General features: G+C 41.6%; 6 protein-coding genes and 1 long non-coding RNA gene across 10 annotated transcripts; 3 read left to right on the forward strand and 4 right to left on the reverse strand.

The window, feature by feature from the left end:
• Positions 1 to 27,568: 27,568 nt before the first annotated feature.
• Positions 27,569 to 79,873, reverse strand: PMEPA1 (prostate transmembrane protein, androgen induced 1). Of its 3 annotated transcripts, none has more exons than XM_080403964.1 (5): positions 79,367 to 79,873; positions 63,097 to 63,135; positions 40,040 to 40,194; positions 33,482 to 33,535; positions 27,569 to 33,380 (listed from the first exon to the last, which is right to left on the reverse strand). In XM_080403964.1, the coding sequence occupies exons 1-5, from the start codon at positions 79,467 to 79,469 to the stop codon at positions 32,835 to 32,837; spliced, it is 897 nt and encodes a 298-aa protein (XP_080260090.1). In that variant the 5' UTR covers positions 79,470 to 79,873; the 3' UTR covers positions 27,569 to 32,834. The 3 variants fall into 3 exon arrangements, with proteins under 3 accessions (XP_080260090.1, XP_080260089.1, XP_080260091.1); XM_080403963.1 differs by having other exon boundaries at positions 27,569 to 33,383; positions 79,367 to 79,869; XM_080403965.1 differs by lacking the exon at positions 63,097 to 63,135 and having other exon boundaries at positions 27,569 to 33,383; positions 79,367 to 79,863.
• Positions 79,874 to 130,097: 50,224 nt separating this feature from the next.
• Positions 130,098 to 409,048, reverse strand: ANKRD60 (ankyrin repeat domain 60; the record flags this gene model as incomplete). The annotated part of the gene is given in 8 exon segments (XM_080405899.1): positions 130,098 to 157,003; positions 376,567 to 376,661; positions 392,593 to 404,945; positions 407,363 to 407,474; positions 407,476 to 407,515; positions 407,517 to 407,544; positions 407,547 to 407,670; positions 409,043 to 409,048. Coding segments are annotated over 6 exon segments (525 nt in total). The 3' UTR covers positions 130,098 to 157,003; positions 376,567 to 376,661; positions 392,593 to 404,730.
• On the forward strand, positions 379,209 to 392,600 carry CIMIP1 (ciliary microtubule inner protein 1; the record flags this gene model as incomplete). The annotated part of the gene is made up of 4 exons (XM_080405898.1): positions 379,209 to 379,267; positions 379,776 to 379,857; positions 380,917 to 381,015; positions 383,408 to 392,600. The coding sequence occupies 4 exons, from the start codon at positions 379,209 to 379,211 to the stop codon at positions 383,561 to 383,563; spliced, it is 396 nt and encodes a 131-aa protein (XP_080262024.1). The 3' UTR covers positions 383,564 to 392,600.
• On the reverse strand, positions 408,752 to 435,281 carry LOC308070274 (serine/threonine-protein phosphatase 4 regulatory subunit 1-like). Of its 2 annotated transcripts, XM_080403931.1 has the most exons (20): positions 435,149 to 435,280; positions 434,979 to 435,023; positions 428,182 to 428,314; positions 427,721 to 427,827; positions 427,006 to 427,148; positions 426,363 to 426,509; positions 424,289 to 424,396; positions 423,077 to 423,142; positions 422,352 to 422,510; positions 421,685 to 421,878; positions 420,914 to 421,347; positions 418,825 to 419,057; positions 417,640 to 417,732; positions 416,955 to 417,140; positions 416,507 to 416,668; positions 415,831 to 415,931; positions 414,581 to 414,701; positions 413,721 to 413,855; positions 412,822 to 412,963; positions 408,752 to 411,881 (listed from the first exon to the last, which is right to left on the reverse strand). In XM_080403931.1, the coding sequence occupies exons 1-20, from the start codon at positions 435,153 to 435,155 to the stop codon at positions 411,727 to 411,729; spliced, it is 2,871 nt and encodes a 956-aa protein (XP_080260057.1). In that variant the 5' UTR covers positions 435,156 to 435,280; the 3' UTR covers positions 408,752 to 411,726. The 2 variants fall into 2 exon arrangements, with proteins under 2 accessions (XP_080260057.1, XP_080260058.1); XM_080403932.1 differs by lacking the exon at positions 434,979 to 435,023 and having other exon boundaries at positions 435,149 to 435,281.
• On the reverse strand, positions 430,945 to 434,968 carry LOC308070294. Its single transcript, XR_013930693.1, has 2 exons — positions 434,176 to 434,968; positions 430,945 to 434,130 (listed from the first exon to the last, which is right to left on the reverse strand). It is a non-coding gene; the product is annotated as an uncharacterized lncRNA (long non-coding RNA).
• Positions 435,282 to 435,452: 171 nt separating the features above from the next.
• Positions 435,453 to 456,619, forward strand: RAB22A (RAB22A, member RAS oncogene family). Its single transcript, XM_080403971.1, has 7 exons — positions 435,453 to 435,592; positions 437,471 to 437,550; positions 441,459 to 441,540; positions 445,714 to 445,785; positions 445,913 to 446,019; positions 447,816 to 447,925; positions 449,490 to 456,619. Exons 1-7 carry the CDS (start codon positions 435,557 to 435,559, stop codon positions 449,585 to 449,587), a joined length of 585 nt encoding a protein of 194 aa, XP_080260097.1. The 5' UTR covers positions 435,453 to 435,556; the 3' UTR covers positions 449,588 to 456,619.
• A 3,752-nt stretch (positions 456,620 to 460,371) lies between these two features.
• VAPB (VAMP associated protein B and C) lies at positions 460,372 to 495,528 on the forward strand. Its single transcript, XM_080403966.1, has 6 exons — positions 460,372 to 460,691; positions 476,917 to 477,069; positions 484,912 to 485,015; positions 487,235 to 487,315; positions 488,889 to 489,065; positions 491,206 to 495,528. The coding sequence occupies exons 1-6, from the start codon at positions 460,634 to 460,636 to the stop codon at positions 491,362 to 491,364; spliced, it is 732 nt and encodes a 243-aa protein (XP_080260092.1). The 5' UTR covers positions 460,372 to 460,633; the 3' UTR covers positions 491,365 to 495,528.
• Positions 495,529 to 497,081: the final 1,553 nt, after the last annotated feature.

Consider the following 497,081-nt stretch of genomic DNA (forward strand, 5'->3'; position numbering starts at 1 on the left):
GTATTCAGCCTTGGTGGCATATTGCCAGGACAGACTGCAGCAGTTGTACAGAAATCACAGGGATTGTGCTGGCCGGGGGGGGGGGGGGGGGCTTCGCTGTGCAAGGAGGGGGCTGGCTGAGCAGTTATGGGGAGGCTGGATGTCCAAAGCTTTGCAGTGGCCAAGGCCACCAGGCTTGCAGTCTCCCACTCCCACAGAAGCAAAACCAGCTAATTTTTTGTAGTGGTCTGGGTACAGAAGGGACAAGGGAGAAGGGAAGAGGCAGGGCTGCCGGCGGGCTAGGGCTGTGGTCAGCAGGGGCAGGCAGCCCTGGCTGTAAGCACAGTTCGGTTCTTTGGAAGAAATAAACTTAACCAGAGCCTGCGAGCACTCATTAGTCTATACACATAAGACACATTGGGAAACAGTGTCTAGTCCATGGCATCCTTCTCAGGGTTGTTGCCTGTGGGCAGAGGGGTGGTAACAGACCTCGGTGAGGGCAGCCCCAGAGGAGACAACCCAAATACGGGCACACCACTGCCACAGGTGCATTTGGTGGTACACAAGAGCATGCAGGATTTGAGGAAGGCTGCAAGGAGTCTTGTGCCTCCAGCAGAGACCAAAAGCACCCCATGCTCCAGGGCAGTTGCTCAGGGCTGGGATCAGGACAGGGAGATTAATGCACCAGCTGCCTCGCTGGTCTGGATGTCTCCCAGTTCCCATACACTGCATTGCCCACATGACACCTTCTGTGCTCCCTGGTGCTAAGGAAATCAGCCCTTGAGAGCCAGGCTGCTCCCCCCCCAACACAGGACCCCATTCACTCCAGCCATGAGGTGGGTGCGACAGACCCCATCCTGCACGAAGCAGCACAAAGTCCCTTCACACAGGGCTGGGTGCCCACCCAGCCAGGACCGGCTGCTGTGCGACCAGAGTGCAGGCTGTCTTGGGTCACTTGATCTCAGTACTGCATGAAAGAAAGCAGGATTTGGGGCTTCTGTAATTGGATATTTTGTTTGTTTTAAAAGTACATCTTGTGTCAGAGTGTTTCAGGTAACCACTGAAGGGAAGTTCAACATTAATGGTGCAAAAAGCGCCCCGATGAATACTCAAGTATGCACCAGCTCAGGAGGAAGCATGCTGCCAGGACTTAGGTTACCCCCTCTCAGCTGAATTGCAGCCCCAGGCCACAAACATGCTTTTAGCACAAATGTCTTTCACAGAAGGCCAAGCTACCCGAGCACACACGCTGAGGACCAACGAGCTAGTTTCTGTGGCTCAGCTAACATTACTGCTAAGCTACAGTGCCTTGCCTGTGCACTGGAGCCCTTCGCTACAACCAATGTTTAACCCCAGCAACCTAAAATGACCCAGCAGAGAGGTGCCTCACATCTGGATACCTGCCAAAGAATTCAGAGCAAGCCTGAATAAACTTCACCTCCAATGGCAAGGTGAAGCTGGCAGCATCTGTATTTGTTCCAGCCAGGGATCTCCCCTCCTCCCCCAGGCACCCTCCCAAGATAAAGCTTTGGTCTCAACTAGGACCAATAGCTCCACTTTATCACATATTGTCTGATTGCTAACATAACACAGTGCTTATCTCTTAATATCCAAACAGAGAGAGCAAGGCAAAATAACCCCTGTTTCTCTACTTACCTTCTATCTTAAAAAGACAAAGTAGCCAGATGTTTCTGTGCACTAAAAAAATATTTTTAAAAATCCAGATGCTCTGAACTGCCAGAAATTGCAACTACTCAAACAGATCTGCTGGTCAAAGCGCTACTGGAGGAGTACTAGCTGTGTGTATATTAGATTACTAATTCCCGTTACAAAATGGCTGTCAGCGACCCTCATTTGTCTCAATAAGGTAGTAAAGTAATTGCTGTGATATTGCAAGATAAAGGTACTCGGATGCCCATTCAGTGCTGCACCAGCATTCGGTCCTGAAGGTTAGCGTGCTGAACTCCTGGCCCCACCACAGCAGCTAGACCAAGTCCCGGTTCCAGATGGCAGCCATGCAAACGCCCACCAATAGCACTACGGAGGTGTTTAGACAGTTCATATACAAATTCTGTGCGTGCACACATTTCACAAAAAGCCCTTTTTGCTCCTGCAGACATCTTTTCCAGTAGAGGCGTGAGCTGGTTTCCACAGGAAGCTTTTCCCGCAGAAATATCCAGGGGGAGCAGCTTGGCTTCCCCCTGCGCAGACTGGGGCAGGGAGGAACCGCTCTCATCCTGCATCCCAGGGGACAGGCTACCTTGGGGATGGCCCAGAAGCCCCCCTGCCAGGTCACCCCCCCCGGCAAACACCAGAAGAGCCACAGCCAAGCACAGGACGGGATTCCTGTGTGTGCCCAGGAGCAGAGCACCCAGAGAGCAGGGACAGCCACAGAGATCCCATCACTTCAGAGGAAGGAGCCAGGCAAGCAAGACCTGAACCCAGCTGCTCATGGCCACCCAACAGCAGGGCTCACCCAGAGCCTCCCCATCCCGAGCAGAGCCAGAGCCAGCCCCAGCACCCACTACTTGGCTTCGTGCAGCCACACTCACCCTCCATGCTAGGAAAGGGCCTTCCCACTGCTCCTCAGGCAGCACCTCTGAGCAGCTCCTGCCCCTCAGCTCCTTCTTATAGGGCCTCCCCCACCAGATGCCCCTCATCAGGGTAACGGGCTGTGTTACCCCCGCCCAGGCTGGCTCTGCTCCCACTCGCCACAGCTGCTGAGGAAGCAAAGGGTCATCCTGGCAGTGATGGGGTGGGGGGGGGGGGCAGGGAGGCAGCCCCCTTGGAGGCTTCTCCTGTCAGAAAAGGGGGGTAGTCAGGGTGTACATCAGGCACCCTGCCGTGTGCCCCCAAATCCTGTTCAGATAACTTCAGGCATCCTTATCCTTACCCAGCCTGGCTGTGAGTGTCCCCATACTCCATCCCCACCCTCCTCTCGTCCCTTGCTAGGGAAAGTCACGCTGTCAGGCACCCCACGCAGCCGAGCGCCCAGCACCGTTCCCAGGACAGCGGGCGGAGAGGCTCCTTCGCTCGCCATCTCGTGGTGGCAGCCGGCAGCCTGCCCCGGCCCACGGCCCCACCACCCACAGCCCCGCATCCCACGATTCCACCACCCACAGCCCCGCATCCCACAACTCCACCACCCACAGCCCCGCGTCCCACGTCCCCACCACCCACAGCCCCGCATCCCACGATTCCACCACCCACAGCCCTGCATCCCATGATTCCACCACCCACATCCCACGATTTCACCACCCACAGCCCCGCATCCCACGTCCCCACCACCCACAGTCCCACATCCCACGACTCCACCACCCACAGCCCCGCATCCCACGATTCCACCACCCACAGCCCCGCATCCCACGTCGCCACCACTCACAGCCCTGCATCCCACGTCCCCACCACCCACAGCCCTGCATCCCATGATTCCACCACCCACATCCCACAATTCCACCACCCACAACCCCACGTCCCCACCATCCACAGCCCCGCACCCCATGTTTCCCAGATGGGGCATGCAGTGTGCTGGGGGTGGGGCAGGGGCTGGGGTACTGCTGTGCCAGGGGGTGCTGGGGACCCACAGCACCTGTCTGCACTGGGCACTGCTCAGGTCCCCCCTTACTTGTCCCAAAGCAAGTGTGACCCAGCCCCAGCAGTGTCAGTGGGTTCACACCCACGTAACTAGGACAGAGGTTCAGCTCCCTGCCCACAGGTCTTCTCTGGGGAGTAGCTCACATGCAGGGCTCAGTCATAGCCCAGAAATTTCCCTCGACTTCCATAGAAGACACCCCAGGAGATTAATATGACAGGAGTGATGGTGTGTCGGCCATGCAGAGATTTCATGCTCCCAGTCTTGCAATGGATTTTAGAAGTCTGGCTCTTCATGCCCCCAGCACACCAGGTCTGGGGTGCCCACCCTCAGAGAGCCCAAAACTGCTGTAGGTGTCATGGGCTGGGCCCCCTCACAAGTGCCCGCAGGGGGAAGGGACATGCCACAACCCCTCCATGATGGGGGGACCGCCAAGGCAGCAGGTGGGCAGCTTTGCATTGGCACAGCTTTCCACCAGTGTGGTTGCAAAGCTCCAAAAGCAAAGCTCCTGCCTCAAACCCCTTCAGCACGTTTTTTTCCAGGCAGCCAACGCAGGACGCAGCACTGTCCCTTCAGCCCGCGCAGCCCTGGGGCTGGTGGCCGAGCCCCAGCGAGCTCTGCCATGGTGCCACCCTGCACCAGGCTGCTGGGCTGGGCCCTGCACCACCGCTGTGCACACACTCAAATTGCAGGCTCGGACAAATGGTTTTCATTAAACCTACAAAGGGAAATTCACCCCAGAAAGAGCAGATGCTTGGAAGCTCTTCCAGGCCTGGATACCAAAGCAACGGCTTCTGCAATGTGCCTCCTCAGGCAGAGTCCTCCAGGACTTGCTGTGCAGCCCCAGCCCCTCCTGTGGCATCCCTCACCCTTCCCACCCCTCCAGCACTCCCAGTCCCCCCACCAGACTTACCCTTTTTCTGGTTTTCTCCTCTAATTTGGGATGAACAGCACAAAAGGAGCAATTTTGCTCCCCACCCCCTTCCCATTCTCCCTCCTCCCATGTCTGGCAGGTCTGTATTATTATTAAGTCACTTGAGATTATGGTTGTCTGAAAGTCAAAGAATGACAGCAAAGAACCAGATGCTGTATGCTGATAAATTACAAGGGCATTATGCAGAGGCAGCTGTACCATATAAAAGCCTATTTTTTATACCACACCATGATTTTCCATGTGGTATCATATGGTTCCAGCATCTGGGCGTCACCGTCAATGTCTCCCGTATATTTTGCTGAGCACTGTCATTATGATAATGAAGAAATTGCAGCAGACATTAATTGCAGTTCCCGCTGGCTATTGCGAGAACTCGAAGGCATCGGAGTGGGCTGGCAGGGCCTCTCTCATCTCACGAGGGGTTTCTCCACTGTGTTGGCAGCAGACAAGAGGTGTCTGGATGGCTCTGGGTGCTGTGAGCAGCTTCCAAGCCCTGCTCTCCCAGTGGCCAGCCCCAATCGGGACTGGCCGTTGCTGGTCAGCATGCTGGGATGAAGTTGGCAGGTCTCTGTTCAGTTCCCACTACAGGGATTTGTAAATTTGCTTCCCCTGCTTGGTTTTCTCATTAGTCTTAGCAGAGAGGCGATGGAATGCATGTGGGAAGGAGGTCCCCTTGTCCCTTCCTCCCTGTCCCCCTCCCAGGCAGCACGCACATCGAAGGGAGGCACCATGGAGGAGCAGGGCTGAAGCTCACAGCTCTTGGTCCGTGTCTGGCCTCACAGCAGCTAATGAATTCAGAGCCTGGAGGGAAGGCAAAAAGGATTTTTAAAAGTTCATTCTCCATCTCTCTGTTGTGCATTTAGGGCTGCCAAGGCCCTGAGCTAGATCTGCCACAGCACGAGCTGCCCCAGGGCTGGCAGCGCTGCAGCGAGGGGCTCCCCAGCAGCACAGACCTCCGGCTGCAGTGGTGGGCTTGTGGTGGCAGCAGCTTGGTTGCTCGTGGTGGGGAGGTTGGGGTCTTGCTCAAAAATGTGGCTGTAACATGCACAGATATCTGGGGATCTACTGGTGGGACAAAAGTCTTCATTTTACTAATTAGTTCTGAGTTCAGCAACATTCAAATTATGGTCTTCTTGTGGCTTAAATATCAAGGCTCAGCTGTATATCTCTGTGCAGGACTGGCCTCGCCTGCTGGTGCTCACCAGGGGCCAGGAGACCTGCCGTGTCTTGGGCAGTGGCCTGAGAGCATCACGGTATCACTCAAACTAGGCAGGATCCTTGTGCCATAACCACACTGCAGGTGACACCAGCAGCACATTAGAAGGCAGCTACCAGGAGGCCCAGGGAGCACAGGGCAGGAAGATTTGAGCCTCTGGTTTGTCACCACACCGCTCAGCGTGCTGCACGCAGCGGCTGGCAGAGCTATTGTGCAGTTGGTCCAGCCCTGGGACACCGTGACAGCCCCTCACACCCTGGGCTGATTCACAGAGGTATCTGACAACCGTCTCTGGGTGTCACAGTGCAGGGGTCACGGAGGGGGGGTGGCATGCAAAGCCTCAGGAATCCACCACAGGTATGTCCTTGACTGACAGCAGCGGGGTGAGGGTGGGCAGGATTGCTGCCCTGTGACTCACTCTGCGGTAACTGCTGTCAGACACGAAACCTTCCTACTTCCTTGCTCTGCCGCCCAGTGGAACAGGGGCTTGTGTCAGTGGTGTGACTCGCGGAGGAGAGCAGGGGCTTGGGGTTTATTGCACCAGTGTCACAGGCTCTGGCAACTGCCTCCCATTTGCTTTGGTGGACATCAAATGCAAATAAAGCATCGCACCCACCAAAAAGAGCTGCAGCAAGGCAGGGGGAGGAAGCAGCCCCACACTCCAGAGCCAGCAGGTCGGATCAGGACAGCCTCAAAGCCACCTTCTTAACTCCACCAAAGCTTTTACAAGTTTCCAAAGCCCGTAAAAGCAGGTACCTCCACTTTCCCCTTTCTCGACCCCTGCCAGACACACATGTTTCTTTCCAAATAGCTCTGTAAAGTCACAGGTGGGATTGATGCTCTGCCAGGGCATTGCTGGTCTGACCAGCAGCAGCAGAGCATGGGAAATCCTCACGTATTTCCCTTCCAGCTCTCAGCTGAGAAGCAGGAGCTGTGGCAGTGGCGTGTGCCTGGTGCTGTGCCTCCTGCCAGCACTTCAGGGTGGCCCAGGGCTCCTCTGGCACCCCCATGATGCCACTGCCATCTGGGAGAGCTGGCCTCTCTGTCTTACGCAGTTGAAAAGCTGACCTGAGAAATGAGCTCATTCCCTTCCTCATTGCTCATCAAGGACCACAGCTTCATAAACCATCCCTTGGGAGAGCCCTGGGGCAGGAGGAGCTCCCTGCAGCACCCTCTACCTTGCTTGCACCCAAGAAGACCTTTGCTTGGAGGCAACAGTTGGATGCACTGACATAGCATTAAATCTCTCCCTCTCCGAGGGCGGCACTGGCAGTTGTAACGCTAACCTCTTTTTTTCCAATGGGTAGTGGAAAATATGATGAGTAAATGTATATGGCTGGAGCCTCAATGGAAAACTACTTTGGGTGCCTGTGCCTGGTCAGAGAGCTGTCCCACGAGATGCAGTGTGCCAGACTTTAACATAAACAAGGAGGACGCGGAGTGACTCAAGCAGATTGTTAAAGAAGGGGTAATTTTTCCCCTGTGAGGGTATGTTTTAGCTGCCTGCCAGGCAGAGTGCAAGGCTGCTGGTGCGTGGGCTGACCGGGATGGCAGGGAGGCAAGTCGGGGGCTGGTATCAGCACCTGCAGTGCACAGCTGCTGCCTGTGGCATGGGAATTAGCACCTCTGTGGGGGGCAGGATGCCAGGCTGCTGGTGGAGATGGTCCTGGGTGCAGTTTTCAGCAGAGAGGGGCTCCAGTCAGGGGTAGCCTGGAGGACTGATTCAAGGAGCATGAAATTAAAAGGGATCCAAGAGGTGCAGTGAAGTCATCAGGAAAAGGACACAGGACTGTCATGTGCTAATGCTGTGGACACTGCCATAAAATGAGAGGAGGGAAGTGTCATGGAGCTCAAGTGAGCGGGGCACTTGGTTCACTAGACTCAAAAGCATTTAATATTACACTGAAACAAGAAATGAAAGCATTTGCTAGATCAAACAGTGTTCATACCAGCTATTGTCAAACCTCCGGCTACTAGGAAAGAAGAAAAGAAACAAGATGACCACCAGGCTTAAAGCCACGGAGAGCCAGAGCAGGACAGGCAGAAGGAGGACGCTGACCCAGTGCTGCTGGGGAATTAGCTCACTGCTCAGGTATGGCTCAGCCACAAACCTTCCCCTGGCTGCCGCGGGCTGGGAGCCACAATTAGCAGCGATGGTCCAGCAGCTGCGCTGGGCGCGTCTCCCCAGGGTGGGATGAGGGACTCAGTACTGCAGGGTCCGGCCACCCAGCCCTGCTTCTGCCCTGGCACGCAGGGCCTGCGGAGGTGACACAGGGTGGTCCTCAGTGACTGAGCACAGCTCCTGCCTCCGGGCTGGATATAGCCCTGTCCCAAGGAAAGCCCTCACAGAACTTATTCCAAAATTTGCACTTTCCCTCTTTGCTTTAAGTCACAGCAGGCTCTCACCAGAAACCCACCATTCAGCAGCACTGGCAGTGATAGGAACGGGCAATAGTATGGACACTCGTTTTTAAAATCTCCCTCCACCCACATCAAAATAAGTAAGGCAGCTCCTCACTCAGGTTTCCCTTGCCCCAGAGAGGAAACCCTCACCGGGTTGCACGCTGCCCTTTGAGCACCTGGAGCGGTGGCTGGGGGAGTCACCCCCAGTCCCAGCACTGCCTGCATGCCTCTGCACGGCTGGGGAGCGCACAGCGGCACAGCGGCACAGCCTCCCGCCTTAGCTGTGGGCACGCAGAGAGGTGCACGGGCTGGCACTGCTGGTGTGGGGAGCTCCAGCTGTGCCAGGCTGGCAGCCCTGCACGGGGGCTCGATGCCCAGTGGTGCCAGGAGCCCACCCATTGCTCATCTCAGCCCCCGCCATGGAAGCATCGGCACGGGCCCCTTCTCGTTCCTGGCAGATGTCTTCAGTGGAAAGAAAAGGCCGGAGGGACACAGGGGAGATTTTCTTGCAGGGTGGGGGGGAAGAAAAAAAAGGCGAAAGAAGAAAGAGGGAAGCTGCCCGGCTCAGCTCATTGCTGCCTGGCACCTGTGTCCCAGGGCAGGCGTCCAAGCGCGCCGAGAGCAGGCGCGGTGCCATCGCAGCAGATGGGCACGAAGGCAGGCAGCCCCGAGCCCGCAATCCTGCCGCGGCTCAGGGAGGGGGGCGGCTGTTTAGGGCAAATTTCCCAGCTGAGAATGTCAAAACAGCTGCCAGTCTGGAGTTTATACACCTATAATTAAGGGGGTATGTGATTTCTAATCCAGCTCAAACGGAGCTGGATTAATTGGCAAGCCTAAAAATAGCATCTGTGACCATGTAAGGCAAGCTTTTGTGTGCAGTTTAAATTAGGAAAGTGGGCTCTGGCTGTTTGGAGTGAACTGGGAGAGACGGAGGCATCCTTCTGCCTCTAGACAGCCTGGGAGGGCCTGATCCTGCTGAGGGACAGGAGGAGCCTGCAGGGCACCATGCTACCCAAAAGTAACAGCCTGGAGCCAGCAGAAGGAGCCAGGGCCGCAAGGCAGCACCTCATCCTGGGGAGACGGGTCCTGGGGAAACGGGGTACCACTCCCCTCAGAGGTGACCCCATGGCAGCCCCAGCTGGAGCTGCTCTGCTTCTCCTCCCTGCATGCCAAACACCCAGCCACTCACCAGTTTACCCTCCCCCGTTCATTTATAAGTGTCCACAGCAAGTTTGTCCATTCTTTTTGCAATGGCCCAGCAGCTTTACATGGTGGAAAGGGACTTTCTGAATTACTGGAGCCTCCCTGCCCACCCCAGGAGACACCTCCACTCTCCCACACTGCTCCCGGCCGGCTTTGCACCACCACAGCCAACAGCAGAAGACCCCCTGTTGACTGGTGTTCTCTGATCAGCTCCCTTTCTGCAACACTCATCTACCCAAAGCCAGACTGCAAGGTTAAATTGCTTTTAATTTTTGTTTAATTATCTGCAGTGGCACAAATAACTAACAGCATCGATTTGAACTTGGCACACAAAGGCAGGTTTCCAAATGGCAAAGCATATTATGAGATCGAATTATTAAATGCGGCTAATGAGCAAAATAATGATGTGGTGCCAAGCTATAAAAGGTTAGACTTTAAAGTTGTCACAGTTCATGAGCAAGAAAGATTTAATCGCATTCTTAATCAAATATTTATATGATAATGTGTTTTAATCAAAATAATAGCAATTAATTTGGAAAGGAATATATTGTACACTTCCTGTTCTTGCTTTATGGAGGTTTTTTGTGGTGGGGTTACAGAGCACATATTTCCTTACCCAATAGTAAATCCATCTCGGTTTTAAGGTATTCCAGCTCTCTGTGCCTGGGGACACACTAGTGGGGCAACAAACTGCAAAAGCAATTCAAGACCTGCAGGTGCCTTCAGCCCGCACGGAGCCTGGTGCCCTGCTGGGTGCCATCCTGGGGCCGGTGCTGGGTCCTGCTCCATCCCACTGTGGAGCTGGGCAGCAAAGCACGGGGCAGCAGGACCCGCGCTGGCACCCGTCGGTGAGCCAGGGCCCCTCGCTATGTCTTTGAAGCACTTAGTATTCACAAATGATTTAGCTGCTACCTCTTTCCCTCTGAATCCTGCCAAATCTCATAACTCTCCTTGGCAGCTGATGCTATTGCAATGATTTCCAGCTGTGCAAGGAGCAGCTTAAAATGGCTGCTGTGCTGGAGCCCTGATCCTCTCCTTCCTCCTCCTCCTCCTCCTCCTCCTCTTCTGGGCAGGGAGGGAGGCAAGGGGACGCAGGGCCAGCACGTGGCCGCTCCCATCCCTTCTCCAGGGCCCTGCCACCCCTCCTGCCCTGCTTGGCAGAGCTCGGGGCTGCAGCTGGATGCTGAGCATCGACATGCACTGGGTTTTGCTCTGGGCTTTTAGTCTGGTGTGTGAAAAATATAAAAATGGGCAGTTTAAAGCAGCAATAGCTGCCACCAACCCCAGGGTTCAACTCTGAGTGCAAAGCGTGAAGGTAGCGGTCCTGTCCGCCCCTGCCGAGGTGCCATGTGTGAGTGCTGTGAAGGAAAGGCCATGGAGGCTGAAGAGGTTGGACATACATAAACCTGCCAGTTTGAAGAAAAAAAGTATATCTAAAACTTTGCCAAAAACCTCAAAATAAAACTTGTTTGAAATGGTAAAAAGCCTAGAGGACCATTTCTAGCAGGCACCGCAACAACCAGAACACCATGAGAAAACATTACCTCTTAAGGAGCACATCAAAATCCTTCCAACGCAATTAGCTGAGGGAAGCATCCACATGATTCCGATATTTCTTTGACTGGAGCCTCCAAACCACCAGCATTCATTAAATGTGGAAAAAGATCTTCAAAACACCATGCCAAGCGGAGCACAGCCCACTGAGAGGGAGCACCACTCATTCAAAATCCTTGATAAGGATATTCCATTACTCTGCACACAGCTCCAATGAAGCTTTTGGAAGGGAGGGATAAGACAAGGGCTGTCAGGACTGCAGTGACCTCCTCGATGGCTCATGCAGAGCAGCCACAAACCGCCCACACAAGCCTCGCCTCTCCTATGGCGCCCACAGGTAGGGGCACGCAGAGCAGCCGGTGCAGGAGGTACTGCTGGAAGCGGGTACCAGGGACCTGAAAGGCAGCCACAGCACCAGTCGTTAATCGACCTTTGCAATAAGATGTCAGTCGTGGAGCCACATGGCTGCTGGGAATTCGATCAAAAACACCGTGACAGCATCAAAATGCTGGCCCTGCATCTGGGCCCTTGGCACACACCTCCACGGACACACAGCCCAGTATTTTCTCTCCTCCTCCATTTAGCTCCTCGCGCTGGGTGGATGTATATGCACTTTCTGCTGTCTGATTTTTTTAACACTTCATCAGAAAGCTGGGATTTTTTTTTTTTTTTTTTTTAAAGTGCTAAGTTTGGTGTTTCTGTTGGAGTAGGGATGAAAAGCTTTCAATGAACCACCTTTGATTGGAATCACTTCTGTTGCCTTCGGTTTGGCCAGATGTTTCCTAATTACTTATCTGTCAAAACTTTTCTTTTTTTTCTAAAATGCACAGACATTTCCTCTAAGTGAGAAATAGTGTAAGGTTCTTGTTTAGTGTCTTTGCCTGAGTGAAATAAGCCAGGATAAGCTTCATCATCAAGGCTGGATTTTATGCTTGAACATGCAACTTAACATCAAAAGCTTGATCTTTTTTATTATTCAGCGCAGCCTTTTTAGACCAACTTCAGCAGGAGCCAAATGGCACATCATAACTTGGGATTTAAAACTTTTATTTTTAAAGCTAGATCTGAGTCATGCAGCTTTCTCCTGAGCTTGAGATGGTTTCATGTAATAACTCAGGGCCAGAACCTGCCACCATTACTCACGTCTGTGAAGGCTTACTTACATGAATAGACTTATTGAACTAGTGCTACTCGGGGTGAGTAATGGTTACAGTATCAGGTCTGATCCTTCTCCCATCAAAAAAATATTTCTGCCGATTTGAGTCAGTTGCTGGGTCCTGCAAGGATGTACTGTGCATGATTCATGCAGCAATTACTTTGGAGGTAGAAAGACAAAGGAGGAAACCTTGAAGACTTTAATTCCCCAAAACTGATGGCCGCTGGTGGTGCAAGCCTGCCTGGCAGAGAGAAGTGATCTGATCTAACGAGGCAGATGTCGTTACATGTCAGTCATTTGAGACATTCAGCATCAATTTGCTATTTGGCTGCTGTCAGAAATCTTCTGCTTTGGGTAAGTGTCCCAAGGATCCTGACGTTACTGCAAAAAGGAAGGGGAAAACCAGCAGAACTGAGCCCTGAATGACTCTGTGGGTGATTTAAAGGTTTTGTTCTCTTCTTCCTCTCAATTAAGAGAAAACAAAAATCTAGTGCCTGTCAAAGTGTCCATGGATAATACAGCAGTACACCAAAAGGGGGCTGAATTAACAAAAAATAAATCCATATAACTATTTTTCAATAGCTTTAGCTGTCTTCAAAGCCAAGTAGCATTCTTTAATGAAAGCAGAACCAGGCCAGTAAAGCTTTAAGAGTTTAAAGTTATTTGATAGCTAGTTATTTTTCTTCAAAAGGGACTAAGTAAACCTCTGCCTGTAGCTTTCATCACTCCACCAGAAATGCTTTGTCAGTGTATTTGTGACAAATTAATTATAGCGATAGAAAATCTCAGTAGAAATGAATATTCAAAAATATTTTTTTAGGCTGTTGACTTCAGGGAATGCACTTCTGTTTCTAAAGCTGTGTGTTTTCCTCATTAGCTCTCTCCCTCCTCCAGTTCTTTTCAGAAACTTTCAAAAGTGATTAGAAATGGTTTCATTTTCAGCTCGCCTGGGGAACGGCATTAGCACTGGAACAAACCAATGACGTTAGAGCCTTGCTGGCAAGAAGAAGTAGCCCATCAGCAAACTTTTCAGAGAAAACATGCTGAAATTACTGTATCAGTGCTGCCTACCTGATGCTAACGCGCAGTAAGATGCTGGTGTGGGTGGGATTATCTCACAGAGCTTTAATAACAGCAAAGGATCTTGCCCTCTGGGCTCTGGGGAGACACAGGAGCACGGCGCAGCAGCTCCAGTCTCTAATGGATCCCAGCCCGATCCTGCACACAGAAGAAGGAGCAGAGCTGGGGCAGAGCACAGGTAGCTCTAAGTTCACAGAAAGCGATACCTGGCTCTTGCTTGCTGCAAAGGCTCCGGCAAAGCCGAGGACTCCTGTTCGTCTCTTGCTCTAGTTATTGTCTGTAAACTGCAGATCTTTCCCATCTTGGACAGAAGTCATTTCAAGCAGCACGATTCCCATTTGTGAATCTCATTAAGGCTGACAAAAGCAGGAGCCACCGCTGCCCACCACCTCCCACACCTCCAAGTCATCCTCCTTACATTCATCCAATGGCCACACCGCTCCTGTCCCAGCGTTCGCACACCTTCAGCCTGCGTGAAGCACTGAAATATTGGCCTGCAAGTCCTGCAATCTCTTATTGACAGGTTGCTTTGGGTCAACAGCAGGAATAAACATGAATAAATCTTCTCCCAAGCTGCAACTACACAACCCACGTCAGGAAGCTCCCATGACCGATGGCCCCACAAGGAGCCATGTTCCTGGCTCTGACACAGAAACTAGGCAGAGATCCTCACCTCCCCCCCACAACTCAATTAACAAGCTGCCTCATTAGCATCCTATACTTAATTAACAAGTTGAATGAATAAGTAGCCTGGGCTGCTTAATTAATAATTAATTAGTCCTTGGTTAATAAGGACATCAGGAACTAGTTCATAAGGGAATCGTTTCAATAGATTAAGGTGAAATAAAGATCTAAGGAGAAGGTGTTAAATGCCTGCACAGAGCTGGTGCTGGATCCCACCCCAAGACCAGGTGTCCCTCCCTGAGCCCCAGCTGTGGGGTGCCCCCTTATCTTCAAAGCTCTTACCTCCCTCCTCCAGCCCTGGATCCAGGTTGGAAACATCAAAATGCTCATTTGGTTCTCACTTCCACCGGTGATGTTCTCCAGTGGCTTGATGGCTTCTCCCGAGCAGGTCCCTGTCCCTGCTGGAAAGGAAGAGCTGGGGCAGGTGTCTCACCTGCTGGCACCGCAGCAATGCAAAAGAGTGGTGCTACTTGAAATAAGCAATAAAAAGGCAGAAATAAGTACAAAATAGAATCTAAACCATCCTTTCTCTGCCCTGCAATGGTGCATTATTTTCCAGGGAAGGACCGTGAATGCATTTTAGTAGTTGAAGTTTAAACCTGCTCTGGCCCAACCAACCAAAATTTGCTGGGGCTGCATGAGAGACCTCACCAAGCCCCTGCCCGTGGTCCCTGAGCACAAGGCAGCTGCAAGGGGTGCTGAGGGTCCTGGTTCCAGGAGAAACCACTGTTCCCTTGGGCTCAGGCAGTGCTGAGCTCAATCATACCCAACTCAATATGTTGCCCACAATTTGACAACACACATTTGTCATTTTTCAGTAGGAAAGTGTGAAGAATTATGTTGATGTTTCCTTCTCATTTTGATACAGTAAGTGTCTTGTTTCCATATTAATATTGATCTCAAGGTGTACATACATATATATATACATACACACACTGCATAAAAAACATTCATATTATCATATAACATTTCAAATTTAGTTAAATAGAAGCAGCTGATTTTTCCTGATGGTATTGGTTTGAAATTTCCCATCCACAAACCATTTCGAAATCCCAAACAAAGAAAAAATCAGAGTTGTTATTTCCCACACAACAGATGCAGTACAACAATCTCTAGGAAAATGAATTTTTAGTTTATTGTTGGTTATGGTGACTTCTGTTCATGGCTGGTTTTGAAGAAGGTATTGAGTGTAGCAACAAAACACGTTTGCAGAGAGATAATTACCATTATTTTCAATTGTAATGTCATTTCCAATCCAAGTATTTCAAGACTGGGAAATACTAACATTATTGTTATTGTCACATTGATAAATTATGTTGTTGGTTTATTCTGAGAACAACGAATAATGGTGCTCAGTTTTGTCCAAAATTTGTTGGACAACTTGAAAAAAAATACAACATAAATCTGTTACTAACAATGACAGCAAGGAAGGGGAAGGTATTTGTTGGCAAAACACTCTAGACACAGAATCTATGAGCAAAACTGAACTGGAAATTCAGCTTCCTAGTAGAAAGATGTGAGATGGTATCGTACTACCTGATATTGTGGAAATCAGTGCTCCTCACACCTCTTGTTTAGCTTTTTTTGGTGTCTAGTGTTTCTCTAGTGTCTTGGGGTGCTGTTTGCCCATGTGTCTGTAGGAAGGAGCTGAAAGCAAGTGCAACTTATCAGATAACAGAAGGAAGTTCTAGTTAATTTTGGATTCCTTTTTCTGACATAAATCTGTGTTTTCATAATGTCTCATCCCTACCTAAGAGCAAAAAATGCATAGTGCTGCAGACTTACCCCTGTTTTACAAAGGGTGGAAGGGAGGAGAAGCTCAGGGTTTTTGCCATGTCCTTTCACCTGCTGCCCCCTTCCCTGCCACAGCACAGGTGGCTCAGACCCAGCCCCCGACTCCTGACCAGAAAAGCATCAGAAAACTGAAGAGTAGTCAGTGGTCTCTAACCCAAAGAGAACTGGGAGGGAACTTTTTGTTGTCTATTTGAAAGCAGCAATAATCAAAAAGACACAGTTCCTTTAAGTGTTACCCAACACCCGATGTAACAACAAAACAAAAATCTCAGAACAATACCTGCTGCACAGTCATTAGGTGACTGCTGTGTGTTCCATCAGAACTCAAGCCTTTCTCTGCAGTTTGTAGAACATGGATTGAAATCCTTCTGCATTGTCTTCCCAACAAGCAGCCCCTAAACAGACCCTCTGAAGTCTGTTTCAATGTAGAAATACAGGCAACTATTCTACCTGAGAAACATCAAGGTTTTTGACTGCCAGAGCTTGACAATGCAGCATAGACCCTGTTCCAGAAGATACAGGTCACAGTGTACAAGTGTTCTAGTGGCTTGAAACCATTTGGGGTTGACAATACTTTTTATAGATGGCAACTGAGTTGTTATGCCTGGTGAGCTTCGTGTGACTAGGATGTAGTATGTGAATGTCTTCCATCACTTTCAAAATATGAGAAAGAGACCTGTGAAGTTTCTTGCTTAAGGATTCTAGCAGGCCAGTAGCAGTAGCAAAGCAGATGTGCAGCCTATCCAGCAGGACATTTCCAATATAGGACTCTCCTCCACTGGCTGTGGCTTTACAGAGCCCAAAGGTTCCTCTGCCTCTTCCCGCAGACCCCCAGGACACCGTCAGGGCAAAACGCGTCAAATGCTGAATGGGATTTATGCCTTAGCCAAGTTTCAGCTCTGTCACACACCAAGCAAGAAAGGATGGGGAGAAAGAAGAGAAAGAAAGAGGCAGTTGACTTCATCCCCACTAGACTTCAACTAATGAATGCAAGTAATTGAGGTCAAGGACTCATCGAGTCAGCAGCACAGTTATAGTCTTGAGAACAAAAGCCTGCTTCCAAATACTTCCCATGGTCAATATTGCGGTAACAACTTGGAAAGATTTTTGAACTATTCACAAGTTGCTGTATCAGTCACCTGGCATGGAAAGTCCCACTCTGTCATCTGCACAAATCCAATCACGTTTCTCTGCTTGCTTTACCTGCTTCTCATTACAGAGCTCACGTAACACCCTGGGTTTCTGGCTTTGCAATGCAAACAGCAGCAGCAATCTGGATGGCCATTGGAGCAGTTCTGACTATTCTCAGATGGTCCAAAATCCAGCAGTGATGCTAAAGACAAGCAAAAAGCTATCTACCCCCAAGGCAATTTAACATTTCCTGTAGCTATCATTTCAGGCAGAGATGCCCGTTTCCTAACCATCCTCATCCTGAATTTTGCCTTTGTGTAGTCATATAACAATGATTACAGATTTGGGAGGGACCTGCAGTCAGAAAAAGCACAAAGTAGAGAGTACACACCACTCCCATCCCTCTGAGCAGCTGGGAATTGCAAACATAACTAAAAATTCCTGTCCAGTGAAAACTGTATTTACTCATCCAAAACAAATCCACATATGTCACCATTGCCAAGGGCTCTAGGTCCTGGTTTGGACCACAATGGACCACACTGATTCACATGCCTCCTAGATGCCTTGCCAGAAAACTGGGCTTGCTGTGGGTGACTCGCTCTGGCCTTGCAAAGACACAAGCTGACAATTTCAGAACTCAAGCAGGAAACTTTGCACATGCCCAGGAGGGAAGCCTGAGCCTCCTGGCTGGTGCCACCCCACTAGAAGGCCCAGAGCTGCATCTCCATCTCCCATTGGTGACGTCCCACAGGTTAGCACCATCATGCCTAACAAATTGGCACTGCCACATAAAAACAAGCCAGGAAAGGAGCAGATCTCCCAGGTCTTCCTGCAAAAATATGACAGAACATGACATCCTGTGTGGTCACACTACCTTGTGAAGTTATATCAGCTTCAAAGCTGGGGACACCCAGGAAATCCTATCCTGTTTCTCATAGATGAGCTCTGTCTGTTCCCTGTGGCAGGGGATGGACCTGCTTGGAGCTTCCAGCTCTTCTCCAGCTCCAGCAGCTGGATTTCAAGTGATCAACACCTAGGAACTTTTGCTAGTGAATCCCTAGATCAACACATCATCCCCTCTGAGGCTGGTGTCCCTGATCCCAAGATTCCTGCCTTTAGCCAGCCATGGCATGTTTTACCCAAATGTAACCTCCCACCGCTGCAGCAGGGCATGCGATAAGGCTTGCAGATTGATTTTAACCTTCTTGTTCTTCCCAGGCCTGTCTTGACATGTTTTTTTTTTTCCCTCCTATTTTTCATGAAATCCAGGCCAGCAAGGAGGAGGGGAGAGTTCAGTGCATCTGTTCACCACTAACATTGACAAACAGCACAGAAAAGCTTTGCTAACCTGAAATGTATTGGCATATCTAACCAAAACCCACTTGATTTCCCCTGGAAAGCAAAAGCTGTGAAAGGCCATTGCTAGCAGGTTGCCCTTGCATGTGGAGTAATTGAATCAGGAAATGGGAAATGTGAGGCAGGAGAGCTTAGCTGTCATTTTACAAAAACAATTAAATGCATGAAATGTATCTTAATGATATAATTAAGGCAAAATTCCAATCTGCCATTAGTAGTGGCATTAATTATTGCAAGCACATTACATTCAGTATCGTTGGAATGATGAAATCCTTTGTTATGCAGCTTTATTAACAAGCAAAAAAAAACCCCAGCACAGATTATCTGCTTCTCAAGAGAAGCTCTAACGCAAAATTACTTTTGAACAAACCTTGATTACTTTTGTCTGTTCAGGCTGATAGTAAGAGAGGTCAAAGCAACAGAGGGAAACTGCTGTAAAATACTAAATGACTGCTAGGACCCATCATGGGCTGTTATTGAAGGTGTGTAGTGAGAAAGTTGTATGAAGCAACGTTGACTAGTACCATCACGGACATGACAGGATGTTGCCACACACTTGCAAGAGCTATATCCATCCCATGCACTGACTGGGACAGTTGTCAACATGGTGTACAGCCCAGTTTGCAAACCCTCCCTGCGGCCACCAGGTAGCTGGGACACTTGCCCTGAGCTGCCCCTGGCTGTGATCTCACTTTCCTCCACACTCCTGAATTTCAGCATTTCCAAGACTCAGACCTCAGTGATCAGTCAATGGCTGGGAAGTTGCTCCATGTAATCCCCAGCTTTCAAAGGGGCCAAAAACCTGTGTGTGTGTAGTCACTCCTGGTGCAAGCCAAGCCCTGTCATCTCATGGCCACTCACAAATGTCATACAGGTAGAATTTGGCCCTCAAGCAGCCACTGAATATAACCATGTCATCTGGTGCTCCGTCCCATCTAAGTATGCTTTCAGCAGCCTCTTAATTCCTGGATTTCACAGCACCTTTCACAGAAAGCCCCAAACATCTTGTAACCCTTTCCATCATACAAGAAATGTAAACAGCTCATGTAAAGAGCTGGCTTCCCTACATGCAAACCCTGCTTTCCAAATTACACTGGCCAGGTGCCATCCTGGTGGGGTCTTTTTTGCCTCAAGGCCCTTTGGAAGGGCCAAGCCACCCACTCAGCTCCCCAGGAGCTGCTGCTCCCCCTCCTGCAGGGACGTGTCAAAGCCAATTTTCTTCTTTTGGTTCGGTTCCCTCCCCAGTCAGGATTTCCTGCCTTCCACTCAGCAGCTACAGACACAAAATGAAGCACGGCTGTTGCATTTTGACCATTTTCCTACATGTCCTAGAGGAAACCACCCTCCACTGGCAGGAGAGCCCACTGCTGGGCTAAGGCACTCAAAAAAGCAAAAGTAAGGGATGCTCCTGGGCTGGCCACTGACCCTGCAGCTCTCCTTTAACACACTGATCTACGCACCAGCTGGGTGAGGACTTGGTTTTACCCTCCTAAAGCAACTGAAATCTGTTGTCACCTTTGAGACATGGTTTGCAGCAGGGCAAGATCTTACCTGCCTTGTATGGAAAACAATGAATCACAGCTTTTCCGTTTTACAACTCATTTTACACTTATTTTTGTACTCTGCTCCCACCCACTCAGGCTGCCAGTTAGGGTTTGGGGGTTTTGAGGCAGTTGGTTTGGCACTGCAGAGACAAGGGCTTTGGAGCCAAGTACCTTCACTGTGGAGGAGTCACTGGTCAGTTGCTAAAAGGTTCTTGGATGTTGCTCAAAATTGTTTTACATAATGGGACAAATGGTGGAATTACAGATCTCAGAGGCTTGAAGATATCAAATCTACCTTTCCAACCAAAGGAGGAAGCCATCAATAATATTCCCCATATAGGTACACTTACTTGGGACTATAACCAAGCTTACTAGACATGGAAGCCTGTTCATAACAATTTTTCAACATTTGGCTCAAGAAACAAACAAAAAAATTAGAAAAATTAACCCCCTCCAGACAGCCACGCAACTTCTAGGTGATAACTGCCGGAGGACAAGCAAATGCATTGGCTGAGTGATTGTGTGGATACTTGCTGAAAGAGGGGGCTTTTCAATTACACATGGTTGATTTTCTACATGTACATCTCCCGTTATACAGGGAAAAATCAATTAGTGAGAGCCATTTGTTTCTGAACACATTGGTTGGAAAGAAACATTAGTTCAGAAACATTAATTTCTGGACAAATGTTTACAATTAAAATGCAATTTTGATTCCACTGAAGTCTTATACTGCCACCCTGTAGCTCAGCCAAATCTGGAGAAGAAACAGGAGTATTCAGGAAAGGCAGAGCAGGGGTCGCAGTGGTGGGAAGTGCTGCCCATCAGTTTGCTGCTGGGAGACTGGGCTCATTCTGCAGCTGAACCTTGTTCCTCAAGCCCTGAGAAAGTTCTGGGTTAATGGGAACCCAGAAGCAGAGAGAAAGACAGTGCACACAGATAGGACATGGGGATAGGCAATGACGTGATGCGGTCCCTGAGGATTTGGAGTTTATTTCTGTGTAGGACTGATAATGCAGAATTTCTTTACAAGCAACATGTATCTGTGCTGGATGACATTTCTGCTGTTTGCCCAAGTCCTAAAGTCAGGCCAGAAGCTGAAGGCCAAGACAGAGCGAGCCATGGGCATAGTTCGCTGCAGCGTCAGAACCCCCGTGCACAGGCAGCACACACAGAAGCAGTGACTCATGGCTGTGCTTTTACCCACACATGGCACTGGAAGCTCAAGCAGCAAAGCAAACCCGATGCCTTTTCCTATAAACCAAGACTTTAAGAGAAAAGACAAAGCCTGTTTTCCAAACTCACATTTGGCTCCAGCAATTACTCACAACTAGTTACATTTGCTCATGACTCAGTCTGAGAAGACCTCGATTCGGGGCAGAAACCTCACCAAATCAGAAGAGCTGAGCGAACTTGAGCAAATTTTTTTTTAAAGTCTGCTTCCTTATGGCTTTGCTTTTTGCTTTAATGTGCTTTTCTACACCACAAGGTATCTTGGGTATATTCCTTGATAGTGTCCCTTTGTTCCGACACAGCTACTCAAACGCCACGCACCCCAGAACGGAAGGGTTTCCTTTGAAGCATCGCCAGGCTATAGGCAACAGCAACCACATCCTTATGCGTACATAAATAGCAAGTGTGTGAAGGTGACTCGCCTTCCTTGAGACCTGCTGCACGTAAAGCACCTGCCTGCATCTCCTTCCGTAGGGGTTTTCTGCAATAAAAGTTGCTCTTCCGCCACAGGTTACTCATCGGATCTAAGTTCTCAGCAGCAGGGTGTAAGCACATCCAAGCACTGTGCAAATTTGCAGAAATTGTTTATATAAATAGTTTATTTGGGCATTTACAGTAAAATCTGGCCTGGAGAGGGTAAATAGAGTTTCAGTTTCATGCCACTCTTACAACATTACTATAAATCTAGTCATATTTAGCTTTTGGTTGTTTTTTTTTTTCCCTTCAAGTGCAGGAATTATGCACCCAGCTGACCTTGCACTGGCACAGGAGGAAAGGAAGCTTTCCAGACCTCCTGTTTGCAAAGCAATAAAACGTAACAGGGCTCAGAGATCAGAGGGAAAATAAACAGATCCTCCTGCTCACCCTCCTCCGCTCCCCTTTTTTTCCCCTCCCCAGCTTATATTTAGCTCCGTCTCCTCCATGCCCATGCGAGGGCTGCCCTGGGAGCAGGGAGGCAGGGCACTAGGGCCAGGCTCTTGGGGAACCTCAAGCTTTCTTCCTTAGAACAGGAAAATCGACAGACCTGCTCAGCAAAGCAGAGAGCAACAGCAGCTCTCACAAGAGGACAACAGAGATGGGAAAAAGAAAGCAGTGGGGCCCGTCAGTGTCATGCATCATTTACTTTTTAACCTGATTCTGCTCACCTGAACCTTGTAGAGCATTGGGTTGAGATTCAAGGGGGAGAAGTCTGGCTGTGTGCACTGTGATGGGCAAGTACATTAGTAAGTTGTCTGGAGTGAACACATGCTTACAGCTCATCATCTTCCCTGATAAAGACACCGGTGCACTCACCCCGAGTCAAAACTCAGCCCAGCTGCCCCCTTGCACTCACACCAGCTCTACTGACTACCCCAGACCTACACAGACTCTCCTCAAAACACCACAAAGCACCCCAAAGAGGTTGGTCTTGTGTGACTATTTGAAAGCTGCTAAAGCATTTTGGAGCAATTCTTATCTTAATGGCCCCAAGTACTAAACCTCTGTAAACACCTCTTGCAAAAAGGTATCTGCCTGCACTTGGTACTGAAGGTATTAACGCTACAATACTGGAGCAGAAGCTGTGGCCACAGCCCATCCTCTGCTGGTAACACAAAGGGGACACAGCATGGCAAACTGGGAAAACCCACCTGTGACACTACAGCAACTGCCTGGGACTTAAAGCCACTGTCACATCCTGCTGAGTGACTCAGCAGAGCTGCTGCGGTCCCCAGGACGGCACAGCCATGCCACTCCCCGGGTCAGGTACATCCATTTTAGAGGTGTTCTGAAGTAACCCCACAGCTTCCATGGCATTGGGAAACAAGATACAACATCTATGACAAGCTTCCAGTGCAGCAACTCCCACTTTTAAATCTCCAATTTGTGCCTTGATAATAGTCACAGCAGCCAGGAGCAGGTGGGAGCCTGGTGCAAAGCCACCTGCCTGGGTGCAGCATGCTGCTCAGTGAGCAATGCGGTGGACGTGCTTTATACTTCAGTCTCCAGCCTCTCTTTTTAAAACCAGGCTGCTTATTAGGCTTTGTACTTCAGTTACTCTCTTAATCAAATGCAACTTCACAGAGCCACACTGATCTAATTGTTCCGTGTCCAGGTTCCCTGCCTTTGCAAGAGATAAATCCAAGGAGATGCATTTTGACTGGCATCCAAAACTCACCACTGGCTGCTGTGATTGTGATTTATTGCTGTTGCTAACAATCAATCTCAAGGCAACTGTGTGCATTTGAACTGAGTCAGGACTGTGCAAGGAGGGAATGAACACCCACCAAGAGCTGACAACTAATGACTCCTGACCAGCAGTCAGCTCTCTCCCACATTTCTGCATTGCAAAACCTGCTCCAAATACACTCTGTAGAGTGCTTCACATCACCTGTCCTCTGCCTCGTCCAGAGCCATCAGTCTGGTCAGCCAGAGCTCTGAATTTCATTTATGAACCTTTTAATCTTCCCTGACAAGAGGCTCTCCATATGCAGAGCCAGGGAGGAAGCTGGGGAGTGGCACAGCCACCACCCCGCAGCCAAGGGATGCTCTCCAGCACACAGCAAGCCCCGCTCACACATGGGGAACAGCAGGTCATGCTCCCCCCGGGGGGGGGGGGGGGGGGGGCGGGCAGCCAGGGAGGAGGCCCCAGAGCTGCAGCAACCAACACACTTTCAGCCACATGGGAAGAAACAGCACACCCACAGCTCCTGCAAACACATGGCTCCGGAACACCCCAAAGCCCAGTTTTGGGTGCCCTAAATCTCAACTTAAAAAGAATAAGCACTGAAGCAGCTGCTTTTTCAGAAGATTTGTCTTTCCTTCTCACTACGCAGGCTGCTTCAGAAACCTGGGGCGTCACAGAACCAAAACTCAGCCCCACCTTGCAGAGCTGCAAAAAGCAGTCAGGAAACACCCTCTTCAAAACCTCCTTTAGCTCCTACCTCAGCAAAAGAGCAGGAACAACCCCCAGCCAGCCACCACCCTCCCTGGAGCTGCTTAAATTTGCCCCCTGAGCCATGGCAGGATTGTGCCCACCTGGGTCGAAGCCCCCAGCTGGGCCAGCTGCCCTGCCTGCCCACCCACCAAGCAAAGACCCTGGGTCTTCCTTGTGCTGGGTTCCAAGGAGAGGGGTGAGCTGTCTGCAGGGCTTCTGAGAAGGGCAAAGGAGGGGGAAGCAGTTTTGACCCCATCAGACCTTAAATGAAGTGAACCTTGAGTAGTGCTTTTCCAGCCTGATCATGTCTAGGAGGACAAGGCAGGAATTATTTCCTCTTTTCTCCTGCCCAGTCTTTTGCTTTTGCTCCTAACACCATTACATAGTCCTGTTTCATGCCAAAGCAGTGGAAATTTCTAGACTCTTTTTTAGAGGGAAAAAAGAAAAGGATAGCAGCAAGTGTTTGGAGTAAATTCCCATTACAGTCAGGATAGTTGACTGCAAGGATTCCTGTGAGAGCGCGTTGTTTTCTTAATAAATCTCAGTATAACCCATCACTGTGACACTCGCCATGAGGGAGAATTTGTGTTCCCAGTCACCTTACTTGGGGGTTTCTGTCCCTGGCCAGGGCTTCCCCACCCTCCATGGTGAGGCAGGTCTCAGCCTGCGCAGGGGCTTCAGGTCAGCACCACGGAGAAAAACAACCTCCGATAAATCAACCCAAGGGAAAAGCAGCCGGAGCAGGTTAAAAAGCAAGAGGCTGACTCTGGGTTTCACACCTTCCCCACCTGAGAGCACCCCAAACCACCTCCTCCATCTCTACTGGGAGGAATCACTGGCAGGGACCATCCCAGGGCACCGGCACTGGAGATGAACAAGCCCTGGGGGGTTCATTCGTGCCCTCCAGGTGCAAACCAGGCACGAGCTGCTGCCCGGAGCACACGAGAAATGAATCATCTGCTGGAGGAGCTGGAGTGGGGTTTAGTGCGGCTCCCGAGGAGGGTGATGGCAGAGAGACAGAGGGGAAGAGTTTGGGTTAGGACAAACAGATAAAATATGGAGACAAAAAGCGAAGGAAAAAAAAAAGCTGCTGTGAAGTTCAGACACTTTGAAGTTTGAATTTGCACCTTCCAGCGAGTGCAGCCAGGGAGGGCCAGCAGCACTGCAAAAAGGGTTTCCATGCTGGAAGCGCAGGGGAGAGCTGAATCTGATTTCTTAAGTCCTATTCAATTTGCAGCACAGAAATCTGTTTAAAATCAAAGGCTTTGCCACTTGTGGTTTCCAAAAGTCACACACACACACACACACACACACAAAACCCACCCCCCCCCCCAAAAAAAAAAAAAAAAAAAAAGAGAGAGAGAAAGAAAAATAAAAGAAAAAGGGTTAAAAATGTGCTTTTGCCAATCAGCCCTGCTTCAGTGTCCCCACATCGCCTCATTAGCTGCGGAAAGGTAACTTAGTAACAATATTTCTTTGCCCATTCCCACGCACTGCACTGGTTGAACTTGGCTTATTTTTTTCCATTTAAAAAAAATTCCCCTTTGGAAAATGTGGTTTCAGCTGAGTTCCCATTTTCTGTGGGGAGATGTTGGTTTCAGCCATGAATCTGAAGATGAAAAATGTCATTTCGAAACAGTGATTCAAACCAAAGCCTGCCCTTTCCCCTGCCTCACCGCGCTCGGAGCAAGGTGGATGTTTCCCACTGGGACACTTGTGATCCTGAGGTTGGGACAGGGGCATTGACCCCTCTCAGGAATGTAGTATTTCGGTGTTTCTTTCCATGTGGGGCAGAAAAGTGGTTTGGAGCCACTCGAGCCAACGCTGGGACCTTCAGCATCCCGCCACAGTCACCAAGCTCCTCGGGCAGCGGGGCCGTGCTGCCCCTCGCAGACACAGCATCACCTCGGTCAGCTGCAGCGCTGCGCTGGCACAGCAAATCCACCCCTGTGATGGGGGCTTTCACCTTGCTTCGTCCTGATGGCCCTGATCCCACGAAACTCCCGTGCTCACTGTTATATACCGAGGAAGCCATTGGAATTTTTATCCGTGTTACTCACAGTGCATGAAATGAGACATCTGTGTCTGTTCAGGATGGGGGCCTCGGTTTCCATGAGCGCTGTCAGCTCCTGCGGAGCTCCCACTGTACCGAGGGTTAATCCTGGCCATGCTCGCACATGTGTGGCAGCTGAGGCAGGAGCAGCGCTAAGGAAAATTGCAATGAAGGCAAAACCCACGTCTTCATTACCTGCTTGAATACATGTAGCAGGGGGAGTTGCTTGTTTTGATCCATGCACTCAGGCTGAAACACAGCTTCTGCTTCCTAAAAGCTATCCTGTAGCATAGCCCCCGCCAGAGCTGCTGCTGGCCTCCTCGCAAGTCTGCTGGAGCTAAGGTACCATCCCACGAGGAAACAAATCCAGCCCTGGAGAGCCTGGCTTTGGGACAAAGCATCACTCTTGATGACCAGGAGGTTAAGAAGTCAGCTCCAAACACTCATGTAGAAGTTGCTTAGTCGCTACAATGGAGCGAGCAGGGTTCTGCTCATCTAAAACACGATTTAAGGAGTAAAGGCTCCTGGCTAACGGCTGCTGGTTTGTAAGTGGACTGGAAGGCACGGAACGCTGGCAGCATGGAGCAGTTCTGCGTACAGCACTCTCTCCAGTGCTTCCAATACACCAGCCTAAGCGCTCTGTGATGCCCCAAGAAGCCCACTCGCACCTCCAGATCATCACTCACCGAGTCACCCTGAGCTGACTGCTGGGGCTGCTGTCCCAGGGTGCAAAGTGGCAATGAGAGTGACAACCCATCATGCTGCTCATGAACCTCACCTGCATGGCAATGCGCTCTTCCTCCAAGCAGGACCTCAGCTCTTCGGGAACCCCTGGCTCCCTCGGGATGTGGGGACGGTACCAGGCTTGAAGCCCCACCGCTTGCCAGGGCCCTGAGCGCAGGTGGGGACAGTCCCCTGCCAAGCACCCCCAGCCATGGTACAGCTGCTGGTACCAGGTATGTTGGCTAATCTGGGTCTAAAGGTAGAAGAGCTCCAAACAACTGTGTTGGGTATTTGCCCCACCAGATCCTGTGGTCAGTTACTGGTGAGCATTCCCCGAAGCCAGGAGAGCCCCACCGACGAGTCAGGCAATGGCATGGCATTAAAAGCAGCCGATTGCTTACCATGGGGAAACATGTGTTCCAACCCAGGGCAGCTTCTTTCCAGTACTGTATTGCCCTGGTTGTCTTTCCAGCAGCAATGCACAGAGGCCACGAGGCATCCCACAAAACAAACTGCAACTGGGAGGTGAGTGGCACAGTTCCAGAACCACAACCAGAGAGTTGGATTTGGCGTTGCCCTTCCTGGGCTGCAATTAAGCTGTTTTCAGTTATTACCAGTGATGTTTTCCCAACTGGCCATCAGCTTGGGGTTGTGTTCTAAGTAACTGGCCAGGCAGAGCATCCAGACGTCCCACCAAAGTCCAGAGGACCTCCTAGTGCTCACGGTGCCCCCAGACTGAAGCCAAGTGTCCACCACTTGCCCACCCAAATCAACTGGAGGGGCTACTTGTTAAAAGCCAGGGGCCACTTTCAAAAACGCTGCTACCTTAAACAGAGGTTTGCGATCAGCCAGAGAGGAGGGGAGGAGGCTGGGGAGACCAAGGGCTTAGGCAGAGGCAACAGCTTCAAGCAAAGCCCAGGATTAATTACTGCACACTCCTTAGTCCCAAGAGGGAACCCAAGGTCTGGGTGAATCTATGGGACACCCTTTAGAAACACCAAAAGAAAACCCCCTGCAAGCAGTTAAGTTTTCAATCATTTTAATGTGATCACTGCAATTTGACCACAGTCTCAGAAAGAAAAAAAGTCACACAAATTATCTGTGCTTAGATTTGAGTCAATCTACGCAGTTCTTGTTGATTGATGGTTATTCAAGTTAAGACCTTCTGACCATCAGTGATGTTCTTGGCTGAAAGGCAGGAGCGCAAGTGTTGGACATATTGGTGCAAACCAGGAATGCTTCTTCTGGGATTAAAGCTGCGACACCTGGTCAACTCAAAAGAAAACAGAATCGTACATGCACACACGGACCGAGCATGCAAATACACCAGGAACCAGCTACAGCTTCACGGGAAAAAACATGTCGTGTCAATATAGAGGTTGGCCTGTTATTCAGAAGGCTACTTAACAAGGAAGGGGGAAACCCACACAAATATAAAAAACTGAGAATATTAATTTTCCAATATTCAAAAAAAATAATTGGAAGAGCTTTTGAAATTACATTGTGTTGGCAAACTTTGATTTTTTGGGTAACAAAGCAAAAGGTGAAGGCAAATTTTCCAAAGTATTGTAAAATTTATTGTATAGTATTGCAGCTTTTAGAATGACATATAATTGCCACTATCGGTTACTGTTACACAATAAGCGTTTACAACAGATTTTTGTAAATTGGCATCAGAGTACATATTCATACTAAAACAGCAAAATATAGATAAGTACTGCATTGCATGTGCTGTCAATAGTTTACATAAGTTTAAACTTGAACAGAACTCAGGATACAGGACTGCCTATAACAAACTCCAAAGCCAACGCAATGCAACTGGAATTTTAAGAAAATATTAATACAATGAAATGTGTCTATAAGGCAGGCAAATTAGGACTTTAATGTTGTCCTTCATGAGCTTCTATAGTACAGCAAAAATTTGAAGCGCAGTTTCTGGAAAACTTTTTGTTTTTTATAGCTTTGTGTTGTACATAGAAAATCTCTGAGTGATACAGAGACAGAAGAGATTAAAAATTCATTCTGTTATCGCCTAGCATTGTTAATGCTACACATCTGGATTCCGTCTTTTCCCAATCCTTAGTAAAAATGTTGGGCTTTTATTTTTCTGGTTTTTAATATAGCAGTTTTAGTGCAATTTTATAGTTCAATACACATAAAAAAGGGTGATTCTCCAGAAAGCAATGAGATTTCCTTATACCCCCACTTAAGACAGAATGAATTTTGTAACACTTGCGGAAATAACACACTAGATTAGTAAAGCTCAATCTTCAAACCGGTGAAATCGAGGGTTGCGAAGGGAACACAAGTTTTACCAGTGTCAGCCCCAAAGGAAACCCATCCCTCCTCACCATCCTGACCCACATTCTCATCCCAGGCCGTTAATATCGGGGGGCACTATAAGGATGCTGTTTGCCGTACTGTATGCCAAGAAACTAAGATTAACAACCCCTTTTAAAGCTAACATGACTTAAACTTTTGAGCAAAAAGGCAGGCTAGGACAAGAGGTTGCTAAGCATTAGCAATGCCTTGTTTTTTCTGTATTTGTTTAAAAATAAATTGTTCTAAAGGGGCCTGAATGTCCCCGCTGGCAGCTGCAAGATGCTAGAGACTCCTACGGAGCAGGACCGCAGCCCAGCTTCCAGCACAGCCCTCTCCGGAGCTGCACGAAGGCCAGAAGGAAACGAGGAGAGACATCAGCAAGGGTGTGCAACGCAAATCCTCTGCCTCGCTGGCAATACGGGGACATGGGGATTGGGAAGAAATGGACCCCGAGGCCAAAAAGTAACATTAAATAGTAATAATAATAATAATAACAACAGCAACAACAACAACAATAATAAAAAAGAACACACCGTTATCTCTAAACACCCATTCAGAACTTGGAGTTGATCGGGGCCCCAGATCTGGTATCTGCACTCGAAATACACAGTTCTCGGGACTGCAAAACAGAGGGATGGGCAGAAGAAAGACAAAAGGTGACAACCTGGCTCCGTCGAGGTGGACTGGAGTTGCACCCGCTGCCTGGGACCCCGGCTCCCCCCCCAGGGCACTGCACCGGCAGTGGGAAAGGTGGCAGCCTGGCATGTTTGTGCACGGCGGGGATGGAAAGGCATCCTTTGCAACAGAAATTTGGTGTCGATGAGCCACCTCATTTCATACTCATTAAATCCCCCGAACTTGAGAAAGAGGTAAATGAAACTGGACCCAGGAACTCAACCAACTGACCACTCAACTGCAGATGCTTGGGGTGATGCTTGAGAAATAAAAGCTCTCACTAGGAGTGGGCTGGGGAGAGAGAAAAAAAACCAGGGAAAAAACCCCAGAGAATCAGTTGAAATATTGAGGACATGAGAGCTGGGTTTAATTGCACTACATTTTTAGATCCTCTCCCACTATCCCTCCGCACCTTTTCGGACCCCCCCACCTCCCGGTGCTCTCCGTGGGGTTTGGTGGCCAGGCAATGCCACACGACAAAGACAATCCGGTTATCAACAACCTCCGGTCCCCACGACACTGACACCTCCATGTTCACTGCTCGGCTTTAAATGTGTGATGCATATTCCACCCAAAACCTGATGAGGTTACCAGTTTTTTTTTGTTGCAAACAAACTAGTTCAGCTCACAGAACAACACCCCCCACCCCCCAAAAAACCCACAACAAACACCCCAACCCCAACAACACTATTCACGCATTTTGGCTCAAGAGGGCAGTAGATATTGTATTTGTTTCTCTTTTAGTTGGTACCTCACTTATAATATCCACCACAGCTTCCTACCTCTGCAGGCAGGATAATGTGCATAAACGTGTTCAAGTTCCCTTGGGGACCGGGGGAGCGCGGTGGCAGGGGGAGCAGCCTGCCTGGCCAGGCACATCGAGCTGCTCCGGGGACAGAAGGGACTGGAAAATTGAATGCAAGGTCCAAAGGAGCAAGAGACCAGACGCTGGTTACTTGTGACGCTAAGGATGATTTTGTTTCCCCCTCCCTAAAAAGGGAGGGTTACTGTTTCTTTAATAAGGCACTAAATAGACATGTTACATAAAGGAAAGATACATTTTAAAAACTCGTATAAACTCATCAGTTTTGTACCTTTCGTGACAAACTATTACTCCTTTTCGTGACAAACTATTTATTCCTTTGCACTTTTTTTTTTTTCTTTTTTTTTTTTAGGTCTTCAAAATTTAGGGTACATGACTGTAAAGCTACGAAGATTTCAAGAGCTGTGGAAAAGCAGTTTGAAATATTGAGAAGGTACACAACTATTTCTAGGCAAAAATAAAAAAAAAAGCAAAAATGATGATCAAACTTCAAGTTCAGCTATTCATCATCTTCTTTAAAATATATATAAATATTGTTCAAATGGTCAGAACTTCAAAACTGTTCTCATGGTTTGTTTTTTTTTTTTTTCAAGTAATAGAAAAGTTGCTTAAAAATAATAGTTATTGCCTTTATATCTTTCATTTATGTCACTCTACTAGATAGCATCCTGCAGAAAATGAAATCACACCCCCTTGTAAAATCTTCGCTCTCTGTAGTTCCCCTACCGACCCTTCCCAACATTCGGAGAGATGCTCTCCCAGCCGGGAGACGGGACTGGGAACAGGTTTTTTCCCTTTTACTTTCTCTCTCTCGTGCTCTCCGGTTTCTCACTCTCTCACTCCATCACATACAAATTCACCATGAGGGTAAAACACCTACCAGACAATATAAAAATGTAAACAATAGCATAGTAAGACAAAATGCTTCCAAAACCAAGATAAATTAAAAGACGCACAACACCCGGCGGGCGGGAGGGCAGGTGGGACCGTGCTGCTGTGGATGAGGGCTCTTCAGAAGAGGTAAAGGGGGGTTGCTTCTAAAGCATTAAGCGTATTTCTTTAGCCTTTAATTAATATATCACAGGAGCAGATTAATTTCCATCTACTGTATCTGATGCCTCTTTAGCTAGGATAGTAAAATAAAAAGTAGTGCTGGCCAGAGGCGGCGAGCTGTGAGACACGGCTGTGCCCGTTTATCCCAAATAGAGGTTTGGGAGGTTAATACAAAATTACTTTCACCACCACGACACTTTCCATGAGATATTTAAACCCCCGCTGAAAGGCAGCCAGTGGGTACATTACCATTTACTCCCATTAACTTCCATAATCACCGTTTTAGCTCCAAATAGGGCCCTCCAGTTGAACATTGAAAGAAATAAACCAAAAAACACTTTGTTCCTTCAGACACAGAAGTTTATTCTCATCCCCACCACCCCCCCTCCAAAAAGTTAGAGGTTGTAAAAAAAAAAAAAAAAAAAAAATCAAGTAATTTTTGTCTGCTTCAGCCATTACTGACTCTCAGAAGCAGGGAGTTTTTATTTTACCTTTTTACTCCAATAATCCTACCAGATGACATACAGACACACACCAACTCCTCTTGCTTTGTAGGGAATGTACAAAGCCGTGACTGTCAGCGGCCACGCGCAGGGACTCTGGAAATTAAGGATTTGCATAAGATGCAGTCTCGCTCACCGCTCCTCCCCAGGCTGGCATCTCCACTTCAGCGTTTTTCCACCCCCTCCAGCTACTTTGTTCTTCACTTCGACATATATCCCTTAACAGGTTCATGGTAGACATGATAGAGGCTTTGACCAACACAAGCACTGACATATTTATATTAAAAAATAGTGCAAAATTTCAACATTTATATAAATAACTCTAAACCCCTGCTTTTGATTTTTTTTGTTTTTTGTTTTTTTACAATGTAATACACGCTTTTTGAGTTGGCACTCAAAAAATTGCCATTTTTCTTCTAGTTCAGAAAACAACTTTTTTTTTTTTGAATAGGCCTCTTCTAATACAAAAATACTCCTGCTCCTTACACATACACTTTCTCTTATTTTTAATATATATTTATATATTTATATTGCAGATCTTTAAACAAAATGTTTTTTGTGCAAATATTTTGTCTTTAAAGATAAGTGAAATAATCAAACAAAAAAAAAAGCATTCACACAGCTCAACTAGAAACAAAAAAAAAAAATGGACTACAGTTGATTTTTTTTTTCCTTTTTAAACGTCTAGACACAGCTCAATAAAGAAATGTTTTTGCAAGCTTGGTAGGCTTGTGCATTCAGACCAGACATAACAAGTAAATATTTATACATGGAGAGATGGGGAAGGGCTTTTTTTTTTTCTTTGCTCATCTTCCTCAACTCTCTCTCTCTCCTTTTTCTTTTACCCAGAAGTGCAGAGTGTTTCATTTACTTTCTTGCTTTTTTTTCTTTTTTTTTTTTTTTTTTTTTTTTTTAAAAGGGGTGCCCTTTTTGTTTCTCCTTCTCTTTGTTCCACGCGGTTGTGCTCTCAAGGCCATTGATTTGTGAATGATGGAGTCTGCTGCCCTCCAGGATGGAGGGCATCCCGTTGTTGTTCTGCTGGTGCTGGTAAAATGTCGACCCAGGGTAGTGCCCTATCACCTCGCTGTACGTCGGCGGCGGTCCCTCCATCCTACCATTGCTCCCATAGCAGGTCGCACTGATGCCAGAGTTACTGCTGGGGGGGCACGGCCCCCCATACACGGAGTTATCTATCAAGTCACTGTCGAAGATGGTTCTGTTGGGGGGGGCCCGGACCGATTCTCTGTTGAGCTCCATTTGCTGCTCGGGGTCTCGCAGCTGCAGCGTGCAGGGTCCCTGGTATGGGGGGGGCTCCTCGCCGTCTGACAGCGAGATGGTGGGTGGCAGGTCGATCTCGTGCTGCATGTAGGGGTAGGTTGGCTGGAATCTGTTAAATCGGTCCCTCTGCAGAAAGGATGGCACTGCCAGGCGGTCGCTGGGTCTCGGGGTGTAGATTTGCTGCTGGAAGGGAAAGAAAAATGAGAAAAAGGGCAAGAAGCACGAGCCACCGCAAGCTGGGACAGCTGGGAAGGCAGCACTCGCATCCGCATCGCGCTCACCTCTGTTATTCCATTCCCCGAGACGGTGCTTTCTGAAGGCCACAGGCTTCCCTCCTGCATTGGAAAGGAGAAGAGAGCACGGAGTGAGTCTGACTGCGGGCAGCGGTTCAACTCCTTCCAACAGCTCGCGCCAGGTTTCACCCTGCACCAGAGCCCAGGTAAGGCACTGCCACGGCCGCCAGCAACACACTGGTGCCCTGGTTGCAGCCACGCACAGGCTGGCATCCTATGGCTATATGCTACAGGTACTAGTGTACTGCCACCAAAAACAACACTTCCGATTAAGATTTCCCTCCATTTTCACCTCCATTTACATTTAATAGATCACTTGCAGAATGAATGATGAGAACGGCACCAGCAAACAACACTCTCCCATTTGCAGACTTCCCCCCTCTCACCCACGCCCACCCAGCATGTTTCTCTCCCTGGTTCAAACATGCCATAGGAGTATTTTTCAATTTGTGATCCATGAGCCGTGGGTGATTCACAAGACATCAGAAAATGCTCCATGAAATAATGACAAGATTATAATTAAAAAAAAAAAAAGAAAAAAAAGAAAAAAAAAAGAGAAAAACCTCACACCCACATTCTGATGCACATAATCAAGGAAATCATGGGAAAATAAAGATAATGAGTGAATAACCAAATGTTAAGTCTAAATTTGATTTGGCTAAAAAAAAATAAATAGTAATATCTGTAGCAACAGGATGGTTCTAGAGTATTTTTTCCCCAAAAGGGTAACTGGCCCTTGGCTCAGACTGAGAAACTGTGGTCTAGAGGCTTCCTTACACTGCTGCCAGCATCACCCTGATCCTGCGATCTGAGCCCAGCCAACCACCCCAGGCACAATAAAGCCACAAAGCCAATTCCCCCCAAACCATGAGGTTACTTTACAATTCATGATCAAAGCAAACAAACAAAGGTTCTTCCCATTTGCTGATGATACTCTGAGTGTACACAGTTCACCCTAGATGCTTCTGCCTTCAGAACTAAAATATTTAAATATTGCTAATATTCACATAGAGCAACATCCCTTCGGTAGGCAGGGCTGGAGGAAAACAAGCCAGAAGGCTCCGAATTACGACCTGGAATAGCTGGCACTGCTCATTTCCTTGCAGGTGAGTCTCCAGTTCTGGCACCAGCGAGTCAGGCAGAAGTATTTACCACCAGTGGAAAAAAAAAAATGCCAAGGGCATTTCTCTTCCCCTTTTTCCCTGTAAAGCATCCCACCCAGAGGCCACTCCCAGGCCCACCCTAGCAGCAGGGCTCTCCTGAGGAGCAAACCGCAACTGCCGCTGCCATGAAAATGCCCATTTCTATAATAACGGTGCCGGTGGCGCGGGCAGCCTGGTGCTGCGGTGAGAGCCTGTGAAGAGCTGCAATGGTACCGCAGCCCCAGGGACACCTTCACCGATAAACTCAGGAGGGATTTTGCCTGCCTGATGCTCCCTGGACCTCACCCAGCTGTGAAGCACATCTGGCCTCGTACCAGGCTGCGGTATGCAATGGGAACTGTTGCCACGCACCTTTGTGGCTACCTCGGTGAGCAGCTGTGTGGCACGGCCGCTGTCCCCAGCAGTGCCCCCACCAGTGGGCAGAGTGGGGGGCCCTGGGGGCAGAGACACCCCAAGCCCTGTGGCAGGAGCCTGCGTACCCACGCATCCCACAACGCAGCACCGGCCCTGCATTACAATCTCCAAAACGTCTGCCCATTATATCCCTCCCCCCTTTTTCTTCTTTATTCTCCCCAACTTTGGAATATATTTTCTCTTGTGGCATCGCACACGGTATCAGATATGGAGAGAATCCCATCAGGTTCCTGTTTTTGAAGCTCAGTTCTGCACATAAACCTCAAGGCAGTCCTGTTGCCAGTGCAAGGAAAACAGTGATTTATATGGAAATGAGATGGCCCAGATTCTTCCCACTTCTCAGGGTTTTTTAGGGAACATCTCCTTGGAGCAGCAGAGGTTAAGTGCCGCAATACCGGCACCATCCATCCCCCGCTGCAGCTAATGAACGCTCTGGTTGAGCTGTGTGCCACATAGCCCTTCCTGAGCACCATAGCCCTTCCTGAGCACCGCAAGGCTGCTTTTTATACAGACCTTGAGACTTCACTATGCAACTGTTTACACAGGCATCAACTGTTTAGTCTGCTCCGCTTTACATGTACTTCTTGCCTGCAGGGGTAGTCGACAGTCAAATTCCCCCAGCAGCCAAAAGACCCAAGAGAAACTGCATATGCCACAGACCAAGTCCTTGCTCCTAACCCCCTGCTCAGCCACAGCACCAACACCAAAAGGCACAGGGAGGGTTTCCAGCGTTCCCACGCGCACTGCCCTGCCAGCCCTTTGCCTCATCCCCAAGGATGCCGGAGCAGTGGGCAGGAGCGGGAAGCACTCCCAAAATTGTGTTTACTTTGCCATGCCCCCGTGGCAGACTTCCTAAGCAGCGAGTACCCTGCTGCCTTCTGCTAGATGTTTTATATTTAACTTGGCAGTGGGCAGTGCCATGGCAATATCCCATCTGCTTCCCCCTTTCCCGGGAGTGATGTCAGCCAGCTCCCACGAGGGCGGCTGCAGCCCGGCACTTCCCAGTGTGCGGAGCATCGCTGCGCTCCCCTGGGGCTGCCGCTGCAGCTGGCAATGGCAAGGGCACGTGCACACCCTGACCCCAGCTGCTCCACACAGTCCCCTACCCCCATGTACCTGCTGCCCCAAGCCCGCACCCCACATCCCACCCAGGCACGGAGAAGAAAAGCTCTGGCTCACACCAGCGCATCTGTTTGTACAGATGAGGTCCAGGCACGAGGCTCCGGGCAACACGTGGATGCAAGAGAAGCAAACCCCTACAAACACCATTAAAATGAGATCCACAGTGAGATAAGGAGCAGGCGGCAGACCCATTTTCTGCAGGAGCTGTGTCTCTGGAGCTGTTATTAACCACTTCTCCCGGGACTGCGGGGTTTGACCCGACAGGCTCACATCCCCACGGTTGACTGACCACAAGTACGCTCGCCGACACCGACCTGCTGCGTCACACGCTACTGTGAAGCCCATCTGGGTAACGGCACATCTCTCCTAAAAACTCGATAGTGGGATTAAAATTGCTGGAAATTGATAGTCAGAGGAGGGCAAAGCCCCAGAGACAGAAAACATACATACTTTTAGCATTCATGCTTTGGCCATGGGATGGCTACACAGCCCCACTGAGCCATGCAAAACTGCGCTGCACATGAAGGTGCAGTACCACTGTAAATCCTCATCCTCGGGGTTCTCATCGCTCATCCCTGATTTCCAGAATATTTAGGACTTGAATTCATCTCAACAATAGCTGAGTTTTCTAGACTATGGTTTTCTGAAATGAAAGCTGAGATTCTGCTGTCTGATGAGCAATACGGCTGTAAAAGCCTCCGCAAGTATTCCAGGACTCACTGCAGAACCTAAAATTACTTTTTAATTTCTTTTTACAGATCAATCTTCGACTTTTATAGAACCGCTTGTTTTAGTAATGTCAGAGAATTTTCTCTGTAAAGCTGCATGGTGCAGATTAAGCCTCCGAGCCCTCAGGAGGACTTACGTTTTCCATTTTGGGGGCCAAAGGTATGTTTGGAAACTGCATTTAAACCACTTTTTCTTGGGGGAGTGGGATATCACTGTTCCAAAGGTGCAGGGATGGTGCCATTCTTACTGTAAAAAAGTTTAAGTGGCATTTCTTAAGTATTCTTAGTTCTGGAAAAACAAAGTATTTGTTATAAGGAGACAGAGTATGAGAACACTGAGAACAGTGATGGAGAAACACATGACATAATACAAGAATTCCTCGCTAGCAAGAACCGCATTAAAAAAAACCTTTAGGGAAATTAACTTCTCCTTCAGTTGTAATTTTTGAGCTACAACAACAAAGAAGGACAACTCCAGCAGACCTAGCAGCGTCCTGACCATGGGATGAACTACTTTAATATTTCAAAAGATGAAAAGCATGTACACTGCTCCGGTGCCCGCCCGTGGCCACAACGGCAAAATGAAGTCTGGGATTTAAAAAGCCCAACACCAGTTCAGTGCAAGTTTAATGGCTTACATGAACTGGTATCCAGCTCGGCACAGCCTCTGCCTGCCAGCCTTCAGTGATTATTTAGACTGGAGCTGTTTTCTACAAAAAGACACGCTGTGCCGAATCTGAAAGGAACTACCTTTAAGATCTTTATTATAACTGATCCCACTGTACCAAGCTCCCACTTAACACACAAGGGGCTTCTCCGTCCCACCGGGAGGGTGCTCAGGCCACAAGGAAGCCCTGCTGCCACCCCATCAACGCTGCGCTGGCAGCACAGACGGCAGCAGGGAGAAGGGGAAGAATTATAAAGAGGAGAGAAAAAAAAGCCCCAGAATGGTATATTCCCATTTCTCTCCTTAGCTCTGAGGAAGGTTTTGAAGACTCCACATCCCCACTGAGGTCCAGCAGAGGTGCTGAGAGAAACCTTTGCTGAAAAGCCATTTAATTGCTGATGTGTCTGAAGGCTGAGTAAGTAATGAAGCTGTTTCGGTGTGCGGACTGGGCCAAAAAAAATGCATGGAAATTTTGACCTGGTGATATTTTATAAAGAAAAAAATAACTAACAAGAAAAAAGTTTTAGAAAGAAAAAAATTTAAGGCATTATTTTTTAAACAGCCAACAGTTTTTGATTCGAATTGAAATTTTTGTTCAATCTCCACGTGATTTTCTCTTCTCTTTCCATGTTAGCCTTCTCTCCTCTTTTTAAAGAAAATACAAAACAGGCCACTTCAGAAAACAGAAATTGGTATAACAAAATAAAAAAGGCTTGATCTGATATTTGCTTTGAAAATGTAAAATGAAACAATTTTGTGTTGTTCAAGTAAAACATTCTGAACATGATAAGACAGTGAAAAAAAATCTGAAAGCAGAAAACAATCTTTCTGCTATTTTTAAGAATTCCTGTGCCTGTAACATTCTGCTAGTGTTGGAAGCGGGTGCATGGGGTGGTAAGAAGAGAGAAGATTTCTGTAACTCCGGGAGGAGCTGGGATAGACGCGCGGGGGTTAGCTCTGATCCCCGAAGAGGGCAGGCGCCCTCGCACCGGCTGGTTTAACACAGGATCACACACTCCCGGCACCTTGACCTTGTTGCACAGCATCAATAGATGACCATGAGCTGAGCTCACTCCAGAGACACGCTCCATCACCCACAAAACAAAGGGTGGTTGAATTGAGCTTGGGGGTTGCACAGCTCTTCTTCCCAAGAGGAGTCTTCCTCACTTTGGCACAGAGCGTTCGATAAGGGACCTTCGTCAGCTTGTGTAACGTGACAAAAAGAGCAGCTACAGAGCAGAGGGAAAGGCTGCACCCTGGGTGTCTGCTGGCTGGGCAGCCTTCAGCAGTGCTGTACTGAAGACTTATTAAATAAAGATGCTACATATCTTTCTCTCACAAAAAAAAGAAAAAAAAAAAGAAAAGAAAAAATATAAGGAAAAAAAAAAGCAAGCTATCCCAGTATTTCAGCTTTTTCCTGCAGTGAGCATGGATTTGACACAACAGAGCACAGCCCCACTCAGACCACCGCACGGCAGCACCGGTGCGCCCCGCCTGCCATGGAAGCCTGCGGAGGGGAGGGCGTGAGTCAGTGACCTTGAGGAAGCCCTATCGTTTAAAGAGCTTTAAAAGCCTTCAACATGAAGCTAAAAAACCAAGTATCAGTATGAGATATCCCTGCACTGAAGACAGAGCCATGTAAGCAGCGGTGAACAGTACATGCTAGCCCTCCAAGAAAACGGGATGTCTTTTCTCTGTAGGTTCTGGTCAATCTCTGAGCTGCTGCATTTGAGGAAACTGCATAAACCAACATCTGCCTTAAGGCTGGGGAGGCTTCCCCTTGGGTCCCCGTCACAGGTACAATTAACATGTTTCTCCTCAGGCTTTTATGAAGCAGGGAGTCTGGGTTACACTCTTGAGCATCCCTTTGGAAAGATTTCTGCTTGTCTGGTTGACCAGTGTTTTCTGACCCCTGCATCACAGTAACGGCAGCACTGCTGGTGAAAACTGCAGAAAGCCTTTCAGGATTTCCTGGTCTCTTTGAGGCAGGCAATACATTTTTATAGTCATTTGAGACACTCCAACTGGAGCCATCAAAGGACTCAATAGTTTGGGGTTGTTAAGGGCAAGGCATATGCACCCGAACCAGCTGAGGGTACGTGGTGGTTTCAGGAACAGGACACACCAAGAACAGCCTCATGTTGTTACTTGACCAATGTGAAATCCAGACTGCAAAGCTCAGGGCAAAGGCAGAGGCTATGGGTGTCCATACCTTACAATATACAGCACCCTAAAGAGCCAGAAGCATCCCTGAGACGACCACCCCCAATAACAGAGACAGAATATGATGCCAGACCCAACCTGGAGGGTGCCTTTTTGTGCAGTGCCAAGTGGCACATGGGCAAACACCACCCCATAAATGAATGCCTTCGGCTCCAATGCTTCCCCAGTGTCACATCACTGAGCAAACGGCGCGGGACAACATGGGTTGGAAGAGCAGAGTGTGACTTACTGATGAGAGGTTCTCGTCCCTCCGCCTGCCCTGGCTGTGCCGGCTGATGAAGGATCGCGCAGAGAGTTTGTAGTGGTTCAGCAGACATGTGATCACCACCACCATCACCATCATCACCACCACAATTATGATTATCTGTACAAACTCCAACTCCGCTGCAAGAGAGAGAGAGACACTTTAAGCCACCAGAAAAAGCAGCATTAATTAAGCACAAGAATTAACGTAGCCAAGACACCAATGACACCTGCATCCTTCCCCCATAAAGCTCTCACATATACCTATGTGGGCTCTGTATGCTTTGAACCCAACTACTTACTAAAAATCTCATTAATTCACTTCTTCATTGCCACAGAAAAGTCTCTAGGGGGGATCTTTAAAAACAATCTACAAAGCAGGGTGTTTCCATGCTACCGTGCAGCCAGGACTTCCCAAAGCCCTCCCAGCTTCAGTCTGCAGGATGTCCCCTCTGCCGGGTACAAAACCAGCAGCATCTCAGTGCTGAGCGTGCCTTGCTCGGGGCCATGGAGCCAGGAACTGGAGTAATTCATCCTAATGAAACAATTTAGCTAAATGCAAGATAAATTTCTGCAATTCTCTTCCCATCACCACCACTCTTTCCTCCATGGAGGACCGGACTGAAATCCTCCTCGGCACACCCTTGCACAGGCACGTGTCCGCTCTGTCACAAGGGTTGGACAGTGGCACAGGGAGCCCATGGCACAGCACAGCAGGCACCGGCGTGGGCAGCCCCCTCCCTCTGACGCCAGCCCATCTGCCACAGGGTGCAGGCAGGGAGACCTCCTGCTCTTTGGTGAGATGCCAGACGGCTGCGACATGGCTGCCCATGGGGGCCACATCCCGGAGCTCCAGACATCCCTCAGCTCAGGGCTCGGCCAGCTGACAGTGGCAGCTTGAGTGGCTTGAACTGGCATAAAGGAAAACTGCCAAAAATCCTCCAAACAAACAAGAGCAAGCAAACAGACTGTCCAGTTAACTCCGGAGCCACTTGGCAGGAGGCAGTAAGAAGTCGCTCCTAAAATTTCCTAAGGAAATAATTCCTCACACCTCTCTGAGGCTATGGAAAATTGAGTACTGCAGGCAAACGTAGCACTGGGGTCATTATTTCCATGCACTTGGCACCCAGAGAGCAGATGCCATCCCTGAACCACTCAGTCGCTCCCCTCAAGCCCCCTCTTGCCCAGGACCGGGCAGTAGCAACTCCAGTGCTCATCATAAAGGAGGAGCCAGATCAGCAAAATTCAATCATCCTGGGGATTTAAACTTTGTTTGCTTCTCAGTAGGGACAACTATAAAATCCAGTTTTGGAAAGCTGTGCCCTCAGCTATCACAGATGCTGCCATCTGTATTTTATCTACACAGACACACACACGTATATATCTGTAGATACATCGGAAGCCACATCATGCCTCAAAGGGCAGCATCACACCGCTCGTACCAGCTGGGGTGGCTTCTGCTGAGTCAGGCAAATTTAATTTTGTTTTTTTAATGGAAAGTTTTCTCCTGGCAGGTGGTATTTAAGTGCCAGTAAAAGCAAATAAATGTCAGGAGAACAGTCCAGGTGGTGAGCGCTGCCAGTTACCTGGGAGCTCATTCTGCTAAACAGCAGCTATTTCTGCCATTGCCCAAAATGCGTAACCAGCTCTGCCCCACCACCTTCAAAAAGCAGAATTATGCCTTGAAAGCAGGAGCCTTGTCTGTCACTTCAAAGTTAGATGTATGAATGACTTGGAGCCCATACCCTTACAGCACCCCTAAAACGCAGCTGCCTCTACAGTGTGAGATTGCATGTGGGGTAGGAAACATTGCAAAGGAATTCTGCCTTAAAAATGCCTTTTAGCTAAAGGCATCTTCTTAAAAAGGAGCTTCTGGGTCTTTCACAGCAATCCCAGCAAGGTGCCCAAATGCCACTGCGAGGGGAAGATCCTGGAAAAAAATATGTTCCCAACAATTTACGATTCAGCCCCAAAGGAGCAGCACAGCTTGCCCGTGGGAACAATGGGTGACCAGACACAAGAGCTGCCATGGGTGCCCTGTGCTGGAAGAATGGGCTGAAACAGGAGCTCATTCCGTCTAGACACAAATGAGATTGACCAGATACACAAACGCGCCAAAACTTAAAAGGCTGGGAAAAGAGGATGATGCAAAACCATTAAAAAAAGGCACAGTGTCTCTTCCCATGTCGCCCCCACCACATAGGAGTGTCCCTGCACAGCCCAAAGGCACGTCCAGTTCCAGCTGCACCCAGAGGCACCCAGAGCATCCCTGCTAACCTCCAGCGCTCAAGCAGCAGGGTGAAGCCCCAGAACCCCAGCCAGCCATAGCTCCCCTGGGTGCTCTCCAGGCCACGCACAAAGCCAGACCCCAGGGGGGCACCAACCCAGAGCCTCTCTGCCTCACCTACACGTGGGCAGCAGAGCCCACAGACTGGAGAACAGCCACCCAGCTTTTTGCAGAATTAATTACAGAAAAGACAAACCAAAAAACAACCACAGTTTTTTAGGAAGATGAGTCAATTTAGCCTCAAAATGCAGCATGTGCTTTGGCCACGGTAAGAAAACACAAGAAAAAATATAAATTAAGCCAGTGATGGAAAACTTCCTTTTCTGTTGAAAGAGGTTATATTTCTGAAGAAAGCCAGGACCAAGGCAGCTGTAAAGGAAAGTTCCTTTCCTGGGACAAGAGGTCCCTTAAATGAACAAACAAGAAAAAACCACTCAACACATTTTCTATTTGGCTTCCTTGCTGAACTGTGCACGCTGCTTTGTGACAGGTGAGGTTTTGGCCATCAGGAATCGCTGTCCTATTTCCTTCCTAGGAAGGAGCACACACAAGATGTGTCATTTACAAATGACCTAAGCCAAGCTTCCTGCACACATGTACAGGCATATAATGAGCAGTGCCCGAAGCAGAAGAAAGGGTGGGAATTCTGTCAGGATCCAGGACAAAACACCGGCATCACATCCATCCCCATCCAGTCCTGAACGCTGGTTATCCCGGCTCGGGGACTGCTGTAATTGGGTGTTACAGAACAGTTGCCAAGGTAAGGCACAGTACGATTACCAGAACGAAGGGGACACTGCTCTCCCGCAAGGATGCTGCTCCTGCCCTATCTCTCCTGGTCATCTGGACAGGCTGGACCCCCCAGAGACCACAGGGTGAGGCCAGGAGGTGCAGGCAGTGTTTGGCCATGCTTCATGCCTTGCTCTTCAAACTCTAAATTGCGTTACTTCAACACGGAATCTAGTCTAAACATTACAGCCATCACACTGGCGTTGTCAGCAGAGGAGCGATTTTCGTATCTCGCTTTGTGGGAGGAGGGAGAACAATTAAGCTGCAAATTAACATTCTGTAAATGCGTTTGGTGAAATGTGTCTGAACGATAAAACCTGATCAGCTCCCCCCACTTGGACATACCAATGGCCTGACTCTTCTTTGATCTCTTTCGTTAGCATGGGGAAGCAAACAGCTCAATCGCTGCAGCGGAGCAGATCTACCCATGTCCTGCAACACAGATGAGGGCTTGAGCATTTAAGTACCATATATGAGAAATGTATCTGCCCCTGTCTTCTTTGGTGGTGCTGCTGAAATGAGAACTTCTTCCCAATGCTGTACATATACATGAAGTGGCCAAACCCACCAGGAACCTCCGCTCTGCACCAGGGGAGCGCAGGGAGGAGCAGAGGGCAGCCGGTGCCCAGGGTTCTGCTCTACCCCAAGCCCAGCCTGCGAGGAGCAGCACAGCCTTGCAGCACCTAGAAGCAAACACATCGCGTATGTTGAGGGTTTAATCCCAAGAATGCTCACATTGCCCAATCTGGCCTTTGGAAAAATAAAACAAAAAATCAAACCAAACCAAGAAAAGTCCCCACACACTCAATTTGTGCTTTTCAAGTTTCAAGAGACTCATACCCACTCGAGGCATCAAAGCTGCTGCCAACTCTCCCTCTGTTTTAACTTGTCTTCGTGGGCTTCATTTGCAGAAGGGGGAAACAAACCCCAACGCATTGAAAAGCTGGATATACTTGGTAAGATTTTATCCAAGCAGCTCAGTCAAACTAATGAAGAAAGATCATTAAAATCCCAAACTTTCAGTTAATACGTTATTCTACAAGTGCAATTCAGCTGCTATGCTAATAAAAAGCCTTTGGGGAATGAAAAACAAGCCAAACTGCAAAGCACATAATTTATAATTCTACTGGTATTCTTAAAAAAAACAACACACACAACAAAACAAGAAAAAAATACTCAACACATTTTGTATTTGGCTTCCTAATCATTGTCACTTTTCAATTAGAAGAGACCTCATTCCATTTCTCTCTGTAATTTTCCCCAAGGGAAGTGTTATAAATGCACTAGGCTTTACAAGATGGGCATATTCAGCCTCCAAATGCAAAGTAAGGTCACACTAATTTAATTTTGCATAATTCTTATTCCAGAACACATTTCAAACTAACAGGTTCAGACATCACATTGAAGTGACACAACCTGCTTTTCTGTATTTTCTGTCTAGACGCTGCAGCTCTGGGAGTTGGTCAGCATGCGTGCAACTGTTTTGCAACTAAGCATTTTTCCCCCAGATTCTCCTAATCCCGAAACTGGATATTCGTGATCAAGTAAAATCACTTGTCATGTCGTATTCTTCACGTTCGTTACTCACTTGCCACTTTAAACCACATGCGGCCTTGAAAGAGGGTTTCACAGTAGATTATAGCGTTACATTAAATGAATGATGGGAGGCTCCGCCACTTCCCGGAGCCTGCGGGCTGTGGCCGCTCTCCTGCTCAGAGGGTTTTTGGGGAAGGCAGCAGGCTGATGACCAGCCACCAAGACGGCAAGGGTCTGAAGTGTCTGAAACCTGTTCAAACTGCAGCCGGTGCTGCTGGCGGAGGTGCAGGGGCACCTCGGTGGCACCTCAGTGGCACAGCTCCTGGGGCACACAGCCCCGCTCCTCCCACCCAAGACCACACTCAGGGCTTGACAGCAGCAAGGTGCCACCTCGGAGCTTCCTCAAGTGCATACGAACAAAATACTTGGCACTCACGGGTTTAAAATTCATTAGCGTTTCTGCAAGGAGGGAGAGCTATTTGAGTCAACGGTGACACGGGGAGCACCGAGCCTCTGCGCACACGCAGGCGGTTCACAGCGGCCCCAGGGGAGGGGAGGCTATGATACACTTCAAATGTATTCCCTTACTTTTTACAGCTAAACTACAGTTCATAAAATGCTTACGATAAACTTTATTAATGCTCTTCCTCCCACATAAGAGTATCACTGCTGAAGATAAATGCTCCAAAGCACTGGCATGTATAAAGAGGGGAAAAAAACCCCAAACACCTGCATTCTGCTGCAATTACAGGTACTCCCGCTATCATTTAAAGTGGACAGAACAACTTTCAAACAGGATCTCAGCCAAGATGACCTTTGCTTTCAGCTGGGTATTAAGACACATCTGCAGATCAAAACAGTTATCTATAAGCTTCAATTACAATTTCTATATATATTGGAACTGCATATCGTGTGAGAAGCAATGAGAAGGAGAAGTGAAATTACTCAGGAGATAATGGCTAAGCTGAACAAATGCACTAGCCACAATTTGTAAGAAAAAAAAGTTTAAAAAAATACGCCAGTCATCATAAATGCTGTGGTACACTGTACTAAAACCTAAGCCTGTTTTGCTGAGACAAAATTAAAGCAAGCGGAGAATCCCCTGCAGAAACTTTGCTTCTCCTATGTTCGCTTTCATTTCCTCTGGGTATTTTTACCATTAAAACCCCCTTAGCTCTGACTCAAAACATTGCTGGGACACTTCAAGCACGATGAGGCCAATCACAAGCTCACACAGAGTATCAAAAATATGCTTTTCGGGGTGTGGAAGAAAAACTGCTGTTGCTTTCACACTCCGGTGGACATCAGCCTGGTGTGAGGCAACCCAATGCCCTACTTCACACCAGACGAGGAGACAGCTCCCAAGCAAGCCTCGCTGCTGAGAGTTCCTGAGCCATCAGTTAACCTTTACCCAGGACAGATGGGATATGCACTTCAGCTTCTGGATTCTCCTGTGACAGTCCCTCAGCATCACAGCCCCATTATCACTCATTCCATTAGCATTCTTTGGGAAAATACATCTAGAACTGTGTTTCGAGGTTGCTCCACATGCCTGACAGAAAGGAGAGCTGGTAAGAGGCAGGCAAATCCCTCACCAGGCTTCGGGAGGGTTGGGCACAGCCTGCTGCTATGGGGGAACTTCCAGTGTTGCTCCAACATCCGCAACAGCACAGGTCACAGAAAAGGCAAAATACTGGGTTTAAAATGAAAGGTAACTCCAGTGGTTTCCCCCAGCCTAGAAACTAATGTGAAAAGCAGAAAAATCTAAAAGGAAGTGAGTAAGAGTCAGGGAGACTAAAAAGGGGCTGAGAACAATGCAGACCGTGCCGTTTCAGAAGTTTCAGAGAACTGTGGAAATAGTATTTCCCCCTAAATCTCTGCTGTGCCACCACCACTCACACGGACCTTTGCTCCCAACAGCCCAGCTCCTGGCTGGGCAGGAGGGGTGCTGACCCAGCCCCGGGTTTTAGCCCACAGCAGCGCAGGGACTGTCTTGTTGAAGACCCTCCACAAACACCTGCAATCCAAACTAAGAGAGTCCTTGTCTATGCTGGGACATTACTCTGCAACCCAGCTGTATGGAAATTTCCAGATTGGCCATTTTCCACCATACATAGAGACTACTTTTAATTAAATGTCACTTACGTTCCCAGAGAAACATCCTGTAAGTGCTTAACACAAGAGCCAAGGAACCCCGCTGCGCATTGTGCCTTCATCTCTGGTCTTCACTTTCCCCAAGACACTTACAACATTTACACCAAGACCGAATGGGATCGTTTTGCACAGAGATTCCTCCTGCTGCCTAACAAGCCTCAATAAAACACGCAGAAACAGAGTGAGACTTTTCTAACTTTCCTCTTCAAGTACAAAGAGATGTAATGAGGTCTTGCACAAATCTGGGCAAACCTGGTCTTGTGCATCCTCCAGAAGACCCAGGCTAAGGATGACTTTTAATGGCAGGTACCTTGAGCTCCCTGGCCCCATCCTGCCCCTGCAGCACCCCAACCACCCCAGCGAGGTCTTAGAGCCAAGCTTTGGCCACAGCAGTAGAGCCATTATAGCCTCAGGCAGCAGAGCCACAGCCTGTGAATGAAGTCAATGCACAGATATAGGGGGCTGGCATGGGGAACGATGTAAAGGTCCCTAGGAAGCCAAAGAAGGTAAGCAGCTGGAGCACAGCTTGTCACAGGAGATGCACCATAGCAAGGCAGAGGATTGCTCACCCTGACCCCAGGCACCTAGCTCAGCTGCCAAGCAGTGAGCCCAGGCTCCCGGCCCTCCACCGCAGAGGGACAAAGTCTTTCCCCGGGTCACTCAGCCCAGGAACGAGACCCTGCTCTGACTCTGCCTTGGCTGAGGAACCCAGTTCCTCCCGGGACTGCAGAAGGAGCATGGCCCTTGGTGCAGGCATGGAGCCAAAGAGCTCATCAGGGTACAATTACTGGGCACAAACCTATTGTCATGAATGGGGAACCCACAGCACAGGGGATGTGACCCCTCTGCCAGCGAGCAGCCCTTGGGTGAACACCTGCCTCCTGTGGGGTGACAGCAGGAGACCTATTGACACCGTGCAAAGAGCTAGGTGATGCTCAAGAGAAAGTGAGAAAAGCATCTTCCTTTCTGCCCCCAAAGCCTTGCTCCAACTGCGAGGCAGCACTTTCTGCCCCTCAGCGCGCACGGCCACCTCATGGAGCGCCTGCGGTTATTTAGGGAGCCTGGTTCACGCAGGTGACTCAACACTGTGATTCAACAGATTCCGGTCGAGAGCCTGCAAATGACGTGGCGTGGGGCACCTTGGTGGGGACAATCCCACAGCAGTGCCTGGTGAGCAGCACCAGCCTTCAGCACAGCCCCCGGGGACTGGAGACAGTCGGGCCATGTCTGCTTCTGAAGCTTATGAGGTCTGTAAATGAACTGCTGCCTACCGTTAGCTAAATATGGTGGCACTGTAATGTCACGCCGCATGTCCCAGCTTCTTCCATAATCCTTGGGGATTTAGGATAAGTTCACTGACTGCAACGCCCGGTCCTCCATGCATCCCCTTCACTCACCAGAAAGGAAGGTCTTTATACACACACACACACACGAGTCTTTCCAGACACAGCAAAATTAACCAGATGAATTAATGAAAAGCGTTCACAAATCTGCAGCGAGCCCTTTCATCCCCAATTTTCCATTAACACCTCTGATATCCACAGAGCTGCCCTGGCTGCATGACTTAGAGCAAGACACAGCAGAGCTGCACACAGCCCCAACCACAGTTCCCTCTCCTCCCAATTTTCTCATCTTTTCATCCACCCCCACCCTTGGGTATCTTCTGTTTGAACAGGTTCCTTGTAGCCCTTGATGGCAGCGCTCTAGTTACATAAAAAAGCATGTAAAAGACAAATAAGGGTGCCGCTACTTTTCAACTGAGCACGTGCAGATGAGTTTATTCAAGAGTAATCAGGAAGGTGGTGGGGAGAAGTGTCCAAATCAGACTGGCACTGGCAATAACTTGAAGCTTGGTGATGAAAAGCATCCATGTATCCTTCCTCCCTGCCTGTGATTCCCCAAATTCTGCACTTAGAAGCTTCGTGGGACACCAAGCAGGGATGCCGAAGGATTTCAGCCAAGAACAGTTTCAGGCTAGTAACCTTAAAGGCTTCTCAACAAGTCTGCGCAGCTCCTCGAAGAGCAAATAGAAAACTAGTCTTGGAATAGGGGTGGACCAAGGTCCCCTTCTTCCAGCATCAGTAAATATCTGTCAGCACCCAAAACCTGGGCTGTTTCATTAGCATTCTATAGCGAGCATCCTTCTCGGCCACTGGTCCAGAGGTCCCTGCCTGCTCCCCTACCCACCCAGGGGCTTTGACAGGCAGGAGGATACGACCCAGCATTTTCTCCAACAGACCTGGGCTGCCGTCTTCGCACGAAACTCATTGCCAATGGGTAGGCAGAGACACTGCCTTAAACTAGAAGTGATGGGTCTGACTTTCAGCAGTTCTCAGCACCCACATCTCCGGCCGAAGGCAGCAGCAAGGGCAGGGGCTTGGGCACCAGCAGTGCTGCAGAGGAGGCGGAGGAGGAGAGACACCCTTATCCATTCTGTCAGCTACTTGACAGCCCGCCCTGCTCCCCTCCCCAGTCTTTGCTGACATTTCAGAGCACCACAGCTTCAGCAGTGCCCAGAGGCACCACTGAGAACAAGGAGACGCACAAGGACAGTCCTTGCCATGCACAGCTGAGAGCCTACCGCTACCTTGCATGCCCCAATAATTAGGGCACAACACAAGTCCTAATCACTTTTGGAAAATGAAAGCTGAGGACACCCTGTACCGCCTCACTTTACACACACTGACACACCGCCTTTTGCAAGCAGAGAACCAGAAAGGCCAGAGCTGACATTACTGAACCGGTCTGCAGCAGGCTTGGACCAAAGCAAGGTCCACCGAGCTGGGCTGATGTCTACCCAGTCCTTGTGCTCCGTTTAGAGCCCTGCCTGCCCCAGGAGCATGCATTTTTGCCTGCTGGCTTCGAGCATACTTTCAGAGAGTAGAGGATAGAAGTTACAGCAAAATTTGGGCACACTCTGGAGCAACATGTGGCTCCCTGGAAGGACCCGAGGGTTAAAGTCAGCAGAATCAAGTCCAGCCAAATCGTGGTCATTATGCCAGATGCTCATCAAAGCCTCTGTAAAAGGATGTGGGTTAAGCAACGTAGCCAAAGAGTGGACCTCATTTTTTCTACTCAAGGCTAAAGAATGTGAATTTGAGAAGAGCCATCTGAATCTACTCACCCTTCTCAGCTATGATTTTATAGCAGGGAATAAACTCAACTCCTCAGTGAGCAGCTGCAGGGGCTCGGACTCTGCAGCATCCCACAGCAGAGGCAGCAGGGTCAGCGCTTGGGACATGTCTGACAACAGTTCCTCGTCCTCTCCTGTCCATACATACGGCATGGAGGAAAATACCTTGGTACAGCAGCAACACAGCCCAGTGCAAGCAGCTCTGCCCTGGCACATCCTTCCCACCCTGCTTGGAAAAGGGACATGCCCATTATGCTAAACATTACATTTGCACTGCTCTAATTTAAGCAAGAACCAAAACAGCTCCAGGCAACAGCTGGAATCCAAAGGCTGCCAGAGAGGGTGCAGCACCGAACACTGCTCCTGGTTTACAGAGACCATTTCATCCACCAGATGCTGAGCTCCACTCGTTAAAGAGACCAATGTTCTCTCTCTCAGAGGCCGTGGTCAGGGAAGAAGAGATAAAAGAGCAAAGAACTTCAGATGGCAAATTACTCACCCTCCGCCGCTTGTCTGTTAGGTCATCTTAGAAACAATCAGACCAGCGAAGTCATTACTGCAATATTCCTGCATTAGCATCTGCTACATTTATCTTCTAAATAATACCTCCATAAAACCACAAGCCCATCAGATTGTCAACAACTGTATTTGTTTACAAGGCAGCACGGAAAGTACTGGAGATAGACACAGAATATGATCTTGATACTGATATTGCCACTGCTAGCACTCAGCAGCAGCATCTTGAAGATGGAGCTGCAGCAGCAACACGAAGGCATCAAAGAGAGCAGGATCAGGCCTGTGACCACAGGCAGCTGGGAAGAGCCCATTGGATATGGTCCTGCTTCATGCATCATCAGTAAACGCTGAACTGCATTTCCAGGTTCAACATGGCCTGTTCTGATGCAGCAAGCAGAAGTAACGCTGTGCAAGCTAGCGATGGCAGGCTGCGAAGGGGGCAGGAGGGCAGAGAGCAAGTGGGACTCAGAAAAGGAGCCAGTTTGAGGAAAAAAATTGCTGGAAAATGGGTGATGGGGCCCCAAGAAGTCACGTTCATAGCGTCAATCCGTGGGCCATAACTGTGCATTTCATATAGTTAGTTTTCTCCATTTGCCACCCTGGGTAATCAAGCATCACATCCTCTGAGTCACTGGCAAAGGATGGCCTCATCCCACACCCCCACCCCCTTTTTTTTGTGTGTTTTAAAGGAAATGCCTCCATATCATGCTTGCAGCAACGGAAGTATCAGACTGGTCAGCCCTCAGAAAATACTTCAGTCCTTCCAACACAGTAACTGCCCTGATCACACCATCGCGCCTGTTTTTAAAAGGTGACCTTCCCGAGCTAGCACGGCCATGGTGGCAGCTGCGGGGACCGGGACCTGCATTCAAAAGCCAGAAGGGCAGGATCAGCACAGCAGCGCTCAACTTTTACATGGAAATTGCAAACGTGAGAGCTGGAGTCAGCAGCTCTCTCAGCTGGGACACCTCCCGGCTCTGAGCAGAGACCTACCAACTGGAGACTGGTTCAGAGAAACTCCTGAAGACATTAACCAGCTCCCTCAGAGCAATGAGAGCTAATGAGGTTCTTTGGGACACTCAGACTCTATAAAATCTTGCACGAGCCAACCCCTCCGCTCCCTCTTTGTGCCTATTTCTCTCACCCTCCCCTTTTCCAGGATTTTGCGACCATGTATTTTATACACAGTCAGCCTGATCCCAGCCTGCTGAGATGACTGGAAGGAGTACATTGCTTTTGAAGTTACTCCCAAGGGTAAGAACAGCTAAACTGGATTAAAAGAATAAAGTAATTCTGATTTTGCACTTAAAAGATAGGCAAATTTGCTTGCTGACTAGAAAATGCCAAGCAAGGCTCATGGCCCACCAAGCTGAGAACAACCAGAGTATCTCCTGCTCCCCAAGAGGCAGCACCACGGTGTCTGGCCAAGACAACATTTGGGGCTGGGGTGAGGGCAGCACCTCACCTGCCACCTGGAACACAAGCATCCAGAGAGGGACACAGGAGCAAGAGTTTACCATTTGCAATCGTAAATAGCATGAGCAAGAAAAAAAAAATTAGAAAAAAGCGAGTGAAAAAACACCGTACACACTATCCAGATCAAACCCTGCCAGCCGACCCGGAAAGACCAAAGAGGTTTTGTTTGTCAGGGGTATTTCTACAGCTAGTAAAAATAAGCACATTAATAAGTAAGTATTTTCGTATATCCTGGAAACACTCCTGATCAATATGTGGCTTGCTACTGTAGAGGTTGTTTTTTTTCCTTCCACCCAGCAGAAACTCATGACAAAGGAAAGCACATCTCATTTATGAACTTAGCTATAAATACTTTTGCTAACTGCCATTTAGGAATTTCATTTCCTGCTTGAGCAAGTCCTGTTGAAAGAGGCAATTACCAAATTTGTTTCTAGTTATAGAAATAGATGTTTGTCGCTGCCCACATCTGTTTCGACAGACAAATTGCCAGTTGCGGACGCTCCAAGGAGAGCAAGTGCTCTATCCAGGGAGGGCTTTGCCACCTCTCCAGAAAGCTAACAGCAATTACAGGGATTGGGTTTCCGAATCCAGCGCTGTCTGAGCCCTGTCTCCCACTGCAACGGAGCTGCCTCGCACCGACAGGGCACCTGCAGCTTCACAGTCAGCCACAGCCACCCGCACCGCGTCACCTGGTGCACACCACCGACCTGCCCACCCTGCTGTACCTGCTCCCCCCTCCTGCTGCTGCGGAGGCACTAAGGAATATGCGTTTCATTAGTCACCAGGCCCATCAGAACAAGGCAACTTCAATTCTGCAGGTCACAAGGATCCCATACGCTGCATTTGTTGTGCACACAGAGAGGAAGGCAGCAGCAAAGCATCCTCCTTGCTTGCAAAGCAGTGAGATGGCACAGGTTCTCCCGCTCTGCATGGGACACCCCACTGTGAAACAGCCAGCGGTGCTGGCACAGTGGCACGGGGATGGAGGTCTATGGCTGTCATCGGCACGGACCACAGTCTCTCCCAGCTGAACACAGTATATACCGAGTTCTACCAGGTCTCCCTGCCCAGTGTCCTCCCTTTCCACTTCCCTCCACCCTGGCTGTCTAGAAAGTTTCCATTTCCACATATTCATGGGAAAACCATCCATCAGCCAATTCCCAGCGTGGTGAGCCACAGCCCCGCCAGAGCCAGCTGCGGCTCAGGTGCCCCAGTGCCAGCACCCAAACCCTGGCATAGTGCCCAGCAAGTCCTGCGGGACCCGCGCTCCAGCAGCAGCACCCGGAGAGGGACACAGGGACAAGCAGCAGTGCCCATGCCACCTTGCCCCAAGCACGACACCCACGGACTCACACCCAGTGCCGGGATGTGGCAGCAGCACAGCGAAGCCACTAAACGTCACAAGCCGTGACTGGGGAACCTCTGCTCCTCTGGCATTTTTCCTGTGTGAATCAATACGTGGCTCCCCACACACCACCTCACTTACCAACTCTCCTTGCAATCTGGGAGGGATGCGGGGGGACCCAGCCGTGCCCCCAGCCCCAGGCCACGGCGCTGCAGCTCCGCCGGGGTCTCCGGGCCACGTGCTCCAGGCAGCAGCACCAGGGGCTGCCCGGACACAACACCCACTTGCAGACGGGTGTCGAAACACAGGTTAAGCAAGTTGGCCAAAGCCACACAGGGCTGTAACACACCGACGGGGCTGTAACTGCCACCGGATTTCCTCAGCCCTGCCCAGGGCCCATCAGCAGGACACCTCTCCCTCCTCCGCCTATTCTTAAGTGCCGTTATCATCCGTATGATTTCGCAGCTTTTGCTTACAAAAGGAGCGACCTTTCACAAGACAGATTACACCCATGGAACGAGGACAGTCTTAAGTTACAGAGATAATTATGCATTGCAGAAACAAATATGCAAAACGCATGCAAATGCAGACACGCACACCGTGTTTGGTCACTGCAATATTCCAGTTCAGTTCTTGCCCCGGTCCGAGCACCACCAGATGGGAGTGAGTGCATGTGCGTGCTCACACAGAGACGTGAAAAAAAATATTTATATTTATACACGCGCACACAGCAGAGCGAATGGGGGAGGTGAGTAAAAACGCCCCAAATCTGACAAAAGCAGAAGCAATAAATGTACTTGCACCTCAGCTGCAGCAACAGCCTAAGGAAGGTCTAACTCCCACAGCAGGTCGCCGGGAAGGCACCGTGTTGCGGTAGTTTTGCGGCGGTTTTGCGGTAGTGCGCGTCCATGCCCGCACCAGGCCAGCGGCCCCGCGCCCCGCCCGGCTGCCCTGGCTCAGCACTGTCGGGTTCGGAGCGCAGCACGGAGCCGGGTTCCCACCCCCACCCCCCCAATCCCCGTCCCCTGGCCCATCTGCGGCCCCTCCCGCCCGCCCCATCGTGCCCCGCACCCCGTCCCGTCCCGCGACGGCAGATTGATGGCGCGGGGCGGAGGCGCAGAGCCGCCCCCCGGGTCAGCGCCCACAATGGGGCCGGGGGCGGCCCGGGGAAGGGGCGGCCGGGGGCAGAGCCCCCCAGCTGGGCCAGCCCCGCGGAGGCGGCTCCTGGCCCGGGCCGGGGCTGCGCGGCGGCGGGAGGAGCGCGGCAGCTGCCCCCGCACGGGGCCGCAGGGCGGCTCCGGGGGGACACTATTGGGGGGGGGGGGCACGGAGGGGCGGATTATCCACGGACACCGCCTGTCCCCTTTTCACTGCATTTAACAATAAAGCAGTAGCTATAGCAACGGGGTTAATTAATGCATCTCATTTGCATAACTAAAACTCCGAACCCATTCAAACCTTGCTGATATTTTCATTCTTAAACCCGGCCCGCAAGTCTGCGCTCCCCCGGCCCGGGGACCCCCGGGCACGCAGCCCCCCGCCCGCCTCCTGCCCCACATACCTCCAGCCCCCCGACAGCATCAGCGCTTGCCAACATGCAGGGGGAAGAGAACAGAAACACGGGGGCTGAAGCGCCCTTCAAAAAATAAAACGGGAGGAAAAAAGTGATTTTCGGAGATGGAGGAAGCAAAGCGCATTCCGAGACAGGGGGGTAAGGAGATAGGCAATGTGGAGGTTTCAGACTATCGTATAACCAGAGGGGGAAATGTCTTCTCACCACAAACATGCATCTGCATGATGTCTAGACAGTCATAAAAAGGGCAATTAAAGTACTGCAGGCTGCAGTAAGCTAATGTCTCCTCTCCCAGTCTAAACAGTTGAAACATACTGTACTAACTTCGGAAAAAAATATATATAGGATAGAGAAAGTCAAGTTTGTAAGGAAAAATGTTTTGAAATTCAGTTCTAAATAAGCCAGTAAATTAATTCAACCTTGTCACATCTTTGCCTTATAACATATCAAATATTCCGCCTGCGTCCTGTCTAGACTGCGATAACAAAGGGCATTTAAAGCCCTGCAAGATGCGCTGACAGAGTAGCCATTTAAAGATGCAGTATTGCTTTCTCCATCTAAAACGATTTGTCAGATGGAGTTAAAATGAAAATGATAAGTAATCACTCTGGTTCACAACCATTTCAAAAGACAAAAACCACAAAAACCTCATAGCTCATAGATATAAATCCCACTAAAATCATTCCAATGTATCATTCCAGTGGGATTTGTTTGGCCTCTTTTTTTTTTTAAATGGCATTTGCTTATTTTTTTTATTTTGTTAATCTGAGATGTCACTAGCTTTTTGCAGCACATGCATTTCTAAACAGCAGTGTATTAAGTTCGAAAAAGCCAGCTCCAAGTATTAATTGATTTATCGATATAAAGTGATGACTTGTGGAAAGACACTATTATAACTCCAAGGGTTAATAATGAAAATGATTTTTTTCATTTTTACTTAAAAGCAAAAGCATAAACTATCTCACATGAGAGAACTAGCTGGTCTCCATCACTGACACAGTTCAGCCTGGTCAGTCACTGTACTCGGGAGAGCAAGTTAGAAAGTTAAAGCAAACTGCGCGTGTGCACAGCATGGGTTTTTTACTGAGAAAGGAGTTTTCTGGAAAAAGCAAAACCAGGTGTAATCCTGTCTAACACAAGAAAAATTCTCCTCCCTTCCTGAGCTTTATCCTTGGAGAACATAAATCTCCAAAAAACCCAAATACACAAAATAGCTGATCTGGCTTCACAGGAGAGCGAACGCTGCCCATGACAGAGCAAGCGCCCGCAGGCCTACAGCCACCCTACAAACAGCCACGTTCAACAAAGTGCAAGACAGGCTCTTAAAGATTGTTTTGTTGTGACATGGCAGCATCAGATGCCCAGGTGAGGGAGGGGGACCAGGGTGTGCCCAGCCCCGGGTCCACCCGCACCATCCAGTCCCTCCCAGGGGCGGGGGGCACAGTGTGGAGTTAGCCCTGGAAGTTCAAAACCAGGTTGACTGCAGCTCCTCTCCACTCCTCACCCTACAGCATCCCACCACCACCTCGTTTGCACCTCCCTCTGTCTCCCCACCCTTGTTTCTTAATTATTATTTTAATAAGACTGTTTCCAACTTCACTGTTCATTCCGCAATAGCCCAAGGGCTACAACTGTTCATTAGACAGAATTTCTGCTTTAATTGCACTGACACAGATGTGTAGGTTATCTGGAAGAAATTACTAAAATGAGCAGTAAAGAATGGGGCTGGATGCTTTTCCTCCCTTATGGAGAGTGTAATTTAACATTATTCCATCCCACGCCCCATACAAGCAGCATCATTCGGAGCACTGCGGGTTTGCAGAATTAACCCTACATTGCTCCCGTGGCCACGGTGCGTACAGGTGTGCTTTGCTCCCCACGCCGCACTAGGGTTTCCACAGGGCAAAAAGCGCAGGTTTGCCTCTGGGGGCTGCAGAGCTGGCACCAAGGGTGTCCCACACCCCCCCGACCCACTGGGCTCCGCAGCGCAGCCCCTCCACAGATGCAGGCAGCAGAGTTCTGCAGCAGCCCCACTGTCCTAGGAGAGGTTAGCCCAGCTAACCTGGCTCTCCACCACCACCAGTGGGATGGCCCACGTCCCCCCTGCATCCTCCAGGCAGTGCAAGTCGGTGATGTTCACCCGCGAGTGGAAGTATCCAAGACCCAATAAAGCTCTAGGGAAGAAGTTCAAGCCTTGACCTGACCATAACTCATGGGTTTTGCCATAAGGATAGAACAAGGTCCCAGGAACGCTCAGCTGTGGGCACCCTGCGTGCCTCTGTTGTCACGGCTTTTGGCGACTCCAGAATCACAGCGGCTCGGTGAGATATGGAGCACCAAACACTGGTGCTGCCCGCAGTGCCACCACTGCCCAACAGCCCCTGCCCATCCCAGCACCACAGGTGCCAGGACTGGGGTGTAAAATGGGCTCCCTTGGTCCCCCCTTACCCTCTGCAAAGAGATAAATCACCAGGCATAGAAAAACTTCACTGCTTCTGCTCAACAGCATCCAGGCTTTGAACCCGCCACGGTTCTGCGGCTGTCAAATCAGCCATGGCGTTTACATGAACTTCCTCTGCAATTCACGTTGGCCAGAGCCAGACACATAATGGCCTTGGAGTCACGGAGAAGGAGCCGCCAGTGTCACCTCTACTTAAAAGCTCTATTTGAGCTTCATACACTCATTCTTTACACAGACTACGTATGCACACACAAAATGCAGAAGCAAACCAGATCCAGAAGCATTTCACTTTACCAGGAGCGCTGCCTAATAACGATTTCAGGTTTTGGCTCACTGTTGTTACTTAACAGATTTTAATTCAATAATAAACGTATGACCCTGCCAATTTTTTGTTAAGCCTTCTTGCCTGGAAGAAAAAAAAAAAGAAAAGTAAAAAAGAAAAAAAAAGAAGAAGAAACCATGCATGAAACTTGCTACCAGCTTATTTACTGCACCATTCCCCCCCCCCAGCAAGGGGTCACAGCACGCAGGCACCCTGCAGACCTGGCGAGGGTGAGGCTGCGGGAGCCCCCAGCCAGCCGGGGTGGGCTGCAGCAGGGGAACAAGCAGATGCACATCAAGGGTTCAAGTCCCATCTCTGAATATGTCTAAAAGCCATTAAAAATGTCTCCTTCAGCAAAACTTATCTTTGATTTAAGGGGGAGAGGGAGGATTTCACAAATGTTTCATGTCAAAAAAGTCTGCATTAAGGGAAAAAACGTTTCCTTTGTTGCTAGGGGACTTATTTGCTTTGTATCTGCTGAAAACCTTTAAAATTCCACCGTTGCATTTTAACAAAACCCCAAGACTGAAGCATCTAACGTACTAAAAAAAAAATCAAGAGACAGAGCACATCAGTTCCATCCTTCATTTTTAAGTACTTTGCTCAGGCCTGACTTCGTTTTGTATCTTGGTCCTCGATGCTTTTTGGCAGTTTGCTCTAGACTTACTGGCAAGGGCTAAAAGGTTTCTATTTAGCTGGTGTCAGCTGAGCATCTGTGCCTGCAAGAACTGGAGTGGCAGTGATCCTGACTGCATTTCAAAAGCACATTTCTTTTTGGGAGCTGACACAATAATTTTAAATCTGGGGAGTCGGGTGACTCCTTCCAGGAGGCTCTGCTGCAGTCCCAAGGGGAGTGCCCAATTCCAGAAAGGATTCCTGACCAGTGGAGGGAAAAAGAGCTGGGAACGCTCCCTAACCTGTGACCCTGATAACAAAAGGCAGGGAGAGCGTCTAGACCTTCAGTCTGACGGCGAGTGAAGGCGAGTATTGTGCTGCCGGCACAGAGGGGCTGCCTCAGACAAGGCAGGCACACAGGCGCTGCGGGACGGGAGCAGCGATGCAAACCCAGCTGCAGCCATCGCCCCCCAAACGCACCAGGCTGCTGAGGGAGGGAGGCCACGGGCAGCCCACCCTCCCTAGCCAGCGCTGGGGTTAGCCACGGCTCTTGGGGCAGCTCCCAGTTCCCAGTGCAGACGAAGGAGCTCATTGGATTTCCAGCATGACTGGCCCTGGCTTTCCCTTTGCTTCCATGTATCCTCACACTCCCAAATGCAGCCATCCTGCAATTCCAGCTCCATGAAGCTTGCTAACAGGAGACAGCAAAAAAAATATGCTTCCTTCCATGGAGCCTTTATTTTCTGCTTTCTCTGTCTGTCTTGCTTAAAAGGGGGCAAACCAAGACGTTCCCTCTCCGCTAAGCCTATAGATCAGCTCAACAGTCAGAAAAGTTGAAGCCAAAACCCAGCTCTGCCACGTATTCCTTGAGTGACCCTGGACGAGCCCCTTGGTTTCTCAGCCTTGTAGGTCCCCACAGATGAAAATGCAAATACCCCAAATAAATGCTAGAGCTAATGGCAGGTTACTGCCAGGGAACTGCACGAAGAGAAAACAAAAGACCTATTAAAAGCTCTCCTTCCTTTCTGCCAGAACGAAAACACTATTACCCAGTACTTAAAAAGATGCATTAAAGGAGAGAGATCAGCCGGGGGTTTAAGGACACCGCTGGCAGAACAGCAAGGGGAAGCGCTCCCGGCCAGCCACCCACCATGCACCCCGTGCACCCTCAGGACAAGGTTTCCCCGGGGGTGCTCCCATGCCCCAGCCATGCCCTTGGCCATGCCCTTGGCCATGCCCTTGGCCATGCCCTGCCTGTGCCGCTGCGGACAGTGGGAGCAGCACCTGCCCCAAGCAGTGCCGGCAGGCAGCGGGGCTGGTCCCACACCGAAACACACCAACCCGTAGGTCAGAACTTCTGGCAAAACAAAAATAATCAGTTTCGCTCTTCCCAAAGGAAAGACAACTACCTCTTAGAAACCAGGTTTTCTGCCAGATGTGCTCCAGCCCAGCTGTACAGACAGCAAAATCAGAGTGATCCACATGTACAAAGCTGGTGGCACTGCTGTGGTACCACCCCAGCCATCAGCATCACTCCACAGGGACCCACAACCCTGGGCACAACCAGCAGCCACCTCAGCCAGCTGCAGGGGATCCTCCTTCCTTGTGCCACCCCCCAGGCTGGACCTGTGGAGTTATAGCCTGAAGCCAAGCAAAACCAGCCCCGGCAGCTGAGATAGTTTATATCACCATTAAAAGCCCACTCTCTTCTGATGAGAGGAGAAGTATTAGCAGCTGGTGGCAAAACCACAGCACTAAGAACAAGCCAGGAGTTACGTTATCTTGGTAGCCACTTGATACCAATCCTTCACCAACACACCCTGCCTCATCCATACCTTTCTACCTGTAAAGCAGGTGAGGGACAGGGAGCTGCATCTCCCCTGCCTCCATCACTTCTTACCCCATTTCCAAACATCACCCCTCCTGCAGCAACTCCTTCCCCAGAGCACCCTGGCACCAATGCTGCCTGCAGAGCTGGGAGCTGCAGCAGGACGCTGCGTGGTGGCACCAGGGCGAGATGCCATGCACCTGCAGTCTCAGCGAGGTTGAGCCCGAACTTCCTCGCAGCTTGGCACCCGCCATGGCAGCAGCTCATCTTCTGACAACTGCATGTGATTTATTTTTGGTACGCAGGCACTGGGAGACTGAGAGATCCTACATTGGGATTTTATCAGCAGAATGCAGCTATGGAAACAAACCCATTTAGACTAATATAACAAAATGCCCACAACATAAAAATAAAAGAACGATGCACATGGGCATTTTCCCAGGGGAGCACTGCAGTGAACACAGAGCCTGACCCAGCTTCTGGGAAATGGGGGAGGTCTGTGTGTCCACCCCAACAGAATTCCCTCAGACCTCTACGAAATCAGCAGACCACGCATTTTCATCTAGTTATGTATTTTGCCTTATGAATTTTGTTTTGTGAAAACCCTCTACCCTGCCCTTTGATTTTAAAGAGTTCAAGGACTCCTCCTACATCAGATGAGTGGCTCCTTGCTGAGGGCATCTCCCCTTCACCCTCCATACTCATTCCTAGCCACCCCCTGCAAAAAGCAGGACAGCCACCACAAAACCTGGCAGAAATCGCAGCCTCCCTTTTTGCTCCCCGTGGGGACAGCAGTGCCTAACCATGCCCTGGTGCACAGCTCTGGGCAGAGGCTGTGGCTCAGCCAAACCGATCCCCTCTCAGCAGGCAAGAGAGATCCACAAGTCATTTATAGATATTCAAGAGTCTGGCATCCACACCAGAGACATCTAGGAGTTACCTAGAAGATGCTGGAACAGTTTAAAAACCCAAGGAAAAAAAAAAAAAACACAATGAAAGCTAAACCTGCCTTGCTGTGGTCTCGGATGGTGCTCCCTGCCCAGGGTTTGTGTTTTGATCCCTGTGTGCAGGACTTCAGCCCAGGCAGCATAGGGATGGGCAGGGACATCTCTCCCCAAGGGTCCTGACTTCGCAGGCAGGACCCGGGCATTCCGTGAGGAAGCGGGTGGTGGAGGTGGTGATGTCTGGCAATACTGGCCCAGGCTGAGGCTGCACGCAAGGATCCAGACAACAAAGGCGAGGCAAAAAGCCATCTGATAGAGGCAGCCCCCTCTGGCAGACCGTGGCTTTCAGAAGCCAGGGGAGACTTTCTGGGCATGCACTGATGTCTGCAAAGACAGCCCCTCGCTGGGAGCACCAGTAAGCTAGCAGCAAGGTCGCTACAGGTTGCTACACCATACTCCAAATAGTATCCATCTAGTAAGATTAAAAAACCTCAAAGAGTAAGGGAGTTCAGCAAAGGAGCAAGCAACTGGAGACTACAGGGAACAACTCTACAACAAAACCCCAATATATTTAATTTTATGTTATTTATATTCTAAGAAAACTGCATGTTCTCACATGCATCTTTGCCTCCCTCCCTGAGGCACAAACATACACACAAAATGAGACAGGGAAGACCAGGGAAAGCAGGAAGAGCAGCACAACAAGAGCACATCCCCACTCACACGCTTTCCTAAATCACAGGACAAGAAAATGGGTGCAAGTTTTACAACAGTCAAGCAACAGCAAACACCTTTTACTAGAGTGAAAACACCCCGAGCTACGCTGCTCAGAGCAGCATGACACTGGTGCTCTCTCCATCCACCCAGCTTATCTGCTGAAATCTGTTGTTTAAGGCATTAATATAAAATAAATAGAAAAAAATCACTGACTGCTGCAGGACAGTTTCCCTACAGACTGGTGTGAGTGTCCCAGCACCCGGGCTGCATCTGCCCTGCATCCACAGGCTGCTCTCAGCCTGGGGCTCCTGCTGTTCCCCTGCCTGATGTCTGCACCACAGAACGCTGCTGGTGGGACTGGTGGTGTCTCATGGCTTTTTTGCATAAGCAAGGACTATGGTACTGTGCAACCAAATTCTGCCATCAGGCTTCAAATAAAACAACCGAAATAATTCTTTTTTTGTCTTGTTTTAGATTATGACTTTCACTAATAGATGCTTGATAAAAGCCTAATGAATGATTTGTAGGCATTACAAGCACATTAAAGATCTGAGCATGGTTATAAGCCAAGGTCATAAACTCTATTGACTTCCCAGGCTCTGTAACAATTGATTAGCCATTTATTAAAATCGTTTATTCACCACTTGTTAACACTTTATTTAGTCTGTTCTCCCCCAGCAGGCTTGGGACACCACATTTGAGCAAAGGCGCCTTACTTTTGAGGTACTCTCATAAACTCAATTCTAAACTGAGAGACCCATAAATATTACAACAGTGTCTTTTTAAACCAGCAAAGGCTCTTTTGCAAACAGGTTCAGCTCAAATCCAGCAGCCTGGTTCCACGGGGCTCCCGACATCTGGTTTTGTCTGTTCTGAACACGGCAGCCCCACACTCGACAGAAGTCCAACATGCCATGTCTTAAAAAGATTCAGGTTGTCAAATTACTTTCACAAAATACAGTGAAAGTTTTTTTTTCCTTGATGTAATGCTGCTCATTAGCTTCCCAGAGTAACAGCAAAAGGAAGAGTGCTCATGCTTAAAAAGACATCGGCTTTTGAAGCCGTTTCTACATTGAACTGCAGAAGAAAAAAAATTCCATCCGGGATTACCACAGTGCAGCCAGCTACTGATAGACAGAAAATATCAGGTTTGCACAATCAGCCTCTGAAGACACTGCTGCATCCCCGTCCGCACCCCGAACAGCAGGTACCTGCTGCTCTCAGGGCAAGGCAAGGTACCACCTGTTCCGTCAGGCGAGTAACCAGGGTGTTTATAGTACAGCAGCTGCAATCATGCAATCAGCCTTCATAATTAGATCTTGGCAACTCTTGAAATACTTCACTTACCCAGTTTACCTGGAAAGGTGCGACCTAAACATTCAGTGCCTGGAGACATTTGAAAGAAAACAGAAAGCATCCGTCAGTGATGGCAGCCACCTCCGACCGGCTGCAACACACACCCCAGCTCCCCTCCTGGGGTCCCATTCTTTGAAGAGCTCCCCCACAGCCAACCGTGGTTGACACCTGCACCCAAGCCCACCACCTCCACAGTAGCCAGGAGTACCAAAAGCACTACAAGCTGGGTGTCATGACCCCCAGTAACAACCCATGCTTCTCCCACACCAGAAGCTGCAGCACGAGGTCCCATTCCTCTCTGGCCACGCCACTGCACAGGCTCCCTCGGGTCCGCTCTCCTCCAGCACTCGCGGCCAACTCGCCTGATGACATGCCGAAGCCTTACAAAGGTTTGCAAAGTTTTGGGGATCGCTCAGCCCACCCCAGAAGCCTTCCTGCCACGTCCAACGCTGCTAGACCACCCATCCGTGGCCCCGGGCAGTGCTGCATGTTTCAAAGGCTATTTGCCATGGGCTGCCCCCCTGCAAACACACGCAGCTGAGCCCCAAGGGCTACTGAGCCACAGCGAAAGCTGTGGGAGTCCTGACACCCCACCCCAGCGGGGAGCAGGGGCTGCAGGGTGCTGAATAGGAAGGACCCACAGCAACACCTCACACAAAACCCCAGATGCAATGCCCAGTAGGTGGATTTTCAAAGCAGCAAAGAGTTTGGATTAAAATAAAGACAGCTCGTGACCTCCCTCTCGCCTGTCAGCGAGCTGTGCGCGACTCTCTGCAGAACTGACGGGCTGATGGGACAGGGACCCCCAACCACCCCGGCCCAAGCTGGGCACCTGACGCGCCGCCAGGCACTGTCGGAGGGGTGAGCACACTGCAGCCCCGCTGGGGATTCTGCAGGGACAACCCACGTACTGGATGTTTTTATGAAGCCCTTAAGAGCTGTCTGTCACTGATAATGGTTAATTGGTACTAATTAGTACCTGCCACAGTCTGATGCCAAAGGCCTCCTACTGGCCTGTAAAAGTGGCCTTTAACTGGAGACCAAGGGAGGCTCCCAGCTGCACGCACCGCCAGCCCAGGCTGCCTCACCTCGGGCGCCCACGCACGCCGCGGGTGAGCAGGCTGGGGGGCTCCTCACTCCCCGACAAAGCTTTAAGAAGTTATTTCCCATGCACCCAAGAGAACAGCGATAAGCAACTTTTTCACCCCAGGAAAAGACGAAGGGGTCAGCGAGTCGCTGTAAATTACTGCAGCAGCTAAATACCCCGGGATCCGCCGGCGCGGCATCAGCTCTCTGATTTTGAGTCGGGCTGGTTTAGAGGAAAAGTTCAGATGTATCACAAATCAATGCCGTGCGTGCGGGAGGCACTCAGAGTGACCATGACGTGCGGCGCCACCTGCAACCCAGAGCATCCCGCGCATCCCTGCCGCAGGTGGCACCAGCACCAATCCCACGGGAAAGGAATGGCAGCCAAACACCAAGGGCCCAGCCAAACACCAACAAGCAGCAACGCATGGTGACCCCCCCTCTCCTCCTCCTCTTCCTCCTCTTGGTCAGCTCCTGCACAGAGCCCAGAGAGGGGTGGCAAAAGGAATGAAAGGCCTAAAAGAAGACTGGAGGCGGAGAGAGGGGTGGGAGGCCAAGGGAAAAGGAGAGGCTGAGAAAAAGCGGGGGCTGAAAGGGGGTGGGAGGTTCACAATGGGTAGGGGGGCAAAAAGGGGTGGGAGGCAAGAAAGAGATGGGAGGCCATGGGAAAAGTAGAGGCTGCCGAATACTGGTGGCAGAAAAGGGGTAAGGGGCCAAAATGGAGTGGGGGGGCAAAGGAAAAATAGAGGCTGGGGAAAAGTGGAGGCTGAAAACAGGTGGGGGGCAAAACGGTGTGCAAGGCCCTAAAGGAGTGAGAGGCTGAACAGGCACAGGAGGCCGAAGGGAAAGTAGGAGCTAAGGAAAAGTGGAGGTCGAAAAGGGGTGGGAGCCCCAAAAGGGGTGAGAGGCCAAGGGAAAGGTAGAGGCTGAGAAAAAGTGGAGGCCAAAAAAGGGTGGGAGGCCAAGGGAAAATCGCAGGGTGAGGAAAATGGAGGTGAAAAACAGGTAGGAGAGCAAAACGGCATGGGAGGCCAAAAAGGGAAAACTAGAGGCTGAGAAAAAGTGGAGGCTGAAAATGGGTGCAGGGCCAAAGGAAAAGTAGAGGCTGCAACAAAAGCAAGAGGCCAAAAAGGCCTGGGAGGCCCAAAAGGTATGGGAGTCCGAAGGGAAGTCAGGTGTTGAGAAAAAGAGCCTCTGTGCCTGCAGCTGGCCAGATCAGGATCAGCTGTTCTCCGGTTAAATTTCCAAAAGGGTGGAAAGGAGCCGCCGTGCCGCACCGGCAGCCCCGCAGCACGGCCATGCCCCGGCACGCTGGGCACATGGCAGCTCCCCCGGCTTTGCCAACAGCCCGGGATGTGTGGGAGAAGCCAGCCTGAACCCTCTCAAGTCCTGCAGGATTTTAGGACGCTGCTTCTCGCCTCTCTCTGAGCTTGCCTGGCTCTCGACTGTTCACTTTGGCCTTTTTGGTTCAGCCATGCATTTTGCCATCTTTTTAAATGTAAATGAGAATTTGCACTTAAAAGTCAGTGCTTTAACTTGACCAGAGCCACACTCAGCTCTCCCTCCTTCCTCCACAGATGTATACATTTTTATTTTTTTTATGCAATCGGCAGCCAGGAAGAGATGCAGGAGTGGCTGAGCAGTCGGCACACACTCCCTGTGGATCAGCGCCCCGAGCACTCCTGCAGCCACAGCCCTGCCAGAAGACTCCACGCGAAGGGCGGCTCACGCTGTCTGCCTACCAGCAGCAGCAAGGAACCAGTAATTATACTGGCTGGACCAACACCTGCTAGTGGTTTTGTCTTACACTGTTTGTGCAACGCAACAGGCTGCCAACAAAACAAAGATTTTACTTAGTCTAAACAGGTGAAAACATGAAACAGGGAATGGAGCTGCCACGCTGTCCCACGATGCCTGTGTGCAACACATGCTGGAAAATTATTTTTGGCTTAGTGTGAAAGAAAGCTCCAAAAGCAGGTAGAAGCATTGCATGCACTGAAACAACAAGTCTTAGCCGTGGGAGGAGGGAAGAGGACTGCCTGTAACCAGAGGCCAGTTCCTGGGCCCAGCCTCACACAGTGGTGCAGGGCACCGGGATGCTCTTTGCTGGGCTGCAACACCAGCACCAGAAAGCCCAGCTTGCTGGCAGCACAGACAGAAGAGTCCCGCTGAACTGGGCATCCCACGCGGAACAGCACGCAGGACGCAGGACGTGGCAGCCCTTGCCTGCCCAGGGCTGCCTGCAGGTCGGAGCTGCTCCCAAAAAAGCAGCGAGTCACTGTAGAGCAGAAGCGCCCATTCCCGCACGGGCAGGGGACTGGACCCCGCACGGTGTTTCTCACCCACAGCTCAGCAGCGAGGTGGGGGCAAACACCCCAAAGGACCAAGGGCAAGGACCCTAAAGGAGCACTCGGGCCAGCCTCAGCTTTTGCTGCCTTTCTTCAAGGCAGGAAAGACATGATCAGTTCCTGACACCCAAGATACGCTCTCCCGTCAGCAGATGGGATTTATTGTAGATGATTCGTCCTGGAATAAAACCATCAGCCCCACCTCTCACAGCCTATTTACTGAAAGCCACTAAACATTAAACAGAGGCAAAAAGTGTATCCCAGCAACATCTGGAATGTATCCCTTCCTCCTTCCGCAAAAAAAATAAATCACGCCCTATTCTTTTTGAGAAAGAAAAGTGATTATATAGAATTATAATGCTGGAAGGAGATAGAGAAGAGCAGAGATTTTCTTTGAAATGCTGTTTGGACAATTAAAAAGGGACAGTTTTAAAGAAGCAGCAAATCCTATCTCAGCTTTTTCTACCCTGTCTCACAGTGCCAGGCTTTTCTCCCATGCGTTGGCTAAGACACTCAGGAAAGCAATGGAGTTTCTTCACCCTTGCAAGACCTTTAGCTAGAAAGAACAGCTCTAATGCTAACTGGTTGAAGATACATCAAACAAAAAAATCATTCTTCCAATTCCTGCCAACAACATTCAGACAAGCCTTGTTTTCTATGGAGAAAAGCTACTTGGGGACCAGCTTTCCAAAAGGGGATGGGTCAGTCTTTACCCAAGAGAGCTGACGCTCTGTCTCTCTAGACAGAAGAATGGAAAGGCTTTAAATATAGAAACAGGAAAGACTATCTGGATTAATATGAGGATGCAAGGTCAAAATGCGGTATCCTCCACTTCCTCAGGCTCCCGGTCCCAGAACAGCCGGCTGACAGCCCCACAGCATCACCTGGCCCCAGCCGCGACTGGGGGAGCCTCGGGTTCGGAGGGAAACCCTCTCCAGCCTTGCCCAAGGCAGGGAGCAAAGCAGTTGCCCTCACACCAAGCCTACAGAAGTGCTACTAAATTACCCAACGACTTTAACTGCATAGATCAGGCTGGAAAACAAAGCTGCAGCTCTTGGCATGTGCACAGTTAGGAGGGTACAGCTGCAAGAGTTTTGCATTTTTCAGCTGCAGGTAGTTACAACCACAGCCAGAGACACCCCTTTGCCTGCCTAGCCCCGACAGCGGGTGGCTGAGTGCTGTAGGGAGACCCAAGGGCAAACACAGGCAAGAGGAAACCACAGCTCTAGACAACTTTCAAACAAAGCAGAGCCTCAGCGTATGACAGGTATGTCCAATTTTGCAAAGGAGCGCAGGGCTGTTCCTAGAACAAGTCCCATTACTCAGGCTTCTCAACCCCCATCTCCTCGTCTGCTCAAGGACTGGATGCGGGATTTCGTCATGACATTAAACGCAGAAGCCGTAAAATCACTGTGCAAAAACCCAATTATACCTATTTTCGTAACAGCCAATTTAAGCCTGTATTTAGGTCCCCTCACATATCCTTACATTACATAAAGCATTTCTTCCACTTGAAATGTAGCTTTCTAATGGCCATTTTGCTTAATTTAATAGATGCTTAATGTGGGTCTCCAAATCTCTAGAAGCGTAACCAAGGAAGACGCACGGCTGCAAGATAACAGCGTGATCCCTTCCTGAGCAAACAGAACAGGGGAGGATGAAAAGCATCTCCTAACCCATGAACCTGCTGTGACTGGAGTGCACTTGTGGTCTGAAGAGCAGCAAAACCCCATGGTCAAGTCAAAAGAGAAATCCCTGAACATCTGCACGCAGCTGTTAACCCACTCAAGACCAGCCAGCACTGTGCAGGCTGCACAGCAGGACAGATCCTTTCCTTGCTGCATAACCAAATTAGCTGAACTGAGCCCACTCAGGCATGCTTCCCTCAGATTTGAAAGAGCTACTTTCTGAACTTAAATTAAATAAATGCAGTCATTTAAAAAAAAAAAAAAAAAAAAAAAGAAGAGCTCCACTAATAAAAAGCTCATAGTGAATCTATTAAATTGAGGCTGTCCATTACGTTTATTGTTCCTTACAATTCAGGCCTGGATGGCAAGTCAGCGGTTGTTGAGAAGTCTTTATCGAGAAAACCCATGAGAATGATGAGGATTAAAAGCTATTGGCAAGACAGAACACGTTTGTAACCCCGTAGTTTGCTCCATGCCTCACTCGGAGCATGCAGGACTCCCACCAGAGACCTCTGCCCTTCGCCTTACTCTTGAGCCCATCTCTGGCGCATCAGTTGACAGGACAGCCATCACCTGCATCCACAGCAAAAGTTGAAAAAGGTGCAATTTGTATACACTGCTACGAATAAGTCACACTAGAGAAATATAAAACATTCACTGCATCACACACCAGTAATCAGTATCATTAAGTGTTACACACCTCGTGCGTGTGTCAGCATGCTGGAGAGGGAGACACAGCACTCAAAAATGCATTTTCCAATTCAAGCAAAGTCCCATTACAGTAATATAAGTGTAACAATAGAAGTGAGATTCCTGTTTAATATATGGGAAATCATTGCAATTTAAGATAATTTTGCTCAGTTGTGTGAAGCAAGTGTCCGTAAATCGTGTTGTTCCTTAAGTGTCCTAAAGGCAGCACCTAGCAGGCCAAGGAACTTTCAGAGCTCAGTGCTAAACAGCATAGTCTGTATATGCTGTTCAAAGTTACTGAAGCCAAGAGACCACCCTTGGTAAGGTGGGATAATGGTGGAAAGAATGAAAAAAAAAACACAAAAAGAGCAGGACCTGCTCCTCCAGGAACGCAGCAGAGGTTCAGCGAAGCTCAGCCCATGCGGCACAGCTAGTGCAGGGAGTACTGATGCTCTCAGACTCTCTAACTGGGTCTCATTGCACCGATACCTGTGGAGGGCACAAGGAAATCCAGCCTGGTTTCAGGTCTGGAGCGTGCACCCAGAACAAGCCCAAGCCTGGGTCATTCAAGCTGCTGAGCCGTGGGTTTCATCCCTGCGGTGCAAACAGCCAGCCAGTATCCTCAGCACCGTGGAAAACACAGCATGGGAAGGTGAGGGAGGCTCAGGTCACAGCTTAGCTTGGCAGGGGGGGATTTTTGTTTTTATAAGAAATAACATCAATCGTAGTATTAAACCAAAAAACACTAAGGGGGAAAATTTCCCAGCTCACTCAGCACGGAGCCCAACCTGCAGCAGACCCACCGGCGAAAGGCTGCAGCGGGCAGCTTCCCCGGGACTCGTCCTTGGCAGCCGAGGCCACAGGTGCGTTGCACACGGACGGAGGAGGCGGCAAGCAGATCCAGGAGGATGGCTGTAGGGACTCGGGCTTGGAAATGTTAGTCTTAACGCTCAGCGGTTAGACGTCTTTTGGGAATTCATCCAAATGGCACTGCTTCCTTCCCACTTGCCCTGCAGGTAAATCCAGCATGTGGCTTACACAATCTGTTGACTTAAATAAAGCAAGGGCAGAAGAAGAAAGCTGTTCAGACATCAGGAAAGGCTCATCAGTCCTTTGGGCAAAAGTCTGGGTCACTTCCCCCTCCACAGCACGCTCGGTGTGTCGGCCAGGGCCCCGTCCGCCTCCACGAGAGCACATGCAGTGCGGGTGCAGCACAAACGGTCACAGCATTCAAAACACCGGTACAAGGACAACAACGACATGTTGCCAAATTCTTCCATATTTTTAGCCAGCACTGATGCTTAAGTTCGATTTACAGAAACCTAAGTCCATGAACTCTGCTCCAGTCAAGCCCTCAGAAATCCAACGGAACCGAGCGGTGACCACAGGGGTCTCGCAGGGCTTGGGGAGATGGGGCCATGCCCGCTCCTGAACCTCGTGGCACCGGCCCACCCGTGCCTCCAGCTTGCCTTCGCAGGAACCTTCATCCGTCCTGCAGACATGGGATGTTTCTAAAGCACCATGAGACCACCATGCGCTCTGCAAGCGCAAGATCTTGTTGGATACACCTGTCTCAGGTGCAAAACCAGCTGCAGTGCGCAAGACTGAGGAGCGGGCAGGCACTGGCAGAACGTGGCCGGGAGCAAGCCCACCCCCTGCCCTCATCCATACACCCCAGGAGTGCTTCTTGCCCCTGCTATTTTCTGTTGCTAGTCTCAAACCCCCTCCTCCTCGTGACCAACTCAGGCACCCAAGTGCCAGCCCTGGGGACCAGCTCCCCTACTTGCGAGCACAGCAGGAGCAAACTGCCTCCCCCAAAGCAAAAGACTAAAATCCGAACAAAGCAATTCCGACACGGCTGCAGCCAGTGCTGTTTTGTTATCAGAGTGACAAAGGGGAAAACTAATTCTCTCAATTAGTGAAATGGGATGAAAGTAGAGGAAATCTACCTCGTAAGATGCAGGTTGTCTTCCCTCTGAGATTTTAAAGCACTGAAAATGCATTTGGAAGGAAAACCAACTCGCCTGACCACCGCTGTCTCTACTAAGATGATGTGCTGCCATTTTGCCTGGTGTGCAAATAAGAAACCCTACCCCTGATCATCAACAGCACCTTAATTAGTATTAGCCCAAATTCTGCACATAAAGCATGTAACGACTGAGGTCTGCAACAGCAAAGAGCCAGACTTTGTTACTACAAACATTCACAGTGCAAGTTAACGTCTAAATCTCAAGGAAGGTAGAAGAGACTACCATAGCAGTTATGGTGGTGAGCTCCTCAGGAGACAAGCTGGGCACTCAATCCATCTCTCATATCAGACCTATGTTAACATTTAAATAGGACCTACTGATCTTTAGCAATGAGCACATGTGGTTTTGAGTAATGGTTAGCGTTACTTAACTGGTTATATTCACTAATGTAATTGACACCTATTCCATCATCCTTAATACACCCACTTCTTTCTCTGATACCATAAATAGGTTAGAAAAGTTTCTGCAGATGGCCATGACCCCATTTGTTTGTGCACTTAGCCATGTATGAATCACTCTTGGCTTGTAGCAGCACTCTGGAATTACTGAAAGATAACTAGTCGGCACAGACACCAATAAATGAATCATGCTTTCCACAAGACCAAACCTTTGGGCTTTTACAGACTCCAATTACAAAGTAAGAAGAAAAGAACAAAGAAATTACTCAGTCTATTTGCACAAAGTCATGCAGAGTTGATTCATAGTTTTACAGAATTATTACTGACAATCATTTGTAGGGGGTTAGAGTAACAAACCAGCTACTTAACATATTGGACAGAATAAAGAGATGGAAAAAAATCCCCAAACCACGTCCTGCATATATTCTCGAAAAGTAGTATTGATTTTTGTGTAAGTACGTCTTTTCATTCTCGGTATGCTCCAAGCCCAGGGGTTAATCAGCTTTCATCCTCCAAGGCTATATTCTGCTTTGCTGGGTTGCTTGGGCCAAGTTTGCAAATGTGGGAAATCCTGTTGCACCTGCTGAAGAGCACAAACTTCACACCAGCACAATTCCTCAGCACTGCGGCCATGACCAGGGTCTCATGAACGGATGAGAGAACTACCACATGCAAAAGCACCCGTCTTTCTAAATGCACATTTTCAAATACATACTGCAAGTGAAAAATTAGTCAGTCTGAGGCATTTTATTAAAGATACATGTGAGACTGAACACATTGAGCACAAATGTGTGAACCATTTGAAAGCACTATGGATATCCACCAACACTGACAACCTGTGAGGCCAGTTTCAAAAGACGTGCAAGGTACCTTTACGTTACCCCACAGCCTGTGACAACAATAACACACACCACACAGAGAAAAACACACCCTCTTCTAGACAGAGCATAAGCCTAGCCTTGCATCAGGGAGAAAGTGGAAGTATGACTACTTGGAGAAAAAAGGGGTTACTGTACTAATTATGACATCAGCCATGCTAACTTGCTGTGTGCAGTGAAAAAGTAGCATTAATTCAAAAAAATCCAAAGGTGATGGTGGACGTGGTGCCAACTTGAGCCTGCAATACACACCAGTGCACTGGCTGTAGCATCTCTGAGCGTGATGGCTGAATGTACAAGTCTCAGGGCCATGCAGTCTTACATGCTCCAAACCAGCATCCTGTACTAGAGAGATATGCAGAATAACAAGGAAAACGTCCAACTGAATGAAGTCACTGACAGTTTGGAAAAGGATGTAAGAAATATATACAGGATGCTATTTGTCTAAGGCCTTCCAGTGATGCTACCCTTTACATGTTACTGAAGACCCAACTTCATGGGCTAATTTAGTTTGCAAATGAAATGTGTGCCCTCTTCTACACACCAGCTGACCTTGGTTCCACCAGCAGAGAGCTGCCAGCCTGGTACAGCTTAGCGTCACAGCTCAGGAGAGTCCAAAACCAGCACCAGAAATGCTACCACACAACTCCAAATCAATTTGGGAAAACTTGTCCTCCCCCCTTAAGGCTGCTGATTTCCCAGGAGAGGTATAAACCCCACCCCAAACTGGCTACAAGAATGAAAGATGCTATGCAAGATTTAAATGAAAACCTTAATAAACATTCCCAATTCCTACCTTCTCTCCTACTTTACCCATACTACATAACTTAATGAAACAAGCTCTCTTTTATAAAAATACGTAGACAACAACAACAACCTTCTCCCTCCAGTGAGAGTTTATCTAAGGATGTAGATAAACTGTAGGTAGAAGGGGAAGAAAAAGGTTCTCAGTAGCACCACTACAGCAGCTCTGGGTTGTCTTTAGAAAGCTTGAGTCACTAGAATCAAGGTCTTCAGGTGCAACGCAAGACTAAAAGGATGCATGTGCTAAAGAGTAACATGTCCTTTAGAAGGTAAAAAAAAACTAAATCGGGAACCTGCAAGATGAGGTGGATGCTTAGATAAATACTGTACAACACACCACAGCAAAAACGCCAATGCAAGTTTAGGTTTCACACTGGAGGTATATCAAAAGATTTGCAAAGCTTTGATAATATTTAACATCTCTACTAATTTCCTTTCTGGTGTAATCATAGATTTACTGTAGTAGCCAAAAGATCTGGGATGAACTACAAGTTCTAGCTGGCTCCGAAGCCAACAAGAATAATGTGTGCTGTTACTATTTTCTCTCAAAACATACCTCTGCAAAACTGACTTGAAATGAGAAAAGAAATTGTGAAACTGTCATTACAAAGAAGCATTTAAAATGCAGATCAAAGTGCTGCCTTAGAAGCTGTATTCCTTGCCAAATCATCAAAGCTCTCTTTACTCTCAATAGCTCCCCAAATCCTCTGATTTGGATGATAAACTCCTACAGCTGAAATTTATCTGCTTTAAAAAAAACCAAACAAACAAAAAGCCAAAAGCCCACAACTCCTTTCTCTGGTTACCAACTAATTCATTGACCAGTTCGTTCTGAACTACTTACTTGTATTATTAAATCAGTTCACTTTCACAAATGTGTTACTGCCTGTACACACACACAGACGGTACCCCGATACTTTTTCAAGCACTGAAAACTTGTCAGCTCTTGGGGGTGTGTATGTATATGGGCTCACCCTGTGAGCACCAGCAGCTCAGGTGCTGGTTCCTGCCACAGCAGCACCGTGCTCAACGCCGGCACTGCTGTTCCACTACACCCTGCAACTCGTGCATCGCTCCTCAAGGAGCTAAGAGCACTATTACGTTTAGTGCAGCAAGGAAGCAGCAATGCAAGAGCCCACATAATCAGCTCTGAGCGATGGAGATGATGGGTCAGATCCTGCTCTCACAGAGGGGAGCCTTGTGCCGAAATTCTCCCTGTTCCACTTCGGGGCCGGACTCGGCTGTTCTGCTTGCAGCCAGAGCAGGTCTCTGATGTGTTTCCTCACCTGGGATCTGCCCAAATGACCTACCTTCTGCCACCCAAAAAATAATTATAAAATAATTACCTGGCAATTTAGCCACACAGACAGGAAGAACACTGCATAAAACATCCCCGTCGACACTAATGAATCCTTTGCTTTATGGACGTCTGGGAGTGTGCTCATGGTGTGAACCAAGTTTCCACTTAATTGCAGCAAAGTGGCCCTTGTACCTCTCTCCTCGCAAGCTTTCCAGCCACGCTTTATTACTTTGATGAAACACACCAACAACAGATGCACCGTGTTATCGGAGAACTTGAGGGATCTGATAAGACAAACCACACACCACACACGGGATCTCCTTCCAGCTAGCAGACTGGTAGTCAGTTTTTACATGAAATGCCATTGCAAATAAATGACCTTTTTTAGCTAATTAGGGTTACCAAATTCTGACGGTTGCTATTACCTGAAACAAGACCAACAGACATGACTGTACAATGAGTTACTAAGGAAGAAGCTGGATTATAATTACTGTCTATTAGTGACACCATGTATTTTGGTACTTCCCTTGGAAAGGTCTCCTCACATCTATCCATTTATAATTTAGGTTTACAAATCCACTCTAAAACTGGATTTATCCAGCCACCAACTGTCATCCTGGGAAATCTAAAAATACGAGTATAGTTGGTGAGCAACAGCAAATGAAGTAAGAACATACATTTGTAGGTACTCTTCTCTCCATCTGCAAAGGAAGCAGAGGTAGTTCGGCTAATTCAGTATCCTGAAAATTCAGAGGTGATCCCAGGCACTACCTTGGGAATTCCTGGCTTTAAGGAAAGGAACACGGTTGCTGTTTCCCACATGCCCTTCAGTGCTAGTCCTCTCACAACCAGGATCTGAAAACATACTAATAAATGTAACAAAGGCAAAGCAACGGCTTATTCAAGGGGTAGAGAGGATGGCTTCCTGGCAGAACGCGACAGGACCTGCTGTGTCAAACATTCTCCTCTGAATATACCCTGATACTGACTGAAATGGAAGAATTAGCCACATCTCGTCTCCACATTATATATGGTCACCTCTGACTATACAGGATCACCTCTGCTGCCATGTGTGCTGGTCCTGCTGTGCAGCATCACACAGCCCAGGTGTTCACCCACAGGAAAAACCCAAAGTGTGACCATTTTCCCTCCGTTTCCTCCTCTGTGTCTTTTCATTCTCCAATTCAACACAGATTATAAAACGCTAAAATTAAAATCACTGCCTGAAGGCACAAAATAAACTGTAATTGTACGACCCCTGTGCTCTGCAGGCTCAGGGAATTAGGACTGTCCCTACTGCCCTGGGTACGGGAGCAGAGCTGGGACTGCAGACAGCCAGGGTCCCTGGGGACAGCCAAGGGCACACACAGGCAGTTCTCAGGCCACCATAAGCACAAGCCATCCCTGCTTTGCTCCTCCTCAGTCGTACCTTGGGATGCTGATCTCGGCAAAAAGCAGCGCCTGTCATGGACAGAGAGCCAAAGCCAGACACAGGGAACTCCCCGGTTTGGCTGAAGTCAAACTGAGATGCCACAAACTGAACATCCTCTGTGCAAACACTCTCTAGCTTGCTGAAACGCTGGTAGCAGCTCTGGCTTCCCTCCACGTCCCTACCTCCTGGAGGAAAACTTGGGGGGGAATAAAGAAGTATACGTTATTATCCACTCTGCCCTGGAAGAAGCCATAACTGCCGCTGACACAGCGTCAGGAAAGAAATGCATTTGCCAAAAAGGCAGGCTGAAGTGGAAAGGAGATGTGATCCCTGGTTGAGCCACCTGCGTTTGGTTTGTTATTAAACCAAAGAATGTGAAAACCTAGAAGTCCGCGCTTGGACAGAAACCCGCTCTCACGGTCCACTCACCCCAGTCCACCACCGGCCAAGCACGCCGCGGCGACACCAGCGTCAGGGCGCTGCTGCCAGCACGGGGAATGGTCTCATCTCCACGGGGAGATGCAGTGACACCTCTCAAACCCCCGAATGCCTCGGCTAACGTTACCGCACGAGCAAAGCCTCTGCCAAGGGCCACCCAGCCCAGAGCCAAGACCTGCACCTTAAGCCACCCTCCCGCAGGGATGCCCGGGTGCCTGCAGAGGCAGGACCTCCAGCCTTGGCGTCAGACCAGCCAGGAGGAGCCCCCACGGGATGCGAAGGTAGGTGTGAGGTCCCCCACCACCATGGCCACGGCGCTGGCCACAGTGGGCAGGCACGGGTGCTTCGCTCCCACCCAGCCGGCAGCAGGACCGAGCTGCCCCGGGAAGCCGGTGGGAGGCAGGCAGGCTGCCTTGCTCCGCTCCCTGCGCCAAATAATTAGTTATTTGCAGCCTCTTCCGCCATGACAATCACCCCTGACCTCTTTCACCCAGCCGAAGCGATTAGAGACCACTGCCGCAGACGTCTGGCTGCTTAACACCGCCTGGCATATTGGAGACTCCGCGCCCCCGCCCCCAAAAAGCCCTTTTATAATCCTAATCTGGGAGCACCACACACAGAAACCAGCTGCTTCCTCCACCGCAGCGCCACAGCCTGCCATACGGAATAAAGCCTGCAAAGAAATATTTTTGGGTATCAGTTGTACAGTTAACCTAATTAGAGGGTTAAATTAAAAGAGTTTACAGTTATGCCACTTTCCTGAAGCATTCCTGCATGGTAACTTTTGGCTAGAAAATTAAACAGCATCTGGTGGTGGCTGCTCTGAGGTTCCCTCAAAAGTCGTATTAGAAAAAGAGAAATAAAATCAAGCAACTGGAGGGGGGAAAAAGCTGTATAATGAATTTATGTCAGGGAGGCTCAAGTCTATCCTTTCCACTGAACCCCGGTGGAGGAAGCGATCAGGTAACAGCCCCTGCAGTGCAACCAAAGCCCTCCCGTAGCACGGAGGTGAGCTAACACTGCCCGCCATCAGCGGGAAATAAATAAATAACACCGGCGATAAAGCAACCTATCTGAAAATAAAATAAGGAAGGGCAGCATGAAGGGAGCTCGATCCAAGGCTCTCGGGAGCTAATGGGAACTCAGCGTCTGAGTGGCAGGACCCCAGAGCCGAGTGGCTGGCACAGGGGGACAGGCACAGTGGTGGCAGCGGATAAAAGCCGGGGAAGGACCTCGGGAGCCATATGGCATCACGCACGAGGCTCCCGCCAACCCCATCCATGTTCAGGCAAGGTGTCCTCCAGCATACTTCTCTGTCCCCAGCCTCTCACACCCTCACCTGTAAGCGGCACCTGCCTCCTACCAAGCCTTTCATACGCTGAAAAAAATGGGGGGGGGGGGGGGGGAAATCTAAAATACACTATTTCTGAAAAGTCAAGGAATGAAATCAAAAGTCTGAGTTGTTCCAACAAAACCTTAAGCCAAGAGCTGGACAGGAAGAGAAGCTTTTTCTTCAAAAAGCATTATACATTTTAATTCACAACTTTTATCATAATCATGAGCCTTGATCAGACACAAAGTAAAGTCTCTCATCCTTGCAATTCTGTGGGACACAGTTTATGTTCACCAACCAGCTGACACAAAAAAGAACTGTATCTTCATTATTTATACACTGCTATTGGTATGCACATCTAGCCTGGCCTGTTAAAGTCAGGGAAGAATAATGGTCTATTCAGTACCGGTAGTGTTAATAAAATCAGGCAAATCCAGCTTAGTTTTGTCTGAACACGAATGAGATTAAATCAAGATTAAATGTGCATACAGTACAAAGGGTATGGTTTATGCTAAAATTCAGAATGAATGCATTTTAGTACCCAGTATACAAATGCCTACAGACCTTCTCCAGGACTCAAGACACCTGAATTAAAGAACGATGAAACTGGAGAAGGCAAAGGCAGATGACACTGGACAAAAGCCATGCAAAATACCAAGGGACAGATGCTGGCTCTAAAATACTGCTCTGCAACCCTGCTGGAGGTAACGGGGCAAATCCTGCACTAGCAGGAACAGGCGCAGCTCAGCTGACTCTCCCCTACACGCACCCAGCGCGAGCTGCCCCATTGCCATGCCAGGAATAGATGCAAAAACCAGACTCTTTCCCAAGTTTGCATTTTGGACCATTTTGCATTAGTCTGTGCTGGGGTTAGATTTCCCGGCACAGAAGAAGGTGTTAAGCGGGGTACAACCCTGAGAACCCACCCAGCCTGAGACGCCTCGAAAAAACCTTCCCTTTACAGAAAACACCATTCGCTTTCCACAGTCAGAAAAATTAACTCCTTTCTCTCGCCTCAGCAATAATATTCTCTCTCACCTCGCTGCGCTCCATTTCCAAGAGGGAAAGAGCAAAGAGGAAAGTAGTGGGTATTTAGGTCAGGCACTGCACTCACTGCTACTCTGCGAGAATTGGGAAATATTAATAAAATAAATAAAAAAGGCGAGTAGCCCTTCGCAACGAAAAGCTCCCGGCGGCTGGGGGCAGGGGAACAGGTCCCCAAATGTGAGCCGGGGTGTCCGGAGAGCAGTGCCCCCCCCGCCACCAAGTAACGAGAGGGGGGCTTTACAGCGGGGCTAGTGCAGACCGCCGGGGCCGGGGTCCCCGGCATCGCCCCCGGGGGAGGGAAGCGCGGGGGCAGGGGCTGCGCCAGCCGGAGCATCGCCGGGGCCGAGCCGCGGGGCCGGGGCCGGGCGCGGGTGGGGCCGGAGCCCGGGCGGGGCGGAGCGGGGGTTCCGCACGGCGATGCCGGGCGAGGGGCAGCAGCCGCGCTCCGCGGGCAGCCGGGGGAGGCTGAGCCCGGGGGAGGCTGAGCCCGGGGGAGGCTGAGCCCGTCCCGCCCGCCCCCGTCCCGGTGCCGCGCACTGTCACGCCGTGTGGCACCCGCGCCAGACATCCCACCAGCAACAGATGAGCGATCAGAGCTCGCACGGAGGAGAAGGGGGGGGGGGGAGCAACCTTTACACGCCGGGAAAGCGCAGCGCAGCGCAGGGTCCCGACGCTGCCGGGAGCCCCCGCGGAAAGTTCCGTGCCCGCGGCGGGGGCACGCCCGCACCTCACACCCACCCCCGGGGAGGCCGGGGCCGGCCCCGCGGCGGCAGCAGGACAAGTACTTACTGATCTCCATGCTCTGGAACAAAGACCTTTTGCAGTTGCATGTGCAGGACACATTGGGCTGAATAGCTACGGCCGTGCTGTTCAGACCCATTAAGTTATACATTTAAAAAAAAAAAAAAAAAGAAAAAAAAAAAAAAAGAAAGAAGGCGACGGCGACACAAAGAACTTCACGGCCGCCGAGCGCTCTCCGGGCAGCACCACATAAAGCCGGGGCTCCTCCTCGGCGCGGGGGGGCGGGGGGAGGGAAATGCAGCTGCGATCAAAAATTGGAAATAAAAACCCCAGCGCGGCGCGGCGCAGCGCCCCCCGCAGCGGCTCGGCTCGGCTCGGCTCGGCTCGGCGGCTGCTCCGCGCCCCCTCCGGCCCGGGAAGCAGCTGGGCTGGGCCGGGCCGCCGCAACCCCGCACTTTTGTGGGGCGCGGCGGAGCAGCGCGGTGGGAGCGCGGTGGGAGCGCGGCCCGCCCGCTCCCCGCTCCCGCTCCGCTCCCGCCCCCCGCGCTCATTCACGGCCACGGGGACGCGGCCGCGCGCCGCCGCCAGCCGCGGGCGGGCTCCGTGACGTCAGCGCCAGACGGGGACTGCCCTTTCCCCCGCGCCGCCGCCGGGCGAGGAGGGAGGGAGGCGGGAGGGGGGGATGGGGGCGGCGGGCGCGCGCGCCCCGGGCTGCCCCGCGCGGGATCCGCGCTGCCTCGTGCAGGCTGGGCCCCCCGGGCCGCGCGCGGGCGGGGGCGCCGGTCAGGTACCGCGCACCGCGGCGGCTCCCGGGGCGGGGGTCTCCCCACCCGCCCCGCGCTCAGATGTGCTGCTGCGTTGGCTGCCCGCGGGGCCCAGCTGCACGCGCGGGCCGCCCCCCCCCCGCCCCCCGGCGCGGCACGGCACGGCACGGCACGGCGGTCCCACAGCGCCCGGGCCCGGCCGCCCTGCGGGGGGCACCCCCCGACGCCCCCTCGGCCCCGGGCACGGCCGCGCAGAGCCGCGGAGCCTGGCGCTGGCCGCTCCCAAACGCAGCGCTCCAAAGGAAAAAGTGGGAAAGCCTGGAAAAGAAGCGGGGGGTGGGGGGTGGGGGTGGGGGGTGACCTGCAAGCGTCGATTTGGCCGCGGCTGAACCGGGTGAAAATTCTGCCCGTGCTCCCGCGGCTTCTGCACGGCGCAGGAGCGATTCAGGCAGAGAAATCCCCGGGTTTGTTTCAAACCGCCCGCTTGGAAATGAGTGACCCCATTCACATTTTAGACAGGGGAAAGGAAAAAGCCATCGTCTCTTCTCCAAGTGCTTGGTGTGCCCAGTTTTAGTCAAGGCAGATTTATTTTTTTTTTCTCTGGCAAATAAACCTGTGAAAACAGAGGTTTATAATGAAAATGCTGAAACATGCTTAACCATAGTGGTGCAAAGCAGCTCCTGTAATCCTTGGTGAATCCTGTGGCTGGGAGATAAAGGCAGCTTCGGTTATCTTCTAAGAAAGCATATTTTCCCATCATTCTTGATAGCTCTGATTTAGGATTTGGAAGTGTCTGAAGAGTCCCCAGCTGGGCCTGTGCTCCCAAGAGATGCTGCCGGGAAGCCACCGCTGAGGGGACAGGCTCCCAGCCCACAGCTTGTACAATGCTCTGCACACCACAGAATGGTGGTGCCGGGAGCCAGGTCTGGCGTGCTGGCACTCACTGGTAAGGTTTAACCTTTATTTCCACCTCCCAAAAAATGGAATTTGCTTCTACATGACTGTTTACAAACCACTGCTGAATACGCGCCTGCGCTTTGCTCCTGCGGCCCCGTCCGGTCCTGCAAAAATGCCCAAAGAGAAGGAACAAGGAATTGCCAGGTTGTTTAATCTTTTACTCTTTGCCACTTGACAGATGGCAACTCCCAACAATTACTAATCCAAAGGAAACATGGAAGAGGATCATGCGGCTCAGATAGAAACGAGCTTTGAGAAGTTTGTGCTTCCCCGTGCGGAGCAGAGGTGACTTCTCACACCAGTGCCCTGCCCCCAACGCCGGGCAGCGGTGCCAGGGGTGGCACCAGAGGTGGGGGCTCGCGAGCAGGCCTGGCAGCGTGGGGCGGGGGGGGCAATTGCTTGGAAAAAATCTACACTAGAACTGGAAACAAAGCATTTCCAGTCGTGTGTTTGTGTTTTGTTCCCAGCCTCAGGTTCCTCATCGGCAGCACAGGAGGGGTAATTCTTACCGGCCTTCTAGCCGACTCCTTTAGGTTGCTCCTGGAGTCTCAAGTTTCTTCTGTGCCAGGCGAATTTCTAGAAATGGGTCATGACAACGTGAAGCAGCATCACCCCTGTTACAGGGCCGCGGGCCTCGGGCGGGTGGGAGCCCGCAAGCCCCAGAAGGGCCAGCTTGAAAATTAAAGTGAGGCACACACACGGTCATAACTTAAGACTAACGCCAGTTCAGGTAGCTTTATCAATCAACCCACTTTTATTCTTATTTAGCTGGAAATATTTTTTTTTTTCTTTTTCAAACACTTGGCAGCTGCATATTAGAGACCCTTTTTCCAATGGACCTTGCTTGACTGGCCAGAAAAGGTGGCTGTAAGCTAAAGGGAGGCCACCAGCTTGCAATGCACAGTCCTTTGCACTTACAATGCATAGCACTGTCATGACTAAGGCAAGGTGAACACTGCACGCTTCCTCGTGCTGTGTGAGATGCTGGCGGACACCAGCCCCGCCACTGCTGCCGAGCCCTCCGAGCACATCAGCTGTGCAGATGCAGCCACAGTTCATTTGATTCAGAACTCGTGCATTTTAAACCACAGCCACAGTGCATTCTTAAATGGTCTTAAGCAAGTAAGTGCAGCTTTAAGTAATATATTATTATTCTGTGGCAGGCCAGTTCCTTGACTGGTGGGTTACAGAGTCCTTCTGGGCTCTCTCTGCTGCAACACGCATGGCTTTGCCTTCCATAGCCGGGCACCGCATCACCCATGGGCCCAGGGAACGGCAGAGAGGGCAGCACCATGGAAGAGCACGGCCAAAGACCTGTTTACAGGCAGGACAAGCTGGGGATGGGCGCCGTGGCAGAAGAAAGCTTGGTGGAGGCATCTCACAGACCCTAATCAGCACTGAGGGCTGAGCAGGCCGGGGCTGGGCGGGCCTGGAGCCCTGGAAGAGCTGGCTCTGGTGGGGGAAAAGGCGTCCACCCTCACCCTGTGAATCAGTCAGCTTGTTCTAGGGGGAGTTTTCACAAGTTTGCAAAGCTTTGGTGGATAAAGGCTCCAGTTTCAGATGCAGGCTGCTGCAAGTTCACACATCTGCCTAACCTTCTTTAAAAATAAAGAAAAAAAAAAAGGAAAATAACTGTTTGCAAGTTGATGCTGGTTTAAAAATGCACTGTTTACCACCATCCCGATTTCATCTGAACGACTCATGTGGCTTTAAGAACAATCAGCATTTTTCCACCATGATTTAAGAACAAATAATTAAAGTCATCCCAGATGGGCTTGTAAAAATTAAAAGTACATCAGCTAACTTAAACACTTCACCCTGTTCTTTGTAATAACGCTATTCTCCCTCCAGCTCGCTGCCGTTTGTAGGAGTTTCTTTTGTACCAGCAGCAAGTACTGCTCAGCTGGGGGATACTTCCAGAATACACTTTTGTTGATTTTGGCTCCTGTACTCTGTAACTGATCTGCTTTTTTCAGTTTCTTTTTATGTTCTCCCTAGAGACACCTCTGACGGCTCCAGGATGAGGCTGGCACTGCAAGATCTCCCTTCGCTCCCTGGTTTTGCCACAAAATTTCAGGGTGAGCCGGGGCTGCTTGCTGTGCCTCGGGCTCTGCAGCCGTGGAAAGGGACGCGCAGGAGCTGCAGTAACGTCTGAGGTCCTTGGACAAACTGAACGACACGGAAAAATCAGTCTGCTCTGGCAAGGTTTTGGACTATAATATAGTTTCACTCGTTGCCAGACCAGAAGTACAGGCATTTCCCTGGGCAGCCACATTTAAATCTTTCCTTCTACTCCTCTCTGCAACAGTTTAGTTAAAGATCTGAGCGACCCCGCACAATCATTACAGCGTGGCACTAAGGGTAAATTCATACAATGTAATTGGAAAGAGAGATCCATGTGAGAAACAAGTAACCCTAAAAGTCAAATCATATTCTTCCAAAAGTGGTTGAGGTGATCTAAGGAAAAACAAAACAAAAAACTCCACAACTCCCCAAAGCTTTGTTAACTAAACAGTTGTCCATTACAGAGACCAAATATTTCACAGCATTAGTCTTTGGATTAATGTTAAATCGATATGCACTAACGCAATAGGGCAATAGTTACCATGGTGAATAATTCTATATTTATTTTCAAGCAAGCTTTATTTCTAACAATTCCAGACATGGTTTCCACTTTCTGGTGACTAACCTCTTAATTTAAGTTTATATTTTTTAACTGTTTGGTACCAGAAACTCGCGTTTTCTCCCCAACAATTAGAACAAGATCTCCGCTGCGTCCGAGAACAAAGCCAGGCAGGGACACGGATGCTCGCCAGTCTTAGCTAACGGTTTGTTTGCCTTTGAAAGTCAGTACGGCTACATCTCAGGTACGATTTAAAGTCTACAGGATACTGTGGATTAAATCTTTGGTAGACAAGCCCTCATCCTTGTTTGCAACGGCAGAATCATTTTCTTTTGGAGACTTCACCCCTTTTGCTCAGTGTCAGTAACCTATCTTGAACAATATCCCACCTAAATGGTGGCAAAATACTCTCCCTTGCCCTCCCTCCTGCTCGCTGGGATCCCCTCCCCAGCCCCCTGCTCTCTCCCTCCTCCCCAGCTGAGGCCAGGACCCCTCTTCCTTCTTTCCCGCGGCAGCAGGTCACTGCTGCCATCCAAGTGCTTTTTTCCATCTCTGCACAGCGCTGGGTTGGGTCCCGTCGAGGAGGTTTTGTTCCCAACCAGAAGGGCTAAAAAGTCAATGAGTATTTGTAATGAAAATTTTTACAGAAGCCACCAAAATGTTATTCCAACCCATTCTGTCTCATTTGGGGCCTGATATAACTCCAGCTAACGTCACTGGAAAGACTCCACCCTACCTTTACATTTTATTGGAGGCACTGGTAGGAAATATATCACTTCACTAACAAAAAATAATCACCCTCAATTCACAGTTCCCCAGCTGAAAACATTTCATTTTCTCGTGCTGGGAAATCCAGGATGGCAGATGTAAAATAAAACAGTGCTAAAGAAAGAGTTTTAAATGCATAAACATAAAAAAATCCCTGAGTTTCCTTGATGGAACAACAGGCATTTTGGCGAGAGGAATGGCACACTGGAAAGCGAACAAGGGTGACCGTGGACTCCCCGACGGGGAGCTGACGTACTGAAGTGAAGACTCCAATCTCATCCGAGGAAGCACTTGAGTAATTCTGAAAACCAGCTCTGAACCACTCACAGCAGCTTCACTGCTGGCTCCTTCTGGAGAGCAGTTTAGAAGTGGAGCAGCTGCAAACAGTTCATGGATTGCATTGTCCTGACCCGGTGCCCACAGACACCCACACGCAGTGCCATACATGAACTTGAACCACACGTTAAGTGCCACCTGAACTTATCGTATTTGCAAAAAAACAGTTGCTCTGTGTTCAGGTTTTGTTTCTTGCATGACAGGAGGGACCAGAGGAGCCCAGGCTCTGCCCAGTAGTGTTCTGCCTTGGGAGCTCCAGGCCGGGCAGCCCTGCCCTGTGGGGGCAAATGCCACTATTGCCCCGTGCTGCCCACCTATCACGGCCGGTGCCCACCGGGGTGGCCCTGCCACGGGGAAGGGGAGGAAGCCGGGGGGGGGGCGGGTGGTGGTGGTGATGGGGATGCCCTTCAGAGCCGGCCCAGGGCAAGCCCTCGCCCTCCTCACCCCGTGGGTGGGGGGCTCCCACAGGAGGTTCGTTGCCCGGGGGCTGGCCTCGGCGGCCCCTGGTGCTGCCCCCTCCCCGGCCCCGCACCCCACGCCCAAGCAAACGCCTTCACACCGCGGCTGCCGCGGCTCATCCCAGGGCAGCCCCCTCAGAGCTCTCATCGAGCGCCTAGCGGGGTCGCAGCCTGCCACGCGTGCCCGCTACCCCGGCCCACAGAGGCGAAACCCGCGGCCGCCCCCCGCCGCTCTGCCCCTTTAAATTCCCCCCCCCGCCCCAGACGCCGCGGGGGCGGCCCCAGACGGCGCCCGCTGTCACGGACTGGCGTTGCCCCGCCCCCCGCGTGTCAATGACGCGCGCGCTCAGCCAATCAGCAGCGGGAGAGCCGGCGTCCGGACGCAAGGCAGCCAATCAGCGGAGGGAGGCGGGGCGCACCCAGCCATGTGGGCTCTAAGTCCACGTGGGGCGGGGCCGTGACCGCGCGGTGACCCGGGGCCGTGACAAAGGTGCGACTCGCGCCTTCCCGCGCCGCCGCCTTAAAGAGACAGAGCCCCGCGCCCGGCCCGGCCGGGGTCCTGCCGCCACGACTGCCGCTAGGAGCCGGGGTGCCTGCGGCGGCCGTGCTGGGCTAGGGGGTGCCCGTTAAACGCTCTGCATGCGTGGGGCTTCCCGCGCAGGGCGGCGAGGCCGGCAGCACGCCCGCGGCGCGCGCTCGCATCCGGCGGCACCTCCCGGGGCGCGGGGGTCCAGCCCGGTGCGGGGCGGGCAGGGCTGGGCGGGGGGCCGCGCCGCCGCCAGGACCCTGCCCCGAGCGGTGGTTCCCTTCAGGCTTTAATTGCTTTACACCCGCGAGGCGCCTGGCCGCGACCCCCGGGAGCTGGGAACACCGGTGGGAACGGCGCCTGCGCCCGGGCCGGGCGGGGGCGAAGCGGACGGGGGTGCGCGTGTGTGTTCGGGGCCGAGCTCGCGCTGCAGTGGCCATGGCCACGGGTGCAGCGAGCCATGGCCGCAGCCGAAGGGCCCCGGCGAGGCCCTTGGTTGCCGGCCGGGATGTTGAACTTGCTCTCGGCTCGCTGGGCAGCGGCGCAGCCCCGGGCCGTGTGGCCTGCCCCAGTGCACAGCGCACAGCTGCTCCCCAATAAACCTGTGACCTGGGAAGCTGCAACACCCAAGAGACAGGAAAACAAACAAACAGGAGGGCTGGGAAAGAGGGAGGATCCTGGAGCACAAATGCTCCCATAAATGCCTTTTCCCTATGTCTATTTACTCAGCTGCTGAAATAATTTCAACTGAGTGATTAGTCTTATGTGCTAAAACCAAGCCGTCCATTCTCTTCTCTGATAGCCCAACATCCTACATCTGGTACTTTATCTGCAGTCTTCCCCCCCTCCCCCCCCCCCCCCCCCCTTTTGTTTAAAAGGGAGTTTCTGTGCTACTTGGTCCCCAGATGTGCCGTGCCATCGCAGCTTGGCCTCGGAGGCGAATCACAGATATTAGTGCTGGTTGTTTCAGTCCCACTCAACTGCAGGCAGCTGAATCCTCCCTCACAGGGCTTGATTTTCTAATATGAAAGAGCCAAAATTGATCATAAGAGCCTGATTTCCAGAGGGAATGAAAAGAAAACGTTTTGACTTCAGATGAGAACCGCCTTAAGACATCCCCCTGACCTGCCGGGATGCCTTGGGGTGCTGCAGCCCCAGATCCACGGTGCTGGCTCGGGGGCTGAGGCTGCGGGGTACTCGCTTCCTAAGACATACACCAGGGAAAAGAGAGGCATCCAAGGCTCTGTGCGAGGCTGATGGTGAGCAGCAGCCACAGGGATTCTCTGGACGTGAAGCTGGCTGCAGTGTGTTGCATATTGTATAGCCAGGTAGCAGTGTTGTGTACGATAAAGTAACCGGACATGGGTGTATATAAAACAGCACCTACTGCTCCATTATCGATAATCTCTAGTTTGATTGGAACATCTAAAAAGCCAAATCTTTGTACTTTCTCAAAAACACGTGGAGTCTTGCCTGAGCCTGAGCACAAAGAGAACTTACAGGCACATCTAATAAAATTGTATGAATCAGGGATATTGAATTGTTGAAGGGGTTTTGTTGTTGTTGCTGTTACAGTTTTAGATTTCTAATGATTCTGATAATCTGTGAAATTATTAATTTTAAGGTTTAAGAGAAAACAAACAAACAAAGACACCTTTTCGGGACTTTGGGGGCCACATGTGAATCTGATTTTCTAAATGAAAAGTTATAGTATCAGTTAAAACCTAAAGGCTTCACTTTCGCAAATCTTTTATGCTAGATTTTATACAGCTAATACATCGCCAATGTTTCCAAGGAAACCAATATGCCCTGTTCTCACTGAAACAAATCTCACTATTAAAACAATTAAAAAAAACCTTAATCTGGGTTACCTCCCTTCCTCCCCCTCTCTCCTTTTGGTAGTATTGTATGCATTTTAATTAAAACCACAATTGTGGTAAATATTTTACACATACCTAGGCTACACTGTAAATTACCTAAAAGAAGCTTGACTCCAGAGCATAATTGGGAATCAAGTATATTGCAACAATTGAGGAAAAAAAAATAATTATCAGGAGTCGTGATGAATCAATTACAGCCACTGCTCATCTCTGAAGGCTACTGGCCATAGCTGACAGGAGTTTAAAACTCTGCCAGGCTGTGAGAAATACAGGTATAGGTATTAGATGTAGCTTAAATTCCGGAATCTCAGCTGACACGGTGCGGTGAGACAGTCCCGGCGGGTGGAAGCTCTGGCTAGCCAGAAAGGAAAAGCCAGCTCCCGAAGGGCACCAGCGCTTGGCTCTTCGGAAGGAATTCGGATTTTTCCTGCGAGGCAACTGAGCAATGGGTTTTAAGGTCACGGCAGCTACCAAAGGCATCTGTTGCACAACCCCGCTTCCGCAAAGCCGTCGTACAACATGCACAACCCTACTAATGCTTAACCAAGCCTAGCACAGGGTCGGGCACCAGGGGACAGAGCTGCCTGGGAGCTGAGGGCAGGCTCAGGGCGGTCTCCTGCCTGGTGCTCGGGGGTACACCCTTCCACAGTGCCCTTTGAAGCATCTGCTTGTGAACTGCTTGTTCATAGATCTGCACCCAAAGGCCCAGCCGTGGGAATGAATCGAGAGGCCCCAACACCTCCACCTGCACCCACACGCTCTGCAACGCCCAAGTGCCTGCAGGAAGAGGGGGCTTGAAAATCCATCGCTAGTAGCAGGCTTTGGAAATCTGACGGGCTTTTACAGCAGCTGTCAAAGTGCCTCCCCCCAAGGCTGGGTGTCTCGGTGGCACAGATGGGGGGCGATTGCTGCCCTTCTTTTGAGCAAGTTCCTTATTCTGCCAGGTTTTCATGTGTGGGATTTTGGGGGTACAGCCCAAATCGGTGCCAGAGGCACCTTCCACAGGCCAGAGCACTGCACAGCCCTGGCGATGCCGGCACTCGGGTAAGCTCCACCGCACTGCCTCAAGCCTCTCTTGGTTTGTTTGTATTGACTTAGAGAGCACCACTGCTGTCCTCAGGAGTTGGAAAACAAATAGGAACCCCAGGTGCCAGCGCCAAGGAGATTAAAGCCTCCATGCAAACACACAGTTCAGGCTCTGTGTTCAAAGTGTTTTGCTGGTTTGTTCTGAAGAGGCGTGAAGATCCAGCCAGGGTATGTGGGGTCTGTCTGCTGAGGAGAGGGATCTGCAGGTCAAGAGGTTCATGAAAAGAGGAAACCAGCTCCAAGCACGAGAAGTGAATGGCACCGGGAAGGCAGTAAATACAGCCCTGCTCTTTGTTTCACCCGCATTGTGTTCCCAGCTCTGCCTGCTGCACATTGACTTGGCTTTTCTGCTCCCCTTGTGTGTGTGTGCGCGACTTCCACTCCCGTGACAAGAGGCTGAGCATGAAGGAAGGGAGCAGCCGGCACAGAGATGTTTCATGTGGATCCAAGAGCTAAATCTGGCCCTGGCTTGTTTGCTCTCCCGGGAGCAGAAGGGAAACGCAGCCAGAGCCGCTTCCTCCACCATTGTCTGAGCACTTGGACATCCTTCTGCCCGCGCTGGTGAAGGGCAGGGGATGGGACAGCTGAGGAGCTTCCAGTTTGCTTCATGCCTCTCTGCAGGGCTGGCTGGAGAAACTGGAGCATGGCCCAGGCTCTGTCCTCCCTCCTTGGGATTCCCTTAGGCATTGGGTTGCCCAAAAGATTTAGGGAAATGAATCTTGCTCACTCCTTCACATACATCTTTTAGGGTACCGCATGTTGCTGTGCGCTCTTTGCAAATGCAGTTTCCTGTGAAAAAAAATCCCAGCCTTGCTAACATCCCACATGTAATGTGATACATTCCCATTCATACACACTTCCCACCACTTCAACACACAGCACTGTACAACCAGAGAGACAGAAAGTGTACGGCACGTCTGCACTCAAATACCAAATTCTTCTGGTGTTCAGGGGGTGACTTGGGGTTATTTGGGTATATTTTTCCCCCCTTTTCCAGAAGAGTTTGGAAAATTACTTTCCACCATCTGCCCTGCCAGAGCTAGGAAATATTTGGAATACATTCCATTCTCCTAATGAACACGCAGCAGCAGGGGTGCCACAAATGAGAGAGAGAAAATCTTTCTAATGAACAACAAATGAACTAGAAATCACATCTACATTGCTTCAGCTTTTGTTGCCTATAGCTTTAGGGTGATTCATGGAGACAAAAATCAATGAATGTGCTGTAGACCCAGGTCTAGCACGGCGGGCAGAAGTCTTGCAGTGACCCAAGCCGTATTTGTTTTGGATACAAATATAGACTCTTGCTAGTTTCCTTTTCTTTTAATTGAAAAAAAAAAAAAAAAAAAAACGAAACCAAAAAAAAAAAAAAAGAACTAGGGGAAAAATTTAAGTATGGTCCCTACAACTCTTGTAAACGCTCTTCAAAACATGTTGAATTTATAGGATACTGTCAAACACATATTAGTATTCATGACACAAATTACATTGCTTCCAACTGGTGTATAGAGCTGTATCATGCTCTTTGGTTAAAAAAAAAATAATAAGTGCTCAAACTGAAGAAATTAGTGGTTCTTTCTCAGAGGAAAAGGGCCAAAAAGCTCCTCTTGATCCATGCTCTTCAGAGACTGGGGATAGATGTCGCTGAGCATGGCCAGAGGTGAATTTCCAGACCCACCACAGTAGAAATCAAGGGCTTCTCTCAAGTACTGTATGTGCCATTATGAATATGCGATTAGCTGTTCTTTTAAGAGTTGTGCCTGCTGCAAGCCATCCAGACATAAGCAAGTTTCCACCCAAGGCTTTTGGTGTCAGAAACTTGGATATACCAGGTGGAAACCTCAGTTCAAGGCTCAGACACTGCACAAAGCATGGTGTGACCCATTACAGCTGGCCTTAGCACAGGAGTGTGAGCAATAAGGCGTCCACAGAGCTGCCACCCATCTCATCCTTATTGCCAAACCCTCTGATCAGATACTGGGATTTTCCTCATACTTCCTCCATACAGGTGGATTTATTTTCTTACACCAGTTCCACAAGCTCTAGCCCAAAATACTCCAGCAGTGATGAGAGCAACAGAGAACTCAAATCATCAGCTCCAAAGCGGAGGCATCTCTCAGCCCCTCCCTCAAAGGAAAAGCCATGGGAGCACTGGGAACATTTCCAGCCTGCATGGAACATCATCACACTGGCCATGGCAGGCCAAAAGCAGCATTGCCAAGCCAGGCAGATGTCAGTACTAGAACAGGGAGGGTCTCAGTCCTACAGACCGAGTTCCAAGATACAGAGTTGTATCTTAGAAGATACAACTGACACTGTCTATGCTACTCTGAAATCCTAGATTAGTGCCACACGCTTCCCAGAGCACTAAGTTTCTTGTAAGAACCATCACCAACAGGAAAACTACCTAGCAAGAAATCCATCTCATCCCGCCCTCACAGGAGGTTTCTGAAAGTCTGGAGCCCTCTAGACATGCATATAGCAACCCAATACATAGGGGATAAAAGGGATAGCCAGGTAGGCATTGCTTTATAGGTACAATACCTGCTCTTCTCTATGCAATCTCTGCATCCTTCATTGGGTGAAGAGGATTGGGATAGAAGATACTGCACTGGCTTTCCTCCCTGCACCTGGCATTTTCACCTGTTTGTGTGCTGAGGTGCTGTTTTTTTGGTGTATGTCCTCATTTTCTTAGAGCCTGACTCTGCAATTCCATCAAGCATTTAACCTGCAAGAAAGTCAGCAGTTTCCCCAACAAGACCTTACATGACCAGGGCTCCTTATTTAATACCAGCTTCTGCATACACGTTCACCTTCCTTGTCTTCCATTCCTTGCAGTTTCACCCCCCGGAAGAGCAGCTGCATTCAGCATCCCAGATTCATTAAATAGCCACTTGGTTCCTCCTTGCTCTAGGTCTCTCACACTGAAGCACACATTAAAAAGAAAAGGGCGGGGGAGTGGGGGTAAGAAAGAAGAGAAACAGAACGTTCCTACAAAAAAGCAATTTCTTGGCTGGCCATTTTTTTTTTTTTTTTAAACTCCCCTCAATATGGCAGGAGATATTTATGTCTGAACAAATCCTTCTCCTTCCCAATCAATCCAGCTTCCCCTGCTTCTGCAGTGCAGTCACAATGTTTATATCAGTCTGTTGCTGTGAAAATTAATGTGACAACACAAAACGCAACATAATGACTAAAGGTGTGTGAAATAGTCCTGGAGAAATACGAAGTGACTTCAAATGCAAGGTATTTCCTCCTTCCCCTTTCTCCCATCCTACAAGCTGCTACAGTTCTGAAAATGGGACAGTTTTCAAAGAGGCTATATTTGCAGAGCAAAGATGGAAGCTATTTTTATTGCAAATTAGCAGATTTTTTAGCAGATCCAACCTCATTTGCAAGTGAAAGTGACTCTACTTACCATGCAGATATAGGTCTTATGTTGGAAACTCATGGAAATTCATGTTTTGAACATACTTACAGAAGAAAAAAATAGACCCTGCCTTTATTTCTGGCTGAGACTAGCTCCACTGAAGCAATACCAGTGGGGCAGTGCGTATTTGCTAAGCTACTACATTATGTGAGCAAGTGGGAGCGAACCTGAAGTAGTTTTTAGCTGTGCTCTGTGAACTTCTTGGGAGCTGAGGACTCCAAGGGGTCCACAGAGATAGGAGAAAAGGTGTTCAGCTATTAGGAGCCTGAAATCTGCTATCCAGGGACCTGCATTTCCCCTGGAAAGTTCTGAACGGTCTGCATATTGATGAGGACTAAAAACCCACTACCCTAACGTATAGGGCTAGCTAGGGCTGTCCATGGTCTGCACTGATGTGAAAAATCCAGTGTAGTAAACAATAACAGCGAAAAACAATCAGTCAACAGTCCTGCAAAAGATGCCATTTCAGAATGCCAAACTTTTCATTAAATTGGGGGAAAAAAATAAAAGCTGGTGAATGGTTTAAGCCAAGAAAAATAATCAAAAAATAATTAGAGAAATAAAACACTGCATTTAAGTGCTACTGAATCAAAAGATTTTCAGGGATTTTTGTTTCAAAATGAGATTTTTTCAGTTAAAAGTCAATCTACAACTTGAAAAATGTGAGCAAATGGTTAAATGCCTCCCAAATAAACCAGAAGAATAAGTCATTACATCCCAAACTGTACCAGTTGTGTCAAGCCCAAACCCACTTCATAAAAATTACTGAGAAAATAACATTTGGGGGAGCGAGAGAAAAAATTGTGCACACCTTTAAAACCTTCATACAACATCAGTGCTGGATTCCCAGAAGTGTGATTTTGGATGTGGTTACAGCTCCACCATGAAAATGAACTAAGTTGTTTAAAAAAAAAAAAAAAAAATCTTCATTTTAATACGGGCATTGCAAGAAGAAAGTGAAAAAATAGAACAGCAGGCAGGGAGAGCAGAGAGCTCCGATTTCAAGAAGTGGAGCCTAATTTAAAGAGTGCAATTTCTACCTGCCAAATTTGCACATGCATCCCTTCGACCTGAAGCTATACAGCAGGTGTGAACCTGTTTGTTTGTACCTCTCCTGACAGCAGCACAACAGGGGGAAACCAGCGGTGCAAGTATTCTAACAAATTCTTTTGGCAGATGCCAGTTTTGCAGTTATGTGCTACACATGAAAAAGCAGAAGGTGAGCGTCAGCCCTGCTGTTATGTTGCCGCGCTGGGCTCAGCTCGCCTTTCTCCCTACCCCATCCCTATGTATTTTGCGGGTATACAGCTCCCATTTCCATTGTGTCCATTAAAACAGTCAGATCACATTCCTGAACACTGTTACCGTGGTCTTTACTGAGACTATTTTCACCACAAGTGAGCTCAAACTCGGAGGTAACATTTTGAAAGCACCTAAATTCATCTTACAAAAATAAGCAAGTATTCAAAGCTGCAGTTGGGGTGTGAGTGCGTGAAGTCTCAGACAACATCCCAAACCCCCGCTGTTCTGCAAGCTCAGGTCCTCTGTTCATACACATTTAGCAGCAGGTATTTAACACTCTGTATACCCATCCCAGACAGATTCACTCCCTTCTGAGCGATGACACCCTCGGGTTAGTATGGTGGCATTAGCACTTTTACCGGCACAGGCTGCGTCACTACACAGACGTTATGTTTTAGAAGCTGAAAAAATGTGCTTCACAGTTTTTACTGGCCTTATTTTCCTTAATATAGGTAGAGAATATATTTTCTCATTACTGACAAAAATATCAGGGTATTCTTTTGTGAGCATGAGGCGTCCTATCATTCGTAGGAGGCATGAATTATTGCAGTGTCTCCATCCAAACAAGTGAACATCTGTATCCCATTTTCACTGGCACCACGAGATACCTGGCGCAGCCCCAAAAGGGAATGTTTAGCTACAAGGGTTTAAAATATGCAGTAATTTGCTGTTGTGTTATCTTCTGGTATTCTCTGCCTTGGGAAAAAAAAAAAAAAAGCCAAAAAAAACTTTTATCAGCTAAGTCCTCCCACTGTCTATTTGCCTTGCTCTACCCCAGAAAGAAATTAATAAAGTAAAACAGTTTTGAAAGCCTCATTTATTTTCCCTCCTGAAGAGCAATGCTTATGGAAGCCAGTCAGAGCTGGACTCTGTGGATAGGACATTTCATGTTCCTCCCTCCACTGCTTCCATTAAGGATGTTTTATACAGACATAGAGGGACTGGAAGTTTATTCAACCCTCCCAAGGACAGTGTTACCAGGAGAGTGATGCTCAGCAATCCAGCAGTGGGGAGGCATTCACAGAAAGGAACTTGAGGAGCTCTTTCAGTTCAGCATCGCAGCTTTGGATTTCAAAAATATTTTTAAGACCATGTCTTTGTTGAAAGCAAGGTGGGCTTTTACAGCAGATTACTATCTACAGCAACTAGGCAACTCGCATAACACTCTAGGGCAGAAAAGCTCAGTTTCTGTGGCTTTCAGCTCTTCTGTGACCTTATATCCAGATGCTGCTTAGGCTGAAAAGACCTCCTGCTGTTGAAAAGATCTTTTCCTCAGTTGCTTATATTTACCTGGTCACCCGTCTCTACAATCCCAGCTGGGTGCCCCCCACCTCAGACAGAACCTCCTTTGGGGTGATCCCTATTAGACTCTCCTCTGGCGCCAGTCCTGATGCTGGAGGTAAGTGACGAGGGGATCACCCCATCCGTAAGTCATCAGCTGCTGCTTCCAGTCTGCCCAGCTTAGAGACCATCCTTCGCCCTACCCCGAGTTTCAAAGAAGTCACAGTTGCCTCCTTTAAATCTTAACACTCCTCTTTTCCAATGATTTCTGTGTAAAAGGGCAAAACAAAGCCTCAGCACCACTGTGTGCGCGATTACTGCCCCTGCAGTATTACTCACATTTTAACTTGTCCTTCTTGGCTGTTTACACCCATCTGTAGCTTCCCCTCGGGAGTATGGGGAAGGGGATGCATTTGTACAAGCACTGAGCAATGGGTCTTCACTCCTTCGAGCTGCTGCAGCTCTTGGATGGTCACTACTAGTTGTACTACTGCTTTGGTCAGTCATGGTGGTTGCTCCACTGCCTGCCTTTTTGCAGCCAGCAAGTGCTCATGCCAGAGCTCCGTGTCACCATGCCACTTGCTAGATGAACTCACGTAATCTAAGGCACTGTCACCTCAATATTCGGTTACAGCTTCATTAACACCTTCTCATATGTGACTCCATCTCCAGTTTTAACTCCCCGGGATAGGTGAATTTGGCAGATGGGGATGTTTCCCCAAGTGGATTAAAAATGTTCTGGGTCACTTCTCTAACGTGTTGCTATAAGTAGAAATCACTTAGTCCTGCAGCTACACTGAGAGTGACAAAATGTGGCTGGCACGGATTGTGGTGCCAAGAGGGGAGCGTGGTCCCTACCGAGACAGCCGTCCCTGCACTTTCCCGCTGTGTGCCCCCTGTGCTAACTACATAGGAGGAGCCTGGAGCAAACTCCCCCCAAATGGCGAGATGAGAAAAGTCCTTGATTAACAACTTGGCCTTTCTCTATAGCCGGGAGACTGAGGCACCCAAGGCAGATGACTGCATCTAAACCACAGATGGGCAGAGGGTTTCAGGCAAAGCTGGGTACTGAGTTTTGATCCAAGCTATTTAGACCACACATCATGTCTGATGACTAAAATGATGGCATCAGTACTGTTTCAAACTCTGCTTGGCTCTGGAATGAGAGACAATTAAAATGGTAGGAAGATTCCTGTTATTAAATGTCCACGGGGAAGCTGAGCTGACAAATAAACAAATTTACAAATATCAGGAAACAGAATGTTGAGCTATAGAAATAAAAATGAAAGTAGTAAGTAAGGCCACGTCTTCGTAGAAAAAAAAAATAATACAGTTACACTAGCATAGCTACAACTGCCTTGGAAACCTCCTTATCCCAGGGCAAGGAGGGCTTTGGGGCCATGGGTTCAGAAAAGTGACATGAGGCAATCTGCACATCGCCTGGCTTTCAAGTGCCTTCACCAAGGAAGATATTAAAAAAAAAATAAAATACCGATATCAATTTCAATTCACCCCTCACATAATACTGAGTATTTTCAGAGAGAGTTGAAGTCTTCTTATCACAGCCCCTGTGCAAATAAACTCTCGCCAGCGTTGGAGGATTCTCCCTGCACCCTAGCGCAGGATCTGTCTCTGCTGCTGCTGCCCAAGTGTTTATGGTTGTTAACTGCGCTCCCTGCAGCCTCCTATCTAGGAGAGCATCAAAGGGGAAGGAATGCCACTTGCCTAAACGTGATAGACTATTGCTGCAGGCAGGAGTAACTTGTGCTGTCAGTGTTCAATTAGCACCAAGTTAAACTAAATGTCTTGTGAATATTTCATAACGATCTGCCAGCATCACATCTGAACTCTCTGGCTTTTACCAAGCCATTTCCCTTCCAAAGTGACATGATGTGGAATTAAAGAGAAATGATGAGCCAATCTTGCTTGTTTGAGTATCTGCTCAAGAATCGTGCTGTATAACAAAAAAAGTACTAATAATTATAAAAACAGCACAAAACACCACAGCAACAACTGTCACCTAAAAATCATCATTTGATAATAAACTGTCTTTGAACAAAGTGAGAATTCATATAAGGCATGACTCCTTCTCTGACTGTAAATTTATTGTAGCTTTCCCATTTACTTGGAGTTAAAGGAGCTGATGTAAGCTTTTATATTTCCCATCTTGTTTTTCCACAGAAAGCTCAGGAGTTAAATGGGTTGGAATAGACCTTAAAAGCCAGGGATCTAACTTTAACTTGAAATGCCAAAGCTGTGGCCAAGCACCAAGCGAGCTGCACAAGCAAGCCAGCCTCGCCTGCGCTGCATGCGAGACTCAGCAGTTCTGAGCAGAGCTCGCTGTGGGATCTGGGGCAGAAAAAAAGACACTCTCACAAATGCAAATACCTCAGTGCTGCAAACCAGCCACTAAGCAGACATGCAAATCTCAGGCTGGAAAGTAGCTGTGGGATCTGCATCACCTGCCTGGGGGTCCTGGGCAATCAGTCAGCAGGGAGCCAGCTTCTGGGCCTCACAGCAGGCAATCTGGAGCATCCACTGAGCTCTGGCAGAGTAGGAGAGCTCCAGGATGTAGAGGCAGCAGAATCTCAAGGGTCACCGTGCTGATAGCTCACAGTCCCCACTAAAGGACAGCAGCTTTCTGCAAGGAGGGAAAGGTGCCACAGGGCACAAAGAGTCTTTCCCAGACTTCCCGCTGAGGCTGCCAGTAAGGAGATCAGTTGGTTCCAACAGTAATGGACCAAAGCCACCAATTCATATCACCTCATCCATCATACATCCAGATGATAAATGATCTTGGGTTTGCACCAGCCTGGGCTGATACTCTGCAAAACCCAGCCAAATTGCCTAGCTCCACTTGTTGAAGAGATGGTCCCCTTGACTGATGAAGGGCAGGCTAAACTAGAAACTTCTGCTGGCTTGGCTACACAGGCTGGGATGAATGTCCCAGTGAAGTGCATTTGCACAAGCAGAACAGGTGCTGAGACAGGTTTTTAAGTTAACTCAGCAGATAAAAAGCAATAGCGAGTCTGAAATAACCACAGGGACTCAACCATTTCACTTGCGCAACACTGTGGCCCATAGCTAGTCTCACCTAGCAACACTGCCTTTAAGTCTTGTCGCCACTGGATTTTACGGGAAAATAGTTAGCACATATTAGCTCTCTGCCCATAAAGAAAAAAAAAAATAAAACTCACACTTCTTTTGGCAATGAAGACTTAGTAGGAAAAGGCACATGGGAGCTATTCTACAGCATTGAATACAGTACACTCACACATTGCTGCAACTGTATTGATACAGCAGATAAAATCTGCTCACATATGCAGCACCTGGGCTTTGCCATTTTAAGAATAGTATTATACAGCATAATATGTATCTAAATAGATAGCAGCTCTTCACCTCTGGTTTCCCCCACCTTGGTGCCTGCTCCTCACCCACTTTGACCACTCACTTTGCCACCAGAGCCACTGCATGAGCTGCTGCTGGCCCCGCAGAGACATTCCTCTCTCCACCCCCCTCAGCTGGCATGAGCACCTGGAGAGGGCAGCCACAGCCATCCTCACCAGGATCCTGCAACAAGCACAGCAGGTGTACACCCCCCAGCCCAGGTCCCAGGGACGCATTCTGGATCCATCACCATAGCAGAGCAGGCAGAGGGGAGAAGGTTACAACAAAGCCAGCACTGCAGGAGGCTCAATAAACCCCTGGACTGTGCAAAGGGCAGCAAGGGGATGCTTCTTAAAAGGGCCACATTAATTAAGAGCTCAAATCCCAGTAAACTTGCACTCACCTCTAAGCTCTTTCAAAAAATAAAGTGCCTTACACCTCTCTCTTGCTTCAGTCCATCTATTATCAGGAGTTTTCTAGTGAAAACACCAAAAAAAGCCTTTTAAAAAGGTGGGGGAGCTGCAGGAAGGTGGGGCAGGGAACTCCAGAAAGATTGGAGGCACCTGGGGAAATAGGAACCAGACCTGGATGAGAAAACAAGACACAGCTCTATCCTCAGGGCCAGGGCACTGCTGTTAAACCCTGCACTAATACATACTAATTACCCCCCCCCCCCCCCCCCCCCCCCCCCCCGCCTTTCCAGATAACGAGGGAGTTGGCTGTGCTGGAGAGGGGGATTGGCAGGAAGCCTTATTCACTTCTCTCTGCTCACACCTGAGCGATCTGCATGCTGGCTGGGGGGGGGGATCAAACCTAGTACATGATGGTTAAAGGCTCTCATAATTTGTTTAACAGACCTGAAGACCTACCAGCATTTAACTACTGCAGATATAGATGTAATACAAACAGCAAACCAAACCCAAGTGTGGCTGGGCTGGAATATTAATCCATCTCTCCAAGGGAAATGGAAATAGGGAAGCGCCCGCAGATCATGTACACAAGGGGGATTTGGCTGTGGACAGGCAGCCTCATTAACAGCCCTGACCCTTCTAAGTTAAAAACACTGACATTTACTCTCCCAAATGGCTGAACTAATATACTGATAGTGGTGGTGGCATCATTCCAGCAGATGGGACTGATATGTTTTGTACATAGACCTGTTGGGGTTTTTGACACAGTCACTTGTCTGAGTGCCAGTATCTGAGAAACATCTTAGGAGGCCTTTTATAGCTCCAAACTTGAGGCTTTTGGGATCTTTTCCATTTTTTTTTTCCTGTTAGACAATCACAAAGAAAGGGAATGCTACTGAAGTCTGGGCAGATAAATCATGGAATAGATTTCCCTGATTCTGTGTTCAGCCGTATAGCAGTTGCCAGAGTAAATTCAAGGATGTGCTTTAAAATGCCAAAATATATTAGTAATGCTCATCTATGAATATGATTACGGGGAAAGGTATTTGTTTGTAAGCCTTACCGAGAAAACACAAATCATTCCATATTTTGCTGGGAAAAAGTCCTATATGAATTGAATCATGCTCCTGAAGTTTCAGCTTGCAAGCTGAAAAGCAGGGGCTGGAATACTCCCAATGTTGCCAGAGCTCTTCCGACCCACCCAGTCCAACTGGCTTTTAGCAGGTTGTTAGAAATAATCAGGAGCCCGTAAAAATAATATTTCTGATTTGATTGACGTGATGTTCCACTTAGCCACTTGTCCTTGACAATCAGTGGGCAGAGGCTGATGCGGAGTGTGTAATTGCTAGCCACCAGAGTATGTCAGCCTCAGCCCTCTGCAGCAAAGGGAGTGAGGAAAAAAGAAAGGGATCCAAGAGGGGGGTCACGGGAGAAATAATTTTACAACTTTACAAGAGGGAGTAGCACATGTGCAACAGCTCCTGTAAACAAGGGGACCTGGCAAGACAGGGAATGAAGAGCTTTTCTGCTATTCCCTTGTTTATCTGTCAAAGTTATTCATCCATCATCAAGCAGAGGTGGGAGTGCAACAGCCATTGAATTAAGGCCCCTCAAAGCCTGAGCCCGTGACTTGGCACAGACACTGGGGACAGCAAAGGTGCTGCAGCACCTGCTGGGAGACAAAAGGGTTCCCAGGACCCACATCGCACAGGTAAGACCTGTGACCTTCAGCTCAGACACCAGGGAGGACTGAATCAGGATTAGCTCCCGCTTCTCCACACGTAAAGACCTCAGTCAGCGCCTTGTACTGCTCACCCCCTGCAGATGGTCCTATCCCAAAGCCAGCCCTCCCGCCACACACACTGCCCCAGCAGCAGGGTGAAGTGGGGACCCCCGTGGCACTCCTTGCAGCTCTCTGTGTTTGAAAGCCATGAAAAAGCCCGATTTTTGTGAAGCATTATAGTTCACCTGGTGCCCCCAGGTTTCTGTGAGATGTTTTATTGCATTAGTGTTGTCAAATGGTGACATTTCTGAGTGTAAGTCACAGGGTTGTTGTTAATGCCAATTTAATGGTGCTAAAATGATTAAATATGGCAGGCTTTTAAATAATGAGGTACATAAAAGGTGTTAATAACCTCTTAAGTGCTTTAATAATATTCTGTGCTATCATAAAATGTTAGTAATTGGACCTCTTAACTTTCATCTGCCATAAAGTAATGAAAGAAAAAATCTCAACAGAGGCACTGAATGGCTGAAAAATTCGCTTAAATAAAAGAAAAAATTGAACAATGGTAAAACTGAGCCCTATTTGTTAAAAAAAAGGGCGGAAAGAATTAACTGGAAAGCCCAATGGAACATGCATTTTAATATCATGCAAATTCTTAGCATTTCCAAAAAAATTCTTTGGTACAAGGTACTGCAGGAACAAAGGATCCCAATAATGGCATGCTGGCTCACCACTAAACCCAGTGTCAAGTGGGCTGCTTCCTCTGACTTAAGACAAAGTTGTGTGTTACTTGTGTGAGTTAGAAACCGCATCTTACTTGTACGTAACAGAGCTAAGCTAAGCCTGAGCCAGCCTTGCAGGCAGTGCAGCTGAACAGGGCTTCTGACACTGGTTATGAACAGTGGATCTGCTTCTGCAGTGGGACATCTGTGAAAGGTCTTCTGGGATAGGCAGGGCTGGAAACCCCCAGAATTTGGAGGAACTGAAGATGATAAAGGCTAAAGGATCATTCAGGGCTCCTGTAGATAATGAATTGTGAGTGTTGAAAAGCACACAGTGAAGCACAAAACTGGATTGGGCAAGACGCAGAATAACCAAATGTAATTAAAATTGTAAACAGGGAAGCCAAATAGGAATATCTAAATAAAATTTGGACAGGATCCTGGGTAAGAAGCAGCTTCAACAGAAAAGGCCAGAGGTCTGTAAAATCCCCTCCAGGCTACTGCTTGAATCCCACCCAGAAAATAGCTAGAAGAACTGGAGCAGTGTCCATAAAACGGAGTGACGCTGAGCTGGTGTTGCCTTAAGACTCAGCAGGCTCCCCAAGGTCATTTCCAGTAATGTTTTTTAGGTCTCTTCCTCCTAAATACCAATGCAACCCAATCAAATTATTCTGAAATACCTGTGTCAGCAAAATAATTTTTATTAACGGAGATCTGAAGGTTCCTGATTCAGTGGCTCTCCCAGGGAAACCATTTTAAGGTCTTCCTAGCTGCTGCCTTATGTATTTGCTTTTCTTCATCACCTGTTTGCATGTACACCCAGTTTATTTAAAGAACAGGTGCTTTGAAGTGACCCTAAGAATCTCTGAATTTTGGGGCTAACCGTGTAACAGGTGGTGTAACAAAGCACTTCAGAGCCATGCCAACCCACCTCTGTGAAACACGGGTAGCTGTGATTTCTGCTAGCCCTCCGTTTACAACGTTGCATCACACAAGCCAGCAGGAAGAGCAGACCCACATGAGCCAGGCAACCAACCACTCAGTGGGAATAACAATAGGAAAGAGCAGAAGCCAAGAGTTTGCCTATAGGCATTGAAAAATTATAAAGAGCAAATCGATTTTGAGTAGTCTAAATTTGCTTGGAGATAAATCAGGAACCAAACAAATGCTCTATCCAACAAAGAAATGATTCACCAAGTACAGTATTCCTAGATCCATGCGGAAGGCTCTTGGCTGCTCTGAATGCTGGCTCTTTTTTGTTTTGGTTGGGTTTTTGTTTTTTTCTTTTGGCTTTATATCACAGACAAGACCATTATTATTTTCTTGTTACGGGTCTAGTGCTGATCCCGTTGAAGTCAATGACAAATTTTCCATTAGCTTCAATGAAGGACTTGGCCTCATAAAAGCAATTATTCATCCATACATAAAGTACTTCCTTGACTCTTGTATTTAAGAGAGAGAGCCTGCTACCCACTCATCGGTATCTCTCTCCAACACAGCTACAAGCTGCAAAGTTCCTCCATGTCCCACTGCAGGCCCCAGCATCCCAGAACAGGATCATGTTTCTTCTTGCTGAGATGCTCTTCCGTTCATTTGATGTGCCCATTATTTGAGAACCGTCTCTCCTTTTGTCCATTAGGTAAATTCTGGATGAGCTTATTATTCTGGTTTGGTTTGTAACAATCCCTCTGGATCCATCTTTATGCTTATTAGGATTTTAGAAATGCAATCTAATTTGTGCTAAAGCATACAAATTCAGCTCCCCTATGATCTATGCTGTTCAACATGCCATTACTATGTCTGCAACGCAGCTCTAATCTATAGACATTAGCAGGAGTAGCAGTGGGGGGGTACAGGCCAAGCAGGGAACCCCACTGAGACAAATACCTGAGCTCTGGTGAGCCTCAGAACCATAAGTGAAATCAATTGGTTTATAGATAGTTCTTTTTAATTCCTTTTCAACTCCCCACGAAATACTCATTTTTTCAGCTTGACTGGAAATCATCAACCTCCTTTTGCGGCCGTGAGTGCAAGCTGTATTTTGAACAATGCTCCTGGAATGTCAAAAGATGTGCAAAGCCAAAGAGATGCCTATGTGCTTTTTGAAACTCATTCTCTTTGTTTTTTTGCCTGCACACTAGTTCAGATTGTCGCCAGTGCAAGTTTCTGCCTTGCTCTTGCCCGCAGAGCTCTGTGCACACCTTCAGCAACGTGGAGAGATGCAGCCAAACCAGACGTGCCAATAGCTAGCAACAATCGGTTTCTGGTGTTGATTGGGTAAGTTAATTAAGAGCAGAAGTTATTTTGCTAGGGTAGGCTAAAGAAAACACAGAGAAAGTGTTTAATTTTGTGATTTGGTAGCTTCAGTTTCCGGAGAAACATCTCCAGGCATTACATCGTGCTTCAGTATGGCTCCTACGTTGCAGCAGAAGCCTTGCCGTGGCACAGTCACGACCAGTCTCTTCCCGATTTCACCTCTGGGAAGTCACTCGCACCAACCCCAACCTGAAACCAGCCACCTCCCCGACTACCCCATCTGAGCTTTGTCCCCCACGTTTTACCAGGCAGCATTCGTGCCCCATTGGAGAGGAGCCGAACACACGGGACAGGGTAACGCCACCAGAAGAAAATGGGTTTCGCCTTTCTTTATGTCGGAGACAGGAGCAGGCTCTGCAGCAGGCTGCCGGCGGCCCTGCCCTCGCAGTGGGGACAGGAGAGCGGAGGGGTGTCCGCCCGGGGCCAGCGGCAGCTCCTGGGCTGCTCTCCTGAGCCGTGAGAGATGCCGAGGCCGGTCAGCGGCACTGCCACGCTGCCGGGGCCACCGTGCCACCGTCTGGAGACGGGCTGTCTCCTCAAGGCTGAGCATCAACTGTTTGGTTTCTCCAAACTCCATACCAACTTCAACCAAGCCTTGTCTTCTGAAAGATTCTTTGAGTACCATTTAATGTTTAATACACCGTGCTCTATATCACGTAAAAGAAACAGATAAAAAAAATCAATAAAGTGCTTGCAGAGTTACTTTGTACCAAGTTTCACATGCATATTTAGAAACCCTCTCTTCCCTGCCACTCACCTCATGAATCTATTCTTGGAGAATAAAAACTGGGATATACTTTGCAGCCAAAAGTAAAGTCATAAAGAAGTTTGCTCACGTTCCTCAACACATGAGATACAGAGTTAATTAAAAATTGTTCTCTGTACAACAGGTTTGTTTCACTGGAAAATGTCACTGATGTAAGGCTGTTCTACTCTTGTTGCCAACTACATTGAATTGCCTCCATTATAAGCTTACTCCTGCCCCCTCTCCATTACTTTTCTTCCAATAATAAACCAGTGAGATCTTAGATCCCACGTTTTTATTGGAAAAGGTGCATTAGGATTAGCTGAGTCGGAGCAGCCATTTTATGCCACTCCAGTCCCTGTTTATCTGTGGTTCTACAGAAGCAGCAAACACTTGCCCCAGCCCTGCACAGTATAAATGAGATATTTGATCCTGCAGGCATGGTGCTGTTAAAAGATTTTTAATTAGATAAATACATTTTATAAAAAGATTTTGCAGAATAGTTGCCTCTAGCAACTGTAACAATCTTGAAGCTTCATCTTCTAAAAGGAAAGAAAACTCTTGCAGGAGGCTAGTGTGTTATATAAAAATGAAAGATGGTATTACAGAATTAACAGGAAGGGGCCAATGGAAATGTAGTCCCGCTCCTGGAAAAGGCAGTTTGTTTCATTACTGACTTCAAACAGCACATGGATTTGTGCTTTCATTTTTCCAGCCAGATTGCCAAGTCTCAGCCATGGGCTGGAGGAATAGCTGGACCAGGGTGGAGGGAGATCCTGTGAGTGCTTTACATAGCTGATGTGCTTCAGAAAGCATCATGCAGCATCAGCCCAGAAGAAAGCACTTGGCTCTCCCTGCACCACCAGCGTTAGTGCTTCTTGAGGTAGCTGGGGCATCCTCATCCAAACACAGCTGAATGTCATCCATACCCTGCCCTTTGCATCACAGCCATATCCCAGCCAGGTTGCCTGAGCTTGCTTTCCTTGCTGACCAGCCAGCCTGGAAGTATCCCTAAGACCATGAAAAGATCTGGTAGCTATCCCTCACTGCCTGAGGATGGGTGGCTACTGGAGAAGAAGCAGGATCCTGCAAGCTAGCGTGTTCACAGGGCACCCTGCCTGGCTAGGCACAAAGAGGAGGCGAACCCTGGCCTCTTCATCCTACCACCACAGCTGGGAGTTCTAGGAAAGAGGGGTATTAAGTTTAGACATGAGCCTGGTTCATGCTGAGGTGACCAGTGGCTACTTTGATCCCCCTTCTCTCCACCCAGCTCAGAGCCACGGCAAGGCTGCTCTGTCCCCCTCTGAACACCATGTCCCCAGGGGACCTCTCTGCTGCTGGGGCAGGAACACCGTAGGGCTTTCCGTCTTCCTATTGCAGATCCCAGTGAATGAAGCTTCCCAATGTGCCGGCAAGGTGGGGGGTTTTATCCCTGCAGACTCAGTGCAGAATAGCAGCTGGAATGGGAACTTTTCCATCCTCACCCCCATACTCAGTATATTTAGCCCTGACCTAGAAAGACCGTCCTTTCTAGGGCTGAGTTGTGATTCAGACAGTCTGCTTACTGAGCAGAGACTGCCAACTGTGCCGAATCATAGCTGATTAGAGGTGGGAGAGAGCCTGAAAAACAATACACCCAGGCAAATGCAGTGGGTTTGGAGCATTTCATGAAAATTATATTTAACGCCGTTCTGGTGACTTAAAGAAAAATTAAAACAAACAACCCTCACACCTTCCAAAATAACCCTACCTGTCTCTGGTGGGAGAGAAGAGACTGGCAAAGTGTTGCTATTTTAAATCACAGTGGAACAGGGTAAGAAAGAATATACGTATAGGTAGATGCATATATATATAAGTGTAGCCACATACACATACACACATTCTCCAGATGAAGCAGGGAACACTTTCTGAGAAAGGAAGGATGGACACAGAAGCAGATACTTTCTCGCAGTTTAGGGGAAATTCTATCTTGAAGCAAAACAAATCCCATCATGTCTAAGGGGAAACGAGCTAAAGAAAAAATGTACGAGAAGATGTCTGGAGACATGTAAAATGCTCATACAGAAATGTCTGCTGTCAGGTCAAAAAGTGTCCTGCCAGCACAGCGTGGGACCGGAGCTTGTATCCCACAGGCAGTTATCCTCCGCCTTCAGACGTGGTCAGGCTATCTGCTGCCTGGGATCTGAAGGAGAAATCTTATCTGCAGGCCTGTGAGAAAACAGGAGGAGGTATAAATAGTTCTTATAAACTAGTAATACAGTCAGGGAGTTAAACTGGAAAATACTGCATAGCCCAGTCTGGAGAGAGCAGAACAGGAGACTAAACACAACAGTTTAACAAATAATTACAGGTTCTTTATATGGACTAGAATTTGTAATCCGCCTTCATCCACCTCTCTTTGCACAGTTTAGAATTACAATGCCAAGGGATCACAGGGAATCATGAAATAATGTCCTGTGTTTGAGTGCAGAGCAGACAGTCTTTGAGGGTTTTAGACAGTCCATTTGATACTCTTTTCATGAAACATTTACCACGTTGTACCGAAGTGTTCACTCCATTGTACCTTAGCAAACACAGCCGACATGCTGTTACAGTCACTCATATGTACAGGATGTTTGCAGCCATTAAAAGTGATGAGAAAAAAACCTGACCTGGATACATTCTCCTGGATTTAAACTCAGTTAAGTGTGGGCATTGAATATTATCTCCATAATAAATTTGCCACACCATAAAACATAGTGGGGAATCAGGAAGGAATATCTTGCATTTCAACAAATGCTCAGTCTCTGAGGACCTCCACCATCCATTTGATACACTCGGTATGTAGGAGTACAATTTCTAGTCATCTATATTTTTTATCTTAACTGCATGGAGAAGTTAGTATTATGACAGTGGTGCTGGACTGATATTTGGGGGACGGTGGATCAGTTACCAGCCCTGCAATAGACTCCCTGACTCTCCTGATAAGTCACAGCCATTTGGTTTCCCATCTGCGGAACAAGTCACTAAAGCCCCTGCTCCTCTGCCCTGAGCCCGTTCCCAGCCGGGCTGCCAGGACAGGTACCTCCTTGTTCCCCTGAAGGACAATAGCGTATCTGATGACACCGAGATGGGGCTTATCTTTTAACTGAATTGCAAACAACAAAAAAAATCAGTACATGTACCCACTTTAATCCTAATGTCTAAAGACAATTCTGAATTTTTTTGGTGTGTTTGTTTTTGTGCCTTCAAGAACTAGCTCCTCTCTTCTGCCTTTTCTTTGGAAAATGCTTTTGGAGGCTTGCTGGAGGTGGAGCTGAAAAGCGGCAGGGTTCCCAGACTGAAACGAAGTCTGAAACATCTCCTTGGCTTTGGGGAGAGATGCAGCTCTGGGTTCAAACACTGCACACAACCAGCTCGTCTTGCAGCTCCTCCAGCAGCTCCTCCAGCAGTTGCCAGCGGTTGGAACGCAGCACACCTGGGCTGGCCACCCCTGAGAGGCTGGGGGGGGTGCACAGACACTGCTCCTGCTTCAGGGTGACCACCAGTGCTTTTATCTTGTTTTTTATGGCAACAGCTTAAATAAAGAAACAAAGTCTTGCCTGGTAGCCAAGAATAAATATTATTAATAATAAATGCTGATAATATTAATTTAAAAACAACTTGGTATTTCTGTTTCAGAGGAACTTGAAACGAATGTTTGTCAAAAATCTTTGAGGAGTTAGAAAGGAAAGAGAAAATATCTGAAGTCAACTACAGATATTGCTTGAGTATAAATAAAGGTGCTTTTTTCCCCCACATTATAAGTGGGTTTTAAACATTTCTAAATAACGCTGGAAGAAATTGCAAAATGAGAGTTTGCAAAAAATGGAAATTTTTTGCTTAGAAACACCTTCAGACACATTTCACCTTTTTTTATGTATTTCTTTTTCCTTACACAAATATTTTGGTAAACTGACACTGGTTTGGGAAACTGTGCAGTATCACCTACTCTGCATTTTTTGCTCCCCGCCCCAAATGACCAAAGCCATGCATTCAGATCTCATCGGGAAGTTTCTTTTAGCAAATTATATAACAAAACGCTTTACTTTAAGCACAAGCTTAAATTCATTTTATTTTAGTGAGTTAAGCACAGACTTAAATTAAGGAACTGCCAAATGCTTTGCTGAGTGAGCCTGCCATCAAGCACTGAGCGAGCACCTGGGCTTAGGGAGGTCCTGGAGCACATGATGAAAAGTGAAAATAACGCATGAAGAAATAAACAGAAAATAAGCATGGCACTTGGAGATTTTGAGCTTTGTTTGTACAGTATTTCTAAGGTGTGTTTTGTGTGTTTGAAAAAGTCTCGGTATTCAGGAGCCTGGAATCGCTCTTCCATCTCCAGCTCTGATGAATAGCAGAGGCGCAGCATGCAGTCCTTTATTCTGAGGGAGCCTTAATCACTCCCTTCCCGAAAATGCTGCTCCATTTGACTGACAGAATTAGAAGCAATCCACATATTGGAGGGGGAAAAAGAAAGGCAGACCCATTTGGTTGTCAGACTGTGGGTACATACACAAAGCTTTTAGCAAAAAAGGAAAAAAAAAAAGAAGAAAAAGTTGTTGCCCTCCTAAATCACATCTATATTAATGACATGAATGACAGGCTTAAGGGGAAAATTATAAATCTTTCTTTCCAGCTTTTCTTTTATTTCCCAACCATATATTTCATCTTTCCAGAGAGCAGTGCCATTAAACAGGCAGCTGACAGACGTGAGCGCTGTAGATAAGCTGCAGCTAGACTCGTCTGGGCAAGGTTAAGCACTTTGGGTGCACTTGCCCAGTGGTGTCCCGAGTGACTCCAAAGCCCTCAAGGATGTCCTCTGCACTGGCAGAGCAACAGCATATCTGTCTTTATGAAAGGGCTTTGGACTCCCGATGGAAAGAAGAGTGTTGGCTCTCCCCTCCCATGCCACACAAGAGGCTGCCTCTGTCTCCAGAGCAGCCCCAGATCTCTGCATTTCTGCTCTGTTCACTTTCCTACATAGTCTCCAGGGAAAACGCAGAGGGAGACAGAGAAACCCCAGTGTCCTGCACAATCACAGACGTAGATGTAATAATCATCAGTCAAAAATAATTCCTTTATATTCCCCCCAACCCAAGTTCTTTTTTCCCTGTAGGTGATACATAACTAATACAACTGATAGACCTACTCTCTGTAGTGTGTGTACGCTTGCGTGTATATACATTTTTATATATACATACATGTTATTCTTTTTCTGTACAAGTCTCCTGTGAAAGTCTGTTATGGTCATGTATAACTGCCTGTGCTCAGACATACTGCAAAGATACTTCCTTGGGTTTTATTGTCTGTGACCACTATACTTATGTTTTATAGCAGCCTAATTACAGACAATCCACTTTAAATGCTGACATGCAGTGTTAAGTTATTCCGCAGGTGAATGAGTAGATATAACATTTCTCCATGTTCTCTAAAATTGCATAGTATTATTAACTGGATTTGTCGACGGCAGGACTGTCTGGAGAAATTAATCTATTTAAAAATGGTCCTTGATTTCCCATCACCAGTAGCACCGAATGGGGAATGTTTTTTTTTGTGAAGGAAGTGGAGGATTAAAAAATTAAATGGTTTCATTTGAAACCTCCTGCACAGCTTAGTTTATAACAATAAAAGGCAATGATGGTTCCTTACAAATCAATTGAGAGGAAAAATAGAATTAAGAAAAAAATCAAAATTAATAATCCAGGTGCTGCCATGTCCTACTCTCTGGCTCTACCTGTGCTACACAGCCCAAACAGATACAGCTCCCACCTCTTCACTAGCACTGCTACCATAGATAATAAAACCAATTCAACTTTCTGTCACTCTCTTCATCTTAATGGACACCCAGAGATTTCACAACTGTAGGAGGACAGTGCACAAAACCACATTTTCTGGAATGCAGAGGCACGGCAAAAGAGAAATTCTGGGTGGAAATTCTAGAAGAAAAACTGTCATGAAAAACAGGCTTTAAATATTGAAAACACATAAAGGACAACATACAGCACAGGGGAAGCTGGCTGAATAAAACATGCTGCTATTAAAGCCCTGGAGCTCGGTCCTGAAGGGATTTGCATTTTTCTGGCGCAGACTGATTTTTCAGGGATTCTGTGTGCCACTGGAAGGCCGTGGGTCTGTGTAGACACCCTGCCTGCGGAGCAGTCCCCGTGCTGTGACAGGTAGCTATTCCCTCCCAGACTCAGTCTAGCACATTAAAAAACCAACAGTGTCTTTCTGTTTTCAGCTCTCTGCTTCAAAGGCTCTCTAATGTGTTACCATTACCCCATGCTTATCCCCACCACAGTGATAAGCGCAGTATAAATAGCTACCAGTAGATGACAGATAGAACATGGACATGACAACAGTGTCCTCCCCCTGTTCCGGCAGCCAGCGCAGCAATATCTGTCCTGATCCACTCAGCAGTGGGACTGCAGGGACGCAGGGCAGAGGCAGAGGTGCTGGCAGGAGTTGAGCTGAAGCAAGGCAAACTTTAAATGCTGTTCCCGAGACCCCACCCGAGGTGAATGTACAGGTGAATAATTATCTGAGCAAAGTAATAACCCCAGGGTTAATTAGGATTTGGCATCATTTAAGAGTTGGTCATAACTAGAATTGACGTAATTTGATGTTCAGTACTTCAGTGAGCTGCCATTTGGCTCTTTTTTCTCCTAAAACCCTGCAGCAGTGCTATCCAGCTCAGGGATAATGGAGGGGATTAAAAACCAGCTCCTCATCTCATGCTAATTCTTTTTGCCTTACCGTCCTCCTATACCCAAAGCAGCAAAATACAAGCAGGATGTCCAGCTTTGGGCAGCATAATTTGAGAAAGATGTAGATTGATTGGTGAGAAGCCAGGGAATAAACAGGAATGATTGGAGATTTGGAAAACATGACCTGTAAGGAAAGGTTGTAGTAACTGGGTTTGTCTAGTCTAGAAAAGAATGAGGAAAGTTATGATAAAAGTCTTCCAATATGCAGAAGTTTGTTATAAAGAGGACGATGATCAACTGCTCTTCTTGTTCCTTAAGAAATCACCTCATTTACAGCAAAGGTGATGTCAGGCATTAGGAAAACATCTTTCCACCTACATATAGGAGTAGGGAAATCCTCAACCAGCCTGTGTAAAGGCAGGTCCGGTGCCTTGTCTGCACTGGTGGCTTTCAGAACAGATTAATGAGGCAGAGGCCATGTACCTCTGAAACCCTCTTCTGGCCCCGTTGCTCCGTGCTCAGCTCCTGCAGCCAGACAACGGTGACATCCACTGGGGGGGTGGTGTCCATCATCCCCCCTCCTGTCCCGAGCAGCCCTGTCCTCTTGCGGGTAGGGCTGGGGAAAAAGCTGGAGCTCCCCACTGGGAAATGCTGACCATCAGGGTGCAGTTACCATCTGGGGGTAACTCCGGCCTCGGACGGTACCCCTGTACCCCCAAGCTCCCACACCAGCTGCGGTTGCCGCTGGCCTATTTGGCACGTGCAGGGGCAGAAGACGGCTCAGTCTGTCTTTCCAGCTCAGTGCTTCATCACAGCTTGGCCCTTCATTTGCAGCAGAGGCATTTCTTCCGCTCGGGGTACTGTTATTTATTGGTATTAGCCCCTCGCAGCTCGAAGGGAAGCCCCGCTGCGTCAGGCTTTGTACAAACTGAGGCTCATGGGCACAGCACAAACAATCTACGCAGCAGGTGAGCAGAGGGGGAGCAGGGCAGGGACATGCTGGAGAAGAGATTTGGTCCAGGCTGCGGCTTCGGGGAAGGACGCCCCTGTGCAGGTGCCACAGTTTGACCGCTGCCTTCATGTGCATGTGCACATGGACACCCAGGCAAAACTGTAGCATCCTGGTAAAGAGGTGAGCCACGACCTGAAATCAGAGAAGAACTGGCTTGCAAAGTCAATCATGTTCTGCAAGGCTAGTAAATATTTCACAAGGTTCACAAAACCTCAAACTCCACAAGCTTGGCAAAGCCTGACCAGTTGCTCTCCTCAAGAGCTATAAAGAGTCTGGATTCAACACTTAGCTGGCAATTTGTTGAAGACGCATGGGGCAGAAAAGAAACCAAATTTGCTCTGTTCAGACTGACATTGGCTCCCCACTGCTGACAGCAGTCCAGATTTGGGGTCTGGTCTTTCTCCCACTGAATTCAACAGGGAATTTTTCCGTTGGCTTCAATGGGGGCAGTAATAAGCCATTGTATCTGTCAGTGCAGATTGCCAACGGAAGACAAACTGGAATGGCTAAGTGCTGTTTGTAATGAGAGATCATTTTTTCCCTCAATCCTCCTCTCCCCCAAGTCCATTTTCAGACCATAACCACATTTTAATGAATAAAAAGTTGTTGTTTCAAATCCTTGCAGAACTGCAATCCCTGCCAAGCCTGTTTTTCTTCTGGAAAGACAGATGCATGTGCTCACATTATGGTAGTTGTTTTTTGTGTGCCATATATTTTCAATGATGTTCATGAAACTAGAATTAGTGACACTAATAATGACAAATCAGAGGGCTAATATTGTTTAACCCCATTAAAGAGTGTTATTACATTTACATGTTCCCACAGAGTAAATGCTGCTTGGCTCAGACATATGTCTTGCTATCTGTTTATTTTTATGAATCAGAAATGCATCAGCAGTCAGTCTAAGAGTGTCCCATAGATTTAGTTGTCTCATACACCATTTTAGAAGGGGAAAAAAACCGCCCACCAGGGTTTATAGAATCATTTTGTGTTCAGTAGAGGCATAATTGTACTATTACATTAATTCTAATCAGTAAGACAGAATACTGCAGATCTGCACGGACTTATTCCAAAATGCTGAGCCACTGAGGAGGCTAGACTATGCTCTTGCTGATGTAATACTCATTCCTATTCAGATGGTGAAGAAAAAACTACACCTTCAAATTAGATCTTACATATGCAGCTGTCTGGTTTTCACTGTTTATGAGCAGATACACCACTGCCTTTTTCTCAAGCCAACGGGTCTTTCAGGATGCAAAGAACAAATGCACAATGTAGCCTGCAGCACTTAGGTCATATCTGTAGACAGGACCTACAGTAATTTAGAACTGGGAAATTATTCCCTCTCTACACTGCACTCAGCAGATGAATAAACCAAAATGACAGTCACTAATATGTTTCCATCCATATCTTTCTTCGATACTCAGCGACTTTTGAGAAAAGGGTTAGGATCCTTGGACAAGACCTTGTGAAGAATCCCCTACTCTTTGAATTGTGAGTTCCCTAACGTGCCTAGCCCTTGCATCATATTTACAAGCAGCTGATAACAGGCTTGATAATCTCTGCCTTAAAAAAATAAAATCAAGACACTGCTTCAGAAATCTGACCAAAAAAAAGTTATGTAAGAGGTAAGAAAAACATCACACTTTCTTAGAGCATTAGACATTCCAAGAATTACAGAAGGTAATTTAAATTCAACTCAGCCGCTACTGTTGCAATATTGAGGTTTTAAAGTCAGTTTATTTATATTTTAACTTTGCAGTTTCCCATAAGGCATGGTCAAAGTCTTTAACAGAATCACTGACATTAGGAATTCTCGTCCTCCTTTTCCCTTGCTCCTTATCAAGTGTACTTTGTTTCCTGCAATGGTTTATTGGGACCATCTGCATCTCCTCCTGTTTTCTCTCAGGCATGGAGATAAGATTTCACCTTTGGATGTCTGGTTGAAGTCCAGCTGGCAGTCTGGATGTGTTTGGTGGCTGTGGCTCAGTGCCTGTTGCATGCCTGCGCTAGTCTCACATGGTGGCGACAGAAAAACCCACGTGAGAACCACCCTCTGTGTTCAGGACTAGCTTCGTTTTCCTCTTCAAGGCCAGGGCCAAGAGCTTCAAACCTGGTTGCCTGCAACATGAACTCCCCCAAGTCCTTATCTGAGTGATTCAATAAATGGCTGGGGTTTACAGCGACTGTAAAGCCCTCACTGATGTAGGAAAGGTATGGCAAGGCCTGTTCGGATGACGAGCACACCGTTTGCCAAACCAATGCCCGAGCTGCTTTTCAGACTTCTTCAAAGTGCTTTGGGGCTGAATTGTGTCCTTGCAGCTGCCTCCCTCTCTGCTCACTGCTCTCCTCATTTCTGATCCCGCTGCCCACCCTGAGAGCAGCGCAATTGCTCTCGGCATCCCCTCAGAACTTGCAATGCTCACGCCCACAGCAGTCATCGCAGTGCTAGCAGCGAAAGCAAACTGGGCACTTCCACCCAAAGGTTCCCAAGAAGGGGAAAATACCATAGTAAGAGACACCGTTTATCCCACGCAGCTTGGAACACTTTTGGATGTCTGTCTGGCCATCTTGCCATTCTCCCCTGTGACTGGTTTCTGCCTTCTTCAGTACTTGAATGTGAAGCCGTGATTTCAGTCTTTGAAAGTGGTAATAGTGTCTGCTGAGGCCAGCCCAGCTGGGTAATCTGGTTTAATTTCAGCTGAGGCCTGGTAAAACATGCTGCAGCAAATGGTTAGAAATTGAAATGAGCCCTCCATCAGCCGGGGGGAGGACATCATCTCCCAGAGCAGGGGGGAAGGAGGGGAGAGCTCTCCCTCACAGTTTCTCTAGAAACCCTGCAGAAATGTTGCAGTCTTTGAAGATAATAGGAGCAAAGACAGTTCCTTTCTTCTTCCTTGCCTCCTCCTTTCCTCCCTTCATTTTGGAGACACATTATCCACACAGAGGGTCAAGTATCTAGTTAAATGAAACATTCGTCTAAAAGCTCAATGCGAAGGTTTGCAATACAGACAATCTCGAGCCTCACTGCACATTTTCCCAGGAAACCGAAGGAACACCTTGTGTACTGAATCTTTTGTTTCTTAGTTTCTTTTTTTATTCTGTGAATATTTTTATTCTTTTTTTTTTAGCATCTCATGAAGTAGAAGAAACCGCTAATCTTTGCTCTGCCTATCTGATATTTTAGAGAAGCCAAAGAGACAAATCTGTAAAAGCAGTTTCTTTGTTTGTTAGATTTTTTTTTTTCTTCTTAAACACAGGCTGCAAGTCTCAGAAGTCAAGGACTCGAGTTTCTCTTTGTTTTTAGTGCCTGGCTGCTTCTACTGTCTTGAAGTGTCAGCTCCAGATAAATAAGGGAATGAAAACAGAGAAGGTCTATTTAAGAGAAAATGTCTGTCCTTCAAAGTCTGGATAGATAGAATTGGATTTATAGTCCCCTGGGCAACATCTAGAGAATGTTTTGGAGCCTTGAGGCAAATTGTGGACACTGGAGCCATAGTCCTCTGTGGTTTTGTGTGTCCTTAATATTGCATGGAGATCTGAGCTGCTTCACATCCAAAAAAGTGACGAGCACGTTAAACCTGGAAAGGGAGGGGGAAGGAGGTGGCCCTGGCATGGGGGGCTGCTGCGTCAGCGTCAGCATGATCCTGGCAGGGGGGGCCACATATGGCCAAGGGGGCAGAGGCAGCCGCTAGCCAGGACCAAGAGGCTTTGGGCTGGATGCTGTTGAGGAAGTTCAGAGCTGTGAAATTCAGATTTTGATCTGAAGAAACTGCTTGCAGCTTGAGCACGCTGGGCCCACTTGGACCATCTCTAGTACAGAGGTAAAAGTTAACAGTTCCCTGACCAGGTCTGAGGGGGCTGTTCCCGAGGTGAGCTGGCTGTGAGATCTTCATCGCGCCCCAGGCAGAGCCAGGCATTGCTGGAGAAGGCAAGAGGCACATCCCTCCCCACTCTGTGCAGAGTGCTCGGGGTCAATGGGATTTACTGGGGCCTCCAGCTGGCCCTGCCTCCTCACTCCAGGACCCTGGGAGTAACTGCACGGGAACACCATCTCCTTGCACACGCCCCTTTGCTTCCCAGCTGTCCCCCCAAGCTTTTTGGGGATATTCTCAGGAAGGTCTGGTACGGGTGTTCAGTTTCTGGACCTTGACAGACTTGGGTGAAAGTGGGCTTTTCTAAAGCACCTCTGTGTAAGCTCACAGCTTATATAATCATTTCAATTAGTACAGTGCAGTCTTGCTTATTTGGACTCATGTGATCACCTGAGAACCAAGGCTGAATTAATTTAAAAGGAAAAAAAAAATAGGTGTCTCATAACTGTGGAGAAAAGTTCAAGGGAAATATGGCCTTCTCCATTGGTTTTCCACACAAGTATTTCTGATGCGTTATTTTCCCTCATCAACTTTTTATTTTAACAACATATGGTAAAGCAGCTCTGCCTCAGTGTGGATGTGCAGGTCTTACTGAGCAATGCTGGCTCCCTGGACAGGAGACAGCTTGGATTATTTTAAAACAACAGCATTCATAATTGCACTATATGCGGAATCAAGACTAATACAGAAGAGTTACCATAACAACACCACCTCGACATGGTGTTTGTACAGATACCTAACACATCCTAGGGAATGGATTCAATACCCTGTTGGGTGAAAAACATTCATCCTTTGAAGAATGGACCACTGAAAATGGTGGTGCCTGAATCATAGTTTTGTAGCAGCAAATCTGTCCAGGAGAAAAGGCTTTAGCAAAATAATTACTAGAATTTAACCTAACCAGTGATTTTACCTAACCAGTGGCATTGTTTGCTACTGTAGACACTGTCACCCATTGCTGGCTGATGAGTCCTACAACACAGCACACGCAGGAGTGGTTCTTCATAGGGTTTATGGCAGCAGAACAGTGCCCTAGTGCCAGGTGCTGCACAAGCACAGGGCAGCAGGAGAAGAAAAAACCCTCCTATCTTCCAGAGCTAAAGCTAAAGATGACCCTAACACAGAGTAGGAAGGAAACCAAAGCACACAGTCATAGTGGCAAATGACATACTATCTTCATGAACACATGCTTTTTTGAGGAAAAAGCCTATCTATCAGAAAAAAAAAATCCAACTGGAAAGAGTTGTAACGGGAGCAAAAGGGAATAGGGCAGGGAGGGGAGGGCAGCAAGGATATATGGCAAATTTTGAGGGTGGACAAAGAGAGGTGACTCCACCAGATCAGCTGAGAGACCTGCTCTTCCATCCTCACACCCAGCAGCCACAACTGCTTTCAGAAACCCCTCATGGAATTTCATGCTCCATTGTTATTGCAGTTCTCAGATAAAATACCACATTTCAAAAGACCATTTGGCTTACTGAGAGGCTTGGGGGTTCTTTATTTTTTTTAAGTGAGACTTCTTGTTGGTGTTCAACATTTTGCTATCTTAATCCCACCAGTTTTTTTCATTTAGAAGCCAGGTAGCTAAACACCATGCAGTGCTTTTCCCCTCCAAAGTAACTCTCCCACCCAGATGGGCTGTAATGAGGCAGTCTGCCCATCGCCCAGAGCTAAGCAGAGTGCTCATTCCACTAAAGAATGACCTGACAGGGCAAACTCCCCACTCCTATCACCGCACCTTCATTGTCCTTCTTCGCCTTGCCAACAAAGTATCAGGCCTTAAGTTTCCTCTAAGTTTCCGTAAAGGTTGCTCTAACACAGATCCCTGCTCTTTTATTTATTCCCAGAAGAACAGTGCTTGATTTTGCTTGACTTTGCTTACCAGTCCTTCACTGCTTTCAGAAAAAAAAGAGCTCAAGTAATTTCTGCTCTGCTTGCTTTGATAGTGATATTCAGCAACGAGATTCTTTGTGCGAAAGAAACCCAGGAAAAGTAGCTTTTCCTAGCATTATGATTTGTTATAGCTAGGTGTTAAAGTTTACAGCTGAGCTGCTTGTGACAATCACTGCATATGCTCCAACCTGTGTAGGTTCCCACCAGCTTTTTTTTTGTCCAGGTTAGCGACATAGTAGTTCCCACTGCAGCTAATGGAGAGAAAAAGGCTTTTTAAGAGCTGTGATTTATCCCACTTAAGATCTGAATCATTCTGAGGTGTCTCTCTTCCCCACTGAGTGCAAAGGGATCACAGGGCAGGTGCTTTGCTAGCTGACACAGGCATTTTTTAGGTTGGATGGTGCTAGTTGGATGATGCCCTGGGCTGCTTAACACCTCAACAGATCAGAAAATAAGTGAACGGGAAAGAAAAGGAGATACAATAGCAGGAGGTAGGCAAGGAGGCTTGGAGACATCAGGCAGTGGCTGGAAATCGAACAGGGCACTGGGATGGGAAGAGAATCCAGATCTTTTGATAAAACCCAGGCTTGTGTATTTTGTACCACAGGGGTCTCCTCTCTGGCAAACAAAAAGAATGTGATTGTGTATTTCCTTTTTCTCTTTCCTTCCAGTAGCTGCATGTTAATTAAGCACTTAAATTTTTCCAGAGTAATTTTAAGACCAGAAACCTCTAAGTCAGATGGAAAGAACTAAACATTTCAGCCAATGTGAAACAGCCAGAAAAATAAGCATTGGGGAAAAAAAGACATTGTGCAAACAAAAGTGCTGAGAGAAATAAATAAAAAAAATTACATGAGAAGGGCAGATAGGGGCATTGTGCAAAGGATAAGGAAGGAGAGTCAGGAACTCTCACAGTTGGCGAACAATTATCATTGCCATTCCTGCCCCCGCTCCCCAAGGTTTTTGACCCCCGGCGCACAGCCACACAAACACTTCGTTTCACACTCTGCACAACCGTGAGGGTCCCATGACCTTTGCCAGCCAGACAGTGGGGACAGGAGGGAAGATGGGAATCAGGGGTGGGAACATTGCCAAATGGATCTGCCACAGACAAAGAAATGAGCTATCCTGCCCATGGCTGACCTACCTCAGGAGTTTCTTGCCTCTGTCTTGCTTTAGCTCTGGAGCTGGAAATTTCTGCCTAATTCATTGTGCCAAATGCCAGATTAGCTCTTTGTGTGGCTACAGAGGCAGAAACCTCTAAAAATTATAATCAAGGGCTAAACTGATTATGACCTGATCTGATTTTGAAAACAGCCCTTCCCTGAGCAGACAGTTGGACTAGCTGACCCCCCCCCCCCCCCCCGACGTCCCTTCCAACCTAGTCTTCTAAGTTTGCCACAGGTCACCTGTAAAAGCTGCAAAGATTTAGGAAAACAACTCTTCTGTCCTGTGGACTACAAAAACGGCATTTCCAACAGTTGTTTCTTTTCATTATCAGAAAAAGACCTAAACATAGATCCCTGGGGCTCAACACCCGTGAAATCCTGGAGCAAAGAGAGGGTCTCTACAGAGAGATTGCCAAGTGCCTTGGTAACAGGGAACCCTTTAGTTCTCTGCTATTGCTGTGGGATGGCACACTAGGCTTTCCTCTACGGTTTGTTTACCTCTTAAGGAAAAAGCCAAAGCCAAGTGAAAGATAAGCTGCAAACACTGCAGACCTTGCTTCTGCTGGTCTCCCACAGCAGTCAAGGAGTGATGATTGCAACATTAGACCAGTAGAGTTTCTTCATTTGTTTTGAAACTGTCTCAGCTGTATCATTTCTTGGCTATGTTCGTAACTGCAGTACACAGGTGTTCATCACCTCCAGAAATACAGTATATGCATGCCAGTTTGCACTCTTCAGATTGTTTTCCCCCAGAATTTGGCCACGCAGGGAGTTGGAAGCAAAGCAAAGAGCAAGAGGCATGGGGCCAGTATTCAAAGCTGCAGCCATAGTGCACGGCACAGCTCTGGCTTACAGGCTGAAGCCAGCAGCCCTGTGCCCACACGGGCTTGGATTCCAGTGGTACAGCAGCCACTTTTCTGTGGTGATGGCCCCTGGCTCTTCCAGTGCTGATCTACACTGCTGCAAGTGCCAACCTCATGAGGGTACATGCATCTCAGCCTGTGCCAGTCAGCATGGGGTATGCATACCAGTAACGACCTCCCAGCTCTGCACAGCACTCATGGGACACAGGTCAAATAGCCTGACTTCTGGAGTTGTGCTCAGATCATTAGAGCAGTGTATTTTGGAGGCATTAAGACTTTATTATACCCCCTTACAAGCTTAACAGCACTTGGCACTACGCCTCTGTAACAATTTTAATCAGTGTGGTTAGAGGGGGCTCTTATTCCAGCTGCTGTGTTTTAAAGCAAACCAAGATGGCAATCCACAAACCCAGTCACAGTGGGGTTAGATCAAGCTGCCCCCTTTAATGCTGGCTAGTGAATTAAGTCCTTAATAACACCTGGAAAAGGATCTCTGCATGACAGAAGAACAAACTTTGCTCAAAGGAGGTTATCAATGGGACCCCAGGAGACCAGTCACTGTGAAGCTTTACTTCATTCCAGAAATGTTTTGGAAGCAATTACTCCATCTTGTTCTTTATTCACGGGAGTCACTTAACTGATGACATTATAGCTCAGTCCATTAAGTAAATGGGTTATATATTTTCTCCAAGTTTTGAGGAAGTAATGTTGCAGCCTATGTCACTATCATTGTCAGTAGTCAATGGGGACAGGGACCAATCTTCACTCGTTTAGTGAGGCTTACCTCTGCTGAGATCTTACATATATCTGGCTCTGGGTCTTTTATAACATTTGAGCAGGATTTAAAAAAAACGAAAGAAGAAGAAAGCAAGTGTTATTTTCACAAAAATTCCTGGCAGCTGTACCGTTTATTATGAGAGGAAAACGGAGCAAGAAAAATTGGCATGTCATTTCTTAAATGAATTTATATCCTCATTTCCTTTAGAAAATGAATCCATGCTCCATCTAGCCATTTTCCATCAGTCTGCAGGGGCAAAGTTTGCAGAGCACAATTGAAATACACAGTTACAGCACAGGCCAGTGTGCCGTATACGGCTTTCATAACAAGATCCTCCCCCACCCTTGCTGCCGGTAGCGCTTATAAAGGTTTTATTTTCCATCAGTTAGCCATGCAGTAGGTCTTAAAATTCAGCAAGAGCTCAGAAAATCAGGGACATATGATCAAAATTCTGGTCACCAGGGCCAAACTGACTCTGAAGGCTGCAGGAGCCGTCGCTCTGCTGCAAGCCCATCTGCTGAGAACTGACTCTTGAGCAGCATTCATCCCGCATCCCCCTGCCAGTGCCACAGGGGTAGCGTGCCAGGTGTTTGTTTTGTTGTTTCTTTACAATGTCTCAGTATCCCAAGGAAGAGAGGCAGCAGGCTGGGGAGGAGATTTGCCAAAGGATAAGTGAATTCCGGAGCCAGTAAAAAGCATGCTTTTGGGAACTGTCACAGAACGCTGTCAGTCAAAAGAAGTTTTGCACAAAATCTCCAAAACAACCTCTTCCTCCTCCACGCTCATCCGCCTCCTCTGAGGGGTGGTGGTTAATATACTAAATACAACATAACCACTTGGAAAGCACATTTCACTTTGAGTCACCACCTCGCGATTTTTGCAGCCGCAAATACAGAGCGGTGGAGTTGATGTCATTAATCTGGTACACACAGGAACAACCTGGGGAGCTGTGGTTGGAGTTCCAAGGAAAAAGAAGCTTCCAGGAAGTGTCTTCTGGGGAAGTCAGCATGCAGGCAGTGCAATGCATCAGTGCCAAGGACAGGAAGGAAAAAGAGGATAATAGCACTGTCATGTCATTTCTGGTTGACTCCGGTTTGTGTTTTAAACCATTATCAAATTAGGAGAAAGGAAAGGGGGGTGGAGGAAAAAACGGGAAACATTTCATTTGCCCCCAACATAAAAGGTTTTGTTTTGGATACAGCCTTTTTATTCTTTTAATTTGAAATCTTTAAGAACACCCAGGAAAGAAACTGCAAACCCCAAAGTTATTTCAAAATGAAAAATCAAAGGCTCCTGTTCCAGCAAAAAGCTCGCTGGGACTGGGTGACAGACAGGGTGGGAACGCCAGACATCAGTCCCTGGAAGCCTGACAAACACAAGGGAGGGCCTGAACGCAACAAAGCTGGGACACGAAACCCACAGAATCTCCTGATGATTTGGGTCAACATATGGCTCAACGCACCATCTTTGGCCAACCTCAACGTGTTTCAGTCTCCAGGGTAGCGTATGTGATTTTCTCACATCAGAAGTGGAGAGCATTGATGGCACGATGGAAGGAAAAGCTACTCTCACCGTACCTCATACATGTTCCTGTATAAATGGGGTGCTAAACTGCTGTTTACTTATGCAACATCTGATCTACAGCTCTCCTGGACATACTTAAAGCTCAGAGGAAGTGTCCCAATTGGTATTTTGGCTGTTGCATGAGAAAGCAGCACAACTGGTGTTAGCCAGGGTCCCTCAGCCACAACAGTGTCAGTGTGATGTGAGACATTTTCCCTGACAGGGTGTTGGGTCTGCACATCCACTGAGCACAGGCTGATGTCAATGGGACTATTATGATTTCACCCAGCCTCGCTGCTCCGGCTGCAGTTTCCCTCATTCCCTGAACAGCAGGGAAGGTCTAGACTGGAGCTGCAAAGATTTCCACATACACACACACAGACAGGCTTTGCTTTTTTTTTTCCTGCCCTGCCAGTTTCACCAACCACGAGAGCAATCCACAAAGCATACGAAGGCTTTCTTTTCTCTGACCTGCTTGGCTGGCTTTTCTTAGCCTGCCTGAATAGCTCTGCTAGCCTAACCATGAACATACAGAAAACATGTCTCAGCCTATGTCGCAGAAGAGTTAAACTTTGAGAGAGAAGAAATGCAGGTATTGAAGGACCAGTGAAAAACAAATACATCCGTGCTAGTGGAGGGGGTAATTGTGGGATGGAGAAAGTTCAAGGCTGGGACTAGATATGCAAGAAAAGAAATTTCCCCAAACACTGGTTTTTTTTCTTTATACAGGAGACTAGCATCTGCATGCTAGTGGATGTGAGCCCCACTCCCGTCCCTCTCACGAGACTTGGGACAGACCAACACACTGGGTCAGAAGCCTCCAAATGCGGGACCCCGCCAAGGCACACATCCCACACAGAGATCCTGCCTGAGCGCCGTGCTGCTGCCCAGCCGTCTGCAAAGCAAAGCCTTCCTCCAGGATGGGAAGGAGCTGTAGTCAGGGGTAATTCATTCAGCCAGTAGAGAATCCAGCATCTGACTTTGCTATGTGCTGGGATCTGTCCCTTTTGCACCAGAGGAGCAGTCAAAAACAATTCAAGCATTACAAGCCTTTCACAGTACTCCCTGTAGGCAGATGTTCCCCTGCTGTGTACTGTGTCTGCACTTGGTGAACCCAGAAACATTTGAGATCTCTCAGTTGTGCTCTCAGCTCTCCCCTGAGGGCAAACCCCGAGTCTGCATAGCAGCTGCTTCCCTCAGGGAGGGAAGCAACGGGAAGACAAGCCACAGGGGAGAGGTGGGCCAGGTGGCAGGAGAACCTCTGCATTCAGGTCCTTGAGCAAACCATCTCTCAGTCTGGTGAGCTTTAGATTGCCTCTGCCCAGAGGGTGCCCTCATACACAGAAGTAAACACAGAAAGACCAAGGACACAATCACCCAAGCAGGGATTTGCCATGGCAGTGTTAGGATGCTCAGGCTAAACCATCAGCCACCATACAGCAGAGACCAGTGCTGAGGTTGCTCCAGCTTCGGAGAACTTGCAGCCTCACATGGCACACAGGCAGGAGGCCACTGAGCTCTCTACACGCAGTTAACAACAACCACAGGGATCCAAACTCTGCCAGGGCCTGGAGCAGCCGCGCACTGAACACTCTGTGTACAAGGTGTGTAATGAAGAGCTGCTTGGCAGCCCAGGTTAATGCTGCAACATGTCCTGCGTGACTCTGCTCACAACACCCAAAAGACAAACAAACAACAAACAAAAAGCCAGGTTAGAGAAAGCAAGAGGAAAATGCTGCAATGATTCATGTACCTGTAACCAACCTAAGAAAAGCAGCCATGACCGGAGGCATTTTCAACAGACAATACCATGTCAGGAGACTTGACTACTTTTAAGTTAATTTCCTTGAAAAGGGCTGATTTTAGTGTAGGCAACAAGATAAACAATTTGGTAATAATCTTTTATCAGCCTCAAGGCTTAAAAAGAAAACAATATGGGGGAAAGGGACAAACACCCACATGCACAGGAGAGAGGACCTTCAGGGGGACACAAAGTACAGCTGGTTTTGCTTGTGTTTGATTTTCACTTTTTCTTAAGAAAAAGCAGAAAGGCACATAAGAATGAATTATATTAATGAAATATTGATTCAAAACATTAGTACACTGTATGAAGAAGAAACCATTCAATCTCCTGCTGCCCCTATTTTTAATGAAGAACTTTTCTCTGCTTTCAGACTCCAATAGAAAAGGAGAAATCAAAGATTTAATCTCTCTGCCCTTCCTTGGTGTGCACCTCCAGTCCAGTGCAGTTGTTCCAGTTACTCTTAAAAAAACCCAAACAAATGAAAAACCCTTCAGGAAATGAAAGTTAAAAGAATACTTGTTTCATTTAATGATCCCTCCTCTGATACGTTTAACATATTTGCATCAGGTGTTACAGTTGGCATCAGCTGCTATTGTATTAGTGAATATTTGTTTTTCTATTTGAGTTTGCACAATCCCTATCTCACAACGATGCATGCCAACAATTTCCATGCTGGAAAACAGAGAAATAAACACAGGAACAACTGTTCTGCATTACTGCATAGCGACCAGAGAAAATTATTTTTTCTCCCCTCTTCTTTCCTAATGACTCACACCTTCCAAAATCACATAATCTAAAGTCCATGTAACCTGCTTTTCTTCTTGAAGTCACTTCTTTTTCCCTCTCCAACTAACCAACTTAGCAAGAAAAAATTTGCATCTCAGTCCTTTTTATTCTCTCTTTGATAAAAGTGATCTGATCTCCATGAGAAGTGATGGGGAAACCTCCAAGGGTTTGAATTCATTTATTTGAAGTTTAGCTGAACCTTTCAACGTCCCACCCTTCTGCCTAATCCCTCAACAAGCTCACATTTCCCCTTTACCCTCCGTGGGCTTGTCTACAGGGAAATACCTTCCCAGAACAGCTGTACTAGAATAATTAATCCACTATAGATAGGTCAGTAATATATCCTGCCTGCATATTATTTTGGAATAAAAATTTATCTTATTCTGGAAGCAGGTCTCTGTGCAGCCATGACTTTTATTCCAGAATCCACGCAGGGATTTATCCTGGTGCAGCCTGCACAGGGCAGTTGCTGTGACACAACTGTGCAAGGGAATCTCCCTGCACAGACACGCTAGGAAGGACAATCGGCCCAGTACAGGCTTGAGGGAAAATGAACTGCAAAAAGACATTGGGATTAGAACTGGGGCCGTTCTCTTCCTCCCTGAGCTGTTCTGCTCCTCACTACCATTGACCTTGCCTAACATCAGCCCAGGACAGCGAGGTCATCAGAGCGTGGAGCAAATGCTTGAAATAGGGGACAAATCTGGTTTCCCTGAGGTTAAAGACCATCACCTTTGCTTGCATTAGGTGTACAGATCCATAAGCTTTTTAGACATATGGCCACTCCTAAAAGTGCTTTTCCAGAGATATGTATTTCTCTCTAAGGGAAGGTTTCAGTGGCCCGAGGTTTTCTCTCTAGGCCTGGACACCTCCCTGGCCCCATCCTGATAAAAGCTCAGCAACGCGCATGGACTGGCAGGCAGCAGTGAGGCACCTGACAAGCTCTTCCAGAAAGATGTGATTTCCAACCTTTTGGTTTTCTAAACTGTCACCTAGTACCCAATATCCAGAGGAATCCAGATCCCACTGTGGGATCTCTCCAGGATCCTCTGGGTGATGTTTCATATGATGACAGCAGTCAGGAGAGGGCAGCTGGGGGGAGGCAGGGAAGGACCCAGGCTGCTGCGTCCCTGGTGTCAGCTCCAGCTCTGTCACCTCCACCTTTTGGCAAGTTCTTCTCACCCTCGTGCTTTGGTTTCCCATTTTTTTAGTGGGAATGTAATAATGCTTTGGGGATTAATTAATTGATGAATATAGAGAGCCTGGAAAGTGTAAAGCACTACACAGGAGTTAAGTGTTATAATTAGGAGCAATTCTGATCTTGATTACAATGAGGTAAAGCTGGAAGTCCTACACCATAGAAAGATTTAAACTGATTAAAATAAGATCAGAATCAGGGTCTTCTGATTTTAAATGTAAACTTGGGCAGATTCCCCGCTGAGTTACATCTGCAACTGTAATAAGATCACGGAACATGACAACTTGTCATTTCAGTAAGAGATATAGGGAAAATGCCCTTTAAAAAAAATTAAACAGGAAGGAAATTTTTAAAGAGTTTTCTTTGGCTCCGAAACATATGCCCGGGGAGAAACTGTTCTCAGCAATGCAGTGGATCTTGAAATATTTACTGGGTCTGGCATTTAACATAATCTTTCTTGTATAAATGATATAGAAAAAACACATATTATCTTAGACTGCAATCTAGTGCGAGGATGAGATGATATTTTAATAGGGCTGCATTCATCAACTGTAACAAGAGAGGAAATGTGCTCCAATCCAACAAGCCCTGGGGGCAATGTAAATAAGAGTAGGTGACTTCGACCATCAGATCAGTACAGCAATGGGAGGCAGGCAGACTGCTGAGGAAGGCAGGCAGTTTGGGGAGGGTGATCTAACCGGGATAGGTCTGGCACCCATTGCCCATCTTACCCAGATTCCATCCTCTCACTCCACTCTCGTAAGTACATCCAACAAAAGTCCTCCTGGAAACCTAAATTTCTTACTTGGCCTGCCATGGGATTTGCAATTCAAGCCAGTGACACTACTATTTTCTGAAGTAATTAACTTTTTAATTACTCTTTTTAATAGCCAGTAGCTACTGCTTTGCAGTTTTGTTTCTGTCCCTGTTGGATGCACCATGGAGCAACACCATGAACCTCCAACTGTTCTTCTCAAGATTAGAGAGTTTGACCACACAGCTAGCAATGGGATCAGGGATGTGGGCAGCTGAGCTTACAGCCACATGTCATAGCTGAAAACTGAAATCAGAACTGGGCAGTACATTTCAGGGCCACAAGAACAACCCTTCAAGGTTTTCCAACACACATTTAGAGAAAGAACAGTGGAGATGGAAAGACCCATATCCTCAACCATTTTCAAACAGGAATAATATACCAACTTTCCTTCAAACCAGGCTTTCAGGCTGTGCACTGGTAATTGTACAAAAAGCAGAAAGTCATCATATACAGGTAGCCACAATAAAAATGAAATAGAAACTCTCCAAAGAGGACTGGTGCTGGAGCACATGTTGCATTGAAAATCACCAGGAAAGCCAGTGAATTATTTGTGACCTTGGGCAAGTTGCTTAATCTCTTACGAGTTCAGACAGGCAGAGTCACACTGACACTAAAACCACAACCACCTCCCCATTCTTCCTCTCGGTGGAAGTGGACAGGGGTGTGGAAAAATGACTGAGTGTACATTTTTCTAAACAGATTCAAAGGAAGAAGAGATCTAAATAAAACATGAAACAATTAAAAGGCAGTTCATTGTCTGCCTTGTCTTCAGACAGCTATCTGAGTGAGATCCAGCTGGATCCCTCAAGCTTTTGATATTTAAAGGACCCTTAACCTTCTCAAGGCAGCCCCAAGATTCCCTTGTACCCATTTGCAGAGAAAACAGAAGACCCTAAACATCTCCAGCTCATTAATTTGCATTTCTTTTCCTGCTAGCTTGTCTGTGTAGGAAGACAGAGCAGGTTTTTATTATTTTTCAGTCATTACTTGATCCACCTGTTGTAGGGACCATTGGCAGACAACTGAGCACAAGCTGAACATCGTTGATCTGTAATGTCTGTAAGCAGTGTCAGGGTCTGAGTCTATTCCCAGTCCCTTTAAAGCCACTCTCTCCCAAACACCCTTTCCTTGGCATGTTTCAGATGTACAGCATACCAAACTGAACACCTACAGTACAGAGGTGATACTGTACCAAAACTCTTAAGAACTTAAATCTTCACTAGGCATCCAAAAATGTGCCATGAGAGTAGCTGTCACCAGTGTGACTAGCTGTGCTGCGGGCAGGGCTAACACAAACACACAGCGGTTGGACCTGATGATCTCAAAGGTCTTTTCCAACGTACACGATTCTGTGAACAAGGCACAGGAGGCACATTCACAACTCATGTGCACAGTGAAGTCAACTAGGCAGCTTGCACAAGGAAGACCTGCTTCCCCGGCGAGCTGTGTGCCCCTGGCTCTGCATCTTCTGGCATAGTCCACAAGGGCTGGGTGGGCTCAAAGGCACTTTTCCCTTTTCCCTACCCTGGGATGCTCAGCAGCCAGATCAGTGCCAGACACGATGTAGCTTTAACTTGAAATCATCCTATTGAGACTGTCCTGCCCATCTGGCAGTGCCAGGGGGCAAACCACTCTGCCCACATGCCCTGCCACTCTTGACCTGTCCCCAGACCCTGCCACCCATCAGCAGCTGGCACTTGGCCCCTGCACAGGTCAGCCACATCCCAGTGCTTCCCCACTGATCTGCATTGCCAAACAGATACAAAACAGCAGCACCAAGTGGCCATGATTTGGCTTCTAATTATCACCTTAACTTCAGCAATTCAGGTAACCATTTTCAAATTGCTGCTAATTGCTATTAATTTGTGTACACAGCAGCCCAACGAGATATACAGCTGGGGTGGCAGAAGGCAATGCCTGGTTTTCAGGTCCTAATTTTAGCTCGCTTTTTAAAGCAAGGTTTGAACCATCAAGGGTTTGACTTCTTCAGATCCCCTTGTTATGAAGTTAGGAGACAACATTTGTGGTTGGGTGATTTCCTTTTGCCCCAGACAGCTGTCAAGAGCAGCAGAATGGCCCAAGGCAAAATGTGATGTGGGTGTAAGGAGTGACTTAAGCCAGTAAGTTAAAGCGATGGGTTAGAAAGCCTGAGAAAAAAAAAAAGCCAATAATTGATGAAAATTTTACTATACTGCTAAGTTTTAGTCAAATTCAGTGGCCCCTCTCAAGGCCTTTAGCCTTCTCCACGCCTTAGAAAATAACCTGATTTATCATTTTGCTTCTATTCTTTAATTATCATAAGCATCAGCAGCACAGATCAACATTTGGCTCTTGCAGAACAAATTACAGCCCTCTCACAGACTGCAGCATCCCAGTGGCTCCTGCTGCAGGAGGAGGAGGTACAGCTTTGCAGACAGCAGAGGCCAAAGAGGATTTAGGTCTCAGCGAGCAGCAGCTGGCACAGCACTCACCCCTGTGTCCCACCACACACAGCAGCACACCCCGCCATGCCAGCCTGGTCAGGGATGCCTTGCTCTCTGACTATGAGTTAGCAGTCAGAAGCCTTTTAGGAAGTATAAGCATCTCAAAAGCATTGTCACAAATTATATTTTAGAAATTAGGAGATCAGCTGCCACTTAAAATCCTGAGTAGATCTGAGAAGCACAACCAGATTCTTAAAAGCCCCCACAACAACTCCAGGTGAATCAAACTGAAAATATCTGCTTGCCCCATGTTGTTTGGGGTAAAAAGGGATTAAAAATCTCTTTATTGCACCCTACCGGTTCTTCTAGAATATTCATTTAATGAGAACTCTATTGAGAACATATGAGAACTCTTCACCAAAGAGTAAAGGAGATGGAAAAATGGATTAGCAACTCTGGGACAATTGTCACAGATCATGCTTGTTCTTGAAAAACAAAATCTCAGTTTTAATGAAAAAATGCACATCACCTCATCTCCAAAAAATATTACCAACTGAAAAAAATATCTGTTTGAATAGTCACTATTTTCAGTGGTACTGGGGCGACACGACAGGCCAAGACATGGTGACTTTTGTCTGCCAAATTGAAAAGTTTGGGAGAGGCACGAAAGGAGGGAAGGGGCATTTGTATTTGATTCATCATTTTTGCAAGCAGTAGTCACAGTGGATGTGTCCTTGGTTCTGGACACTAGCAGCACCCATTGCCGTGCACAAATAGGAACCCACATAGTTTGCAAATTACTGGGTTTGGATTGACGATTGCTGCTGTTGAGAGCTGCACTGAGGGCTGGGGGCTCGGGCAATGCCTGCCTGCACAAGACGGGGTTTCTGGCCGCACGCGGGCACAGAGCTGCCCAGCACAGGGTCTGCTTCCACCCTCTGTGCCACAGCCTGAATCACTCACAACCCACAGCTTCCCCAGCAGTTTGGGCCCCCATCACAGCACACTTCATTTTCCTAAGCAAACATTTGCAACACAAATATAATTGCCTTTCTCTCTGGTAGCCTTTGTGCACCAAATAATTTTACAGGAGTGCTCATTCTCATTCAATTAAAAACTTAAATGTTTATAATAATACTTTTTTTTTTTTAAAAAAGGCTCTTAATACTCAGCTTTTGCTTTTCCTGCTAAACGATTGCACACAGAGCTGTCTCTCTTTGGAGGTCTCAGTCTGACTCTTTCATGAGGCATTCACTGACTACAGAATGGTTGGTTATCAGGTAATATTTTATATAAAGACTGAATCTTTATTTAATAGTCAGTTTTCTATTGATTCATGCAGTCATCAGTGGTGACTAAGAGAGCTGTGATTCATTGGCACCTTTTGGTATCCAGGGTTTGAGGTTTCTTCTCACTCTTTACAACCTCTTCCTTCCGCCTCCCCTAAACACACACTGGGATTTTTTTGTTTGGTTTTTTAGGGTTTCTTAATACAAAGGAATAAAATAGGAAGGCTATTTTTTGGCAATAGCTCCACAGTTGCAGTAAAATTCATATCTTACTATGTGTCATACCTGCAGCTATTTCAGACCTATCTGCAAGTCCTAAAACCTCTCAAATTTACCTACTAGGCTATTGATCTTTGGGTTTTTCCAGTCAGATAGGAAATAGGAGGTAAAGTCATGCGTACACTCTATAAGAAAGCGTGCATGATTCATGAAAGCCACAATGCTCAAAAATGAGCTATTCCTTGTCCATTTGATACATGTGCAAACACAGTACCCTGCCTAGAAGAAATCAAATTTTCCCCCCGATTAAAAAAAAAGTTCAAAAATCGTTCATATTCATACATAGCTGGTAACAGTACCGTTGAATCAGCCAGCAAAACAAACTAGCAAGGGGTCTCTGAAGTTATAGAAAAAAACACCCCAAAACCCAACCAAACAAAAAGCCCAAACAAAAATCCAATACACCTTCAGAGCAGCGTGATAGTTTTAAGTTCTAAGCACAAGCAGGTCCCTGGGCTGCAGCACTGCAGCTCTGGAGGCACTGCTGTCCCTGCAAGGTTACTGCAGGGCTCCCTAGCGTGCAGCCAGACCCTTGTAGGTACCAGCCCCTGGCACCAGCTGACCCCAGGCTCAGGTGTTCATCTCAGCACAGAGAGATGGTTGTGCCTCCAGGAGCGCGTGGCCCAGGACCTAGCACAGAGCCACCCAAGCCGTACTTGGTGAACGAATCTTTGCCAAATCCTTTTGGTCGTGCGCTCAGAGACACAGACACTAATGGCCTCAAGCTTTGCTCATAGTGGTCTGAAATCATTACCTTTAATGGTAGGTCTCCCACACTTTGATGAATCTTTCAGAGGTACACATGGTGGGTGATGAAACCCTAGACACACTTCCCACTAGGGAGCCTCCCTGGCTCCTCAAACCAGCTTTATACTCCCACTCCCCCTCATCATCCTCCTGCCCAACGAGATTATGAGCATCAGGCACGAAGTCTTGGCCTCGTTAAATCAAGTCTGACTTTTACCACTGGTGTCAGTAGGGCCAGGGTTTCATTATAGGCGCCATTTCCCCAGGCCTAACTAATGGCAGACAGAGCTTCACCTGGGGTAAAGCTGGGTTGCTGCAGGATTTAATTCATTAGTGGGTCATAATTTGACACTTGCAGACACAGCACTGATTGCTTCTGTGGAACTGTGAGCCCAATAAAAATGGAGTATTTGAAATTCAAGCTCTAAGACCTCTCAGACCAAAACCACTATTCCTTTCTTTTCTCTTTTTTTTCTTTATCCTTTGCTTCACAATCTACTTTTAAAATCTTTTTTTCCTTGGAGCCTGTCAAAGCTGCCTCCCCAGGGCTCTCCCCTATTGTGCATGTCCTCATGCAGTCCCTTTGTAATACCCAAGCTGTGCAATTGATGCTCAGGCTGAATTAGAAAGCAGGCCTGCCTCTGATCTGCAAACATACCTCCAGCCTTATTTTCCTTCCCCTAATGTATTCCAGTCTATGCCTGGGTAGTTAAAATCTTCAATTCCTACCACTCTCTCCTTTTTACATGCCTGTTTTATTTGCGCAGTCATTTCACAGTCCAGTTGTTCTTTCTGGTCAGGTGGCCTATAAAATATTTCTATTACTAGTTTACTCTCTGAAACATCTCCAACTGCAGCCCATAATGACACAGCAGCCCCATTCCAGCCTCTCTCAGATCGCCACTTTCAAAGGCTAATAAATCCTTTTCCTTCTAAAATAGCTCTCTCTTCTCTCATTCCCTTCTCTTCCTCCCCAAACAATCTCTACTCTTTAATGTTAATACCTCTGTTATCTTCTGAGGAAACTGCAGCTCCATCCATACCTATTTCCCAATGGGCAATGCCTACATGTACAGCTCAACTCCCAGCATCCGCACCAAGACACAATAAGTGTCCTCCTCCTCCCGTTCCCTGTACAAATAGAACCTCTTCCTCACCACATCTGGGACTGTCGGCGTTGCCATTCCAGATCAGGGTAAGCAGGGCTGGTTCTTATTTCTGTCCATCACCCTGCAAGTCTCCACCAACTGCTTCCAATTTGTCTGGAGGGGAGGATCTGGTTAAAGTCAAGGATTTCTACTTTTTAATGCATTTCTTCCACTGTATCCCATAAATATATTTAACTACTTTTTCCCACTCCAATTGTACAAACCATCCTTCCATCTGTGTTGTGGTGTAGGCTGGTAAGATGAACCTAGTGCTTGGGTTTGAAACTGTCCTTGAGGTTTTCACTGCGTACCTTGACCTCCAACACCTTAAATTCCCCCAACTGCATTTTCTTAGCACATGCTTCTGCTGCATGGGAGAGTGACTGGTAGCTCATGAGGTTCTTCTGCCCGGCCAGGTCTCTGCAGCTGTTTCTGGTACTTGTAGTCATATGGGGGCAGACAGAGCTTTGAACAAAGCCATGGGCTCTCCCTTGCCATACGCAACCACTTCGCAGGGCACTTGCATGTGCTTTATGGAGAGGTGTGACCAATCGCCTTCTCACCTCCTATACCAAACCTGTGCAAGGATGCTGCAGCACAGACCGAGTGTGAGCAAAATCCCCTCCTGGGTTTCACCTGGCAGGAGTTCCACATGGGGTGTCCTCAGCAAGATTAAAATCTAAAGTAGCCAAATGAGGAGTTCGTGAACAACCCGAAGTCCAGCGCTTCCCCGGAAGCAGGGATGCCCACGTTCTTTTGTCATCATTGATAGGAGAAACCGTAAGAAAGAGCAAATCCCCTCACACTGGGGGAAAAGCCAGAGCAGAGAGGAGTGGCTTAGCATTTGCTCCCATGTGCCAAGGGTGTGTTTTTAAGCACCAGGCCAAAGTTTGAGGAAATTTACTCTACACTAAACTTAACTTTGCTAAAAAGGGAATTTGGACCCAAAATGATTTGGTCCTATGGTGACTGTAAAATGGGATTTAAATGTACTTGTTTTAGTGATCTGGAGAAGAGCTTGGGAGGGATGCAGAGGGACATAGCCAGCACAGTTCACAGCACCCAGCAATCCTCACTGCTCCAACTTCGTATTTGCCAAAAAGGAAGAGAAAAGCAATTTCCTTCTTTTCCTCTTTTGCAGTCCTGTGACGGGAGTCTCCACAAAGCCCCATGGGACTCCCTGGAGTCCAGGGAACCAGCTGTATTCTGCAGCATAGGAAAGCTCTGGTAATACTATGGTTACTACTGGTACAGACACTTGCACCCACAAACACCACTACTATGTTACCTACATGCAGCCAAGCAGCCAAATGGTTTTGAGCCAGGCCATGATCTACGAGCCAGTAACACAGCTCTGGGAAATCCCCAAGAAGATCAAATGCAGCGAGTGTTCACTGTTCTCCTCAGTTTCATAGGCTAGTCCAGTTTCCCAGCTGTAACTGGTGCTGGTTTTGCAAACTGGGCCACAGCTGAAGCTGTCAGGTTGCCTACGAATGCACCAACAGACCCAAAGCCCAGTAGCTGCACATCTGGCTGTGTGATGACAGAACTGCTGGTAGTGGTGGAATCTCCATCACCTTCTCTTCTGGCTCCAATGAGCTTGTGATGTTTCCAGCAAGCACACAGCCTAGGTAATACCTCTAGAGCACAGCCCTCCAGATCTCTGTGTGTGACATCCTGAGCAGAAGGATTTGGCTGGAGCAATGGTACTCCAGTGCAGTAACTGGAGAGAGACTGGAACTACCAGCCTGTTAGCCCACTTGTGTGAAGCTAGGAAAGTGCAGAGCACATCTCTTCTTATAAATCTTGGAAAAGCTCCTGCTGTGGTTTCTCTATCCCTGGTGTTGATACATTTTGTTGGGCCTTATAATACAGCAGTTGGACTTCGTCTTAACTGGGTCAGATGGATCCCACTTTTACCCTAGGTCCATGAGCATAACATTTGAGTTCCTCTCACTCCTCTTCCAACTGCCATTTGACGTTCTCAAAAATCTGGGAAAATGCTTTTCTTTGTAAGTCCCCCCAAATAATAATAAAAAAAGGCTTTAAAGAAGTTTCAGGAGATGTCCTGAATAAGGACTGATTCATGTCTCCCATGGGCGAACATCCTACATTAGGGGTCAAATGCAAGACTCTGAGTCAAGAGCTGATAAGGGTTTGATCCTGCCGCTGATCTTATATGTGACCAAAATAAATTAATTTTACCTCTTTATCTATAACTTTTCTCATCAGGAAAATTGGCTAGTATCAAATTTGATAACAATCATGCAGTACTCTCAGACTGAAGGGTGTGTTTATTAGTAGTTATCGCGAAATAAAGTTAAATTATTAAAATGTGTTTTTTGTCTTCCAAACAGAAACGTCTACCATCGTTTACAAGAACAGAGGCCATATATCAGGACAGGTCATGAAGCTCCAGTGCCCTACAGCATCGCCACAGCTACGTGCGACACCAGTATGTGAACTTGGGCTATTACACGGTCCCAGCTCGTTGCACAGACTGTCTCCATTCCCGAGCACTGAACCACTTCTCAGCTGCTGGAAGAAGTCACCCTAGGACACTGCCAGGAGGAGGTGCGGTAGCCCAGGGCTGAGCATCTCTGCCCACTCGGTGCCCTGTTATTTGCCCTTCTCTCGTGTAAATGGTACAGTTTGCTAAAAAGCACATCAGAGTAATGCTGGACAGCTGTAATTTTGTGCAGGGACCCCTGAATTTATGGTACACAGCATACAGACACAGCCTTACTAGGTAAATGGCACAGTTTAACACGGTAAATCAACGAGGGAGAGGATGAGAAAATTATATTGACTGTAATGTTTACAAACACTCGTCACCTTCTAACTCACTGATGAATTGGTAATTTTTTTGCTGGAAGAAAAGATCCCTCTTGCTTTAAAGACTGCTATTTGATGAGGCACAAGGGAGACAATTAAACATTTAATTCAGTTTGACCTGCTCTGTCATTACAGCTCTTTGTTTCCCCATCTCTTTCTTCTGCTCTGACCTTTAGGATGTGGTACTTTGTGGGTTGTTTTTATTTTTTTTTTTTTTACCAGGTCAGATCAAATAGATCCTGTTTCCCAAAGATAACACGAATGTGGAATATTAATGCAGGCTTCCCCTATTGTGTCCTTTTGCCTCCCTTCCCCCCAGCTCCCCGCGCCCCACATGCCTCCCCCTGCCTGCAAGCTCATTTGCACAAAAGCACACCGAGTCCCCACTCAGCAGCCCACCTTGAACAAAACACTCCAGGACTCTTGAAACAGCAGAAGTGCTAATCAAGCAGGGCCCTGTGCTGTGTGCTTCTGCAGTGGTTGCCTGGCATAGAAATGGGCTGTCTGGCCGCAGCTATGAGGTAACGTCTGGCTTTTTTGCCAAGCTGCAGAACTAGTCAGACACTCCCTGGAACAACATTTCTTCAGGAAAAAAAAAAAAAAAATGAAAGAAAGAAAAGTTAGGCAAGATATGATCTTCCAGAAACTTCCTTGCATCTTTCTATGTGTGGGTTTTTTTTTTTTCCCCTGTGTTTTTTTTTTTAAAGTTATATAACCAAATTACTTAGAATGCAATGGGTTTCATCAACTGATTTTGGGCAGTAATCTTATGAAACTGATTTCTCACACTTACAAGGCTAACTGGAAATTTGGAAAGGGGAAAGAACACACACACACCAAATATATACACACAGATGTACCCCACTCTTTTTCCTGCAACACTGTCTAGATCTATCAGCTATTTTTGGATGCAAACTGAAATAGAGCAATACAAATTCAAGCAAGGCAGAGCTAACCTGCATCCGCAGCATCTTTTTTTTGCAGCACCACCGATTAATCTAATTAACCAGTTAGAGGAATTTTGTGTTACACTGCAGCAGATGCAGCCCTTCTCTTCCCCTTATAAATTCCTTGTTTACCAAGATTGCGTAGTATTCTTGATCCAGCGTATTCTGCTTTCTATATAATCACTGACAACTTGATTTTTTTTTTCCCAAAGGACAAAAAATACGTAGTTCATTTTTCTGCAGTGAAGGCTGAGGAATAATCTGAAGAGACATGGCTGCTCCTTTGGAGTTTCAAGCTGTGGCTTCTATCTCTTCTATTAAATATGTGTATGTATGTATCAGTCAAAAATTTAGATTGTGCCTAGGTGACAGCCTTCAAAGAGTTAAATCCTGAGAAGCAGCAGCTTTGAAAAGGTGCAAGAAGGAATGTCTTGTCCGCAGGGTAGGACTAGCCAATGGAGCTGGGTGCGGGTGATGTAATGCTCCAAACCTGGGGCATCATTGGATCCGAGATATTAGACTTGATATGATTTTGGAGAGTTTGGTGAGAGGAGTTTGTGCAGAAGAGCCTGTAAATTTCCCTGCGCCAAGGACATTTCACTTCAATTCTGTAGCGTTCTTTGGCCGGGGCATGTCTAGCTGGTACAAGTTTGCTCTAATGATAATACTTCTGTCTTATGTCTTCTTGGTACTGTTTAGCTATTCTGTATGCTGCTATCTGGGAGGCATTTCTCTGAAGTCAGACTGTGCTGGAATTACTTCTCCAGCCTGCCCATGAAATTGAAATGAATTTTTAATAAAAAGCAGTTGTTTTTTCTCTGACTCACCTCTGAACTCTTAATTGTTTCAGGCACCAGCTTCCATTCCCCCAGCTTCTATTACCTTCCCAGGTTTTCATCTGCCCAGTGTTATTTCTTTAGCGGATTACTTCATGAGGAGATGGCTGATGTCTTAAACGGACCTCTCCAGTCTGGGCTTGCTCTGGAGGAAGCTGCTTAAACCACCATAATGTCAGTCAGCTCAGGAACACATTGCCTTTTGCCCACCAAGGTCTCATTCTGCGACTTGCAGTGCCTGCAGCAGCCTGGCCGCTCCAGTGCATGAAGTAGTTTGTTTGAACTTTAGCCATGATTCAGATACAGAATCCTCTGAGATTCTCATCCCTTTTTCTCATTCCCCTTAAATGAAATACAGAGTCTCGCAAAACCTACAGGGACGATTAAAGCCTTTGTCAAACCGGGGAAGAGGGGACGAGCCGCAGAAGATGTGCACAGGCTGTCCTCCACGGGTCCCCTGGAGAGGCGGGCGGTGGCAATGCTGAGGGCAAGGCAGCAAGACGGGAAGCCCAATCCAGCCCACAAGTCTCTGGAAGCTCTGAGCAGTGCAGGTTCCCCATACTTCCCCCGGGCACCCTGCGGAGCCCTGCCAGCTGCCAGGGGCCCAAGGTCACGCAAGTGCTGTGGAAAGCAGAGCTGGTCCAAGATACAAATGACTTAGCACTTCTGAGGTTTGCTTCTTTTCCAAACAAGAACCTAAATTCCTGAATTTCCCTGAAAACTATGGGTAACTATAATTTTTACTCAGTTTGTATATTTTATTTCAATAAACCCAAAATGTATGTTTTGATGCAGACTTTTGAAAATACATAGAAAAATATATGATTTACCATAAAGAAAATTAAAAGTGAAATAATTCGTTCCAGAAATGGAACTTTTCTGATCACTTCCCATTTTTCTATGAAATAAAACCAAAATTTCAGTGAAATTGTGTCAGGTTAGTGGCACGTTTGAGCAGCTGTACATACCTTCCCTAGGCTGAACTACCTCCACTTCTGACCAGGAGAGCACAAAGAGGGACCGAGGGAAATTTTGCATGTCCTCTCCTTGTACTGTACAGTCTAAGCTACATCTACACATGCATTATCCTCGGTGTACTCCTGTCTTCTTTGCCTGTGTAACACGGTCTTAAAAGCCTTTCACAGAATGAGATCTAAAACTAACCTAGAAAGTCTGGTCCATTACCTAACTCTACTAATAAGCAGAAAGCTTTTCATAATACCCAATCTAAGTCTTTTTTTTGCTGCAAATTAAGCTCATTTCTTCTTAAGCTTATGTCCTACCTCTGGTGGAGAAGGGAAATAACTAACCATCACCCTCTGTAAATCAACCTTCTCCATAGTACCAGGCTATTATCATGCCCTTCCTTGATCTTCTTTCCCTAGACAAAACCAGTCAGGTTCTTTCAATCTTTTCTTCTCAGTCATGGTATCGAAATATCAGATAGTTCCTGTTGTCCCTTCCCTGGGATTTTATCTCCATTTTTTGAAAGTTTCCAGAACTAGACCTAGTGTGTTGCACCGCTGACCAGCATATTGCTGCATCTTCTCACACTCCTCATTAGCACAGGCAAGGAGAGCAGCGATTTCTTCTGCGAACGTGGGCTGATAAAAGCTAGGGAGGGGAATGTCATCTATGTAAGTCTCCTGCTTTGTGACATTTTGTTGAGAAAGCATCCATGTTTGAGACCCTTTATGCAAAGAAAAAACAGCCAGACGTTATACCTCCTCAGCTTCCCAGAGGAGTAACGATGCACAGCGTACCCTGAAGGAAATATTTCTGTTAGCTTTGCCCAGTGTTTCCACAGTTCAGCACTCAGCTGTGCTTTCCGTGTGCTACTGGCTACCCTTTAATTTGCACTGACTTTCCAGTATGGTGAGGGAGGAATATCTCTTAAATGTTGATCAGATTATTGTCATTATATGGTAAAGAAGGGAGGGATTTAGTAGCAATCCATTGAAATATCTGGGAAATGAAGACCACAGTTGAGCACTATTCTGGTGCAGTGCATACTGTGAATGTGTGGAGTGTTACCAGTTAGTATCATTCTTCTGAATGCATGGGATGCAGTTTGTCCTTGTTCATCATGGTCATCCTTCTCAGCTGAAACCTGTGTTTGTCATCTGTATCGAGCTGGTAGAAATTTGTTGCCACCCGAGAACAATGACCTTTGATTTCTTTCTTTGCTCTATTGAGCAAAATGAGGTTTTCTTTTCTACCTTGATGGAAGTAGTGCATGATTTCACTACTACCTAAGCAGAGGTATTAAGATGAAGCTACTGTACAATCATACAAGACTGAATCTAAAAAGCCCCTGAAGAGCCCCACTGAGTAATTTGTTTGAACACTGTGTTTATAGATGTTGACAATGAAGCTTGCAACGTTAGAATGTAATGGCAATGAAATCCATATTCTGTGATTCTACAGGTACCTTTCCAAGCAACCACAAGAATACCTTTTCTCTTCCAGACCTTTCTAGTTCTTAAAGAGACATTTTGTGTTGGCTTTGGAAAATTACTGTTGCAGCAAATGATGAGCTGTGCTGAAGCCCCTGCCCTCCCTGCACACACTCTATACAGAGAATTCAGGAGTGGCTGTGCAGGGTGTTTGCAGTGTCGTTTATAGAAATACATCTCACTTGTGACTTCAGCTAGCTGAGCTTCTCAACATTACTGTAATAACAATGACAGCTGTGTTTGTTTGGAGGGGTTTGTTCTGCTGCTTTGCTACAGAGAGTCTTTCTATTTACTTGAGGCAGTTAGAGAAAGAGCTTTTGGTCTAGCAAGTATCTTCTGCAACACAGGCTTTCATATAACCCAGCCAGCAAACCACTGGGACTAAACATGAACATAAGGAAAACAGTGAATTTGAAAATATGACTGTTTCCAAATACTCTTCTGAGGTGACAGGGAAGTCCAGTGGACAACTTAAAATGCATTGCCAAGTACTTGTTCTTCTCAGTGTATTTGAAAAGCCACACGAACTAACGGTGCAGAAATGTCAGCCTGCTCACAACCAACCACTCGGCAGCCTTGTCCCCAAAGTGCCTTAGGTAGATGCTTAACAAGTATCTGCAGATGACTTGCTGCAGGGTGACACACAACCCTTTCCGGGCATTCAGCCTCCTAGGCAGCCCCATCTGATAAACCCTTCCTGCTCCTCCAGGTGCAGGCAAGCCCAAAGTGAGCTACTCAGCGAAATCAAATTAGTCACCCATGCTAGGGCTCCTCTAGGAGGGCACCCCTACTTAAGATGTTTAGATGTTTTACTGCCACCATGTTTCTTTACAAATTTCTTGCATTTGAGAGCAGAAAAATTCCACTCCACAGGACATAAAGTGTCAATTTAAGTGTTAATTATATTTTCATATCAGAACATAAACTCTAGTTTGTAAGAACATGGGTGTCCTTAAACTATGTTGTAATAAAAAAATTGAAAACAGCTAGTGTTCTTGAATCAATTTTCACATTTATAAGTTTAAAGAATAGTTCCCTTTTTCTGTCTCATTTTGTCAGTTCAGTGTGGCTTTGTGCTTGCCTTGTTATTTTCATCAAAAATATGTCAGTCTAATTTGCAGTGTTTCTTTCAATTAAAAACAAAATGCTCCAAAATAACAACAACCACCACCAAAACTCCCCAAATCAGAAGCAAAGTCTCAACAATGTATTAAACTATGTGGGCATAGTAAGTTGAAAGAATATGTATAATTTATTTTATCAACTATAGAAAAAACTGCAAAGATTCAAAGTATAATTGTAAAGATAATATCCTGTTGCTATTAATGGCTGCTGTCTGTAGCGTCTACATTACTTCTAATTTTCACAGATCATTCGCATCATAAATGAAACACGAAGAATCCTGTGGAAGACATGGTTGATGTCACATTTATCATAATATCTGAGTGCTTTCTTTGTAATCACAGAAATTGGACCTTACATATCTATGATTTACTTTATTTATTGGATTGCACAATTTTAAATCTTTCCAAGGTCATTACGCTAATGGGAAGAGCAAGGTTAAAACATGCTGACTACAGACTTTGCAAAACCTTTCCAATACCTTCTAAGCACTCATTTCTAATTCCTAAAACTACTGACTTCTTATTTTTTAAGCTTCTCCAAACTCCTGCAAATCCCAGGAGCCTGTAGCAGTCTTCCAAACCTCTAGCAGTACATTTACTTTCTTCTGAGTTAACTACTAGACCTAATTAAACAACACTGTCTCATCTGAGTGGATGATATTCTTACAGTCTGAATACAAATTAAAATTCCAGTTCTGTTAACATTCAGGTCAGTTAATCAGAATAAACCTCTTTAAACACTAGATGACTAAAGTGATTTCAAAGTCAATCATACTCTTAACTCATTTTTAAGGATGACGTTTGTAATATTCTCTATTGGTTCCCTTTAAATAATAATTAAAAAAAAAAAAAAGAGCTCACAGTTCTCAGATCAGCTTAATTCAATGAAAGAAAAATAGGGAATTTTACATGAAGGGTTGCTAAAGAGCTTCAGTTTCCAAAGGGCAGGCATGCAGTTCTGCGTGTTGAAAATTGCACAGACAGTTGCCAAAACAGCATGTGCAAATTAGACATCGTTCACATAATGAACTTGTTACAAGACTAATTCAAGATTTGCATGTGGAAATCCGAATGTGGAGCTACATTATTCCTTGTGAATGCAGATGTATCTATTAGCCTGTGTATTTTAGCAGATGTTATTTTGAAAACAAGATCCCAATTCCTCACAGTACAGAAATTAATAACTAGAGATTGCAATTTCATGGAGAGCTTTTCTCTTACACGGGACATGGTATTAGACAACCAGAAACACTGAGTTTTCATCTCACCCTCATAACAGATTTTCTGCGTGAGCTTGGGGAAATTATATTACTTTTACCTACTTTTGTTTACCTATCAGTGAAATGGCTTTAATATTCTTTATCTGCCATCACACACGTGCTGTCAGACACAATTAGTGTTTGTAATTCTTTTTAAGCTCTGCAAATGATCGCATGTTTTGGAACAGAATTAAAACTTGAATTGTTAAACTCCACCATTTTCTTACTGCAAATGCTAACCACTTGGCAATAATTTTCTAGTGTTAAGGGGGGGGGGGGGGGGAGTGAGAAGGAACCAAACACAGATCCAGGTATACTGGCAAACTCTGAGGTAGGCTGGGCCTTCGTAATTGGAGTTGGCACTCTGGTGAGTAAGTAGGCTTTAGACGAGGGTGTACAGAAGAATGCAGAAAGCAGAAGCTGCACTTTCATCCACCAAGCAAGAAAATGCTGCATTTGGTTCGAAGTGGTTGGGATGACACTCACCCCACTAATCCCTTAAAACGGTGAGTTTCAAAATGTGCATGCCATGGGTGCTTGGCTTCGGGCTTGGCTGCAACAATGACAAACGCAAGGCTTTGCTTAGCATTCAGTTTGCATACTGCTAACATACATATACCTTGCTGCCCAGGTTTTAGGCCCTGTAATCACTCTTTTGAAAGTGCAGTGCTATTTTCAGCTTTATCTTCTTTTTATTCTCATCAAAAATAATTGCTGTGATTTAGAGACTGTCTAATGCCCTGTTGTTATCTCCAAATCTCTAGTAGTATGCTGGCATCCAGTAGTGAACCTAAAAGCTGCATAGATTTTCAAGTTGCAGCATGTTAATCTCGTTCAGTACGGAGAATGATCTTTCTAATGGAAAGGCTGAATGCAGCCAGGTTTTACATGTGCTTTTTCTATGTTTGCATTTGAAGTCCAGTAAGTGCTCAGAAAGGAAAAAACTCCACCACAAAACCAAACTAAAATTGATGCAAGTATTGGTTTCGAATTCAATAACCACATATGATTTGGCCTGCCCCAGTGCGCTCTCTCCATAAAAAGTGAAGGTTAACATTATTCAAATCACCTTGTAGGGAAGGAAATTTGCATTCAGGAAGCCTGGAGTATAAGGCTAGTGAAATCTTGACTTCTTCTAAGACATTAGCAAACCTTTTGTTGACTTCACTAAGAATAAGGTATCACTGCTGGATGGTTTGTGCCTTAACCTGTTATACTGACACAGGAGATTTAAAGCAAGATGCCAAGACTGACTCAACTCTGATTGAAAATTAACACAGATCTTTATTTCTGACTGGGCAGTCAGTAAGAAAAGCAAGAGGAAAATGTATTTTACAATAAAATCTGTAAGATGTACTTTGTGTCCATCATTATTTTATTTATTCCTTGTGCCTGTAGGCCCTTCCAATGCTTTCTGTTCTCTCCCTTTCACAGAAGCTGTCTCCTGAAGGATATATCAAAAAGTACAGCCTAACCCTTCTCTTAGGAACTATCACAGTCTCTTGCATGAGTAATCTGGCACAATGCAGCTATCACTAATAACTCTATAGTATGTTGACCCTATTTTGTGGAATACCCTGAGATGGCTGTGTATGTCCCATTGACTTTTGGTTCTCAAATCCAGCCAGGGAGGAAACCTTTCCAAGAAATCTTGTATAAGCAGTAAAAGAAAACCACTATAATATGGATTCAGAACGGTTGCTGCAGATCACACATTCATGTGGTTTCACTTACTCTGCTCCTACTCTTGCTTTCAGCTGGCTGGCAATACCCAAGGGTGTGGTTTGCTTGTGAGATTAGACAGGTTGAGAGGCAGGCTTTTATCATTGTTCCTGCAGTGCATATGATTTTTTTTATGTGTTCCTACTTGTAATTTTATCACTTGGTTATTATTTCACAGTGGGTTTTACTGCACTTTTTACTACAGGAGTCTTGTGGGTATTGGCGTTAGCAATCGGAGAGCAAGCTTCCGTCGCTGTAGCCAGCCGGTGAAAAACAGGTACCTCGGTGGCCAGGAGAAGTTGGTATTTTCCATCTGTGAAGTCTGTATGTTGTGATGAAACATCAAAAGATGCCCGGTGTCATTTATTCAAAAAGCCATCTGCATTATTGTTTCATGCACGTCCTGAAGAAGTTCCTAACACTGCAGCCCAGGCAGAAGGCAATTGCTTGAAAGGGCTTACAGGCAGGTTGGCTTTATTATCTGAATTGGGTCACTCATTCCTAATTATTTATAACCTCTATCTGCAGTGCATTGCACAGCATGATGAGTACTTTCAAATGGGAAACTTCTTGGACATCAAACTTCTGCTGTTTTCTCTCACAAGAAATCCCTAAGCAGAGACCCCCTTGGGCACACAAGAACCGCCGCTCTTCTGCTGGGCCTCAGGGCAAGTCAGCGTTGTGGATGTGCTCCCTCCTGACCTCCAGCCAGCCTCAAGAATAACATTTGTGGAGTCCTTCTATAGCTTCCGATAATGAGGGCTTCCCTCATTACCAAGTCTAATTATCAGAGTGTGATTGTAGAGGACACAACCTTAACATACAGGCTTTCATGACCCTTTCCTTTACCCTGTTTATCTGGATGCCTCACCAAGTTGGAACTGGCAGCACGCAGCTAACATCCTCACTGAGCATTTTCCTTCAGTCCCACACTAGCAGTCAGTTGAAATCAGTTTGATGAACCAATGGGCCAGCAGAAGAGAAACACAGCGTATTAGTCTTTAAGCTTCTTAGATAAAACATCCCAGTGATCTCTGGCAAAAAGAAGAATGAGTGGGACCCTGCAGTTAGGGGAGGGGAATTAATGGACATTTGCTGGTTTTATTTTAAGGAAATCAATGGACTTGCTGGAGACTGGGTGATGGAACACACAGCTGGTAGAATGGACAGCCAAAGATCACTATTTCCCTTTTAAGGAAATCAATGTGTTAATTGGGATTCTGGTGGGATTTTGAAGCTGCTAATGGAGGTGGGGGCCAGTGGAAGATCATTAGTCTTTATTGTAAGCAGTACAGTTAGTTAATTGGGGTGTGATTGTGTTGTTGAAAGAGAGAACAGGCAAAGAATGTAAAGTGATTTTTAAAAGCTGTCACTTTAAACTTTCTCTAACGAAATGAATTTATTAAAAAAGCAAAGGGAAGATATAATTCATTACTCCTTCAGGTCTTTGAACTTGGGGAGAGCTTCGTTTTGATGAGACCATTCTCTTTTATAAGGCAGGTTTTTCCAGCTTTCCAACTAAGCTTAGAGAGAAATTAAATCATCCTTGGAAAGTTACAATTTATCAGAGCCTTATGAGGTCGGTAGCAATGTTTCATCAGGTCAGATGAGATCAGGTCTTTTCCAGACACCCATATAAATATAGACACAGCTCCATGCTTTATTTCAACTTGGAATTTTTTATGGTTGCCTGGGTGAAGATGCAGTTTCACATAGATATTAGGGCTGTGCCTCAGAGCTGATTTTCTGCCTAATTCACAGTTATTCCATTATCCCACATTAAGAAAACCTCCAGGGATAGATTGTGCAGTAAAATCTAGATTTTGCAGAAAAATCAGGACAGTATGTATGGGTCTTCTTTGCACATGCATGGAAGTTTCTTGCATATAATACAGACCAAAAGAGCTAGACTCAAACTTTGATTTAATTATGAATGATAAATTCTTTAATTTAATTATAAAATCATGTCAACTTCTCTGGAATTTTACTTTGCAAACCTACAGTGCTGCATGAATTTATTTCCCTAACTTCTAAAATCCAGCCCATGGTTTTAGAGCAAATTTCTGCTTGTAAATTCACCTGTAGCTTCTCTAACTGTGAGAAGCTCTAAGCCTGTCTGTGGTCAGATAATCAGTCGGTTTACTGAGCAACATAAAGACTGAGCAGGTTCATTTCAGCCCTCAGTCTGCCCTCAAGTTACCAGCAGCCAGGAGTGGTGACGAGCGGGTTTATTCTCACTGAAAGACAGAGAAAATTTCCCTCAGTGGAGGAATGGCTGTTTCTACGCATGCACTAAAGGATTTCTCAAGGGGAAGGAGTTATTTGCAAAACTGTACTGAAAAATTGTGGAAAAAAACATTATAGGGTAGATTCAAAAGGAAATGTCTTCCCTCTTCCTGTTTTAACCAATGAAATGAATCATTTAGGATAAGTAAAATATGTCACTTACTTTGAAGTAAAAGGTATCATTTCACTTGTAAGCATTTAAGAAATAAAAGCGGATACATTTCTGAAAGGTGTACTGTTTCATGTAAAAAAGTTGAAAGGGAGCATTCTGACTTGCTTTAATTTTAAGAATGAAACAACTTGTTAAGTTGAACATGAATCCACAAAATGTTTCAGTTGACCCAAATCTGTTTTCTTCAGAGCACGATGTTTTACCAAAATATACCTTCCAGTGCTAGCAGTAAATCCCAGAAGTGTTCTGTTCACCACACAGAATTAGGCCCAAGTTTTTCTTAAGCCACCTCCCTGATCCCTGCTCAGAGGGTCTTTCTTTTTAGTTGCAGGTCAGAGGTATGTCACTGTGCAATCAACACTGGACTTCTCATGGATTCATAAGCTTCAGACCAGCTCTTCTTTTCCCACTCAAGCATGTAGTTTCCACGTTTACCATAATGTGATTCCCTAATCGTCTTGTTGAATGTTGAAAGGAAAGCCGGCAGACTTTCTGGTGTTGCTAAAAGCCCTCAGGCCAGGCTGGCAGATAACAGCCCTCTTATTTATTTGTCTAAATAAGCATATAGCATGATGGATAAGCTGTCAAAGAAAAATCAAACCAGTGGGGACATAGCTTCAAGGGAATTACTCACTATCTCTCTGCCAGTTCTGCTGCACTTCTCTTAAAAAATATAAAAATTAACATAGTTGGTGATAAGTGCCAGAAATCACATTTCAAGAATAACAGTGATATTTTCTATAGAACATTTCAGCTGGGAGGGTCCTGAACTATAGCATATAATAATCACAAAGATCATTTTAGAGAGGTATTTAGCCCAGAAGTGAAAGCAGAGTATGTACGTGAAACTGCAAATGACTCCATGTAGGTGATTGACAGGAGGTGAAAACAAGTTAATTGTTCCAGATTTTGAATTCTTTATATATATTTATTTGTGTGTGTTTGAGAAGAAAGTACGGGGGTTCCTGAGAACCTGAAAGCGTTTAGTAAACTCATAAAACCAGACACTGTAGGAAATGAACTTGATCCAAAAAAGAAAAGCTACTTTTAGAAATATAGCTCCATGTCTGGCCACAAAGTAATTAAGGTTCTTAAAGCTTTCCTGTCCAGATGAGTGGCTGGCACAAAAATAATAATAACTAAACGTAATAACCACAGTGACTTGTCACTGAAGGGAATAGGTAGCAGTAAACAACTTCCAGTAGAACGGTCAAAGCAAAGTAGTGGTGGGAGTGTGTGGTAGGGTTAAAGGGTAGTAAGTGTGTGTGCCTCTCAGTAGGTGGGTGTTGGAGGAGATATAAGGGAGGAGAACAGAGACTTCTCAACAAAACAATGCAAAACATCATGTCTTAGAGTTCAATTCATAAAAAGAATATAACTCAGTCATATTCTTTCCACTATGCAGTGTGTGCATGACATAAGGTGCAAATTTTACGTGTGATTCATAGAGTAAAATGTCAGTTTTTCAAAAGCCTCCATGAGCCTAAGAGCTGGCTCAGGTCAGAATTCAGCCATTGCAGGGAAACTGGCTTTTCTCTTCCATCTGGTCTTTCAGTATCCAAAGGCAGAACCTGGGGACCTGGCGCAGATGAGGGTCACCCACCTCCTGCAGTCTGTTTAGCACTTTCCATTCTTTCTAGCATGAATGGAAGAAAATTGTCATATTACAGAACTGGAGCTGCAAAACTCATCCAGTTCAACTGGAGTTTTCCATGAACACCGATGGGCATTGGACCAAGCCAAAGAGGGCAAAAAAGGGTTCAAGTATGAGCAAACTCAACAAACTGCAGAACACCTTTTCCCAAACATCTGCCAGATTTTTGATACCTCCATTTAGTGAGTGCATGTGCCATGACTAACTTACAGTAGAAAACTCAGAGAAACTGTGAGTTCAAGTAAGGTGGCATCTCCTGAAGGTCCAAAATGCAGAGTCCTTCAGTATAAATTATTTCTGGACTGACACTCACCTCAAACTGACTTGCAGTAGTTACACTGCTTCCTTTTTGCATTGGAGTAAGTGAAAACATACAAGTGATGCCTATTGGCCTTGGATAGAGCATTTTTTTTGGCATTTTCATCAGAGTGTTCAGTGGAGCAATCTTCACCACCACCATGCAATTTGATGATTTAATACTTTCATGGGCTACCTTTGTCTGAGATGTCATAGTCCCAGATGACCATATGACCACCCATTTGTTTTGAAAACCATGCCAGGTCTCTAACTTTGCCTTTTAGTTTTGCTCTGTTTTGTTTTGTTTGTTTAAATTGCACTGGGAAAAAGAAAGCAAAACAAATTTCTCAGTAAAATGAATTTCAGGTTATTTCTAACTCTGAAGCTGATCAGAAAAGACTCATTTTTCTCAAGAAAGTGTCAATGGAAATGGAAATAATTGTTTATAATTGTATTTTCCATTCAAATATTACTCTTCAGACACATGCACACATATATATGTTTGTTGATTTGAACACATATTCTGTCTTCTTCTCTTCTCTATAAGCCAAACATGGCATGATATTCCACAACAGCCCTGCCCTGCTGGCATGGGGAAGTAGTTTATCAAAATAAGCAGTAAACAGCCACAAATTATGTTAAAAGGCAATTATAAAGTCACACAAACCCCACTGCTTTGGCAGTTTTGCCCTCCGAAGATACTTCTTAGGAAAGCTGCTAATAAGACCATATACATTCATTCAGTGTAGAAGCTGATTCAGAATGGAGAGATTAAAAAACCCCACACTGCAGACAAGCATTCACCATCCCAGCCGAGGGCTCATGTCTTGCTGCACGTTTGAACATCCCTCTGAATGTTCAGAGGCCGCGGAGGTAGGCTTGGAAGGTCTTCCTAAGTCATCACGCCCATCTGCTGCTGTTGTAAATGAGCACAAAAGGGTACATTCGAGAAGCAGGGAAGGCAGAGTGCTGTGAGGCTGTTCTCCTTAGAAAGCTCGAGTCTGGCTGGCTGGAATCACCAAGCACACCTTCAAGGATCACTTCAGCCACTGTGAAGGGAACTATTTCAGGTTCAGTTCGTGGGCTGCATTTGTAAAGGGCACCCTGAGGGGTCACGCAGCCTGGTGAAGCAGATCCGCCGTGTTACTTCTCTCTCCTTTTGTTTTTGGCCTTACAGCCTTTGCTTGGTTATGATACACCCTCACAGGAGGAAATGAGAGTGCAGTGACTGTTGACTTTTCAGCCAGGGAGACATACAGTTTATGGAGCAAAAACTCCAACAGGAACAGAAGTGGGCTGAACTATAAACCGATGTCAGATGGAACAAACAAAGGAAGAAAATTATCAGCAGCTAAGAGCAGCAGCAACTTTGAGCTCCCGTTTGTTGTTGGGCCATCACAGGGTTACAAGCCAAATGAGTGTTTACATGAGACTGAAGACATGGAATGCAATAAGAGTACATCTAGGAAAGTACGCTGAGAGTAAAAACTACTTGCATTTGTATTTCATTTCAGTTTGTGTCTGGGCATAATGAAGAAACCTCCTCTCAAAAAGTGAAAATTACGAAAGGGAGGTGTGCTGCAATCTATGAAAGACCAGTAGAATATCAAACAGGAATATGGCAGACTTTGAATGGGCGTGGGGCTGTTACCAGTGCCCTGAAATTTTGCCTGTCTGCACAGGCTTTTTTTGTTCCATCGGTTTCAAATGGCGGATAGAGAATCAAACTTTTCTTACTGTGTATTTCCACTTCCGCAAACTTTTCACCAAGTTCTGACAGAATTGTTAACTCACTATGTCCTCTCAGGTGTAAAGGCCACCACAGCACTATTACTGCTTTGAGATGCCAAGGACCAAGAGGGCTAGGAGGCCAGCTTTCTTCACAAGAGAGTTATCAATTCAAAATAAGCTCAACAGAGATGAAAGATGCTTTCTCCATGACAGCTGTTTGGCATCAAGTCTACCTACCCTAAATACAGTGAGTAAGCTCACTATGTGCACTTGCTAGACAGCAAGCTATAGGGAACCTGAGCAGACAAAACAGCACAAGATGAATCAGAAAAAAATCACGTGCTGAGCAGGGATCAGCAGTCTCTACAGCTCTAAAACCTACAGTCTCTGAGTGTTCAAATAAGGAAAGAATAACCTCTTGGGTGCCATCAATAGAGATTTAATTTTTTAAAATGCAATGTAATGTAGCTATCAAACTGAAAACTGCCCCACAGACCTACTGGAAATATCGTGTGCATGTTTATATGCACCTAAAGCAAGCAGTGACAAGTCCACATCTAATCTTATCCAATTTTGACATTGGCATCCAAATGATTGCCACCTTGATTAGGGAATGTCACCTGCCCACACTTGGGGATTGCCCAAGGCATCACAGCAGAGTAACAGGAGGCACTTGCTCTTATGCTTTATAAGCACAACCTTACGCTTTATTGCATGTAACCCAGTAACGGTTTCAGGCTCCAAATACATCCCATTTCTAGAGCCCATGTTACAAATGTGTTACTTACCTCACATCTCTGGTGTAGGCATGCACTAAAGAGAGTACTGCTCTTAGAGTTGTTAGGTCTGTGTATAAACCAACTCATTTGTCTCTCCCATGGTGTTTAGGGGACATTATGGTTCCTAATGTGCTCTCTTGGCACCACAGTGCGGTATCAGAGCGTTGTTTGCTCTGGTTTAGAGACAGAGAACTGAAACACAGGAGGATAAAGTATCTGGATGACAGTCATGTGGGAAGTCCTCGACAGACCAAGGAACTGAACCCACTTCTTCCATCTCCTCCTCTGCTGCCTGGCTTCTGGCCTGCTTCCTCATGCAGAGGAAGACTGTCCCAAACCCACCCTCTAGATCCCTGGCAGAAATGGGGGTGAGCTCAGGGGGCCAGTGTTCCCATAGGCAAACAGGTCTGAACCTCCCAATCTCTGCCAAGGCAATGGGGAAACACTGCCTGACTTGGGTTTGCTGCTAATTACAAATTGGACAGCTGAAATATACTCCTTTGCCCTTCGTGTCTGATTTAGAGAAAGAAAGGTCATTAAAATCATGACTGCAGTAGACCAGGCATGAGCACAGCAAGAGATACCTGACATGAAAGTAAGGCAACACTGGCCTACCCAGGTGGTTCTCACATTAGTGCTGAGCTGAGGAGTCCTCTGCAGTCTCAGTGGGTGCCAGAGGCACATTTCAGCCTGGATAGTGAAGCGGAAGAGAAGGATGAGACTTGTAATACAGTTAGGAACAGGATTCTGGGAGATGCCTCTAGCAGGACACCTGTAAGGGATACAGCAGAAGGTTAGCAATTTAGGTGGGTTGAAAATATACTAGGACCTCTAGTTTTTCTGAGCATCCCTCCCACTCCCTGCAGTTTCCTCTCCTTAAACCTCACTTCATTCCTTGCCTCAATGGGAGATACCACTCAGCTGCTGTCCACAACTCAGGAGTTGCATGAGAAGTTCTGAAGCCCTGTGAATGATAGCCTTACACCATCATCTTGAAGATACAGGTAGCTTTCTTTTTTGAACCTGCTCATTCAGAATAAAAAGGATAGTGGAAAAATCTTGTAGCTGTAGATCTACAAGTAAATCAGAGAAAGTACTTCTCAGTTTGTATTTTGGAAAGTTCTCTTAGTAAAATTACTGCATTGATTGTAGCTATTTCAGAAAACATGCAATTTCTACAAAAAAATATAGAATTAGTCATGGAAAAAAATAATAAACTCTTTCACATCTAACTTGGCCTAAACTTTAGGCTTTGTAATAGTAAGCTTTAACAGAACTTGTATTTCCATGACATTTTGTTTTAAATTCCAGTGGGGAGGACGGAGAAAATTTTGAACAAAGATTCTCTGTAGTCCTTGCTTTGTGAGAAAAGATGTGAAGCCTGAGAATCTTATAGCGAGAGTAACTTAAAGCGAGCCTGGGTGAACGCTGTCAGGAATTTCTGTTCATCTGAACATATGCTGCTTCCTTGCTCTCTTCAGTAGCCTTGCGAGCAAATGGCTTGAAAGGAACTAATCACTGCCGACACAGTAGAGCACAAAAGCCTAGAGCAAAAATTTCTCAGAGCTGGGTTCAAAGAGTTAATTGCTGTAGTCTGGGCACACTTGCCTGAACTCTGGTCATCTGAGGGCCTGGTTCTTGGGTGCACTCCAGGTGGCCAAAAGCCAGGGTTCAAGCAGAACCTTGCTGAAGTCAATCGAGTCTGTACAAGTTCCACCTTGTCTGGGTGCCTATTTCAGGGTCATGAGCTCTTTTCCAGTAAGAGAATGGGCAGCAAGGAATTGCTTACTGTGCTATTCGGCAAATAACCAGGTATAGTTAACAGATGTGAGAAAACTGAGACCGGTCCTCAAAAAAATCAGCTGAAAATATGGAAAGGTTCATCTTTAGTAAAAACATCCTTTTCCCTTTGTGTGACTTATGACAGAATTTTGCCAGCTCAGAAGGGATCTCCAGGCCTTCTGTGGAAAGCAGGCATAGCCCGCGTGCTGACCTGTAAAACAGGAGAGAGGAACGGGAGGACTCTTTTCCAGTGAGGGTGGATTTCTTTTCCTCAGATTTTTCATGTATCAGAAGTATTTATGCGTAAATGTGAGTTTATGGCAAAAAAAGAAAAAATTCTAAGTATTTCTGCTGAACACTTATGCACATAAGAATCGTGCTGTGGGTCTTAATGTGGATGCCTGCATGCCTATGCCATCTTTCACTGCAGCTCCCTTAGCTGGGCTCTGTACTGGAGCAGGAAGAAGTGGTGAGTTACGTATGGCATGAGGAAGCTATAAATCCTGGAAGATGAAGTTGGGCTAATTGATACCAAGAAATGGGAACATGAAACATAGGAACTACGACTCCCACCATGTGGTGCATGTCTTGGTTTGGGAGACTTCTTGGAAGATCAACAAATGTTTTCCATAGTCCTTGCAAAATATTTCAGCTAATCCCAAACCCATTTTACTATCAAAAAAAAAAAAAAAAAGAGATTTTACATTAGGTCCCAGATAGGACATTATTCCTGCAGCTAAAGATCACAGCAGGCACATTAGGAAATCAATGTCGATATTGAAGATGCAATGCAATAGAACATTATTTTATAGTAAGTGGGAATTTTGCTTTTATGGAACTTCTGGTTATCTCCTACTGAATCAAACTGAGAATCTCATGGCAACACTTTGGGTAATGCAGCTGGAAGACTTTTTCACATAAAAACAACCCTGAAATTGAGTGCCCCGAAGGGCAACATGTTGACAAGTGTCCCTAAGAAGTATGTGGCCAAGGTATTCATTAGTAGTTTTACTTAACTTGAAGTACCATTTAAAAAGTATTTTCTAACATTTATTTGGCAGCAACAGCAAGGGGTTCTGATAAGCGCCAGTGTCTCCATTGCACTGGGCACGGTACCACCCCAGTGAGGGCACAGCATGGGCCCCAGGTTGGCATTTAGTCTGGGGTTGGACCATCCAAAACCTGCTTGAGCCTCATAAGAGAACATTTCAAGGACACTTTTAGGCAGATTTTTAATCACAAGGGGAAAAAACCCAAAGTATTTGAATTATTTATCCCTGACAGTGTATTTTTAGAGAGAAGAGGTTAAAATAAACTTTATCTGTAGGAAGCCTTAGCCTGATTGAGAACCTCTCCATATATTTGGAGTCCTGTTTAATAAGCCATCCAGACAGAGGGAGCATTCTTCTGTAAAGCCCGTTTGGCACAGAAGCCTGCAGCAAGAGCTGAGCAGGCAAATCCCACGGCAGGGGAGAGACAGCACTTTTTGACCCAAACAATGTCTAGACAGCCTGAAAACAGATAAATTAACAGGCAAGCAGCAGCGGCATCACACAGCAGCAAAGCGGTGGATATTTGTCACCTCAGTGATGGGTTAAATGAAGATTCAAGGCCGTGGTATAGTCTTTATGAAACACAATGTACTCCAGCTGTCTCCCTCCCTCCTCCTGAGCTATTTACTGTGTTAACAGCTCCATGCAGAAAGTTCACATTCACTGACATAGTACACATTTCCCATCTTTTACAGACCGCCCTAATGAGGCAGCAGGATCAGAACAAATTAGTGACAGAATTCCCCCATCCCCTTGCTCACGGTGTAGGAACAAACATCCTTTCCTACTTGCATACCCTGCAGAATCTGAACTTGGAGCAGAATGCAGCGATTCATGGCAAATGAGAGGGGGGTTGTTCAGCCTAATGGTGTAACAATATTTTTTAAGGCGATTCCTGCTTGAGGATGCTGTGTTGGCTTTACAGTCTGGCTCTCCTGTTTAAGAAAACACATGTTTTGCTATATATAGTGGGGCTTGAAAAATAACTTCCGTTACTAAAACAAGCACAAATAGTTTCAGATGACACTTTTGGTAGAGAAGATATGTGATTTCATTCACTGTGTTTACTGAAAATTATGTGCACACAAATTACCTTAATGAGATGCAAACCTTGTCGTTTGCATTTAGTGCACCAGTAACAAAATTCTGGTAGCTGCAATGACAGTATATTTAACATACAGAAAATAAATAATTTGTTACATCAATGCTGTCAAAATGAAACAAGCCAAACTGTGATTAAAGCAGTTATCATTAAACCAGAGGCTGACTTCCAGAGCTGTTGTGAAAACAGCCAAAGAGCAATTTTCCTAAGTGCATTTCAAGTGATTGAGTAAAAACTGAACTTATGGTAGACTATGTTACAGAATACTACTTAGAGCATTTGGATGATGATACTTCATAACACAGAAGCCTTCACACAGTACCATTTTAACCCTTCTTTGTTGCTGAGCTTGAAAGCATATTAAAGATTGAGAGACTTTTCTGCCTGTGAGACTCAGCCCCACCGTTCTCAAATATGATGGCAAGGAAGTTTTGTCTGTGTGAGATTCCTTGTGTAGGTAGAGGGATGGAAGGGAGAGAGGCAGAAATTATATCATGCAAGATGCATGTCTTGGCTCCTGCCAAGCAATATTCTGTGCATCTTCAGTATGGCAGAAGTTGTAAACATGTTGTATAATCACATAACTGGGCTGTGACCCATTTGTTAGCAGCATAGGAAAAATACATCAAAGTCACAGATAGTCTCTTCAGACAGGCCTCGACAGATACCCATCTGGTAATAACCTCAGACTGTGAAGTATGGATGATTTATAAAGGTGTTGAGGAGCTCTTCTTTTTATATATATAAAAAATCCCTGTTTAAACTCTGTACTGATTAACTATGAAGCACCAGGAAAATAAAAGGAAAAATAATGCATTGTTTTAGAAACTAGTAGATAATTTAGTGATGTGTAAGAAAAGGTTGTAGGCATATTAGAGCCAGACGTAGTGCCGGGTAACCCTGAAGATCTGCTGTCCGTTAAGCATATGTGAGGCCAAAGCGTAGCAGCCCCAAATGGTAACTAAACTTAACTGTCAGTCGTTCTCTTGAATTTAAATGCAGCAGGCATCACAAGTGCCAAGACAGGCAGTGACAGGCTACGCTAGGAAGCCTAGATATCCTATTCCTTTGGTAAAGTCCACCTATGCAGATCTTGTACTTTGATTTTATGGAGTTGAAGAGCTGCTGTTCGTTACTCAACAGGGGCTCTGTTTGCCACCAAAGGAGGCGGGGTTGTATTCCCTGGTGCCCCTTGAGCTAGGCAGAGCCCGAAGCAAGTGCATACCTTTCAAAATGTGTTATTCATCGCAGAATGTGTTATTAACAGCAAAGCAGCCCCATTTCATGGTGTAGCATCCCATTTTTGTGCAAGGCACATACAAACACAGAAAGGTAGTCTCTTTCCTAAAAAGTCTGCAATCTCAGCGTCTTCTTAATAACTTGGACAAACACGCCTACTGAAAACTGAGTGCATGCAGATATCCTTTCTTGCCATGCATTCAGACCCACAAAATGGGTTTTCTTCATGGCATTATATTCGGGTTTTATTAATCACTTTGCTTGTGGCCCTTTCCTTTCCCAAATCTCTTTTGGATTTGGGGAGGATGCCTCACTGTTGGTAGGTATCTTCTGTGGTCTAGACTTGTAAGTTCTTACTCTATTGTTACAATGCTCCACTGGAAGGTTTATAAGTCACACTACTTGTCAAAGTTATGAGGATGCTGAATCATTTTTATTAGGCATCAAAGTCTCCCCCCCCCACCTGTCATTTCTTTAACTGAAAGCTTCATTAGATTGCAAAATGGCACCTCTGTGCTCAGACAGGGCTGTGGGCAAATCAGGTTCTTTCCTTTGTTAAATCTGATTGATTTATTTCACATATAAAATGAGCAGTAAATGTTCAAGTTCTAAAAAGTTATTTAACAAGTGTCTGGAATGAAAATAGCTTTCTAAAATAGTGCAAATACTTATCATAAGCATATTTAAAAGACTTTTCGTTTTCAGATGTTACCAAATGCCCACAAATTCTTAGATATTCAAGTAGTCAGGCACCTGAGGAAACTTAGGATAACACTTAATTATGAAAAATGCTGCTCAAGCAACTCTTTGCAACCCTGAGTTCTGCAGCATTTTAGGAAGAAGGTTGGTACCACTCTGCTTATTTAGAGCCAGAGAAACAAGAGGCAGACAAGGGAGGACTGGTGTGAGGTAGGATATTATCTCAAGTCTTCCTTCAGCCAAGCCAGTAGGCGCACACTAGACACCACTGTACCTCCAGAGGATCCAGGAAGGACTATGCAGAATTGGAGTCTGCTAGTAGACCCTTATTCAGGCAGTTTGTCAGTGATATGACTCATACAGGATTGTGTTCTTTTATTTAGCCACTTGGCACTTAGTACCTTGCTAAGCTGAATGGGAAGAGACAGGCACTTTGCAAGAGAATCCCATTCCACTCAGAGGCACGTATCTGTCCTCTGCAGGGTGCTGTGTCTCTTGGGACAAGCTCTGGAATTTCATCTAAGTGTCTGCACCTCACCTGGACAAAAGATGAGATAGATCCTGGAGCAAGGAGACCTTCAAAAAGGCAGGAAGATGGGTGTGCATTCTGGGCTCAGCAGCAACCTGGAGAGGAGAGTGGAGAACAGTCATGGAGATCTAAGTCACAGCTTGTAAATCAGTGGATTGTGTCAGAGAGTTAGAGAGAAAAGCCAACAAAAAAAGTTGCAGGTGAGCAAAGCCTAGTTCATATTTCATGCTGATTTTGCTACAAATTGTCCAGCTTCAGAGCTACTGTTCTCATAACCAGTTACTTTTCTAATTTCCTTCCACTGCATAATAGGAGAAGAAAAGCAAAACAAAAAGGAGAGAAGTTTGTCAGAGATGAGAAAGGATAGAAGAAAAGAGAAAAAATCAGTTGAGAAAAGGTGGCAGAGGACATCTAGGGATTATGCTCTGTAAAAAAAGGCTAAGAGCAGAGACTTTCATAGCAACTGAAGGGGAAAATAAAAAAAAAAAAGGCACAACAAAAAACCCTGTCTCCTGTGGTGAAACTTCAGTGAAATGCTATTAAGCATAAATCTTTTATTGTATTGTCCTGCAGGCAGTCTGGTAAAAACTGTATTCTCAGCATAAATGAACTCTCCCATCATAAAAAAGGAAAAAAGTCTGCTTTCAGGACTGGCTCCACGAAATGGCTGCTGAGATACCCACAAGGGTATATTTAGGAGCAGCAGCAAGGAGAAGTAGGTGCAGATATTTCCTGCTGAAATAAGGTCTTCTGACTGAGCAGACGTGTCAGATGTGTTTGCCACCAGCTTCCCATGGGCTGGCAAAAGACTGCATTTCACATAAAGGATTTAGCCCAGGGAGAGCATTTAGCAAGGAAATAACTCCCTCTGTGATTTGTCAGGATCTCCTTTAATTGGGTCTTTTGCTGGGAGAGAGGGAACAACACGGGCCAAATCAGCCTTGGAGTTACAGCAAGGATAGATTTGAACCCCAAGCTGTGGAAGAGAGCGAAAGGGTTTTCAAAAGGAAAGGGAAAAGAAAAGTTTTTCAAAATGTTGATCTGGAATAGGAAGCCTCTATTTCAAAGAGACAGTGATGTAGTGGGTTTCTGATTTAGCCCATCTTCTCCAGCAATGATTACCTAGAATAGCCAGAAGCCACTGAGTCACCCTCTCCTAGAAGGTGACATGAGCAGGACACGGACATGTGGATGAAGACTCAGACAAACAGCACATCTAGCCAAAGGCAGAACCACAAAATCTTGCCTTTTTTTTTTTGTTTTGCCTTTTTTTTTTTTTCTTACTTAGTCCTTAGTGGCTTATTACATTTCTATTACATTTACATACATGTGTTCTAACCTCAGCAAAGCTCTCACCACCCAGCTAGCTTATAATTTTAAAAGAGATTTTGAGGCAAGATTTTAAGATAGTTTAGAAGTGCCATTATGTAATGTCCACATGTGGTCAAACAGTCAACTATCAACTTGACAATGATAGTGTTTGCATGCAAATCATGGTCACCAAATCTGTTGTGTGACAGCCCCTGTTGCATTTGAAATAACAGACTAGCTCGTTCCGGTATATCTGGCCATGGAAATGAAAGCTCATTTGGAAAAGAACAACAAAATGCAGTAACACATGAAAGGTGCTCTCCACAGCTGCCCGACAGGGGCTGTAGGCAGGTGGGGGTCGGTCTGTTCTCCCAAGTAACAAGCAACAGGACAAGAGGAAATGGCTCAAGTTGTACCAGGGGGAGGTTTAGGTTGGATATTGGGAAAAATTTCTTCATCAAAAGGGTTATCAAGCATTGGAACAGGCTGCCCAGGGAGGCGGTGGAGTCACCATCCCTGGAGGTATTTAAAAGATGTGTAGTTGTGGCACTTAGGGACATGGTTTAGTGGCAGACCTGGCAGTGCTGGGTAAATGATTGGACCCAATGATCTTAAAATCTTTTCCAACCTAAATCATTGTGTGATTCTATGAGTCTATGCTGTTAAGTTGGGGATATTTCTGCTTCAGATTAAACCATTTTTCTTGAAACAACAAACCACTTAAATATTGTCTGTTTGCCACTACACCCTGATTTTTGTTCCTTTGCCAAGTAACCACTCTTACCCTCTGAGCTCCTGTATGACCATTCTTTAAGTCTTCTGAGACAGCAGTTCCCTCAGAATTCCTCTCAGTCAGTACATCTATTACGAGCCCCATTTGTTAATAATAGCTCCCAAATATCCCACCCATATAACCTTGCTTTCACGTTCCCCACATGGCACCCCTGCTTCTGGGAATGGCCATATTTGGAGCACTCAGATGGTATTTTGGAGGATACCCTGAGAAAGAAGCTTTCAAACCAGCTATCATAATGCTTCCCTTTATAATGTTTGAATGAATAGAGTCATAAAATCACAGAATAAGATAGATTGAAGGGGATCTCTGGAGGTCTTTTGCTCCAGTAAGGTTCAAGGCTAGCTCAGGGCCTTATTCAGCTGAGTTTTGACGATCCCGAAGGATGGAGATTCCACTGCCTCTCTGGGAAGCCTGTTTTGGTGCTGTACCACTCTCATGATGAACACCTCCTGAGGGTGCGTGCCAGCCCCATTGTCCAGGTTGTTGATGAAGATATTAAACAGCACAGACCCACAATGAACAACTATACCAGAAAATCCCTTTTGCCAGCTCATCAAGTTAGTTTTAACCCTCACTTCTACTGACAAGCACTGCTTACAGTCTTGTGGCCAGACACTTTTAGTCACTTCATTTTGATTTCAAGCCTTATTCATGACAAATATATACCTGTTTGTACCAGTTTATGCCTGTCTCCTAGAAATAATTCTTATTTTTCTTGGGGAATATGAATTCAAGGCCTCCTGCTGCCAGGACATGGTACTTTCAGAATTCAAATAGCCCCTCTTCATCACTCATTCCAGGTGTTTTATATACATTCTTCTAATTACAGGTTTTGCACTCTCAGTCTTTGTACATGTGAGGGGTTTACCTGAATCATTTTTTATCCATTCCCTCATGGTTCCAAAGTCTTCCATTATTTAGGTCAGTGTATCCTCACTCCCTCCTTCCACTTAGATAAAAGATCAATTTGCCCGGTTTTTCCTTTAAATTTTTTTTCTTTAACATCTCATGCCTGAGATATTGTTGCTGTTGCTGTACTGAGTAAAGAATCACTTCATCTTTTCAAGGTAGTAAAGGCCACATTTAAGACCTTGTGCTCATTAGTTTCTGAAACTGCAAAACTGCTTTCTGTGTGCATTATTATCTCATTAGCAGATCATGCTTGGATCGTAAGTGCAATCTCATGATGTGGTTGGAAGTTTTCAATCTCAAGTTTACGCACAATACTGTGAATTTACACATTTCTTTACATACGACACTGTCCTAAAGCCTCTTTTGATTATAAAATGTTTGGGTTGTTTTTTTCTGATTGAAGCTTTCCATATATGCTGTTTTGGCTTTTTTTTGCTTTCCTCTCACCTTGGACAATAAAAATTGCTGTTGTTTTTATAGCCTGTTTCATCTTTAGGGGTGGAGCAGGGATGGCAAGGCAGGATGCTGGGTAAACTAGAATTCTCAGTTTATGCCAAAGTAGGTTCCCTGCTGGAGCTGGATTTAAACGTATTTTTCTTTATTCAGTATGATTAACTCTGATGCCAGGGGATTCTTGGTACATTTCCTAAGGATAAATCCATGGGAATTGCAGACACTTGCTTAAAGATGATTGTTCAAAGTGTGGAGCACTGGGAAGGAGGCCTAAAAGTAAAATATGATTAAAATTCTGCTGTGCTTTTAGCCTGCAGAGATTTAGGGGTCCTGGATGCTTCAGAATCAGAGTTGCAAAAAACCCCACCTGTCTTCTAACCCAAAAATAAACTGGAACCGAGTAACACACAGTGGCAGGCACAGACTGGCAGTAATATGCTATAATTATATACAATTTCCTGCACAAAGAGGGATATTTCCAGGTAATTTGTGACTGGCCTTTAAAAAGTGTATTTGGGCATTAAAAAACCCTCAGATTTTATTTTAATGAACTTTAAAACGATGTGATGCAATAAAGGCAAAGTAAGTCACACTCAGTGCAGTCTGTCAGGTGGAGTCGAGGAGAATATGTGGCTGCAGAGCAATGTTACTGCTTCCAACCTGAACCTGGAAGCAGGGAAAGTGAGTTTGTCACTTCAGGAAAAAAATGCAGCTCCAGCTCATGTAATCTGCAAGGAGTCTTCTCCTCAGCCCTCTGAGAAGTAGCATCTACAGAGTATCAGCATCATGATACTCTGCAACAATAAAAAGGCTACTTCTGCAGGGCCAGCCCTGCTCTGCGCACAGCTGCCTGCAACGCAGACGGCACACTGCCTGCTAAGGAAGAACCCGTTAAAAGCTTGCAGAGGGGAACAATAGCAAGGAATGATGCTGGCTGTGTCCATGTTAACGATTTTATGTTGGGGCAGGAATGTGCTTTTATAGCAAATCAAAAAGGAGGAAGGAACTGAAACTGAGAAACTTTTCCCGAAGCCTCTGCTGGAACAGCTGTGTTCAGGGTGCGCACCGCGAGGCCCGAGGGGCTGCCTCTGCATGGTGAGATAAGGACAAGGCAAATCCGCACCATCTTCCAAAGAAAGCCACTTTCCTAATGCGAAACCTCATCTCAAAGGCCCATCAAGCTTTTTGCGAGCTGCCCTAAGCAAAGAAAAGCACATACTGGCACCAGGTTAATCAAACCAGACTGCTTCTACTTAGTAGCTAACCAGTGTGGCATTGGTTGAAAGTTGCTCCCAAGGCAGCGCAGTGCACTGAAAGTTACTTGGGAGTTTGCATGTCTGGGGCTCCTGGACTCGGTTGGGCTCATGAATGCAATCCCCAAGCATTGGCATGCTGCCCAGAGAGATTTCTTAAAGAAATCATAATTTCTCTGCAGCGTCAGAAGGTCTTACTCTTTCCTATGGAAGTTCAATCACCTTTAACTGTTGAGTAGAAGCGGCTCATCCCTAGGAGCTTTGAAACCCTGGACAATTTTCTGCAATGAAACTCTACTCTCTCACCATAGTGTTACAATTACTAGCATTAGTTGTCTCTTCGAGATATGCTGGGAGATCCAGTTTAAGCCATAGAAGCCTTTTACTAGATGGCTGAGCAAGGAAGTAACATTGTTCAACCATTTCCTGAACATTTGCAGAATGACCCGAGTGCAAAAAATTAGAGATGGTTCATGCTCTTACTTGAAGGCTATCTTAGTCCCTTGTAAGCGGTATTTACATTTTTGTATGAGTCTTTAAACCAACCTAGACTTGTTAGCTTGTAAGCACAGAGATGTAAAACTCTGTAGGTGCATTTTCAAAATCCTGAGAGAATTTTAGACAAATGCAGTGGTGCATTTCTGAATTTTCTGTCAGTGTTTTGTGAACTGTGCAAGACTCAAAACAGTGCCTGAGGAGGGATTCCACATGGCTTAAAATAGAGCAGAATGGGACTAAATGCACAAAGCTGGACAATCTGAGTGAGAACCTAGAGCATCCCACCCAGGCCACCCATGGACCGGTGAGGTTACACTCCCCAGGCCATGCTCTCCATCGAGCCTGCTTACAACTGCCTCATCCCAGCTGTAGGGAGGCTGTTGTGATTTCTAAGCTTTTCTTTCTCCTCTGCCTCTACTGAGCTTTCAGGTCTCAGTGTTAGCACTGATGATTCACCATGTGTCAGACACCTTGGGAAAAAGAGAGAAAGGGGACAGCTAGTTATGGTAGGAATAAAATATTGCTCTGCCTTTGATTTTCAATTTTCATTCTCATAAATTCTTTGCAAGTTTAATTCAATTTGAAAGTGGTAAAACACTTTTGCAGTATCAAACCTAAGCTCAGAGCCTGAAGCAACAGGTCCCAGTGGCCAGAAGAAAGGACACCAGAGACTGAGTGAGTGTCAGAATGGGGACAAGATCAGGTGGCAGTGGCAGGCTCATAGTTCTACCTAAGCATCTACAGCTTCCAGACGGATGTGACAGGGAGGAGAATGGAAGCAGAGAAAAACTCAGTTTAATGGGAATTTCTGTTGCTCCCATGGGATACGTAACCTCAAAGACCTTACTTGTTCCCTCCAGCCAGTTACAATGCTGTGTCTTCTGTTCCCTTCCCTGCTGGGCAACCTTTGCAGAAAACCTTTTTCCAGAAGAAAAATTGGGCTGCAGCAGAACTGTGAATATTTAGAGAGGCTATGAATACTTTTTGTCTCTTTCACTGTGGCCATACATAGGAGAATTTTTTCCTCAGATGATTTTTAGGAAGCAGACAGCAGCTTTGCCATTGTGAGAAAAATACAAGCTTGTTTCTGAGAGCTCCAGGTAACTTAGATGATTGCTTTATGTTTTCATGTAAGTTAGGGTTGAACCATAATTGTAAAATCACAGGCTTTTGCTGACTAAATTTTAGGTGGGTTATTATAATCAATTATAAAGTACCCCTGCAGTTGAATTTTTATTCCATTCCCTTCCCCTGTAAACCTTATGAAAAAAATCCCATCCCGTTTTTTTGGTATATTTTGAGATGGCAACTTTTCCTTGGTGTCTCTTGTGTTTATTACAGAAGAATTGTCTAGAGCACAAGCAATATCTGAGGTTTCAATATGGCCTGATAAAACTACAGATTGCTCAGCTGAATTCTTTATCAGTACAGGGTTCACAGATATTAGGGGTATGTGCAGCACCAAGCACTAAGGGACTGTTTATTCCAGGCTAGAGATATGATCCAGTTAGTGAAGTTATCAAGTATTTTGCTAGTCATAAGGGTGGGAGAAGTTAAATCCCAGGGTGCTGAAATTAGGATTGAGAAATCATGGTAAAGAAAATTTCACATGTGAAAGAACTTAAGGCACAGAAACCACACTGGCAATTTTCCTCTTACTTGGTCTTGTGCTCAGAAAAACTTCTAGATGCTTTCAAAGACACATTTGGTCCCTTTGTGCTAAAGTAGTGCCAGAGCACACATTAGAGGCTTGGATTTTCCCATAGCAACTGATAAATTCTCTATTAGGAAAGGAATCTTTTCAGTTCAATCAGTATTAATTTATTGAAAAAAAATCTGAGTTTAAATGGAAAACAAAGGCTCAGATAGGTGGAATATCCTCTGAAAGTTAAGCAAGGGTATTTTTTTTCTCTACTTACAGCTAAGGTGGATTAACAGAGGCATATGGAGAAGATCAAATATACCTTGAAATAATAGATGTATAAATCTGCAGACTAAATCTCTCTTGAGTACTGGACAAGAAAGGGGGAGAGAGGATATAAAAATGTGGAGATCATTTACTGAGGGGATATAGTACTGAAAAGCCAGAGGGGTTCTAGGATCTTCAATATTTTATAAGAGGAAGCTTAAAGCTATTTTAATAAACCGTTGAGGCCAGTTTTTTAAAAATGTAAATGTACAACTGTGCACACAATCTGCATATGCAAATCACCACAATTGGGCAAGCAAATCAGATAATTGCATGCAAATATGCCTACTCACTCTGTGCCTGTGTCTACAATGGTAGTAACTGTGCATGCAAATTAGGTACACATTTTGTACACATAAAGGTGCAGCTTAAGTGGCATATGGCATGAAAATATGGTATATAATGTAACAAAAGAGGGAGAAGGAAATAGCAAGGGATACAGAGTTAGCTGTAAATAATAATATGGAGCATACACAAACACACACACATTAATCTATAAACACGGGATTATAAGAAAGAAAACACATGGGTCTTTTGAGTGCTTAAGGAACTGAAATGACACACAATGTGTGGAGAAGGCATCTGTCCAAGCTAATACAGCTTCCCAGGAGACCAAGTGCCCATTCACAACACAGGCTGAGTATGGCTTTTCAGAGCCCCACCAACTTCTCACTCATTTGATGCAATGACCCCTCTCCTTGAGGAGAAGATGGAGTTCAGTCTCTTAGGCTTACACAGGCTGAAGACTGAGACTCAATTGTTGGCAATGCTGCCAAATGAATAACAAAGGTAGTGGTGGTTTCTGGTGACACGTGGACAGATGTCTTCAAGGAAAAAGGCTTTATAACCATTTTGTCTTTCAAAAGTATTGATTTTGTTTCAACTACCAACCTTTCTCCTTTGGAGCTAACCAGCATAACCTCATTGCCTTTCTCCATTAAGCTTACTTGTTTTCAAATCGTACTATAGCGAGATGGCTGGCAGATGGGATGGATGGATGGACAGGAGGAAAGGATTCTAACCTCAGCTGTATCCTTGAACTTAAAAGCTGTGTTATATTTTTAAAGCACCTAGACCTTTAACTTAGTTGTTAGCAGATTAATGAGATGCACAGACTGACATTTTATTTGAAATTTTCCAGGCAGGGAAACATATAGTGCTCAGCACGAAGAGCAGACTGAGTTGCGATGACAGCAAGCCCCCTCAATCACTCCAGGCTTCAGCATGCTCACAGATAAGAAACAATGAGCACAAGTTGGAGAACAGAATAACAATGTTTATTAAATTTTGATTCAGTCCCTTTTATGTGTGTGATTCCACATTTGTGCCACACTCAAAACAGCCATAACAGCAAAGATCACTGGTCACTCGGTGCCTTCAGTATTGCGCTCACGGTACTCAGGGCTTTGAAGAGTTATTTGGAGGCCCACAACCCACAAAGGTCTTAACGATTGAAAGACAAGCTGGAACAAGAGTCAGACTGGCCCATGAGCATCTGAAACATATGATTGCATAGGGAAGGCAGAAAGTTGTCCAAAACCACTTTTTCAGTGTTTTTGTTGTCTGGCTTTCCTTTGCATCTTTGGAAACCTAGGTGAGGTTTTGCCCTTACCCACACAGCTCTGCAAATTCACTGAACAGCCCCACCGTGAGGATTTTTCTGGCCATACTGCTTCTTCCATGAACCTAACCGCCTGAGGAAGGCTCTAGAGGATGGATGGCACTTCTGTGGGAAACACAGGTACTGAAAACAAGGGAATGGCTTGGCGAACCAGTTAGGCATCGTGCTGTCTCGTACACCACAAAGAGTTTTTTTTCCCAAATCTCAGCCCTGTTTGCCATTCTTTTCTTTTTCAAAAGCCCTAATCCTCTAAAAACCAGACAGAAACTGTGATGTTTCTGTCATGTGCATAGTTTGGCTCTGTCCATCTTGTGATACACTGAGATGAGCAGCCCTTCGACTTATGACTAATGTCCTAATTGTCTACTGTTTTATTTCAGAGCAACACAGGGGTTTAAAGTTTTTAAGCCAGCTTTGGCCCAGGTTCAGAGCACATATCTTCCCTTACAATTCTGCATAGCCTTACAAGCCAGAGCAACAGAAAGTTGGAGCTACTTCGCACACACCGAGTATGGGTGCCCGTGCACACATTAAGAGAGCTTTCACTTTTCAGTACGTATCTACGCTAAACTGATTTCACTGTTAAGAATGGAGAAAACTTAGTGCTTAATGGATTTTTACTAAACTTCAAGGTAGTTTGGAAGTACATTCTGACATGCAGCATTAAGTACACTGCTGCAGCTGCACTCAGAGGAATGGGCAAATGTGTGCAAACTCACAGACCAGGGCTTTTACCTCACTTCAGATTGCAACCTGAGCCTTTAGGGGCTTATCTCAGCACCCAGTGGAGTTAGTGAGAGAGTACCCTCTGGATTTAGGAAGACTTGGATGAATCGGTCCTGTAAAATTGCTCTTAGGAGCAGCTATGTTGGTAAAAATAGATATTTCTAAGCTAGAACAGGTTTATTTTACAGACACACATCTCCCCAAAAAGTAGCAAAACTGTGCACACACAGTTTCATTCTGATCAGATTTTGTTTCTATTAGTGAAATCACAAACTTTCAGAAAGGCATGCTGGATGGCTTCATGGATGATACCCATGTGAGGCTTTAAAATACATCTTAAGAAGCACGTAGGGAATCTTTGTCTCAGACCCGTATGTAGGAGCTTTGTCTTAGCTGACAAACTATAACTGTCAAAAGTAACAGTCAGGAATTCAACTTCTCTGAGCAAATATAGGTAGCAAGAATTCCCCTTTTATCAAAATTAAAATAAAATCAGATAAAACAAGGACTATATCCAGCTTGTCCATTTCTCCCTGTCCACGCACTTTCCAACTCCTGCATGTATGTTATATTATTTTTCCTCTTCTTCTCTTTATAGACATAGACTCTTTAGAGCAGCTATTGTCTCTTTACATAATAAAAATAATTTTCTTTTCATAATCTCTGAAATAAGGGCATCCTGGTGTTTTTAGGCATAATCTTAAGGGAAATAATAAAACTCTGTGTTGCAGGCACACATAGGCAAACAGCCAGGATAGCAATACCCACCTCAGCCTGCTTTGCTCCCAGCAGTTAGGCAGCTAGCCCAGGAGCCAACACAGCTATCACAAGTGACAACAGAGCACAAGTTTTGGCTAGGAAGTGCTTTTTTTTTTTTTTTTTTTTACAGGCTTTTCCACTCAGCTGGCTTTGATACTATTTACCCTCAGGTACTTTGGAAATAAGGTAGAGCAATCTCAGAGTTGTTAGCAGTTGGTTTTGAGAACTCCTAAGAGACAGTGAAGGGCCAGAGCTCTGGCAGAAGACCAGCACAGCACCCACTGGAAAGCAAGAGATGAAGAACTGGGAAATTACTGTCTGGCAAATAAATTTCAGCTTCTGGAAGGATACTGAAACAAAAGAATGAAACCATTTGTAAACCCACAGAAGATAACAAGAAAATGAGTAAGCACAAACATGCAGTTACTGGGAACAGATGATGTCAAACCAAGCTCAGTTCTTTCCATGACAGGATAACAGGCTCAGGGATAGAGGAGAAACAACAGTTGTCACGGCTTGTTTTAAGCAAGTCTTTTGACTCTGACTCACAAGACATTCTTATAGGCGAGCTAAAAAATTTGGTCTTGGAGCAACTCGACAGTGGATGTAAGAGGCTGAAAAACTATCCAACAGAGGATTTAACAAGAAATCATTGTCAGATTGGAATAAGATATTGAGTGGATCCCTGAAGGCCTGTTCTAGGTCTAGTTGCATTCAGTATTTCTGTTAACATCTTCGAGTGTGAAACAGGAAAATTTGCGGAAGACACAAGGATAGCAGGGACCTGTACATAACAAATTAAAAAAACAGAATGCTTTTCAGTAAAGTGCAAGGTATTACTACAACTTTAATAGCAACAACCAGAACCAGAAATAGTGGGACACAGCTGCAATGATTACAGCACCAACAATCTGGGGTGGTAGAGAAGGCAACTGTTATCAGAGTGGACACATAAGAAGTGAAGCTACCATGGCATACAAAGGAAGCAAGGAAGGCTTCCACTGAAGTACTCTTTCCATGCTTTAGAGTAACTTAAAACTTTGAGCTGTCTGGAAGATGCCAGAAGGCGGCAATCACAATTAGTGTCCTTGAGGTCAGGGTCCCTAGGTCTCAAATGGAAGCTTGAAAGAACTAGAGGGATTCCATTTAAGACAAGAATTAAAATTTACAAAAGACTGCAGAAAACATGGGGGAAAAAGCACATTGTCAAGAGAACAAGAAATCCTGGGCTTAAAGAGCAACAAGGAGAAACTTTCTAACTGAAAGAGCAGGGAAATACTGGATAAATTATCTGGAGTGGTTGTTGAGTTTTGGTTTGGGAAATAATTAAGAAAGGTTGGACAAAGGTCTGTCTCAAGTGATGTAGGTAAATTCGGCACAGCGTGGAGGGTTGGACTGGGTAACTCCTTGAGACTCTGTTCTTTTGCTGTTTGTGCATGTGGGTAGAAATCTTCGGTCCTAATAGCCAAATGTGGGAAGTTAGAAGCTAGAAGTTAACAGATTGCTTTTTGAATAGGGCAGCTAGGAACTCTGAAAAAACCCTCCCATAGTCTTTGTAATGTTAATAATAATAATAATTAATAGTAACAGAAGGTTGCAGCTAAGGCCAAGGACCAAGGTACAGTTGATGATCTCTGTGCATTACTTGCACAGCATTCCTGCCCAGGGCTGGTAGAGGTTGGGATCAACTAATCTTGATTATGCACCACTGTCTTTTAATTTTGATCTAGGCATATGACAGACATCTGCAACGTAATACAGACGTGCACAGGCTCCAGAAGTAGCTGGTGTGCTCTGTGTCACCCAGTTATCATGGGCTTAATGAAATCTAGGTTAAATCCCCTAAGAGATCAGAGAACAATGCCTTTTCATCAAAAATCTTGAGCTTGCTAGCACAGTGAAAGATGAAGTGTTGCATGCTTTACAACCCATTCCAAGTCCCTGTGGGATTAGTTAATTATTCTTTGCAATAATTAAGGTACAAACAATTGATATAAGAATCTCCATTTGTTTATAGTGTGAGGATTCCCTTCCCCCAAGGCTAGAGAAAGCTCCGAATACATTTATACTCCAAAGCTGCTGTTCTCCAAAGGGAGATTGTTCTGCTTGGCTGAGAATGAAAGCCATCTCGTTGCTGTGGCAGGTATGGCTATATTAAGGCAGCAGTTGGGGGCCCTCAGGAGCTACTTGATTACATGTTGGAACAGCTTCATTCTTCAAGAACTGGCATCAAGCCAATTAGTCCTATAGGAAGAAGGATGTTTTAACTAGACACATCCATCTACATTGCAGCTTTATAAACACATTGTTTTCTAGGTATGGACTGCATGTGCATTTCTATTTCTCTTTTTCAAGAAAGGTCAAGGGACACTTGTGATTTAGGTTCATGACTGATGTGCCAGGAACCCAAAAAGCATGTCAGTGAAATTCAGACTCTGTCTTTCCTGTACTAATTACCTATAGCACTCACTGAGGAACAAGTAAGACCTGAAATTATTCAGTTTGGCCTTAATCTGATAATCTAGCATAGATATAAGGAGCTAGAAGCAAAATCGTTGCAGTTTGTAAGCAGCCTATAACATCCTGCTCAGAAAATCTGGCCTTTAAAAAAGAGCAGCCTCAGGAACCTGCAGCCACTTAGAAATGAGACCAAGAACATACAGTGGCCAAAGTAATAAAACCATCCACCTCACATAAAGACCACAACCCTGGACGTGTTCAGTGAAGAGGGGAACACACAGCTGGCTGTGAATGCAGCTGGTAGCTGCAAGTACACCTCCCTCATTCCCAGCCCTTTCTTTGCCAAGGGCTCTGTCATGGTGCAGACCCAACCAGCTGACCTGACAGCTCCCCACACACGGAGTCAGGGGCAACAGGCAGAGGCTATTGATGCTGCCTCCTGAGCCTGCCGGCTAGTGCCACCCTGCTGGAAGGGGCTCCTTCTGATGGCTCTTCCTCTAGTGCTCTTAGCTCTGTTAACCCTTCCCTTTCCCCTTCCCAGCCTTTCTGACTTGATACAAGACTTGCATGCTGGGAAAGAAGGAACCTGAGAGGCTTTTTTCAAATCATTGACTTGACTCACAGGGTGTGTTCCAGCATGGAAGCCAAAGGCTGCTCCAGGTTTACTGGGAATGGGAGGTGCAGATTCTCAGCAGAACTTTGGCAAGAAGGCTTCCTTTGTCAGTCTGCCTTGCAGCTAGCAAATGGGAAGGTGGGAAGGAACAGCCCTGAGATTCCAGATTCTTCCTAACACACACATTACTTGTAAATGAGAGCCTCTGTAGGTTCAAACATTAGGAAAAAAATATTATAAATCACCTACTTTAAGATCTACAGTAAATATAAAGAGGATAATTTTAAAATATTCCAATTATATTACAAAAAGTAGCCCTCTTAATACCAAGCTTATAGAAGCTGGTTGCAGATCGTAACTGGGCTTCAGTGTTACAAGCATTACTATAAGCTAGAAACTTTGCTTCCTCAGAGAAGCACAAAGATGGTGGTGGGGACAAAGTTCTAGCTCCTGCAAGACACCAAAGCTGATCTGTAGGAGCCAGGAGGAGGTTTGGACATAATGTACTTGCAGCACCAGCACATAAAACAGAAGTCAGCCAAGGCAGCATGCCCTGCCAGGCTCTGCAGGACAACACTGCTCTTCGTCCCTCTGGGGGTACTCTCAGCACTCAAAAATCCTAAAAGGGAAAATAATCCTGACTTTTGCACCAGGCTGCTTTGAAGGTATCAAACCCAAGACTGCCACAATATGACATCTGGGCCATCGCACCTATGCGTATCAGCCACTTGAATGCTGAAGGAGAAAGGTCTTGCAAGCATAGGCACCTAAGGAGGGTTAAATAGTACCCAGTTTCAGGTATCTCCACCTGAACTTGTTGGCTGGACTTCCTTTAAGAGCTAATGGACAATCACGCTTGCAAAGTGAGATTCATCCAACCTCTCTTAGTAGTCAGCTGCAAGTCGAGGTGAATATCACCTTTGAAATGTCTATTTCTCTTCATTGAGTGCAAAAGAAGTTGAAAACACTGTTTCACACAGGCATGCCTACATTATGGACATTTCTGAGTAGGTGAAATGAATCCCAGCCAGACTGTGTGAGAGAAAGGGAAAAACTGCAGAGCTGAAATACTGCTGCAAAGCATTTAGCAGCATCCTATGAATTTATTCTTCTAGTTTTGCACAAATACAAAGTCCTCAAGCATCCAGCAGTGAGGTCTGATTTTTAAATTATTTGAATTTTCTCCCTCTGCATGCAGCTCTGTTAGAGGAATTGCAGAACCACAGTGCTTTTTCTCTGGATGTGTCCTATGTTAGTTTGCAGAAAAAACGTAAAAGATTACTCCCTGAGTGGTGTTTTCTATCATCTCTTCGATAATTAATTTTCTCATTAAATGGTGACCATGAGTTTACAATAAAAAGTAATTTAGAGAGGACACAAGCTGCGAAGGTTGGATGAGCTTTTGAACACGCTGTAATTGAAGGCCTTGATACATGACGAAGGGTAGTTTGAGTGTCTTTCCAAAGGTGCTATCAACAAAACTTTTACTGAAATGACAGCTGTCAAGAACAACAGCCTCGTTAACCTCAGTCCATCCCAGGGCTGTCTACAGTACTCCACATGAAAAGCTATCAGAATACTGCCAAGCTGTTTCCTACTTGTCACATTTCAAATGGCTTAAGTCCCATGATGGTTATGTCTTATAATTAGTCACTAGTTGTGCTGTCAGGTATTTCGTTCCCACAACTGTGTAGAGAAAGGAGGATTAGCTCCTAAATCCTCCAAAAAGGAATGGCTAACATTGATTCTGCTCCTCCTTTTCTGCAACGATACAATACTGACCCAGAGGAGTCCCAGTCTCTAGTAGCATGAAGAAGCACATTTCTAGAAAGCACACACTACTAACCTTTCTGCATACTTTTGGTAAAGATGCGCACCATTGTAGGGAAATGTGCCTGAATTCAAGACTGTTTTCACACACACTCTCAATTGTCTTCATCTCCTTGTAAAGCATCAACCTCTTGTTTAGTCATTGATGTATCTCAACATGGGAAACTCCTAGGTTCAAAGCTTACCTTCTGTTACTTATTTGGTGATACAAGTATTTCTTCCAGTGTTTACCTAGCTTATGTGAGCCCCTATAATTTTGTCAGTATTTCCTTTTCAAAAGTAGTTTGTCTGTTCAAATACACCAAATGTAAACTGAAAAACAAAACCTGCATGCAGTTTGAAAATAAGAATGCAGAAAGCGGTAAGACAGGAACAGCACTGCCAGAGATGAGGTATTGGCAGGGAGGGCATCTTTGTTCACTCTACGAGGGATCCAAGTTAGCAGGGGCTTAATTCTAACAAAGGCGACGGACATGCCCTGCAAGCAGTGGAAATAAAAACTCCAGCAGGAAATACGGGCTTCTGTGTAAGCTGGTTTTAAACTGCAGTACAATACAATACCTTTGATCTGAATGCTTCGTTCAAAGATCAGAAGACTGAAGGATGATACAATATTCCTCCAGATATGCAAATGGATGCTGCAAAGGGAAAAGGAATAATCTCTCCTCTGATGGGAAGGACAGGAAAGACTGGACTCTTAATTTAACAGGTTAGGTATGAGGGAAAACTTTCTGCTAGGAAGATGGGGAGTTTGTAGCATTTAAGTCATGAGAAAGGGTCAGACAGACACTGTTGGAATAGTGTGGACTGTCTTGGGACAGCCGCTACAAAAGATGATATCCTGATGTACAAATTATTTCCTATCACCATCTCACCAGAAAGTCAGGGTCTGACATATTCAAAAGTGTTACTGTCTGAAGCAACTCAAAACCTGCACTCAGCTTCACAAATCTGAAGGTCTAATGAGGTTGTTCTGCTGCCTGAACTTTGTGTGCTGCAGCAGGTTGGCTGTGTGCCTCACTGAGAGCATCCTGCAGTGCATGAATTGCAATAGGCAAGGCAAGGAAATCTAGTAATTTTTGACTGCCTGTGTTCACATGTGCTGGGCTGTGCTACTGGCATCCATCCGTCAAGGCGCACTCCAATGAAGGCTGAAACTTGGACACAGATAGAAAGATGTTTTCCTAGTGTTATTGCTCTTAATTCTTAGCTCTTTTAAGTCAATGCAACCTCTTCTAATAACATGAGTTTCTTCAGCCTTTAAGCGCTCTCCAACTTGACAGCACTCCACATTCAACTGCAATTCTCACGATATTCCATGAGTTTGCTTTTTTACAGCTCCAGCTGCTAGATTCATGCATTGCAAAGCAATCTCATCTTTCATTTTTAAAAGTTATATTTCTAGTTCTTATAGTCGTGGAAAGAAGCCTGAAGAGTTGAAGTGCTAGTACCCTTACAGCTCCAAAGAGAGGAGGCAAATAAAAAGAAATCAAAGTATATTGATTTAAGCCAATCTCATGATTTCTTTTTCCCCAAGGCCTAGCTCATGATTTTTGAGAACTGGCATTTGGAAATGCTGGAAACATAAAACACTTAATAAAAAACAGGGGGAGTTACTAAGAAGCATGAAGACAGACATAAGAATTGCTCACTATGGTAAAAATGTGAGCACTAAAGAATTGAAGAGGGAGGCTTACTGAAGGCTAGCAAAATTCTATAACTTTCTCACTCAACAAGTGAGCTACACAGTCCCTGGTGAGTTAACCATGCATCTTTTTGTTACAGTGTATTACCTTTAATTGCACTATCAGCTTGATGGTTTGAACATGACAAAGTCATTTTGTTTACTGGAGAAAATGAAGGGCCTTTGGGGGCTATAGAGAGCTTGATACCTGTTAACAAACAGACAGGTCAAACAAATACTGTTGGAGGACGAATACAGATTTTGTATTCAGTGTTCATGGCCTGGTTTATTTTGCTTTTTGTGGCATACATGGCTAGCACAAAGCATTTTTTCCTGACTTTAGGAAGACTATATATTTATGATAAAGAAATAATTATGGAATTAATTTGTTTTTTAAACCCACCCTGAAGATAAGCTATTCTTACAGAAGGTTTTCTTTTTTAATGAGCTTCAATAACAAAAACATATCATCAAGCTTCTGTTGATGTACTTAAAGATGTCCAAATAAATAGCATATTTTCAAGTAAATACTCACATACCAAAACTGTATCATATTTAAACCGCAAGAAAAAGAATAATATTGTCTATCCATGTTGATGGATATATTATAATATATATGTACTTTGAGATTGCTAGACAAAATGCTACACATAAACCAGAATGATTATATTTACTGAAATTCAGTAATACATGTTTTCCGTTCTTTAGAAACTGAAAATGCACAATATATCTTAAATTCTCCCACAAGGACAAAAATATTTTTTTATTCTCTCTTGTCCATGCATGCTTTTATCTCAATGCAAACCGTACGCTTTAGGTACCATATGCTGACTAGATTAAATGAGAAAACCAGTAGTTGCAAATATTTTCCCTTAAAACATCCCAGGCAGTTTTTGATGTAAGATAATCTTGCATTTGAGCAAAGGCAGTGTAATCAAAGAGATTTATTAATTTTCATGAAAGAATTATAGTATTGTAGGTAGAATATACATTATGGTAGGTACAAAATTCAGCTTTCCTGAAAGTGCAGATGTTCCTCATTCATATGACAGAGATCATAGAGCAAGTGATCTTGAAAAAGAAATAATATTACAAATTGTTGTAAGAGGCACTAGAACAGAATCTTCTTGATACTTTTCATATAGGAAATCAAGAATATTTCTAATGATTGCTTTACCCATTGGCCTTCATTAGCTCAAAGATTTAAATAATATTTTTTAAATTTAGCTTTGCTCACAGGAATGCAACTAGTCTATGGGCAAGAGATTGCTTATGTAATCATCTAGTTTATGAATAGCTCCTCTAGGTTCAGTTCTGCTTAGAGTACTTGAGGGAGAACTCCAAATGCAAGTTTGGAATCAAGGTCCTAGTGATTCCAGAGGCATTCCGGATTTATGAGGACAAATGAGTATGAAAGAAAGTTGTTCCAGAGAAGTTAGAGAAGAAAGGCAATGGACTTGAAGGCAGCCATGATAAAGGCACACTAACGGATTTGCTGGGGATCCTCAGCTTGCCACGTCTGCTGTGATTTCAGTGCAACTGTCTTGACAGAGTTAGCAGAGCGTGGGCATATGAGGGCCACACATAAGCCTTCAATTGTAATGTTGAGCATGTATAGTTGAACAAAGGCAGGTAAATGGAATGGCTTGGGTTAGAAATTGATAAATATAGGAAGTTTACCCTGATTCCATAAGTAATTGATTTCGTCACTGCAGTGTTGGAATCAACACAGCATAGAAGTTCGAAGACATGTGGCCAGGTCCTAGTCTTATCCAGGTCCAAGAATGCTTTTTCCCAGATTCAGTGGGGAGCAGCATGGGGTCCTGCCAGTTTCTAGTCTTGGCTCTTTTACAGACTGTCTTGGTGAAATCAGAAACCAAAAAGCACTTCATTGCACATGTCCTAGAATGAAGCACTCAACCTCTATGGGATTTCCGTGCACAATCACAAAAACAGCCTAAGAAATGAGGTGATGCAGACCTTGACTTTCAGCCAGGAACACTGAAAGCCTGGCTTGCTTGCCTGTGTCAGACTAAGGCACAGACAACACTCATGCACATTCAAATGCAAGAATGAAAAATGCAACACAAACTACTACTGAGGCAATGTCTTGGTCCAGAACACAGCTACCTGAACAATCAGAAACTGAACCCAAGATTCCTTTACCCACAGTCTTTCTATGCAGTGGCAGGTACTCAGATTCCTAAAATTGCCTGCCCAGCATTTTCAAATAGACTATGCAAAGTAAAGGAACATAGAGAGTAAAGCAACTGGAAATAGAAGACGCTGCTCATATTGCTCTTGGGATCATACTGTGTTTTGTATGCACAGCTGCCCCAGCAGTTTCCTGATCATGTGTGCTGCTGCATTTGTGCTGAAAGGCAACAAAATGCAAACGATTTAAATGAACATGCTTAAGAGGCTTTTCAAGAAAATGCTGTGACAACTTGGCCTGCACAGAGAGACACAGTGTTTGACTACCTGAATTAGATTTAATCTGGCTCCCCCAGCGATAATAATAATATAATATGCTGTAAAAAGGAGTCTAAAAATCTTAAATTGAATCTGTATATTTACTATGAAAGTAGCTGTGTCAACTGCACAGTACAAAATTTTAATATTTTCAGCAGGCAAGTAATATATCTTGTCTAGACACTGGAGAAATTTTCAGACACAAAATTATTTTAAATGCTAAAACAAATAATGCAGACTTCACCTCCCGTCCCTACCAGATTGTGGAATGTCATTTACTTTAAAATTGCAGCCAGACATCACATAGCCAGAGAAATTGCCTGTAAGAAAAATAGGCTGACACTTATCACTGCATTCCAGTGGGACCAGGGGGTGATGTCAGCTCTCTCTGTTTCTCCCAGACAATTGAGCTTCCTACAAATCAATAAAAACAAGGTTTATTGGTATGTTTGCTTTATCACACTTGAGCCACTTTCATTGTCCTAGTGACAAAGTCTTCACAAATTGAATCATTAAACACAGTAATTGTGTTCCAAATACATTTTAGAGAAGGAGAAGGGAAGAGAGGGTGTAAAAGATTATTTGGTACAATATTTATGGCTGCAGAGTTTAGATTTGTAACAGTTTGCCATATCTATATTTTATTTTTCAATATGGAAAAAAGGAGCAGGGGGAGGGGGCAGAGGAGGGACTTCAGTAAGTGGAACAAACAGTTGCACTCCAATTCAGACCAGCTAAGCTTTTAATATTTCACTGAGGGGAATGTTATATAAGGAATTTCTCAACAGCTCCTCACAGAAAATGTCAAACTTATTTTAAAATTATTTTTTTAAAAATAGATGGGCTTAGAAAAAAAAAATGCACCCTGGAGTCAGGATCTAAGGACTGTTACCATCCTGGTGGTTAAAATAATTCTTCCCTCAGTGCTGCTCAGTCCCTTACGCAAGCCTGTAAACTCATTTCGCCCCAGCACTCTTTAAATCTTTGTCGCTCTTTGCATATGTGGTTGCAATTTACATGCCACCCACATTTAAAGAGGTATTGACATTTTCAAGTTGGCTATTTTAGCCCCTGGATTTAAAATGGTATCAATCACACTTTATTTCTTCACTTAGGAGCTCAGGACTGTATTTGTTGCACACCCACCTCTCTCACTGCAGCCCAAGAGGCGTTTAAAAGCCAACCATTTGCATATTTATCAGCCCTTCAGCTTGCTCTCGGTCATGGATTATTTAACCCTCATAAGGATCGGGCTGGGTGCCCCAAACGATGGAGATTTTGGCCTCCCTGTTCTCACAGTTGCTATGCAAACTCAGCTCGTGGCTGTTCAGCGGATGGCATAGCAAAACACAGGCACATTTCACAAAACTATCCAGCATTATTCAGCAAAATCGGGTGTGACTAGCGTTCTGGGCGCTGAAGAGGCCTTTGACGAAGCTGGCATGTCAATGGCATTGTTCTGTGCTGAATGGCGGTGACCTGTGCGGGGCAGGGTTAGGTCAGCGGCAGGCCAGGGCGAGGGAGCTCATAAAAGTTCCACATGCTCCAAGCCTGACTTGGAAGGAAATCAGGGACTGCTCTAGACAATGGCATTTGCTCTTTTGTCTTAGCACCCCTCAGGAGTGGGAAGGGGAAGGAGGGAACAGGAGAGGCTCTGTTGTTGGAAAAGCCAGGCTTAGCTGCACCCACACAAACATGAGTTTGTCTAAAGAGTCACTGCTCAGGTTAGCAATGTGAACACCATCCTTTCCATTTTATTAGGTTCCCTGCATAAATCGAACATATCTCCTTCCCCTCTTTTTATCTTGTTGCATTTTTCTTACTCAATTAGCCTGAAATGGAACATGATCATGCTTCTAGCTGTAGTTTCCTTCCAGCACAGTGGTATCAGACCTTTCCACACATTATACAAATTGTATTTTATTGTTGAAAATTAAATCTAGAAGGCAACGATGTCCAAGTACGGAATACTATAAGGATGTACAAGTGATTCCTCCACTGCATTGGCTCTTAAGATGAATGGAGGAATGTCAGTCAAGAGCTGCTGCTCTTCCAGCAGTTTACCACACACATGACACTGATACTGTCGTGGAGCTATCAGCAAGGCAGTGCATTAGGGAAACACAGCAAACCATGCTTAGCGCCCAACACACGTACCACAGTGGGAGATGTCCAGGTAGAGCGTTTGCAGTCTCTATCCTATCTTGTCTAGTTAGCTATCTGGCTAGCAGAACTGCAGCTAAGCCCTGATGGGATGTGCAAGCCTGTCTGGCAGGGATTAATTCAAGCTTCCCTTACACCATATGTATCACAGCTCCAGGAACCATGGGTGTAACTTTTGTTCTTTATATAACAAAGAAATGATATCTGAGTCACTTGTGCCCATCCCAAAACACAGCAGCAAATTGCATCTCGGCTAAGCCTTTTGTTAAATATACCTAAACAAAGTAATACGCACCTGAGGAAGGCCTAGCTGTACTCTACTGCTCTCAACTGCTTTTTGGCAGCCACTGCCAACGGCGAACATATTTGACATCACTGCACCTACAGCTGCAGCTTCTGTAATGGTCACCATCAGCCCATGCCCACCATAGTCTGAACTGAAGAAACCATTTGAAGGTATCCTTAAGAGAATTCTTCAGGTCTGTTTTGCCTGAAAGATCATTGCTGCTTCTCTCATTTGATTACTCCTTCTTGTGTGTGTGTTTTTTTTTTTTTTTATTCAGCCACTGAACTGTTATACACAATTTTTTACTCTCATTCCCTTGCACATGAACATAGGATGCTGGAGAGCTGTTTGCCTTAATGCGTAGCTAGAAACAAAAATCTGGTGCTTTACAATGACATCATTTCTTCTTATAGTGTTGTCTCACACAGAAATAGTCTTGTATGTGCTCTGCCAGAGATTTGCTTATTTAAAGACATCAAATTGTTAGCCATCCACTTTGATCCTGCCAATTAAGCGTGGGCAGGATCAATAGACTTGCCGGGTGACCCTCTTCCCTTTCTGAGCTAGTTGTTGAGGCAGTAAGAAATTCCCAGTGTGTGTAGAGAAGATATTCTCCAGGGACTCCCTGGCACCATTTCAAGAATCACACGTGTAAGGGAGAGTGTCCACCAGTTCGCCCTGCTTTCATCCGAAGCTGCTGATGCAGCCAGTGACTGCGGACCTACCTCTATTTCTGCAGCTGGAGGAACAGTGACAGACTGGTTTTGTTGTCGCTCTGCTGTTCAGAACAAAATGCCACCCATTGACACTAACTACGATAAAAGCCTTCTTGAAATTTAGAGGAAAAGGATGTGTATATATTGTTTGTGTATGTGAAAAAAATTCATCTACATCTGGGTCATTTCCTTTCATCGTACCAAGTAAAACAAATACAGCAAGCAAGCAATCCAGACACATGGGCTTGCTGACAGTTAAACCTTGCATTTAAAAATGATTATGGTGCAAATTAATTCAGCTGGCTGTATCACACACCATTTATCCTGGAGAAGGTCTGCTCCAAAATGAGAGTCTGGGTTTGGTAAGTCTGTCAGTGACGGCTCTATTTCCCAGTATATATTTACACTCACATCAAACTCTGTGAGTGGGTTTGCTGTCGAACTCGCAAAGCACAAACCTGACAGTTTGGTTTGAAGTTCCCTTCTTCGCACCAGGGTCATACAAGAACATTGAATAGATGCATTTGCTATAGGTTATAGCAATCTTGACAGTAGTGAATGAATGATTGCTCCTAAAAAGTACATCTTGTTCTGACATTATCGCTTCATTGCATTCTAAAAGTGGCTAAACCAGAGACATCCTTCCCCATCTTTCCCCACCCCTGCTGCCATTCAGTGTCTCTTCTGGTTCAACAGCCTGTATTTTCAGACTGATTTGAAGGGGTTATGGATTTAAACCAGTGGGACATGATGCACAGTGGTAACATTTAAAGCATAACAACTGTACATTTTTCCAGAGAAGTGCTTAGCTTATTGTTGAAAGAAAAAGTATCTTACCCTCATGTGTCTAACTAGTCAATATCCCTATTGAAATCAATAACATTCCCATAATTTATTCCACTGGAGCCTATTTCTCTTATAACTGAAAGCAGGAAATGTTGCTGCAGACTTCCATGGGAGCAGCATTTGTCTTATGAAGAAAAATTGGTTAAATATTGCATAATTTAGTAACTCCTGACTTAAAACACAGAGAGACATGCTCACCAAGAAAGCCACACTGTAGTGAGGGACAGCCTGGCTGGATCAGCAGCAGTGGCAATAATAAAGTGCTGTAAAACAGATATGAAAAATGATGAATTGACTTTATATGACTATTTGTGCTTAAAATTAGGGCAGACACTTGAGAACTTTGCCGAATCAGGACTTTGATTATTGGTACCAGTAATGAATGCAGACATTTTGGAAGGTACGTTTCATTGCTGCCATCATATTTTATTTTTGGAGATGTTAAGGAAAGATATCAAGAAGATATAAAACAAGTAATTAAATTCCTGTTTTGTGTAATGCAGAGCAAATATTTGCTTCAAGTTTTATGTGCATCTTGCAAATCAAAACCATAAAGGCGGATGAGCTTTTGTTTAAAAAAGGCGCTCTGATCGCTCAGCAGAAAAAAATAAGTGTTTGGTTTTGGAAAGAGAAAAAGAAAAAACGCTGACATGGACCACAAAAATTTCATTAGATGACACTAAAGATTAGAAACTATTATAATTAAAGAGAATATGTTGAGGAGGATAGGGGATGTCAGGTGCCTTCAGTAACAGCAGACATCCTCTTACATCTCAAGTTTGCATGGAAGTCAATAACATGGACTTAGTTCAGATAAGATATTTGATTTGTGTTTGCTCAGGAAAGTGCTCTGATAGCTGGCCTAAAAGGAATTTGTATTTAATTTGAGTAAAACTTGGACTAGGTAACAGCCAAGAGAATACTGGTGCTGGAACGGAACCAGCATTAGACAATTGAAACCAGTTGGTGAACAAGTTACTAGGGAATATTTGCTGAAGCACATTCTTTCTAGCATGAACCTCGCAGAAAGGGAAATTCAAGATGCCAAAACCGCTTGGTTTGGACACAGTAAAAAATGAGTTTCCAAAGAGTACAATTCCATCGTTTTCTTTCTCTTTCATTTTTATTAAAACTTTCTTACTCCTCTAAAACTACCTTGAGTTTGACCTAGTCAGGAGCTGAGGGAATACAAAATAGTTATTACAGTTTTCAGCAGTATTTTCATGTGTAGGGGAGGGAGGAAGGAGGAAGAAATACTTGGATCCTGAAAGGCCAGTGTTTGAAAGTTCCATAATTTTATCCTCCTCTCTAGGCTGAGTTCCCTGTCTGTATTGTAACTCTCACAGTCAGCCCTTTCTTGCACAAAAAGGGAGGGCAGCCTGTGGTGGAGGTGTGTGGTTTTCCAGGCATGTGGCAATCCAGCCGGACAACGGCCCATAGAGGATTCTAGAAGCATAAACTGGGAGCTTATAATTCCCTATCAAGCACCACAGGCATTCCTGAATTTAAATATTTCCATTTTTTAGAGAAAATGTTTCGTTTAGTTTGATCAGCTGCTATACTCCATTAACTCCATAACTCCAGGTATTATAAAATAGGACTTATTGCAAAAATTGTCTGAGATAGGGCAGGTAAAAAAAATTTCTATTTTGGGCTATGTCCACATTAGTTTTTCACCTCTGTTGACATTCCCAAAGCAGAAACCTAGATTGGTATTGAATTAATTTCCATATTTAGCATAGTTAGGTGCACAAGAAAGATACGATGAGCATCAAATTCTTCCTTTTCTCAAATAAATTAACCCTGTGGTGGAATACTTTGAACACATCACCACTTTGTCTCTGCCTCTTATTCAGTACTGTAGATGACAAAGAGTAAAAGTGAGGTCTCCAAGACAATCTGTTTTTATCAGAGCAGTTAACGCAATGAAAAACAAGCAAACAAACCCAGAGGAGCTCTGATGTGCACAAGCCCTTCCAATAGCAGATAAAGGAGCTAAAAGTTGCTGCTCTTTGCTAACTGCAACAGCTCAGTCTTACCCATACTTACAGCAGCTAACAGCAAACATACTAATATATTTTCTGGTGTTTCATTATCAGGCAGAGTTTAAATGATGAAGTAGCTTAAGTAATGTACAGAGCAGAGTGTGTATTTATAGCTTAGGCACCATCCTTTACCTTGCTGCATGAACTATATTGACATCATGGTATTACAAACCTACTCTGCTGTAGATTTCCTCTAATATATCACACCACCAAGTTACAAATCTGGGCCATTAAGCGTTCTTCTACTGGCACCTGAAATACTCCGCTGTCCCCATGGAGTGCATAGGTAAGACTCTCTGCCATAATGTCTTTTAGCATATGGTCAATGGACAGAATTTGGGAGAGTTCCAAAGAAATTTGTACTTCCCTGGCTTTTGTCATTTGTTACACTGTAGTGCTATGCCCTGGGGATAAAGAATCAGCCCCATTTTACCAATGAGGAAGTTCATCCAAGGTCACATAGTAAGTCAGTGGCTCTGCAAGGAATGAAATTCAGGTCATGGGCAGGAATTGTCTACCAGTTTCTCTGTAGCTTAATTGCATTCCAGAAATTACATTTAGTTGGTGTGATAATACACCATCACCTGTTGTAACAAGACAGTACAAGAACAGCAACCAAAAAGAGGCAGAAATGTCAAAGAAATCTGGTAAGCAATAGCAACTAATAGGAACTATAATAAGGTTAGGGAATTAGGCAGTAGCTAAGAATATTTCTGGAAAAGAGTATTATGGCAAAATATTACTGATCAAAGCCTGTAGGCTCTAATCCTGCAAGTGCTTTCTTATATGTAGAATCATCTTAGAGGAGTCTGATCAAATTCAGTTTAGTCCTGAATTATAAGGTTATATATAGTATTTCAAAACTCTTGCTAAACTAGTATAACTAGACTAGTTACCCCCCAGTTAACTTCACATTTGTAAGTGGTCTCAATCTGAGACAAGAACAGATTTTGTGTAAAACCAGCCTTTCCTTTTCTTATTTGTAATTTTTTCCCACTTGTCATCAATACGAAAACTTGGCAAGGTAAAAGGTGATGGGGATTCATATTTCTCCGATTTTTTTCTTTGTGCTTGTATTTCCCTTATCATTTTTTTTTTAATATGAGATTGTTTAACTTCTAAAGCTTTTCTGTAATAAAAGATCATCAAATGTATCATTTATTTAAACGAAATGGTCCTACCTTCCCTCTATGCACATAATGGGTTTAGCTTTCTGTATCAAGCAAAAGAAATCGAATAAACAGGATAATTCATTTTGGAAGGCACCTTAGTAAGTCATATAGTCCAACCAGTCACACAAAGCAGGGTCCATTTTGGGGTCAGACAACATTGCTCAAGGTTTTCTGCAGTCTAGCCTTGCACACCCATTTGGGCCCATTGAATTATTAAAGCCTTTCTCTATCAAGTGTTTGCTTAACAAGATAACATGATTAAATGTAGCTCCTTTCCCTCTGCATCTACAATAAATATTAGAAAAAAATTATATTCTAGTTAATTACATGGAGCCAGACTCTAAGATATGTACAAACAGATCTTACTGATTTCAGTGAAAGCCCTGTCCAAATTTCCTCTTCACACAGGAGCAGTTAGCAACATGAAAGCTTCAAAACCAATGTTTTTCCTCCCTCATATTCTCAGGTTGCATTAAGCAGCAGAGGAAATCAAAATTCTAAAACCAGCAAGCATTTGTATTTTAGCATACAACTGTCCTATCTGCACATTTCTCAAGTGATTGCTGTGGCCTCTAATTGGATTCATTGTTTTCTATACATATGATCAAGGTTAATGCAATCTAAAAAGTAACAATATCTAATTAGGTTGTCCTATTACAGAAGAAACAAGGAAATTACAAAAACATATAGAAGCTATATACTAAAGCACAGAAGTATTGTGGTCAAGTAAGTCACCTGCCTGAGCCTCTAATACTGTAGAAAACAACAGATCTGCACAGTGAGCCTTCTTCCCACACCCTCCCTTCCAATACACACCAAAAAACCCACTCTTAATAGTCCCTCTTCCGTGCAATCCTGATTATTCCTTTCCTTCTCCCTGTAATTTCAACACTGGGTAATCTTCCTTTAAGAAGTTTCCTTACAGCATCTCAAGCACTGCAGTGTAGCAGGCAGCATTAATATTCAAGGCAGTATAAACAAATAAGGGACATTCTGTTCCAACCAGATTAAGATATTAGGAGGAGGCACAGCCCAACAAGAAATCAGATATAATAGAACACAACTTGATAGTATATTGATCAGATATTTTATATATGTGTCATCAAGCCCAGTTTATTTAATACCCACTCCAGTATTTTTCAATAACTCACTTAAGCATCATTAATCTAGTATAAATTTAGTTCACTTTCTGATATAGCTCAAATGATGATACAGCCATTTGTATGAAGGGAAAACACCCACTCAGCTACCTCCTATAAAAAGCTTACACCTTTTTAAGTGCACTAGATTTGCTGATATTTATATTGACATTTCCCACCTCATTTCTTCAAATTTACTCCTGGTTTTATAATACATTTATTCTTAGCCTTAGATACTTTGGCAATGAGGACTGCAGAAAACAGAATTTGGACATCCATACACGAAAGAAAATGCAAAAGCATGCTATAATTTAAGAGTAAATCGTAGCATCCTGGGAAACTTCTGAGAGCATCCATGCACAGACAACTAACACTTTCTTTTACAGCTATTTATGGACCCAACATGATAACATCCACCCTAATTTCAGGTATCGAAAGTCCTGAAAATTCTTTATCCTCCCAGAGCAAGGCATATTCAATATCAGAGATACTCTGACCAGTTTAAATGCTTTTTGCTGCTTTCACAGAATCTAGTTACCTAGTAAAATGTAATTTAGTAGCCTGAGCTGGAAGTTTGTCTGTGAGTCACATTTATTTTCTCGAGTTATTTTTGTATCCTAATTGGGAAACATCCCTCCCCAGCCCCAAAAAAGAACCCAGCAACCCACATTTTTTGTGTCTAGCTGCAAGTAGGCCATGCTTCTAAGTTTCCCTCTATGTACTGGCTCCAGTGCCTGGAATGATCTTTCAGGCTGCAGGTATAGCTACATTTAGCTCCTGACCCCACTGTACTCGGAGTCTTAGTTTATTAATATACCTATTCTTCTCTTTCCTGCTGGCCTTATTGATTTCCCCTTACTGTGAAATACTGAGGTTATTTTCAAACCTGTCTTACACCACAAGGCTTGAATTTTCCCACTTGCACCTTATCATAACAAGCTTGCAAGTAGGAGATAGAAATTAAAACACAGTCAAAAAATGTACTGGACTAAACATATGAAAAAGCAAAGCTCTCATTATACAACATTTTTTCTAAAGAAAAAATTTAGAGTAGGATGCATGCTAAGTTTATTTTCTACCTCTTCTCACTTGCTTGTGACATTGCACTGTAAAGGAATTTAGCATCACCACAATCAGTTCTGCATAAAAGGAGCTTTTTTTTTTTTTTTTTTTAAATGAGGCCTGATGTGCTTGCAATGCATGGAACAGAGTGCACAAGGAGATGTACTGAATGGGCCTTGCCATCAAAAGTAGATAGAAACAAATAATCTTTTTTTACTGGGTCAAAGCTTCCGAAAAAAAGATAGGCATGTACAGAATTTCTGCAGGCCCAGCTCACACAAGTTACAGACAAAGTGACAGGTAAGCAGTCAGGTTCTCACTCAGGATTTCTGATACCAATTTTTCGTTGCAGACTCCTATCACACTAAGCCACAAACAGTGGACTTTCTTCATGCTTTTACTGGTTTAATATAAAGAAATTTGTTGGAAAGAGTCCATTCCCCAAAAAAAGATGTTTAACACAGAGCAGAGGTTGCTTGGGAAATAAAGACAAGTATTTATGTGCTGGTGGTTGGGATAAGAAACCAATAGGTTTATGGATGATAAAGTTAGAAGGTGTTTTTGCTGTAGTTATCAAACAAAAAATGCAAAGTTTTCTCCTCCTAAGTAGCCCACAGAGCTGCAATCAAGAGTTGACTAAGCAGTATTGTAATTGCTATTGATACAAAGTTCATTATTTCAGACAGCACAAGTGACATCCTATACCACCCAATATGCACTTCATAGAATCATTTAGGTTGGAAAAGACCTTTGAGGTCATCAAGTCCAACTGTTAACCCAGGATTGCCAAGTCCACCACTAAACCATGTCGCTAAGCACCGCTTCCATGCTTTTTTAAAACTCTTTCACCCCACCACCTCCCTGGGCAGCCTGTTCCAATGCTTGACCAGCCTTTCTGTGAAGAAATTTTCCCTAATATCCAACCTAAATCTCCCCGGCACAACTGGAGGCCGTTTGTTCTTGTCCTGTTGCTTGTTACCTCGGGGGAGACACCGACACCTGCCCCCACCTGCCTACAACCTCCTTTCAGCCAGTTGTAGAGAGTGAGAAGGTCCCCTCGAGCCTCCTCCTCTCCAGGCTGGAACCCCCCAGTGCCCCCAGCCACTCCTCATCAGACTTGTAAGACTTCCATATGGAGCAGCTTCTCTTTCATCCCACTGCAAAACTGCCACCACAAAAATATTAGATGAGAACTCTTAACAGGTTCAGCAGGAGTCTGTTCAAGTAGATTTGGTCATTCGTTATTTATCAATTGTAACTCATTCTTGCCCTCCTCCCTCCCTTACATAGACACTCCTGGGATTTATGGAACCTCGGACTGCAAGGTGAGCAGATGTTACTACTTTTCTGATTTTTTTTCTATACAGGCCTTCCCTTTTAGGATCACAGAAGAAATTGTTCTTTAAGAGGTCTCTGGTAAGATGCTTTTATTTCCAGAACCTTTTGTTTTTCTGTGGCAGAAAAACACTGCCATTCAGAGTTGAGTCCCAGAGAGAAATTCAGAGCTATGTGAGGCCAAGTTCAGGCAAAGTGTGAACAGTACAGGTCTCAAGATGGAAATACGCCAATAGCAGGCTGGTGGGTGTTAGCAACAGGGAGCCAGCCGGTGGCTACAGTGCAAGCACGACCTCAGCGGCAAATGGATGTGGCAACAGTTTGTTAACACTCATCGGTTTGTATCTGCAAGAGGCTACCTCACAGGACCTTGTCCAGCAAAGAACATCAACTGGAAAAGTGCAAAAATGCTGCTAATGTCAAGTGAGATTGCTCATGCACAGACATTTATACAAGTGCCTAAGCACTTGCCTGGACTCTGACCTGGGACCACTTTGAGGGTTTCCCACATACTTAGTAAAATATATATAGCCACATACTTGGCTGTGAATGAGAAGACAGCCACACCACAGAAGGCTAGTGAACTGGCCACTGAATGTTCATGCTTGCAGGGTAGGAAACACTGGACAGTTAAATGAAAAATCACAGCAAGGAAATGTAGAAATCAGGGTGCCAAATGTCAACAATTCAGCAGATTTTAGGTAATCTAATATTAAGTTTGTTACAAGCTGCACCCACAACCAGAACAGCTTGATGGAGGATGAGGTATTTGTTGCTTGAAAGAAAAGGGATGAGAGGTAAATCACAGGAATAAAAACAAGGCACCACATGCTTGCACCTGGAGGCTCAACCCACGGTAACCCTGGCCAATTACAAAACTGTTTCTGAGCAGAATTAAATCCTAATCAGTCCAAAAGAAATACAAGAGACAAAGCCATGAAGGCCTAGTTCACATACCCAAAACAAAACTTTCTGGGCTTCTACTTGGAATCTGTTAACTTCCAAGCTTCCCTGAAAGGTTAAACACCACCAAATACCATCGGGTTTAACTGCTGGCCTTGTGCTGGAGTTAGAAGTTACTTTCAAAATTCCTCTTCCTCAGGAAAGGGCACTAGTCAGGCTTTTAGAACCGATGTGCAGTTGGAAAACTGCTATCAAAGTTGTTGAATCTCATCATGCTTGAAACAACAGGCATATTCCAGGGGCATATTGAGACTTTTTCTTGGTAATATAGATCGCTCCTGCAGGAGGCCTCTAAGCTGAAATGCCATTGCTAGTTTTATTGCCTGTTTCAAGCTTGAATTTCACAGAACTCTCTCTGTTCTGGTTGTATCCCACCTGCTGGTATATTTTTGTTCCTAATCATGGGGAGACTTGCAGCACATTAACCTTCCAGAGGAAAAGTATTAATCTTTTCAGTACCACATCACCAATAACACTTGTGACTTACATAATTTCTCTATCAAAAAAGAACTAAAAGCAGCAGTATGGATTTTAAGAGATGGAATAATTGCAATACAGCCACCATTGTTACCAACGCAAGACGTTTGTAGCAATAAACATCACTTGAATGGAGAACGCAAATGGATTAATTGTGATTAAATAAAGTTGTTCCATTCCCTGGAATGCTCATGCTATTGCACAGATTTCTCATCCACCTGCATTAAAACTGTCCTCAAAAAACCTATTCACAGCTCTCGGCATGCTTCAGTCCCAACCAACAGTGGAATTTAGCCACAGACATCAGGAAAACAGCTCCGATCTGTTCTGCAAGACACTCTGTGATTTCTCAGCAGAATCCTCCGTCCCTGCTGGCTGCATGCATGGAGCCCCTTGCAACGCACAAAGCCTGTGTGGAAGGGCTGCAGGCTTAGTGCGGCTGCCCTGAGCAATGACTTCATCCCAGAGCCTCGCTGGAGCAAGTGAAGGTTACTGCAGCAATCTTTAAAGCCCATTAAACTGCTGAGGCGATTCAGCATTTTTATTAAATGTAGCATTTATTTTACTTATTTTCTTCATTTTCAGAGTTACCATTTGGTTGGGGTTTTTTTGTGTTTTTTGTTTTGTTGGTTTTTTTTTTTTTTTCTTTTCAGTTGTCATTTTTATGTCTGCAGTTCTTTACTGTGGTTAAAGAAAGAGACTGGAAGCTCGGACCCCTGGGTTCTCCCTGCTGTGCCTCTGTCTGGCTGGCTGGCTATTTATAGCCTTTCTCTCGCTAAATAGCAGAAGTGTTGAGAGTTTTGCAACTACATTTTGGGGACAGAATCCTGAAGTGTTTACTGCCAGACAAAACTAAAGCAAGTTGGAGAGATTTTTGCCTCATCATAAGAATACATAAAAATAAATAAAGCCTGAACTTATTTTTATCAAGTTTTAAGGCACCTTTGCTTCATTTTACTAAGTAGTAAATTTTCAGAGTAAAACACTTGCTATTTTCCTCCTCTGTAAGAGCAGTCACTAAACCCATATCTACCAGTCCAGGGGACATAATTGACAGGGTTTGCAACCATGGGTAGCAACTACATGGCCCTTTCCATACTGCTGAATAAGGAGAAGGCTTACAATAGAGGAGAAGCTGAGGACACTTGGCAGTTAACACTCTATAATTCATTATCATCCACACCACACTTCCCATTGTAAATGCTGTATCCATAATTAAAGAGTTTATATTCCTTAGCTCCACTTTGACATTATTAAAATCCAAAGAAATCTGAAGTTTCAAATAATAGAGAGGACAAATTGTGCTTTCTGAGAAAGGGAATTGGTACTCCCGCTCGAACAGATGTTAAGAATGTTTCTGAGTGTGCTAGACTTATTTACGAGTCTTTTTCACACATTTGAATCTTGGGGACATCAGCAGTTTGTTCAATATTTTCAGCCTCCATCCTAAATGCCACACTGGGAAAAGGAGAGAAGGAAAAAGATGGAAAGAGAGAAAAAGGAAAAAAAAATAAAAGGAAAATGCACAGAGCTAATCTTCCATCAATGTGACAAACAGTGTAAGCAAGACTCATGGTAAAATAGTCAAGGCAAGGAAGGCACAGCCAGACAGTTGGTAAGATAGAATCAGGCTGGAAAAATAGTGCAAGACTATTTTAACATGCAGCTGAAACTAGTCACCTTCTGGACTGTAATCGTGGGGCGAGTTTGAAAACATAACATTCTGCCTTCTGAGGGAAAATTGAACTGACACTGGCTCAGCATTAGTGAGACTGTCTCTGTGGTCCCTGCAGACATGATGCAAAAAGCAGCCTAAGCAAGCTGCACGTTGGAGCTGATTCTCCTTTCTCCTAGCATATTTTAGTCACCTTTAGAGATGCGCTAAGGTTTCCTCGACTGGAGATAAAGTGGGAACAAAAAGCATCCTTTCATACTAAGTTTATAAAGTGCACAGAAGCATGGGGCTCAGCTGTGTTTGGTACACTGGGCGATAAAAAAAAAAAATTAATGTCAGTACACCAGTTTTGAATCAAAAGAATGATTGGTCTTGGCAGATGATGAAACTCAGCCACTTTAGTCTCTCCAAAGCACACCGATAGGCACATCTCTTGGAATGGGCTAGCTAAGCAATAAAAAGGTTTCCCTCTTGTTAAAAATACTGAAAGGGAGAAAAAGAGGTCTCTGTAGAGACTACAGTTTTGCAAGACATTTTCTTTACTGGTCTGCTTTTCTTCTGTCCTTTACTGATGCAAATAGTTAGACTTGTAAAAGGTTTAATATTAGCAGGTATTATGGAATTCCTCATCACATTACTATAGATTCCAAAAGACCAGCTGCACTTTGTTATTTCAGTCTGTATTTTCAACTAAGCAGAGCACAACCCATCAGCACTATCAGAGCCATTAGTCTCTTTATGCTTGCTTTGAAGGGTACTGTGGTTCAGCAGAAAGAACATTCTTCTGGAATCAGAAAACTTTATTACTATTCCTAGGCAGCTATTGACCTACCATAGAATTTTGAAAAAGTCACATCCCTCATCCTTGCTTTGCTTTCCTTCTTATATTTGGTGTGTCTTGTTTCCAGACTAAAGTTCTCTGGGGCAAGTATTTCTCCACCAATGCTCTTCTAGAAACGACAGTTCAACTTCACTTCTGTACTGAGTTAATGCACAATGATTTTTTTGTCAAGCATCCTTCTTTTCTCTCATACATTCTGATATAAGGTCTTCTAGTTTATACTAGAAGACTAATAAGTTTCCTGCCATTGCTAATTCCAGCAGGCTGAAGCTGGTGCACACAAAGAAAGGGACACTATCAGATCATTTAGTCTCTCTCTTACATTGACAAAATATAACACCAGTTTTATTTGTGTGTGATTTCCTGTTTTCAGCTGGAAGCGTTTCACCAAGTTTAAAACACATACACCAAAAAACTTCAACAAATATTTTCATTTGGGTAGGGAGGTTTCTTGTGTCTGGTGATTTTCCATCACGCTTAGAGTGGTGTATTATCAGTGATGATGCAGACACAGTGGTTGTGGATAATGGGGCCAATTTTGCTCTCAGGCAACTCCAGTGACTTCATTGTCTGGTCTATCTGATGATAGGGTATAAGCTGGTAGAATGACTCATCAAGAAAAAAAAAAAAAGAAATAGGAAAAAAAGCAAAGGCATCCAAGTAAAGACACCAGTCCCCTAAGCATAATTTTAATAGCAAGACAGCAAGAGAGCTTCAAAATGCAGCAAGGTGCCAGAAATCTCTGCAGAGTAGGGTTCAGCAAAGAGCTATGATGCTATGATCCACAGTGTGGAGCCAAGGGTTTTTTTGTTTATTTTTTTGGGAAGGGGGGGCTATCTTTTTTTTTTTCCTCTTTTCTTTTAATAAAGGCAGTCTCTTCTTTCCTGCTCCCGAATAGCCAGTTTCTCCTTTTTCCTCTGAGCACATAGCCCAAGAAAGAGGAGCTGAAGTTAACCACCTTTTCGTGTATGCTAACTTGGAGCAATAGCAGCTCTTCATAATCACTGCATTTGTTAGATATGAGCTTTCAAAAATGTTGTTTCAACATACGAGTCTATTACGTTATTACTTCATTCTCAGAAACACAGAAGGCCCCAGACAAGGTCAGGATCCCTCATGCAATGCACTGTACAATCCCCTGCTGAGAGGAAGTCCCAGTTCTTAAAGCATTTAAATAGATACATCCATCAAAGGGAGAGGGATAAAATGGCTGACAGCCAAACTAGCTGAGCAAGACATTTAAATTCCCAGTGCTCCAAGTCTCCTGCCCAGTGCATTTGATTCCAGCTCCTCTCCTTCTGCAGAGGTACATGGCAACCTGGTGGCAGAAGCAGCCCAATATACACTATTCCACCTGTCTCTGAAAATACTTTAAAATGTCTTTAGCCAGAGCTGGCTGGGAGTCACCTGGTCACTAGAATCAGCAGAAAACTTAGGTAGAAAAGCTGCAATATTTGTCCCCGTGACTGGGAAAAATTTTGCAAGATTTATGGTTTCTCAGCTTATCCAACTGCATCTACTTACTCGATTCCTAAAGATTTGAAGGAACATGAGTAAAGGACTGGAAAAATACAGTGAAAAAGAACCAGACCTATTAAGTGACAGGAGAGCCAATGCCACAAGAAAAAAACAACAAAAAAAAAAAAAAAAAAGAAAAAGACAGACTTGTGGGTATTTGGACTGATATTAATTACATTTTTCAGTGTCTGAAAAATGTTCCCAAGCTGAAAATTTGTAATGCCACCTCAAGCCCACTTAAAAATTTTACAGCACCTTTATAAAATCCTCAATATAAAGGATTTAAATGGGATTAGATGTCAGAACATAGAGAACAGTGTTTAGAGATCGACAATGGAACATATATAGTCTCAAAGTATTTGAGGAGTCATGCTCTTATGTACTAGATGCTTGAGAACATACTGCTGGTGTTCTGGAGTTATTTAGATAGTGTTCTGATTGTGGCTTGAAATCAGTAATAACAAGCCATATGTTCACTTTTCTGAACATTTATTCTTTATTAATTCTATCAATAGTTACCCTATGAATTCTCAGGCAAAAAGCATATAGTATGTTCCTATGGCATTTGAGTACACCATGGTTTACTTTAAAGGTCAGATAATACTATAAGGTCTCTTCCAGGATATTTCTTACTATGAATCTATTGGATACATGTCCAGACTTTATTCCCTTTAGTATTGTATGCATCAGTAATAGATACACAAATCTGCCTTGATTTAACTTGAATGGAGATTTGCGCCTACAGAACCCTTCTCACAAAGGAGAAAAAAATAAGACATGAAAACTTCACCTCCTGACAACCCAAAACCTTATCAGTAGGTTTTAAAAGACATATCTCAGTTAATGAAGCTGAGAGTCCAGCTGTCCATTACCTTGGCTTTTGAATGCAAATAGGGATCATCCTAAAGGAAGGGCATCTATCACAACATCCGAGAACCCAAGCACCTGAATTTGGTTCAGTAATACTACTGTCTTAAACTGAAAGGTTGTATACAGTCCTTGTGGACATAAAATTATGATAGCCCATGCAGAATATTTTTCTACGTGTTCCAAACAATGCATTTCTGTTGAGAAAGGACCTAGTTAAGTGGTTTGACATACTTTATCTCATCCTCAAACCCAAAGTCTACTACAGTAAACTAGATTCAATTTGAAGCTCAGTTCCTTCATTTAGTAAAAAAACCCTCCACAAATAAAAATGCAGCACTTCGTGATAATCTTTTTCTAATCATCAAGGACACTTACTGTTTGAAAAATCTTGCATACCCAGATTAATGATCCATGTAGGACAGAAACCCAATGTTCTTAGTGCTGTGTAAGACAATGCATAACAAATAATAATAGTTATTACTAAGTCTTATGCACCATTGCATTTTCTAATACTGCCTTGAAGTAAAAAGGACAAGATGATGTGATAAGAAAAGCCATTCCCAGGCTGTTGCCCTCTCTAATGGAATCCGTGAAACACAGAAATATCAGACAAAACCTTGTTTTGGGATGTTTCCTATTTGTTCCTTACTAAATTAATTTAAAATTGGTTTCAGATAAATAACCCCCAACGTAAGTCTGCTTCACAGAGTATACCATGTGCAAAGTAGGATTGCATTGATTTTCACATTTCAGATACCCCTTCATTCAAAATCTTCAAGGAAAAGGATAACGGGACAATTTGGGGGAACTACAGCTTTGTTCGTTAGCTATTTCTCGATTACATTATAACCCTTACGTTATTTGAACATACGTGAGTTGATTTTGCTAAGATGGTACATAATTATTGTATGTTACAGCATAACCAACATTACAGGAGCTTCTTAACAGTCAGAACACTCAAGATGAAAAATAAGGATGAAAAATTAGAACTGAGAATTTGTAGACTGAACTTGCTTTCCAAGCTGGTGGCTACTGAAAATAGTTGGTTCCTTGGGGAAGGGGTGTGCGTGGCAAGTAAAACCCAGCCAAACAAAAACAAACCCAAAAAATCCCCAAGCAAACAGAGCCTTCTGGGTGAAGACTTAAAAATTCAGGAAGGAGATGCTCCTTCCTCCTTTCCAGATGGAAAACAACTGTTCTAAGTAACACAGCTACATTTCAAATAAAGAAATTGGGACAGTTTTTTCAAGAGTCACTGTGCCGGGTAGAACGAGCTGCTCATCAGCAGTTTAAAGATTCTGTTTGCAAACATTAAAAAAAATACACCACTACTGTAAATCCAATTCAGATATCTACACAAGTTCAGTCTTTACAAGGACTTATTTCCCCCTTCATTTGTAGTAGAAACAGAATCGCAGAATTGTACTTTAATTAGAAGGCACTAATATCCTAAAACTTAAAGATGCAGTGCAATAAAATATACAGAGAAAGAAGGTAGTGTTCTAGCCCCAGTAAAACCTGTAGTGAAAGGGGGTAGGAAACAGTCATACTTAAGTTCACTTTGTCAATGAAAAAAAGAAAAAAAAGTCACAGATTAAGTGAACTAGTCAGACTGGGCTTGAAAACAATAACCTCCTTAGTCATCCCTGAATATCTGAGGCAGGTGATTGTCTTCCCACTATAACTTCTTCCCCACAATGCCCATCAAATTAGGTCTGCCCCTCTCTAGCAAAGAAGAATTTATTTTGAAAACTAATTTGAAATTTTATCCCAGACATCATTTAATAAAAAGGACAGGCTGTAGGCAGAGCATCGTACATTATTACTGTAAAAAATTATTATGGCAGCCAGTACCGACACACAAGACTTCTTTATTTATAGCAAAGAAATTTTACTCTGCTTTCATGGGAAAATTAAAATCCTCTCAAAGCATTCAGGATGCATCAAAACCAAATGCATCTGTTCTGTCAGCACAGACGTTTGGTTATTGAACTATCAGTACCTTTTAATAGAAAGCAGATTGCGGTTCTATTGTAAAATTTGTATCAGCTACATCCAAAGCTACCAGGTGCATTCAATGATTTAGTTTCCAACAGTGAACATGTTATCTGGTTCTGAGTAACATGATGTATTTTGTTTTGTGGATCCTACAGTCAGCTATTTAACATTGCTTACACACAGACACAGACAGACAGGCAGCAGAGGGGCAACAATTGGGTGCAACCTCACAGCAATTGTGAGGGATCAGGGTGACACTGTAGCAGTCACGGAGAGATGGTGCAGGACACATCACACTGCAGAATGACAACGATGATAACAAGTGGTGAGTGCAAGTAGTGGAGATGGAAATCCAAACAGCCATGCATTTGGCAGCTCACAGTAGCAGGGTGCAGATTAGCATCAAGGTCAAATAAACATCATAAAACATTGCTTAAGCTGTCAATTAAAGAACAAACAAGCTCATCATAATTATACAAGATAATTGTTATTTGCTGCTGGGTGTTAATTAGATACATTTTATCAGAGCTGCTGTCACTGAATGGAGAGTAAAACTGGTCAATTTTTTTTTTTTTTATTGTAACGGTTTCATAACTAATTTGGTTCTTCCTTCAGATGAGACTAACTTCTTATATTCCCCGGATATGTTTTCTTAATTATACTCCTTTTAAGAAGTTTTAAATTTTCAAAATAAAATTATCCTACTGTGTAACTAAACTTACCAGAGAAAAGCATGTGGAAAGAAAGATCTAAAAAATTAAGAGATATTTTCACTTTAAAATGGAAGTAAAAACCCACCTTTTCCCTATACAGTTTCAAAAAACAAAGTGTTCCACATTTCATTAATTTTAAATTAAAATGGAAATTTCAACCCACTCTAAATGATAAATAAGGACTAAACCACCTGAAATATTAGCATGTAGGTTTTGAGTAATGCAGGGGTAGATTTGGACCATTAACTAAGGCAAATGCTTTCCTGAAGTGTTTCTCACTACGTGAGACAGGCTTTAAGTTCCTGAATACAAGTGAGAACGACAGGATGGTCTGAGAGTCCTATAACACAAAGGCTGCAGCCTCCCAGTATCTGCTCCTCGCCCTGACAGCAAGGATGTGAAACCGAGAGACACACAAGTATGAAGTAAATACTGGAAAACACATGCCATAGTTCTGTTCAAAGTCTGATTAATAAAGCAGCATGCTGAAAAAAAACAAAGAGAGAATGAAAGGAAGAACATTACACAGTCACACATTTGCCTCCCCACGTTACCCTTCTGTTACAGCAAGTCTCTCTCTACTCAATTCCTTTCCATCCCCAGAATTTGCTGTTTGTGTGCCCAGGTAACAGTTGCCTTAATGTAACACCTTCTGGCAAGACAAATGTCCAATATTTATTCAATCAACAGAAATACCTAAACTTTCAGCCTTTGGGGCAGGGACCTTTTGTTCTCTATTTGTACATCACCAAACACATAACAGGAACTTCCTGACACTATTGCACTGAACAGCAGCCATAAAAAGGAGGGTTCGTAGGCCAGCAGAAATACCAAACTGCAAGCTTCATTTAAATTCAGAATTTATTCATTACAAAGGTAACCAACATTTATTTCATAAGATACAGAGCTTGGTACAATTTGTATTGGGTTTAGCACAGAAATACCAGAACTTTTTTAAGGAGAACAGTGGCACAAAGGTTTACCACACACAGCCTAAAATAGTGTGAGAAAGGAACTGACTTCAGCTTGAATAATAGTCATTAAATCAAAACACTGGAAAATGCATTCCTTGTAAGAACATAGCCACTGGAGGTTTGCCCAGTCCTAAACAAAGACTAGCAGTTCACAGCTGTAGGGGACATACTGTGGATATACACTAATCTAAGGTTTAAAATATACTTGTGGTCTGCAGCAAACTTGGGGATTCCAGTGACTGTTGTGAAAAGACATTTCAGTTGCATTCATTCCTGCATTGGATAACAACATTTCTCTGGATTCCTTTTGTCATCTCTGCCTAAGTTACTGGAAGTTGCATGTTTAAGCTTTATACTGAAAAAAATTAAGAATGAAGAATTTCCAGAGCTCTATATGCATGAAACAGTAAATCCACCCACAGATGATTTCAAGCAATAGGGAGTGTTCTCATGGCAAAAAGTGTTGCGGAAATATTCCAAGTACTCCTCCAATACAGTAACAAAGTTCAACGTGACTCATGTGTGCAGGTAATTGATATTATTAACACAAACAGAAAATTTGAGGTCACTACTGGCAGGCAGTATAAAAATCAAGTTTGTTTTCTATGAACACTGAAAAGGAATTACAAGAAAGGCAAACTGAACAAAGATCAAGTTAAATATTTAATATATACATGTATATTTAATATTCTTCTAACAATACCTCATTCATAGCTTATGCAACCCAAATGGATCACAGGTTGAAAAGATTTCCTCTTGTTTCACAAGTTAAACATTATAATACAATGCTCTTTTTTCCTTCCTTCCTACATTAGAAGTCTGTGTTACTGACTGGTTAGTAGTAGATACAGCTGATACTTAGGCAAAGAGCTGAGACCTTTCATATCTACAGAGTTAAGCGAACTCAGAAAAATTGGATAAAGACTCTGAGCAGAGATTATAAATCCTTTGACCTGTGCAGAGCTAGGCCTAAAGCTTGAGCAAAGCTGATGGCATGACCCAAAGACTGAGAGCAATGAGAATCTGTCTCTCGCTGGATATTGGGAGGTTTTGCATCAGCAAAATGAACAGCAGTCAGACATTCAGATTAAAAAAATAAGCTAGAAAGCAGACAGCAGAGGAGGGAATAGAAATAACAGCCAGCTGAGCCTGTTAACTTTTCAGATTCTTTAGAAGTCTGGTCTAAGACACAACAATTGTTCCTTTGCACTTGGGCTTCTTGCCAAAGGAACTTTTCAAAGAGACATTTGAGATAAGAACAGGCAGGCATCTATCACAAGTCACTGTTATCAGTTCTAGGATTCATGATTGCTAACAAGGCTGAACACATTCATTTACACAAGAAGCCACCAAGAATGGAGGAAGTCAAAGCAGAATTCATTGATGCTTCTGTCTACCCTCCTCTGACCTGGGAACTCTGCTTCTGATGCTTCGGTCTTGCAAAAGAGTGATACTTTAAAATGCCCTTTATGTTTAGAAATTTACAGATACGTGACCTGGGCTTCAAACATGAATTTCCATTACCTTGTGTCTTTCAATGACACAAATGCACAAATATGGAAGAAAGGCATACGCCTGAGACATGCAAGATTCTGGCCTGCTCTGGCGAAGGAATCCCTCACCTGTGACCTAAAGGAGCAACACATTTTACTGTATTAATTGTATCCCCAGAGATGAGAGTTTTGTGAAGAGCTAAACAGAAGTTATCCTGTATCAGAACACACAGGCAACCTGGGAAACAACAACACTGCCACCAGGGTAACTGGGCACAAGCATCCGTCTGCTGGAGAAAACAGTGGGGGCAGAGAGATCCAAACTTTCATAGCCTCATTCCAAAATAGGATCCAGAAGACATTTGTATTAGAATAGCTAAAGGACATAACTGCATATGCTGAACAGCAGCATTTCTCACCCTGTCTGATAAGATCATGTCAGTATGTGCACATGTGCTGCAATAACTTAATTATACGTTGATTATTTAACAGTGATAAACAATTCATCTCTGTTCAAATCCCACATTAGAATGGGAATCAAAGTCCCCTAAAATTAGCAGCTTGAGAAACTCACACTAAAGTATCTGAAAAAACACCAGCAGTCATGCCCTGACAGACAGAACACTTGCCTTGAAGGGCTGTCGCTGCTGTGGGTCCTGCCTCAGCCCCTACCACTGAGTTTTCCTTGTGTGCTGTCTCCTGCTCACCCACACCCTAAATACACCAGCCCTTAACAATCATCAACTGACCACTTTCAGCATCACATGTAGGGCAAGCAAGGGGATTTTCTTCTCCAAAGGCAGAGACACATACCAAAGAGCACGTCTTCCACATCTCTTACTGTGCATGCCAAGCAATGCATATACCTCTCTACTACCTTCCACGAGGACAAGTTCCTGTTATAGTTCTCTTGTTCCAGTGCCTAACAAGCAAATTAAAAGAAACTTGAATCAACCAAAACAAATTTATTTCATTGCGAAGAGGAATTATCATGCAATTTCCTTTTACTTCATATTTTACAGCAAAAGGCTGGAAGGATGCAGCCTTTCATCTTAAACTGACTGGAGGTCAAGAGATCAATAGACTGAAGTTAACTAGAACTGGTAGATGGATTTATAAAACAAATGAGTCATTCCAGTTCTTTCCTTTTTCCTTCTCAAGCTCAAGCAAAGCAAGTTCCATCTCCTCCATGAGAAATGGCCAGGTTTGGTACTGAAAATATCTCTGGGACATCTCTCACTGTCAGGCAACAGTCTTCCTGTGAAACCCACTGTGCTCTGCACAGGGAAAATAAAGGGTGCCTGACTTCTTTACAGAAAGTAGTACATTCCATGGAGATGGGTATACTCTCTCAGGAGTATATTTTGTATGCAAAAAATACTTTGAGGGCCAATCTGGAAGACATTTTGTATTTTATTACAGTTGGAATAGTCCAGGCAACTGAATTAAATTCTTTAAAGTAAGAGACCCTAAGGTTTTTTTGACAGTGACAGTTTCTTCCCTTTTTTCCTTCTGCTGTGGAACCCTGACTTCCTTTAAATGGCATTTCTTTGACCCACACAAGAAAAGCTCAGTTGTCCTGCTGTCCTGAAAATATGTGCCAGGTTTCTAGAAATTGTGTAGTATTGAATCTTGGAACAGAAACACAAGAAATATGAACATGCAAAGACAGAAAAATACATACATGGGTTCTAGAGCTCACAAGGAAACACTGACATTTATAAAAGAATGAGGACAGCTGCAATCACCAGTTTTGAAGGCAGCATCAGGGAAATCAATGGCAGACATGACATCTTAGCATGCATGTATTGTAACAATGAAAAATCACCTATTCAGGGTTGATGGAAACATTTCCAACTTAAATAGTACAAATGTTGGTGTTTTTCTGCTAATTCAATAATAGCAATTTTTTCATATCTATGTGACACATGCACAGAATATCAAACCATTCCTAGACATGCCAGTTGAGTGGAAATCCCAAACCTGATTTATCATCTGCCTGAAAAGCTCCACTGGGCTTGGAGCACCTACACTCTCTCCTGCTACTCCATCTGGACTTCTTAATTCTCAATAGCTGATGAACTTACAGCAAAGCAACTACACTGTTATGTTGCTAGGGAAGATAAACCCAGTGGGCTGTAACAGTGTAGCTGTGTTCAGTACACAAGTTACAGAGCACCTCAAAGACAGGGGAGTGGAGTTCTTGAGCACTTCATACACAGCACATGCTTTCCTAGTTGATGAATATAACTCGTAACCAACTTAACTTCTTAAGAGGCAGCCAATGCAAGACTTATTCTTGTCTTCTGAAAGTTCAGTTGTTGCATATTAAGGTATACATACACCATTTTAGCCCACTTGTGCAACACTGTTTATTTTTTTTTCATCGGAAGTGTAACCCAACACCTATACACTAATTACAGTTTCATTCACGGCATTGGTTCATATTCAGTCATCATTGGTGGCTAGTAACGTAACCTTTAACGTAATCACATGAGCAATTATGTAATTGCTGTTATTCATAAATGCTACTAAAAGGTTTCCCTATGCAGCACTAATTTTCACTGCAGGAAGATGGCAGTGACCTGCAGAACGACTGGCTGATCAGAAGGTGACTAAGCCGGTCTCTTGATATCCTAGTTAAATTAGAGGTTTCTTCTCTGATGGTTCCAAGTCCCAGAAAGGAATCTGCAGGAAATATCCCCAGAATTTTATCCAACTTATTAGCATTTTGATGCAATGATAGTTGTATGAATGCATTCTCATAGAATCACTGACCACACAATTCATATTGTTGCAATCTGATAAAAACCACGTGTTATATCCTAGAAAGAATACACTGCCCACCTTGTACAAAAGGCACCTGCTGAGTCATTTAAACACATTTTTCTGTAGCTTTGTCAAGTTTACAGACGTCATTGAACATTTGTACAAAGGAGAAGAATTCAGTGCATTGTACAATAGATATTGTTTAGTCTAGTACACTGATTTATGCTCAAGTGGGATAAAAGCTACATTTCATCTTCTCTATTAGAGCTTCCTGAATACTGCCAAGAACTACTTCTTGGAATAAAAATGAACATTTGTTCTCATGTTTGCAATTCTTTTTATTCCTTTTACTAAAAAATCATCCAAGACCTTTATTGTATTTAATTTTTTTGTTCTATTTTTAGGAACGTTGACAGAAAATTCAAATAATGTAAATATTTCTCCAACTCTTCTCTCAATTTCCCTTATTATATTGGCTTTGGGAATTATTTGTCTTATTGTCTTTATGGCTCTTTCTCCATTTCTTCATAAAAGCTACAATTAAGCAGGCACAGAATAATAAAAAAGAAAAAAAAAAAGGCAAACCAAGGAACCCCATATGGCTATCTAAACACCATAAAACAGGCAAATGTGAAGGGTGCCTGACCAGCCCAGGGATTTAAGCATATTTGCATGAAGCATATGCCAAACAGTACAGCAGAGGAAAACCTGAGAAAAATCAGTCATGCGAAATCCAAAACCAGAAAAGGGATAAAGCTTTTGAATAAAGTATTTAATACATCCAGTTTATCCAGTTCTGCTCCCTCTTCTTTACCCAGAAAGAAAGCCCATTCAGATATTCTGAATCTGAAGTGTCCTTTAGAGTTATTTTGAACTAGTCTGCAGAAGTCCGAGTATAAAACATTTTTACATATTACTTGTTTCAGGATTTCTCCTTCACCTGCTAAAAATGTTATCAAAAAGCATTTTAGCCATGGTGCATCATCACGTACACAGTATACGAGTACAAGCCAGTGCAGTTGGCATGCAGAAGTTAAGTCAAAGTATGTCAACAACTCCATACCTCTCCCCCGTCAGATCAGTACTCCCATGAATATAATATGAATAACATATGAATATATAACATCTATATGTCCAGTGTGTAGAATCTGTTGAGGTTATTTATGTCAAGTTGTAAGTGTCCTGCAAACAAACTTTCCTCTCCAAAGCATAAAGTATCCACCCCAAAACATAATGCAGAGTATACAGTTTAAATAATTTACAAAAATATCTATTTTTTTAATACTGAAAAGGAAGAAAAAAAGAACCAAAGGGATCAAAAATACTTTTTAAAAAATTCTCCTAAAAACCTACCATAAAGACAGTACTCAATGTAAACTTTTATATTTACACTGAGAAACAGATGATTGACTTTTTCAACACTAGCACATGTACTGTGCAACGTGGACTTTAGGATACAGTTGTAAAGAGGGTAGGTCATTTAAAACCTATACAGGAGATCTTATGGCTCAGTCTGGAGACAAGTAATGCATGTGAGGTTTAAAAAGATTCAGATTCATCCCTTATGTTCTCCCACAACTCTGGCTGTTGTTTGCCTATGAAGCAGAAATAAAAACAAGCCTGTGTGCGTTGCTACAAAACCAAGAGATTTTAAATATTAATTAAGGATTTTTTAAAATCCAACCCATGAGAAAATATCTAAATAACTTGGCAACAACTTTTGGATGACCCGCTGCTTTAGAGATGGATTCAAGGTGCAAAATTTGTATTTGAGTCATCATTTCTAAAAAGCACACCCAAGGCATTCAAAGCTTTGCGCCTGATTTAAGGTCTCCCAGTTGTGAACACCACCAAAGTTAAGTCAGCCACTCCACTACTATATCAGTACCTCCGAACTACGTACCTTTATTCTGGCAAATAATGTGTAGATATGAATCTTTCTCTCAAAAATGCTCAGTTGTAATGAGGAAGACAGATATAATCTTAGAATTTTGTACAAACTCATGGCTTGGGGTTTGTCCTGAGTCAGTCAAGATTTGTCCAAAAGCACAAAAGATGTATTTTGAATAATAGCCAAACATCCTTCCCACGGGAGAAGAAGAAAAAGGGGTTTCTCATCTCTTGCTGGGGTGAATTACAAGAATTGTGACTACATGGGGGAATTTCTTTCTGAACAAGTCCCACCTTCTCCATTCCTGCTGAAGGAACAAAGACATGCAAGAGCACATTTCTTTGTGCTGCTGCCAAATAGTGGAAATTTATCATCATAATTAAAGAAACAAATTTCCAAAAACAAATATTATTTGCAGATGGATTCCCCTGTCTTCTGTGAAAATTCTCCGTTTACATCTCAAATGAGTGGAGATTATACATTTGAAAAAGCCCCAGGCCAAGTCTTAGGAGAGATAGCAGAGGTCTGAACTTTCTCCTGCAAAACACACCTGAAAGACTTTCTAATTTCTCAGTATGTTGACATTATTTAAATTCCTGTATTATTGAAATATAGCCAAATCTGAAGCTCTAGCCTCCAGAAAGTAAACTTTTGTTTAATAACATGATTGGTAAATGTATTCAGGAAATGTCACAAAACAAATCTGAGAAATTAAACAAAACTGACTTCCTTTTTGTATGTCAGATGCCTCTAATTTTGGCAGTTTGGGGTAACAAAGGAAAGAATGAAAGCACTTAGAAATGAAAATGTCTGTTTAGCAATAGAAAAGAAAAAGTATCACACTTCCCAAATCTGTAACAGGATCTAACATATGACCTGGGTCCTCTAGTTACACTGTACACAACTCTGCCATTGGCTTCAGTTAGAAGCACATTATTTCTCTTCATTTACCATGTTGACTTTTGCTTAGGAATTTGTGTGCAGGAGGGCTGTACGTCAGAGAATGCTAGAGGTTGTATTCACCCATCCTGTACAATGCCAGATATTCTTGCCACTCCTTGACTTTCAGATAATGGTTTCCTACAATCCATCTGCTAAAAGAACAGAATGTCAGGATAGAAGACTAACTGGCACCAACACCAGATGTGTGGAGTTACAGATCACAGAAGCCATTAAAATAATGGTAGACATGGTTCTTCATTAATGGTAGATGTCAAGAATTGGCAGTCAAGACTTACACAGGCTGTTGATAAACAGCCTCATAAAATAAAAGGGATTCATATACTATATGGGGGAAACACAAGCATTGAATATGAAGAAAGGGTAATTTGGGGTAAGAGCAAAATAGGAAAATTGTGATATTGCAGTCTTTTCCTCTGTGATAACCAAATTTTTCCTGCTCCTCCTTTATTTCCATAAGCGCCTGGTTCACCTTTCCGGTTTTTCCTCCACAGAATGGCTGTTTTGCAGGGTGCTCTCCAATGCAGGGTTACACAGACATTGAGCAGGTCTGCATGCCATGAAAGTACAAGAGGTAGGATTTGCAGGCTGCTACCTGAGCCTGTCACCTTTTACAGATGAGCTACCCAGCTGGCTGAGCAGATGCTGGCTGAAATAAGGAAACAATTATCTTTGCACCTGGCTGAGTCCTTTAGATCTTTCTAAGAGACAGATGACCAACCATGAAAATACGAAGAATAGCGGCCAGAAATATTTAAGAGATTGAATATAAAATTTGCCTACATCTCTTGGGTAGAGGTGATATTTTTTTTGCCAGATTCTCTCTGCATATCATAAGGATGCCTACTCATGCACCCTTCTAACCTTACTCACTACTCTGAACTGGGGCTTCACTTCTTTATAGCACCAGGTGCTGCTCTGATTACAGTCACATGCCCTTGTGAGTAAGCCACACTTAGCAATATATTTTGGGAGGGGGTAGAAAGAAAATAATCTGTCAAGTGAAAGGATAAGTAGGAACTAAAAGAAAATACTTATCCATTGAAACAAACCAGGGTAAAAAACTATCTCTTAACCAAGCTTTGCTCCTCTAGAGATTTAAAGAATGTGCTGTTTGTGTTATTTAGTACATTGCAATTGCCTATCTTCTAAAGAATAATGTGATTTCAAGCCTTACCCCTACTCACTGCTTTCCTCTAATCTCTTTTTCTGAGCCTCCATTCTTAATGGCTCTCTGGGAGCATCTAGGTGATGCTGAATGCTAATGAGATAGTATGTACTGCAGCCCTGGACCAACAGAACCCAATTTCATCCATTCAGAAGCAGCCAGCTGACAGGTACTTCATCAGACACTATATGATTCTAGCTGTCCAGCCATTGGTGATTCATTCAGTGGGCAGTCTAGAGGTAGTATACCCACAGCTCTTCTTTTAAGCTGTGGGGCTTCCTCATCAGTACCTCAAACATAGCCATATACGTGATGAGGAAGACACAAACAGTAGAATAACAACAGCAACTGACAGAAGAGTCTTTCCAGCAGATTACTCAGAGTGGGAATAAAAAATATCTCTAAAGTAGCATCATCTTTCCCTTACAAACAAATTACAGCAAGACACTTAGCTCTTCCATAGAGCCCTCCACCTGGCAGGGGACTTAAATGAACAAGTTTTCACAACAGCCTTCAAGAAAGGAAATATCACTGTCTTCACATGGATGAAGAAAACAAGGGGCAAAGAGCGGTCCTCAAGAACACACAGAATAAAACAAAGACTAAAGAAAAACACCCAGAGTAAGCTTGTTTAGCACTGGAGGAGTTCTTGGAAGCATGAGATAGTTCCACTTATTATGCTCACAGTGCATCACATGGGGTAAAGGAGGAGATGGGAAAGTCTCACTGCTTCCCACAGAAAACCCCACAGTAATAAGCCTGGGGAAGGAGTTTTCCCAGAAGACTTCTTCCCACATCACTTATTTGAGAGGGTGGGACATCAAACCTCAAAATATGCAGCTTGACCTGACATACTTGTTTTTGCACAGCAAGTCTCAGACAGACAAGGCAGCTGCCAGCTAAAGGCATCCTGTTACTGCCGCACAATTCCAGAAGTTTATTTGGAGGGTTTTCATAGCCAGCTATCTCCATACCAATCTTCCAGTGTCTTGTTATGGGAGAACAAGGGCAAGGGAGCTTTCCAAAGGGAGAAAGAACCCCTAAGGTCTGATTAGTGGAAGACATTACATGCCCCATGTGGTTTCTTCCTCTGTAGGAAGCAAGAAATGCAGCCTGCCTCATGCACCAAAACTAGAGTCCTGAGGGCCCAGTAATCTTGAGCATTCATCCTATGTATGACACTACCCGACACCCTCTTCCAGTACACACATCACTGACGCTGTGTGCCTCAGTTTCCTCCTTGCCACCTCAGGGAGCTGCTTCTCTGCTATGAATCAATGTAGGAATGAAAATGGTAGAGCCCATTCAGGATGGGAAAGCATTATTCATTTTTCCAAACTTTCTGTACAGTCTTACAGTTGTCCTAGGTAGTTCACTAAATGCCTGTTTCTCAAAGCAATTGAAATGAGGAAATTCCTCATTTCTTTCCTGAGTAATGATACCAATAAATGCTACACCACTATGTACTAAATCAGCATAACCCTTCATGGCTCATATGTCTTGAAAGTGTTTATTGAACTTGTTTTGAACTGAAGAGGACTGCAGCACCCTAGTGAAAAAGGGGGGAGGAAGAAGAGGTAAAAAAACCCTAAACAAATAACTACTCTAATCTCATAATAATGGAAAATTTCTGGACTTGCTTTCTTGTCCCTTATTGGGAGCCTTTCTGGCTTCCAATAAGAGCTAGAAACTTTGAGAGAGAAGGGGGTGTTTGTACGAATGCATGATTTTTAAAAGCCCAGCCAAGTGCATGGAAGAAGCAAGGGAACTTTAGCCTCCAGAGAAGTAACCTTCAAATCACAATTTGACAAATAATATCAAAAACTATCAGAGAAGCAAGTGATCTAGCTGACTGCAGTGTTTTCATTCCCTTCTCAGCAGTGTGACCTCATCACAGTCGCACTCGCACAGAATCCTATTACTGCTGCCTCAGCTGCAGAGCTGCAAGACAAAGGAAGGTTACAGACATCACTCCCCTCTGTGCCTTGCTAATCAATAGTTTTTATCTAATTTCTTTGCTTCAAGATACAGGAAAACAAGGTGCTGCATTTGAAATGTAAGGCTGGGAATAACTGAGCTTTGCGGGAATCAATACAAAATAGAATAGCTGACAATGTCATCCTGCCTGAAACACTATGAAGACAGATTTGAAGTTCCTCTAATTATCTAGATGTTTGTATTTTTAAACACTGACTTAGTGTCTGCAGAAAAATGGGGTATATTTAATAGCCATTGTGGTTTCAGAACTTTTTGCACTACTGGTTAGTCTGGTCAGTTTCCTTATATTTCTAGTCTGGATGGAAGTTCCCCTTTTGGTGTCAATTTAGGACTCAGCATTAAGCGGCTCTGCTAGCTTGCTGCATTTAGATAGGTAATTTACACATGGCAACACAGAGGGCTGAACCCTGGCTAGCAGGGATGAGCACAGCCCAGCTGATGGACAGTAGTTATTGCAGTGGCCATGCTTTTTTCCATTCATCTAAATGCTAGGTAACTTTTAATAATCTCACATTATCCAAGTTCCTCAAATTAACTAATAGGAAACATGAAAGCCCAACATTACTTAAACTAGAATGAGCAGGGTGAAGAAATCCCCTAACAGTCAAAGAAGCAGCCCACAGATACTTAACATAGAAGACAGTGAGAAGTCAGAGTTAAGGGATGTAAAAAAATCATCTTCAGCTATACTCCATTATGAAATGGAAGCGCCAATACTAAACATAGTTTGTCTGCTCCCAAACACTGACAGGTTTCACTAAACTAAAGCACACAGGACAGAGTTGAAAAGAAGGCTGCTCAGCCCACTCCACTTACCTTAGTACCTCTCCAGAAAGTCTTTCACCTAGACACCAGCAGAAACCCACTCTGTCCCCCATCTCGAGCTCTTACAGTGTTCCTGTGGGAAGTCATTAATTCCTTACAGCTGGTGGGTCTCTGTACTCATGACAGGCAGCTGTGTTACTGCATCCTCTCTGCCCCCCCCCCCCCGCCCCCCAGGCTTAATTAACTTCCCCAACAGCCCCTTAGCCAAATCAACGTGTACTTCTACTTATCCCCTCACTTTGTTCCAATGTATCATATCCCAAATACAGAATAGGCAGCAGAAGGGACATTGGAGTAGAACACATTGTCTAGACTCTGCTCAACAGAACCCCTCTTCAACCGCCTTCCAACTGAGGGGCTTCAAGGTCCAAAAGACAGGAACTTCCCAAGTGTCTACAGATTTCTTGTTGGATATGTGCATCAGTCTCTGCAAGGCTGAGAAGCAAGGCATCTATCACATATCCAAGCTACTCTGGGATTCTAAACTGAGCCACCCTTTCACTTCTCCTAAAATCCAGTAGGTTTTTCTTAGTGTGTGCCTGCCATATTGCAGTGGCGACCAGTGCTTTCAGTTAAAAGGAAGAGCAGAGGAGCCCCCTTTATCCAATTGCTTAGTGGTTAGCTGGGTCAGGATGTGGATCCGGTCTCCTTCTTTGCTTGGAGGGATTCAAGCCCACTTACCCACACACCTCCCCCACTTTGAGGTGAGTATCCTCACCACTGGGTGGCTGCAGAAAAGGAGCCATTCCCAGATCCCCCTTGCACTGAAAAGGATACCACAAGTCCTGCTTTATTATAAGGGGGGGGGGGGAGGAGGGAAGGGGACTGGAGTACTTACTTTAAAATAGTTCTCCAGACAGCTAATCCCCTATGGAAAGAGAAATGAGCCACTAGCGCTGAGCAAGGAGCGAGGAGCGGGGTACAGCTGAAGTCACACCTTTCTCCTTAGCAGTGGCTGCTTTAAACAGCTTCCTCCCAGCACGTTGACTTTTCTGGCTGCCCTTCTGAGGCTCCTTGCTCAGGGCTGAGGATCCCGCTAAGGGGCAGGCAGCCAGATCTAGGCATTCTGACATCCACATAACACTTTGGGTCTTGGTCTGAGGTGGTCTTAGCGTTCTCTGACAGAGTTTCTTCTCCTTTCATGCTGCTGTTAGAATAGCATCGTCCTAGGCTTCGCCTGAAGAAATTGTGAAATCAAGTGAATGCGAAATTCTTTCTGTTGCAAAATGTAGCACTTGCATATGAACTGTAACTGCTTCACAGCTGAAGTTTCTCAGCTAGAGTAAAACATTATTTTTCAGTAAACCATAAGATTTAATTTTTGAATAATTTTGTGTAATTAATATGGTTAGCATATAGTATCTATAACCTCCAAAAACTGCAGTGCAAGCACCAACTACTCCATGACACTACTTCACCGCATCTTGTGATCCTATTTTGGAATGCTGTGAGTTTGGTCTAGAAGGGGTTGTTTTAATTTGAGAATTTAGCTATAACAATCTCTAAAACTCATTCAGAATTATGGACTTGCTTCTGTTTAATGGATAAACCATTTTTTCTAGAATGAACTTTCATAAATCTGCCACTAGTCAGGTTTTTAAATAAAAATACAATTTTAATATAATGGGAAATTACTCACTTGTTAAACAGTAATCATTTCTCTCATTTTTACTTTCTTTGTGGACCATAGAACTGCTTGTAAGGTTGGAAGCTGAACACTGTAAAGTGCAAAACTGTAGATAGTTAGATAAATAACTAACAAGTCCAAATCTGAGCTGCAGTAAAGGCAAGAACTGCTTTATAATATATGTTTGTACAATTCCTTGGCTGATGCTTTAATGCTAACCTGGCAGGAAGATTAGCTGCTTATCCAGGGAAAACTACCAACGCAAGCAATTCTTATTTTCTAGACAAACAGTAAATTAAATTTAAATTTGGTAAAGTTTCAGATTCAAAAAAGGGAGACATTTTTCAAAATGTCAAAACATTTCATGTTGACATTTTTTATCTAAAATGTTTGTTTCATAAATGCCAAAAAGTTTAACTTTGACATTTTACCAATTGAACTTTTTTTTTTTTTTTTCAAATTGGCATTTTTCATGTAAAAGTTCATGTGATGTTTAAAAAATGAACTTTCTTTAAGACAAGCTAAATAGCTCAAAATGAAGTGAAATATTTCAGTTCAGGACAAATAAAATATTTCCCATTGATCAAATACAGCTTTAGTGTTTCTCTGAAAAGACCACTTCTGTTTGAACTCACAACAGTTTTTCTCTAGTTTTTTAATTCATAAAATGAAAGAGAAGTTTTGTCTAAATTTATAAATATTACACTGATGTTTAATAGATTTATTTTGGTTTTCATAAATCTTATGGTCAGATTCACAAATGGGTTCTTGCATCCTATAAAAGCATTGTGAATGTGAATGATTTTAGATAACCAGGCACCTTTTAGCCCAACCCAAGCATGAGCTCAAACACGCACCTTAAGCTTCTTTAGCTAATGTTTGGGCTAATAGGTTTTATTTTGTATTTGCTATGGGCTAAACTGTTTGTTAAAGATCATTCACTACCAGAGGGTTCAATTCACACATATGTCTGTGACTTGGTCTTGGCTGGGGAAGAGCCATGATTTTATATTTATGAAGCTATATGAAAACTTAGGAAAGAGGCCTAAATATTTTTCCTGAAATAGTATCAGCCAAACAAAATTACAAGCTAGGGATCTGGAGATGGATTAGATCAATTATTAGGTGAGCTGGGACAATGCATTGTTTCATCCCTTAATGTTGAGACTCTGCAGCTACAGCAAGTTAGAAATCAGTTAAATGTTTCATATGCATTACGCCTGATTTATTTTATACTAGGGCGTGTTATGAACTGGCTAAAGCAATTTGAGAACTGTTAGTAGGTATCATGGAGATATTGCCCTCTATGGAGAGTAGATCAAGTTGCAGATGTTTGAAAAAGGTCGATCCCAACATCTAGTCTTTAAATGAGGGCGAGAAGGTGAAGGGAGCCAGGAAATAAAGAGCTCAATCATCTTGAATTGCCAGACATGTATTACAATAAACTGCCAAATGTATTTTTATAATCATCTAAGTGGAAAAAGAAGATGATGCTGGAATTTAGCTTGATCCAGGGATTTGTCAGCATCAAAGGAGGAAGTCCTATCTTTTCCTCCCTTTTCTGTATTCCTACTGCTTACACCTGGTCCATCTTTCATTGATGGACCAACTCTGCTCCCAATAAGGAAAAAAGGTGTAGATTCCATCTTTATATAACTTCACTGTTTCATATGGTATCTCAAAAGCAAATGAGGAAAACATAGTCTAGGTCTATAGAATTAATTAAAAACTGGTCACAAAATCTTCCACAGGTAGTAATGATCAGTGGTTCACTGAAATAATGTAATAAGTTGAGTGCAATCCGTCATCTAGCACTAGTCAGTATTTTCACCATTGATTTTGGTGATCAAAACACACCAAAAAAAGCTGCAAGCACATTGGATGAAGACAGAAGAATGTAAAAGGATTTTGCCAACCTGCGAAATGGAATGAACAAACTAATTCAACAAGGAGAGGTGCAAGATTCTACAGGTCAGTAGCAGCTAGTTACACAGATAGAAGATTGAACAGGTGACCAAACAAGTATCTAGCATTCCCATAGACCACAAGCTGAGCAAGACTCAATAACATGATAGGAATTTTTGAAAAGTGGCATCACTTCTGGGACATTGGATGCAATCTTTCAGGTCTACTGATTATAAGAAAGGCCTCACCTTGAGTGCTGCATTGAGTATGGCACTTCCAGAGGCTGTGGACACTGGGAGGGAATCCAGAGAAGTGCCAAAAGAGGACCAGAAATTCAGGTGCATGAGGACAGCCTGATGGAATGTAGCTTGCTTAGGCTAGAGAGGAAATGGGAGAAAGATGCAAAAGCAGTCTACACAAAAGCAGATCACTAGAAGATAAACTTCTTCATGTCCACATTTAGCAGGACAAGAAGGAAACTGCAGCAAGGAATGTGTCACATGAATGCAAACTATTATTAATTAATTATCATTACTAATTTATTAGTATTATACAGCGTGTCTGCCAACATTCTGCTAAACATTGCTAGGTTGTGGGTACTTATGGTTAGTTACCACTCATAAAGTTCGCCCCAGAGACCAATTCTGGACATCAGCCAGCTGGTGTAGTCTTTCTTTAATTTAAAAGTTGTCCCACTTGCACAGACCTACGAGGGAAGGCATTCTGCATGTTTAATGTTGGACTAGGAGTTTTACGTCCCTTTGGCTGTTTATTTACTGAAGGAGAAGAAGAGACATGACAGTTGTAAAATCCTTCAGTACTTCGATTAAATTGTTTGGGTGCATCTTGGCCAAGAGAAGCAGCACAATGTGGCTCAGGATTTGAGCTCTGCTGCAGCAGCAGAGCAGTGGGAGACTTTTGAACTGCAACTTGATTGCTTATGGCTAACAGATATTCATTATAATTAATGGGGAATCTCAACAGGGTTAAATTTTATTTTTCCAAAGAATGCTAGTTAAATAAAAATTGACTACAAATAATTGGTTCAGTGATACCTCTAGAAGATGTTTGAAGCAGAGAAAGGGAGAAGTAACAAATCTTTGGGCCTGAGCAGTAGTGGAGTTTGGGGACACAGTGTCAGAAGCCTACTTAAGTCTCAGTCCAATTTTGTTAGTAGCTCTGAGCCTCAGGAAAAAGAAAAAAGCATAAAGCAAAACCCTGGAGTTGCATTAACAATTTAACATATTACATAATGAACTTGTGGCATACTCTGACTCAAGAAGTCGAGGGATTAAGAGCCTATGCAGTGTAACAGAGGACTAGTTATACGGATAATACAAACATTAGTCAGGATCAACATCTGCAAGGAACACCTATTCCTGACATTGATTACTTGCACCTTCCTCCCAAACACCATCCTATCCAGAAACAAGATATTTAGAGCAGGATTTTTTTTCTTTCCAGTCTCTTTTCTGTGAAAAGGAAGAATCCAGCAGGAATGACACATTAATTTTTAATGACTGTTTCATTTTAAATAAAACTTAAGAATCCAAAAAGGATCATTACAAATTTCTACATGAAACAGTCCCCTTTTCTGTTTGAGGTCAGTTTTTGTTTCAAAGTTTTTAAAATATTGGTTTAAAATGCACTTTTTACAAAGCTCAAAGTAGAACATCAAAATGACACTTTCTGAAGAACTGAAAGCTCAAGACATTTCATGTCAGTGAAAATTTGAAAAAACATTTTCAAAATACCACAGAATTTCATTTCATTCATTTCCCATTCAAGTATTGCCAGGAAACAAGAAACATCAGATTTCTACCATCTCTAAAAACATTGGAGAAGTCCCTGCGGTTGTGATTCATTAAGGCAATACTCACATAGCTGTGGGCAGGACTTGTCTCACCTAGTCTGAGAAATCTGCAGTGTTGAAATCCCTGTCTGTGCTAGTCATCACAACTTCCTTTAATGTCAGTGGAAGCTTGTGTGATGCAACATTAATTTACGGCAGGCATCTAAAATAGGTCAGATGCATCCTATTTCTCTCATTGACAATAAAGGGAACCTAGATCAGATGGAGAACTTCTGCCTTGTTGATGTCTTATGTTAAGCATTCATGTTTTTATATAAATGAAGCAGTTTTAACATTAGGAGTCAGACTCAAAAGGTATCACACAGCATCTGTTAGGACAAGCACAAGAAAGACAATGTCTACAAGAGGTGTCATTCATTGCTTAATAGATTCTCTTCACCACCTACCAAATGTGACCTGGAGGATCTTCTTCAGGGCACTTGCAAGGCCATCTGCTTTCTTTTCTGTTGTGTCTGCTTTTTATTTGTTGCTCAAGGCAAAGATATGTAGGTGTCTTTGATAGTTTTGCTTTCTGTAGCTCCAAGGACTTCAGCACAGAAATAAGATTTAACTTAGATATTGAAAAGATAGAAAATGTGTGAAAAATTGTAATGATGTTCTCAAGGTTGTTGGATTAACTTCCTCTTGCTATCACTGACAATGATTTATCCTGGTTGTTTAAATTCTGCTGGTAAACATGATGCAGTGAGGTCAGCTACACTCACATTGTGCTGAGACAGAATTTTCCAAAGCCAAGCATGATTTTTTTACTTTCTCTCAGTGCTCTGTTGACCACGTTTTTAGTATGTGCAAGGGAAATAACCCTTGCTACTTAGACAGATACATGTAGGTCATGTACTGTTCCACCATAGTTCTCTGTTGTAACTGTTTAAGCTCCTTAAACACCTCAATTGGAAGGAATCAGCTAGTGCATATGAAGTAGTATCTCCACTTAATAGATGGGAACTAGTGACATGACATTGCTTCTACTCTTCCACCTCAACCTCATTTACTTGGCAGAGTGTAAGTGTCATGACTTTCCAAGCAACTAAGGACTCTGTCCTATGTATTTAGCAGCTGGTACCATGAAATATGTGAAGCCAGTACTCAGGATGCATGAACAAAACATTTCAGAATTAATGAAGATAAGTTCTTTTCTTTCTTTTCATCTGATGGATGGTACTTGGTAAATCAAAAGGAAGGAAAAGCCACAGTGAACTGTGCTACAAAAAAAATACTGTAAGGGTATAATGAGGAAAAGAATACAGTCAGTGATGGAGCAGTGAAAGCCATGAGTTAGCAGTGCAGCAGGCTTGTGGTTCCACACAGCACAATGCAGCACAAACATGGTTATCCCGCTGCAGATATGAGCTGGCTCTGATGGAGCTAGGTTGGTCACAGCTCCTCCTGTAATACATTCAATCCACCCCTGTAATGAAGATTCATTTATCTGATGCAAACTCTATCATCATCATCAAGAAGTTAGAAAATCCCTCTAAATCCTTTTGATGGTTTTATCGTCCACAATATCAGAGGATGACAATGTCATGAACATGTCCACAATGACAGAAAAGCCCCACTATTAAAGTATATGTGATACAGGAGCAAATGATTAAAACTTCATCAAAATAATTCAAAACAGGCTTGCTTTTCTTTTTGTCAAGTTTTTGAACTAAAATTTTTTTAAGCATCTCATTCTTCCTATCACTGTACTGCTTCTCTCAGTACAGTCAGTGGCAAATGACAGTTACCTTCTGCAGGAAACCAGAGCACGTTGTCCAGTGACTACTACTCACATAACTCTGGCACTTAGTAGTGCCAAGGAATCTGAGGGGTGAGTCAGAACTTGTGTCCTGTAATGTCACAGAGCAAAATGGCAGAAGTGCTCAACCCGCACCTCCCCCCCCCGCCAAAAAAAAAAAAACCAACACCAAAAAACCAAACACAAAAACAAACAACCCTGCAAGGATTCTCTGCTGAATTACTCATCTTACATTGAGGTCACACAGATTATCCAGGTTTCAGAGACTGTGTCTTTGGGATGCATTAGTCCATTTCTGGTTCACTGTGGAAGCTATCAGTGCCATGAGAAAATAAACTTCTACCCACAGAGCAGTTCTGGGACTCTCCTTCCTAGGTCCTGAGTAAGGCAGTAAGATTGTGTCTCTCTGTCATTGTGACTCTTCTCTGTGGCCCAGAATACCTGCACAGTCCCTGAAAGTACAAGGATGGAGTCTGTACTCCCTTGTCCTGGCTCACCTCCACTTGTGCCCTTTCCTGCAGGATACTACAGCTGGTGAAGAATCTGTCTCCTGGGGAGACAAGCTGTTTGGACTTTCTCCTGCTTGGCTGTTCAGTTCATGGACTGACACAATGAAGACATCCAGGAGGACATGGGGCGGAAGGAAAGGGGTGGAAATTCTTGGCTCAAGAAAGGGGAAAGTCTGTGGTAAACCAATCCACTTGTGATGATGGGAACTGGACTCTAAGGTCTACATCTTGGTAGTCCAAGGTCAAAGAAAGGGAGAAGCTGCCTCCCAAACTTTTAGAGCCAGAATTCACGAGGGATTGTTCTCTTTTTGGTGAATTATAAATGATGTTTGGCCATCATCATTTAAAAGAGGAGCAAGGCTAATACTTACAAAACTTCAGCCAAATCTGCCAGCAGTCACATCACATGAATTTGCATTGAAGCTTAGTTGCCTGGCATTTTTTTAATGGAGAGCATAATCAGCTCACTATATATTCTCCTTGTGTAACCATCTATCCATCATCTAGAATATGCACAGCTATAAAAGCACAAACCAGATCGTCATTGTTATTTTTTGAGAAAACATTCCTTTGTTCAAGTGCAAAGCTTTGTCTCCTTCAGTTGTACTGGGTTTTAGTTATTCTAAAATCTGACTTTATAAAAACCTTCTGCAAAAGCAGATAAAATGAAGGCTCTCTGTGTAGGAGTGATTAGTATTCTGTAGTGTCACAGTACATTTTCATACTGATTTTTTGTGTTTTTTCCCCATCAGAATAGTACACTGTGGGCTCTACATATCTCAAAATAGATTGAAGATAACATTTTTAAAAGTCTGCACTTGGGCCCCTTAATTATCCAAGTTTTTTTGCAACTTTTGAAGGGTTATTCATTTTAGGAAGTAAAAATGTGAGGAACTACACTTCTGGGACCAAAATCAAGTATAAGAGTGTTTGAAAGGAAGGCTGAAAATATTTGGCTCATGTGTACTTTCTTTATTACAGGTGCACAAGTCCTTGGGAATGTGAACATTGTATGGTTTAATTGTTTCTGTAATATATTTGTGGAAAACAGATATTTCCTAATTAGGTAAAATTAACATACTGACAAGAACACAGCCTTGCAGCTAGATTCAGATCTCCTCAGAACTGCTGAGCACCCACTGCCATTCTCACCGCTGTCTGTGGGAGCTGAGGGTGCTCAGCATACTGGAGAACTGGGCTTTAATTGCCTTGCAGCTCATCAAAATCCACAAAAGATATATGAGGCTGTTGCAAAGCCCGGGCCTCATATACATCAGTGGAGCATTCAAGTGAGATATGGCATTCAGACCTGAGCAAATATTTAAACCAGAAACAACCCAAAGCAAGTGCACAAGCTGATCAATGGGATGATCGAGTTGGTCTGGGCCAAATGTCAGGGAAATAAATCTGAAAAGAAAAAATACACAAAGCCCTTTCAAACCGAACAAACTAAAAACCAAAACAAAATCACATTTTTTTCTCTTTCCTCCGTTTATTTATTGTATGATTGAAAAGATTGAGCTTTTAATTCTTGTTGCCCTTGAAGAGTGACTTCCTTTCTTGTTTTCTTTATGGATATTTTATACATAACCAACTGCCTTTAACCCCAGTATCATTCCATTGACTTCAGCAATATTACTAATATGCTTAGTGATAGGAATGTGCTTAATTACCAAGCAGAAAAGAGACCTTAAATAGCTCCCCAATATGGGAAAGCTGTTTTAGGTTAACTACAAATGTGATTTGCCTTGTGGGAACCTTTGCCTCACTTCTACGACTGAGGGCAAACCATAATGGAGTAATGGACAGATAATGCACTTAACTCCATTTTTTAAACAATATTTTATTGATTTAACTGAAAATCTCAAGTCTGTGGATTTGTTCTCTATAATGCCAGCCAATAACTGTGTTAAGGGAAAAAGAAAGGGGTGGGGGGGAGGGGGGAAGCACCAATACTTCAGTCTGAAATTTTAACCCTTTCAAGTTTTTTTCCTTTATAAAGCTCCTTTGTCTCAGAAGATGGAATGAAACAAAGCCAGAAGCATTTCTTTGGCAGACCAATTGGAAACACGGATAGAGAAGAAAGGCAAAACAGGGACAGCCCAATTTGTGTCACAGCTCACTACATTAGAGCATGTCTGAGCCCTGAATTTTTTCTCTGTTCATGCCAGCACTCCTTTGATGATTACTTTATCTGAAAAAGATAAGACATTATGAATTTGATTATGGCATCACTCCATGTGGTTTGACAGGGCCTCAAGCACATTGGTAAATTGCTGTCTGAGCAGTTCCATTATTATTACATAGCATGGCTCACAGTTAAGGGCTAAGCTGGAATAAATATAGAATTTTTAAAAATTATAACAGTCACTCTTAGCCTTTAAAGAAATTACTCTTTTAAAGTTACAGTGTCTTCTCATTACTTGCAATGTCATTCAGTTAAACATAAATAATTGCTGGCCTGTGTATTACCTGCAAGCTTAAAGCAATCCCAGAGCCCAGCTCTACAATGCTGAAATGTCATTTTTGACCATCTTTGTCGAATTTAATCAGTACTTAAACTGTACAGGACTGACAAGGAGAACTGTTGATGGCAGTTTCTTTGAGACTGATCATATAATTTTCAAGCTGAATTTTATGAGTGCAGTATTTTAAGCAGAACAGTACAGTAACTGTAATTTTAACAAGAGGAGCATTTTATGTTTTTTTTTCCTATGTACTGGTCTGGAATCTTACACACTTAATAGACTTTTATTTAAAGACCTCAGTCTTGGTACAAAGGAAACTAATATACACTATGATTCAGAGTAGGTCATCTGAAGAGCAAGCATATACATCACTTCATTGTCACTGTAAGTTCAGAAAACCAGTTATGCGTTATTATTATGATGCCTTAAAAATACAGGATTATAGTCAGAGGGAAGTCTAAGGAATTCTGAAGTGGGACCATTGAATTTCCTTCTGACTCCTTAAAGACAGTAGAAACACAGGTAGGGGGGAAGGTTTGTGTAAGACCTTACATGTTAAATGCAAGACATCCTACTGGAAGGGGGAAAGCTCTTTGTGGACACAGTTGGTTAATTTTGTCTTGTAAGCATGCAGTAGTCTACCTGAAAAATAATTTTTTCTAGCCCCTCAGCTAGCATGTGGCCACCAGAGGATCTGTGTTTTTATCAGCTACTTTTGGGGGAAAAGAAACTTCCAGTGGACAAAGAAGGATGTAGCAGGGGCGGAAAGTGGTGAAAGGAGAAAAGAAAATTCAAGTAAGAGTAAAATTACTAGGTGTTTTGAAAATTATCTTTAGTATTTCAGTTCCTGCCTGATCATCCTTCTGCTAACCATGATCACTGCAAGTGCTGGCAGGAGTCCAAGACCAGACCTGACCAAAGCTAGGGGACACACTTGGGAGAGCAGAAACTTGTTTCATCAGTGGAAAGAAGCAGCTTGAATTCATAAGGACCAGAAGCCCATGGAGTGATGCAGGGAAGGAGTGACTGTTCCCTCCTACATCATAAGATACTTGTAAATAAGGTATATAATCCACAGGCTAAATCCTTTAACTGGCAAATAATGTCCTTATTTTGCTTGATTAAAGACAAAGTAAAAATCTCCCAAGGGGTCTTGAAAGGTGCTAAACCATGGTCATATAGTTTTATATCTCAGAGGGACTGGTACTCATAGCCCAGCTGTTTCAGAAGCAAAGTAAAGCAAAATAAGAGAGTAAAAGAACTTCCTTACCAAAGTAGATACACACAACAGATGAGAATTACAGGGCAGCCATAAACACATACATGTTTATTTCTGTGTGTGAACACATGTGTGAGTGCACATGTGTTTTCCACTTCTCAGGGCTTAAACCTACTTAATTTTGCTGAGAAAGTCCCCCACAATTGATCCAGCTGTAAAGCAAGTTATAAGTGATAACAGGTCTTGGTCTGTTTCTGTTTCCCAAGGCCCAAAGCTCACAGAGTGAGTCAGAGGTATTGTAGCAGCCTCCATGTAGGGTCCAGTTCTGCAAAGCCTTACTCCTAGAAATCGTTCATAACATGCAAGTTTCCTGGGACTGCTTTTGTATATCAGGTTTGCAAACCTCAAGCTTGGACTGTCTACAGAGACATGTTACACTTGCTTCCTCCTCAGCTGACATGGTGTGCATTAAGCCAAAGCAAAGAGGGCCCCCTGCTTTGATGTGCCTCACTAGAATCCAAGAAAAGTGTATAGAGAGTATTTTAATAATTAAGAATTATGGATTTGAAAGCAAAGCTGCTAGCATTGCCAAGCTTAACCAAAGTCTTTGAAAAGAACTCTGTCAAAATGCATTTCTAAGAAGAAATTATGTTATAAATTATTTTTATGGAATGTTCCTATGTTAAACGAATATTTAGGTTGCAGTTCATGAAAACCTCCCTCTTTTGAAAAAATGTTTTCATTTTTCAGATTTCTCTTTGTCAGCATTTCTAACAGTAAAAATGACAAACTTTCATGGGTAGGTGCCAATGGAGACAGCTGTATTTTATTATTGAATACTTCTCGTGCTTAGTTTGGCACCAGTCCTGTTTATATTGCTAGCAAGATTTCATGCAAGCCTTTGCAAGGTCTTGTGTTCAAACTTAAATGTCTGATATGGTTTGTAATTGATTCCACCCAGTTCTCTCCCTCCTCCTTCTCAGTCCAGTTTGTAAAAGAGAATTTATCACTGTGTGGGGAACACAAACCTTCCAGTGCTGCAAATTCAAAGACAAAATTCCATAGCAAGATCGTAGAAACCTCTGGTTCTATTATGATTCTGCTGAACTGCTAGAAGAATGTATTAATCCCTGCTGTTCCTGCCTTTGGATTCTTATTTGTGTGTGTGTGTTTTGATTATTTGACTCTGCTCAGGGTTAAATCAAACCAACTCATGTGCTTCCCATCTTAGAGCAAAAATCTAGCTATTGGATGTACCTCCCAGATCTTTATTTTTCTGTTTGTTTGTGCTATAACCTCTATGCTCACTATGGATATACCAGGCAGTTTTCTGCATGCTTGCATGACAGTCAGTGAATATCAAAAAGCAGCTTCACAATAATATCCCTTAAAGAGGACAACGGATTTGCTTTGGGGCCTTTCTGCAAAACACTTCTGTCAGGGCTCCCATTACATGAACATGAAGTCACTAAGATCAGAGGATTTGTTTTATATGAGTGAACTTCAGAAGGCAGCAGTGGAAAAGAGTTTTTAGAAACCCATCCACTAGAGATCCATAATGATAAACAAGGCAGATGAATCTGCCTTGGTCTGGTCTATACAGAGCCAAATATAAACCAAGAATGAAATACCCACTGGCCAATTTAGCCTGTAATGAGCTACTCCTAATGGAAATCAGTGAACTGCAGTTGGCCTTGAGAATCACTTGTCATTGCCAAGACCTCTGCGACAGCCAGTCTGATCACACCTCTTTTATCACTTCCATGTCTTGCAGCAGGTACTACTGGGCCTGAGATGCTCTTTTTGGCATTTTCCAGAACAGTCAGTATTAAAACATCTGTGTCTTTGACTGGGGCCTTTAGGGTTACTGCAGTACAAGAACTGAGTGTGCACCGTATTTTGCAGTGTTCTGATCTCACCCTTATCAGATCATGCACAGCGTTTCACAATACTTAAAGTTAGGTTTTGCTTTTGCCTTGTTTTATATCAGAACAAGTTCCATGCCTTCAAAACTGATTCCCTATGTGCCGCTGATAAATATTATGCTGAAACATAAAATGGGTTATTCACAATCAACTCAGGTTCCCATGTTACTTTGTATTCTGTGGTGGGCTGCTGTTAAAACTGTAAACATACTCCCTTACCTCATTACTTTAAATTTTGTTACAGTGAACTGCATGTGCAGCTTATCTTACCATAACAAATTTCTCTATAGCCATAGCTGGAATGACAATGTGTATTTGTAGAGGAAGAAAAACTATATGGGGCTTTAAAAGTCAATGCTTCTCTCCCACCACCATCAAAAAATGTCTAGAAGCTTTCTGTAGCCATAAAACTATGAAGATAGTTGCACAGGGTACAATTGTCCTTCAAGGGAAATAAAAGAATACTATATAGATTTCAATATGGAAAGCAGGCCATAACTGCATGTTCTACAGATATCAATCATGAAAGAATTACAACAAATATCATGTGCCAGTAACTCAGATGAAGAGCTGTCGCATTTAGCTAATCCCTCTCTCATGGGGTGAACAGAAGATGGTGCATGAGTAAATTGGCGCCGAAGTCTAATTAGTGCTCTTTCAGCCTACTAAGTAGGAAGAGATGGCAGAAGAAGTAGATAATATTCAACAAGAAGAGGGGCAAGCAGGCAGATCTGCATTAATATAAATTGCAGACCCAAAGATCTCAAGAGAATGCAAAACACAAACTAAAATTTTATCCAGCTTAATCACACTAGAAAGCCAAACAGAAGTCTCATAACTTAACTTCTTTTTCCACCATGGATATGAAGCCAAATGAACCCATGTTTCCTCTTAACTGTTTATTTCACCTTCTACTATGCAGGAAGGCAGGGAAGTAGGGCTAGAGCAATAACTTATTCTGAAACATTTTTGGAGCTAAAGGTCCAGTAAAGTTCCAGGAGATTCAAGTTCCAAAGGAATGTAACTCTGAATAAGTATTTCCATGTCTAGCTCCCACTCCCATCCTGATGGGGATGATTAGCTAAGTTTCCTGATGAATGTAGGTGTTTGTAACATGTCAGAGAGAGAAAGAAGTGAGTGATTAGGTCATTCAGCTTAGTCTAGCACCACTATGTGAATAGGTCAACACTTCAGATTTGACATAGGACTCCTAGGCAGGACAAGGTAAATAACATAAGCATTATGAAGTTCTTTTCCACTTGGAAGGTGGACAGCTTCGCTACAATTCAGCATTCGTCAAAGGTGCAGTATTGAAGATTCTTCGCTGATATGAAAGCTTCACTACAGGCCCAGCTAGAAGTAGGTAACAGGCTTTTTTATTTTAGTGTCTGAGGATACGGAAACATGTTAATTCTTGACTAGGGGCAGATAAAACAACCGCTTTGCTGGACTGGGATAGCATTGCAGACTCTCGGACTGAAGGCGCATCTAGCAGGACCTTGACATGATACACATTTTGACAAGAGGCAGGTTTATTGATAGAACACTAGTCAGGTAAATAGAACTTACGGAGAATTGACTCCAGTAAACAGAGCTTGCTCCAGCGCCAGGCAAGCTTGTGTTATAATCAATTTGATTTTATGACAATAATAATAATGATAATAGTAATTTGCATTAGACTTGGCATCCATTTAAGTTGAACTTCAACTACGATTTAGAATTTTCTATCCAAGTGAAAAGTTTCAAGAACTGTAAAACCATAATTCACCGAGGTAGAGAGCACTGGTTGGAGAAACTCTAGCAGAAATCACAATTTTCCTTGCCCACAGAAAGTGCAGGACTGAATCCTATTGACAGGATCCTACAGTAGAAGAAACAAAAGGTATTATTTAGTAAGAGCCTTCAAAAAAAGTTGGAAGTGTGTGTTTGGGGATCCCACCATACCTAGGCTATTTTTATTATTTCAAAGTGAGTATAAAATTTTGAAGTTTTGCCCGTGACTTCCATAGGGGAAGATTTGCCTCACGGGATGGAAACTGATGCTTTTTATATGCAACTGTAAATCACTGCAAAAGGGAGGGCACAGACAACTGTTACATCTCCCTGGGTTTGGCTTAACTGAAAGTCCAGGCTCATGCCTCAACCCTTAGCCAGAGTTCCTACCTCACCTACCAGGGCCCCCATCAATGTCATACAGACACTTCAAGTTCTAGAAATTCAATTGCCAAGAAAAAGAAGCTGCTGGTAAATTCTTTAAAGAAATGCGCTCTCTTTTCTCAACTGTGTTAAAGGAAATATATCACAAAGTTCTAGAACGAATCCAGAGAGTTCTAATGGGCATTATAATGTCTTAAGATGTGTAAAATACAATTAAACCCATGACTGTCAATAGCAGAGGTGAATTTGGTCCATGATACCTTTAAGGAAAGAGATCCTTTTTCTAGAAGCATGAACCTTCACAAATGATGACACTGATATTTAATGATGAAGCCATAGCTTATCTACTCGCTCTGAACAGAATGAGCTTCACACCACCTTTCTAGTCTAGATTGTAATGAGCAACAGTTTAGTAGGGTGTTTTTGTAAACTCCAGATTAAACAGTCCTCAAGGGCTGCTGATGACAGAGTGGAGCAGTGTGATATTTTGCAGTCTGTATGGCAGAGTTTTCTTGGGCAATCAGATGCATTAATTCAAGTTATTAGGCCTGGCAGGGGTGTTTTCATTAGGTTTAATCTGAAAATGTAAATATATTGGGCTTTTGATTAAAAAGTTAATATCTGAAATCCAGGTTGGATCAGGAAGCTGGAGCCTTGAGTTTAGAAGCAAAAGATAAGTATTCATATTAAAGGCTAGATCTGAATCCCACTGACATGTGAGCAGGTGGACCTAGATAAGAAAAAAACCCAAATCTGGTTCAGACCAGAAACGGAACGGTAGACCCGAGAAGTTTAAGCCACCTCTCCTTGTTGTTTTCTCACTTTCTCACTTTCACCTTTTTTAGCTGTTTTTCACTTGTAGAAACAAAAAAAGAAGAAAAATAAGGAAAAAATATATCCACTGCTAAACTGACCTTCCAGATGCTCAGTTCCAGTCTCAATCCAGCTTTTATGATAAGAGTACAGATCCTTGAAAAATAAGGTTTTTAATGAAAAGGCTTGTACAATGACACCTTTAAGCCAGTCTCTGGAAAAAAATTCAGAGTTGCACATTTCAGCAGAAATGCATCTGTTGTCACACTACAAAATATAAGAGGCGCCACCCTCCAGCCTGCTTGTTTAAGAAAGAGAATGAAAGAAAAAAACTCACATCAACATTAAAATCTCCCAAAGGGAATACTCAGTGTCCAGGAGTGTAATAGGTTCAGCCCTTTTTTACCCCAATGGGGTACTAAAGCAGTAACCTTTCCTTTGATTTTAAGAAAAGAATATAACCTTTAACAGTCATTAGGGTAACAGGGAAGTAAATGGAACATTCAGAAGCACAAGGAAAAAAACTCCCTTTTCCTTGCTTTGGGACTTTAGCAGTTTGAAAAGATTCCCAAATTGTTAATTTTCATTCAATTGTTTATCACTGATTTATACAATTCTGCACCAAAATCATTTCTTATAATTTTCATTTGGGCAAATGGGACAGCACTCTTCACATTCTGTGCTATTTTACTCACTGCCTCCTATTGATTCTGAAAGATTTACCACTTTACCAACGTAAGTTTTCAAAATCCACGGTACACAGCATGAAAGCTGTAAGGGCTCTTAATTCATTTGGCAAAACCCATTAAGATTTTGTGACTGTTGTAGAAGTTTAACAACCTTCCCAAGGGAGGCGTTCAGCAGGAGTGATGACTCAGAAGACAGCAAACTGCCACGCACCGGTTTGTTGTTAAAGATGACTGCTGTTCTTTGCTGCATTGAAGGGAAGCTTTTAAAAGCATGTGTCAGACTGGTTTGATTCTTGAGTTTGCCACACACTTTCTATGTGACCTTGAGCAAGCCGTGCAGCTTGCTTCCGAGATTCAGTGAGACTGAGGGTCGGTGGCACTCAACAGATCAGAATTACAACTGCCAATGGCCTCATCATTCACAAATATATATAGTATACCCTACCCACTTAAAAAACCAAATGCAAACGCAGATCCAGCTCTGATGCAGTGAATCTACTCTGAGAGAAAAGCTCTGAATCTGAATGCAAACTCTACGCTTAGTTGAGCTACAACTCTCCATAAAAGAAAAGACCTTACTGGTCTGGGTCTAAAACCAATGGGAAATCATGCCAGTTGCTGGACTCTCCCAACCCTGCTAACAAGGCACCTTTATTTAGATCATAGGACAGGTATAGATGTTGGGTTCAGCTGTTACTCAAACCAATTGATTCTGGAAACATGCATAATTCCTATGAAGCATCCCTAAATCTTCTGCACACCCATCAGTGGAAATTCCTGATGACATTTTGCTTCTAATTCTACAAAAAAGACGATGGTTCCTGAGAAACATGGGACAATTAGCATTTTCTCATCAGCTCCCTTTTCAGTTTAATCTGCTTGGATACTTTAAACTTTCTATAGAATGAGAAACAGCACAAAATTGAACATTAATGCCAATACTTGGTGCAAGATATAAACACAATTCAATTTTCCTAGCACGATGAAACAGAGCTCTGCATTTTAACTTCTGTTTGATGCCTAAATTAAGCCCAGCAAAATATTCATTGGTTTATAAAACTGTATTAATTAAGAAAGTGCCTGATTTAATTTCTATGAGTAGGTTCAAAATGACAGATTTGAAGGGAAAGTTTCATCAGATTTTGGTTCTCACTAGACACTGGAAACTGATGACTGGAATGATATGTAACTCTCACATTGCCAACCCACAACAGGAATGCCCAGAGCACAGATACCGATATAGAAAGGAATCAGCAGTATTTTAATTGCATGCAATAGACTTAGAACACCAGTGCTTTGAGCGCTTGCAAAACTTTCAGGCCCTGGTGACAGATGTGGAATATTTAAAGAATCTACTGAAGGGTGCAAAATTTTGTCCAGAACTTGCAAGAGAAACAAGTATTTATTACCACTTTATAAAAAGATAGGTGATACCCTACCTATTTCTATAAATTTTCCTGAATAAAGATTGTACTTTAAAAGATCTCAGAGTTTCCTACCCACAAAAAAAAAAAAAAAAAAAAAAAAGTCATATCTGTGTAAAGTTAATTGTTTCAACTGCAACTCTGGATTTGGAAGCATCAGAAGTTGATCTCAGGCATGCTATTTGGAGGGTTCTCAGCTTCCTCACTGTCTACTGCATGTGAGTCTTCTTGCTATGTGCCAGGGAAGGATCTACTCTTACACCATCATCTTGCTTCTCTTTCTCCCATTCCCAGGTATTGAGACGGGCTAACGAGGCAAAGTCATGCAACATACCAGGGACCACACTGGGCAAGGCTGAAAGTAGGAAAGAGGAGGGATTCCCTACACATCTGCTGTGCAGTGTCCCATGAGATGTCTCAGGAAATAATATTTGCTCTAGGACCTCAAACATCCTCTGTGCAATAGAGAGGAGATGTATACAAGACAGAAACAGTGTTGTTCAGTTGGTCCACAAAGAGCGAGGAACTAACAGTGCAAAGGTAACTTTTTATCCAAGATGGTGCTATCTCATGCTTTTCTGGAAGCTACAGACCCCTGCAAATCTGCAACAAGAGACGTTCAGTACCAGTGTGGTTACCTACAGGACAGCGTACGGATAAATCTAAATATTCCAAAGCTTTGTGCAAGTGAGAGAAAAACTGCAGTCATCTGTGCCTGTCCCCCATCCATCCCCACGTTATATTTTTCTGAAGCAGGAGAAATAGTCTTATCCAGATTTGGATTTAAAAAAAATTAAAAAAATAAAAATAATGTCAGTGTCCTAAATGTTTACAAAAGATTCAGTAACCATCTACTGGAAAGCTCACCAGACAGAATCCTTAGTTACATATATATTATGTGGTTTCTACCTACTAGACCAAAGACCACATCACATTTCATTTTGAATAATGCTCTCATTAAAACGACAATCCTTTTTACAGAGTAGTGATGGAAACTGACTGCCAATGAGACGCCCGCTACCAGATGGCCTCTCAGTCACCTACAGGACAGAGCAGATGAGTGTACTTTGAGGCTTTGTGTCTGAGAAAGGTACTGTCAGCACTAAAAAGGAAAGCCCACGAGTCAACAGAAAATTTGGTTTCTCACTGTTGCCAGTTCTTTGGACTCTGCAAACACAAATATTCACTGCAGGAAATAAGTGCATGAAAGAAGGATACTGTGGGCTGCTTGGAGTTGTTGCTTCTATGCCACCCACTGTAGTAACTCTTAAAAATAGGACTGCATTAAAGTATTCCGTACATGTTTCCTTTACGTAATGGTGGTTGAACACTGGTACCCAAATGTCTATCCTCTTCCATGGCATTCTGTTTCAAATTATTGCCACTTGATGTTAATATTCAGCCCTAGCAATTACTGAATAATTTCTGTGTTTTATAGGTGTAACAGGAATATTCCTCTTGGGGTGAATCAATATCAGCTTATGCCAAGAAAAGCATTTTACAGTAGATACTCTTTTTTTTTTTTTTCCTGACTCATAGAGAGTCATTAATTGCATGGGTGATTCTAATATTAAGTGTACATGCATGTGGTAGGTAGGTGGCAAAGACAATTATTGATTATTACATGGACATATCTGCTAGGGCTCATATTAATGTAATTATAAATCCATTGCAATTAATACTGAACTATGCACATAGCTAAACACAAAACTTTGGAATAGTTCTTTAGAATGACAGTAGCAGAATAGATAACCATGGAGAATGAAGATCTCTGCTTACAGAAGGCAGGGGTGTAGAATAATCAGTGGCACAGCAATCCACTGTAGTTTGGTTGCTCTTTGTAACACACATGTCCTGTTTATTTTAGACAAAACTGCTACAAAACTTTGTAGGGGTTTGGATGCATATCATCCAAATTCTTGTCCTTGAGGAATGGTCTAAAACAGTAATGGAGCAAATTAAATCCGTAATGGTTTGTCTCTGCTTTGACTCAAGAGGAATGAAGACCTATTGAACTCAGAAGAAAGAGCTTCAGTGGACTGGATGTTAATGTCTGGTCCAGAGATAAATTTCTGACATTACAGCTCTACATCTGGTTAAGAGATCCCTGGTTTGGGGACCTTCTAAGGCCTGCATTTCTAAGCCTGCCTATCCTTTTTATTGGAAATAAATAATAAACTGCATCGCTGTGATAGTGGAATTAGGAAGATTCCATCAAAAAGCTCAGGAAGGAATTGTTTTGCCACTCCTACGCTACACCAGTATACTTTCCCACTTGCACTTGAGGTTCATATCAATTTTAAAACACTGAGGTGAATACATACACCAGAAGAGCAGCTACCAAGTTATACAAACCATAAATACCCTTGGACAGCAGCTTGGATTGTAGCAGCTCTGCGAATCTTTCCATTGGAGGGCAAAAATGAGTCAAAGCTGTATGTTTCTAAAGAACTTTAAAGTGTCCTTAATAAGACAGATCCTTTCTTCAGAAATTTATCTTCTATAGAAATCTTGGAAGTTGCTAAAACTTTCTGAGAACTACTAATCAACCCCACTTTCTACTACTTTTGGCAGATGTTCCAGGTGCTCAGCATCTCACAAGGATTTTACCTTGGATCTCACTAGAATGGATCATCTAATTTAAGTGAAACAAAATTAATCTACTGTGTTCCAGTCTGTTGCAGAACCATCTCATGAGAGAGAATAAAACCTCCAAAAGAAGAGCTATGAATGCAGAAAACAGATACCCTCAGGACATCAGCGTGACCAAACAAGGATACAAAAGGCAAGATTTGCAAATGAAAATGCTGAAATTATTAGTAAATATCCAGTAACCATGAACCTCATATTTGACATTAACTCTGAACATGAGCAATTGCCTCAATATTGTTGATGAAAAGCTTGACAAAAGGATATAGCTGGCTACAGCGAGATTTGTGCTGGATAAAAGTCTGGCAACCACGGACTTCTATAATATGCAGCAGTGGATAACTATGTAAATCCAGGTGAACCTCTGTAGGCAAACATTTAAAATGGGGCACCTGCTCTGCTAAATCTACTTTCTAAAACTTTAGCATTCATATTTTAAAACAGTAAATTCCACTTGTCTTTGTCACTCATAAGGTGGATACAATAACCCACCACAAAACATGACTGTGCAGCTCTAATAGCTGGTCAGTATTTTTGCATCCAGAATATCTTTGGATGGAACACTGCTTTTCCACATTGTTTTTTTCAGAAAACTTGCCCATTGGATTTCCATTTGAAAACAAATAGGGAAATTAAAATGGCAAATGTTTCTATTTTCCACAATAGAGAATTTAATTTAAAAAGGAAAATCTGTGTTCTTATAGTAAATATACATATTACAGCTTCACTGAAGGAATGTAAGTTGTCTTGAAATTCTGTGCAGAAAACCAAAAAAGCATGACTAGCTCATGTGTTTGTAAAATGTTCTGAAATCCATGGAGACAGAGCCATATCCTGATAGCTTTCTTCCTACTATGTGTCACATAGAAGGCCCTGAGCATGAGCAAGGCCAGGAGTATCTAGCAGAAAATTACAAATGGCTACATGTGCAATTTTAATTAATGAACTGGTGACCTGACAATGCAGTATTCAGGAAACACCAGCTGGTAAAACTCTGTACAACAAAATGAGGCTAAGCAACTGGAAAATCACACAGTGTCTTTTCATGGCACCGCAGCTAAAGAAATCCATGTACTTGAGAAATGTACACAAAAATGAATGTTTAAATAGAACACAAAAATGAATGTTTAAATAAAAAGTATGATATACACATCTTTGTTATCAGTATTTCTCTTGTAGGAAATATTCTTTTATTACTACACTAAGTTTAATTGCATTAGTAACAGTGTAAGAAATATCTTCAAGGAAGTTAAAAACAAGAGTTAAGGCTGATCAAATTCTTTACAGAGAAGAAAAGTGAGCCTGAAAAGACCAGAGTTATTTCTGTGTCAACACTAATATCAAATCATAGAATCATTTAGGTTGGAAAAGACCTTCAAGATAATAAAATCCAACCGTTAACCCAGCACTGCCAAGTCCACCACTAAACCATGTCCCTAAGCACCACATCTACACATCTTTTAAGTATCTCCAGGGATGATGACTCCACCACTTCCCTGGGCAGCCTGTTCCAATATCCTAATCTTTAATTTTTACACTCAACTACTGTTACGTCTAAGTAGATCAATTTTAAATGTGAGTGCAATATATTAAAAGTGGAGTTTAAATTATTAAAATTATTTCTATAGCTTCAAGCACCATGGCTTCATTTAAGCAAATGAATTAAGCACATGCTTAAGTACATTTCTATTGAGTTAAGCTGTTTAGCAAATGCTTTCCCTGCAGGCCTACTGAAGCCAAAGCATGTAAGCATATGCAAAATTTGGGGATATACTTAACTGCATGGTTTAAATAAAGGTGCAACCCTGAATTTGAGATTAATTTTGGACCCAGGATTCCATTTCTTATGAACAAATGAGTGACTGCATTGCCTTGGTTTGGTTTTGCCCTTATCACACAGCAAAAATACAGTTGGTAAAGAAAAAATAATTTAAAATCCTTCCCAAGTATTTATGGAAAGGTAAATTCCAGGAACAACTAATGAGGTGGTACCAGAGGCAAGCAGCCTCCAAAGCAAGAGAGAACCCCCCCCCCACAAACACTAGATCATTCCATCTTCTCTAAGTGCATAATAAACACTGTCGTCTTCCAGCCTATAATTCACCAGATTCAATATTAGGTCATTTAAGAATCCCTGTGTGACACAAATAGAAAAACAAGTTAGCAGCAGAGATACAATGATTAATTTTACATGTAGCAGAGAGATCTGCATGTCTATTCAACTCCTCAGAAGCCCCTTGACAGCATTTTTTTTTCTTTTTAGTCTACAATTGACACAGTGTTCCTGATGACTTGAAATGAGGTTGTCAGGGGGAGTGAATATCACTTATGGGGAGGTTTCACTGCCAATGGGTGTTAAACCAGCAGCAACACTGTCCTGCAAAAATGAATGAAATTAGTAGCTTCCTTTGTATGGGTGCATGGCAATATATATAAATATACAGGGAAGTATGAAGCTAAATGATCATTTATAGCAGCACAAAGACTGGTCTAGTCCCAGCATCTGCATATTTATTAGTTGCTGTGGTACAGCCGAATGCTAGAACTTAAATTACAATGAGATTCAACGCACAACTGAGAATAGGTAGGCTGAATTAAACAAACATGATGCTGGCTGTTCCCTTTCAGCTGGAAGAATGATAGTACAGTACATGTATTTCAATAAATATGCAGTGATGATACTATTAGGAATTGGAATAGTTGTCGAGTCATAGGACTAATTAGAAGCTTTATGACTGATAAGTGAAAGAAAATGTTGAACAACCTACTGAATTGCTTTATATAACCACACAATCCCAATGAGTATTTGCAGGGAACTCAGCAATAGGCCCAACCCTGTACCTAGCCACAATGATCAGGAAGTCCCCACTAATTTTAATAAGAATATGTAATATTTTAATAATTGGTAGTAAAAGATCCCCACATTTTCGGAAGAATTATTTAGATATAAAAAAGTTCATTTTATCATAAGGATTAGTTATAAGAGCTATAGCGTAATATGACTACAGTCAAATGAGGAAACACTTCCATGAGTCTCCAGAGCCTGGATAACGTAAAATTTTCATGTGAATCTTATTTTTGTAACATTTCCTCGTGGGTCCCTAATTAATTCTTTCTAGAACCAGTATATATGAGAAATAATTTGAAACACTGGACAATTAAGTTTACAAAATAGAAGGGAATTTCAAAATCTTAACTTTACAGACAACATCCAGGATGACTAATACCCTGTATTACACTGCTCAGGACAGTGGGACTAAAAAGCTCCAAAGAAAACCTCGAACAGGATTAGTCCCCCAAACATGAGTTGTCTAATCTCAAGACACTATCACAAACCACGTCTTTCGGCATTTGATCAGTTAGGGGTGTTGGAGCCTGAAAGGAAGAGGAACCTTTCTCTGGAGCAGGTGGTCCCGGATATGAACCATTCATATCTTTCTAACTCCTCCTGCACAGCTTTCTCCAGACACGCTGGGCTCAGGGGAGCTTTTCCCACTGATGTTGCAGGGCTTTGGGCTGTGAATTTACTCAGCATCTGCTCTCTGGCAGACAGAACAGTTTTTGGGCAAAAGTTCAGGCAAGTTCCTACATGATTGAATTGGATCCAGTTCTTAAAAAAGCTTTAAAAAAGAGAAAAGCAAATGTCCAAATCTAGAGAATCAAAGCTACTAAATAGGTGGATGAAATCATGTGGCAAACAGACATTTTCTTTCAAGGAAGTAGTTATATGGCTTTGGAGACACAAACAGCCTTCTCTGCTGAAGACAATGAACAAAGGGTCACCAAGACGTGGCAGCACAGAGTGCTTCACACAGACTTTCAGGTAGGGTACCCCTCTAGCGAGTGCTCCACGCAGTCTTAAACCTAACTGTTAGCTGAGGCACAGAATAGCAATGCAATCATTTGAATTGCAGCAACTGCAATGTCATTGTTCAACAGAGGAGCAGCTTCTAATAATGTTCTGTAACTCAAGGGGCTGAACTGTCTGGTTCATGACTGCAGTTTTATTCTGCAGAAAAAACATGTTGAATAGCAGAAAGCTACACTGCACCAGGGCAAACAATTCTCTGTGGTGCTGTGTAGGCTCACCTCATGTTCATTTTCTCAGCTTGTGTTCATTGTTGAGCTGGATATGTAGCAACTTTTTAAAATGCCGCTGCTTTCCTTTGGTTTATACTTAAGCAATTAGTGGAAGTTCAAAGCAGATTGCTGTTTCTGAAAGGTTATCTTCTGTAAGTGCAGCATCTCAATGCCCTCAAAGAGAGTTGAGATGTATAGGTCCAAGAAGAAGAAAACAGAAACAGAGCCAAAGAACCTGAAGGATGTAAGACCATCTGGGCATGGAGAAAACAATGACAGCAACTGGAAGGAGAGTTTATGCTGGGCCTCCCTGAACCCTGAACAGGAATATCCCTGGCAAGTGTCGAAGAGAGAGCCGTGAGAGATTCTACCAACAGATCCAACCCCCACATTCCTCTCACTTAAACTTTCTTGTTTGTTCTCATGTTTGTTCTCATGAAGGCATCCAGAAAAGAACTGGATAAAGAAGGGCTGGATTTTAAAGATCCTCAGTTGTGAACAGCCTTGACACATTTGTAGTATTTATTTCACTGAGGTGGAAGATGGATTAACTTTTAAAAAAATAAGTTTAGAGCTGGACAAAATAACTGCAATTAACAGGCTTATCAGAAACAGAATTTATAACACTCTGTACCAATAAAGGCATTTTCTCCAAGACCATGTAATATTTACAGAATTTTATCCATTTTACAGTGGTTCTGTGAAGCTCTACAGAGCTTGTCAATGCAGCTGTAGGAAGCAAATGAAAAATCTCAGCCCAGGGAAGATAAATGCTGCTTGCTGTAGAGACCCTATACTATACCATCTGGAAAGTTCATAGCACAACAGTCTGTGAAAGAAATAATAGAGAAAGTCCCAAACAAAAACACTTTGTAGAATTTTAATGTATTTTTCTAATGGATATTTATAGCTTCCTGCACTCTGCTTTCTCTTCCCTGCCTCAGCTAGGTCTTCCTCTTCCCAGCAGTCAGACAACTGGTTTAATTGCAGGTTTGAGTCCAGAACTGGGATGTTGGTTGGTCACTGCACTCCATGCTTCCAAACATAAAACTCCAGAACACAGGAGTTCAGCATAACAGTGATTTTCTATGTCTTCTGTGCTAGAGGAGCTATTAGAGATGGATGACAGCAGCAGCAGCAAACTTGGCCTTGAGCTCCCAAATAAAGATACAGTACACCTGTGTGGCCTGTACTGAAGGTAAAAGGAAATGGAAATGGTCATGACACTTCTACACTCCTACTTGTAAAAGCTTCTCTGTATCAAAGAGTTTTAAGTTTATTTGGCTTGATGAAGCAATAAAATATATACAAGTATTAATACTGTAATTACTATCACTACCATCTATTGTGAGTAGTTATTATGCTTACTCATAGGCAGCATAAAGGAACATGAATATTCTTTCTCTTCAGCTTAACATTCTCCCCTTTCTGGTCTGAAAACTTTTTTCCTGAGATCATATCAGACAGTTATCCATTTAATTTTATGATGTTTATGAATGTGGAGTCCCTGATTCCAACTTAAATTTAAGCTTGCTTTTCAGGGAAGCCCCATATTCCTAGAAGCAGACTTGCTTTAATTTATAATCTTTACTTTGCATTATGAAATAAAAGCCAGGATGATGGAGAGCTGTCTTTCTAGGCCAAACAATTGTAGAAAAGTCAGGGAGAGGCTGGAGGGGAAATGCCTGTTCAATCAAGAAAGTTCACTAATGATTTCTAAAATGTCTTAATTGCTTCAGCAAAATCTACAGGCATCTCTTTCATGCCTCAGACAGGACAAATAACACAGTCTAATATTTCAGAATTAGCAACTTGCTGAAGTAACCAGACTATAATCTTCCTAGTCATGGGTTAGAATTCTTGAGGTCTCATCAGCACACCACAGCTTCTCTCTTTAAGTGTTTTGTGTAACTGCAGGCTTATCTTCAAAGAGCAGATGTATGAACTATCATTTTTGATTAAAGCCATCCAGTTGGAATAAAAAAAAAATCATCTGTTCACTGCAGTTAGAATCATCTATTTTAAATAAATTTACATATTCCCTTAGCTGTCCAACTATTTTTTTCCCCACTTTCCCTTCTTTTTGTAGCTTGGAATCCTGCCACATTTATATTTTGTACAAACTACTCAGGGTCCTAATTAGCAGAAATGGGATGTCAGCAGGGTACCAGCCAGCAAGGGAGGGGTTTTGCTTCATTGGGAAGATGTGCAGCATGTGGCATGGATCAAAATCCTTGCATCCCATGCAGAGAACAGCATGACGTGAAATGCAGAGCAAGGTAAATGGGAGAATCTGGGTATATTGGAAATCTGTGAATTGGCAAAAGGTGCTGATCCACACGTTTTAGCTATAGGCAAAATGAAGGGGGTTTTGCCAGCAATAAGGCAAATTAATCCAAAATTTAGTATTTGGGCATGTGACATACTCAAAAATAATTTTCAGCTCTGCTTTCTGAGCCCACAGTTGTTCTGCAGAGCCTAGTCCCATTGACATCTAGGGCTAGATAAAAATAAGAGATTTGGATGTGACAGCAGATATTGCAAAGTCTCACTTTGGCTGCCTGGCCCCCATGACAACTCCAGAGCCCTCCAGAACATATTGACTGCCTACAGAGCCCAGGGAGAGCTAAATGTCTCAGATAAGGCCCAAAATGAACAAGAAGGGAGCTGATTTGGCAGTACTATTAGCCACCAGCAAATGGCAAGAAGAGAGATGTATCTCATATCGTGCCCCCTTCAAAGACTATGTCCCCTACTCAGTGTTGCCACATGCCTCCACCACATGGAAACCACAGCTCATGAAAAGATGGAGGGAAGGTTGATATCCCCTAATTTGGGTGTCTATGGAAGAGGATTGTGTGTTAATGTCATTAATTGTGAGAAATAGACATAGAATGCACAACAGAAAGAGACGATGGAACAGATGATGTCTATTTCTCACCATTTTTTGGAAGGTGTTTCTGCCATCAGACCTGACTAGGGCCTTCTTGCTTGTTCTGTGAAATCCTGTTTTTGAAGACATTTGAGGAATTAGTAAGTAGGATGTGGGGAATGCTGCAATATGAACCCCATGGGTCCTCAGTCAAACATCTGAACAGAACAAACTGTTTGATCTTACTTTCTTTAATTCACCAGGACTATGATACTTCAGGAGATTTTCTGTGGACATTTGGGAGTTAAGAAACGGTGTGGAGTGTTCTCCACAAATGGTGACTGAAACTGCTGCTTATCACAAGATACAATTCTGTGTACAGAGACCTCCCTTGCACAGAATGAGATTCATTAATCCATGAAAAGAATATTTCACTCAAGAGTCCCTCAGTAAATCAAAATAATTAAGGTTTGAAGGGGCTTCTGGAGGTCCTTTAGCCCAGCCATCTCAAAGCAAGGAGGAGCAAAGCTCTGCTCAAAGGGCTCCTTGTCCTCAAGGCAAAGCCCAACCTTCTCCTCCTTCAAATAAAAATTTGGAGCCATTTCTTCACAGAATGTGCAATAGGGGACACTTCTGGTCCATCATGTCATATTGGGATATTTTCACAGGGCTAGGAGCATGGTCTTTGTTATTATGATGGGGCTGTAGTCAACAAGAGTCAGAGATGACACTGCTGAAACATGAAGGGCCAGAAAAGAACTGGTATGAGTGAGATACAAAGGCAGGTAAAAAAAATCAGAAAGGGAAAAAAAGACTGAGGGCCAAGCCAAGTCATGCCTAGGAAAAAGCCAGGAGAGGTAAAAAATAACATACAAAGACTAGAGAAATAGTTCTCCACTTCCTGATGCAAACCTTTGTGCTCGTTTTCAGCACATTGATCTCTGCAGCCCACATCTACCAAGTGCACAAACAGCAATGTGTTGTAGATGGCAAAACTGTTGATTTGCATGTGCCCAGGCATTTCCTGTATTATTCATGGCTTAACCCTGGCATTTGTAAAAATATAGAAAGGAAAGAAAATCAAGAGAAAATTACTTACCCTTCATAGGCACAAACTTGCTACTGCAGTGCTATGTGTGTTTCTGACTAGTCTGTCTGTCCCTCTCTTAACAGAAATATAGCAATAATAAAAGATGCAACCAGGAAGGTAAGAACTGCAAAAAACATGTGGGTTGCAAGGTCAGATTGATCTAAGAAATGATCTGTCTTTTCTTCTTGCCTTTGAAATATATATCCATTGAGTTCTGATTCTTTTCAACAGACACTCAGAATAGCAAGGAGGATTTCATTTCTGCAATGGACTGGAAATCCTCTTGAGAGTAGACATAATTTTAGATACACAATGAGCTGGAATAGACAATGCCAAGGGCAGGTGCATTTTCCACATTATTTTTTTTAATACATATATCAATATATATATAAATTTTCTTGTTTACAATCAGCATTCCAGTTTAAAGTCTCTTCTATTACCAGAATTTGTTTTATTACTATCTGCTCCTAGTTTGTTATACTTCACATCTATTTAGAACGTAACTGTGTTACAGACTTCTTAAATAAAGGAACAGCATACTGTTTGTTCAGAAGGCATAAACCAATGGCTCAGATCCTGTCCAGCTCCTTGAAGGGAGCTCAGAAGGCCACTGCCACCTTCTGTTGGTGTTTAAGGACAAGGGACACAAATAGTGCATCTGACTGCATTGCACAAGCCATGGTACTTCACCCAGTGCTTTCTGCAGCATGTGTGACTTAAGCCGTGCTTTTAGAGGAGTATCTGGTCTTGCAGTAACGACTTCTAGAGAGAGGTTATGTCAGTGGTTAATTGCCTTCATAGTATATAAGTAGATGCTGATTTTCACAGTTGGTCATGGGCAGTAAAACGCTGTTCTTTCAATAGTTTAAGTGGAAGATATTTGTCAAATTATCCAGACTCAGTGGAAAACAGAGTGGCTTTTACCATTGGTCAGACTGATGGCTTTTGGTGCAATTTGCTCATACGCTGTCAAAGGGAAATATGATCCTTGGAATTACAAGTATGGTCCTTTGAAGTTACAAATGTGGTGCTGTCGATGACTTTCCAAAGGAATGTTGAGCATTGCTCACTAATGAAACATGAGTTACGATAATGGTTGGTAATGATAATTCTCAATATACTAACTATATATCCAGTATTAAAATCTTACCTAAGCACTGGAAGGCACTAAAAGGTGTCAGACTGCAGGGCTGAGGTTTTAATCTGTGGTGAAATCTGTTTTTACTGTAGATATAAGAGGAAAAGAAAGAGAAGACAGGATTCTGTGGACAATAAACAGTAAAAATGGCAAATTTTTTTCTTTGCTTTTTGAACAGTTTTGGTTTTGCTTTAAATTCTCTCACTTTCACTTTTCTCTGTTTTGCTGTTTAACTTCAGACTTTATGAAGTGACAGAGGTTTCTTTTGTCTTTTGCCATTAAAGAAATGTTGGATCTGTTTTGAAAGGTACAGAGTGGCATAGAAAAGAGAAAGGAACGACAAAATACCTTACACTCACTCTTCTTTTGCATTTAGGGATAAAAATCTGTGAGAGAAGCAAAACTGAAAACAGAAAAAATACCAAAACTTTGAGATTTCTGACAGAAAATCTAAAAATTTAAAGAATTAAAGAGGAGACTTCACAGTTTTGAAAGAACAGTTCTTTTTCCAGTTTTATTTTTAAAATTGCCACAAGCGCTATTCCATCTTTGCAAGCTGGACTGTCCTTTGCTTCAGAATGACACTACACCAGGAGGCAGGTGTTTACACTCTGCAAGGCCAACAGTTGTACAGAGTGCAGAAGAGTGGAGAATCAGTCATGTGGGTCAGAACTATGAAAGGAACAAATTAATGAACCTCTGGAAGCCACAGGATTTTAATTTAAAATTCCAAAGGACATTAAAGCCAAGATGTATCTACCTGAAACACAGACATTACTCAGTAGAAAGGATCTATTTGACCCAGTTGTACTAGGTTTGCTTCATTCACTTCTCTCCGGTGTTGTGCTAGCAAGGTATTGTTATCCCCATACAAAAAGTTCCACGCAATAAGTGTGGTGATGAAACACTGCTCTATGTCTGCTGTATATACATTTGGTACCGCCAACCACGACGGGCTGCAAAAATAATGAAAAAGGTACCTAAAAAGAACAGATTCTGTGGTCTCTTTATTACTTTCTTCATAGTGACTCTGGAACACAGTAAGAAGGAGTGGGTTATAAAGATTTCTCTAATTAAAGGCATGAATATTCTGATCAATTCAGAGCTCTTAGGCAGTTGTTTTTATCTGCCTAGTGGAATGCAGTTCACGGTACTGAATAATCTCAGCCAACCTCTCTGTTTTCTGAGCACTTGGTAGGAGGTTAGATACTATTATGCTGTCATTACTCTGCATTACAGCAAAGCTGAAATCTCCTGTGACTTTCTTCATGGAAAAGTCAGTCTGTGGCAGGGAAAACATGCCTTTGGCAGTGTGGGATGATCCTATGAATGACTAGAGAGCTAGATAGAGTGAAGACAGACAAAGCCAAATAAAGAGAGCTTGCAAGTCGCACCCTCCTCTGCGTTAGGGACCGAAGTATTAAATCCGAGCACTAGAAAAGCATTGCAGCCAGTGACAATAATGGCAATGCTCCACAGGTTCTGACAGGCCGAATATTGGCTAGATGGAGTGGAACTGCTCAGAGGAAGTGAAATACTGGCCTCAGTGCAATAGGTGTGGCTTTGACCAGAAGGTGGGCAAGAAGAATTTGCTACAGATTAGCAACTCCAGCATAAACTGGCCCTCTTGGAATTATTTCCCAATAATAACCATTTCTTCCAGGAAAAAAAAATCATTGGGAGGGCTTTGGTCTGAGAGGGTGCAATGAGTCAAGAGCACAGGCACTTTATTCTGGAAGAGACTGCCCAGTGCTGTTCCTGAACAAGTAGAGTTATTTCAGTTAATGCCCCTCTGCAGGCAAACTGCATAGTTTAAGAAAGAAAGAAGGATAACAATTTAACTTTCCTTCTTTTTTGTAGAAGTAAAGCACACCAACCACAATCCTGTAAGATGCTTTACATCCCCAGCCCTGACGCAAACCAGAACAAGTTAAATGAACACCTCACAAGAAGTTTTGATCTCTGCAGTGCTGATCTCATCCAAGGGCCTCTGTCTCCTGCCCCAGGGTATGAATAACTTTTATCAGCATCGATGTACTTTGATCTTGCACAGGGAGACAGGACCCTGCAGCATCATAAGTATTGTTATTTGCAGGGGTATGGCAAGGGCTATGGGACAAGGTGACCAAAGTAAAGGCTAACTCTGGAAGTTGTTGTTCTCCTTATCCATTGCACAAAATGGCTGTACCAAAAGGTTATATCCAGAATTATCTGTATATTTTAACTCTGTACCTTAAGAATCTGTCTAATTAGCCCAACACAATGTTAGCACATTAACTACACTCCAGCAGACTGAGAGTATTTATTACTGAGAGAACTCCTACTAGAAACCTTGGAATTTTTACAATACATTTTTGTCCATACTTTTTGGAGCAATAATAATGTAATACCACACTCCCTCCCCAAATAGCTGCAGGGTCCCTTTTAATGAATAGGAACAAACAAACTATCCAGCTAAGCCCAGAAACATGACCCCTATCAAAAGCCGAATCAAACAATACCCTGAAACAATCTACATATACAAAGAACAAACTTTTCTTGTTCTTCCAAAGATTAACTCAGCAGGTATTTGGCATTCAAAAAATTCTACAACAGAAATGATTTTGTGTTTGAAGAGGTTTTCTTTAGCATTATTGTTGCAATTATTTTGAAAAAAAAAAAAAGGAGAAGAAAAGTTTTAGAAAATAATTCTGAAATATTAATCTAGGTAGCATTCTGCACAGCCAGTACTCTTGTGCTCTCATTCAATGGCAGTTTGTAAAGTGTGTTATGTTTTTAATATAGAACTTTTTTCAAATTTCCTGGCCAACTACTACCAGCTCCTGTTCACCGTGTATTACTTAGTCAACAATGGCATTTTCCCTTTCTCCACAGAATAGTATCCGGTGGCCCCAGCAATGTACTGAGCATTGAAGAAACTTGCCCTGAGCTCACACAGGAAAGGACACAGCCCTGCCTAAGTGGTGGGCCCAAATGGAGACACTGAGATGGTTGTTTGCCCCACACTGAATACCATAGATTTGTGATCCTTCTATCAAACCCAGATAGGGGAATGACTCAGAAAACACCCCCACCTCCTTTGGGGTCATGCAGGACCTCTACACTGGTCCACCTGTTTCATGGGAGTGAAGACTGGAAAGAAAATAGAGCATGTGGCAACAAGGTGTTCAAGCTATGCTCTCCCTCTCCCTCCACCACACTGGCTGCTCTATCCCCTGCCCCACAGACCAAGTGGCACAGACCAGCACCACTCCAGCCATCAGACTGCCCCAGTTAACCCAAGGCATCTGGGGAGAGGCAACTCTCCATGCTTGTCACTATTAAAACAGTCCAGCAGAAGCTTGTGACAGCAAACAATATATCTGGGCTGCACTTCTCTCTCAATAAAATTGAAATTATCTATTTAGACTATCAGTGCTCTTTGGCAAGAAATTGTCTTACATTAGCGTGTAGCACAGGGTACCCTGATGTTATTTAGGGTATAAACGTACCACTACAAGTCAAGAAATGTCGTATGTGCATGACAATTTATAGATCCAAGTGTTGCTTTGGTGATTATGACCTTTAGGTTTACTAGCACATTGAGCTCTGAGTACTGGCTACCTCTCTATGAAAAAGTCAGTCCTCCTCCTGGTTACCTATATTTTTAAGCTCACATTTAGGAGCATTAAAACTAGTGGAAGCAGAGGCCAATCCATTACAGCTCTGTGTTAGGAGACTGGAAGAGCACAAAAAAATCAGCACTGAACCCTGAAAGTAATACAGATTGTTTGTGCAGGCTACCCACGATGGTATCTTCTAAGTGTTCCTGTTGCAAAGTGTAACATTCCTTTAGTCAGTATTATGGGATGAGATGGGAAGGCAATGAAAATATTAAATAACTGGTCATCCCTCTCAGAGATAGAGCTTCAAAGTAAGTATCAGGAATTTTCCAACTTTTTATTAATGGAAAATGCAGTCTCCACATCAGTAGTTTCCAACAGAAGGTTTTGATTTTGCTTTTCTTCTTCTTTTTTTTTTTTTTTTTAATAATTATTTTCACTAAGAAACCTGAAATGACACTGCTCATCTCAGCTCGGATCCAAATGATCCCAGCATTTCCTCTGAGTGAACCTTTCTTTGTATGTGGGTAGCATCACAGCAGTCGGTCATGAAGCAACTGCTCCCATTTCCTTCACCACTTTGATCCTTCAAGGCTTGGTGTTTGTTTTTTTTTAATTCTGTTGTGAAGCCTATATTGCTCATGGGTGCCCCAAAAGGAGAATGAGTAATAGGATGAATGTGTCTCGGGCTTGAGTGGGGGGCTTATTCTATAGAGGATTTATTGATTTGAAACAAGTCCAAATATGAGTCACTATGCAGAAATGTTACATGGAGATTCTTATTTGCAGTCTTGAAAAGTGCTGAGGGCCCTCGAGTGTTGCAAATAAAACTGGAGCAAGTTCTGATGAGAAATCACTTGGGGTTTTTACAGATGTTGAGGGCACATGACCTCTCGCTCAGCAGTAGAGAGCAATGGCAGTGACCCGAGGAAGAGGCAGGCTGCAGGCAGCGTGGGCAGGGGAGCACTGCCGCCTCCTGACAGCTCTGGTCACTACAGAGGAAGCCTGGGTGCAATCTGCAAAGCTAGGAGGGTATGTGACAGAGCAATGGGAGAAAGGTCTAATTCAAGGTCATCCTTAGTCTACAGGGATAATTGAAGAATGGTAATAAAAGCTAATCACTTATACTAAGTGGTTTTTATTGTTTACTGTCTGCCTGCGTGCTAAAAAAAATTCTCAGTCACTGGGTTTATAGCGGCTTTTGGGATTTCCTCAGCACAGGAATAACATGCATACCAACATCCCCACCCACCCCTCGCCACACACCCACTCATCTACCTGAGGGGTCCTCTGCTTGAGGACCAGAAGCATCCTCCATTTATAGAGTCAACAGGGCAGAGCAAGCTCGTGGCAGCTGTATGTTGACAAGGTTATGGACAGCAAGGTGAATAGGGCTATACAAGGTTCTCCATGGATGAGACTAAACAGCCCTTCAGTCACATAGATTATTGTCCTGCTCTGATCCATAGCCATCAACCAGGGAAACAGAGGAGGCTTAAAACTATTTTAGATCAGTTTTGAACCCAGCTTTGCCTTCTCTACATTTCATCAACCCAAGCTGCACATTATTTTGCTCTGTGCCTCTAAGTGTATTGTCCAAACCCTCTGTCTGAACATTGCTGCAGGGAGGTGGAACACAGCAGCATGCATTTCTCTAGCTTGAGGCTGATTATTGAAACACAAAGGTCTGCAGCTCCTGAATACTGAAGGTGAGAGAGTAACTAATTTTTCCTAGCTGATTTTCTTTCCCTTCCCAGTTCCCTAATTATTTCTCTGCCTCGGGTGCTGTTAGACTCAATTGATTAGGCTGTTGGAAAGAGCAGCTATGGCAAAGAAATGCACATGAGGTGGGATCTTGCTTTGAAATCTGCAGGTGATGCATTTTCAGGTTATTCCTGCAGTATTGCACAAACTGATCTTACTTTACAGACAGATGCAAAAACTGTTTTGGATGTTGAAAGTATTCAGCATCTGCTTCAGTTTTGAAGCAGGATTCTGGAAGAAGTCTTTTTTTTTTTTTTTCTTCTTTTTTCCTTACTTACCAGAGCAGGCTACTAAACTTATGTCTTTTTTTTTATTATCATGAGGAGCTTTTGTGTTAGTTCCAGTGCCCAATTGTCCAGTGTGATTAGAACTGCCAAAAACAATAACCCAGGAAATTTCATTTTCCACAACATTTTAGCACTGGCTGACTTGGTGGAATCCCAGCAGTGAGCTGTGAGCAATGATATATGAAGTGAAAAATGTTTGCCCTCCCTTCCAAGCCTCTCTGCACACTGCAGAGACTTCCTGCTCACAATCCATACTGAGGTCATGGGTTGTGCTGTCAGACCGAGCTCCAAAGGAGAGACTGTCTGCATGTTTGCCAGGTGGTTTTGATACCACTGTGGCCAGACAGATAGCAAATCACCATCTCAGAAGTTCTCCCTATTGCCAGTATTACTTTCAGAACAGAACACCCATGAGATAATACAAAAAGACTGGCTTGAGGTTCAGGATTCAGGATAACTTGCCTAAACTTGTTTGCTTAGTTCATGTTATAAGGAAATAGTTATGTATCTAGTCACGCCATATTATGTAGAGCAACCCTGAAAACAGCCTCAAATGCCATATTGCAGGGAAAGAGATGGACTGTATCAAAGTTTGTCTGGCAGTTGGAAAGTTTGTGAGTAATGTGAAAGATTGCTTGGAACAGGAAATAATGCAGTTTACTGTAGTATGGATAGGTACTAAAGGGTCCTTTCGAAAACTGTTCATGTGGAAAGAATTAAGAACTATAGCAAGGTAGGCAGGTAGAGTTCATAATAAGCCATAGCAGGCTTTCATCAATGGCTTTTACAGCTTTTCACTACTCAGATGCCATTTCTGTATTCAGAGGTTAGGATCTAATGGGATGTGCAGATGCACAGATATTTTTCCTTCTTTTGACTGACTGATTTGAAGAATAGGAACCACAGGCTCTGTGCCACAAATAGGAAACACAATTCTTCAAACTTTCATGAGAAGTTGCTTAAATTATAAGTTTCAGCAGTAAAGTGTTGGCTGTATTTATATTTACAGAATAAAAAGTTGGGTATAAACTTTCCAACAACTATAAAGACTCTGAAAAGTTTTTCTGTTTTCTTTCCGCTCTGTTCCCCCCGCCCCACCCCCTGGCATGGCTTTAATACTCACTAAATATGCAGTGCATTTATTTTTTACTCTTAAAATCACACAGGAAGGTCACCAATTAAACTATTCCTCCCATATGGAATTAAGCAGAAGCAGATTAGTAGTTAAAGTAGAGATTCTCACGGGAGTCTTCTCTAGATCTTTATGTTTCATTATTTTAATATTTGAAGTCTACTCTGAGTATCCAGTTCAGCTGAAAAGAAGTCACAGACCTGACGGTGTTTTCAAATTTGTCTGTGCTTTTTATTTCACTTCTTTTAGGACACCACAATCCTGTTTATTGAAAAGTCACTGTGCTGAAAGCAGTATCTGCAGATAACAAGAAATACTGAAGACCGTCACAGAGGGTAGAAAAATCTCACTTCCATAACCCTTCAATTCTGTTCCTTTTTGGTTTGTCTATTAGTTTTACAGATGAAAACAAAGGAAATTCTATTGTCTTGAGTTTGCCTTGCAAAATAAATCAAATTTAATTCTTGGTTCCCTCCCCCTTTCAAAAGAACACACTAGATTCTGCAGCAGCAAGAAGGCTTTGGTTTTGTTAACCCTTCCACGACTCATGCATGCTCATCAATTTCCGTCTCCATCTTCTAGTCACGTAAAAATTTCCAATATTTACATATCATAAATGAAAGCCAGTTAACACTGTGGGTAGCAAGAAATATCTTCCAATGATATGCTAAAGTAAAGAAGTAAATTTATACCCTCCCAAATGTTTTGATTAGACCATAATTCAAAATAAGATTTGAGTCTAGGAAAACCACTGATCTATTTAAAAACTCTCCCAAGATATATTCCTCTATGGCAAACACTGAATACTTATGTACATGGCTGGAATGGAAAACCTGAACCTCCAGAGTCACAGCTCCTGCTGCTCAAAGCTACTCTAGGTAGGTAGCACCTAATGTCAAAATGACATTACTAGACAAGGCCACATGAACTAGCCACCGTGGTCAACCTGTAGACATCACTTCTCTTTCACAGAAGTATTATCTATAACATGATAATGACCTGATGGCTGACATACTGCTGTGTGAAGAGGTATCACTGCAATCAAATAGGTCAATAGTACTCTAGATGACTGTCAACATCAAACTACCTTCTTTGTGATTTGTCTCTGTGACTCTTGGAAGAAGTTTCAGGAACAGGGCAAATAAGGTGGCCATACCAACCAAGCATGGGCTTGCTGTGAAGGCTCTATGATCTCCCTTGGGTTCATATGCCTCTCCACAGTTGTGCATATACAGATATAGAAATATACTTTGTACATATATTTGTGTGTATATATATGCATATTTGCAACATCTTTTCTGGGATTGTTCTCTTTTTACAGTCTGTAAATGTTATGTAATGCTCTTGGATCAGAATCATACTGAAAATAAATGTCTCCTGTAAAGAAAACTGTCTATCCCTTCAGAAAGAGTAGCATAGATTTACAGACTGAGCATACTGGTAAATTTTTTCCATTCACTACACCAATGAAAATGTTTCAAGAGAAGTAAAATTTAGGCAAGCACTGAACTTGGAAAGCAGAACACAGGAAGCTGACATGTGCAGCCAATTCAGCATGCGGAAACTAGACATTAATATTTTAAGACTGGAATCTGGAGCCCACAGCTGATAATGTAGAATTCAGTACTCTTGGTAACCTGTGAATTTCCAATGGAAGCCAAAATCTCATATACGGAATTTAAGCAGCACATAAGCCATTCCACTGACAAGAAACACATGCGCGTCGACCATAACCAGCATCAGTCTCTTGAGGCAGCTTTTTCTTTTGGGTGTATCTGTCCCACAATCTCCTCTGAGGCCTTTAGACAAGTCAGAATGTCTTTTGAGCCATTTGACAGCAGCAGCAGCAGCCCTTCAGACAGAGTCACTCTGCTCACAGAGTGATCACTGCAGAGGAAGGTGGCACACTTTCTCTCCAACCAAGGACTGAACTGATCTTGAACAGTTCTTTTCCAGACAGGCTCACAAAAAGTCCCTAGCACAAAGTGCTTTTTCCCATTAAGCTTTTGTCAAAGGAAAACAACATTGATTTGCTAGGAAAGAGTCTGCTTTCCTTAAACATTTTTGTTATTTTATCACAAACCAACCAACCAAACAAGGTCCAAAAAACCAAATTATTTTGTGTTCTTTGGCAATTTTTCAGCCAAAACACTTCATAAAGTTTGACAGTTTTTGGCCTTGTAAGAAAAGTCTCGGGTTTTCCATGTAAAGGGAACCCTTTTCCCAGGTGTTGCTAAACTCATTAATTAAGTAGCAAATAAATTCAGCTGCAAAAGGATGACTAGGGAAAATGTGGCCTATTGTTGACTGGGGCAGGGGACCTGGTGACAAAAGACATGGAAGATACCAAGGTACTCACTGCCTTCTTTCTGTCTTTACTGGAAAGATTTGTCTTAGGGATTCCAGACCTTTAAGGCTAGTGGGAAAATCCTAAGCAAGACTTACCCTGGGTGGAGGAGGATCAGACTAGGGAACATTTAAACAAACAGTGAACATATGGACATGTACACATAAAAGCTGAGGGAGCTGGCTGATATCTTTGCAAGGCCACCCTTAATTTTGTTTGAAAGGTGATGGCAATCAGGGGAGATTCTTCAGGACTGGGAGAAATCAAAATCAAACCTCAACCCTATTTTCAAGAAAGGCAAGAAGGAGGATCCTGGGAGCTACGGGCCCCATCTTGATCTCTGAGAAAATGATGGAGCAAATAATCCTGGAAACTATTTCCAAACAAATGAAGGACAAGAAGGTGATTAGATATGGTCAGCATAGATTTATGAAGGGGAAATGATGCCTGACCAACCTAATAACCTTCTGTGATGAGATGACGGGCTTAGTGGATGAGGCAAGAGCAGTGGATGTTGTTTATCCCAACTGTAGTAAGGCTTTCAGTGCCATCTTCCATAACATTCTCATAAAAAAACTGATGAAATTATATATTAGGAGATTATATATAGAGACATGTATACACACACATACAGAAGATATTTATATGTATGGGGAGGCCATGAAGAAGAATACATGCTGTTTAGCAATACTAGTCCCACTCCTTTTTTACTGGCTAGAAAAGGATATAAAAATCTTGTAAAACACTTGCATGGGGCAAGTAACCTGTTGACATGGCTGAACCAAAATCACCACTTGCTATTGTTTCCTTCATCATTATTACCATAAATCCCCACAAAAGGGAAGGGATTAGACAGGATATCTAACATGGTAATTCTATAAGGATTCAGTATGGGTGGTCACATGACAGATAGAGCATTTGAGATGACAAAAGCACACACTAACTGTCAATACTGACATTACACTGCAAGTTCATTACTATCTCTTGCCTTTCTGCCTCAAAACAGTAAAGGACTTCCTAATCTAGCTAGTACAGACAAGAGGAAGATACCTGAAAATGAACTTGACTTCAAAAGAGGCTGATATCTATCTACGTGACTGCAGGAGCAGCAGGTTGAAAATAACAGATGGTTTAGAAGTAAGATCTGAATCCTGGAATGATAAGGCCCAAGTTTTTGCCAGGAATTAATACTGACAATAAAACCTCCATGAGAAGATAGGTCTGAGCCCCTCAAAATACATTATACTGCCTTTCAAATCCTGGGATCAGCTTGCCTGGGGGCTTTGGAGAGAATGTTGTTCTTGTTTGGACTGCAGCTGCTGAAGACATCATGTGTACCATGTTGATGCCTTTTATTCCTATGAAGGGAATCATTCTTCACATAGGCATCTAGTGATTTTTGAGAAAAGAATGACAGCAGTACTCTCTACACCTTGGCAGCACAGGAAGGTTCCTGACTGCCACTTCACAGACCACCATGGTACAAAACTCCCCACAATGACCCAGGTTCAAGGACCTGTCGAATGCCTCACAATGTATACTCTCTCTGGACCAAATTCGGAGGCCACAAGAAGTGAATTGCATAGCAGTGTGCAAATACAGTCTGGGGTGGGCGAAGCACAGAGCTGCAAAGCCAAACAGATGCTAACACTTGCATTGACACTCCCCAGAGCACCAAGGCCTGCAGCTCTGGGGGATCCCCTCCGATGCTGCCCTTTGAAAGTGAGGCTTGTAACAGAAGAGTTACAACAGTGTTTCAGCATTAACAGTTATTAAAAATGAAAAAAGCTTGTCTACCTGATCACCAAAAATGCAAATTTGCAGGACCTATTAAAGCTCTTTTTTTAATGCAAACCTCTCCAATTTTTAACTTGAGACTTACAAGAAGCTTTCTGCAATTCTGTAACCGTGCCAAAACCCTGCCTTTCTTTCATTTATTTGCTCTCTCCCTTCCCCTTTCTTCCTTTTCCCGCCCACGTATTATTTACTCAGAGTACAACCTAATTACAGTTTGTGCTTATCTGAAGGACCTGCACTCTACCACTTCAGTTAAGGGGATAGTTTGAATTAGCATGGACAAAAGGTCTTGCTAGAGAGAGAGGGAAAAAGCAATTGTTAGACTTGGAGTAATGAGCAGAATCCATTGGGGAAGGTAACAGAGGAAAGGCAGCACCTCCTTGAGTCTAGGATCTAAATGGTTGCCATTGCAGGCCTGCAGTATGGCTTATTGTTTTAGCCAAAGTCAGGTTCTCCTCTATTAAATTCAGTTGTTTTTTTCCTGGCCTAATCTTACTCACACTGAAGTAAGTGGTGATTTTGCTGGAAGCAATGCCGTGTCCTTTGTTGCTAACCATAATGACGGTGTTTGCTGTGCTTCTAGCCAAGATCCTAAAGAGACTCCAGAGAAATGTTTTTTCTCCCTGTAGTCTCACAGAACTAGTTTTACTTTTCTATTTTTTTAAGACAATGCAAAAGAAACAAGCAAAACACAACACTGGAAAGTGGATGAAGAAAAAAAGCCCTGCCTTTGAAAGAAATCTCTGTGAATCTCTGGCACTTATGAGCGAAAGAGAGGAAATGGGAGTTTAAGAAGTACAGAATATCTGCTCACATTGTGATTGCTGTCTCCTTCCAAACATTAAGCTCTAGAAGGGCAGAGCTGCAGTTCTGACTGAGTATCTTGGCTTGTGTCAGATGCTCTTCCTGCACCCACTGACTTCAGCTGGATTTATGCCATTGACATCCTTAGAAGTAGCATCATGCATCAAAATCTGCACTGGTTTGGTCTTAATATTTAAGGATTAAAAAAAATGATGCCTAGGACCTACTGAAGCAAGTGAACCAAGTAAAACATGAGTGTAATGTGCTGGCTAACATGTCTTGCAGCAGCTGGCCCACAGCAAGCAGCTAAAGGTCTTACCCCTTCACCCAGTAGTCAAGGCTTCTGCAGTGGTGAGAAGTCCTGGCCATCATTGGATCCTACAGCAGCTTAGTCAGCAGCCCTCTGGCATCCCTGCTAGGTAGGGAAATACCTGCATTTGTACAAGGACTTATTTGTCACATAGGTCAAGCAGATACACACATGAATAACCAAGGAAGCATGTATGTGCTGCATTCATCTTGTTGATTGCTCCCCTCATACAGGTGTCTGCCCATCTGGGACAGGTTTATCATTACATTTGAAATATTCCCCCATGCAAGAATCCCGAATGCTTTTCACTTTATGGAAATTTAAGGAAATGTAAACTGCCCAGAGAAATTTCAATTTGGAGTCCTATGATGCACCAGACAGCTGACTGCATAGAGCTGGAAAAAGTTAAAGAACAATTGGAGAGGATACAACTGAAATTAATCCCAACAGGAAAAAGGGCAACAATGACAAATGAGAATAAGTGAGGATGTGAAGATTAGCACCTGCAAAATGTACTAGTCTTTCAAACACAAATAATCTGGGAAGGAGGTAGACTGGGGAGAGCTAGTCTGAAAAAAAACCCCAACCCGGTGCTGGAGCAGGTTAAAAGAATAGTCAGAAAAGAAATACAGAACAGCTAATAACAGCCTTGCATTGTTCAAAAGCTGTATTTTTCTCTAGCAAAAGGTAAAAGAGAATGGTTTCTGTGAAAAATAAAAAGGGAAAAAGGAATATTAGGAAAAACTGTTAAAATATTTCCTTCAGAAACACGGAGACCCCTGTCAGCCTAAGTGGGAGTCACCTAGGGAGGCCTCCAAAGACAGACCACAGCTTCACCTTGTTTCTGTCTTTACAAAGGAGGATGATAGACAGCACAAACGTATTTCACCTTGGAGTGGTGGCAACAAAATTATGAAATGCACAGAAACACTACAGACAGAAATTACTGGGTGTGCCATTAGCCCACCATGTCCCTGTGGGTTCTGCAGTGGGTAAGAACAGGTGAGCCTCTCGCCTGACCATCAAAGCTGTTCCTAAAGAGGTGGGAAACATCTGCATGGTAGAGACAGTAGTTTACAGGGATATCTGCCCGGATGCAATTTGAGACATATTAAATGTTGTTTATCAGGTTTAGTGTGACAGTCTAGTCTATTATGTGAGTCCATACAGCTTTATTGGTGAAAGATGACTTGGCTGTAGAAATCTTGGGAGTTTCCATCTACACAGCTGCCATGACAAAATGAGAGAAATGCAGTAGACAGGAAATAATGACGACTCAATTCTGCCTTCACTTATATTTATGCAGTTGAGCTGAAATCAGCAGGCTCACTTCTGTCTCTCATGAAATGTCCGTGTCCCCCACTCCCACACCTGCCAGTATTCCTTCACTAGTCTTAAATGGAGTTACCTCTCTTATACCAATGGAAGTAAAAGGAGAATTTTGTTCACTGATTTGTTATGAACACATAAACAAAAGAAGAATTTGGCTGGTGGCCTTTCTGAAGACATTTTCTATTGCACTTTATTGGAAGGAGTCACAAATTGAAGAAAATAATTATGCTTCAGGGAGTTAAGTATTTCAGCACACAAGTGTTGTCTAAGAAACCGAAATTAGCTGCACCATAAAGTCTTTACAGTCAAAAAGGCATCTCCCAGCTATCTTCTGTTCATCAGTCACAGCATTTGTACTGGTGCTTTACAGGCTCTTGAAGTCTATGGGAAGATTCACACTGATGTCATTGTGTTTTGGATCACTTCCAACAGATATCTTGTCTTTTACCTTTCCAGCTAGGTAAAAACATGAAAAGGTTTGCATTCCATAAATTCCCACAGATGTCATAAAATCATACCACAAATCCTGACATAACCTCATCTGTTATCAAAGACTATTGAGGGGTTGCAAAGATACCCATTCTGAATGGTTTAAATAAGAATACGAAATGTAAGTTGTTTGTATCTGCTGACAACACTGAAACTGCAGATATAGTTAAGAATGAAGACAGAAGCACCACAGCATTAGAGATATTCTGGTCTTTTAGGATAATGGGACAGAAAACAGACAGTGCTGCTTTCTTGGGGCAATGATCTAGGAAAGGGTTTATTAAATTAATCAGCTATACAATATGATGGTCAAGAAAGGAAGATTCAGAGGGCTATAAAATGAGAATCTTTGAAACTGTCTGTCCAGTCTATGGCAGTTATAAAATCAAGAAATAAGAAGGATGTGGTAAGAACAAGACAGAAAAGGAGTCAAGGGAATGAGATTGTTGCTATATGTAAGGCTCTGATTCACTCCTCTGGAGAATGCTGAGCCAAATTCAGTTCCAAGTCATACTGGCACCACTTCTTTGTCCCCAAAAGCTCTCAGTAGTATTAACAACTGTAGAATGTGTTCCACTGGGTAATTTTGGCTTCCCCTCTCACACAACCCGCCCCCCCCCCCCCCCCCCCCCCCGCAAAGTTGTTCTGGTTGTGCAGAAGATGCCACATGAAACTATAAGACAATTCCATGAATTAGCAGTATTTCTTCTATGAAAATGTGTGATCATGCAGGTAAGAATTTTTCCAATGGATCAGAGGCAGAACTAATTCCAAAGTGCTTTCTTGAGACAAAATAAACTATTGAGGAAATAGAAATAATATACCAAACTGCAAATGCTCACAAAGCTCTTGCTTCAGTTGGTTTGTCTGAGATTGCATCCTAGAAAAGTGAAGAAGTTTGCAGTAAAATAGAAATGTGAAACTCACAGCAAGGTTTGCTAAAGTTTCCAATAAGTCTGTTAGTTTATAGCACAGCAGGAATAAATACAACAGCACTACCGGAAAAGCCTGCAGTGCCAGGTGGCGTGCAGCAGTGTAAATCACAGACAGCACTGCCCTAGACGACTCACTCATGACCATGTCAGTTCCATACTGCGAAATGTTGATAGTTTCTGCCTGGCTTCTGCAAAGGGGTTTTTCAGTTTGTAATGAATAACCTGCATTGCCTATTCATTATTTATAGGCATTCAAACTGCAACAAATGTTTCTGATGACAATTACAGTGCTTCTTGTTTTACAGAAAAATGGGTGCATAGAGTATGTAGATAAAAGCCCAGCTCTGCATTGATAGTTACATATATATATATATATATAAATCTAGTCATTATCTCTGGATTTTTTGAAAATTCACAAGCTGATCAGGAACAATGGCACTATGTTGTTTATTAAAGCAAAATAAGAACATATCTTCATGCTTTTATTGTACTGCATCCATTTAGAGTTACGTTCTCTGACCTGTTGCTTGGTATGTAAAGACATCCTCTGTGGAGGGAAGGTATATAAAGCCATAGTGCTTTAGAGAAACCAGATGCATGAGTAAAGCAAGAAGTAGAGGAGATATGCACAAAGCCAAAATTTGTGAAGAAATTTGCAAGGAAGAAGAAAGCACACTTTGCCAGCCACACAAAAAAAAGATGGAAGGGAGCAAGAAAGGGGTGGGAATAAATCCAAACGCCTGCTGAGACTCCTGGAACACGGACTTCAGTGGCAAGTTTCATTTAGAACACGGATGAGTCTTAACACTACAGCATCTAGTGAGCTATACGCTGGTCTGTAAAGCCATTTCTCCATTCTCTCTCAGACATTACTAAAGGCAAGATCTCTTCTGACAAAGAAAGCCAGTTCCCTGTCTTTGCACCTCTTTAAGCCCTCAAATCAGCATTAAAGTGACACATAGATTTTATGCAGACTTTCTGCAGCCACTGTGATTCTGCATAGTAGTCAGTCCAGACTACAAGGCAAACTCTCTCTTGAGCAGTAACAGTTCTCCATAGCAGCATTGTTCAAGCAGGACCCAGCTGGATCAGAGCATGAGTCAGTTTAAGTTGGGATCTTCATGCTCTTTCAAAAAAAAGGGGTTTTGTTCTCTACATAAAAATATTCAATGGCTGGATACAGCCTCTTTGCACAGTGAGACAATCCAGTTAGATGTTCTCTGTTTGGTCATATGCCATTTATAGAATACAGGAGATGGTGGTTAAGGTCCTAGAAATTCTAGCACATGGAATCACTTTTCATGAGCTGAATAAATAATTCTCAAAGCGACCATTGTCCTTCCTCTTTTCTGCACCTTGGCTGGCAGTGGAGAGGTGTTGTAAACAGAAAAGAAAACACAGTGAACAGCATGACTTTCCTCAGTCTCGGGAAGGAAGCAGAAGGTGACGAATTAAACAAACATCTGCCCTGGCAAATAGCAAACAATGTGTTTGTCTAGTAAACTGAGCAAACAGGACTTGGAAGTCAGAGAGAGTCGAGGATGAGACAGAGGAAGCCAAGATGGCCATTTTGCCAAATGACTTTTTTTCGTGCCCCAGCAGTCATTGTTGTAATTACAAGGATCTCTGGGAAACTGAGTAGTCTGAATGTTCATTGCTTTAGAACATTGCCAGTAAGATACAAAAAATTGCTAACATGATGAAAACATTCATATGCAATGGAGTTTGTGGGTTTTTAACCAGCAAGATATCTATTTTGCAAACGAAAAATCCACTGTAGGTTCTTTCATCACAGAAATTTCATGCTCATCAAAAGGGCCAAATTAGCAATGGCACAAACTGACGTCTGGTACTTATTCAAAGGTGAGGCACAGGGTTAATAGGACACATTTTCCTGCTAACATGTCTCAACCCTGCAATGAATGGCAGCTTCAAGATGAGGTTAGTGACTCTTAACGGACCCGCAGAAGCTTCCACCTAAGGTGACAATAAGACTAAGTGTATTAGCAAATTAGCATGAGACTCTGAGGAACACTGAGAATGCCTCACCATAGTTGCAATGGGTTATGTATAATTTTTAGATTTACTACCAGAAGTCTCCAGATCATGAACACCTAATTGCACATTTTATGTTCATGTGGGACACTCCAACACCGAGCAGGTCCAGAGTAGAGCCACAAAAATTATCAGAGGGATGGAACACCTCTGCTGTGAAGAAAGACTGAAAGAGTTGGGGTTGCTCAGCCTGGAGAAGAGAAGGCTCTGGGGAGACTTCATTGTCGCCTTTCAACATATAGAGAGGGCTTAAAAGAAAGATGGAGACTTTTTACTGAGGCCTGTAGAGACAGGACAAACGGCAACTGTTTTAAACTGAAAGAGCGCATATTTAGATCAGATATAAAGAAGAAATTTCTAACAGTGGGGGTGGTGAGACACTGAAACATGTTTCCCAGAGAAGCTGTGGATGTCCCATCCCTGGAAGTGCTCAAGGTCAGGTTGGACAGAGCTTTGACCAATTTAATCTAGTGAAAGATGTCTCTGCCCATGGCAGGGGGATTGGACTAGATGATCTTTAAAGGTCACTTCCAATCCAAACCATTGTGTAGCTCATTAGATCTGTAAGTTATACAGACACATAAACAAAAACTGAAAGGTGTACCAAGGGTATATTACTTGCATGCTTTACCACATCTGTGGATATGTCAGGCAAATTTGCACCAACGTAAAATAAAGCAAGGGTGGAAAGAGTAGCCCCTCACCCTCCACACTCTAAAGGTTCCTTCTGCCTTGGCCTTTGACAGACAGAGAGTGAGCACATAGTTCAGAATAACCTTCATGCCCTTATATGCATCAGTCTTGTTAGACCTTTACATTGCAGCTGTTAGTAAGGGATCATATATTCAGCAGGGCAGGCTCTTCAGCACTGCTAGAAAGTGAATTCCCCCAGCCATTTTTTTTCATTTTCAAAACCACTTCTATGCTGGGTCACAGCTTCTTCTCTTCTGTCTTCAACTTTCATAAGGATTTGTACCTTATTTTGTACTTAAGAGCTCTAAATATGGGTGTTTAAATCAGTTTTCAGCCCTGAACCTCAGCCCTCAATAAATGATGGCAAGCTCTGAACATATGGCTCCCTTGCGCAATGTTTTCTCTTCCCCAAGGAGCTCCACATAAGGTGCAGTCTGAGACAGTACATTCATTCAGTGGCAGCTAGAAGCAGCCACTGACCCCACAGACACTGGGTAAAAGAAACTAAACCTGGAATTTCCTGCCTTTATTAAGTCTTTTTTTCCCTTTCCTTTTTTTGCCTCACAATTATTTTTCCATCACTTTTATATTAGAACATAATTTTTCTCTATGTTAAACACAAGACTGGGCCTTCAACCATTGATCTTGTTCTTGTCCTTCTTCAGCAGACAGGAATATGTGTATTTTATTAAGACAATGAAATTAATTAACTATCAAAATGTGTGTAAGTCTTTTGCAAATACTGTAAATGTTAATCACTTTTGTAACCTTCTTTAGTAACTGACAATAACTCAACAACTACTTCCTTTGACTTTAACGACTACGATAGCTTTTGTAATCATTTTGTTGGCATGCTCCAATGTTTTAAATTTATGGCATGCAGGGGTATATTTCACAGCTCCCCTGTTTCAGAAAACCTCTGGAGGCACTGAGAGGAGAACAGAATTTGCCAGCTGGGGGAAAAAGAAACAGAAGCTGGTGGCTGATTTAAGATATTCTAGTCACATAGCCTTTGGTGGAGCATACCCAATGCATTGCAACAAAAGGAAATTTCATTTTGTTTTTGAAATGCTGTTATTACATTCAGGAAATTTGCAAAGGCACCTTGACAGAAAATGATCAAATATCTGAACTTCCAGTGCAACAACATTTACTTAGTAAATGACATTTTAATGCAGAAAGTCAAATTTGCATACTAATTAAAATTTTCCTTTAAAACATTTAGACTTTTTGGCCTTCCCACCTACCCACAGTGACAGAGATTAAAAGATTTTTTCTCTTAAGTCCTGTCAAACAAAACACACTTTTGTAAAGTGCTACAGTACAAAGTAGCACTTTTAACCTATTTTCTAGTCATTCAGAATTTAGGCAGCAGAAGCATTTCCACATGCTTCTTAATCTCAGAAAGGCAGCTGATGGCAGGGAGATGGGAAAGATCGGGTTTTCTCCCTCACTAAATTTATGCATTGTGGGAAAACAGCTTCATGTACTGCATGCTGGGTAATAAAATAAAAAGACATCACACTTGTAAAGCTACACTGGCTCTTTACTAAGAGATTTATAGAGGTGCTGCAAGTTAGAGTAACACTTCAGCTGTCTTCACCTTGTTTGACTTCCAGGCAGGGCTAGAAGGTGATATGGGTAAAGTAGGCAATAAATAGTCTAAGATGGCAGAATGAGGATGTTAACATCAGACTAGAGGGGGTGAAATAGCTGAGCAGTGCTCTCAGCCTCTGTTCTTCCCAAGCAGCCCAGGGCTTCCAGACCAAGCCAGCTCCTCAGCCCCAGCGATAAGTAGCTGCAGCCATGCAATGACCATGGACTGTGCACGCTGCTGTCTTGCCAACCTCCACCTCCACATATCTCTGGGCACTGAGCACGTGCACACAGCTCTATCAACATGACAGGACACTGTGAGTAAAGGAGACAGGAGGAGGAGGAATGCAGCCAGCCTGCAGCCTTGTTTTGAGGCTGCCTTTTTAAAAAAAAATCAACCACTGAAGCAAAATTCCTGATATAATTATTTCCTGGCCAAGCAGATTCTTACTGTAAATGACCATTTCTGTATCTTTTAGTGGAAACAAAAATATTTCAGGAGGATCAAGACAAACTTATTACACCATTTTTTCCAATATCCTCTTTGTATGTGCCTGTTACCAGCAGTAACTTCCTAAGATGTGGCCTCCCTGCAAACCACTATGATCATTACGAACAGGCAAGAAATTCTGCTAAGCTTCGGTTGTTTCTTGCTCTTTTGTTAAGCCAAGAACTGAAAACTTTGCTTCTGTTTTGTGGACAGGACAACTTCAACACTCTTCAAAGGTTGTTTTCTTTGAGAGAATTTATATTCATTTCTGTGTATGATCAGACTTGTCTATTCTCTGCTATATTATGTGAGTAAAAGCAGATTTACACCCAGTACTGGACTGCTACAGGGAAAGGCTCTGAGATAGCTGGTACAGCCACACAGTACGCTAGACAGTGCTAGTACTGCATTCAGGGTGTTCCCCAGCAGGTTTTTAAACATGAGTGAGAGAGGGCCGTGCTATGAATCTGTATTTGTCCCGTGTCTGGTATCAACTCCACCATGAGACTAGATGTGTCCACCTGGGCTCAGTCTTAGCATGCACAAAGGAGTTTTTCCTCCCCTAACCAGCACTCAAATGCTTAACCCCTACTCTGTCTATATTTTCTTTATTATTATGATTCAGAGCTCTGAAAGGATCTTTCAAACACAAGCACCTGGTTTGTTTTTTCTTTCCATGCAGCTCAGAAGCTCACAATGTAGTTTCTCCTTTCCTCCTCCCTTCCCTCCTCTTTATTTCCACCATTATGAATTTAACAAAGCAACATCCTATACTGTTTGGGGACAGTTTTGTATCTGCAGGGTACTGTAACAACTCATTTAATTTAACCCTTTCAAAAATAATGTTTTGAAATTATGTTCTGGCACATCTTCAGCTGCAAGAAGAGCAGGTGCAACAATGGAATCACACAGAGGAAAACCAAAACCTCATCATTTTCCTATTTTAGAAAGAGCCCCATTTGTCCTTAAAAGAGAGAGAGAGAGAACTTTGCAAGCGCTCCTAATATGTTGACACTTTATTTCCATGTAGGGTAATGTTTGTCACTTTGCTGTCTCCAGAGGGGACTTGAACATCAAGATCACAGTGTCTGATGATGTCAGTTGCAGCTAGGCGTATACAACCCTTGGGCCTCAAATCTTAATTATATCTGCTACTGTTTACAGCTTATAATTATTGATGTTAATTTACTGAGTGATGTTACATTTCTAACCTCAAGTTATGTTTTTGGCATGTTAATCCATTTGCACACAGACTATTGCATCTGATTGTACAGGCTGAAATTAAAGGGTATTTTTCACTTCATTTTCATTTGATTTTGCCATGTTCTACATGATTAAAAAAATAATAATTTGACTATTTCCAGTAATGTTATAAATATTGTTTAAATTATACATGATGTTTTGACACAATAGCAAGAGAAAAATACTTTGCCCATCTGCACAGCATAAAGCCATTTTTCTATCCCATGTTTCAGCAGGCTGCTGAAACCACCAGCAGGCAGAGAGTGGAAAGCCCAGCAGGTCTCCTGCATGAAACACCTTCCCACCTAAGGCATGTAGCTGTGTGAGTCACCTTCAGGTGGGAGATGAAGAGATGGAAAGGTTCATAAATAGCCCAGGAATGTGCACTTGACTGGGTTGTGTTTCATTTCAAGAAACTGGGTAATGTGCCCTCTTCCTGCTTTATTACTCACAGCCTGCAACACCACCTCACCCTTCGTCACTTCTACACCAGATGGCGATGACTGTAGCAGACTGTGGACATGCGGCTGGTCTGGGCAGTCATGTGCTTCAGGGTAAGAACTTCCTTAAGCAAATTCCGAGTCAGGATTTATACTGACATAATTGCATGGGGCTTTCTAAGGACTGGAGCCAACCATTTCAAGCATATTTTACATAGGGCTTTTAAGAAATTGCTTTTGAATTAAAGAAGGATTATTGCTGTTTCTGACTTCTTCCTAATTGCTTTGATTTCAAAGAAGAATAAATAATTATGCCTTCTCTAAAAAGAGCAATTTATTTTAATGTTGGAAGACCCTGATTCTACAACCTTTAGGCACAGGAGTAAGTATAAACTTCAGTGTGCTCTTAGCCTCCCATGAGCACCAGACTGCCCAAAGGCAGCAGGATGTCAGAGGCTGTAAAGGGCAGCAGAGTCACCTCTGCGTTAAGACGATGTGCAGAAGAGGAGGCAGCTCCAGGCTAATTTAGAGGGCCAGACAACCACATCATGGGATGTGGGAGTGCCTGACATGCCAGCTAATCAGCTGGAGCAAGAAGGTGGTACAAACTCTTCCTTAACCTTGCCCCTTTTGGGAAAAAAATCCTAACATCCTACGCTTCTAGGAATCACCACCTTAAGAGGAGTAAGTGTGTGTTACAAGCAGGATACCTAGCTAGTTCTGACCTTTGTCAGAGCTGTGTCAAATGGTATCATCACTGGCAGTAGTAGCTCCCACTGCTGTGTCCAGGACACAAATCACTCTGAAGTGGCTCACATACCTGGTGCTCAAATTCCTACATTATAGCAGTGTTTTGTGCAGACAGTGAGAAATCTCATCTTTGGCACAATTTGGCTGACATTACAGTGGAGTTACAGACACTTTCCATGGGAATTAGGTGTCTACCTGCCATTTATACCTTTCAAAATCTCTCGCTAGGTGCCAAAAGAGAATGCTGAATGTGAAATTACCCCCCTTTTAAAGTCAAAGGAGCAGATTTTTAACAGAAGCTGCCCCTGAAAGAAGAAAGTTATTGTACAGTATAGAGACCAAGATCTTGACTTAGCCTTTCTTTTCCTCTCTAGGTGCCATCCAGGAGCAGCTGAGAAAAGCCTAGAGAGCTGAGTCATTTGGCCTCTCAGTTCACTGCCAATGTCTGATGGTCTTAACTGAGCGATGTGAAAATATGACTACAAACAAAGAATACAAAATAACAAACACAAGAAAAATGACACAATCAATGGCCCACTGACATACAAATTAAATGCATGATCTAAGACATGGTAAAACACTCAGCTCATTTCTGCAAGCATTAGCATTTCCAAATGGCTGAAGGGCCATTGAGGTTACAGCATCCCAGATTAGAAAGTATCTCCAATTTGCCAAAAGTCTCAGTGCTGCAGGACCTCAGACAGTAACTTCTACCTGTTGTCATCATTATGGATGCACCAAACTTCCTTAATTTCATTAAGATGTGACTTTATTCAAGAAATAATGTTTGCATTGGTGAGTTTCAGCAAAACATGCTTAGTTCTCTTACTTGACATATAAGCTCTGACAACATAGTTAATAACTATAGGGAAAAGTCATTGAAAAGAAAATTTTTGCAACAAAGGGAATATATTATTTTCAACCTCATCAAGACAGATCTAAATTAAGATCATCTCTAGATTCCTATTTGGTCTCCTGACTTAGGCAGTGACATTTGTGAGGTCAGCTCAAATGAGATGGAGGAACCTCAGAAAGAAAGACTGTTGTTTCTTTCTCCCAGATGTGTTTGGCTGGAGACTGCACAGATGTGTACTTTTGATTTCCCTCAGAAAGTGAAGTTACTAGCAAGTCTTTCAATCAGACTAGAAAAAGAAATATTTTCAAATTCATAAGATCTTCCAGATCATATTATAATAAAAATACACTACACTTTTCTGAGATTTTTGTAATTACAAATTCAGTGGAATTATGACCACCTGACAGCAAAACCAAATCATGAAGTTAGTATGGCTGAGCTTTATTGCTCAAGAGCTGTATCCTGTAAATACTCACTGCCACACATGATCCTGAGCACAAGGTTTATTTCTTTCAGTGTAAATTGGAGCACATACAGAAGTTTTAATGGGTTCAATTTTAAATATTTGCAGGCCATAGCTTTCCAATATTATGAAATATTTTCATGGCTAAGAACTCAGAACAGGAGGAGCCAGGGATACTTCTTTTTTCTCTAATTAAACCAGTCTTAGATTTAATCTTGTCCAGTGAAAGAAGCTCCCTTCCTCCCCTGACTCCCTACCTTCTCCAGTCAATAAATGTGTATTAACATCAATTGGTATTATTAACTTTATAAGTAATGAAATAAAACTTAAGGTTACCTATAAAAGGTTCTAATTCATGCCTTTTCCTAGATCATATCCCCAAACAAGGAGAAAGAAGGTACAATTCAAGTAGCTATTTGTTGAAAAAACAGGAAAACAGGAAGACATGCAATAACTTAAAGAAGTATCCCTGCTTTCTCATGTGAAATCTGAGACCTTGAACAAGCAATCCTACCTTCCTCCACAAATGGATACCACAATTTGAGATACACTGACTGAACAACTACCCTCACTAAAATCACTGCTCTGGGACTAGAATTTATTTGTTGCTTCTTCATCATCCTGGGGCCACAACCTTTCTCTCCTCCCTGCTTGCAGCTAGCATGACAGAGAAATTTGTACAAATACCACACTAGAAAAAATATCATTCTTCCAGAAGGAATTCTAATTTATCAGGTTCTCTGGGAGCCCATAAGGTGTGTGAGCTGCTTCAACCAGTATTGCACATCTATCCAGGGTGAAGAATAATACTCCTAATGACACTATGCTACCAAACACTCACCATGAAAAACGCCCACATACAGATCATATCCTTATATCGCAGCAATTCTTCTCTGCAATAAAACAGGCTATTAGGAAGAATGATAATGTTCATAAACCAGGGTATTGAATACAAGTCAAAGGAATTATTCTTGCCATATAGAAGCAGTGAACACATCTATTGTACGCTTCTCTTACCAGCTTATTCTAAGCTGATGTAATAGTAATGCAAGGTACAGGAGAGGGCAGACAATGGTAGGGGAATGTTGGAATTTTTATCTTCTCTAGAGAATTAGAAAAATATGGGTGCTAACAGGTTTTTTTTATCTGGCAATACTTAGAACTGAGGACATGATATCTCTATAGAGTAGGCAAAAAACCCCTATTCTTAAGAATATGTTACCTAGCATGTTCTACCTACTGCTGCAGATGTGTTTCACTAGTGTGCTGACTGGGAGATGAGTCATAAAAAATCCTAACTTTGAATCATAGTTATGAAAAGAACAAATTAATTTATTCTGTGCCCCCTTTTTTGTCTTCATCATGACAAAGCCAATGGCAAAGACATCTGGAAGGGTATTTGAACAATGGATTCTCCTTATCAAATTTTTCAAAGCTTCATTTTGCTTTCTAGGGAAATTCTTCATTGTTGCAGTCAGTATCATCCAGAATAACTCCCTAACATGAAAGCACCTATGGAGACCTATGTCTAGATTACATAAACTTCATCTGTATTACTTCTTGCAACACTATAGGAACAGTTTATTCCATAATATATACTTGGCACTTGCTTAAGCAGCAGTTTTTTTCATTCTCAGGTGTTGGTGAACTGGGAAGCCCTCTGAGATGGGGATTTTATGTGTCACTTCGGTGCAAACTGAGGCATAAAACAGTTCTATGGTTTAACCTGTAGTCATTAGGAAAGATAGGAAGTGAATTCAGGATTCATAATTGTCATGTTTTTATCTTTCATACTAGAAAACTTGCCATATACAAATAGGCCTGTGGAAGAGGAGAAAGAAGGGGAATATGGAGAAGTGCAGTCTGCTTGCAAAAATGGTAACAAAGGTGGATTTCCATTACGTTCAGCACTAGCCCAAGCCTGCTAAGGCAAATAGGAATGTTACCACTGACTCCAACAGAAAAACATTTGGCTCAGTGCTGAGTGATTTTGAAAATGCTGCTTTGACATTTTAGGCCTGAAACCAGACATTTTCCCTGACATTATGAAACACAGCAAGGTAATATTACAAATCAGTGTAAAAAATAAATCCAACTTGGAAAACATAAATGACCTTTCAAAGCCTGAAATCATGTAATAATAACTGGCCTGACCCATTGCTGAGGTTTTATTGTTTGAGCTTCACTTATATTTTTGCCTTTCTGCCTTGGACAAAGTGAACAGTTAGGGACTAAAATCCCAGAACAAGTGCATGTCTATTTACCAACAAAATGGAAAATGTCTTGAAATAGTTCCAAATATCTAATCTGCTGGGGAGGGGGGAACCATACAAAGGAAAAAAACCAAAACCCTCTCTCTGGGTTTCTCCAGGGTTTGCCAATATTGTTTGCTTCAGACCGCCCATTTCTAATGAATCCAATAATCAGCTGGAACTTGGACCTCCTCTGCCATCTCTCACTGTTCTTTCAGTTCCAGGAAAACAGGCAAATTATATTTTTCTTGCTCAGCATTAAAAAGCTGTAATAATACTAATGTTTACATCTGGTTCCAAAACCAGTTTTGAGCTTCAGTCAAAACAGAGATGAAATTTAATACACACAAGGTTCAATTTTTTGGGAACTCATAATGTTTTTTTGGTTGTTTTTTCAAGTCTTTTTTTCTAAGAGCTTTTCTGTCCCCAGACCTGGTACTACTTTATCTAAACTGGGATTATTAAAGCGGTACCTACCCCCAATACAGTTATTTGGGTATTAAGTATCAACATAGCATTTTAATAGCACTCTGACTGCACCCAGAATAGTAGCTGTGCTATAAAAGTCTTTTACACTATGATTTTGTTACAGCTCTGCTAAAATTGTGTGGATCAGGGCTCAGCTCTGTAAGGAGGTAATGGCAACGTTCTCTGAAAGCACCATTGATGTTATTTGTTTTGCCAGCTTCTTCACTTCACAGGGGTGCCGTTTCCAAGAGTACACTAGTACGCCAGGTAATATCCTCTGGTGACAGATTCCTGAGTGGTGTTTTTGTTGAATTATAATCTAGCCTGGAACTTGGTATCTTAGCAATAATTTCTGTGAATAAGACCACTAATGAGATGCAGTTGTTTACTGATTTGGGTTCTGTGTACCCTACTTTCTCCCCCTCCCTTCCCACTCTCTCTCTCTTCCTATGCCTCTAACATCTTGTCCTCTACCAACAGTTCCCCGATCTGCTCCAACAGTCCCCAGCTGTTTGGATAGGTGAGTGGAGTAGGTGCTATACTGGTTCAAATTGGTGAGGCAGTATATGCCTGATGAGGCCAAAAGGTCTGATCTGCATTCCAGTCTAGGAATGGTTAGATATTGTTCCACCTACTTTTCCCTCCATGGAGGAACTTTGGGTCTCCTTCTGTCTCAGTTCTGTTAACTTTGCTGGAATTTCGTACATTTGAAAACCCCTTTTCAGTCATTTTTCCTTGATAATGGCAAGCAGATTCATAAATTAATCAGAGAGGATAGACACTGACAGACAGAAAGGTAGACAGGCCGACAACCTCATTTCCTTAGGAAACAAGGCTAAAAAATGAACATGCTCCCTAGAGGTTTTGACAGCAATGACTTTGGTACAGTTGCACAGAGCTACCTTTAATTGGATACTGTTGGATTATGTTCCATTTTTCCTCCTGTTCTGACCTGTTCGTTGAGTAAATAGAGCCATCTGCCAAAGCAACGGCTCCTGAATTAGAGAAGTGCACCTTCCCCCTGGGAGATCAAAGTAGGGCAGCAATTCACTAGGGCTTTCTGCAGTTGAAATTATTATTCAGGTTTCCACACTGTAGGAGCAAGGGATCTGTATCTAGTTGAATAATCTGGCAGGAAATGTAGCTCAGTCACAAAAACATATTGGCTGAGAACCATGGATATCTTATATAGCGACTTTAAAGTGACATTTTCAGATAAAAGCTTGTCATTCCCTTTCCCAGCCCTAAACTGTTATTTATTCACTGAATGCACTTCTCACCTTAGACAGCAGTAAACTGTTTGCATTGGATCCTTAGCCAAAGTAGATATGCTAAAAGTCCTTAGCCATAGGCTGCAAAACTCTACACTGCTGTTTTTTGAACTCTAGATGATCAGGAAAGCAGGCTTTTTATTGTGTGAAAACATGGGATGCTTCTTTTTTCCTTAATTTTTGTCTTTTTTTTTTTTTTTTTTTTTTACAAAAAGCCCTACAAACAGGATAGTTTTGATTTCTCCAATGACTTGTTTTTGTCTTTAATTAAGAGGGCTTGTATTGACAACAACAAGCATTCTTTTAGCAAAACAGAAAACATTTTCCTAGAAAATATATTTTTTGTGGTTAGATGTTTCTTGTTAAAAGTGTTTTTTCTATAATCTCTGATAGTAACTGTGTTTTGGTGTTTTGGCAAAGATGTAGGAGGACTGAAGTCTGTTCAAAGCCTCCAGCCATTCCTCTGACAATCAACGGGGCTCATAGCAAGAAGCAAACCCAGCCTTAATCTCGCTGGGAGAGAAGGGAGTGTTGCACAATTAAGCAGCCATGTCTTATACAGGTTAATGCCAATAGGAGAAACAAGGTCAATGCCCCACTGCTCAGTAAATCCACACCTCTTAGGTACACACTAGCTGGAGTGAGAGAACTAGCTTCCAAACTTCATTTTACCTCTGAGGTGAACCAACTAAATATAATGGATTAAATAAAGATTCATTTTAAAATAAGTTTTACATAAAATTTTAAATAAATATTCAGTCTGTCAACCCATCTCACCCTCCTTTTTTCACTTAAATAAGCTATTCTTCAGTTGATTATGTAAAAAATAAAGCAAGTATTTTTATTTTCCCCAAGGACATACTCCTTTTCCATAATGAGCACCCTGTATTCTCCTGCAATTGTGTAAGATAGTGGGAGGTGCTGGCAAAGGCCTGGCAGAGGACAGCAAAGAGTAACCACTTACCAAAAGGCTCTTTGCAAAACTCCCTGGATTACAGATCCACACAGACTGGCCCATGCATGCTCAAGTCTGCCTTTTAAGACTAGCGTGTCCTTGAAGAATGTTATTGAAGCTACCACAAGGACTGTCTGGGCGCCTTCTCCCTTCACAATGATCTTTCCATATTATTACAGGATGCTGTGGGAGCATCTGAGAAATTATCCCAACTCCCTTCTTGAATGGCCTCTCTGCCCACATGCATGGGAGATTCATACTCAGAACATTCAGCCAGAGCTGGAGGGGCTTGCATCATTTATTATCTCTGGCTTGCACAGTGTGCTTTGAGCAGCTGGGTGAATTCACCAGTGTAAAGGCCTACAGGTGGTGCAGCCTTATGGTAATGCTAGGAAAAGCTTAGTTACTTATTTTTGGAATCCAGGATTCAAGGAGACTTAAATGAAGTGCTACTACAGATCAGTTCTGCTAAACCAGTACAAAGGGCTGTGAGACACAATTAAATCAATTTAAGCTTAGATTATATCAATTTAATTCATAGGGAACAAATCAAAACCAGTCTAAAATAAGCATTTGTTAAACCACAGTAAGAGTGACCTTCTTGAAACTCATTTAACTAAATCTAATTGCAAACTAATTTAAGGTATGGTCCTGACACATGTAGAAAAAAATCTGCTGTGAACATCACAAACAGCTAATGAGGGCTCACACCAGGACTCTTAAAGACAGATACCTTTGAAAATTAGATGTGTTCAGACAAGCTTCACATTCTGCATTTTGTTTTCAACCCAAATGCAAAAAGCACCACTTTAAGATTTCCTACATCAAATCCACCAGTTTCCCACTGTTTCTCAGAGGTTTCTGAAAATTTTGTTCAGTGCTTTGTTCCAAGACTCCACAGGCATTTTGATTTTAAAAAAATGATAATTATTTAAATAGTAAAGCAGCACCTTGCAGCTCAGGAGCAAAGCAATGACAACTAGGCCATGAAGAAATGAGTCTCTAAAGCAGAATGAAATATAAGCCACCAAGACACTATTTCAAAAGTGAGGGAACTGCCCACCTCCATGCTCTCACCTGCCCTGAGGATGCTCAGAGAAGCATAGGGAAAACTACAGCAAGAACATCAGAAAACAAATCATTTAGGCAGCAAAGTCTGAAACTGTAATGAACATATATATTAAAAGTTTCTTGAACATGAGGTGCTTTTTGTCTTTCTCATTTGAATCAGCTAAGTACCTAATGGTGTGTGATAAAAGCAAAGTTAGGCAATTATTTTCCTCTGTTCTGCAATCTGTGGAAAAGCATGTGGGGAAATGTCATGTCTGGTTGCAAGCATCGTGCTGTAAGGTCTGGAAATCCACATTCTTAGAGCCCAGACAGACATGAATTGACAAGCACTAGCCATTCATAGAGCAAATGTCAGATCTGGAGAGCCCTTCTCTTCAGATAAGTGCCCCAGTTTTCCATGCACACACATGCAAACCAGGTCTTAATCCTTAACAAGACAACAAGCAAGCACATATGGAACCTTGAAAGACTGATTTTTCCTCTTTATGGCTGTTAGACTAGAAGGCCAGTTAAGAAAACTCTTTAAAAACATTTCAGGAATTAGGATCTTGGAAACACATATCAGGACCTTAGGTTTCATGACAAGTAAACCAAAAAACCCCAGTCTATCATAAAATCAGCCTCCAATAATATTGCTAAGTCTTACAAGAACAACATACTAAGAGACAAGATTGAAGTATGTGATAGTGCCAATAGCTGCTCTGGATAATGTTTACTTGTTGAACTTGGTTTTAGTTTGAGCTAAATTGTCATTTCATTTCTTATCAATCCAGAATCATGGTCCAGTCCTCTAATGCAGAAGACAAAAAGAAAGAGGGGAAAGAAATTCCCATTGTACAATAAGGACAAGGGAAAAAATTATTTTTTCTTATTTCTGTAAAGCCCTTTAACCCATCCTGATTAGATAGGGAAGTTTGAAATATTAATTATAGTGATACAGAATTCCAGTATTTTGAAGGTTAATAAAGCTAAACTTAAATGCTAGGATTTTTGGCTACAAAATCTCAAATTAGTTTCACTTTCCTCTCTCCTTGGGATCTGTTTTCACTGTGCCCAGGACAACCTTATCTGTCTAACCATATTCAGTGTATGTTGTTTTACACTTACCTCATACTAACTAGGTAATTACTTTACACATTCTTGTTTCTGAGAAATAATAAAATAAAAGGGTTGCTTCCTACTAACCCACCCACTCAGAAGCAGTGTCTTCTCATGTTTTGCTTGATAAAGCACACGAGGTCTTTTCAAACAGTCTGATTTGACATCTCGAATAGATTAAAAGTCATATCAGAAACCTATCTGTTGAGTGACAACATAAGTACTTATTTAATAAGTATATTAAATACATATCCATGGCTATATACTGTACATGCAAGGTTTTAAATATATACCCTAGTTAACTGCCATATGGATATGTTGTTGTGGAAAAAAATATTTATAAAATGTTTTTTCCAAATGTTTAATCTACAGCAGATGCGCCTTGCATTCATCTGTTTGGCTTGGCATTCACTACAGGGAGATCTTATTAATCATACAGACCTCCTGTAGTAGAGGAAACAGAGGCTATTATAGGATTCATCTGTTTATGACTAAACAGAAAAAAAGATCTTCATTAAATGAGGGATCCCTTTCTGAAAGCCCTGTGAAATGTAGAAGGTTGTGAGTAAGCCACATGCTGGTTTTCATCTCCCAGCATTGCACCCTTACTCCTCCTTTGTATTGAAATAACAAAACAATTCAGGCTCTATGTATTTGGGGAAGGAGGGGGGAACAGAGGAGCAGTAACAATGGGATGGACCTGGAGAAATCCAGAATTCATTTGTCCCCTTTCCATGCTAAGATTGTGGAAGTTTTTTTCTCCTGACCCATATGTTATTCCATTACATTTGGAAAAATATATTCAAAGATTTATGGAAAGTGCTTCAAAGTCTGATCTCACGCTCAGCATCTCCAGTAAGTATCTCTCTGAGCTCTGCTTCACACGGGAAGTCAGTGCCAATGTTTACAACTGAACTCTTACGACTTTATTGCTTCCCATAATTTTATTACTCTTCAGTTATGCTATCTCTGTCATGACAAAGGGAGTAGCTGTAGCTGACCTTTTGAACTGGGCAGGAAAGAAGCAGAGCAATCCAGTGAGGAACAAGGATTAATTAGGTTCTATTGAGTAGAGCAGGTCAGCTATCCTAAGCACATCAGCTGAATGGAAACCAAACAGGAGGCAGCAGAATCCAGGCATTTAAAGGGTCTACTTTGAAACACAGGAAAACTTCTTAAGCCCCATTTCTATTTGCCATACTTCATAAGCAAACTGTGGGTCCTAATAATGAAGGGCATGTTCACATTTCCTTTTCCTTTTTATTTGTGTTAAACTTCACTGTTTTGCAGATGTGTTATTAGACTTAAATATCTCATTTGTAAAAAATCACGTGTCTACCAAACTGTTCTTTGTCATTATTTTCAAAATGCACACTGACAGATCACCATTTCTGGTTTTCTGCTGGGCCATTTGAAGGCCAATTTATCCAGGCTTACAAACGTGTGTATATCTGGAACAGACAGTTTCATCACAAAGATGGAACTAAAATGTATTCAGAGGAAAAACACTTAGATGTTTGATTTCCAACAATAGCCTCCAAGACAGTAGATGAACTGTGGTTATCTTTGTTTTTCCTTTTTGTGTATGAAGAACATTATCCATTCTTAAACAAAATAACATGTTGGTTCAACATTTTTACTCAGCACGGGATTTGCATGAATTTGACAGCAATAGAATTATTTTGAAAATTCTTTTTACTCTTTAATTTTCAGTGCAAGGTTTATTGTCCTGTTTTGACAATGGACCAAGAAAGTCACACGTTATGAATTTTTTTCCCTGACTGGATAAAAATGTGGCATATTGAGGATGACATATGCTCACATCAGTTCTTCAGAGTGAAGAAAGGAAGTGGCCAGTTATGAGCTTTGTTGAACTGGAAGAGGTTAGGCTTGATTTTGAAACTAAGAAGCCCTTATCTGTTCTGTTGATTTAGAAGTAAAAAGTTGATTTAGATGTAAAAAGGTCAGGCTTGCAAGGGCTGGGGGAGCTCTCTATGATCCTACAGGTCATTACAGCTGAACTGCCTTATTTTTCTGCTTAAAAAGGAAAGGCTTGTGCATGTGACTGATGCAAATGTAAAATACGGCTTTGTTTTACGCAGCACCTCTACTGTCCAGCTGTCCTTAACATCTGCAGGTGGGTGTGATTAGAAACTGTATTTGGGGTTATAGCCAAATGACAACTATTCCCTGTTTTTCTCCCTTTGAATTACCAATACACATAAACTTTAGAAGAAGCTCCTCCAGCACTCCATTCCTCATCTCTGACACAGGCTGGTATGCAGTAAGACAACCTTTTGCTCTGAAAAATGTTTGCCATCTCTTAAATGGTCTCAACACGTCCTTATTCAAAGCTGCCTTTCTTTTCATTATTCATCATTCCTTTCTTCATCAGCTCCTGACTACTCCTCCTCCCTGCTTCTCCTTTAGCTCTAATTTTCTCAGCCATCTATCAAGTCTCCAATCCTAGACTATCCAAGTCCAGATTTTCCTATCCTCCACTGGTGCAAATCGGCATCACTTAGTAAGGGCCATGAAGTCTCACTGCTGTTCTAGTGCAGAATTCAATGACATTTCTGGAAAAGAGGTTTCTTATTTGCCTCAGTCCAGCATGTGAACTTCTCCACTTTTGACCACTCAGCCAATTTCCACATTGTGCAGGTGTAAATTCTTTTGCAGACAGTGTCTTTCATATTTAATGGAACACAAAGATTGTCTTTCCTATATTTTACACCAATCATCCATATTTGGTGCTGCTGTCTCTTGACTCTTATCAAGCCCATACATTGAAAACTGCACCTCCTGGACCAGTCCTGGCACTCTCCATTTTCCATCCTCATCTCAAACCTCTGGGTGACTCCAGGAAGAGATTACAAAAATGTTTTTGAAAGAACCTGGTCCTGTCTGTGATCTACTAAAATTACCCAACTTCCTCAATAAAACCTCCTCTACTGTACATTAGCTGCCACAGTAAGCCAGAGAACCATATGCTGCAAATGGAGAAAAGGATATCACAGAGCCAATTGTGTTGGTACCATCTCTGTGACTTTACACCTCCAGAACCAGTGATGACTGAGGACTGTGCAGTAGCACATCCTCTCCACACCTTGCAGACTAGGAGTATGCACATCAGCTAGTAATGATGAAGATTTATGGGGACAGAGAAGGAATAATGGGCAGGATGGGGTTGCTTTTTCCACATGGCTAAAACTTTGCCTGAGGTCACAAGACTGGCCTTTGAACTTGAGGCAAACCTGTGCTTGACTCATAAGGATATTCAGTTCAGCATCTTCTCCACTTAACAAAGTTCCAGTCCTCACTGCACTTTTCCCACCCCCATCATATAATCTCACTCTGTTGTGCCTGGTCCTTGGGTTCACTCAAGGCAATTGCTGCCAAACTCAGCACATCCTAAGAATCTCCCCAGCCTTTTTGCACAGATGACCTAACAGCAAAGCTAAGTGCAGCTTTGGGTTGGTGGTGATATGCAGGCCAACCCAAAAGCAACAGAATCTGAACTACTATCTTTATCACCACCTTATTAGCCCTTTAAAAATCAGTGTTATGTACCTATAAAATGACTGTCTTCACTGTTCATCCTAGCTATATATCTATCATCTCTTTTCTGACTTACAGTGCCAATCTTTTCTTGCTGACTGGCTCTCATATTTTGCCCCAGGTGTTCACACAGTCGTGACTTCCACATGAACAAACGTTTCTGCCCTCAATATGAAATTTGGTCTCAACTTTGGCAGTTCACAAGTTTACACTACAGCATATCTCTAAAAAGGATAATCAGCAGCTGCAGCCAAATAGAATACTCTGCATCAACATCCGCTACTAAAATCCTTTTGATACAAATAACAGAGAGGTTTTTTTAATAACAACCCTTGCACAGTAAAGCAGCATGTCAAGCAACATGCCAAGAGCAGGTAATTCACCTTATACAGACACGTCAAAATCAGTTGCAGTATTTCAATGTGCGCAACTCTCAGATTTATGTCAGAACAATTCATTCCCAGAATCCTTTTGGATGTGAGTGAAAACTTTAATGAGGCTCTCAGAAGACGGACTCATCAACACAAACTGTCATGACATGCTAGCTGTCATTTCTACGATGCTCAACCTGTTGACGATGGAAGTTAGAGCTTTCATAGTAGCATTGGCTTTTCTAGATATTTACTCTTGGTTCAGTTTGAACTGAGGTTAGAATATTTTGACAAGGAGCATAAGAAGAAAGAATCCCAGTAACTAAACACTTGGGTACTCAGGCAGGTCAACCTCAAGTAATCTTCTCTCATTCTCTGACTCACACAATATCTACTTATAAGGCAGACAAGAAATGTTTATATCTATTTTATAAAAAAAGAATTTAAATATACAAGTTCTTTGAAATGCTGAAGGTTCCCACAAAAACCAACATCAGAAACAGGATTAAACCAAGGTTCTGATGTTAGCTCCCACCTCCACACCTTTCTTGTGGATCCGTTTTTCTCTATAAACATTAAACACCATGAAGGCACAGCAGAAAAGGTTGTAAGGAGTCCTAAAACGAGGCTTTTGCTTTGGACGGTTGATCATTCTTAGCAGAAAAAAAAATGCTAAGGAAGGTTTTGAAGTTATTTTTTCAGTCACATTTCAGGGTGCTGGGAAGAGAATTTAATTGTTGTTCTCCTGGCCTCTAGTAATCATTGGCTGTTCCATAATTTCAGTGACTGAGAGTTTAGTCTAATCTCCTGATTCCCAGCCCCGTGCCCTATCCAGTTAACACTCTGTTTGGAAAGGTTTAGAAAAGGACTTCTATAAATATGGATCAAAGAGCACAGGCAAAAAAAAATGTGAAAAGTAGCAGTGGAATCTTATCCCAAACCATGATTGTTTTTAAATCTGTGTCCTACATAAAGTCCTGTAATAGATATGCATGTGTTATAAAATGTGAAAATCAGAATTGATTAAAAACCTAGGTCTTGCAAAACATTACATTACAAAGAAATGCATTTAAAACCTTTCTTTATTTACCTGCACGTTCTTTTAGCTGTGAATTTCCTCCTGATGCTGACAGTATCTGCTGAGATTCAGGAAGTCATGAACAGTACTACAGACCCAAACACAGGCAGCACCAGAGGGAAAGCATTTCCATACTGATTGGATATCAGATTCCAGCTGAGGATTTGTATCATTGATGAAGCTAAACTGGAAGTACCCACAAAAGCAGTCACATGAAGGGAATGGGCATTGTATTCCCAAAGCCTTCACTCCTGAAATGTTTTCCTGATTCATGAACTCATATCTAAACTCTGCTTTTCGTTGCCATCTGCATTTCTGAATTATTAAGGTTTGTTTTCAAACATATCCTATATGGGCCAAATATCCCAAAAATGCAACTCAGTGCTTTAAACTGAGCTCAGTGAACTTACACCAATTTATTTTATGTGAGCATCTGTCCCAGTGGATCCAGATTTCCTTCCTTACTCAGTTTTCCTGCTTTAAACTCTGATCTGCCTCTCTCTAAATGTACGTCTTACATACCCAGTATTAACTAGATCAAATCAGATTAATTAGTTGGTTCATGTTAATTCAAGTCCATGCAGCATCCTCTGTTTAAAATGGGTACAGTATTTTACAATATCTGAGCAATGGCTCAGCTTAATAAACTGAGGGAAGAAAAAATTCTTTAAAAAGAATCACAAGACAATTCTTGAATCCAGACTGCAGCATTACCCAAAGAACATCTGCACACAAATCCTTCTTCAAGGCAAGAGCTGCACAACAAGCAATTCACCAACAAAAGAATTACAATAGTATTTGAAATCCTTTTCTGACTTCTACAGTGTCAATCTGTGTTCTCATCTACAAACAAGAGAGCTCAAAAAACATACAGATCCATTCTGCTGTGCAAGCACCAATTCTCTGGCCATGCCAATTTGTACTGTGTCTCGTGTCACTGTTTTGCATCTTTGCTTCTACCTGCCATCTCTTCTGCCTTGCTAGTACAGACAAATGCTGTTTCTGCGCATGGCACTGCAGAATGAGCCTGGATACAGTTGGAAGCCTGGTGTAGTTTCAGGTTCATTTCCTGAAATATTTTAATGCCTTATAGTTAATAGTTTTTTTCAAACATTTGAAAACCACGTTTCACTAAAGATGGTTAAACCCAACACACATATTTAGACCACTTGTGATTTATAATTATCCTTTTGTAATTTGTACATATTTATGTATTGTAACCCTATATATCATATACAGCATTTAATGCCACATTTTGAACTGTAGAAAGAAAATCAGCATGCTTCAGCTCTGTTTTTCGTGGCTCAGACACATCTGAAATATAATGAGAGAAGGGATTTGTCTGCCCTGATTTAATTACTACAATCCAGATAACTCTGTCAATCAATTTTTCTCCTTGTGACTCCTGGCAGGGTGAAAAATGCCTTCATTATGAGGACTGATCATTAGTGGATGTGAAGTTGAGAAGATGATGAAGATGAGTTGTTGGTTCTGGCAGAGAATTGACCCATCAGTGTCATTAAGTGAACTCTGGCAAGCCCAGCAGTTCCCATGGGGCAAATCATTGAATTCCTCGGGAGCAAAGGTCTGTGTCTGTCTACACGAAAGCACTTTGAAAAGTACACACATGCAGTTTGCAGTAATCTGATGGATAACTAAACAATTACACAGGCAATAACTGATTCGTCCTTCCCACTTCACAATAGAAACAACTTTTACAGTACCATATTTTAGATTCCTTTTTATTTGACAGTTTAAATAACACTTAGTTATATCTATTGGCCTTTCAACTCTATATTACAAAAGTCCAGCTCAGAGCTGCTTCAACCTCCCAAAGCCCAAATGCTCTTTATTAACAATGTAAATTGCAAATCTAAGTCTCTTTCCTTCTAAATATTGAAGGACAAGACTGAGTTACTCCAGACCCTATATTAGGGTGGGTTTTTTAATCAATTTGTTCATCCAGCAGTAAAAACAGAAACTAGAAACACCTTGCCATTCAACAGCCTGAGTTACAAGCAATTTAATGACAAATGAGCGTTATCTGCTCAATGTTTTTCATAAATTATGCTTTAATTGCTAAAGGTAACTTCCTATAATTGGCTAATTAATCAGAAAAAAAGAAGATAGATGCAATGATTACAATGCCGAAGAATTGCTAACAGAGCTATTTACACAAAGAAAATTCTGCTGGAATCAAAGACATACTCAGAGACCTACAGACAATTTTGATGACCAGTCTAAGGGCCAGTGCGGGTGTGAAGTTACAGGCACAATAATTCTTTTAGAATAAGTTGTAAAGTACATTCTGTGGGGATCCAGGGCTGACTGTGTGTTACAGACCACCATGTACCTTAGTCCAGCCTCTTCAGTTGCAGCTGCAGCCTTGAGACTGCAAAGTCAGGCAGTTTTTCCAGTCCCCAGTTCAGCTGCCCTGGCTGTGTTAAACAAACTGATCTCCTCCACAGCAGCATCTGTCTGGTCCTGAGAATTATCACTACCAAACATCCCTGGACTATTTTTTCTCTGAAGGACTACAAATATTAACTGAGTTGACTTGATTGTATGGACTTCGTTTTCTACACAGGCTTCAAACTCTAGTTTGAAGGGAACTTAAGCATGCAAGTGTGCAAGTAGGGCAAGGAGAAACATGCAAGTAACATTTGGCAGAAGTGGGTAATGAAGGGAATATAGCTTTATTTATTTTTGTTATTGAAGTTATTGATTGAATTTGGTATTAAGACTGAGCTAGCAGGGAAGGTGTTACATTGATGGGAAGGGTGCTGGCTGAGCTAATTGATTCAGCAGTGTGACTGGAGCTGCTTTTTAGTGCTATGAGTCAGAAGAGCTCAGCATTAACTTTGCTAAATAGTTGGAGATTTTCCTACAGCTTACAAAATCTCTGAAGTATTTTTCCATCTTGATGCCTCAGATATGCTTAACCACTGAGAAGGTTCTCTTAGGCACTGTTGTGGCACTGACATCGCTTAAGTTCTCTTTCTTTCTTAGCCCACAGCTTTTTGAGAACAGCCTGGGTACTCTCTTCAGCATTAGTTCCTGGATGGGCAGTATTTAGAAGAAATTCTCTTTTCACTACAGTGGTTCACAGCTAGAATCATAGAGGCTGTCCACAGTCAAACCTTACACAAACTGGTATCCAAGATATGCTAGCCAGCCAAATTATTGATAGCATTCACTGAAATAGTATTGGGAGAGCCCAATTAGACATCTAGGGCCTGAGTATCAAATCACAATGTAAGAAACAAGCCCGTTCCCAAATATTGTCAAAGCATAAGAAAAATGAAGAAAGGGAGAGGAAAAGCAGGGACATGGAAAAGTGACAGTTAAATCTTCATTTTGTCATTTCATGTAAATCTTCAGCATGACTGGAACTGGGTTTTCCATAGCAGCACTGAATAAACAGCGTGCTCTGTAGGTTTGCTATGGTAAACACTTATAATGGGGAATTCTCTTTTACTCCTGACCACTCCTTTCATATAATAGGGCAGGGTGGAAAATTACTTTAAAAAGTAAAATTTTGTTTTTCTTCCAGCCTTCCTTAACTGATGTGGGTTCTTAACCAATTTTCTTCAAACTTTCCAAAGCAAGTGACATTTTGGCTGAAGGTAGGTATGGAAGGCTTTGTCCCAAAATATTTTTTTTCCAGAAAGCTAAAAGAGTGTGAAAATGTTCCTTCCCTAACTGAACCTGATATTTGGCCTCATGACCTATGTCACTTCCAGCTCTCCACTCTGCACCTTTCTGTAAATAAAATATTAGAGGAAAAATAACCTGACAGTGAAATGAAAAACAGTCTTTCCAAATGGAACTGATCCTGAAACCTAAACATGGAGTTGTGATTCCTGTATGCTAAAGAAGTCCAGAGTCTGCCAGCTCTTGTCAATACCATGCTCCATAAGCAGTTCCAATGGAAATCACTGAGACCATCTAGTGAGGTATGATGATTCATGATTAAGGGGAGCATTTAGGACCAGCAGCCCAAAGGATTTATACAACTCATATTTTGGGAGAATGTTGAGAAAATCGGGAAGAGTGGGGAGTAACAATATGTCAGAGGTGTTATATTTTGTGGAACATGTGAAAAAAAGAAAAACTGGCCCAGCTGACTGGTCCTTTGCTTCAGTGAAGACAGCAGGCGCCTTCCAAATTTTGCCTGCTTAAATAGCCTGTATACCCAAATTTGTGGCTGCAATTTGAGATGTCATGTTTGAAAGCTGTTCCCTAAATCATTCATGGACTGGAAAAATCAGAACCAAGACATTCTAAAGCAAACCCGTAATCTTCAGTAATCATGAAAACTACATATAATTCAATATATTTACATTAAACAAGTCAACCAAGACACAGCTATTGCATCCAGAGTGCATGATGATACTTCAGAAAGCACTTATGATGATGGGTCAGATTTACCATGGTATCATTCCACCAATTTTGGTGAAGTTATAGTGGCGATGAACGCAGCTCATTTCTGAAGACACAAAGCCAGTGAGTAGTCTGCAGTGGGATTCTGATAAACGCTGCCATCTGCAAAATGTTATATCCAATGCAGGGCAGAAACAGATGGAAAAGCTTTTCAATCCAGAGTACCAACTTAAAATAAACATCCCTAAATGTATCTGTTCCTTCAACGGGTATTGAAGAACAGGCAAAAATAAATGAATGAAATGAGGGAGGCTTATAAATTCTTTGTTCACAGTGACCAAAGTAAAACCTCTTGAGCTCACATAAATCTTCCTCATGCAGGGATCAAAAGCTTCTTGTTTTCAGGACAAAATGAGCATGTGAGTCACAATAGTTCCTGAAGATAAAAAACACGTGTGTGTCCATTCTGTTTTGTTCTGATGAGAACCCCCATTTCCCACCTAGTTATCTTCACCTCAACTCCTTCCAAAGACTCAAGTTGTTGCAATCCTTTTTATAGCAGCTGCAAAATTTCCCTCCTGAGCCCATCACTGAGATCTCAATAGATGGCTGAGGTTAGCTATTAAGCACTACAAAGGGCCTCTTTCTTTCCATCAAGATGCCCTAAGTATGCTGCTTCTATAAATCAGGAGTCTAGATTTTAACAGTACAGTTTCTATTGGTTACTGCAGATATTAGCTCCTAAGCATGGGAAATAGCATAAGATACAAGCCTCAGTCCAACATGCTCTTTGAACAAGAACAGAGATGAAATATGCTGCCAAATGGGCAATGATTCCGCTTTTGTTCTTTATGTCAAATACTAAGGGAAGACTGCATGCTTCTATACATAGATATGAGTTAGCTTTGAGCCCAGAAGAGCAAGCAAGCAAAGATAATACTATCCCTGGTTTCCAAAACAAACTTTAAGTTTGGTTGCCCTTCATTATAAGACATCGTTTTGCCTATAAAGTCAGTATCATTTTGTTTAAGAGAGCTGCGTGTCTCAGAATGAAAAAAATAAACGGCTACAATCACAATGCTGAAAGGAGTGACTTGGAAAATTGCAAATTGAATGAGGAGAATTACTCTGGCTAGACACACACGTCATTAAGAATTATTGGCATAGGGGTTTCAACAACACTGGATGCCTGAATGAGAGAATTTCAAGCTTAGAGGAGACAGATTTAAAAGGCTTTAAGATAAACTAAATGGGCTGCAGATTGCTTTATCTGGCAAATCAGTGTGCCATGGAAACATGCAATACACGATGAAACATATGTAACTAAAACCTAATTTTATGGAGGCATTTAGGAAAGTAGCTTGGACATGCTTTCAAAGAGGTGAAACTGAACTGAAGAACAGATGTGGTTTTTACCTAGCAAATTGTATCCCCAGGATTCAGGAGATAACAAACTGATGGCTGGCATTTGAGTCAGCAAGTCTTAAACTCTCCCTAAAGAAAATAGGATGTTCTTCTCCTCAGCCCTCTCCAGCAACTTTCTCCCTGTGCCATTTGCAAAAAGAAATCTCAGGGACAAATCTTCAGCCAGTGTAAAATTGGTGTCTCTCCAGTGCAGTGAACTGATCTGTGCTGATTTGAACCAGCTGAGAGTCTAGTTCCTGGACTTCTGAAATAACCCTGAGGCTTTTGTTATTACAGCTGCATTTTGTAGCTGTCTTTGTGTTGGTTGGTGTGCAAGCGGGGCAGTGGGACAACAGAGAGAAATTGGGGTGTAATGGAGCTGCACTGAGATAAACTGGAAACTGCTTTCAAATTACAACCCAGAAGCATCCAGATGCAATCCCTGAGTCAATCAACTTGCACTTGAGATGCAGGAAAGAAAGCGGTAACAGCCTCACAGCCTCAGTGAGTTTCTCTACAGGTTTACACTTATATTCTCCTTACGATCAGTGACTTTTCCTTCTCTCCAAATTCTGGCATAAATACAAGTGGTTTCACAGAAACCAATGACAACATCCACAATGACATGAAATCTGAATCCAAAAGGCCAGGACAGAGAAGCAAAAGGAAGTGTGAGAGCTAAGGGAAACAAGCAGGTTTGGGTAACCAGCATTCTTGGAAGCTTCCCCTTCAGTTTCACTACTGACCCACTTCTCAACAAGTCCCTTGAGGCAGAACATCAGACTTTTTTGAAGTCACGATGGCACCAATAACAAGCTGCAACTTTCTGAACCCTCTCAGCTCCTTTTCCTAAAATGCTCAAAGCCACCCTATTTGTTGTTTCCTGCTTTCCTCCCCAACATCTAATGCAGCTCTCCATTACTCTATGCCTTTCTCTGTAGGGCTAAACTTTTGATATACTGTCATACATCAGAGACATCTTTAGTGCTAGCAGTGCTAATTGAAAAAACAGCCCTGCTGGAGGAAACTAATGTGGGCCAAATTTTGCTTTCTATTACAACACCATTGCTCAACTTTTCCCATCCTGAAACTGTTCCCTTCATCCTGGCATTTAATACGCCTCTTCCTTTTTAAAATGTTAGCAGAAGGTGAGGTGAGAATGGCCCCTTGGACACGTGTTCATGAAAATCCATCGCAGCCAAGCATCTGCTCAGACCAAGAACTGTTGTGTATCTGCAATGCAAATGCAGAATAACACATTTATTCTGCTGCAACTAAAAACCGGAAGCTGGCTCTGCAGATTCCTCCCACTCCTCCTGGTGCTTGTTTCCATCCATAACATTTTTTCCAGTAAGCACCTGCCTGACTCCTATTTAATACATCCACAGCTGCAGTTTCCATAGCTGCCTTTTGACAGCACAGTCCAAAATGAATCATTCTCTCTGTGAGGAAATTTCTCCAAAATGCTTTTTCTTTCTCTTCCTTAATCATCTCTGGATTCCCATTATTTCTAGAAGGTATATGATTAAATTCCCATTAGAAGATCATCCGTCCCCTTCCGACCACCCACTCAGAGTCAAATAGACTGCCACAGCACTGTCGTCTGGTCCTTTTTTTAATAGTCAGGCTCTTACAACTCTTCATATTGCCATCTATCATGAGACATCACTGACAACGCTGCTAAAGCCCCTATACCGATAAAATATATTCTGTCAAAAAATGCTTAGGATGAACTATATTTTGTCAAGCACCTTCATCTATTTAGTGTAGAATATTAATCCTGCCAAGTTCCTTAAAACATTCTGCCAACAAACCTCCATCTTTTCAACATGGGAAAGCAATGCACAGCAAGATTTTTTGTGTTGAAAATTTTTGCTATCTCTAATTAACAGCTCGTCCTCAGCACTGGCTATCTCTTCCCTTGCCTATGTTTTTGAGATGCCCAACAAGAAACATTGATCAGATACACAGGTGTAGGAATTCCACCCTGTTCACTTCAATCTTGCATTACACTCTTCCATCCTCAGCTGCTCAAACTCTCATCTGCTCAGTCACGGTCTAGACCAGAAGTTGCATTGGATTTATAGGGGCACAGAGAAAGAGGTCTATAAGAGAATTTAGACTGAATCCCACCTATCTGTTTATCACAAGGTGATAAATACACATCATCATTGGCAAATATTCACTGATTTGTGAAGTGAGCAGCCAGGCCTGTGAAGTGAGCAGCCAGGCCAGAAGTGACCATCCAGACCTATCTACACTGCAGGAATTCCCTGAATTAACTCCAGCTTGAACGACAACATCTTAACAACACATCCGGTCCCAAATTCAAGTTTAGATGACTGAGAATCCAAAGGTCAAGCACCCTCCTGGCTCAGTGCCCAGCTTCTTCTGAGACTGCAGGCATTCACAACATCCCTGCAAGTTATTTTCTAGAGTTCCACCCAAAACCCAACAACTTGTTTCAATTGCAGGCAACTGATACATTCTATTTAACAGCAACTACTGCCAAAGTTCTGGATAAACTCTTCAAAAGGGAGAAGCAAGGAGGGAGAGGTGATGGAACATACAGCCCTATATGTTAGGGAGTATTTTGATTGTCTAGAGCCTAATGATGGTGACAACAGGGTTGAGTGTTTATGGGTAAGAATCAGGGGGAAAACCAACAAGACAGATCATGGTGGGAGCCTGTTAACAGGTCACCCAACCAGGATGAGGAGGCAAACAAACTACTCTATAAGCAGCTGGGAGAATTCTCACAGTCGCTAGGCCTTGTTCTTGTGGGGGACCTGAACTTACCAAGTGCCTGCTGGAAACACAATGCAGCAGAGAGGAACAGTCTATAAGATTCTTGGATTACGTGGAAGAGAACTTCCTGACACAGCTGGTGAGTCAGCCAGCTAGGGAAGGTGCCCTGCTGGACCCATTTGTGAACAGAGAAGGACTTGCGGGTGATATGGCTGGAGGCCATCTTGGGCACAGCAATCATGAAATGATAAAGATTTTGATTCTTGGAGAAGTAAGGATGGGGGTGGGGTGCGTGTGCATGTGCGTGTGTAGCAGAACTGCCACTTCAGACTCCCTGAGGGCAGACTTTGGCCCGTTTAGGAGCCTGGTTGACAGAGTCCCTTGGGAGGCAGTCCTGAAGGGCAAAGGAGTACAGGAAGGTTGAACATTCTTCAAGAAGGAAATTTTAAAGATGCAGGAGCAGCTGCCCCCATGTGCCGCAAGATGAGCTGGTGGGGGAGAAGACTGGCCTTGCTGAACAGAGCTTTCACTGGGACTCTGGAAAAAGAATTAATGACCTTTGGAAGAAGAGGCAGGCAATGTATTGCTAGGTTAATAGCTGGACTCAATGGTCTTAAGGATCCTTTTCAACCTAAACAATTTTTTTCTATACTATGATGTTAACAGAAGCTCTCAGGTGCAAGGACGAAAGCTCTCAGAACATGTTTTAACTTTGTTCTCTCTTCTTCACGTTAGTGAACTGTCTGTCTTGCTATATGCAAGGGGTCTGTGCATGACCCCAAAGGGAAGAGAGATGTGGAGAAGAAACAGAGTATAAATGAAGCAGCTCAAAAGGAATTGTTTAGCACAGAGCTTTCTCCCAGTCAGCTGTACTCATTTCTCACACATGCCACACACTTCCTTAGGAACACCTGAAATTTCGGAGTTCAATAGAGAAACATGTTTGCTCAGGACTGAAATAGGTATCATATTGAGGACAACATCCTCTTATTTATATCAGTGACTAGCCCTTGAAGCTTGGGGGAGGAGTATATACAAGCAAAGAATTTATCCAGTAATTAAAAATCCAGTCAGCAACTACTGTAAACTGATCACCAATGACCTGCATGCCAAAGATTTAATCTCTGTCTACAGAGATGTAAGAACAGGACTATGATAAATTTTGCTGTATCTACCACATGTTTTGTCATTCATAGTAGGATGTATAGAGCTAACAGAGATTAATTCTGGCAACATTGTAAGTAATTAAATTAAACGGCATTTCTATGTATTGAAGTTGACAGGAAAGCATTCATACAATAAACTGAGGAGAACAGTATGCAAAGGTTAACCAAAGCTTGCAGTGAACCAAATGTGCCACTTTCTCCGCTCTTTATGCAAGCAAAGCTTTTATAAAGACAATGAAAATTTTACCTCAAGGTAAAAATATTGAACCTGATTCTAATGGTAATTCATATAAGTCATCGATATAGATTTATATATATAGAACCAGGTAGCAATGTGGGATATTTTTCCCCAGCCTCAAAAACCTCTGTAGTCCTGCTTCCTGCACTCCACCTTGCAACCTTCTGGAGGCAGGTCGATCCAGAGGAGATGAACAGAGACACACACACACACACTCACCCACCCTGAAAGTGTTTGTTCCTGGCTTCCATCATTGAGGGCCTGATGCCAATGGCAGGGATTGAAAGGTCATGGCTCCTCACAGATCTTCCAGTAACATAGTTCTTCAGTAGGGAAAACAAGGTATTTTGAACCAAATTATACTTTCCTTTAAAAAAACCCCACTGACTTCCTCCAAAAACAATAAGACTTCATTAAAAGACATATGGCATAAAATCAAAAATGTTTCAGTTTCAGGGCTGAAAAATATCAATATAAGCTACAAAAAAGATGTTACAGTATTAATCTGAGTTTCTAAGTGCTATGACAAGTACAAATAAAGATGAAATACTCTATCTTCCAGCTACAGTGGGTTTAATCCTGAAACCTGAAAGTGAAAGGCCACCAATCAGGGGATCAATTTTTTAAAAAATATTAGAACAAAAGTCAAACTCAAAGATCCTGATACAACCACCTGCAACTGAAATCACATAAAAGCAAAAAAGGAGGGCCCGTAGCAGGAAATCAGGAAGGTGATACTTGAAATCTCACTCACAATTGATGTGAATTGACTCAACAGTGCTCTTCCATATTGAAACATCGGAAGCAGGGAATACAAACAAAACCATTCTAGTAAAAATGTTTCACATACTTAAAATTATTACCATGTGAATTTACAGAGCTTCACTTTCCAAATAATTTTATTAGGTGTTTTGTCCCTCCAGCTGAAATAACAGCAATGAGCTATTCTCACTACTCCTTTCCTGTAGTCTTCCCATAATCAAAGCAAATCAGCAGAAGAAACAATATGGAAAGGACAAGGCCACAGTCATCAAGATACTTTGAGTCTTCCTCTTGCTGAGATTAAGACCTCATCTTGTTGAGAAGAGTCATGGCCTAGCTGTACTCTGCCTCCACTTTCTACCATAGGAATAGCAAAAACAAGGGGGGAGGCAGCAGGGAAGTGAAGCGTAATATTGTGAAATTCTGTTAAATCACACAATCTGTTATCCTGCACTCAGATAGTGTTCCAAACCTCCCTTCTACCAGATCTTCAGCACAACACAAGCCACCCGGATAGGCTGCCTCCCATTGTGCTCTGTCTTTTAAAAGCAAACATTGTTCATAACATGCATGTTTTAAAATGGGTGTGCTCTCTTCAGAGAAATGCTTTGGCACGTGGATTTGGGCCAGCATCAACAGAGCTGATTTTCCTATGAGTCTTCTGCCTTGAGAATTGTCACATACATGGCAAGTACTCTTATCAATCTGCTTTTGTGAAGTGCACCCCCAACCTAGAATGATGGGGTCCTATTTAGTGCTGTGGTTATACCCAGTACATAAAGATAGAATCACAGAGTATCTCAAGTCGGAAGGGACCCTTAAGGATTATTGAGTCCAACTCCCTGCTCCTTGCAGGACTACCTAAAACTAAACCATGCAACTAAATGTCATCCAAATGCTCCTTGAACTCTGACAGGCTTGGTGCCATGACCACTTCCATGGGGAGCCTTTCCACTGAGCAAACACCCTCTCAATTAAGAACTTTTCCCTAATGTCCAATCTGACCTTCCCCTGATGCAGCTTCATTTCATTTCCACGTCTGTCGTTTAGGCTTCGGCATCAAGCCCTGCTCTAGATTTGCTCAAAGCTTGAGGGAAAGGGGGGTGTTCCATAACTGAATAGTGCATCACCAATGTGAGCTGTGAAACGAAGGGCAGAAAATGAAAGTCTATTGGGAACAGACAGGAGCTACAGGAAGCTTGCTTGAAAACAGCATTTTCCCTTTTGGTTTCTTTGAGTCTGGTATGAGATTAGCACTCCCAGAAGAGCAGATCTTTTGCAATGGTTAAGAAGGGCCCTTGCCCACATCACATGTGGGCACACATATACATACACACAGAGAAGTACAGTTGTAATGGGCAAATCAGAAATGTGAGAAGCAATACAGGATAACAAAGAACATCTTCTCAGAAGAGAGCTCCTGGCCTGAAGAGCATGTCTTCCTGCCAAAATATAAGCACTTGTCAACACCAATTCATTTTCCAGGTGGACCAGGCCAGGGTGAACTTGCTGACAGCTTAGTTATTTGTTCCTTTTGGGAACAAAACATGCCTTGCATCTTCACCAAATGAAGCCAGTGGCTGCTGCAGGCAGCAAGCTGTACTGCAAATTGTAGCCTGTAATATTTCTTCCTTAAAATAACGTCAGGTGCCAGTACAGCTCCATAATAACGACTCTGGAGACAACCAAGGCTTTTGCAGCTGTGGTGAGTACATGGTGGCAGACCAATACCTCGTGGTATTGATTTTTGTGATAAATCCGCCTCTGTGCTCTGTGCTTTAGTCTGAAATGGATGGCTACCAGCTCTTGCTATCCTGGATGAACATCACTTTGCCAAACCACCATTAGCTAGAGGTACTGGCAGAACCTCAACAGCTTTCTCTTAAACAGGAGCATGTAAAAGGGAAACTAGTCAAATGGTTAACCTCCACAGCCATGGAAAAACACTCACAGGAAGAAAAGTTCCCTGGTCTCCTCTACAAGCACATTGCTGAAATAAAATGGCTGACGTAGCACCACACTCTGATTCCCATTCACAATAAACTCCTGTAGACCACTCTCTCAGGAAAATTAGTACCTTATTCTGCTTTGCTTACTGCCTTACTGATGGCTCTTACACAAAGAAACCAAAGGGGAGAATGCTGCTTTCAAACAAGTTTCCCATAGCTGCAGCCTGTTCCCCAAACTGTGCCAGGGAGCTCCTGGGATAGAATACTAGCCCTTGTATTTCTACACATCTCAGTGACCTGAAGCATTCTACACCTGCACAACGAAACTGAACTTTGCTTGTTATCAACTTCTGTGGGCTTGTGAGTTTTTATTCCCATTTCCTGTTCTTGGGTTCCACTGGCAAACATTAGGGGCTGTGGAGGGGAGAAGGAAGAGCAAATGCAAATAAAGGAAGAGCTTTGTATACATCCCCAAAAGAACAGACAGAAAAGGTTAGATAATACATATTAAAAACAAATAGCTGGAAAAATAAACAGGACATGACTTGAAAATGAACCAGATGAGTCAAAAGGGACAGGAGGAATCTATGAAAAAAAAAAAAAAAAAAAGAAAAAAAAAAGTGAATGTAGGATAACATGGTTAAAGCACGACAGTTCTTACAGAAAACTCAGCTGCAGCAAAAAGCAGCAACACGCCTCTACAGGGGAAAAAATAGTTGCACAGAAATAATACAGAGAAAACAAATACGGCCATAAATTCACTCAGAGGTCCAAGGTTCCCTCAGAGGAGAGGTGGAGAAACATTCTAAAAACCCAAAGAGGCTGTTAGAACTTTCACAAATCCCTGATCCAGCGTTGGGTGATTTCTGTTTCTCACCATTTATGTTAGTCTCCTACATGTCCCAAGCCATCTGCATTGCCATATTTGTTTGACAAGGTGCATATATACAGCAGCTTCTCTGGGTTACTGAATACAAGGGAGGGCTGGTTTCCCATGAAACCTTTTACAAAAACTAGAAGTTTTGGAAGAAATATGTCAGTTTGAACAAAAATGTTTCTATACATAAGATATAGAGATAGCTGAAGAAGCTGCAATCCCAAAGCTAAAATAACTCCACATAGGGGCTAAAACTCACATTGTCCCATCCTTGGTAAAATATGCTCAGTTGCCTACTTGGGGGCCTGTATCTATCTGCTTGTCTAAGAATTTTAAAAGGTCTTGCTGTCATTTCCTATCGGAAAATAAATACACTTCAAAACATCGAAATCTTTTGCTAAACAGAACGGTTGTCTTCCTAGTCCAAGAGCAATACTCTCCTCTCTGGTAAATTCTGTACTGCATTGGAACCCCATGGTTTGTTCTCTGAATGTTGATTTTAAACCAGCTTTCATGGGCAGCTGCGGTAAATAAACCCCTCAGATGGTTTTTCATGCCGCAGGAGGTGGGGAGGGACAGGGTCAGATCACACACTGCAGTGATCCTGCTCCAGCAGAGTAAGACATTCAGAACTGCATGTGAACTTTTCAGATCTCAGTTTAACAGCATGCTACCAGATCAGGTCCTGAAAAGTTTCGTATGTCTGAACAGGATTATTTTTCTGAATTCTTGATACACACTAGCCAGGGCGAATGACGAGTGTGTAATGAGGTAAAGAGGCACTGTGATAGGGGCAAGGCATCTCACACTCAGCCACAAAGCCATAAATGCATGGTAGGTAGTGTAGCAAAATCAGGGGAAGAGAAAAGAGTCTGCAGATTCCATATTATTAATATAAAGCTGGAGTTTAATAACTTAAACCTGTCAGACCATAACCATTATATGGCTATGCTGGTAGTCATGCTGAGGTGTATTTTAACGTTAACATCTATATCATTTGCATATCTTTAACATAAAACTATAGTTCAGCTAGGGTTTTATGGCAAAGTTGTAATTTCCTGATAGTTTTATTTAATTTCAGACTTTATTTGCAGGCTGCAAAACAATAAAACATTTGGAAAAGGGTAAATAAATAATGAGGATTATAAGAAATACCCATGCCTTTAAAAACATAGTTGTTTAAAGGAATAAAAAGGCAAAAGGCCAAAATGCAACATAACCAATAAAAACAGAAGGTTAATTCTGGATAAAAGGCAGCAATTTCACTCCATGTTGCACAGACTAACAGAGAGTATGGAACATGCACTGTATCCTAGACACGAATTTACTGAGCTCATCCCAAAATACAGGTTCAACTTTATTAACTCTGACAGCTCAGGCAGACAAAAAGATGCTCATTTAGGAGCTAGTCCAGAGCCCTTCCACCCATGTTTCTATTTTGCAAGATTAGAATCCTCTGGGACAATCAGTATTAATTTATATTAACTGTTGTCAGACATCTGAGTCAGGCATTATTGGTTCAGAAGCCCAGGCCACCCTCATACCACTTCTAAATCTGAAGTAACTGCATTTGAACCAGTTTAGTAGCTCCAGGTACTAACTGAAAATTTAATCTGTTCTAACATCTTGAGGTTCTTTCTGAACTTCATGAATGGTGTGTTTGCTACGCTGGTGTGCCGTCATACACTCTTGACACCACTACCCCACCACACCCTGCTTCACTTGGTCTCTAAATAAATACTTCACTGCTGTCTCTTTGGCTGTCCGGCACTTACCATCAGCCCTGAATTGGCAATCAGAGCCCAGATATGACAAAGAGCATACCACAGGGAAACAATCAGTATCTGAAAAAGGGTTCAGAATCACTAGGGGAAAAATGAAGAGCATGCTGAGGAGAAAAGGAAAATAACACATTATACCAGCAGAAGAGTAAAATCAAACCCTTCCCCTGGAAAAGCAAAGGGAAGTGGGAGGGGTGGCATTACTGATGAGACAGTGAAAAGTTGAGTGATCATGAGTAATCATGCATGTTTCCCAGCACCATTCTCTTCAGTACATTATATTTGTTTACTGCTGCCTTTTTCTGTAAGTATCTGTTTTGCGTGGCAGTACATAACACAAGGTCCAGTTCTGAGAATTGCTGATCTAAGAAGCTCACATCAACAGGATGACTGGGGGATTTAAGCATTTGGTAGGAATAAACATCTATGATCAAGCTGAGGTAATAATTTTTAAGTGATCTAAAATAGATACTGTCCATAAATGATACATGGTAGAGTGGTACATGACAGGAGAAACACGTATTAAAGCTGAAAATCTAACTAAAATTATATGTTGCTTTTGGTAGAAAAGTGAAGTTACGGGGATGCAGAATGATCAGGAAAATGGAACAACAGAAATACACAGGTTTTTTTTTCCTTTCCTATAAACTTTCGTTGAGCAAATTAAAAAAAAAAAAAAAGACATGGTATACCATGAATGAATGGTCTGAGATAACTGTTTAATGCACCCCAGGCCAGAGCTGTTAGCCTAAAAGGAGAAAATCTCTAGTGACTTTAAATACATTCTCAAATAAGTTACTTGAATTAGCTAAGATATCATTTATAAAATGTCTGTCCTCATGCTATACAAGCAGCACTACTTACAAATTCAGATGAGAATTGCAGATGTGAGCTCCACAACTTCCTTTAAAATCTGCTTTGCTTGTGGTCTCGGGGACTAAACCATATAAATATAATTAGATATTTAGAAATAGCAAAGAGAGTTCATTTGTTACAGAAATCTACAAAGAATAAGAAGGGGGTTTATAAACCAGTTTTGGATTTTAAATTGGGTTCTTCATTATCTGAAGTCTGTTAGTCATTATTCCCTGGGTGCAGTGCTTGAATTGATGTCTGCAAGGATTTGTGTATGTATATGCCTCTAAGAAAACATTCTGAATAGTGAGATTACCCAGTGAGTGCTGACACAAATAATGGACACAACATATTTTATCTATTTAAAACACTTCAAGCTTTTAAGTAATGCCAAAACCCACAATTAAATCAATATTAGACACATAGGAAGAGATGATTCAAAGTTCTTCACTGTAATGCACAGGTGGGTATTTCCATTGTGGGAACAAGGCAAACTGAAATAATGCACATGCAGAAGGTTTCCTGGGACTGACAATGATCCAGAACTATCTTATTCCAGAATCTGGAGCCCAGTTCCAGAAACTCTCAGGTGAAAGTAATTCTTTCCAAAATGAAAATGTTTATAGTAGAGCCAACTGTAGCGAAATCATAGTTTTTTTCTGATCATGCATGTTCTGGGTTTTATCCAGAAGACAGGTATACAAGCAGCTTAGCTCCTGAGAAATCAGTCATCATCTTTCAGCTTTCCACTTCAACTTGCCTTTTGACAAGTTCAGCAAAAAAGTTTCTTCTTCATTCCACCTGTAAGGGTGTCATATGACCCTTAGTTAATTTTTAAGCTAACTGTATCCAGCCATGTTTAGTCTTCTGCCAGGTTTGTTATGTACAAATTGACACACATCCCTTCCCTTTTTACTTTGTTATTTGAACACCAAAGTCAAACATGCTCAAATGTTTACACACTGAAAGCTTTGGAAATACTGGTCACTTGTAAAGCATGTATCCCTTTCTAACCTTTTTATTTTCTGTTGCATGCACATTTAGTAACATTTCTTCATGTCTATTTAATACAAAGTATTTATAATGGAAATGGAGAGTCAGACTCTGGGAACAGTTATTTATATGAATGAATGACTCCTCCTCTACTCCCAGCATTTTCATCTTCCAGTTGTACCTTTATTTTTTTTTTTTTCTTTTTCTTTTTCTTTTTTGGGGGCTTTGGCATATGGTATGTCCAAAAACTAGTTTCAGACATGTAATGACTGAAACCTGTCTCATTGTTTCACACAATTATTCACATTCAGTTTGAAAATTTCACTACAGGTTGCTTGTTTGTCTTGGTTTTATTTCTTCTTCATCATAATGGAGCAGGCACCGCAGCATGTACAGAACAACCAGGTGATCAGGCCCAGCCGGCATGTTTTTATGAAAGGCAGGTCCTACTTGAAAAACCTGATCTCCTTCTGTGAAAAGGACATCCACTTATGAGGGAAGAGCTGTGGATGTTGATTACCTGAACCTCAGTAAAGCTTTTGACACCATCTCCCACAGCATCTCCTGGAGAACCCGGCTGCCCATGGCTGGGACGGGGGTCTCTGCGCTGGGTAAAGCCCTGGCTGGCGGCCGAGCCCAAAGAGCGGTGGGCAATGGAGTCACATCCCGCTGGCGCTGGGCACAGGGGTGTCCCCAGGGCTCTGCTGGGGCCGGTGCTGTTTCACGTCTTTACCAGTGACCCGGACGAGGGGATTGAGTGCACCCCCAGTCAGTGTGCAGGTGACACCGAACTTTCTTGTTTGTTTCAAGAGTCTTGGCTTTCTTCTGCAAACAATCTGCATTGTTATTACTAGCCCCGAAATAGTGTATGTCCCTTGTGACAGATGTCTACTTATATCTCTTATTTGTAACTTGTTCTTCCAGTCATCTGATGCAGAAATTTCTAATATGCTGTGATCTCGGCTGAAAGACTCATTGGCTACAAGTGCCAATGAGCGGCACTTCGGATCGTCTTCCCATCCACCTACCCATATTTTTGTCCTACCAGTTTGCTCCCATCCATGAAAAAAAGCATCCAATTTTTTTCTTGTTTTGCTGTGGAAATGAAAAGTTTCAGGTATCACCTGCTGCCTGATTATAAAAACACAGCTAGAAGAGACCACGTATTCAGTATAATGCAAGTGAGAACAGTGGACGTGAATACAAGTCTCAGTATGAACCTTGATTTGTCATTTTCCATGAATCAGAAAAAGCATATGGAAATAAACACATCTTGTTTTGACCTCCATAGTTGTATTTAAGTGCCTGTTCACCAAAGCTGTTTATGTTTATCCCCTAAAATGTTTTTAATAAATATTTAGTTTTGAAATGTTTGCACAGAAGACATCTGGAAGAAAGAGAAGGCCAAGTCCAGCGTACTGCAGATGTCACGGCAGTGGTCCATGGATTGATCTATCATATGAAGTTGTGAAATGGTAGTTTATGTTCCATTAAAAAGATGTGGGGACAATTAAAAGCAAAGCAACAGAAGAACAAACAGTGGAGGCAGATTTTTCCAGTTTTCTTTGACAAATTAGTGAGGTATTTAATCCCCTATATTCTCCTTTTCTCCACATCACTGGAAATTTTTATCCCTTGGTTATATCATATCAAAACGATGCAAATATTTCACAAAGGCCATGTTTCCCAGCATCTTGGGAAAACCAAGGTCTATAAATATGAAAGTTCTATTAGAGAAGGTGAAATATCTAGAACTGACTCATGGGTAGCCCCAAGGAGACTCAGAGAAGGCAAAAACACCTACCAGATGCAAAAAAAAAAAAAAAAAAAAAAAAAAGGAAATAAAAAACTTGTCCCTTACTACATTTACTTTTCATCCTGTCCCAGCATTCCTTATGGCCCAAACTCCAAAATTAAATGGATGTTATGGGCACACAAATATTTTACCAACTTAAAAATAATTTTGAAAGCAATCCTTTCATTCCTGCATCCTTCAAATGTAAAACAGCTTCTTGTTGCTGTGTATTTGACATTTTTAATAAGATGAGGGGTTAGACTCTGTGGTTTTCATTAATTAAGTCAACTTTAAATATACATATACAAATAATACTGTACTTGTCACCAGTTTGGCATCCTCAAAGGAGAGACAGGCAAGATTGCTTTGGAAAATTTAACTACTCCCTTGCTTTAATTTAAAGCATTCCCTTGTATGGCAAATTGAAAGTACAGTGGAAGAGAGGTTTAGAGGCTGCAGGTAGAAGTTCAAAACTGTCAGCTTTGGCTGAACAAGTTAATTTTAACATTCCTCTCCTGTTCTGTATTTTCAGCTGGGTTTGTTGGGAAACCTCGTGCTCAGATTCCAGACATCCAGATCCCATCTTGATTCAGTCATGATCCTTACCGTTTCCTCCTGTCTTTTCTGCAAATGTTGCTGAATCATTTGTTCACACAAATTTTGGAGAGGTGCTTTCATTTGGGGAAATACTAGGTTTCACCTGTTCAGAGTGAGTTGGGAGCACATGGAGCAATGAGTTGGACAGACTAGGGAAGGAAAATTCTTAAAATATGAACACAGAGCAAATACTGATTAAAGTCTGCATACCCCCATTGTAAACTTATGTTTCACATCTAGTATTATAGTTCCTACTACTAAGACTATACGTAGGGCAGCAAAGACAACACTGCAGAAATCTTCATCTCTTACTGCTGCTTCCTATTCTGCTGCTTTATTCTTTTAGGCCTTCCATTTTCTCGTTGCACTTACCATTTTCTCTGCTCTAGTCTGGTTCTAATGTACCCTTACTACCAACATAGCAGTCCGAAAGATTCCAATAGTAGAGAGGGAAATATTTCATAGGAAGAAACATACTTTGCACATTTTTCAAAATACCACATTCACCCGTTATATACATCTGTCCTTGATGTCAAGACAGTATAAAAAGACAATTTTAATTCAAGCCCACACTGGTAGCTTTATGCAGGAATGTCTGGGTCCAATTCTGTAAGTCAGTTGAGAAGATAATTTTATTTTTATGGCTTTAAAATCTATATAATCTCTAAACTCAAAAGACTCTGCTTTCAATTTATACAGATACTTTGTAAGATTGTGGGATTACATCACATTGAACAAATAAGCAAAACAAAACTTTTCCTCAAATATCTTCTTATGGGTAATTCAAGTAATTCCTAATGAGTTAAATGATAATTAGTATAGCATCACCACAGAAGCAGGCAAACAGAAAGACAAATTTGAAGTTAAAATGGCATATATAAGGCAACTAAGTATAGCCTATCTGTGTGGAAGAAACAGTGACCATCTACAAGTAATGAATGGGAGTTGTGCACAGAAATGCAAGAATTATTTAAGATTCATGACTATGCACAAATGGAGTGGGAAAGCAACTTTTAAATGGGGGGAAGAGAAGAAAAAAGTAATACTGAAAAAATTAACCTCACAATATATTAATTTAGAAGGCTGTCGCTAAAGCCAAATTGGAGATTTTCCACAAGAAGACCCACATAACAGGAAAAGCAAAACACTGGGCAATACACCTCTGGGAAGAAGTACGAAGGATTAATAGACTCATGATGGCAATTTTTTTCTATGTTGGATGTAAATACATATATACACAGGACTGTATGTAAAAGCAATGACTCAATCGAATCTGAGGGTAACTACATTATTGCAGTGTGTGCATTTTTAATTCTCACACTTTTCAGGGACTTCTGGAAAAAAGAAAGGAGGGTAATAAAAATACTAGACAGATTAAAGGACTAAAGATGTGTGGAGGACATATGCACAGAAGAGAGTGCAGAAGAAAAGAAAGTTCAGAGTGAAAGAAAAGTTACCATATTCTAAAACATCTCAGACAAAAATTCCTGTTAAAAGGAATTTGCCCTCAGTGTCCCTAACATGCTCCCATTGATTTTAATGGATATGCAAAAGCATGCCATGAAAATATAGCTTTGGGAATCATTCCCAGTCTTGGAATACAATACACAGCACAAAGGATAGCAGTTTAAAATTAAGGCACCAAATTAGGAGAGGAAGGGCACCTAAATTCCCCAAGGGACAAGGCATCATCACTGCACAGGCCAGGAAAAGATAGAATATAAACTGAAATTATGTCAATAATCCACAAATACAAGGTTTCAGATCAACGTATTGTAGGACAACCTTCCACAATGCTCCAGATCCACCAGCCTTTTACTCTTTGATATTAAATTCTAATATATAGGTACATATATATGCCACAGCAAACAAAACATCCAAAATAGCAAAATGACAGAGATCTTTGAAAATCAAGTTGAACCATATGGATGTGTAAGGCTAAGTAGCAAGTAAAGGCAAGCTGGGTGCCTCAAAAGAGTCACAGTTAATTGTGGTCTGTGAAATAAGATGAGATGATGAAAGGCAGGACGAACAATTAAGCCTGATACATAACATATGACAACCATAAATGGCTCTGCGTTGTGGCTGATCTAAAGCAGGAATGAAAGAGATGACACAAAAGATAGACAGGAAATGTGAATGACACATGAAAACCTATGAACCCAGCAGACTAGCCTGTACTGGGCCTAGTACTCATTTTTTCAAAATGTACAAAGGAAGAATTGAGGACGAAATAGGATGCATAAACTAGAAATACAGTTGTATTTTGTTTGGAGGTCTTGATTATTTATGTATTTGTTTTGCATTTGAGAACAAATTGGGTTGCAAAAAAGTGATTATGTGACTGTGGTTTGGACAGTAGTCCAAACACAAATCAGGCATAAAACAGATATAAACAAAACCTGCAGGTTCATGAGGGTTACATGAATCACATTCTACAATGCTTCTTTGCTAAAAGCAGGAGGAGCTTGTCTTTAATTGACATTCTTCTTCTTTTCTTCAGCATTGTGGAGTACCTTTTCTATCCAACACTGCCAAGAAACAGGGAATACTGTATTGGAATGCTAGAATCACTATAGGGAATCCTGCAATGGGTGTGTTCCATTTTAGACTTGTAAGGCTTGCTACCTCACAGTCCAACAAGATTTGCCAGATCAAGTTCACTCACGATTCTGTCAAATGAAAATCTAAGCCATATCATCAATATATCACACAGGGTATTTCTTTAGGAATGTGCTGCCACAAAGGCACTGACAGTATCAAGTTATTGCACATATCATTTTCCACAACTACTAATTTTAGAGTGTGAAACAGCCTATATATACCTCTGTAAGTGCATGACCATGTGTGCACATATGTGTAGATGAGATGTTTATTACCAAGGAGATTTCTGCATAAGAGCAATGCATTTTTCCTGCATGTCATCCATGCCTGAAACTGTCAGCAATGTCACTGGAAGTTCTAGACAAAGACCAGGCTCTTGTGCAACCATTTAAAGACAGCAGAAAAGAAGAATTAATCTTTTGATTGTGAGTGGCAAACAAATTTTGCTTCAATCTTCATTAGATTTCTTTTCCACTTGGAAGTGATCTGGAAAAGTGCAGTGGATATAGCCAAGGGAGTGTCTCTGTTTACATTTGTAGCTGTTCTTGGGCACATACAGCAATAAATTACTCTAATTTAAAGAGACGCCTTCTGACAACTTTAAAATTATGATTTAGCTCTACAAAGGAAACATATGAACACAATGCTTCCCATGTTAAATCAGCCAAAACTTCATCTCTTGCATGAAGACCCTGCCTTACATAGTTATGCATAGATCCTTATATGGCTTGAGAATGAAGAGGAATTTCAGTCTCTATTTTTAGCTGTGCCATAGTTCTACCTCTTTTTTTTTTAAACTTTGCAGTCATGTCACTACAGCTCAGCTCCTTGCAGTGACAACCTTTCCTTAAGGTTCTCAAACACTTTTCAAACATCTAACTAAACTTTCCAGGGGAGTTTTACTCCAGTGGAGAAGAGAAATATTAGACAAGTTCTGCAGGAAAGTAAAGGCAGGGCACAGAGATTCTGGCAAATGAAATAATCCATGCTCATGAATAGATCCAGGCCTTAGGTTTGTTTGGAGCTAGATTGCATTTGTTTTTAAACCCTGCATTAGTACAGGTTGAAAGCCAGGATTTATGTTCCCAGAAGACATGCAGCTCATTGGCTAATACAAATAATTTTATAACTCTTCCTCATATTATTATGAAGCACACATTAAATATACAGATGCAAACAAAATGTGCCAAAAAAGGAGAAAAAACAATAGAATATGCAGAGGAAAGAGGTTTTTCCTTATTGTCTCATTTTCTTTTTTCAACTCCCTTTAGTAGCTCTAACAATAGACCCAAACAGGCCACAAGCTATTGCAGCACCTTATACTACCTTAGAAACCAACCTTAGAAACACATTTCCAGAACAAAATCTACCTCGAAAGTGATTTTGTGTTTTGGCACCAAAAGAAAAAAAGACCTATTAGATATTAAACCTCCAGGCATGGAGTGACTCAAGAGGAAACATTCAGAGAACCCTGTATCACACTCACTATAGATGCTTCATTCTTAATGGTGAACAGTATCACTTGGATGCTTTCTCACAGGTTTCTCACTACAATCAAAACCAGATGATCATTAATTTACAGTGACACCCAAGATATCTCTATACCACTCAGTGAGAAATACTTCCAAACACACATTTGGTATAAATTTAATAATAAAAATATTGTTAGATTTTCAAATTTTTCCTATAAAAATACTGAATTAAATTTTTAAGTGACTCACAGTTTATTTCTGAGTATACAGTCTGGGGTGACTTGAGATTCTCTTCACAACATGCCTAGCTTCTATTTTCTGAAAATCAGGCCTAGATACAGTGTGGAAAAATGAGCATTCACAAATGGAAGCATCCTAAACCAACGGTAACTTCTGAATATGTTGGCCACTGGGTAGTCAATACTGTAATAGACATGATTAGACTGATCACTGGAACACGGCTACTAAATGTAAAGGGAAGATCTAATGCTGCACACATACTATGCAGGCCAGGATTTTCTAGACTACATCAGCATGTGAGCAACACATATTTGTTTGCAAGCACTGAGAATGCACAAGCAAAAGTCTTGGTGTGCAAATCAGTCACTGGGCAAGCTATTTTATTCCCTTTACTTTCTCATACTCAGCTCATCAGTCCTCCTGAGTGCCTGCCAATATCCACTAAGCATTTCACTAGATACTTCCCCTAAACCACCTTGAAAAAACTGAAGTAGCTCAATTAGTCTTTGTGGGCCTTAGCTTAATACAATATTGGTTATTTAGCATCCAGGTGATCAATATTCCCATGACAGAAAAGATGATAAAGTTAGTTTACTACTAATTGTATTATCCTGTCTGAGGGAAACTTCTCACTGAAACAGTCAGTTAAAAGTGTATATTCCCAACTTGGTTTCCCTGAACTCTCTGCTGATTTACTGCTTGTGCATCAGTGAGCACAGGTGTCTCTACATTTGGTAGCTAAGGAAAAGATTAAGACAAGTACGTCCTTTCCATCAGCACTAAGGGACAAACATGCCTCACAATCAGACCTTGAGTTGGAAGCTCCAGCTTTTCCTGCTGAGTAGTCTAAGAGAAGATGGAAACCACATACTTTTTTAAATAGCAGTTTTGTCCAGCTTTTAGAAAAATATCTCAATGGAAATGATGGAGAATCCCATCTGGGCATCTCATTCCGACTTGAAGAGATCTCTGACAGAAGACAATGCTTAAGAGTCACTTCTTCTCTTGGGTAACTTTGGGAGTGTCTGAGCAGTCAGGATACAAACAGGCAGCCATCAACATCCTCTAAACCAATGGCACATCAGTGCATAATTCCACCACTGCTACTATGTGCTGCCCTGGACTGACATATAATGGCCTGTCCCTAAATGCATAAAGACAATCAGTTCTTGGTTATTACCAGATTCGTAGAAAAATTCCATTGACCTTCTTCCTTCTGTTTCTCAGAATGACTGGGCACCCGTGTCTGGATTCAGCCCTTAGTTAAGACACCACTTCCAATGCTGATCTCCATTTCCCAATCAACACCTTTCTATGACCAGGTATTAGCCTTCCTTTCTTAATTTCTTTTCTGGGCCCAATGTCATAGACCACCAATGAAACACAACGCTGTTTGAAATCTGCTGTTCTATCAGATTGAGTGGAAGTTATCCAGAAAATAACAGCAATAGCTGTCAACCACAGCAAAAGTGTGGCTTGCTGCTTTATTCCTCCTTATTCCTGTTCCTCCTAATATGGGTTCAGTGGCTTACGGCTTATTAAAACTTTTACGTAATAAAACATTCTGTTTCCTTGCAGCTTTCAGTTTTGTCTGCATGCAGCACAGCTTGTTTTTCATAATTTTCTCACCGGAGATTAGGATGCTGAAGAATACACGTCAATCAAATGACCTACATTTATAAAGAAAGAAACTCCTAAGGGTGAAGTGCAACACTCCAGTTTAATTAGTAGACTTACATAGCTCTGTGATGAGGTTCCAAGGGGACAAGGGGAAAGGGAGCCCTTGTTTCTTGCCTCTGTCTAGACAGTGGCATTGAATCTTTTCCAAAAGCCTGATCCATAGCAGCCTCTTCACCAACATTTAGTTGAATGAACAATTTGCCATGGCCCTGTCAGTGTTTCTCCTGAGATACAAGAGTTAAAAGAAAAGGTGTTTGTTCAACATGCTGCACAAGGCATATGGCTTAGATGCAGTTAAATCTACAACAAACACTGAAAGTTGCTCCACAGATCAGAACTCCTTGTTTTAAATTTCTACCTGCCTATTAACCGTACCTAGACACATACACAGAGCCCCAAAACATGTTCCAAATCTTACAACTAAACACTGGTCTGCTATTCCACGTAGCATTAGCAATATGGTCTTCCACCTTTAAATATTCATAGGGCCATTGGGAAATGTCAATTTTTTTCACATGCTTGTTTGAAAGATGCAGGCATCCACCAGTGCTTGTATCTGAGCAACACAGACAGCTATCTGACACTCACAAATATACATTCCTAGTGTGGAGCTAAGCTAAAGAATGCACTGCTGTTCTCAGCTATAATTATCACAGTTGCAGTTCTTGTTGTCACACACATAGGTGTATTATCATCTAATATGAAGCTAAAAGAACCTTACTAAATAATAGGAGCAGCAGGGGACAGAACACCTAAAGCTGTTATTTCTGATAGCAGTGAGTCCAGAATCCTAGATTCAAACTCTTCTGGTAGCTCTGCTTCAAGTCTGTCACAAGCTTTGATTTGTGTAACACAGTCTCTCTTTGTTTGGTATTTTCTTTATCTTTGAAAGTCTTGATTTCTGGTGGAAGCTTCACTTGCACACAAAGAATGAGACTGAGACTAGTGTCAGTGAATGATTTAAGCCAATCACATTGATTTATACGTTTATTAGTTACTGTTACCTCCTGGCTGTTGCTGGGTGTTGGATAGGATCAGAGATACAGAGCTAGGATTTAAGATTTCTTCATGATGCATTTTTATGCGCTTTCCTCCTGTTAGCTAAACTGAAGGTTTTAGCAAAGAGACTTCAGTGCCATACTCAAAATATGCATGAAAGACTATAAATCAGGGAAAGAAATAAAGTATTATTATTGTTATTTTTTTATTGCATTGTTATCCAGGGATGTGGGCCTCGCGTTAGGCACAAAGCCCTAAAATGCTTCAGAGATTTACTGCATGAAATATAATCAGGATGCTACATGAAAGGAAATTGTCAGTGTTTTTCATGGATATAAGCATAAAACATTTAAATTGTGTAATTCAGTGGTTATTGTGTCTCCCAGGGTGGGCATCAGGTCTGACTTTCTAGTGACAAAATTAGCCTTTGTAAGTCCCTGTAGGCCTGACCTTTGAAAGAAAACATTTATAAGTCAAATCAGTTATTGCAGAGGCATTAGAAAATAGTTTTCCATGTTACTAATTACAAAAAGTATTGTATCCATACCAGAGCAAACAAAAAACTCATCTGAACAGGCTGAGAATACTTATATTTGTGCATGTTGAGTTCCAGTGCTCTGTAGCAGATGTAAAGCAGCTGTGCTTTTCTGCTTGTGCGCCAAGAACGTGACTAGAATGGTTTAACCAGAGAAACCCAGCTTCCCTCCTTGATATTTTCTCTTCCTCTTGGCACCGCCTTCTCATTCTTCTGCTGAATTGTTCCTTTAATCCATGAAAGCAGTGCAATGACGAAGGCTCTTTCATGTAGATTTCATTCACATTGGCAAGTCCCTTGATCTCCTCTGCTCCCTTCCCGAGGCACATCATAGTTTGTGGCTTTTGCTCTTTCACTATTGATCTTATGTGTGGTATGGGCTGTTGGGAAGTGTTTTGTGGCCTGTGGTATGGTACATACAGAAAAGGCAGTCTGAAGACTTTTCCAGGCTTGCTTGAGACTGAGAGGGCTGAGAGGGATGTATCCAGACTTTCTATAACTATAGCTGTATTAAAATCTACTTGGGGGGATTTACAGAGTAGAGCTGGAAGCTGCTAAGAAGACTTCAACATGAACATCAATCAGTTAGTGACTGTAGTCCCTTATCACTCTGATCCATACCAGACCTGCTCCTTGCAGAATAATTCAAGCTAAACTGCCCAGAGACCAGTTTACCCAAGATCTCCTCTGAGCATGGTACTATGCTCTACATGAATCTCCCTTCAGAATTCTCCTCTCTGTAACAAGCCTCCTCTTAGAGTTATCAGAACAGGGAGAGGGAAGCAAGCAAAGAAGTTTGTTCACACACTCTGTTGTAAAAAGTTAAAGATGACCCTGACTCACATTATTTCAATACATCTTAAAGGAAAGATATGTGGAGCTCAGCTTCTGTCTTAGGCAGACTTTTGGCACATTTAAGCACATCTGTGTGCACCCTAGTTTTTCTGCTCTAAGAGTCCATTTCCTATCATCCGTCTCTGATGTCTCATGTCTTGTTTCCACTGCCTGCTTAAAACACAGCAAGCAGGTCAGCTTCATTCAATAGATCAAAGCCTCCTTTACAAAGGCTTCGTATAGAATCTGTGTACACATTAAAGATAGTTTAGGGGAGCATTTCCTGCAGTATGGGGTAACTAACATCGGTGCTGATGTCCACAGGTCTCACTATCCTCTGCTTTCCTCTTCCTCTTTCCTGTTCATGTTAATGTCATAATTTGCTTTGACTTTAACAAATGCAAAATAATTCTCTGGATCTGCACAATCAGCAGGGCTGTTGCAAAACACTTTCATGCCCAGCCAGGCTGTTGGTGCAGTGTCAGTTCTCTCTCTTCCCAGATAAAACTATGTGAGGGATGGACTGGGCGCAGTGCAGGAACATATAAGGATTTTATGGCTGATCTTGCTGACAACAAATATTTTAAATAAAGTTCTTGATTCCATCAGAGTATTTGCCATAAGTACCCTGTTGTTCTTCACTAGCTACTAGTTTGATTGTGTTTGTTCTTTAGACCACTGTGGGTATCGCACCTTGTGTATTGTTTTGAAAGCACAAGACACTCAAACGCACTATCTACATATGCAAATGTTATGTTTCCATGTGCAAATGACAACAAATCCAACAACCATGAGCACAAATGATAGTGCAAGTAAAATGATTCTCCTGTTAATCAGAGGCTACATGTGATTCTTTATTGAAAACAAAGCCCTGTGATGTTTGCCAGAAATTTGCCATTTAATCTCCAGTACCACAGCTGAAGACTTTTGGCAGCTTGAAGAAGGTGGTAACATGAGAATCAGAGGCAAATATAAATACAATTTGAAAGAGGGTGGGGGGAGAAAAAGAAAAAAATAAAAGAAAGCAAGCATAATCACTCTCTGTGCTTTGAAGTTTTCCCAGAGTTACACTATAAACAATTGTAAAAATCCCACTATTCGCTTTCTTTTCTTAGTAGGGGCATTAGAAAAGTAACTGCGTGGAATTTAAAACTAAGAGTGTCAACTTTGAAAAATATAAAAGATTTTGAAGAAGTCAAGATTTCAGCTATAAATCCATGAGATCCTTCTGTGAAAGATTAAGTCAATCACAAAGGAGTTTGACAAGCTCTGAATTCCAGAATTGTTGAAATCAAACCCATACTGAGGAAACAACTGTGAATATAGCTCATATATCTATAGTGAACTGAAGCAACTGTCAAGCCACTGTTTTGGTAAATCTGAAATCAAAAGAGAAATCTTGGTTCTGTTATGAGTCAAATTCAGTTTTGTAACTGTTTTTTAATTATGTGGGAATTTCTGAATAGAAGAGGCCAAGCCTTAAGGCTTGTAAGTGTAAGTAAGTGTAAATTGACTCAGTTTCACTGCCTTTCAATGAAGGAACATTAGTTAAGAATCTTGTCCACTGCATTTAGACTAAACCTCTCTGCAGAGAAACCTCCAAATATCATTTATCCTTCATAATTAATATTAATGTAATTTTAATTAATGCTCTGATGTTTACATTGTTTTTCCAGCTTTAGGAACTTTTTCCTCATATGCTTTTGGCCTATGGGGATTTTAAAATGAGCTCAGCTCACATTAAATTCTAGATAAACTTCCCTCCTCTGCTACCAGGCATTTCAGTAGTAACACTTGTGGCTGCTTGTTTTGGGGTCTGAACAGGAAATACGCTTAGCTGAAAATCTGACTTAAAATGTGTAGTTTCTTTCCAAGTACTGTGAAAAGGAGTAAAAGAAAGCCCAGTTCAAGGCAGCAAGCAAGCCACTGAATAAACTGCCTTTCTTCTTTATGGTTTCTATACATTGAAAAAATTGACCTATTTGCTGCAATTTTGCCTCTCTCTGATAATAAGTGGGTATTGTCATGTAAAAGGAAAGATACCTACCTACAAATATAGAATGGATTTCAATACCAGAATTGCTGTAAGTTGGGAAGGGGATCACTGAACATTTATTTTAGCATTTTTATTATTTTTTTAGAGATAACACCACCTGTAAAATGTTAATATAAAATACATTTTTGCAAAGCTATCAAAGGACTAAAACTAATTATATTTGCAGAACATTCTCAGTTGCAAAATATATTTTGCCATGTTCATTTGCACTACCCAACACAATGGACAGGGACTTGAGAACTGAAGGCGCTCAAGTTGTCATCAGTTGCCAGCAGAATAAATAAAAGGTTCCAGGCACAGAAATTTAAAGATGGTGGTAGTCATATAGGTGCATGTCTGTGACTCCACTTGTGTTCAGACTACAGAACTAACAGCCAAAATGCATGCTGCACAATGGCAACTAATTGCTAGTGCACACGGGTCATTGCTGCATGACTTACTGCGTGCATTAGGAGATGGTTTTGCCTCTTTCTGGAGAACTGGGTACTGATTGTCAGTATTGTTTCCACGTTAGCTGAACTAATAGCTTAAGGTTGAATTTAAGATGAAGTAATAGCTCAAATAATATAAGGATGGTCTTGATGATCTTAAGGGTCTTTTCCAACCTCAGTGATTCTATGATTCTACAAGAAAGCAGAGACTCTTCCTGGTTGTGCTAGAGATAACCCAAGATGACACTGCAGCAAACCCTAAACTCTGTGCCTCAGTTTGCTCCTCTGTTGCATTTGATCAAAAGTATTAGCCCTAGAAGAAGTGCTCTTTTGTTCTATTTCTAAAATTTAGTTACCCTGTCACAAATAGTAATAGATCTCACATTTCTCTATATCACAGTTTTAATTCACTGGTTTTATCCAAAGGATTTTGAGATTCTGGATAAAAGACATTATAGAAATGGAAAGCTTTAGAAGGGAGGAACACAGAAGATCTGGTTCTGAATGCAAACTCAAAGCTGTTCATGCTGCTGCCTTTTTTAAAAGCTGAGCCAAAAGATAGCAAAAGATAGAACTCAGCAAGCCCTGCCAAGCGTCCCAGCTCTGTGAAACACTGACTTTGTATCTTGTTTATAGCACCCAACCTGTCTAGATTACCACAACAGAAAAAGCCATAGAACCATGATGGACTTGGTTAAAACTCACTACGTTACGCAACAGCCTGAGAGTTAATTAGAGGAATGATAACACCTATGCAGGGTGCACCATCTCCAAGTATCTGTGTCAGTGCAACATGCTGACAAGAAAGAGGAAACTTGGAAAGAAACAGAGCACTTCTGTAAACCTTCTTAGCCCTACCTGGAAATGTGCAATCAAAAGCAGTATGCAGCATAAATGAGACAGGCTGGTCAGTTAACTCAAACAATGGCTTCAGCAGAGGCCAAAATTAGGCCTTTATGGAATTTTGCTATTTTGTATGCTAGTTCTTCCTAGTTGGCCCTGGTTTAGTGCTGCTGTAATATAAGTGAGTTTTTTCTGGATTGGCCTCTGTTTTTTTTATTTTTACTCATTTAGATATAAAATACTTGAAAACATTTCTCTGAGGCCTCAGCTCCCATTCTTACCAGTATCTTTACAATTACATCTGCTCAATGAATGCTACAGGCTGTTCAACAATTCTAAACCCTGAAGATTGTTAAGTTGCTTAAGCATGGACACAGAAACCTGTAGAATAGACTTTAATGTATGCTTTGCTACTTAAACAGTAATATTAGTTCTGTTATTTAGATGCTGTGGAATATATCTTATAAACAAAGAGAGGTATTAAAAACAAATCTGTAGGAGACTATGAAGTCCTTTTCCCAAGATATTTTACACAGATCATAGTGTATAACCACATAATGTACCTGGAAGAAAAATATGCACCAGGTGGTTTGAATATTGATGATTTCATTTTAAACTTTGCACCTGCAGAAGCCAAGTGTGATTATGCTCTTGGTAGTATGCAACAGCACTGGCTTTCCTTAAAAAATAAGTTTTGTGCTTGAGTTTGTTTCTATATGCTTTAAAAGTGGCTCCATGGAAACACATGCAGCCCTCTAAGATAGCTTTAAAGGAAGGTAGGGGGAGTTTAAAAAGAAAGCTGTTTGAGGGTATTGATTTTACAAGTAAGTACTGTGAAAAAGAAGGTGGAAAATGTGCTGGGAAAAAATGTGGAATTTAAATGAATCCTATAAATAACTTTTACAGCATACACATCTGTACAAAGGCAGAAGGAACAGGGAGAAATAGATCTTTCAAATTCACTCTAGTTATCATGGTGTTAGTAGGTATAGTTGTCATTCAGCTGCAATCTATAGGGCTGGATTTCTCTATCCTTATTTCCAAATTATTATATACTTTCTAGAATACATGGAAGACCAATACAACCAAATCCTGCAAATTTAAAGGAGCATGAAACCTAAACCTTTATAAGTGCATTCTCTTCGGCTACATATTTCATATCGTTCAGAAACCCTGAAGAAATATTATTCAAGATCCTTACAGCAAGGGAATATATAACTAAATAACTTCTCTACAACTACATGAGAAGGAACCCTCAACAGATGATACAAGCTATGCTGAGTGAAGACCATGCTTATGGGAAAAGCAACTAGGAAAACAACTTCCTAAACAGGAAATAAACTATAACAGGCTGCTACTAATCTATTACATTAAACTACAACCCAAAACCACTGTACCTCTAACCAGTCCTTCACAAAGACTCCTTACATGGTTAACAACAACAGGTGACCAATTAAATGCCCAATATCACTGTCTTTCATCAGGTTTCAGGAGCATTTTTTACAGTTCAACCCACAAGTACCTGTCCATCCAAACAGAAGGTTTTAAGCTGTGACTCTAGTGAGAGAATTAGATTCTTCCCTTTAAATCTGTTGAGACAAATACCATAATTCCTTACAATGATCTATTAGTTCCCTCTTATTTCCTACCAAACAGAAGGGGGGAAATATGCTACTCCAGGTGAAATTTCCCTATTTTTTTCCTATACAAGTTTCATATGCATCTTCTACAAATTCATCCAAAACTTATGAGCCAGATTCTCCTTAAGGTTAGGATGCCTTCTCATGCTTGCATTGTCAAAGCTAGAAGGCCTCAGATCTAAACCAGCCACATTCATATAACTCATACATATGAATGGATGAGGTTTTGGACTTATGCAGCTTGCATTGTTGCTGCTTTCAATATGGCACAATCCAGTTAATAGATTTCTTCCCAGTTTGGGCTTATTGCCAGCAACAGACTCTTGTTTCTCCTTTCACAGACCAAAGTTCAAGGATAAACCTCTAAATCTGAAAAATACTTTTGCTACACTGGTACCACAGAAGTCTGTTTCACCACTATGCCCCTGCATGACACAAGCTTGACCACATGGCACATTTCTGTGTGCAAACAAAACCACATCTATGGTGTCCAAAAACTTCATGATAAAACACTGAAGGTCTGAAACATGCTGAAATTATTTTGCCTACAGTACCATGTACAATTAGTTAAACCTGGAGTTGAATTCATAAGGTAATATTGCCAAGTGCATTTGCTGGTTTTCTTTTTTTTTTTTTCTGTGTTCTTATTGCTTTAGTGTTCATTATAATGAACATCTCAGAGTGCACTACTACGTTACAGCTTCTTCAGTAGCAGAAGCAAATTTAAGGATTTCCTGCTTTCCCCTCTCCGACCTCTCAATATATAACCTCAACCCTTGCCAAGCCTCTCATTCACCAAAGCAGCTAGGTGCAATCATCTGGCAATGTCTAGCAGCACTGTTTCTGGGACGGCTGGTTAAGACTAGTGCCTGCTGGAATGACACTAGCTACTCTGTGTGTTTGCCACTGGAGAAAATGCAAGAGGAAGCTGCCCATTGAACAAGCACTGTCACCAGCGCACTCATCTAACATCTAAAATTGCAAAGCAGCTGTTAATGGAAAAGACAAGATGTAGGAACTTAAAGCAAAAGGCAAAAATACTCAAAGCAAGCAAAGAACAGATACTGGTTTGAGATTGGTCTACTCCTTTTTAACACATTCACTGCAGTTTATAGCTGCTGTGCCATACTCAATCAGAGTCTGTACTGTGGTTTAATCTGAGACTCTTTCTTTACATGGAAGTTGTATACTTTGCAAAACAAAGTGTTCAGAGAAGGAATATTCTGATTTCACACTGAAGCATTCATTTCAAGTAGGAAACAACATGTTTGTGGTGTTCGGGAATGTATCCTCACCTTGCAGTGCATGGAATCTAGAGCAGAGTGGCTCAAGCACCCCAAAAGTGCAAAAGCATACACCAGGCTGGATGTAATTTCCTAAGTTACTTCTCGCCTTTGAATCATATTTGTTCTTTTCTGTATATTAATTTTGTTTCCATCACTTTTCATCTTCATACGTCTTTCATTGTGACACAAATGCAGAACCCAACGACCACTGCACATAAACAGTGTCCATCTGATACAGCCACATTGGTGCAGTTGTTTACAAAATGGAATGGCAAGCTCCATACTTCCCAGTAGAATTGCTCATCAGGAAATCTGCCTCTTGCTCAGGGATTTTATTTTCCCATGCTCATTTGTTGTCATGTTGATAACAACAGTTTCAGAAGTACAGTATGTTTATCAGAAAGATGCATATTCAATTTATATTGCTTTAGGCAATTTTCACTAAAAATCAAGGCTTACCAATCCCTCCACAATTCACACAAATAAACCCCTTCAGAAGGATGTTTTAGCAGTATTTCTAGGATAATGATACCCTCCCCTGCAAGACCCTGCCTTGCTCATTTGGAACTTGAGTAGAACTTTATTTACAGTCAATCTAAACTAGATACATCAGGAATAGAAACTTAAAATGCTGATCCTTTGATCTGTCATCACAGTTTTCCAGACATTCATTATCAAGCATTTTGGTACCAGTAACTGTTTGAGCCACCTTAAAAGAGTCTGTTACTGTAAAAGCAGATATATATTTGTAATCGCTACATACACATAAGCGCACGCACACCCATCTCCTGCAACAGGAATACAAACCCCAAGCATTTAAAAGTTCAGCCTCTCTCCATTAAGCCTTTCTATGTTTTCAATTAGGAGATAAGGTTTTTTCATGAAAATCTTCAATTCCCTGCATTTTTTTAGTCCTAAAAAGCAACCTGATGGGTCATGCCAGGAGGGCAAATACAAACAAACGTGTATTCATCTCTTCCCAGATTTTCATTAATACCTCATTTTTCTTGTCATTATGTAGCAGAACAGTTTTGATGGAATCAAATGCCATTGGGTTAATTAAGTGAGAGCACAAACATCTTTTAAGTGGAGCCCTCTTTTTGAAGACTTCCTATCTGTGGCTAATAATGACCCTTTCAGAAGGGTGAATATTTCCAAATATTTTTGTTGCAGTGCAGCAGAATTTACACACATGAAAACAATTTTCATTGTTATTTCACTAAAAGTGTAAATTTCTGCCTAAGTAATTTGGAGAAGAAACCTCACCAGTGACTTACACTCACCATTAAACACACTTAGTAGAAAATTAAATTTGGTTTCTTGTTTTACAAGCTCCTTTTCAAGGTATTAGACTGGAGTGCTGCCATTTGTAGTTCTTAATTCTTAATTACGAATTGAGCAATCTTTCTTTTTTGCTTTTGAATTTAAAAGTGCCCATTCTCCAATCTCAAATGTTCACAGCATCTGAAATCTCTTCCTTCTTTTTCATAGCCTTAGCAACATTTCCTAGACTCAAGAAGAATAACACAGTGCAAATCATGTGATGATAAAATATCAGGAATTGCATTTTCACTGCATCATCACTACTAGTTAAGAAGTCATAACAAGAAACTTTTGTAACATTTGACAAACATTCATTAGAATGCACTGATTTCCAAAGTGGGTCAACACTTAGAGCCTTTCACAATTAACACATGTTTTAGGTAATGCTTAACATAAAACTAACAAACAAAATAAGTCTTCTGTCTGGAAACCATGGGGAGCAGGGGGATAGTTTCTCAATACAAATCAAGTTTCTCAAATGAGATTTAGTTTTATTTTGTTATTGACAGATTAAGACAAACATCTCTATCATATATAAATATGCTTTCGGGCTAGATCAGATGTCTGAAAATGGCACCTGTTAGCCAAGTTGTATAACTGCCACACTGAAATCAAGACAGTAAAACTAGATTTAGCCAGATATTTACGGACATCCTCTCTCAGGTCTTAATGTTTGGAAGTATCACGTTGGCGGCACTTAAGATCAAGATGTTCTATGTGTACAACACAGATTGCTGCCACCGGAGACTACAGACATTTTAGCTGCAGAAGCATGGAGCATCCTTATGCATCCTGTAAGTGCAACAGAAAACTGAAATACAAGCTGTCTTGCCTGTGAGTCCCAGACCTTTGCAGATAAGCCCATGAAGACCTACAAACAGAAAATTAAATAACATAGCTTATGTGTTTACTAAGTGATTCATTGATCAATGCATGAGTAAAATCTAGTCTTTCTAACATCAGTTGGGAGTTCTGCCACTGAATTCAATGAATGCAATTTCATTCACTGTGTCCCAATGCTCTGACTAGAAATAGATTTCAATAAAATATGCAGATGTATTTGAATGATGAGCCTTTGCCCTGTAATGAATCAAAGGGTCTTTTCTGAGTTAAGACAAACTTCTGTTGCTTTATTTAAGAATGATGGCCTGCAAGGATCCTCCTGGGCCAGCAAGTCTCATCCTGTGGCAGTTAAAACTCATGCTAGCATATGTAACCATGTATAACAGTCGTTACATTCACACAGTCCCATTGGAAAACAAACAGGTTTACTAAGGCCTGATCAATACAGAGGGCAAGGCTCATGAGAACTCACGCTGGATTGCAAACTTGAGCCAAAACTGCGCCTGCCATGACCACAACAGAAGTATCTTGAAATTAAGTCAGGGGACTCAGATCTGCTGGACAGGGATATATACTACTTTTCAAAGTCTGCCACAGGTTTCCTTTGACTTGATTTAAATCATGATTTGTTGTGTACCCTTCTTTCTTAATTTGTAAAATGGAGACCATGTAAAATTACTATGAAGACTGTTCTTGTACAATAGGTTAAATTCCAATTCTGCACTAATGATCTGGGTTTGCCAAACACATGATTAGTGTCCAGGACCCCAAGGTGTCAGGTAGGAAACCAATCCTTCAGGCAAACAGTCAAGCTAGTTTCATCAGTGCAGACATATCCTGATAAGGATTCTTATTTTAATGGAGCTCCTGCAAATAAACAAGCTTAATGAAGATTACTCGCTTCCTGAAATTCATTGTGCTGCTCCAATTTAATGCTATCACTTGCATAAGAGGCTGTGACAAAGTCTCTGGAAAAAAATAAAATATGCAAATTCAGACACTTCAAAGGCTTTTATTTTAATTGTGCAGAATGCAGAACAGAACAAGAGCAACTCCACTAAAAATGGAAAAAGCATAAGAGAGGAAACTGATACTTTTCCATCATTTCTTTCAGCTCTTTAAGAATTACTCTCAAGCACACAAGTTCTCCGAACTACCAGTTCCTCTGAATCAGTGCTGTTCTCACGATGCGTTTGCAAAAACGCATGAAATGTCTACAGAAAAAAATTAAGACCTCACAATACTCTCTCAGTTTCAGTTTTACTGCAAATGCTGAGTTCTGCATAGATTTGCTGAAGTTTCTAAATATTATGATCTAACTTTGGGTCATATTCAACAGAATCTGTGACCAGTTTTAAGCCATTTTCAAAAAACCTGGACTGAACTGTGGCTTGCAACTCCAGCCAGTGAAGCTTAGCGGTTTTGATAGAATTTTGTCTAGAATTTGGGCACTCTTTTGAATCAGAGATGAGCTCAAGGTGAAAAATTCAGATCTGGGCCAGGAGTTGTGGGCATTTGGATCCACAGTTCTGGCCCAGTTCTAAACAGAGTCAAAACTGAAAAAAATACATACAAAGCCAGCCAACTGTGAAAACCAAATTTTACACAACTCCCTTAGTTTAACGGTTTTCCTGATTACAGTGGATGTTTTAGGCCATTTTGCATGCACTGATTTCTCTTTCAGTCTTTCACAGGAACATAGTATTGTGCAATGACTTTGTATCAGATGAAAATTTCTTTAATGAGTGCAAAATAAATTTTTAGAAAATCACTATATTTTTCTTTTACCACATCTTAATTGGTTGTGAATAGGAATACTTTTGAATTTACTTTATTTAGCAAGCTATTTTATCTATGCAAATATGTTCACTTCCAGGAATAGGACTAAGAGTAAGCTGTTCAATAATGCTGGAACAGCTAAGTGAGGAACTCTTAATGTTCCTCACTTACAGGGTTTGAAAAAAGCTAGTATAAGAGCAATAAAGCCTTCAACTCAGTTAAAACTTGTAGAATCAACCGTGGTCAAACTGCTCAAAGACTGATGGGAACAATCCTCAAGTCACAGGTGTGAATTATTTTTCTTAGTGTTGTCCTGGAACCCAGTTGTTATGTAAAAGAGTGAAAAACTACAGAGAACAGAAAAGAATCAATCAAAAAGCAGCATAGGTCAGAATATATCCCCCAGCTTTCAAAAACTTTACCAGAACCTGGCCTTTTGCCAATAAATAACAGAAATTTTAAAACCAAAATCAGGCAAAAAAGACAGTAAGTGATTAATTAACATTCCAGGTTACCCTATCATTTAAATTCTACTGCATAGGACTTTTCCTCAACCAACTACCAATGAACCACACACAGTTTACTGCAGTCTGACAAGCCCTTACGTTCATTTATTCTACATTCCTGAGACATGTTCTAATTTCAGGATAATTAATAGTTCTGTAATGTTGACAACATAATTCTCTCAAATAGCTAACAGCTACAGATATATTTTATAGACATGAGATTATAAACGGCACTTAATTGCTGTTCAAAATTTAAAACTTACCAAAATGGGGACTCTGTGCCTGAAGCAAAGTTATACACAGCTCATAAGTTTTTGCTCTAAAGCCAGCACTATCTTATGTGCAGGCTCAGGGACCCTCTGTGTTTTCAAATGAGTTATCCTAACAGTCTGTCCACAAAGAAATCTATATCCCAGAATATGGTCTCAGAGCATGAGGATGGTAAATCTTCTGATCATACTTGCACGTGACTCACAAGACCACCCAGAATTTGAGATGGCCTATTCTCAAACCATCTTTTCCTCGGCTGTGCTGCAGAAATGCTATTTTTGTCTGTGATGCCCAGCTAATCCATCTGAAATACCATACACTACGGGGCAACAGGCTTGTGATTAATGTCTAAGTTGCAACGGAATTTTGTTCGATTTCTGGCTTCAGTTTCCTATACAGATTTGGACAAGTTATTTGGGCAGCTACTTTCCATCTAGGGTCCCAGCTTCTGTTTTCATGCTGTAAGTTTTAATATATTACATGAAAATAAGTACCAATCCACAAGAGGTAGGTGTCTAAATAATTTTGAGAAAACAAGCCATAACCACTGTGTGTTCTGTTCCCTGCTTTACATATGCAATTATTATGGCTTTCTTCACCTTCTCCTGTTTATTAAACAGGATAAACCTTTCTGCGCTTGATGTTTATAAAACCTGCCACAACAGGATTTGATCTCAGGTCCCTGCTTCTGATACTACTCTAAAACAAACTGATACATTTAATAATGAATTGTGAAAAGATTCAAATTAAAGGCACAGTCTATTTTATCCAGAAAGCACAGAGATTAATGTGCTGCCTACCACTGCTCTTACATGTAGCTTCTAATGCCACAGAATACAGCAGTCTGGAAAAACATATAGTATCATCACAGGAAGATTACAGGGAATGGGGAAGCTAAGAAGGCATTTGCGTTCAAATGAAACAAGGTACTCTTTTCAGCAGGGCTGCCAAAGGACATACTGTCTTCCATCAGTGATTGTCCCCAGCATTATGGAAGAGGTGTTACTTTTAGGAAATATCAGACTACAAACTCTCTCAAGTATTTCTACAGTCCTCCACTCTCCTCTAAGGTTCTCCCACCACCTGAAGCAGACAGCACTACTATTCTCCCATTTTACGAAAAATGAACTTGAAATAAAGAGACTAACTGGGCACTCAGGATGTTCCCTCAGTTTTCCTGCATGAAAACAAGGAGTTGAACTTCCACACCACAAACTAGTGTCTTTACCCCTCTTGGCAAGATTTGCAAATGGTTATCTGCTTTTATGTTTCTCATATAATACAGTAAACCGATACTGAAAATATCACTTTGCTGTATAATCCAATTTAGTTTCAGCTGGAAGCGTAACTGCTTTGAAACTACCACTCTTCATGCTGAAATATCCAGCCCCTGGTTTCAACTGCTAACATAATAAATGCCTGTAAAAGCAGGTACGGAAGGCACTCAAGTTGTTTGGAAAAATGCAGATTGGAATATGGCAGTAAACACTGTCTGGTCTTTTATTGACAAGACCAAGTCTGTCAATGGAATCTCATCACCAAAAAGATATAAAACCAAATAAGATACAATGATTTGTCCTAAAATAGGCCAGTTTCCAGGACAGTTGAGTTCCCAGCTCATCTTCAGATCCATTCCTTGAATTTATGTACTTAAAGAATTCAAGGGGTGGGGTGGGGAGGGCAGGGTGTTTACCTAAAACTAATACCTTGCTGGCATTAAATATTTCAGTGTAATTTTTCTAATATTCTTATAGCACCAGTATACCAAAGCTTCTAAGACACCTGAAGGGAGTCTAGGGGTGAAATTTATCCTGCCTTATAAGTATTTTGGAAATCTAGCTGTTCCACAGTGTATTTGTCAATGGAGAGTTTATTTTTACTTAAGGCTTAATTTCCCTCTACTTTCTAGAGGAATAGATTCTGCTCTTAGATGCTCAGGTATAGCTCGCACTGAGTAAGATCACACCTATAGAAAGGAAATTGTTCTTTCAGTATTCAAAAATATTTTTTAGGTTCTTAACTATCTCAGTGGTTAATATTTATAAAACAGCTCAGAAAAAAATCATCATAGAAAATGTGAGATACTTCCCTGAATGGCCTCAGACCCTAGGTTATCTTGTTTTACAGTGAATGCTTGTATAAATATTTATTTAAAAGAAACAAAGTGCTGCTATTTTTTAATAAAAAAATAATTCTGAAACCTATGTTTTGCCCAAACATTATTTTATTAGATGATGATTTTTTGTTTGTTTGGTATGTAAATTCAGCCTAGGATGAAAATTGGACCTAGGATGATGAAAAACAGCTCAAACTCCTTTGCTTTTAATTTACAGATGTTTTCATGAGGATGAGGCCCCAGTTCTTCAAGCCATTCTGCACAGTTTGTCAGGCTGAATTAGAAACAAGGAGATGAAAGGTAGTATCAGGATCCCTTAGGTCTGTCCAGTTAGTTCCTATATAGTGTTTTAGTAACTCATTTGAACAGAATCATTCCAGAGTGGAAGAGATTTCAAGAAAAAAATTTAAGAGCAGGTATGAAAAGGATTCAACAGAATCTGTAATTAAAGCCACATGCAGGAGAACTACAGCACAGTGTTCTTGTGCTTCCTTTCAATAATACTTCATAACCCTAAGGATATTATCTCAGTCAGGGGTCTGTTGAGCAGGCCAGAAGAACAACCATATCCCAAACCTCTTTAAAGTTTTTGTTTGGCAGGATAAGACAAGGGAGTGATCTTCAACACTATTTTGTGCTCAGGGTGTGGGCTTATAAAGACATATGGAAGCAAGAGCCAAGCCTTGTGCTTTCATGAAGGAAAGATTCAGATCTGCAAAGGACTCTGCAAAAAAAAATATTAAAAACCAACAGCCTACATCATAACATGAAGAATTTGGAAGTCTTTTTGACAAAGTTCTGGGAATCTTTGTTGTATTTATAGTTTGTGGTTTTGCCTGAGCAGTACACCTGCAAACCATGTAAGATCCAACTTATATCTGTTAGCTTTCCCTGTGTTTTTGTTTTTAACACTGTATGAAATACTTAAATAAACAAATTAATTCTGTAGCACTACCTATATTTCCAAGTTCATCTTTCAGCACAGGCACCCACAACAACAAGGCATCATCTGATAGTCTCAGTCTACAAATACAATTGAGGAGAGAAATTTTTAAGAATTGAGGGTATTTCTTAGGTGAACTTCTGAGAACCAAGTCTTTTCAGAGCCTCTTAAATTTGGCACTTACTAATTGAAAACATGAAAAACTATTTACCTTTTTTAAAATCTTGACCAATAGAACAAAAATACCATTCATTGTTATAGTTAACTTTCATGATAAATGTCACAACAGTTAAAGAACTGGAACAGACATCTGGAACAAACAATGTGTAGGTGGGCCAGCTCCAGAATATTACTTGCCTTCTTTGGTTTCCCATTATTGTAATTTCACTGTTACCGCTGCCTGAGAGAGTGTTGTTATTCACCTCAAAGGGACTACCTACTAGAAATGAGGCAAACCAGACCGTTATCAGACAGACCAGATTCTCTACTAGCAGTAACGTGAGCTCTGTTCAGAAGACTGTTCCCCCAAATTCACATTTGGTTTTACCTTACTTCCCCTCTACTTCTCTGCACACAATTGCCCTACTGCTTTGGTAAAGCCACGGCCTCATTAAAGACAATGGTAAACGTGGCATTGACATCAGTAACACAAAGACATGCTTTCACCAGAGAAGATGGTACCACATGAAAAGAGCACATAGGAAGAAGCATAGGAAAGAAAAATCTTCCTGAATAGGAGTTTTTGAGAACTGATATCCCTGTGTGGTGCAGAGCAGGCACAAACACTGATTCTGCTGAAAGATGTATGTTGAGCCAAACAAAGGAGATGCAAAAAGGTTAAGAAAACAGTCCTACAAGGAAACACTATGCCTTAAACGTGAAGGCATAATAAGGAGACACAGGGCTGAAAAAATATATGAGAATTCAGGCTGATTAGATATTAGAGATTTATATAGGGAAAGAGTAAAGTGGGATTTGTCCCTTTCTTTGTGATTTTTAAATTGCCGGTTCATGGAGAGAGAAAATACACCCGATTTAAAAGACCTCAAAAGCCTGATGCGGCTGTAGCAGCTCTGATATGATAGGAAGCTTACACCTTGACAAAATGTCATTCCTTCAGAGGGACCCTTGCGCTTTCTCAAGCTCCTTCATAAACCCCAGAATTTTGGAAGAAGCCAAGTGAAGATTTGCAAGGGCTCGGTAACAGCGGCGGGCTCACGTACCTGCCAAGGGTGCCACCGCGTGGACAGTGAGTAATTACTCTCCTCATTAGCCCAGGCTGTGTTTCAAGACAGAGCAGTGCTCAGCCGAACCGGTGACAGACCGGCGGTTTAACAGTGCTGTATTTTACAGTCACATATGTTCTGTGGTTCAGACTAAGATGGTGATAGCAACACTCTGTCCTACTACCTTTATATGTGAGAACAAAAGGTTTCCCTGATGCTATATTAATGTAGGTCATGTCAGTGCCAGAGAGATAGGAAGATTCATGATACGAGAGAAGAGTAAAGGTATGAATGCAAGAAAATAACATACAATTTGACTAACCTAGCATCCACTCAACTATTTTTTGCAAATGAATGGTCGCCTATCTCTGGCAAGAGAAGGGAAATAGTAGAGGTGCTAGAAAAAGTTTCACCTCAGAAGAACAGAGCCATCTGAAACTCCTGCTTTGTGAGTACAATGAAGGAAAACATACTAAATGACAAAGCCAGAATTTCTTGATCTAGACTTCAGATTTGAGAACTGAGTGTCATTTGCATATTGTCCAGGAGGAACTATGTATGTACGGTCATTGCTATTTTTTCCATCAGCATTTTGAAGGAGTTCTCTCCTCCAGGCATCTCTTTTTTGGATAGAAAGGGGTGTAGGGAAAGGGGTCTTAACGAAGAGCAGATAGAATTAGCGGAGCAAAATGCAGCAGCTACAAAACCTCTATAGAGAAATGGTATGCCAGTTTGTAGATGCCTTCCTGATGCCTTTACGGTTTGAGGATTCTATGAGCTAAGTATGGTCTTAAACCAGCATAAAACAAACCTTGGTACTGTCAGTCTGAAATGCACGTATCTGATCAGTCATGTGTTACAAAGGCTTTTTACAATGAATTTTTATGTACAGATCTTACAGAAGAGCTCATCTCCCTTTCAAACACCTACAGGACAGCCAAATTTCCAAAAATGCTTCATGCTATCTGATAAAAACATCATTTATTGACATGTACTCTTTACAAAATCTGGACATTTATGTGGGTACCTAAATGGAATACAAGTTCTTTATCGAATTTCTGGCCCTGGCAGTAGCTGGCAGTATATATTTCTGTGGTTCAGATACAGTGAGAACAGCACAGCTATCCATTACTTCTGCATCCTAATTCTTCCCTAGAAGCAGCATACCTTGATATTTTAGATGTGTGTTTAAATGGACTTAACATGCCTCTTTTGAATTTATTTTTGGAAATGGATCATGTCACCAAAACTCCTAACATCATGTCTTTGTGTTAACAGAGCCCTTCTCCTGTTACCAATAGAGGGACATGGTGAATATTTAGCTGCATTAGTGTTTTCCATTCTTGTTGTTTCTACATATTCTCAAGATACTTACTGGACAAGGACTAAAGATTTTTATTCACAAATCTGGCAAGCTAGAGAATTTGAACTACAAACAAAGAAATATAGACCTGTACATTCAATAAATGAATTGGAAAAATGCCCTGGCTTTCATTCCATTTCTCAAACTCCCTTTGTTTCGTTATCTCTGCACTTCTAGTGTCAGAAGTTTATGACCTATCAATCAACAAAGTATTAAGAGTAACTATTAAGGATGTATTTATGTGAGAACCATGTGTACTTCTTGGCATCATGTACAGCCTTAGCCTCCCTTTGAGCCCACTCATTTGTCTCTGAGCATTTTATTCTTGAAAGAATGGCCTATTGTCAAATAAGTCATTTAACCATTGATAGAATGCCTGCTTCTCTGATTTTAAATTTGTAATCTGTGTAGGAATAATTGTTTGATTCAGGCACTTATGTGGGCAGATGACTTTATCCAATGAAATGATAATGGAGAGTGAAGTTTAAGTAAAAAAATCAACAGAGACACACCAGGGCTTGGTCTGGTACTTACTCCTAAAATGAGGGATAGACCCTTTGGCTGTACAGCTGGTCTTGCCCACAGGATGAGGGGCTCTTGCAGCTCATGTTTCATTCAGCAACATTTTTCTTCTAACCAGACCCTGAGATTACTGCTCTTTCCATAAGAAATGCAGAGTTAATTCCTGGACCTAATTCAAGTTGGCCATAATTTTCCAGAAGGGTACATTTTCAAGATTGGCATATGAATATCTGATTCTTTAGCCCAGAAGAGAGTGGAAGGAGGGGAGTTTGACATAAAATCTCAGATCTAAATAGGAAAGAAAGAAGTGACTAAGATACCAGAATGGGATTCAAAAGATCTAATTTCAGGCTTCCTGCATGATCTAAAGAAGTTAATAATTTCTACCTTCATAATCCCCCAACTTCCCATTTTACTTTCTTTGTCTGTTTTATGAAAGTTAATTAAATCACAAAGTGAAGAACTGTTTTTACTACGTAGGACCAGAGCTGTAGGCATTCCTTGCCCTAATACTAACTAAATAAAAAAGACATAAAATTAGATCCCTCTCTCTCCTCCCATGTTTGAATATTCTGAACTTTAGGAAGTTTTACTTTTGGACTTACATTTTGCAATTCCAACCCAGATCTTAAATGCTGAAAGTCTTGGAATGACTCCGCATTAGATGAAAAGAGCAGACGAGAAATAAAACAGTGACTGAGAGAAATGATGCAGACCATAATGGAAAGACACACAATGGGGAAAAATGGCAAAAAATAAGAGTTCAAGAAGGTTGTAGGGGAAAAAAAACCAGGGAAGGAAACTGTGGAACACAAAAATAAGAATGGAAACGAAATTTTAAAAAATCCAGATGTTGGAAAGAATGTAGAGAACCAAAGGATAGAATTGCAAAAACTAAGAAATACAGGGTCATCAAGGAATCTTCATTTTTAATTTTGACTCTATTGAAGTGTCGTGTGTGTGGTTTTCATAAGACTGATTTTTTTTTTCCATGGGAACTAAAACCTAAAGTGTAGAGGAGGACTTGCCAACATTTTCAGTATTTTTCTATTTTCCTCTACAAAATGAGATATAACAGGAAGACACATGGCCAGGCATAGCATCCCTTAACTCAAATATCACTATGACCCCCAATCTCTAAATCAGAAATTCTGAACCTCTACTGCTGAGCTAAAAAGTTGCAAGCCAGAGCTGCACAAATACACCTATGTGTGTAAAGGTTCAGGTAAGTACCTCGCTACAGTGTCAAAAATACCCCTCTGCACTTGACTCATAATGACTTCAAAGTAAATTTCAAATTCCAGCTAGTTTCTTTATCTGTTTCTTTAAACACAAAAATGTGACCCTAAAGAGCTCTATGTAAAGAGGCCACATACATTCCCTGTGATGATGAGATACCGATTGGGTCATACGCACCAAGCAGTGGTTTAGTAATAATGCTGCAAACTGTACCTCTGTATACAGTTCCTACCACAGTTTCATTTAAACCTGTTTTCTTGAGTGCAGTATAGAGAAGGGGTTTGCCTGTTTGATTCTTTTTGTTCTGTCTCCTTTCACACCAAAACTATCCTTTGTTCCCACTGAACTTAATACGAAGCTACTTCGTGCTCTTCAAGCAATCATTGATAGCGTAGCACCTGGCAGAGTAGGCAAGTGCAGCACAAATAACCTGCAAAGTCAATGTCCTAGTAGACTTTATAGATTATACACATTTTGTAAATCCTATATTTTCAGGCATACCAACACTTTTATTCTGTAAGTAGTGCATTAAGTAATATTTAGCTTTGCTTTCTTAGTTTTTTGTTCCTTTGTTTTACCTTCAAGGCACTAGCCCTCCTGCCTCATACTCTGCAGCATTGCAATTCACTCAGGCTGTAAGAATTTGTAATGCATTGAGAGAGGAGGGAAATGGGGAACATCTAAGCAGCAACAAAGCCACCGTGACTCCTGTCATTATAAGAGGCAGAAGACCAAATATGAACATTAATAGTAACAAACTCAAGACCAGACTTAATCGTTGCAAATTGTTACAAGTGCTCAGCACACCAGTGTGCAGCAACACTCAGAAATTAATCTAAGCAAAAGCTGCTAAAGGGTTGGATGGGGGGTTGTGGGGGTTGGGGTGGGAAGCCACCAGAGTGATAATGCATCACGGAGAGTTGTCACAATAAATGAAAGTACTGGAGCAATTAGCAGACCCAGTACTAAGCACTGTGCCACTTGCCCCATTTTAATTGTACTTTATCTTAGTCAAAAGCAAAACTCAAACTGAACTCTGTTGGATATGGCAGAATTGACTCATTTTGAAGAACACAATGGCCTAACGGTTAACTTCTACTTTTCTAACAAAATACAGAGTAGGAGTTTGAGAAAGAAACATGGGGAGGAAGAACTGGGAGTAGGGGTGGTTCGGAATGATTTGTTCAGAACAGTGTTCATTTTCTAAAGAAAATCCTTACAAAAATCTACCAAATACCTCACATTACTCTCTATTAAATGCTTTCTTTACATTTACCTCACCTAAGATACTGTTGAGAACTCAGCTGTTACTATAGACCAGGTACAGGATCACCAGTACTTTTTATTGTTATAGTTTCCTTTTTGGCTGGGAAAGCCTACATCCTCTTGTCCCTTCTGCAGAGTGAAGTCTTTTGAGTCAGGCATGGACAATACCACTGGGGCCAGAAAGGAGTCTTTGGAAGGTCCATGAGTTGACAAGGGTACCTTTCTGGTAGGAAGGCAGCAGCACAAGTAAGTCCATTGGAGCTCAGTAAGCAAGCAACTGAAGGCAATAACCTTGCATTATAGCAGGTATGCACCCAAGCCCTCCCCCATTTCTACTTAGCTTGCTTTCATGACTCACATGAGGGCTTTTTCTGGTGGTGAAACACATACTTCTGTGCTCTCAGTCCATTTTTCTCCTTAAAAGGAAGGTCTCAGGATGAGACAGCAGACTCAAAACTTACTCCCCTCTCTTTATGCCAGGATAAGGTTGACAATCTTAGTCTCTGTGTTTTAAAATAAATCATGAAAAAACACACCTACACTCATTCATAAATCCTCTCTCTTCTCAATGACACTTATCCCATAATCTGCAGTAAGAAATTAAAGGAGGCTGAGTTTCTGCGTATGCTTTGCACTCTGTTGGGGGCACAAAAATAGGAACTGTAATGCCCCAGAAATGGATAGTCAAGTCACGGAACTATGAAAATACAGGAATCAGCCTACCTTAGCACATCCTAAAAGTGTAGACACTGGACCTCAGCAGCCAGAAAAGAAAAATGCATTGCAACAACTGGATGAAGCGTTCTGTAACAAGATAATACATTGTTTTTGAGGTTGCAGATGTTGTGAGACAAAGCTGTATACTTTATAGTACATACCACTGGGTATTTGGGGTTTTTGTCTGCCTGTGGGTTTCTTTAGATGAGTGGATGTGATGTGCAAACTAAGCTGGACTGTTCTGAGGAACAAGATTTAGTTCCATATATTTAGAGGACTTCCTCTGCAAAATGTTCTTACCAATAGGTATCATTTTGATGAGGAGATAGTTTTTCCTTTTGTCATGTGACACTGATTTGTTGCAATTTTTAAATCCAAGATTAACAATTATTATTCTTCTTGACACTACGTTCTTCTTTTTTTAGTTTTCAATGAGCTTTAATAACAGAGGAGCAAAGAGAAAAGAAAGAATTTTTTGGCACTCTGATTTCTCACACAAAACAGTAACTGTTTTGGCATCCAGAGATGTCGGCTCCATGCTCAAAGATAATTTCACTTATTTTTGCATAAAGCTGGCAGAATTACCATTAGCTCTAACAGTTGTTTTTTGGGTTTTTTTAAGAAGTACTGATATGAGACCTCCCACTGAAAAGCTATTAGGTATGTAGATAATGTTAAATGTTTATATACACATCATCATGTTTGTACAGGAATACAGCAAATGAAAGAATGACCAAGAATGAAGAGCCAGAACCTGGCATGTCTGCTGTGAAGTTCAATGAGCTTACATCTTCCGAATATTAAACCCTTCTTGCTATCTTTTTCTGCATGCTTATTCACCATTAACAGACCTTTTTGTGGAACTAGCCCAGTAACCTCACCATACTCTTTCAGCTGAGAAATCTAGGTTGAAATATTATGGCTAACAATATACTACATATACTATCCAGCTCAGTATGTAAATATTCTGGTGCTATTCAGGATCAGAGGTAGCTGTTCTATGAGTACTGCAAACTAGTTTTAGAGATTTTTTTTCAATGACTCTGCATGCTTTCACTAATGGGTCTGATATTTGTGCACCTAGACTGATAGCAGCCACCTTCTCTAGTCCTACAGTGAGAACTACTCAGCTCAGCAGAAGTAAAAGTGCAATGAGCACAGGAGTGGGAAAGTTGGAAATGCATCTTGTGCAACATACACCTCTATGTATCTTCAATAAATAGGGATTAATTACAGCATTCTGTCTTCAAGTTACCAGGAGGACATGGAAAACCACCATATCTACCATAACACCCTGCCAATACTTCATCCAAAGACAACACCTCTACTTAAGAAGTTTCTGTTCACTGGAGACACGTAACTGTGGGCCTGTGCTTTCTGAGTCATTCCCTGACACAGAAACCTTCTCATTTGGCTATGCGGCACATTCCTGTCTAACAACTGCATATCTGGTTATGAAGAGCAGCTGTGTTTCAGCTTTGCAAAGGCTTTGCACTGCCTTAGTAATCTTGGGTGTGTGACAGACCATTAAAGGAGACAGTGCTTCTGTTAATGCACATTGTCTTTTCAGAACAAAGCAGCTGCAACACTGACAATGACCAAAGCCCTACAGAAAAGCAATGTAGCTAGAACTGTTGTCAACACAGTTGGACTCTAATCCTCTGCCTGCCATCATTCCTTTGCATAATCTTTGGATCATCACTTCATCCTCATGTGCTACTTAGAATGCAAGTGCTTCAGGATGAAGACCTGCTCCCATTCTACATTTCACAATTCTGGGTGCCAGAGGCCACTTAGAGTCTCCAGATCTTCTGTGACAGTAACAGTATATAACTCCTATCCAAACCTTCATAGCTATATATCAAAAGAACAGTAGCAAGTGTCTCATTTTACAGCTACCTGTTGATCATACAGTAAAGATTTCACTACTCTTAGAAAGCTGTATTTCTCATTTTACTGTAATTCATAAGAAAATCTATTCACATATAATCCTCCTATATGTCATTTACAAACACAGCATGTATCCTTAGTAGAATATTTAGAGTCAAAGTTCTGTATCTCAACAGATCACTTCTCATTGCTTCTCATGCAGCTAGAAGAACACTCCTAGAATGTAAGCTATGCTGGGACCCATGGCCACATGCTGTCTGCCTTCATTAATCATTATCATCCTGCTGTTTCAGGCCTTGGGAAGCCTTGTGGATTTCATACATAAATTACTTTCTGGAACCGTATCTCTTTCAAAACAAACTCTAGCAAACATACCACAGAAATAAGTAAAATGTATAAAACTTGCATTATGCTATAGGCCAGATTTCCAGAACTGCTGCATTTACTCAGTTCTGTCTGGACAATAAGGGTAACCAAAAGCTTCTGCAAGTCAACAAGCTCAAACTGATTTACTTCTGCCTGCAGAACTCCTTCTTCAGTGTTGCATAGATCCACTAGACTTGATAAAATGGAATGGAACCTTTAAACTGTGGTTCCAAATGTGCTCGCAGAGAGTGTAGGAAGCAATGATATTACTTACATAAAAAAGTGTGGCAGCCTTCCTGTCTGTGTACTATGACCTGCTGGTACTTGATGGGCTAATTTTCTGCTGAAACAAGTAAGAGATGGGTGTGGGTCATCTGGGTATGCTAGGATGGGAAGAATTACAATTACTGTTGTATGCTAAAATGGAGTTATGTTGGAAATACTATAGAAAACCAATGTCCAGATATTAAAGACAACCAGCCATGTGAAAAGGGAGTCATCAAACTTGAAATGAAAAATGAGACTAGAACATGGTCATAAAACAAATAAAAATCTTAAGTCTTATGGAGCAGTAAAACAAAATCCATGATGGGGTTAGAGAAGCAGGACGGGAGGAGGATCCATTTTGCTTTTTCTTCCACACTACAAATCCTGAAACAGTACCTTCCATTGGCAAAGAAACATTGTCTTGGCAGGAAGAGACTAACCTGTGTCACAACAAGTAACAATAGGTTACATACTTCTCAAAGGCAGTAAGTGCTACATGTTTGAAATTTTTTTGCTTTTTGAAGGAGAGAATTCTGTTATAAAAGTGTGAACACCTAAACCCCAGCCTTACAGGGGAAACTACCTTGGGGAGATTGTGATAAACGATGAGACAAACTATGAAGAGAGACTTCTAATTTTAATTTCTTATTTTACACATTTCAGGGAGTAACTTTCTGCACCATAGAGAATACCAGATAGTACAGAAGTAAGAATAGATACTCTGAATGCATTCCTTGTAAAGTGGAGAAACTGCTTTGTGCCTTAGTGTTTAAAGGCACCTGGCTTGATCACAGCAAACTGTCTTGCAATCATGAAGCTGAATTCATTAACCCTGAAAATCTAATTGCAGGTCTATCTATTTTCTTTCTCTGTTCACACAAATTGTGGAAGAATTGAAGTCCTGACCTTTCCACTAGATGCAGCAACTTTAAACTCCTGCCTAAAATCCACAGCTGAGAGAAAATGAAGAAAAAGGGAATATCTGTATAACACAATCTACCAAATGCAGCCTGCAAATTCACAGCAAATAAAAATATTTTATGCCAGATACAGCCAGACAGATCTCATAAATGCTTTTTTATTGAGGAGGACTACAAGGGATTTGAGAAATAGCCTATAATTTTAAAAAGAAAAAAAAATGTGTCTTCATAAAATAAAATCAGATCCTGGGGTCTTCAGTCAGCTTTCATTCACTGATTCCAATGCGAATGTGTCCAACAAAGCTGTATAAGGCTCTCACAGTTAGCCATATAAGACTCTTACAGCTTAACTTTTATAGTTTACCTTCAATATTTAATTCAAATCCCTTTCAATTTCAGAACCCAACTGGTAGAACTAATCTACATCCCTTTGCCAAAACAAAGGCATTCTGCTGGAATGATTGTGTTAGTCTGTGGTTTCCTTTCTTTCCATGAATATGTTACTATATGAACAGAACCCAGTTTCAAGTGAAAAATTGAGTTTCAGCATTGAAATTGAAAATTATTTCTAATATTATAAATTTCCATTTTTCAAGGGTTGCAGGGTTGTGTTTGGGTTTTTTTCTGGAAGTCAAAAGCGCTGAAGGGATAATCCATGGAATCACACTAAATACATACCACAACTCTAAAATTAGTACAGTCACCCTCCAGATTCCCACAGAAAATAACTGCTGTCAATATAGTTGTACTATACAGCTCTGCTCACCAATCAAGCTTTCAATAAACACAGTTGTTGTCAAAGACATAAGCATCTCAATTCTACATATGATATCCATTCTACAGTGCAATTCACATAGGTAGGGATAGACTACATCTGGGTTTCTCCTGGATATTCTTTTCCCATGGAAATTGAAGATCTTGGATATTTGCCTTAGATGTCTAAATGCTTGGCAGTAGCAACACCAAAGCTGAAGCTCCAACCCTGTTGCCAGACGTCCGGAAATCCAGGCATGTAGACAGCATGAGTACATATCAATTCTACTGCACACGCACAAGGGGTCCAAAAGCAATCAGGCTTCTCTCACACAGACAATTTGTACTGAGCATGAACAGAAGGTCTGATTTTTGTAGGAAGCACTGGACGCACTGATCATACTTCACATTGTGAGTGCTTACACATTTCTGCTGGTACTGTAATAGGTCACCATGCACTTGGTGAGTAAAGACACATGCTTTAATTCATTAGGACACCTCTTTATAGCTTAATTTTTAAACCCAAATCTTTACATATTCACCCCTTTTCTAGTTTTTAATGAAACATGTTAACTACCTTCTTTTCTTTTGAGATATTTTGAACTACATTTTCTTCCAACATTTTATACCCACTTTTGCAGATATAACTGATTACCATGTTCAGTTTGTCTTTTGCAAATGCATGGTTTTTTCTCTGATGCTGGCTGGGTACGCATGCAAAATGAAAAGAACAAAATTGTAAGCCAGGTGGAGAAATGTGGCTATTAAGCATAAGAAATTGTCTCCACTTAATTTAGATTTAGAAATCAGGCTTGAGGCTGTAAATTCTATTTCTTGCAAATATAAGCAATATTTCCAGAAAAACTCCGCATGAGTTACTCATTCAAAATTGATGCTGTACAAATGGAAGCCCCATAAAGCATAGCCTGTTACCTCTTTGAAGTCTTTCAGAAGGGAGGATGCATCCTGTGAAACAGAACAGCATTCCAAAGACTTTTTTTTTTTTTTTTTTTTGGAGGCGGGTAGGGGGTAGGGAAAGGAGGATGATGGAAACTAGGATTGAACATACAGGACAGAATCTTAAACAAAAGCCTGTCTAAGTACCATGTAACAAGGAATATACAATATTCATACCTTTTTCTTGTCTTGTGCTTGCTCTATGCAGTTTGGTGTACACTTACAAAACAATGAACAATAATGCAATTGTTATTTTGATTCTGTTTAGCCTTAGTTAATATTGATTAGCACCTGTAAGGATGAGATAAGGACAGCCACAAATCAGAGAACACCTGGACTAAAATAGCTCCTACCAAAATAACATGAAGTATGATCCAGGATGAACAGGAAGAGTGAAGGCTAAGTTTGCTTAGCAAAAGCCAGGGAGACAATGCAATTTATCTTTATAGGTCATCCCTCCTTATCCCAAGTAATACACAATGGCTCACAGAGGTACAGCATTTAAATGACACTGGCAAAGAAGTGTTTCCTAGTGATTGTCAGGGACAGGAATAGGCAGAGTTCAAAAAGAGTAAAACAATAATAAGAGAAAGATCTTCCTTGAAGATAGTATGGATAGACCTCTACGTGATGGAGAGAAGTGGAGGAAATCAGAAAACTGGGGAGGGTTGTGTGGTGTGTCACCTGTCAGAAGCTTTGAAAGCAAGGGATGGAATTCCAAGCTTAAGATATTTTAAGGTAGAGTATTATGGGTCCACTGTGACTGAGCTCTCTGAAGTGAAAAAGCCTGCTACCAACCACATTTGGGACAGATAATGCTAAGAATGTAGAAGAAACATTGCTGGTTGAATTGCAGTATATAAAAATGAAGAGGCCAAACTATATTTGTATTGCCATGTGACAAAGATGCAGTAGACAAACAGGTAGCAGCTTTGAGGAAAATAAAATTTCTGCATCCAGGCTGTAATACACCTTCCTAATAAGTTAATGTCTGATAAAAGGTCATAAGAAAGGATTACAGTCTAAATGACAAAATCAATATAGGAAAAGGAAATCTACTATCCACAGATCAGAAGCAATATCCTCTTTCAAGTGGGCACTGTCTGGGTTTGATCTTGGCCTCATTTACATTCCCAGTAATTGCATGTGCAAGCATAGCTGTACAGATACATAAATAAGAGGAGAATATGACTTATTTCAATTACTTAAGGGCTGTAAGTGTTGATATTTTTTTTTAACTTTCCTCATCCAACAGATTGCATGAATGGCACATGAAATAAAGCTAGTTCAAATAGATTTTATACATATACATAACATCATAGATGTGAATCATAGAATGGCTTGGGTTGGAAAGGACCTTAAAAGTCATCTAGTTCCAGCCTCCCTGCTATGGGTAGGGACACCTTCCACTAGACCAGGTTGCTCAAAGCTACATCCCACTGAAGTCAATACAGTTATTCATGTGTGTGAATTTAAACATATGCTTTGCCAGGAATAGACTTTAGGTTGCAAAGAAAATTGATTAAAACAATTTAAAAATCCTAAGTTTCTGTGTTTTAATGTTTTGACATAGTGATGTGCTTTCAGGATGCAAATACACCTGATTAGCTTGATCAAATAGTGATCTTTACATAAAGTCCACTGTATTTTAAATCTAACACCTTGCCACTCCTGAAATCACAATAGGATGTCAGTTAGCGAGTTCCTAAATACAAATACTGGGCACCCAAGCAACAGTATTCACTACTGATATCAGTACCTATTTATTTAAAGCAAGTTTTGAAAACTGAACAATTTCTTCCTTCCTATTTCTGTTGTCCAGAGAATGCAGAATAAGACAATACAGGTTAGCCATTCAAAGTCCATCATTCTCTCAGTATCTCAATGCCTAGGACATCACCACAAAGAAGTACTAATTCTTCCAACTAACCATACAGAAATTAATTTGACTGACAATATTTTACTCCTGAATCATATCATTTTTATCATCATTATTCTTATACCAGCACAAAATATCAGATACCAACAAAGAAGTAAAGCAGGAATGCTCCCAAGAAAAGAATAAAGAATGATTCAGAGTGGATAGGGTTTTAGACTGGCCCTATTCAGAGCATTGTGAGCAATCATTCTATGTTAATAACATGAAAAACTGTTAAAGGTCAGATTGATCATCAAATGTCAGCTATACTCATTCCGTTGGACCAGTCCCCAAGGCTCCTGATTCTTTTTTTTTTATTCTGGAAAAACAAATGAACCCTGAGGGAGGAAAAACTGTGTTCACAGCATAAATGTCTGACTGAAACTAAAGAACTGGTTTCAACTCAGGCCTCCACGAACAGAATTCCTGTTTTATTTTGGGACAATCACTTCACTTCCCTTGCCATTGACCTCCATCTACAACCAGCAACAATAATAGATCTTCTCCTGTTTGAGTTCCTGTTAGGTACCTCTGCAGCTCAAGCAAGTCATGCCTGTCAATATAAAGCAATATAGAAAATACTAATATCAATGGCGAAGTTTTTCATATGGGAGGCACACCAAAAAAGTACCACTGCCTTGGCACAGCTACTGCCATTGGCAGAGAGTGGATACTGGGACTGACGGGCATTTGAGCTGACACGGGACAGCTGTGCGCATGTTCATGTGTTTCTACAAGGTCTTAAAAACAAATGCTTAATTTTGTTGTTTAAAATTCTCATCTTTGATTTGACAATGCACTAAGCAACTCCTACAACAGATGAGCTTGCCTGCCAGCAGGTTCACCAAGACCTGAAGACTTACATGTCCTCTACAAGTAACTTCCAAATTAACCTCCTGATTAACTAAAATCACACTAAGAAAACAAAAATGGACAATAATTCAGGTCCGTAAGAGGTAACAGTGACATGGGAAATAGTGCATCACTTTCCATCAGGAAAACATGAAAACACCGATTCCGTTTTTCCTGATTTCATTAAGGCCACTGAAGTTATGTTTTAAATGAGACAGAAAGTAGAATCAGGTCCTAATAATTATTAATGGGAAAACATCTGATGTGTACCTTTATTTTCCCTAACTGAGGTCCATAACTGACCTAAGAATTTTAAAACACCGCAGTATTTTAAGTTTCATGGTTGAATTCTTCATTCAAGTTCTTTCATACAGCGAGCCTGGACAGAAGAAGAAATGTACATCAAAATCTGAGACACCGCTACCTAAAGAAGAACAGCATCCAGTCTATAGTTAAATAAATCCAAAATACTCCCATCATCGCTAACTGGTAGATAGTCTTCTTCAGTGAAATTACTGCTATTGTGTTTCACATGGAGAACTCAAAGTAAGAACCAGCTGTGTCTTTCTTTTCTGTAAATTCAAACCTAACTGAAGTGACAGCTGAATAACAGTAAAGGAGCTATTCTGAGAACTCTCGTGTACAATGTATGGAAACCACTTCCTTTGTTTGCAGGTGTTTGGATTGCTTTCTCACATGGACTATGACCAATAATTATGCCACTGTGAAAAAAAAAAAAAAAAAAAAAAAAAGATGAACAACAGCACCCAAACGTCATCCACCTCAAAGTACTATTTTAAAGAAAAAATTTTATTACAGAGATCTCCAATGAAATCACTGGAATTTTGTCACTGTTACACCAATAAAGTCAGCACAGAACTACTACCAATTCCTCTGGAACAGTAAATTTTTAGCAGGTGCCAACTGTAAGAAGATTAAATATGACCATTGTGTATTTCAATACCAAGTCTCCAAATTTCATTCAATGGTGCTTCATTTTTCCTTCTTGTACTTGAGCTGTAACCATAAAGTGTAAACATTTTACATGGCAGTCAGCAGAGGCGCTGATCATTGATGTCAGGGACAAGTTGCTAAGCCCTAAGTGAATGTCACCCAAGGAAAAGATGTGTAGGGTTGGCCACCTTACTCAAACTCATTAAGAAAATGTGCAACAGAAATAAGAATTGAGAAAGTAAAGAAATTATATATCCTGTTATAACTGACTGCCTCCTTAAAGAGTGGGCCTTTTGAAGAAAAATAAATACGTAATTTGGGGAGCAAACACTGGTGGGGGGGTGGTGGTGCCTGTTTTTGCAGATATTCTAAGCACATATGATTAAGAGCGCTGTTCCCAAAATCCTTGTTTGAGTTGTAGATAAAAAGCATCCAGATGTCACCAAAAATATCTGCCCTGTTCCATAGACTGTACGTCACTGTTTCATATGCTGCTGAGTTTGACATTGATTCAACAACCCAGCAACAGATGGTTGAGTTCTATGTTTCCAGTGTGCTAGTTCAATTCTTTTTTTTTTAGGAGATATTGGGGCAATTCTTCTCTGCATTTTATTTTGTCTTGAAATTAAATTAATTCACTGCAGAAATATTTCAAATACAGAGGTTTTTAGAGATTGGTTATGAAATTTTAAAAAAAAAAAAATCTCAGAATTTCTTAGAGTTTTTCTTATTTAGACCTAGCAGCCAAAATTCATTGTGGCACTACCCTTCCAGGGATGTAAATTTATTTTTGGAGTGTAAAGCAACCTGCGAATTTATGGGTGCTATATAAATAAATAATCCAGTACTATTTTTGTAACTCCAAAGCATGTTGGCTTTTTCAAGTCCACATGACGAATCTGGAGTTGGGCCCAGGGTTTTTTGGAACAACAACTGACATATTGTTGCATTAGTGCAAGATAATTCTGTGGGTACAAAGACACTGAAAGCCCCCAAAATCCTTGAGCACAGTGGTGGCAGAAGCACTTAGTATGGATGGAAATACCTCTTCCCTGAACAATGCATTTTGGGGTTTAGGGTTTTTTTTTCTGTTTGAGGTTTGTTTTGTTTTGTTTTCTGTTTCCTTGGAATCACCAAAGGGTTTTAGGACATCACAAGAGTCTCTGTTTAAGGCAACTTAACTGGTATAATTTAATTTATTTTTTTTTTAAAGAGCTTTATAAGGTAGCAGTCTGATGGCTTTTCAAAGGACTTAACAAGTTCAGCATTAAAGTTCTTAACTGCAAATACTGCCAAAACTGTGATCTACCCAGCCTTTTTTGTTCCAATTTGAAGGAAGAGCTGTTGGGTTGTTTTAACCAGATCTTCATCCTACAGAATCTTCTTCATGTTGTTTGCACAGTAACTTTTAAACAACATACTAAGGTTTCTCCTGATGGAAGGCTAAATTTTAATCTAATCTTACTTGAACAGAGTTCAGTAGAGTTACTCCAGAAAAAAAGTTTAGCCTGTGAACTTTTAATTAGCCTTCTACCAAGAGCCCCCTTTCTCTTTGCATATGTCTATCTCCAAGAGAACCCAGTAAGGAATTACCTTAACATAATAGGTATTCTTCACTACGAAATACTCTTTGCAGTAGGTTAACCACTGTTCGAAAAGAATTGAGGGAAAGAATGTAGCTCGTGCACATCAGACATGATTAGGAGCCAAACAAAAGGCATTCAGAACAAAATAGGTATAACTCAGCCAAAGCCAGGAAGAAGTGCTACCATTGAAGAAAAGAGGATGAACACTAACGGAGGAGGAAAAGAGTATTTCATGACAAATTTGAATCTCTCCAGAAGCACAAAACAGGTTATAATAATTTAAAATAAGAAAGGCTTAAGAAAAGATTAGGGTTGTGGAAGCTTTAGGCCTTACAATGGCAGCTGTGATGTGCATCTGCGTTGGTTACTTTCATTAACTGCATTGCACTGAAGCCATCACATCCTTGTGTGACCTTAGAGAATTTCCTAAGAATCATTTAAGAGCAATTCTGCTGGAATGATCTGTTTCGGCATGAATGGATTTATACAGAGGTAAAAAATCAGATTTCTCTCCCACATTATTTTCACCAACAAAATGAAAAACTTTACTTCACAGATATCAAGGGGCTAAATGAAGTGACACTGATGTCAACTTTGCCTAGCAAATGCTGAGAACCTGACTCTTTCATAACTTACAACAGTGTAAAGCAGAAATAAAGACAATAGTTCCAGTGATAGAAAAGTCTTCTTGGTATTTTTACAAGAACTATTACCTAAACAATGATATGTGAAAAAGTACATAACAGATAATTACTAGCACTGTAAGAGACCTTCGAGTCCCTTTCCTCTTATAAATACAAAAAGTTGAGTTTATTTATTTTAATATTTTCCTTCCAGAGTACACAGCTGAAAGACCAAGAGTGCTTTCTGCTGAGCTATGAATTTCTCTTAAATTAATTTTCTCCTTAGCAATGTTCACTGACCAAATTAGACTTGCCAAGTTTCCTCTGGCAGGTAATGTTGTTAAGTACTGTAAGTCAGTATTTCTGTACAAGGTTACTATCACAACACGCTTTTCTAAATTGTTTGCTGGTGCTTTCCTACAACTCTGCCCAGTTCTTTTAAGGAAAAAGACATATCAACATTTTTGTAACAGTAAGAATTCAGACTCAACAGAAATTCAGGACTTAATCCTACAAATTTCACTTACATTAATATTGTTATTGGCTTTAAAGAGAATGTCCATATAAGCCCCAATGAACTGAGAATTATGATGCTTTACAGTTTGTCAGTTTGAGTGTTTGGAAGACCTAGGATTCAAATCCTTGTTTTCCCACAGATTCCCTCTGTGACTGAACTACATCTATTAGGGCCACCTACACAAGGTACTATGGTATTTAAACAGGGAATGAGGGAGGGAAGTATTTCTCTTACCCAGTCCCATCTAAAAGTCAGTGCCTACTGTGCAGATTTCCTCCATAGTCAAAGAACAGAAGTAAGAACATCTGGAGAAAGAGTCAGCCCAGATATCTCTGGCCGTAAACCCAGGGATGCTTTAAAATACACTGTTCCACTGTTCTCAGCTCTCTGCCCTTGACCTTAAGAAACCATTCTGAAAGTAAGGACACCACCTTATCCACCTTTGTTCATAGCCTGGTGTACCAGCTTGAAGTGTGGAATGAGGTCGTTTTTCACATCCAGTCCAATTTCAGCATGGTAGCTTTGGGCTGCCAAACAGAAAGAGAGCTGGGAAAAGAATGCCTAAAACCGCCTTAGTAGGAGTCACTAGGAAACTCAGAAGTAAAGCTAAAAAACTAGTCAGTATTCCCAAGAGCATACATGTTTCTATGCCTTGTTTCTAGAACTATAAGGCAGAGGTGACAGGTCCTCTCTGTCTCACAGGGGTTGTATAAATACAAAATGTTGAAGAGGGCAAGGTGCTGCATAATACAGTCATGACAGCTGCAGGAACATCACAGTCCTTAGTTTTCCTTTTAGAATCCTATCATTGGCAATTCCTATCAAAAAGCTTTCTTAGAAGAAAATGCATAAACTATGAAGATTTTTCCCTAGTACTTATAACTGGAAAAAAAAAAAATCCAGCTAGCTGTAGCCAACTGAGGGCTACCTTTGGCATGGTTCTTCCTCTCATGTACTAGCACCAGCCAGTAAGATCACAAATGTTTTGGCCCAGTGAGAAGTAGCTTTTTCGTGCTAACTTACATATTATCTGTGGCCTCTCTGAAGAAATGTTCCTCTTTCAGCCATATCAGATTATCCACCTGTATCTGAAATCTCCTAATTAGTGCTTGAAGATTAACATACATTATATTTTAGGCTTAAAGGGCTTTGTTTCTGAGAAGATTTTCAAGCAGGTTGGAGGTACAGAGATAAAAGTAACTACACACACAATTTGCTTGCATTTCTGCATGTAGCTTTGTCTCCAAGGTCAAATTGCTCTTTTGTGACAGAAAAACCTTTCAAAAATCTGGACATTTTCATCACTGGTTTTCTGCCACCATTCTTTCAGTGGAATACCCAAAGCACAAAATCCTTAAGCTACACAGAATCTGGGGACTCCTGCAAGGTATAGGGCTACTGCCTATATATCCCATGCTCCTATAAAGAAAGCTTTTCACAAGCTTCAGTGTACCATGGTTACTGGGAAACAAAAAGCAGAAAAGGATCCTACATTTCCTCAGACCACAGCATTCTGTTTTCCCCTATATACAGTGCTTATGTGTATGATAGATGGGCTTCTACAGGAAGTAGGAAGATGAAAAGAAAGACTGATGATGCAGGTGTTGTCATAAGTTCATGGAATGGAAGAGGCTATCTGTATTGTCTCACTTGGGGCATTACATTAGGAAGCAAAGTCAAGGCTCCAGGTTTCCTAAATTGCTTTCTTGAAGCTCCACTTGTTAGGTTAGATATCCTAAAATATGAGCCTACTTTTCCCAACTGACTATACAGTAATCTGTGTTCTCTTTCCATCTCAGACACCAGAAATGAGATGAAGTGGGTAGCCCAACATGCTAATATCCCCAAAATCATCAAGGGCAACTCATTTAAATCCATTCTTTTTGCAAAAATAGCTTGTCAAAGTACTACATGTTCCCTGAAACTGTGGCCAAATGAGGGACATCTCCAATACAGTTCAGCCTGTTTCTTTTCAAGGTTTGAAAAATAAACATTGCTATTATCTTCTGAGTTACTGGGTATGTCAAGACATTATAAGGCATGTAAATCAGAGAATAATTCTGAATTGGTTTATATTACAAATGAAATCATCCTCTAGCTCCTTATCACATAAAATGGACCTAAAACATTTAAAGGAAGCAAACACAACATTACACGTTGCCTGGAGACCTGCAGGTAAACTACTGTTTCTAAATAATTTCACTGTCTAGACAACACATTTTCAATATCTACAGTAACTCAGGCTGCATTCACCTGCTTCAGAAATTCTTGTACTCACTTTTCATTTAAAAATCAAACCCCCTGTTTTTTCTGTTGTCAGTGTTGCTTCTGGCTCAATGTCATACTATCTTACTCAAAAGCAAAATCAGATGTGAAAAACAACTCTGTAATTAACCAGCAATTCATATAAGAGGTAAAATATCTTTGTAGTAGGGGTATTATGGAATCATTATTGAAAGCTGTCTAAAAGCCCTACATGAAAATAGCAAGAAAGATGTTTGACCTCAACTACACCAATTTCACAAATAAAGCCTTAATAATAGCTTGCAATCACACTTGGCTGGGCATTATTTCCCAGACACGCAAAGTCTGCATTACAGGGCCAGAAGCAATGACTCACTCTGCCAGCTGCCGTGATGGCACAGGGCAGCTTGTTATTCTGTCATAAGTTGTTTTGTGCATGTTGTAAAAGCTTCTAGACATCTGATCCCACAAGAAAACATTCACTGTATATAAGCAAGAAGGTAGGCAGTTTTCCCAATTTCTGAAACCTCATTTAAAGTTAATTTGTGTAGGTGGATGAGAGAAATCAAATTATCTTTTCCCCAAAAAAAACTCAAAGGGTACATTTTTAAAGACATGACTAAAAAAAAAAAATAATAAAAAAAAAAAGTGGGTTGAATGCTTTTCACCCAAAGGCAACAAATGCATGCATTCAATGTTATATGTACACTTGCATCCATCAGCACTGCAAGCTGTATATCACTGTGCAGTTCTGAATTGTAAAACAAGCAGAAAATGCTAAAAGGCTATGCAACTTTTCTATACCAGTCCTTGTTTTTAGATTCTCAGCTGTTCAAATTTTCACAAGCTGAAAGCAGAAACCAGAAAACTAGTCTACCAGTTCTATAATCGAAGACTGGTTAAGACAGCCTATTGTTTGAATCAGATTGTAAAAGATTTAAAGTCAACATTACTGTTCAAAGCCCTTGATTAGTCCAACCATATGATTACTGCCTGATCTTTCTTGTGAGATCTGTGAGACTGATTTTCTTGTGTTTATGCCTTTTTTCGCTCATATAGTATCTGCTGTTTTCTCGTCTAACAGGTATGACATTGGTCACACTTCTAGCAAAAGCCACTTACTTATTTGCAATGACTCTCCAAAGGTTTGGAAACAAATAATCATAATTTAGCAATTGACTAAAAATTTATACTTGTCTGAACATCTTTGGTTTTGATAGTTTATCTGAGTTTCTCATAGATTGGCTTACCTCGTGAGATTTCTAGGATTCCTCATTTCTGAACTTCCTGGAGACAAGCCTGTCTTTTACCATGCTGACATTGCTGAGTCTGATCTTGGGTAGCACCCAGACTTTTAGCAGAGCAGTCTATGTTGGACGTTTTTTACAATAGCTTCCTAAGCATTCGGAGGGAAATCAGCAATGTTCTTGTTGCAAAGTGATTAAATGAGGGTCTTTGTTTTTCTGACATGTATCATCTGGTTCTTCTCTCTGCTCCTTGCAATAAGCAAGTAAGGCAGTAATCAAACACTTCAGAAACACGCTGCTGCTTTCAGTAGTTTTTATGATTTCTGATTTCCCACTGACACTCTCTTCAGATCACATACGGTGTTCACACCTCTTCAATACCTTAGAAAAACTGAGCGAGTGAGATCTAGTAGTGTCGAAAAGCTTGTACTTTAATCTTTCTAAAGAGGGAAAATCACAGATAAAAATTTCCTGCTGGAGGGTATAAGCTAGCCTCTACATGCCTGAGGTTAGGACAGATGGTCCCTTTTGAGCATGTAATTTCAGGATTGTCCGCTGTAGGGCTTTTCCTTTGCCACATGGGACCGGCCACTGTCAGAGGCATGTGTTGGACTAGATGCCCATAGCCATCACGATACAATAGTACACTTCTAATCTTAGCATTATAATTAATTTATTTGTAGTTTCACCTGATATGCTGCCCCCTCACATAATAAACTTCAAAACTTTTAGCTGCCACAGGAAGAGTAAGTTTGTTCTCCAGAGTTTGCAACAGTGTTCCTACAGTAACTGAGGTAGGGGCATCATTTAATACCAGTTCCTCCACTGCCACAGAAAACAATACATGGTGGGTGAGTCATATCTCTGTTTTGAAGCTTAAGTATCTGCTTAAATTCTTCAGACCATGGAAGCTGAAACAGCAGTTTTCCAGACTTCGGCAAAAGTAGTATGAATGTTCCATCCTGAAATATGTAGCTAAAGAAAGGAATCTTATCTTACTTTTAGTGCATCTTCTATTTATAGTCTTCAGACTGAAGATGCAGAGGAAGCAAGTTGAGAAGGAATGGTTCTCACATAAAAGGACTAGTGTACTACTGCAAAATTGCATGTGACCCAATTCAGAGCACAAAGCATCAGGAAAGAGCCAAGACAGCTGAGACAGCAAATTCACAATCTGAACACTTCAGAGATTTTCCTGAAGGTAAAAGAAATAATAAGACAGAATGAATGAGAGAAAAAGACAATGAATATAATTACCCAAAATTGTTTGACTGAATCCTAATAACAAAGCATTGAGATACATCTTCAGTTAAACTAGGAATACATGTTGAAGAATCCCATCTCAGTTGTTCCCAACAGCAGAATGCTCAAATCCATAAGCACAACCAAGTTTATGTAATAACATTTATCATGCTTGTTATTTAGTCAGATACAATAGTCTTCTGTAATGATACAGAATAGTAAAAATAACATTTTGTTACAAACACTGCTAGAACATGGAAATACAGTAAGAATTAAGCATTCATAAATAAATACTGTGAATGGACCAATTAGAAGAGCGACATGTCCCTAAGCTTCTCCACATCAAAAATATAGTAGACATCTGTTTGTATCTGAACACACACTGAAAGCAGATCCTCCAAGATTCTCAGATTTTGCAAGCATATCCATTTGCAGCTATATAAACTTTCAGACTGTAATGTTTATCATGTGTAAGCCTAATACAGCTGTACCTAAAAACAATAATGAGACAAAGCTGAGGCACATACTAATTGCTCACCTACTTCTGTCCTCAGTGGGAGCTTTGCTGGAATAAAGTTGAAGCATTTCATGGTACAAGCCTGTTTGTGTCTGAACGTGCCTTGATGTCATATATGCATGGTTTTCAGATACCAAGGTTCTCTCAAAGATTTGACAGAATTTTAAAAGGCTTTATAATGTTGGCCCATTGCATACCTGATAGATATGACAGGTGATTGCATACCAGCTTAACATTTAGTGTCTTTGAAGTGAACTGCAGAGCCTAAGATAATAAAGTGGATGGCTTAAGAAGAAAGAATACTAAAAAGATTGAAATGCTTTTTGTGCCACAGTCCTTTAGCTATAATGCAACGCACATGTCATTCTTTATCTGTACCTAGTTCACACCTCCTTTTGTAGCACAATATTATTCTGCAATTTATCACAGATGTCAGAAAGGCTACACATAAACCAGTCATAAACATTAGCCTCAAACACAACATCATAAAGGATCTTACGGTATCAGAATTACAATCTAGCAGCCAGTACTCTGTGGTCACTGTGGTGTCTGCAAAGAAAACCACAAAATTTGGAATATTTGTAGTCTCTCATTCTGAATGGATGACAACTTCTTCATTCACAGGCTTGTTCATTCAGGTCTCCCTCACCCAGGCACCACTGACCAGTTGCTAAGCAGCTCTTGCCGTCTCCTGAGGTAGGGCTTCATCAACTCGGCAGGTTCTGTTAAAACCATGATGGTGAAATGGACCATTTCCATGTGCACCAACACCGGCAAAAGCACAGGTGGAAACATACCAGGGATGTCATTCATGTAATTTACAAACACCACAACAATCCTTTTGTTAAGGCTCAGATCTGTTAAACCAGATTAACCCTATAAATGAGGTAAAATCTCCCCACTATTTACCTAACCACACACTAACATGAAAGCAGAGGCCATCCACACTTACACCTGGGTCTCACCCATGATGTTGGCTCTAATACCATGGTGTATTCACAAATTTTATAAAATGCTCACAGTTAAAAATCATTTTCTATGTCAAAACTTTACTGAATCATCTGGACGTGATAAAATATGCATGCATGGCACACTGCAAGTTGTAGGCACATTCTAATACTTAGTTGCACCTGCAGACCAAGACCTCAAAAAAATGCATTCATATTTCTGATAAAACAAGCTCTAAGGTATTGTAGATTTTTGTTCATTAGCCAGTGAATACACCTGCTAATCACAAATTCATACTTTCAATTGTAATGCTTAAGTTTTCATATCTTTACACTTGTAAAGATCATTCAGTTCATATATGGTGTCAACTTTGTTTCCTTTTCCCTTTTTGTTGTTTTTCCTTTAACAAAGTGAAAGGCATTCACCATGTCTAGGAAATCAGGATGGCAATCTACCTTTAGCTGTCCAAGAGGCCCCAGATAGAAACACACTTGGTTTGTGACTATGTTTATATTTACTTGGGACATCTATCCTGAATTGTATCTTAATTATCCAAACATTTATGAGGTGAGTGGTCATTTCTATTAATATCCCTAACATTACTCAGCTACTTATTGCTGTTGTTTCCTTAGTCTCTTCCTGAGCATGAAGTATCACCGGTCTGAAAGGAAGACAGAAGATGACAACTACAATTCTTCCACTTTTAGCACACGTTGCAGTACCTTCTCAGGAGGAGACCTGTAGTTCCTGCGCAATCTATACAGAACAATCTGTAGCTCAGAGCTTTGCTCTCTGCCTCTGTGCCTTTCTTGCTGAGAGTGAGGAGGGGAACCTGCTACATTTCTTTGCACATACCAGAGCACGTGTTCTCATGCATGCAGAAGCAACCCTGGACAGTAAATAATGCTTCAAAACCAGGACACAAAACGTTGTAGGCTCAGTTGTCCTGCAATGCAGATAGCCTTACAGTCTGAGCAAGAGAACAAGTAGGAAACTATTTCTTTCTCCCTTTCATCGTTTAGTGCTAGCCACATCAGCCTAAGCAGAAGTAAACAGTGTTTGCCTAATGCCATCCAAAGCACATCACAGTGTTTCCACAGTATCTGGAGCCAAAGAACAACTGGTAATAGTTTACATTCTGGAAATGAAGTACTTGGTGATAAACTTTGACTCCACGTCAAAGTAGTTGCTTTCAGCTCATAACTTCATGCTTAATTCACATTAACACTTGTCTGAATTTCACATTGGCTACGAAGACACCAGTGCATAAAGTGAAAATAGGGGCTAGTTTATGAAGAGTGTAGACATTTACATCTATGTAAGGATCAGTACCTAATGCCTTTCATGAGATGAGAAGTGCTTTACTCCTCAGCTTTTGCATTTCATTTCTAAGATTTATTGCTGCACAGATAAAATTTAAGTTATTGGCTTTACCCTTTCCAAAGACTATGGAAAGAAGGGCAGTTATGAGTATCTATTACCTGTCCACTTCATTTGACAGAAAATCATGGTGACAGATTTCTATTTTATATATTTAAAACAGTTGAAAATATACATGACTGATCAGAAAATTTTTTTAAGAGTTGTGCTAATTCTTCAATGAATATGTTAAAAGAATGATCGTGATTTATTTTGCCTTTTGAAAGAATTTCAGCCAACCATTGCGGTTATACTGCTCTCATAGCTGGAAAAACACTGAAATGCAAAACATGTATTGATTAGGAACATTTTAATTTTGAGAAGAATTAACCATTGTTTCAGCTTTAGAAGAAAGTTAGAAGAAAGGCCTGTAGCTGACACTGAATATAAAATATTCTAGCATACATGGACTAGCAATGGCAAAGACATACCACTTTTACTATAATCTGATTTTTTTTTCTTTTAATCCTTATGTCCTTTTAATCTGTTTCACATTCTCTGTGGATATGTTGTTAATGTACAGCATGAAGGATGATATCCTTCCTCAAAAGGCCACAGTCCTCTTTAGTTTCTCCAAGCTATCCCATGGAAACATGAAGTACCTCTCAGGCAAGAGCACAAACTCTTCAGAATTTTGTGTCCAGACAGTTGATAGTTCCTTGTTTCAGACGAGGGTAGTCTCTTACTGCTAAAATTCACTAGCCTGAACATGTGAATTTAGGATAATTCTGTTGTTCCTTAAGCTAGCAGTGCAAGAAAATGCTAATGAAATCTCAATAGATACTCAAAACCATTTCTCAGAAACTTCCTCTCTGATTCTTCAGAAATAATTATCTCAGTCTCCTATACAAATTTTGATTTCAAGTATAAAGTTAGTAATTCTTACACCTTTTGTCTGCTCTGACATATTTCAGTGTAAGGTATTCTGGCCCTCTTGGCCCTCCAGGTGACTCATTCTCTTTCCACATTATATCTAGGCCTAAAAAGACTCTTCAATACATCATATTGGTTTAGAATAATCTTTTTCCCTTTGTTTTGGTTTCAGAAAGTTGCCAATGTGAGGTGTTTTTTCTCATCTCATTACTGATGAAACACTTCTGTGGCTGCTTTGCTGCTTCCAGCACTGTGAGCCTTTTTCTTCTTTTGTTTTCTCTCTCAAATGTACTGTCCTTTGCCACACATTTATCGTTGCATAATTTTAGAGAGTTCACAGAACTGAAAACAAAGTGATTCATAGAATCTTCTCAACGTCAAAGCTAAAAAGAATCATAAACTAAGAGTATGATACTTCAGGACAAACATGCTAGTAACTGTGTTTCAATACTGCCAAGAAGCAGGGAGCAATGCAAATTTTTATACTTCACAACAATATTGCAGGTTACTCCAGAAGTCTCTAAATCGGAGTTTCCAGCAAAGACTGCCAAACCTAAGAATAATATTTCTGTTTAGGACCAGTTTCTGGTATGCTAACTCAATCTGAATGGTACATTAGCCCTTGAGAAGTCCAGTGGAACATAGTGGAACAAATCATGAAGGCAGCACACAGCGTGAGTAATCATGTTAGACTATATCTATGTTGCATGACAAGTGGAGGTGAAAAATGGGAAGTGTATTTCCCAAGCCCTGAAATTTCTCTGTATGAGAATTTTCTCAGGTAATTTTTTTGCTGTTTTAGCAACAGGACTTTCTCAGTTTCCACTTTTCTTCAAAAATACACAATATTTATTATGCCAGTGATCTGACTGGATCTCTGACATCCAAGATAACTGCATTAAACCAGTACAGTTTTTACTGTGAGAAAAATATACTCTAAATTACCTTGTGCATGCTTATCTACACAGAATAAAGCAAAAGGAAAGTAGGTAGTTCAAATTAGGCAAACATTATGGTGGATGAATTTTCTACATAACTTGTGTTCAAATAAACCCTAGAATAAGTAGTAAAAATTATTCCAGATTACTTTGAGAGGAATTGATGGGGCAAGGGGAGTACAGGAGAAAAGAGGAATTTAAAACTCCAAAATAAAAATCTAATCCAATACACACTACAGCTAAATCTGATCAACTGTTGAGGACTTTATAGCACACAGAAGCATCTTTATTCTGGAGATTATCTTCCTCTTCTTACAGACAGTTCCCTTCAAGGCCCTTTTTTTCCACACAAAAAAAGCCTTGTATGGATAATGAAATTCAGTGACAAACCTGTGGGTTCTCCAAAGACAGATTGCACCTTTTGGTGAATTATTGTGTCTCCTAAAATGTGAACACAGACTGTTTTGCTCAATAATTCAAATAGATGTCAGGAACATGGTAGGTTTATGCATACTATTTCTTTTGCATAACACAGACTTCTGTAACATGCAGGAGTATCTCTTTTTAAAATTGATATTTTTTTTTAATTTTTCCATGATTCAAGTAATATAAAAGACACAAAGCACTGCAATCCCACAAAAAACTCCAATAACATGCTATTATGTCTTGAAATTTATGAGATTCATATAACGCTCTTTGTATTACGGAAACAATTTTACCAAGATTGCATACAAAGTTTGATACTTAAGTATGACTGTGCTCTATTATTCTCTGTCAGAAAGTATTGTTTGGGTATTTTTCCTCAGCATTAAAATAAAATTGACAGAATTCAGTGATGCATAGAATCAAACAATCACCCTTTTTAACTTCAAAGATTCTTCAATCTGACCCCTAAGTCTACACTTCTGACAAGGGAAGTGAAATGGTAGAAGACATCCTGGTGGTGACAATGAAAGGAAATTGATTGTTAATATGAAATAGGTCACCTTTATGACTATGTGTCAGCTGCAAGTGAGTGATAGATGCCTAGGAGAGATGTTTTGCCCTACAGATGCATGAGTGATACATTAAAATTTTCAAGCAGAAGCTGCTTGCATAAAAGCCAAAGAACATAACAAAGAGGAACTGATATCTGACCTTTAGAGGGGAGGAAAATATACTATAGTCACACTGGGGCTTGTTCTTTTTCTTGTACAAATTACTATTTCACCCGTGATTTCCATGATAACATTAGTTGAAATAAGAGGTACAGAAAGGGTGGAAAGAGTTACATTATTATACTAGGACTATAAAGTATAGACATTTTGTTAATCCTCCACGCTTTTCAATGAGAGTGGGTGCATCATATGCTATCTGTATAAAAAATAAACAAAGGTAATTCTAGTTCCTTCTTCTCACACATTGCTTATCTTACCTAATTACATCCTATGCTTTTTAGGCTATGGGTATCTCCTACAGTCTGCATACAGTGCATACACAATGGTTTCCCCTCGCAGACTGCTGGAAGAGGAGTGTGTCTCTGAAGCTAGGAGATGCTCAAAGAAGGAAACTTGGGGAGCACGGTGGAGCAAGTTCATACACAACCAGGCTTTCTATTGGCCTCAAATTTAAGGATGGTCCCTTCTTCCACGGGACTTAATTTATACTATTTGTCAAGAACAAAAGCACGTACAGACTAGTAGCTCAGTATTAATCAGCCTCCTGTCATTCTACTCCCACAATATTGAAAACCCTTTCAAAGAATCAGTGCCTTGGAGCTCTGGATAATCATCATTTAATATTAGAAAGCACCATTCAGGAGGTACCTATCTATCAACATGTCACTTTACATACTAATACAACAATTCTTATTCTATTGTACCTGAACTTAAGAATCTCAAGGTGTTTCAGAAACAGCAAGCCCTCAAATTCTTACGGGATTCTTGTGATTGCCAGTGAAAAAGTTGATTTGGAGGCTTTGGTGGTTGCCTGATTTCTGGAAAGAACTCAGTTCTGACCAGTGAAAATTAAACCTTTTTAAAAGTATTTTTAGTTTAATGCTTAAAACTTAAAAACGCCGGAAGTGGTCATTCACCTTTAAATTTAAGCCATTGTTAGTAGTTACTAATGCTGTCTGTTGGATCACCTATTAGACACAGAGCCTTCAGAAAACACAAAATATATCACATGCAAACAGAATTTGTAAAATGTTTTATGCTACTTGATCATAACCTCAAAAAAGTATCGATTAAATTTAAGATATAAAGAAAAAATGCTAATGACAAATAGCAAGTCTGCTGAGACATCACATTTAAAAGCACTTTGCTGAGCTGAGTATTTCTTTTTATCTATCCAAAATTACTTTTGCACATTTTAATATTCTAAAAATACAGGATTAACTGCATCTGTTAGATCAATAGCATAAAGTAGCAATGCTGTCTTCCATAAACACCCAGTCAGTTTTATGAACCAGATTATTAGTAGTTAAATATTTAAAGATGCTTGCCCTTTGGATCTCACTTTGATGCTTGCAGCCAGAAAATACCATCTTCCAACACCACATCCAGGCTCCACAGTGTGGGAGGAAGATTTTGAACCCGTTCAAAAGCAACATTAATTTTTCATCCTTCTAGACGTAAAAAGAAAACCAAGAATGTACTCAAAAATAATACCACATATTTTTGCTTATTAGAGATTGTCTTCAAGGAATGATGCAAAACAAACCATGTGAGAATAGGCACGACAAATATAAGAGGGCAGAGAGTTATGATTATTGCATATGAGAGTCCTAACATACACAAAGTTATAGCACAGCTAAAGAGTGAATCAACCAGGCATGCTGCCTTTCTTTGTGGAATTCTCTGTTTCATTAATTTCTCTTTCCTCTGCAGTGTTTAGCACCTTCACCCCTTCTCTGTGTTTTAAGTGCATCATATCTCAATCTTCCCCATGATATGCTCCCCACCCCTGTTCAGTTTTGAAAGTTTAAATGTGTGCCAGGGACCATCTACTACAAGTAACTCCTCGAAACAGTATTTCAATTAAATTGACTGGATGTCCACAAACTGGGAGGGCATAGGCAGCAGCAGAATTAGAGCCATTTATCAAGAGGATTACAGGAGCTGATTTAAGACACCAGGTATGTCTGTGGAAGGGGGGCTGTGAGCGGTAGACAGGGTAATGGTTAAGACTGTTACATTGGTCCTCTGGTCCTTTCATACAAAATAAGGTCAATGCAGCAGTGACCAAGGAACAACCTGGAAACAGGACTGTCTCCCTGGAATTTTGCCCATTTTCCCAGAGTACTAGACAGTCTGTGCAATGAAATACAACAGTTGGTTTCAAACAAGTTAACAGTTATACTGCACTGAAATTTTAATAGACTGAAATCCTGCCTGATTTCCTTTCACAGTAACCAAGGAACAAACAAAGAGCTACAGAGTAAAGATCAAAGCAATTCATTACAAAAATATACTATTTCACTAATTCTTGGTGTCCGCTTATATTTAGAATGATCCTTTTCTGTCTTTTTCTGTTCCTTCAATTGCATACTCATCTTTGGGAGGCCACCAACATGCCTCCAAACCCTCTGTGGCAGATGGGACAAGACTCACATTCTCTAGACACAAACATTGTTTAGACTTCAAAAGAGCACTTCAGCATCCAAGGGGAGGAGGCACCGAAGTGCTGGAAAGGTTTCTTATAGAAAATAAATTGACAGTGAAATTAAGGAAATTTAAGTTAGACAACATCTGTGTACAACATGGAAGTGTAACGTGTGATTAGCCCAGATATGCTGAGGTGATGCTCAGCTAGTACTTGATAGCTGAGGAGGATAGGACTGATGGAATTCAGAGAATGAGGAGTACAAATGTTAATTAGACCATACCAAGACTGACTCCTAGCACAGACACCATTTCCAAAAATAATGGATATATTTATCTATCACATTGTCCCCATGATTGCTACTTACCTCCATCACAAAGAAATCTATCCAATCTGTTCAAACATTTGTACAAACTGTACTAGTAAATTAAATAATAAATGTGCATCCAAATAGACTTTCATTGGTTTAAAAACACACTGCACTATATTGTAAAGAAAAAATATACGCACAAAAATTAGATGTTTAGTGATATCACAAGGCAAAAAGGTAGTGTGGCACAACCATTTTGCTGGCTAGTGGTAATAAGCTTGTCACCACACCAAATTAGCATGTCTATGTAAAAATGTAAGCGTATCTGCATACATCCATCTGCACACGTATTTCAGCTCCTCTTTTAAAAGTACTTCATATAGTGTCATATCAAAACCAAAAAAAGTAGTCAGTACTAGTATTTACATGAAGTCAAAGTAAGTTGAGATGCCAAAATAGAGCTTCTGTTCCCTGAGACTTCTCTGTCAATTTATTTCAATTTAAATATAGCATATTAGTTTCCCCTAAAAAAAGAGGAAAGAAAAAGAATTGATCTTTTTGTCACTTTGAATCACATTATCTCATAAGTATAATTCACATAAAACAAATTAAGAGGCTGATCAAATGCTCTGTTAACATAATTCTTCAATAATAATATCACTTAGATCTTAAACTGCTTAATTAGATTTCAGTCATTGCAATCAACAGCCTCATTGAAACTGTTCATTTATAATTTATACTCTTTGCATTTTACTGTTCATTTTAAAACAGCATTAACAATAAGAGCCACAGTAAGTAGAAAAAAGACAATAGTAACAATTAAAACCAAAGTCATTTATAGAGATGTTGCACCTTTTAGGTTTTGAGATGAACTTATTTTCTGGTTCACTAAACATCAATGGAAATATTTCAATTGATTCGAATGGATTCATGATTTCCCCTTAGGAAAACTACATTTGGACTTTAAACACAAATCTAGATCCAGCCTTTTGCATCTGACCATAAACCTGAATGGAATAAAATAAAATAACCTGTGCTTTTACTGAAAAGTTAACAAACAAAATAATCTTTCAGACACACTTGAGGCCTAAACACATTCAGCCAACTTCCATTCATCAATTAGATTTTTCTAGAGAATGAAGATGTAAAGAACAGGCCTAGCCAATGCAACATTTGCTGTTGTGAAGGAGTGTTCCGTATTTTAAAGAACACATTTGCTTAGAACAATGTTGAAGCTTTCTGTAAAGAAGGCACTTGTGCATTTATGCACATTTGAACACAACCATGTTCACAGATAACAGTTTTTCCAACTGCAGATAGAAATAGGTCATCCAGGGTCAGATAACTTACTGTCTTGGGATAAGTTACAATTATATCTACAATGGTAAGCCTGCAGGAAACAGAATTCCATATCTGATACCATTCATCCCCACAGAGCAAGTGCAGTATTACAGCTCCAGGACTTCAGATAAGATGTATGATTGTGGTTCCTCTTTGAACAGAGAATAACTTAATGTTAACGAGACAGGTGTTTTGCTTTTATTCCTATTATTTTAATAGTTAGATCTTTATCTTCCTGTTGTTATTGCAAGATTATACATTTACATTTTTATAATTATGCTCCATTTAAATAAGCAGTGACTGGTTAACACATTGGTGTTCCTTCAGTAACTACTTTAACTACTTAAACTGAACACATTTCACTAGCTTCTTCCTAGCAGTGCCCACAATAGACCCCAGCAGAATTTTAACACCCATCCCTCTAGAGCATTCTGCTGATATGCTCAAAATATATGTGTAAACTAGCAGGCATCTGCTAAGCTACTAGTGAAGTATCCAGTAAGTAAATAAATGCATCTGGGTTGCAGCCACCAAGATTTATAGCACTTTTCCCTGATTTCCTTTTTCACACTACAGTAAATACAGTAATGGTGCTGGCTAATAAACAGCCATAAATCTGCCTTCCTCTTTTTATGATGCTTGCTGATTGAAAAGTAATGCTGTGAAACTGATGAAGTCAGTGACTATGAATGCAGGAAGGCTTTGTGCACTTGGGGGTGTGTGTACGTTTTTAGTATAGTTGAAACAGTTTATTTTGCAGGACTTTTCCACTCCCACATCAATAAGTTGGGGTTTTCTCATAATCTTCACCCCCTCTATTTTCCACACACTGTAAGCTAGATTTTTATTCCTAATAAATTCAACAGATCCAGTGCAGATGTAAAACAGGAGGAGGGGTCTGGAGTTTTTTTGGACATGGCTTCTTACCAACAACTTAATTAAGTTCTCGTGAAGTCGTCAGAAAAATTCCTGTAGACTTTCATGGGAGTAGAATTGGGCTTCTGTTACTTCCTTCCTTCTGTACTACTTCTTTTATACCCCCTCTTCCATTCTTGAAGAAGCAGGCCAGTTTGGGAGCAGTGGTATACAACACACATCTGTTCCTACAATTTAGTTAATAGGGTAGCACGCAAAACTTTTAGAAGTGCAAGAAACATTGCCTGCAGAATCTCTGCAGGCAAAGCATGGCAGAAGCATGCCAGAGATCACCCTTCTAAGAATATCCATTCTGTTTCTGTCAACATCTCATATTTTGCTGAGCCTGATGGGACTGTCCATAAAAGTCAAACACTTCTTCTCAACAGATGACACTTTTGAGAAAAGCGTAGAAATGTAATAGTGTGTGGGGGGGGGGTTTCTCAGATATTTCTTGGTGATGGTATAAGAACTAAATCAGCAGCAAACAAAGAAGGTTACTTATTTAGATGATTTTATCTTTAGCAACTCCGGAAACAACTTATTTTATCAACTGAAGCCTTGCCACTTCTGTAAGTTGGAAGCACTACATACTCATGAGAGGTAGCCCAAATATTAATTAAAGCAGTTTGCAGATGTCAAATCTGCAAGATGTCAAGTGATAGCTACAGGGAATTAGCTGTATGTATATTTCAAAAGAGGGGAAATATTTTTCCTTCTTACCAATGAGAAGATAGACAGACTGTTGGCATCAGCCAGCAGAAGCGCATACTTTCTTAGCAGCTCATCTAGTCTTGCTTGTGTGCATCACTACCTCCTTCCCTCTTGTCAGATGCACTAATTTCAGGGAAGTTTAAAGTGATTTCCTTCAAAGGAAACAGTTAAGATAGGCCTAGCCATGCTGACCTGTAAAAGCTCTCCCAAGCAGAAGCTTGGTTTCATTTTGACAACCTTTATCCCCTCCAGCAGTTACAGTCACCAACTCTGCTGACTGATATAAAATCCCTGGAGCTATAGGAACCTCAATACAAAGGAAGAGGTGAGACCTCATGACTGACTAAACAAGAAATCCCATTATTTTACTTCCACAAAAGCTCATGCTACAGTCTTACTCACCCCCTCACAGTAAAATGTACTAAAGGGGAAAAACCTCAAATCAAACACAGAGCTATACAGTGAGAATGCCCACAGGAATCGCAAAGGACTCTCTCCTTCCCAGCTATTAATACCTACTCAGAACGGTACAAGCCCAGTGACTGCTACACCCACAAGACAGGTGAATTGGCATGAACTCTAACTAGAGTTCACAAAATGGGATGAACATCCATTTTTATGCCTTTTTTTTTGATACTTAAGAATAGGAAATGTGCAAAACAAGCAGGCACAGGAATGATGCAGGTGGAAAAAGCCTTCTTTTTGAACATAGGAATATTTTGCTTTCTATAACCAAATTGTATTTTGCTCAATATTATTTGAAAGAGGAGTTACTGTACATCAGGACCACCATTGGTTTGATTCATATTTTGCAGAAGGAGAAACTAAAACTGTAAATTTCAAGTGCAAAAGAAAAAACATCACTGTATAGCTCTGTAACACTGAAAGGTCACTCCTTGTCTTGCTTTATCCCTGGCATTCCCAGTTTATAATTTCTCTGCCATACAGGGATCTCAATCCCCATTTTTATTAGTGCTAACATAAGACTGTTCTCCCACTGTCACACCATCTGTCTCTGTTCCTCCTGCCTGCCAGTATACAGAACATCTAGGAGTTGTTCTGAAAAGAGAAAAAAAAAGGAAAGAGAGAAAACTGTATTGTTTTGGTCACACACACTGCTGGCAGCAGCCTGTTTCCAGCAGCGACTGTCTTCAGAGAGGGACACATTCAGCCTTCGCCAGCCCATGACACACATTTTGTTTAAAAAAAAAAAAAATAAAATAAAAAGAGCCAAAAACCCCCATCCCAAAACAAACCCCTCACTGGTCTGGAATGAGAAAAAATGTGATTTCCTTTCTGCTCTCCCACTGTGTGATTTCAGAGAAGGGCAACTCCCCCCAATATCAGTGCTGCCTTGTTGACATTTCAGGGTTTTTATCAGAAATTTCTCCTGACAAATTTCTGATTTAGCCTGAGCCTGAATCAGCAGCAACAAGACCTGTTCACAGCACACACCAAGAATGGGATTTTCAGAAAGTGACAGAAAACACAATATGGGCTGTTGCTGCCTTTTTAAAATTTACTTTGACTTTAAATCTACAATTTTTTATTTTTTTTTTTTGGCTTTTTAATACAGGCATAAATTCCGCTCCCCCCCCCCCCCCCCCCCCCCCCATAAGTAGCAACCTAGGGGACTGCAAATTCCACTTAAGGCAGAAATGAAAAAGTACAGAGTGACATAAGCAGGGTAACAGGCTGTTATTACAAGGAGTGTCCTCACATATAATTTTATACTGGCCTAACACAGAAACCAGCAGTCACAATCTCATGAAACAAATTGGATCAGTCTCTTTGCCTTATGTGTTAGAAATAGCTGTAGACATTTTTTCTAAGGGGAACAGACTGAATTAAAGATCTGTCAGCAGGAAAAGAAAATGGTAGTAAGAATGCACCATTCAGAACAGATTATCAGGCTGACCATCACTTAAGTCCTTTAAGGTAGTAACAGAAGATTGAAAAGGACTGAGCAGCACAGGCTGACCATCACTTAAGTCCTTTAAGGTAGTAACAGAAGATTGAAAAGGACTGAGCAGCACAAGACCACTGAAAATGTCAGTATACGGGGTCTCTATCTACTATGTTTAATACATAAAAGCTGTATTGCAAGAGAACATTAACATTTGTTTAGCTCCTGGGCTGGTGAATGAACACGTAAGACACCATCAGTAACTCCCCTGCTTTGACTATAGAATATTTCAAAGCAATAAAAGTGTGAGTCATGACAAAGAAGGATGGATAAACTAGATCCAGAATCATACAGACTTGGAAAGTTCTGGAAGCCGTAGTTTCCACTTGTGTGCATGTGTGAACCGTTAATAATACAACTTAGTTTCACAGAAATAAATCTCAGCACTATATGAATCTACTCCAGTATGTAACAGCATCTCATAGCTCAGACTGAGACGCTGATTGGGCAAAACTGAGAGGGATAGCTTTGAGGAGCTTACTGGGGAGCTTCCATTTGATTTTCATCCACTTCCAGAGCAATACAGCTTCATATTTTTTTTGATAGTCCTTGCAACACCCTGGGTTTTTTTCTTTGGGCTAAAAATGAATTTGCATTGAAGTAATTTGACTTCTCAAACTTTAAAATTTTTCATGGGAAAATAGCACCATCTGTAGGAGAAAGTGGACCCGATTTCATTAAAATGTGTTTCTATTTTCAAGACATTAAGCAACAATTCCTAATTTCTAAGACAGTAAACACATTCATTTTCAATTAGGCTCACACTTTGTCCACCAAGCAAGCCAAATGGACTTTTGATGGTCTCAAGAAGGAAGAACAATGTCATTCCCACCCCACAATAAGACAGAAGGTGCTAAGACAAAAAGCTTGCTACTCTAGTCACCTCTAACACAGGTCAGAAGGGCAGTTGTCTGTAGCCTACATACCCTAAATTCTCCCTTGGCAGCAGCAACTGAGCCTTTACACACCTCAAAGCAGATCCTGATTGGTTTTATCCCAACACCCATCCTCTAATGACAACTGCCTGCTATGTTTATGTCCAGAGTCAGGCTTACAGACACTATGGCCTCCATAAATTAGTCTTCATTTTCCAGAAGACTTCATGTGATGTTACGTGATAGATACTACAGTGCCACAAACTCTGCTGGGTAAATTCTCATGTTCCTAAGGAACTATATTGACTAGCAGCAGCCAAGAATCTGACTTAATACTTATTTAAATAAGCATGTATACTAGAAATATTCTGTCTTTAATACTGAAGCACTTACCTTTCCTTAGCCTTTTCAAAATGGCAGTATGCCCAACATCCCAATTTACCACACATTTATTTGCTTGAGACCAGAAGATAAAAATGCTTTTTTCCCCCCATGATTAATATAAAACTGCTATATGAAATTAATAAAGTAAAATCAAACATTTCTTTCCTGAATAGAAGCTTACCTGTAACTACAAAAAGCTAATGTTTGTAGCTAGTCCAGACCAATCAACACACTAAAGGATGACCATGCTCACAGAACAATTAACAAATTATAATTCTGAACTAGTCCATGCAGATTGAACATTCACCTACAGCTGCAACTATAAACCTAGCTGTTTCAAAGGAGGTAACATTACACACCCGACAGACTGGTACTACATCATGTTTTTGGTACTTCTAACCTTCCTGTGCAACGCAAGCAGCAGAGGTCAGAAAGCAACTGTTTGAAAAGAAGTTCCAGCAGTGAACTCCGAGTGGGAGTCTTGCAGATTACAGACTCATAGAACAGCCTAAGTTGGAAGGGACCTGAAAAGATCATCTAGTCCAATCTTTTATGGGAGAGGGAGCCTAGATATGATTATCTAGCACCCTGTACAATTGCACCTAGAAAATCTCCAATGATGGGGACTCTACCACATACCAGGGAAAGTTGTTCCAGTGAGTGACTGTTCTCACTGCAAAAAAATTTACTTATATCAATAAGAAGCCTCTCCTGGTGAAACTTCTTCCTGTTGCCTCTTGACTTCTCCATGTGGCTCCTTGTGACTCATTTGTTACAGGACTATACAAGAAACATGCCAGAAGTATCTGTGTAAAAATGAACTCCCTGGCAGACAGCTGACTAGGACAGAAAGACTAGTCCCCATGGGACAGTCTTTCATCTCTGCTAAAAATATAACATTTTAAATCAAGCACCAAACATTAATTTTTTTCAAATGTAAATAGATAAACAAATTTGCTGGTAAGATCACCGCTACCCAGTTGACTCTTTACAGACTATTCTGTTTATTAAACCACTTCCATAGGCTTGCTAAGAAAATTCTAAGCCTCTTTCCAAAAATTATTAACAATTTTTATGCACAGATGATGATACTCAACAGCCACATTCAATAGATATTTACTATTCCCATCCAGCTACCACTAAAAGGTTAACTTTGCTGCAAAATATCACCGATGGTAGATAACAGCATTCATAACTTAACTCTCAAGAGGTATCTCGTGCACTTAATGAGCATGCACATTCAGTACAATTCATATACCTCTCTCCAAACTACCTCTTTTCCATTTACTTCCCTCTGTTCAGAAAAGTATAAAATTCATACATGGGCTTAAAGAAAGGATAACATACTGAACCGCTATTTAGCAATGGTGCTAGAAAGTACTTTGCAAGATGCCAGCAACTTCCACACACACTGCAAGCTGACTAACACTGAATGAACACAGCACTGAGCTTAAGCTAGTAAGCACTGGCAAGACACATGTCTATTACTTCACATGTATTCACACAGTTTCTGGCTCTAAAAGTAAAGCCAGCATCTACTGTAACATACAATGGTGATGATACACCATAAGTCTGTACATGCATCCATACAGAACAGATGTAAAACTGAATCAACATACTCAGCCTCACATTCCTATGTAAGTATGAGACACACAAAGGAAATACAAGGGAATATTTTTAGTTTCCAGCATGTCACACAAAGAGCAGTACGTAGAGGCAGCAATAATATGAAGAACAGTCTGAAATGTCCTTTTTTTGTTTGTTACGCAGGAGAAATAACGATTCACGGGTGGTAGGGTAAGAACTGAAGTAATTCATAACTGTTGCAAAAGAGCTCTTGGATATTGAATGCACCTGCAAAAAGGGGGATTAAAAAGCACATAAAGACAAGGAAATCAAGCTTGATTCAGTGTTCACTGGAACAGTGAGTTGAGCCTTTAAGATCCTGTACCACCATGAGGGCAAACTTGTATCAGGCTATTGTTAGAAATATTTTTCAGTTATTACTAGGAAAAAAGAATCAGCCCCTTCAGTAAAGTTTCCTGACTGTTGGCCAAATTTAATTCTAACATATGTAGCCATTATCTTCCATTCAAGCATACATATGCACTAGAGAATTTGGCTGCTTGGTGTGAACAAGTAAAACATTCAACAACAGAAGAAGCTGCATAAAGATTTAAAATATTATTAGTTCCAAGTTTTTATTCAATCAGAAGACGAAACATTATCTCAACTGACAGGAATATACTAGCAGTGATAGTAACTGTTCTGTGAGCCATTTGCCCTATAAAAAGAAGAAAAGAATTCTCATTGCTAAATACTCCTTAGAAAAGAAGTCCCTAGTCTGGGACCAAGTTCTACTTCTACCCTCATCTTGCTGGGCAATGCTGTAAAATCATTAAAATATTCTGTTTAAAATACAAGGAAAGCCTGTTGACTTTGGAAATATTTAGTTTATTTCATGCTGTTTGAAATGTTCGTATGTATTGTACCTTATTTCCTAGCAAGAATGTCATGCAATGGTTTGAAAGACTGTAAGACTGTATCATCCCATTTGTTGCTTTTAAATGTACAAGTAGCATTTCAATTAGCCTAATAATGGTTTCCTAGGAGAACTGAAGATTCACTTAGAAATACTGCACAGATCTGAAAAGCAAGTCTTCGCATGCTTCTGTCTTTCTTCATCAGATGTCAGATGAGTGGTGGTGTTTGCCTTTGGACCTTTCTTTTTTTAAATTTACATTTAATTTACACTTCAAAACATTTCTTTGCAGGTTTTATGCTGACTTTTATTTCTTAGTGGCAGTTGGACTATGCCTGAATACAAAATTTAAGATCCATCCTTGTCCACATTGGTTACAGAAAATCCTTGGGGGTTGGGGGTTCTGTTTTGGTTTGTTTTCATAATAGCTGCAACACGGCTGCACACACTGATAATTCAAGAGACATTCCGTTTGGTGTTCAACTGTTATGTTGCATCAGATAAGGCTACTAATGCCATTTTTTTTGTCCAGCCTTCATGTGCGATGTGGAAAAGCATAGCTATTATCAAAACACCATCAGCTTATTCTAGTGGCACAGCTGTTACATACGATAATGTACAAAGATGACCCAGCTGAACATGTTAACCTGGCCTCCCAGCTAAGGAAGCAGTCATATAGTAAAAGGGACCATAGGAAAAACTGTCTAAGAGGTCAAAAAGTAAAAAATAGTACAATTTGCAGAAGCATGTGCAATATGTTTTCCCCCTAGTCCTAGCTGCTATCTCAAAAAAACAAACAAACAAAAAAAAAAACCAGAAACTTCTGTAGAATAAGCTAATCCTCTAATTCAAAGGTAACCACAATTCTTTTCAGAACTACACCAACTCCTCCCTGAGCAGTCAGAGGGACATGTAAAACCATTCTCTCCCAAATGCTCGTTTTGAAGCCACAGAAAAAGATGTGAAGATTCAAAGAAAAACCTCTAGGTTGCTCCTTCCAAGATCCTACTGAGGGCTAGTCTCACATGAAATGCCATCTGATTCCTTTTGGGAGCATTGTTTTCTGCAGCTCATGAGAAAAGTTTATAGAATCAGTTTGCAGATAGAGAAATGGGGGCAGGGGGTGGGCACTTAAAGATGCAGCAGCTGCAAAAGAACAGAAGAAAAGCTTCACAAGACAGCATCTATGCCAGGTGGCATTAGCTTTCAGCAAGATCTGGGCATAAAAATAAGAGTCATGCTGTTCTCATCAATGAAGCACAGGGAGATTGTATTTAGTAAAAATTGTAAAATTGTTTGAATAGCCCAGGAGATACTAATCAAAGACTGATTTGAGGCAATCTGCCATTCCCTCTTCTGTCTGACATATCTGGCTTTGAAAGTGGCGAGTGGCTCTGAGTCTCTGAAGTTACTTTGTATTTAATGACATAACACCACCAGCTGTTGCTACCGTCTGGGATACACATAGACTAGGTAAAATTCACCCACATGAAGACAGCTAGCTGAATGGAGCCCCCATTCTGTTTACATGCTCCTTCAAGTACACGTACTAATACAGATACATTCCACAGGGTGTCTGCTCCAGGCTGACTTTCATTCAACAAGCTATTCCTGAACCTGAAGACCCTCTTAGACAAAACGGTGAGATTTTCTTAAGTTCTTTCATATATTCAGAAATTACAATGCTTAGGATGATCAGGTTTTAATAAAATGCTTAAATAAAACTTTTTTTATTTTACTCTGAATTTCCAGCTTCTCAATAGCCATAAAGTCTAGAAACTTGGTTTAAAAGGTAAACTAAAATCACCACCACATGAATTCAAGAGATGAAGATTTGAGCAAAACCTTAAGTACACACAAAAATTATAATACTGACATCACCACAATATGTTGATCATCTTTACATTAAAGTAGAAAATGCATAGTTGAGACTTGCCCATACCACAACTTCTAACAAAGTTTGAATCCAGAAACTGGCACAGTCAGTTTTCTATAATGTTACACTTAACGTGCTGAAACGGTTCCACAGAATATAGCCAAATATAACCAGTTGATTGTGCCTATGGCCAAAGTAAATTATTTAGAACAAGAGCTGGCACTTCTGTTCATAAGGCATCTAGGACAATACAATCCTGATCCACTGCTAGGGGCTCCCAGACACTACTACAATGTAAGTAAAAGTTAGTTTTAAAATGCTGGTGAAAAGTCAAGAGAGCAGACAATTCACAGTTTTTTAATAGAAAAAAAGCTTACATTTATTCATGAAGATTGCATATATGCAACAGTTCAGATTTAACAATAAAATAGAAAGCAGCACCAGCAAGGTCAGGTAGAAAAATAGTTTGAAAAGAATATGGGTTTAGGACTTGATTTTAATTTGCATTAAGAACTTTCTGCTTCACTGCAGCACCACAGAACAGATTTCATAAAAGTGAGAATTTTGTTCTGTTTTCTCTCACATTCTTCTCATGCTCATCAGAGTGCCCAATCAGAAAAATTCCAGTTTGCAGGGCAGCTTTTCCCCTTCAGTGAAAATTTATGAAAGTTGTGTTTTCCTCTAGCTTTTTCCTGTGCAGACTACAATTAGATGTGAATCTAGCCTCCTCACCAAAATGTGATGAGTAGGAAAGGAATAAATGGGTCAGGTTTCAAGACATGTCTAGCTTGAAGTGATATTTGAAGCTCAGGAATGTAAACTGACAGACAAGCTGTCATGGGAGAAACACAGGAAGATCTCTTAGCATATTAAGTAAAAGTCTCCCTACCACAACTCTTTCTGCTGTCTTCCCTTGCCTCACCTGCAGCTAAGGAAACACGGTAAATTATAATAACCTCAGCAGTTTCATGAGTGTAATTAAACTTCCAAATTAGGTGACAAACTCTGAGTAAAAAGACTTCACTAAATCCTGCAGAGCTTTGTGCAAGTATGTGATTTGGGCCTACTTAAGTGAATTTCAAGGCCTTACGTTTTTGTGCTGAGTCTGTAAAATTCATGTGCACACATGCCTTTCATGCAGAATCAGATGGAAACTTAACTTCTTCAGTTGCATTCTACCTTCAGCCTGGGTCCACTGGAAACTACAAATGATAGTAAAATATGGTGGAAAAGAAGTGATGCAAAAGGAATGAATTTACATAACACAGAAACCAAAGGCAACATTTAGACAAGTTCCTCCGAAGCCCAAATGCCAAGCATCACAAAGCAACAGTCAGCATGTGCTGAGAAACATAAAATATTAATGACACTATGACAAAGTTATATTTTTCATCTTAGGAACAGGACTCCTACTGTTTATGTTTATATTTGATTTGTAAAAAGTAAGAGCATGCATCACAGATGTTGGGATTTCTGCTGCTCTGATTTGATTTGGAAAGGCACAATACAAACTGATAGATGAATACCCTGAGAGTGATTATCCTACAGAGACATTTTCATCTTTCAAGACCTATCACACTTCACGGTATTGCATTGTGTAGCATAACAATGTGATGTGTCTGAATAACAAATCACTGGCTTCCTGCTGAACATGTAAAGAAATAATAAACATACTCTTCCCTCCTTTTTCTTTGGTACATATTCTTCTGAGTGAAAATTATATGACAGTGTCTGAAGTCAAAGGACTGACAAACAAGGCTTCTTTGCCAGCATCCAAATTAGCAAGGATGCAAATGTTTCATTTGTCTCTGTTCAAACAAGGTGGGCTGTTTCTATTTAATGCCAGCATAGACCTATTTCCCTGCAACTGTCTCACATGACTCATCAGATGCATGCTCTACTTAGAAAACTGTCTTCTGATGTTTAATATTGATGTCTGCTTTCATTGAAGACTGCTTTCATTGCACCAATTAGAAAAGGAACAACAAAGTAACTCTCAAATTACAGTATAAGGAGTCTTAAAGTATATGTAAAGGTAATCTTGTGAAATATGCTAATGTAAATGTAAACAGAGTGCTCAGAATATCAGAAAGTAGCAGACCATAAGGAAAATACAGGCACAACTGGACAGAAATTCAGAAATTACCAACACTGATCCATGACATGATGTCCAGGGAAATCAGAGTTAGAAAGGTGTACCAGCAGACAATGTAGTCTCAGCACTACGATGACCAGTGTTTCTAATTGTAGAGTTACACAAAAACCAGCTAAGCTGTCTCTGAAAACTGAATGTCATCTTGCTTTGAATCTATTACATTTGAATATTTAACTTGTGAATTATCTTTTACTCTTAGTTATCATCTTCTTGACAGCAATGGACAATTTCCTGCTCTTCAATAAAGAAACAGAACTGCAAACCAACCATGTTTCAGTTGAATAAACTTACTTTCAACTTTTATAGTTACAGAGGAGAGGGCAGAGGTCTTCATGTCGAGCTAATCTTCCAAAATGAAAATATTAACATAATTTCAATATATCATGTTTTTTCTTCAGTCCACAATAAGCACTTATTCCCTATAGGATTACACTGAGCAACTCTTGGATGTCAAGCCAAACCTCTAAACTCTACCCCTTCCAAGCCTGTCTTCAATAGGTCATGTGCCTACAATTTATTATATGGCTTCATCCCAGCTTCTTATGATATCTTATGAAAACTTAATCTCTTAACTGAGCTACTTGCCCTTTCCCACCCCATATGTTTTTGTTTTAAATGGGGACCACAGAATCATCTGATTCATGCCCACAAAAAAAAAAAAAAAAAAAAAAAAAGAATCACCCAGGAGGCTTCTTATTGTCACTTTAAGGGGTAATTATTATCATTATAAAGATAAGCAACCTATGTGTAAGGTCTAGATGTAACTGGATTACAGTTCCTGTCTGCTCCACAAGAAAATCCAAAGACACTACATTTTAAAAAAGCAGTGTACAGTCAAACTGTTTTCTCTGGCCCAGTTTCTAAAGGCCACAATGACCTTTTAGAAGCACAAGTAATTATATCCTTGATTTATTTTATACAGTGGGAACAGGATTAAAGGTATTCAAATAAAATTACAAAAACAATCAACACAGTCTTTAAATTCTTTTTTTTTTTTACCACCAGCCACTGCTTTAAGGAATCACCAGTCTTCACCATCTGACACCACACAGTACATTAGGGTTCTGTTACTATTATTGTGCTAAAGTATAATCTTCCAAAGCAAAAGACATCGGTTGCAAAAAAATTTTTTGGAAAAGACCCTAATCAGGAGGAGCATGTAAGAGTCAAGAATATGCCACTTACACTATCATCTATGATACTTTTCCAGCCATATGACCTTCATTAAAAATTTTTCTACCCAGTCAAGTGATTAAAGTGATGAAAGGTCATTTAGCACTTCCTATTCCTTAAAGGCACTCAGTCACACTGTGCGCTACAGAAAGTATTTGTCTTCTCTCAGAGTATTTAGCACTAGAGAGATGGCAAGCAACATTGTCATGATGTTGTTCATTTCTCTTACATCAGTTGCACTTTATTACTAAAAGCTTCTATCAGCTAACTCTCTTCTTTTGCTTGTTGATTACAGTGAAAGACACATCTTATTCAAATTACTGATTGAAGACTTCTTCATAGATTGGGTTAGCCTGGCTCTCACATTCTTCCACTAGTATCTTATGTAAGCTGACATAAGGCATTTCCAGTCATAGAGCCTGTGTTTTAATATACTTTTACAAATATTGATGCAAACTAACTTCATCTTGCATTGATGTCAATTCTCAAAGCTATGACAAACAGCACTTTTCAACTATAACTACCACACTATTCAAAAGAAAATCTCCTTTCCTATGACAGAACAACACCCAATATTCCAAGGATTAGCAAGTATTTTCCACATTACCTGGTCCACTCTGCCAAATCAGGCAACAAAAATCTTTGAACAGCATACCCTGGCTGCTAAAACAAGAAACTACAAACATTCTGGTTGTAGGGAGTGTGAGGACTGGGAAATTGAGTGCCTGGTTTATTTGTTATTGATTATCAATACTACACTGTAATACCCAAATGTCCCCTCTGAAATCAGATGCCTTATGTCTCAGATGCTATAAAAACACAGATTGAGACAGAGGTCCTATCCTGAATACCTAAGAAGGTATCAGATAAATGAAATGGAAATAAGGAAGCATTGTTATACCCTCTCTATGTAAGACTGAAACAAAACCTTAAATAATTTAACCAGACTAATACAACAATTCACTGTCCATGCTCCAAATAGATCTCAGGTTCCCTGAGCTAGACTCATGGGATCTAGACCCATGATCTAGGTGCAAGTTAAAAGAAGCCTTGAAAAAATAAAAAAGATGACTTCTGTGCTTTCTGAATTTTCATGTTATAGTTGGCACTAAAGACAAATAGCAAATAAACTTTTGGAAGAGCTTTTGTAAACTTGTGTTTATATACTACTTCCCTAGTTTGCAAGCACTTCATTTTCAAAGCTAATTTTCTGTCCGTACATGTAACAGATTTGCCACATCCACTGCAGAGGTTATTATTTGGTGAGCTTACCTTGTATATGTATTGCTAATAATTTGCTTTGGGTCAGAATATACAGTATCCCTCTTTGCTAGTGGCATCCATAACAGATTGGAACTGCAGGTGCTACAGAACCAAAGCAAGACTTGCTAAGGATACTCACTGTGAATTGCTAAGAAACTGTCTTAAAGGCCAGTTTAGTACAGCTGAAAAAAAACCCCACAGCTTCCCAGTAGAAAAAGGCAAAAAGTGGTTATGCAAGCAGAACCATCTGGAGGGGGTACACACAGAAGGATGAGCAAATAAGTAATCCATTATATGCAAACCTATAGCATATGCTTAGCTAACAAAGGAGAAGTTTAGCAACAGGTCTAGATTTCTAGAAAGCAATGTTCATTTGGCCTGTATGTGAAGGCCTAAATAATACTATCCAGTTATGTCACTGTTTTTTGCAGTTTTCAAAGGATATATCTGGTCACTGGAAAATAAAAAGAACAAGACTAAGAAGTTAAGGCCCTATTCAGCATGATTTCCCTGCCTAGCATGTTCTGGCTTTGCACTGTAGACAACCACTTTGAACAAAACATAAGCCCTCTTATTTCCAGATAAACTTAGATGGCAAATAGAGAATGCTCTCATCTCCCTAGACATGTTCTTTTCTTTCCTGATTACAAAGAATTGCTGTTTGAGAGACTAAATTAAACCTAATTCTATCATGATATTGATACTGAGGATAGGAAGAAAATTCTTCTAGTACTTGTCCTTTTTTTTGTTCTGATCTTTCTTGTTTTAAGTACATAATTTAACCAGACTAATACAACAACTCACTGTCTAAGCTCCAAAAAGATCTCAGGTTCCCCAAGCTAGACCCATGGGATCTATTTTTATTATTTTTTATTTTTTTAGTACTTGATAAAGCTGATGTAAACTATTTTTAAAAAAATCCTGTAAGTGTGGGCCATATATGGGGTATTATCATACTTTAAACTTGGTTTTGCCAAGTCATCATTCTAACTCGTTTTTTAAATAACTGGAGGTTTATAAGATTGGGGAAGTTGAAGTTACGTTTGCACATTGACTAAACTTTTCTTTTTTCCACACAAATTGTTCTATTCCTTGGAAAAAAAATAATAAACCGATCACACACACACACAAAAATATCTAAACCCATGCTTGAGTACAAACAGTTTCTCAACATACACTGATACAGAATCATGATCTCTCAGAAGTTTCTTAAAATTGCCGCCAAGGTACCTCTCCTTATACAGGACACAGGTAGAGGAAAAAACACGCAAAGAAGTTCCTATGGTCAGAACTACCAATAATCATGACTGCCAGTATAAAAATATATTCTTGTTTGTTTGTTTGTTTTATGGTGCATTCAATATTAGATTTCATTCATTTTCTAGGAATTAATGGCCTTGAGCACAACAGCTTGCAGGTGTTCACATGTCATGCTTGTAAATTCCAAACAAGACAATTACAGTTGGGAGGCAGCCACCTGTATTCTATGCAGTTTTTAACTCCACCCTTCTTAGACTGGACATTAAATGCACATTCAATACTTTGCTTGCATGATGCAGTTAATATTTTTAAGTTAAGATGTCCCTCAGCAATGGAAAAATCCTTTTCTCTGAAGCATGGAATTAATTTCATTTACACAGTTGAAAGCTACATTTCATCTAATACAGAAGATGCAGAAGATACTTATGGATTTATCAATAGAAAGTCTCACTGACTTCCAGGGATGATGGAATTAGTCTGCAGAAAAATTCCAAGTTCTGTAATGTTTTCACTCCTTGGCATTTATTTGGAAGTTGTTCATCAAAAATTTCTCACATTTGTATTTGTTCTTTCATTCTGTCCTACAAATTCAGTGTTTCTGGTATAGCTAGCCTTTCAAATTGAGTCTTGACAATAAGAAAAAGGACTGCTCAGCAAGTCACTTATATTCACATCCTGTTTAGTTCCTTAATATCATAACAGAGAGAAAACTAGAGTAGATCAAAATGCCTAATACCTATGAAGACAAGCCTGATCAGTAACCAGCACTGCAACTGTTACTGTAACCGGTTTGAATGGTTACAGCTAGCTTGGTAGGGAATGGACATAGAGTGAGCATTACCTTTAAGGAGAAGGCACATTTTTCCTTTCTACTGTCAATGTAAATGAATGAAGTGTGCTACCTATCATTGTTCAGAAAAAATAATGGAAAAAGGAATTAAAAGCTAATGAAAATTCCTGAACTTTCAACACACTCACAATTTGGAATTTGTTGGACAGGTAAAATGTACATGCCATTCAAAATATTTCTAAAATGTTCACCCATAATTAATAGTGCTGAGACAAGCACACGAAGAATAAACAGCATGATACAATCCAAAGAGTACCATGTTCATCTATAATAGGGTTCAACGTTTTGAGAGAAGGTTTTGGTTTGAAATGGATGGTCTTAGTGGTATGTCCTCTTACATATGGTAAAGCATGTACAAGCACTTCAGAATCATCCAGTTTATTAACTGGCTTGAATCCTGGAGACTATATAATTTCTATTACATCCTTTCAAACAAATCTCCCTTAGCAAGGACTTTACCTCAGAGTGTTTTGTAAGATGTCCTTAAAAAAACCTGCAGCATTTTAAAAAGAAAAATACCTACCAGAAAACTTGAAAGGAAAACATAGAAAGGAAGGAAAGACCTTATTCAGTTTAGGCTATTTTCATGTTTTCAGGTATTTCCATCCTTTTCTACTTGTTAGTTGACTGGAGCTGCAACATTAAAAACTTCAGCAGAACAGAGCAGTGCAAGAGAAATGTCACCTTTCTCAGTGTTGCTAGTACCCTGCGGACCACACCACACAAGCATGAAGAATCTCATCCAGATGAAGTACTGTCACCATAGTCAATGACAAAAAAAGCCACATCACTCTTGAAAATTAAATTTGGCTGGAATACTAGCAAAGAAGAACAGAGTGCCAAGCATATTTTTGTTTTGCTAAATTAAAGGACGTTCTATCATTTCAGCTAGAACCCATATGTCACTCATACCAAGGGATATCAGTAACACATTTTCTTCTGAAGAAAGAACACAATGAACCAATTAATCAAACTTTAAAAACTGTGAATAAAATTATTACAGTCATTTGTTAAAATACAAAAGGGCATTAAGAAAACAAACAGTTCTAGTGATATCTGCTAGGTTAGTGCAATGATATTCCCAGTGTCCTAGGCTTATAGGAAATTGGCACCTTCTTTTTGGGACTCAAGTGCTTCTGAAGAAAGTAGTTTCTTAGCACTCTTTGATTCACTAAAAATGAAGATACCCTCTGTTTGTATCTACATGAATCAGGGTATGACTATTAAGATAAGTGTATTATATACTGCTCGAGTCTGGTTTTTTAATAACTGTGCAAAGGCATTTTGAAACCCTCCTATTTATGGACATACCTTACATGATAGACAGCAGAAGTAGTGTTAAGCACTCCTAACTTCAAACAGAAGCTATGAATTTATTTGAAGGTGGCTGCCTAAGCTGCATTGCCAAATGAAACAGGCACCTCCAAAGGGTGCTGAAACCTATGATGGCTGATAGCCTACAGCAAGTGGAACATACCGATAGTTCATCTACATATCTCATTTTAGACACATAAAATGGGGCAATGCAAGCTATACAAAATACCAGGAAATGGAGAAGCAGTCTCAACAAATATTTATTTAAAAATATGTCTCAACAATGTAAGTCTCAAATAGGTCTGTGAATGCAAACATATGTAACTGTACATTTGTGTATTGTTCTTTTAGCCATAATCATCTAATAGCATTGGCAAGGCAAAGTTCATAGACAGAGGTACTATCACTCATTAGACCAATTAGTAAATCCTATTGTGTTATCTGTGTATCTTTGATTCCACATGTAAGTGAAGCACGTGACTAGAGTCATTTCTGATGTACACCTGTATAACTAGAGTTTTTCCTCCAGCAAAAAAGCTCTAGAGCATTTGCAATAGTTTTGCTGCCATTTTCATTGTCATTTTAAATTCCTTCAATATGTCAGACAGAAAATCTGTGCTACTTTCGTTAACAATTACAGTTGTTCCTCTTTATATCTCCTTCTTTCTCAGCAGTAGTAAGGTAAAGCTGAAGTGAACTAGAAAGTATGGTGCTGTTAAAGCAAGTACTGGACAGTTCAGAGCTCACTGCAGATTAGTTTATTTCATCACAACATTTTTCTTTAGAAAGGGAATGAGAAGCCCTTCCATATCCTAGCAAGTGCTTAGCTGTAGTGTTAGCACAACCAGCTGGATATTTTACATGAGTAAGTACTGATCTGGCCCTTGGACAATACTTTCCTCAGAACAGGGACTTTCTTACAGAGCTACCTGCAGAAGCGGTTAGAAGCAGAAGTATAATGAATGAGCCTGTAATTTAGTCCATTCCTATGCACTACTGAGGCATTTAATGAATAGTCTTCAGGAGCTTTAACACAGGTAGTCATATCATTGTTTTCAGTAGAAAGTCCAGGTGAGCACTAAGGATTCCACTCTAAGATAAGGAAATTCAAAATAGGATCCCTCATTCCATACAGTTAAAACAGTTAAGCATGTGCATGCCTGCTTGAATGAACAATAAAAGTGACTAAATGAGATTGCTAAAATCTGAAGTTACACATGAGCAGAACTTTTGCAAAAATTAACAAAAAAAAGTAAAACTATCAAATTGAAAATGCAATAAAGTTATTTAAATTACAAAGGGCAAAACACTAGTTATTATTGGTCTCCTTATTCAAATGGTGTTTATTTAGAGCAATTAATTAACAGAACCCTGGGATCACAGATAATGCTGCCTGGGTAGAATTTCTGTTTCCACACGGTATACACATGAAATTCAAAGTGAAAGGCTTAAAAGCCTAATGCAGTGAAGACAGAAAATATTAAACTTTTCAAATCCTCTTTTCTCTGGCCTTTTCCTCACCCCAGTCTCCTATCACTTTTTTTTTTTTTTTTTTTTCCTTAAAAGACATTATGTGTTAGGAGAGCAAAGCAGCCTGGGGAGGTGATATTTTACCATTGTCTGTGCCATTAATGCAGTTAAAAAATCCTCAGACTGGAAAAATCAGACAGATGCATCTTCCAGGTTCACATGTGCCAACTCCATCTGTTAAATCATTAAAACAGGCTTGGCAGATTCTGGAGGAAAACACATTTGTTTTCACTATAAAGAGGAAGAGTAAACTTTCTTTCTGTCCTTATAATTTCCCCCTCCCCCATAATTACTTTAATGGGAAAGCCTGCATGAGTGGGTACTATTTAACATGCTACTGAAAAAGGGTTTCATTGAATTGGGATACATGTGTTAAATTATATGTCATAGCCTGGGTTAGTAAGAAATCTATTAAATTAAAGTTTATAGCTACATTAAGATGCTTCATCATTAGCCTTTTTATTGCATATATCTTGTTACAGTACCTCATTAAACACTCATTTTCCTTACAGGAATGAACCTGTTCAGGTTATGGTCTAAGGTGCAGTTTACATAAGGAGCAGCAAATCTCATCAAAGAAAGCTGCCAAACCTTGAATAAAGTGATAACAATACAAAATTTTCCAAATTTTTAAAGGAAAAATAAATATTTTTCACTTTCAGGATAAACAAAAGCAACAAAATCCTAACCTAAATTCAATACCAACATCCTATATATTCCCAAAATCAATACTAAATTGATTTATGCATTGTTTTTTCTACTACACAGTCACTGTACAACCATTCTTCACTGTGGCAACTTTACCTATAGAGTATATGTCTAAATATTGAACCTTTCAAATGCAACTAAGTATGACACTGTAAATATTTTAAATCCCATGACCTCCTGCAACTACTATTAAAAAAGCCCAGACTGCTGCTCAGTGCATTTCTTTCTTTTTGTATTCTACAGAGGAACAGAATTTCATTCTCCATGCAGAGCTTTGTATTGTATTGAGGAACTGAATGTCATTCTCCAGGCAGGGACTGATCCTAAGAGCCTTCCAGAAATTCATATCAAGAATATTTTTTTAAGAGAGAAGCATCTTTCACAGCACACCGTTCCGTAGATGATCACAGACCAGTATACAGTTTTTATCAGCAGTAAGGTACCAAGCTAACAATAACTGCTAAAATCACTCTCTACTTAGCACAATGTAGAAACACAACAGCATTTTTGAGATGTACATGGCCATTTCACATAGGCAGAAAGGGCCTGTAAATTTTCTTGAGTAATGATAAGTAAAAACATCATGCTTTTGGAAGAAACATCTTTCCAAAGACTAAACTTTTTCAAGACAGTAAGGCTTTAAAGTACATAGTGAAGAAGTTGTAATTATTATTTGTGAGAATCTATCTTAATATGAGTATCCATCCATACAGTAGAAGCAGCGGGATCCCTTCAAGCTTAGTAGGAGAAAGATTCAGATATAGCTACAGTGGTTAGAGGAGAAAAGATTTTAGGAAGCTGCCCTTGCGGAGCCTCTACAGTTGTGGCTAGCTGTGGGAAAATGACGGACATTTTTACCATGAAAGAGAAAACATTTTTCTTAGGCACAGAGGAAATCACCTTTCAGTATCTGGGACTAAAACAGTGAAAAAATTTGCTGCCTTCTCAGCAGAAGACATTAGTCTTTTCTGGGAAGACCTCACAGCACAAGGATGTGTTTTTTCCCTTTTTCCAAGGGAATTTAAATACAATTTTGCTTCCAATGCTTTCTTTAGGGAGTTTAAACTAAGCCTGCTATACCTGAAAACTTTCCCCCCTAATGTTACTAATGATTTATCTGTTTTTCTTCCCCATCACATAAGCTGCTCAAACTATGACCGGCTCCTAGACCAAAAGAAGAATTCAATAGGTTTGTTAGCGGATAGAAAACACCTTATTTCATAAGTATATATACTGTAGAATTTATATTTATGTAAACTAATAAAAATTCCAACAGAAGTGGTTAAGATGTACTGAAACAAACTAGATACCAGCTTTATTTCTTGAAACTACACTCTGGCTCAGAATATGATGAGGAACCAGTAAAGACAAACAACCTAATACAGCAGGGTACAAGTAATTCCCACTCCTGTATTACACACAAGCTGATTCATTTGGTTCCATGGTCTCTTTTCAGTAGTTCAGAGGCCCTCTGGAGGTTACATTTAAAATTTAGCCAACTGATTATAACACTTTAATTCCATATGATGAAACATCCTCTATCACAGGCAGTTCCACAGACAGCAATATATACTGTTATTTTGTCTTAGGTCCTTAGTTTGTGGACTGAAAAGGTTAGCTCAAGGCCAGAAGGCTGCTTAGACCTACATACATCAAGCTGAACTCAGACAGTATGGAGGTCTCATACAGGTACTCTGCTCAGAATAAATATTCCCTCATTATGGACCACAGAGGTTTATATGCTGCAGGTGATTCTCTTTGAACTTTCTATGTCAGACTGAACCTATATAAGGCTTTTTGAGTGTAAAGTAAAAACACAGCATAAGACTGGCTATCTAAATATTTTAAAACACTGAAAATGATGGTCACTTTGAAAGAATGCTTTATAGACTTAGAGGCTAGAAGGAAAGTGGCTTAACTTCATAAAATAGCTCAATGACTTCTTGGCAGAGAATTTACTCTCAATTAGTTTATCAAATCTATAGGATATTTAGTTCCTATAATAAGTTAAGAGGTACAATTTTAAAAGGAATATTTAGATTAAGTCACCATATGGAAACATGACATTCCCAAAAATTCAAACAGGATAGACTGAGAAATGTTTACCAAGTGTCAGATGGACATGCATCAACATGAGAAATGGACCTGGTATAAGACTACAGCCTAATGCCATTGCAATGCCAAAACTAGACCCTTCCTATCTGCGGCCCACCTCTCAGAAGGGGAGCAATTTTATATCCTGACTCAGAAATCAAGATGTCTCAGCACACTTCTGGACATACCAAAACCTCTGTCCTTCAGACAGCATTACTAGCTGCTGCAAGTGCAAATAAATCTTGCAGACATGATGCAAATATAAAGGGTATGAGAGCAGCAAAATATCTTTCAGAATTACTAGAATTCCAGGAAGCATGGAAGACATCAGAACTGTTCACTGATTAATGAAAGACAACAAGAAAAAAGGGAGATGAGAGACCCACATCTTTTACAAAACGTGATATTCCATTTGGTGGCATCAGTGGTATTTGCAAAAGAGCACGCCATTCATTGCTCTCCCACTACAGTCGAAAGCCATAAAACCTATAGATTTATTTAAACCACACTAAGAACAACAGGCATGATCAGAGGGCTCCAGAAGCTTGAACTCTTCTTGCAAGTTACAAAATTTTACATGTTTATTATCTCCCTACAGAAACAAAGCAAACTTTGCATGTCGTAATTCTTTCAATGTCACTTGTAACAGGTTCAATCTGTCAAAGTACCTGAAAGTTTTAAGTTAACATCAAATGTAGCAAGTCAGAATAGTCACACCCATGAAAACGTACAGAAGTTGTGCAGCTGTTACTGAAAGCTTGATCTTTTTCACTGGTGAACTCACCAGTCAGTGAATTCCACAAGGAGTGAAATGTTCTGCATAGATGCTTACTTCATCACGATGTGTTAACAGATCCAAAATCCCAAGTTTTCACCATTCTCAGTGTAAAAACAGTATGTCATTTTAACTTAACCACTGCACACGTTACACTGCCTGAACATAGATTCAACTTCACTACAGCAAACGTCTTGAACTTCTTATTCTGCTGTTACCTCCACAGCTATCAGAGTGGGCTGGTAAAGAAAAGAGATATGGCCAGTACATTGCTATTGTAGGTGTTAATAGAAAAGCGGCATAGCATGCTCCTGGAAGTAACTCACCTTTCCTTACACTTGCAAAATATTAATTGTATTCAAAATCTATAGCCATGTATTGGGAAAACATTATATCAATAGTCTTAAGTTTCTTCTGAATGCCAAGGTATTATTTTAATACTTTTCTATTGGAAACATTGAGTATATGTCCAGTTGATGTTTTACTTTCTGATTACAGTTTTCTAAATACTTGTGCTTTTATTAATGTCAGTAATTATGTAAGCATGTTCTTCTGATAGCTTTAAAATTATTTACCGAGAGGTCATTAAGAAAATGAGAAAAAAATTCCAACATCTGTAATTTTCCACTTCTTATGACTTGTTTGTTGTTTTGGGGGCTTTTTTTCTTTTAGTAACTATCTCCTTGTCTTAAAAGAATGTAAGGAATGCTGGGAATTTTAATAAATTTCATTGATACAAAAAAAAAAAAAAAAAAAAAGATTTTAAGAAGGTACAGATCTTCTCAACCACACAAAAATTAATGTAAACAAAAGATGGAGTAAGTGTGACCAATAGAAGCAAATTATCAACTACTATAAAGCGAGCCCAAAGAGAGTGGTGTGTACCTTTACTGCTATTAATATACACTTAAAGCAATATGCTAAAAAAGTAGGCAAATTACGATATTCTTTATTCTTTAAAAATGCAAAAGAATATATTTGTCTATCTAGAACAAATTTCTATTAATATATAAATACATGTCAAAATTTTACATTTACAAGTTCAAACAAAAAATGCATTAGTAGCTTGAAAAATTTAGTGGTAGGATTGTGTAAATTACCTTTACATTTGAATAGGATTCTGATTCATTTTTAACTTCAAAAAGCATATATTCTATTTAAATCCAGCAGTTGTGTTTGGAAATTTTATCTGACTTTTTTTGTATTCACTTACATTTTGCAGATATTTTATATCATATTAACAATCATTTTCCCTTTAGCATTCTTAACAGCAGGGTAGAGAAATGAACAGCTATTTCATATCAAGGTATCTGCTTTTGAAAAATAAATACACTTTTATAAAGGATATTCCATTTCACTATCCTGAAGTTTCAGCAAGTCATATCCCCTGCCATTTTGTGCATCAAGACTCATAAAATGTTCAGCCTTGAAACTGAAATTTCACTTAATGTATTACATAACTGCCACCTTTGTAGTTGTCAATAGTCCCGACAAAATAGCTGTGGGAGTGGCAATTCTTTCCCAAGAACTGAGTGGAACATTTCTTTGACTGGAACTGGTAATTATCCTTCTGCTTTTTGTAATGGATGAAATGCACCCCATCTTTCACCTCCCTCCTCCTCCAAAAGTCTTCTGAAAAATCTGATAGGGTTTATTCTAACCAGCTATCTTTGCACAGAACTGGTGATGCATTATGTATTCCACTATCAGCAACTCTAAGTATTATTCTTGTAATTACCCAGTCCTAGAAGAGTTCTAAGAACCTGGGGAATTTGCAGAACCATTGCTTTGAATCATCCAACACCCTCCTCAATATGTTCTTTTACATTAGTTATGCACCACTTACATATGGCTGGGGGTCTATACAGGGCGCTAGTTACAGCTTCTCCACTGAAGATCAACCTTGGTTAAGATTAAGTGGAATAGAAAGAGTTCCTCCAATACTGAGCAAGATAGTAATCACAAGGTATTTACCAACTTACCACTCTTACAGCATGTTGTGGTTTAACCAACATAGCATCAGCATAATTTCACTGTCAGAGCTGTACTCAGGTAAGACTAAGCAACATGAGTGCACCAAACTCATGAAAAAACAGAACACAGGTATATCACGGAACACAAAACAGAACGAGTATTATAAGTATTTTCCCACAGAAAAAAACTGTTATTGTAATTATGTACTTTTTTTCTAGCAAATATTTTAATGCATTTATTGTATTTTATGTGCTCAGAGAACACACAGGAAAATGTGTCTGAAAAGACAGTAACTTCATCACATTACAGCTGTAAATAGAGAAATCTGAATATTCTGTTATATCTGCATATATCTGTTATAATAACAAATACTCTCTTAAATTAGAATACAATTAGATGCTGATATCCATCATTGCCTACAATCACCCTCAAGGGAAGCAAAATTGCATGGGACTAACAAAATCTTCGCTTTTAAAATTTACAGGAGTCTCAAAAAAGTTTCACATGCATTTTACCTCAGAAACAATGTGCTACTTATTCTTCCTAGTAATGATATTTTACATAGCTTTCTGGGATCAAAATGTAATTTCAACAATAACATATTTTCTGACATTCTCCAAGGAAAAATTACTAGTTTCTTCCCTTTAAAAGGATTTCGATGGAATAACATCTGTGTTGAGATTATTGTGAATATGTTAAACTGACAGCAAGTCTCTAAGGGGCACTGCTCATTAATGTTCTGTGCATAAAATTAAAACTTGAAATATATTTTTCAATCCATTTTGAATCATTTAAGCAATTCTCATGCAAAGAAACTATTGTGCTGCAATAATATATTTGCAGAGTAGGATATGAAAGCTATTAAAATGTTCTAGACCCCCTGCCTTTCTTGCAAAAGGAAAAAAAGGTAACTCTGATTTGAAACATGCACAGTATTGAAACAAAAAATATTTTCAAAGACCACGAAGAGTTTGATTTCAAAATTAGGTCTTTTTCTTTCATTTTTAATTCATATTGTGCCTATGTACTCCAGCATGTATCAGTGGGAAAATTCTGGTAAGTATTGCACATCAGCATTTACAAGAAATATTTACACTGAACAGGCTAAAGTGGTGGTCATGTTCCACGATCTTTGAAATTGCGATAAGGCAACATTCTGCAAGCTGTCTGCAAACAGAGCTGTGGAGTAGTGCTCAAAGACAAAGCCTATTAATGAAGAATTTTAATGCAAATATCCTCCAATTTGAAAGTGACAAAGCCCTCCATGTCAGTAGCAGAAACGCTTTTATTTGGAGGGCATGTATACTTATTCCACCAGGTGCAATACAAATATAAGTGCATCCATCAGGTGCAATATAAAGAAGTATCTCATGTAAATACTTAGTTTGAGCAAAAAGCAATTAATCTACTCAAAACCAAATAAAACTCCAGGAATTATTGAACAGTATCTAATTTCAATTAAGATTGTTCATGCCTTTCAAGCACAGAAATCTGCATAAAGCTGTAGCTGTAAGTGCCATTTTATAGAAAGAAAACATTATTGTTGCGAAAACAGATATGCCACTCACTGTTCACAAGTCACTGGATAATTACAGCCACAATAAGATGACAGCTCTACATTTTGCTACAACATATAATGGTTCTAACCAGGCCATTGGGTTCCTTTCATAAATGGAAATTCAGGAACTCAAATTAACATATTCTTGATGTGATAGACTTTAGCAGGTTTTTTTGAAATGAAGCCAGAGTCTATAGTGTCAGGGGGACTTTGTTTACTTAAGTCAAAGTAATCATAAGAAAGCAGTCTACCACTCAGGCTGCCTACATCTGAAATATTATTTAGAAACATTAGCAAAAGACACTGAAGTTATGTTTATAATCTCCTCTATTAGACTTCCACACCTAATACTGCAAACCATGGAGCAGCAAACGCAGAAGTGCCAGTACTAGTTAGTACATTTTGGTAAACATTTTCAATGCAAGAGTCTAAGCATAGGTACACAAACAGATATATAAACATGCCAGCAATCAGCTTCATTTTCAGCAGTTCTGACCACCGACATTGGAGGGGAAGAAGCAAGATCAGTGTAGCTGAAAGAAAATAATGAAGCTTCTTTTCTAGTTTTCAGATGTGAAGATGGCAGAGTGTGAACTGCAGGCCTTCAGAAACATAACCAGAGAATATGGACTGGTACACACCACTGTGGGTTTCCTTAGGGACATTAGCATTCTCCCCTCCCTCACTGTTATTATCTCCCATCAGTGCAGAGCATTTGCTCTATTTTCCAGCCATCAAAGAGCCTAGTCAGAGCACCGACAGTTGCCTCTACAGACCTGCCAGACATCCAGCAAAAGCTGTAACACAGCAGGAACGTATGGGACTTACTGATCACATACTATTTTGCAACACAGCTCTGGGACAATTCCCCAAATCACTAGCATGTGCTATTCACAGCACATGTATTACACTGCATTGTCTGAACTTCTCAGACAGAAAACAGCATTTACAAACATCTATCCCAGCAGGACACAATGAAATGAAGTTGCACAGCCCCCCATGCTATAGCTGTTCCCATGAAGAAAGAATTACTATCTATAATGCCCATCTCTTCATAAGAAAATGTATTTTTGTTATAGCAGGTCTTTACAGTTGCTAGTTTGTTTCAGAAGTGTTCAGAAAACAAGTACAAAAGCCAAAGCTTCATTTACTGACAAATGCTTTTCAACTTGGAAGCTTTTAAATCACAAAGGTGAAAAACAGTCATACTTTTTCATTTGCATTGTTGCTTTCCCATTGACTATGGCGGTTACTACCATTTATGATAAAGTACAACATTATAACATGGGATGAGGGCAGAACTGGATGAAAAGTCTTCCAAGCACTTTTATGCTGCTACACACCCAGGTCTGCCAAAAGCTGAGACAGTCTTTACCTGGCTAAGACCTCCTCTAGGTCCAGCCAAGCAGATCAGCTTCTCAGTGACTGTCCTGCCCAACCACAGTATTAGGTGTTGCAGTGCCCCAAGCCAGCTCTGCCTACGCTTACCTTGCCTGTATGTAGTACAGTAAAATAGCAATAGAGGTTTTTTTACATCACTCCGTACTTCTCAGAGGGGATTCTCATCTGCCTTTTGGGAGCAGGGATGGGGTTAATGTCCTACCTGAATAATGCAGAGCTCTTCACAAGATCAAGGATTTAGATCTAATTGTGATTCTGTGATGAATAATATAAAATAATTTGTGGCCTAAGAACTAGCGAATATAAAAATACTCAAAATACCCTTCAAAAAAGTAAGCTGCTGCTTTAATTTTCCTACCCATTCTTTGATGAAAGGCAGAAGACCAGTCTCTACTGGCAAGAGCATTAAGTGTAATGAAACCTGCATAGTTGATAACATAATGCTGGGATTAGGAACATGATCTAGGTCTGGCCTTGTAACTGAAGCTGAAAATTACAGAGACAACCTGGTATAGAGTATTGTAAAGCATAAGGTATTTTATACCTACATCTTTAGCACTTAAGCCAAAGTATCATCTAGAATAAAATCTCAGCACATTCAGTGGGAGTAGAGATGCTCATAAACAGCACTTACAAACACACAGAGCCCAAAAAAGAACAGGTTTGTTCCTTTTCAAATAATTTCAAATATTACCACACAGAAAGCTATTGTGTGCTAATTTGGATGATTTTCTCCATAAATAAGCAATATAAAAAGGCTTAACATTTTCATATGAGTGTAGATGCATGAGATTTCCAGAAACCAAAAATTAACTCATCTTGAAAACTGTGAATGACATTAACAAAGCATCACTGCATTACACAAAGTCTTTTGCAGCAGTAGATGTTTAAGATATTCACCTACCCTAGGTTGATCATTTCAACTCAGGCATCACCTCTTCCTGTCTCCATTCTGTCTGCTGCCTTGATTGCAGAAGCACGACTGCTTGTGTAGCGGTTCTGTGAAACAGATTAAGAAAGCAATCTGACTTTCTCTTTCTGCAGTCTATTTAAGCCAGTTTAGTTCCCTGACCTATTTTGCAGAGCAGTACCACCTATATTTGTGTCAACACAACATCCTAAGGCTGTAGCTTTCTAAAATCTTGGACCTAGCATTGCACCACCCTCCTCCAAACCCTCACACATTACCCCATGATGTGCCAGTGGAAGCATTTGTACAGCTACACAGAAAAACTGTATTTGGGTTAAAGCATCTTGTTTTCCACTTGGTTAGTTTTAATCCATACCAGTACCTCAGTCTGCATCAGAACATAGCACCACAAGCACTTTTACTATGTGCTGAGCAAAGGGACTACAGGGTCTGAAAAAAAAACAAGACTGAAATTACTTCCCCAGTGGTAGGGTGATGCCTTCTGAAACTCAAGATAGTAATCTGCAACTCTCAACAGTTGAATAGTTGGATAATTCCTAACTGGAAGAAAACAGGAAGCATTAGGATTTCAGCATTTATGGCCATACCCAGATTAGAGTTTACCCATTTTAGAAGATCTGAAGCACTAAGGTATTTAGTGTTGATTCTATTTAAACATGTATTTTGAATGATGTATTGTCTACTTCAACATTTGCTATGTAATGACAAATGCTGCTGTACATAGCTACAAGAATCAGACTTTCAGCAAATGACTTCTGAATCTCAATGGACCTGTACCGCTAAGTTATTCAGTACAGTTATTAACTCATTAAAATCCTATTTCACTTCTTTTCTCATAGTGCAAGCACAATTCTAATATTGTCCTGTGCTCATAAGAACCTAGTAAGACCTAAAACTACTCATCCGAAAAATAATAAAGTACAAAAATAATATTATAGTCCTATTTTAATATCAGTATAAGAAGTTTCACTCTTTCTTGATAAATGCTACTAAAGTTTAAATCCTGACACACAGAAAAATATGAATTTGATTGTTTTCATTAACAAATTACTTTTTTCACAGAAAGCATCAAGGCTGTAATGAGAGGGCTCCTGAAATAAATGTGACTAAGCAGCAGGACTTAATTAAGTGGGACAATGAGTAAGCATCTACGGATGTGATAGGAGACCCAGCTGATTTAATTGCTAGTCTAATTATCGTTAGAGAATCAAGAAATGGCATGTAAGTGAAATATTCTATTTGTTGATAGTTTAATGATTTTTAGAGACCCAGAAGAGCAGTATTAATTTCTATTTTAGGAGTACAGAAGTTTCCTTGAGTTTTTTTCTTCTCTTACTCAAATAGGGGTCCTTAGTACTTCTAAAATGACCAATAAATGTATATACCGCCTTCTCATACTCAAATATTTAAGGCCTTTAGATCCTTTTCTCTATAAAAAAAACAAATAAAAAGCTATCAATTAAGCATTCAAACACACTACCTATAAACCACTCAGCTCAAGTCAAAACCTTTCTGCATTTATTTTATAATAACTGTCCAATGGTGTGAAAGAGTCACATTAACTATTTACTGCGTGTTTGCACAAGCCAGTTTCCAGACAAAAAGAAAGGGATCAGGGAACTATTCAAACCCGTAAGGGCAAAAAGCCAGTTGGCTACAGTAATTGTTGAAAACTTTTATAAAGCAACTGCAAGAAAATAAAGTTACCAAAAAACTGATGGAGAGCCAAAAATATTAATTTATTGGAACACAGTGAACTTTTTACAAGCTGTAAATATTTTTGGGGTCCTCACATATAACCCATAAAGTATGTCGAGGTCTTTCTCAGGACTTCTAATATTAGCATGTAGTTCAGAAACAGTATCTACCAGAAAAAAAAAAAAACAAAAAAACCAAAAAAAACCAGAAAGACACTGTACATCACAGGGGCAGTGTTATTTCCCACTAAAATTAACAAAAGATAGTTTCCAAGAGGAACTAGGAAGTGTAGGAAGTGGAGATAGCAGGTTAAATAACTAGGAAACAGGAGCAAACAGCCATCATAGCACATACTATGGTCCATGCTTTGCACAGGTTAACAAGCTGATTCTTCTCAAAATAAAATAATTAAAAAAAAAACCCCGCAGCATCCTTCAACCATTTTACATGTCCATTACAAAGAATTAAAAATACTGCAAGTTTTTGGCTGTTGAACAACTCCCTTGTCCAAGTTTAAAATAGACTTTTAACAACTCAGTAACCTGAAAGGTGTCCAGCTATTTGTTTTCTTCTGAGGGGAGCCTGGCTAATCGGTAAGTTACAGAGTTTAGGCAACACCTCTTCCTCTGAAATATGGCTAACTCCTTGAGCAACGCAACAGCTGTTCATCAGCTTAATCCAAAAATCCTTTCCTACTGAATAACATTAAAAAAAAAAAAAAGAAAAGAAAGAAAGAAAGAAACCCACAAAAAAAAAACAAACCCAAAACCACTCCAAGACACACACCAGGAAAAATCAACTGACAAGACCAAGTGCACTTCCCCGCGGCCGGGGAACGCCATCACCTGAGGGGGCGCGCGCCTGCCCTTCCCGCCCTTTTGTCGCCGCCGCTCCCGCTGAGCAACGCGCCAGCGGCCATGGCGCAGCGGAGCGCCGGCCCGCCGCCCTGCAGCTTCGTGGCGCGGGACAACGGCTGGTAACGGCCCCAGCCTCCTCCTCCCACCCTCGGCGGCCTCCCCCGGCAGCTCCGCGCCCGGGCAGGCAGTGGCTGGAGGAGTTTGTGCCGATGTTCCCTTCACCTGTGTTTGTCACCGGCCTCCCTCTGCCTCGCGGGGTGCGAGGGAGTGGGGACAAGAGGCCATTTCATCGCTCGGTACTAAATGAAATGATGTATGAAAGGACATCGGTGCTTACTTCTTCAAATTTTTCAAAAAGTGTGTCATAACCTCCTCTTTATTCTAAACATAAACATGACGTGCAGGGAAGGAAACGCGTTCACACTCGCTGTTTCACTTCCAGCCATTACCCCCAAGTCAGACAATTGTTAACTCTTACACAAACTTGCTGTTTTGAGGTAAAGGTCTAAAGATTCATGCTAAAGTGCTGTGCATTGTGACATTAGTAGTTGAGTTTGCATGTGGTTTGTTGGGTTTTTTTAAATGAAGTTTTCAAAGTAGTCTTAAATATTTCCCTGTTTGTTTAAGGAAAAAATACGTTGAACATGAACTAGAAGCTGCGAGAAGATGGTCTCACAAATGGGGATTCTTGAAAACACCTCTTGAGGAGGTAACATTGGCTTGCGTGTAAGCCACATGTGAAATTTACTTGTTCACAAATTCATCTGGACACGAAATTGTGAGAGCACCAATGACTAGAAAAGTACTGAGTATGCCTTACTAAGCTAGGTCCTGAGGTAACAAGCGTACCACTTTTAAGATGAGTTCAAAGTTTCAGTTTTCCTCTGAATAAAATACAGCAAGTGGTAATTTATATTCTGTGCATATTCCGGTATATTTCTCTTGAGAAACATGACTCCCAATGGTGTTAACAAGTACTAGATGCACACTGACAGGAAAATATTTCCCCTTTGACTATCCATATGGTAGTTTAAAAATCTAGGGGAAAAGGTTCTAGCTAATTAAATTTTCAGTGGGGGAATTTACAACAAATGAAAATATTTGGAGAGATGTCTATTCTCAGTGATGTTTAGATATTAGAATATAGTAGCACATAATGTTACATTTGGAATGCAAGCATTTTGCTGCTAAAGAACAGGATTGATGCAGCCTCTGAATTAGTTACAAATGTACTTTCCAAGGGGCTGGGAGTACTTAATATGTTTGAGGATTTTTTTTTTAATTCCTGTAGGCATCCAGATAGCACCTTTGAAAACTTTGGTCCTCTAGGCTTCAACATCCATCCTTGGTAACTACAATCTGTCATTTATAACACCTTTGTACAGTATTAATAGATCTGCAGCTGAAAAGTTGAAAAACTATGCATTGTTACTATTAGTGAACATGTGCATTTACCATTTCTTAATCTTTCTTTTCTGGTCATATAACATATATTTCTAGCCCTTTTTGGACCAGTGATGTAGTTAAGAGAGTTGGAATCACTCAGCAATATTTAGGCTTTCATTTGAAATTTGGAATGACATCACTTTCTGAAACCAAAATATAAGTTACAATAATTTCCAAAACACTACAATAAGTAGTCCTATTTTAGAGGGAAAGAACAGGAAGTTCAGATGCAACAATGAGGGGTATTGTGTAGATACCGGATATTACAGCATATTTCAGGAAATAGAGAGTCCTGGTTTTAATGTTGATGTTTTGGTTTTAGTTGATTGAAGATGAAAAGAAAGAAAATACAAAGCCCAAGATACAGCTTCCTGAGCATCTTCAGGTTCGACCTGTGACACCTGTGGAAAAATACATTAAGGTTAGAAAATTAGATTTTAAAATTGCAATACAGCAATATCTGTCTTGAGAAACCACACAAGGTCTAAAAAATCAGTTGTCTTGTAGAGGTGGGCCTTTAACTAAAGGTCAGAGTAAATTGTATTTGCAACTCGAGCAATGCTTTAAAAGCATTCATTTAAGACAAGGGATTGCCCTTTGGATATGCTTGTTAGTTCACAGAGCTTTCAGTGTACATAATCATCTTTCTGTGAAGCACCTCCCCCACGCACTCCTCTGTAACATCCACTAACAAAACAGTCAACTGTACAGCTTAGTACAGAAGAGTGCTCACAGAGCCATCTATGACTGCTGACCATTCATTGCTCAAATATACATACACACGTCTCTCTGCAAGTCTTATCATAACCTTAACTCTCAGTTTTAACTACTGGTTAAGATGCAGTCATTTTTCTAACCTTAAGGTGGTCTTCTTTGTGGCAGAGACAATGCCACTGTCCTTTTCAGTGGCACAAATTAGTAAGAAGTCAGTTCTAATGAGCCAATCATAAGTCTTTGAGTTTACATTATATGATTTATATTAATATATTCAGAGTCTAAAAGTTGTCAAACAGCTGGAAATGAGAGTGGAATGTGACTGATGGTTTGATTTACAAATATACAGTGTCAGAATCACCAATGAATAGGATAAGTAAATCAGCTAGATCAGTGACACTGGGAGAGGAACATATTTGTAAAAAGGGGAAGCAGAATATGCTAACAAAAGGGAAAGTTAGTCCACCTAGAGAAGATTAAGGAAACAAAAGAGATTGGAAATTCCTACTTACTGAACTAGCTTTCTTTCAAAGTATTCCAAGGGCAAGGAGATAAGGTGAGGAAGTAGTAAAAGCTTTTACGGAGATTAAATTGAAACAAAAATTAAGAGCTAGTGCTGAGTGTGGCAAAGAAATGAAATGGCAGCATTTCTGCCATTAGCGCTACTTGTTCTTCAGTTTTGTCTCAAGCCTCCAATTTCAGTCAATTTTACCTCTGCCTCAGCACAGCGAGGATGTATGTATGCTAACAAATCATGCATACAGTTATCAGCTGCTAAAGTAGCCTGCATAGCCTGGTGCATACTGAAACAGGTATCATAGTTTCAATTTCACATCAAATCTTTATTTGCTAAGGAAGGTAAAGGTTAGCTGTGATTTAGGTCACTCTTTACAGATTCAGAGTAAAGTTTCTTACGTTCTTATTCAGAACTGTGTGTCTTTCTGCACATTTACCTTCATGGTCACAGTCATCATATCTGTTCTTCTCTCTAGGTTAGATTAATAATTGCTTTTTCATAGTCCCTTCCCCCAGATTGTAAATGGGGCATGATTTCCTTCATTATCCTTCTCAGTGGGTGGCACTTTTGGCCATGAAAATTATCTTTTCAGAGGAACTGTTCCACCTAAATATCATAAACATTTTCTAATCTTGGCCACAGAACAAAGTGAAGCAACTCTGGCAAAAGAACTGAAACATTGTTCTCTTGCTGACTGTTTCTCTACTAAGTCCCCAGATGCTAAAATGATATAACATGCCCAACTGAGATGATTCAGCCAAAGTAAGCACAGCAGTCGGTGAACAGAGACTGTTGGCTTTTGTTTTGTTTCCTTTTTAGCTAGATTAGTTGCAGATTAACTTGATGTTTATGCATCTTTTAAAGTAGAAAAAAGGTGGATTGAATAAGTAGCTCTTGATGCAAAAGCCAGCTTGGGCAGTAACATCTTTAGCATTTGGGCACAAAACTGTTATTCCATAGTTGCACTGCTACCAAATACAGTACAGCAAGTATAAAATACTATTTCTCCTGTTTAGAGAAGTTGTTATTAGTATTATTATTCTATAATGAAAAAAGCTAAAGGTGAAGATAAAATTTTCCTTATAATGTGAAGCCAGTAAAGCCCTTAGAAAAAGTATTGAGCAAAACTTTTTTTAAAAAAGGTATGCTAACACCGACTACTAAACAATAATTTTCTTTTTTATTTCCTGTTATACATACCAATGTAGGCACTAAAAGACTTTTTTTTTTTTTTTAAAGGATGGTAAATGCAAGTTAGTTAACTGGAATTTGGCCATTTTACTTCTCTCTTTCCCTGTGCCTTGCTATAGAATGGAACCTAGATTATTGTAATTACTTTTTATTTTTAAAACTGTATTATAAATCAAATTTGCATGTAACTGGGCTATCTTTTGAAGTTCTTTCCTTCCATTACGGTCAGTGTGTGTTCAGGATATCAGTTCAGCAGATTGCATTTAAAACCACTATTTTTTGTAAGTTCTCATTTCCATTCACACTACAACACAAAATATGATGTTGCATGACAGAAATTACAACGAAAAACCTTTTAATCATTGAATTGTACATGTTACTTTTATTATAGGTGATTCCATCTCCTCCAGTACCTAAGACTACCCAGGGATTTATTGGCTGGAGGTCAGCTGTCCCAGGGTTGGAACTTGAACATGGTTTGCAAATCCAAAGCTGTAAAGGTACCTTTTTTAAGGATTTGAAGTGGCCATGTGAGCCTTCTGACTGACATTAAGACATTAACAGTTAGACACATAGATCTATTTGTATCCCTAAGTTAACATTCCATAGGGGACTGTTGGACTGGTAAACATTGATGCTTATAAAACAATTTATGCTTTAAAAAAAATTATGTAAACATCCACAATCATTTTGGTAAACTGCAAACATCTTAATGTAGCATTTTACTTGTTACTGATTTTTTGAAATCTGTGGCATCCAAGCTGTTAACACCGCTTCAGGTTTACTTAGAAGTAATGATGAATAAACTCATAGAAAGATCACAGAGCAAGTACTACTTTTATTAGCATTGTAAGACTATGATTTTAAAATATTTATTGGGAGTATTTAAAAAACTTTTTTTTTGTGATGACAGAGCACATTTTTATAATTGTTTCTCCATTAAAGCCTCCATTCAGACTCAGTTTTACAGCAGCTTTTTCAAACATAAATACAGACTGCCGTGTTCCTGGCAATCCTACCCTGCTGTACATTCCCAATTCATTGCTTCCCTGCCTGTGTTTAGAACTAGCTTTCAAGCAGCAGTCTGAACTGGCCCACTGTTGAGTTGCTCAAGTGCCTGTGCTAGTACAAAACCATCTCTTTTGTACAGAAAGAGACTAAGAAGAGGTAGAGGAGTGTAGCAGGCATGACTTAAATTGGTTCAAGCTGCCATGGAATTGCATCCTTGCATTTGGAAAGAAGTTTTCCTCATTAAGAAACAAAACACAACAAACTAACAAACACCTGCAGAAAAGGTAATTATCAGGCTTCATCATAGTGTGTCCACTGCAGCTTGAAAAAATCAGGCAAATCATAACTATAGTTATTAATATAATATATATAAAATATATGTATTTGTAAAATAGTTAATATAATTTTGTGTTATGTGTGCTTTACAGGTGTTTTGTGTAATTACACACATAAGTAATTCAGGAGTTCCTGGGGCAGCTGCTTGATTGCTATAAATAAAGTATACAAAGTCCACAGTGACAAAAAGTCACTTTCAAAAATCAGTTTTGGTATCAAAACAGAGGTTTTTTTCAGTTAGTTGATCAAAATGCAAATGTGTTACAAAGTATTTATGTTGCTTCAATTTTGTTTATACCAACCAGGACTGGTGAAAGACTCAGAAACAATAGGGGATTGCACTGGGAGTTACTGGTGTAGCTACTTGGGTGCTATGGAGTTCAGTCTTGCATTTCATTACCTACCTGAAGATTTCCAGGATTTTTTGGAAGCTCAGAAGGAGACTCATTTAGTTGTAGCAACTATTTTCAGGATATAGTTCTAATTGGCTAACGTATTTAAACTAGAAGATTGCTTAAACAAATAACAACCTCCAAGAAATCAACACAGGCAGCTCCTTATAAATCCTTATTACTTAAAGAGGAAAGACTTTCCTTGTTAATCCTGCTGCAAGATCTCCTTTGTATTCTGCAGCTATCTCTACCTACTTCTTGAGTCAGCAGTAAGTCCTTGGCTTTCATAGCAGCAGGTCAGCAGCTAGTGTTTGTTCTTTTCTTCTTCCCAAGAAATGACTCACAATGATCAACATCCCACCTATTTTTTTTTTCCATCCAGCTCCAAATGCCCACAAAATAATATTTTACTTTTTCCATATTCTTTACAAATAATGGAGAAGTGACTCACATCCCTTGGAAAGATTACCCAAGAGTGAGAATACAGAGCAGAAGTAACTTCAGACACATTGCTTAAAAACCAGGATAAAGAATAAGTTGGAATCAGACTCTAATTTAAGGAAATTTAAGATAAACTGGAGTTTAGCTAGTCACTATAACATGTGTAAACTGTTCTTTGAACAAGCAAGATAATTGTAAGAACAGTATTTTAAATCAGTGTGCTTTCTTGTCATTGCTAGGTTTGTAGCTCTATTTATTTTTTATCATGTGGTCCTTCAGTTTATTTTGAGGTCATGTATAGATCCTCTTATTCTTGTCTGATTTTATATAAACAGGTATAGTAAAGATTATATGTAATTTAGTAGCAACAAAATAACATTAATTCAGGCCAAATGAAAGGGAAGCTTCAAGACCACTGTTTTTTAATAAAATGTTCTATTAAAGAACCAAGGCTGGCACCTAATATCCAGTATATGTTTGTATGAAGTAAAATCCAAATCCATATGAGTCATGATTTGGTTTTTAAAACTAAAATAAATTCTTTATCCAGCATCTACAGTTGGACATTTCTTACTCTTATTCCCAGTGTCTGAATATTAACTCTATACTAACAGTAAGGGGTTTTTATTATACTTTCTATCATTTCAGATACCTTTACTTCAGGGGATACTTTGATGTAGCCTAATTTGGGACATTTAAGGAGTATTGTCTAAAATTTGCATTATTCCTCTAGCATAATTCTGTTAGTTGTTAATTGGTCCATGTATTTGGGGCTTTGGTGTTCAAGAATATGTGAAACTATAAACATGAGTATTTCTTTTCCCAACACTTTTAGCTTGACCCTTTATACATGAAAAACTTGTGTAGAAGATGTGGATTTGCAGCTGACAAAGGACTGCCCAGTCAACTGCCCCAATTGTGAATCTAAAAGGCCGATACAGAATTAAATTGTCTTGTAATGTAATTTGCAGAAATTAACCTACTTATTGGAGCCAAGTTGGGCACATAAATGTCACTGCACACCGTAAAATATCACACTATCTCCAAGGTCAAGACAGTGTTAGTAAACTCAGTGTGCACACTGGCGAAATGCTTCAAAACAAAATTAAACCATTTCCAAAATGCAGTAGAAGTCCAGACAATTTTAATTCTCTATAAAAAGTCTTAGACATGTGCTTCTGTGCAAGTTAGAGCAGAATGGGATGCTTCTAAACATATATAAAAAGTTATGCAGTTTCTTTTTAACCAAAATTTGAAAACATGATGCAACTGTATTTAGATATCTTCTGTGCTTCAATCTAAATTTCAGTTGCTGTAGTCTTTTGTAAAGCCCTTGGTGGTCTAAGGTTCACATTAGCATTGGTATGCATATCAATTCCTCTTTAGCTGACTAAAATTTTTCAGAAAACTGAAGTCATCTTTGTCTTTTGACTGTTATTTTCAGATAAACTAGTTCTTTGGTAACAGGCTCATTTTAAAGAGGAACAATGGATGATGCTTTCAGAATTGCATATGCAAAAATTTTACTGTACTTTATACACAGCCACCACAGCAATACATGAAAATAAGTCAGGCATACCTCTTTTGCCACCGTTGATGTGTGCCTGCATATACTTTCCTGGGTGTGTGATGAAATAACAGAGGCTTAAATGACAGCTGCATTTAAGTTAAAGAACAATGAAATCAGAAATTCCTTCTCACAAGCACTTGCTTTATAAACAACAAAACTGGGTGACAAAAAACTGGTGCATTTTCCTTCACAATGTGTTCTTTTCTGTGCTGTTAGAACTGGCACTTGCTGTTTATAATTTCATTAAGATATTTTACTGGGACCTCAGAGATTATTGGAAGATTATAATTTATTTTAAATTCATTTTGCATCAGAGAATAAAGATTTTTTATTAGATGGTAGTGAAATGGTGATTCTGAATAAGTAGCACTACTCAAATTGTAGTCACCATGCAAGTGGTGGTGTACATTTTGAAAGAAGCAAAATGAAAAGCAGCCAAGCAGTTGATCTACCTACTGTAAAAGGTGGCCACTTAGAGAATAAATGTAATCACTATTCTGTATGAGACATTTCTACAAGTTTACATGCTGTGACTATCCTAGTGGATACCCACTGCAGTCCTTTAAGTTTGTGCAGAAATTACCATCTCCAGTTCCTGCTATTGGCTACTCTGTCAGACTGAAGTAACTTTAATTCTGAGATAATTTGCTTTACAAAACAGAGGCAGATCCTTTTTCTTTCTTTTCGGAAACTGCAGGCTCCCTATTCACACACACCATTTCCCTCATTAGTGAAAGATTCCTTGTGGTTTCTTCCACATTCTACAAACTACCAAAGTGACAAACACTAGTCTAAAATAGTCACTGGCAACCAGACCAGAAATCTCTACTCTCATATGAAGCCCAACCAAGGTCAATTCTTGCATTAGGTTGCTGAATGTGTTGTATTTAGTTCCCCTTGAAACCATAAGTGTCAGTGTAGCCAGACAGGTAAGGTCCACTCACAGACTAATACCTTTTTCCTGACTCTTGTGGTTTTCACATCCCATCAGATTGTTATTTAACTAGTTCAAAGTGTGTTAAACCATTTCATAGGACCACAGTGTAATAAATTTAACTGTACTAGAAAATGATACTATTCCGCTGTGAAACTAATCAGGTTGCCAGTGAACAAAACATTGCCCCTTCAGTCTGCTGTGCCATACATGGAAAAGACCAGCAGTATTGAGAAATAATTAAAAAAACCCCCAGAAACGTTGTGAAAGCAACACAAATCTGCTGCAGATTCATGCTGCACCGTTGAAACAAAACACTGGAAAGGGTCATTATTTTTGTCAGATGAATTGGAGATAATTTTGACCTTAGGATTTCAGGCTGCTCACACACATCTGAAGACTTGCTCTGTTACACAGAGAACAGTTCAAAGGGATTAAAAGAACGGTCTTTTTTTTTGCCTCAGTAAATCTTTTTTTTGTAGCCTCTGGTGGATTTATTTCCATAAGGCTTTCCAACTGGAAATTCTCTAATACACCACAGGGCAACTTTTCATCTCAGTGCAGAAATATGTAGTGTTGCCACCTTTGAAGTAAGACACACTTATCAGTCTGAGCACTGTGTTTTACAGGCTTTGATAGAGTATGAAATGTCCAGAACCATCCCTGGATGGTGGTAAGCCACTGGACATCTAGCACAAGGCTTGCAGAGAAACTGAAGATTGTGTTGATGAACAGTGTTTTGAGGCATCTGCATTTTCCACTACACCATCCACAAACTGCCATGGCTTCAGATGGCCACTGTGCAACGCTGTAGCTTATGGACAGCATCTCACCATTTAGGGAGGCAACTCACCAGATGTTCAGAGAAGGATGAGATGGGGTCAGATAATTTAAGCAAATGCAACTGTACTTACTATAACATGCAAAGTTCTAGCTGAAACACGAGGCAACATATTCTTCAGAACATCGCGATATCTGATCCCCAGTGTAAGATTTTTCCAGCTTTTAATGCTTTAGTTATTCTTAAATCAGTAATTGATCTCAAAAGTAACATTACACAGCCTTAGTGAACCTTCTAAAAGTACAAAAAATCCACTGCATGTTTAGCAACAGCACCAGAAATTATAGATCACAGGCTGATAATTACTTCTTGGTGCTTTTTTTTTTTTTTTCTTTTTTTTAAGGCATGAGAGCATATGAAGAATCAGAGCTTAGAATAAGCATACTTCCTACTCTTTGGAAATGCATAATAGAGGTTAAATTTTATGGAAGAGATGTGCTAAGTATATTATAGTACAATACATTAAAGTATCTTTTTAGAGAGTATCTCTGAGGATAATTACCTGTCGTATCTCTTATATCATTTAAGTTTATTACTCCTGACTTGTGTCAGTAACAAAAAGCTCAGGATTTTAACAATATCTAAGAAAAAGGTAATCATATTTCTCACTGGAGTGGTGCTTTTCTGTTTTTTATTTCAGTAAATATTAAGTTTGCAATTTCCTGGTAACAAACTAAGAAAACTGATCAAGTTTTTACTTTATTTTTCCACAACTTAAAATGATCCACAGTAAATCAATACATTTAAAATACTAGGTTTAGTTTTAAAACTAAAGAGCATAAAGTTATTACAGGCTACGGGTGTTAAACTGATGTTGCCACAGACAGAAGGCTAAAATAGAAGATAGTCCAAAAATTCCTTCCAATCCTACTTTCATAGGTGTCTGTAAGAGACAGAAGACAGCAGCATCCCAGGGTTCCTTACATATTCCTCAGGCATTTTCAGTGTTGCACTGCAAACCATATTGAAGCATACCTGAAGCCTTGTGGAACCCAGACCTTTGAATACTTGGATACCTATGCAAACTTCAGAACAGGCAGAAAACCTAAGTTTAACCTACTGAAGTTGCTAAGGCTTGCTCTGAATTCACTATAAGTCAAAGGACCTTAAATCTATCGCCATTCAATGCCCATTGCACACTTATTGCAATAAGGAGGAAGCTACTGTTTTAGGGATTTTCAAGTTTGTATTTATTCATGTATTATTTTGGAATGGAGAGAAGGGATTGCATCAGTAAACCTGGAGTCCGGGAAATAATTAATAGTAACAGAGGTGTAGTCTTACCATTTTTATTGTGAGGCAACACACTAGGTCTCTATTACAAGCTCTGTTGTTTCTTTATCATGTGATAACCTTATGCATCCTGTTTTAGGTGAGGTACACACTGCAGTTACATAGCTATCTTGAATTGAGGCTGAAATTGTGATTAGTCAGTACAACGTGTTTTTATTAATTAAATAATAATATCTGTGGCCTTGTGGTCACAGATTGCATACATTGCCCAAATTTGACTCAATTTTGAATTTGGCCCTTTCTTTCATATTTTCCCCCTCCATGATTTATCTGTTTCATTAAACAGGTGAGGTAAACAAAAGATTCACTAAAGAGTGGAATAAACCTGAGCACTGCAAAGCACAAAAATAGATGCAACCATGAAGAAATAAACAGGACAAAAAGAATCTTCATTTCTCACCCCCCCACCCCCCACCCATCCTTCCCATCCTTTTCATTTAGGTGGCTCTGCTGACACGAGCTTCACTGGGTGCAATTGACTGCAGGATCAGGCTTGCAGGTACCAGGATTAAACACAGCTGGGCACGACTCTTGCTAAGCAATATTTTTGACAGCTCCAATAACAGCATTATTTAGAGTTCTAATATAGAGAGTGTAGAAGCAGCCATTTTCTCTTTTATCTTAGCAGATAAAGGCTCTTTATTCGATCCGTTTTTGTCTGCTTTCCAGAAAGATCATTGTTGTAGAGAACAGCCTTGCACCAAAACAAGACATGGCAGCCTTCACCCCCCCACACCCTGTGCGTGCGTACACACACACACACACACACACACACACACACACACACTTCTGTCTCATGCTTTTTCCAACTGATGCCTCCAGGCTGCCGTGTGACACCCAGCTAATGTGTCCTGCTGAGAGCCCACACAGCCCTGTGCTCCAGCCTGACCTAAACCTGACAATGCCTTCTCACTTCTCGCAGGCTGAAAACAGCCCCCCCCCCCCTTCTCCTCCTGAAGTGAGAGACGGTTAATGCTTTTATTCCTCACCGGGGAGCAAGATGAACCCAGCTACACTAGTGAGTCTCCTTTGCTTGCTGACATGCGTCAGACACAACATTCTCATCCTTAAAAGCTGGAGCGAAAACAAAACAAAGCAAGAGCCCCCAAAAAAACCCAGTGAGATACAGTCCCTGTCTGGAAAAATTAAGCAGCCATTATGCTCTTATTGCCAGAGCAGTCATGTCCTTTGTTTAAACAGAAGCTGTAGTAATTTCTTGTGCTCCCCATCATGTGCATTACAGCTTCCATCTTAGAATTATATTTGCTTAATGAACAAACCCCATATTTACAGCCTTTTAGTAGAAGCCAAGATGCAGCGGACAGGCTGGAGAGAAAGCATGGAGGGACACTTTATTGGTTCATTTGGACAGAGATGTTGCCCCCCACCTCATTTCCTTCCTGGCTGTAGTCACAGGCAAAGTTGGGAGTTCTCAATGGCAACATAGCTGTAGGGGCAACAGAATAGCCCTTCTTGCTCAAGCACAAGCCCTAAGAAGTCAGGCTAGCTGTGCTGCTTCTGTCACAGGAAAAATGAGAGTGTATATGGGCAGTGGGGCTGCTGGGTCAGGGACTAGGAGGAGGGAGAACTCTGACAGCCTCTGCTCTTCCCCTGGAGTGCAGAGCACCAGGAGATGGGCCCTGAATCTTTACGGTAGGAAAATTCACTGTAGCCTACACTTTTGGGGAGTGTTGAGCCAGCTCTTACCAGGGAACAGTGCCAGGGTAAAGGCAGCACATTGCTGTGCAAACTGGACAGTAACTTGGCTCTCAAGGAGCGCTGCAGAGGTTTTTGTTCTCCAGGAAGCTGTGTCCTCAATAATTTCAGTTACTTATATGCAAATGAAAAGTTTCACCAGCTCTCACCATTGTTCTGACCAAAACAAGTTTTTCACATTTGTTTGTCCTATTTGTTTAATGTGGGAATGCTGACCAAATAAGCGTTTTAACGGGATAGCTGCTAGCAATGGACAGCTCAAGATGAACTCCTTCACCTTGGGTCAGTGCTTTTTAACTTGAGAGGGAACAACCTTCTTCATGCTCAGCAAATCGCAATTAAAATGTCCCTCATGCATTTGTGCAGTATTTTACACTTAAAGGACTCAAGAAGGAGAAAGGATTGCCTAAATCTGCTTTTAATTCTCCTTCCATTTGCACTGTTGGAGTCACTGCTACTCAGTCATTAACTGTCAATAGTGACAGGCATTAGCAGGCTGGTTCTGCTCATACTGTTTTCTGCTGGGGAACCAGACTCTGTACTGCTGTGTGCACCTATCGGCTTACTGGTTCTGCTGGAGTTAACAGTCTGTTGAGGTTTTTGGAACACAGAAGACACCAAATTACATAAATACTGCAATTATTTGGAATTTATTTCATATTCATTTCATGTGTGTATTTGGCAGTGTTGCTGTAGTTGTTTTGGAGCTGAATAATGCACATGCAAATAGCAGTTATGGATATGATAAAAGCATCCAAATATGAGAAGGGGCTTCAAACCTAGTGAGCCAAATATTTTTCTGTTTTGAAGAAGGGCTCTATGCTGGTGATTTTCGCAATTTTTAATGTGAAAAAGTAGCTAAATACACACTGTTGCCTTGTAAGCCTATGCATAGTGAATGGTCCCCATAAAGCCAGGTGACAGTCAGTTTGCAGAGTTTATCCTATACCTAAGGTTCCAAAAGGCTGTTTTGGTTCATCTGGTCTTACCACCAAAACCTGGTGGGTTTTGGATACCTGACATAAAATAACATCATACCTACTATTTGGCAGCACTGGTCTGGATTGTGAACGTCCGCAGCTCTGTCCTTCTAAGAAACAGTTCTGAATTTAGACTTCAGCTGGCTCCCAGATCTTCTGTTCAAGTTGCCACATGAGGCAGGATCGTATCTGTCCAAAATGCAGAGAATAGATTTACAGCCGTACTTAAACATCTTAAATTAAGCCCAGAGAACAGTTGACCCAGGGCCTGCAGAGCTGGAATAGCATAAAAGTATAGGAAGCCAGTAAGATTAGAGTGCAGGGCAGGATATTCTGCTTTAGGAAAGGCCCACAAATGGGTGAAATAAAGAGTGAGAAAATAAGTTCTGTGTAATACAATGAGATATCATAAAATATTAAAGCTTATAAGACTGTAGTTCCAGCTCAGGTCTCTCACAACACTAATAAAACGAGCAAGCTTCACTTTCTCTCCTGATGGCTACAGACTTCTCTATAAAGTTACAGCTTTATAACACATAATTCAATTTCATCAACTGCTTTTCTTTATTGTCCCTTCTAATTATGCATACATCCACTTGTTAATTTTTGGAATATAGAAATCATGCCCAAAGAACTGCACAAAAGTACATACACACTTCCTAGGTAAGGAGAATAGAAAAACCAGTCAGGCCAATCAGGGATTTATTTACTGCCCTATCTCATTCTGGATTTGAAGGTGTTTGTAAATATTCAGAAACCACCTCTGAATTCTGTCTGAATTTATCTTTGATTGTTACAAAGGCATTAATTAGCTGTATTCCATAATGTATCACAACACCTTTAAATGTTTTTTATTTCTGAAAAATAAGGCCAGATGCACAAAGTTTTTTGTGCTTCTAACAGCCTATTGAGGAGAATGCAGTAACTCAAATTTGCTGCTTGATTCTGCATCAGAGATGCTGAAGTCAGTGATGGTTGATATTTCACATGGATTAATTTGAAAATTCTCTGGTTATGAGTCAGGACTGGAGTCCACATTCAGACCTTTAAATGATACACTACAGGATCCTTGCTTTCTCTACAAAGCTACAGAGAGCTTGGGCAATAAGATTTTATCTTTAGACTTCAAAGGTAGTTGTCTGAGTTAGTCAGTGTAGGTAACCCCTTCAAGGCAAGATGCCAGGGCTGTACAGCAAGGCAATATATTGAACTTGTTCCTCCTGAGCCCACATTTACTGTGCTGACTACTCACCCTTCCCTTCAAGAACATCTGCGTAGAACAAAACTAAGAAAAAAATTTCAGATTTTTTTTTCAGCACATATCAAATTACCTATCGAATATAATTGATTTCATCTGTACGTCATACCTGCAAGGTGTCAAGATACCACATAGTGCAAGGACATTTACATATGTGTAAATACATGAGGAATGTAATGCCTGCAAGTCTCTGTCTCCTCTCCCAGAGGAGAGACTTGACAGGCCACTGTAATGGATGGTTTATTTGTGGTATTGATTTATTAATTTGCTACATGCTAATCATCAATCAGCATCTGGTGCGCAGGCAATACAAGAGGTCAGACAATCAGCCATGCAGTTTATTACCCACTGGCCTGCCATCTCTTCTCCAGAACTCACAGAGAACCTTGAGTTTGTTAAAACACCAAACGGGGAGATTAATTGAACTTCAAGCCCAGGAGGGGCTTTAGTTTCATAAACTAAATGCCAACACTGTTTTGCAGTCCTTGGGCTGAGCTCAGACATGAAAGCACTCCTAACTAGATCAGGGAGAGCTTGCCTCATGGTCCCTAAGGTCAGAATTTGGCTAAACATATGCAGAACATGTTTGGCTCATTACACATGTGCATATTAAATCTACATTCAGCAGCAAGGGAACAGAAAGACAATATATGGTAAAGATACTAGAATTGGACTTCAAAGATCAGGATGCAATTCCACAGACTCCCAGGGTGACTTTGGCCACAACAGTCACTCTCCCCTGCCTCAGTTCCCGTCTGTAAAAAGCAAAATAACCATCCCTCATTTTTACTTCATCCATCTTTGCAGTTTAGACTCAGAGTTCTTTGTAGTGGTGTCTCTTTCTCAAAATACATCCATCTCCCAGCACACAATGTCCTTCTCAGAACAGCCTTATGGAAATGTATCAGAAAAAAAAAAACAACTTATAAAATATCCACTGATGAGATAAGACCACCAGCACAACAACACAGTGAACAGCTGTAATCTGTGGGAGGATTATTTCTCTTTGCTGTAAATGCCATCGATTTCTCAAGACACAAGTTATTCCCTTTCATAGACCAGTGAATTCAGTATCTGCTGACAACTTGCCTTCCAACCAGTACATTTTTCAAAGGCTCCCAGTAGTTTGTGACATTAAATGGGTGTCACATCTTAATGACAAATATTAGTACTAGCCTGCTTGATTAACATAATTTATTTCTTCATTGGATATTTTATTCCAGATGAGCTGCAAGGGGGAAAAGTATGCATTCTGACGTGCAATGCTAATGTGCCCTCTGCAATGACCTCTTATCTCTAACTTTTCATTCTCGCCTCCCATTCTCTCCAGTGCATGAAATGAGGTCTAGCAGCAGCTATTGGTCAAGAGTCTTATACACTGGAAACCCGCCAGAGCTTTTGGGGTTTTTAGTACAGGCAAAAGGTCTGTTCCTATGACACACACATTTAAAATTAGCACTAAACTGGTGGGAAAAAGGAGAAAAATATGTAAAATGTCACTTTCTGACAAGCAGAAAATTAGAATTCATTCCCCTGAGAATTAAATGAACTTTTCTGCTTCCAGTCACTAAGTATGACAAGGTTAACATTTTTCAGTCTAATGACTAAGGACATTAAGTGTGCACGTGCAGAAGAAATAAAATTACTAGAGGGTATTAGCTAAGTGTGTTACAACAGCCCGAACTGACAACAGAACTCCAAGCATGCGGATTCTAACTAACACTGACCATTTGCTGTGGCAAACCAATGGATAACAGCAACATGGGGTATAAGTACATGGAAGTCATCTTTCTTTCGTCATTATTATTACAACAACATAGGCAATCTCAGGAAGATAGATGTCTCTGGGTGGGAGTAGAGAACATCCAGCATGCTTCCAGTATCCCAGGCGGAGACACCAAACTAGACAGCGTGTTAATCAGAGGCCACAAAAAAACCTAAAGAGACTCAAAAAAGGAAAATTCCAAGTGCATATCTTATTTTCCCAAGGCTTTTTCACCACTCCCCATTCATGATTCAATTCTGATATGACATAGGATTTAGGGTATGAGATCAAATTATCATTTGTGACTTGCCTTAGCTTCTGTCCTTCCCAGTTCAGCTTTTCCTGTAGCTCCTCACAGCCTTACCCAACTGTGGCAAACATAACACATCCAAGTTTCTAGACAATAATGGATTTCCACCTAATGTGCACCAAGCAGGGAGGGCTCAAAAAGAGAAGTCTATGTGTTATTGATATACCCTAGGTATTAAGATACTGGAAATTATCAACTATTGGGAATCTTTCTAGACATAAATTAAACTGGGACAGCGAAAGGTAAGACAGGAAGATTATATTTTCAAATAATCTAATTTTGTCAGGGAAACATAAATGTAAAACTTATGTTTAGAGATATGGGTCAAGTCTGAGAAAGCACTTTGAAACAGGGGTGGTTAATATTTTACCTAACAGAATAAAGCAAGCTGTGAGAGCATCAACAGGCTTCAATGCAGACTTATCATCTCTGCCTTTGTTTGGGTTTCCAAAGCTACTTGGCCACAACTGAGAAAAATCTAAAGCTTACAATTTAGGGGACAAATGAAACATTTAAAATATGAAGTTAGACATTAGGACTGAAAAAAAAAGGAAAGAAAGACAGAAGGAAACAAGTACTTTCAAAACCATGGAATCTACCTCCAGATCAGCCAACTGGAAAGATTCACCAATTTCTCTTTGCTTTACTGCAGTGCAGCAGGGTGCTTATTAGTCTGAAACAACGCATTTTTTTGTTTTGCTAGTCTGAAGTCAGTGTGATGGACTATTAGGCAGCTCAGTTACAGATCATGTTTCCTGTAACATCAAAAACTGGATTCTCCTCTATTCATCTGCAGCTAGCACACATGCATCTTATAGCCTCTGAAGGATTTTTGCTTGGTCAAACCAGCATGAAAGAATTCCTGCATGTTTTCACACCAGTAGATAAGGCCTGACTCTGTCCCTCTAATTCATGCTGGCATGGCTGTATTCCCTCCATCTTCCTCTTTGCTTTACTTGGATTACTCCCAGAAAGAGGTACAACTGTATTTGGAGATCTTCAAAGAGAAAGATCATTTTAAACCCAGCTCTCACTTACAAGCCAGTTCATGAATTGACAATGCTGAACAGGAAATTCTTCAGCAGGACCAGCTATTTCTCAGCCTTGCAGTGAGTGCAGCTGTAGAGCTGATCTCTGTACGAAGAGAAGCATGAAGACGGCTATTCACCTTACACAAGACTTCCCCCAGTGCTGCATGTGCCCTTTTTGCCGTGCTCTGATCTGTATTCCACACTGCCCTCATGCTGACTAGAGTCTGATTACTTTTGGTCCGTGGTCTCATTACTTCACATTTCCGTACAATAAATTGTACAAGCCACTTATCTGCCTGCAGTCCTGATACATCTAAATAATTCTGAATGTTTGTTTTGTTCCTCTGCCCCCTACCCTCCTGCCCCTCCAAATTCCTCAGCCTTATTGGACGTCATCAGCATATTTAAGGCACTTTTGAAATTATGTTCTACTCAAGGTCACTGCACTGGATTTAACCCCCCCTTCACCCCCCATGCAGCACATCAATGCTTTAACTCCCATCTGATTTATTTATAATGTTTATTATCAGTGACCAATTCAATCAATATAAGCTGGAATTCAAACACACACACAATTGAATTATGCACACAAAGACTCATCAAGATATAAGACAGCTACTATAGTCCAGACCATTTCTCTAACATATGGCCAGCTTAAGGTAAGGAGGCTCATAGCAGTGAATTTTTATACCTTGACTTTTGCTTGACCCCAATGGTTGTTTGGTTACTGGAAACCAAAGGAATTGAAATAGCATCACAAATTCCATGGGAGAGGCTTGGGCAAGGGATCTCTGCATTTCTTATCCCAAGCCAGTAGGACCATATTTTAAGATAGGCTTTCTGAGTTGACAGTTCCTTTATTAGCTTCTGTACACACAGGAATTCTAGCAAAACACCATCAAACCATACCAGACAGTCATGTCAAGCAAGTGTGGCAAACAGAACAGTGTATGGAGAACTGGAACTTGAAGGAAAACCAAAGCACTAACCTCAATTGCAGCCTAGGTTAGGCATGAAACCAACCTAAACGGGATGCTGGAAGCACAGTAGAAAATGAATAGCTTTTGGCTTCCCTCCGCAAACCGCTATCCTTTCAAAATGTTAATGGTCAGCATGATCCTCAGACATGGTTCACAAATGGCTTCTGGTTGTTTTTGAACACAGTTGGTGGTTACAACTCAGGGAACACTGCAAATTCAACAAGCTGAGGCAGAGAAAGCATACATACACGGGTTCTGCTAGAGACAGAGATTATGCTGTAGACAGAGGTAAACTACACACACTGGACTGGAGCCTTCAGGGATTTGAGGCAGAAAGAGTTCCAGGAGTCTCTGAAAATTTGTTTCAGTATTTCACCATTTATGCACAGATAATATTTTGGTTTCTCTATCAATACATTTCTGCTTGGTAACTCCCAGTTTGAATGCTGATTGTTTTGCATAAATTAACTAAATTGCCGCCCTTCTGTTTCATTGGTACTTTTTGTCTGCTTCCTTCATGAACAATGTCAGGGAGATTGCAAGCTGACTACAATTCTCTTTCCTAAGCCAGAGGAAAACAACATCTAAGAGCCCAATCAGTGCAAGTTTCCTGATGTCTGTTGGGTTTTATAAGCTATATTGTACTCTGGCATTTAACAATTTCTGTTCATTTGATTCACTTTAAGAAATGAATGTAATGATTGCCACAGTGTTCTGCACTACTGTTGTCTATTGATAAATATGGAACAGTTATAACAACAAGCTTGCTCTTTTTTTCTATTTAAAAATTCACTGAGCTAACAAGTTATTTGTGCAATGCCAAAGTAATGACAGGTCTTTGCTCTCAAGTTTTAATATTCCATTTCCACAGGGAGGTCTGCTGTAGGCTACATTTCACAAGATTAACAGTGGTGTTAGGCCCCAGGGGTGTTGATAACATACATCAGCACAAAACTCTACTCAGGTGTTGCCTGAGTCTGGAGGGGCACATGTCCCCACAGCTATGAAAGTTCCATCAATAAATAGCACATTTTGAAAGAAATGACCTCTCTGTCCTCATTGAAAGAAACTTTAATGCCAAAGGAGTTTCAGGGCTGTGAGCTGGGAGCGGAGGGAGAGATGCGTGGGTGGGATCCACGCATTACCGAGGGAGACACATCCTTCACCTGGGGGCCTTGGCACATGAAGCAGCAAGGTGCCTGAAGATTCATGCTGCAACATAGACTCTGCTGTACTTCTACTCCCTTATAGATATATCCATTCACCACTACGCACATCCACTTAGCATCTCACTTTTGACAACAGCAGCAAGCCTTCCTCTTCTGCAGCATCCATACAGGAGGAGCCTGGAGGGACAAACTTGTTTATGTTTACTTTGGGGTGTAACTCAGGTGAAGTTAGAAACATTTCTAGAGAAAGAGGAAATGTCTGGGAAACATTTCATTAATGTTTGCAAGTATGAAAGGTGACAATTCAGAGACATCCAAGGCCCTCCCTGTCTAAACAGCAGCAGTCACTGTTTCAGGCTGGCCAGGCCTCAGCTTTCTCAAGGCTCTGGGGGGACAGCAGCCAGCGTGACGGCTGTGAGTAATACTGGGAGTCTGCCCAGGCAAGGAAAGTGGGTGAGCTGATAATGATAAGAAAGTGTGATGAATTATTCCTGTGCTTGTCATCTTTATTTAAGTTACTGTCTTTTGCATCCAGGGGAACCACAGTCCTTCCAAAAGAGTTGCTCTGGATTTCTTAATATTAGGAGACAGTTGTGACGTTTGTCCTGCCCTGGGCATAATTAGACTCAAGGCATTTTTAGTGCATTTTCTTCTCCATAATGATCTCCCTGTTTCTTTATCTGAGAAACCCAAAGTACATTAACAAGTCCTTGCTAAAGTCTTCTGGAGGTTGGTCCTTTCCTGTGCTGTAGCACAGAGAAAAAGCAATGGCTGCAATCATGCACTGATCTTTTGCTTGCATGTTTGTTTCCTTTACTGCAAAGGCTATTATTACAGCATCCCTTCTAGAAAGAGACTATTCCACACCAGTGAAACAGAGAAACTACATTTGCAGGGACTCCTGATACTATGTAAGACAGAAGTCAAGTTCTCCAGATCATGTATGAAGCAGTGGCAGAGCTGAGCACATGGATTTCAGGAATCCAGAGCCTCAGCCTCTTCAACAGCCACATTTCTGTCTTGGCTCTGCATCACAGTCTGCTGTCTCCCCAGCATCTACTTCTCATGGGTACTACAGCACAGCCGGTTACTTTAAGACAGGCAATTTGCTTTGTCTACATCCAATTTTTATTCTTTGGAATAGAAACCTTACACAACAAACACGATGTTGCAACAAATAAAATCAGCATCCAACTATGCTTCCACGCAGTCCAAGCAGTTTTCCAGACCATTATATCACACAACAGCATTCTTAAAGGCGCACACATTTGGGTAGGTCTCTTTGCCCTGCTCCTCCCTAAGAAGACCTGCAAAGTGTATTCTGATTTCTGGTCTTATTACCTCAGCAGCTTCCTTTAGTGTAAATAGCTCATTTATCTCCCTGCCATTTATCATCTTAGATAGAGAGCAATATTGTCCTTGCATGGTCCTGTCAGCCGTGCTTTACCCTCCTGGCTGTCTCAGGAAGAGGAACTCTTTTCTCTCCCCTGGTTAATTTAGGGATCTCTTCTAGCTTCAGTTCACCTTCCTCACCTAACCAGAACCACACACACTGTTCCAGGGCTTGTCTCACCCAGGCATTAATTCTCTTCTGATTTGTTCCACCAATCAAATTCTGATTTGTGCACACCAATCCATTTCCCAGCTGCAACACAGTGGTGACTTCTGTTCTGTTCTTCCCAAAGGATGAGCCTCCAGCTTCCAGGAAAAAATACTTAATATTTGTCCCTAACTACATCATCACATAGCACATAACTTCCTGCCATTCCTGGCATCTTTGTCCTGAGGTCACATAGTTCTGTCCGTATGACATTCACTGTTCTTCCCCAGAGCTATGCAGCATGCTGCATAATGGCTGAAAGCAACGACAAATCTTCTCCCCCTTTCTGGAAGCCTGGGTACAGATTAGACAGTCTAGACAGACAATAGGAAGAAAGAATAAAGGATTTCTAAAGACTTTTCTGTATAATCCTGCTTGCAATATTCAATTGCTTAGCAAAATGCCAGAAGCACCATCTCCTTTATACCTTGTCTACCAATCACTTTAATAAAATCTGTGATCCTCTCACTCTCCTAAGCACTTATTAAACAACTATATATTTAAGTCACATAAAATTAATAATCAGCATAAACCCTACTTGAGTGAACTTTGCTTAAGTGACACCATGAAAGTGTCCCCTCAAACCGAGGAAATTCTGTGCTTATTTGTTCAGGCTGATGTCAACATGTGTGAGCATTGCTACGTGTCCTCCAGAATCACAGTAACTGGCTTCAGAAGCGGTACTTCCTGTAGCCTGAAGTTCTGAACATTGCTTTATTACTTGATTAAAATGAGGAATTGAAAGATAAGAATTTATCATCCTAGTTTTGCAAGACTAAGCACAATTACCAATTCAGAAGGAATACAGGGCTGCTGCCTTTGAAACTCTGGGTATTATTATTTTCACAGCTGGATGCAACTGAGATGTGGCTCAAGAAAAGCATACGGTGATTTTTTCATACAGGAATGGTGAACATGACACAGACACGAGGACAAGAGGGCAGACGCATCCTGCAGACCCACGCAGACTGCTCCAGAGGCCCCACTCCTGCCCACTGCGGCCATTTCCCACTCCTGCCACCTCTGTCACGTAACTTAAACAGCCACTAGGGATCTTCCCTTTAGGCTGTGCGCCCTTTTAAACTGAAGGAAAGCAATAGCAGCAAAGATGTAAAACCATCACCTCAAAGCCCTTTCAGTTTACAAAAAAAGCTGAAGTAAAGGGATATTTTTTCTGAGGTCACTCTAGAGGCTGGATCTGTGTTTTTCATTTCTCAGTCTCCATTCCTGGTTCACGCATGCTGTTCGCAGAACAGTGCATAGTCCAGTGGCAAGGAACATCCAAGGAAGGCACAAAGTCCTGCTTTCAGACTGGACATCCATCCAACCCTCCACCCTGAATCAGGCAGACAAGTGCTTAGGGGATGCAGCTGCATTTTTAAAGCATTCCAGGTGAGTATTTTAACTTTACTAACACGGAAACTAGGCTTAGGGACTTACTTCCAGGAAGCTGCAGATTGTGAGCCCCAGGAAACAATTCCCTGGACAGACTCAACGATCTGTCTCTGAGCTGGGCAGCCACATGCCTGGATACCTGCCACGTCACGCTTACTGTGCTTACCCTGAGCAACACTCCGTATTTCTGTCTGGAACTATCTGACAAGAAACGTACGTGGGAACATTAATCAGATCTCCTGGGTTTTCTTTAGTACTTTCGCTTGGGTACTACGACGTCCTGCTTTGCAGCCCTTCCTACAGTGCTAGGTCTATGTAACTTGCCTCCGTTCACTCAGTGCACACAAAGCAAAGCTGGGAGCAGAGCATCCCAGTCAATTCTTAGTCCACATCATTAGCCACAATCTCTCCCTGAAGGGATATAAACTGAAGGTATCCAAGTTCACAGCCAGTATTTTCCTGATCTTCCTTTCACCTATTCATAAAAGATAATGCTGCACAACAGGACCTGACTTTCATCACATTCTGGATATGGCTGCTCCCACCACTGACCTGGAACACAAAGTTAAGTATTTAGGCCAAAATTCACTAATCACCTGGATGTTTTTGTAGCAGTCCTGGTATCAGTTGAAGAAAATGCTCTGATGCAAGGAAACAGGAACAACCGTAGCCAGTTATTTGTGGAGTCTCCCAGCCATGCATGGGGCTTTGCAAGCAAAAAGGTGGTGGGCCAAGTTCTCAGGAGTGCTCAGTTCCCACTGAGAACACCTCTTCTGTGGTTAATTGGAAATGCCAAGCTCTTTGGAAAAATGTCTCTTTAAGCAAAACAATGGAAACTACTCAAGACTGAGTCCTTAATAAGCCCTTAGGAAACAAACCAGAAGCTCAGCTTCCTTCTACTGATCATAAAGGCATAAGGAGGCTGTATTGTTATTTTTAAAGCAGCTAAGGAATCTGGGATACTAAGAAACTTTGAAAGTGGCTGGGCAAGGAAGTCCCTTCACCCCATCACTGGCTTTAGGAAACCCCCGCCTTCAAAGCCCTGGGACTTAAAATGTTGGAGACACTAAGCAAGCACTGGGCAATCGTCATTAGCCATTTACATGCACATCAACGTTGCCTGCACTCTCCCATGGCAGACAAGCTGCCCTACTTATAAAATAACCCTTAACTGATCTCCCAGAGGCAATAAAGCCAGTCAGGGCCAGAACTGGATTAAAGATCTAGGGATTTCCAGTCCTCTGAAAATACCCATTAAAACTCTATTGCCCTGGTCTGTTGCCAACTATTAGGAAATTACCCTAGCAAGGAGCATTCCAAAGAGAAAGTGCAGTCAGGCTCAAGCTCTCCTACAAACTGTAGTAACTAAATGGCCAGTTTAGCTAGAGAACAACGCCATGAATACTTAAGCTACAAATTAAAAGCCTGTTTGAGAGCTGTCATCTTAGCTGCAACATCACAAGTACACGAGCTTATGTCATAACTAAAACCTACAGATCCCACCCAGTGACCTATATTTGAAGTGTGGACCTCTGGGAAACTCACTGACCGTACCTTGAAACGTGACAGAATCAAGTTAGTCCGCAGGTATTTTAGGGTGCGGGACCAGACTCCTGCTGCAAGGCCCGGGGCACAGCCTGGAGGGTGGCACGATGCCAGGGAATCTCCTCCGCCACTGGAAACAAACCAGTGCATTCACCCCGCTGCTGGCCATGCAGGCGGGCCAGGCTGGACCCTCTGTCCCTCGCCATCAGGGCCAAGAGCTCTCGCCCATCGCTCAGGAGCGGTTCTGTGCAGTCCTTCCCAGTGGGTTTTAGAAGGCACATCTGCACCTGCAAATGATCGTACCTGGCCGAGCAGGACAAGGCATAGGAGAGGAGGTAATGCCACCTGCGGGCCATCACAGACAGTTTTTTCCGAAGGCAGATGCAGTTGGGTTTAGTCACACCCAGTCGGTGGGATGAGCCAACCTGCCTAGTGAACAAGCGCTCCTGGCGCTGCTCGCCGGCAGCTGACATTCGGGAGACCGTGGCCAGCGTGGCCACAGCGCAGCAGTGCCATCGCTTTCACACCAGGAGCTCTCATGTACTGGGAGAGGGCAACGTCCTTTCACAGGGACAAACTGAGGAGGCCAGGCTTCAGAACCCGGGCTGAAGGGAGCACTGTCAGACAAGGCGGGATTTCCTGCTCAGTACTCCCTTTCGATGATTTGAAAAAAAAAAAAAACGATTAACAGATGTCCTTTCATTAACAAATGTCTTTTTATTCAGGACAATAAAGTGACCTCAGCCAACCCAAAGGACCGTCTGTTGTGCAAATGCAGATTTCTGGAGAAAGGCAGCTTTTCTAGTTGCAAAGCAACAAACTCCCCAAACGTCAGAGCCACAGAACTAGTGCTTACCACTCTTCTTGTATTTCAGTGGCCAATAAAAATGAAGTGTTTCTAGGTAAGAAAAAAGAAGCAATAAATAAATGAGACTCAAAGAGGGAAGTAAATAATCAGAATCCTGTTTGCCAGTATGAATTGCTCCAACACCATAAGTCATTACACTCAGCAAGAACAGCAGTTTTTATTGTCTTCAAGCCTCCATCAGAACTGATGTGCTGAGTACGTTCTCCACCTCAGACACAAAATAGGCGAGGCCATTTGGGTAAAAATCCATGGCCTGGGTGAGCAGGAAGGTGGTGTGCTCTACAGCCATGGCTGGAGAAGTGTTCTAAGAACATTACCATGTCTCAGGAGAAACTTGGCAGTTTCACCACGACCTCTGTGGCTGGCCATAAGCAGTGCCATCAGCGCTCGGTGCGCTGCCCGCTCCTTTTTCTGCTCTGGTTCCAGTAACTCCACGTATGGCACGGTGCTGGCAAAGCTGCTTAACTGCCAGGTGGGGTGTTTGCTGCAGAATAATCAAACACCTTCCAGTCTCTTTCACAACAGTAGTCTGATTCTTTTTAGGTATCAATAAAATGTCATACCTGTGTTTAGGGGATGCTTGCACACTGCATAAATCACTCCAAGACAGCTAAATAATACCCGTCTCTTACTCTTCTGCCCCATCTTGATTCTGTACTAGCTAATGGTATTTATCCATAGCCAGCCCTTGGAGGGAATGTTAACTTGGGTTTTCCTTTTATATGCAGTTAAGCAGCACTACAAAATCTTCTAGAAATTGTTTCTCTTTGCAATCCTTGTCCTTCTCTCAAATTTGTTAGGAACTGACCTGAGCTTTTAGTGAAAGAGGACTCAGCATTGGCCATGTAAGCTCAGGTTCCTTAGGAGGCAGATGGGACTTTGGACCTTAATTCCAGCAGGCAACTCAAACCCCAGCCACCTCAGGGAACAGTCCTCTATCACATTCTTTCCCAGGAGGAACATTTTTTTTGTAATAAACCCAAACACACCAGCCCAAGTGTTGCTGTGAGGCATTTTGGAAACAATTTTCAGCTGCCTCATGCTGCTCTTCTTCCTGAGAAACCATTTCCATGTCAGGGTGCATCCTCCGCAGTGCGCCATCGTGTTCTCACTTGGTAAGTGGAAGCCCATTATTAGAACAGCTGTAGGGTTATTTCTTAAAAAGAAGCTTTGGGTTTGTGGTGTCTTTTTTTTTTTTAATTTGAAAATCAACAGTGTCAACAAGCTTTCTGTGGGGCTCTTATGCCAAGACACCTTTCATTTCAAAAGAAACCATTCATCTTCGTGGCACATCCTTCTGTTTCCTGCTCTACACTGAGTAGGAAGAATCTTTAATACACAGGGAACTCAAAACATGGGCAAACCCCAAACAGAACAAAAGGAACAATTTGCCCAGTAGGAAAACACAAGCCCTTTGCGGCACGAGGCGGAACAGCTGCTTGCCAATGAACTGCAACGCTACGCAACAGTTAAAAGGAAGAGAAGGACCCAGCGGTACCCATCTGCAGTGTTGGGGAAACGCAGAGGAACAGAACGTGATAAGCCAGGTCGGAATTTGGCCAGGACAACAGATAACGTTCCTGTATGAAAGGCTGCCAAAGGATATTTCATGAACACATCTGCTCAGGCCTGAAGGGGTACAGTACAGAGCACTAGAGTATGTTGGCTTTCTGCTGAGACAACACTTCAGTCCTAAATCAAGCAAGCAGCATGCCCTCTATCAAAGCACCACAGAAATGATTTGTTCTATAAAAATCAAAGCTTTCTTAGTGGTCAGACTTGACAGGATCGCAGACTCAAGATGGTCCGTAAACTGGCACCAGGTAAAGTGGATGATATTGAGAACAACTTCCGAGTCTTGATGTTGGTACTGTCACATATGGAGTCCCATTCTTACTCCAGAGTCAGCATGGCTGAAGGGGGATGGGCTGTGAAACAGTTTCTGCCTCCAATTCTCGTAACAGACAAGGCACTCTGCCTCACCAGAACACCCAAGAACAGATAATCTCGATCTCCTAATGATGTTCTAAGACAGCCAAGAAAAAGGTCTTGTTTACATACTATGTATTATTTCTCCTGTCCATATAAAAAACACAGGGATTAAGTATATTTTGTTGAGAACACATCAGAAGAGTAAATGGCAGGCAGCTGAATGAAAAATGCAAACATTTTTCAGACATCAGGATAAGCAGGGACAAGAACAGTACTCTGAAAGTATACTCACATCAAGCTATAAAACAGTGAAAAGAACTTTCATTCCAAGCATATGTGCTGTTTACTAATAACAGCCAAAAAGTCTTATTTCTAAACTGAACAGACTGTATTAGGGATTGACCCCTTGGTTTTGGATTACCAGCCCCCTTGAAATTATAATTTCCATTGTGAACTGTGGGTGCAACCCACAGAAAGCCACAGTTAACATGAGGTACCAAGGCTGTGGGAGAAACGTAACTGAAATGTATCCATACATACATGGGGTCTTTATTCTAAGAACAAAGCAGCAAATTTGATCTAAGAAATCAAAGAAAAAAGTGTTAAAAAAATAAATAAGAAGAAAAAAATAAACAAGTTTGAAGGGCTCTCTGCTTGTTACCTCCAAAGCAAAGTATTCCAGCACCACACATTCAGCTCACAATGGGAAAAGCCACTGCTGCTCCACATGTGTCCGACTGCGGAGGGGCCAGCCAGGGCTGCTCTAGGCTGAGGTGAACCAGCAAGGCACCGCCATGGGCCGGTGGCAAGGCTGTGCTGACCTCGAAATTCCCGTGTAATCTCTAATCTAAAGAGATGCTGCTGTGCAGGCCATGGCCTTTAAGGAGTAGGAAGCAAAGTTAACGGTCCAGTCAAGAGCTGAACCCCAAGTGCAGTACAGTAGAGAGAGCGAGGCAGCACCCTGACCTTCATCCAGGACCTAAAAGCAGCTGTAACCAGCAGGTAAAGATACTATGAATAACTTCCATGACTCCCAGCAGTTCCAAGTTCTCACCTCCATCCAGGTGCTGAAGCCACTGGAAATGAAGGGGGAACCCCAGTCAGCAATTCTAAATGGGACTCATACTTCTTCAGTCAAGTTATTTTGGCATCGAGGCAGTGAAAGATCTCCGTAGTTTCAGCCAGGTGCAGCTTGGCAACAAAGTGGTTCCTGACCGGGAAGTGTTTGTGAGACCTGGAATCCTTACAAGGACTGGGGTCTACACCTGGTAGTAAGTCCTCGCTCCCCTAGACACTCCCCTCGTACCAAACCCCTCCAAGTACAGATCCCCGTGTACCATACGCACAGCACAGCATCCGAGCAGTATAAACCGACATCAGGGACATAGAGCCTGCATGTGTGATGTAATAGCTTACACAGGCTAGAGACCACCACAGAAAGTAACGCGCCAGTGATTACAAAAGGATTTTTGTTCCTGCCCATCATTTGATTTTCACTAGGATGGCATAAACCGACTCGGAAGGCAAGCGGTAGCAAAACAAAGTAGTAACTTGGGTAAATACCCAGAGTTGCCTGTATTTTATGTTCCTGTTTTCTTCATTAAAGCCTAGATTTCAATCTACCCGTTTAGTCTAATGCATAATAAAAACACCATATGGCTGCTTAATTTGCGTTCCCAGTTTACAACATGGGGGTCTTGTGCCCTAACTCGGAGCATGTGGGTAGGCTTCACCAGGGGGTGCAGGGACTGTTTATTCTCCTCACTTTTGCATCAGCTAAAATCCCACCAAGAAAGAGGGGAGCTCAGATACTCCCTTGCAGCAGTTCTAGAGCACAGGATGGGGCAGCCAGGGAGGGCCTGAAACAGCCAAAAGGGCGACTGCAGCAGCAGAGGATATAGAAAACTCCTGAAACCAGAAGCAAAAGCAACCAGACAGGTATCCATTCATTTCCCATGTACACATTCCCCGAGGCGTAATCACGGAGTTCATTAAAGTAGGATGTTGGAGCGCAACGCCACACTGGGGAAAAAAAAATGTCCACAATGTCTTTCCAGGCTAATGTTTGGAGAGGGAAGGACTTAAGATCAAGAGCTGAACGCCAGTCTCGCTCACCCCATGCAAGTTCTCTTTGTTTAAAATACCTTGTCAGAATTTCAAAGCACTTTTGGCATGCTCACTTCAAGGAAAAAGCGCAGGAAGAGCTACTTCAAACTTCTGGACATCTAATGAATTTTTTACTACACAGTATGAAGAATTCCACACTCAGCCCTGGTGGGGCAGATGACAGTGTTTACACTACGGAGAGGTTTCATTCACCAAAGGAATACACTCACCCCCACCTATGACAAAAGTCAGTTACCACAAGTTGGTTTATAAAACAGTCACAGGATTTATTGAGATAAATACAAAGTTACATAGATTCTCTGTTCTGACAAAGGAATGACACTTCCAGAGTGTCCCCACTGAACTGGGTTCTAACCACCACCGTGTACAGACACTGCTGCCTCTAGGGCAGCAGCCTGGCCGAAGCCACGTGTGCATCACGCAGGAGACACCAGGGAGTCTCAACTCTAAGCAACATGACTAACATGCTTTGGATTACAAGTGCTCGATTATTTGCTATAGCATCCAAGCAATATTGCACCACTAACGTTACCTTCATGTTCCTTAGCTAGACACGTTTACAAGTGATATTCTTACGGCTGCTGTGAAAGTGGATCAACTACCTAACTTTGCTCCATCTGGATTTTAAAATACAAATTTTTGCATAATTTAAACAACGCAGAGAATTGTACGTGAACACACCGCTTTACTCATTGCATACGTTTGTCTAGTACAAGACGTAGTGTGGTCTTAAGTCATGCTGAAATAATTTCTAGTTTAAAACTAAAGCAAAAAGACAACCTTGTAGAGGGTAAATCTGTTTACTAGACCTGCACATTGTCTACAAAAAAAAAAAAACCACCCCAAAACTATGATGACCCTCATTAGTGCATGCAACTGCAGAGTTTTAACAACAGTTTTCAAACACTCTACTGAAATCATATCATTTAAAACAGACATGACTTCTGGAGCCAGAGAGGTACCAAAATGTTGTTACCAAAGAACTTTGTTTAGCCTTTTAATGAACTTTTATAGCTGGTGGCTTACTGTTTACACACATACTAATTAAAATCTCTTAGTGAACACTAACTAAACATGCTAAAACATATGGAAGCTTGTGTTTTCCAGTGGATTATTGCAAGTAAAGGTAACTAAGATTATCTGACAAACAGAAACCTGGGTTGGGTTAACACTCAAAGTATTTAATTTATATACAGGACGTTTCAAACATACTTACATATACACACACTTGAAAAATTTGTTCAGTGCTGAGAACTTTAACGAACTAATAATAAAAAACAGAAGTAAAACCTTGTCAGAAAGGCCTTAGAAAATTTGAACTGTTAGAAAATACCAGTATAATGCCAGCATTAGAAAAAGATATTAGAACTAGAAAAAAGTAACTTGAGGGGTCTTTTTGTTAAGAAATTGCAATCATAAAAAGTCTGTACTGAAGAAGCATTTGTTTTAAATTATAAAAAAACTGTAAAAAATTAAATGTAAAATGTTGCAGAATTTACAGAGTTTATACTGTTTGCTGTAATAGCAGGGGTATATTTCTGCCTGCAACTTTGAAAAAGCATTTTGTGATCTCACAAGAAAACAATCTGTTACAAATACTGTACATATAATACAAGAGCAGTTAAACTTACACAAAACTGAGCCCTCCAAAAATACAGAACCCAGCCAAGGAACCTACTTGCTGTATTGCAGCCAAGCCTGATTTAAAACACAAAGGAAAAAGTAACGTCTGAAAAAACATTCACCAATGTGAACTACTTACTAATACAACAGTGAAATAAGAGGCAGTATTTACACAGGTTATTTATCATGAAGTATTTTGTTCACAGAGAGAAAGTAACTGTTATTACATAAAACCATTTCTTCAGTATGCAAAGCATTAGTGATTGAACTAACAAAGTCCCAATCCACAATCTTAAAAAGTCAGACTTTTTTTTTCCAGGCCCCGCATTATCTACAGATTTGGGACACAACAGAAGATGGGATCCAACAAAAAGTATTAACTTTTTAGTTTTTCAAACCAGTCAGAAAATATCCCATTTTTTTTAACAGAACTTGGTTCTATCTGTATATTCTTTCTTCTGAAAGACCTGTTTAAATACATAGATGATGTCCTACTTAAGCTTAAGGATCTCAATAACCTGTATTTGTTGCTTGTCCCAAAACAAACGATACAATCAACGGAAGTTACAAATCAAACTGCATCACTGCCTTTCCCCTCAACATTTGTTACTTGGGGTTTTTCAGAACTTAGAGGTGCCTTGTTGGGGCTGCTTGGGATTTGAACATTGGGATTGGACCCAGCTAAAAGGTGTTTTTTAAATAACGTGTGTATGTAAAACAAACACTGAAGTCTGGAAAATTCTGTAATACCCTTCTACAGATAACGCACATATTGCGGGAACTGAATTTCTTAAATGAAGTTATTCTTGCTAGAGCAGAATGAGTAATTTTCTGTTTGGGAAATTTACAGTCTACCTACCACTACAAGAGCCAGCAGTAACGAAAACAGACATGTTAGCACACCTGTAAGCGTATAGCTCAGAAATAACAAATTAATAGAAAAGTCACCATATACAAAGAATCTTGAGCTCTCTGTGCTTTGAAAAATATCACATTAAGTAAAAATTAACCATGCCTTAATTCCAGTAACTACTTTATAAAATGAAATTATTTTTGAGCTTTTTTCCACTGATACAGAAGTTTGTAATTTTTTGTTAAAATTTGAAACTATTCACATATATACACCTTTCTTTCAGTTAAAATGCAATACTTGAAACAACTCAAAAACTACAACAAAAGTGAGGAAAGAAATCTTCATGTAAGTTTGCTATAATCAGGTTTTAAGATTTAGAAACCATTTTAAGCTTATAGCAGACTGCTCTTACAGGAAATGTGTTGTTAAAAAATGAAATATGGATTTCAGTGACACTGGAACACTGAGTATGATGCAGGACTTTGCATATAATACTTAACTGCAGGTGAGATCAGTTACCACTCACAAAGAAAAAACCAAAAAGAATTACTCGCATCTCAGATAAACACACAGCTGTAGATTAAATGTGGTCATGAAAGGAAGACAGTGACATTTCTCAATATACCCTTTCCAGCTCAAGTACGTAACAAAAGCTGCATTATTTGTCCATGTTATTCATACTAACTGCGAACAAAGTGAATAACCGTTTTGATGTTCGGTGTTTACTGCAGAAGATGACATTAGCTTTGTTTTTCAATGCTAGTACTGTCCACGTTACCCTGTTTCAGTTTTATGGTGGCAAAGAAAGACACATCTTGATCTCTGTCAGACTGCAATGCTAGAATGGTCTCTTCTGCTGCTTCTAGATGAGGGTTGCCAACACTTTTAAAATAAGCTAAAATAAGAGGAGAAAAGGACAATTTTAATCAAAGCCAAAAGAATAAACCCTAAGTAGTGCTGAAATACAGACAATGCAAAAACATCTGGGTTAACTCATCCAATTTATAGGTTCTTTAGAGAAACTACAGGAAGCTAAGGAAGCTGACAGAGAAAGAGAAATATGCTGCTTCTTACTCATCTTATTATGTACTTAAACATTACTAAGAGAAATTATTTTTGCTGTGCCCTAAATAGAAAAGTATCAATAAGTAAAAGCAAGCTCAAGAAACTGCCACTGTACAATGCATTACAAAACATTCTCCATACTTTATTCTGAAAAAAAGACAGGCAGGAGTAGAGATTTCTGTGCATCTTCCTTTGTGTAATCAGAGACCAGCTGATTTATTTGTTTTTAAGGAGCTGGATGTAACACCAGAAATTGCGGCAGGACACAAAATACAGTGCAACTGTTCACTTGCGACTACCAATGACAAAGCAAACCATTTCAGAAAAAGGTGTAACGCTTCACCGGGAGGACCCCAAAGACACACTTAACAGAAATGTGTATATATATGTATACACACACACATATATACATACACACCCAGCCTACCAGAAGGCAACGCTCCCCAGACCCCGCCGCGCCCCGCACGGCGGGACGTCACCGCCCTCTAGCGGAGGAGAGGCGACACGCCTCCGGCGGCGGGCGCGGGCCCTCGGGAACGAGCATCCCATATTCCAAGAAAAAGCAAAGCCACTGTAGTATACATTTCTAAATCTATATTCCTAAATCCCAATTTAAATGCAACGTCCCAGATTACAGGCTATAATTCTGGCTTCCGTATAACCAGACCCAAACGGCCTCTGCCAGCAGTGCCAACGTATAGAGCTGCGCCGGCAGCAGCGGGACAGCATTCAAGAGACCGAGTTCTGGCAGAGGAAGCGAGCGAGCACACCTTTCTCCAGCAGCGTCTGCCTCAGAGCCTTGGCGAGCAGAACCCTGACGTTTGGCACAGGATCTGAAGCAAGACTTAAAAGGCTGGGGAGTAAGTGTTCAACAAACTGGTCGACAGGCATGCATTCTTCTTCTACTACAGCCTACAGGATAAACACAGAACACGAGAAACAAGATTTACGTTACAAATACACTAGCTGCCATTCCTCTCCACCTTGTCCTTCATTTGGGCCGTCTATTAAAAAAGCCAGTGTTTCACCCTGCACAACTGCACCCTGTGCTGGTGAAACAAGCACCACCTTTGAAATACTGTTACGAAAACACATCTCGCCATTCTGAAGGTCATCTGAAGATGACCCACTGAGAGCGGGTACCTTTCAGGTACCTTTCTTTCAAGTGTATTTTAGGCAATAGTGCTCCTCTGCCCATCATCAGCCTTTTGCCTTCCAACATTCCACCCCTGCTCCTCACTGCTACCGAGGTAATAAGCATTTTCGGTTTGGAGAGGGGTGGGTAAGTGGCAATGAAGAGGGGAATGGTTCCTGGTGCCTGGCACCCGTTGGCAGTTTGCAGCGCTCTTGCAAACCTCTCTCCTAGCGCGTCAAAGTATTACAAAATGCGTCTGCATTTAGGATTTAATTCTCAGTTTTGCTACTGGGATACTATAAAGTGCAAGGATCAGCTATTTCAGCTGGAGGCAGAGACCAAAACAAGGACCACAGCTTTGAAACTGGGTAGCCATATGCTAGTCCTCAGAGCGGAGCGACCCCGACACTGCCGGAACCCATAGATTGACAAAAAAAACGGTGAGTCCAAATGTCAGTTTTGCCCATGTTGCTGGAAAGCCCCAAACCGGGTCCGAATTAAATGCACACCCAGGGAGAGAGAGAACATTCCAACCTGACAGATGAAGGCAAAAGCTTGTCTTCCAACCCACTTGGAGCAGTGACGAAACCGTACAACAAGTTCATTAATGAAATTTAATCCCAGTGCATTTGCATTGTTTGCGTAGAACTTCTGTAGTATTGCTACAACCTGTGAAGCCAAGGAAGGGGGAAGACGAAAAAGGAGTGGAAAAAAAAGGTAAGACTTAAGCTGTAGCCCCCCTTAGAAAGTTAAAAAAGCATAATTTCATTTAAATTCTAACAAAGGGACACCAAAAACTGTATTCAGCATAATCAGGTGTGCTTGCAGGATTTAATAAATTACTGTGTTTATTCTGGAGAAAAGAAAGCATAAGCTTTAAAAAAAGCTATGTGTTCAGGTTAAACAAAAAACACTAAAAGAAATTAAAACAACCATTAAAATAATGCCCCTTTCCTCAACGGTATGAAGGAAAATAAGAGATTGAAAGAATCTTTCTACTGTCTTTCAGGACATTTATGGGATGATGGCATTATTATGAAGTTCCTAACAAATTAAATTAACTCTGAGAAAAGATCAGTTTGGGTGGTTTGTTTTTTTTTATTTACACACACACCCCCCGGAACTGAGGGAAGGTCTCTCAAATCTTCTACACCCCGGCTTTGATAGAGTTGAAAATACATTTATCAGTCACATACATCCAACAGACTAAGATTTTAGCATCTGTGGAAGTCTGACAACTCAAAAGTATTTTTTATGAAGTTTTAATTTCACTTTTTTCCATATCACTTAGAATATTTATCAAAACCATGTCTCTCTTCACCCTGCTTGTCTGAAAGGAAACAGTGATTTCAGGAATCCCTCTCCTGCCAGGGAAGTGAACTAAATCCCCCTACCAGTTTGAAGGAGATCCACCGAACTTCTGAAACTTTATCGGAGCAGAGAGTTAGTGCAATATGTCTTAAGTAGTCATAGACATCATTGGGATTGTAGAGTTCCAGTATCAGGATCAGCTGCCTGGAACACAGAGAAAGTGATTAACTCTAGCAAGTGCGACACTTAACCTGCTCCAGCTATGCCGTTTGTTATAGGAAAGGATCATTTGTAGCCTCAAAAATGCCATGGTTATTACAAAACACTGGAACAGTTTGTTCTTCTCTTTACTTTATAAAGGTACACGTGCATATTAAAGAGGCATGTGCTTTAATCCATCAGAGTCCAAGAGAAAATTTATCCAAGCTACATGAACCAATGAATCAAAGTTATCCCAAATAATAACAAAAGCTACAAACAGAAGTATAACGAGAAGTTTCTTTGTAACTTCAGACAAATATCCTGTACATTGTTGCAAAGCAAAAATGGAAGATTTTTTTTTTTGTAGAAATCTGTATTTCTGAAATATTTCTGTTTCTCTCACAACTGCACAGAGCTCATTCCAGCCACACCACAGCCAGCAGCCACACACAAACCAAGTGCTGAGTGACAGCTCTCCACTAGATGTCAGGGAACTACCACGACATTCTTGCACCACAGAGAGATCCAGTCTGTTGTGCCAAACTACAAGGGGAGAGTAAATCCTCAATAGCCCAAAAACATCATGTTCAGATTTTAGCTGCAAACTATGCCTATGGACATTCTTTGGGTGAATAATAAATAAATCTTCAAATAAACAGGACTTGTAGAAAAAGATTTCTCAGATGTTAATTCTATCTCCGTTACAGCCAGTCATATGGAAATATGTAATGAATAAACTAATTTAAGAACTGTTTTTTCTTTCATACACATTAGAAAAGTTACTTTGTACATACATTTCACTGATTCTTACAAGGCAGTCTAAAACTGAATAAAATCTGAAACCTCACTGAATAGTATCTATCAGACTGTCACATTTCATAAACTGCAAGCAAACCCAATCTCCATTTTGGTATAATCACAGACATTTAAGTTTGTAACACTTGATTACAACACAGCTTACAAAAAAACCAAAACCAACCACCAGTAGCTTTTTAAATTCAGTTCCCTCATAAAGAATGGTTGTAATCTTTTAGCTCCCCAGTTAGGGTGTGCTAACTTCCTCCAATGTAATTAATTACCTATTCCCAATTTAGTAACAGATTAAAAATCAGAAGTTAACAAAAATACATACTCCGCCAGCTCATAACGAAACCTCCAGTTCCTGCTGTTATCAGTCACCACAAATTCTTGAAGTTGGTAAAGATACTCTCGCCTTTTGTCTGCATGAAGTAACTAAAAGGAAAAACATTGCTAGTATACAACTGACAAAATTAAATACTTGCAGTTCTCTCTATATGCATTTTCCTACTTGAGAGCAAGCGATCATTCACAAGATGCTTACTAAAAATTGCACACAACCAGTCAAGTGCCTGAATATGCACATTAAGTCATCACTTCTGCAAGGATGCCCATCGAAGCACCATCTCTGGCCATAAGACCGAGCAACCAAAAATTAAAAATTTGTGTTTATTACACAGCAGCTCACCAGAAGCTGCTCTCTTCTCTCCCAGCCCCGAAACACAAACTGCTAGTGGTCCAACCTCCCAGCTGGACAGCACAAAATACTAATTCCTTTACAACAGGTCGTAGCATTAACAAAGGGTTTCCAGTTTTGAGATTTTATTGGGATATGAGAAAGAAGTGAGGGACCTTAAGAAAGCAATGGGGGACACACAGAAAATGGCAGTATTGCACAAAACTGAACATGTAATTAAGTATTGGTACCTGCACATCTCATTAAAAAGCTCTCTTAATATAATGGAATCAGAAAAAAATTTATCTTGAGAAATTAAGTTACACTTTCCTACCTTCAGAAAGTCATACAGATGTTTAAGGACACCAATACGCACTTCATCCAGATCTTTCAAGAATCCATTGAAGATTGGCACCAGATCAGCAGCTGTTAGCTGATCCCCCAAAATAACCGCTAGTTCATGTATGGAGAAAGCTAGTGTCCGGCGTACCTTCCACTGCAAACAGTTTAAGAAGTGAACTAGATTAGGCGCTGTTACTAAAATAAAGAAGCTTTTTGAACTATACCTGTGTGAGGACAGAGAGCAGAAGCAACAGGGCTAGTTACACAGCAATAGAAAATGTTAATCACATTTATGAAGTCTGATTAAATCCTGAATTTCATATTTTTAGTGCACATTTCATCTCTTGTAAGTACACAGTGTTACAACTTCAGTGAAAATTGAACAAAGCAGTTACTCAAAATTCTGATTTATCATTAAAAACTTTTTTTTTTTTTTTTACCTGTACATCTGAGGCCAGCGTCTCGTATGTATCTTTCAGGCAGTGCCAGTTCTGCCTGCCCAGTGTTAAGGCCACCCCAGGAAGACTATACGCACAGTGTTTGGCTATTTCAGTATCAACAGTCTGGGCTCTAGCTGGGTCGGTCATTGACAAGTACTGGTCTAATAAAGGTTGAGGTATGATATCCTATAGATAGAGACAGTGCATCAGCAATACACACTTTAAAATCAGAAAGCAAATACATCTGTTGTGCTACAGTATTCTCTTGCTACCAACTAGCTAACAACAAAACACACACAGTGGCAAGACAACCCTTTTATGTATTAGCTTTACAAAGTGTAAATGACCTCTATAGTTATTTGTCCACTCATTAGGACATAGCAGTCAGCAATGAACGGTAAGTATTACTTTATCAATGTGCTGCACCAAACCAAACTGAAAATTACTTCCTTGCTGAAGACAAACAGAAAATCTAGTGATAAAATAGTCCAGTTTGTGCCCACCTTGGTTGCACAGATTGCCTCTAAGGCACCAAAAATTCTTCTAGCTTTCTGGTTTAAAATAGTTATCCTCAAATGGCCAGAACATTTCTTCATATTTGGCAACTGATCAATTGCAAAAGTTATCGCTGTATATTAACTATATCAACTACTCCACTAATGCAGTTAGATGCTGTTTTAATCACCTGTAATTTTGACTTGTCATCTTCAAATGGTGAATTGTTTTCTTGTTCTTTCTTTAAAAACACTTTGGTTCCTCTGTGTTGCTCCTCCGAGTCCTGTAAAAGGATGTACTAGCTAGTGAAAATGAATTAAGACTTACTGCTGTTTCAGTTATTTCAAAGCATCACGCTACAGAACAATGCGACTCATATACAGAAGAGCCTTTCACAGACAATGCCTTGCACAGGCAAAGCCTTATTCAGTGTGCTGTATTATACAAGTACAAAAAGACAAGAGTTGTACACCAAGGCAAACACTGTTAAGACCCCAGCAGCAACAAGGCTAGATTTACTTCTAAAAAAAAGCAATCTAATTTAAGACAATAAACCCAACATTCATACAGATTCTGGATGGTTACTTTTACCATACTCTTAAATAGTTTTTATTCTTGGGATGAACTGAAATTGTATTAAACAAGACAGCTTAACAGTCGATCCCAGTCAGTCAATACCACGATAAAAGTTTTAATTATTTTAGAACATACATCCTGAGCCTATCAAATTATGAAGCATGCACTTCCCCCCAAATAGCAACAAAAAATTCAGAAGAATTTAAAGGTTTAAGAGACCAAAACCATCCAAAGTTCAAAAGCTCACACAGTATTTTACATTTTCATTTGTACAGGTTTTATGTGCAATTTGTCATTCATAGACAAGGAGAGCTTTTCTTTATATTTCACAGTTAGCTCCAGCAACTGTGCAAACCATTATTTTTTTCCAACCCTATTTGTACATTATAACCAAGAAACAGTAACCAGGAACTGAGTATGTGTCACTACCTGATTCAGCCTCCTGTCTGGAGATCAAAAACTAATTTTAGATTCATTACAGGAAGAGGCAAGAAGGTAGTGGCTCCATTTAATTTGAAAAAAAAAAAAAAAACAGCAAAAAAAAACAAAACCCCAAACCAAAAACCTACAAGACTACAGCAAAACTTTAACTCTTTGGTAACTTGTGTGCAAACAGAAGTAATAGCCCCCAATAGCTTTTCTTTTTAATTAAAGTAAGTAGCGTATGATAGCTATGGTGTGGTAACATTCAAAGGCTTTAGATCAGAAGTGGGTCAATTATGCCAGGGACTATATGAACACACGCAGTACTTCAGCAGATAAGAATTCATTTCAGACACGGAGCACAATGCATACTTACTGTGCTTTTCGGGATACTTGTGGTAGCCTGGTCACTGATGTTATCCTGGCCAGCAGCGGATGAAAAAGTATCCTCCATCACCTGGCTGCAGGTAGCATCTGAAACAGCTGTTTCATCTGAAATTGTTTTGTTCTGAAGTTTGCCACTGCTTTCTTCCATTTTTTTGGTCTCACAGTCACCAACAGAATCAAACTGAGCAGCTCTGAGAGCAGCGGACAATACTTGGACCTGAGCTGTATAAAGCAAGACAGCTATTTAGTCTCCCTTCCACACTTAAAACCTTTAAAATTTTAATTAGTTAATCCAAAAAGATAAAAAGAAGCCCAGTTTGAGCTACACAGAAATGACATATTAGCAAACATTTGCTCCTAGAAAGAAAAGGCCCGTTACTCTTCCACAAAACCATCGCAAATTAAGAGCAACAATTTGGATGTATTAACATTCTGAGCAGAACCATTCTACCAATTTCTACTACTGAGAGAGATTTCTAGTAAACCCCTATAATGAGGTACTGCAGCATACTGGCTCACCTGCCATTCTTCATACTGTCAAACACTTTAATACAAAATCTTCTGTTTTATTGTTTAATTGATTCTACTGCTTGGAAAAGGCATCAATGTGCATTTAAAACATTGCTGAGAAAAACTTTATCCAGAGGAGGGAATCAGTAAACCCATCTGTGAATTTTTTTGCAGAAGCAGATAAAAAAACAAAAGGTCGGGTTTACCACCGTATCACCAATAAAGTCAGGACAAACTGTATTTGGACATTACGCTACATTCCTGCTAGGATCATGAAGTTACCAAGTTTAGAATGCAGAAATTTTGCTAGCTACATCTGCGCAAGCCTACAGCACATACAGTCTTAACATGAAACATCAGTGCATACTTTGAAGGTGAAAATACTACAATACTTTAGAAATAAAGGAAACAGACAAAAAGGCAGAACATACAAGTATAGTTATGAATGTTCTAGCAGTTAGAGCAGGAGGAAGAACAGAAACTAACATCCACATCTCCTTATTCTGAGAAAGGAAGGACAACTGTTCTGCTAAACTCGGGGTGGGATGGGGGTTGTGTGCACATCTCAAATCTTCACTGTTTTCTCCCATACCTCTCCGAACCCCTCGTTTCTCACTGTACAGCTGTCAAGCTAACATCTCTTTATTCGTCTTACTTCTACATAACAGGGTTTTTGCTCTTTTCTTTTTGCTTTTACTCTGACTTCTTTCCAAAATTAACTTTTTCCCTATATTCGTTCATTTCCATTTCCACTTTTTCCTTTACTACTTCAATCTTTTCACCTCTTCCACTTCTACATCTTTCCCTTCCCCTCTGATCCTTTGCCTCTCACACAGGAAGAATTATTCTTTTTCCTGGTACCTTTCCAAATGGCCATGCGGAGCCACCTAAATACGCCATGCTGCCCGACAGCTTACTACTCACTACTGCTACAGCGAGGAATCCAAACGATGCTGCAGTTCCCGCAGGTATGACTTTGCATGCAGAGAAGGGATGAACAAACAGGCAGATGAAAACTGTTAACTCACTAGAGTACTCAAGAAACTTAGTGGATCAAGAAATTGAGTTGGGTATGGATGATTGGCTTGTCAAGAGGGATTTGGCCAAGGAAACACATATGCATCCCACTACCAGGCCATCACCACTTCAGTATGTTCATCAACGGGCTTGTATGTGGGACACCAAGAAAAGATGACATAAAATTAGGGCTATTCTCATTCAACCAAATGTCAGATAATTCAGCTGATAAGACAGCTCTGTCCCTAAAGCCACCGTACTTGGTTACAGTACTTAAAATTACAAGACAGTTTTTATAGACAAGCTCTTTTCCCTTTTGTAGTTCCAAATCACTTCTCATGCAAACAGAAGCAAGGAACACTTCCCCAGTTGTTCCAGAAATAACTCGGGTCTCGTGGAAAAGGTTGTTGCATAACTTTCTACTATAATTTACTACTCAAGGAAGTATCATCACCTTACAAGTACCAAGCCAATTAAAATACAGTCAAGGGTTTTGTAAAGGCCAAGAGAAAACCTGCTCAGAGAAAACAGTTTTACTGTTACAATCTCACCTTGAACATCTGGATCATCTATGTGCTCTTGTAAGCTTTCTAGAACTTTTTTTATTTCATTACTAGCAACACAGTTATTACAGGGCACAGAACAGCTATCTTTGTGCTTTTCAGTCTTGAACTGAAGCAACTCCAGATCGTGACTTATATCAGGCAGAGGAGGGCGCCAGTATAGAAACGTATTAAATACATCCTCAGCAGACTGTAGCCTTGAGTTCACTCCAGGAAAACTGATGTCCTTAGTGACTTCTATGACACCAGCAGCAACTCTGTCACCCTGAGACGATCGAGACACATCTTCTCCAGGATTAGTACAATGATCTGAACCTTCTTCCTGTGTATCTTTTAGGTTCTCAACTGAGAGCTTTGCATTAACTTCAGCTGAAGTCTCCTCAGTCGATGACTCTGGTTTGATTTCCATTGGCTGTTCTGAACTGGTAACAGACACACACAGTTATGCAAATAAAACTTAACAGTACTCTGTAGTTTTCAGTGAAATAATTCATAAAATACAGCATCAACTACAGAAGTTTATTTTCTCTGCAGAAAGACAGAATTTGTTACCACTATGGTTTACTTCACTAGTTTTCCCTTTACCCTCCTGACAAGCCAAAGTGAATTTTTCAATGAAGTGACTACACCTAAACAGACACATGCATGACCTCACTCTTCATACCTTTTCTTAAGTTTGTATTTTTAGCCCTGAAGAGCAACAAAAAGATGTATCTTATTTTTTTTCCCTTCCACTACACATCTTTCCCATGCTTTTACCTGGGCAACGTAGCATTTGTACTAGAGGACATTAAAGTTATGTTGTTGCTTGGCTGACAGGAACTGGAATTCACATCTTGCGTTGGTGGTCGGATACTTAGTGTCCCATCTTCTCGAATGTAAAGACCAGCACTTGAAGGGTTTGCAAAGGTAGAAATAAATGGGCCAAGAGACTGAAAAGCAGCCTGACGAACCTGTGATAGTATAAAGACAACAGTCAGGACTCATACAACTCCCACAGAGCTAACACTGAAAAATAAAAATTTGGTTCTTACCAATTGGAACAGATTAATTTAATATCAAATATAAGCAACTATCAATTACCAAATAAGTGACACATAAGCAAATGGAGACAATATTAAACATGTATCTACAATCATAGTAAGGAGATTTTTTTAAAAGCTATGAATTTGAAGGACATCACAGTCTACTTCAACTAATACCTTTAACACAAGCTACCTGTTCTAAGAAAACCTGTTGATAGAAATGCTAAGTAGTAAGAGAGAGGAAAAATAAGATACTATCTTATTAGAGGAGATTAGATCTTAGTAGATTTTACTCTAATCTCAGCAAATTTTGTTCGGAGAATTTTTACAGCACACTTCTGAATTGCCATTATTTGTGTAAGATCTGCCTGGGAAGATGCATCAATTATAGAGTTACTTACCCATCTACAAGTGTCACTGATAAGACTGATAAACAGCGGCGATAGTTTGCTTCTGCGAACTTCCGGGGATGTGGTGTAAGACACTGCCATAAAGCATTCAGCGCAAGCTTTTCTCATTCCCCAAACATTATCTGAACATAGTTCAAAGAACTTGGGAATCTGCCAAAAATAAGCCAAAATCAAGACTAATTAAAGACTAAACAAAGACTGCAGCAACATACTATCAAGATATTTGGAAACTGGAGATAATGATAACTCAAGAGACAATAAATGAAGAATAGAAGAAGAAACAGGGACAGGTTAAAAACAATATATTAATTGAAGACACTGGAAAAACTATCTGTGTCCCACTTTGTTAAGATTTTATGGATAACTCTATGCACTAGGAAATAGAAAGAATTACTAATGGTCTATTTTTCCTGAAATTGTAATTTGACTGATTGTCTAGTTCAGAGAAAAAAAAATGAGTATTTCTAGAGTAAGACTGCATGTGTGTATACATGCTGCCAAATATATTTTTAAAAATGTCTTACAAAACAAGAACTTTGCATTTCAATTCATTCCCAGTTTTGCTACATAATTGCAACCAAAGCCTTAGCAAAATCAATTAAAAAAAATACATATACACATCAATTAATTTACAGGGAAGACAATAAAAGAATTCATTATTAAACCTGTTGAAATGAGAAATACAAGTTTTGTAAATTGATTTTGATTTTACATACCAGCAGTCTTTCTGTGGCTTCTTGCCCAACTGCATTACAAATATCACCAAAATTAGCTGCACATATCTAAGAAATAATAAAAAAATATTTTGATTCTTTCAAGTGCATTAGTCTTATTGTCAACCTCACCATGCATTATTTATCCCATGTAACAAGTGCACATTTGCTTATTCAAATTTCAGCCATGTAACTACATCCTGTAATCCTAACTCATCCTGAGCAAAGACTCCTTAGAGCAACCTTCCGTAAGCCACATGGCTTTGAAATCAATAGTAATAAAGGTTTCTTACTGAAGAGTATCTTCTACTTCAGTAATCACTAAAAGGGACAATAAGCCTACTGGAAAGTTTAAATTACTTTGAACAGCAGCTGTCAAAACCAAAGCAGATTAAAATATGATCCGAGGGTGAGGACTTAGGTGTACTGACAGAACTACCTTCACTATGGCTCAGACTGGCTTAAGTACTTTGCTGAGGCGAAGTTTAATCAAGGTCTCATGTTAGTGGCATTCACAGTACATTACAAATGATATAATCTAAGGCAAAAGGGACATTCCCTCATGTTGGAGAAAGAGGTTGCCAAAATCTGAAATCAATTACAATAGCACTGTATTAATACAGGACTTATTTATTCTCTATGCTTATTTAAAAGGCCACAACGCAGCTCCAATTCCAACAACAAGTACAGCTTATCATAAGGACCCAAGCTGAAGCTCTGCATGACTCAAGTCTACTCAAACATTTTAAGACTTATGCTGTAAGTTTCCTTTCGCCCTCGACTACGAGTAAGAATAAGCCTTACGCTTCTGGGATTTCTCAGTAACACCAGATTTATTATTTTTATTTCCTTTAAGGGAATGATGTCTCAAATATCCATTACTTTTTGCTTTCTCATTTTGAAATATGATGGTTGAGATCAGGTAGCTTGTTTGCATCCTATAACGAAGCATGGCTGCTTAAGAAAACAGGTTGTGCAAAACTATTAAAATGTGCAAGATCAGTTTAACTGCTACACCAAAGCTATTCACCAAGGACTGTTCCTGTTTCTTTACTGTACTACAGAAACTACAGCCACGTCAGTAAGTTAGGCCTGCTCTTCCAGACTCTCTCAAAGTTCATCAGCTAAAGTTATGACTACGTTATTCAGGAAGTTAATCTGAACAGCAATATAAAAATTCATTTTTAAGTGGTTTAGGGTTGAAAACACACCAACCTTTCGTACTTGAAACAATTTCCCATCACTGCACAGTTCACAGAAACGAGGAAGCAGCATGTGCTCAACTGTTGTTCTGCTCAACATAGAAGCCATTTTACAGATTATCTAAAAATCAAGAAAGGAATATGTGTGAGGAAAATAAAATTATAAATCTTGTAACACAGCCAAATATTCCTCCTAAAAATTACCTCCAAGTACAAGCAACATCCATCAAACAGATTTAACCGCTACACATTATTTGTATTTTCATTCACCTGTTCTATGTGAAGCACAACTATAATTTTTATTTAAAAATCATTCAACATCACTGTGCCCAAGCGTAACATTTCTGCACATAATTAATTGTCTTTTTATCCTGCTAAATAGACTTTTAGTATTAAGTGCATTTTCAAGGTGTTTTACAATGTGGCATACACTGGTATTTTGTATGGAGAAGACTAAAGTTCCATTGCACTAGCCAGCATATCAAGTCACAATCTTTAAGTGTATTACGAATATCTCAAGCTTAAGCATGTAAGTTCCTTAGCTTTAAAAGAACTGTTCAAATGCTTACACAAGTGTTGTCAGATTAACTGTATTCATCTGTATTTATTTTTACAAAGTTATTGAAGTTTTCTACCTCCACAAAAATAAGCTTTATTCCTAGAAATGTTTGCCTTCATAATAGAATGCTAAATAAGAAGTAAGGAAGACACCATTCAAGGACTTTCCTGCAAGTTTTAGAACTCCTAAAAGGCATCTGGTGCTCAGATGTCACCCTGGAAAACTGCCTAAGCAATACACAACTCCCAAACAAGTAAGAGGAAAATCTAGCTGGTAAAACTATTTTACAGGTCAAGTGTCAGATATCCATGCTGAAATGTAATTACACACCAGCCCTTTTCTGTGGAGTCAACCGACTTCTTGAAAGTGAACAGGGAATGTTTGTTGGGTTTTTTTTCCAAAATGCTTAAGCATTAAGATCAGGTCATCATTCATACTTTGAAAGCGTTACTGTGAAACCTGGTAGTGCAACTGTAAAGACATTGTGGGGGAACATAAAAATCTGAAGAATTAAAAAAAGGCTGCCAAGAACCAGCTGCATTTTGAAGTTATTTGGCTACCATTTTGGTATCATTTAGCATCCTGAAGTATAAAGAAGGTCTCTTTAAACGTGATTTTTTCAAAAATTCAGAATAAAAACTGAAAGATTTGTTGTGTTAAACTAAAAATTCAAATATATCAATCAATAAACACAAAAGGTTTGATTGTTTATTTTATTTGACATCAGCATTATTCCTGGGCATCATCTTAATTACTGTTGTAAGTGAAAAGGAGCAGTAGTTCTTGCTAATCCTCAGTATCATCAATCATCTACAGGAAAAAGACCCTCATCATTTTGGGAAAAACTTTTGCTGAGTTTGGAGATACGATACTTTACATTTTTAAGCGTACAGTAACATTCTTGTTCCCAATCACTCTACTGTATAGTTTAATTCTCAAGAACCACTCTTTCAAAAAGATTCTTCAAGCACTTCATTGATGCAGAAGCCCAAATTTTTTTCATCTCACAAGAAATACAGGACCTAGGGAAAGCTTACTTGGAGTACCTCTACACTTAGCCAAGGGCATTAAGTAAGTAGTACCCAGTACAACAGAGGACAACTGCTTTCTTCTTGAATTCAGTTAATATAATTTTTAACCTCTCAGTATGGTGCAATAGGTCTTGACCCTGTTCAAATTCGTTGAGAGTTCACACTGAAACAATGGTACTCAACTCTAGAAATTACTAGGAAACCTACAGATTCAAGGCTTAATGGCTTAGCACACTTCAGCATCAACTGGACCACAACAGCAGGTTCTCAATTCACAGACTAACAAATACAGAAGGAATAAATCAAACTGAAACAGTAATGATATTTAAGTTCAATGATTAACGTAAAGCTCTCAAGACACTAAGAATGCAAGTACAATCTATCTTATACAAAGTTGTATATTCTACAAGAGCTTTACAGCACTGCTGAAAGATAAAGAACAAACGCAATTAAAAAAGAAAGAGTAAAGATAAAAGATGTCTTCCAAATTCACTTACATTCACAGCTTCCACCTTGTACTCATCATCACTGTCAGGAGCTGAGAGGTCCAACAGAATTGGACACACCTTATTTTCAATGTCACTCTGAGCAACAAGATCTTGTTCTAGCAGTATAAGCAGTGCTTCTTGACCTGCCTTTCTAACCTATTAATATGAACAAATATTTAAAAAGTATGTCACTATAAAAACATTTGCTGATAGGAGAACCATAAAAGGCATGTTTTCAGTGAACACACAGACACAAATTTAAAAAACCCTCTCAGTTTTAACATCATAAGGAATTAGTAGTAAATACAGAACTTTAAATATAATCATTACATGACATTTCATCAAATTCTGATGAGAAGCCAAATGATCAAGTAGAAGACAGGACTTGTAAGTCAGGACTCCTGTAACAGACTGTGCCAATATACTGCTAGACAAGTTCTCTACGTTTCCCATGCTCTGCTAAGGAAATTATACCCAAAAAAATAGTTCAGAACTCCCTAACAAAGTGTGCTGAATCCAATAAACAAAGCACCATGTAAAAGCTAGGTATCAAGCAACACGGAACTTCCTAGTCTCTCTTCCTCATGCCTTAAATTCACCAAACCACAAAGAATTTTCCAATGATTCAACTCATGTTGTCTGTTTTTCCTACCTGATTATTAACATCTGTGAGGTATCTCACTACTATGGGCATAAGGTATTCAAAAAATGCTGTTGGGAATTTTGGTCTACTTTCTTGCAGAAAAATGGCAATAGGAGGTATTTGTTCCATCAGCTCTGTACGTACAGTTGGCTCTAGTAATAAAAAGAAAGTAAAAGCTACATCAGTAAATAAACAATTAAGATCAAGAACCTTAAGAAAAAAGTAGGGGTTTTTTTGTTTAATGTTTTAAAACAAGGAAGATTAAAATACTCAGAACATTAAAGAAGGATCACCACTGAGACTGCCTTTACTTAAAAGGAAAGCTAAATAAAATAGAACAGCCTTACATACATCATCACAGTCCAGAGACTTGGAATCAGTTCCCAGACAAATCAGATAAAATGAAAGCACCAGTTAGAAAACTCAATCGCATGAATGTATGAAGCATTAAAATGCACAGCTGTTCTGTGCCACAAATACCACAAACGTTTAGATGTAACAAATTGCTTGAAAAATATTACTTCAGGCCCTACACTAAGTAAGGGCCTTTCATTTATGCACCTACCATATAAAGTACTTCAAAACAGAGAAAAAAATTAATGTCATCTTCACTGACAGATACTGCTGTTATACGATTTAGTTTCTTTAATTCACTCATTGCCTTCTATATTGCAGCTTATGTAAAAGAAGTTACAGAAATTTAATGAAATAAAAAAATTCAAACCTGCATCTTCAGAGAGCCTGACAACTATTTCCATCACAGTCAGGAAGTCTTCTTCATTATTACTGAAATCTCGAAAGACATCCAAAAGACCTCTAGCAATAATTTGCCTGTGGAGTGAACAACATATTAATTGCCTTAACAGCTTGCCAATGAAATGTAGATGGCATGCAAGAGGAACTTAACAGATATAAATAGGCAGTTTAAAGATCAAGCTCTTCTCTGACCATTCAGACATACTAGTTAAGAGTTTTTCCACCATCCCAACAAAACAAAGATGGAGTCGAGAGATCTTATTCAGATAATCAAGAAATAAAACTTTTTATGGAAATTTTATACAGAAATTACTCAAACAGAATAATATTAGGCATGCACTTAGAATAACAACAGAAGTAGTGACACCTTAACATCCACAATGCTATCAGACTCAATCATCACATAACATGTAGCCATTGTACCCTTACCTGTTAAATATGTTATCACTGAAGGCATATTTTTCAAGGCGAGCCAGTGGAGTCAAGTTATCCTGTCCAGGAATATCCAAGAAAGCAGTTATCCTCATGCTATCGCAGTCTGGTCCATAATCTTCAAACCCAACTTGAAAGACGAGTAACCCCAAAAAAAAAATTAAAAAAAATCCAAGAGTCAGCAAGAGATGTTACAGTGAAAAATACACCAGAGCAGTAACTATTTCTCTTCAGAGCTATTCTTCAAAGGAAAATTATCTGTACATCACTGGAAACTGCTTACAAAAAAACCCACGTCTTGAATTGTACCTAATGAAGTCAAGAGCAACACTGCATATAGACCTGTTAATTCAAGCTTTGGAATGTAATTAATTTCAAAAGGTCATAAGCCCCTTGGCTTTTAACATATCTTACTTGCAATTTCAGTGGACTAGCCACATGTACTACAAGTTAAAAGAGGGCTCAGCTGACAAAACTGCATGCCACGAACTGACCAATGCATTCAAAAGGAAAGTAAGTCCCATTAAAAGAAACTGAAATGTTCACAAAGACAGAAAATCCCAAACTGTACTGCTTTAAAAAAACAAATGCTTGAGTCTGTTTCGAAGTTATCAAGGTACATTTTTCTAACTGTAGTTACTGGATCTGTCCCATACATCTAAATCAGACTGGTAGTTCTGGGAAAAACTTCAGCTTTACTCTACTTGGGAACATACTGGGAGCCTTCTACTGCAGACCTATCAACTACAGACTTTCCCATGTAAACCTACTCTTTTTCTAAATCTTTTTTTTTGTATTTGCAGCTTCAGACTTTACCAAATATTACCGTATCAACTGTTAATGTCTGCTTCACCAAATCTAAGTCACCTTATCCAGTAACATGCACTCGATTACAGACTATAGGCAAAAAGTAAGACTGTGAAGAGGAGAGGGAATAGGATAACTTTGCTGCCAATTTTTTGTAATCCTTCATCCTTAAACAAAGACAGTGAAATAATGTGTCTGTAACACCAATCTTTCACACAAATTTTCTCATTTCAGCAACAGATACAGGAACACAGAGCGACCAAACCTACAGGAAGAGTTGTACTAAAGTAGCTGATTCTCCTGCTCTGGGTTTACAACTTCCCCAATCAAGCATTCCTAATTTATACACACTTTGTTCACGTAAGTATGATCTCAGTTACTGTATTATTTAAGTACATGAGAATTGTGCCAATAGGTCTTTTCATATGCAAGAAGTAAGTATCTCAAACCAGCATATGTGAGGAGAATAAAAACCACTGAAGACAACAAGCCAGTTTCTGACTTGACAGGAGACAATATTAGATATTTAAATCAGTGAAGAAAGCACAAAACAGGTAATAACTTCAAAGCACAATGACAAGCCGAATAGGTTGTATTTGAAACTGTGCCTGTAAGACTATAGTCTCAGCACTCCAGGTTCTGCCTCTACAGGCAGAACCCTCCTGTCTTTGCGCACTGGCATTTACATAGTTTTATTATTAAAAAACATCAGAGCTTTGCCTAAGACCCAAAAGCAAACTAGGACTAGTTTCATTTATAGCACCAGTTCCCCCTGTCCATAAAATGGGAAGAGGAGGAATACCATCTCCCACTGACACACTTTGAAGATTAAGAAATGTGTATATAAGGTACTATAAAATACCTGTCTTCAGTATTCTCGTTTAATAAAAAAACAATATATAAATAACTATAGTCCTTCCCAATATGTCAACCCAACCAGTACAAACCTTTTACGCATCTTAAAGTGTATTATTTCATAACACACTCAAATTGTCAGTGGGTTAAATTACATATATATGTAAACCCACGATTTCCAATATAACAATTTCTTCAGGACTGAAGTGGCTGTACCTTAAGCAGGATAATTAAGCTTCAGCTCTACCGTCAGTCTTATCTTACCAGTTTCATATTATAAACAGTCTTCCCTGAAGAATCTATCTGAGACCTGGCACAGTGAACTTCGGCTCTGAACTACATTAATACTCATTATAAATCACTTTTTATATTTAAAAAATCCGCTATTACTGAGAAGTACCAAGCCTCAGCTTTCTTCCTACAGAAAAATTCATATTTCACATGTAAAACTCTGTTTTCCAATTACTTAACATGAGCCAAAACTTTCTCAGAAATACAGTTCATTTAAAGAAGAAATCATCTTGACATACTTGCAGCAAAACGTTATACCTGGGTCTTCAGGGAAAAAAACAAAAAGCAGATTGGTTTAAGAAGGCAGAGAGTCTCCAAGGAACCCAGCTGCATTAAAAGACTAGAGCAATTCTGAATTCTGCTGCTCTTGCAGACAATATGATCTGAGCAACAAGTTTAATGGAATTTAAACAGAAGAAAATTGTGGGATTAGAATAAATACATTTCAAATGTATACAGATACTACAAGTGAACCCACATCTACACCATCAGAAACATATGCTAATTATTCATGGCTTTTTATAATGTTGTACTGAACCCTTGCTTCCATTCAACTAGTCAGTATTATTCTAGTGGCTGCTCTTTAAGTAATTTTTAAGTCGTCAGGTTCAAAACATTCATCTGCACCAGTGTACTTAATTTACATTGCACAGGTCTGTCTGGGATTGATCTACCCACATGCTCTAGGGCCATCCTTCCCACCAAGCTCAGCATCCGAAGAGGTAGCATCCAGGATTTGCTGCTTCAGAAGAAACCTACTGTATTACTGAAAGCTCACAGGAAGTTAGGCAGCAGATGTAGGGCTGCGGATTTCCTTTCTGAGGTTGCAACCTCTCCGTATCCAAACCCAACTCTGACCATCCTTATTATCTATGCAATTAGAATATATACATATATATATTTTTAAATCCACACAGATCGGACGCACTTTCACTACCTAATTTTTGAGGCTAACCACCTGTTACACAAAGACAGATTTATCAGGGCTTAAACAAAATAAAAACCAATATACTTGCCATTAACTTCATCTAGTGCCCACCTGTTTTTGAAGTAAGAAACATTCTAAAAAGAAAGGCTCTTGGCAGTTCACTTCAAATATTTTAGAATCCCTACCAATTCAAACAACAATGAAGTAAATCTCAATTCCAACTTTGACTACAATACTACAACTGGGAATAAATTTTGCAAACACGATGAATATGCTTAACTTTACTACTTGGAGTACTTCTGTTACTCATTCAAATTAGCTAAGCACACACCAGTGCTTCTAGGACTAGAGGGGAAGCAGAGCAAACTACTTCTGCTCAGGATCAAGAGAGTTAAATACCTGAAATTTTTTCCACACACTCTCAGTACGCATAAGTAAAAAACAGTCATGGCAGAATCCATTTTGTCTTCTCTCAAGAATTTTCTTTTTCCATAAAATAAAAAGCCATAAGTACTTACAAGTTTCAGAATACAACAGAGTACTAGAAATTGCAGAAAAATAATGAACTAGCATTGCATATCTAATGTTTGATTCACCTATGAAAGAACATTAAGTATTTTTCCCCTCTAACGATATCAACCAATCAAATGGCATCTGTCCATCAATAAGCAAGGGTAAATGTAAAAATATTCACAGCTGAACCTGAGTTCACTATACCTTAGTTTGACTCAGACTCAAAAGCTGCTTCGAGTCTGTAAGAAACACCTACAGGGTGACAGAATTTATGCAATTCAACATCATTAGCTAGTATCACTATGCACTTTTTCCAATACAAAACAGTAAATACTAGCATAGAGTGCAAGGATTTCATGAACTCAAGGAAGTAATTTTCTGTCCTGCTGTTTTTAGACTGAAAACCAATTTTTAAAATGTTTATTCTTTATTGTAAGAAGGGCATAATTAAGCTTATTTTTCCAGATGATCCAATATCTCATCTTACAAAAAACAAGTTTCAAGCTGTACTTAATGAATTTCGGTAGATTTTACCACAGCTTTTCCCCATATTCAGAGGAGCACACACACACACCCCACCCGTTTGTTTCAATTTAATTGACCCTCAATGTGCATAACGCTATTCACCAATTTAGTTAAGTAAAAATCCAGTTCCAGTGATTTCACTGAGATTTTCCTAACATGCATCATGAACTCTTTTCCAGACCAGACTGAGATAGTTGTGCTAATGTAGTGACTAATGGGACACCTGAACTATGCTAACAGAAATAGAAGACAGTTTCAATGCTATAATTTAACTTCATTGGCAAATTAATGAACTTAAAGAATATTTTTAAATCATGAAATCAGATTTTAGTAATGCTCTAAAAGGCACTTTTGTTTATATGCTTATCCTGAAACTGATTTCTTTTACACAAATCTTTTTTGTGATTTATAGTGACCCATATAAAAGGCTTATTAATTACTGCTTAGAGCAAAATTTTCTTTATCTCAACATTTTTATTAACTTCATGACTCAAACTATTGAGTTTTGCCTACAAGCATCAAACTTCTTAATCAACTTACCAGACAAATCCATTACAGTCTCAACAGAACAGCTGAAGACTGAACAAATACTTAACTCCTAGTGACAGTCACCCCTGGTTCAAGGCCAAGACCCATACCAGAACACTACAGGAAGTTTGCATTTATGTTCACTGCTTGCACTTTACACACTCAGCAAACAGAACTCAAATGACATGCTAGGTGTTCTAGGTTTTATTATTATTTTGTTTTTTCTTACTAGAGAGACAAGAAATTTGGAAAGGGAACCAGGAGCAATTCAGACCCAATCAATTCAAATAGCTAAGCATTCATTAGCACTATCAAGGGTTTCAGGTTTTTGTTGTTGCTTTTTTAATTAGGGTAGAGATATTCTCAACTCTTAAATATGGTCCTACAGCAACAACTGCTGCAGCTCTTCTGCAACTCACTGAAAACAGTCTTTAAACTGGCATAAGCACATTGAGATGTATCAGCTCATGTCCTCACTTATATCCTGTTCAACACATACATGCTTTTTGCTATCTAAGGTGATGACTACTTATGAACTTCTTACATTTACTTACTGCAGCAAGCAGTAACCTTTAGTACCTCTTTTTAAGCAACTTCTTACAGCGTTATCAAAATTTTAAATCCTTGTGTATTAAATTTATTTCAGGTACTAGCCTCCACACTTACTACCTTTTTTTTAGATTTCTAGTTTTTCAAATAGATAAATGTATTAAGGATACTTTTTAATTGTAGCTTTACATTCCTTACGACTCAAGAGTTAGCATTTATCTGTATAAGAGAAATGTTGAAAATCTTTTCAAATACACAAAAATACAACCATAAAACTAGCCAAGAACTCTTACATACACAATTAATCTCATTTATATATCACTCACATCACAAAAGATCCTAAGCTTTTCTTTCTAGAACTTCATCAAAATACAAACACTGCACCTTTTCTTCTGCCTAACTACTAGGGAAATGCAGAAATCTCAAAGACTAAGAGCAACAACACCTTAGAGCAACTAATAAAATCCTGCAGAATGACCTCCTGCCCAACAGAGGTAAAATCCATGCGCATCTTTCCAAGTAAATACTTTAGATCTGTTTTTCTAACATTTCCCCGGTGTTCCTGAAGACCATTTTCTTCCTAAATTAGCTTATTCATGCCAGACTAGGGGGAACTAACAAATCCATCTGTTACGTGTTTTCAAGTACTATTAAAGAATAATGGTACTGTGGTAAGCAAGTAAGAGACTCTGTCAAGAAAAAAACTCAAGTTGTTTCCATGTATTTTTTTAACAGAAAAGTCAATCCAGTACCCAAAGTGCCAATGAAACCACCCCATGTACACAGCTGCTTTTTGAAGCAGCACAAGTTCATGAAACCATTAGCCAAAAACATTTATTTCCTCAAGTAACAGCTTCTTACCATGCTAATAACTGTTCAGCTCAACTCTAACACAACTCTGGACTACACCGGCTGGAGGTGGAGCTGTTGCCTGGTCTAGGACCAGGTACCTGACCCGCACCCTCCGCCCGCGTTAGGCAGAGAACACAGGGTACCTGGCCCGCACCCCCCGCGTTAGCCAGCCGGAGGGCACCGGGTACCTGGCCCGCACCCCCCGCGTTAGCCAGCCGGAGGGCACCGGGTACCTGGCCCGCACCCCCCGCGTTAGCCAGCCGGAGGGCACCCGACGGCGCTTCTCCTTCTACCCCCGCCGCAGCCGCCCCCCGCTGAGCGCCTGTGCCGCAGGGATGCGGGAGCAGCAAAACGCGCGGCGGCCCCAGCAGCCTCCGCAGCACTCGGCAGCCTCGCTCGCCCGAGCTACTGCAGCGAGGAAATCCCTCGGCTACCCCAGGGTCATTTCCACCGACGACAACCGCGGAACTAACCCCCTCAAGCACCGCCGGCCAGACCCGCTTTCCTTTCCCAGAGGCTCATCGCGGGCCATTGTTGGAGGTGCTGTTTACACTCGTCCAGCGGCCATCTGAAACAGCGAGGAGGGTCTCTCGGCCGGCCGGTCCCAGCCGCCGCCCCAGGCCCAGCCGCCCCGCCAAACCCTGCTCGGAGCAGCCGCCCGTCCCCCGGCAGCTGGGCCCGCCGGCCAGGGCCCGAGCTGAGGGAGGGACCGAGCCCGCTCCCTCTGCCAGCGCCCCGCTCCTGCGGGCACACAAACAGCTCGTTAACTCATGAGCCCTAACGCCCTGCGAGCCTTCACCTACCAGCACAAACTGCCTCAAAATCCTCCCCTCAGCCTAACCTGGATAAACAGACAGAGAGAGAAACAGGACGCAGAAGGACCCAGGGTGGGAGAGCGGGGGAGGGCCTAACCAGGGAGCAGAAAAATAAAAAAACAGTTACTCACAATCATCTAAGTCATCCTGCAAATCCACAAAATACAAAGGGATCCCTACAAACAAAAACAGAAGAGAGATACCGGGGGGTTGGTTTCGGAGGGCTGCGGCGAGGACAGCGGCAGCTCCCAGGTGAGGCGCCCCGGCGCCCCCCGCCCGCCTGACCGCCAGCCCCACTTACCGGCCATCTTGGAATGGACATGGGCGAGGAGGAGGAGGGGAGCGGGAGGGCAAAGGGAGGAGCCGGGGGTACTTCCTGCCCCCGGGTCGGCCCCCGCGCCGCCGAAACACAGCCGGTGTAATAAACAGCCGCTGCCGGGGGGCGAGTCGCCCCTTAGCAGACGCCGTCGCCTCCTGAGAGGGAAGAAAACCGCGGCGGCGGGCGGGGGGTGCAGTCAGGTGATCTGGCGGGCCGACCAAGATGGCGTCGCGTCCGCGGAGCCTGAGGAGGAAGGTTTACTGGTAACCACGGCGTAGGGGAGGCGGGGGGCTGTCCCCGCAGGCCTCGGGTGAACGCGTGCCTCGGGAAGGGCTATGATCGTACTGGGCTGCGTCTCAGGCGCTCGTTAAAGCCGCAGTCTGCCCGGCCATGGCTCTGAGGGAGCTGAAAGTTTGCCTTCTGGGGGTAAGTTCTCTGCGGCCGGCTCTCCACGGGGCCCCAGCGCGGGCCGGGGGCGGCGGGAGGAAGGGAGGGAGACCACTGAGGGGCTGGCTTGAAAAGCTTTCGCTGGTGGCGGAGAGCTTCGGCGTGAGCCCCAGAGGGGCTGCAAACTCGGGGGTCTTCTCCCCGGAGAAGGGTGGGCCTCGCCCCGCGAGAGCTGCTAGCGCGCCCGGCTGCCTGGCCGCGTCCTCCTGAGGAGAGCGGGCGGCCTGAGGGGCCTTCTCCTCCGCGGCGGGGAGGCGTTCGCTGAGGGAAACTAGCCCTCCTTCTTCTCCCATGTTTTCCTTTAAAAAAAGAAAGGAGAGGAAGCATGAACGTCCAACGTATGCATCCCTCTTCCTTGCAAGCTGGTTGGGGCTTGGAGTTCACAAAATAAATAAATAAAAGCACCTGGAATCAAACTCGTGGGAGAGAGGGAGGGGCCTGAACTTTTTTTTTTTTTGGATGCAACATATGTGGGATTTGAAAGTGCCCTAAATGTCACAGGTGGTGGAGGGAGAAGATACCAAGCAACCTGACGTCAAAATTTTAAAAAATGAAGGCTTGTAAAGCTGTGTCTTGGCACGGTTTGGTCGGAGGGCCTCACTGGATAACCTTGGGTTGAACAGGTGGAGACAACTCCTGTTACTACAACTACAACAATTTAGATATTTCAACAATTTTCTAAATCCTGTGTTGTACGGAGTACAAGTGACAGAATTGTGTTCTGCTTCTAAGTGCCCCCATTGCCCTTCAGCGGGAATAATTACGTGTTTCTGTGCTCTTTGTGTGATGAAGGTATTTCTGTCACATAAGGAGAGTAAGCATCCAGGAAAACTGGTCCTTGAACTCCCAGAACCAGGAACTGCATCAGTGTTTCTCTTAAAAAGACTTGCTCTGCTTATTGAGACTGCAAATGTTGTGAAATACAGAACTGAGATAATAATACACTTTTCTGTGAGAGGAAGACAGCTTGAAAAGATAAACACAAGCATATGTTCTGTACCCAGATTTACTACAATGTTCAGAAGGTTCAAGAAGATGTATGAATGGCATAAAACTTCATTTTCAATGAAGCAGTTCCTCAGGTTGTGTTTTTGCCCTTAAAATTTTAAGGACTGTAAAGCAAAAAATTTGTCTTCACCTGTCTTAATTAAATAACCATTTAAAATGGCCAGCTGCTGTGGAAAACAGAACTGCTAATAGCTTATTGAGTTATTTCACTCCTAAATATGCGTTCTATATTTTAATTTTTTTTTAAACTATGGAGTTGGTGCGAAGACAAATATGACATAATTTTTGTGTTACATTTCCTTTTTTACCATTTGTAGCTCTGTAGAGTTGCATTAGAAACATGTTTCAGGTGTGTCACAAGAAATCTCAAGTCTTTCATTAAGCAGGGTGGGACAGCATTAGTCAGAGGTTGAAATGCATGTGTCACGCTTGTATAATTTAATGTGCTTAATCGGCTTGCAAAGATGGAGTACCATACTCAGTTGCTGTATATTTTACTAAAAGTGGTAGATGGTCTTTCCTTGCTCCTGTACAAATGCAATTTCTGCATGGTTTTGGAAAAAAAGAAAATGTTTGTATAATTAATGATAAGCATGAATGCAGATTTTTATAGTCATTCATATAAACATCTTAAGCTACAGGTTTTTTAAACAAAATTGTTATTGGAAACCTTTTATTTTTTTATTAAATTAATATAATACCTGAAGTATTTATTTCAGTATCTAACTTCTGTAAAAATCTCTGAGGAACATGTTATTCATGCACAGTGTATTGCAAAATTTGAGGACAAAAGAATCATCTGTTTATAGTAACTAATGTGTCTCTCAACTCTTTCTGTTCTTTTTTCAGGACACTGGTGTAGGCAAATCAAGCATCGTGTGGAGATTTGTAGAAGATAGCTTTGATCCCAATATCAACCCAACAATAGGGTAAGAAACTAAAGTAAAGGTGACTTATTCAAGAATAAAACCAAATTACATTAATATATATTTGTACCTCCTGAATAGATCACTTGAGGTTTCTCCATGTGCGGCAGCTCAATATGGTAACAAACATAACTGCAGCCTTAATTAGCTTGTGAGTTACTTTAGGAAATATAGGAGTGCACTCCTGTAGTTTGCATTTTTTTTGTGTAAGATCTGGTCCTATTTTGTATATTGTTAATCTAAGCTAACAACGTCCTGGTAGGAGTCTTGGGTTATTAATAAATTGCACTGTAGATGCTTCTGTTAAAATAACATTTTTTTCTCATGCACTACTCTTAAATTTCCAAGTTGTTATGCAACTACATGATTTTTCTTTTAAGAGTCAAGTACAATAACAAGTCTCCTAGGTTTTTGAGTGTAGTTAACATACTAATTCAGCTTGTAGCTCCCTTCGTTAATTAGTTCTAACGTTATACATCTATATGCAATACACACACAAGTAGCTGATGAAATTGTTAATGCAATTGGTCTCACAGGTAAGGATATTGGAAAGTTGAGCCTCAGAGTAGCAATGTTACCAAGCTCAAATCTTCAAATGGATAAAAGGGCAAGCATCAGGAATTCTTGGAGTGGTTGGATCTTTTTATTTCTTTTTCTGTCTTTTTTGTTTTGCAAGGGTCTTATGGGCTGCTTTGCTCAGAAACAATTCTTTACTTACAGGACATGACTTCACTTGGTGCTGAGAAGTGTGAGTGGGGGTGTCAGTGCAACTTCCTGTCTCAGGTGTCATGCCGGGCTCTACTACAGCTTTGACCAAAAGAGATCCTGCTGATAAAGATCAGCTGTGACTCATCCTGTCCTAAAAAATGTGGTTTCCATGATATGTCTCTTCCCCCCTTCTTTTTTTCAGAGTACATACTGGTACTGAAGTATAAGATATGCTGTCAGAAGTACGCTTTTGTTTAAATTTCCCTGTAAACAAAAGTAGCCTTTGGAAAGAACTTCATCAAATCTTGTCTTCCTTCCAAAAGTTAGCTTCTCTTATCTGGTAGTCTTCTGACTGTGCAGTGTGTGGGTTGATTTCTTTTTTTTCTTTTTACTCCTCCCTCCAACATAGCATCTATCTGAAGGCAGAAACCCAAAGAGATCACATCCATGTCTTCCCAGGGGAATGTCTGTCACAGATACTATATAGTCAGGTGCTGTTAGAAGATGCTAGCCATTCTGGTAGTGAGGCTAATGTGTAGAATAAAATTTGTTTCATGGGCCTAATGACAGTACTGGGACACTTTACTGGTATACGAGTATACTTTCTTGAAGTGACAGCCTAAAACTATTTTTTCACAGTCTTTAACAAAATCATTCATTAGTCTGAGGACCTGGTATCTTGGTAGTTTGCTATAGTAGTTTAAATGAATCAAAACTTCCCAAATGCGGGGATTGTATGAATCTCCAGTAAGATACAGTCCCACAATTTTAAACAAACTCATTTTGAAACTTTTTCTACATCTTGTTTTTATTTCCTAATTGAGACTAGGAGGTGGGAAGAACAAAGCAAGGATTAGAGAGGAGTTTTGAGCATCTTACAAAACTAAAGATGAGAATGTTCATACGTTTACTCCTGGGTTTGAGTTAATGAGATACAATTTTGTTTCCTGTCCTGTTCCCATTCCTCTTAGCAATCTGAGCGATCATACTTTGTTGTCATGAATGTTCATCATTCAGGTTCAAATATGGGCAGATGTAGAAACCCTGTCTTGGAACTTCTGTCCTCAGGATGCTGAGGACACATTCTGCTTTGCCTGACCAGCACGTATCTCTAGGTACTGTAGAATATCTAGTCTTTCATCACAGCATCAAAAAGGAGTTACGAATGAGTATAGAACTATTTTCAGGTGCATCTTGTTCATATAGTTCTATTACTTACTTGGCTGGGAAAAGCAGCTAGAAAATTTAGTAGGGATAATGCCTGTTTTCTTACTAGAAGATGTCGAACATAGCTCTAGTTTGGAGACTTTCGTTGACCCAAAAGTGGTTTGTCTTTGAGCTCTTTGGTGGGTTTTGGGTTGTTTTTTTTTTTTTTTTTTTATGTAATCGACATCTTTCACAATGAAAGCTTCTACTTTCAAAGAATTTGAAGAAGCATTTAACCTCTGTTGTCAGCTACCATCTGGGATGTTTAGTTGTGATGTGAAATAGAACAACACAGCTGTTCAGTTCAAGTTGACTTACAGGAATGTCTTGGTTTATAGAACCAAGTAAGATAATTTTCAGCAGGAATCTGTGATTTAGGAAATTGTTTCCATATCGGCCAGAGAATTCAGAATTGATGCTTAATTTGCAGCAGTGTTAAGGAAGTGGAAGTCTTTGTTGTGCTTTACAACAGAAACTCCTATCAGTTTATTTTCTGTTACTCATTGCTAAAATACATCATCTAGTTAACTGTGTTGAAATGCATTGCAGTTGGACTCTTTCTTTTTAGGGATGTTGCAACCTTATGTTTGGCTTCTTAAAAGTAATCAGCTTTGGAGATGGGCATACTGTTTGGCAAATCGTCTGAGCTTAAGGAATGGGGAGAAGGTTACCTCCTAACAGTTCAAAGCATTGTGTGATTGCTCCCTTTCCTTTTTTAAAATGTAGATAGCTGGTTTTTGTCCTCCTATAATGTTGAAACGTGTCCAAAGACTCCAGTTATATTAACTACAGAAGTGTCATGGGCATTGTGAAAGTCTATGCCTTGGTGGTACTTAAGATCCAAGATGAACTGAAGTTGAATCTTGGACTCAGGTATTTAATGTTGTTGATCATGCTGAAAGACTCTTGCTTTCTGATTCTGAATCTACAGCAAGCTTTAGTGTACTGTAAGAAGCTTCAATACAGGCCACCTCTAGGATCCTATCCTGAATCCTGTCCAAAACTGACAGTAGAACAAGTTTGGAAGTCTGTAGTATTTTCAACTGACGGGGACTAAGCATACAAAAGATATTCAAGATCGTAACATACAATGTCATATGCTTAAAATAATGATGGCACCTATAGTTCCTCTTCTACAAGGATTTGAATTCACTGCGGGGCTTTTCTAGTAAAAAATGTGCCTACACATAATAGATACAGCAAAAAACTCCCTCTTGCAGATTAGGTCTCTGGATTCCTGTTCCTTGTGGGAAGTACACTGATTCATGAAAGAAGATAAAATAAAGCACAAAAGTATTTTTGTAATGTTTTGCAATATTTTAGTGTGAAACATCTAAAGTTGGGGGCAGGGGAGGCAGCTGGAGCATAGGAAGAAAGTTTATCTTCTAGAAGTGCAAGAACGTCTGCAGACTGAAATGTGTAATGACAGGTAGGATTTGGGAGCTGTACAGACAACAAACAAAAAGTTACTCATTGATTTCTATGTCTTCTTAATACCTACCAATAGTGATAACAATCTCCCATATTTTATTCCCAAGTATGGGCTTTACTGCTTTTATCTGAATGTTAGTACAGGGATAGAAAAAGCTGATACAAAAGGAGAGGATTTGATCTCCTCCCTTCCGGAAGTTTCCAATATACACTTGAATGATTTGGTGTGATGATTCCTCCATTTAGGAAGAATGTTGTTAAAAAGGCTGACATTCCTGATTATTTTTGGTCATACATCCTTTTATTAAAAGCTTATCAACAATAAAAGGTTATAATTTGCATTAGTGTTACTTCTGTTTTGATAGTTGAATTTCATCCTCTGAAAGGAAATTTCATCCTCTGAGATCTTTTACCTTGTAAATTTCAGCCTTTATGCATGAAAATCTTCATTATTTCTGTGTGTGTGTAAAACGCTTTTATTGGAATGTAAACCATTTTAAAAGTTCTTAGTAGTAGTGTTCTAAGAATGTATATTCTGAAAAGCATAAGCTGTAATGTTTTTCCAGAGCTTCATTTATGACCAAGACTGTACAGTATCAAAATGAGCTGCATAAATTCCTAATTTGGGATACAGCTGGACAGGAGCGGGTAAGTAGAATCAATATCTGTGGTGATAGTTTTGGCTAGAGTTCGTGCTGCTTTTCAACCTTGCCCTTGAAAGTCACAGTGTGATCTGGTTTTACAAACATGTATTAGAATGTTTGTTTCTATGCAGGTTTCTATCAAGATATGGGTGCTGTAAATATGTTTTTATTATCATAGTTAAAGTACAAAGTTAAGGATGATTACCCAAGAAGAGGAGCTTATAAAACAAAAGACTGGGTTTAGATGCGTTGAAAGGGAGTGCCATTTCAAAAGAAAACAAGGTCGGGGAGGGGGAAGCCCCCAGCTGTCTCTAGTACTGTTTCTACTTGAGTTTTAAATGTTCAACTGCAGTATTTGCAGCCAGTACAACTGGCAACGTGAGAATCAAAGTTAAATGAATAATCGTATTTCATAGTACAAGTAAGGCCCTGATTATGGAAAAATATACAACGGCTAATACATTCTGTTAGCTTCAGTGTTACGATTATTAATGTGAGTAGGATGTGGGTTTAGGCTTTCAAAAGCAGCATTTCAAGCAGTGTTATGGGTGTTAACTGATCTTTAATTATTTTGTAAAGTTTTACTTCTCAAATCTGGTAGTGTTAGCCATGTCAAGAAATCTTTGAAATCTAAATTTAAATTTGGTAGTCTGGGGTTTTGTTCTCTGCAGCATGCATGGTTCTGAGGGGAGGTAACAAAAGCTTTCAAGAAAATTATTAGTAAAATGAAATCACAATTTGCATGATTTTTACTTAGAATTTAAAAGGAAAGCTTTGCTAGTTATCTTGCTTGTTTATGGATGGCTAGTAACAGTTGTAGAAATTACAGCAGCTGTATTAACAGTGCTTATTCTTGCAGTTTCTTGACTGTTAACTACTGGTAGCTGTCAGTTATTCATGATGAGTTTATTTAGGATGTGAGTTAACTGTAACAAAGGTAGACACCAGAGCTGTCCCCAGTAAGGGTCAGATTGATCAGGTTGGTTTATTACTTCAGGATAATGACTGGCAAAGGCAACTGTACTATTTGTCAGGATTGGCTCGAGAAACAAAGAGCCCAAGGAAAAAAAACCAATCCCCTACCCCCCCCCCCCCCCAAAAAAAAAAAAAAAAGACCCACCAATCAACAAAACCAAAGAACAAAACAAAACAAAAAAAAAAAAACACTAAACAAAAAATCCCCAAACCTTTGAAAAGGCTCAGTCATCCCTGTTGAGGGTCACTTGACTTTTTGGACTCCTGGTGGAACTGACTTGCTAGCTTTTCAGCTTGAGAACAGCCTTGATGGCTAGAAGGTAACTTGAGTATTTGTATTGCATTTCAGTGTTCTAGATTTTGAGTGACAATTTATTTCCTTCCAGCAGCAACATATAAAGCAATCTTACATTGTCAGGGATGTGTCCCAGTGATATGTCAAATAGAATCCATGTTATCAGAAATATCAGAGTCCTTCCATTACTAGCAGTCAGTCAGCATTTGCTGTAAATAGTTTGTCTTAAGTGAACATCCTAGTCTATTCTGAAATGTTAATGCTGGAGTATGAGTCTTCTGAGAGGTAGAGTATGAATTTTAAGAGATTGGTACTCTTAAATGGAAAGCTTTATAAACATACATGCTGCAATTTGGCAGGAAACGTCCATTACACGTTAGCATTCCATGCTCTTCACTTCAGCTGTGTTTGCAGGCAATGGCAGAACACTGTAATTTGGATTCAGAACACTATACAATCTGAGGAAGCATCTCTGTACATGACTAGCATGTTCCTTGTCGTCCTGGTTTTGGACTTTGAGGAATACCTCTTTAATTTTCTTCCATAAAGTTACGTGGTATCTTTATTGAAATTGAAAAAGGAAAAATGTCTTACCTGGGCTCTGATCCAGGAGCTGTGATACCTGTGAAGCTTATGTTCCACACCTGAGAGAAGTCACTGTGAGGCTCCAACATATCCAAGGAAACCAGTGAAATGGAAACAAGGCTATTTACTTTGAAATGGTGCCAGTATCTTCATAGATATATTTTTTTTTCCCTCCAAAGCAGAACACCACTGTCACTTACTGCTAGTCACAAATGGTCTGCATACCTACCTGCCTTGCCCTGAAATCTGTGGCACAATTTTTTGGTCATGCAACTCATCTGACAATGAGTTATGAAAGGGATCCCCTCCATGGTGGGTGAACACCAAACAATGTCCACGTTTCAAATACCAAAAACATCCACACCATTCTTGGAACTTAAAATGTCTCTGCTGAGCTATGATGTGTAATGCACAGAATTCATAGTCCTGGCTTCTTGAGGAGCATTTGCTATTTTCCACCTCCAAAGCCCAGCAGTGAATAGTTCTGCACTACACTGGGCAATCCACTTGATCTAAATGGCTTTGGGGAGTGGCTGGCTAGTTTTGTTCTGAAAGTGGAACCCTGCACTAATTCATTTCACAACAGCTCATTTCCCTACACACACACCCCACATCACACAACCCCCTTTCATCTACACTGAGTAAAGTTGATAGGAGATTACTTATAGCAATTGGGATTTTGCCTTCTTAACAATTTTGAGTTTCTCTGGATAATTACATTATGTCATCTTAATTCTGCCAAAACACAAATTGGAGGCTGGAGGGCAAGCTGAAGTCTTTGAAAAAATAGCAAAAGGAAAATTCAGTGTTTCTGGTAACATCTGCTTTGTTACTGTATTTTATCTGCTGACTGCTCTTAGGTGGAAAAAAGTATCTAAGTGTTAGCAGGCAGGAAATGAGAGTAATACAAAATCAGCAAGTGAAAGTTGGTTTATTCCCAATGTAAATAGTCAAATAATCAAAAAGCCAGGTTGCAACCAGCCCAAGTGGTGGTTTACCAAATATGTTTCCCTTTACATTTTAGTACTTAGGAGGAAGAGAGGGATTATGTCCCATCATGAACTGAATGCCTGCCCATGTTTCCCTTTCCCACTATTAAATATTTTTATATTCTGACCTTTGTGTTCAAAATCCTGTTTTCAAAACAGAATTTGAGAGCCAAATGTAGATGGTCTGGAATTCTGCTTTATAGCAAGATTTTTATGATTTTATAATAATGCTCACAGTTGAACTGTACTAAGCAAAAGGAAATTGGTGTTTTATTAGAACCAAATAAGCCTTTGTGAAAAACTTTATTCTAGTCATGATTTTCATGCTGACTAATAAGATGCACAAAAGCTTTAAATCACATATGCTGACATTGAAGCAGTACATGCAGTTTACTCTGCGCTTTGACTGAGAGTTTTGGTTCCTAGATTAGTTGTCTCGTTGTTTTTAAATCAACAGAATGTCTCACTTTTTAAGAATGCTTGACTGACTGATATTTTTGATGCAACTTAATTGTGTACTGTCACTTTTTTCAGTCCTGGATTCGTAACACTCTGCCCATGCAAAGGTACAGGTCTGGTTTATACCCTGGGTTATTAACCCACTATCAACCAAATATGCCTGCTGTCGATTTAATTCTGAAGATTAGAATAAAATTACTGTAGCCTTTTACTATCTAACGTGTTCCTTAAAGCTCTGTTTGCAACAGGTCGCATAGTTGAGGGCTTTTGCAGTTTTTAATTTTAAACATGCTTCTAACTTCTGAGGCAAAAAATGTAAGAGAAATCCCTAAAACTGTTAGATTATGAAGAAACCAACATTTCTAGCTTTTAAGAGTGCCATGATGGATCCATGGGGCTAGAGGTTGACACCAGCTTCTGAACGTTTCAGATCAGCAGTAGTATATGCTAGTTTTCTTGGAAGTATTTTTTTTGTCCAAAAGCTTGAGTGTCTTAGAGGAAGAAGTGAGTTCGGTTGCAACTAGTTTTGGTGTTTAAAGTTTAGCATATATCCTGTGGGTTTGTGTCTATGTATAATCTACAGTCTTTTAAATCAGAGATTTTAATCTAGTCAAAATGGGGTCAAGTTTGGCTTCCTGCTTTTTGCAGCAGGTATGTTGCTGATCCCTAAACTATTTATTGATTGGCCTTTGTAAAACAATACTTTCATGGATGTTTATGTACTCTACTGCACATCCTGTCTGTAACTGAAAAGAAAAGTTTTCTGGTAATGTGAATTTTAAAGCTAGTTTTCACTTTATTTGATAATAATAATATGGAAATTATGGAGCTCAGTGGAGGATCAGATTCATTATGTATGGTGTCTGTCTTTCAGTTTCGTGCTTTAGCCCCCATGTATTACAGAGGGTCAGCGGCAGCCATTATAGTGTATGACATCACAAAAGAGGTAAGAAATTTGATCTTGACCCAGAATTACAGTTTCTAGGGTGGTTTTTTTTGTCACAGGCCAGTTCTGACTCTTAATTCCTTCTGTGTTTTTTCTTTTTCTTTTTTTTTTTTTTCTTCACCTTCAGGAAACTTTCTCAACATTAAAGAACTGGGTTAAAGAGCTTCGACAGCATGGACCTCCAAATATTGTTGTAGCTATTGCAGGAAATAAGTGTGATCTTAATGATGTAAGGTAAATAATCATTGGCAGGTTGGAGATTTTCACTTAAGCTCATAGTACTATATATTTTAAGATTTCAGAGCAGGTGAAAGGTATAAAGCAATTTAAACTGTCTTGCACTAGCATTGTATTTTCACAAGTGGTCTGAGCTGTTTCGACTGTCGGAAGATTTGGGAGTCTGCCCTTGGACAGTCTTGCCCACTTCCTCCCCTGTGCTGGTGTGAGTATGTGCGTGATTGGGCAGTAAATCAGACTGTAAAATGGATTCAGATTAAAACTAACCATTTAGAAAAAGGAAAACTGATCCAAGTGTATTTATTTTTCTCACACCATGGACACAGAGGGGAGATAGCCGGTTTGGGAATGAGCAGTTTACAGGGAGACAGGATTACCTTTTCTGGTGGCAGTGCTAAGTTACACAAGCCCAAACTGCCTGTGAAACTACAGTGTAATACAAGATGTTTACCTCACTTTATAAGAAGTATTCCTGTCAGTCTGTAGCACCTCATTTTGGTAGGAAAAACAAGAAGACTGTTGGAAAGCATTGTGTAGGTTTTTCTGACTTGCTTTTTCAGGTGCCTTCATTCCCTGCTTAAATATTGGGGTAGAATTGGCTGTGGCTGAAATAGTTGCAGGGAGCAGGGAAAATTCCTGAGAAACTTTATGAACATAAGGCATGTACTAAAAACAAAAGAAGCACTTTTTGATTGATGTCCTGGTTAAACCAAAATTCAGAAAGGTGTGTGCGAACTTCTTGGTTTTTGATTTCATTGGAAAAGGCACCACAGCTGGTGTCTTAAAGGATGGTTATGTATTTAAAGGACCACTACAAAGTTGGCTCTTAGTATAGTTGTACAAATTTTTAATATATAGCAGTTATCTAGTGAGCTCTAATAACTCGTTAGAAGTAGCACATCTCTTGAAGGAAATACGGCATAAAGTTACAAAGTTACGGCATAGAGGACAAATATAAAGTATGCAGTACTGAGTTTCAATGCTTGTTTCTTGGTGCTTAGGTGGTATCATAAATTATGTAAACATTACTGTTCAAGGTAATGAGCAAAATTCCTTGTACTTTATAGTCAGAGGCAATATTTGAGTCACTGATCGAAGTCTGTGCTTTTGATATCCTAAAGTCTCTTGTTACTGCAAGTAGCCTATGTTTTTTAGAAATTGTATGTAAATTGATACAAGTCTAGTCCGGTCCTCTCTCCACCTGTTTGGATTTTTCATGTTGTTTAAGGAAACAAACTTAATTATCAACTTAACTACTTAGGGATGCAGAGTAACTTTTTCACTTCTCAGCTCTGTTGTGTGCTCAGTCTAAATATGTTCCTGTTTATAGCTATGTCGCCATGCTTCATGTAATGTATAAGGTATACTAATGATCTGTGCAGCGTTGTGAGATACTTGACTTTGTAAACAGCTGGATTAGTGCAACTAATGCTTTAGAATCTTCTCAGTACATCTAAAACTGCTGTGTGTGTGAAGAATAAAGCACCCTATAATGATTGACTGCAGACCTATACTTAGAGCACTCAAGAAACAAACTCCACACTAATGTTGTCAGATAGATTAAAGCCTTGTTTAGTTTAATTGTGCTTCAGTGATGCTCATACTTCAAGGCAGGGAGGCAGCATAGAGTAAAGAATGAGCATCAATCTCAGGATGGGGGAGCACTGTGATGCCAAAAAGTAAAATAAAAATACTCATTTAATAAGATACTTAAAAGCTTAACCTATCCCTTAAGATTTTGAATAATAGGATATTTTTGCATTCACAGTTTTTTCTTTGCTTTGTTTTTCCAGAGAAGTCATGGAAAAAGATGCTAAAGACTATGCAGATTCCATTCATGCAATATTTGTAGAGACAAGTGCGAAAAATGCAATAAACATTAATGAACTCTTTATAGAAATTAGTAAGTATTTAAACAGTTACTGTGCTTCCTTCTGAAAGAAGTTCAAGTAGAGATTTGATTACTGTATTATTTTTTGTGCTATTAAGGTGAGACTATACCGACTTGAATTTGTTATAATTGGACATGAATACAAACTGCAAAACAAGCTATATAAAATTTCAGTCATCTAGTGACCTCTTAATATTCCTTCTAGAGATTTTAAGCTTACTGTGATGCTGTTGGATAAATAGCAAGCAAATGACTCATTTCAGAAGTCGGTGTCATCTTACTGTATTTGTTATTGAGTGTTGCAGTTGGTACTTCCAAGGTTATGGAAGGGGAAGGAAATGGCATGAGGAAGATCCAAACTTTACACAGCTGAGAAAAAGAATGAAGTCTAAAACAGTCTATTTCCAAAAATACAACAAATCATAAATGAAAGATTGCTGCATGGGAAACAGCAACTATTGTGTGTAGATTTTTTTTTCCACAAGTATTTTTGTGATACCCTGGGTGTTTGCTTTTTTTAATTAAATTGCAAATCTTTTCTGTCTCATTCGTGGCAGGAATGAAAATGACAATTTTTTCTGTGAATGAAAAGCAGACAGTATTCCAAAGTGAATTCCATGCAGTATTATTTACAGGATATGTTCAGGCAGCAGCACCAATGTGCAGGTTATGTCAGCCTCTTTGTGAAAAGGGGACAAACGGCAATCCATTCCTCTTGTGTGTATGTGCACTGCGCTTGAGCTTTGGAAAGCTACAGAAATGTTAGACTTGAGAAAAAGATATTCAGCTGCTTATAAGGACCCTATATTGAAGCTGATGTTAGATGTGCTGTAGATCAGCTTCCTGATTTACTGACTTAATAGTTGCTCTCTGAAGTTGATCTTGAATAAGCTGTGGGGGAACAAAAATCATAAATCCTCCTCAGAAAAGAATACCTGACTAGGAATAGTCAATTTAAAAGTCTGATTAGATGACTAAAGCAGCTATCTTTACAAGCACTTATGTGCTAAGCCTGATGCAGGTGATCTGCTGTGGAAATAAAGGTCAAGATGGTAGTTCTCAGTGAAGATATTCCAGATGGCATTCTGCAGAGTATATTCTCTGGGTGCTTTTATAGTTTAGCTCTCCAAGTCTAGATTAGCCTGAAGCGTAAATGCTGCAAAATTAGCTTAAAACTGCCTCTAGTTGTCTTTTGTGTAACCATACCTCTTACAGACATGGTATAGACCAGGGGTCCTCATACTAGGGCCTGCGGGCCAGATACAGCCCCCCAGGGTCCTCAGTTTGGGCCCCTGTATTTACAGAACCCCCTGCCCCCCCGCCGGGGGTTGGGGGGGAAACCAAGCAGCCACAGATGGCTGCCTGCCACTTCATCTGCGCACCAGACCCCTGTTTAAAAAGTTTGAGGACCCCTGGTATAGACTGTTAACTGCTGTTTGTCTGTTATGCGAGGGTGTCATCACTAATGACGTATAACCAATTGAAGATGCATTTTTGTATATAAAGCATACACTAAATGCTTAGAATTAGTTCCAAGTATAATGTTTACCATATTTTTTTTTCTGCCCTCTTGCAGGTCGCAGAATTCCGTCAACTGACACCAACCCCCTGTCTAGTGGTAAGGGCTTCAAACTTAGAAGACAGCCATCGGTGACAAAGCGCAGCTGCTGTTGACTGATCCCTTAGCAAATCAAACTTGTTTATACAGTAGGTGGTCTTGGAAGTTAATAGTTCACGTTGGGTTTATATTATCAGTCTTAGATCTTTATCTGCCGGTGTTCATACAGCCAAGGTCCCACAAAAATGGACTGGTTCATCTGACATCTGTACACTCGCAGAAGAGACTGCAATTGTAATGTCAGCCTGTTTACTTAGAAAAAGTGTAGTATCTCTTGCATTCAAAGGGAATCCATCATCACTTTTTTGGCCTTGCTTGACAGGAAGGTGACTATATGGATGGTAGAACTGAAATGTTTAATAGTTTTGTAATCAAGAGTTTTGGGGGGGTTTTTTGTAAAAAAGGGAAATGAGCACTTTGTGGGACTTAAGGGTGGGAGGAGTCTGGAAGTAAGATGTCATTTCTTCCTTTTCTTCAGTGAGCCTTATTTTAAATTTCATTGTAGCTAATCCAAAGTATGATAGGACAGTTGATGTGAGGTGGCTACAGAATAAGCAACTGAAGACAAATAATAGGCAAATCAGTCCATCCAGTCCCCAAATCCCATTTGCACTTTTTATTTAAAGATGATATGCGCTGGGGGTGGGGACACAAGCAACAGATTTTAAATCACAGACAATCTTTTTTTCATGCTGACTTTAATCACTTTAAGGCAAACTGATATGCTTATAGGCATCTTTTTGTTCCTACAAGTATTTTAATACTGAGATGTTGGTTGAAGAAAACTTAGTTGTAGTTCTGACTAAGTGGTTACTGACTAGAAACAGTTGCTGTAAACAGGTGATGCCAGTGGTTCTGGTAAGACCTAAAAGTTTTTGGGGAAAGCTTTTAATTGCTTGGCATATGTAAAGTGTTCATATTATATTTATGAGAGCAGTGTTTAAAGTACTATAAATTATGTAAAAACAGTAAAAAATAATGCAATCTTATACACTCCTTCCGTTCCACACCTGTGGATATACTTGGGGGGAATCTCCATCAGGTTGTGGTTTTTTTTTTCCTGTATTGTAGGTACTGTCACTGTGAGTTCATCCAGAGGCAGGCTGCAATTCTTTCTCTTTCAATAACATTTGCAAGGGCCAATAGAGAATGCTGTTGGTGCAGCATGAGGACTGTCTGTTAAACAAGTTTTCATCTGTGGTCCACCGGGTCTTTCCTGTCTTGGGCACAAAAATACAAATAGGAAGTAACCTTAAGACATGGTAATGTAGATCATTACCTCTTGGTTCCTGGGCTTTTTCATCTCTGAGGGTTTTTAGCAGATCAGTGTTTAGCTTATTCTGTATTGCGTTTAGTACGCTTTCAATTAAGCTATAGGTTGACCATACCCATTTGTGCTATCTTATTTATTTTTACTTTTTTGTTTCCTACCAGCACTAGTGAGAGACTTTATACTTTTGAAGAAAAAGAGCTTAATAGACTTCAGTATATATTAAAATGTTGTTCAGCTTTAGTATCAAAATGAGGTCACATTGATGATGCTTATTCTTTCTTTGTAATCTGGTTTTCTATCATCTCAAGTATTTTCTCTGAAGGAAAGGTAGAAAAGTTTGTAAGAAATGAAAGGACAGATTAGGATGTATTAGTGAAAATTGTTGTAGAGCTATTCTGGAGCAAAACAGGTGAACTATAACAGTGAGATTTTGGATGGGTCAGTATGTGTTAATGAAATTTGGTGACTACATTTTTATCACACCTTTTACTTACCCTGCATTGTCAGTTATGCCGCCTTTCCTGCAGTTGTACAGGCGACATGCTTATAAAGAGCCCAAGTAGTACATCATCAAATGAAGGCTTTTTGAAGCCCCTTTGAAACATTGGTCCTTAAGAAGACATCTAATAGTAGAGACAGATTTGTGTTTGGTGTTCAGCCTGATGTATAATATATTTTTTTATCTATCACTCAAAGCAAATAACTTATGAACAGAAAACTTATGCACTCCTCCAAAATGCTTAATGGAAATACAGCCAATAAAGAAAGAACAGAGTAAACTTGCTCTTGGGCATATTTTTAATTAAAAAAAATGCAGGTTGGCAATTAAATATAGAACTTTCACAGTGGCAATCATTGAAATCCCTAATTTCTTCGAAATAGCGCAATTCTTACTCCTGCCAAATTTTTTAAAAAATAAATTGTGTGGGTATCTAATTCAACTGATTTTTAAAGCATTTTGTGTTCACAGTGGTTCAGAAGTCTATTCTATACTAAGATGCTGGGCACTGTAGTATCTTAACTGTGATACAGAAACTACTGCTTTTATTAAAGTTGGTTAGTAATAAATCTGGGAATTCTTCAACTGAGAAAGATCATAGTAGGAGAAGGAAAGTCTCAGATATCAGGAATATCTTTCATGTAGATTAGTAGGAAAAAGGAATGTCAGACTTTCTAAATTATTGTTATTGCCTGTTAGCATGTGGTGAAAATGGAGTTTAAATCTGTTTTTCAGTGAGATAATAAAAATGGTTTAATAGTATTTATCCAACATTCATTGAAAAGAAAACATTGGACTCCAGGCAAGGCTGAGAGCTAGGATAGTATTGAGGTGGTTGTAGTTCTCTTCAGGCAGGGGAGAGATACATATATCCTAGCAAATCTTTATGAATGGCTTTCTGATCTTTCTTCACTTATTTGCTATACACCAAAATTAGACTTTAAAAACAAACAAAAAAAAACCCACACCAAAACTTTATAAAAAAGCAGCAACAATCTGGCCCTTCTCAAATGTAGCTGAGTCTTAGTGCCTCAAACTCCTTATAGTTTGTTAACCAGTCTGAGTGGAATGCCAGCATGCTTCATGTCCTTTTTTTCAGTTCTGGTCTTGAATTACTGCAGTTAATGAAAACATGGAAATAGCCAGTGTTTCAGATTGTCCAAACTGCAAACACTGAAGTGAGGCTGCTTTTTAACCTGTGCCTATTTAAAATAACAGACTGTTGATGGCAAGTTCTTTTGAGCCAAGGTAACTGTTTATTGATCACTTGGCCCTAGCTGAAAGCTCGAATGCAATCTTCCCTGGATGAGATGCACATGTTCATTGTTTGACTTTTGTTGGAGAAAAATTGTTTCTTCTGTATTAATTTGTTAGGCCATCTGCTTTCATCTTGCACTAGGCTTGCTGGAATTGGTTATTTTTTGTTCTAACGTAGCTTCTCTATTTGGAGATGCATTGGCCTTTGTTTGGAGTGCTGATTATCAGCCATTCCAGCTAAATTTTTAATAACTTTTCTGTTAAGAAATTGTTGGAAAAGCTGAGGACTGAAGTTTCATTCCACTAATGTTTTTCTGTTAAATGAATAGAGCTCGTCATAGAGACCAGGCTTTCAGATACTCTTGGAGGGAATTAATTGTTGCACAACAAGTTTGGAAGGGTAAAGTATCATGTACATAAAAATATAACAAGGCACATATCGCATTCATTGATCCCGAACATTTTTTAACTGGCAAAATACAACTACTTTATCTTCTAAATGCCACCAGTTCTTTCCCATGAAAGTTACAGATTTGTAGAAAAATGACATTTGATAAATGCTTAGTTCTTAAGCTTTGGAGCAACTTAAATGTGCTCCCCGAGTTTTGGAGGATGTCTTCATCTGATCCTTTAAATTACAGCAGTCTCTTAGCTGACTTGCCAGGCTCTTAATCTGTGCTCTAGGTAGTTTTGTAGTATATTTTATATACATGCTGAAAACTGGTGTACTAAATGCCTAAGTAGGTGAAATCTGGAAGCTTGTTTCATAACAGAAGCATCTAGTGGTCAAACTACTGAAAATTGTTATAGGTGCTTTGAAAAATTCTAAGATAATTCTAACAACTTTTGCCATTGTCAGGAAGGTAAAGACTTTGTTTACATTATTAGATACATGTTGAAACAAGCCAAATCATTGCACTTCAAATCCCTACTGACATGAGTGAGACCCTTTCTTTAAGTGTTACAGGATCAGACAGTTAATAGTTTAGAGGGGCATTTGTTGGTGTACGCAATACCAATTTAATGCTACCAGCCTGCTAAAGAGAGATTATTTACATGCTTGGGAAGAGAGTAAGAAGAGAGCAGACTGCCTGCTTATTGATTTGGAAGTCTAATCCTTTAACCTGGTTGATAGATACGGCATTCATTGGGAGCTGTTTGCATTCATGGTAAAAGCTTCATTTTAGTGACCAAAAAAAAAAAAAAAACAGGCTGAATATCTTGAATGGTTTAAAAGCTGACCTCAACGAGATTTTTGTTAGACTGTTGATGTTAAATTATCCCTTAACATTACTGTTAATTTCCAGTATAACATATTGAGTATTAGTTGGAAAAGGAAGCTTTAGCAGTGATGTTTGAATGCGTTTCTTGTGAAACAGTCTTTAGTGTTTATTAAGGATGGTGTCTATTTGTAGTGTGCTATGTCAGCAATCTGCAAAGACTATCTTGGGAATTGATTTACAGGACAGAAGCTGTCTGAATGGTGTAGCTAGTCACCCTGTAGCAAACCTCACTTACAAGCAGCAATAGCTACATAAAGTAAAAAAAAAAATCATCTCAAATGTGAGGAGAACCTGAATAATTGAGACTTCAACTTCTACACTGCCTATTCATTTTCTAAAAAGCTTCGTATATTTCTCTTTAAACCTCTAAAAAGAGAGGCTGGTGTGATCATGGATAAGGGAGGACAAACTTTCTTTTTTAGCAGGAAGTTGTTTTACAGTGACCTGAGACTTGTTTGTATGCCACAAGTCAGTTCTTTGAAGCAGGAGAATTGTGTGCATGGAATTAAGCTTCTAAAAGATCTGCACAAAATTCTCTAAAGAAAACTGTTAAAATCTTATGTTCAGATTACATTCCTAGTAATAGATCACAGCCCTAGTAATGGTAGGTGACAGAAGCTTTACTGAAGTAAAATGTTGGTGTGAATTACCAATCTAAGATAGAAATACAGGTTCTAGTATAAGAAAAGTCACGTCAGTTGTCCTTTTCAGGGTTCCAACTTGTCAAAAGAAGTATGCTTGAAACTACAACTTTGTTTCTCATGCAAGTATTCAGGTGCCAAAACATATTTCCCTAAAATTATTAGGCCTTCTGACACCAGTGGTTGTTTCTGAAAAATTCCTTCTGATATTTTGGAGGTCTTGGAAGTTTGAATGCAAATCTTTTCTTGGTCAGCTAGAATCAAAAATGCATGGCTTGGAAAAAATCAAACTTTATCCATAAAGTGACTCGGATAACAAATCTCTCAAGGGATATAAGACTATCCTGAAACCCAAGAATACTGATGGGCTTAGTCTCTGACATATCAAAATGATCCTAGGGTCAGCTTTTTCCTCCTTTCCCCACCCATTTCCCCCCACCCAACCCTGAATTTTTAACATAGTGTTGTCAGGGTGTACATGCTATAAACAGCTCTTTAAAAATACTTAAAAAATTCTAGTGGCTTAGAGTTATTCGGTGCTTCCTATTTTACATGGAAAATCAAGGCAGTAGGATGATCTGTCCCCCTAAAAATTGGGACAGCATTTGCTGAACTGCTCTCATTCTAGGATAAAGAATTCTTAGAAGAGACAATTTTGCTGTTCCCCTTACATCATCCTGCAAGCTGGGGTTCTTAGATTTTTACTTAAACACTAACAGTGAGTTTTATTCAAATATGTTTTCACATATGTATTATTGAACAAACCAACTGCTACTTCTCTTTTAAATGTTGAAGGATACAGACCACTCATTTTGTCATGCTCATCTGTGTGAGTGTGATACTCCATCCAGCTGTCGCACTTGGATATGCTGTAACTCTGACACCTAGGTAGATTCACTGCTACTATCTTGTCTGGCTTTTACTCATGTTACACTATGTATTTCCTATTAAATCCATTATGTTTTTATGATAATTTGTTCTTTGTTTCCTTATGGGATTTAGCCAAGAATATGTGGTGTCTTTTTTTTTCTCAAAGGTTCTGGAAGTGTCTGTCACAGTGGCAAATATTTGTAAACAAAATGGTAATTCATTGAGTACAGCCTTACTGTTATAAAAACGTAGCAGCTGAGACTTATACCACTACTTTATTATACCACAAAAGGAAGGCTAAAAGCACATTCACCTGGGGAAGCAAATTACTGTAAGGCTGTAGTAACACAATGTAAACTCTACTCTCTTTTAACTTCCTTTTTTTTGTACTTTCTGTTTCTGAATATTTTGTATCCAACATTGAAATTGTGACAGTGAATTGATTTAAGACACAGAAATGGATCGCGTTTCTGTAGGTGTAAGACACTTAAGACCTCCTGGCAATCTTAGCCTCGTACCCCCCTCCTGCCAGCACAATGAAGAAAAAAAAATCATTCTGAAGGCTTCTTCTAAACAAGAAACATTGCATTTGTGTAGTCGGGGCACGAAAGTAACCTGATATGCATATAGCCCTTGCAGTGTAATAAATGTTTGCCTGTAAAATTAAGCATGAAGGTTAACCTTTGTATCAGCAATTCTTGTCCCTCTTAAGAACGTTCTGCCTTTTTTCATTATAGGATTGGGTTAACCTGTTACAAGGGTTGAGAGGTCTGTGCCTTCTTATTATAGTATCTCTTACTAAAACAAACTTAAGCCGCTCAAAGTTACAGAGCATTTGCAGCACTGTAAACTGCACAAATTTACAACCATTGCTTCACTGCATGAAATGTAGTCAGATTACTAGTGATGAAATATTGTAGTGATGAATTCCCAAGCTTATGAATGTTTTGAGATATTTTTTTTTTCATCTTCTCTTGGGCTGGTCCTGAGAGTGTGTACAGGTTTGTCTGTATTGTTGGTTTGTAGATGCTAATGAGGAAAACCAGGCTTTTGTTCTCTCCTTTTTGTTTGAATTGTTACACTCCCATATAGTGCATAGAATGCAAATAAAGAAATGTTGATTTGGCATAATGTAAACAGCCTTTTCAGCCTAAGCATTCATAATAAACTTTTATAGTGTAATAACATGCTAAATCACTACCAGTCTGATGTATTGTGGAAAAAAAAAGGTGTAAACATTTTATTAATAAAAAGCTTTGTTTATATATGTGCTGGGTTTGTTTATAAACACTTCCAAAATTCTCAACATCTTAAACAGTCTCTGTAGCGGTAGAATTATAGAAGGGGAATGTAAGCAATCCCATGGCAGAAATTAATCTAAGTGATGATTTGAATAGCTGTTTTCCAAAAAGTGCTGACTGCTAGTCATTCTGAAACTGAACCTTTTCCCTGGTTTATGTATACACAGACAAAGGCAGAAGACGAACTTGTACAAAGGCGGGATAGGGAAAAGCAGCAGAGAGAATGCAGCTTTTGTGCAACGCTTCCTTTCTTTGCAGCATGATGTCTGAGAAACTGCAGGCCACACACAGTCTTGTAAACCAGTGCAAGGCCTGACAAATTCTACCAGGGTGAGGTTATTGAATATATTGCTTTTACTTTAGACTGCATGAAATGTGAAATTCTTGACTGCTTAGGCCAATTTCCTGTCAATCAAAACTGTAAAGTGCTTTTAATATCTATATAGTGTTGTGGAGGCCTGTTGTGCTGGGAAGGGATCCTTTCTTATTTGTTAATACAGCCAGCTGATTGGTAGCTTGCTTTTCTTTACACCACTGCTTTGGTGTTGTGTAGAGTGCGAAAACATGGAGTTGGCTACTGTTACCTGACTTGTCTTATCTGATGCTTAAAAGATGTAGTTTTCTTGTTTCAATGTGTGGAGCAAGACTAACGTGTTCAGTTAATGGCAGCCTTCGAAAGCATCAATAAAAAAAAGTCCTGTCTGACACTCTTTCACCTGACAGTGTTGGATACAGGTTTCTACTAAGCAACTGGTTGTAGTTCATGTGCAGGGAATGGATACTGTCATCTTTTTAAGAGACCTGGAGTAACTGAAATTTATCGTTCAGTACCTGCTATTTTTAAGTTAACCTCTTAAATGTGTGTAAACTGCTTTTGAAGAATGTCAAATATATTTATGTAAGGGGGTATGAATGTGCATCAGAGCAAGTGTAAGAAGGGTAAACACAAGGAATGTACTAGAAAAGAGAGGAAAACACATTTACATGTGTTTGCATAGGGAATCTAGATAACTAAATGCGGACTACCTAATTTGCATGCACACAATATGAGAGAATGTTTTACCTGGATCAAGTCTTCTATAGCTTTTAAGGTAAAAGTTTTGCAACAGATGAAACTTATCTTTAAAATTGTTCTAGTACAAAGTTTTCAGGTGCTCTTCAGCATTTCCTCGTAGTGTTCATCCTATTTTCTCCTGTTAATCAAAACCCCACCTGGGCAACAAGTTGCCATCTAGTCTTGTCATGGCTAAATTGGTAATACAGTGAGGGTTGTTTTGTGTAATTGGTAAGGATGTGGTATTGCAGGTGGCTTTCATGCATGCCCATTTCAATGAACCTGATCTGCACAATGTTAAATGTACAAACATTATTTGTAACAAAAGCCTAACAACCTACATTCATTAGACTTCATGAATTTTCAACTGAAGAGTAAACAATGCTATGCTTTATAAAAACTTCAGCCTGGATGAAAACATGGGCAAGTCCTTCAAATACAAGCAGGTAAGTTCAAAGTCACCAGTTGTGGTAAGATGATACAACTTGGCAAACCCTTTAAGATGTGAATCATCATACGCTTAAGGGGTGTTCTTTGTACTTTCAGGAAAAGGAGAACTCTGAAAGATCTGGGCAGCAGCATTGAACAGTTGTTTACTTTAGGGGTTTTTATTATGTATGACTATGTTGTATAAAGTTTCCTCTGTCTTATTCCTCACCGTTAGTTTCCAATTAACTTGCAGATATGTATAAAGCTCGTCTTTTCTGACTTGGAATGCCTAGCTCAGTGAGAGAATCCATTCGTAAAAATAAATCCTGAGATTAGGTGAAAGAAAATAACCTTTCTGGAACATTGGCCAAAGAAAGCTCCACTCCAAATTGTAAGAACTCAAATTCTCTCCTGATTTGAGATCTAGTAAAATGTTATGACATAATCTGTAGCTTATACTATGAATTAAACCCCCACAAGTAGCAAAAATAAGCCAAGAACATCATAGGCTCCAAATCTAAGCAAGCAAAGTAGAATAACAGGGACCTGGAAAAGAAAAAGCACACCTTCATGACATTGTGACCATGTTTCCTCCAACAAAGAAGGAATTTAAGGAGGAACAGCAGTACATTTGAGTGTGTTGCCATGTATTGCCGAAGGTTTTAAAAACTGGTCCTGATGTGTTGGTTAGAAGGAGTTAGCAGGTTTCACTTGCTTCAATGCAAAACCAAGAGTTATACTAAACATATAAATGGGTTTGACTTGTTTGGGCATGGAATGAAAGCAGTCTCAGAACAAGACATAAAAAATGAGATTGGAGGCGGTTAAGCAGATGCGCTGAAAACCAGGGATTATCATGGACAAGAGCAGCTGAAGTGTTGAGATGTGGTATAAATACTGCAGATGTGCTTAGAGCATTGAATGTCCACATCCCCTTTAGTGGTGTTAATTTTAACATACATCAGTCATTTGCCACTGCTTTTATTGCCAGAAATGAAAACAACCCTTTTGTTGCCAATTCCAGATCTTTTTAGCTACCTTATGTGTGTTTGGCAATTATGAAGTAAATTTTTTATCACATTCATGATACAAAGAACTTGTGTGAGGTGCACTGCATTGCACAGATGGCACTGGTGTGCTAAAATGAATTCTCGCAATGTTTTGCTATCACCATGTTTTTATGGACCTCTTACTCCTTAGCTGATTAGGACTTACTCAGCATAACTGTGCCTTGGCTTGCTGTTCTTTGGAAGCTGTTTCATGTCAATACAATTGCTTTTTACCTGTGCAAATGGCATCTCTTCCCAATGTACTGTATATATTAAGTCTAGTTGTCTAATGAATACTTTTTGGTGTATGTAGATGACCAGTTTTTAAGACCAATATGTTTCTGTTGGTAACATCGGCATCCTAAACTCCTGCTTTGTTGTTACACCACCACCACCGACTCTTGACAGGTTACAAGGATGATTTATACATTCTTAGGGACTCTTTAGAATGATTAAAACAACCTGAGAATAGGGGAAGGGGAAAAAAACAGTATGCTGCTGTTGTAACTACACTGGCCTAAGGCTACCAATAAAGCAGTGCTTTGTATTAGAAGTGCTTCGTATTAGACCAAACTGTAAATTCTAAAAATATTTTAAGTCATGCTAGTTGGAGTAAAAACAAAACAAGAAAAACCTAAAGACAAAAAAAAAAAAAAACCAACAACGAACACCCCAAAACTTTGATTACAGTTTAATTAAGAAAGGTTGTATGCGTGTCTTAAAATCACTGAAATGATCTGAAATCCTGGTTTTATTTTTTAAAAAGTTAGGTCTTTCCTGTAGCCTGGTATGGGCTGCTGGGACTGTCCGGGGGCTAGAACGTTCCTTCCCCGCCGCCGGCCGAAGTGCTGCATTTATTGCCAGTAGTGATTTTCTGTGGTGACTGGACTTCATTAATATTAATGAGATCTCTTTCTCGTTCATGAGGTTACAGGTGCAGGGAGAAGCTTCGGAGCCGGCCGAGCACCCTACCAAGGAGGCAGACGGCCCGCGGCCCGGCACCTACCGGCAGCCAGTGCGGGCCGCGGCGCGCAGGGAGCCGAGGGGTGGCCGGGCCGGGCCGGCCCCCTCACCGCGGCGGGAGGCGGGCGGCGGTGCCGGCGGCAGACGTCAGCCGCAGCCTCTCTCTGGGCCCGCCGTGCTGCATCACCCCGCCCCCGGCCCGCCTCCCGCCCTCTCCCCGCGGCCGTGCCCGGGCAGCGTGCGCGCCGGGAGCCGCCGAGCCGCCGCCCGCACCCCGAGGCCCGCCCCCCTCCGCCGCCCGCAGCGCTTCTCCCTTCGCCGCTCCGGGGCCGCTCGGCGGGGGCCGGATAGAGCAGCCGGGCGCGCCCACCCCCGGCGCCTGCCCGCCCGCCTTCCCTCCTCCCCTCCCTCCCCCCTTCCTTCCCCTCCCTCCCCGTCCCTTCCTCTCTCCGCCTGGTGCCGCCACCGCCGAGGAGGAGGAACATGGCGAAAGCGGAGCAGGTCCTCAGCCTCGAACCGCAGCACGAGCTCAAATTCAAAGGTACGAGGCGGCCGTCGCCGCCCCCCGCCGCCTCCCCGCGCTAGGCCGGCGGCCGCTCGCAGGCCCCGCTCCAGCGGCAGCCATTTTCCGGGGGCCGGGGCTAAAATGACCAGCCGCTAAAATGTCCTTCAGCGCCGCGGCCGCCGCCGCCCCCCGCCCTGCCGGGGCTCCCCCGCCTGCCGCGGGGCGAGGAGCCCCCCCCAGCCCCCTGAGGCTGCCGCGGGGGTCTCCGCCGGGCCTGCCTCTGCCGCGGCTGCGCCACCCGCCCCCACCCGCGCCGCGGGCGGCTGCTGCAGGGCCGAGGGCGGCCTGAGGGGAGGGGGGGGGGGGGCGTCCGGGCCGCCGCCTTCTGCGGCCAGCAGCGGGTCAGCGCGCCCCGGGCAGGCGCGTTCCCCCGCGGGGTGCGGGCCGAGGGCTGCGGACAGCGCCCTGAGCCACGCGGGGCCTCCCGGGCTGGGGGGGGGGGGTATCCCAGGCGGCGGGAGCGGCCCTCGGCCTCCGCGGAGGTGCGGTGGCAGGGGAGGAGGTGTGGACGCTCGGCGGTGCCGAGACCCCGGCCCTGCGGCGGGGGCTGCCGAGCCCTCCCCGCGCTGTCAGGCCGGGCGTGAGGTGCGGGAGGTTCGGCCGGGCCCGGGCGGAAGGCGCAGGGCCGCCGGCCAGCGCTTCCTGCCTTTCTCCTGTTATTATAATTTGACAAGCTATCTAGGTAAATCAATCGTGAATACGCTGGGTGCGCGAAAATCCGTCCGTTCTTTAAATAAAAATCTTGAATGGGTTTGAATTTTCGCTAGCATTGGAATTCTTGTCGTGTAGCCTGACAGCACTACTGTAATACAATATTCTGGGATTACAAATAAGCATTCAGCAAGTTTATTTATGCTGCTAGAGTCAGAGGTGCTTTATAGCTTCATTTGAATATCTGGCAAATACACATTTTAAAAAAAAACAACCAAACAAACCAGATTTCTTTACTGGTTTCTAGTAAAAATAATACTTATAGAAGCTCTTATGTACCTTTTCAAATGTAGGGGAAGTCTTTATGTGTTTTTATTAGTAAATATATTGGCAGTAGTAATATAAAGTGGAGTTATCAAAGCCATGGTAATAAACACTGGGTGGAATGAATATATCTTTGTTGCAAGCTGAGGTATTTGCGTGTTGTTATGGCAGCAGTATCAAACATGCTTAAGAGGGAAACTATTGTTGTTTTAATGTTCTTCATGTTAAGTATGATCAGATGAAAATCAGTTCTTGTTCTGAGTAATACTGCTTTCAAAAACCAAGCGAATCCAAACTCAGGTGGGCAAAAAGTGGGGCCATAACTGGTACTGACTTGCTAATGAGACATAATTGTGATTCAGGGTTTCAGGGGGTTTTTGCACTTCATCATAGGTAGAAACCTAGCCAAGCTCTGTGTTTTGTTGAAATAAAGATAATTTGTCAGGCTGCCTGTCTTTTCAGTTGAGGTTCTGGGCTAAATAATCAATAACCGTTGAAGTTAAATCAACTAACCATATAGATTTTGATTGCCAAATCTTTAGCCAGCAGCATATACTCCTTAAAACATAAGATGTTACTTGACTAACTGCAGCTATTAAATGGCTTAAGTTTAGAAGTATGTTTAAAATATTGATGTTCAAACAGACTTAATGCTGTGTATAGCCTTCATATGCCTTGGCAATAAATTCTGTGTTACGGTCCTTTCTAACAAGCAGTGCTGACCGCTGTCCTTCATTCAGGAAAGGCCAATTTGAAGTATTACCAAAGTAAATTCTGTCCTAAGCATTTCTTGTCCTACTGGTTTTGTGGTGGCGTATTGCCTGGTAATATGGCAGTAATGATTTTCTCACCTTTGCAAATAGTTGCATTTATTTCCAGAGCATTACTTTGCCCTGTACAAGTGGATGCAAACTGACAGAGGTCAGTAGTGCTGCTAACAGGTACGGTTGTGCTTCCCTGCTAGTGTGTGCTGAAGGATCTGATGCTTAATGCAGGACAGCAATGGCAGTAAGGTAGGACTGCAAACCAAGTTCCACAGGCACTGGGAATGGATCAAATAAAAATGTATACAGATAGGAAAAAGCATAAAATAGTTACCTCTGATGCTGTTAAAAGTGCTTTCTGTAGTTCTTAAATACAAAATCTAGAGGGGAGTATTAGGTCTGCAAAATGATGTGGGGAGTAAGATACCTAAGCGAGGATTTCTTCTGTAATGTGTCCCAGTCACTACAGGGTTGTCACCAACCTGCTTTAGCCAGCACTTTCATTTGTAAAGGATCAAAGACCTTTTTTTAAGAAGCTTTTGCCCCTTGGTTTGCAGTGAACCTAGATTTGTTTGATACTCTGTTTCAAAATACTGTGTTTGTGACTTGTTTGCAAAAATATCAAAGGAGTTTTTCATTCTGGAATATTTTTTTTTGCAGTGTGTGAATATGAGCAGGGGGTGTCTTTCCTCCCCACCTCACATCTCCTACACCATCACACACATGCTCCAAAATAGCATCAGCATGTGCTGTGTGAAATGCAGCTGTGAATAGTGGGAGGCAGGACACCATTATGTGGCCGGAGGTGCCCGTTTCCCTGCCCTGGTCTTTGATGCCATGTGAAATAGGAGCTTTACTGTCTTTCCAGTGACTTCCTCCACATCTTGGTTGATGTAGACTTGCAGCCTACGTGGGAAAGCTAGGTTTACTGCTCAGACTTTATTGGTAATGAGCGGTAAAAAAGACTGTTGTTGTTACATACAACACCATTTACATTTATATTTCCTTTATCTTTTTTTTTTTTCCCTTTTAATTTTTTTAATCTAGGAGATGACATCCGATAACCTGCCAAGAATTAGTTAGATTGCAGTGTTCAAGGCTCTGACTTCAGGAATTACTAGATTTAGACTTAGGCAAGGGTGTGCAGTTCTGGCCCCTTTTGCTAGGTGCTTTTTGGTGCAGCTGTTAATGACAGTGCCACCCTAGTGCTGCAGGGCACTGCCTCATGCCTTTTATAGGACGGCTACCCAGTGAGGCTGATCTGTCATTTCAGCATAATGTGCCTGTCTGGAATAGAGTTAATTTGTTTAGTGTCAGCAAGTAAAATTTTCTTAAATGTAAAGAGTTTTAGAAACTTGCCTGGGATTTTAGGTGTTTGAAACGCTGCTGCATTTTTTGCAGATGCAGAGCGTCGGGAGTGGTATTTAGTAGGGGACAAGCACAAAACCCGAGGTGGCGTGGGCTGAGGTACATTTCAGCGACGTTTTTAGAGGTTTGCCACAGGTTAGGCTGGACTTGTGACTCAGCACTCTGTTGCGGTGCGCCCCAAGTGGCAGATAGCAGTACTGCCAAACGCGGGATGCATTCCTCGCAAAACCGTGCAAGTTGCTGCCGGTTGGAAATGCTGTTTCCTGTCCCCAGTGTGTGATTTTGCACCTGCACGTATGCAATATGTCACTGTGTAACTTTGCTTTCTGCAGAGGGCACAGCAATAAACCAGAATAGCCAATACTCTCCAGTCCCAATAGTACTGATTCAGACCTGGCCTGAGGCCTGGCAGTGTTGTTTCCAAGCTGTCACCTGTCACTTGCTCGACTGTGTCCCCTGGGTGCATCAGAGCTATAGTCCAAAGGTGTGGCCTTGGCCCCTATAGATCTGCACAGTCCAACAGTGCATCTGCAGCGCTGCAAGTGAAGCATTTAGTGTTCAGCCACAGTCCCATGCAGCCTGTGTAACCTGCATTACTGTGGTTAGGTGGCTGCTGCTCCCGAATAAGGTAAGTTTGAGCTCTTTCAGGAAAGTCTGTGTAAACTATAGTCAGATCTGTGCATTGCAGTGTAGGTGTGCAAAACCTCCTGTGTCTGACATGAATATCCAGTTTTTACCAGGCGCTAGGCTAAGGCTCTCCAGTCCAACAGTTCAGTAACGTTTGGAGTGTAAGATTATAGTCTTCACTGAACCTGCGGTTGTCAGGTCTCAGAAGAGAAGTTAAGGACTTAGTCAGACATTGCAACTAAACTAATAATTCCATCTTTGTCCCTGTCAGGATCTGTCTGTAATGATTGAAGCACTCCTGCACTGAAGATATTCAGAGGGATTTGACTCTGTGCTGGTTTGTTCTGTATTGGATAAGTAGGGATTTCTAGTCACTGCCACTGGAACAGGCTGTGTTTAAGGACGTAAAATACTGGCAGTGTTGTGAGAAGTTATCTGTTACATGTAATTAATACATATCTTTTAAGCTGAAAATTTATATGCGGTTTTCTTTAAACTATGAAAGCCTTCCCGGTGTTCACAGCATAATGGCAGTCAGTCCTAGGGTTTCTTTACTCTTTGAAAGCTGCTGTGTCAATGGCTGTCTACGTTTCTGCTGGAAAATTTATCAGTCCATGCTTCACTTTGTCTAGCCTGATTCCTAGTGAAATCATTGTTACTGCATTAAATACGAGTAAACTTTCACATCTGTCCACATAGTTGAATTTGATTATCAAGTCAGACACTTAAAAAGCGGACATAATGTTTAAATAACAGGCAGGCTTCCTAAATCTAAACAAATCTAATTATGTAGCCCAATTATCAAACAAAATTAGTCATTTTCTGGTGACATTTAAATATTTACAGTTCATGTTATGCTCGCTATTCTTGCAACTTAGCTAAAACCAATAGCTTATTCTAACTATTAAGTGTTCATTATAGTTGTACAGACTTGCTGCATCTCGCTGAATTATTCTAATTTCATGTGCACCGTTAGTTTTTTAATTACTTCATCACTTTGCATAGACTTAACTTTAAAAGAGCAGTGTTTGGAGGAGAAGAACTGGAGATAAAAGCAAGATAGCGATGCATTGTGTCTTGTGACATCTCATTTTTTTGAAAGTTAAAGTATGTTGGAGATAGTGCTTCTGTTGAGCTTCCTTAATCTGCTGGTGTCCTGTACACTAGAGACATGACACTAACAAGTCCACTGGGAAAGAGGGGAGGAATTGTACACGTGTGGGCTAACAGAAATTTGAAACTTTGAATAGGATTATTAGAGAGCCAAATAACAGTTATTTGAGATGTGTGAAGCAGTCAGGGAGGTTTAGCTGCATTTTCTGTTAAATTTAATTAATGTATTTAGGTCTCAAGATATATTTCCAAAAATCTCACAATCTGCTTGAAGGCTTTGGCCAATGTGACTTATGAGTTAAGGACTTCTGAATAATTTTGTACTGCCTAGATTTTCAGAACTGCAGCTGAAGTACTGAGCATTAATGGGATCAAAGCATTACTATTTCAAGGAAGGTCCTAATGCAGTGATAAAATCAGCATGAGCAACTGTTACTTGGTGGTTACTTCTCTTAGTTTTGTGGGATTTTGTGGTTTTAATATGATTGACTGCTTGTCTTTATTGTAAGGGATGGAACACATCAATTCATAATTTCCTGTTCCTTGGGAATCTCATGTTTGTGCATCAATTTTCAGCTCACTTTGAGCTATGGAAGCATTGCAATGATACATGAAAAAGTTTGTCACGTGTGTTATTTAAAGCTCATCAGAGTGGCAGACTGCCAGTCTGATTTGGCTGATGGGATGTGTCCTCTATTCATCACTTCAGAAAATATATTTGATTACAAATTATATTGAAAATACTTAAGTAAATGGAAGGTAAGGGGTGGCTGGCTTAAGTCCTAGGAGCGTGGCTGTCATGTCAAAATAAAGACACAGGTAATGTATCATAGTGGGTGCAGGCTCACATGGAAGCTTAGGAGTAAACTATTTCTCAACTGCCACCCTGCATGCCATGTGCAATGTCTTAGCACCTGTGAAAGAGGAATGTGGAGTAGAAGTTTGCACAGGAGTTTCTGATAGTTCTTTCTCAGTGGAAATGAAATGATGATTGCCTTTTTCCTCACTTCATAAGTTTTATAAATTAAAAACTTACCAGTAGTCACACAGTGCTTTGTTTCTTTTAAAATATGTTAGCTACCTTTAAATACAAGGCTGATTTTTGTTTAATTGCACTATAATTTGGAATTAGGATGGTAAAAATTACAGACTTTAAATAGATGGTCAGATCTGTTTTGAAACTCAGCTGGAAAAAAGGCATCATCACCATAGTGAATGATCCAACTTTATGAGCTCAGGTCAGCTTACATCTATGAACAAATACCCGGTTTTAAAAGAAGCTTAATTTGTTGTATGCACCCAGCTCTGGAAGGTATTGAGTGCATCAAATGAATTTTGAATCAAATGAGCACCTTCTACGTATATTATAATGCAATTTTTGCAGAAAACTGGGTGACTGAGGGTTTGTTTTGTTTCTTGCTTTTGGAGTACCTCTAAACATAGCTTTCTGCCTAGCTGGAGACAATGCAGGAGTCAAATGACCCTTGCTAATTCTGCCCACATCTTGCAGTCACACTCATTTTCTACTATCTTGTTACCATATTGGTCTTATGTTTGCTCCCTGCTGGGAACAGCTAATAACTACTGAATGCATTTTGTAGTTGGTACAATAACAGCCTTTTAGCTTTTTCTGTCAGTGTAGTTGGTTGGCTTTGAAAGCTTTCTTGATGATGTTTGCCACAGTTTTGTTTGTGGTAACAGCTGTTGTTTCAGACTTAAATTTCATCGTTGTATTGGTAGGGAACGTGATCTTTAACATTATGATCGTGCTGCTGCGAGCCAGGGTTTTTTTGGGGTGTTGTTTTTTGTTTGTTTTTTCTTGTACTCCAAGTAAATCCTCACTAATTTGTTAGGTATGGGACTCTTTCCCAGTTAGGAACTCTTTTTCTAGTTAGACCTCTCTCTTCTCTGCATAAGAAACTCTGACACTGGTGTCATAGTTCTTACCAGAAGTAAACTGAGGCCTCCTTTAATTGTCTTCCTGTGTGATGACCAGAGGCAGAAGGAAAGCCTATTCTACATACATATATGAATATTTAAATATTAAAATACCTGTTTACCTAAACTAGAGGCCAGACTCATGCCAAGTCTCTTCCTTTGGCATTTGAGCCAATATTTATTCAATATATAATTCCTTTCATACATGCTTTGTAGACTCAGGTGTCTGTAGAGGCGTATAGGATATTTTCTGAGATGTCTGGGATGTTGTTGAATTTAAAGCTTGGCCTGCTAGGCAACCTTCTGTAAAGAGGGATTGTGCCATCAGTCTGGAACAGCTGTCACAGTTGTGCTGTCATTGAAAATGTATGCAAAGGGAATCACCATTGCCATGTTTAATTCAGTGCAGGATTAAAATGTACATCGATTGAAGTGATTGAGTGTTTACACTAGCAAGACAATCCAGACTGAGAGTTGACCAACTCTACCCTTTATGTACTAAAGTTGTTTTGAAAATTGCTTGCTTCAACTTTTTCTGGCCTCAAAAACATTTGTACAAACTGGGTACTGCTGCTGCCTGCAGTACTTTATCCAATGTTATTATAAATACTTTATGAAAATAATCTCTTTACTAAAAAACTCCTTTGGTGTCTAGTTCTCAGAGCTGTAAACGAAGCCCCTCATTCCATGGTGCTGTGGATTAAAGATTTTATCGTTCTAAATTTAATCCTGTTTTCTTGGTTGGTTTCCACCAGGCGTGGAAAAAATAGACAAGGGGGAGGTTTGCCTGGTGATCCAGTTACTTATGATGCAAATTATAAAATCATGTAGGTGTGGGGCTTGCTATGGAGCCAAATCTTATGTTTTTGCAAACAATTTCAAAGACCTAATTCAAGTTAGTTGTGCTTGTAGAAGGCATGTCAAATACCTATGTAATTCTTCTTAAAAAATAAATAATTTAACTTTTTTTTTTTCTCCTATGACTGCTCCTTTTTATCTAACCAGTTACTTCATCCTTAACTGGTGGTTCTAATGTTTCACACAAGCAGAAGTTCAGCTCTCCCATATGCAGCTTCATGTTTGGACTGCCACTGTTGCCTGTTTATATTTGCAACTGCTGCTGCTTGCTGTATGTGAATTAACAATATATTTGCATCTTCTTCTTCTCAAAATACTTGTGTGCATAATTTCCCCTGGTTTGCAAGGTCTTGTCTTCTGACCTTCCTACATTTTTACCAGACTAGGAGCAAAAGTGTAACGGCAGTAAGATGATTTTTTTTTTGGGGGGTGGGGGTGTATAGCTGTTTTTACACTATACTTACTGACGTCATACGGTGGTGCAGATAACACTTACGGAGGTTTATTAGGTTTGGAGGATGCAACTTCACATCTCTATCTTGTTCTGTGCCAGACAGTGTAAGCTGTCAGGTATTTTTTTCCTGATTAAGTTTTATCACTGCTTCTGACTAAATTTCTGATTTGGTTTTTGTTTGGTGTTTTACTTTCTTTCCTTTGATCCTGAGAGCACAGTTAATAGATTAGTTTTCAAGTGGCTCCTCAGAAACGTATCTTGCTAAATTCAGGATTCCTTTCTTATTTGTAGCTATAGTTAGTATCTCACTGCCTGTAATTTTTTTTTTAAACTTACTAGAAAAGCAGCTACTTATCGTGCATCCCAAACCCTCTGATTTTGCTTGTTTTGGTATTTCCAATTTATGCATAGTTTTGCACTTAAAATATTTGCTCAGTTGCTGTTTAAATTGCACATTAAATTTGTCTGTTCGAGGAGTATATATGAGCATAAAATTTGAGCAGTTAAGATGCTCTTTCCCTACCATTTTACTGTTCATTTGAAATGGAGATTAGTGATGAAATACATCAGTCCAGGAAAAATGACTTCTCAAGAAGTACAATAAAAAGTGTAGTTGGGGACGGTGGTTAAAATCACGATGCTTCTTCCAGGGAGATTGACTCTACATTGAATTCTGTCTTCAGCACTGGTTTTGCCAGGGCAGCTTGCACATCAGGCCATCATCATGCTAGGCTCCACTCTCGAAGTTGCATCCCCTCTTCTCCCTGGGGGGCTGTGCTTTGGTTCTGCACCCTTTCAATACCCACCCAGCAGCCCCCATGAATGAGGCTTCTAGCCACATAGGGTGAGTAGTTGTCTTACTGTTACATTTTGCCATGCCATGCTTATCGAAGGAGGTGTGGCTACTATTGCGCTGTCAAAAGATAGTATGCTGCTATTTTCTGAGCTGTTTTCATACCTGGAGAGAGTTGGTACATGTGATATTTGTGAGTGAGCAAAGTAATACGATATGTTTGGCATTCGGTTCTGAAAGAATATGAAAGCATAGTTGAAACAGAGATATGCCTCTAAAAGCTAGCCAGCTCTGCCATTAGTCTCTTGTTTATGAATTGTGTGCAGAAATCTGTTTTAAGTTTAGGATGTAGAGAAAATATTGTATGTTGTGCGGTTTTGTTGCTGAAGATTGCTGTAAGTAATGTTTGGGTGTAATAAAACTCTGTAGAGACCAGTTGGAAAAAACAAATGGCACTCTACCAAAATTATTTGAAGGACATATTCTTTCATGTTTCTTGGCATGCTTATGTGTGGCCTCTCGTTTCTTACAACTGTGAAGTCAAACTTTTAGTGATCCTCTGAGGAATAAAAGGACAAAAGTTACATACTAGTAGATACCCTGAGAATAGTCTTCAGTCTCATATTTGGGTTTTGGGTTTTTTTTGTTGTTGTTGTTTTGAGGTTTGGGGTTTTTTGTTGTTCCCCTATTCAGCATGAGGCATGCTCTGGGAAAAAGATAGGCCAGAGGAGGACAGAGATTAATCCATCCAAGTGGAATAATTTACTATCAACCTTGCTCCACCTTTGGCATCTGTATCATGTAATTTTCTTGTTTTCCTACGCTTTTTTTTCTCTTAGATAATTTTATTGATTGCATACATCTTAAAAAAATTAATGCATCAGCTATTGCATGGGGAGTGATTTGCATGGCACATCTATTTTTAAATGTTTTTTCATCAGGGCTTCTACTGTTTGACACAGCAGAAGTGGAAGTGACCACTTCCCTCCTGTCACTTTGCTTCAAGGGCCCTTTAGGGTGAGGACAGTCATGGTAAGAGTAAAGGAATTGATTCCACAGGGGTGGGGTTTTCTGGCTACTTCCATTTGAAATCTGAGCTGAGATTGAAAGGTTTGTGAGTGGTTTATAGAAGCATTAAGAGTGGCCTAAGTTTTTCTTTAAAATAATTACCAAATCTGGGGTTGTGGGTTGTTGGGTCCTCTCAGTGTATTACTTGTGAAAGCAGATGTTTATGCAACATGATGCTTCTTGTTTCTCTTTCTTTGATTTCTTTGATTTCAAAAGTTGTGGATGCTCACTTAATTATGAATGTCTCCAGAGCCAGATGATGATGATGATTAAAATTTGGCATACAGTACTTTTTAAAACACTAATCTTCACAAGATTCTCTGTAATTAGATAAGTATTCTCCTGACTTCACAGAGAGGAAAACTGTAAGGGTCCAAACCTGCTTCTGTTGTGGAGCTGCTGTCAACTCTTAAGGCTCTTAATAGCAGAAGATCAAGCCTTTAAGTGATTTGTCTAAAGACAAGTAAGATGGTGGGAGAGTTTGATTGGATCTTGGGTGTTCTTGATTTGCAGGCACCTGGCTGATAGCTCAAGATGTCTTGCTTGACATTTCTGCTTTTTTCATTTTAGTGTGTATCTTCAAAGGTCATAAACTTTATATATAACTTCAAAAAGCAGTGTACGGTAAGTCAAGTCTACACCTGTTACTGAACCTCTTGCTCATCGCTAGCATTTTTATTTTGACTGTCTCTCTCTACTGCTGATAAGACACCCCCAGAAATAAAATTGGAGAAATTGTGGATATAAAATGAAATCATTTGGTTACTATCAGAAGCACAGTAAAGGAACTGAGAAACAACTCAGGTATGATGATAAGAAAAGTTATAAGTAGAAAGGCTGAAATACTGAGATAGAGAGATGACTGTGTTCTTGAGTGGTGGTTGTTTTGTTAGTGGTGCTTATACACTGTCACGTAGGACTGCGGCAGGTTTGTACACGGTAGAGCAGGGCAAGGTGCACCGCCAGTGTGAGGGGCTGACCGAGCTGGTGGGGGGACACTTCACGCCGTGGGAGCAGGAGCCAGCATGGTGTGTGTGATGGTGAAGGGAGCCTGAAGTATCATGTTCAACCCCCACCCTCTCCACTCACACATGCAGGGTCAATGTAGCTCTTTTGCTGGATGAATTACTGCTCCATGTGGACATCTACTAGTCGGGGCATATCAACATGTAGGATTTGGGCTCTTGAGAATAGCCACAAAACAGTTTAAATTTCCCTTCTACTGCTTTTCACCATCTCCCTTATTAAAGATACCTTGGTTACTTTTCTGTGGCTGATTAATATGTCAGGTGATTAATGACTTTCATCTGACACATCAATGGGATTAAACCATGGTGAAATACATCCTTCCACTCCTATTGTTGCTTTCGACAAAAGAAGTACAAAAGGGGTTGTCTCACTAGAAGCTCTGCCTGTATTTCTGCCTGTTTCCAGTTACCTTGCTTTTGGATATGTGTCTGTGGGGCTGAGTTGGGGTGGCAAAAGTTGTTGAGGGAAAGTGATGAAAGCGCATCTGAAACATTCTGGGAATAACATGGGCAGCTTGATGAGAATTTTTGTTAATCTTGTTGATCAGCGGTTGCCAGTTTAACATGATTACGATTCTATCAAGTGCTCCTGCCAGTAGTGCCTTTGCTCTGAAAAGCACCAGTTCACTGAATTTTTCAGGGGATGCCTGGTTTTACACATAGGAGAATTTGCATTAGATTTAAGCACAAAAAAATTAAGCACGTGCCTTAATTACTTTCAACAAGTATGCCAACACTAGAAGTGTGACTGCAGCACGTATGCCTAGATGTGCTAGCTTTAACCTACTAAATATGAGACCTTGTTCTCTCAATTTGGCAGAATGCTGTGTGCAAAGGTGCAGTTTCCCTGATGCCAGTGTCTGAGTGCTGCTTGATCTGGCTGAAAACTGATTCTCCTTTGTCTCTCCGCTGCTGCCCCCTCCCTCCCTCCCTGTCTTCTAAGTGGATTAATTTTCAGCTCAGCGCAAGCAGATGAGCACTGGTGCAGCTAGCACAAGCAGTTGGTGGAGATTAGAAGTTATCCCACCTCCCCTTTAGCAGTGAGATGGACTGATGCAGGCATAAAGCAACCCTAGGACTGTGGCTCACCTACTGTGTGTAGTTAATTTTAAAGATGTAGTAGTATTTGCACATACAAATCTGCAGAGGACTGTGCCTGGTTTGAATGTTCCTGCCCAAGCCAGTGCCTCTGCTGATGCTACTGCTGACTGCTTTCACATGCCAAACAGTGCAACAGCAGTGTTCTTGCTGCACTGAAAGTAGATGTGTATAAGGATTGTTTATTTGCCAAGCTAAAGCATGGAATTTCGGTTAAGGTGAAAATAATTATATTAAGATTCAGTACAAATGATGTAGGTGTGTAACGTGGCTACTGTGAGTAGTGAGTGGCAAGAAACTTATACTTAAGTACTGTGCTGATCAAAAAGTTACTGGCCTGGATTTGCTTGTACAACTGTGGGCAATTTTTATTGCAATGAAAGTTACTTAAATTTTAAACAAAGCTGACATCATATTCTTTTGACCTAATTCCCAGGCTTCTGTATTCTTACTAAAATGATCCAGGATGTTATGATGCAGCACACTGCAGAACGGAACTCTTAGGAAAGATTGATACAGCACTGGTGTTTGAATAGGAGATGGAGCGTGGCAAATTCTGAGATAATGCTGTCATCTTCAGACATGAAGGGTTGTGTGTGTAGCTCCTGGGTGGAAAGCTGCAGTTTGTAGTTTGAAAATAAAACTGCTGAAAAGCAAATCTATGAAGAACCATGATACCTCTTGCTGTTTGTTGTTGCATGAGTATATGAGGCCATGTTTCCTTTTCTTTAAGTAGTACTGCTAGTTTGCATATCACTAGATGCCCAGTTTTCATTAACACAAGTTGACTTTTTTCTAACTGGCAGGAAAATATCATTGAGCCCTTGTGGAATTTTCCAAACTTCCACTACCAAATTCAGTTTACTACATTCTTCCTTCTAGACAGCTTGCTCCCATGACAACCCCATGTCAGATGATGCATGTACAGACCCTTAGTTTCCCATAACTTTGTCCTTGGGATGACACCAGTGACATTTTTCTCATGATCTTTAAAAACATGGGAGAAAAATAGTACTTTTTTTTTTTCTTTAAGAAGTGCAAGTTGTCATTTGGAAAGCATCCTGCCCCAATATAAGTTTCAAGTATGTGGAAATATTAAGGACAATCAAAAATACATTATTTTGTTTTGAAAGTTAGGAAATAAAGGTTGTGTGTGTTAATGCAGCTTCTGTTTAGGCACACAGTATGTCAGTCTTCCCTGCAGAGTCAGCTTCTTGCTTTTACCCAGGTACCATCTGGATGCACGGTCTTGATTCATTGTGGTTGTAATTACAGCCTGCCTTAGGGGCATAGGCATATACTTGTATAAGTGGTCCATCCATTTGCAATGAGGATGAAGGCATTGGAAAGAAGTGTAGAGCATTTTATCTTGCTATATCTGTGGGTATGATTCCAGAAGTCCTAATGCCTTGCATTGAACAATGAAACTCCAGGGTAGATGTGTGTCTCATATGACTGTTAATACCCAAATACCCAAGCCAAGCTCACCTGCAGTGCGCAAATCCAAACAGAAAGCAAAGGTGTATCTCCAGTACAGAATTAGCTTCTGTTTACCCTGGCATCAGTTCCCCCCCATACCCCAACCTCCCCCCAGAATGTCTTAACCTAGGCTATAGTAAGCTAACAACAGGCTGTCAAGGTTTCATTTCAGTCTGAGTTAGCAGTCCATGGGCTTTGCTCTTAAAAGGCAGGCCAGCCAAGCTGATAATATTTCACTGCCGTGCCGTAATTACCCCTGAGTAATACTCTCTTGTCCATTTCTTTTTTTACACACTCAAAACCACCAGTAATGTCACTTTAACCCTCCATTTGTCTGCTCTGTTTTGCTTTCCTACAGTATTGGAGCAGCAGTGCCATAAGGAGCATGCCTGCACAAAAGTTTGCTGAAAGCAGAGGTCTAGTGCAATTGTGCTGGCTAATCTGTAAAACCTGTAATTTGGGGAAAATTGATCTAAAGAAACTGTTTGAAGTTCGGTGGACAAAAAAGAAGAGGAAATGTCAAGCAGACAAGAAGAAATTAATTCAGTCTGCTGAAAGGTTTTGCTGCCAAGTATTTTGGTATGATCTGTGTTAGCAATAAGTAACTCCATTTGGAAATTATTTTACACGCAGAATTGTTGTCATATTACTATTATAAACAGCAGCTCTATGCTGGGGCACAAAATCCTGCACGCATTCGTGGATCAACCAAGTAAAAACATGGTATTTCCCGCAGGAAATCTATCCCAGCATGCAGACTAGTAAAGCACTATAGAGGATGCAGCTGCATATGTAGGGCTTTGTACAGACGACCCTCCCTCTGTGCTGGAATAGCTCAAGCTGTAATTTTTTACTAAAGATGCATCCTTAATGCTTAGGCATCAAGTAATTTCTGCTGAAATGTTAGACTTTTTCCAGTTAGAGCTGTCTGAAGATCTGCTACGTAGTCTTTACACACCTAAATGTTTGCTGGATTATGCTGGTAGTTTGTTTAACAGTTCATGGCTGCTTCTGCCCAGTTATTTTCCATTAGACTTAAAGTCTGTCTCTGCATGCAGAAAACAGAGAAAACTTGACAGCTGTGTTTCATTCTCTTTTCACATCTCAGTGTTTCACCTGGCACAGGTTTAGTGAAATGTTTCATGAGATCTGAAAATTTTATTGCTGCTTTATTTTTTTGCTACCAGGTTTCATAAATGCAAATTGGCTTTTCCAGAGTGCGGGCAGAAATGGTGCTACATTTTTGACTGGTTGGGTATTTTTTGGTGTCTGATTGTTTTGAGTTTTGTCTCCTTCTAATTACTTAAAACAAATTGGATCAAGGATAAAGGTTGCAGGACTGTAATACTTTTACAGCTGTATTAAATGTCATCTTAGGAAACAAATTTGTCTCCTAAATTTGTAGAAAAGGAAGCAAACATTATTTTAAGCCAACCATGCTGCAGGAAGAGGATGGTGGAATGTTGCCTGCTAGTATTTTTATTACCATCATTATTATCATATTATCATCATCATTCACCCTTTTTAAATATTAAGGTTGTCCCTTCTGCAAGAAAAGCTTCGATGCTTTTTTTTTTTTTTTTGACCTGTTTGCTTTTATTCCTGAGGATAGATGAAGATACTTTATTCAAGCATCAAATTAATTACTCTTGTGCAGAAGACAGTTGATCAAAGTGTGGTTATATTTCTTGTAATTACATTTCCTTACCATCTGAGCAAGCACTGTAGTTGCATGCTACCTGTCTGGTTTATCAGTGTCATGTAGAAAATCAGTAACTAGCCTTTCCTGTAACCGGAGGGATTCTGGCAGTTTCAACTAGGTACTGAGCCTGTGAGAATTTGATTTGCCTGCACTTGATGTTGCAGAACTTGACAGTGGTTTGAGTCTAGCTTTACTAATACAGAAATCTTTGCCAGTGCTCTCAACGCCCAAGAATTTTCCTATTTCTGCATGGTTGTTTCCTGTCTTGGGCGAGGTAGGCTATTGTATGAAGATTTCTTTCGGTTTATCGTTTCTAGTAGCCATGAGAATAATTAGAAGAAGAAAAAAAAAAAAAAAAGACTTGGAAGGAAAAGGGGATACACACTAAATGCTTGTCTTGCTGGTTTTGGTATGGCATTTCTGAAAACCTAGTGGAATCCTGCTTCTGTGGATGTACAGCCTGAATATACAGATGAACCTGTAGTAGCCACTTTATCATTCCCTTTCTAGGTAACATTCTGTACTGTACTCCCCTATTTATCATCTCTAACGTAGGTACATATGGTATCTTTGTAAGCCTGGGTTTACTGGGATTCAGTAGTTAGAATGGAGTAACTGTGACACAGCAGAGAATTTGGCATCTTGTGAATGCCATGTTGTTGTGTTGGCACAATGTATAAATGATTTCCCCCTTTTTGTTTTGCTATTAATGATCAACTTCAGCTGTTGTGCTGTGAGTGTTGGAGCATGCTGCACATCAGAATGCTCAGAGGCCTCACAGCTTTGCGTGCACGATTATCTGTACGTGCCAGAGATGGAAATTGAACGTCTAATTACTTTATAAGATTTGTGAACAAGAGATTTAGAGCCTGCTTAGCCTCTGCTTGAAAAGTACTTTCTGTGTGATTTCAAGTCTGCTTTTGCTCTTCTCCTCAGGTCCTTTCACAGATGTTGTCACTACAAACCTGAAACTCGGCAATCCTACAGACAAAAATGTGTGCTTCAAAGTTAAGACCACAGCACCACGTAGATACTGTGTAAGGCCTAACAGTGGAATTATCGATGCAGGAACATCAATTAATGTTTCTGGTAAGCCATTCAAGCAGTTTTTTGGTGATTGAAAAGAGCTTTTTCTAATCAATTATTCCTTGGAATGCTTGGCAACCTGCAAGTATTTTGTTGAATCTTTATAAAAGGAAGAGGTTGTGATTTTGTGGGGAAGCATCCATTTCATATATCCTTCCCTTATTCCTGGTCTAGCAGTAATAGGTTTGGTTTTACATCTTGTTTTCAAGGGAAAAAAAGGGAGAAATACATAAATCACTTAAGATAATTCATTAACAGCCTTACCAGCCTATCCAAACCACCACTGCTGCAGCCCTGCCCTCCCTGTGGGATTATTTTTGTACGGTTAGTTTTTTGCCAGCTTAACTTCCTGAACCAGCTCACCGCAGGGTCACACAAGTGCTTGGACAGGCATGTCGAGGGAGGAATAACTGAGCGGGCTGCAGCCACGGGGTTTTAGACCAGCGTTGGCTGTTGCCAAACTGCCTAATATAATTAATAATGAGAACATTCACCTTCAAACCATACTTGTTTTGTGTTCCTTGAAGATAGAACATGCTTTGGTGTTAGAAATGCCAAGTGACTAAATCTTTGCTGTTCCATAGGAAAAATTAATGATTTTCTCTATAATGAGTCAGTAGCTCTTGATTTGCCTGAGTTTGGTAATGGAAAAGCAAAGGAGTGGCTTACTTTGAAAGCACGAAGAGCTGAGTATATCCCATAAACAGAATGTCTGTATATTAACTCGCTGATGATGCGTGCTTGATCTGTTTTCTCAATGACTTCTCCAGTCCATGTTTTTAATAAAGAATTCTGTCAAAGCATGTAGTAGTGGCATACTGCATGAGTGAAGTCTGACTTCTTAATTAAGAAAATTATTTCTATAAACATACAGATATATTTTTTACTATTTCTAATAAATTTTAATATTGGCATGATAAGAAAAATTACTTACTGATAGGTTATATGATTTGCTGTTACTGCTTACCAAACTTTTCTAGCCTGGAATAAAAAAAAAATTTGGGAGCTAAAACTACTGCTTTTCACTTGAAAAAAAAAAAGTAAAAGTCAAGACTTCAGGTTTTTACTCAACAAAATGTAAAATATTTAAACTTTGCCCTTGAAGAGCTTGTTTCAACAAAATAAAAACTGATCCCAAAAATACTTTGCAGTGTTACATTAAGAGACTCTAATCCTGTAAGTCTTCTTGTGCATGCCTACGTTTGCACACTCATTGATCTGTTGTCTTTGGGATTTCTATTGTGTCAAATTGAGCATGCATATGATTGCAGAATTGTGCCTCGCTCGCAGTTAATGTCCGGGGAGTGTCAGGAGAGGAGATAACCAGTGCAGTGTGGTAGCAGGTGGTGTGGTGGCGCAGGCAAAGCATTTCTGCTTCAGGAGAGGGCTAGCACATATCCAGTAAGCTCTGAAATGACTAATACGTAAATGAAAAAGCTCCCTAGAGAGAAATTGAGATTTTTAAAACTCGGGATGATTCCCAAGTAAAGATGTCTGTCATCCATATCTCTACTAGCTGCAGGAAGCATATTAAATGCATAGAAATCAATGAAGTGATAATGAAAATTAGTATGGTTTCTAGCTACAAATTATCTTCGTGCTATAAAGATGTGGATTCTTTTCCTCTTTCAGATGAACTTCAAAATTAAAAGCCTGCTTCCTTTGTAGGCAGGTACCACGCTTTTTTAAATGTCACCTTGATCTCAACATTGTTTCCTTAAACTTCTCCTTGCAATGACCCTTCACTCTACCTTGAGCAGAATACAGTATAGGCGAGCACTGTATGAGCCATCTTAGTTACGCTGACAGCATGCCTACCTCTCGCTCGCTTTTCCAGCCCGGTTCTTCCCAGCAGCATACCAGATAGAGCGTGGATCTAGTCCAAGACTTGACTGAAAGTATCCCGTTATGAGAGATTGCTGTGCTAACCCTAAGCTATGCTTTGCTCTTCCTTACGTAGCTTTGAAAAACTTTCACTTTTCTGATAACTATTTGTAGTGGTTTATGATTCAGTTAGTTTTGCAAATGGCTATGGTGTATTTATTCACAAGCTCGCATTTGTGTTCTACATATTTTCATGGTGATAATAACTTAGTAATAATAAATAACGATCCTAAACTGCTGGTTTCTACATTAACATATTTTAAAATGCAAGAAGTACATGTTCATTGTTCTTTAGGTAATATATAGAGGTAAATTTATAGGTAGATGTGTTGCACAATTCTGGGGTTATATATATAATTCTTTATTTCCTAAAACACTCTAAACTGAAGCTATCTTGTGCTGTGGCTGAATTTCTCTTTAATAGAGCTGTATATATTGCACTCCTGGTAGCTTCTTTAAACCATGCATGGGACCTAACTTTGGACTTGAAGGTAGCAGTGTCTTTGGTTCTGATTACCAGAAGGGATCTTCTGGGGAGGGGGTGTAAAAGAGGGAACTTTCATTAACTTACAGAACATAATTGTTTTCTAAGTCACAGAAAGGAGGGAGATGTGTTTAACCTTTGCTTTGGAGTAAAGTGTCTTAAGAACAGAGGGCTGATTTTTGAGTTAATGAAGTGAAAAATAAATAGAATTTGTTTCTTTGCCTCTGAGTCAGTTATTTTTCAGTCATGTAATTCAAGTCTTGCACAAGGCATAAAAATAGGACTTGAATAAATAGGACTTGAATTCTTCCAAAACTAGTGAAAATACTACCAATGAGAAATTGTTAGAACATAGTTAATACAGTAATAATTTCCGGACACTTAAACTAATTGGGCTGTATTTACTATATGCAATCTGTCCTCTTGAGAATTGCTGATGGAATTGTAACGCAGCCGCTTGGTAGCACTGCACTGGTACTGCAACTTCTCTCTCCAAAAAATCAGTGTCTAAGCATAGTGGCATGAAGCTCTAGAACAATTTATTAGTTTCTCAGAATATTACTGACCGAAGCTGAGTTTGGGGTAGTTGTATCTTCCTTGTGCTGTAGTATTTGTTACACTCTTGTGAAACTATAGCTGTACTATTCCTATGTAAGTATTTGAGAAGATATTCTGCCCTAAGACAGAGGCAGCAGTCAGAACGTTATACCACTTTTTTCCTACTAGTATGTTGGCTCATTTGAAACATACAAAATGCTGGAATAGTAAAGCTTGCTTTATTCTAGGGAATCTCAAATACTGGCTTCTTATGCCATTTCACAGCTTTTCCTAAATATCAGCATTTAAGGCCCTGTCAGCATGCACTGCTCACTGCGATGGCAGGTTTGTAGCCCCTGTTTTCACCTGTTACATAATTGCATGTAATTTTAACAGCTGAGTTTATGTAACTGTCAGGAAGTGTGTGTGTGTGCTGTCATCGGATTTTATTGCATTTGGTCTGAAATAATTCGAAAAGTATTTGCACACATTCAATTTTTGTTTAACATGTCTTATTTCAACAAAGATATCTGATTTTGTGGCTTCTGAGAGGTTGGAATGTAAATAAAAGGCATGAATGGATTACAAAGGAGAAGTGAAAAAATGAAAGCAGATGCTGATGAGTCTGCAGATAGGTATATAACAGGGAAGAGAGGAAGTACAGATTGTACCATCTGTGCACGCTGTCCCGCTGAAGAGAGCAGTCTGAACATGCTTCTTAAAAATGGGGAGAAGCTGACGTTATCCTTAGGCTGCTGTCGAATATCCTTGAATTTTTAGGCTTTTGTAAACCTGCCTGACTTTGAAAAGGCGGTTGGTTGGCATTGCCTTCAGGAGGGTGCTTGTGCAGCTGCTGTTCTCTTTGGTGGCAGTGGGGCTGCCCCTTTTGCTACAGTCACCGATGGTGTCCTGCCTGCTGCTGCGGCCCCCAGCTCTGCCAAGGCAGCATCGCTGCTGCGTCCGGCTCCCCCAGGACTGCATAGCTGCTGCCCCGTTTCGGTTTGGTTTTATCCACTTGCTTTAGGAGTATCTATCTTGATCTTCACAGATTCAACGTTTCTTAGTAGTATTGAAGTATTTACAGAAAGAACTATGTAAACATGGAACTAGTGTGGAGTGGTGCAGTGGATTCTGCCTGTTTGCGTAGATACAAGTGTCCTTGGTTCACCTCTAGCGGAGCTGATCAAATTGCACAATGATCTTGAGGCTTGCCCCTCTGGCTGCTTGGGGTGTTTCATGTAGTGGTGACATAAGTGTGGTAGATTGGATCTATCCAGACCATAAAGAATTTCATGTAGTGCCATTTGGGAAAACTATCTTTAAAGCTAGAAAATAAAAATAGATTCACAGACTACTGAATGGACTACTTAAGAGTAAACACTGATGTGGATGGAAATGTAATAGCAGGAAGTTACTAGCAATGTTTCTTCAGAATGATTCTTGGGACTAATCTTGTTTAATGCTTTTATAAGCGATTCTGGCACAAAGAGTACGCTAAAAACACTGATGATGATGAAAAGTTGGGAGGCTGAAGATACACAGCAGAACTGGGTGTCCTTGAAAGCTACAGTAACAGAGGATGAGTTTCATCAGAAAAACTGCAAAATCATGTACTTGGCGAATAAAATACTCCTGCTATAATTGCAAGCTTGTTAAATGAAGGGGGCTGGCTAGGGAGACCAGGATGCTGAGATAATGTATCTGTGCATAAGACAAAACAGGCTGGAAAATGGAAGAGATAAGAGGGTATAAATGCTATTGTCCAAGGCACTAGTAAAATTTCCTGGGTGTATAATCAAAGTAGCTCATACAGAGGAGTTCAAGCCAGAACAGGTGCAGAGGATGAATGGGGAGCCTGGCCCAGAGCAGACCCACGGAGTCTGGCGTGCTTAGTTTACCAGAAGGCCAAGAGCTGCTGTGATTGATGTCTTGGAGTGCGCTAGAAGTAAATGGCTCTTCCCCTTCTTTGATATTTAAGCATAAGGGCAGTATTGGTCCAGGACCAAGTAAACAGGCCATTAGTAAATGTAGATGGAAACTAGAGGAAGGTTGCTGACTATCTGAGCAGGGGGACTTTTCTGTTCCTTTTGCTCTTGGAAGGGAATGTTAGATCCTAGCAGGTGTTATGGGATAGAATCTTGCCTCCTTCCACGTTTCTTGCTTCAGATTTCCTCTGTTCCTTGAGAAAGCAGGTTTCCTGTAGGAAAACCAGAAGTGTTTAATGCTTCTGACGTTGTTAATAACTTTGCCAGTAAACTGTTGTAGGAAAAAGAAAGAGCATATTGGGTGGTCACTGCCTCTCCTTTGCTATCTACAGAGGGCCTTGCATAAAGCATTGGGAGTATAGCAGGAATGTGTGAGAAAACTGGTATCCATTTCTTTGGAAACACTTCAGAGCAGGATGTACATAAGGTCAGTCCTTTGTGTTTGAATTTTGAGACAGACGAGTAGGCTAACAAATACAACTTGCCTTTCTCCTCATTCCATTGATTTCTCAATGACTTTGCAGGTTTTGCTTGTGGTAGAATACTTTCGGTGCTTTAGGTGTGATGAGATCAGTTTAGAAAGTGGTTGGAAGTGCATACCTCTGCCTAATGGATGCTGGTACTAGTAAACTTGAAGATCATGTTAATCATTCAGTTTCTTAGAACTCTGGGTTCTGATGAAAGGTGGTCAGAAACTTGACCAGGTGAGATGACTGATTTGATAAGGCATTCTGTAGGAACATACGCTTTTTACATAATTCTTGCATAAGGTATGAAACTTCCAGACAACACAGAGGAGCCACAATCACACTAGTGAATTCTCCAGCAATTAGGGCAGTTACATGAAGTGACCTTTCACAGAAGCCTCCAATAGTATGTGAATAAATGTTGAAATGGTTTGGTTTCCTCTTTAACAAAGTACACGTTTTTGAGTTTCCCATCTGGTTTACCAGACATTTGCTGAATAATTTGTGTCCATGTGGCTTTCATGTATTGATCTAAAAATACAAGTGCTAACAACGTTTGTACTGTCAGGGCCTCTCTAGCTGCTTGCTCTTACGATTCACTGAATGGAATTCAGAGCAGCAATTGTTTGGCTTTTGAGAATGGCTTCAGCACTATCACTTGGGAAATAATTTTCAAATGAGCTTATAGTTGCACTCGGCAAAGTAAACTGATAAAAATTCAGATCTAGAGAAGTTCTATAAACAGTGGATAGTTTTGACTACTCAGTTGGATCTTACACATTATGTAGATTTAAAATCAGTTAGGTCTCTACGACGGGAGAAAAAATGACGCTGCTTCTTTTCAGTGATATATCATGCAAGGTTGAAATACATGTGCTTTCACAGTACAGGCACTTCTGTTTGGAAAGATAAGTTTTAAAAGCAGCCTGTACTTTGCAGATGTTTGTTTTGGACTAGTATTTGATTACTGTAAGGTGAATTAAAAATGTGTGATAATTTTTAAAGCACCTAATCTGAGAGAATTTGCTGTCTTCCTTCTCTTCCATCTTTAAAAGACATGTGGTTGTTGATGGCCACAGATTGTGTGCTTGATAAAGGCAGTACAGCCATAACATGTTCTGCTCATTGAAGGAGGCAAATTTTTTTGCCTTCATTTCTAAAAAAATGGGATCATTGAATATTGCTTTGGTACGTCAAACCCCTGCGATTAGTGCATATGAATTCGGGCACATAATGTTAATAGAACTGGTACTTGAAAGTAATCCTAAATCTGAACTGCTTCCCTTAGTGGTTGAATTGAGGGACTAGAATAGCCTTTATGGGTCGTAAAATGTGAATTTTTAAACCTTACACAATTATTTTTTTTATGCTAGCAGTAATTGCAGTATATGCAAGCTTCACTTTAAATTTGAGTGGGTAATAGCTTTTTGCAATATTTAATAACATGTTTGTGTAAACTGCTTATTTTCACGTGTTCTGTCTCATGTTGATGCTAAACCTGTGTGTGTTAATGTCACAGTAGCTGAATGTGCAGGTGTCATTTGCAAAATGTAGGGTTCTGAGGGGCCACTGTGATTAAAGAATGTTCCATGTGAATGAAATGCCTAACTCTCCCTCTTCGAGTTTCTTAAACGTGTTACTTCTTCACCCAAAAATAAAAGACATGGGAATTCCTAATATGAAGTTAATTTTTAAAATGTTTTTGTTTGTTTTAAAAGTGCATGCACACATGCAGCCTAAATGTAGTGTTCCTTGCTCTCTGCCCCCTGAACAAGTTATTTTCTGCATAAGTAAATTCTGGAATTTTTTGAATTTTTGAATGGGGAGAAACACATTTCTTGTATACCTTTCAGAGGCGAAGTTTATGTAGCATTTAACCATAAACTTTACAGCTGTAAATTGGTAACAAACTTTCAGCAACTTATTTTGCAAGAGAAATACTTGTACCTGATAAAACAAATACCATGAGACTCCTAAACTTTGTAGAGGAAATTTCCATCCTGAGACTTGAACTTAAAGCTTTAAAAGGTTTGACTTTGCCTCTGTAGCTTTTCTTGGGAACCATCAGCAGTACTGTGTGTACAGCTAATCAAAATGCCAGCTTGTTACTTCTGCCCCAAGGATGGAGGAAAAAAGAAAGAAGCTTTTTCTGAGAATTTTCCCTTCTGTCTCAGAAGATATGTAAATTATCCCATTTACTATAAATTACTACTATTATCTTGCTGTAGTTCTGTATGGAGTATTGTACAGTAATCAGCATTTCCAAAATTCTCTGACAAAAATCTGGACTGAAGAAGTCTCTTTTATGTTCTTGTAAAGTTTTGGTTTAAAGTGCAGTTCCTGATCTCAGCTGCTGCTTTGATCATAATGGACAAACTACTTGAAACCATTTTAATGTTTGTATTTCTCAGATCTGGGAATTGTATCATCAGCACATGACTATTCATCAGAGCAATGTAACGTAATGTGTTTCGGGTTTTTCTTGCAGTGATGCTACAGCCTTTTGACTATGACCCTAATGAGAAAAGTAAACACAAGTTTATGGTTCAGTCTATGTTTGCTCCAGCTGATACTTCAGATATGGAAGCAGTAGTAAGTATGGAAATTAATTAAAATGGTTTTCTTTCTGATTGTATAATTTTATAAGGTCTTTTACTCTGTTGCTTAAGGGCTGTTGTTAAACCACACTGGAATGATCCTTGAAAGCTTTGCCAGATTTTCATCTCTGCATGGCAAGGTGTCTCCTGTTTATTTCAAGCCCCAGGAATCTTGCACTGAAAAACACAGTTGGTGTCTGTGGTTGCTTCCTTAGGATGCTGCTGTCAGTAATGGGATACTAAGCCATGAAACAAACATGCAGTAGTTTGTAATTTTTTTCAATGTATTACTTCTTGGAAGGACCAACTTGAACTATATATTCTATAAATATATATAATAAATTCTAAGTCTGTGGCATCTTTTGTATTTTATACCTCTACTCTTGATCTTGAGTCTTCCCTTGAGCAGCTCCTTTTCCCAGCAAGAACCAGGAAGATGATTTACAAGTATTGCATTTTTCTTTTTCCCTGCCTGTGTCTGTTGTGGCTTAGGTAAATGAAAGTCCCTCATATATTTCGTCTTGTGGCTTACAAATGAGAGTAACAGAAGCATGTAGGTACTGAAGCAGAGGACAAAAGATATAGAAATAAGATGTCAGGCTACATTAAGGCAAATTGGAAAGGAGCAAACCAGTATGTCAGCCTGGTGGCTTTCCTATAACAGCAAGATTTGCTGCAGCAAGAAGGCACAAGGACGCTTTCTCTAGCTTTTGTTAGTCTGAGAGAATACTCCAGTAGCTATTGGGGACACAAGGAAAAAAGGCCATTGCTGTAAAGTGTGGAGCTTGTCTGTGTTTGTATGCATTGTATTACTTAAAAACAAAAAAAAACCAGAAAACCTCAGAGTATGTATCATGATGTTTTTATAGTAGTCTTTACGATATGCATCTTCTTCTGAATAGCTTTTTTAAGCTGCAGCGATTTGCAGGGTTAAGAAAGTTTCCCTCCTGAAAGAGATTTATGGAATTATATTTCTTTAATGGCCTCAAAATAAGATCCAGTGGGAGAAACAGCAGTAGTAATAAAATGTCTGCATCACTAGAAAGATAAGCCAGCCTGCCTTTCTTTAATTTTTATGGGTTACTTTATACCATGGGAAATGTTATTCTTCCAGCACATAATGTTTTTAAGACCTGGATGGCCCTTTCAGTTTTCCAGAGCTCTCCAGATCAGTGTGATTTCTTTTGCTGTAACACTTGATTAGTTCTCAGTTTTTAGTTACCACTCTCCAAATCTCTTCTTGTTCTGGATAAACAGGTGAGACAAATTACTGGAGTACTATAAAGCTTTCAACGCTTCACAGGCAGCCAGCGAGCTCGAAATAGAATTCTGACTTCAGCCGCAGAAGAGCTGAAGTATGATTGAACTATTTGGGATGAGACAGATACTTCTCCAGGTTGCGCAGGGGTTAGCCATAATTTGACACCTACTTGACATATGCTGAGCAATACCATGCTACCAGAAGTATAGTCAGAGTGAAGAGAAGCATGTGATAACTCCAGGATATAAATGTGGATGCTTCTTGCTGTATATCACTACTATGAATCATTCCTTTCAGTTCAGGGTTACAGCTGACAACCGAGCAAAGATTTACAACTGTTAATCCCTATTTAAAATATTGAATGGAAACTTTTTTATGGTAGGCTTCCTAGCTGAAGGGGAGAGGATGAGAGGGAAAACTGTCCTTTTTCTGTATGTAGCACATCTGTTAATTGATGCTGAAAAATGAGGAGGGGGAAGGACAGTCCGGTAGTTCATACCAATCAGGAAGAAAACTTTATGTGACATTTGAAAAGCTTGAATAGGTGCTTTGCTGAGCAAAGACTTTAGAACTGATCGGAGGTGTTGATATCTTTCCTTTCCTTTGAGTGTTCCCTTCTTGTTTCGCGTGGTTGTTTTTTTTTTTTAAATGTTATCATGACCATAGCTCCCCCTATCTATGCTAATTACTCTTACACAATTCCCAGTTCTCTCAAATTAATAGACTATTTAGCATGTTTTCCTTCAGAGTATGTGGTCTGTCTTTATGGTACCACTCATTTACATGTTTGGTTTCATTTTTCATCATGTATGTGGTTAACAGTAACAATATAAACACCTGTGGGGTTTTTCCTGAGTAAGATGGTGGTGGTTTGTTTAGTTAATACGCTGCTTTTTTCATCTGCCTTATTATGCTAGTATGTTTAATATTAAATTAATATTAAATTATTCCAGTGGAAAGAAGCAAAACCAGAAGAACTTATGGATTCGAAACTTAGGTGTGTGTTTGAGCTACCAGCGGAAAATGATAAGCCTGTGAGTATTTTCAGATGCTATTGAGTGTTTTAACCTAATACCACAGTACGTCGTGTAAAATGGCATGTTTATACAGACAGCTATATAAGCAAAAGACGGAATCCTCTTGTTTCACTGCCTGGATGGCATCACCCTTTGAAAACGCAATATAAATTATTTAAAATCTTAGGGATGCTTAATGTAACTAGCAGCTAATTTGAACAATGTGAGTGCAACACTAGCACAAAGAAATCTTTGAGCTGATCTGTTTTCAGATGAAGAATATTTTAAAAACTTTGAAAGATGCTGACTGATGGTCATAAAGCTCAGACTTCATACTGAAGCAGTTACAACCACCAGCAGTATAAATTTGCCTGTTCAACACTCCAGTATGCTTCCTTGATACAACACTGATTTTAGCAAGTAAATTGGTAGAAAGCTGGTAAGGAGGACACAAATGCAGTTAGGGGTTATATTGCAATTGGCAGCTATAATACTGTAGAATTCTTTTTTGTTAGGGTAGTGAATGCCTCAGTTTCTAGTGGAAGGATGTAGTGTCAAACATAGAACTGATGGTGGATTGAATAAACAGAAAAATGTTTCCCTAGTGTGCAGGTACTAAAGGCACAATTGTACTACCTTCCACTGGACAGCTTGCAGTTACCATTATGGTACTGTTACGGTGTTATTGTTGTAGTCTCGCCATGTCTGCTCTACCCGCTCCGGACAGCGAACACCTGCTCTAAAAGTGGGTGCTTCTGCTTTAGGCCAGGGTACTTTCTGCGTTGCCAGTCTAGAGGTGTGATGAGAGGAAGGAAAATTAAATGAAATTTAGCTATTCTGTTTAGTCATAATTTTTTCTATAATCTCTAAAATTCATTAAGGCAAAACAAAGCACAAACAGTAACAGGATCAATTTCTTTATTCATATAAATAAAATCTTCATGTTAACACTTTGGTGGTGGTTGGGGGGGAGGGGAGTGGTTTGTATTTTGTGAGAGTTAGGCCCTTTGCATTCTGAAGTGCAGAACATGGGGAGGAAGGCAGGAAAGAGAGGAGGGTTTGGATGTCTGCAGCTTCCTTCCTAACTTTGGCTGCAAGTTCCTCCATCACCACAGAAGCGCAGAAAGATGGAGAGGTGATAGCCAGTTGTGGGAAGTGAAGAGAGAGGGAACTACAGCAGAGCAGGTGGGTAGCTCCTAGCAACACCCTGCTTCCTGGAGTAGCTTCTTGTGTTGTGCTTGGAGGGGTGGGTGGGTGGGACACAAGGTGAGAAGAGCATATAATGTAAGCAGACTGTGAGCAAGTAAGTTCCCATCCATGTTGTGGGACATGGTCTAAGGAGATTTCCTTTTCTATGTGTGCAGGGACTGAAAAGTTGAGGTCATTCTGTCTGCACTTATTGGAGCTGATCTGGTGTTTTCTGTGAAACAGAAAGGGGAAGTAAAGATTATAGAAAGAAAAATGTTTATTTCTTTTGATACAGGCACGTTTCACATGTGCACAGACAATTTTACCTGATTCTCCTCCTACATATCAGGTGTGTAGTGTGGTGTTAATAACTAACCAGAATCACTCTATCCTTTTTTAACAGCATGACATAGAAATAAATAAAATTGTATCTACAACTGCAACAAAGACAGATTCCTCTGTAATGTCTAAATCAATAAGTTCTTCTTTGGATGACACTGAAGTTAAGAAAGTAATGGAAGACTATAAGAGGCTTCAAGTAGAAGTTCAAAGGTTACGGGAGGAGAATAAACAGTTTAAGGTAAAGATACTTGCGGGGTTTTTTTTTCCAGATTTACCCCTTTCCTGAAAAAAAAGCTTCTGACCTAAAGGTTTGGTTGCCTGACTTTGGCACAATGTTTTAATATTGTCTATAAATTAAAGGATAATTCAGGTTTCTTTCTAGAAACAGACAAAGCGTTGAAATCAGTGCTTCCTTTGAAAGGAGTGTATAAGTTATGCAGTCAGAGAAACTGATCGGATAGCAACCCAAACTAATTTTTCCCTCTTTTTTTTTTTTTTTTTTTTACCACCTAATTTTCTCAGTCTGAATTAAGCATTCAGTGTTACGTTTGGCCCTGTTCTCTCAAACTGATGGGAGCTTGAGGGCAGTGTTGTGCAAATACTGAGTGTTCTAGTTGTTGAATATATGCAGTTGAAATGACCAAAGTAAGACAGATTAATAGGAAATACACTTCCTGTCACATGCAGCACATCGCTGTGAAATCAAGTAATTGAGAAGCCTTTATCACCATGCTGAAAAACTTCTACAGTAGTTTCATTTGTTGTAAATGTCTAGTTTCATAGATAACAGCTCCAATGAACTCTGTTCTGTCAGCTCTGATGCTGCTTGGCTGGCTGATGCATGCAGAAATACTTTATAAACATTTGTAAGCAGGTTTTGGTTTGCACATATATGCGTTAGAAATAATATATGTATATAGGTGAGACACGGCCTTAACTACTCGTGTGCTTGTTTTGCCAGTGTCTCACAATATTATAAGTACAATATGATGATTTTTTTTCTTTTTTCAAATCTGTCTTAAATAAATGCTCTACAGGAAATATCTAGAATTGAGTTGATGTCTTACAGTAACGTTAAAAAAGTGAGCTGTTTGTTCCCTTTGTGGAGTGTTAGAAATATTTGTAAAGCATCAGAAAACAACGCTAAATTGCTGCAAGCCACCAGGTGCTGTCAGTGTCAGGCTAGAGTCACTGTTTAAAGGGAGTTAAAATACTTAACATGAAAATGTGTTGTTCCTAGCAGTAGAATTACAGGATAGGTGAACAACATTTTATTGTTTACAAAAGTCAGTTGTCCCCATCCAGACTTACAGCAGTAGTGAGGTATCAGGTGGTAGCCTGTGACTTTTAACAAAAAAATGAAAAATGTTTTCCTCCAGAACATTAGGTGCCCCTTTATATTCAGAAGTCAGAAACACTGACCTAGACAGAACCTTTTGAATTTCACTTACCTGGCAATTTTTAAGGCTGCAGTAACTTCTTACGATTTTATTTCCTGAGCATTTTTTTGTTATAGACTGGAGGCTTTTGCTTCAGTATCTTCTACTTCTGCACTACAATACTGTATCACATAAAAAGTCTAACACTGTTGCTTCAGCTGTACACGCTGGGTCACAAAGGGCTCATTTTACCATCTCCTGAAGTGGTCTCTGTGTGCGTGGAGTGGAGTGCGCTAACACACGGCTGTGCTGCACAGTAGTTCAATCAAGATGTGGGGAACACCATCTCCACTGGAAATTATAATTAGTGTTGTGATGTTGTTTTATGTGTTGTCTCATACACCTTCAAGTTAAGAGAGCTGTCAGACTCGTACCAAGAAAATACCCTACTTACTGCCATTAGTTTCAAGTCAAAATGTCAGCATTAGTACGATGGGGGAAAATAGATTTCCCTTCAAATGCTGATGAAATTTACTTGTGACATCTAACAAGGGGAATAATGAATATAATTGCCTTAAAGTTGCATATTTTTCGCAACTTACCTTAGTTATACAGAAAAGCACTTTCCCCAACAGCACTGTATTTGTTTACAGAGCAAGAAAGGCATCTTCATGCCATTCCCTCCATCATTGTTTTTGGTGTTCTGGAGCTATCTCCAGGCTTTGGAGAAGAGTTCTTTGCAGGCTTCCTCATTGCATCTCCTATTACCTCAGTCAGCAGGAAAAAACTTCCAAGAGCATGTGGGTTTTGCTCTGCTAGTCAGGCAGATACAGAATTCCTCTTCTACCTCACTGCCCTGTCCTTAGGATTATCTAGGAGGTAAAGCTTTAAATTAGATTTCACCTATTTTATTGTGCCCACCTAAAATAAACGGGAACTGGATAAGGTGACTATTGAAAGCTCTTTTTCAGTAGAAATAATCCACATATCTTCCTTTAGGAAGAAGATGGACTGCGGATGAGGAAGGCACCCCAGACAAACAACCCAATATCTGCTTCTGCAGCTGCTGTCAAGGACGAAGGGCTCAGCTCCAGACTACTCGCTTTGGTGGTTTTGTTCTTTGTCTTTGGTGTAATTATAGGAAAAATAGCCTTGTAGAGGCAGCATGCTGGAAATTGTAAATTGGTTTGATGGTTCTGCCATATCATTGGATTAAATTTATTCATAACAATGTTTAAAAAAAAATTAATGTATGACATCTCACAGGTCTTGCCTTTAAATTACCCCTGCACAAATACTATGTAACATAATCTAGAAAGTTTAAAATGTACAATGAGTGAAAGAATGAAAGAGAATATGCTTCAGTGGTGAAGGGGGGGAGAAAATAATGATTTAACACTACAATGGAATATTGTATATGTCATTTTAAACATTCTTAGACCCTGGTACATGTTGCTGGATTACCTCTTTTTAAAAAAAAAAAAGATAAAAAAAAAAGGAAAAATAGAAAAAACTATTCCTCCACTGCTGGAGCTGGCCCTATTGGATGTTTGGAGCTGGGTTAGGCAGGAGGTGTTGATAACTTCTGTAAAATACGTTAATCCGCCATTCTGCTCATAAATTTAACAGTTTCTGTCAGTGTCTTCAACTCTGTGCAAGTTACCAATTTCTTGGCACTTAAATGAATAGTGAGAAGCTGAAAAGAATTGTATGTGGCAATGCTGAATGTGCTAGGCATCATTAAGAGGCATATATTGACTGGTATGACGCTTGTTTGGAATAAAGGTCAATGCCTTGTTCTCATAAAGGGACCAAGCTATATTGCTGTTGGTTCATTTAGTTGAATTAAAATGTTATTCAGAGATGTTTAATGCATATTTAACTTATTTAATGTATTTCATCTCATGTTTCCTTATTGTCACAAAATTGACTAATACTATATGGTATGAAAAGGCACCTGTTTAAAGCCAGTGACTAGAACTAAAAATTTGCTGCTGTAGTGATGCAAGATTCTTCTGCCTCCTGGTGTTTTGGGCACTACAGAATTGTTGGGAGTTTTGATCATCTGAGCATTGGAGAAACAGTGGTCAGGAAACTTTTTGTATGTAAATAAGTCTGTCTAGGGGAAAAAATATTAGTAGTAAACTAGTCCTATGCCGTAAAAGACCAATCCTGTTTGACTATGTAGCATCTTAAAAAAAAAAAAAAAAAAAAAAAAAAGAAAAGAAAAATTAAATAAAGCCCCCAAATTAATGTTTCCTTTGTTACTTTTGTCATGTTCTCACAGTTTTAGAGGGTGGGAAGGAAAAAGTATTCTCTGTCAACAGAGTTTATTGCATAAGGAAACTTGCAGCCTTGTTTCAGGATGATTTTTTTTTTCCAGCCTAATTTTAAAATCAATCCAAACAACCCCATCATGAGCCCCGATAGACCCAAGTGTTGCTCAGAGTAACCATGCTGACTGCTGCATCACCAGGTAACTTCCCATTTTTCAGTGTAGTTGGGTTCAGTAGTTCAGAGGCTTGTTAGCATAGTAAGATTAAGGTAACTTTGTTTCTAAGCATAGTTTCAATACAAAATACATACACTCAGTCGGTTTTAACATGCTGCGCTTCAGCAGAGGAAGTAGCCTTTGAGCAGGTAAATTCCTGTTTGTTCTTAGATGGTAGGTCCAAAAACCATCAACGACAAAAGGGTTTTATGACACCTTTCAGGATTAAGATACATCTTTTTAAAGTGACTTCTCTCATTCCTTGATTATTCTATGATTTCTTGAGAAGGCTGTTTGGGCTGCAGCCTGTCTGCTAAACCCGTTGACCTTTATATTTGTTCCACTTGTGTGTCTCAAGGGTTTCTGGCCTTGCAAGTGCAAATAAGTGAAATTTTATGTGAGGTTTAGTAAGAAAATAGGAGGCAAAACTCTTTAACTAGTGTGTTCAGCTTATGAACAACCCTCAGAGTACCTCTGGAAGATTCAACAGGAATGAGAGGTGTATCTTCAGCATTTTAAAAAGCTAGTGCCTTGTCTGCTCAGGATGGAAGTGATAAAGCTGAAGTGTGCCTGTAAAGGGCAGAGAAGATGGGAGATGAGCTGGAAAGAACAAAGGAGTGAGTTCGGTATGACAAACTGGGCAGAACTGATCAAGAAAACGATACATTCTGGGCAGTAGAAGCTAAAGACTTCTACATGAAACATTTTGTAAGAGCCTATTCAGAAAGGCAAGGTTGTACGTGATGTTGCAAACTCGTTGAAGAATATATTTGAGAAAATCTTTAGTGAAGGGAGACTGTAGGTTTGGTTTTTTAAGAGGCTGCAAGTATCTTGATCTCACTAAAAATGTGAATCCCTAATTTGCTTTAAAAAAAAACCAAAACTTTTTTTGAGCCCTTTGTTCTGCTGAAAAACAGCCTCAAAAAAGTTTGTTTAAAAAAAGAAAAAAAATCACTGTTTTTGCAGGATAGAGGGGGAGGATCGAAGCTTTAAACTGGTCTCTTTGTGAACATATCTGTAGTAATGTCCCAGGCAAATTTTACACACCTTGTTAGCTACCACAGTTGACTCTGCTGGCATAGGCAGCTCCCAGATGAAACGGAAAGCCAGCAGAATGTCTGTCCTTCCAGTGTTTCCTAGTCACTTAGTGATCTGTGACAACTTGGAACTTTAAATCATTTGTGAGCAAAGTTGTTCCCGTTGTTTGCACTCCAGGATTATAACGACATCCCAGAAAACACTCTGATGTTTTGCTAGATGCCTTACAGGTGTGTGGTGATAAAAGCAGCAAACAGAGGACCTTAGTTAGGGATCTGTTGGTAACAGCTGTAGCTGGGGCTGACCTGCACCATCGATCCTGAACAAGACTGTTCCATCAACTGCTCGTATTTTGGAACTTTACAAAATTCTGAGGACTTTCCTAACCATTTCTGACAACAGCCTGAGCAGACGGTAGCAGTGAATTGTCTGGGTTGGGTAATGCTTTGCTTCTGTGGAGCTGAAAATAAATTGGCTGATCAGTGGAATCCTGTGTTTGACCAGACCCTTCGTTCGTATGCAGTAGAAAGAAATCTGAGGATGTCCAAGGTTCTTAAAAGGCCAGTCTGTAGATACATTGCAAAAATATATTGGATGGGTGTTCTTAAGCCACCTGGATCTTTTGTAGGTTGTTTCTTACATGATGATACCAGAGCGAATGTTTTCACGAAATGTTCATAGAAAGTGAATTATTCTGGAGGGCATTGTATATCTTAGGAAGTTATGCATGAAACATAGAGTTTCTAAGTAAGATTATTGTCTGGTGTCCCCACACAACACCAGATATTAGAAAACTGTAATTGATACATGATAGTAGAAATCAAAGTTACTACTCAATCTAATTATCATCCTTACTTTAAGATGCCCACTTGCATATACATTTTTTATTAATTTTTGTAAGAGCCAGTAGAGGCTGCCTAGATAGTCTTCATTTTGTGGAGCTTTACACTCCTGTCTGCACTCTTTGAGCAAATTTGGTATAAATAGATACCTAAAATGTCTCGAAGCCTAGTACTGGGACGTGAATGGAAAATTATTTCTACTATTTTTATGTAATTACCCACATCTTAAAGCAAATATTCCGTGCATGAATGATCATAACTATTGCTCTGCATAGGCAGTTGTCAGCTGTGAATGCACAACTGCAGCAACTGCAGATGCAAGCTGGGCACCCAGTTTCAAGTTTCTGTGCAATAGCCTCAGGGCTTGAAGAGCAAGATAATACCACGTGTGTCATGTTGAGAGGGATTGATGTACCATAATGTAATTTTCTAAAAATACAGGATTGTAATAGCTTGATGGTGGTATTCCATGTTACTTTTTTGTCCTGAAATGCTGTTAGTGGGATAAAGTTGGAACCTCACTTTGCAAATTGCTAGAGTTTCTTGTCACCAATAAACTATAAGGGTTTCTATTCGCCGCACATGTAAATTTGCAATTCTTCTGATCTTGACTTAGCAGTCAGCATATTTACATAGTGGTGTGCACGCAAAAATGGATTGTTACTGTCTTAAGATACTCGATGTTGCAGTTGCCTAATGAAAGAAGACTATGTCATCCCTTTTCTTTAGAAACGTATCTGACACTTTCAGTGCTTAATTGGAACACTTCCTTAATTCTCGGGCACAATGGTGACTTAATTGTAGTATTCAAAGTTTTTGAAACTATACTTCTCTTGCTCTACATGATGTCCTGAAATGCCATATCCTGAGTTCTGTTTTCTGTATAAAAGTAACTGAGAAAAAAACACAACCAGAATCCCTCTGTTTGAAATTAAAGAACATGTAAAACAAGCACTCTGAACTTCATGTTTGTTGTGGCTGTGTTACAGCTGCAATAGTACTTCACAGCAGCACTAGAGCAGCTGGGGGCTGGAGAGCCGCTCGTGCGTTGTTTGAAAACGGGTTAGCATCCGTTACGCAAATCCTCAAGTGAGCAAGTTGAGAAGGGGCAGGTGGTGAGTGAATTTCAGTGTACACACTTGAGACTCTGATTTTGGGGAGTCAGAAACACTAATGTAAGAAGAAGAAAGCAAGCTGTATGTGAGTGAGGCTGATTCAGATACCGTATGGGGAAGTTACTATTCTTTGTAATTAGGTATACGTCTACATATTTCATTTACCGATTAGAGAATGTATTTGTATAAACCAATGTTTAGGCATTTTAGAAAGAAAGGAAATACTGAGCATGGCTGCTCGCTTGTATAGTGAAACCTAGCAGTCTCTAGATTCACTTCATTAAAAGATTACAGTAGAATACAGCGCTGGTATAAATCATCTGTTACAGTTAGGTAAATAGTGGGATTTATGGTTCAGGCGGGGCAGTCCTGATCCTTTGACCACAGCCAATTAAGATTTCTTTGTATTATGCTGACAGCTTCATGTGTACTGAATTGCTTTGTCTAAAGACTGTCAGCGCAGAAGTGACATTACTCATTGTGCTGTTAACTAACTTTATTTTGATTAGCTTTAGAGGACAAAGTAATTGTGTTTCCAATACTCAAATCTGCTTAACTAAAAAATCTGTTTGTTTTATTAATGGGTCGATTGGGGTTTTTTTACTGGATAAATGTGGATTATTTTTTAAAATAACACAAGTAAGAGCCAGCCAGAAATCAATCTTAGACGTAATATTCTAATAAGCATGCACTTGCACACTTCCAAAATGACTATATATGCCCGTCATTTACTCCACCATTTCCTCTGGCTCCATTTCCTTTTACAGAACTGCCTCCACGTTTGTATTTTGAAGAGTAAAAGTTCTGAAAACTTGAGTAAACTTCCATGTAGATCTTTTTGCCTGCAAGTCCAGGCTTAAGCTTGTCCTGAAGCTTCTGCATGAGTGAAAACTACAGAAAGGAAAGCTGAGCCTACGAGCACAGAAACAGGGCTGCTTTCCCTTGAAGCAAACTTGAACTCTGGATCTTTCCTCCTATGATCTGTCATTAGAAAATGGCCTTTTCCAGATGGCAAAACAAAAGAAGTTAAGAAAACAAATGTATTAAGAAGAATTAATTGAAGCCGCATATTATAAGTTGACATTATATATCTGGCATTTCTGTTTATGTTTCTGCATCAGTACGTTTCATTCTTATTTAATAAGTTCCTAATTTTGTGGTTTGAGGGGTTTTTTCCCCAAGATTTTGAAGTGCCACAAAGAACTGAAGAACAGCCTGTAGTGAAGTATTGTTCCCAGTTTAGCTGTACTTCATTTTTTTAATCAAATCTTTTTCTTCGGTGGATAAACTCACAAGATTAGAAAAGCCTCTTGAACTCCCTCATGTTTGAGTTGGCAAAATTCCCACACACAATTATCCACAAAACTACTTTTAAAAGGCCTTTATTAA

Source organism: Falco punctatus (assembly GCF_963210335.1).
Source record: "Falco punctatus genome assembly, chromosome: 10".
Classification (NCBI taxonomy): Eukaryota; Metazoa; Chordata; class Aves; order Falconiformes; family Falconidae; genus Falco; species Falco punctatus.

What these genes read in the sequence shown, in the direction of transcription:
- PMEPA1 (XM_080403963.1), bottom strand. Translation starts at nt 79,469, where the DNA reads ATGTATAACTTAATGGGTCTGAACAGCACGGCCGTAGCTATTCAGCCC. An exon ending in GTTCCAGAGCATGGAGATCA is followed by an intron (nt 63,136 to 79,366) that starts GTAAGTACTTGT and finishes AAATGTCTCCAG; the next exon opens with GCACTGAATGTTTAGGTCGC. An exon ending in CGGGGAATGGAATAACAGAG is followed by an intron (nt 33,384 to 33,481) that starts GTGAGCGCGATG and finishes TTTCCCTTCCAG; the next exon opens with CAGCAAATCTACACCCCGAG.
- VAPB (XM_080403966.1), top strand. Translation starts at nt 460,634, where the DNA reads ATGGCGAAAGCGGAGCAGGTCCTCAGCCTCGAACCGCAGCACGAGCTC. An exon ending in AACATCAATTAATGTTTCTG is followed by an intron (nt 477,070 to 484,911) that starts GTAAGCCATTCA and finishes TTTTTCTTGCAG; the next exon opens with TGATGCTACAGCCTTTTGAC. An exon ending in CTTCAGATATGGAAGCAGTA is followed by an intron (nt 485,016 to 487,234) that starts GTAAGTATGGAA and finishes AAATTATTCCAG; the next exon opens with TGGAAAGAAGCAAAACCAGA.
- LOC308070274 (XM_080403931.1), bottom strand. An exon ending in ACAAATGCTACGTTGCCCAG is followed by an intron (nt 421,348 to 421,684) that starts GTAAAAGCATGG and finishes GTCTGTTACCAG; the next exon opens with TTCAGAACAGCCAATGGAAA. An exon ending in AGATGATCCAGATGTTCAAG is followed by an intron (nt 419,058 to 420,913) that starts GTGAGATTGTAA and finishes TGCTTTATACAG; the next exon opens with CTCAGGTCCAAGTATTGTCC.
- RAB22A (XM_080403971.1), top strand. Translation starts at nt 435,557, where the DNA reads ATGGCTCTGAGGGAGCTGAAAGTTTGCCTTCTGGGG. An exon ending in TGAAAGTTTGCCTTCTGGGG is followed by an intron (nt 435,593 to 437,470) that starts GTAAGTTCTCTG and finishes TTCTTTTTTCAG; the next exon opens with GACACTGGTGTAGGCAAATC. An exon ending in TGTATGACATCACAAAAGAG is followed by an intron (nt 445,786 to 445,912) that starts GTAAGAAATTTG and finishes CTTCACCTTCAG; the next exon opens with GAAACTTTCTCAACATTAAA.